Source organism: Poecile atricapillus, chromosome 7 (genome assembly GCF_030490865.1).
Source record: "Poecile atricapillus isolate bPoeAtr1 chromosome 7, bPoeAtr1.hap1, whole genome shotgun sequence".
NCBI classification, from domain to species: Eukaryota; Metazoa; Chordata; class Aves; order Passeriformes; family Paridae; genus Poecile; species Poecile atricapillus.
Genome location: NC_081255.1, coordinates 15,811,192 through 16,387,907, shown reverse-complemented (window position 1 = coordinate 16,387,907; position 576,716 = coordinate 15,811,192). Strand labels below are relative to the sequence as shown.

General features: G+C 38.8%; 2 protein-coding genes and 1 long non-coding RNA gene across 8 annotated transcripts; 1 reads left to right on the top strand and 2 right to left on the bottom strand.

Moving 5' to 3' along the window:
• Positions 1 to 88,273: 88,273 nt before the first annotated feature.
• PTBP2 (polypyrimidine tract binding protein 2) lies at positions 88,274 to 135,344 on the top strand. 5 transcript variants are annotated; one of them, XM_058842668.1, is made up of 14 exons: positions 88,274 to 88,937; positions 90,495 to 90,525; positions 102,714 to 102,789; positions 113,877 to 114,049; positions 114,459 to 114,602; positions 117,814 to 117,978; positions 118,055 to 118,165; positions 124,779 to 124,974; positions 130,771 to 130,925; positions 132,338 to 132,371; positions 132,819 to 132,911; positions 133,294 to 133,510; positions 133,613 to 133,690; positions 133,829 to 135,344. In XM_058842668.1, exons 1-14 carry the CDS (start codon positions 88,573 to 88,575, stop codon positions 133,956 to 133,958), a joined length of 1,968 nt encoding a protein of 655 aa, XP_058698651.1. In that variant the 5' UTR covers positions 88,274 to 88,572; the 3' UTR covers positions 133,959 to 135,344. The 5 variants fall into 5 exon arrangements, with proteins under 5 accessions (XP_058698651.1, XP_058698650.1, XP_058698653.1 ...); XM_058842667.1 differs by having other exon boundaries at positions 133,826 to 135,344; XM_058842670.1 differs by having other exon boundaries at positions 88,275 to 88,937; positions 130,786 to 130,925.
• A 68,256-nt stretch (positions 135,345 to 203,600) lies between these two features.
• DPYD (dihydropyrimidine dehydrogenase) lies at positions 203,601 to 548,766 on the bottom strand. Its single transcript, XM_058842999.1, has 23 exons — positions 548,420 to 548,766; positions 526,384 to 526,494; positions 499,775 to 499,857; positions 452,436 to 452,523; positions 438,637 to 438,798; positions 429,370 to 429,566; positions 425,419 to 425,500; positions 422,933 to 423,020; positions 385,622 to 385,729; positions 382,385 to 382,554; positions 380,551 to 380,761; positions 372,378 to 372,562; positions 364,922 to 365,137; positions 334,022 to 334,186; positions 312,257 to 312,325; positions 309,767 to 309,850; positions 292,243 to 292,363; positions 291,269 to 291,388; positions 267,186 to 267,328; positions 248,360 to 248,539; positions 216,293 to 216,436; positions 207,681 to 207,821; positions 203,601 to 205,021 (listed from the first exon to the last, which is right to left on the bottom strand). The coding sequence occupies exons 1-23, from the start codon at positions 548,456 to 548,458 to the stop codon at positions 204,851 to 204,853; spliced, it is 3,078 nt and encodes a 1,025-aa protein (XP_058698982.1). The 5' UTR covers positions 548,459 to 548,766; the 3' UTR covers positions 203,601 to 204,850.
• A 13,912-nt stretch (positions 548,767 to 562,678) lies between these two features.
• Positions 562,679 to 572,718, bottom strand: LOC131580980 (uncharacterized). Of its 2 annotated transcripts, none has more exons than XR_009277996.1 (3): positions 572,552 to 572,718; positions 566,191 to 566,321; positions 562,679 to 565,595 (listed from the first exon to the last, which is right to left on the bottom strand). It is a non-coding gene; the product is annotated as an uncharacterized LOC131580980 (long non-coding RNA). The 2 variants fall into 2 exon arrangements; XR_009277997.1 differs by lacking the exon at positions 572,552 to 572,718 and adding an exon at positions 568,849 to 568,926.
• Between the last annotated feature and the right edge of the window lie 3,998 nt (positions 572,719 to 576,716).

Below are 576,716 nucleotides of genomic sequence, written 5' to 3'. Positions count from 1 at the left end.
CATTGACATAGATGACCTATTTTCTCTTCTGGGGCTCAAGACACCCTGCTCCAGGCCTCCCCAAAAAGACTTTGTGTTCTACAGCAATGATAATTATAAACTAGCCTCTTCTTTTGGTCATTTTAAATCCACATGGTATTTCACACACTATTCTTTGTGCTGTCAGGCATACAGGAATTCTACCATGCTGCAAAAACTCCCCATACACTGTAACAATGAGCTTCACTTTTTAAGACGTGTCACAGTAAATTGCCTTTGAGTGCATTATAAAAAACTGTTATACTTCCTAGGAGAAAAGTTTCCTATTCTATATTTTAAATTTCTATCTGTTTCTTCAGAAGACGGAAAACCTGCAAAATTTGAAATTATGTTTGTCTATAAAAGCAGTATATTCAGAAATGTTCTTTGTATTTTAAATATATTTTACATGAAGTTACAAATTACAACCGTGGCACAATTTCCAGATGTGTTTTATATAAATATGGATTAAGATAAATGTAGCAAGTTGAGCTAAAATTACCAATCCAAATTCCAATGCTTTTGATTATTCAGTTTCTGGATAACAGCTTAAGTGATGTATCCTTTTAAGAGGTATACCCTGAAATGAGGGATGCACATGGCTTCCAGCCAGGAGACCAAGCACAGCATGGGTGAAAATCCATAGCAATTGTGCAGTGGGTTATGTCTATGTAAGAGTTATTTATATCCCCATCATACTGTCACGAGGAGTGCCCCTCTGGTTGGGAGCCTTAGCAGAGAGGTCACGGGTTCTAGGCAGAGGTAGAACTGAGTTTCCTTCTCAGGCTTTGATGGACTTCATCAGGTCTGTCTCTGTTACCATAGTTTCCATTTTGTTCTCCAGATAAGAAATGGAAATGTATAGTTCACAGAGGCCTCGATCAGTCGGTTGACATAGGGTCCCTGCCTGTGGTGAGGTTTAAGGGAATGAGAAGTAACTATACAGAGTCCTGTTGTGTGTAGGTAAAAATCAGTCTTTTCTTTCCTTCTCCATTTTTTTCTCTCCTTGTTTGCTTGCTTTTAGCCATATCTCTATTCACAGCAACTTGGTGGGACATCTGAATCACCAGCTAGGTAAAAGGATATCTTCACACACTTCTATAAGAAATATTGCCTAATGATTGTGCATTTCAGAAACTCAGCTGTTGTGTGCCCTTTAGTGAGCTTGTTCAGCTCCACCCCTTCTGGCTATGGACATTTTATTGGGAGTCCTACTCACATCACTCTTTTTGCACTACTGTTCCCTTTCTGTTCTTGGGCTTCCTGCACTTGCAAGTCCAGTCTGAAATTTCAGAGCAGTAAGGACAGTGTCTGTACTGAAGCACTAAGTAGTTATAAAAGCAGGGGCTGCAGTTAACCACCACTAATAATACCTCTCTCACAGAGACAGTTATTGCCTTCAAACATCCCCTCCTTCCCTAAAATCCCTGGGAGGAATCGCTGTTCCTTCCAGCACAAGAAAAGCTACATGAAGGTTAGGGACAAGCCTCCACTGCCCATTACTCTCCCTATCTTACTATCAGTGGAAATTTCAGATCACTTTATTCCCACACCAGTATCATTCCCCCTACTTTCTTCATCTCTGGGCAGTGGCCAGGACTTTGGAGTTAATGCCAGTATTGTTGTGCAGAAGCAGTATTCTCTGTCACTGTTCCTTTTACCTTAATAAATAGATACTATCTGCAAGTGAAGGAAGGCAGTATGTGTTTTCCTTTAATTTATTTTGCAGTCACTGTTAAAAGGTAGGGAACTCATTATGTTCCAGCCAGACAGGAAGTTTTATTTACAATTCCTTACCTCAGTGCAGCTATGGCAAATTATATCAGTCCTTCAATTCATGCATTATCATTACTTCCTCACTTTCATACCCTTTCCAGAATTACACTACCACTGACCTGATGAACCCATTTTCTTTTAAAATCGCTCCTATTTTATGTTTAGAGATTGCTTGGGAAAACTCAACAGCAGCAGCTAAAAGAGCAGGCAAGTTGCCTGTGTATAATCAAAAGGTCAGTCTATTTTCAGGTACTTCTTTAGGGCTACTGCTGAAGAAAGCATGGAGCCATCTGTACCCATACAGGTGTCAGAAGTTTGTTCTCACACACGGCACAAAGGGCAAAGCCAGGGAAAGAAGCCACTGACTCCCCTGATGGCTCTTGTTTGATCCTGGAGGCTGCAGGGTGCCTGAGAAGATACTCATTCCAGGACACAACCAATTCACCTCCCACCTGCCCAGAAGCAGATTCACTTTCTGTGTTGTCACTTTGAAGGGAGGGAACTCTTTCCCATGCACTGACAGACTGATAGGTGGAGCTGAAGTGGATGGGTGAAAGTATGATAGGGATCAATGACTCTTTGAGGGTTACTTACCTCTTCCACAGAGATCAAAACCTTTGCAGTTTACCCCTCTGTTCAACTATCTCTGCTAACTACATCATCATGGAACTATAATCCCAGCCTCCAATCCTGTATTTGTGGGCTGCCTTTTATAGACTTGAGCTCCAGCAACACAGGATCCATTCCCTTTTCTTGTGGCTCCTTAGCCCACTTCTGCCTCTACCTAAAAAACATGCTTTAACACCACAGATACTAAACCTCTAATACTCCAGTTGAGCAAGGTAGCATAGCAGGACAAAAAGCTTTGTTTTCTCTTGAGTTTGCAAGACTCTCCCTTCCAGCCCAAGTCCCTCTTTGGCTCCCTGCATCTCCATCCCCATTGTACATTTTGTGCTCCTACTACACAGCAACGAATATGCTAAAATATTAGAGACTATACTACAGAAATGTACTTTTTTACTGAGTAAACTGTGAATTGTTGCTGCTCAGTTTGCTCTGAGTTGTGAATTTGCTCTGAGATATTTTTACCATTGAAAATTGCTAGGCTTTATACTGTGTTTTGCACAGGAACTGATCTGCCCTTTCACTGTTGTGTTTGTAGTTCCCATTCCAAGGAAGCTGACTGCTCTTACCAGGTTTCTTTTTCTTTCTCTCTCTTAGTATCCTGTTCAAATACAAGAAATGCAAATGAATGATTTAAATTCTGTATTTTGCAGGGAAACTTCCTGCTGAGACTTCACTTAGACCAACTGATATCTTCTCCCTGCCTGGAGAAAACCTTTGTCCTCCAGACTGAAGACAGGCACTTAAAAGTAAACCTGTTTGGACTGCCCCTATTAACCAGCAGTGCTGACAGAGAAAATTGCTTTTCCCCTGTGTTCAGCACTTGAGAACCACAGAATTGAGACTGTTTTTTCAGACTGCTTTATTCTTCGGCATCATCCAATGGGACAGGCTGAGTCACTACTTTATTCTCATTTCTCTTCATGTGAAGGTTTCAGCTCCCTTGGATTGCCATGAATCCCAAGCAATGATCCTGGTTTTGTCCTGACAGCACTCCCCGTGTTTCCATTGGACTTCATGGACTGATAGTCAGAGAGACTTTTCCCCTGGCTCTGAACTCCTCTCTCTGCTCAGGATGATGGGGGAAGGCTGCCCACATGGCACCACCTGGGAGATTTTATATTACTTTTTGTGCCGCTCTTCTCCCAACAGGGCAAGTCCTTGGGGCAGATAAGGATGTATTAAGTGACTGAAAGACATGCAATTGTCTCCCAAAAGGTGTCAGTTCAGTATTGCTGAAGATGAGAGGAAACTGTTCTGTTTCTGTCCTTAGTCTGAAATAATTTTCATTGGGATTGCTGAAGGTCCTTCTTTGCTGAATGGGACCTCTGTGTAATGCTAAAATAAATATTCTGTTTAATGTTCTGTTTCCCAATCCTTTGTCTTTCCTTCACCCAGGATAACTGCCAGCATGTTCATGAGTTTTTCATTTGAATGAAATTTTGCTCTAGCTGTGGGCAGAATATAGAAAAAAATCAATAGCTATTAAGATACCTGATACTGCAGGATATGGGATCCTACTGGTAGAAAAATCAAGGACCATTTATTTATTCACATACCCGAGTGCCTTCAGTCATAGTCTGACCTCACTGCCCAGGTCCTGCTCTTCCCCCAGGTTTTCAGTGGGGTTTTTTGTTGCCAAACGCTGAGCAGAGGATGTTTTGCCCATCGCATTCTGCTGTGTTCCACGCTTTTTTCTTGTCTAAGTGCCTTCAGGTATCTTCCCAGGGCTCACATTTATTTGTTCAAGAACAAGTTAAGAAAGAAGAGTGACTGGAGGTTTTAAAACCCATTTTCTTTTTATCTAGCGTTCTGTTAAAGCTTTCCTCCTAAGCAGCTTACAATAATATAAACAACCTGCAGAAAAAACTTCCTGTCAATCTACTGCTATAAATTCCTACAAGTCCAGGGGCGTCAGGAGCTGTATATTGCACCGAGAGCCTTTGGAGTGAGAGATAACTATCAGATAATTCACTCCTCTAGAAAACACCCCCCTATATTCAGAGTGAGGGGAGAGCAGGAAGGGGGAAGATGGGAGGAGGTGTGCCCAGATCAGGGCAGGAATGGGGTCCCTGGTGTGTGGGGCGAGCACGGACACCAAGGGACACACGGGTGCGGCAGCCGAGCAGGCGCTTGCCTCTCCCAGCTCCCCTGGCTGCTGCCTGCCCGGGCTCCTTGGCTCTACACCTTCCTGCCGGCACAAAACACACATTGCTCTCTTCCAGCGTGTGTGGGTGCAGCCCCTGGGGCTGCTTTAGCACAGAGAGCAGCCATGGCTCTGCGCTGCTTCGGCTGTGGACGGGCTCAGGAATAACGAGCAAAATCTAATTAAGAAGAGTGAAATACAGTAGGGTAAGTCAGCTGCATTGGAGTGTGAAATGGAGCCATTATAAAACAAAATACTGTACAGCAGCAACTCAGGAACTCCACAGGGCGCTGACAGACTTCCGTGGCACCAGAGAGCCGGGCTGCGTGGCTGCCCCTGACCGCGGCAGGCCCCGCTGGGCAGCGCCGCTCCGGCTCTGAGGGGCAGCGGGAGCGGGCCCCACACGGCCCGCCCGGGGCGACAGAGGGATGGGACGGGCCCCGCGAGAAGGCACCAGCGCAGCCCAAAGAGGAGGGAAAGGGAAAAGAGCTGTGTAGGGAAGGGTGAGCAGGTAGGGCCGGTGGGGAGCAAGGCTGGGCCTTTCCCCCCAGAAAATGAGAAAGTGCCGCTGTTAGAGCACGGGTTTCCCACGCAAACCGCTGGTAACGTTAGAGCTGCTCTGCTCGCAGGGTGCCGCACTGAGGGCGGGCCTGGGCCAGCACCCTGCTCTGGAAGGGATTCAGCCGCTCCACATGTGTGCAAATTTGACTCTTCAGCGACAACTGTTTTTTGAAAAAAACTCCAAAACAACACCTCTCCCCCGGGCCCCACTCCCACTTTTTGAGTCGGAAGCGTTCTGAGATCAACAAGTAAACCGTTAAAATATAGAGGTTATATTTGTTCTTCATGATGCTAGAATTTATGAAATTAGCTCTATTATTTTATTGGAATTTTTAAAAATAAAATCATTTAATCTTGCTGGAAAAACATTTTTTGAAACAGGAAGGAATGGTTTCAATACCCTTAAAATATTTTTAATAGTAATTGCTTGCAGTTGCTTCTCTCTCAAAGTTGGAGAAAGGGCATCTTGAATGCATTACAGTAAGTTCAGCCGAAGTGAATCTGCTTTCAAGTATGCTAGTAAGGATATCCACAGTAATAGGATTAGTACAAAGAGAACTTGTCTTCATATTTAAAATCCTAAGGTTAATTTGTCTTGGTTCCACCCCTCCAAAAAAATTTGTAACAAATTTCTATTGCCAGTCGTTACTTAATGATGTTTCACTGTTAAATGCTCACAAGAAATATCTAACACCTGCTGGGAAAAATTATCCGTAAAGGTTATCTCAGTAAGGCGTGGATGTAAAATGTCAAAGGACAACTTCATCTCTTTCTCCTTCTTCATCCCCCACCCTTACTACAGGCTGGAAAACCGGGGAACGTTTGCAAAACTGTCAGAAGGCAGGAGCGTGCTTCCCTCCAGCCTCTCTCCTCTCTCCAGAGAGCTTTGGGATGTACTTATTTAAGATATCAAGGTGTCCGAAGGTAGAAAACTGAAGGCAGAGGAAATTAATAATTTACTAAAGCTTTGCTGGAGAACAGCAGACCACAGCACCTGCCACTGTCACCTGTAGGACAACTGAACAATGAGGCCAAGAGGCACCTCCTGCCTCGAGAGGAGGAGCAGCCAGGGACCCTGCTGCCACAGGGGCACAGGAACACAGGTAGATTACCCCTGGCTTCAGGATAACAACCTGTTGGCTTCAGTCCCTTTTTCTTATGGTTTCAGCACTCTGCTATTCCCCTGGTCTCGAAAAAAATGTGGCTGAACCTTCACTTTGTGACCCCAACAAACCCCAATGTATTTACTGCACTGACTTCTGTCTTAGTGGTGTCTTAGTGTCTTTGTGATCCTGCCCCCCAAAACCAAGACACTGCAGACCAACTGAATGATTCAGATTCAAATAGTGATTTTTTTCTTTTTTTTTCTTCTTGCTACATTTAGATGTTTTGGGGTTTTTGGGGTTTGATAACTGCTAGTATTTGTGAATGCACCTATTAATGTATGTGGTAGACCTATGCAGGAGATCAAAGCTGCTCACAGAAAAGTCTTTGCAGGATCAGTTTTATGTTATACCCCAAATTTCTCCAAAGCAGCAAGGAAGAAAGTCTTTGTGCTTCTGAGGTCAGTATCCATTCTCCAGAATAGTCTAGGTGTTTGTCATTAACCATCTGTGTCACTAACCATCTGTGGTCTGTTTGTATGATGGAGAACCAGCAGCAGCAATTATGATCAAATCTAGCTGCAGTCTTGGCCTTGTGTGCTGGTTTTGGCTGGGCCAGCAGTCCAAAGCTGAACACATTCTGTACTGTGCAGTGCTCTTTTTGACCTGTGTCCCTCTTGCACCTTAGATAAGGAGCTGAAAGGCGAGTGTGCTCTTTGTCGTTCCTACTCAGAGGCTTTGTGCAACTGTAGAGTTCCTCCACATGGTTGATCATTCTAGCACCTCGTTGTGAGTGCTAGCAAGGGCTCACAACTGGCGATGCAGCTTTGCAGTGCAAACTGATTAAAACAGCAATATCCTGGAAACCAGAGAATCTGAGGGTCTGATGAAGGTCTGGGACTTGTGACTGCAGGGTCACTTTCCATTCATTAGAACATACAGCCCATGGCGGGAGACACACTGGTCAAGAACTTCAACATTTTTGTCTTCTCTGTTCCTGGTGTTTCTCATATTGGTTTTACCTTTTCTGTTATTTGTGTTTCACATATTTGTTTACTTTTTCTCCTGTAGCCAATGAACAGAACAAGTGTCTGATTATCAGAGATCTGATTGCATTCAGTGGGCAAGTGTTACAGTCAGTGCTCTCTGCTCCTTCTCCTGAGTATGCTGCACTGTGTATAGATGGAACCAGGTAAAATACCTCGTGTATCTCCTGGAATCAGCCCAAGGTAGTTTTGCCAATGCAGTGTCTCTCTGTCAGTACCGTCTTTCGTATTTTGATGTTTCTGTGATGAGGTTTTTTTTTTGCTTACCCGGTATCTTGATAATGAGGTTTATTGACTCTCCTGATAGAGGCACTTTGCACCTATACCAAAGAATTTTCAAGAAAGAAAGTCTTTACAACCCCCCAGGAAACCTGTCCAGGTAAAGTTTGATGTCTGACACGTGTATGCATGTTCCCATTCATTGTGGTTTTAGGTAAGTGTGTTCACGATGGGTAACAAAAGCATAGAAATACCTTGGGAGTACGACGGGACTGTTTCTGTTCCTTAAGCTTTGATAACATGCTGACATCCTTAGTGAGGCTACAGAAAGGGTCAGTATCCTTTGCTGTCTTTTCCAGTGACATGTTTTGGAATATTTCTCTTTCTGTTCACATGCCCTCTCTGTTCTCAGGTGAATACAGTTGTAGATCTCTCTTATGGACAGCTCTTCTCTGTTTTGTGCTGTGTCATAGAGATACAGATATCTGACAGCTGCAAAACATGTCTCAGACAATTCACCGAGTCCTGGTGGTGTGACAAGCAGAACCCTTAAAAATCCTCACTGCTTTTGTAACTGCATAACAGGAAACTCCTGATGTTGGGTTCATAAAGAATGGCTTTGCAGGACTTTGAGAAAATCCTCACTGTGGTTTTGGATGTTTTTTTAAAAAAATCTGTACTATTATTTCTGTAACAAAGTTTGCATCTCTTTTCAAGTTTATGAGCTTGACAACATAAATGCATACAAAACTTCATCAACTGGGACGCTATAGTTTTTGTATTTTTTTTCTTAAACAGTCATTTTCTTCTGCAGATATCTTTGTCCCTTACGCCAGTCTCCCCTGCTTCTTTTTTTGCACTATGTGAAAGCATTGGCTCCAACTGTTCTGTTATTTGGAAAGACCTCAACACAGCTGGTGAGTATAGAGAGAACTGTTGTTTAATGGGCACAAAAGGGACCTGATGGCTGCTGGCAGATTCCTGGTCAGTGGGCAGCACTGCTGCTACCCTGCTGGGACAGGCCACGTGCCAGGGTCCTTTCTGGGTGTGCCGCAGGGCACAGCCCTGACACAGTGGCATTGATGTCTGCTGCCACCCCTCAGCTCCAAGACACGAGCTCTTCCCAGCCTCACTAAGTCCCTTCACTCTTCTAGTCCATGTGTTTCCCCAGGCTGCCTACAAACCTACCAAGAAAGGCAGATGATTACTCTGGACCCTCTTTTTCAGTGTGATTGTTGAGAAGGGAAAGTGAGGTGTAAGCACAGCCTTTCCTCTGCTGGGATCACAGTGAGCACTGTTGCTGTGGTTTCTGAGTTGGCACACTGTTTCCCTTTCCTGGATTAATCCCAAAAATATTAAAAGGTTTCTAATAAGGCTGGTTGTGTTATCAGACATCTTTGTAATTACAGGAGCATGACCTGTGGCAGGCACATCTGTATCCCTCCAAATGACTCTACTGCAAAGAAAGTTTCTCATTATGTTCTTAAGTAATGAATCTTTTGCAGCCACCCCCATATTGTTAATATTCATCAGGGAAGGCTAGACAGTCAATAGCAGAATCTGCAGAAGGGTTGCATGTATGGTCACAGAAGCAGAAGGGTTGTCTCTTAGAGCTGGAGCATTCTCTGTGTCCCATAAATGTCTCCTGAATCTGTGCATCAAGGCCATCCCTGAAAGCTGGGGGTATTCGTAGTTCTTGGGCACAAAAGGAACTCAAGCATGGATTCTCTGTTGCTCACCCACAGCTTTCAGGTGTTCATTCCCTTTTTTGCCCTTGATCTGGATGTATTTGGACCTACTGACTTGGAGAAGGGCTTGTGTGTGCATGTGGCTCACCAAGGAGCCAGCTTGCAGCATGCTCTCACAATGCAAAAGCTCCTCTTTCTGAGTGTTAGCTGCAAGAATAGCTGAGATAACCAAGCCTTCAAAGCAAACGGAGGAAATAAAAACAACCCTCAAACCAAACCTCAAAATTTTAGCCAGGACTATTTCCAAGTTCTGTCAGCAATGCTTAAGCGAGCTGGGATGTCTCTGAGAGCAGATGATGTTGGTGGAAAAAATTCACAAGAAAAAAAAGGAAAATATATACACAGCAGACCTGTGAAACAGCAGTGCTAGAAGACAAGTTTTAAAGGTCAGAATTATTATAGGACATTAATTAGCAGACTGATCATGCTCAAATTGCCTTAGCAAGTTTAGATACAGTGTAAGGCCACATGCTGCAAGGGTGCAGCCACCTGAAAAGAATTTGGACACTTTAACAGAAAATATGTCCTGCTCAAAACAGAGCTAGAAGAGCTTAATGACAAAACAATATGACTTCCCTAAAGCAATTAGGAGGTGGTACTGAGAGTAAATAAGCCTTTGCAGGACTTAGTGTTAGTGAACCAAATGAGAGCAAATAAACTGTGTTTGCAAAGTGAGGGAATTACAAAACAGATTGAATACATATACCAATTCCTGATCCCAAACAATCCCCAAACCATCAAAAGTCTTTGATGCATCAGTAAGGTTTTCATTTAGCTCCTAAAGAGCTCAGGTAGGTTACATAGATGTCAGACAGTAGTTTCCATGCATTTACACTTCTAAGAGAAATAAATAAAAAGTAAATCTGAAACATATTTATTTTTTTCTTGCTCTTAAATTCAAAGTAGATCACAGCTGGACATGTATTTCTTGCAATTCAGGAGTAATTTTATTACTTCTTTTTTGATAATATATTGGCTAAATAAATATTTAGATACTTATTTAGGAGAGTTAGCTGTTTATCTGATAATTTTGTGCATATCTTAACAAGATAGAAACTGTTGGAGGGGAGTAATAATCGATTTTTAAGTTTTCTCCCTTTTTATGGGTGGCTGAACTGCAGAATTAAAACTGAATTTTGAAGATGGTTATATTTAGGGAACTGACTTTGTTTATTATAGAGAGAATATTTCTGAAACTAGGAGTAGCATTTGGCTTCCATCTCTAACCTTTCAGCTTATAAAAGTGCACAATGCACGGTAGGTGTGTGGATGTATTTGTACTCACATATAAATATAAAGGCTTTATAGGCTTTGTATATCCTACATACATATAGAAGATATGTATGTGTATTATATATATATACATATACATATACATATATATACACATATATATACATCTATATATATAAAATATATATATATATATAATGTAATGTATAAAATCTTAGTATTTGCCAAGAAATGGTTATAGTACTGCAGTGTTATCTTAAATTACCTGTTAGAGGTAGTTGGGAAAACTGTATCTAATTTGTCTTCTCAACTGCATGAAGAAAATTCTAGTTAATGTTTTACTGTGAGTTCTGTGATAGGGAATAAAAAGAGCTGGAAAGAGAAACATGTCTAATATTTTTCCGTTATGAATTTCCATTGAATTGGCTCAACAGCCCAAGATAAAGTCAGCTGATGATTTTTTTTTTTCTTCATTTTTGATGGGACACGTAGATTGAGGTTAGAACTCTCCAAAGATTATCCGCTGAGAGCCAGCTTTTAATGAATCCCATTTGTTTTCTTGATTAAGTCTGCTATTACCCCTGTTTAGTCTTGTCACGAGCCCATTAGCCAGTATTTTCATATCATGGTTTAGAAGAGAAATTAGCCTAGAAGAGGAGCAGTCATCATCAGTCAATTTTCAGTGTATTTAATATAGTTTACAATTTATGAATTCAGGAACCTGTAGTCTCATACATATCTATTAAAAAAACCAAAACCAACAATGGAAACAACTGTTGTTTGTGGCGAAATTCACAGGCCAATAAGGGCTGCAATCAAATACCAAGTCGTGCTCATAACATTGTGTATCACTAGTGTACACACAGCCCCAAGGGCTATTTGGTGAACCTGCATCTGACAGGCTATGTCAGGTCTATGATTTGTGCGACAGAAGCTTCTTTAGGAAGAATCAACTCTCAAAAGGTTTGACCTCCTATTTTCAAAAGATAAGTATACAGGAGGCTTACTGAGCCTCCTTGTGCTCAGTCACAAAGTACTCAAGATCTTTGGAAGTGCTTAAAAGCTATGTGATGGGTACAGTGAAAAGCCTACACGGGTGTGGCAGGATTTTTGAAATTCTTGACTTTCTTGAAAATGTTGTGAGAATATCCCTTTAAAAATTTAAATAACTCCATCCATTTTCAGACTCTCTAAATGAAAAGAGCAGCATAGGGTGAGGTGTACTTTATAAATGACATTTTGTAAATTTCAAGGGATGCCATTTTAGCCCCTCCTGGAAGTGTGAAAACTTGGACAGTGGAATTTGCAGAATAGCCACAGAAGTATTTCAGTAGTGAAAAGAGCCAGAATGAAGTGCAGCTGAATCATGGGGTTGTGCCCTGCCATTATTCTGTAATGGGAAACATGACTTGCCCATGTGCATGGGAGGCAACATTGCAAATATTTGGACATCATGCCATTTCTTAATATTACCCATTCAGTGCCCTCTTTCTCTTTTCTTGTTTCCTTTGTGCCACTCTAAATGACTAGGCTGGCCTGCTGGCATTTCCCTTTTTCTTTCTGATTTTTCTGTTTTCTACCTCCTTTTCTGTAATTTCTGAAATGAAGTGGGATCTTGATGCATAGAGCTCCCACATCACTTTGTATTGGATGAACAATGTGAGAAACATCCAGTAATCAAAGTGAAAACAACTCCAATCATATCACTGTTCCACAGGAATTCCTGAAGATGCCTGGAAGAATTTGTTGCATTTCTGGCCCCAGAGGCTGTTATGGAGAACACCAGTTGGTAATCACAGCTTTTTTTATTTTTCTCTTTTTTTTTTTAAGACCTATGGGAATTACTGAAGGAAAGTCTTTTCCCATATCCTTACCAGTGTTGGATCAAAACAGAAGGACCCATTCCAACACTAACCACATCTAAATTACTTAATTTCTTGTCTGGATGGCAGAGAAATATCTTTACAAAACTGGTAAATGACAATGACTACCTCTCCAAAAAATTGTCTCCGAAGAATAATTCAGATGCTGTAAGAGAAATGTACTCTCACAAAAAGCAGCTTTTCCAAACGCCTGTAGCTTCCCTGCACAATATTCTCTTTAGCTACAAGCCTCTCTTCCTTTAGTAAATGTATTATAACCCTTTCAGTCTCTTCAGCTTTACATACTCAACACCATGAATCTCTAACAAGGTTATGGGTGAGTAACAGTTTAAATTACTTCCAAATACAGCTGAAAAGCCTATTATAGATGCAACCTTGAACTTTAATTGTATAAAGACAGCTACTTCCTTAGCATTCACACTAGTGATAAGAATTTCTTGCTTGTAAGTCTGCCGGGACTTTCTGGCTATGTTGGCAGCTATTTATTCTGCCTCTAGACTTTGAATAAAGAAATGCATATGGTTTAAACACTGTAACATCACAATATCTATTGAAATTTGTAGTGATGAAGATTGTAGCATATTTGAGTTGGAGAAGTCAGTCTGGTTAATTACGTTATTCTTCCTGCTATTTTACTAGGCTACACAAGAGGTTGCTGAAATCCAGCATTTGTTTTCAGATATACATTCATGCTTTATAAGGAAATGATTGTAAAGAGCCAGAGAACCTTTGAAATGATGTTGCTCAAAGATTCCCCAGCATTGTCACAAGCTAAGCAAATAAGGGTAAGCTCAAAGGATCCATGAAAGGTAAACAAGGAATCTCCTTAAGGCTAGTTTATAGTTGGCAATGGAAAAATCTGGAAGTGCTTTTGTGGTCTCATGTTTTTGTGGTCTCATAGTTTCAGAGCTTTTTGGTACTTCTGATTGAAAAATTCACCACCAAAAGAAAACAAGACCCAAACAAAACCCACCCAACCCCCTGAAAGTCAGTGCATCGGGCTGGAACACCTATGGACTGAAAGCTCTCTTCACAGCAGTGGTACCTCTCCCATGGCCAGAGGCCTTGATGGGAGGGATTATTTCCAGAGCTGAAAGTTTGTACATCATACCTAAGGAATTTCCATTAAACTTTACAGTGAAGGTAACTGCAGCAGAGGTGTTAACATCTTGATGAAGATGGAAATGAAGTTGCTGCTCATGCAGTGCAAACAGCTTATGAGCACATCTCTGACACTGGTATCAGCCAGGGGTCTGCTCAGGCTGGGAACAGCTGTATAACACCAAGTGGTGTTTTCTGTTTTGTTTTTACCAACAGTGAGCTATGCTATTTCATGTTTATTAAGCATTGGTATAAAAACTTTGCCTTGAATATATTTGATCAAATAATTCACATCTTCTTGAGATTAAAATACATTTATCAAACTAATTCAATTTCATTATGTTGAGGATAATGGGGTATGAGTATAGCTCCCAGAGAGCTACAAGATGGAGAGCCCTGTAATCCTTCCATTGCCTGCAGTATTCCTTGAGCCCCCGAGACACAAAGCAATGCTCTGAGCCACTGATCCCTCTGTGAGAGCACATTTGCTCTCCCTTAGTTGGAACTTTTAAAAGACATTTTTAGCCTTTAGAGTTTGATACTGATTGTCCATTTTTAGCTAAGATATTCTAAGTCAGATTTATTAGAATACAAAGAGTAGCACTTGGAAAAAGAAAATTTTGTGATCCCTAGGCAGAGACTTGAGATCTCTGTATTTGCTCTTCATTGAGAAAGTGAGACATGAATTTTAAAAATGAGACACAGTTTGGAAGATTATTTTCTAATTTTATAATTCAGCTAATGAAATGCAGCTAAGTGAATACAGCACATGGTATTAATTAACAGGAAGATGCATGTCCTCTTTAGGATACTTATCAACAGCATTGGTGAAGAGATGGCAGCAGGAGCACTGTGGTGATAGCATTGGGATATTATGTAATGTTGCATGGGCTAATCCTGAATAGTATTGACTCATGCCAACTCCTAAATCAGCTCAGCCCCTTCCTCTTACCCAAAGCCTTCCCATCTAGAAAACAGATTAATTTCTAGGAAGAATGCAATGAGACAGTCCTCATGGTATGGGCTTTTGACTGATTAAACAGTCGTATGCCCAGTCCCTTTATGGTGCCACAGAAGGAAGAAAAAGTAGTAAAAAAATTAGAATTAATATACTACATTGAATAATAAACAGTGTAACTTTCCTGCTATATAGTAAGCTACTAGAGACCTCTAAAAATGCAAAGAAACATTTTACTTCCTTAAATGTTTTTTTCTTTTGAGTATTGAGCAATTGTGCATCTTAGAGGTAGTTAATTTTGTGAGCTGAATATTAATAATTTATGAATGTGTTAAAAGTATTGATCATACAAGGGTAGAAGCATTATGCTTGAGCTCCTTCTGCAATCCATTAAAAAGGAAGTAAATTGCTTCAGTTTTATATTAAAATACGAGGCTAGCAGACTGTAGTTTAAAACATATGTAAAGTTGTTTTCCTGTTTAAAGTGCGGTCATCCATCGTTGGTGTGGTGGTAATACACGAGGATTTGCTGGAACTCAGCCACAGACATTCAACCCAGAGGCTCTTTCTCCTTCCCCCAGTGCCCTGCCCATGCCCCCTCCAGCCCTGCCTGCCTGACTGGCCCATGAGCCCACTCCTTGCTCTGGGCACCTTCAGGGTCTGATCTCTGCAGTTGCAGCAGCTGGGCTCGATTTCACCTGTTTGTGGTCTGTTTCTGGATTTGGGACACTACACTTGGAGGTCAACAGGAGTTATGTAAATTCTCCCAAAGAAATGGTGGGCAAATATCAACTGTGGAACCGGATCTATTGCTTGGTGGTTTTGGTTTTTACCAGCCCTGACCATTTTCTCATGGTTGAGCACAAATTCCATAGACATTGTATTTATGCAAGGTGAGTACTTGCAGCAAAGTTCATAAGGCTTCTATGGATCCAGGAATCTCCCTGAATGTGACTGCATCAGGGACTTAGCGTGGCTTTGAATTCTTACCCCGTTTTATCATGGTTGCATGAATAAAGCTTTAATCCTCAGGCTCAGGATTGTAGGGTGTTTCTGACAGGAAGGAGCATAGGCATTGAAACCAGTAAGTGCAATCCCTCTCCTATTCCTGTTCTAAGGTAGAAGAAAGAACAATATAAACCAGAGGAAATAAATAATTTGTGAATAATTTTATTAATCAAATTCCTTCTGGACCACCAATCTCATTATTTGTTTATCAGCCAGGCTTCTACTAAATCTATTCACAATTAAAAAAAAAATTACCAAGTGAACAGTATTGAACCAATCCTTAATTAGGGCAGCTTAGATGTCTTGTATAATTAACTGGACTTTGTTCATAATTATTTCCTGATAGTTGGAATTGTTTTTCACAAGTAGCAGAGCAATAGTAATGGTAACACCAAGAAATCTTTGATTTTTCAGAGTAGAATAATGGCCAGGCTTATTGTGCTTAAGTTGCATAAGACCTATTTGTTCCCACTGATAGCTGAAAGTAATCACATCAATTTGTCTGGGCCACACAGGGAGGTTTTGCAAAATTGGTTCTTTTAATGTAGAAATAAGTATGCATCCAAATCTTTGAAATGTGTCTTTTCTAATGTGTGATTTATGATTGTCAGCCTGAGGTGACTCCTCAGACAACCACACGTGAGTCCTGGTCCTTAACTAGAGAGATTAAAGCTGGTGCCCCCTATGACCATGCTGGGTCCTGCTCAGTGAAATAAGTAACTGTAATCAGCCATGGCTGATACTACAGGGATTAAAAAGCTGTAACTCAACAAAGATCTTCCTGGGCCTCCTAACCAGCCATGCCACGCACTGCCACCAGCACTGCCACGGGCACCGTGCACCCAGCCACTGGCAGGCACAACACTCTGCATGGAGGGAACATGAGTTGGGTGGTGGCTCTAGAAACTTCTGAATTTAACAAGATCTCACTCATGTAAGTGATTCTTTATGAGAAGCTGGAAATAAAGTAAACAGTGTTTATTCACAATTTATCACTACTCCTTTACTCCTTTCACCTTTTGAAGCTGGCTTAGGGCACAGTGTCAGAAAGCTGGAAGAATGCTGCAGGAGTGCCATACATAGTCACTCTCATGTGTGAATACACCCATCCTGCCATGGGGAAACTTCAGCAGGCTCCAATCTATGGGCCCCTTGGAAAGAGATGTTTGCTAGACCTCTGCCTCTGATTTCAAGAGAATGAGTATCTGCTCTAATATGAGAAAATAGTAGTCATGTTACAACTCAGGGTTGTTTGGAATTTGTTATGAAGCTGCATGAAAGAGCATGTGGGTTAAACAGGTTCACTGCTAATTAATACCTTTACTCCTAATGAAGTAGCTCCTTGCTCCCGGGGTTAGGCAGAGTGTGAGAAGAAAAACAAGCAGGCAGTTGTCTGCAGGCTCTTCCAGGACTGAAACAGCAAATGAGTATGTGTGAATTTTAGGGAGACAAGCACCAGCACAAGGTGTAACTCATTGCCACTCAACTTGCAACAGCCTTAAGGCAGCAGAGCTGAATGTGTATGATCAAAATAAGACTTTGTTTCTAAAACTCTAAAGTTCAGAAAATCAACAAAGGTTTTCTTTGTATAATTTTCTGTGAGATTTGCTTAAGGTGAGTAGTCTTCCCACGAGAGGTCTCAGATGGTGCTGTGTTGGCTAGAAAATGCAAAATGACTTATAAGAATTATTCATTTGCCCCTGTCCTCTCTTGCTGGCAAAGATTCCTCTGATCTGCTCATCTATAAGGAACCTAGTGAATTTGGGTCATTGCTTTCAGATCATCCTGTTGCCAGCAGTGTGGCCAAAGTCTGTAAGCAGTCGAACACTTTCAGGATGTTGAGAGGAGGTGAGCAGTGTGACTGTTGGAGGGTGGAATGCATGGTAGGCAGTGTTGCCCTGACAGCCATTCCTGTTTATGTCCTGTTCACGAATCAACTGACCCATTGCCTATGCATTTTATGTTACTAACTAATGTCTAATTATTTTTTTCACTGTTGAATTCCTTGCAGCTCTCTTTAAAGTTTAGTAGGTAAGAAGATTAAAACATAAATGCCATTAAATATGCTTTAAATATCAGACCTATTGAAATACTTCCAGGTTCTGTATCCTCTTAAAAAATAATCCCTATTCAAAACAGAGAGGAAATGTCATCTGCATGAGTGTCTTCTGAGTTTAAGATTGGATTATACAGGGAATTATGTAAAATAGCTTTGGAAATCTAATAATTAAAAAAAACTTTGGAATCTTTTATTTATGACATTTTAAACCCCTGTAACATTTGGGGAAGTTTTCTGTGTCGTACATGTGCTGTTAACCTCGTGTGTAAAATTTTCTTGCATAACTTTGTGTGAATTAATGGTCATAGAGTCTGCATTTGGATTCAGTCAAGCTGGATGCGCTGGGATTTGAAGGCAATTACTGGATCTACATGAAGTAAAAGCTGGGGTATGGGCAGATCAGGATGTTTTTCTCAACCACCTTGTGGGATGTCCTCTGTCTCCATAGGGAAGTCAGGAAGAAAATAACCAGAGGCTAATGTTAGCTGAATTACTTAGGAATGTCCTTCCCTATCATCCTGTACTGGAGCCCCACAACATCCCCGAAGAGAAGTCCTCAAAATTTCAGTGCCCATTTGTTAACAAGCCCAGTTATCCCAGTGAGTCCCTCTGAAAAGGGCCAAATAAAGTCCCATTACAGCCATTCCAGTTTGCACATTTAAGTGTTGTAGCACAAAAGGCAAACAGTCAGAACAGGGCTTCAAGCCCTGCAGGTTGTGTCCAACACAGAATGCCAAAGCATCTATAGGGTGCTTTCCATGGGTCTGCTACCAGAGCTGGGAAGTGAAGGGGCCCTTCATCGTCACCATCAGTGTGACGTGCCAGGGAACAGAGGCTCATTTCTGGGAAGGGCAGACAAGATTTCTCTCCAAGGCTGATAGATATTCTGCTTTGTGGGGCAGAGGGAAAAACCCTTACACCAGCTTGGTTTTTTTGCATCAATGAATACACAGCACAGGCTTTGGCAAAACATCACAAGACCTGGAGGAGAGTGCTGTGATGGACCCTGGAGCCTGGGTATGGCCTTGCCATCTCTCTGTTCCCAGCACTTGCCAGACCTGGGCCACACCAACCATGATGGCTCTGTCTCTGTGATCACCTCCCCAGGTGCTGGTGTGTGACTCCCCGTGCCTTTCCCCAAACGGCGGCTGCGCTGGGAGCCATGTCCGCTTATGTGGAAGTGCTCCTGATAAATATTGACCAGAGAATTTAGGATCAATATGCAATGAATCTATGAGCTAGTGGGAAATGTTAAATCAAACATATTTAGGACAGAGGCTTTCAAAACAGGCCAGGAAAATTCTTATTCCAGCAAGAGGTGGCATGCGCCTATTCTTTCTTCAGCTGGCTAAGCAACAGCGGGAGTGTTTCCTACTAAACAGCCTCATTAGCATAAGAATAACTACAGGGTAAATTTTCAAGCTCATTCCAAGTGAATTCAAAGGGAGGGGGGAAAATATTCTTTTAATATGCGCAACTCATGCAAACAATGATATGAAACTAATTCATTTCATCATATTATCACCATATCATATTAACTTAAAAGAAATAATAATGCAACATGGAAATGTTTGCATATTAGAGAGAACTCTCATTGTACCCTATTAGCACCATATCGTATTAGTATTAGTATTGCATTAGGCTATTATGCTACAGTGCTAAAATGATGAAATCCCACTGTGAAAACTGATATTGAATTCTTGTAATGTTTCGGAACCATTTTTAGCACTGAATATAAATAATTCATGGGAGCAGATCTAATGAATTGATGAAAACCCCCCATCCCTTGACATTGTGAGAGTATTTATGAATGTAAAGTCATGAACAGGATTTTTATTTTTTTAATGGAGATGGGCTGTGACTGAAATATCTGGCTTATCACTTGACCCAGTGTGCTTATGTCACACAGAGCATCAGATTGAGTAGCCACATTTCTCAGTTAAAGAGGCAAAGGTGGTGTCTAAGAAGTGGCCTGTTCCAGGAGCGGGGGTGCACAGCTCACCTTTCCAAATGGGCTGTCTCAGGGAGCTCTCTGTGACGTACTGAGATCCCTGAGCAACGAGACCCTGCCCAACGCAGGGTCACTGCATTAATGCCACTCTGGTCCACCTGCATTGGCTTCTTGAGTTGTTAAGATCTGAGACTAATAGTTAAATGCTAATGAGAAAATATATATTTAACTTGCAGGCTTTTATGGAATTATCCTTTCACTTGCCCAGATTTGGTGCTATGGTGTGATTGCAAGGTAGTTACTACCACAAGCAGTGCTGAACTTTGTTTTATGCAGATGTATTGCTGGCAAACCAGATCCCATGACTCTAGAAAAGTAGAGGGCTGTATGATGAACTAGTGAGAATTAACTCAGCCTTTAAGAGCCCCATGAGGAGCAGCTGAAACAGACAGCCTTGCCCATCCCTGTGCCTGGGAAAAGAGGGAGTGGCTGTGCTGGCACAGGAAGCAGGTGAACTGTGCTCTGAGTTAGTCACTGATTTATGGTCTAAATTACCATCACATCGTTCCTTTCTTGCTGCTCTCCAGCATCTCTTGGCCTATGCTGCAGGTCTTTCCTCTCCTCTGGCATCCTACATTTGTGTCTGATTCCATGCAGCACTGATGACCCTCAACCAAACCTGCATGACCTATAGGAGAAATTGTAGCAGGGGACCCCTTCATAAATCCATTAGTTTCCTTCTGAAAGGAAAACTATTCACTGAGGTGTGAATTCAGAATAGGAGATGCAGTGAAATCAAGGCTGAATTACTGTTTCCTTTGCTTTCCAAAAGGATGTGAGTATGCTGGCATGCTGTACCCTGCCTGCCAGGCTCAGAGAGAAGAGCCCTTCTGAGCCCATGTATGCCATGTCTTGAAAGTTTATTGTGCTCTTCAGGCCTGTCCTTTCTTCAGCAGTCTGGGATGCATCTGCTGTGCCTGCCGTGGGAAACATCAATCAGGTGCGAGGGACGACTCTGGTTTCAGTGCAAGAGGCAGCGATGTGGGGGAAGTTTCTTAAAGGTCATCAGGAGTCACACGCTCTCAATACTTTCACCTAGTCTGGAGATTTCAAGGAAAAAAATACAGTAGCAAGCTAGGGGATGTTTTTGGTTTTGCAGGATACAAGGTCAGTGCATTATGACCTTGTTCAGAGCAGAGAAGGAGCTGATGGGGAGTGAAATCCCAGGAACAGCATTATGCAGAGTAAGAGTAGGTGAAGAAATGTGAACTGTATCCTGTAACCCTTGGCTGATGTGTTATGCACATGGCTGCTTGCTTCATGACTGGCTTGAGCAATGGATCCATTCAAGAGAAGTTTGATGGTAGGATAGTGAGGGAGTGTTTGTTATCTCTCTGTTCATTTTTTTCCTCATGCACAGTTTTTGTTTTCTATCCTTTCCTCCAGAAAATACTGCTGTAATCACTGCAGAGATGAAGAGAGTTCTGCTTAACTCACATTTTTGTGTTCAAAACTGGAAAAATTACAAGTGCTTGAAGTTTATCCTGGCCAGTTCAGCTCCTGCTTTTCACTGGTGATATTAAATTACACATATGTTGCTAGTAAAAATAATTCCAGTTCTTCCTGTAGTCAGTATATAAAGTGTACAAATAACACGTTAGAGAGCTGCTTGTTTTTTGTTTTTTTTCCTGTGCTGTATTTTTCTGCTAAGTTGAATACCAGACCCCACATTTATTTGTAAGGTAGGTAGAAGAGAATTTTCCTCTGAGAGTAGCAGAGACACTTCAGTATTCACTTAATTCATACTAAAAGCAATGGATTTTTTTGTGGATGAACCACAGTAGCAACACATGCCATCTCTACACTAGCAAATAAAAACATGCTTATTACCAGAGTATTTTTTATAGATAGATAGATAGATAGATAGATAGATAGATAGATAGATAGATAGGAAATGGACCCTAAGTTAACTAAACAGTCAGTATTTTTTTGCAGTGCTTCTGAAGTAGTATTTTAAATAGATTCAAGCAGTTTGTTGTGGCTTACTGAATTTGTTTATGTGGGTCAGTATGGCCTAATTTTTCATGTGGAAGCTCTTCTCCAGTTATAACCATGAATCATTTAAAGGTGAATGTGACAATTCATGATATTTTCCATAGCTATAAATATTGGACATTTACAAAAGACACCTTAACCTCCAAATGTTTACTCCTACAATTGCCATCAAATGTTGTGGAGAGCTGGAAATAACTGTTCCTAGTGAAGATCACCATATTTTGTTGGAAAAGTGAGTAAGATGGTGACTCCCTGTGCCCAGGAAGGAAAAATCTGTGCTCCTGCACACACAGAAGGCCAATCCTGGTCTTGGGGCACAAACAGTCACCAGGGATGGAGCCCACAGGTGGTTTGCAGTCAGTGCCACTGGGGCTTGGTCTGAGCACTATGAAGGGTATGTTCCTGGCTGGTGTCCCACCTGTCTTGCGGGTGGCACCTGCCAGGCTACAGAAAACAAAGCTTCCATTCTGGAGAGATGCAATTTCCTCTGCCCATGAGGTAAACTGCTGCCTGTGAGCTGTTTGCCAGTCAACAGGTATGGCGTATCCCAACTTTAGGAAATGCCTTTTCCATTATTAACTAAAAATTGCCATATGCTTTATTAAAATTCTGGCTGTTGGAGTGAAATCTCTAATAGAAAATATTATTGCAGAGTGGACTGTTTCAGTGCTGGCATTATTTTTGACATTCATGAACAGCTCTTTCAGGCATATTGAATCTCCCACAGAGACTGGTATTCAAACAGCCTACTGTTTTCTGGGCACAAGTCTTCATGTCTACTTGCCACTCTAAAACCCTATTTTAATCAAGAATTTCAAGCTTAGATTTTGTTTCTGCTCCCTGTGCATGAATAAGACTGGTGAGATTCTGTTTTTGCACTTGCTTGCATTTGGCTGCTGTGGGGGATAGGAATGGTTGCCGTATAAGTTAGCGGCTCCCGAACGCCTTTTGCTATTTCAGTATTCCACAGCTTCCTATCATCCCCCATAACTGAGGACTGCAGACTTCTCCTTGCTACTGCAAGTTTTGGTCCCACTGCAGGTGAGTGAGACACATCTGCATAGTACATTGCAGTAGGGTATCAGGAATAGCCCAGTAAGGCTTTCAGAGAGCCATCAGATGTACTGATTTCCCTTCTTTTTGGGTAGCCTGAATCGCTGTACATTTTCCTGGGATGCAGACACACTCCAGTGATAACTGAGTTGTATTGCTCTAGGAAAAACTCTTCTTGTGTGTGCTTTGCTCCTTCATCTTGCCAGGGGTCACTGAGAGACCAGGGCAAGGACCAACATCCCAGACTATTCCCCTGGATATCTGCCCAACGTCTTTTCTTCCATACCTCTGATAAATCTCTACCATACATCTCCTATAGTCCTTGTTTCCCTGTTCATTCATGTTTCTGATACCAAAAATCTAAAGCCAGACCCCCAGTAGTATTGACCTCCTTGTGCCTGTGTCTGTTTCTAGATAGCAGGAGGGAGAATTTCTATCAGAATCAGAAAGTACATGGGTTGAAGATATCTGTAGCTGTGTGTGAGCTGGATTGAAAACAGCTCAGCTCCTTAAAAATTCATTTGAGTTTATCATGGTGAATATAGCAAACTTGTCTTGTTTTCCAGAGCACTTCTCAAACAAGTGTGCATTCAGCCACCAAAGCAGGCCTCAACCTGAGCTTTTAGTCTGGGACTATGAGCTGAGGTCCCCAGGAGCTGGGGAAGCCTAGATCCAGTGTGATATTAGTGCCTCTATCCAAGGTGCAGCAGGAGGGAGGTGGTGTAGTGATGAGGTGGGAGTCTGTCTCTCTTCCCAGCACCCAGCAGGATGGTGAGAGTGAGCTCTGCCACCCCAGGCAGGCAAGCATGACAGTAGCGTCACTGTGCTCCAAGGGGTAAAAATGGTGAGTCTGCAGATGCTGCCTTTGGCTTTTGGAAAAGAAAAGCCACAATCTTAGGAGGTTTCAGGAATCTGAGCAGTTCTTCAGAGCATTTGGTTTAGATAAGTAGAAATCATCAGAATAATCGATTTTTTGTGGCGAGAATTATGAGTGATCATCTGATGAAATGTTAAATGAGCTATGCCATGTCACTGCTGGAAAGATTTCATTACATTGAGGAAGTTCTGGGTGCTCATTTACTGCACACAGAAATTTCTCAGAACAGTGACTCTCTCCAGCAGCTCTATTATTTGAAAAGAACACCAAGATCAGTACAGTGATAGAGAGAACCATAAACTTGTGAAAAGTCAGGAATGTAACAGTGAGGGGACAAAATTATGGATATGGCATGGGTCTTAGGCAGATGTTGAGATGCTCCTGAAAACAGTCCATAAGCTGGAAGATTAGACTCATAGAGGAGTGGCAAGATTGTGCCAGTGCTGAGGTCATAAAGTGACTGAAGCCAGGAGGGAGCTGCATCCGCAGATCGGTGTGGGTGCGGGTGAACAGAGTAACACTGCTGGGCCCACATTCCATCATGCCTGGACAGAATTTCTTGGCACTGTGGAAGAGGGTCCATACATGAAAAGAAAGTAATGGCTTGGGAAAGCAGACTCAAAATTGTCACTGGAAGCACAGCCCAAATCATGGCCTTGCCCTGCTTTTGGTGATCTCCTAGGGAAGGCTTACACTGACCTGGGATCAGGTTTAAGCCCAGCTCCTGAGACAGGATTCCCCTGCCAGTGCAGGGGAACAGCCCATGTCCTAGCAGGATCCTGGCAGGCAGAAGATGCTCTACACCTTCTGCAGCACAAGGCTCTGCCAAGTAAGGGCAAAGGCAATGGTAACATACCTTTGGATTTCATGTGGATTTCATGCTACTTTAACAGGCTTCTGCACAGAGAAAACACCTTGCACATGGCAGAATAATAGCTGAATTGCTCAAAGTCCAATTGCAGTCAAATATTGCTAATTTGTGCCCATAACTGGAGATTCAGTGAGGATGACAAAACTTTTCCAAGTTCAGGAGTAAGTGCTACACACATTTTAAGAAATGTGGCTAATGCATTGTGGAATTCATTATCACCTTACGAACTTCTTCACACTCTGAAAAAGGATGAATGCTCTTAATTCATTTATTTTGACAAGGTTTGTTTCTTAAACATCTTTCGTTATAGCTGACAAGTTTGTACTGTTGAAAAAGAAGTAATGAGTCGTAATTAAGGAGAATTAGAATAGCCCCTTCTTAGCAAGCCTGTGCCATTTTCTTGGTTATAGTTTGTGGCAGGCGTGGATAGAAGTGATTGTGTGGCGCTTCACTCTGATCACAAAAGCCACTGATGCAGCCAGTGCCTAGGAAGCCCTTTCTGCAAAACAGCAATTGCAGTGGCTACATTTGTCCTTCTATTGAGGAACTTCTGCTTTTTACAAAATCAGGTAAACAAACAAAATAGTTCTCATTTGGCATATCTTAGAGGAAAAAAAAAAAGTTAAAAAGTAATCTTTTCTGTTATGAGGAGGGTATCTCTGCCACTCTGACAATGCGCCTGTAGAAAGAGTTTGGCTGAATGCTTGTTGCTATTCTTAAAATCTTAGTGTTTTGTTCACTGCTAACATATTGTATCTCATTGAATAAGAAATACACTTTGGAGGAAAACAGATCAGATTTGCAGGTCAGAGGCTCTGCAAAAATGGGATTTGAACCTAAGCACAGCAACCTTGAGGCAAGGCTGTCCTTCCTTGAATGCCAGATGTGCAGTGAGGGTAATTACCATCGCCCACGCCAGCGCTCGGGTTCGGACGGCGAGCGAGGCAAAGGTCAGCTCCTGGCAGAATCTCCACGCGGATACCTGGGATGCCCCGGGCTGCAGACTGGCGTTTGTCTTTCTTGCCGGCAGCACAGTGGTCACAGGTACCTGTGTCTGCCCGTGTACCACTTGTAAATCTATAATTAACTACCACAGGTTAAACAGACTGAGGAAATAACTGGAGTCTTTTTGAGGAAATGTGATTGTCAATATAGTAGGACCTCTGAATTATGAATTCAACAATGATTGCTATTACAGAGATGGTGTTAGATGAGTATCATTTTGTCAATTAACCTTTTACAATTCATAGTTTATTATAGCCTAGAACAATCCACTTTTAAATAATTTTTTTTTTTAAACAGGACTCTTGCTACACTTACTACCTGCTCTTTAGCCTTTGAACATAGACTGTTATACTTGTTTAGCATAATGTATAACCCTAGGTCACAAAGCTAAAGAAAATCTTTTTAATTTATGGAGGATTTCATTGTAGCTGAATATTTTGAAGAATTTCCTAACTTTCTGATGGCATTCAGACTGACCAAGGATACAAATGTATCTGTGTTCCTAGGTCCAACCACTTTACCCTACTATAATTTAAGCTTTTAATTTCATAACCTATGGTGCCCTGGCTACTTAGCAAACGAAAAAAGAATTCTTAGTCAAGACTCTGTAATAGAGAATTCTTCTGCTATAGCAGATAAAATTACAATGACTAAGTAATTATCATAAAAATTATTATTTTCTAAAAATACTCTACATTAAAAATAAAATCTCTTGTAGAAAAGGGAACAGTCAGTAGTTTTGATGAAAAACACTTGAAAAAATGGTGATATGGTTTCTTTGCTATATAAATACAATTTTTTTTTTTTTTTTGCTAGAAATAGAGTGGCTGTAGCTGCAATGGGAAAAGGGTAGGAGAGAGGAAAGGTTTGCAGAGAGTAGTATTTTTTATTTAGAACAGTTGATATAGACAAAAAAAGCAGAAATGCTTTCAGAGGGCTTGTGTGACTGAGAGCTTTTCCTTTTTTTTCCCCCCAACTGTATCAGCTGCTCTAATAAAAGATACTCTCTCTGCCCGTAAACCTTACTATTTTTGTATATAGCTGTTTCTGTGCATGTGATTTATCCACTAAGAGGACAAATAATTCTACAATTCTTGAAACTTGCATAATTCAGTAAAAGTTGATTATGAAGTACAAAAAAATTTAAATGCTCCCTTCAAATGCTGAGAACTTGGGATTGGCTTTGTGTGTGAAAGAGGATAATGGTAACCTATGAAGGAACTACACACAAATAATAAAATGTGGTCAACTCTTCCTTTCAGCAGCTTTGAAGCAGCAGTAATCTAACAAAACACCTTGCTCTTGCTGTGCTGACAATGAGTCCAGTGTACAAAAAAAGAAATTAAACAAAAAAAGACATTTTAATTTCAAGGTTCACTGGAAAAAACATGAAAAAAAAAAATCAATGTTTGCCAAAGAGAAAGACAAACTCTGAAGGGAAATGAAAAAATGTATTTACAAGATTCAAAGAGAATTCTATAAATAATGGGACAATAAAAAAAGGAAATAAAATATTTGTCCCTCTTAACTCTAAATATGCAGGTAATATTCTCAATAAATCTAGTACATGAAATGGCCTTAAGGACTCATCCAATTATATCAAGAAATTATTAGGAAAAGCAAAATTAGCCTCAAATCAAAGGAATGTTTGGAGCAGTTACATCTCCACTGCATGGCTGCATCCCCCGCAGCTCGAAGGAGGCTCTGAAACCTCCACGGGTTGCCCGCAGGACAGGAGGGCTCCTGTGCAGCTCTGTGCCCTGGGGGGTGGCCCAGGGCTCGAGGAGCAGCTCTGTGCATGGTTGTGCTTGGGATGTGGGGACAGGCTCAAGCCCTTCTGTCTGGAGCTCCCAGGCCATGCCCTTGGCTGCAGCCAGGCTCCCTGGGGCCTCGTGCCCGGCCACGGGAGCTGCGGCCACCCTGGCCACAGCAAGGACAATCCAACCCCACCTGTGCTCCCTGCTGGGGTGGCTGTGTGCCCCAGCCATGGTGCCCATGAACACCCAGCCATGGTGCCCATGAACACTCAGCTGTGGTGCCCATGAACACCCAGCCATGGTGCCCATGAACACCCAGCTGTGGTGCCCATGAACACCCAGCTGTGGTGCCCATGAACACCCAGACGTGGTGCCCATGAACACCCAGACGTGGTGCCCATGAACACCCAGCCATGGTGCCCATGAACACCCAGCTGTGGTGCCCATGAACACCCAGACGTGGTGCCCATGCACACTCAGCTGTGTTGCCCATGAACACCCAGACGTGGTGCCCATGAACACCCAGCCATGGTGCCCATGAACACCCAGCTGTGGTGCCCATGAACACCCAGACGTGGTGCCCATGAACACCCAGCCGTGGTGCCCATGCACACTCAGCTGTGCTGCCCATGCACTCCCAGCCGTGGTGCCCATGAACCTCCAGCTGTGGTGCCCATGCACAGCCAGTGCCCACAGAGGCTGCAGAGAGAGCTGCAGCCTCAGCTGTGTGCCAGCACAGCCCCACTGCTGCTCTGCTGCCAGCTCACAGCAGCCACTGGCACTGAACTCATTAGCATTGAATGCTTTATGGAAACCAGCACCCTCATGGCCATCCACGTGTTCCTGGAGCCCAGTGACAGTGAGGGCAGCAGCAGCATCTCCTCACCCTTGTGGACGGAGGCACACAGGGCTGGCTGCACAACTCTGGTGTCCCCAATGCCATTCTGTGCCCCAACAGTGCCTGTGAGTGCATCCCAAGCCTGCATGCTATCCATGACTGCATAATTAACTGCAAGTGGGTTTTGATTAGATTCCCACAACATGTGGTCTTCTCCCATGGGTGATTCAGGGATGAGCAGGGTCAGTCTCAAGTGTGCAGTGAGGGGTGTTGAGGTAACGCCTTCTCTGCCTACACCTTCTTCCAAGGCTGCTTTCCTCTGAGATTAAATTTATTTTCCACAATCACTAGTCCCAAAGATCAGGCCTAGTCTCTCAACCAGGTCTCTAATGCCTTTCTCCCTATTAATTTTCTGATATTCAGCTATTGGATCTTTCAGTAAGAATGTTTAGGTCTTATATATGCTCCATCTGACATATAAAACATTTTATAAACTTTATCCATTTAACTCTCCTACAGTGTGTAGTGTGCTAAAGTAGCATTATCTTCACTTCACTGATAAGAAGATTTACATCCACACAAAGCCAGACTGGAAGATCTGGGGTAAGGACTGGGATCAGAGCTCCAGATGTGGCAATAACCAGCTGCCTGCTTATGGTGGTAGCTCAAATGGATCTGTCTCACCCCAGAGTGACCCTGAAGGTCAGGCTTGGATTCCCGTATTACAGGCACCTTTTTGTTTCAGCTTTGTCTAAACCTCACTGCATATGGGGGGGTTGTATTGGCCCTAGCTAAAGGCTACCCTTCATTTCAGATAACAGAGCAGGTAAAATTTCCTTAGGAAACCAAAGGGGCTCTAAACTGAAAAGGAGTCATGGATCACCAGCTGCAATAACTGCATGTGTAAAATTACTCAGAAATTATCTTCTAGGTACATATGCACAGTGGTGCCTCTGTCTGTAAAAGAGAAAAAGAAGCAGCACAGCAGCTCAGGGAGGGAACAGTGCAAGTGTTGTCAACTAAATATTCCCATGACTATGGCCTAGAGGAAAGTGACAGGGGTAGGATTTATTGGCTAACTCCTGACTTATGGTAAAGAACTATAAGAAAGGCCTCATGTCTGGTATTTAGGTGAGTAAATGGGAATTCATCCTGAACCCAAACCACTTCATGTGATCTTCCTAACTCAAAAAAGCCAATTTGGTTTGTTTTGCTTTATTTTTTTTTCTCCCTGGTTAATTGCATGTGTCAGATGGGATCATAGTACTTAATTTATAGCCACTGTGTTGGACTGCCTGATCAGCATCAAAAGCATTTACAAACCTTAGGTTCACCTAAGCATATCAACTATGCTGTGCTGTCCTCAGCCCTCAGAGCATGCATTGATGCTCTCGGGTTTGGAAATAGTGTTGGTGCTGCTTGGCTGGTTTGCATCTTACTCCAAGAAGGTTTTAAAGAACTCAGTTCCTGAGACAGACAGAAATTTAATGATTTAAGTGAAGCAATGTCTTGTCAGCTGAAGAGTTGGTTCGGGTCTGTAAATATGATCAAATGTACTGAATATGGTTCAGCTTGGATTCACAACTCTGGGAGGAGAAATCAGCTCTTACTGGACAAGGGGATTTTATACCCAATAATTATGCTGAATGAAGCTGTTGCACAGAATGGTGGCAAAGAGCCTCATTTTGTTGGCGTGCTATAACATCACATAATACATGAATGTGTAGTGGTAGGTGCTGCTTTCTCCTTCCAAAATTTTTATTACAGTCCTAACCATTGACACTTCATTCCCTGCCAATTCCTCTGCTCCCTTCTCTCATGCTGGCAAAAATATAGCAGGAGACCTAAAGCTGTAGGCCTTGGCAGGATCATGTGAATCTGCTGAACACATACATGCTGATTAATTCATTGCCTTAGCAACTGGAAAGTCTCAGATTATTCTTCCTTGTTTATTGGCCCTTTCAGAGCAGATATGAGCAGTAACGATCACGCACGGGCAAAATACAGCATCCATTAACTGACTGCACCTGCAAGGGCCAAAAATCTCCTTTAATCCCAAAAGGTTACCTGTTTCACACAAGTCAGATAGGCATTCTTTGGAACACCAGCCCAACAGCCGCACTACATGTACCAACTACTTGTCACCCAGCTGAATTTTACATAGTGGTATAAGTGTCCATGTATAACACTTTGCTTTGTGGGCACACACATGACTGCTCAATGTGCAAGGAATGAGGGAATCTGGCTTTTGGAAAGCAGAGTGCAGATAGAACCCTTGATTCTGCAATTCACCTTTGTTTCTTCTCGGAAAACGCGTGGCTCTGCAGAGGAAGAGATGCCCAGGGTGTTTCTCTAAGCAGGGCACGTGGGTGCCTGTCTGGGTGTGCTGGCTGTTGGCAGCAGCTTCACAAGTCCCATGCTGAGTGTAAGGTGGCAGCTGGAGCTCGGTGACACAGCCCTGTGCAGTGTGGGCCCATGGCCGGCCGGCCGCGGTGGCCCTGCAGCCTTGGTTGCTGCGCTGTGAGGGAAGCGGTGCTGACAGCTCCCTGCTCCCCTGGAAGGGCCTAATGGGGGAAGTGCAGAGGGGCTCACTGGGTACTGAGTAAACACTGTAAAAGGAGCTGGTTCAGTACATGGGGATGATGCTGTTCAAGTGCAAACATTATGTTCATGTTTCATTCTTTTGATTTAGATTTTATAGTGCTTATCAAAACAACGTTCTTGGCTGAACCCTTGCTTCCTGATGTGTGTTCCTTGACTCAAAGTCCAAGAATGAAACTCTTTCCAGCTCTGCTGTAATAGATCATGGCAGCTCTTTACTACTTTTTATGGTCTTTTAGAACTTCTGCATGGTTTTCACACTAGAGTGATGCCCTGTCCCTCATTCAGGTAATTTTGTTACTGAGGGCATCTAAGAGATGTAATTGGATTGCCTGATTTCTCCGAGCTGTCTTTCATCTAGATCCAAAGGCTGTCACAGGAGCATCTACACATACATCAGTCCTAATAGAAGCTCTGTCTGTTTCTTCAGGAAGGCTTCCAGAAAGTCTCCTTTTCTGTGACAATCCATGGTTGTGGGCTCCCCATGCAGCTGTCTTCACACATTGCATAGTGCTCTAAGACCCTGAAAATACACAGGAAAAAAGCACTCCCCGCTTTTCTCTGGCATCTTTCAAACCCTGCCAGCCCTGTGGCAGATTCTCCTGCCTGTTTTAGGGAGCTCACACCGGCAGAGGGTCCTGTCATTCCCAGAAAGTACAGGAAGGTCCCAGAGCTCATGTCGCTTTCTCAATGAGACCTACAACATTTTCACCACCTCTAAAGTAGCTGCTTCTCTGTTTTTCTATTTTTGTGTAAACACAAGCTGTCCATTGGTAAACTCTGAGCTTAAGCATCTAAGTGCTGTCAGGAGGGATCTACATTTGCTTCAGGGAAATGAGGTGACTCATCGCTGTGTCCTTTCTTCGGCTGCACGGAGCGAAGTCAAATCTCCCATGGTTGGATGAAGTCAACTCCCAAATATCCTTCTATGAATAAGCCCAATACAAATGCCTAGAAACATTTTCCAGACTGAACTCGGAAATGTGCTCCTCCACACAGAGCCACCATATTAAAGGTGTTGAAGTGCAAGTTGTATAAGCCTGAAGGAATGTACAGAATTAATGAAAGGAATGCTGCATACTCCAGACTTTTAGAGTACAACATGAAATAGCATCTGGATTTCTTCACTTTTTTTTTCATGTCTCTGAAAACTCTGATTCCATATTTACTAATAAGTAACTAAGTTACTCTGTGACTTACCTGTTACTCTGGTGAGACAGTTCCATACTGGGAGAATAACTTTAAATTTGCAGCTGCTAGCTATCAGATATGGTTTGAGGGTATCGGTTTGGAAGGGAAGTGTTTTTCCCTACCTCATCCTTCCACTGCCCTTCTTAAAAGATTCACCATTTCTTGTGAGTTTTCAAAAAACAAACAAAAAACAAACAAAAAACACCAAACACCAAAACTTAATTTTTTTGTTGTTCTTGTTTGGTATTTTTTGTTTAAGTTTCAAGTTATGTTTTTTATTGAAAGACTGTAGTGCATCCTGGAGCTCAGAGACTACTGGGGTTGTATTAATTGATGTCCAGAGATGAGGAAGTCTTCTATTTTAAATCAGTCCTCCTGCAAGAAACATGGAATGATAAGAGGGGCTGTCAGCAGAGTAGCAGGTAAATGTTGCCATGGACCAAAGGACTCTCCCTTTCCCTAGACCTCTTTTTAGAAACAAGCAGCTATCAAATCAAAACATATTTACTTGATGCAACCAGTGTTGAAAAGACTGATGTTTGCAAATGCCACCATACAAACAACAAATTTTGCCTCTAATAGACTGGTTTCCACCAAAATATTTTACTGGTTTTTTAATGGTTAGAATGGGAGCAGGGGGGAAAAGTTGATGTTTTAGAAGCTCCCCTCTGCCAGATAAAGGTGAGCAATTATTGCTATTTCAAGTCAATGCTCTGCCAAAAGAACTCTGATAACAGTAGTTAGTTAATCTTTTTGTTTTTGCCTGTTTATGGGAGATCAGTTTGGGTTTGTCTTCAGCCTGGTTTGCTTGAGTAGCACAGAAAGCCCAGCTTAAATACTTATTTTGGTCAAGCAGTATTTCAGAAAATTACTGAGTTACTGAATGCTGCCTTTGAAAGCTCTGCCTATTTTATAAAGGGGGAGAGGGGGACAATACTTAAAAGTCAATGATAAGAAACTAACTAGATATATTTGAAATATTGATTACATGTATCTTCTGAAATAGGGTAATGGGATATTCCTAGATGCTATATGCATGTTTATACATCTCTGAAATGTTTGATTAATGTGCACCTAATCTTTCTTTCTGTTAATAGATCATCATATTTCTTACTAAGAAATGAATTATTTGACCACTGGTAAAAGTGGCTGAGAGAAAACCATTTATAATGCTGCATCTTCAGCTAGTGTTTCTTCAGCAAGTAATCTTTGACCTGGAAAGCTGTTTCACTGAAAATGACTAATTTTGCCAATTTTATTTTTTGCTTTGAATATGTTTTTCTGGTGGCAGTTTAATCTATCCTAAAAGACTTATTTTATATTTTACAATATTGGTAAAACATAAATAGAAAATAGACAAAGGAAAACCTTCATGAAGTAAATTCCATTTGTGAAAATGTTATCCCAGAATTCTGAATTGGAAGTGTAAAGTGATGTATTGGTATGCAGAAAGTTAAAGAAATACAAACAAACAAACCAACCAACCAAAAACAAACAAACAAAAAAAAGACAACCCAGAACTGACTAACTCATGCTTTTCTTTGTTCGTAAAATATATTGTCATTCTACACTGGTTTTGAGTTTGCTTTCCATTTTTATTTTAAGATTATCTCACATTTGAGTATTTTCATCATTTTCTATACCACTTGTTTCAAGCAACACCACTTTTCACATCTCTCAAAATTGCTTAGTTAGGAGATTCAACAAATCACAGGTACTGATAACATCAGTTGCTCTCTGCCAGCCTTGTCTGTATCAGCCCCAATCTTGCCATTAAGACTCTATAAGCAGCACTTCTATATGCAGTGATTTTCAAAATTGCAGTGCTAAACTTGAAGAAACAGGGATGTTCATCACTTTTGCACATTCAGTCGTAGGCTCAGCTGGAAACACTGTGCATTATGCAGGCAAACAAACCATGACAAGCCACAGTGGTGGGACTGGGTGAATTTTGTGGAAAGGCTGCTGAGGGTTAGTTTGTTCCTTGGCAACTTCTATGGGAGAAACTGAGTGTTTGCATTTGTAGTTTTGAGAGCTCAGTAAAGATCAATAGGTAACTAATGCAAAGGTCCAGGCACTCTGAATTTGGGTCATAGCCCTGAAGACAAGTCCTAGTGTCCAAACTCTCCTTTCAACCCATAACTGAAAAGGAATAATTTGGAATTTCCATCCACTTTAATTAATTTTACAGATTTCAGCCCACCCCACATCTGACATTCAGAGCCCTTTACAGCATATTGAGTTGTCACTAAAAAGCAGAAGCATTTTAAAATGCAGACCTCTTGCTTTGAAAACAGAAAACACCCACCAAGTCCACCTATCAGCAAAATCTAGCCTTGCATTGACTTCAACTTCAGTCTGGGGATACTTGGGCCTTTTCTGCACTTGATTTTTTCCTGAAATGACAAGAAGGAACAGTAGGTTGCATGGTATCTGTTGGCTTTGACATGGAGCTTTTTTCATCCATTTTATGGATTAAAGTTCTTCCTATTGTGTCAACTCTGACTTTTGTAAAGCAGAAGAGGAGAACTTTAAATAAGGCTTTCCTTCTATCCCTCTCTTCATCTCTCTTCAGACCTTAGACCTCCCAAGGGCTTTTGGAAGCAGGGGAAGAGAAATAAAGTTTACCCTTGCTGGAAAGGGTACAATAGATGTGATCACAATAGATGTGATCAGACTCTTAATAAGATATTTTAGGACCTCTGTTAAAAGGAAGGTGGAAGGGGGAGGAGAAAGTTTCCAGAAACCATCTATGTAGGAAGAGCAAAAGATTATGCATAGCTGGAGCATGTGAGATAATGAACTCCTGCCCCACCCCTTCTTCTCCCTTTTCTCCTCTTCCTCCTCTTCCCCCCATGCTGTTATTTGGGGAGGTGATAAACTCACTTCTGGTGAAAAAGATCACAGAAAGTGTTTGGTTACTTTTTTGAAGACATGATTTTTAATTCAGGCAGCTACTTCTGAGCTGAGAGAGTTGGGAAGGAGCAGCTGCACCTGCCCAGGGAGTAAGGAAGTACTTTGTGTTAAGGGCTGATATTTATACTTTTTAGCTGTGCAAGTACTGTAGTTAGCAATGTGTACTTAGCAAATGAAAGGTAAAACAGTCCTACTGTAGAAAAAAAAAAAAAATAAAGGGTCGTTGGTTTTTATTCTCAAAAGCTTCTGCTGAAATAGAGAAGTATCTCTGTGAGAAACATCCACTTCTTTCCCATCAAAAACATTCCAAATCATTGCCATCTAAGCCTGTCTAAAAACCTGGGGTAAATCTCTGCTCTGTGTTTTGAAGCATAAGGAATGCAGGAGAAGCTGGAGAGGGTCTGACCTCCAGTGAAGACAATTCTGCTCTGGTAAGCCATGGTCCTCTGGTTTGCAAAGGAGCCACAAAGAAGCCTTGCTTGAGGGAGATGATGTAAGAAATTGTTTCTGGAGATTTCTAGTCCTCTATATTTTGAAAGAGGCATATACTTTGTTACAAATAAAAGAAAAAAAGCAGGTTTTTTTATTTAAGAAAGATAGCTCCTAAGAGTTCTTGACAAGCTCAATACTAAAAAAGGGAAAAGAAGCATTGAGCATAGCACAGGAAGCTTTCAAAAATTGGCTATTACGGGAAACATCATGGTAAAGTACATTTCTCTTAAGAACATGCAAAAATGTTCTCTTATCTGTTTTGTTGCCTTACTGCTAAGGTTTGGCAGAGGCAATTTCTAAAGTGCAGCTCCTGTACTTGAGGTGACATTGAAGCCTGCTGGCACTGGGACTGTGGATGTTGGGCTGGGTGCTTCTTGGCCTGAACTGGCTACTTGGGTCCTGATCACCAAAGGGAATGAATGACACCAAGCAAGAAGCCTTGTCCTGAAAGCCCCAGCTCCTGCAGGCTCCTTGGAACTGTTCCTCCCCTCGCTGGGCTGGTGCTGAGCCGTGAGCAAGACCCTCCTTGCCAGGGTGCGAGGTGGTGTCAGCATGTGCTTCAGGATGGCACGATGAGCTGCTAATTAATGGAAGGAAAAGGCAGCTGCTGAGGAAGTGCCTGATTAATCCATATTGGAGCAAAAGAGGGTGTATGAAGCCTCTAAATTTAACACAACTTTAGGAAAGTGTGTCTTTCTTCAGGCTTGCTTGTGAGTCAACAGCTCTTGACATCCAATAAAGCTGAAGGAAAACCTGGAAAAGCAATGCTAAGTTTTTGAGTGAAAAGTTCAGACACAGGAGGCAGAGAAATGCAGATAGTTTGTTTTCCTCCTTACTCAATTACTTGAATTTTTTCTTTTTTTTTTTTTTTGAGCTGTGATTGATATGTTCACAGTCTCTCCTAAGGGAAAGCCCCAGCACCACAGCTAGGCCTTGGCCCCGGGCAGGAGCAGGCGCTGAGCTGTGCTTATGTTCCCAAGGGCTGGGGGTACAGCAGCCCCAAACAGCGCCCATATCCAGGGAAACATGATGGCATGGGAGCAGCAGGCAAACCTGCAAGATGGAGCACAACACCTGCTTCTTGTGTGGAGTAATAGGCACCTTCCCACAGAGGAAAGTTTTACCTCCCTGGAAATGGTTTGCCACCATTTTTCTCTCCTATAGATTCTTGTTCTCTTTGTTCTGTTCTTGTCCATATTGATCTGTTCCACTTGGTTTGCTTTTAGAAATAACATTTTATGCATGCAGCTTCTAACCCTTGGGTCCCTGCTTGTCACTCCTCAGCAGCCAAGGAAGGGCAGGCCAGGGCAGGGTTCTGTGGTTGCTCAGGCACCTCTTGGCCTGATACTGTAGGGAACACTCCACAGAAAGATTGTAAGGGGGTAGTTATGCTAAGAATAATGAATATCAGCTGTTCCAGAGGGAAAACTTAACTGGGTACTTAGGCACCCAGTCTGATAGTTAAATTATCTTAATTTTCCTTAATTAACTTCTCTTTCCTCTCCAATGGGACTACTAGCAGAAAGGAGAAAGGGTAAAGTATCCTACAGAAAGCTTCCTGTAAAGCCTTCATAAATCAAGCTTTTTGTCCTATGCCCCTTCAGGTAGAAGGTGTTTCAAATGACAGTGAAACATTAGAAATAGGAAAGGATAGGATTTTTTCCCTTCCTTACTGGTTTCTGAAAAGTATGATTTATAAGCTGTCAATCATTTCCAATTATCTCAGTCCAGTGCTTATTCAAAAATCATGTTTGATGTAGCTGAAAGTGTTGTTACTAACTGATGAGCAAGTCTGAATGCTGAGAATGAGGAATGATTGACATTCTTTAAGGTAAAGGGGGAGACTCTTCATCCTGCAGAAGCTGCCATTGCAACAGATGCTGTTATAGCTTCTGACACTGATCGTGATGAGTGGTGTGTAATGTCAGTAAAAGATGAGAGGCTACAACAACAAAGTGAAAAAGAAGCCTCTGAACACGAATCCCATGGCACCCTGGTAGCAGTTAATAGCCATGACTTCCCTGGCTAGAAGTAAGACTTTAAAAGGTCAGGCATATATTGGTTAACTTATCACCTATTCGGTAAATAAGCACAAGAGCTTGCTAATTACTGATCTATTATTATTTGACTCTAGGTTATTTTTAATTTTTTTTTAAATAATTTGTGGTTCCATTTTTCCTATGGCTTTTGGAAAATATTGCCTGGTTCTCTTTTTATTTCAGGTTCTCCTTTTGGTTAAATATAGTAGATATTTACAGAGAATAATTCATAGCAGAGCTGCACATGGTCCTGAATACTGTGATGCACTCAGGGGTAATGCTGCATTTTGGGCATCTTGCTAGCAATATCAAACAGCAAGTTTCCATGTGCAGTTACAAACTTTGTCCCTAAGTATGAACAGGTTTAGGTTTCATACCTCATCCCTCATTTTGCTACAGAGAGTCCCTTGCCAGGTGTGGTGGAGCAGCATGTGCCTGACGAAAGTACCCAGGAAGCTGTTTGGAGTAGGACCAGGACTCCCAGTCTCAAGGAAATCTCCCCTGATCAAAGAACCTTGAGTTACCATGAATGAAGGTCCTTTGGGGAGTAGCCTTTCACTAAACCCCCAAAACTGTTGATATTGTTCAATGTCATCTGCTAGATTACAGAGTGTGTGGATTTTTTTTATTCTCTCTCTCTCTCTGGAGGGATGTTCAGCTTTAAGCCCCAATCTAATTCTTGTCCTCCCAGCTTTATTCTTACAAGTGGAATTAAAGTCTTTAGATTGTTCTGTAAGTTGTACAAATATTTACACTGCTGCAATGTGTAAATCAGTCCCTTGTATACTTTAGTAGTAAAGCTGGATGTGGTTATATCCAGGTCTCTTGGCAGTTGTACACATGGGAAGAATGAAGTGAGAAGAGATCCAGGGCTGAAATGTGACACCCACCCCCGACAGCCCACAGTGCTGTGGCCATGTGCTTGTCCCTGGGTGGAGATGTGGCTCTGGTCCTGTGACGGGATATCTTGCTCTGTTTGCTCCTCCAGTGAGCCACCCCCACGGGTGCCCCTCCTGTCTGCCTCCCAAGGACACAGCCCACCGCCTGCAGTGGGGCTTGGCTGGTGACACCCCTGGGTGCTGCTCAGGAGCCGGCCTTACCCCTGCTGCCAGCAGGAAAATGCTCCAAGGCAGAGCAGGGTCACCTGCACTTCCTGCCCTTCATTTCTCATCCTTCCCTTTTTGTTCCTTTGTGCTTCAATTTCTTTAATTGCTGAACTTGCTGTTGGATTCTGGGGTATCATAACTCTGTTTTCTTTAAATGCAAGAACTCTCAGCATTGCCTATTTGGGGACAGTGTGTTCAACAATTCAATTTTTCTCCATAAAAGTGCTTTCCCTCACATGATGAATTTCACATGTGTTTCTCCAGGAGCTACAGCAAATCCAGTTTGAGGGTACATGTTTTCATATGTTCAGAGTTTAAAAAAACACACTTTCTTCCTTATTTTTCTCTTTTCCAATTTTGCTTTGTTTGGGTCTGGGATTTGTGCCCGTATCTGTCTACACCCAGGAGGTGCTGGGGATCCAGATACATTCTGAAGGGCTGGATTGCTGCTTCCCACTCTCTTCTGTTGTTGTGGTGCCCCATGAAAATAGCTGTGGAGCTGGGTGGTAGGATCTGGGTATGTTTTAAGAGGTAACTGCTACATTAGTCACGCTTAATGCCTGTAATCAACCACACTATTTTTCTCTCCAGTAGTGCAGAAGGTTTGTTACAGTGTTGTTTTTTTTTTGTGTAGGCACGAACCCCCTGGATGTCCACGAGTGAGCCAGGACATGTAACTGATTTTCTTTCCCTCCCATTTTGGAGCTCACAAGGTGGATAAGCTCAGGATTCTGCTCCCCAAGGACCATGCTGTGATTTGTAAGGCATTTTCACCTGAGCAATCGGAACTGGTGCAGGGAGTCTCTCCCAAAGTTAGCAGTCTGCTGGTGGATGTGTTGGCCAGTGCCGTGTCCCTGTGCCATCAGCTCTGAGTGTTGAGAGCTGCCTGCTGCACAGTGCCTGGAGCTGCCACTATTTCAGCCTGGGAACTCCACAGTCCTTCCAGCCCTGAGTGCTGAGGCTCTCAGTGCTGAGGCTGACATGGTACCTTCTCCAAGGCAGGAGGCAGGGGGACAACATTTCATTATTTAGTTAGACAGCTTTTCAATTATTTGTTAGTGAAACATAGACAAATAAAACTTTTCAGAAGGCCTCTTGCAGAAGCCTGGTAAGGCACCATTTCTCTCCTCCCAGCCGTGATTGCTGCTAGGTGCTGTGACTTTCTGGAGTTTCTGTTGCTCTCTGCAAGCCAAACAAGGCTTCCCTTCCTACTCCAGCCTTCCCTTCCTACTCCAGCCTTCCCCTCGGGAATTGTCCCTAGTTCAAAGACTCCTCTGTAGGTCCATGGGCCTTCAAAGAAGACCTTTCCTTTGTATGGCAGCTTTGATACAAATGAACCGAGGAGGTTTAACTGCCAGATAAAAGTAGAGTGCATTAACCCCCACAATTGCTCTAATGAAGCCAGGGTGAAGTTGTGAAGTCTGGGTCACAACTAATGGATGAGCCATTAACACCTCCTAGGCACAACAGCACTTAAAAATATCAAACAGAAAATGCATTTAGTGACTTACAGGTGCAGAGCTGGTCACAGTGTTTTGAGAGCAAGCCATCATGAAAAGATTGCAATTTCATTGCCTCTCCCCTACTCTGCTTCCTGCCCTACAAGTATTTACATTTAAGGTCAACTCTTCACAGGAAGGTTTTTGCCATCATGTATCTGCCAGATGGCAGGTAACTTTTGTGTAAGTGCTTAACACGTCAAGAACTCATGTTGATCCAGAAACTTTATTTCTAAACTTCAGTTCTGATTAACAGTTCTGTACTGGCAGATATTATTGCTGGCTTATTCACTGAATTTATATCAGAAAGGTTTGAGGTCCTAGTCCCTATCTGAAAGGATAAACTGGTGGATGAGGTAATTTTTTCCTCTGACACCAACAGACTGGATTAAGATCAGTTGCTTTCCCACATGATGCTGAATGCCCCCGGTGGATGGGCAGTGGAACCCTGGCCAAGCAGATAGTACGATTTGTAGATGTTTTACTAGAGAAGTTACTGCTCACCCTCAGTCTACTTTCAGAGACAGAGGAGCCTGTTTAAATAATGTATGTGGTTGTTGAACGATGAAGAATATTTCAGAGGATAGCAGGCTTTTCCTGGCAGGGCTTTGCTGCCTTGGACTAGGATTCAAGTTCCAAACATGGCTTTGTGGAGGTGAAGACCTGAAAAAAACAGCTCTCCAAAATTCTGTGAGGTTGTTTCTTCTGACACAAACTTTTACAGAAAGCCTGGTTATGCTGCAGGCCTTGTTCTGGGCCTTTGGCACTGACTGCAACCTGGATTATGTTCTCTTATAAAACAGAGTGGTTGAGTCTTTTCTTTTTTCCTCCTCTCCTCTCCCTCTCCCTCTCCCTCTCCCTCTCCCTCTCCCTCTCCCTCTCCCTCTCCCTCTCCCTCTCCCTCTCCCTCTCCCTCTCCCTCTCCCTCTCCCTCTCCCTCTCCCTCTCCCTCTCCCTCTCCCTCTCCCTCTCCTCCTGTGCCAGGCCATTGCTGAGGTGGCCTCCCTGTGCTCCCTCACTCAGCTCTTGCAGGCACTGTTTCCTTGCTGGTCTCTGGAAGGTTTTCATCCCAGGCACTCCTGAAAGACATTTCTGTTGCACTTCTGCACTGAGGCTGAGTGCATGTCTTATGCATGTGGCCTTGCTGCAGCTCCGAGTTAATTCTACCCACCTGGGAGAGGATGTGGGTCATCCTGAGCTGAGGGGAGCAGCAATCTGAGGGGAGCAGCCTGTGAAACTGAAGATGCACCAGCCCCTGCTCCAAGAGCTGGATGACTGTATGTAAATGAGGAGTTGTCTTCCAGCTCAGCAGTGCTGTGATAAACTTTGTCACAAGTTTAAGCTATCACCTGAATGTGAAGAGCCTCTCTTACCCAGCTGTGCATCTTTTGCATCTGCCGGGCACAGACAGGCTGATGCAAAAGCCCCTGTGAAACCTCACTTTGCTGTGCTGGCATCTCCTGGAGCTGCAGATGAAGATATGTTTGCACAAAATGCTCTCTGCTACTCCCTCAGCGTACTGGAGTGCACAGGTTGGATTACAGAGTTGTAAAGGGAAGATGTATGTCTTAATTACCTGCCAGCAGTTTGTTAGTCTATAGAAGTGAAATACAGAATTGTTATTTAAGCCTTCTTTGTATGATTGTTTTCACAGTGAGCAAATACTGCTCACTAAAATTACAAGGTGGGACAAGAACAGAGTCAGTAGCATTCCTGTTAAAACCTCACCCTGCTTGGTAAGATATATCTCCTGTCTAATTCTCCACTTGCCTGTCAAACTTGTGCCACTATCCACCAGCAGAAGAAGGAACTGCTGCTGTAAAACCACATACCCTTTAAACTTCCAGATGAATCCTTAGGGCATAATTTAAGGAAACAGGGTCATGTGTTGGACACCGTGTCTTGCACGATGGTGTCATTATCTCTTATGTATTAGCAGGCTACTAATGCTGACATCTAATTAGCACCAAGAAACTGATTAACTCTCAATAGGGTCAAGAGAAAGAAGAAAAATAGATCTCAGGCAAGCAATTAGGCTATTTATTTAATAAATTAAAATACTTGTGATTATAAGCTCACTCTGTCATTTTATTTCGGTACTGCTCAGCTGAAGGCAGAAACAATGATAAAATAGTAAATGTAACGCTACGTTAATGGCAGCTTATTCAAAACACGGAACACAAAATAAACCCACCTGAATTTCCTCTAATGGACAATTTATCATCCAAAACAGATGCATTTATTAGACGAAAAGTTGCATTCAAATGCCAGTAAAATAAATGAAGTCTATTCAGATTTCTTATTCTCATGATTCGGCTGTTCCACACTATGGAGGCCAGGGACATAAACGATGCTTCAACAAACATTTGTTACATGGCAGACATTTATGTTTATTGTGTACTTTTTGCAAACTAATCTGAATACTCAGAAATAGCAAGTCAGATGAATACTGTGTAGGCAGCAGTCACCATCTTCTTATACATCACCTTTGCCAATTAATCTTAATTTTTTAAAACTAAGCAAGATTTTTTTTTTGTTTGTTTGGTTGGTATTTTTGTGAAAATGAAGTAAAAAGTACCTGTCTATACTATCAGGTAGTGCATTCCACCTACAGAACCTGGTGTTTTCTGCCCTGATTATAGTGACCCAAAAGGGTTTTGCTTTTCATACTGGAGTATCCCTTTAGAGCTTTATAACAGACAAGTTGCCCATGCTCCCTTCTTGCATACTCAGTTTTAAAGCATTTCTTAATTGGGTTCATTTAAATGCTAATTTTATTGAATTCAGACTCCTCTAAATCACAGAGGTGAGTTCTTGTCAGACTCCTCCAGTAATAATAATATTTCAAACGGTTTGGAGCTCAGATTAGGTTTGGACAAACACTAGAAGGTCTGTTTGTGTGTCCAACATTGACTGCAAACCATGAGGATTCTGGTGCCTTGCTTCCTGTGCAACATCTCTTCTATCCTGCTGCAGGCTCCGCTTCTTTGTCTCCTGCTTTGAAACTGTCTTGCTTACAATTTAAAGACTGCCCTTTTTTTCCCCCCAGATAAAACCTGTCTGATGTATATGTACTACATTTGTTGATTGAGAGTTGTACTGCCCTTCATAGCTGTTTTTATAGTTTGCTGACTATAACTTTTTGCCTGAGAACTGCATTTCAGTGCAGTTGATGGCACCCCATGGTTACCCTGTGTGTGTCACACAGCATTTACCTCACTTGTGCAGGTATCTGTGGAGGCTCATGGCTGTGCTGGAGACTTGCAAAGTGTGGTTTTCTGTTCAGTGAAGAAAGTGATGCCTGCATGTCTGCTGGAGGGAGGAGGTGGTGGCATGCTTTCTCCCCTGGCCTTTCCTTCCTGGGCTCTGGCCACCTGAAGCACAGGTTCTGCTCTTGGAAGGACAGCTTCCCCCACCTTTTCTCCAAAGACACTTTTAGAAGATCAAAAGGATAATCAGAACCTTTACCAAGGCTCAAGATCAGTTTGGAGCTGTTAGGGACAGGCTTGGAGGGATCTTGCGGCTTCTTCCTGACTTGCTTCAATTGCAGTGTGGGCAGTGGCAGGGGAGGAACCTGGTGGGGCCAAGCTGATGCTGCCATGAGCAGCCTCCAGAAGCTGCCCTCTCCCCACTCCTGCCCCTGGCTGGACTGGCCTGACTACCACTGTCACTGTGGGCATGTGGCACTGTGGGCATGGGGGTGGGCACGGGAAACGCCTGGGGCCAGTGAAGCTGAGTCACTGCTGTGCTCCCACCAGTACTGGTCCTCCAAGAAATGATGAGTCCCTGGAAGCAGCAGCACACTCTCAATGCCTGTGGCAGGTCCAGAGTTAATTTGGGGCTTACACAACTGTCTCTAAATGTAAAAATCAACACAACAAAGGTCATTTAAGAGAGCAGGAAAATAACCTCTCAAAAGGTTTTTCTTTTCTTAATGTTCTCTTCTTGTTATTAAAACAAATATATCTAGGATGAAGTAGAGTATGTAGCATCAAGCAGTGAGAAATTAATCATTGGTACCTAGTCTTAAACAGTTGATTTTTTTTTTTTTTGAGAATGTCTTGAAACAGTTGTCATAAACACCAACAAATGCAAAGCAGCTTTCAAGATGACTTTTTGTTATAGGCATATTCCTGAACTATTCATCTGTGTTAAATGCATTTTGCCTTGAATCATATGTCATGTTGCCAGAAAAGAGTTGTTTCCATGCCAACTCATTTGCAACATGGGGGAAAAAAATCAAAGCTACTAACATCTGCAAGATGTCAGTACTGATATAAGCCACTTGCAATGAAAAACACAGAACTGCAGGAGGGTTTGCCAAATAGGCACTATATATAGGGTAGAATGTCATAAACTAATCGCCGAACAGTGCATTTCCATTCCTTTTTTGGCTGTATTCTTGATCTAATCTCTTTGCCAGAAAAGGCTTGCAGCAAAAGGAGCATCAGTGTCATCCACATGCATTTCTCTTATAAAGAAGGAATTACTTGGATTTGTTTTTCTGACTCAAGCCTCCACAAAAGCCACTTAATTTAAAACGTATAAGAACTTGTACAAGAAACTGCTGCTTCACTTTCCATACTATTTCCTTTCAATTCTCTCGGCTGCAGGGTCTCCTTTTATAAAGGTCCTATTCATCAGCAAGATTAATGAGACCTGGTGTCTGAAACTGTGGATTCCATTTCACAGCTACTATTTCCTCTGCATTCTCCTTCCCACCCCCATCCCCCTTTTTTTTTTATAAAAGAAGATTGTTCGTTTATTATCTAAGTATTATGAAATGCCAGAGGCTGAGGCTCTGAAGCCTGAGCAGTTCAAATATCAAGGTATATTTAATTTTAAGATGATCCAAGCATTGCTGTATTTGGAGAGACATTGGAGGCGGCATTACCTTTTATTTTTTGCCTTTTTGGAGGTATTAAAACAGTTCTAATTTTCAAAAGGTGTTTTTAATACATTGTTGTAAATCCATTCTTTCTATATCTGGAGGGTATACCAGGTCACCTGTTGCATGTGCTACCAAGTCCATTGTCTCCTCTCGCATCGCCGTCAGGGCATTTGCTCGTTGTGATACATGAGGTTTGTTCTGCAGGTGGGACGGGGCTGGGGCAGCCAAGACACCAGCTGGACCTCCACAGCCAGGTGTGCTGAGCTGGAGAGCCCCATGATCCCTGCAGCAGCTCTGTGCTGAGCTCCTTGCTCGACTTGGGCAAAGGGGAAGATGTTTTCCTCGGTGGGCAGGCTGCCTGCCAGCCTCTCTGTGCACAGGGTGCTGCCAAAGGGCTCCTGGCACAGCCCATCCCCTGCTACAGCACTGCTGACCGCATGCCACAAGGTGCCCAGTTAGTTACATGTAATTGCTAAATTTCACAAAGGAATATTCCTGCTTTCTGAGTATTGCTTACCCCATGAAAGCAATTACCGGAGTTGTCACGGCGGCAGTGAACAGAAAGGAGTTAATTTCAGGGGAGTCATCTTTGCATAAGAGAGATTTGAAATACCAAATTGAAACATTTATGGCAAAACCTTTTGTAAAGAGAAGGTCTTGACTACCTATACTAGTTAGTAAGGTAGAGGGGGATGGGAAATAACTGATCTACTGCATTTCAGGTATTTCCATAATTTTACTTCTACTATCTTTAGAATGATAAAATTCTCATAGAGATCATTTTATACTTCATAAAGATCTCAATCCAAATTCATATAACTTTGCTTTATTAAAATGCTTCTACTGAGACTTTTTAATAGAAGACTGTCACAGGCAAGCAAAATTGAGAGCAAATGTAGGAATTGATTCCTATAGCACATTATTTATTTCACTGAGTTTTGAAAGTTAAACCTCAAGTAAGACGATTTAAGGATATGAAAGATTACCTCATTTTTATTTTTTTTTTTTAAATGAGAATGAAATGCTGTGAGCTTTGCTGTTATTGAGCAGAAGTTTATGTTATATCAGCAAGAGCATACAGCACACACCTCATAGTGTGGTTTTTCCATGCAAGTTCAGTGTGTGTGTGTATTTATATGTATATACACACCTTATATATATGTTAATATACACATTAATATATGTAATAGGTTGGGTAAACAATGTTAAATTGGCTTCCATCTGAAATACATTGTAGATAATTTCTGATACAAATGTAATTGAAAGAGATTAGAAAGTGTTTAGCTTCTCCTTCTTAAAATGTATGTGCTTTGTGCAGTGACAACAGCATCCTTATAACTAAGCAGGTTTTTTTTCCCTGTGTGTGTACTAACTCAGTAGAGCAGGAAAACATCTTTAGAAGAGGAAAATATGACTGTAAAATGATTTTTTAGAGTTCATTTGAAGTCAGTCAGGCACAACACCTAGAAATGCTTTAAATTGGATTTTTTCTTAAATCAGATTTCAGGTTGACAGTGTCCTATACTGTTATGCCTAGAATTATAACCTGGAATTCTGTTGCACTTTGCCTATCGCCAGTCTCAAACAAGTGCTGCATCTCTTTCCCTTTGCACAAGCATTAATGCAACAAGAATAGCTCAGTCTGTGTATGCTGAGCGTTGAAGAAAATTGAGTATATTTTAAAAAGGGTTTCATCTTCTAGAAAATTACAAGACAGGGCAGTCTTTATGATGAAGGGCTAGGGTGTGTTCAAATGGAGGCCCAGTGGGTTTGTTGGGCTCAGTGGGTCTGTTGGGAAGAGCCTGTGAGCCCCTGCTTTGCTCATTGCTCCCAGGCAGGGGAAAGCAGCCCTTCCTCTTGTCCCCTTTCGCCCCTGCTAACGAAGGCGTGGGTGAGGTGAGGTCGTGGTGAGACAAGAGCAGCGTTGGCCTTCCTGCAGCAGGGCTCAAAGTGCTCCTTGTGGGATAATTGACACAGTTATGCAATTACAGACACTTAGCATGAGGTTGGATGAGCTCTTGACCAAAGGGGTTGATCGTGTCATGCTTCTCGAAATAAATATTCAATATTGCTTAGCCATACTTATGAGAGAAAATGACCAGCTGCAGGAACCTGAACACACAAGTTTCCAGATTAGAATCCTGCCTGAGAACAAAATGGAGAAATGTGTGCAGGGAGATGCAAACAGGTAAAAACACACAGTCCTGAGAGATCTCAGCCTGCGTTGTAGCTTATGATACTTGCTACAATTCCTGCAGCATCCTCCATTCTCATTCCAGGTTTGACTTCAAATGAAGTTGACCCAAAACATAAGTTACAGTATTAAGGCACAGTTGTGCCCTAACAGACTATTCTGGTAGCTAGGATTTCTTAAGGTGAAACTATCATTCTTTATTTTTCAGAGAGATGAATAATGGCAGACAAAGCAAATCTGCTGCTACCTGTGTCTAGCCTTTTGCTTCATCTGAACTCCTGTGGCTTTCCCTCTCTGAATGTCAGGCAGTGCCATTGCCCAGGTCCTGCTCTATCTCCATGCTGAGCCTTTACCCACCATCTGATTCATCACAGTGATTTTTCATCTCAATTAGATATGTGAGCTGCTGGCTCCACTGCTGTGTCACGGCTGTCACTAATTTGGCATGACTCGCATCGTGGTAGGTTATTCAGCCTCTTTTTTTTCTTTTTAAGAGTTTTGAACCTGAGTCCATCTCCTAGGTAGGGCATTGTCCTCACTTAACACAAGCACTTTACTGATTTTGCTGTGTTGTGATCACAGAGTTAGTTTTAAAATAACATTTGTGTCTACTACCTGCATTTGCTAAGGCAGTGGTTACTTGATGAAATCAAGGGTTGCTGTTACTCCTCTGCTGGAAGTGCCTTCCTCTTTCTTACCTGTAGCAGGGAGGAGCTAAAAGGGCTCACTTCACTTAAATACAAAATCCAGGATTGCTTGATTTTTATCAAGGTTTTGTTTCTATGATTTAGTTGGCCTAATGATCTTTGATCCATCACTAAGAGGTGTTGCTGAGCTTTTGAGGTTTTCTGTGTGATGAGACCCTGACAATGGAGTCAGCAGGTGATGTATTCTGGGTGCTCTTCTCTGTGAAAACTGGGGGCCTGTGAAACTGCTTTGTTTTTTAGGACGGGTCAAAGACTTGTTCTTTGGTGTAGTCCCTAAGCATTTATTTTCTTAAAATCTTTCCATAGTTAAGTTAGCTGCTTTCTGTAATCTTTTGTAGCTTCTCTTTGTAATAAGCAAGTTTCATTGTGCCTTCACCTGACCATTTAATATTTTGATCAAATTACCTTTGATCCCTGAGCCTTTGAGTGTTTTTTGACTTGGATGATCTTCTACATACAGCCTTCAAGAGACTACTTTTTAGAGGGTTTCCAGCTAATCATTCAAATGAGGTCTTTACAAAATTTCTAATTCATCAGTTGTTTGAAACTGGAGTGGCTTTTACATCAGTTCAACCATTTCAACATAACTGAGCCAGGATGAGCAGCCTGTAAGTGCTCCCTTTAGTCTCCCAATTGACTGCACACTGTAGTCTTTGTGAGCTTATATTTCTGCATGTGTTTTCTATGGTTCTGTGTCTTTTTTTTTCCCTCTTGCTTTCAGTGAAGGACTTGCTCCTTTTTATTTAGAAAACATACATCTTCCTCAGGTTTTCATGCTGTGCTTCTTACTCTCTTTGCTAAACATACCAGCTACTGCTATCAGTCCTGAATCTGAACTTCTCTGCCATTTGGGGACCCAGGGTGCCAGGTATTATCTCAGGATGTCATTACTCCTAGTCTCAGTATTTTTGGCTGGAATTATTTCTGAGTAATTCTTTTTTTAAAAAAAAAAAAAAAAGAGAGAGAGAGACTCAAACATTGGCCCTTTCTTCTTTATTCTTAGTAAATCCTTTTCCTTTAAGTCTTGTTTTGCTCTTGGTGGACTTCACTGGGAGAAAATTCTTGCTGTAGATTTCAGTGGGCTGCACAGGGCTCTTGCTTAGGAAGCCATCAAGACCTCTTCAATCTTTATGTTATATTACTGATGTTATTGCTTAAAAAAAAAAAAGGCAGTAAATCAGGTTGTCATTAAAAATATGCCTTTTTAAGGTGACTGTAGTGAGGTTTCCATACCTGTAATTTTTCAATTAAACTTTATTTATATATAAAAGAATTGAGGAACATGTTCCTCTTGCAACTCTTTCTCAGCATCCTAGTAATTTTGAATGAGCTTACCTACTATTTTCTTCTTGTTTAATATAGTAAGAACCTTGCAACTATTTTTGGACCAGTTTTTTTTTCACATGTTCAGTCACATTTAAGCTACATGAGGTTCATGAGGAGATATATTGTTTCAAAGAGAAAGCAAGCTTTGAAGAATTTTTTGTCTGTAGAAAAATTTGTATGTGTAAAACTCCTTTTCTCCCTGTATTCCCATCTCTAGGGTAGGATATTATTTCAACTTATAAAACTTGTTTTTCCTTGATCTTAAGATCATTATACTTAATGATTCTCATTGCTACAGATAGATTTATACTCTTTAAGTTTGTTTCAATTCTAGCAGTGCCCACAACAGGTGGTAAGTATTTCCAAACACTTAAATGCAGTTCTGAGGAGTTTATAATCATCTGTCTCCAGGAATCCACATTGGATGCTTGTTTTAGATGTCTTCCTGTCCACTAAGGGAAATATCTGTTGGAGAACCATGCAAGCTCCAGGGGTACCTGCGTTCCCTCCATCTCTAACAGATAAGAATTATCTCCCGCATGTCTGCTTGGATGGGTTTGCTTTATAAGAAAACGTGATTTGATCAAACACAGTTGCTTTAGGTTGTGATCAGGTTCTGATGCTCCCTGGTTAAACAGCAAGGTACAACATCCCCAGTTTGGACATTCCTGCTGTAGGGATTGTGCCTCAGAGGCTTTTCTGGGACACTAAACCTCAAGTCCTCTGAGCTGAATGAGTATTTATTTGTCTTGTGCCTTGATAAAATCAGTCTCACTTCCTGATGGAGCTCTGTCACATCAGAAATGGTGTTGCTCTGCAGATGTTAAAATAGCACAGCTTTGCTTCCTGCAGGCACACCCGGTGCTGTTCCACTCACCTATCCCCTGCATGCAGGGGAGCCTACATCATCAACAAGAAATGCTATGCCACTTTCTGCCTGCAAATAGAAAGGTACTTGCTTTGATTTCCCTCTGTAAATGCTTTGTTCTGTATTTCAGCACATTTTAAGCTTTCTATTCTGTGTTAGCAGTTAGAATTTTCAGATTGAAGCACAGGTATTACAGAGGAGGGCCAGAATAAATTCTGTGCTGAAAGAGCTGTTCTAAACAGAAATAGTGCTGATGCACTTTCCCTTTTCACCTTACAGGGGGAGATTGTATATGCATCACCTTGGGTTTACTATAGGCTGTGCAAATATCCCTTTTGCAACAACTTGAGGCTGTGTATGCCATATTTAAACACTACAAATATGCAATTGTTACAAGCATGCTTTATTGCCATGAACTGCTTTGATCAAGTGTTCACTAGATATTGTGACTGAGCAGCACAGGAACACACAAAGCATTAGCTGATATTGTTAGTGAAAAACAAAACCAAACAAAGCCAACATTATGCAGCACAGTCAACTCTGGAGATAGCATTCCTATTAGGAGTGTGGTTATTAAGTTCAAAAAACCCAGATACATGTACTTCTTTTTAAAGTTTAATCTTGTCCTTGAGAATCTTATATATGAAGCCATTAGCACTAAGAAGAAATCTACTGTCAAGAAATTGCAGTAAGGGCCTAAATTGAAAGCAGAATGGGAGAGTCTTTTTGCTCCACTGTGCCAATTATGTTGCCACTTTTGTTTCTGCACTGCAAGACTGATAGGGATCTACAAATGCTTAGATCACAAGGGATTTGAGCATGTCTGGTGAAAATTGGAAATCAATAGGAGTCTATAATCGCGAGCAAACTGCATCATTTTCATGGAGGTGAATGATGGCAGCTATCCAGAGATGCCATGGACATGGGTCCATCAAGTGTATTTGTTGGAGCCTTCTGCTCAACATGAGAAGTACAAGGTCCTGGTTTCTTGGCAAATTAAGCATATGACTTACCTCTCAATTAGCAAGGGAAGAGACAAATGTTCGCTGACCTTTCCTTTCAGATGAATATTTTGAAGCTAAAGAGAAGGATTCATTTTCTGGATGTGAATTTTAAATGTAATGGCAGTCCTGCTGAGGAGGCAAACGTTTAGTTTTCAGTCCTGTCACTAGACTGCAAATTCATCCCAGGTCTGTCTTGAAGCAAGTTTCATCTCCAAAGCTGGGAGGTGATTTAGTTTCCAGGGTTATTCTGTCCCGGCTTTTGCTTAAGCAAAGGCTACCAATTCAATGTGACAATGAGAATTGCTATCCACTAGGGGCCAAACTATGCCCACCAAAGGCTCGATTTCCTTTCTGAAGCACATTTTTTCGCTAGCAGTTGAAATTGCATGCTTTTTCTGCTTTTTTTTTCTGAGCCCACTACTTGATGTATTCAATTCCAGACTGTCCTTGAGCTCTCCAAGTCTCACCCTGAATCCACAAGATACAGTTCACTTGTTCTAGAAAAATGTGCAGCAATTATGAATATTATGACTGTATTTGTCTATAGGGCAGGCAGGCAAGATATAAAAGTCAGTCTATTGACGACAGACATAAAAGAGATGTCAGTTTTCAGAGATGGGGGAAATTATGTCTATTGAAGGCTCAAATCCAATTTTTTCAATGTGTGTAGTAGCTGAAATGATCCTGCTCCCGTGCTGAAGAAGGCATTGTGAAAGAGCTCAACAGGAGACGGCTCACTAAAGATCTGATTCAAAGCTCAGTGAAATCACTGGACAGTCTTTCAAGCCAGACATGCTCCTGGACTGTGTGCCCCTTGTACATCTCACTGCTTCCTTCAGTGTTTGAGAAGATTGACAAATGGAGCAAAGCAGTACTGAGACACACCAAAACACAGACCTGTTTAAATGTCGATGTTCTTTGTGGTCATTAGCCAGCAAACTCTCATGCTGTAAGCTGTTACTGGGAACTTGGCATAACTATCATCGTGTGTCTTTCTATAGACTCCAAAACCAAGAACTCTGAGATTGTTCTTGAGCTTTTCTTTCTCCCACAAGATACTAACAAATGAGCTATTGGATTAGTTACAGCTTTCATTAAGATGTAATTAAAAGATGTCATACTTTTATAGTCGGACTCAGCTGTAGCCAAACATATGGGCATAGTAAAACATTTCAGAGAACTGAAAGATTTTGTGGTCCTGCTGAGAAAATGATAGCCTTACAGATTTTCACTTAATTATTTTAAAATTAATAATAGCAATTGTTTAAGTTCTCCTCATTCTAACAGAGCAGCTTTTAATATTCCTGGCTGAAATGCTCTGCGGTGAAGGTAGTTACTCTGCTGTGGATATGAAGAGCAGCTCAGGGTCCTCAGTCCTGCTGGTTCTTACAAAAGACATCTTGGCACCTTGTGCACATGCATGAAACATTGCAGGTGCTCAGGAGAAGGGACATGAAGCCCTGCCACTCCTGTCTGGAGAGGACATCCTGGCTGCCAGTCTGACATACTTGCTGTGTTCTCCACCGCTGTAGCTGTGCCTTTGGTAAATTACTCCAAGATGGAGACAGGCTGGGATGTTCAGTATTTAGGTCACTTCCCTAGAATGGGAAGTATGTCTGTGGCTTTATTACAGTAATTTGAAGTTATACAAAGTCAAGTAGCTGAAAGAGGAGGGAAGCTCTCTGCTAATAGCCTGGTCCCAGTGCAGTCAGGGCACAGGAGCTGCAGTTCCAATCACTGCTCGAGAGCAGGGATCGCAGCAGGGCCCCTCGTGTCACAAAAGGCTTTGGGTTATACAGCTTTCCATGCTGGCTCTGTGCCTTGGCACGAGCACCAGTTCCTGGGTGTGAGGAGGACATTCCTGTGTGGGTGAGCCTTGTCCTGGGCTCCTGCAGCTGCAGCTCTCTGTGCACACACAGATACAAGAAGGGGATAAGTGCTGCTGCCTGTCCAGGGCACTCCTCTCCACGGAGTTGGCTGTAGGCATAAACAAGCGAGGGAAAATTCTTCAGGGAGCCAAGGGCCTGTGAGCCACGGGCCTCAAATGTGATGAGACACCTGCCTCCTCTGCCTGGACAGCTGGAGATGGGGAGCCAGGCTGCCACTGTCCCAGCACAGGGCTGGGCAGAGAGATGCAGCTGCTGCATCTTGGAGTACACGGGCACTCGGTGTGACTCCCCACAGCAGCCCTGCTCTGCCTTCTCCTCTGCATCACTGCAACAACAGCCAGGGAGGGACACCTGGAAGGGACACCTTGGGATGCAGGCTTTGTTCCCCTTATTTTTCAGAAGAGAATAATATTCAGCTTCTCTGAAGATGTTATCTATATGCAATGTTTTCTGTACCCCACTCTGGGAGACGGCTAGGGCACTTTGAATTATAAATGCAGAGAGAGTTCATTCTCTGAAAGTAGTCAGGGGGATGCTCATTTATTCTAAAAGGTTCACAAATTTTAACATGGATTCAAAAATTTAATTTAAATATGCATTACTTATTGTTATACACTTTTTCCACTTGCTTGTAAAACTTGTTCAGAGATGAGAAATCACATTCTGTACCCATTGTGGGAGGAAAAAAATATAATAAACAACCTTACCACAATCTATTTGCATGGATTACCTGAACATTTATAAGTAACTAATCTGTTCAGGGGAACCAGAATCAGCCCTCATACATGAAAAATGCAGAAGTTGCAAAATATAATTTGAGGAAGAATTAATGACTCTCCAGTAGCATCACGTATTTCTAGTCCCAGGAAAAAAAGACACTGTCACCTTGTATGTAATACGGGAATATTGAGAACACTTGCTCAGTGTAGACACTGCAGCTGATATGTATGCAACACAACAAGCCCTACTCTTATTGGTGTTAATATTAATTAATTATCATTAATATCTGGGTCACAAAGCAATGACAACAAGGTAGAGAGGTTTCTCTGTGCCAGCAGCTCCTGCCCACGTGCCCCTGCCAAAGTCCTGCTCAGGCAGAAGTGAGCAGCTGGGCAGTCTGAAGCTGCATGCAGCTGGATCATGCAAGAGTGAGACTGTCACCACTGGGGGCCAAGATTAAGATTTCAGTGGGAGAGTAAGACCAGTAGCATTGTCAGGATTTGAAATAGTAAGAGAAAGAAGTACATTCCTGCACTTTTGCAACTGGTACATGGAAAATGTTTCCATTCCACAAGAGCTGTTTTTCTGGAGGAAGCTATAAAAGTATTACTTTAAGTAAACTATCTCCTTCACAGGACTGAACCAAACCTATTTCATCATGTGTGTAGTTTTCAAAAGGCCTGAATGTGAGCTTGAGCCTTCCAAATGCCGTGAATCAGGGAAGGCTAGAACATAAAACTGGCTAAAATATTTGGAAGTTAGAAATTAAACAGGTTATAGTAAAGTCAGTTTTATTTGGGGTACGAATTCCAGATAAATGATACAGCGTGGGACTGACAGCTCAGCTATCATGGACATCTGTCTGGAGATTATGCCTTAACAAAAGAGTCTTAGAAATCATTCATATAGTTTGTATTCATGTCAGGTTTTGGTCACAGACAAATTCACACATTCAGCAATGTAGTTAATCTCCTAGATACCCACCACAGAAGAATAGGGATTAATACATTTATCTTGTAAAACAATGCGCTCCTCCTCTGAATTACAACCAGAAATTAGACTGGAGTTATCAAATATGCTCAGTGAGGTTATGACTCAAGTCACTGCATTGTTAAAATTCCCATTTCTTATCGCCTCCTGTTTTGAAGGCTGAAGCCATTGAGTGTCAGCTGCCAACTGGGTTTGCTGGAGTCAGGGAAGTGCCTTCTCCAGCAGAGAATTTCTGCACGAGGGCTTTGACTTGCAAATGTTATCCACAAGTCCAGAAAAGGTATCAGGAGACGCCCCTGGACTCGGTGATCCATAAAACCTTTATGAAAGTCAATGACTGCTCCGTCAGGGATTGAAGCCATCATTTACATGGAATGCCAGTGGTGATAAATCCGTCCTGCAGATGTGTGGAGGACTAGTGGGTGTCATGCTGTTTGCTTGCTGAAGTCTCTGTTAAGCTCACAAAAACTTATACTTAACCTAAAAAAACAAAACAAAACAAAACCTCCCAGACAAACAAAACCGATCCAAAACAGAAATCAAAAAGCCACTGCTATCTGTAAGGGAAGAAAATTTTCTAGCTTGTAGTGTTGTGGAGGGGAGAGAGGAAGGGCTCCTTCATTTCCTATTCTTTCTGAATGTATGTGGTACATATATTTATAGGTTAATGGTACCTTTGAGGAAATACAAATCTCGCAGTGATTAACAGAATTTTTATTTTCTACAAGCCGTGTTACAAAATCCACACAGTTCCTGCCTCCTAAATGATAATTAATCTGCTGGTGTGCGTGGTCCGTCTCCAGATTTCCACAGTGCGACACTGGCGTTTCTCATTAAAATGAATCCTGGAGGCACTTTGTTATTGTTTAGACTGTGAAAACCACGGGCGGGTTTGTTTCCCCCTCTGTATGTTTTGTAAGTGCTAAACGCAGGAGGAATTTAGCACATTCTTTAAAGGACTGCACATTAATAATACATTCCTGAACACAAAAAGAAAGTCAAACTGCTAAATGGTAGTTGTTTAAGTCAACAGCACACAGGAAAAGGCACTCTTCCTTTAATCTTTGCTACAAAGGGATGCCCTTGTAGTCGAGACAGTATCATCTACCAGTCGACCAAATCTTGCTTGATGCGTTGCTCTTGTGCCTTTTAACAGTGCTTTAGGGGGTTATTTCAACAGCATTGTAGATGACAAGGCTTGGATTAGTGAAACTTTTCAATTCCATCTTTGTTTTTGAAAAGGCTGCCTGCTGTATGAGAGCACTTGTAAGGCCTTTTTGTGCATCTCAGTCCCTTGCCATAGGTAATTATTTATTAATGTAAACCCTGCAAGAAAGATTGACTGTGTCAAGAAGAGAGCAAGGAAATAATAACCTAATAATATTCTACCCTGATGCCCTTGTCTGATCCCAGTAGGAGAGTCAGTAGTTCTGTCTTTTTACCACATTGCATCAGCTAATTCCCAAATTCAAAAGCAGTTTTGTTCAGTAGTGCTAAGACTGTACCAAAACAGTCCCACTATTGGGATCGTGTTCCTGCCAGCTGATCAGTGTTGATAACGTTGTGCTGCTCTGCCTCTAAGCCTGTGGCAATGCTGCAGTATTTACACAATACAGAGGATTAGGGCTCTTGGAGCCACTGGTGCTAGTCTGAAATCAGCTGTCACATGGATCAAATGAGCAGGGGAATACATGCTAGGGAAGTGGTTTACTTTGGGTTTAGGTTTTGTTTTCACTCCTAGCCCCAACAGCGCTGTTCGCTTCTCTCACAAGTTGCTTTGATGTCAACACTTTCTGCTTTGTGCTTGGACAGGCAGCGCTGCCCCTGTTGGGGCTCCAGGCCCTGCCAATGGGTGTGGAAACAACACCCTGACACAGCAAACCTTGGGGCTCAGAGGAGGAGGCTGGAATGCTCCTCACTCCATTTGGCAGCTTGGTTAGTTTCTGATTATCTACACGCTCTGTGAGCTACGACCTTCTGTCTGGGTTCTGACACAGCTGTTCAGGGACCTTGTTGTCCATGAATGTGTTTGAACACTTCTTGCATCTGCTGGCATGGTCCTCCTCCAGGTTCCTGTGGCAGCACCTCCCACAGGCTTGCTGCTCCCTGTGTAAGGAAGAGCTTTCTCTCACCTCTTGTGAATTATTCCATATTCCACCAGATACCTCCTCATTCTCACACCACAGGGATGAATTCTGACTAAAACCAGGATGCTGCTTTGCACTTTTTCCACTCACAAGCAGTAGACAGGCTTTATTAAAAACTAAATTTAAATCTTACAGCTCTGTGGAGAGTGAAGGTAGTGCGAGGTTTGCACAGGCTCCCGGAAGACAGGGAGGTTTTGAGCTGTCAGGTTTTGAACAGGCAGAAGTTTTGCAAAGGCTCTTAAATTACATGTAAATGTTCCATTTCAAATGACTCTGAATATAGGTTCTTTTGGTCATTTTAGGGACGGTTGCTCAGACCACACAAAGCATCAATTTCCGAATTTTGTCTTAAAATAACTGGCAAGTCAGCTGTCCCCTCAGCCAAGCTATGTGGCAGAGGAACAGTGTGGCTTCATCAGTTAAGTTTCCCTTATGCAGAAAAACTTTGCATTAGTTACAAAGCAAAACTTCATGACTTCCTTCTTAGGTTTTTGATTTATTTTTTATTTTTTCCCCCAATGGCAAAATGCCCAGTGCAAATCAAATCCTTCAATTCAGTTTCCAAAAAAGAAGAAGCTATCCTGTATGCCTGAAATATTAATTAAAAAGAAGCAAAAAGAGAAAGATTTGGACAGATCCCAAACCAGCTACTCAAATATAAATGTCTGCAACTGTCATATGAACTTCTCAGTAAATGAAACTATAATCCTTCCCTCCTAATGTGGAAATACTACTTGATTAGTCCAATTAAGAGCAGATTTCTGACAGAATATTACTTTAGGGTGTAGTTTCCTTAAGGATGAAAAGATGCCAATTTAGAAACAACTGTATGTTACTCTTGTTAATAAAAAATAGAAACAAGGAATGACAGTAAGTTAACCATTGGAATTACACATTGGCTTGAGTTTCCCTTCAAAGTAATAAAAAAATATGTAGAGCAATTAGGGTTTTTTACATGGAGTGATTTGGTAAATCAAGATCCTCCATTAAACTTTTAGTTTGCACAAGTAGAACACTGATGTATTTTGGTTTGTTTGGTGATGCATTGATTAGTTGGGTTTTTTTTTACTGCTCCATATTAAGAAACAGTTCACTTGAACAAAACCCCTTATTTGACCCTGGTAACCTCTATCTTTTTGGCATTATTTTGGCTTGCTGTCATGGTGGTCTGTTGCTGAGAATTGTTTTGGGAGGCCTGTGTTTAGCTGTGCTGCCCGTGCATGTGAGCATCTCTGAGCTGCCCACTTACACAGTTAGCTGCCTGTGCTAGCCTGGGACCCCCACTTCTCCCAGCTGCCTGGGGTTTGGTTTATTTTAAACACTCTACTTAGCTGCCCCAGGACCAAGTTAGCCTGAGATCTCCTTGCAATCATTTGTGAGTCCAGCATTTGGCACAGAGAAAGCGGGGAAGCCGTGCCCCTTGGAGTGCCGCGGGCAGTGGGCTCCCTTTGGGGTGAGCAGCAGGATGTGGCAGCAGGATGTGGCAGCAGGATGTGCCAGGCAGTGCCAGCAGCCAGGGAAGTGCCCAGTAGCCATGGGGTGAGCCTGAATGGATGCACTCTGCTCTCGCCCCAGGCATGGCCGAGCTCCCCTTGGCATCCGCAACGTGGGGAGCCAATTTCAAAACCTCCATTGTTTTGTACAATATAGTGTAAATATTTAACAGGGTTGCTTAAAGTTCTTTGTGTTTGCTTAACTGAATCAAGGCAAGGAACATCAATTTTCTGGGAAGATTTCTGCTCTGCAAGATCAACAGAATTTCATATTGAAAGATAGTTTATCCATGCAGTCACGCTTATTTTCCAGTTGCCCAAATTAAGACAATCTATAAAGAAATGTTCATTTATTAGCAACTGGTGTTTGACAGTTTATTTCATGTAAGCCTCCAGCTTTCCTTGGCAAGCTTATTTGCATAATGTGTTATTATGTCTAAATGGAAAACTAAATGCCTCCATGTGGTCTTTAAATGACAAGTGCTTGTCAGCTTCATGCAATATTCAGAAGTAATAGATCCAAATCACAACAGCACTCACTATGATGTACAAGGAGAAAAAGAAACAAAGCCCAAAAAACTTGTTGCGTATCCTTCCCTGACAAATTTACACTTTGGTACAGAATTGTCAATTAGAGTTTTCATTTGTTAAACAGTTGAGTTCAACTGTGAAGGCATTTACTGAAGCTTTATTCTGCACTGCTTTTGAGTAATTACAATTCACACTGCTGTTTTTTTGTTTCTTTCTTTTTTTTTTTTTTTTTTTGCCCCCTTTCAAACAACGCAGCTCAGGGAATAAGCTTCAGAAAACCTTGGCAAGGTATACTCAAGAATTTCTGCCTTAATTACTTCTTAATTACTTCTGAAAACATGAATGCTCCCTGACAATGGTAACAATAGCTTTGGAAAAATCTATTATGAAGTTCACATTTGAAATAGTCCTTGGGTCTTAAATTTGTACTGTTATGTATCAATAATTTTTTAAATACAGAAAATTGGTATGTTTGTGAGTGGTTCCAGATTATTAGAGAGTTCAATGATAATAAAAAGTCACAATGCTCATGTAAACATTGTCTTTATGCCTTTTCCTTGCATGTGTTTGGTGTGCTGCTCTGTCCCTCACAGCCCCTCTACCCTGATCACACCAGAAGCACCAATGTGGCTTCCACCAAAGAGGGAAAGTCAAAATTCTGCTTTTACACCAGGATGGGATGTGGTGTGCTCGCACAATGAAGGGCTGGGGTTCAGCCAGGAAAAAAACCTGCTAGCAATTAATGCTACAACATGGTACTGTCAAGGGCAGTTGTGACCTTTAGCAGTGCCACATCTCCTTTTTGATAAATGTTATTATTTCCATCTCATGTTAAAGGTTAGAAAAAGTACACAGTATTTTACATATAAGATTAATTTTTAACTTTTAAAATAGATTGTTACCTTGTTTCATATTCATTGTGCTGCATGGAGTGTTTTCAGTTGGATTTGACATTAGCAAGTTCTTTTTAAGTTGGCATTAACTGAATGAAATGGTTTGGAGCAGAGGGTTGGGGGGTTTTTTGTGTTACACAACAGAAGTCCAGAAAGAAGATGGGGAGGAAACAGAAAATATTAAAAGGAATATGCTGTCTCCTGGGTAAATCTGGTGCAGGGAGAGAAAGAAAAATGGCCAGATGCTGCATGCAATTTTAGCACTAGTTTCTAACCCAGGAAAAATGGGTTCTGATTGCCCTTTTTGGTTCCTCAGTGTTGCAGGGCGAGGAGACCAGGAGATGTGGCTATAAAGGACAGAAGGAAATGAGGAGAGACATAAGCTGATGGAAGGAAAATAGCACAAGGGGCAGAACAAGTAGCAGGGACTCACGTCACACCTCATAGGCTGGCTTTGGGGTCAGACTGCTTTTGGGTACCGTCAGTCACCACCATCTGGTCACTTTGCCTCTTAGTAACTGAACAATGAAGGCTCAGAGAAATGCCTGATGGTGTAGGTTGCAGGGTTTGGGAAGTGATGGAGCAGGCAAACAAAAAATAACACTTGATCTTCTCATGTGCTATCCTTTCTAACCACCACTAAGCATTGTGGACAAACAAGTCAGCAGCCACACACTGTTAACATTAGTTTCTAAAAAGTTTTTTGGGGTTTTGTGCCTGTTCTCTCTGCATGTGCTAGGTTACCTTTGTGCATTGTGTTCAATAAAAAAGGACCAAATTCTGGTTCCAGAAGCCGAGAGAGTCTGGAAGCACTCTGCGTTCATGCCTGATGTTGGATTCCTGGCAGTGGTGAGCTGCCAGGGGCTGCCAGGCTCCTGAGCGAGCCCTCATTAGGGGAGCAGCAACAGGAGCTGCAGTTAATGAGGAGGTGGGAGCTCCTGGCTCGGCAGCGTGCCCGCTGTGCTGGTAATTCCCTTTGGGATGTCAGGGTCACACATGAAGTAAGGGAACAGTTCGTCGCTGTTATTAAATGATGTTTCAGTCCCAGGCCGTGGATGATTTCAGCAGCAGCTCTGCTTGATGCAATTGGAGTAATTAAAGTGGCTGTATCACTTGCAGCAGGCCTGGTGTCAGCGGGACAGGAGGCGTTTCCAGCAGGGCTGACCTGTGCCTTGTGCTGCCTCTGGCTGCCTGAGCTCAGCTGCTGGAGGCTGCCATGGCTCTGCTCGCTGGGTTTCAGCACAAAGCCTCTCACACAGCTGGCATGTCGTGCTCCAGTGACCCACCTTGATGGGGACACTGTCATTTCCTCCGCCTCAGGTTATAGCTTTGACTCACCCCGTGAAAGAAAGCACAACACCAGTTGCAAACAGCAGGAAGGTTATGATGGCTCTGACCTGTCCTACACCTGGCTCTCATTAAACCCCATCAGTCCTCCCCAGGACAGGCCCTGGAGGCCATGGAAGGTTCCTGCCAGGAGCTCCCTTTGGGCTGGGACAAAGCGGGGCTCTCCTGGCTGCTCCAAATGTGTCTCAGGTGCTGGGCAGGCACAGAAGGTAGCTGATTGGCACTTTGACCAACAGAAACCATTAAGGAAATGCTCAGATATCCTAACTAGCACAAAAGTTATCTAGGAAAGTCCAAAGACTTGCTCACAAATATGTAAAAAGTAGCCAAAAAGGTAGTAAAAATGAATAATTTCATTTGCTGCATGACCATGCAAATAACGCTATTGCTGTAACAATCAGAGGTGGATTGCACATACTTGACAGCAGGTGACTTGCATGCTCCATCTCCAGTTGCTCTTTTAGATTCTTAGGCTCAAAATGCTGTGCAGCATCATGTCTTCTGCATGAAAACAAGGATAAACTCTACATCAGTATGTATTTTTTACCTGTCAAAAGAACAGGTAAAATTATCTGAAGGAAATGGCAATCAGACTGGATCTCAGAGTAAAGTGTCCAACAGGGTGAACTTTTCAAACTACCACCTCTGATTTTACAGCTATTAAAACCCAAGGGCATTTCTTTAAAAATCCTCACCTTTTTTATGGTACCCTTATTTGAGATTAATTATGTATGTAAAATTCTCAATGAAGAATGCAGCATTCGAGGAACTCATGTTGAGTTTCAGCAGTTAGTCCAGTGATATTAAAATGAAACAGGACCAACTTTCTAGGGGGCAATTATAACACATTACGGTGTGAATTGCACACTGTGATTAAACTCATAGGAGGTACTCAGCAGCAGCATTTGCTTTGAAAGGGGCACTGATTACCATTTGTACTATGCATTTTGGTAATCAGAAATCATTATGGAAAATATTACATCAACTAAACAAATACCCCCTTAGCAGCATGAAATATACAGATTCTTTTTTTTTTTTAAGTAGTCTTATGCATGTAAATAAATACTTTTTTTCTGCATGGGACTAGCACTTGATCAGCACATCAAATTAGTATGCTGTCAGGCTTCAGCAGGACCATGAGCTGCAGAATGAATGGTTTAAAGTTGAAACACCTCTTGGGGTTGGGTTTCTCTTCATGACTTAACTTCAGGCTGGTTGCAATGACACTCTAAACCATCATTTACTTGTGATTTATAAAAATAGCCTTGTGAAAGAATTAAACTAGCAAGAGGTGTTAACATTTACTTTGGAAGTCCTGAGTTATTTCTATTAAATGGCTTTCCCTAGGATTTAAGATAGGGGAGTCTTAAGGCTCTTACTACCTATAAAATACTAATGGGCCTGTGTTGCAAAGGCACTATATTTTTCTGGCATGTTTTGACACCTAATATTTCAAGGGATTTGAAGAGAGCTCTTGTCTAATGGCATTAACCTGTTTTATTAAGGCATTTTTGCTACTGACTTCTGAGGGTGCTTCAGACAGTCACATGCAGCAACACAGGGCTTTTGCATCTCCCTGTGAGCCTCTTGACCCACAGCCATCCCTTCCCTTCCCTTCCCTTCCCTTCCCTTCCCTTCCCTTCCCTTCCCTTCCCTTCCCTTCCCTTCCCTTCCCTTCCCTTCCCTTCCCTTCCCTTCCCTTCCCTTCCCTTCCCTTCCCTTCCCTTCCCTTCCCTTCCCTTCCCTTCCCTTCCCTTCCCTTCCCTTCCCTTCCCTTCCCTTCCCTTCCCTTCCCTTCCCTTCCCTTCCCTTCCCTTCCCTTCCCTTCCCTTCCCTTCCCTTCCCTTCCCTTCCCTTCCCTTCCCTTCCCTTCCCTTCCCTTCCCTTCCCCTTCTATAGCTAAAGTATAATGCTAATCCTGTAACATTTCTGGCAGCTGGGGACTGTGTGATTGCTATAAAGATGTAAACTCATCTTCACTGTATCTTGATCATTTCCCCTCCTTCTCTTTCTGCCATACCATTTTGATTGCTTAACATAAGGTCTAATGTCAAGTAATAATAAAGCAATTACATGAAATACAATTCATTCTAAAGTGCATTAAGCAAGAACTAAATTAAGACACATAATTAACAACCAAAAAGAAAAAAAGGAAGATACATTAAGGACAAAATATCTTAACCCCTATATTTCTTCTAGCATTAACTACCTTGGCATTAACTCAAAAGTGGTAGAGAAAAAATATAGATTCTATGCAGACACAGTAGGGCTTTTACTGATTTATGAAGGGAGATTCACAGATCTGTCAGGCATGATCCTTTCTATATAGTAATAGACTCAGTTTAAACTGTCATGCTAATTTTTTTCCTTGTCCATCTGGTCCAATTATTAGAAAATTGTACTCAAGAAGGTTCCAATAACAAACATGAAACAGCTCAATATTTCAAGTTGCCAGTATTTTTCTCATATTTGTTCTTTTTAATTAGAGAGCATACCAAGTTCCAACCACAGGACCCAGGCATTTATTAAGTGATAGAGAAGCAGCACTATTTTATTGACTAATTCCCCAGGCTTTTATTATGTTTCCTGGCAAAATGTGATTTATAGGAAAGTTAATAAAGGTATCTTCACCTACTGCACCTGGAGACAGGACATCTACAAGGGGCAGACATTCAGACTAATAAGTGAAATCACAAATCTGGAAGCTGAAATTGGATTTTATTTCTGTGAGTGCAGCAAAGAACTGATGCAGGCTTGGGCATTCAACATCTCCATTCTTAACTGGCTTTGCCTATAAAATGGATATAATAGTTTTCCTAGACTTTCAGAAACATTATGCTAACTATCTATAGTACTTAAATTTTTTAAAGTTTTAATGCCAAAAAAACCAATAAAGTTTTGATTACTTTATAACACGACCCATTTCTTCCTCACAAATGTCTGAGACTTTTTTTTTTAGTGACTGCATTCCTGAATTGAAAGTAACAACTTGAAAAGTGTTTTATTCCCAATGTCTTGTCAAGGTTTGACTGATTTTTTTCCCTTTTTATAGCATTTCCTGTATGATTTGTTCACGAAGGGAGCATTGTGCCATGGGAGCATTCTGTGGGCTCTGCTGATGCCTGAAGGGTGGCATCAGGACAGAGGCACATGGGAAGCTTGGCCCTGGTACATACATCCGTTCCAAACCCAGCTACGAGAAAAAAATAATACAAATTGGACAAAGGCAATTTAAAATAAATGCATTGATTCTGATTCTTAATAAGGTTAGGCATGCAATTGTGTGATGACTAATTTGTGTGCCTAATTACCATGATTGTATGTGCAAATCAAGTAATTATGGAAGTAAATAACCATAATCATTTATTTTCATGGGTAATTATTCAATTTTATGCACAATGGCAATAATTGGGTGTGCAAATTAAGCATGCAATTGTGCATGCATATTCAACATACACTTGTGTGTCTAATCTTTCCATAAATCATTTTTTTTTCTGATGATTTTTCTTGTTTCCTATCCTTTACTCTGGTGTAGCATTACTGGGACACTCTTGCTTGAGGTAAGGATTTGAAAACTCTTCTATTCCAAGCCTTCCTGACTTTTTACTGGTTAATAGTTCTCCACTGCAAATGGACTGCTCTCTTGAAAGATGGCTTTTTATTCTTGGTCTTAGTGTACTCTTTTCCTAATTAGACAGGGAATTTCTAAATGGGAAACTGAAATAGATACATTCTATAATTTCCCAAAATTTCAAATACATAATTTTGTAAGCTATTAAGGACATTTCATAGAAAAGGGTTTTTTTGCACACAGATACACAGTTACCTTGGGGGTTCAGACATAATAGTGCCTTTGTCATGAAGGGGGACTTCATATTGCACTGCATTGGAGGAGATGTCCCAAAGCTGCCGTTAAAGGCAAGGAAAACATTGCACCTCTCTGCTTACCACACAGGTCTGATTTACAAAAGCACTTTGGCACTGACCTAATTCAGTTCCCAGTTAAGACACGTAGAAAGAAATCCCATTGACCTCAATACAAGTGAAGTTTATCACTGCTGAGCGCTTCTATAAATGTCACCCCACTTTTCTGCCTTCAGACCTGAATTTGTAGGCACATAATTATCTTTAAGCATATATGCTCAAATTCTTGTAGCTGCAGGAGCCCAAGGGACATTGCTGTCAGCAAGGTGCTGGTGCCCAGTCCCCAGGCTGGTTATTCCAGTGTGGTTATTCCTTCCAGGGAAGGCCTGTCCCAGACGGAGCTGTCGGGCTGTTCCCAAGTCATGTCTGTGGCCAGGGTACAGCACATGCAGCTCAGCCCAATCTGGGCAGCTGTGATGGGTCCTGCCTGTACAGTACCCCCTGCCACAGGGGCTGTAGTTTGTCACTCTTTCCTCTCCACCTCTTCCTGCAGCAGAGAGGCAGGGGAAGCACCCTGGCTTCACTCTGCCTGGGGAGGAGTGGCTCATTGCTCTGTTTAACCAAGGGATTTCATTTCCATTGTTTGTCTTTTGTGTCCCTTTCCATTCAGATAGATTTCCCCAGCCTCATTGATGCTAATCTCATTGTTCAGGAATCAGCAAAGGGTAATTAGTCTCTGCAATAATGATCTATCCATCACAAGATCATGGCCTTTCATCACACACCATCTCAGATGTTTCCTAACTAAGCCCAGGCAAAAAGGAGCAGAGCTGTTCCATGATGTTGAGTGTCAGCTGGGGAGGTCTGCACGGTGCATGGGAGCAAGTCCCACCACCCAGACTGGGGCATCCAGCCAGCAAATCCTTCCAGCCCCAGCCCCACTTGTCATCACACCAAAAAGGATTTCCTAATGGTCAGTACCTGACCTTCTGTGTGGATTAAAAAAAAAGTGAGAAGAACCAAACCTCCCATCCCCAACCCGTTTTGATAGTTCAGAGGAGAAAATAATTATCTTTTTAGCTATGAAGGTTTTTTCCTCAGCGTGGTATGGTTTCCCATGACAAGAGGTTATAAAGCTTGTTTTTATTGAGATAAAACACCTTGCTCATGCTGCAAAGCATTTTTTCTCAGCTGTTTCATTTCATAGGGAATTTTTAAATTTTAGGGTTTAAAGCATTCTGAAGTGAAAAATATTAAAGACTCATAATCAAAGCTTTGTATAAAACAAAGCTGTTTTTCTGAGTATTCTCCTGGCAGCAGTGTCAGGCCTTTCTCACAACTGGGCTTCCCAGCTTGGGATGGGACCTGCAGAGGTGTCTCACATTGTGCCCCTGGCTCTGGGGCTGAGCCATCTCAGCTTGACAAGGTGTCACATTCTAACATGCCTGTTTTTCCCATAACCATGAGCACTCTCTGAGCTCCTTCTCTCTGCCAAAGAGATCCAGATGTTTCATCATGTGTAACCTTTATTTGCCAGACTAACTTGGCTTTCTACTGGAGCCCATCAGAAGGTTTCATGCTCAGTTCTGCATTTCATGTCGCTGAGAAGCTATGTAATCTATTCCTTAAAAATATAAAAAACAAGAAACTTTTGTTCCAGGGAAAGTTTAGGTACACCTTTAGGAAAGCGCTGTTATTGTTAAATTTTACATATCCTACTCTTAATATTGCCACCTTTAAATATACATATACACACATAAAGCCATTTTGAATTATAATGTCTAGGAGAAGATAGTTTTCAAAATATCCACAAATGAGGATAATTGAGCTGGTCTCCTACATAGTAATATGGCCACTGAAGTGGAAGTGGAGAGATAAGTCACTAATTATAAACAATAAACACTGAATGTTGTCGTTTTACAATTCTGCTGACTTCACAGGGCTGCAGCTGCCTTATGGAAAGTCTCACTAAATGTTTCTTTGTGTAAGAACAATTCAGCTTATATAGCCTATATTTTCCATATTTCCCTATCCTTATTCTGAGTTACTGGAAACATTTGCATTAAAAAAGTATCTTTGTTTCTTAAGTGTTCATCTGCTTTCCTGCTTATCATGCACATGCCGAGAAAATGAGCTCAGCAGCAACAAGAAATGCCTGTTTCCCCAGGTCAGAAATCCATCTGCCCTAATGAACGGGAGTGACTTGGACACAACACCTGATCTACTTTTTCAGACAGGTTCAGTGCCCTGCCTCCTCCTTTTTCAGACAGATTCAGTCAGAGATACTGCTCCAAACTGACAGTATGTGACCTTGGAGAACTTTGGAGAGTACAGGACAAACTGGAATTCCAGGTTATTTATCTGGAGTTAAAAAATTCCTCTGGCCATTCAAAGAAATATTCCTGGTGAAGAGGTATTTATGTCCAGAAATGGAAGAAGAAACAGCTGAATAAGAATCCTAGAAAGCCAGTTGGTGGCTTGGCAGGGTTGAACACCAGAGCTTGAGGAACATCTGCAAAAAGGCTCAAAATAATGCAGTTGCATCAGTTATTTCCCTGTCTGGAACAAGTGCATGAACAGAAGATGGCTTTGTGGTGAGCTGAACAGCAAAGGCAAGTGATTCCTCCTAGTGGGATTGGAACCTTTTGTTTCTTTGTAGCTTAACCAAGAGGAAACTAGGATTTGCTGGAGAATCAGGGATGTTGCCCTACTTGTTTGGAAACAGAACACAAAATAGAACATTCACTAGGAAACAAAACTAATGTTAATGTAGTAAAAATATTTTTAAATGCTTTCTTATGAGAGGCAGCTAAATGCACTAACAGTCATTTGTCTTGAAAATTACCACTAATCAAATCATGCCCTTCTCTTCCCCAGTAAAATGCTTTGTGCCCTGCTGTTTGTCACACTTGTCTTGTTACTCCTGATTATACCTGTTTGAGACTTATTCTTTGGCTTAAATAGAACAATGCTGTTGTCTCAGTGAGGCTGTTACTTGTTTCTTATGACCACTTAATGCCATCCTGCAGAGCAAAATCATTCCTTTGTTTGTACTTTGCTCATCTTGGCTTTTGTGGTAATGGAATTTGAATAATAAGTGATGATTTGGGCATCCTGTTTCATATCAGCCTTGTGCTGTGCTCCTGGCAACAGCAAGAGTATTCATAAGGTGAAGATAGGGCATGTTTGATAGCAGTGTCAGGGGCATCAATGAGAAGGGTGACCACTGAGAGAACCCAGCTAAGACCAGTTGCTACACTACAGACAGTGGGTTTCTACTTCCATGTGCATTTGAGAGGTTCCCCTCTGCCAGCAGCTAACTGTGCTACCTACTTCTTGTTTTGTGTAAATGAGCTCTCCACTTGCAGTAGCTGTGTTTCAGTGTCTCCTGCACGCTTGCAGTGATAGAGGCTGTGCAGCAGAGATGCAGGTCTCCCCAGGAGATGCCTCAAAAACAGCAATGAGAACAAGTACAGTGCCGGGGAGGACTGCTGCAGAACTCTGCCTCCCGCTTTAGCAGACTCCTGTTTGTTTCCTCTGGGTACCTTGGAGAAGATCCTGGGTCTTTAGCAGTGAAAGCTAGAGCATCTTCCTCTTGTTTCTTACCTATACAATAAATTCAGAGCGCTGCTTGCACAGTAGTATTGTGTTGGTGAGGCAGTGAGGAGATTGTGACCATTTGCTTGAGGGCAAGATCTGCATTTGTATTTGTCTTGCTATCATTTAGCTATAAAACACAGGAAGTAATCTTTTCCTATGTCATAGGCATGATATAGGCAGCTCAATTAAAGTTTATGAAGCATGATCTGAGATCTTTTTTAACTCAGGGCTTTACACATATGCAAACCAAGACTTTCACTTATTCATTACTGTTTACAATACTTTACACCTTATTTTTTTCAAGCAGAACAGTACCTTGATCAGGAAATAAGTCTGATTTCATGGAAAAGAACATGATTGAGGAGACAAATACGGTAATTATTAATTACATATTATAGCTTCCCTAGCACATAATTTCATCCACATAATTGGAATACACTACATGGACTGGATGGTAGGACTTTATGCTACGATTTCTCTGCTTCAAAATATATCATGTTCATGTATCCCAGTCTGTGGAAATACGCTTTTAAGTATTTTGGGACGCAGCATCTGATTCTTCTGTTGACAGTGATCTGCTTGTGGTCATACAAAATATCTCCTAGCTTAGATCTGACAAGGAGCACTGAGGATTTGTTTGCGAATGGTTTAGAAAAGAAGATTTACTTTGCTTTGAGGGCAGCTGGGAAGACTTGTTTTATTGGATTACAGAAAGTGAGAGCAGTAAATAAAACCTGATCCCAAATATTTAATATACGACTGTCATGAAAGAAGCAAAGATTAACTGTCATGTCAAGATGTGGTAACTGTAAGTCTGCTGGTTAGCTATTTAACTGATAGAATTAAAGGAGGAGCAAACAGAACCCATCTGCCCACCCTTTGTTTTCAGAAGACTGAGAAATGGAAGCTTTGAATTTTAACAGGCAAAAGGTTTTTTGCTCATTTGCCAGCTCTTTCTTATCTCACTGATTTGAGTGATCCTGCCAAGTTACATGAAAACAGTATCTTTAAAATATCTCAAGACACTCTTAGATCATTTTAGCTCAAATATTTTAACAAAAGCATGTAATTTTCATCATCAGGGCACTGTTCTTCTTTATTTATGCTCACCATTAAACCAGGAAATCCTGATCTAATGAATTTGGTTGCATAGCACTCATGGCATTATTAGAAGCAGGTAAAGTATCTCCAGTCCAACTCACACCCCCTAAATTGAATCTGAGTTTTTTTGTTCATACTTTATACAGATTGAAATGCTGAAGCTTTTTTTCTAGCTTCATTTAAGCCTCTATCACAGCTCTGAATCAGTCGTGGAGCTCCTGTATCAATGAATAAGGTAAATTATGTACTTGGACTAAAAATAACAGGGTGATACACTGTGACCTGCCACAGACTCTTTCTGCATTTATATGAACCAAAATACATTAGCAGTGAGTAACATCCTGCTATGGAATACTTAGAAGTGATATAAAACCAGTTTTGTTGGCACATCACAGTAAGAACTGGGGTCACGACAGCCTATTTGATGGAATAGCAGATACAGTGGAAAAGTTCAGCACTGTGTCTCAGAACCTGCTGTTGTTTTCCTGAGATAACCTAACAACTGTGGCTTGAAAAACCCTCAACACTTCAGTCTGCCTTTGGCTTATATCAGTAAGTCCTGTCAATAAATGAATATTTGTTATTTTACTTAAATATCAGACATCTACAAAAAGCATGGGAGCATGGTCATAATTACATTATAACTACATTTTCTCGGTCATCTTTTCTTGGACTCTGTGTCAACAGTCTCCATACAAAAGAATTGCTAAAGGCACTTTGGTTGTAGGCTCAGTGCTGCCACTTCAGATTTCTGGCTTTTGAGCTAAGATTTAACCACAAAGCCTCAGCTGAACTTTGTGGCTATGTACTTAAAAGATGAGCTGGCACCTTTAAATCAGTTCAGCCCATGGGCCCAGAGGAGAGAAAAGTCAGCTCCAGAGTGCACACAGATGCACTGAAGCTTTTTCATCCACATGTGGGCAAACTTTTATGTTGAAGCTATATTAAATTGCTAAAGGCAAACAAAACTACTTTGCTAGGTAGTCTTAAAGTTTATTTTTACCTGATGATGACATTTGCATTGGGAGTGAGGTACAGCAGCAGAAAGCCCACAAGGGCAGCATCAATGGAACAGATATTGAAAAGAACAAAAAAAAACCCTGTTTCTTTTTAAGTCCTCCATACTTGTAAATGTGAGACCTATTGCTGTGATAAATGAAAGGGTCATGAGCCAATGCACTAGAGGAGGATGAAATAGCACAGCTGTATGGAATACAATACTGACTTTTCAAAGTTTCTTTAAAATCAAGGCAGCCGGTCCAGCCCAGTCTGGCTTTGCCCAGGGTTTCCCAAGGGGAAGGCGCACATAGCAGTGCCCTGGGCAGCTCTGTGGGTTTTGCTGTCTGGGACGGTATTTTCATAATGAGCAATGTGTCACTAACCACGTATCTCCCAGCCTGCCCTTCCCTGGGGCCTGAAGCTCTGGCTCCCCATCCCTTCCCATCCTTTCCCACCAGGTCTGGCTGCCATGCAGATGGAGCAGGTTCACCTTCCCTGTCTGAGGCCCCAGAGGTGTTCCCAGCCCAGCGTGGAGCCCCAGAGTGGAGCCCAGTGCTCAGGGCTGCCCATGGGCTGAGCGGGTCTGTGCTGCTCCACGGCACTCCAGGGGCACCTCTGGAGAGGGTGACTAGGAAAAATTGGGAGCAGCAATGGATGATTAGCTGCACCTACAGGGCTGCTGCCAAAGTATCTGAAAAGCTTGCTTTAAAAACCAATCTGATTGCAAGTAGGAGTAATTTCAGTGGTCTGTACTTCTTAGCTCTTATTTTGTGTATTGCGGTATGTGTCAGTGAGCAGAACTTAATAATACTTCACCCATATGAACCTTGGTGATTGCATGCAGCTTCAGCAGAATAACAAAATTAATTCTCTGATGACTTCACTGTAGTTTTGGGGAATAATAAGCTGACCTTTTGCATTTATTTTGTACATAGAAAACACTACAAATTTGTTAAAATAGGGATCTGCAGATTAATGTTTTAAGTGTTATTGAAAACAACAAATTTTGTTATTTATAAAGATTTAAAATTCTACCTACTTGAACCTCTTTAAGCACATGATTTAAAACACAAGCATAAAAATGTCATATAAGATTCAAGTATTATAGGCTTCTAGAATGTACATGCTCTGAATAGCAACTCCAAATAATGTCAGTGAAGAATACAGGTGAGGTAAACCTTCACTGGCTTCTATACTGACAATAAATCATACACCAGTCACTGTAAGTCTATTGCCTCATTTAAAAATCAGTTAAGTAGTTGAATCATGCTCACTTTCAGGTCATTCTTTTAATGAGTAAATTCACTGGTATATCACCATATGTTGTCACAGTATTATAATAAATTAAAATAAAAACAACTCAATTATTTAGTATCTAAACATAAAAAATGTGTATATCAAAACTTCATTTCCACCAGAACTACAGTAGAGCCTTGTCTTAAGAGCCAGTATAATTTCTCGTTTTCAATATTAAATAGTTGTTATAGCTTGAGAGAGAAATGTATAGAGATGTGAGTTCCATCACTTATTATAACCAATTGTACAGTCTGCTCCAGAGTGTTTTGGTCCTCAGAGTGGGGATTATGGCCAATGCTTGTACTATGATCTACATTGCTTGAATTCTCTGGCCCACTCTTTCTCTTAGAAAAAGGTCTCAGTACACAAAGGAGCAGTCTGTTTGTAACTCAGGAGTTACTCGTTGTCACGAGGTTTGCTGACAGCAAATTTCATTTAGCTAGTTTTACTACAAGCCACTTAGTCTACATGTGCATTTTGCATTCAAATTATTTTTTATCAAGATCTTTTCCTAATGATATTAAAATGTGTTTATAAAGCCTGTAAGTGGTTTATATAATAAGATTTTTAATGACTTGCAATATTAAGTTGTGTAGAAGTGCTCCAGGTGTTGATATAACTAACTTACACACTGTACATCATTAACTTTATCATAAAGTTTAGCTTCTCTTCATGCAACAATATACAGCTCTGCAGTAGTAACTAACAGCAAATTGTGTTTTGTTGACTGTTTAGCAGGATTTTCTGTGGCTGGGATACCTGAGCCCTGCTGCCAGAGTCATCCAGCTGCTCAGTCAGCAGGGTGGTCTCATTCTGGGCTGCTTCTCAGGCCCTGTGCTCTTTGCTGCAAGACATAAATGAAAGCAGCCCAGTGGCACCACAGCCTGATCTGCTGAAGCCCAGCTGAGATCTGCTCTCTGGCCAGTGGAAGCTTGGAGAGTCACATTTTCATTCCTCTGCTTGTAGCTGAGATTCCTTGAAAGCAAAACAGGAAGTAAACCCCCACTTTTTTGTGTGAATGGCCAGGGCACCATGCACCTTGCATATCTTAACTTTGATTTACCTTCTTTGTAAATCAGAATAAGATAGGGGATTACACAGCATGCAGTAAGTCAGAGTTTTGCATTCTGTAGTTAATACTGAAGTGTCTGACATTACATGTGCAAGTTAGATTGTCCTTTCATTACCATCTACTGGTTTTATAGGAAACTTAGGCTCCTAACTTTTAAAAAGCAGGGGTTTCCCTGCTCAGGGGAAAGCTACTTCAGGGGTCTCCAGAGCAACTAAAATCTTCCTTGTGAGCTGCTGCTCTCTTTGCTGCTGGCAAAAAAGCCATGCGTTACTGCATGATGATCTCACATCTGGTCACGTAACCAGGACTTTGTCGTGTCATATGACCAAATTATCTTCCCTATAATGGTGAAAATTTCTCTTTACCTGGTGGATGAGGGCATAGGGAGTGCTCCAGTGTTCAGATAACACTTGGATACACTTGGATAAGTAGATGAGCGAAACAATACTCCTCATACTAAATTTGTCGTTAATTAGAAGTTGCCTAAAACAGATAAAACAGATACATAAGTATCTTTCTTAGAGGTCTCCTAATTAATTTAAAAGTCTGTGGTGGCATTCTCTTTGTTGTGTACATTTTGCTTCACTTCATATACTCTTCATTTGCCTGCTTACATTTTGTTCTCCTGTCAGAGGTTTGTCATATCTCAAAGTGGCAGGTCACTGAAAAATCTCCCAGTGAGTTGGAAATATAACATGTTTTGTCTTGATTTTGACTTTGGCTTCAAGAAGCTTGAGATGGTATGAGAAAAGCTCCATTTCTCCAACACCCTTTGCTGGGCCAGTCACAATAGTTTATCCTGTTTCAACTCCTTGAGCCACCAAATGATGTTAATGATATGTACCTCTGTCAAATGCTGGGAGAACACCGGCATTATAAATAAAAACAAAGCAGTGTAGTGCTCCATTACACAGATTTAGCACCTGGCATTAGCTGAAGTTTCCTACCCTAGGGAACCGAGGAGCTGCTGGCTATGCAGGCTTGGAAGTGTAACATTATGTGTCAGTCACTCTGGCAAGATCTACATCCTACCCAGAGAATAAAATAGCTAGAAGGGATACTTTGTGCCATAGGGATGATAATGGCAATCTCACTCCAAACAAAAAAGAAAATAAAATATTTTTTTAATTGATAATGTTTGGTTAAGGTATATGGTTATTGCCACTCACTCTTAATTAAAAGATATTAAATGGTGTCAGTGAATTGATAGTGCTGAGAAACACAGAGCCGCTGCTGAATACTCAGCAAGGTTAAGTGCAGCTATTGAGGCACCTACCATTGCAGCAAATGGGCTGCAACATCACATTTTAATATATAGGGCCAATGCTCTCAGACTGTGGTGTAGCTCAGCTGTTCCGCCTCCCTTCATGAGATTGATGGGGATTCTGCTGTGCTTGCCACACTCCAGTGCAGAACACTGGAGGGCATTCAGCATGTTGAGAAAGGTCAAAACAAGACTACATCAGCTTCTGAACCTAAAAACTCTGAACTCTTTGCTACCTATTAGGATGAACGAACAAAAGCTGTGTTTTGATGTGTGACATCCCAAAGAATTGCTTCAGGCAGATGAGAAAGTTACTGCTACTTAAAGGAAGGAGCAGTTGTCTGCAAGCTTCATCCCTCAATGCAAGCGCTGCAGCACAGCTTCAGCAAGCTTCAAACAAAGCTATGTCCTCAGTGAACTGGCTGTAGGTTTGGTAATGAAGTGCTCATCCCAACAGCCGTTAAAATTTTAACATCCTTTAATTCGGTTAACAGGAAAATATTAATTGTTTGTTTTCTGGTATCATGGAAGCTGGGATAAACAATGCTTAAAGAAATGCACCATAGCATGTGCTACCAGTAAATCACAGTTCCTGCATTTTCAAAACTTGTAATATGCCTTGTTCAAGCCTGTTGAGAGATATGGGAATCTCTCTTGGCAGAACGCTGAAATAAGAAGATGGCTCGGTGTGCAAACCCTCGGTGCCACAGCAGGAACAGCAGCAGGAGGGAGGGCAGCGCCTCCAGGCCCGGGCTGCTTCTCACAGCAGCTGCAGGGAGGTTCTCCTGTGTTTGGGGAAAATACTAATGAAGTATTGTCGCTCTAATTGGGAACGGCGGAAGAACGACACGGACTCTCAAGGGAGTCAGAACAGGAGAGAATCTCTAGTTTATTGTTACAGTCATGTTATATAGACTAGTTCGTGAAGAGTACAGAAAGGAAACTCTTATTGGTTAGTAAAATACTACATTACCATCATTGGTCAGTGGGGTTTACCACCCCCTGACCTTCTCCTGTAAGGAAAACACAGGAATCAGAAAACAGCACCTGCAGGCTGTTTTGTGTCTTTGAGGATTGTTTTGAATCCTCCCATGAATTTCCCAGGCTAGCTTCTCAGGCAGGCCTGGCAGGCCATGGGCCTACAGCCTGCTCTAAAGCTAGCATCCACAAAGTATCTTGTTTACTCCTAGCCAGACACCGTGTCCTCAGAGCCCAGTGCCACCACAGGGCTCCAGTCCCGGCTGTGCTGTGGCTTGCCGGGTCACTCCAGTCTCCAGGCCGGGCTGGCTGTGTCCTGCGCTGAGCAGGCCCTGACGGAGCCTGGCTGCACACAGCACTGCCGCTGAGGGCTCAGCCCTGTCTCTGTGCAAAGACATAGCTTTTTGCCTATGTCCTCATCCATGCACACTTATAAATTCAAATATACAAGCTATTTTTTTCTATTTATATGACAACAAATGAAGGTTGCTCAGATGAAAAGTAAGACTGTGCTGGTCTAGGAGGAATGTGATGCACAACAAGCAAGGGACTGACCCTCTTAATGTCATGCTGCTATTGATGATGTGCTTAAGTGCTGCTTCTTCCTTTATATGGATGTGGGCTGAGGCAGGGCAGCCAGCCCGTGTGACTCAGGGAACAAGTATGTAACTAAAAGCTGCCTGCACCACTGTGGTCAGCATGATACCCGCCAGGAATTTCTTCTGGCAGCTCTACCAGGTTGTGAAAGAAATACTGTGGAAAGTTTCTGTTCCTCAGCTCTTCCTCTCATCAGATCAGAAATTCCATTGCATAAATGTAACAGATTCATAAAGAGGCTTCATAGCTGCTTTTCTTCTTGGTCTTTTCAAGAGTGCAGTTTTCTCGTTTTCATTAAAAGTTTAATCAAGGATGAATTAATACAGTGTTTAATGTTTTTCAGTTACAAGTTGTGTTAGAATTCCTCATAGATTAATTACATTTACATTAGGTAAAATCCTGGACGTAGGAGCAGCTCTCCCCATCTTCAGACTACATTTACTCTTGTGATGTTTAATAAAAGTCCTATAAATCCAGAATTTAAAACAGCTTACATTCTGCAGCCAGATCTGTGGAGTCAGTGCTGCTTTGCTGAAACTTCTACATCACTTCCAGCTCAATTAAAATCTGCCTGCTTTTATTAATTGACAATTGCAAATGTAGAGACTAGATGAGAATGTAGTTTTTTTCTGGCACTCTCTTCTTTCTGCATGTTCTGCTGTCTACATAGCTCATTCAGGTGATCCCAGGGAACTTCTTGCGTCACCATTGCCTAAATTGGGCAGCTAATACAATACCAGATGCTTAATGCTTTCAATACCTAGAGAAATGGAGAGTGGGCATTCCAAAAGGGTTCCAGTAAACTGGATTTATGGATCATTACAGCTACAGACATGGAATGGTGTGAATTTATCCACTAACCTTGAAATCTTGCCCTTAATGGAAACCCTGTTAAAGTGAAGCATTTATTTATAAAATCCAGAATAGAACAAGTTATGATGGCAAATACAGAAAGAGAAGTACACTTGCCTGAAAATCAAATTTAATTGCTTATCCTTCCTCTCTGTATGCAGCTGACAGGCTGTGGGTGGCTAATGAATCCATGCTGTAAGGCAATGCCTTTCCTCAGACCTGGGGCTGCAGAGCCACCAGCTGACACCCGCCAGCCAGCTTCCTTTTCTGCCCTCTTCCCTCTCTGGTGGACTGCTCAGTGGGTCACTCAAACTCACATCTTCTGGCTCTGCCTCATGTGTCATTGATTCTTAGCTAATTTAGGAGGCAATTACAAAGTTGTTCTGGGTGATCAAAAGCCCCTACTTTTTTGGAGATGTCTACTTCCCTTTGGCAGACTTGGCACCAAATTCCTCTGTACTTAATGAGGCAACTTGAAACTCATTGGGCACTGAGAAGTGATTTACATTTGTGGTAAGACAGTGTCCAAATCTGCACTGAACCTATACATGTGTCACACTTTATACAAACCTATAATGGAGATTAATGCTCATGGCTTATTACTGACCCTTGATAAGCACCGTGCGTGATAAATTGATTTTTGGATCACTTTAGGATGATGATAGATTTGGGGTGTTTCACTTCATGTCCTCTGTTTTAGAGATACTCTGATAGTCTCTAAATCAGTTAAAAAATCTTGATACTTGTCTTGATTGCTAAGTTGATGTTTGAGATCAGTTTAGTAAGCCGGCTCACACACCTTAGACAGCTTAATTCATCAGACTGGCTGTACCTCCAGGACTGGTATGGTTTAAAAATTATCTTTCTGACCATGACCATTGAGATCATTATATAATTTACTGAAAACTGATCACATAAAATGTAAAATCACCACAAGGGAAGGAGCCTGTAGCTGATCAGAGTTTTCTTGAATACTTGTGAATTCAAAATACAATCTTTTTAAGTCCCATAATTCATTTTTTGAATGGGGTATTTTATTGTTGCAAGCAAGAAATTCAAGTGCATGACTGTCCAGTTACCAAGGACTTCCACTGTGTGTATTATGGTTTGGAAGGTAACACTGTGGTTATGTTGGCAGTTTTGGACTCAACCCTAAAGCTCTTTTTCTTCCTCAGCAACTGCACTGATGTTCTCATGACTTGCAAGAATCAGTTTGTCCAACAATAAGAATATATTATTATTATTATTTGTCTTACAGAGGACAACTTAATTTATGCTGGTATGGTATTTGTGATCTTTGGATGAAAGGTTATGTGTTAATAAAACTTCACATCTTGTTGCAAACCTCTCCAAAATACTGCTTCAGTCAAACCTGCTTGTTTGCTTGTGTCCTTAAAGAGAAAAATGGAGCAAAAAGAAAACAGAAGACTGTGAAAATCAGTTCTGAAGTATTTGTTGGCTTTGCCTTTTTGTTAGTCTTAACTTGCACAATCTCAATGCACTGTCCAGCTGAGTATGGTTTTGACAGGGCACTGGGGAAACATGATGCAAGTAAGAAACAAGCTGAGGAGTAGACATATCTTGGATGCTATAATGACAGCCTGGTGCTTCACTGTTTACTGGTAATAAAAATATGAGGTGTCTGAATAAGGACTGTTGTGTACTAACATTTTTCCTTTAACTGCGCAGGAGTGACTGCTGCTTCCCTACTAGTAAGAACTTGCCTTTAGCAGTGTTAGACAATCAAAATCCTGAGTTTTTAGGGTTTAGGCCTGGTGGTCCCTGAGCTTGAAGTCTGAGATTATCTCAGCAACATTTTGAATGCAACTAGGGGTGAAAATCAGTGCAGGGCAATTCCTGCCTGAACTAAAATAATAAGACAGAGCTGAAGAAAGGAGTGTAGAAATAGGTAAGCAGAGTCTCTACAGCTTTTAGAACCATGTTTGTGCAGAGACATGTTTTGTTCAGCAAGGCATGTCTCTAATCGAGTGAGCTACATTGCCTCAGGTTGGGTTGGAGCTGGGAGATCTTTTGTGCCTCCAAATACCCCGCTCATCCTGACTAGCACTTGTATGTGTCAGTGGCCTTGATCCCTTCTCACTCCTGTCAGTGAGTTCCTGTGCCCTGAGGCCAAGGCTTAACTCTGCCTGCCCTTGTGCAGAAAACAGGAGGGATATGACTATCCTGACTCCAATCCCCTAGAAAACTTGCACCACCACTGCAGCAGTATTTTGATTACTTATCACAGTATGATGACTTTTACTTTACATACTCTGTACCTACAGTGGTTGTAAGCTATCAATTTCGCCCTTCTAAAATAATATTTTACATTGCTAAGTCACCACATTAGACAGCAAGTACAATTTTGGACTGATAGTTGAACTAAGAAATGAGTAAAGAAATATAGACGTGTAAATTTGACACAAAGATGATTGCTATAGTCCAAGCCATGAGGAATCAGCATATCACTGGACTGCATCTCATACTGCTGATGGTATTTGTTAAAAGTTACTGCTATTCATGGTGGAAGTTGAGAAGGTAGCTGCTGTTTATTCTGAAAATGCAGATATCTTTGTTGGGTTCAGATATTGCAAAAGGTTAATGAGATATTATGTCACAAGTGGCCAGAAATTCTCTGAAATTTGCAAGCAGACAGTTTGTAATGCAGTGTGACAAGCTGCTCTTGTTCTCCAGCTACATCAGCACTCCTAAAGGACAGTAGACTACACAGAAGATTACTCTTGAAATTATAAAGTAAATTAGTTTTGGGCATGGCAAACTGATTTTTTTTTTTTTTTAATAATATCCACTCTGGGTACATAATGAATGGAACAGAATTATTTCTGACTTCCATCTCATATCTGTTGCTCTTCTACTCAGCACCCATTTTCAAATTTACAGTGCGTTGATGTGCCTTTTACCACTTAATATTTCTGTAACTGTTTATCCTACATATGAAAGAAAACTGTATCTGCTTCATATGGTTGATAGAGCAACTTACAATTTTTAAATGGAAAACATGATTTAATCTGGAGAAAAATATTTGGAACCTCAGAAACATTGGGATTTTTTCTAGTCTTTCCAAATTAAAAAAAGTTAGGTTGACAAGGAAGATTACTGAGGTGCCTTAATCCGTTGCCCCTACTCCACCATGAGTCAGATTTTTGTTTGCTGTAGCAGGTCAACTTTAAATTACAGCTAACATTTCATGAAGTTCCTGTGGAGCATGAGGAACAGAAAAAGAAACCTGCAAAACATTAATTTATGGATTGCTTTCTGGTGCTTTTTTAACCTTGCAGCCTAAGGCATGACAGAAGTCACTAATTCTACTAGTGATAGTGATGTCTCAGTTTCTGATTATTCAGGCACCCATGTGCCACGTCAGAGCTGCAGGGGTATGCATCTCTCCAAAAATCTCATTTGGAGCATGGGAGTACATGTACCAGTCCCAGCTTGAGCAGAGCCTGGGAAGGGGCTTTGGTACTTTCTCAAGGATTGATGTGAGGCTCTGGCTACAGTGCTGGGAGAGTTTTAGCTGCAGAAAAGCTGAGCAGTGCAGTTTAGGTGCCAGCCTAAGGCAGCTCTGGGGGCTGTGTGCTGGCTGCAGGGGTGGCAGAAGGCAGAACCCTGAGTGTCCCCAGCGTGGGCTGCTCTGCTTCAGTGCCCATGGGGCTGGGCCCTGCATCTGCTCTGCTTTGTGGCTGGCAGGGAATGCCTGCAGCCTGGCTCAGGACTTTTGGTTTTGAGAGGCAGTGCTACAGAAAGGTTTTTATGTCCAGCTATTTGGGCAGATCGTGGTCTCACAAGATATTTGTATCTTTTACTTTAATTCCCTGAGCATTGCCAGCTGCATTGACTGCTGTTTTCAGTGAGTGAAAAGACTGTAATAGCAACTGAACATGGTAATTGGTCCTTGCAACCTGGATTTCTTTTCTGCTATAAGCAAGACCACTATTCACATCTATCTTTTAGCATGAAAGCAACTCCTACTTTTTGTGATCATCTTTTTATTTTTTTCTAAAATGCAAGCCCATGTCCCAGCTCTAAGCTATTATTAAAGAACTTTGTTGTACAGGCTGTGTCAGTTGGGTCAAATTTGCCTCCTGTGTCACATATTGAACCTCCCAGTACTGCACACCACAGAAATCACAGGTCTGTGAAATTGATATGCTAAAAACTATTTCAGCTGAGTAGATCTGAAAGAGTAATGTTATCTATAACGTTTAATACAGAAAGATGCTTAAGTGATCTCAGTTAAATTTGCTGTTAGACAAACAGACCAGTGGGAAAAGTACGTACAGTAAAGCAATTAAAAAACAGTGTCACAATGCATCCCCTTAGCTACATTTTCCTAGGGGTGTTTATGGTACCCAAATCCTGAAGTGAGGAGTGTGTGAGGACAGCATGAAAAAATAATAAGGGAGAGTGGAGGAGACACTACGTTGTTGAGTGTTTTTGAGTGTAGGAACAGTATGAAGGTGGTGTTACTATTGTAGATTCATTCAACCAGGACTAGAAGATGACTAGAACGTTGCTTCCATGAGTCTCAGGGGTAAGAGACAAAGTGGCCACTCGGGCAAGCAAATATGCATTTTATCTGCTAATTTCTGAATTTCTTAATTAAAAAAAGACTGTGTCATCCCAGGATGCTTTAAACTCCAGTGCCTTGCCCTGCAAATAATTCTGTCTTGCTGTTGGCTTTGGGTCAGCTGCAGCTCACTCACAGCCCGACAGCTTGTCTAGCACCCCAGCAGTCAGCCTCTTTAAATGACACTATAGATCCCCCTCCCTGATTGCTCAAGAAAACGCTTCAACAGCAGTCATCTTCAAGGCCATGACGTTTCAGTGTGGCAAAATGAACAAATTGTCTTTTCATTCTTTCCTTTCTAAGCTACATAGAGGCTACTTACCTTGCTCGTCACAACTTTGCATCTATAGCACTTCCCTGTGAAGTTTTTGACCAGCAAAGCGCTCCATGGAATGTGCAAGCTGGAAAATATCTGAATATGGATTGCCATCCGGTAGAAAGAGTCCAGATTCCAAAAATCTTACAATTCTTAACTGGAAAAACATACTGCAAAGCTACTTCTTGTCTTTTAAGAAAAAAAAAGGGAATTCCATGGGAATATCATTCGCAGAAATATTTCCAACAGGCTTCACTCCATGGATGTTCTTACATCTTCAAAAATGAAGAATTTAATTTTTAGCCAGCAACTGCCTGCCCTGTGATGAGAGTATGCTGCCACCAATATTATATATTTATTACAATATTGTAATAATGTATTTTGATAACCTTGTGAATTTGATAAGGATTTTAAATAATTCCTCTTGTAAGAGAAGAAGCATTTATCACCTCTATAGTTAACAATGGTGAAGTTATTTCTCTCTTCGGGAACACCCCATACTCTCCCAAGGAAATACTGCTTTCAGTTTTAGGAATGTTTTATTGCTTTCAAAGTTTTCAGATCATTTAAGAGATTTCATTTTTCAAAGATTCTCACTCTGGAGGAATGCCCCTTTGAGGATTTCCTCACAGAAAGAGGTGTCTGCTTTGAAGACTTTCATTTCTTAAAAAATAGTCACATATCTGGGGTGTCCTCTTTGAAGACGTTTTCTGTATCACTTAAAAGGTTTCCATTTTAAATATCTTTTGCCACCATGGACAGCATCCTCTTGAAAATATTTTTCCTCTGTGATATTCTTTTTGATAATTTATACAGTCTTGTAGGAGTCCATAAAATAATCCCTATCAAAAAAGCCCAGGAACATAATGCTGTTCCTACATAAGGTGCAAAAGCATGTGGAAGAACTTAAGATAGGATGTTATGAGAGCACAGTTTTGTAAAAACTGTACAAAAATAATTCCATTTTATAACATCAAAGGGTAAAGTGGAAAGGTGAGCTCATCTGTCACTTATATGGCCTTTTAAAAATTACTGTGAGACACTTTTTACTCCTTTTAAATTATCTGAGTTCAGAGTTCAAGTTCTGGTATTCTTGAAATCGATAGCAAAAGTCCCATTTCAGTCCAGCTGTGCAAAGAATATTCTTTGAAATTGCTATGACTTTTAGTCCTTTGTTTGAGAAGGTATTGCTTTAATTTACTACCATATTATTGGAGAGTTGGAATATTTTCCTTGCTGGTGTTGATTTTTTTTAAAAAAATGTGTTCTCAATTACTTTTTTGGTCACCATTTTAGTAATCTTAATTATCATATCTGCAAAACTAAGCAACCTAAGAGCTTGTAGAAGACTGGGCTCATTGTGTATATTACATAAAGCCTTCTGTCTGATGTTGGTCTGTGATTTAGATAGAGGGCAAGTCAAACTTAATACACCCTGAAGTTTGCATCTAAGCCTAGTTTGGGGATATTTACTCAAGATGTGGCTGAAACCTCTGGCCTGTGCTTGCTCCTGTCTGCAAGGCACAGAGCAGGAAAAGGTCCTGGGCTGCAAATGAGCAGCTGGAGGCAGGAGGGCTGAGGCCTTGGGGGTTTCCTCTGACAAAAATGACTGGGTCTGTCTAGATCTCTTCAAAGTCAAATCAGAAGAGTTTAGATCACCTGCAGCAGTGGATCTGCTTGATTTGGCAGAGGAACAGAGGAAAGTCCCCCCCCACCAAAGCAGGCTTATGGGATGGATTAATGTTTAACCCACTGCTCAGACACCAGTCACCACATACTGGGACAGGCTGGGCTCCCTTTTGCACAAAGCAACAGATTGCCAGGGCATCACTGGACTAAATACTTCAGCTCTATTAAGTTAGTCATACCTTTATATGTATCAATAGCCAAAATTTAAGCAGCTTCACTTCAGAACAAAAGTAAAAATCATCTTGAAGTCTCTAAATTTATTGCTTGTCTGATCCTCGGAGAACCTTCGTTACCTGAATACTGATTGGCAAGAGCTCTTGTAGTAATGAAGGACTTGCTAAGAACTAAAGCCAGGGTTTTTTATGTAACCCACTCATGAAAATAAACATTAAATATTGATTTTTGAAAGTACTGTGCTTAGAGATTTGTTCCTGGGCTTTGTGACTGCTGGGAAGGTGGGACAGTCCTGCTGCCTGCAATGTAAAGATCTAGGCTGGTAAAAGCACCACCATGAAGGGAGCGGTCCTCATCAGAACTGGGCAGCCACATTACACTCATGGAAAAGCTAGGTTTCACTTCCCATTGACTAAATTACTTTACTAGTGTACTTGGAGAACAGTCATAGTTTTGGTGTTGCAATATTTCACCTGTGTTTTGTAGAGGGCCAGGCCAGCACTTAGACAGCTGCTTGTGACAACAGAAAAATTGTTGCATTGTTTTAGATCAAGAAGAGAGAAGTTCTATCCTTTGTTTTACACCATCAACAGACACTTTTGCATTAAAAAAAATAAAATAAAAAAAAATAAATTAATTTCACTTCTTTTCCCGAACAGAAAACAGCTGCAGCCATGGCTGTACATGACCCACAACATGATCTTTACTCCATTACCTCTCCAAGACAAAACAAAGGAAGCCCTATGGAATGAAAGACGTTTGCAATCACCACTGGCATGTATTGTTGGTAATAAAAGGTAAAACTCATCTCTAGTCCTGAAGCAAGTAAATGTACATGTTTTTAATCACAGTGATAGAAAAAATTTGAATTTGCTGTGGAAAATAAATTTCCAGGTGGATATACTAGAAGCAAGAGAGGGAGAATGGGCAGACAGATAATCTGGTTGTCATGAGCAGACTTTGGACCCATACATATGTTAAGTACAGGATGAGCTATGCCACATGTTTCAGTGTTTGAAATGGTAGGGAGCACACTGCCAGCCTACCCAGGAAAAGCTGTCTTTCTAGCAAGGATGCTAGAAATAAAGTGCTGGAGAGCAGCCCGTGGGATTCAGGCCAGCAAGACAAGTTCTGACCTGAACTTGAGAAAGAAACATTTATTCAGGGCACTGTGCTTGTGAAAACTACACAGTAGCTTTAAAACTTAGTTTAAGAAAACAAAGTAAATCAACATAGACTGCTGGGAAGAAATGTTGATTAAGGACATTGTTTACAGGAACACAAAAAGATGAATAGCTACTAATAAATGTTGGGACTTCGCTCAAAGGCACTGGGGAATTTATGAAGATGATAAGGACTGGCTTAAGATAGAATAATGCAGTTTAATATAACAAAGACTGGTAAACCAAATGATCAACCTTTCCCACAATATCCTGAGGATCTGTTGTTCTAAGCCACACCATTCAATGACACTACCATTAACAATTTGGGGAAACTGAAGGATGGGGCTGTTTGAAGATAAGGACAAATGAAGAGTTGTTACTGTGTAAGTGCCTTTAACATCAAGAAGCATCATATTCTTTGAAGAGTCACTGAGTTTTAGCATAATCTCATTGAAACAATATGATAAGGTTTTCTTAAAAAACAAATTTGTTGAAATTCTCTGTCCGAAGCTCTTGAGAGAAACTAAGCTGACACAAGATTAACATATACATTCTTTGATATATTAATAAATTGCTAATTATTAGTGATTAATACTATATTAATAAAATATATTAAATGAAGGACAAAAAAATGCTCTATTTTGTTACAGTACAGGGAGGTCATTGGTGGTGTACCACAGGGACCTGTGTTGTTCAGCATATTCTTAAATGATCTGGAAAAAAGAGTGATTATCGAGGCGACCAAGTTTGCTGATGATGCTGAATTATTCATGGTAATAAAAACAAAAGCTGACCGTGAAGAATTGTGGAAAGCTCTCATGATACTGTGTGACTGCATGATAAAATGGAAAGTTAAATTCTGTGTTGAATAATGGAAGTAATATGTGAGAGAGAAAACAAGCCAAAATATACATGCAAAATACTGGAATCTAAATAAATGGCTTTCTCAAGCAAAGAGTGCTTGAGTTGTGGGAGGCTCTGTGAAAACACCAGCTCAAGGCTCAGTAGGATTCAAACATGCAAATGAGATTGGTATTATATGAAAGAAATATAATATAAAACCAGAAAGCATTTATTATGAACCTATATAAAGCAATTGAGTGTATAACTTGAATAATGAGAATCTTTATGGTCTTCTAGAATAGGATTGAAAGGTATAAAGAAACCAAAACAAATCATTGAAAGCAGGGAATGACTTCTAATAGAAGAAACATGAAATTTGCTGGAACTCCTGAAAGAGAACTGAAGACAGTATGATGGAGGTATATACATTCAAGAACAGCAAGTATAGGTACACAGGAAAAATAATCCATCTATTTAAAAAAAACAAACCCCTGTACTAGTGGACATCAAAGGAAATTATCAGGCAGTGAGCTTGACACAACCAAAAGAAAATATTTTTCAGAGAGTGATTTCCTAAATCACAAGACCTGTTGCTCTGCAATGCTGTGGATGTCAAAAAGTGCTCAGGCAAATTCTTGGACAAGCTGTTCTGTGAGAGTGCGGACGCTGTGTTAGCTCCAGCAGCTCCAGAAACTCGGTCTGGGACAATGGACAGCAGAAATATCTTTGTGTGCTTTCTAATGCCTACAATCGTCCATGAAGCAAACGTTGTTAACTATTCATACTGCTACCAAACTACATAGATGGTTATTTATTAGCTGTTCTTGAAATAAAACAGAAACAACTAATCTAAGCAAAACATCTAATTGTAACAATGATCAAAGGAAATTGTTTAGGAAAACAAAATATTGCAGCAGCAGTAAGATTACTGTGATTTTAAGAGAACTTTTGAACAGCTGACAATAGTATCTGCACTTAAATGATAATTAGAATAAAATGGATAGACGATGTTAGCCTGTGTGCTTTGTAATGTAACAACTGAATATAGAGGGCTTTTCTCAAGGTATTTTGCTTAATGGTTGTCTCTTACTGGACATTTCAGCTGCCTTCTGAAAAATCTGATGCAGGATTTCAGCAGAAAGTTGACAGTTCCCAAGGACAAGACTGTTTTTTGGCAACAATTTTTTTTCTGACTTTCTAAAACATGAGACAAAGCAAAACCACATTCTAGCAACAGAGAAAACAGATGACCAGATAAACAGATGATGCTATCACAGTATTCCAGATATGACAGACATTTCGCAAGGCATTCACAAGTGTACTAAACATGATCTAATAGTATAAAAAGGCAAAACTACATGAACAGGAAAGTGGAATACCACACTGTATGAACAACTGATCAAGAGGATACCATGGAATTTTATTAGAAGTGCACTGAAAGCTCATACCTTTTTATCCCTTCTAAAATTAGATGTTCTAGGTAAAATCTTGATTGATTATCACTTTTACTGGTGCTTTGTGGGAGACCAGAGTTTTGCTGTAAAATGTCACATCATTATTTCAACCAGATTTGCAGACTCAGTTCCAGTGTCTTTTCTGCTATACTCAACAGGTACTCCTCAGCCTCCTTTATATGGATGAGCTTCTAACTCAGAGGATAAACTGAATGAGTATTAGCTCACTTACTTAGATATATTTTGGTAGGTGTCATGAAAGAAGGAGAAAAAATAAATATTGCAGAAGACAAAAATAGGTTTGAAGAGGGCATTACTATAAAGGCAAAGAAGGTAAGCAAATTAGGCAGTTAGAGAAATGAGATGGAAAACAGATTTTCCACTGATTGCTAAGAAGTGGAAGGATTAGTATTTCTACCAATACAAAAATGCATAAGATGTATTTAGATTTATAAGGGGGAAAAAAAGACAAAAATATTCCCAGTAAAATGTGGCAACAAACAGGACTGAAGGCAATGGAAAATGAGAGAAAGCAGCTATTAACCCAACCTCCAGTGGTGCAAAGCCTACTAAGTATGCAAGAATATACAGGGATTATACACAGAGAGAGAGAGAAAGAAAAAATATAAATATGCCCTGGAATTATGGAAATTGTTGTATGCACTTCTATGTCTCTGATGTCTTCAATGCTACTTTCAGTCATGATCATAGTACTTTATTATGTGTAATCAGTAAAGAGTGCTACAACCACAGACATAAAAAACAAACAAACAAAACATAACGATGTAGAAGGCAAAACCCTTAAAACATAGCATTTGGTATGATGAGCTTTATATACAATCTAAGCAAATCAAATATGTAAGGAGGATTTTCTAAGACAGTGAATAATAAGTAACTTAGTCTAGTGGTCAGTGATGGGTGCTGAAGACAATTTCTGCAAGCAGAAGTAGCTGCAGGTATCCAAGTGATAATGGCATTTAGGAGAAGCATTATCAGTAAACCGCTTCGGAGAATCAAAGTGACTTTTCCAGAAGAGAACAACAAAAAGTTGCAGAGTAGAATGAGAATGTTACACAATCCCAATTGTTAATCCAGTTACTGAGCTATTTGTGGTGTCAGAGGACAAGGATAGTGAAGTATTAAAGCATACTGAAATTTTTCTAGTTATGGATGTATGTATAGTTTTATAGTTTTTTTGGTTCCTAGATTCTTTATCAGGCTTCATTGCAATAGTTTTGATGATGGACTCCAAGGAATTTACACTAACCTGAAAAAAATTAAAGTGCAATCAAGTAATTGTTTACCTGCTCTAACCATGTTTTTACTAGAACAAAATACAGAAATTACAGAATATGTTTTAAATACTTTTAAACATTCTTCCGGGTTTGGTATCTTCTGAAACTGGGATCTTTTGGATCGCAGTATCAAATTTTCTTTAATAGGTATAAAATCTTTGGCTTGATTTTTTGTTTGAATGCAATCCACGGTTTTCTCGTGCACAGCTGAGTCTTTTAGAAAGTTTTCTATCAAACATTTGAAGATTTGTGATGAAATACTGAGATCAGGCAAAAAATGAGATAATACATATTTCGTAATAGCCACGTACTTTGTACCCTGACGTGACAGTTTACAGAGAACCACGGGGACACTGATTTCTGTGAAAAAACAACCCAATTCACTGCAGTACGTTCCTCTTTATTATTTTTATGTAGCGTTAGCGATCATGTCTACAGTCAACAGGTTATTTTCTGGGAAGTGACTGCGTAGCCGAGGGCAGCGAGCGATGGGACACGGCTCGCTGTCGGGGCCGGATCCCCGGCGCGGCCGGGGTGCGCAGGGATGCCCGGGTCCCTTTGAACACCTGCCCTGAGAAGGGCCGGGCTGCCGGCGCCGGGACCAAGCGCGGAAACTCTCTCCCTTCAACAGGTGGGGTCGGGCGGCTCAGCCGCGGCCCGGGCGGGGCAGCAGGGAATGCCCACGGGCTGAGGATGCCCCGCCGCCCCCAGCTGCCTCGGGCCTGGCCCAGCGTGCTCCCGAAGCGGCGCTGGGTCAGGAAGGTGCCGGGACCGGGGGTGGGGATGGCGCCGCCTCTCCCGCCCCGGGCGGGGCAGCCTCGCACCGCCTCAGGGGCCGGCTCGGGCCGGGCAGCTGAGGGCAACAGCTTCACCGGGACTCACGGCGCATGCGCGTCCGGCCCGCGCCTGCGCGGTAGCGGAGGGGGACGCGGAGCGGAGCCCGGCACTCGGCAACGCTCGGCGGTTTCCGTGCAGGCCAGGCCGCCATTTTCTCTCAGCCTCCCCGTGCGCGGCTCCTGTCCCGCTGCCCGCGCTCTGTCCGGCTCGGCGATGGACGGGTGAGTGGGCACCGGGGCGCTGGGAGCGAGCGCACTGCCGCGCTTTGTGCTGCCGGTCGGTGGTGGGACCTGTCCCGGTGCCGGGCGCTCGCTGGCTGTCGGCGGGCGTCTCCGAGGGTGTGGGGAGCGATGAGCTTCCCGCCGCGGGACACCTGAAGCCTGAGGCCCCACATAGGCTGGGAGCGGGGCAGGAGGGGGCTCAGTATCTCCGTAACGCGGGCCCCTCTGTAGGGTCTCCTGTTCAAATTGCTGAGGGCCTTGGGCCGCCCCCTGTTTAAGTGTAGTGCCCGAGACGCCGCGTCTCGATGTAAAGAAGGAGCGCGATCTACTCCCATCCTTGTCCCCCAGAGCCTCTCGCTCCCTCCATCTCCCCCGCCTTAGGCATCTCTCCCCTGGCTAGGGGGTGAGGAGGGGCGCGCTGCAGGGCTCGGGTTTGTTTTGGAGCTGGCTGGAGGGGAGGAGCGATGCCAGCAGGAGCCAGATGTCGAGCTCTTTTGTTTTCAGAAACTGCCTAATAAGCCCTTCGGCTTACCCCCCCCCTCCCCAGGTGGAAAGATTCCTTTGTATATGCAGTGGACTGGCTGTAAAAACCAAAGAAGGGAATGTTGGAAGGAGTCGGCCGTATGGGACAGTAAGGGCTAGGATGGGCAGGCACTACACGCCAGGCCTGCTTTTTGTTGGCCCTGGAAAATGGGGCTGCTGGCTGTAGCCACTGTAAATACAACAATTTTCAGCTTCCACATCTCCTGTTAGATTGTTTACTCTGTTTCAAACAGAGAAGCCGTCTCTTTGGTATGCTTTAAGCATATAACCTTTCAACTGTGAGAGTTCCAAAGGCTTTTTATGGTTGTGATTATAATGGCAGGAGTTACAAATCCTGTCTGAGAACTACTGTCACTAATGAGTACTACACTGTGGAATGCTTTCCCATATTCTTTTGTGTGTGTGTGTGTGGACTAAGGTTTCTTTTAGGATTGTGGTATAGACTAAGTGATGATGTCACAACCTCTAAGGAAAAGATGCACCTTGACATACCTGTTGCAGCGTTTTTCATAGGTGTACCTCATTAAATTTCATATAGGTGTAGCTGCCAATGCATTGAGGATTTTTTCAAAGCTAATTAAAAAAAAAAGAAATTGCTTTCTGCTGTTCAAAGAGTAGGTCAAAGGTTCAGCTATTTTGCTGAGCTAGCTATTTAGTTAATAGAGGTGTGTGAGAAATTTTTTACTTTCCTTTAAGTTACTCTCTTTCCACCCTATAATCTCAGATAGTCCAGAAACATGAGTTTCATAAATAAATTGCCCGGTAGTGCTTCATTGTAGTGACATTTACTTGAAACTTTGTGCTCTTTGGAAAGGCCTATATGCTATGGGAGCTCAGTGGCTTTTTAGAGTTTATTTTGTATATCAAACCTATATGTTCTTTGAACAAAGTTTCTTGCTCAGAGAAGTTGTTGCCTGCTAACTTTCTCATTATTTTGACGTTGCAATACACTGAAAATCTGGGTTTATGAGGATAAATTGGTTGACTTATGTTCTTACTTTTCTTTTTTTACAGCATTGTCACTGATGTTGCAGTTGGTGTGAAGGTAGGATGTACACTTAACAAATAAGGGGGGTAGAATGCTGATAAAATGAACTACTTCGCGCATCAGTAGTTGCATGTTGGAAGATTTTAACTGGTCATTGTGAGCTCATGTCTAGTCAGCCGTATACGCTTTATAAAAAAAAAAATCCCTAGAGGTAAATTGGAGCCTTTACACAAAAGACTTTTCTACACTGAACTGTAAACAGTAGTTCTGGATTAATGTAGTGGTGTTAGCTTCTTACTTTAAAACTTGATTTGTCATACTTTTTTCGAAACAACACTCCTGCATTGTTGCATGGGGCCTGTAAAAGTCATACTTTCTTCTGTCCCTCCACCTCCTTTTTTCAAAGCAGTTCCCACTGAAGTTAGAAAAGAAGCGATTATCTGTAATAGGACAAAAATATGGGAGCTAGAATTTGTTATGTAGACACAGAAGTGGGTGTTTGCTGTGCTTTTTATTTCTCAAGTTCAGGTAAGAATTTATCATATTTTTATAACAAGGAAGGGTTTCCAAATAGATGTTAATTTACTATTCATTTTGCATTTTTTGTTCAAATCTGTCACAGGAATTAGATCAGTACTCTGTAGTAGCAGAGTGGGAAATAATGTTAATGCAAAGGGATATGGGGCAAGAGAACTTTAATGAATGCATCATAGCAATTGTATTTCAGTGGTAAAAACAGAAATTTTGTAGTGTGTACAGTTAACTCTACACATTTGTCCAGGGACTTTGTAGCTTGTGCTGTGTACCTGCTTTTTCACCTGAAGCTGATCAGTGTTAACTGCTAAGCCCAGCTGTGTCTAGTAAGGCCCAGTTGCTCAGATTCAGTATTGGTCCTGCTGGATTTGGACTAGTTTTTATATAATACAGCCAGCCTGTAGGTACAGCAGCTGTTCTGTCAGATGTACCTGTATAATGTTTCTGGGTAAGCTTGCTTCTAGGGAGAGCTGTGAGAAGTCAGTTACACAGATTCTGGACCCATCCAGCTCCATGTGTTCATGTAGTATTGGAGACAAGCTTGGAATCATTCTCTGAATCGTGAGTAAAGTGTAGTTATTAAGGTACTTTTGTGGGAGCAAATTACAATAGAAATACGAACTGACATGATTATTTATCTTTTGCCTGGGAGGACAAAGTGTTAACTCATTAAAACTTAGCAATGTATTTAGTAGTTTGGAGGGATGCCTGAGGACGTTCCAAGTCTTTCAGCAGCAAACTGTGCTCCATGTGCACACCTTCAGGACAAAAAATATAAAATCATAAATTACCCTTAGTAATTTTTCTTCTTTCTAGTGAAGAAGTAGTTTCAGGTAGACCATGTTTTACTTAGATCTTAAATTCTGACATTTCTCACTTCAGGAGAAGTAAATGGATTCAGAATCCTATTCACTCTTTACTGTAAGCGACTTCAATCTATGAGAATTGGAGTGTTAAAAATATGTCCTTAGTGGGTAGTGCAGTTTTGGAACCAAATTTTAAGATACTAGCCAGACCATGAAATAAAGATGTGTCAGTTGATGTAACTGCTTTCTTGTGTTGATTGTAGAAGTTATATTATAAATGTAAGAAAGAAGACAAGACAGGTGTATTTGAGGCAGTGATTAAAAAATACAAGGAAAGGCTCAGAAGTATCAAAAAGTTGTGCTCCTTGCTTGTAAACATGGACTTGCTGTCTGGTTTTTAAAAGAAATCAGTCTGTGTATGGAAGTACTGCAGATAGATAAGGATGTGATATCCTGAAGAAAGCTGTTAAATATGGGAGGAATAAACTGGATTCTATTCTGGAGCTTCTTTAATTATCTCAATATACTGGTAAGAATGGAAAATGGGATTTCTGTCTAACTGAGGTATACAGTGCGTAGTGATGTAATGCCAGCTTCACTTGTGTTTTGTGGAAGGGCATGTGAAACATTTGTCCTTATGGTGACTGTTCATTGCTCTTGATGGACTGATGTTTTAAAGTTGAGGAATGCTTTGCCTATCCAGTGTATATAAACAACTGGGATCAGTCATGTGGCCTTCCATTGGAAGTTTTCCTTTTCATGGGGTGCCGTGGGAATGTGTAAGGAGTAAGTTTTGAATCCAAGGAGTTGCATTAGCAGTTTTAATACTCTTCCAACACTGCTTTTGTTGTGACTGGATAGTGGATATGGGCAGGAATTTACCTGTGAGAAGTCCAGGATATTTTTTTTACTTGATGCTTTCTGAGATTTTTCATTTAGAGTATATGTGTTGATCACCTGCAAAACATGTTTGTGATATATTCGATTAAACTTGGAGAAGTGGATGGTGACGTATGACTCTTCTGTTTGGAAAATTTGCTTCATTTTATCATCATCAGTCATGTCAATACAAATTTAAAGGTTATATTAACTGTTTTCTGACTGATTGTTCTCTTAAACAGAAAAGTGGACATACCATATTTTTAAACCCATTCATAAAAAGAATAAGATAAGTTAATTACTGTAGTCTGGGTGTTTTTCAATTAAAGGAGGGCTTTTTAGCTGTGGGGACTGCATGTGGTCAAGGAAAGTGTAAAGTAAAAGAAATCCTTCCTTATAATGCTTTATTAACAGTTTTATCATTGGAGTTCTCTATAAGTGAGGGATACATTTGAAACTATTACCATTTATTTCTATTATATACTTGATTTAATTTAAAACATTTTTGTTCATCTGATGTTCAGTCATGATTTGATTTACATATTGAGTCACCAGAAATTAACACCAGAAGCCAATACAAAACATAAAACTTAAAATGGAGGTGGAAAAAATTATGACTACAACTTGAAAACTTGGTTTACGAAGAGTAAATCTGGGGATTTGTACAACTCAAAATATGCAGTGGGAATATGCTTCCTAGCTCAAATCTGTCAGAAGAGCAGCATGCTTTAATTTCTGAAAGCATTAGAAGATGTCACAACCCAGACATCTTGTAAGTACAATTAAATAACTCATACTTGATTTGGTCTGTGATGTCTTGTTTTGCTTATGTAGAACTCATGGAGGCAGGGAAATGTCACTGCACACGGTTCACCCTTTACATTACATTTTGCAAAATAATGCAAAAAGGAATTAGCTTTGGCTCTCTGCTGATTTGTGAACTTGCGTTGTATATAAGCAGTTTGTGCAAAGTATACTTGAATAAAGGAGAGTTAAAGATTCCAGTAATGGTAATATTTACATAGTTCATCAATTAAAAAAAAGCAAAACAGTTTCTTGGAGAAAGTCTGTATATTTTATAGATTTCTTTGTGTGTAGTTTCAAAAAATTATCACATTATATTAAATGTTCTCTTTTTCTTTTTAGAAAAATACATTGGAGTTGCTCTGTTCTTACTACATCAGGTCCTTAGTTACTCTGTGGTTATACAGTTTTGAGTATCAGCATCTAATAACTGTACTTTGAATTGCTCTCTTGTGTTCTCTTTACATTATAATGCTTTAATCTTGACAACTAATTTGGCACTTGGTGTGAGAGCCTTTTTCAGCTGTTGGACATATGAAGTATATAATGTGTCTTTCCTCTGGAGTAATGAAAAGGATCTTTGGAGGGATATAAAACATGGTGTAAGGAATGTATGTCACACAGGTAGGTGTAGGGAGTAACTCAGGTGAACTTTGGGTGCATATTGAAGGTGATCTGTCCTACTGTGTTGAATTCAATGTGTGCCACTTCAGTCTAATGGATGATCTTTCTCCTAGATGGGATGGGTAGCTGCGTAGTAAATGGGGCTTGAACAATTGAGTGACTCATTTTGTGTATGTGCATTGTGTGTTTCACAATGGCTGAGGTGTTCTTCTATCTGACAGGAGAAAGAACCAGTCATTTCTTTGGTACAAAGCATTTGGGATTTTTTTTACCTTCTTGGTAGTGCTTTGGATACTGGCCAGAAACCAAACTTCAGCTGCCAAGCATGGACAGCCCCAGTTATAGCTAGGAGGGAAAATCATTCCTGTAAACACAATTTTGTAATGTTGAAAGATGTGGGGGTGACCTTCTGCCCCCCAAAGTCAGCTTCAGCCTTTGCAGTGCACTTAAGAGGGAATTGGTGGTGCGTATTTAGTTGTTTATGTGTGGGATGGGTAGAAGATGCTAAGAAACACTGTCCTAGTACTTCCTAACCAAACAGGAAAGTATTGCCTAGTTCCCCTTTTTCCGAGTTGCTGAAACTTAACATGGAGGAATATAGTAGTATGGGAGGAGGACAATAGCTAAAAACTGACAGAGACAGGAGCTGGTGGAGAAAGGGGGGAAAGCACAAAGCAGCAATCTGTAAGTACTCTTGAAGCATTGTCCCCTTTGGTTTTTTAACTCATGTTCTGAGGTGTAGTCTTCTCTTACAGAGTTACACTCTGAACGTTTTTTGCCAGTAATGACTGAGATTTTTTTCATGATGGAAGCAAATAGATACTGTAGATGTGATGTGACTTTTTGTTTCAACTGAACACTGTATAATGAAAATAGGATTGAAAGAGTCTAGCAAGTTGTCAGAAGACACATTTTCCCACTTCTAAAATTTAGTCTGAACTTATTTCACAAGCCTGTTCCTTTCAGTTTTTTACACTCATTTTTTTTTTACCTTCACTGTTGTAATTTTGGCTACTTAAAAAGAAGGGAATAGTAGGATAAAAAACTTTTTTCATACAGACAAATGCCGTGTGATGGTCTGTTGTATTTAAAATGTTAGAATTAGTATTGGGCTAACCTTGTATGTCTAATACAATTGCTAGTAGATTAGACAAAGACAGTGATATGAGAAAAATGGGTTGTTTGTGAATTAGGTGTTTTAATCTTGCATTAGCTGTAATATTTTTAAACAACCTTTGTATTCAATAATACTTAGTTGTGCTAACAGCAGTAAGCAGCAAAAAAAATGTGTGGAGCATTATAGCAGTGAAGTAAGGCTGAAGTCTGACAATATGCAAAAGTTTAGAAGTGGCATCTGGATTTGTCTTTCCAGCAGTGGTAAGGGGAACATGTCCATAGTTATAAAAAATACCCAAAACTTCTTAAGAATGAAAGATGTCTGTTAACAGTAAAGATATCTGATAACAGTAGCTTCTATAAATTGACCCTGTTTGAAATGGCTTTCATATTTATTCTCAGAACATCTGACTCCAGTTATTTTTTCTTTGTACTTTTGGGGTTTTTTGTAATGCTCATTCTATCACTGCAATAGATGTGAAAAAGCAAGGAAAGCTGAAAATAGAAAGAAAAGAAGCATGTTGAAACTTAATTTGTTCTCTGTAGTAAGTATGAAGTAGTATAAGGAAGCTTTCATATACCTGTTTGATAGGTTTTGATATCTTTCACTAATTTGAAATCACATAGTTTTCATTTGTAGCAGAACACTTAGGTTTGCATCTTAGTTGAGGGGGTTATACAAAGCGAAATGCAATCACCTGCACCATCTATGAAAACATGTATTAATACCAGTATGAAAATACCCTTCCCATTTCCTAGAGCTTCTGGCCATGTTTTCACAAGCAAATCAAGCTGCATTCCATTTTTCTGTCACTGTAGTACTTGTGCAACAGATATTTAGGTTGCCAATTCACAAACCTTTCTTGGGAACTTAAACAGGATAAAGCTAAGCTGACGAAACAGTGAGCTACATCTTTTTACTCAGATTTGTACCAAAGCGTGTGGTTGCATAAGTGCTTGTAAGAATACAGAATAAGGAGGATAGAGTAGAAACAAGTTGCTGGGGTCAGGGAGAAGGTAGGATTCTTGCTTTTGATTTGGTTCAAATGAGGTTGTGGTTTTACAAGCTGTTAATGGGACTGTGATGTTAGATTTAGGGGCTTGGGTATTTTTTACAGCTGCGAGTGCATGTAGCCGTGTTTAGCTTTTCATAAAATCAGTTTTTCTGTGGATGTGTAACACAGGTATTGAATTCTAGACAAAATAGCATTAACACTTCTAATTTATTAGTGAAAGGTAGGAGACAATTGGGTAGAAAATACCTTCCACGTGGATTGCATTTTGAGGTGTTGAAACTGCTACTGAAGGACCATGTCTGTACATCCAGGTGCAGTGGTTATCGGTCTCAAAGGCAAAGGATGCATCCAGATGGCAGCTCTAGTGAGTTGTTCTCACCTATTCTGATTTGCTACCAGTCATGTACAGCGATTTGAGAGTAGTACTTTCTTTCCTGCTAAAAGTGGAATTGAAAGTCTGAAATGCTGGAATATTTTTTGTTGGTGTACTTCTCTTGGATGTTTGAAGCATTGACTTATATTAGGAGAGATTCTTGCCTGTGGTCTTTCATTGCAATTGAAAGTTTGGAAGTTTCCGAATGAGGCTGTGTGACATGCTGTAAGTTGAGATTTAATTCTTTACCCTTTGGCTTTTTGGTTTAATAGTCCATCTTGATCTTCTGGTGCTTTGAGAAATTTGTTTCTTTTTGATATTGTGTTTTGGAAACCTGGAGATTTTTCAAGGATGTTGAGTTTTGTTTCCTGTCAATCTTAGATTTTTTAAATTCCCTAGGTTGCTCTCCATTTCTACAAAATTTGTATTTTTATTAATGTTTTATTAATTTTCTCCTAGCTTCTTTCTTATTGAAAAATTGAGAGTGTTAAAACGACATAGTTTTTAGGCTACAGAAACAATATATGCTTGGCTGAGGAGAATATGAAAATAATTGAAGGTAAAAAATAACATAGGGAGTAAGTATGTAAAGGTGGTCATATTGTATACAGTTAATACGGAATGAAAAGCAAGTGATGGTGTGAGTTATTAAGCACCCATGGAGTTCACTGATTTCATGCCAATATAGTTAAATGGTGTATTCTTTAAAATACCTTGCATATAAGGTTCTGGTGAAGTAATAGCAATCTTATAGTTAAACTGTATGCTTTGTAAAATACTTACGAACCTGCATGAAGTTTCTTTTGAATATATAGACTTGGCTTGTCCTGTCTTGAATGGGCCTTCTGTGATCCTGTAGATATGAGAGGTGTAGCAAATTCTGTAGGGTATTTGGATTATGTGTTTTGACAGTTGTGTGTGTAATCAGAGCATAAGGAAAATCAAGTGTTTTTTCTTCACAAAAGATTATGTGAGGGTATATTTATGCAGTGCTTCATATAAAAATTTATCATTTTAAAAACGAAGCATTTGAATTCTAATCGATCACATGTAAACTAAACGAAGTTTTATAAATACTACGTTTGGGGTTTAAAATGTGTTGTTCTGTTTTAAACATCCAGTCCTCAAAGGTACTTCAGATATTGGAGCAGTGTATTTACAATGTGTAATTGTTAGAGGAGAGTATTTTAATGTCTGTGTTCAAACTCATGTGGTTATTCCCCTCCCATACCATCAGGTTTCTGGTTCTTTTAAATTGTTCCCAGATGTTAGAAATAGTGTTTTACAATGCTGTTGGATTTCTTTAAATCATGAGATCCGTCTCCTGGCTTGTCATGCCCCTTGGGAAGCTCATGCCTCTAGGCTGAGAATGACTGTGGTAAATGTGCAGTGCAGCTGAATTTCTCTTACTCATCTTTCATTTGGGGGGGAGAGGGAAGTGGGAAGGGCAGGAGCATCCTGTTTTTGAGAGAGGTTAGTAATATCAACAAATATAAATACCACAAATGAGAGTGTTAGTAAAAAATGTATTTTTCAATATCTTTGAGTGTCATCTTTGTTTTGTAGTGGGAGTTTGAGGTTTTTTTTTAGATGATGCTGTTGACTTTTCAACAAGGTAACTGTTTCTAGGAGTCACCTGTTTACTGTTTCTACGAGTACTGTGGTGCTTCTACACATGCTTCTAAAGAGCTCTCTGTAATACACTGTTAGGATAGGTTTAGCCATAACTTCTGATCAGAATCTCCATAGTCCTGAATTATTGGGGAAAAAAGCTCATGTGTCTTTGATGTAAACAGTTGTCAAAAAGTATTTTGATGCATAAAAGGCTAAACCCTTGGATGTAATGAAATCTGGGGAATATGTGAGGTATTTAAAGCCTGATCTGGAATGTGAGGAAATTAGTAGACAAAGACTTCTAAATAGTATATTTTTGATTTCCTGAAATTACATAGCTACATAATATAACCTGTGATAGCATGAAGCTTTATAGCAGTCTTTTATGGAGGGAAAAATCTAAAATTCTGCTATGTAAATCCAGCTTGTATGGTGAGGGATTTTGAGTTAGCTTTAACTTAAAGCAAGGACCTAGGACATTAATTTGCTGAGCTAGGGGCTTCTTTTTCTTTGTTTAATTGATTTTGTAAATTTTACAAGTGGCAGTATATGAAGTAAGTATTCACTTCAGGAAATTAGCTAAAATATCAAAATGTTTTCTTCACAGTATATAAAATAATTTTTGTATATAGAATTTGAATTTTCACTTAAATATTCACTAAAAGTCTGACTTGGTATATTTTTTGTCTTTTTTTTGTACAAAAATGTCAGGTCCTACGTGTGAGTTTTACATAAATCCATTGATTGAAGCCATGCATTAAACACGATGCTTTCTGACCATGCATGGAAGTGCTCTTGTGGGGTCATGGGGGTGATAACATGGGCTTCAGTGAAAGGGCGGTATTGACTCTGACAAATTCAGGGTTCATTCATTGCACTATGTTAGCTTGGCAATTCCCTTGTTTTTTTTGTATACTTGTATATTGGTACATGCTGGTTTCATAAAGAAATGGTCTAGATAGCTCTGATCTGAGCAGTTAATTTCTGTGGAAGATTAATGTAGATTAATCTCCTTGACATTGGTAGGAATACAAATATGGCATCAAAAACTTGAGCTGTTGAGGACTAGATGTCAGAAGATGACCTATTAATAGTAAAATAGAAGTTTGTACTTTGTTCTTAATAATATCTCTGCCTCCTGCTAAAATGGATATTCAATTAGACTCTACCGTGTTGCTGTAACAGTAACTTTCTGTGGTGAAATATAATAGTTGAGGTTTTTTATTTGTTTGTTATTTTGACTTAGATGTAAACAGTTTTGCCATCTCTGTGATCTTCAGTATTGTTATACAATCTCAAACTTGCTTTGATTCTTTAGAAGATAGCAGTTTGCACAGACAGGGAGGGGAGTTAAGTGAACGTTGCTCTTGGATCTTCCTTGAGTCTGGTTCTCTGTGCTTTTCAAAGATCTGAGTTTGGTTTCCTTAGCTCTGAAACACCTGATACAATTAGCTAATTTGGTTTAAAGGTTTGTATCTTTTGACTAGCAGAACTTCTGTGCTTGAGACTAATTAAATATTCAAGATGCTTGGAAAATTGGTTATGATTTTGAAATTCATGTGTGACATAGCAGAGTGATGAAAAGCTTTGCTTGTGGAGCATAGTGTCAGTCTTTTTGGCTTAGCACCCTCTAAAAGAAAACGCACATAAGACCAAAACCAAGCACCCCAAACCACAAATCGAATAAAGCCTTATTTCTGCTGGATAAATGTAAGTAAAATAAATATTTATGTCTAAATAATTCGGGAGGGATTGTGTTACACGGCAATGTCAGTCTAAGAGCACATACAGGCTTGCTTGAGATGCTTACATGAAATTATTTTACTAGACAATGAAGATCTTCAGATAACCCTTTTGAAGTAAATCTCAATAACCAGGCAGGTACTGCTTTTGGTTTTGTAATTTAACCACTCTGTGTTCAAGTCCATCATGTCTGTTGGTGCAGAGCTGGTTTTAAAGTTATATATGGAATTGAAGTACAGAAGGGTCTAGGCTGCTTATGAACTAACTAGAAAAAATAACCATATATATCTACTAAGATCATTACTCACATGGTAAGAGAGATCTTTGTCTTTGACCAGAAGCTTGGGAAATATGTATGGGAGTGAGTTAGTAGAGGTTTGCTATACATTTGGGATTTCTTGGGGAAATTGGAAGAACATTCCATATATGAGCCTGTACATCTGTGAATCAGACTTCTGAACACTAATTTATGCAGCTAAGACAAATGTAGACCTCATGATACAGGCCAGTGCAAGAAATTCACATTTAATTGTTCTTCTGGAGCAAAAATGTTAAAACTTTCAAGTGCAATGACAAAATCTCATGATTGACTGTGAAGATACTCATGAAATGTAAAATGATATGTTCGTAAATGAAGAGAAAACTGTTTATGAATCACAAATACAGGAACTGAATATCCACTCTGTTGAGTAATTTGGTCTTCTTTTGGATTTTTCTGCTGTGGATTAAGAAATTAACAGCTTTTATGAAAGCCTGATTTACTAGGAACCAGAAATTTATATAATAATTCTTGCACTCCTTCATTCAGCAGTTGCTGCTGTAAGTAACTTCCTGAAGCTGAAGGCAGCTCAAATTTGAGATATTTCAGAATTGTAAAGCTCCTACAGGTTTTGGGAAAAGCATTCATTTGATACTGGGGTTGCTTCAGATATTTTTGTAGTAGTTGCTGTTCCATTGCAAATTGATGCCCGTCATATTACGGGGGGAAAAAATGCTGCTGAATGATCTTAATAAGCTGAACTATGAACAGAGTCAGTGTCTGCTGCTACTTCTGCCTATTCAACTGAGCTGGCCAGGCTGCAGACAGGGCTCCCAAGCAAAGCTAGATGGGTACTGCAAGCAGAGAAAACTGCACTTACCACTGAGTAACCTAATGCTGGTAGTAATCTTCAACTTTGCAGCATTCTACACTTGTCAATATTATGTTAGAAAAAATAGAGCGTGTAAGAGAAAGAATGTTTATGTTTCAAGTTATACTGAGTACCTCTGTATGACATCAGTAGTAGAAGGCAATGTAGTTAGAATAACAGAGACTTTCTATAACTTACCTGTGCTGTTTCTCAGTTCTATGTAGCTAAATTTTTCTTAGTTATATCTGATTAGAAATGCTTCTTTACATTGAAAAGGATAAGACATGGTCCTTCTCATGGTTCTACCTGATCTTGGTATTAGGCATGATGCAATCTTAAGGGAACTCTTGCTGATTTGATAGACACAGCTTTGTTGCTTGCTGTGTACCCTTACAAGCTTAGAGCATTCAATAAACTGTACAGAGATTCTTCAGAACTGATGTTGAAAACCAAGTAAAATTTAATGGCTCTATGTGTGCGTACACATATATAAATTTTAACATACTATTCTCTGTGTGGACACAGAGTGCAGTATGAGAAAAAGGTAAAGGTTTGATTTTTTTAAGTCTTTCAGTTGTGCTGTCTGTGAAGATAATAGTCTCAGATGAATTTATTATGAAATGCCCTGTAAAACATATTCATTAACTATTCTTGATTCTCTTGTAGTGTCCACAACAGAATTAAACCTATTTATTTTAATAAGGATGAGTAGAAACTGTTTTTTTTTTTTTTCTCATTACCATTTTAGCAGTGACCTGGATTTGTCTTAAGGGTGCTGCAGAAGTACTTTTGAAGTGGGAAAGAACCTATAAGAAATTGAAGATAGTATTCAAAGGACAGTTTAAATACTTTGTTTATTGAAAGAGCATATCAAGATTTTGTAGAGAAGAAGTCTTGAGGGTGAAGAGGGTTGGGGCATAAAAGAAAAAAAGAAACCAGGTGTGAGAAGAAGCGCCTCTTTAGCTGTGTCAACTGCCCATCTTACAAACAATTTGTGGAAAGGGTTATCTTGTATGGTTTCAATATAAGCCCTCCTCTGATTTTTGCAGCCCACTTTTAAGTCATTCATTAATTGATATTTGTCATGTTTTAAGAACTATAATGAAGACGTAATTCCCTGCTCTAAATTGTGTTTTGCTGAACAAATGGATGTCCCCAAAATTAAAACTGATTTAATTTCCTGTGAACATTAAATATTTTTTTTTAAATAGGGGTGTTAAAATTGAGCTAAACTCATATTTCTATTTGCATAGATTTCCCTTGTAGTTTCAGCTAGATATAATAGTTTAATATATATGTGTATTAAAATATTAAAACTTAAATTAATTTAAATGTTATTGAAGTAGAATAAATATACTTAATTATATTTTAATTTGAAATGCTGGACAAAATTATTGTTCAGCAGTTCTCATTGTTTCCAGAGATGGCTTCATTTCAGTGGTGGGTTAAACAATTGTGCTTAAGCTGCTCTCATTTCAGATTGCCATGTAAATATTCCGCTTTACTTAGATTTCAAATGGTTGCACTTATCTGAAAAGAGGAAGTATCATCTTTAAAAATCACAAAATAGAGGAAAAAAAATCTCTTACTGTCTCTTTCTTTTTAGAGAGGATCTGACGAACTTCTTTCAGGCAGTGTACTCAGTAGCCCGAACTCTAACATGAGCAGCATGGTAGTTACTGGTAAGTGATGCCCTTTCAAAGGAGAAATCTATAATTTATACTTGGACTCATTTCCTGTTTACAAGGGGAGAACACCGAAACAAGAATCCGTTGTGCTATAGAGGGATAAACTGTTGGCTTGTATTAGAATATAGTGACTTTGTATTTCCTACAAATTTGGGTGTCTGAGGAGAATAATCCCACAAAATGACAGGCAACTTTCAGATGTCTGCACACTAAATTGTTGGTGGGTGATGGGATGAGAAATTACAGTTGTCTTGTACAGCTACCTTTAAAGTAAGGAATCTCAACTGCCAGGCAAAGATAAACAGCCCAATTCCTGTGTGACTTCAACTTCTTTACACATGGACATCTGTGAGTCTGGGCATTACAGGGAAGACCACGGTGCCAGTTTCATGATGCAGTATGGATTAAAGAAAAGAGAGTTCTGATTCACTGCTAAAGCAGGAAGCTTCACTTTGCTCCTTCAGTTTGAGATCACTGTCGTGGAATCTCAGAATATCAGTGCAAAGTGGTTGTGTCTATTCTTGAATCAGTCTGGTGATGCTAGATAGAAAGGTTTTTTCATTAATTGGCACACACTAAAATGCATTCTGTTGCAGTTGATGCTTCTGTATGTTGAATGTGCATTGAGTTCTCTTGGAAGGCTCATTTCAGAGGTGTTGCTTTTTCTCTTTTCTTTTCCTACCATACCATTAATTTTTTGTGGGTTTTTTTCCTTTTTTTTCTCTTTTGCCTTAGAGTTGTGGAGGAGTTGATTCATGGCATCAGAGGGTTGCTGCACTTTCCAGTCAGTTGCCTGGTTCACTGTTCTACTGTGCCTGATTTTCTGTATTCATGGGGTCAGCAGTATAGTCACTGATATTAATAGCAGGCTCTTTCCATTGTAATTTATTAGTAAGAGATTGTGATTCAGGGAGCAATTTCATGTTACAATTAGGGTGCTGTGGTGACAGCTCTTGCCAGAATGGGTAGCTCTGTGCTTTCTTATCCTACATCTTTAGCACAAGAAGAAAAACCTCCAAATCCATGTTTCTACTACGCTCTCTTCTGTTGGAGTTCTCATTCACTTGCAGAATAACTTAATGCAGCATTAAACTATTCTAACAAAATAGTTTTTCCTTGGAGCAAATTACTGATCAGTCATGTGATTGCATAGTTGTAGACAAGTGCAGTGTTGAGTGGAGGAGTATGGCAGCAGAAGAAAACCACTTCCACTGGCAGTTCTGTAAACAAAAGTTCAGGGGTGGTCATATTTTGGAGTAAGTCAGAAATGCAGTGTAGTGCATTCAGAGCCATTTTGGTCCCCCGGAACATTGATCTCTCTTCCCTGTTTTTCTTACTTCCTTCTGGTTCTGAAAGAGGTTCCTCTTGTTTTCATTTTCTTGATGTCCTCTTTGATTCTGGATATTAATTAGTGCTTCATCAGTTTACTTAAACAAGAAACTACTGTGGAAAGGAGTTGTGTGCATGAGGGTTTGGGTGTGGGCAGTGGACATTAAGACAGGACCAAGTCCTAAATGTTACCAGATTTTCCATATATATTTTTAGATAAACTTCTAGTTCCAGGAAATTAAATGCAAGTTAATTTATCAAAAAGAGGTAAAGAAAAAAAAAATTGAAATAAGAATTATAATTTTGAGGTTGCAGAAGATACAGTACAGAACCTTGTCTAAGCAGCACTCACATAGAAATCCTTCCTGAAAAATTCTGAAAATGGAAAAGTGTGTTTTGATCCCATTAGGTTTATGTATGGGATGGAAGTTTGATGTATTTAACAGAACTGTTGCTTTCCATTTTGTTTTTATTTCCACCCTCTTAAAGCTGATTAGGGTTTGGGTTTTACTCTTGGGAGTTTTTTTGTTGTGTGTGGGAGGATTCTTAGTGTGGGTGGGGGTTTTCTGGTTGGTTTTTTTTTGACATCCATAACCATAAATGACTGCTCAAGAAATGATCTCATTAGCAGCAGTAGTCAGAGTAGTGGTTTGACTCCTGTAGTATCAGATGCCTGTTATTAAAAGTTTCGCATAAATTCTGTAAAATGTAAAGAAGGTCGGTGGAAAAATAATCCAAAGCAAACAAAAACATCCCAAAAACAATCTGCATCTGTAATTCAAGTCATTCTCTATAGCAGTCAGTGAAAAGGGGGCTAGTTTGTTTGGGTATTCTATTTTTTAAACATTTTCTTGGTATTGTATTCAAATTTCATTCTGCCTGCCTTTTTTAAGTAGCACAAAAACCACCTGTAGAGTAGGATAAATCCACTTGTTCAGCTTCTGAATATATCCTCCCATAGCTGTCTTGTTTACTGTGGACCAGGGAGTATTTTTTCCAGACTTGCACAGTTCAAAAGTTTTGATTGTAAACTCAGAAGTAGTTACATGTGAAATGGAAACCTGTGTGTTAATTTTTCTGTAACCATCTCCTGAAGCCAGATGTGGTCAAGTTTTCTTTCTGTCTGATGTCCTTCTTTTGCTGCAGTTCTGCTATTACTTTTTCTCTCCAGAAGAATTTAAACATTTAGTAAATTAATTCTTTTTATTATTATTATTTTTTTCATTTTGCTGTAGCCAGGATATAGTAGTGATGAGTCTATCCCAAATTTTCTAGGGCTTCAGGGAACCTGTAATCATTTATTAAGTTCCTTTTAAATGACACATGTTGTAAATAGCTGCCTATGTAGAACTAATACTTGATCTTGCCCTTTCGTTCTTAGAGTTGGGAAGTGTCACGATATCATGAGACTTAGCCATTGTTTTCTGGACAATATAGAAACCTATTCTGGTTTCGACTGTGATATTTCCAGTATCTGCTTCTGTGATATTTTTCTAAGTAGATAGCTAGGGGAACAGAAGAATGAGATGGCTTGTTGTAATCCTCTGAGCCTTTTATTTGGTGCAAGTGTACACAGTCAAAAAAATATTTGTCAATAGCAGTGCCTTAGCAGGCCGAAACTTTGAACAAAATCTTCTCAATCACAGCCTCATTTCTTTCTCTCCTATTGAAATACTAACCTAAACCAAAATGTGTAAGTGGTCAAAAGAACTACCTTTTCTTGGAAGGGAGGGGTTTTGGTGGAACTAAGGGCTGTGTCATTATGGGTGAGACTGAAGATGATTTTTTAAAAATGAACATCCTACCTCTTTATCATGAAAACTGTTCCATTAGTGGTTTGTGTTTTTTTTGTATTCAGCTGCCATTCAGTGAGAATACTGTAGTACTTTAATGCTTTTATGAATACTCTTCCTCTAATCTTCTCTCCTAGTGAAATGCATGAAAGAGGAATGGTTTCTCTCCCCTATAGGGAGTCTCGCAGATGAATCCTTTCCTACTTTTTTATGAAAGAAACTTGTGAAGTTGGTGAACAAATGTTTGATTTGCATTCTTACTGATAATTTTAACCGCTAGTAATTCTCTAAAAAAGGCTACCGTGTTGTTCATGGCTCAAAAGACAAGGCCTGATCCTTGGATTGTTTTCTGAACAGTTTTGTCATCTGTATCAATCCTCCAGACTGTGTAGGTGATGGCATGTTACATTAACAGTCACTACAGGTGTAGTTATTGTTTTAGGTACTTTCTGTATCTTTTGTAAAAGGGCAGTCTTAACAGAAATCTATACTTGGATTAAGATGACTTTTACCTCTTAATTCTGAACCATGTTTTGGAAAAAATTGATTACTGTCATTGTTGAGGAATTTCATTTCAGTTAAGCATTTATATTTAAATATACAAGATTTACTTTTGTTCCTGAGCTAGGTTGGACAGTATGGCAGAACATTATTCTATAAGCATTAAGGGAGGGATCCCATCCACTGGTTTAGAATTTGTAGCAAGGGAAAACAGCTTATAAAGTACATGATCAGCAAATATCTAAGCTTTTTTAAGAAGTTGGTTTTTTTATGTTACATGTGTAAGTTTCTGATGTTTTTAACACCAGCTGACACGATTATATTAAAGTTGTGTTGTCAGGACCACAGGCCTTTTACTACTACTTAAACTACTGGTAGTTTTCCTTTAGCATTTTTGAAAATATTGTCCAAGTCTATTCTTATTTTCTGCCATCATCTTGCTTGATTCCGATTTCTTTGGAGAGCATAATCTTCTCATAAAGGTCTGTGAGCTAATTTTTTTTTTTTGCGTTGGTGCACAATGACTAGAAAGGCTCTTCAGGTAAGCTGAAATGTAATTTGGTAACAAGATTCTGAGAAACCATAGATGAAACCAGGATCTTTAAATAAATATTTCTGATTCTGACATTGCTAATGTTTTTGAATTTTTTTCCTATCAGTGCTCTATGTTCAGTGAATACTTAGCTGCAGTTGTTTATTCTGCAGATTTTAAATGCAAGAAAAAACTCCCTTATCTTTAAAAACTGGTACAAGTATTTCCTCTGTAATGGGGTTACTCTTACTCTGAACTTTGTGTGAGGCTTTTGCTGTTCAAGATGGAGGATTGCTTAATGGAAGTTGTAGGACAAGTTATCTGTATGGAGTTGCTCATGCCATGAACTCCATTGCTGAAATCCTCACACAAAAAAGTAAAATTTTTAAGGGATGTAGATAAAAAGTGAAAGATGTTGATGAAAGTTTTATGAAAATTGGCTTGTCAAAGACAAGAAGAATTGGAAGGTTTTCTTGTTACAACTGCTGTCAATTTCATTATTCACATTTGTATGTTTAAAGTAGATCAGTAGAAGCATTCCAAAATCATTTTGCAGCTGAGCTCACCAAACTCCAAACACCAAAGCTTTGAATGATACTGTTGATCTTGTTTTTACTTAATTAGCAGGGAATGTTAGGAGTGACTTTGGTAGGTAATTCATTGTATTAACAGAGTAATTAGCACTGGCATGCAAGCTAGTAATATTTCAAGTGCTGTATTTAACTTGGGCAATAAACATATATGTGCCATAGATGTGCCATTTTTGCTAGTGCATTAAGTAAAATTGGTTATTAGTTAAAATTAATGATGCCTAACCATAGGTAATTTACTTCTGAAGTTTGCAAATTGATTACTATTAATAATAATTGGGAAGATTTTTAACAAGTACATTACATGTGATTGGAAAGTATAGTAATTTAATAATACTGTATACTTTACATACTTCTACAGATAGGCAGGTTTAGAAACTTAAAAAAATAAAAATCTTGGGATGGGAGAAATATGTGGCTATTATTATTAATATAGGTAAATTTTGTCTGCATTGCTATGCTGTGATAACTCATTGTTCTGAAATCAGTTGGATTTCACTCTAGCCTGTGGTATTTTTACATATTTTTAAGGACTAAATTGAAGTGCACTAGTTTTAGGATGCAACACTGAAGAGCCACTATACCATACTGTGAATGTGTTATCATAGTTGATTAGAAAACTCACTGCTCAGTGCATTTTTAAACAGGTGCAGCCTATGTGCAGATGAACCAGTTCAAAGCTGTAGTTAAGTTTTTTTTGCTTCACTGTGTTTTACATATTTAAGGTCAAATTCCTCTTAAGCAATAGTCTTTGTATTGTATGATAGTTTTAATATCAGTTGGTCAAGATTTTCATGTGCACTGGGCCCATGTCTCGATAAACAGAAAAAAACCCTTCTTAACAAAAATGTAATTAACACTAACCATGTAACCTAACCTTCAAGGTTAACAAATGTGGGCTTCAGACAACTTCATATTCTATGTATGTTTTTATTGTATTTTTGAGTGTAGTATTTCCTTTTCTTGTTCCTTCAAACATTTTGAATTCCAGATTTTATCTTAAAGTTGAACTTTTGAAGCTTTACATACTAAAGCAAATGTCCTGTTCATTTGCTTTTGGGAGCCTGGGAGAGGTCACTGGATCAGACAACATCTCTCTTCCTGCATTCCATCTTTTATCAGGGTAGGGTACGGTACGTACAGGGAAACTTTCTTTAAGGTTAGAGCTTTCCAGAAATGAAACCACAGTGGTCTCTGTTATACAATTTGTGATTGTCTGCAGTTTGTTGGTGGTTGGTTGAGGCAGCTGGTAGTGTTCATTAGCCAGTGCAACATTTTAATATTTCTGTCTGGTCATAATCCACAGCTGTAAACTAGATATCTTCAGTTGCATTGCCTTTCCCTTAGTCACTAATTTTCTGTCTGGATACATGTTCTACTAGCTGATAACATTAAATTACATATGTTTAGCCAAGGTAAAATGGTAGAAGTGCTTTCTACATTGAACAGCACTGAGTACTACAGCTGTTGAGCTTCTTGTGTTCAGTATGCACAAACTGAAAGTTGCCTTTTTGTTTTTTTTTTTAAGTTGGTTGTTGGTATGTAGTGGCCGTTGTGAAACAGTGATTTCTGGAGAAAGGATGTTTATATATTATTTCAATACTGCAGATATGCAGGGATATATAGCTTTTATAGAAAAAATTTTTTTTTTCCTCTTCTTTTTAGGAACTAATGGGTGAAAGCAGTTTTATATTTTATCCAAAATTTTTTGCCTGTACCCACATAGTTACATTTCTGTATTAGGCGATTGTGTGCTTATGAAAAAAGTTTATTGTACAGAAAAATTAGGCGTCTGAAGTAAAGGTCTCAGAACTCTAAGGTCATATTTATATATTCCTCAAAAAAATGTGCAGAAAAAAGCTCCTCTAGGTTGAAATTTTATTAAAATATATTTTCAAAACCATTTTTTATCAGGAAGTAAGCTGTTCATTCTTTGCTAGGAGTTATGCTGAGCTTGAACAGTTTTTTTTCTGCAAAAACTGCTTGGTTGCATTGAATATTCATAGCTTGAATGATTGAATGGCTTGGACTTACAGTATACCTTGTGTAAACAGCAGTTAATTTTATTGCTTTTTTTGGTATATTTTTTTCCTATCTCTTTGTTTAATAAAATAGGAGTTTCTAACAGAAAATGCATAACAGAATAACAGAAAATCTTGAGTTGTTCAGATTATGGCCATTTAAAGGCTTGGTCAACCTGTAAGCACTCAATTTCAACAAGTTGATTTATGCTGAATTGAAGGAACTCTGTGCAGCAGGGAAGTGGCTTATGTATCAATTATATTTAAATTGTAGTATCCTATTTGGATGTGAGAATAATGCTTTGAATAGCATTAATAAAGATAAGATCTCATTTAGAAATAGCTGCCTGATGTCACGTGGAAACTGAATTTTTCATCTCTGTGGTGGAGAGATGCAGAGGACTTAGATCAGTGCTATGGGTTGCTATAGAACATGAGTTTTTATGGTAGTCTGAATTGAATATAACCATTCCTGTGTTCAGTGGAGTTTGGCAGTGCAGGGTTAATGGTTGGACTCAGTCTTAAAGTTCTTCTCCAACCTAAATGTTTCTATGATTCAGGGCTAGGTTTTTAATTTTTGGGGGTTTATATATTTTTTTAAACTACATATTTGCAGCTATAACTTGATTTACAAATGAACTAACACTGTGTTTTAGTCATTCTCTCAGTGATTTTTAAAACTTTTTCCCCCAAAGTAAATATTGTAGCCTGCTGTTTTCAGTGCATATTTACATTTGTTAAAGCATTAGCAGCAAAATGTTTGAATTGCATCAGGATTTTCAAATCCAGTGAAGGCCAGCTGCCTCATGAAATAGTTACTTGCCAGTAAGTCTCAAGTTTAACAGCAGTTTCAGCAGCAGTTAATAGTCAGCTTGTGAGATCTCCAACATCCCTTGGCCTCCCTGCCCCCCCAGTTTTCTGAAAAAAAACCTCAAAAATTTTAAGTGCTGTATAGGGAACGATCTTTCAGGTTGTTGCTGCTTAGGCATAGACTCTATTTCTACCAAAAGACCATGTTATTCCTCTAGTACTTTGCTTCCCTTGACTTAGCTTGTAACCTTTATGGACACTGATTCTGCTAATAAAATTTGTTAGAGAATGAGATTGTTTTAACAGTAGTTAAATTCGCCTTTCAATGGCTCTGGACAAGTTGTGTTCCCATGTTGTAAATGTGGTTTTCTGTTCCCAAATGCAGTTTAATGATGCGTCTTCAGCTGAGAAGTACCATATATAATGACAAATAAGAGACTGCAGTTAGAGAGGTTTTGTGCAGTGCCGGAATCTCTCAATAACTCTTCTAAAAGCTAAATTTAATTTGTTCCACAAATGTCTCAAAGTTCACTTGTGTATGTGCATGCATATTTGGTGTATGATGCACTGGAACAGGAAATTACTGTTAGGCGATGCTGAATGGATAACCAAAAGTAGAAAAAGTACAAACTCTTTGCATTCAGCAGCTAATGTGTTCATTTCTTCTGTCTTCCAAAATCCATTTTTAAATCTTTTGGCAGAAATTTTACTTTAAGAAGGTGAGCTTCATTTTTTTTAATGAATGGTACCAGTTAAGCTTCCATTGTACAAGAGATGCTTTTGCCAATAACTAATAAACAGCTTTTGTTGTGGTTACTTGCCCTACTGCTAAAAAATTCTTTTAGTCAATTCCACAGCATAGAGAGTGCTCGTTGCCAGTCCCCCCATCCTTTCCCTCTCACCACCTCTTTTCTGATTGCCATATGTTCTTTCGTGCCTAATTCTTTATTTTTTGTATATATTACTGTAATATATTTATGTGATTTTTTACATAAATGTTTTTACACAGGCACTTGTCTATGTAGATTTTTTTACAGAAAATAAAAAAAGTTGAAAGTATAGTGTAGTTGAGGTTTAAGACAGTGTAAAAAACAAAACTGTGTATAGGTGAATTAAGTTAAAGCTCTTAATTGCTGTATAGGAAAAGATACATCTATTTAGTACAGCAAAATACTTTTTTAAAGCTTGTTCTTTAAACTTACTGGAGCAGAAGTTGAAAAATTGTGTAAAATGCAAGTAATAGGTAGCAGTGCTAATAGATGCAAAATCAACTGGGTTATACAGTAATTACTAAATTACTGTGTTAAATAATTATTAAAGGAAGATTTGAAATATATACACACACACACACACACATATATACTGGCCAGTGATACTTTTACTAGAAATGCTGGGATTACCTAAAGACTATTTTAAATGAGAGCTTTAGTGTAACAAAAAGTAAATTCTTGGACATTATGCTGTGGAAAGGTTAATATGTCAAAATTGTCTATTGAAAACCACACAAAATACAGAACAGCTCTGTCAGTACTGATCTGAGCAGTCATGTTGAGTATTTTTCTGGTGATATAAAATAACAAGAGGTTTCTTAATTTCAGAAAAACATTTAGTTTGAAAACTTTTTCACATTCTCATTTTTGATGGGTAATATTTCATTTTTTTTAAACTTGTAATGAATTGAAATTATTCAATTCATTGAATAATTGGAAAGTCAAAGTATGAAGGACAGTACGAAGAATTGAAAGTTGAAGTATGAAGGGCATTGGACATGTAGTTTCAGTATCACTGTAATTCCTTTATCCTTTGCAAGTTTGTTCATAGCTTTTTGTTTGTAATGCATTGTCCAGCCTATTACACTTCATCTTGTTTCTTCTGGTTTTGATTTTTTTTTTTTTTATTTTTGTAGAGATATAAATTGAGAACTAGGGAAGACTATTGTGTGATGAGCTTCAGGGGAAAAGTAAAAGTACTTTTTCACAAACTTTGAGATAGTGTTATAATGTATAATTTTGAACAGGTGAAATCTGGCTACCTGGAAGCTCAGTCTCACCATGTTTTCTCAAATGGTACAGGTTAGAGTCTTGTGTAGACTTCAGATGCTAGTTCAGTATGTATTTTTCAAATTTTACTCTTCTGTGTTCCACCAAAATTCAACTTTCTCTGCAGCAGACCAAAATAAAATACCTACTATTGCATGGATTCTAGCACTGTCAGCTGGAGACAATGCTAGCTGAATTTTGACCAGTCTTGAATGTTGTTAGTTTTTTGTTGTTTTGTCTGCTGTAGTAAGGTGGAAAACACTTAGTGTTCTTTAGTGCAAGAACTTTTTAAAAGCTTAGTTGTGGAAATTTTTTTTGGAGGAGGGTTGATAGTGGTGGTACAGGGTGTGGGTATAGACTGCATGACGTGCCTCTAAGTCATCCTGATTTTAATTATTAGGAGATTTCAAATTTTATGTTTAGATAAATCTATATATCTTGTTTATTTGGTAGAAGAAAGGAAAGTCTTACCACTTATTTCACTAATATCTAAATGCATGCTGATTTCCAGCACTGATTAATTCATTAATATCATATCTTATCACAGTGTTGTTCTTTAGCTCTTGACCCTGATGTTTACTCTACTGAAATATTTTTAACCAAAGTAAATAATTTTTTTCTGGCCTTCTTTCAAAAGCAAGATTTCTTCCATCCAACTGACTAGCTGCATATCAAGCAAAAGGAACTCAAGCTGGAATTTTGCTGTAATTCTTTACAAGAATTCTGGAGAATATTCTAAATAGTCTTTCTGGTGTTTTGTACAGTTATGCTAATGCTTCCCCAGTTCTATTAGGGAAATTTATCTGGATCTTCCCCCAACCCATCTGTGTTGGCTACATTGTGTTTATTAGTTGTTTTTTCCTTTTCTTTGAGTGAGCTCATCGTTCATACTGGACATTTTTCTACTTTCCTTTGTTGGTTTCATCAGCTTTTTGTGATGTCAGTCCCCTGGGTCATCCCCTTTCTCCGCTCTGATCTTTCCCAATGTTAATGATGCTTCCTGTCTTGCTTTGTTACTTCTATATTTTTTGTGTCCAGTTCCTTGGTGCAAGTAGTTCTTAAAAAAAATTCAGGATCTATTAATGGTTCACCACCATTCTATTTCTTTCAAAAAAATTCTTGGTAGCCACTAACTGTTTCTACTTTAATGTATGTTGGAGTTCTTATGTGAGCCCTTGCTAGACATAATTAATATGTTGTTCCATGTTTTTATATGAGATGCTTCATTGAAGGTGAGGTGTAAAGGATTTTCTGTGGTCTTTGTCAGAGGACTAAGTCTTGAACACTGCCTTTCATGAAACTAGCATTTGTCTCTGGAGAATTTGCTCTGAACCCTTGAATTTCACGTAAACCAAATGAGATGGATCACTTAAAATTAATTTCATGTTTATAATTAAAAGCATTTTTTAATAAAGCATTAATAATATCAGTAAACTTTTCAAATAGAGTCTGAATATGTTTTTCAGCCAATGGTAATGACAACAAGAAATTCAAAGGTGATGATAAAATGGATGGGGCTCCTTCTCGTGTTCTTCATATCAGGAAATTGCCTGGGGAAGTGACAGAAACAGAAGTTATTGCTTTAGGTTTACCTTTTGGTAAAGTAACCAACATCCTGATGCTGAAAGGGAAAAACCAGGTAATTAGTTGCTTTCCATTTTTTAATATACTTTCTGTCTGATTTCAAAATATATTGTTAAAATGCTATTGATGTAAGTCATAAAACAGTAAGTATTAAAGAAAAAAAGAGCTTATGTTCCTTTATTTTTTTAGTGAATTTATGCAATCTTTTAGTTAATTTTGGGGGGAAATGGGAGAGGGTTGGCAGCTATGTAAAGCAAAAAGTTAGCTGGAAGATAAATATTTATTCCTGCATCTTCACAGATGAATTTTTGCAGTAGCTTAGCACATAAGATTGTGTAAAATGAAATTTTCTGAAGTCTGATATTTGTTAAAATGTGTTCTCAAATCCTTGGGTTTTTTTATGTTCGACTAATACGAAGTTTATCTGCTTTGTAAATACTGAAAATGACCTCTTATAATTACAGGCATTTTTGGAACTTGCCACAGAAGAAGCAGCTATCACTATGGTTAATTACTACTCTGCTGTGACACCTCATCTTCGTAACCAACCCATTTATATCCAGTATTCCAATCATAAAGAGCTAAAGACTGATAACACACTTAACCAGGTATATTTACTTTCAGTGGTATTACAAATGCAGGTAGTAGAAGAGGCATTGCATATGTTCTTCGCTCATTTGCAATATGTTTGAATCGTTTGGTTTTGTCCACATTCTAATACTCCTGTAGTCTTACCTGTGATTGTTCCATTTTGTGACACTGAAAGGGATTTGCTTTCTGTGTCATCTTTCCGTTATGATAAATTTTCTTAATGTTTCCTTAACGTCAAAAGGAGAAGGTTCTGAAGCGTGTTTTTAATAGTTGTTTTAAAGTTCTAAATAACTTTAAGGTTTTTGTCTTAGTTTACAGACTGTAGGAGGGTAGAATTAACTTTCTTGTTCTGACACTGGAGATTCCAATGGCAGTTTGAATTCCCCTAGAGGTAATGGCTGATGCCAGTGCCTAAGTGTCAGCGCTTTGGATGATCACTCTAGTAGCACTTGGTAACCTCAGCTTGTGATCTGCTTTTTCTGGAGAATAATACCATAATGATCACTCTAGAGACAAATGTACGTAATAACAAAACATCATTTTGCTCTTTATTTTGTTCTTGCCTCTCCAAGCAAGATTTATTTCACAATAAATACAGAACCATATGTCTGTTTTTAGTAGAATAGGAGAATTAGCAAAAGTAACGTGGTGACCAATTCATACAAACTATAGAGATAAGAGACTCAAACCTACCAGAAGTCTGATGGTTATTTTAAGATTAATTTCTTAAGTTGCATTTTTGATGATACCAAAACAGCATCAGTGCCAAATTAGTTACTATTAATTGTGTCCTCTATTAGGACATGTAAATAATGAAGTTATAGCTCTTGCCTTTGAAAGTAATTTCAGGGTAATCTATTGAAACACTTTTTGGTTTAGATCAAGTATAGTGTTGAATTTCCTGTTGGTCTTTCTAAATGGTCTTGTTCCTTAGAATATTTTATTATTTATTTTTTTTAATAGAGATTCCCCACCCCCCCCAAATATCAGTTACAAAGAAAAATAAACTCCTTAATTTTATCTCCTTATCAACTCCTTTGATAGAGTAGGGGATGAATTCTGTCTTCACTTACAGTGGATGGACATACTTCCTTAAGAAATGTTGTCTTATGTTGTCCTCTGGTTTCTCTGCTGATATTCATCTGGTGCTTCATATGTCCACCTTTTCAACCTATAGGATATACTGACTTTTCAGCAGCGTTTATGCTACTGTGCATAGTACTACCCCATCTTAGCCTATATTCCAAGTCTTCCAGAACTTAATTTGAGTTTTAATTAGAGCTAAATAATAGAAATAGTTGGTAGTAAGCATTCTGGAACTATTATTTCATGAAGCATTCTATAAAATAAAGATGGCTGGGCATCATTTTTTCTGTAAGAAAAAATATAGTGCAAGGTATTGCTTGTAGTGTAGTATTTTTTTTGATACTCAATACTTAGCATTCAAATCAGATTAAAATATTTTCTCATCGACCCAAATTCATTTGAAATTGTCTTTTTCTGGATATTCAGGCAGGAAGATGTGAAGATGTTGGAATGTTAGTATGTATAACTGGAAAGACAGAATAAAAGAATAAGAGAAATGTGCAATTATCTTAGTTAAAAAGAACACAGGAAAAAAGTTATTTAACAAAGGGCTACTTTAAGCACCCAAGCCTTGGCTGGAAAGGTTCCATTAAGCTGTGTCACTGTGGACAGCTCAGTGATAGTAGCTTCAGAGATTATTTTTGCTTATATGCTCAGAATGAGCTGGTTCTGAATAAACAGTTTGGAAAGGGACTATTTTTAATTTTCATTTCAGTTTTACAATTCCATGAAAATTCTTTTCCTTTGAGACATCAGAACATGGAGATGAGCATTTAAACTCTGATACACAGCAACTATCTCTTACAACTGCATTATCAAGACACAGGAGAATTGAGACTAGAATGACTTCTAACTGTGCTTCTTTTTAATCATTAGCCTGTCATAAATGCATGGGTTTAGTCTTTCTGCACAGACACTGCAGCATTTAGAAATAAGTGTACTTTGGGTGGTGTATCTGATCTTTTGAAGTTAGTTTCAATTTTTCAAAAATAAGAAAAAAGTGTTACAAACTACTTAAATATCTTCAAATTGGCTACTTATGTATGATGCTAGATTTTATTTTGAACTTGTTTGACAAAATGCTCTTGAGAATTTTAATATTTACCATTGTTTAATCCTGTATTCCTTCATGTATTCACATTAATTTTAATGGAACAAAGTATGATGTATAAGTATAGATAGTGCTGACAAGGGTCATACGTTAAAATTGACTTCACAAGTTGTAGTTCATTGGGTTATACAGTTTAAACTTTTCCAGTCACTCTAAGGACTGATGTTTAATTGATATGTGCTTATAGAAAGAGTAGGAAATGATTATGCAACTCAGCCAAGTATCTAGCCATCTTTGAAAGTTGTGTGTTTCATACATTAGGCAAAAGAAGTGTAATCAAAAGACATTTTTACACAATTACAGTAATTAATGTTAAATGTAGTGGTAAATTTTGTTTTCCCAACTGATGTTCACCAGGTCTTTCCCGCCCCCTCCCCCCACCCCCTTGCTTGTGTTGAAAAACAACAAAAAAACTCCCCATATATGCAGAGGATTTTGTTTTTCTTTTTAGAACAGAGGGTGGATAAGAGACACCAGTTTGTTTACCTCTCTGGATACTAGTTGCTGGCATCTGTTAGTCTTGTGTATTATTTCATTGTGTTAAAACTGAGAATTTTGGAGGTGTTTAAAATTTTCCCTTCCGATTAGAGCCTTCTACATAGTTAAAGTGGCAATGAAATGTTAGCTGAGATACCTTTTGAATGTAGGATTAGTACCTCTGCTTTCTGTAGGATTGGGGCTTTTCCTTGGTGGTAGTTTGTGGGTTTGTTTAGTTTTATTTCCTGTAAAGGAAAGAATCTTGAAACCAACAAAATCCTCACTTTCTTTATCCTTACTAGTAGAGCAATAAGCTTTCTACTAGAAAGACTGATATCGAAGCCCCTCATTAATGTGACATAAGCATTGATGTTTTTATTGGCTCTTCCACAGAGTCAGACTGCATTGCACTTAATGTTGTGTTATGTTTCTAGCTCTGAGTTTTAAATAAGTGGACTGTTTTGTGCTTTTGGAGTTTTTTAATATTTCTAATTAATTTCAAGCTATTCTCTTGAAATGTTAAGAAAATCTCTCTTCTGTCATATTTTTTTAAGCGGGCCCAGGCTGTTCTTCAGGCAGTGACGGCTGTGCAGGCATCAAACGCTCCCATTAGTGGGACCACTGTTAGTGAGAGTGCAGTGACTCCAGCTCAGAGTCCAGTACTCAGAATAATTATTGACAACATGTACTATCCAGTAACCCTGGATGTTCTTCATCAGGTAAGTGAAATTTCACTTTAGCTTGTGCTATGATTGGGAGAAACAGCTGTGTAAAACTGTACCATGTTTTTGACAGATATTCTCTAAATTTGGTGCTGTATTGAAGATAATCACATTCACAAAGAATAACCAGTTTCAAGCTTTACTTCAGTTTGGTGATCCAGTAAATGCACAGCAAGCAAAACAAGTAAGTATAGTTCTTCTTTAATGCTAGAGATCTTCCTGTACTCCCAACATTTGTAAAATGTTGATCTGACAGAGTACTGCCATAATAATGTGTCATACTCCACCACCACGTGGGAATTTTTTGAGATCAAAAAAAATAAGTGGAAGTTACTATATAGTATGTATGTTTTTATACCATGTGAAACCAGTGTTTAATGGTAGTACGTTTATGGATACTGTGTCTAAGCTATTTTAGACATTTGTACAAACAAATATTTTTAGTAAGACTGCTCAGAGATGAAATAATATGCGAGACTTCAATAGTGAAAATGTCAACCAGAAGTGAGAATGTAGGATGTCAAGGTGATGCATAATTAATTCACTGTTAGCAGTAAATTTAGTAACCCCTTTGGATTGTTGCTGTCAGGTACTTTTAAGCATCCATACAAAGATGTGATTTGTGGATTAGTTACAGATTTGTGAAAGTATTTAGGTATAGTATCCTTAAAAAAGAAAATATAAACTTATTTGTAATCATAAATGCCCAGAAGAGAGAGTGCGATTTACCATGTGACCAGAAGCTTTGCAGCAGTGATGGGTGAGCAGGATCTTGCTTTTGTTTTATAGGGAACTCTCCTATTCTGGGTAGGAGAGGCAAGAGCAGGTAGCTGGTTTTATTCATTATAGCAGGAGAGAGCCTGTGGATAAATTATGGCAAAGATCAACAGCATGTCACCTAGACCAGATAGTTTGAATTAATTGAATGGGATATGTTCAGATTTGTGGCAGTAGAAAAGTTGAACCAAAGGGGAAGGTGAGATTTCTATTATTATTATTATTATTATAATTTTCAAGAGATTAATGGAATAAGTTTATATTTTCAAACATTCACATGCAGTCCTGAGTCTGAGGAAGGCTGATTAAAATTGATGTGCTGGTTAAGTGTTGCTTGGCAGCATAGCAAGTGCTTATTGCCTGTAGATGACAGACTAGCTGAGAACTTCACAAAAGTGAAAAGCTCACACCTCAGGCTAAGTTGGAAAATTTTCCTCTTAGTAGAGGAAAGATAAAAATGGGCTAAATTTCCTGTTGTAAAGAATGAGGACTACATTGAAATAAAGACTTTTTTAAGTGGTGGAGGGTGATCATTTTTGTCCCTATCACCAAACAAAATACTGGGCATTGAGTAAAAAACTGCAAGATGGTCAAGACAGGGAATCACAAAAAATTAAGCATGTTTTCAAAAAGCAGAGTGTAAGCTTTTATGCTATTGAGAAAAACAAGAGAGGCTATTTGCAGCTTGATTTATGGTGGTCCACTTTAAGGTAATCTACTCCTGAAAAGCAGTCTGGAAATATATGTAGATATGGAACACAATTTAAATTAGGGATGTCCTTTCCAGAGTTGAAACAATATCAAATATTAGATTATGCCTCAGACTAGAGAGAGATGCAAATATATCACTGTACTACTTAAGAATTTGTATGGATGGTATGGAAGTTTAAAACAGTGGTACAGAAACTAGATCTTAGCCTACAAGTTCTGTAGAAATCAGTTGTAGATATTTTGATTTATATTTGAAATATTTGATAAATAGTTGGATGCTATAAGTGTTTGTTACAGAAGGTTGTAATTCAGGCTTGACTTGTCTTTGGAAAGACATTTTTCAGTAGTAGATGTTACTGCTGCTTTTAAAGTGCTTTTCTGATGCAAAGTATGACATCAAGTGTTAAATCTTTTGACCTTGTTTTTTGAATCATGTATATTATCAGGCAATTTAATGGAAAAATGACATCTGCAAAATGGGCTGTAGTGATATGAAAGCTATCAGTATAATTCTAGGAATGTATTATAAAAAAGTTAAAAATGAAAGGATGAGGTATGTAAAAATGTGAAAGGAGTCTAAGAATCTCTTGCTGTTGTTAACTTCAGACAAACTTTCGGGATGCTATTGGTATTAAAAAAAACCCAGCATATATTTGTTTCTCCAGTTTCGCATGTTTTTGATTAGGGTACCTGTTCACTTGTAGTATCTTGTGTGGGAATGACTAAACTTCATTGAACAAGTGTCTCTTGTATATGCAGTCATTGTCAGAGTGTTGTTATGGCCTTGTTGTCAAATTGAAATGGTCTTATGTTTATAGTTTCATATTTTAACCAATCTGTGTGTAAATATAGGAAATGTTAAGAGTGGTACCAACTGCAGTTACTGAGGGATGCTAAATTGGAAGGAAGGTTTGATTTCTCCACTACCCTCATGAACTAGAGTAAAATACAGTTCTTATGGTTAAGCCACTGTGATAAAATGTGAAGTGCCACCAGAACAAAAACACTTAAAGACGCAGTCAGGTGATAGGAAAAAAACCCCTTCAGTTTAAATATATTTGGAAGTAGAAGCAGGATGATATGGTGGCTACAATTAAGTTGCATTGGAGTCAAGATCAAACACATGGTAAAAGAGTAAAAGTTTTCAATTTGTTTTCCATCCAAGTTACTGTAGAAGATAATGGGGAAATTTAATTTTCTGGCCACCCTCATCACAGGAAATCAGAATGTGGCCTTAATAGAAATTGAAGACTTATTAAGGAAGTTAAAGAGCAATTTGAAAAACTCAAGTGATGTAAGTACCAAGGAGAGATGCTATGCATTTCAAAGTTCTGAGAAAACAGTGACACTGACAAGAATGCGCAATATGAAGCCACTATCCCTGTGGGATCTCTTGCAATTTAAATGAGAGACTAGTGAAAAACCTCATTTTTACTCCACTTGTTTTGTAAGAAATTCATTTCCTGAAAAAGTAGATAGTGGCTCCACCAATACTTTTTTCATCATCACCCTCAAGTTGGATCATTACAGGTTCTTTGGGTGAAGATTGGGAACTTCAGGTTCTGTATAGTGCAGCAGTCTAGCCAGGGGTGGAGACCATAACTGAGGCTGGGCAAGAGTAGAGCACATTGAACTGCTGTGCTTCTGCTAATAAAGGTTTTGTCTGGAGATACCTGTATGCATATGGAGATCTTCTAAGCATTAAAAATAGCCCCTTTTCATCGTAAATGATGAGTACTCTTAGCATAAGCAGCAGACTTAAATATTGGGACACCAGTGGTTTGGTATACCATGGAGAGATTAGAGTGCTGGTGTTTCTGCCTGAGAAGCTGGCCAATTCAGAGCGTTGGCTTTGTACAAATGTACTGGAAGTATTCTTGTCAAATCTTGGATATTAAAATTATTATTAATGACTCATCTATAGACAATTAACTTAGGTGTTCATGTGTAGAGCACACCAGTCATCTTGACCCAGCATGGGTTTTAAAAACATCACTAGAGGTTATGTTAACAGTTGGCCAATTGATCCTTCCTTGGCCCGCAGGTGATTCAAGGATTCCAGTGAGGTTTGATTACATGTTATCTTTCCAGTTGTTTTACTCATAACTCCAGGGTAGCTCTGTGCTGGTAGCAGTCTGCAAAAGATCTCTACTAATATGCATTGCCCTAAAATATGTAATAGGAACTTCAGGGAGTCATTGCAGAATGGAAGAAAGGACATCTCCAGATAGAAGCTGCAGGGCTGTTATCCACTATTACTGTATTAGGCTTTTGGGGACATATTTAGTTCTAAGTAGCACAACTTATGCTCAGAAATGATAAGTATTGCTCAGGTAAACATGAGAGTGCTGGATTGCATTGTATCAGAAAGCCCAGGAAGTGCAGCAACAGTTCCTTTGCACATAAAATGTGTTAATCTTTGAGAACAGAATGTATTTACATACACTTTTTAGCCACAGAAACTTCTTGTATCTAAGACACTGGTCTCAAAAGAAATTACATTCATTCAGATGCATATCTGTAGGATGCATTTGGGACACATCTCTCCCAAGAGATACTTACCATAAGACCTTCAGTTACTTTGAGGTACTTATTTGAGCTGGAGTATGTTTTGTTAGTGTTGCTACCTTGGGTTTGGGGGTTCTTTATGCCTTTAGCTCTTATGTCCTTCTAAAAATCTTTGGGTTAGTTTTTTGGGTTTTCTGACAGACAAGATGAAGAATGGTACTCACATTTATAGAAGGTCTCATGATTCTTGATCTCCTTGGTTTGGCCTGTGTGTTATGTGGTATGGTATCACATGTGAAATAAATACTCAAAAGAGAAGTTTCTTAGCAGTAACTACAGTTCTTGGAGATGATGCTTGTATGTACATTAACTAGCAGTGAATGGCTGGTGTCTTTTATTTCAGGATGTCTTAGAGGGTTTGTTGCACATTCTTTTGCTATACAAGTAAGAGCTCAGGACACACATTCACATTTGTGACTTCAGATCTGAACAATTAATCTTGAAAAAAATGCTGGTTGGTGAGAATCTTACTTGCATTGTTAGAGATGGTTGGGGTGAGGGTTTTTTTTGGTTCTGGTGCTTGAATGCTTCCCCTAGAGTTTGACTACAGTGCAGATTAACACTACATTTACTAAGAGTGCATCTTCTTCCTTTCTGGTTTGAGATATTCTTTCAGGCCATCTGTGTCCCAGCTACAAGGGATTTCTCTTGTGCAGTACCTTTTATATGTACTTTTGTTTGGCAGAAAGAGGAGTTTTTTCTGTTTCAGTAGAAATTTTAGTTACTTATATAGCTCCCTTTAAACATTAACTACTCCAGAAACTACAAATACAGATATATCTTGGTTTGCTACATTTTAAGTCTAAAATATTTACGTTAACTTAGCTACTTTCTGCCAGCCACAAGTCAGTATTTCTGCAGATTCCACATAGAGGTAAAGTATGAATCTTGATGGGTCCCATGATTCTGACAAAGCTAAAGAATACAGCCTTTCTGTCTTGTTCACATCTGTTTTCTTCATTTTGGGAATGGGTGTTCCCTTGCTGGGCAGTGGCATTATATCTGACAGTAAGTAAACTCTGGCTAGATAATTTGGACCTTCCTCTAATCCATATTTTAATGGATTTTAGAAGGTAGGAAGTCTTCTAAAAGTGATGTCAGATTCTCAATATAAAAACTTTTTTAGGTGTGTTCAAGTGATATTCTTTTCCCAAGTACCAACAGAAGTCTTGGATTCTGCTTTGTCACCATGTATAAAAGAGCTACCAAATGGTGTATGCTGTAATAGTGGTGCCCACCACCACCCCAACAATACAGAATTAATTAATTAAGCTTGTGTTCTATGAATAAGGACAGTAAATTTTGCTTCTGCAGTATTGTATAAAGCATTTCATAAGCTGAATTTCAAGCTTAGGAGTTTCTCTTTAATTGCTATTTGTTGATACAATGCTTAGATTTTCTAGTTTCTATAGGTTTTTTGTCCTGTATGTTTTTAGCACTTCCAAGCTATGGCAAAATAATTATATTGATTTAAAAATTCTTTTATATTGACTGCTAATGGTGGTAGTTCTTTTAAGTGAGCCCTGGAGATGTCAGGTGTGATAATATGTTTTGTGGGGACAGCCTTGCTGGCCCAGGCCTAGCAGAGGGGTTTCTGCAACATGTTCAGTTTCCAGATGCATCACTGTATGAAAATAGCAGGCACACAAGGTTTGTGCTCAGAATAGTAAGCCCTGCCAGAAAACCTGACTGTGTCAGCAAGTTCACTGCAGATGTAACCCAGCTAACTGCAAGAGCTAGCTCAGGTCCAGAGGTGGTACATTTCAGTCCAACATGGAGTCCAAACATTATTTGTTTTTTCTAGCATATATCTATATCTATATCTAGTACCTTTATATTTAACATAATGATTTGATTGACTGCTAATTTTTAAGTTGAGCTGCATCTTCACTTCCTAGCATTCCCTAAGAAGTTGACTTTGTAACAAAAGTTTCAGTGTTCTTAAGTCTCTCATATTTAACTGGTAGTGCTTCCAGTGAAAGGAGGATATGTCCAAAATGTAAGTGGACTCAAATCCAGGAATTGACTTGCCTGGTGGATAACAGAGATGGAGAAAACATATACATATATACATATGTGTGTGTGTATGTATATGTTAGATTTTTTGAACAGTGTTTCTGTGGAGTACTACGTGTCATGTTAGTAGGCATTCTTTCAGAAGTACCAATTAATTGTGAAAATGGGATTTCTAAAAAAGAGTATTGGTAACATCAGGTTAGCACTTAAAGTTGGTTTTCTCTCAGTTTTGGCACTAATTACCTTTAAGGAGAGAAGGAAAACATGCAGGAATAATGTATATATTATGCCTTAACAGATGGCTGTCTAACATAGTAGTTAAGTCTAGATTTTTCTTTTTTCCTCAGTCAATTTTCCATGTAAGACTCTTGATTTTTTTTTTGCTTTGAGAAATCTATTTGGCAGTTTGTCTGAATTTAAGAATTTAAGCTGTGCTGTGGAATGCAGGTTAATTAGCTATATTCAACAGACAAAATTTAAGTTTGACAGTGTTAAAATGTCCCTTGCCACTTTGGTGCATAAAAACAGTTTTTAGGTAAGAAGGGAACATGGAGCTTCCTGAAATCATGTTGAGAGGTTAATGCATTTTAATTGGTTTTAAGCTAGACAGTAAGACAGATCTATACACTGACCTTGTAAAAAATAAAACAACCAAAAACCCCAACCTTGTGCAACCAACTGGTATCATGTCTTTTAAATAAATTGTGATTTATTTTTTTTTTCAGGCCTTAGATGGTCAAAATATCTATAATGCTTGCTGTACCCTAAGAATTGATTTTTCCAAATTGGTGAATTTGAATGTCAAGTACAACAACGATAAGAGCAGGGACTACACTCGTCCTGACCTTCCATCTGGCGATGGACAGCCAACGCTGGACCCAGCTATTGCGGCAGCATTTGCAAAGGAGACCTCTCTTCTAGGTATGATGTTGACATTCTTCTGTATTGCAAAGCCACTTCATGAAAATATTCACTAATCCTTCTAACAGCTTCAATTACAGTAGAGTCCAAAGGCCCATTAAGAGTTCATTCTGTATTGTGGTCTGAATTGTAGTGATATAATTATATTGTCTTTAGAAGTGCAAAAAATGAATGAAAACTTGCATGACAAAATGACAAATGCACGAAGTATTAGAAAAAGTCAAGTTAGTTCAGCTTGTATGTCAAAATCTGTCCTTCCCTCTTTTATGTGTTCCTGTCTGTGGCCACCTTGCCCACCTTCCCACCTAGTAGGAGAGACATAACATGATTTGCAGGATTTCTTTAATGCTAATGGTTATTTGTAATATCAGATTACAAAACTAACATTTTGCTGGTTTCCTTCAAAGAGGAAAGATTATGCTTTTTGCTTAAAATACCCAAACCCTGTGGTGCTACCTGAAGTTTTTGTGAATAAAAGAAAAAAAATCTGTAGTTGTACTTCTAGCGCTATGTTATATGAGTTCTATATATCCTGTCAGCCTTTGAGTTCATCAGAAGTTGATTAAATGCTCTGAGAAAGGTACAGATATATCTATCTTCTGACTATTACCTAAATAATCAATGCATACTCCTACTCCTGTCAAATTGTTTTTTGGTGAGAACACCTTTCACTCTTTAAAATGTAATAGCACTCAGATATAGAATCATTACTTTTATAAAAGCTGATTTATTATGTTGTGTTCATTGTTCTTCCCACTTAGTCTTTTTCTTATGTTTTTTTTTCTTTCATGATTTCCCATTTTTGTTCTGAAGAAAACATAAGAGCAACTTAGATTTCATAGTTTCTTGTACAGTCTGGGCCAAACTGAAATAAGTTTGAGTTAATGTAGGAAAGAGAGGCCTCTGCTCACTGTTACAAAAGATAGAGGGCACTTAGTGAATGTGAGCCCAGGAAGAGGTAAATATTGTAGCTAGGGATACTGAGTGTTGCACTGTATTTGCCCCTTTTCTGAAATCAGGTCACTTGAAGGATACATTTCATATCTAGTTGTAAAGTACACACAAAGCCAATTCCCCCAAATTCCAGACTGCTTGACTTTACATTTCCATTATCATGTGCAGCTACAGCAAAAGTTTTGGGAAGTAAAAAATACTGTAAGAATCTAAAGTCTCAGGAAAAAACTAGCTAAAATATATTTTCTTTTTTCTCCTTTAACTCCCCATAATTTAAAAATCGAAATCTCTCATTTCATGCTTCGATTGGGAAGGTGGATGAGTGTTCATGTAGAATTTTGACACCACAGAGATGAGTGCTGTAGGAACACCCTTGAGGCAATTAGTAATTCTTTTGTCAGCCTGTAATGACTAGAAAGTAGACATTGGGGCTGCAGTATGAGTAGTAAGTAGACAAAAGCAAAGTAAAGCTGCTTATTAACGAGACCCACAATATTAGGCACTTAGGAGAGGAGAGAGTAAAGATTCACGAGTTATGAAACAGTGCCAAATGCAGTTACTTCAGTAACACTAGTTCTGACATTTTCCTGAATCCTGAGAAATTGATTTCTAGTCTCAGGCTTACTGATATATTTCCTTGTATATAATACTTACAGTATGCATCAAATTAATAGGTTTAATTTGCTTGGCATGGTGAAATCACACTCTGTGGATGCTTGGATCATTGCATTACTGTGGATATATTTAACCGTGTTTACTGTACTTTCTGCGGTTATCCAAGTGACTTTAGTGGACTTTATGGTCTACTACTTTAGACCTGAAAGTCATTTAGATACTTTTGGTTTTTGTCTGCAAAACTACAGCTTTCTAGCATTTTGATTTTAATCACTGATTATTTTGTGTATATTAAAAATAATTTCTAAAAAACCTTATGAATATGATGGTCACAATAACTAGTTAAATATTTTAATGTATACTCGTTGGGTGGACCTCCATTTATGCACCTTTTTTCCAAGCAGTAGAAAAATAAAAGGTACACAACCCAAGTGACTTTCATTGCAGCTGTGAAACATTTTCAGAGCATTGGTGAAGTCAGTCATGTTTATTTTGATGAGCAGTGAAGATTTTATATCATGTTGTTTCTTGTGTAAAAACAATCATTGTTTCAAAAGAGACTTAAGGGAGCTGGGTACGTTTTCTAACTCTGCTCATGGCCAGTGGGGTGAGCTTGGTATATTGTTAACTCTTCATCCTCTGTCAAATGGGGATAGTTAGTACAGGGATTTTTTTTTTGTTGATATTGTTCATTTTTTTCTAGTTGACTTTTTGATTTTTACAGAATTTGAGTTCTACAGCTGAAAAATTTTACAGAAAGACCCCATAGTACTTTTGGTACCTTAGTCATTAGGATAATTGTCAGAATGGGAATGGTGGTTGTTAGAATATGGAAGAATAGGATTCTCATTCTGGGCTGCTGACTGTGTAAAAACACACAAAATATAAATGATGTAAATGAGATGACAAAGGATAGAAAAATACCAAAAACCAGAGTGGATGCTTGTACATACAATTTATAGCTACATTTATTCAGATACTCAAAAGGAGAAGTGTGGGAAGACTTAAAAGTTCAGAGAGTCATGGAGGTTGGCAAACTGATGTGTTAAATATGGCAGAATGATAACAACAACTTCCTAATTTTTTCAGTCTTAATGTTTATTTCCTTCTGATTGATACAGAATTTCTTTCTGTAATGTTGATAAAGATGTCTTCAGCATATGCTGAGTGTCTGCTGTGCCTTATTCACATGTGATTCTCAGAGGGCATATTTCCCCATGAAAGAGTGGAGCTCCCTTTTGAGTTTAGTGTGCTGTTCTTCCAGTTCTTTTGCATGCTCAAAAAGAATACCATGAGATGGACCTATGGCATTCTTGTAAAAATTCATGCTGTAGCCGATCTTTTATATGTATATCATGAGATTGCTGACAGAAAATGCAGTAAGGACTCACTTCTTCCTTTTGCTTATGTTACACTTCTGTATGCTGCAAACTTGTACAAAACTTGGGTGCAATTTTTGTTGTTGGCTTTCTAAGAGTATACTGTAATCCATATATCAAAAGTGAGATTTAGGTTCAACACAATTTTGTGGTGTGAGTTTTAGTGACAGGATGTAAGTCTTGTCAGTCTTGGTGGTTAAATCTGCACTAATTCTAAACCAGACATATCTCAATTTCCTTTTGAATGAAGTTAATGCTCCACTTTAGTTGAAGGAACTTTATAATTTACCTCTTGTAGCTTTGTAAGCTGTTAAGCAGAGACCTTAAACTGCTGACTTCCCCAAAACTGTAGGAAGCAGGATGGGATCTAGTCAGTACAAGTAGATGGTGATTACTTGACACAGAGCCACGAAAAGGGTTCATAACGGGTTCATAAACCCAGTTCTTGGTCAGTTTTGCTTACCTGCATTAAGATGATTACTAGTGCCTGTGGTTTTCACAGAAAACCACATAATATATTCATAATTTCATAATATATTTTTAGTATTGCTTCAATTTGCCTACTATGAAAATGGCATTAGCAATTTGCATTTCGGAAATCACACAAAAGAATAAGCTGGGAAGAAATAAATAATGTGACATGTTGTATTTTAACCTCATTGAGGGAAAGGCCTCAAAAGCCTAGAAAGAAGGTATATAATATTTGTATGTTTTTATTAATATCCTGAAAAAAACAACCTGTTATCTGTAGTTGTTGAAAGCTAGAATAAAGCTAGTGACAAAGACTTCTAATACTAGTTGATCATGTTGACAAAGTAGCTAACATTTCTAAATAGTTTCATACAAGTCCTACACAGTGTGTTACATGGTAACTTATTTATAATAGAAGCTTTTATTTTTGTTTATTAGAAAACTTTTAATTGCTTAAATCAGAATGGCAAATCAAAGTGCAGTGGAGACTGCAGACCAAGAGTTCTGTTCCACAGATATTTGCTGTGGCTTTGTAATTGTCTGACCTTTCCTTAAAATAAGATCTGTGTGTGCTAAGTAATTGGTTAAAAACATATCAATCAAATAGATGATCTAGCCTGCATGCATTGTCAGTCATTCATCTATTACATCCTCACCTGTGATAAAATAAGGTTTTGGAAATCTTTGAGACTATAAACTGGACAATATTCAATGAGTGTTAATGTTTTTTGAAAGAAGGAGAAAATTACTAGTGTGTGAAATGAGCTGGTTTCAAATGAATTATTAGAGGCAATTTTTTTTTCTTGTTTTTTGCCTCACATATGAAACAGTAGATATAATCTCCCTCCTCTTCTGACCCCAAAAAAGCTACAGATGTCACAGGAAAAAAAAACTTTGGATAAACAACAGCTGTATTTTTCTGAACCACAACAATCAAAATATTTTATATAAAAACTACTTAAAATAGCAAACACTGATACATGTTACTCACAATTTAGATATTTGTTTAATATTACAGCTGGAAATGCATTGTTCTGCTTAGGGCTTGCACAGCTTTATCCCTTGCTGTCATTGCTGGCATTCTTTGTTAGCACTTTCTGCTAATGCCCCTTTTTGAGACTCTTGCTGACAATTTTGAAGGATAATAATTGAAAAGACTTTTATAGGAATGGTGTTAATTAATCATTGTTTTTTAACTTCTTCAGTGGGATCAAAGAATGGCCCTGGGAGAGTCTGATGCTATGAAGAATTTTGCCTTTAAAGAATGGCAAAATTACTTGGGTGTGCTCTGCCTACCTATGGAAAGAACTATAAAAACTTCATTAGTCTTCTTTAGATTCCTTTATTCCAAAGAATGCTGGACTGGCTTAAAGTTTCTAAGGTTAGGGAGAGATGTCTAGTGATACTAGAGGACTGGATATGCTCTAGTAGGACCTGGTAGCTTGACATTTTCTAAAACTTAAGTGATTGCTATTGACCTAGTATAAAATAAGTTGTATTTCCTTCAGGTGGGGATCTGTCATGCTGTACTGTCCTTGAAAAGTATTTTGATATATCAGTGCTCTTTTACTGAACCCTGCATGATGTGCAAATACAGTGTTGATCAAATAAAAAAAAAATAAAAAAATAAAGCTGTTCCTATATAAACTATGGATAGTGCATATGTATCACAAGAACCTTTCATGAATCCTGGGAGTAGCACACTCAACTCATACCCCAGTGACCTGAGCAGACAAAACCAACGTTTCACTGCAGGGTCTGAGTTTCCTTCAAGAAGAAAGCATGAAAGCACCGCTGAAGCTTTAGCTGAGGGTAACATGCTTCTTCAGAGAACTGGATTGCTAAAGCCACAGAGCATGTTGAGTCTTGAATTTAGAGGGTTGCCTTCCCACCTCATGCTAAGGTGTGAGAGATGTGTAAACCTCTTCACATGGCCTACTGCACTGTTGGGTGTTTAGTCAAGCACCAAGTTGAAATGAGGAATGTCTCTGAAATGATGATGGGAAATAAGGATGTAATTATGCAGAGAGCACAATTAGTGTTTATTCTTACTGATTTAATCAACATTTACTTTAGACCATCTTGATAAACTAGACACTTTAAGCATTTTGGAGTGCAGTGGAAACAGTTCTGCTGCACAATAATGGTTATTTGAATAGAAAGTACTTTTTACACCTCATAACTTTGCAGACTTGATCTGAAAAAAAATTTCTACATTTCTCTAATTTACCAACCCATTTCACAACCCTTTGGATGACTTTACAGCGGGATTGTCTGCTGTGTAGAGTGGTATATGCAGCACTAGCACTGATATAGGAACTTTTTTTTTTAAACGACTTGTGTGTGTTTCGTAAAATATGCTTTATTTTAAAATTAGGGCTTCCTGTTGCAGCTGTTCCAGGAGCTCTGAGTCCTTTGGCTATTCCAAATGCTGCTGCTGCAGCTGCTGCTGCTGCTGCTGGCCGTGTGGGAATGCCCGGAGTTTCAGCTGGTGGCAATACAGTCCTCCTGGTTAGCAATTTAAATGAAGAGGTAAGTGAAACAATTTTACTTTTTTTCCCCCCCTCTTTAGTCACACTTCATTTGTTAGTATTTTATAATTTCTTTGCATTTGGCCTCTTATATTTGGATTTTAAGCTCAAAGTATTTTTGCTGTTTTTTTAATAATCCCCAAAGCTTATTTTCAAGCCATTGTTAAATACATTTTTTTTCCTAGGTAGCTAACAACTTAAAATATCCTTTGACAGTCAGCTACCTATTTTTTCTAAGAAAAATTTGGTAACTACTACGTGTTTGAATACCAATTATTCTTTCATTTGTAACTGTAATCATGTAAGCTAGAATTTCTGTTTTGTTTCTAATTGTTTGCTGTTTCATTTCATGCTTGTTTCTCACATTTTTGAGTCTTAATTTATGTGAACTACTCTAACACATTTTTCTTTGAAGGTTCTCCCAAAGATCTTGACGAGGCACTCTTCCAGTCTCTCTTAGTAATTTTTTTTCTTTGCAGTTACTCATTTGTCTTAAAAAAAAAAAGTGGTGGCAGAGCATTTTCACCTTAACTGTATCTTTCTCGCTAACTCTGAAATCTAAAGGGATTAATTTAGTTCTTCATTTTTACTGTCCTTTACATTTATTTTGATGGCTGTGAAAGCTGGTATGAAATGTGGGAAGTTTGTATCAGTCTAGCTGTTCCATTTTTAACTGGCCTCTGTCACTGTAAATCATTAAGCTTTTTTTTATCATCTAGTACAATTTTGTTATCCACAGTCCTGCATGTTAAAATGTTTTAGACCAGAGTGCCATTTTGAAAGATATTTTGCCTGCATTTCATAACCAGCCATGCTTACGCAGTTAAAGTTTAAATTTTAAAATTTCTATTGCATGCTTTTTTTAATTTATTTTCATGTTGAGATGAAATTATGTAGTTTACTCTTGATATGAATGTACTTTACCCATATTTGTCTTGGGTGACTACATTTTACTCAGTTTTTCTCGTACAGTACATAAACCAACCATTTTCTGACCAAATTCCTGCATTTCCTATGTACTGACCTATATTTTATTTTTTTTTTGTTCCCCACTTCCTTATTTTTTTTTTCTTCTGCATTGCTGTATTCCCTCCCCCATTTCATCCTTTTCCCTGTGTGTTCAACTTCCCTTTCCTTGTCTTTACCCAAATTCCCATGCCCTTCCCTGTCTTGCCCTTCTCCTTGTCTTTGTCTACGTTCCCTGTCTTCATTCCCTATGTTCATGCTTCTGTGCTTGAACAAAATGTTCCTCGGACCAACTTGCCCCAATTAACCGCCTTGAAACCATGATCCATGACCACCTCACCATTCTGCGGGAACCACCCTTCGTTATGGATGATCTGTTCATCTCCGCTCTTCCTCGACTCTTCTCTCTTCTTGTCTTACGCTGCTTGCTCTTCTCTCCTTCTAAAGATGGTTACGCCCCAAAGTCTGTTTACCCTCTTCGGTATGTTATTGTTAGCACTATACTTTTATTATTGATTTGATTTTGTTTTTATGGTTTTTGTTTGGTTGGTTTTTTTTTTTGTTTCACCTTAATTCTTATTTGTAGCTAGCACTTTGGCTTAAAGTTGAATAGTAAATCTTTTGCTATTTTTCTTTTGCTGTTTAAATCTCTCCATGGACACAGATTTTCTTTTAATGCATGCTAATATATTTTGCATGATCTTTAATTTTATATCATTCACATAGCTTTGAGGGTTTATCAGAAATTATTCTTTTCAAAATTCACTATTCAAAATCTTTATCTCCTTTATCCATTTGTGAGTGTGTTGAGTTTGAGTGAGTGATCTTGTTGCTGTCTGAATGTTCCATTGATATGTCAAAATATTTCACTTAGGTGGCTGGCTTTAAAATGAACTTTTTCTTTTGGGTTACTTTTGACTTTAAAAAGGTGTTTATGGTGATGTGCAGCGTGTGAAGATTTTATACAATAAGAAAGATAGTGCTCTTATACAGATGGCTGATGGAAACCAGTCACAGCTGGGTAAGATTAGTTTTCTGTTTATATTCCCATTAATCCAAGTACTTTGAAATTAGGCTGTGTAAGATCAGGTGAAATAAATGTCTTACATTTGTCAGTCTGTCTCTTATCCCGGTTATCTACCGCATCCAGAATCTTTTTGCATGCACTTGTGTTCCAGGTCTGCACCTAAATGAATACCCTAAATGAATTCAACAGCTGAATCAAACATGATGATCCCTAAATAAAATTAAATATTGACAAAGAGTCTGCAGACCTAGTTCTTGATTCCGGTCCTTTAGCACACTGCCCCTTTGATTTGCTGAGCGTTTTTCTTCCATGCCTGTGTGATGTACCACAAGCTATTGCAAAGTAGCACTCAATTGAGTAAACTTGTCTTTTTCAGCCATGAGCCATCTTAATGGACAAAAAATGTATGGAAAGATTATTCGGGTTACCCTTTCTAAACATCAGACAGTTCAACTACCTCGAGAGGGACTTGATGACCAAGGGCTGACTAAAGATTTTGGTAATTCACCTTTGCACCGCTTCAAGAAACCTGGTTCAAAAAACTTTCAAAATATATTCCCTCCTTCTGCAACGCTTCATCTGTCCAATATTCCGTAAGTGTTCACTGCCAGTAAGCTGATAATAATTATGTGAGTCACAGCACACTGAACTGACTAATGATTTCCTGCTTATGCTTATTTTCTTCCTGTCTGTAGGCCATCAGTAGCAGAAGAGGATCTACGCACATTGTTTGCTAACACTGGAGGCACTGTGAAAGCATTTAAATTTTTTCAGTAAGTAGCTTTTCTGCACATAGCTCTAAACAAAGAGTTTTGCAGCACATATTAAGAAAAAGTACATATCAGATAGCAAACATCAGGAGCAGCCCCTGTAGTGTTCAAGTTCCTAATTCCATTATTTTGTTTCAGAAGAGATCACAAGATGGCACTTCTTCAGATGTCAACAGTAGAAGAAGCTATTCAGGCTTTGATTGATCTTCACAATTACAATCTGGGAGAAAGTCACCATCTGAGAGTTTCTTTCTCTAAGTCAACTATTTAAAAAGGCAGATAGAGAATGAAGGTGTATTGCATTGTTTGGTGTTGTCACCTTTTGACTGATCAGGAAAGTGGGGACCAGAGTTTGTCTTCTGTTTTTTTTTTTTTAATTTTTTCATGCTGTTATCATTCCTTGATTGTTTTAAAAAAGAATAATAAAAAAAAGGAAAAAAAAGAAAAAAAAAAGGCAGTGATAATAACTGCTTTTCAACTGTTCAACTGTTGTTTAGATAAACCATTGTTTTGTTTAAAAGATTTCAAGTTATTACCACATTTTTTCAACTTAGTTGACGTACGTGCCTTAAAAAGGAAAATTAGTACTGCTGGAATTGCATAAGTAGTAAAAAGCAAATTTGGTTGTCTGGGGCACATTGTTACATGATAATTTAAATATGTTTAGGCAGGGGTGTGTAAAAAGGTTAAGTTTTTGTTTTCTCCTGTTTGATAGATTTCTTTACCTGCTGGCTTGTCACTTATTTTTCTTTTTAATTGGATAAGATGCATTATGCTGAAAGAGTAAAATGATTTTATTTGATTTTTGCTACTTTTTTTGTGTTCTTTTCTAAAAAAGGCCTTTTGTATTTCATTGTTCTGGTCTAGATTCAGTTATGAATGTAGGCATTAGTTAAAATTAACAAGGTACAGAATATTAATTTATTAAAGGACAAAAAGTGACTTCTGTGACTTTGAGCCCTATGTGAAAAGCATTGTGGAATCTTAACCTTTTATACACACTCTTGTGGGATGTATCATATAAATGTCAGCACTAAGTAATGTCTTGTTTGTGGCTGAATATTTTTCGTAGATGTTTTTGAAGTTGACATGACTTACGTGCATTTCAATATATATTGCCATCTTTAGTTTGTAATTAAGATATGGAATATGGTTGTGGATTTCTGAGCATGTACAGACTGGTCAAGCTAGTTCAGGAAATGGTGCATGTATTTTTCAATGATGAAGAAAGTTTGCTGCAAATGCTTGCAGGAAATTTTGTGGCAGTTTTCTAAAACTGACAACCAGGTGGGACCAAAGTTTATGTGCCTTTAGTCTTAATTTACCTTGCATTGTAATATTCAGTTTTAATAAATCTCTTCAAAATATTTTGTATTTAAAAATTGATCTGACTTTACTATAAACATGGCTCAGAATCTGCAGATCCAGTTAATTTGAAAGCAGTTCATTGACAGTCTGAACTGTTACCTTGATTCTGTTTAAATGACCAATACTTTTTGAAATTGATGTACTTAGTTTGAAGATTCATAGATTCTGTTATCTATGTAGAAAAAAAAGGTCATGTATATTTTCTATTAGTTGAGTTTTTACATCTCTAGAATTGTAAAATTCAGTATAGTTTGGAAGTGGCACAATTAAAAATTAATTTTCTAACAAAGTTGGGAGGTTTGATGGTTGTTTAATTTCATTTTGTGTGTACTCTGCTTACCTCTGTAGCATGCTCAATAAACACTTCTGTAGCTCTGTATTCACCTTTTCTGTCTTTCTCTGCTGCTTTCTATCTCTCCTCTTCTTTGTTTTTCACTTCTACTGTGCTTCCAAATTCATGTTTATTCTCTGCCAGGGTGGGAAAAGCATAATATTAAAAACTACTATGTATGGCTTTTTACCATAAATTTGACGCTGTGAAAAATACCAACTCTTATTTTCAGATAGAGACCCCTTTGCAGGCATATGTGCAAATTAAACATTTCCCACCCTGTTATAACTTACTGCTTTAAAGACATAACTTTTATTGTAGTTTGTTAGCTCTCTCTTTCTATCTTTTTAGTTTTTAAGCAGATTTATGCACTAATAGATCTCTCAGGTTTGCCATGCTCTCTTGCTGCAAGTTTCATCTTTCATTTTTTTGTGTCTGCTAAAGATTTTCTACTAATCATACAGTACACTCATGGGTGAAAGTAACAAAGGATTTCACATGAGATCCATGGACCATACATGTTTGAGAACAGGATGCTTCACCTTTTCAGAGTCATGGGTTCAAATGAATATTAGAACAGTTTGGGCACTTCAGTAGTTTTCCTTTACATTACTTTGAACTGATTGTTGTGGGGTTTTTTTCCCTTTTGATTAGAAATAGTTGCCATTTAAGAGTAACTGAATGATCCTGGAGTGGTAGAAGCTGTCAGCGTTCAAATCAAAGAATTTTTCAATGATGTTGAAAGTCAAGTACAGCTACTGTAGATACATTGATGTCAGAATACTTTGTGAACTGATGTCTTCCTTTGGGTGGCTTTCAAATCAGTAAATAGCTATCAGCTTTTGAAGGTCATGGTATAATGTAGGGGCTTGCATTAGTATCAGTATATCAAATAAAATGCATTTTATCAGAATTACACCCAATATATGATTTAAGTTATACTCCAGGTATTGCAGTGATCACCCAATCTGAAGTGCTGGTAGAATCCTATTCATCCATACTCAAAACTGGTGAATCAGCATCTTTTTACAACTCAAGCACCCAGACTCACAGATGTGACTATTTCCAATGATTTAAGCAGTAGTTAAGGGTCTGACTGAGCTGATCTGTTACGTTTTTCATCTGTACAATATGATGTCCCATATTTTTCTAAAATAAAAGTGTGTCAGATTTCCTTTTGTGTATCAGAATGTGCTTGTGTGTTTCAACTAGAAATGTGACTTGAAATTTGCCATTCTGTGTGTTCAGCTTGTGCTGAATTATTTCCACTCTAAAACGTGTATCAGATAGCATACAGTAACTGCCATATGTGTAATTTTGAAATAACTGTTAACATCTGCACTGTCTGATTGTGTACAAATATAGGGGTTTATAAAAGGGTAACTTACTTCTTGCCAGGCTTATTTCCTTAAAAAGAAGTTTCTATACTCTTCTCATTTTGAAAATTTCTGTGGCAAAAACCTCAAGGGAAAGAGTATATATTGGGTTTGACTTGTTATAAATTCAGCAGCTTTTATTATGAAGTTATATTTATATCAGCCAAAATTAAAAGTAATGACAGTCATAATTGTCATGAAAGCATTTTTTATTAATCTGAAGAAAATCACTCTTCAGTTATGAATACTTAGTCTTTAAAGTGGTATCTCTTCAGAAAATACAGACTTAGTCATGTCCTAACTCCTAGAACTTTCAAAAAACTTGTTTTTCATGACATGGTACTGCATTTTGTATAGTAATTTGTACATTTTTTGTTGTTATAAAATGTAAATAAGTTTCTGTATTTTTAGCTCTTCAGAATGTGAAAAGCATCACTTTTATTAAAATTTTACTAAAAATAAGATTCATGAATAACTTCTTACACTCCATGGAATGTGAGTTTTCAGATTGTTAGTAAAACTTTACCATGGGCTCAGTGATTCTCCAAACTCAGTTTCAGATTTTTAAAATAATTCTGGTATTTTGTTGGAGGGCAGTTGCTGATTTTCATTCCTTTGTAAATTGTTACATTTTTCTCTGGTGGATCAGTGTTGGAGAAGTCTGGTTGGAGAAGCACAAAAATTATTCTTTGATCAGATAATGTCCAGTGGCAAATACAGTATCTAAATTAAATAAACCAAAGCCTTATAGCATTCTAACTTGAAACTGGGGGAAAATCTCAAAGCTAGGTGAATACACTTAAAAGTATTTCTGTATATTGTGATCTAACTTGTTACAAAAGTCGCCTTTGCCCTGCAGGAATTAGAATTCATACAACTATTTGTAGTTTGCCATTTTTAATGTTACATTCAGAATTAGTTTTATAAGCCATCTTACAAAAACAGTTTCTTTGATTCATTATAAGTTTCCTTATGTTTTCCAGTGTCTTACAGCGTGACAAGATGAATCAGATCCTGCTATCTGCAGGATTTAAGGCACTGTGATTTCAAACTCTAGTTTACTCCAGATAATTTGCCTAATTCTGTGCTTAGATAACATGTACTTCTGTCAAAACTCTAGAAAAAAGAATTGTGTTATTTTCTGCCACCAGGAATATAAATCCACTAGTCCCATCTTAAGAAATGGTTTTCCCAATATCAAGTGTGTTACAGTGAACAAAACTGCTCAAAAGGTTTGATTGTGTTAGGTAGGGATAAGGCAGAAGTCCTTGTTCTGTTCCAGTTGCTGAGACAACCTGAAGTTCAGTTTTGCTGAGGTGAACAAATTTACTTTTAAATAATTAGGCAGAATGCCCCATGTCTTGTAGTCCAAGTATGTGTAGAAAGGGATATGCACACACATATATCTATATATTATGACATCTGCAATATTTTTTACCGTCCTGGTTTCTTCTTCTGGGGAGCTGAGCAGCTGCAGCCTGCTAGTGTGGTTCCAGCCACAGAGGATAAGAAAGAACTATTTTTCTGAAACTATAGGATTTAGCATGGTATTTTCTGATTAATGGGCCTTGGTAAAGTTAGTCAGTCGGTAGACTGCAGTAATCTTAACTATAGTGAATGATAAACCATTAATTATTCTGTTAATGTATTGGCTTGCTAGACACAGTGACAAAGTTCCTGCCTTGCAGTGGAATTACGGGCCACAATACTACAGCTTTAAAGAATTTCTTCACCTTGTTTTTTCCTTTAATGTATGAATTTGTGATACTAATATCACTAATCTGAGTATTTTGAGGTTTGAAATTTTCTGCAGTGCATGTGTTTGGTCTTCAGGATGAGATTGGTGAGTTCCTGCTTCACTTTAAAAAAATTTAGAGCTTGCTGTATCTGTTGCTGTTCTCAGAGTTGCGTGAATTTTCTTCTGATCAACCAACTACATTTGGAAGAGCATTACATTGCTTCGTTTTTTTCCTTTTCAAAGTTTACAGCATGTGATGTTTAAAATCTATTCTTTCTTGATTAATTCTGCAGGCAGGCAGCAAAGGAAAAGTGAAGAACTTTTCTTCCTTTGGAAAAATGTGAATTAAATACAGATTGACTTGAATGTCTCAAAAAACTTAGCTGAAAATAGCACTCCTGTTATGGAAACGAGTTCTGCATGTTTTATGAGTTTTAGCCCAGTTTCATTAGGAAATGAGGCGTGTGTAATTGCAGCATCTCTGTGTGAATGTGCTGTTCCCGATAACTCCTGTCTGTTCCTTGTCACTCCTGTACCCTTTGGTTGGCTTCCTGTCAGGCAGAGGGGATGAAGGTCTCCAGAAGTAAGGCATTTCTGTTTCTATCCTCATAATTAGTTGGCTTGCTAGGTCAAAGTCCTTAATTTCAGTGCTATGGGCAAGGGAAGGAGATGATCTGGTGCCTTGTCTTTTGCCAGGAGTGCTCAAGCAGGCACAGACATGGTCCTCTCAATGGGCAGCAGCTTGTGAGGTAGCAAACATGGTGGGGCCTGGGGATACTGGCCACAGGACACGAGAAGTGAAAGGGAAGGGATATTTTGCAGGAGGGGCAGAGTATGGGACAGAAGTGTTTCAGTAGCTTGCTTTCAGTTGTTTCATGCATAAACAGACGTGAAAAATTAACAAGGTGAGATATGTTCATGAGACATATTCATGGCTGAATAATTCTGTAGGGGTATTTTACAAACTAGTCTGAAGAAAAATAGTGCAGCTTGTGAGGTAAATGTGGTGTATTTTCACTTCACCTCAACAGGTGCAAGGCTGTCAGAGCTTAGAACTTGCATGCAGACTGCTGTGGAAGCTGGTTTTCCTAGGATGAGTACTTACCATCCCTGGAAACCAGCAAGACTGAGAGCCTGAAGCCTCTAGCCCTAGGTTAGGCTACATGTCAGCATAGTTTAGGATGATTGACACTGATGGCTGGCCAAAGATCTAGCTAAAGGGAGCTAGTGGGATCCAGGAAGAGATTTGTTAGAGCAGTCATCAAGTGACACGAGAGACTGGCATTTTTTGATGAAAAATATAAACTGTAAAATTTCTGACTGTCTGTAGTCCATGGCAGGGTACACCAGTGTCCTTTGGGCTAATCCGATTCCCCCTAGTTCTTAAAGCCCGGGGCTTATCTCTGACAGCATCACCACTCTTTGAAGGTCCAGTTGTGCAGCTGAAATCATACTGGACTAGTCCATTCTTTTCTGAGGCAAGAAAGGTTTCTTGGCAGCTGCATCTGACAAGCACCGGTGATTTTGCTGCGTGTGGTGGGACACTGGCCTTTCCACTTTAAAACATTGGCAATCCTCAGCTAGTAAAGGGTCCTGGCGCTATGTCAACAAAATACTCCTTTCATCGTGCTGTTCTTTGTTGTCTAAACATTAACCTTCAGGTATTAGATAATTGGAGTAAACTTTCTGTGAACAACATCCTTCAAAATGAGGGAGCTTTTCCTTTTTCCCTCTTTTTAGAGAGAGGGAGATTTTCCTGTTGATTATAGAAAATAAACCAGAGGTTGCCATTTTCCATTTCTTCAACAAATTTTTGGTGACCTTAAACCATTTTGATCAGAAACGTGTCTAACTTGTTTAAACTGATGGCAGAAGTCCCACAACTTCCTTAGTCTGTATCCCTGCTTTGCCATGCTGACTCCTAGACTTCAGGGAAAAAAATAATCTTTACCTAAATATTTTGCTACAATTTAAAATCTGCTTTGGTTTTTAGAAAGTAGTCATTTTCAGGTTCCTCTTAGATAGAAGATGGAGCTAAACCTCATCTTCTTTCAAGTGTAGTTAGATTAAAATACATGGTTAATAGTACATAACCTTTTCCTATTGGCTCATCACTCAGAACTGTTCTTACAAACAGATGTGTTTGTGCTGCCATCCTGTTACAATTGAAAAAGTTGTTCTTTTAACTAGAGAATGGGAACACTAAACACTTCTGCATTGCTGTAGGTGAACTCAGAATAGGTTTTTTTTCCTGCAGGTGGCATATACCTTGTTTGAGTACGTTTACAGGAAGTTTTGGTGCAACAGGGGATGTGCTGTCAGTTGTGGCAATAGAAGAATTGGCACATCACCACCCATTATCACTGGCAAGTGACTGGAGTTATTCAGCAAAACTGAAGTCTAGAGAGTGCAAGTGATCTTGCTAACAGATCAATATTAACATTTATTTGCAATTTTCTTAAGGATACCTGGAGATCTTTAAAAGTAGTTCGCTTTTCAAAGCAAACAGGTAAAGTATCTGAACTTTTTTCACAGGACTGCAGACTGTTGGTTTGTATAAGCTATGATCTATAAATTTTACACAGATCTTCTGAATAAGTTGCCCTAAGGAAAGGGGATTACACATTTCATTTCATTTTCTTTCATTTCAAATTCCAGCTTTTGTAGTTTTTGAGCCAGTTGAAGACTTGGATTTTTGCTGATCTGAAGTAATACACCCTTTCATACACATTCTTTTTCAGTCCACAGCGGCTTCCTCAATTTCTAAAGATGGGAATTCTGTAAAACATAGCTTTTTTCCAGCGTGATTTTAAACATGCATAATGTATTTCTGCATAGCTAAACAAAGGTACAAAGATTCTTCCTGTGCTGGGAGCAGTTATCCAGATGCCTTCTGGGCTTAGAACTGCTTGGTAAGCTTCCAGACAGATTTACTATAAAGGAAATATATTGTGCTTGGTGTACCAGGACAGTAGTACAAACCCTAAACTTCCTTCAGCGAGCCATCACACTTGAAGCAAAACCTGGTTATCTGCTGCAGCTGTTAGGTTCCTAGGAATTCAGGCCTTGCAGATCCAGTGTTTATAGGACTCTCCAGCACTTCTGAGATCCTTAGGTAACACTAGCAGGTTGTATCCATGATTTCAGAACTTTTGGGGTGAGTACTGTAGGGTGAGATTAGGGCTATCTGCACTTCAGGCTCTTGGATTAAGACACTGAGTAGCCCTAGAAAAATCTGGGAACCCTTCGTCTGTTTTGAGAAACTTCCCTCATAGGAAAGTTACATTAATTTCACCTTCACTTAGTACTTAGCAACCTGCTTGAACCCCAACTAACCAACATCCTTGTAACACTCAGAGAGAAGCTCTTAAAATGCTTCAATTTTTAAAAAGTATTTTTTGAACTTAATGTTATGCTCTGAATAAAGTTTTTGTAATTAAAAAGTTACGTTTTTCAGACCCCTACTTTGTATTTCTGTAGTAAATGATACTTATATTTATGTTGGTAGAATTTAATAATAGTCAATGTAGCAGTTGTTGAACTTGCAGGAGGATTACCACTTGGAACAATAGGCATTAGTTTTCTGTGCTGGAAAAAACGAGTCCAGGCTTCTAGCATTTAGAAGGTGGTATCTAGGCAACTGCTACTGAATGCCAAGATCCTCTCTAGTGCAGACATCTGCCCTGCCAAAGCCATGTTCCTTAGGGAGAAGAGAAAGTTCATCCAGATGTAGTGACTGAGTATGCAAAGAAAATGAAATTGAGGACAAATCCTGTAAATACTGAATTGCTACACAAGAACTTCAACTCCCTTGAGATGAGACAAGTAGCCAAAACTTCCTCTGCACACCATGGGAAAGGTGGCTACTTCAAGGCACGTGGCCTGAAGTTATACCCTCTCTCAGTTGGTTTCAGCCTATATCCTTGCACTCCTTTATATAAAACTGCTTTTTCTTCATTTTCCAATTTCAGTAATGAATTTGCAAGTTTTTAAGTTGCAGTGTTTTAAGGTTATTTTGAATCTGTCAAGCAGCACTATGCAGATGAGCTGTGTGTCACTGTGATGCCAGGTGTGATTCACTTAAAACTGGAAATCGTGTAAGACACTGAAAGTAGTTGAGACTTCATTTTTATGGATTAATAATTGTCACAAATAGAGCTCTGATCTTTGGGCTGCCTTAATCTGTAGTACGAAACTTCCTGTTGAGTAAGTATGTTGCCTTTCTCTGTCAGGGAACAGAATACCCATTTGCCACCACTTTATTGTTCAGAGAGATTAACAACTCCTTCTACTGATAAAGAGCTGGTGTTTTAAACTGGTTGGTTTATATGAGTTATCAGGTTTGTTACAGACTTCCTTACTCTTCTGTGTTTGGCAATTTTGGAAGTGTCAAAATACCTTACACTTGTTAGCATTTAAGCACCTTCTTTTGCAGTCATTTCAAGCAGTAAGGAAGTAAGGAAGATGGAACAGTTACCAGTTTCAAATATTTTGGATGTCAGCTTTGTTCCAAGTTTGATTTTAAGATACTTAATGCTTGTAAAATTGCAACTGGATTTTTAAGTCTAACACGTACAGCTGCCTGATTCCTTGTACAGAATGCGATGAAAGATTTAGCTACATACAATAGACACAAAACTTTATATATATTGGTACTAATAATGTAACCTATTTCTCTCTCCTATCCCTTTGTTAACATGGCTGTCAAGGATGGGAGTTTTTCCAAATGCTCCTCTTGCACTGTGAGAAGTAGCCAGGAATTGTTCAGGAGGTGCTTTCACTTTACAGTTGGGCTGTTCTTAAGGCTTGCTGCTATTCAAGAGATTAGTTCTGCTCCTGCCATTCTTGTTTGGGATCTTCTGCCAGCTCTGATGCCTGTCTTCTTGCCCTTCATCTGCATGATTCAGCCTGCTAAACTGACAGCATCCCTACCAAAAAAGTCAAACTTCTGACTTGTCTTCTCCCTCTCCCCTTTTTGGTAATAGTTTTTGCCCTTTGGTGGACTGAACCTGGTCACTCAATGGTTAGAGAAATACTGAAAGAGATGGAGAATACTCCTGGAAAGAGGGAGGAAAAAACCCTCTGCCTGCTTCAACAGAAGTCAAATATCAGCTAAAATGTAACAAAATCTCATATTTAGAACCCTTTATGTTGATATAGTTCCAGTCCTAAAGGCCGGAACTGTCACAGATTTTAGATAGAGGTGGAAATACTGAGTTACTCTAGGACTTGAGCTAATAAACACCTTGGTGTTTAGGAATCTCACCATGCCCATATCAATCTCTTTAGTTTCTAGACATTAATAATTACTAAAATGTTCTATATTACACAGACTTGTAACATAAATTAACATAATAAACACATCACTTTAAAATGGCATCTTATGAAATGGTCTGCCACACTCTGCCAAGTAAGTGGATTGCATCAGCTTCATGGGCTATGTGAAATGTTTTGCTTAAGTAATGTTATTTAACTTCTTAGTGCTTTTCCTTCAGTAAAAAAGAAAAAAAAATACTTGTAATTATGGATTTATCATCTCTGGGATGCTGTTTATTTTGCCTGGGGTTTTTGGGGGAGTTGTGGTTTTTCCTGCTACTTTTGCCTATCATGCCTCTTTTGTTGTGTTTCTGTCATTGCTGCTTTAGGTCCAAGCAGGATTCATTGGGCACAGCGCTTTTGAAGTCTCTGATTATTATCTGGATGGGATTTTCCTGCTCTGTTTCCAGACATGCTTTTTTTAAACAATGTGTTAGTTCCTTCTTAATCACGCTAAGAATTATGTTTGCTTTTAAATGATGGAAGGGGGCTGACATTTGTGCCCTAAGTTTCTTAAACAAGGCTTCCCTTTGACTTGGAGGTGTCAGACATGTTGTTAAGGCCGTAAGAATTCTCAAATAAACACTTCTGATTTTTGCCCCATCACTGTAGTGTAAGAGGAGAAAGACAAAAAAAATGGTGCTTCATGAGCCAGGGTTTTATTGCTTTATGGTGACAGATAATGGTAATATTTACTACTTATGAGCCATGCACATAAATCTACATATTTATGTAGTAATGAATACAGTAAAATATTGTGGCATTTCTACTTAGAACATAATTGCCATGTATATTAACACAGATCTGGATGTCATAGAAAGTGAGCCAAAAATAAAGCTGTTTTACCAAATTGATTCAGTACTATGGGAATATTTTAAGAAGCTGTAATAAAGGAGGTTCTTGAGAAATAGACTGAAATATTTCTGTTTATATGTAATGACAATGTAAAGGTGATAAGCAATGTCATTCTTACAGCTGATTACATGCTGCAAAGGTAGCTGTAGATTAGTTCTTGTACTAAATTTCTGAAGTGTATTAATAGCTCTGTTCTTAGAGTCAAAGGGGATTGAAAACTGAATTAAAAAAAGAAAAAGTTCTGCTAGACTTGGCTTACTATTTTCTAAAACTTTGCACCACTTTTCCCCCTTGCTCTATCCTGTCTTCTTTTCCACTTTCCATTTATCTCAGCCTAGACAGGTCTCAGATGATGAAATTAACAGTTTTCTGTTCTGTACCTTAACACCTGCCTGTCATCACACCACCTGCCCCATGTTTGGAGCATTTGCATTTTTACATTGATTGGTTTTGAAAGCTGTTCTCCATCCAGCATTGCATGCTTGTGCCTTATTCCTCTGATGTTGCTGCCTCCTTGTCCTCTGTGCACCACCTTTCCCCTGTGAATGATCCCCTTGCTCTTGCTTTGGGCACCCTTTGCTTGTTGGAGGTGTAATTGTGGCAAACCTAGCACCCAAATAAATGCTGTTGTTGGCCCTCTGCAGGTGTGAGCACGCTGGGAACTTGAGTTTGGGAGCAGTTTCAGGCACTCCTTGTCTTCTCCAGCCACAGCTGACCTTGGGAGGACTTAATGATTCTTACCCTGAGCAAGAGAGCACTGCCTTGGGATGTACCATCTTTATCTTTTACACCCTGTGTGTGGAGCACTGGCCCAGGGGACCTCACCTGCAAGTGCATCAGAAACTGCAATGGGGGGCTTGAGCAAGACCTGTTGTCTGTTCAGAACATCACAAGATTTACCAGCAAGATGTCCAGGTAATGGTGACAGTCTTCATGCTGAAATGAGCAGTGGGAATGTTTGAGGATGTGTTTTCTGTGGAGGTATATACAGGTTGAAATCAGACTTGAAATCTTGCTGGATAGTTACAATGGTGATAGCAGTGCTTCTAAACACATGCCAGAGTTTTCAATTTTATTAATGTGGAAAGCCAAAGGAGGGGTTTTTTTTAGGGTTCTGACCCAGTCCCGTCCCATCTGTATGGGCCTGTTTTTCAGGCAAGATACCTATGGGATGTGGCAGAATTGCTGGCTAGTTTGGGTTTTTTAGATCACAAAATCTACTGCTGTACTAAAACAAGGGCTAGTAATGAGAAAGGATCAATTGACAGGAGAAGGGGTGATTGCTAGTGTTGAGCAGGGAAAATGTTCGTGCTGCTCTTGGGGTTTTCTTAAAACAGTTTCTTTCAGCATGTTCTTTAATGACCTTGAAGGTGAGGTTAATTTGATATTGATCAGATTAACAAATGTAAAATCTGGTAAATAAAAGCAATTAATTGAAAATAGTGAAGAGGTTGAATAAAAGTAAGGAGAGCTTTAACATTTGCAAGAACAAGAAGCTACAGAACTGCTGATGTTCCTGAAGTTATGCATGAACTTGTGACCCCTTGTTACTTGCTAGAGAGAACTTTGATTTGAGGGGCCTCTTGTGCTTCAGCATTTGATGCTGTTCACATGGAACCAACCACTGAAGCTTAGCAGAAAATAAGGTCTTGTCTCCCAAGATTTCTAGTCTGATTGCAAGCACCCAGACTTTGTTCAGATGCTTATAGTTAATTAGTCCTAATATAGCCCAGGAAAGCATGGAAGATTTTAAGCTTGCTGTCCATGTTACGTTGTAGTACTGCACTATTGTGTCATGTTTATGTTATTGAAAGAGGTAGAAGGATGTTGAGAGTTAATGTTTCTGAGCCTTGGCTATGGACTTGGGGGTCAGGCACATAAGTATCCCTGTGTTTAGTATTAGTGTTGGTCCTTGTCTCTGACCTCCATGGCAAATATTCTGCCTTCCTGCTGAAGATGTGCAGTGTGAGTACAAGATACGGGACACCTGCGCATCCTCATTTCCTTGATTCATGCAAATCCTGATTCATTCCTGATGAGCACATCTTTCCACAGATGCTGGCAGGTCATGAGAGTAAACCTAGCAGCACACCCCATGTGCTCAGAATTCATGATCCTCGTCTCTTCCAAAGCAAACCCTGTAGTCTGTTCTTCAGAGCACGTTGTGTTCTGGGAGGTGCTGGGCTTTATGGAAAGTTTCACAGTCCTAGCAGGGAGGCTCCAGTTTGCATTGTGCACTAATATCTTTTGTAGAGGCTTTAGGCAGATGCTTTTTCCTGCCGTTGCTACTTATTCTGTCCTCTACATATAAATGAGAAGACGTGAGAAAATCAGCAAGTGAGCCCAGTCCGTTGCTTTCATGCAGTAGGCAGAGAGAGAAAATGAAGTATTGTTAACTGCCTACCTCACTGCCTCCTCCAGCCCATTCTCATCCCATGAGTCCACTGAAAAAGCCTTTCACATTTCTGTACTAGAAATAACATTAGCAGGGAAAAAAAACCCAGCCACACTACACTCCACACACTGCAGCTGTATCATCTTTTCCCAGGTGCCCGTGTTGCTTTTAAGAAAAAATAATAGAAACACTAGTGGGGAAAGACAGAGCACAAACAATTCCCACTCTTCCCCTTGAAGTGAGCAGTTTAAAAATGGGCTTGTTTTGTTAGAATTCAGGGTAAATGCTTTTCAATAGATGAGAGATATTTTTGCGCTGTTCCAATGGACTCCACCAAATCAACCTCCCACTCAATTCAATTAATTCCCTTCCCCCTGTGTGTAAGGAGCAAGGTTTGGATATAAAAACGCTAAATGTAAGATTAAAACGTCTACAGAGATGATCAGAAGGGAGTCTATTTTAATAACCCTCTCAGATTGCTGTGCATGAGATGTGGAAGTAAGAGGCTTAATCTCAGTGCAGTGCCTTTACAATTATAATCAGAATTGAGCTGAGTATTGGTCAATAGGAAATTTGCTCCTCAGGGTAGGGAGAGGACTGTAACAAGAATTAAGTCTCAAGATGTTAGTGAAGGAAACCATCTGAAAAGAATAATCAACTGCAATGGTATGGATCTCAGGTTCACAGAAAGAATTGTTCAAAATTAAACAAAAACTCAGAGCAAGAAACAGCAGAAAATTCACAGAGGCTTAGATGATCATTGTGCAAGCAGGAAAGAAACACAGGTTCCAAGTGTATGATGCTTTCCTTTGGTGATTTTCTGCTTTAAGATATTTACAACTGGTGTCAGTGTAAAAAAAGAAGTTGTTATTCACTCTTTCCTTATGCTTATGTCCGAGATTGGTTCCTATAAATCAGTGCAGAGTATATGAAAATTGTCATTCCTTTAGGCAGGTCATGAGCCAGGAGACATAAAAGATGCCAGCTGAAAACACCGTTCTGTGGGTGCCTACCTCTTTATTTGCTAAGATGTAAATTTAATTTCTTGGGTTTTTTGCTGCCCTCTCTGTAGGCTCCATACCCAAAGGAAAGATACAATTAGGAGTTTTACCAAAAGGGTTTTCTTTGTTCTTGGGGTTTCTCAGGACTCTTTTCTCAGCCCCATGCTCTTCAACCTCTTAATTTATGACTTGGACACAGGGCTGGAAGGCAGGGACAGAGAGCCCACAGATCTGTTCACAGATACAAAACTGGGAGGAGCTGTTGACTCCCTGGAAGGCAAGGAGCCCTGCAGAGAGAGGGCTGGGCAATCACCAGCTCTAGGAAGTTCCACAAGGGAAAGTGCAGGGTTCAGCAGCTGGGATGGGCCAACCCTGGATGTACAGACAGACTGGGGAATGAGAGGCTGGAGAGCAGTGCCACAGAAAGGGACCTGGGGTCCTGGTCAAGGGAAAGTTGAAGGTGAGTCAGCCCTGGCAGCCAGGAGGGCCATCCCTGTCCTGGGGACACCAGGCACAGCATCACAACCGGGCAAGGGAGGGGATGGTCCCGCTCTGCTCTGCTCTGGGGCAGCCTCACCTCCAGGGCTGGGGCAGTTTTGGGTGCCACAATATAAAACTGACACTGAGCTGTTGGACAGGGTCCAAAGGAGGGGAACAAGGATGGTGAAGGGTCTGGAAGGGAAGCTGTATGAGGAGTGCCTGAGGTCACTTGGTCTGTTCAGCCTGGAGGAGACTGAGGGGAGACCTCACTGCAGTTACAGCTTCCAGTGAGGGGAAGAGGAGGGGCAGGCACTGATCTCTGCTCTGGGGTGACAGTGACAGGACCCAGGGAATGGCCTGATGTTGCAGTCAGCAACCTCAGGATCTCGTCCAGGAAGCTGCAGGATTCTGGGGACCAGCATGAAACATCAATCAAGACGGGCTCCCGTTCATGAAACCATTTATTCAACATGGGAACAAACTCAGGTCCAGAACAGAGAGCTCCTAACAGAGGCTGAGCAGGGGTTTTTGAGGGACAGAAGCTTTGGGGGTCTCCACCTTTGAGGGTGGAGTTCAGGGTCAGGGACCAGTAGAAACACACCAAGGGAGAACCCCCAGGGACTCAAACCCAATCAGAACACCTGGGCCACCCTTCACAAGGGGTTTGGGGTGGGACAATGTAACCCTTTGTCTCCCTGAGGCCGCTGCTACAGCCTGAAGTCATACCAGGGAAGGTTTAGGTTGGATATCAGGAAAAGGTTCTTCCCCCAGAGGGTGTTTGGGACCTGGAACAGGCTCCCCAGGGCAGTGGTCACTTCACCAGCCTGGCAGAGGTCAAGAAGCTGTTAGACAATGCTCTCAGGCACATGGTGTCACTCTTGGGGATGGTGCTGTGCTAGGCCAGGAGTTGGACTCGATCTTCTGCATCCCTTCCAACTCAGCACATTCTATGATTCATACCCAAAACCCATGGTTTTAGCAAAAGGCACTTGGCAAAAAAAAAAAATCTGGAATTACAGCATATTCATGAAAATGTTTGCATTTTTTCAGGTTCTGACCATCTACAGTAATTTAGCATTTCAAATTTTCTTGTCAGTGTGTAAATATTAACAAGTCAGGATGTTTTTTGTGCCAAGGCAGTTTTCTGTGAGGGTAAGCTATTGCCTCAATCCTTTTTAAATCTGAAGATTTTCTAATACCAGTCACTAATCACAATTGTTAGTCCTCTATGATTTAAATAGTGCAGTAGAGGTGTCCATTTCTTATCCAGAAGAATAGAATGTACAGTGTGGAATTTCCTTCAGTCAAATCTTAGTCACATGATATGATACTTGAAATTACCACTTCAATTTAAAAGTGAATCTTGTTTCAAAGAGCTGACAGTTATGATGTATTTTCAATATATTTATCACTGCTTCTGAATAATGCAGTTACAGGACTCAAAGAAGTGGGATCAGGCCTCATCTTTGAAAACTGTCTCTGTTGGGGAGCAGTCTGGCAAGGCCAACAGCAGCCAGGTAACCCTGTCAGTCATACCACATCAGGCTGGGATTGCCTAGGAAAATATGTCAGAAATACCAGCCTGGGGCACAGAAATCAGCAAAACTGGCACCAATGGGGAAAAAAGTCATTGGAGGCAGGTTGTTTATTTTGTGGGAGGGTAAGATAGACAAAACAGTGTCAAATAATTGGTATAGGTATGGGGAGGTATGGCAAGGTTTGCAAAACTGTCTATTTTATAGGAAACTGCAGGAATCACCTCCATATATAGGAGCTGCAAGATATAGCAAAAAAACTTGTAAAGCTGAATATGAAATAAATATTCTGGAGTGAATGTAGTCTAATTATTTGGGAGTTCAGATGAGGGTGATGCTAGTTCTTAAAAATAGCACTGATGCTCTGGAAATCTTGAACACACTATTAAGGAATTACCAGATTACAGGCAAATATTTTTTTAAAAAATTTGCTTCCAGTGCAAAGGCATATGGTGCCACTATGTCTGAAGCAATAAATAAGCAGATGTCAGAAATGTAGCCTGTGTTTGACACTGCTTGAGCTGCCTCCCCAGAGCCTGAAGCTGCAGCACATTTCATGGCACCTACCATATTCATATTTCATTTCATATTTCATGGTGCCTACCAGAGTCAGAGCACCAGCTTGAAATACCACTGAGAGGCTGGGGAGTGTCACTGTGCCATCAGCCTCGCCCATGTGTCCACCAGAGCTTATCTCCCTCCTTGGTAATCTCCCTTCTTCAGACAAGAGATCAGACCTGGGCAGTGCTCCTGAGAGGGAGGAAGGGCCTGAGCTATACTTTCAGTCATTCTGACTGTCCCAGGTGGATTATTTGGATGATTGCAGGATCATTTGGTGGCTTTCTCTCGTAAGGCATCTTTGAACCTAGCCTGCCTTAATCTGGTCCTGAATAGAAGTTAATTTAGAGCTATACAGAAGCTAATTTAGGGAGGTTTACTGAGCTCTCTTCAAGAGAGCAGTCTTTTAGGATTCCATTTCTAAATCATGATTTTTCTTTTTACTGTGGTTTCTAGGCTCTGCATCAGGGGAAAATATCTTGGTTACTATTGCAGGACGTGAGGTGGTGATTAATGGTGGTTACTCTAACAACTGCTTAATTCTTCTTAAAACACTGAATGTACCTTTACACAGCACATGTGGCACATCTGTGTGGCTCTTAACCCCACTATACAGACAGAGATACCAACAGCAGCTTGCAGTGACCCCTGGATTGCAGCAAACACTCAGTTTTCTGTATTTTTTCCCAGGAATCTCACTGTTGACATTCTCATTACATACATCCTACCAAATGTTTATCTTGCCACCAAACAAGCTCCTGAGGCTCAGTGATGCTGTTCAGATGAATCCCTGGCTACCTTGCAGCTGGTCCTGCCTTCTCCTGAAGGCTGGGTATAAATAACCTGTCCTAGGAGGATAGCAGGAGAGGGTTTACCTAGAGAGGTAACCAGATAGTGTTTAAAAAACCGCAGTATTTCCAATAACAAACCTAGAGCAGCTGGCGCTGGGTTTTCTGGAACACTTCCTATGAATTTTAATTGCTAGGTGTCTGAAGACTTTGCATGAACCTCATTCTGAACTTCAGGCTCTTTTGTCTTGAGGCCATCAGATGTGCCGGATGCTGAAGATTGAGCAGCAAACACATTTGAGGCCATGCAAGCACCACAGAATGGCACCTGGGCTGTATGTTGTCCATCTGGCCTAGGATTTCTTTTGTGAGGGTAGGGCCTTTGGCCAAATTATTGTATCTCTGATGAGTTCAGAACAAGGACTATACTGCATGAATTGTGGGCAGTGTAGAAACAGGCAGAGATGAGTGTCTCCCGTTGCTAAATGATTACCAAAAAAACCCTTTTGGTGCATTGGGAAGACTCCTGTTCTGGAGGATTAATATTTTTTCTTGGTGGTACATCAGTGTTTTCTGACTGAATTGACTCTGAACAATAATTCTTTAGGTATTACAGGGTAAGGATACAGGTGAACCTGGAGGAGCTGAGCTTTAGGGCTTCCTCCCTAAATCTGAAATGTGGCATCAAGGCACCCAGGTGAGCACTCACCAGGCTGTTTCACTTGCAAGAGAAACATGCAGCTTAGCCCAGGGCAGCAGCCTTGCTCAGAGCTCTTTTCCACTTCAGCTGGATTGTATCCACTGCCTGATCCCACCTGTGCAAGTGTGGCATGATTTCTTGATGGCATGGTTTGCACTGACCTTAAACTGCAATGTTTTAATTCATATTTAGTGTGAGGAAGACATAAAACCTTTAGTGTTCACATGAAACACCTTTCTGTGCCCATGCAACCCAGTCTAAGGTCTGCCCCTAAATTCCAGCTGATTGCAGGAGCTCAGGATTTTCCTGGAGTATCAGGCTGGGAGTATGAGTCTTGTTTTTAGAGAGAACTTCTGAAAAAATTGTGGTTGGTGGAGAAGTGAACTCGGGCTGAGATGTTTTCTTTTTCTGTTACTCCTTCCAGTCAGATAACTAAATTGATTAAAAAGCTGTTTTTAAAACAGAGGATTACTCAGTCTTTTGTAGTTCCTTTTACAAGAAAAACGTGCTCAATAGAAAGGAGCCTAAGGTTTGCTTAGAGAGAGATAGCCCTGTAATCTTTGTGTCTGTGTGTGGGAAGTACCTGAAAATTGCCTCCTACGGACAGATTAGTGAATTGTTGGTAGAGGAAAGTTTCTTAAAAATTACGCTTTGCATAAACTTTAAATTGCAGAAAACATCTACTTTCTTGTTATCTCCATTACTTATGTACTACCTGAAACAAATGTCACGCTGACACCTCACAAATTGTTTGGTACTCATTCTGTTATTACTTTACAGATGTTCTAAAAGTTTTCACACCAGCTTCTCATAAAATATCTGAAGAGGGCAGGTTTCATTCTGTAGCATCATTGTTTTGGCAGGTATGAAGAAAGTTGAGTGGGCTGATCACATGCTTCCCATCTGTCAGCTCATCACTGTTAATAGGTACTTGAAGGAAAATTGCAGTTATTTCACACAGCACTGGAAGCTGAAAGTTCATATGTCAAAAAAAGATGGACATGGAAATAACAGACTCTTTTATCTACAAAAGACATCCCTGTGCTGCCCTGTTGGGGGTAGTTATCTTGTGTGCACTTGTGATCTTGCTCTAATTTGGATTTGCTGATGCTCACTGAAAAGGACATTACCCTCAGTATGGGCCTGTCTTCCTCCAGACATTGAAATGTAGAGCAGGATTTTTTCCAGTAGCGCTGAAGTCCCGCTAAAAGCTGACAGAGAATTCCAGTGCACAGGTTTTGTGGTTCCTGGAACTACAGCTCACTCCTGAGTGGCAGCTATTGGCACCTCTCTCTCAGCTGCTGTGAGTATTGCTGGTTCTTAGCCACAGAGGTAAGGGTACAGCAGTTTCACAGGAGCAGGTCCATATATCCACCATGGATAAAAGTTCCTCCAAATGCACGTTGGACTTCAGTCACCTTTAGTGGTTTAGACACCTTTACTGGTTTTAGTGACTAAACCATAAAATTTCCTTCTCTTGCTTATCGAAACCCGTTCTAACAACCCAGTCAAACTGCCCACATCTGCGGCTTCCTGGGCTGCAATTTATCTCAGATGATAAATGCAGAAAGCTGTGCTTAACCCGGATTAGAGGCATCCTGCAGTGCTGGCAACAGCTCAGTGCTTGCAGGTTTGGGTACAGCATGTTACAGCGTGGCAGTAGCGTGGCTGAGTTGTTAAAGTGGCCAGTTTGCCATTCGCAGTGCACCAGTCAAATAAAACTTGTCTTGCTGCTGATGGTTAACAGCAGCTAAGCAATCTCTTCAGTGTGATTCATCACCCCTAAATTTGGCTGCCTAAATATTAGACATCTCATCTGAACCAGTCATCTACCGTAGCCTCAAAATTAGTCATCAGAGATAAGCAGCTCAACACTACCTGTGTCAAGAGAGGTTTCTGGCAGAGATAGGGGGTTAAATCATCTCTGAAGGTAACTGTTTTTCTCCACTCTTTCTGACTTAATTTAGTGATTTTTGACAGGAAGGCAAGGGAAGCTCTATTCTTTGCTCTGTTTTCCAAAAGTATATTTTCTATTTCAGATATCAATATCCTTCCTTTTAATTATGAAAAAATGTCCTTGTGTGTGAAGCACCACCTGGATTTGCTGCCCTGATTTTAAGTTATTGCCTCTTATTTTCTTATTGTTTCTTCTGATTGTGAATTAGAATAATTTGCAAGCTTGGGTGAAAAACAAATGTTCCTTATTCTTTATTTAAACACATTTTTTCCAGTAATCAATAGAATAACTGGAACTCTGAGTTTCATTGCTTTCTCCTTAAAAACATAGATCAGAGTATTGTGAAGCTATGCATCTTCCCTGTCAAACATTTAATTTATTGCGCTGTTCATTTATAACTTGAGACTAGAAAACTATTGGTTGACAAAAGAGGATGGATGACTCTTTTATTGAGTCCTTATACAGCTGGCAGAAGATAGCAAATGGAGGAAGGGGATGTGCAACACTCATTTCCAAACTTTAATAAATCGTGGATGGATCACAAGGAATTTATGCTAACTTAAATAACTTTCCAAAGGATCAGGAATTGACAATCATTTGTCTCCTTCACTGTGGTTAAACTTTAGCGTCAGAAAGCAGGTTAAGAAGAAACTTCTATAGTGGTACACAGCAGCGAATGTGGATATAGACAAATAAACAGCATGATCCATTTCTAACTCAGTTATGGCTATTGCTTTATCCCTCTGAAGTTAAAGCCATACTAGCATTGGAACAGTTCTTATTTAGTGTTATTTATGTCAGTGCTCCTTTTCAAGTAAGGATTTCATGGTGGTGACCGAGTGATTTCAGTACCTCTCTGGGGCTCACTGTCGGTGTGTGCTCGGGAGGGTCCTGCTGTGGGGCTGCTTTGGAGCCCCAACGCTGCTGCTGCTGCCTCAGAACTTCTTGGTTATGAGGCACTGGGCATCCCTCAGTCTCCACTCCTGCAATTCTCTTCCTTTGATCATTTTGATATACACAGAAATCTTACCAGGGTAGAAAAATACAGAAGCTTATTGGTTTGAACTAATAATTTCCTGTATTTAATATCTTTCTGGTTTTTTGCAGTATCAAGTTGTAGGTTTTATCTTCAGCTTTGAGGACCTTTGTCACTCTGCTCCTTTTATTTTCTTACCATATCTGAACCCATCTTTCTCTGGATCTCTAATGATCTTCCAGAAGAATTCTTTATTATTTCTTAACTGTGATATTTTCTTCTTGAGGGATGTTCTGCTATAACATTTAAAATACATCTCTTTTTTTTAATGATCTCTTGACTGCATATTATCAATGGGTATGAGCCATGCAATCTGAACTTCAATCTGCTTTGTTATCTAGTAGCAGTAGAAGTCTTATATCCTCCCTCTCAATCACTAGAGGGAAATGAATCCTATTTAGCCATAGCAATTATGGTTGTGATTGGTTTCAAGTTAGAAATCCTAATGGGCTGGTTGGAATAAAGAGCTGCATTCTACAATTCTCTAACTCTGTCAAATTCCTTGTGTTTGCTTTTCTTCAATTAATCTTTTATTTATGTGTTTTAAAGGTAGCATTACAGTTGATGCACATGTGTGTAGAGTGTGTAAACCACTGGGTAACTACTGACAAAGAGGATTGCAGAAGCCATTATGCTCATAGGAGCTAAACAGAGGTGGATGAGTGCATTCTATAATAATTCCCTTCAGAATTTCAAGGGATGAAATATGAAGTAAATGCAAGAAAAGTGTTCTCTGAGCTTTTTAAAATGAAGTGAGATTCCTTCTTGCAACATCTTAATAAACAGAAACAGGCTAAGACACATTTCTTTTAGCTGCACAAAAATGAATGGCATTTCAATCAATAAACACAATACTGAAGAGTAACTGGTTGTAAGTATGTAGCTACAAATGTCAAATACAGTAAGTATTTAGAAATAAATTGAAAAACTGGGATTAATGCTTTTTTTATTTTTTAGAAAATATACTTGCATAGTTATCAACACTGACCATCAAATTAACATGCAAAATTAATAATGTGTGATTTTTTTTTTAAATGAAGAATGCGTTTATATCACAACCTCATGATGAATGAGTCAGCCTGGTAAAATCATACAAAAGGCTCATACACTGGACAGCACAAATCAAAATCATTACCTTTACTCCTCTTATATTCAGAAAGGTTCCTGTGTAGGATAGGTAGAAGAAAGGAAGAGGAATGCACGGATGTGATACGATGTCACAGAACTCCCCAGACTTCCATTCTACCTGCACATCTGACTGCCTTTCAGGGAAAGTACTGGGCCAGACTTTGCTATTTAAAAGCTTTTAAATACCTTGTATTAAAAATATTATGCACAAAAGAAGAAGGCTGTGGCACTTTTAAGAATTAACACTTCAATGTGTACATCCCTGTGTGGAACACTTTTTCCACCTTAAAAAGGTGGAAAGCCTTCCAGCTTTTTTACAGAAACCGCTTTCCAGCACAGATTTCTATATTCCAAGCTTCATGAAACCTTACATATAGATACATTTGTGGAAACAAAGCTCCACCCTATTATCCAGAGATAACCTTCGAGTTTGTGGAAATGCTTTTTGAAAAATATTTTCACCCTTATTCCTGGGTCAGAAAACCTTACCCTGCTAGTCTGTTCTCCATAGCTTTCTCAACAAAACAGCTTATGAATCCATTTACATCCAGTAGTAATTCAGATCCAAACTAGCAGTTTTCAGCTTCCAGTGCAGTGAAGTTTGAGGTGTGTTATCAAACTGGCCCCTTCTGGGGCTGTGCTGTTTGTGCAGCACACTTGCTGCAGCGTTGGCTGAATTGTCAGAGAGGGCTTTGCTGGTGAAGTGAAGGGGAGGCCTGGCAGCCCTGGGGCACACGGAGCGCTCAGCAGTGCCCAGTTCCACTCCTGCATGGCAACAGCCACCACTCCCTTATGGTTTGATTGTAGAATGTGGCCTGCCTTGAGCAAGTGCAGCAAAGAGCTGGTGCCTTGATTCTTCACCAGACCTTGGCCAAGGCACGGAGCTGCCGGCAGCGCTTATCGCAGTGCTCATGAGCGTTCCTGGTAATTAGCGTGCCATAAATTAGTCCTGTAGCTAAGAAGTCTCTGAAGAGGTGGGATGGTCTGCACTAACTCCTTATGAGGACTAGGTTTGCACACTGTGAATTCATTGATAGGCATCATTGTAATAACCAAAGGTACGCTGGACCTACCAGGACAATCTGAGGCTTGTACTATTCTGCATTTTATGAAACTTGGTGCATTCAATGTTTTCACAAGGAAATTTAAAAAAAAAAACCAAAACCAGAAAAGCAGACCCCAGTTACTTCATAGAAACATGTTTGCACCTTTTTTCCCCATTTTTGGAGAACTGTGTTGAGATAAAAATATATGGTTGGGAGAAGATCCGTTAGAATTAAACTGCAATCATTGTAAACAACGGTAAAACTTCCAGTATTTCTACTTTCCCTTTTCTGTTCCTTTTATTTTCTCAATAAATAAAAGACTTGTTCAATAAGTGAAATAGACTGTTTCAGTAGACCATCATGGATTTTATTTTGGTTGTGCTTTTTATATCATGCTACTTTAAAAAATCCATTTTGCCAGGCTGTTTTTCATTTAAGCTTATTGCAAATTATTTGTTTGTCCCAAGTACATCTCGCATTTAGTGCAATAGCTACCACTGAGTTCTTGATGGCATGGGGAGATAAAGCATGGGATGGCTAGATACTCAATATTAGTTCCTGAAATTCCTGTTACATCCTCCCCCACACTGCCTCCCTTTTAGCCAGGTTTACATGCATTCTTGTACTTTTTTCCTTAAGGTAAAGTAAAAAAACACTTCCCCTCCTAAATTTCCAAGAAGCATGCCAGGGAAAACACAGTAGGAGGTTTTGTTTAAAATAGCCTCGGCAGCATTGAAGCAACTGATGTTTTATTATGTTTCTTGGTGAACTCACTATTTATCAAATGTATCCTAACTGCAGAAATATGCCTAAAGAAATAAGTGTTCAGTGATTTACACAGAGAAAACTGATAAGGTGTTTATTACCTTTTTGTAAAGTTTCCTTGCTTGTCTTAACGAGGAGGAAAAAAACCTAATGCTATTTTTCTACCAATCTCAGTATTTCATAGGCACTCCTGCTGTAGCCTTGCTGGTTTGATTTCCAGTCTCCAGTTAGCACACAGAGCCAGGTTTTTATGAGGTTTAAGAACTTACATGTAGCTTTGGTGTCACAGCTATTTCTCTGAGTGGGTGATAAAGAAAGTCTTTGTCCATACAGCAAATATTGCACCCAGCATTGAAATTTTAGAATGTCTATTGTCCATATGTCTATGGAGTCTCAAGTACAAGAAACAAAATAACTCCCCTTCAATACACTTTATCACCAGCCCTTATCACACAAAACAATCTTTTCATTATAACAGCTTTTTTCGTTATTAATGTCTTACTTTCCCACCAAATATCCACTGTGATCTTTTTTGATAAGTCAACATATTTGTCCCTCCCCCAGCAATACAAAATAGCAAGAAAATAATATTTTCTGAAGGTAAGAGAAGTACCAAAGTTTGCTACATGTGTTTTAAGCTTGACTTAAATTTAAAAGCTTTGTTGAATACATTGAGAATATTCACTTTTTGTTTAAGTGGTTTTAAAGGGTGAGATGGATAGTGCTTTTTTCCATTGCTGTCTTTTTGGTGCATCTTCACACAGGGATGTATTTGCCTTTTGGGAAGTTGACAGTGTAAGTGGCTGACAAACTAGCTAATAAATCTGAGGTTAATAGGGTTGTAGACAGCCAAGTACATTGGCGTAGGAAGGATCACCAGCCACAGAATGCTGCACATCTAGAAGCTGTCAATACAGAGTATGAAAAATGCAAAGGACAAAGCAAAAGTAGAAGTTCCAGCTCATTTTTCTGCTTGCTGAAGCAATCTCTCACATCAGCATATCCTGCTCCTCTGGGGAAGGCATGTATTTAGGATTTGATCTTGCTTCTACTCATGCCAGAAAAAGGTATCTTTTTTAACCCTAAGTGGAGAGGATCAGATTGCTAATGACTGTCCCCCCCAAAAATAAAACCATAAAAAGTAAAAAGGCTTCAGGTTATACCAACATGGCGTGTCTCTGTAAGAAACAGTACTCTCTACTGCTTGTGTGGAAATTAGTTTGAATTAATTTAGAGGTATTTAGAGATGGGTATTAGAGCTTTAAAGCTGATTATTCTAGTTCTCTTAATTAGTGGACCAAATGTTTGATACAGCTGCTGTGCACTCATGATATTGAGGGCAGTTTCCATCCAGAGTGAAAAAAAATCTTTTGAAGAAATTTTCTGTGTAGTAAATGAAATCCCTTGAAGAAGCTTGTGGCCAGACATTTGAGTAAGTCAGCATGGGGCTCTTGGATTCAGCAGAGCTGCACTGATGGCTGTCACCTGTGATTGTCATTGAATTATGCAATGGAATTCTCATAATGCCTGAGTACAAGTATGAAATAGGAAAGGGTGAAAAGATGTTACCATTCCACCAAAACTCTTCAAAGAAATGGCAATTGCTAAAGCACTGCATCTTCAGTATACTCTCCACTTGTCTGAAGCCACCATAAAAATAGCTGTGTGGAGACTTAAAGGTGTGCACATCACAGAACTGCCAGGGAAGCCCTCCCTGTACGAGGCAGACTGCCAGGCTGCTCAGCTGGGTTCTTTGAAGGCATGATGCCTGAAGGCTCAGTTTTCCCCCTCTTCTTCCCTGTGAGATGTCTCAGATGTTTTTTGATCACGGAAAGACCTTGCCAAGGGGTTATCATTTCAAAGGGAGCCGGGATGCCACACACCAGCTGGTCTGGAGTAGCCGCCTGCCTCTGTTCTCAGAGGTGCTGTGGACACCATCCCATCTCACGGCCTCCCACTTGTGGCAGAGCGGCAGCAGATCTGCTGGCAGCTGCTTACAGCTGGGGAACGCTTCCCACATGGCACAGAGAAACAGGCAATGGGATCTGAACTTGCCAAAAGGGGAGACCTGGCTGGGAGCTGCAGCAGGGTGTTTCTCACGGTGTGGCCACCTGGCCATGGCTGAGGCACCACGGAGCCCATCCTCTGTGCCTTTGTGCTGCAAGGTTGAGCTAGTGCCCTGAGCTGGGATTTCAACTTTTTAAAGTAACTGTTTAAAAATACATATTAGCCACATAAGACCACAAGTTCTTATACAAAAGTCTTGGTCATTTAGAAGGGTGTTGTGCAGGAAGGTGCTGGTGGGAGGTGCCATGGAAACACATGTAGGAATGAGTGTGGGGTTGAAGTGCCACTTTGGGGGCACTGGGGAATGACAGCAAATCTCAATTCACAGTGTTACTTGAAACAACACCCTTGCCCAAAGTGCTTTGATGTGCCATGTGGATGTGCCAATGGGAGGAGTTTTAGAAACCATCCAAGATCAACTTACAGATGAATAAAATCGGGTGAAATGAAAGTTGGGCAAACAGAAATGTGCGTGGAAGTGTTTCTCTCTGACCCACAGGAAAAGGCATGTTAATAAGCACAATGGTTGTATTTTCAATGAAACTTGATTTGATGCATGAAGGGGAGATGGATAATTAAGACTTCATCTTCCAAAATATTAAATATTGATTTGTAGACATTTAGCAGCAGGCATAAAGCTCTTCTGAGAACTGGCTGTAACTGTCTAAAAGATTATAAAAGATTTTACTTCTCCATGTAGAATTTAGCTTATTTTTTATTTATTTAAAATTTATGAAATGAGAGTAAAATAAATCAGGAGATAAACTTCTAGCTCTCCAAGTGTGCTTCACTTCTGCTTTATGTGGCCTTGCAGAGTCAAAATGGATATATGATTTTTTTTAAGGTTTGTATTGGCTTTTGGTTTATTGAAGTGTCAGGAGGTTTATAAGCTCCTCAACTCCAATTTTGATTGTTTTAGCCAACTACTGTCACTTCTTATCAGTATTAAAGGCAGAAATCAAAAGCATGGGACCCGTGGGAAGTAGTGTTTCAAATGTTCACTGCTGCTCTTTTTTGTCACTGTTCTGTGCCCCTCTGCTCCTGACAGCAAACCCACAGTGAGATGAGGTGAGCTTCATACCTCATTAATTCATTTGTGAATTAAACAAAGGTGTTTTTAGCCCAAGTGTCTATCTTTCCACCTGCCTTGTCCTTTCTTTATGACTCATGAAAATTGCTGAAGTCCAGCATGTTCCATATCACATAGGGCAGCTTTGCTCTAGGAGCCCATTTGTCTCCAGCCTTTCACTAACTGTACTCTGGGAATCAAGACAATTTGTTTAAACAGGTGAAAAAAGAGTATTCTAGCTCAGCTACGTCTTGCAGATGGTTCCCCTGAACAGAAAGTAACCCAGTTTCATTACCTGTGTGTGAGAGCTCAGCCCTGAGGGTGGCACTTGCTGCTCTGAGCAAAGTTAACCAGATGTTGAGCTCCCTGGAGGGGCTGGGCAAAAGGTTTTAGGGACCACAGGGCGCTGCTGTAGTCCCAAGGAGGCAGGTTTGAAAAACCATCTCTCTGCAGAAAGAAAACACCCCCCAGGAAAGGGGAAGGCAGAGTTAGTTCTAACCAGGCAGTGTCTGGGTGTGATTCCTTAATCACAGCTCCTCTACAAAAATATGTTCATGGAGTAAAACTGGAGTATTTTTTGTATGCTCACAGCTCCGTGGTCAATCTGTGTAGTAATAGCCAGTCTTGTAAATCAAGGGCTTTATTCATGGTAAAGCATTTGTGTAGTAACTTCTCTCTCTCTCTGCTTTTTCTTTATTTTATTATTTTTTTTTTTAAATGTGTGTGCATTCATTAGAAACTGACATGAATTTTCACAGTCATTTTGTTTGGGTTAACAAGTGTATTGAATTCAAGAAACTACATTTTCTATGCTTTATTTGCGGTAGTTTCAAGTTGATCAAATCTATTTCAGAATGTTCTCTATTTTATGCAAACTCACTTTAAATAAGTGTAAGCAAAATACCTTAATTTCACCACTGGATCAATTTATTAGGTTTTAAAAGTGCATTTCCACTCTACCATCAACAGCAGTAAAGGGAAAAAGGGAGGAGCAATGACAGAAAATCTATTTGACAGAATAAATAGTTTCTTTGCACATGTGTATATTTGGTGTGTGGGTTTATATGGGTAAAATAATGGTGATGGCACTGATGAAACAGACATGTTATAGCATTATAATGACAAATTGTAAAAGATGACACATGTTAAAAAAAAAAGATGATGTTTATTGGAGACTTGATTATTTCCTACCTTCACCAAAGAGAAAATTGACTGAGACAATAGAATCCAGCAAGTTAGAGTCCAAATTGAAACACTAAGTCATGTCTACATGGCAAGTAAAAAGTAATTAAAAAAGAATCACCAGTTTTAGAGGAGGGAAAAGAGAAAAAACACAATTAGAAGTCAATACTTAAATCTTACTTAAACACTGCAGCTGCAAATAGCAGATATTTCATAAATAAGATTTTGCAGTGGCACAAGCCGAGGGAAAGACACTAGGGCGAAGCAGGCAAATTGTACATTTGCACATTTCTAAGTAAACATGCAGACAGGATATTTTTGTGTCCTTGGGTGTTTATTACATTCCTTACCTTCTTTGACCATTCCAGCTGGGCTATAGACCCAGGAGGGACATACAATTTATGTTATTTTCATTTTGACATTTTTACGGTTAAATGTTGTGCAGACTTAAATTTTTTTGTGCTCAACTTTATCTACTTGAATCCTGAAATCCTTTTATTTATCCTGTCATCTGTCATTGATGTAACTGACTTCTGTGACAGTGTTGACAGAATTTATCTAAGAGTTTGCTGGATGGCACATTTCACAGAATCAAATATAAATAAAAGGGTCCATCACCTGGGGGATATAGGATTGGAAGTCAATGGGTGTTGAAGGTGCTTAGTTTCACAAAGACCTATTCAAGCACACACAGTCCCATCTTACAGATTTATCTCTTTATATATGACCATGTTCCTATTCCCTTCAGGTCAGGTAGCAATATGTTGTTCTTTTTTTTTTTTGCTTTCCTAAGACCTGGCAGATAATCAAATATGTACCTGCATTTCTTTCTGACATTTCAGAAATGCTAAATATTGTATTCTGGTGATAATGCTTTCTGAAGAAGGAAGGAATGGCCCATTTAATAATGTATACTTCATTTACAGTTTGGAGTGTTAGCCAACTACTTGTGATGATACTTCTTCCAGTCATAATACTGATATATGCAGAGTTCTAACTACATTTTTAAATAGAAAAACAACTGAATGATACATTCAAAATAATTCATGGAGAGGAAATAGATATATTTCAGCATGGGAGAATATTTATGCATTATTTAACAGCAATAATGTTTGAATTCATACATTATGCAAATGCCATTATAATCAGGAAAATGAAAGAACTTGGACTGCTGCAACATCTTTAAATCTACCATTAGGTACTTATTTGTGCATATCATTTAATACTGCACAATGTTACAGTATGTCACTTGAAGAGAGAAGTTATCAGAGACTAACAGGTTATAAAAAAGTAAAGCTGATGAATCCTGATTGCTACCTTGATGCTAATGTCTATAAATTTATCAGCAAACAAGGTAAAGGCTTTAATGGTAATTTACATAAACTTCTCTTCTGGAGATGAGTTACTGTGGTTTTACACACGGTTCCCATTTTGTGTTGTGATCCTTATCCATCCCCACCCCCACATGACAGACCGGCACACAGCGTGGGCTGACACTGCCAAATTGTGTTTTCTAAATGTATCAGCAGCTATGTTCCAAAACTATCAAAAGCAGCAAGCCTGACCATATAAAACCAAAGCTGCTTCTGCTTCCTTTTATCTTCAAGACAAAACAATAAAAAAAAAGAGAAGAGAAAAAAAGAAAAGCATGTGATTTGGAGAAGAGTATTAGTAGACCTTTCCTCTTAGTATTTAGTTCTGTTTACACCTCTGCTTAACTAGATCCATAACCCCAGATGTTTGCTTATGTGTAAGTACCTGTGCACTTCTCTGCAGTGTTTTTGTGCCCCATTTCCAGGCAGTGGGAGCAGGAGCCATGCCCAGCCTGGGAGCAGCCCAGCCCTGCTGGACCTGCCCGGGCTCTGGCTGCCCCATGCCGGGGTGCGAGGGGTGCTCAGGGTGAGCTGCCCTGGCAGAACCAGCCTGGGCTGCCAGAGGAGCAGCTGTGTGCCCAGTGCTGGATGTCTCCTGGTGTCCCCCCAGCACTCCTGCTTGTTGTTTCCTTACTCTTTCTGCTCTCACCAGTGGTTTCTTTTCCTCCTGCTTTTAAATAGCTCCACCTTTTCTTTCTTTCGCTCCATTCGGACTGGCTGTCCCAGCCACATGGTCCTTACTGCCTGTCCTCTTCAGCACTTCACTGGTTAATGAATTCCTCCTCCAAATGATATGTCAAATACCTGTGGCACATAGTACTCCCATGCTCTGAAGCAGAAACACAGCTAGTCAGACTTCTGTCCTCAAAAGTGTCTGGTGCATTTTCTGCCAGTTTGAGCCTAAGAAGCTGAGGGTTCTGCTGCGTTCAAGTCATTCTTTGGAGCAGTAATCTCATGCTACACTTGCAAGAATGTCAAAGGGGTGCACGGGGATGGAAGGAGAGCTAGACTTTCCTAGCTGATGACTGAACAACATTTCTTCAGAATTACTCATATTGCAAAACTCTTCATTTGTAATAACTAATATTTCTGTTAATCATAAAAATGAGAGCAAATAGAACTGAGGAAAAACTACTGGGAGAGCGATCTATTTTCTTAACTCATTAAATAAAGCTGGCCCATTACTTGTTCAGGAGATATTTACAGAAAGGGACAGCAGAGGGCAATTTTCATTCTGATCTCCATGTGTATTTGCTGTGTGGCAAGCAAAAAAGAATTTACATGCAGATGCCATCAATCTGGCATGTCTCATAAACACTATATTCCCTTAATAGCTCAGGAATTTAGAGCAGATCTCGCAACTGGGTGGCATTTGGGCACAGTTTGGGTCCTCACCAATTTGAATCCAGTCAACAGTCTGGAATTTTCACTGTGATAGTCTTCCAGAAATGATTACTTTTTGTGTCAGAGTGGATGCAGTAGTGTTTGCTCCTCCATCATAAAGACTGCCAGGGCCTCTGCTATAAAATCTCTATTGCTAACAAGAAATCACAATTCAACCAATATATTGTGCTCCTGGCTAAGAAGTGCCTTGCAAGAATCCATCCTGGAAATTTTTATTTGGAGAGAATGATACTAATTTCTCAGAATGCAAAATAATGCGTGAACTTCCATTGAAGCATGAAGTTGAATGTTAACTGCCTTTTAGTTTTGGGGGTTTTTGTTTTGTTTTTTTTGTTTGTTTTGTGGGGTTTTTTTAATGGCATTGTAGCAGTCAATTTCTGTAAAGCTGGTTAGGGCAAGAAAGGGATGTAGGGTGCAGCAGGCACCATGGGTGCAATAGCCTGTGCCCACTCCAGTGCCAAATGGAGATCACCAGCTGATGATGAGGAAAAGAGGACTGCACAAACTGGAATCAATATGTCATGCAGTGGCAAATCAGTTAATGAGATATTAACTTTGGAATGGTTAATAGTTAATGCAGACCTCCCTTCTACATGGTTTTGACAGTGCCAGCTGTCAAAATGCAAGAAGAAAGTGGGAGATGGTTAGCAGTGCAATTATTTTATGGCACTGTTGGGTGCTTGTTGTGTTTGTGGATAGGTGAACTGAAGTTTAAGTTCACTTCAGGTGGATTTCTGTGTCAACAGTGCCTGAACACAGTGACAAAGCCCAGCCTTAGACAGGACAAGGTTTGCATCACTTCAGTGCTTCCTCCTGGCTGGTGTGCTGCCTTTGGCTAGGAAGATGGTACAGCAGTTTGCAGAAGCTGTCCAGTGTGTCTGTGTCATTACAGCCCCTGAGATGAAATTTCAGAAACTGCCAAATCCAGCCAGACATCTGTATGAATAACAAGGATACCATCCCCACCAAGAGGAGTGTAAGAACTGTGGCAACCCCTCAGCAGAGGAGCTGGGAGAGAGCAAGGCAGCCAGTGGCATGGTTAATTCTGAACCTGTCATGCTGTAGGAATCACCCCTTGTGCCTTAGGCTGCCCTGTTGTTTTGGCAGCATAGACAAACTGCAGCTGGAGGAAGTGCCTGCTTGGCTAAGACAATGCAGCCACCTGCTGCAAAGTTACCAGAAAGTAACATCAGAGCTTCACATTTCTGTAGACTTAGAAGAAGGTCTTCTAAATGATGACCATAAACTCAATCCTACCAAAAAAATTACAAAGCAACTTTTTTGGCATGTGGAAAAGCATCTCGGGGTTATCTCCTTTTCCCAGCAATTATCATTGGAGTAGGATTATTGCTGCCATTACTTCTAATAGTTTCTGATTGCACTGAGGACATGCTCCAAACATCACTGAAGTCAACAGAAAAATTTCCTGAGAGCCCAAATTACAATTTTATGTGGTTTTCTCAGTTCAGGATCATCCACTGTCTGGCACCAGTGTACCATGACAGGTCCAGAATACTTGGTCTTCAGAACAGAAAAATTAACTTCAACATGAAACTTGGCACTGACTTCAAAAGGATTATCCCAGTCATCTATGTTCTGGCAATCCTTGCTTACAGCACAGTTTTAACATATGTTAAATTTTATGCTGATAGTTTGCATATCCTTATACTAAATAAATATGTACATTTATATACACTGTGATGTAACAGTGATTTACATCTCATATGACCATCTGACATTGTTTCTCCTAGGAATGTCTGTATCTCCTCAGCATGATGAGGAAAATGCTATTTCAACCTAACAGAATATTTTAATTTCAGATAGTCAAAATAGTGTATCTTTAACATAAGGTTGTCTGCAGTTTGTGGCACGGCTTGCATAACTTTTCTAATTCCTTGGAGTTTTAATGAGAAACAGCTACATTTCCCTAAAACATGAGAATGCTGGGACCCCATAAACAGTATTATTAAGATAGTTTCTTAATTGATTTTTCTTTGTGAGGAATTTGGTTCACTCCCATTTTATTGTGGCAAACACTGGCATTTGTCGCTTCTTCCAGTAACGGATGCTTTCTGCTTTAAGAAATGCACATATTAGATGCTATTCTCTTTCTCTCTTTGATAGGTGTGTAGTGTCAGGAAGAAGAAGGTCACAATGATGTTAAGTTTTCTGCTAAGCAAAGGATCAGAGTGTAAATGAAATCTTGAAAGCTGGGAAATGAGAATGTGCAAGTGTAAATAATGTATTAATTATTGACAGCTAAGGGAGCGAAGAGTCCTGTTTAGTAGTGACATCTTCATTGTCACACTGCCTGACACTATCTCAGGTATTTTATTTTAATAACAGGTTTTCCCCCCAACATAGAAAGTATTTCAATTTACCAGTGTAACTATTTGTATTTTTCATTTTCTTTGGCTTCTCTTACTGCAGTCTAGGTGCTTGGTGCAGGAGGGGATGGGGGAGGAGCTAATCCTTGTCTTTTATTGTGGCAAGTGATATTATTATGGTACAAAATAGATTGGGGTTTTTTTCTGTAATGAAAGAACAAAATACTGAGGTTCAAAAGGAGATTCCACTTCATTGGTTATTTATAGAAGTTAAGATATAGTTTAGGAAAAGACATATGATAGCTAAGGGCTCAGTTTTGCCAGCACACCTTCCCAGCAATGACCAGTGCTTAATATATGCCAGAAGCAGAATTGGTTTCACCATGGCTTTTTGAGTGAGACATTAGTTATATTAAGGAAAGGTGTTTCTGAGGTGAAAGGCTTTTAATACTCTGTACTTTCCAGGCATTACATAAAGTCTAAGAGTAGTAGTGAATTCCTTAATATTTAAATTATTTTTGTTACAAATTAGAGCAGAAAAAATTCCCACGGTCCCAAAAAGGTCTTCGTATATTAGCTGTTTACATAAGGCTGCTAGATGTAAATAGCTAGGAGCTTCCAAATACTGAGATTTAAACTGGAAAGGAAAAAACCCACCACAAGTCACCAAAAACACCACCAAAACATCACCACCACCACCACCACCACCAAAAATACCTCTTGATCCTTCTTTACCAAATGACCCATGAACTTTTCTCCCCTCAGCCCCCAGACAAGGGGCTGCATTGCCCTCTGGCAGCCCTGTGCCACCCCCACACCTCTGTTGCTCCCTGACTCCTCTTTAGCCCCCCCTTAGCTTTGCCCAAGATGAGATTTTGTTCCTTCTGGGGGTGGAACGCACACTGGACTGAGGAGGCTGGCGAGGCTTGGGCAGGCGCTGAGGAAAGCCAAGGATCCCTGGCTGGATCCCCACCTGCAACATCCCTGGGGGGCACAAGGTGCTGCTGAGGGCTGGGGGTTAAAGAAAAAGAAGAGGCAGCTACTTCAGATGCTCTCCCCACCGTGATATTGTCTTTGCTTTCCCCTCACTGAAGAGAATTGGGAGGCGGCTTTCAGTCAAATCCTCCTGGAAAGTGCAGGTTCCGATCTGTGGAATTGCTTAGCAAATTTCTGTCAGCCCTAGTGATTTGATAGGGTCGATAAATCCTGGTATGCAGAGAACTGGAAAAAGTGGAAATACTTAATTTCACTGTTTTCAAAGCGCTGTTTTATCACATTGAAAAAGTCTTCCGTTTTAAAAAGTTTGATTTCTTTGTTTAACAAATAGTAATATTTTTACATAAGTTAAAATTAACGAACCATTTCACCTTCAATTTCCCAGTTTTCAGCTGAATGAAGCCCCGCTGCTTTTGGCCATTGGCTCTCGGGGCAGGGATGCCCGGGTGGGGTCGGTGTGAGCTCGGGAGCTGCTGCCCCTGTGCCGGAGCTCTCTGTGTGGAGCAGGGCCGGGATGTGCTGCAGGGATGTGCCCACCTGCACCACCCGCTCCAAGGGGATATTTACATGTGCTGGCAACAGGAGGGAAAATGCAATTCGCCCTTCAAGTCTGTTGTTGTTTACAGAACATGTGTCTCAAACATTAAAAAATGCCATATGTGATGCTGAATATAGAGCCTTCTTCCTCTGCCCAAGAATAGAACTTTATCAAAATGAAATTTCCTGCTCATTTGAGCCCATCTCCATAGCAACAGTACTGTACACCTGTGATGTACAGGCAGAAGCTGTTACAACCTCTGAACCAGGCAGAATGAGCCGTGTGCTCCATCCATCCCCCCGTGGAAGGCAGAAGTACATCTCTGATGTATCCATGGCACATTTTGCTATATGCCACCTATGTGTGGTCCCTATGTACAATCATTTCATTCAGGATTACCCTACTTACATTTGGTAAATAAATACAAATATGCTACTTACATGAAGTTGTACACTTGCAAAAATTCAATCTATTCTTGTCCTGAGGGAAGACTTTACAATGCAAACGTTACACAAAATGAAAGCTTGTGCTCACATTTGCTTCCGTAAGAATTTCCTAATTCAAAAATTCATAAAATGCCTCACTTTTGCAAATCTGCCCACCTGTTAATAGTACATCATTAAAAGAAAAAAGCAACTGCATGCTGAATTATTTAAATATTATTTTAATGGTAAACTGGAAATAATTATGCACCTTTGGCTATCCAATATTGCAAATTGCTGCTCACTCCATAACTTTTAGTGAAATTGAACTTACCAATAAGAAACAAATGGTTGCATTTTAAAGCAACCTGAAATTATTTCCCCAGGTCATTCATAAGGTAGATCATTACAGAGAAATGTTTTCTTATGCAAATAAAAAATAACCTGTTAATGCAATGTAAATTATATTTTAAGCTTCCTACATTTATTAGCTTATTTAAGATGAGGCAAACTTCAAAGAAGGATTTTATTTTAAACACATGCAGAGTGAAAATCTCCATAATGATGGCTATTGCTCTTAGATATACTGTATAACATATAGATGAGCTGTTTGTGTTTTCTGACATTTGCATGCTCTTGTCTTTGCTTTCAGATTTGCCCTCACATCCCCTCTTAGCTCAGCATTTCCTGTTACTGAGTGCAGGGCAAGCTGCAAGCAAAAGGAGTGAAATATGATAGATGATATGTGCATCTTGGAAAAGTTCATTGCATCAGGTTGCCTGAATTTTTAATGCCACTCCTTGATACAGTGGGCTTGACTTTTTCCCCTGTGTTATTATAACCCTCACTTCTATGCTAGCAAAAATGGGGCTTCTACTCTCAGAGCAAAATTTCTCATCCTTTTTCAGCAAATGGGTGGACAATGTTGTTTATCTTTTGCAGGGCACAGAGAAGCCAGGGCGTGGGGACTCCCCCTTGTGCAGGCTGCAGCCAGCACAGTGCTTTGGTGCAGCTGGTGGCTGGATGGAAAGGGAACTGATCTTTTATCCACACCTTAAGGACAGGAGGCAATAATCCCAAATTTTTTGTGGTATTTGTAACAGCAATTTATTTTCTTTTTCTCTGCTGTGGTTGTTTTCAGATTTTCTACTAGGAAATATCTGTCTTATATAAGCTGCTAATACTCTGCTCTAGGCAGAACATGGTGCTTGGAGCTTATGTAGGCTGATTTCAGGGAAACTAGCAGCATTATTGATTTTCATTGGGCTTATTAGGATCAGTGTAACATGCACTTTTGCTATACTAGATTGTATTTGGCTTTCATCATGAAATCTCATTACACTAAAAAGAAATGGAAACAAGTTATGCAAATAAAAGATTTTGCAGGGTACTCTAATGAAATTACTCTGTATCTGCAAAAACACACTTTGTATGTAGGTCATTCAAACCCTGAATGCTGCTGGTCAGACTGTTCTCATTTGCTTTTAAAAATTAAGAATAGATTCTCCAGCCTTAGCAGAATTATTTCAGATTTATGCTAACATAACTGAAGTTATAGCTTGATCCTTGAAGTAGTTGTGCTGTCTGAATTCTGATGTTGAGCCAGTGATTTACTAGGAAAGGGAACTTCCAGCTTGTCTGCTTGCAGCCGGTATGGATGGTGTTACCACATTATAAAGGTGTGAAATCCAGGTGGCTGTGGGCACACTCCTGAACCCCCAGCCAGGATGAGGAATGAGCAACAAGCTTGTTTTCACCCACTTTGCTCTGTGGGACATCATCTCGTGATTTGCCTGTTGACATTGGTGGAGGCAGCACATGAGCTGGCAGCACAGCAGATCTTCTCAGTGCAGCATCAGAGGCATAAAGTCCTCCCTCCTGAAGCTCAGAGGAGATTTGCTTACCACCTCAGCTGTGCTCTTCCAAGACCAATTCACTACCAAAGCTCATATGTCCAAACCCAGACTCTTCACCAGTGTTCCCGTAGCTGCAGACAGTGCTGAGAGTTTCTCCTATTCTGCTGGCAGGGAGAAGGTAAAGTTGTTTGTGTGGCTCCCACCCTGTGAGCACCTGGACTATTTGAGAGAGCAGAAGGCTGAGGATGGCAGCAATGCCCTCTTGCCCACACAGTGGGCTGGCAGCAGCCTGGGCCATTGACCCCTCCATGGGGCCACACCTCCTCTCATGGCTTGCCAGCTTGCCGGGTTGAGGAAGGGGGAGGGTGCTTTGGTTTTGTGTTTTATTGTCTCATTTTCTCATTGCTTAAAATTGGCAGTCGGGAAAACATTCCTCCGAGGTCTCTACTTACCCTGTGAGAATGGATCAAGACTTTTGAGCTGTCAGGAAAAAATATCCTCTTTGACAAGTTTTGATGGTGGCCCTAAGAATAGCACGTTTCCTAATGGTCAGGATGCTTTTCATAGATGTTCTACCTCTGGAGAAAGCAACATTCTTTTGAGAAAGAGAAAATGAATTTTGAAGAACTCTGAGAAGTGATTCTCAGGCTTCCTTTCCTAATTCATCAGTGTATTTCTGATCCTAGAGGGTGAGCTCTGTGAGGTACCAACATTAGCAGAAAGCACCCAGTTAAAAACCAACCTATAGGATAGATGCTAAGAAGAACAAATTAAAGATACAAAGCTGCAATTGCAAAGTTACTTGGGGAGTACAGATTTTGCATTATTGACAGTCTGTGATTTAACGACATTGCACAGTCAGCTCTTTGGCAGTCTTGAGTCATTCCAGTTGATCCAATGAAACTGTACTCCTCTGCTTGGAATTGCCTGTTGTTTTTGGGGGGTTTTATGGAGAAATTTTTGTATGGACTAGACATGAAGGGTTTTTTTCAGAATTTTTCAAACTCAGCAGCAAAATCCTAAAGGGGAAGCTCTCCTAATGTATATGTGACAGTCTTATTTATTTGTGAAAAGGAGTCTCAAACTGCTGAGCACACAGGTTTACGGAAAAGGGCTCTCCTGTGTTGCTGACAATTAGTATATTTTTCACTTGCAAAATGGTGCTTTCTGCTAATGCTACGGTATAGTAATCAAAAGCACCTAATCCAGCTGATTAAAAATTCCCTGTTGGGCTCTGCTGACCAAATGAATACAATTAATAAGACATTTCAAGTAGGGAATTTCCTCCAAATACTGATATTTGTAGACCTTAAATTAAAACTATGCTATGTAAAATTACATATCAAATGAAGAGAGATCTTATTCATTGGTGCATCTAACTGAGACCCATTGTTGATGTGTGGCAGGAGAGATTTTATTCTACAAGTGCAGGTAAGCTTTTCACTCAGACCTAAGCTTTAGAATCAAATTAATTGTGTGATCAAAGCTTTTCTCTTTTGCATCCTCCCAAAGAAACCTAGCAAAAAATAAGTCCCTTAAGTTAGCTCATGTAGGCAATGGTAACAGGTGCTATGGGTTGCTGTTGAGATGTTGTTTGTTTAATATTAATCTAAAATAATTTAAATGGCATCATAATAGCCTTATTTTATGTCTCTTATTTTGATTTTAAAAATCAGCGCATTCCCCTTAGTGCAGTTAATAGGGTCAGCCTGTGAGCCTGTGCTGGTTACCATGCCTTCAGTCATGTGGAATCCAAACAGCCATTATAATTTGTTTCTAAACAGATCAAGAGCTATTTACCATCTCAATGTTTTGTGCACAGCTGGGTGTCTGGCAAACATCCAATATCCATTAACATTTAAAAATTAGTCCCATAATGCATCTTTTCCGTGGCTTGAGGAGTATACACACTGACACATGTTGGGAACCAATTATATTTGCACGACCATTAGTCTGGCTGCATTCAACTTCCCAGTAAATGAGGGCTAATTTAGTTTCCAGAATGGTGTATCTTAAATTCATGCAATGACCTTAGCAAAAGCAGAGTATCTGAAGATATAAAGAGGAAGGAAATGTTGGGAAAGAATAATGCTTCCTTTTTTTCTGCCTAAACCATAAGAGTAGATTATTATATGACTGTTTCCAGTATCCATGCCTGGCCTTAAAGCCAGATTCCTTTAATTCAATACTGCTACAATTCATGAGCAGGCTTTGGTTGGGAAGAAATCACACTAATCTGGTAAGCTAGCACACCCTCCTTGCTCAGATCAAACCTGCTAATGGACTTTTTATAATAGCAATTTAGACCTGCCTGTAGCAGGTCTAACTCCTCAGGTTCCCAACTGATTTTAAGTGTTCTATTTTCCTACCAGCAGGAAAATAAGAAATACAGATTTCACAGTAAGTGCTGTCTACACTGCTTGTGAAATATATTCTAACAATGCCATGGAAGTGAAATGACCCTCACAATTGGAAGTTTGGCATAGAATTTTAATGAAAATGGAGAAACACAAAAATATTTTGAGAAGTATATTTGCCAAACCTCTGCTGCCATGAGAAATTCCTTCAGTAATATCAGAGGTGAAATGGGATGTCTGGCTTGGGGGATGAGTGTGTAACACCCTTCCTTGCAGTGTGGCAGCTCAGCTCACAGTAATCAGGTTCTAGACTGATTGACTTCTGCTGCTACAGCACGCTGCACGAAGCTTCTCTGAGCTCACCCAGTCTGTGGCAGGCTGCTTAATAAAGCTAAATTGCTCCTACAAACACAATACTATTCAGCAGCCTTTTAGAATTAAGAGCTGGGTTAAAAATAGTGGTTTTTCTTAACACTTATGTGAACTAGTTAGAAACTCAAGAAGGCAGGAATTTTCTAAATGGCTGTACAGCAATACAGTGCAGTGAGCCTCCAGGTGAGGGGTCTGTTTCCTCCTCAAGCTGTGCACATCTGCATTAACTCTGTCCTCTTGGCACAGTTGTTTGAATGCAGTTAGCTGTGGGATTCTGTCTGGAGTAAGGCTGCAGGTTTACAAACAGCTCTGAAGTTTAATGTATAGAAATAGTTATTTACGTATGTTTAAAATTCAGTATTTAATATATAAACTTGTTCTTCTGTTACATCCATATAGTTCAGAGTTAGCCTTTGTCAAGTATTTCTTTATTGTATCAGCACCTTTTTCCTTTTACTTTTTGTGCAAGAAAGTATCTTTCAGTGAAAGAGCCTGTTCTTGAAACTGCCCTTTTGGAAAAGTTCATTGTACAGTCAATATTTACAGGTGCTGTTTCTACTGTCTTCCTCTCAGATGACATTGCTTTTTATTTTATTGCTTTCAGTGAAACCCATGCTTGTAGTCCCTGACAATAATACATTTTCATGCATCATTGGCAATACAAGGCTTCATTTAGACTATTGATTTACGTTCTTATTGTATTAGGACTTGTTAGTGTTTCATACCTTCTTATTGTTTGGTGATTGACCTTTGCAGATTTACAGTACATAAGCAATTAGCCAGTAATAGGTTAAATTACTAAAGAAGATTTCTATCAGATTTGGGGGATTCACAAATCTATCATGGTGTGGTACTGTCCATTTCTTTATTTATATTCCGCACAGCTGTAGTTATAAGCTGAATTCCAAGCACAGTAAATCCTGCTGAAGACTCCTGAATTCCATGTGGGAAGAAGATGATGCGTGGCGTGTGTACAGTTTGCTGGGTAAGTGCGTAGGGATGGGAACTGGCAGAAAGGTTGAACTCTTTTCCCTTTCTGTCTTGGCAGTCTCTTGTTTTTCAGCTGTGGATTTAACAAAACAAAACTACAGCTAATTTTAATTTTTAATTAAAGTCAATAGCTTATGTTCTTTCTGATGTATTTGGTATAAAGAAGAATAGAAGAAAATGCAGAAAGTTGAAAGAGAATTGCATTTTTTCAGCTTAATTATTTAGTTTCCAACTAAGAAACAGTTCTGCAGACGTTGATTATCCTTCAGGGATATCTCAGAAGAAGTGAGCAATTAGCTTGATTTTCTGTTGAATATGTAGCTTGTGACTCAGTATGTGATCTATTAAAAAGATGATCATTCCTTTTAAACTGTGTCCTGATATACATGGAGCCTGTTGCTGAGCATAAAAGTCAGTGCAGTAATCCAGTCCATCACCATGTGAGACACAGCTTTTCTGTCTTGCTACACAACAGACAGTGAAAATTTTAGGTGTTCTAAGGACTGTAAGAGAAGAGTGGAAGAGGAGGGTAATGCTTTCCCATTAAAAGGTAACCTGGGATACTGCTTAATAGTTTTTACAGCTTTGAGCATGCTTTCCCCTAGAAGCAGAGTCTAAAAAAAGAGCAACATTTCTCTGGTGGAAAAATAAGTCTCCTTGCACCCGTTTCTGTAGGAAAGCAGTGACTGTTCTGCCCCCAGCAGCCCGGAGTCCTGGATGGGGCTGTGAATGGAGATCAGCAGCTTGGCTGTGTGGGAAGGGCTGTGGAGAGGGGCAGCAGAGGGTGTGCTGCATCCTGCTGCCATCCAGCCTTCCCAGGGAGCTCAGGGCTTCACAGGCTCAGTGCTGGGTCACCACCCACCCAGCAGCATGGCCCTGCCACAGACTGCCCCAGGCACTGATAAGAGGAAAGCAGGAACTGGAAGGGATATTTGAAAGAGTTGCATGATAAGCACATTCTCTAAATTCCATCAGTGGTGCAAACTTGTCCATCAGAGCATGGACTTTGCTGCCACTGCCCTGCTTCCAGATTGCTGCTGCTGGATTGAGAATGCCCAGACTGTGGAGCTGGGGGTTATATGTCTGCTGGCACTTCTGTTGCACAGCTGGCTGGCACATATAAACTCACAAAGTGCCCAGATTTCACACAGAGAAAGCAGAATGCACGTTTTTGCAGTTCACGTGTTCAGAGTTTTTTGGTTGTAGTGGTTTTTTTTGGTTGGTTTATTTAGTTTGGTTTGTGTGTCTTTTATTATGACATTCAGATTTTACTACAGGGAGATACTGGAGGATTTGAGCTTAAAATGAACTTTAAGTAAGTGACTTGCACGAGGATGAAGTTTGCAGATGTACTGGATGTACTGCCAGATTTCCTGTACACCTCAGTCCCACTCTGAGCACCTCCACCTGTCAAACTGTGCTCCTCCAAATGCACACTGAGCAGATGCTCAGCCCTTGATGGGCCTAAATTAGTAGGCACCTGTATTTCTGACATTGAAGCTTCCATGGTATCTGAAATCTTGCTTCTGGTCATGTTTAAAAGTGCCACAGTCCTGTCAGGACTGAGCAGTGTGGTACCTAACTTGTACCTTCATCTGCAGTAGGAGCTCAATGCTTTTAATGTTCCATGACAGCAAAACCTGGGTCTCATCCCTTCAAGGCCAGACTGCTCTGAATCCTTTCTGCACCTTCCCAGCATACTAATGGAAGGGAGGAGAAAACCTGAACTGTCCTCTCTTTCCCAGAATTGTGGAAGGATGTTGAATAATCTCCCTTTTGCTCTTTCTGCAGCTAATATCCAGGCCACATGAGAGCGAGCCCTGTGCACTGGTGTGACTGTCACTGGTGTGGGCACTGGTGACACACGCTGTGGCACAGCCCCTCTGCTCCTGGTGTGGGTTTCTCCAGCCTACATGTGATGCACAGCAGCCACCCTGGTCCTGTGGGGCATCCTGTGCTCCTCCACTCCAGCCTGGGATGGGCTGTCCAGCCCAGGGAGCCACGGCATGCAGCTGTTTGTCAGACTGGACACAGGTCTCTCTGCATGGTTACAGTTCAAGTTACAGCTCATCTATGTAAGAGTAAATATAACAAATGCCCACCTTTATTTATCTGCACTAATTATGCATCATGAAAGCTATTGGTGCAAAACAGCCTGTTCTGATTAAAGATATATGTGTGTGTGTATATATATATATATATATATATATATATATATAAAACAGTAGATAATCAAGATGACACCTACTCACTGTTTACACGTTGCACAGCAAAAACCTCCTGTGTGGTTTCCAGGGCTAGCTGCAGTCCAGAAGCAAATTAGGTACTTTCTTTGTGGCCAGGAGCCCAGACTAATAAACTCTGCAGACCTAACTTTTCATGCAGATGGGTTGTGGCTTCCTGCATTATGTTTCCATTTGTATTGAAAATTACCTTGGATCTGGCATCACCGGATCTCTGCCAAGGCTAATGGGCCTATCCAGGCACACGCTGACTCCTGAAGAGCTCCTTAACTCCTTCTTGCATTGCCATCCCAGTGCTGAGGAGCAGCCCAACCCAGGACCCTGAGCTTTTTTTAATCGTTTTATTTGCTTTTGGTTTTGTTTCATTATTTTAGAACCTTTGTGGCTCTGCTGGCTTTGGGAAGGTGCTGTGCTCCACCAATGCAGTGAATGTGGGGTGATGCAAACATGATAGCTTTAACCAGCTGAGCAGAGACTCAGGGAAAAGGCTGTGCACTGCCCAGGAAGCCTTTCCATCCAGCCATCCTGGTAACAGACAAAGCTGAAGGGATTACCTGTGTCCTTGCTTCCCTGAGGATGGTGTACCTGATATTGGGAATACAAGGCATCTCTCAGGCAGTGTGTGACCAGAGAAAGTGGTCCTTGGGTAAGGTGTGGTGAGGAGTCAGGGAGCAGCACAGATCTTTTGTGAGTGCCAAGCTCCAGGCTCTGAGCTGGCTGCTCTGGCAGAGGGTGTCATGGGTGGAGCGGAAGCTTCAGACAAAGTGGATTTAGAGAAGCCCTCTGTTGAGGCACAAGGTGCAGGAAGGATTCCCTTGCTTTCTAAACTCACAGAGGAGTCTGGGAGTGGCTGGATCCAATCTTAGCCCAAGACTTTGCCAACAGTCTAAGGAATTAGAGAGGTATGATTCTTCTACAACTTTGTCCCACAGGATTAAGGATGGTAAACCAGATAGATTTATATAAAAATGAATTACTTATTATGATAAATGGTTAGACAAAAAGATCTTAATCTGAATTATTTACTACACAGTATTGAAGACAAATCTACTAGTATAGATATAGTGTAGTATGCTATATCAAAGCAATTATATTTAAGCTAGCAAACCCCAATTGTTGAGTGATGTTACTCACCCACACCAATGACTGTGGGCAAATCTCTTCCTCTCATCCTGTAGGACTAACCTTGAAGGGCAAACCCACCCAAGGGAGGAATCTCCACACACAGCCCAAGAGGGGGTGTGTTAGAAGAGCCTGCTGATAAAAGTGGGACTGGACTTCTATAGTATAAAAGTGATTGACTGTCAGTCATATGTCTCCAGGCAAGCTATGCCAGCTTAGAATTTTTAGATAAGGATACTTTACCATATGTGCCACATCTTCACCTCACTATCAGGATGTCCAGCTTTGAAGTTGATGAAGTTTTACCAAAAGCCACCCCTCTCAGTTCACCACTGATAGCTTTGTGAAGCAGGGCACTATTGGAGTTGTGTTACCCCATTCCAGGCAGAACATGCTGCTACAGAGGACAGGTCAGCCCAGAGCCATGTGGGCAAGGGCTGGCCACAATCAGGAAAATGCCAGGAGACAGCTGGGTGCATGAGATGTCTGTGAAAGGCAGACACTGCAAAAAGCCCCATTGAGCAGAGGCAGGGTCTGCCACAGCAGTGGGTTGCTGACAGGGCAGCAAGGGCCAGTTGGGAGCGTCCAGCCCTGGGCAGCAGCAGGGAGAGGCCTTCCCATGGAGAAGCACACCAAAGAGCCATGGCCAAGGCAGGCAGTGCTGGGCTTCACTGGAGGTTTGAAGTTCTCTAAGTGCATTGCTTCTGCAAGTCTTGCTTTTACATCTTAAACAAGGAACTAAATCAGTATGTAAGCCATTACTCTGTTTTTATGCTGAAGTGTTACAGTGGAAACGTTCTGACCCAGAGAACCTAGAGTATTCATTTTTCTTGAATGCTTTTGTAGGGAAATAAAACTATAGGTTATTTCTTATTGTACATCTGAGAGGCTATACAAGAGAGTTAAAATTGAAGGGCAGGAAGAATTTAAAGGAATAGGACATATGTCTGTTCAGAATGATTGCAGCTTAAAGATAGGACACTGCTACATTTTTACTTCAAGCATCACTTCATTGATATTTCTGACATTTTGGAGAAAAAACCCCAGAGATCTTTTCAATCCATTGGAAAATATCTTCCTTCTGTTTTACCACTGTGCTGAAAGACATTTCATAGAAATATGTATATGTGCAAACACATAAATAAATATTAATTTTATTAGTGACAAAATGGGGGAAACAATATGCCAAACACAACTACTGTAAATGGTACAAATCCATTAAAGACAGTGAATACCAGGAGGCTGCTTTTGTGTTGAATGGAGGTTCACCCAACTTAAGGTTGCCTCCAAATACATAACTAACCCAAGAGTTTGGATTTAACACTGACTGGACAAATCATATTTCTCCTTAATGACGCTCAGCTGTGAAGAAGAGGAAAAGAAAAGGGTCAGTGTGATAAGCTGTGCAATGCAGTAATTGGATCAAGCCAAGACAGTGGTGGCCTTTAGGAGCAGCAGAAGAGACATGTAAGCAGGTTGGCATCTGTGAATTTTTTTCTGTATAGAATTGCCTCAAAACAGTTTTTAGTTTTCTTCAAAATAGGACAGGCATAAAAATTGGTTGGTGGCTTCTGAAAAATTGTCTTGTTTTACTTCTCAGCCTAGTAGGATGTGGGAAGATTTTTACTCAAAGACAGAATTTTCATGCCTAAAAAATTATCATGAAATTTTGGGAGCCATCTTCAGTGTTACTTAGTAGCTTAAGGAGGTTTGGAGGCTCTGAGTTTTGAAGTTAAATGCCTACAAGAAGAGCCAGGTGACAGCTACACGGGTTTGGTAAATCCAGAGCAGATGGTGGGGGGGTGGGGGGTGGGGGTCAGTGCAATATTTGAAGCACAAATATCCTCTGTGGGTCTTTTCCAGCTCTTATCCAGAATTTGTGGAGAATATCTTCAGGTGTGACAGAAGTCTGTAATCCTTTTGGAAATATGAATTTTAATGATGCTGATTGTGTTGGTTTGGCACAGCCCGGTATTTTTAGTAGTGGTAGGGGGGCACAGGGGTGGCTTCTGTGAGAAGTTTCTAGAACCTTCCACCATGTCTGACAGAGCCAATCTCTGATGGCTCTGAAGATGGACATGCTTCTGGCCCAATTAGAGAGGTCGGTGACGCCTCTGTGATGACATATTTAACAAGAAATTCAAAGCAGCACACACGCAGTTTTTTTTCAGGGGTGGCAAAGTGCCGCTGCTGGGGCCATCCCCGGTGCAGCAGGTGGCAATGCACCACTGCCACCATCTCAGCATTGCCTGCCTGGCCACCCCAGCCAGCCTCACTGCAGGTGACAAGGACACGGGTGGCAGCTTCTCCTCCCCTGTGCCCTGCAGGAGGAGAGGTGTTAAACAGCACCTGCACCACGGTGGTGGCAGCAGAAACATGGCAAACGCATCCCCAACAAGGAACCTGGACGAGATCGAGCTCCCGGCACTGCAGAATCCTGCAGGAATCCTTGAATTGGTGGAAATCATTGGCAGTGGTGTGTACAAGCAGCAGTTTCTCTTCTAGTCAGAGAAGAGGATGAAGTGAGGACGTGATGTAAAACAACATGATGACACCAAGGTCAGTGGAAAAGAAAGAGAGGGAAGAGATTCCTCTGCAGGCCGTGGTGAAACAGTGTCCCCTTGTCGTGTGTGGATGAGGGATGCAGAGATCCACTCACAGCCCACGGGAGAAGTGCTCATGCTGGAGTGGGGGGTGTTAGAGAGAGCTGTGATCCAGTAGGAAACCCAAATAAAGAGAGAAGGTCTCTGCTTCCAGAGATAGAGAGGGGCCTTGTTTCCAAACTGGAGCAGCCTATCCTTCGAGGACTGCACCCCGTGCACGACTGACCCACACCACAAGAGTTTTGGGAGGATTTTGCATGTGGGAGGGATGCCATGGTGGAGAAAAAGCTCCTTTTTTGCTGGCCCTGAGTGAACAGAAGATCTTGAATGATGAAGTGACCAAAATCCTGCACACTGTCTTCCTGCACTGTCAGTGAGGAGGAGGGGTGGAAAAAGGTCTTTTAAAGGCTTATTTTTACTTCTCAGTATCCTCCTCTGACTCTGTTAATAATAAATTTACTTTATACCTTTAAATTTGAACCTATTTTGCCCTCAGAGTGTTTTTTTCCTCCCAATCCTTATCTCACTCATGAGCCCTTTGTTAATCATTTTTTCCCTCTCCTCCTGTAGCAGGAGAGAGTAAGCGAAGAACTCTCCTGGGTGCCTGGTGTTTGGCCAGTGTCAAACCATGACATTTCAGGATTTCAGGAATAAACTTCATTGTGAAAATAGGATAAATTTAATCTATAAACAAAAGTGTTTGGGATAGACAGCTCTAATCCAGGTGAGACAGTGCAACTCTGTCCTATGTTAACTTCAGTTCAGACCAGATGCAAATCAGTAAAAATTTGGAAGTGTCCTGTCCTGTTCATTTTATGTTATAGATGAAAGAACTTTCCTTAAAGGTTTGAATTTGACACCCATTTTTCTACTTGCAGTGTACTTCTAAGACTATATCCTGCCTCTTGACCTTTCTTTTATAGCTCAGCCCCCAAAAGGCTAGAACTGGCCAAGGCAGAGTAACTTTTAACAACATTGGAAAATCAAAAAAGTGATCAGATTTTAGATTGGCAATTATTTATATTGGCAATATTTTATAGGGTTTTTTTTTCATCCTCTATTGAAAAAAAGCAGGTTTAGTAATAAAATCAGTGTTGTGCTTGTTTAGCATGCCTGTGATACTATGGAAGGAATTTTGGCACTGGTCAGACTGCAGCTATGCAGAAAATACATCACAGGCACATTGCTGGGAACTGTAATACTTGCAGCTCTGAGTAAGAAATAGTAAGAGAGACCTCACCAACTGTCTGTGGCAAAATCAATCAAGTCAGCTCTGTCAGAAGGCTCTGGATCTACCAGGACTGGCCATTTCATCTGCTGTTTCTCACTGGTTGTTTATAGATTGCAAGGCTGCATCAGGTTTCTTGGCTTTCCATGCACTAAGTACTTTAAATATATCACAGAAAAATTTCTCAAAGTGCTGACAGTGTCATTCTTTTTTTTTTTTTTATTTTTTTTATTCACCAACTAAATATAATATTATCCACTGGATAAAAATGACTGACATTTCTCAGATTGCCACCAGCAAAATTCTTGAATCCCCAAATACCTTAACATAATTAAGTTATCTTCCTACAATTTCTTCAGGGATCATAGTGGTACTACTGCTGAGTTTCCCAAGGAAACTCAAATCTGGATACTCATGCTACAGATGTGTTAACTCACAGCTTTTCCTCCTTTTGGACTTTTCAACTATAGCAACCAATTTCAAACAAATCTGACAGTAAAAATACCTCAAAGATATCAAATTACCACAGGCTCTGTGGCAATCTTCTTCAATGCCATCACTCAGGGCCAGCACGTTTTACAGGTGTCCCTGCAGCAGCAGGGCATATGGAAAGGGAAAAAGGCCATGCAGCTGCTCCAGCTCTGGGATAGGCTTATTTATTATTGAGAAATAGCCAGATTGGCCCAAAGCAAGGTATCTCAATAGAACTGTTGTGACACCAGCTATACTTGTGTGTATCTACCTTGCCTAGATGTGGCTAGCTGTTCTTGTATACAGACTTCATGTTATACATATATGCAGAAGTGTTTGTGTGTAAACCAAGTGTGGATGCAAATCTCCCCATTCTACTACAAATACCAATGTATAAAAAAGGTTTTCCCAATTATCCCCCCCCCAAGAATCTATTTTATTATTTTTTTTAATCTTACAGTGAGTATCATCTTTGACAGAACAGCTGGGATAGGGCTGCTTTAGCTTCCATTGTGATCCCCAGCCCAGATACGCAGGACTCTGGATGGGAGGGACAGCTCTGCCCCCCTCACAAGCTTCATGTTGCTCCTGCCTCTTGGCTTTTTCAGAAAAGCGTGTTTCCTAGGTAGGTAGGGCCGATGTGCCATCTGTTGGGGGGATCAGCATCCCCAAGCCACAGCCCTGCAATGCTCCTAGACAATGTAGGAAATGTATGACTGGAATGTAGCGGCTTGCATTTGCATTTCACACATTCAGCTTTGCTTCACACATTCCCCTCTCTCAGACATGATAAAGGCAGGGAACGCTCTATTTCTTGTCAGCATGGATGGATGGCACCCCTAGAAGAGTATGCATTTGAAGCAATATGTTCTGCATCACTGACGTAAGCCGAGATGCTGTTAAGGCCGGGCAGGTTTGTTTTCCTATTCAGTGCTAGTGAGAGGGGCACTCGGGGACTTGGTGTCCTTGAATTTAAAGAAGATTGAAGTGTTGCATTGTTCAGAATGAAGGGGAAGAGGATGGGAGCAGAATGATGCTGCAGCAGACGGTAAACACTTGATTGCAAGAGCTGAATAGGCTTGGCCTACATTTTGAATCTCATCATGGTCTCTTTTATTTCACTCATTTGTACCCCCGACTCTGCAGTCGGTCCCAGGTTTATTCCTGCTGTTTTTCAGATCTGCAGTGCTGCGTGGGCACCTTGGCAGAAGAGCAGCACATGCCCAAGCATTGTTTATGAATGAGGGATGCCAAGGGCGTAATGTACACAAGATAATTTCTCCCTATGTAAGTTTAGTCCTTTTAAGACTGAAAGCTGTCCTCGTGAGATTCACCTAGTAATCTCTAAACCTTCATTTCAGATCGTGTGGCAGGGCTGTAATGGTCAGTGTGCAGAAATGTTTCTGAATTCCTAAAAGAAAAATTTTATCTGTAGCAAGCCCTGTCCTTTGTCCTGTTCCTTGCCCTACCCACCAAGCAAATCCATCACTCTCTCTTCATTTCCCATTTCACCTGGGGAAGGCATCAATGTAGTGAATGCTAAGTACTGAACTCATTTGCAACTTGCCAGAGCCACTTCTTTGTTTATTTTCTGCTTAGCTTGGAATAGCTAGAAGCAGGGAATGCATGGGGAGGGATGTGGAGGGGTAACACTTGCAGAGAAAAGCCATAGTAGTTCCCAGAGTAATTCCTTTAAATATCCAGGTTTTTTTTCAAATCAGTCAGTGGAGACCAAGACATATGTAAAATTATAGTTGAAGTTAAGATGGGAAAAGAAAAATCCTGGTGTTTTATATTTAGCTGATATTTGACAGGAATGACCAGTTCTGGTTCCATGCAAATCTGAGTTCCTTGCTGGAGATGAAGGAAAGAAATGGAGACAAATTTGGTGCATTGCATTTGTAATAGAGTAAACAACTTTTTGATATATTCACAGGCCTTGTTATATTTTTCTGTTTCAAAAAAGTCTCTAGAACTTCAAATTATGGCTGGATTTACAGATGCTTAGAGGGACTTTTGAACCTTGTCTCCTTGTCTCTGGTCTCCACTGCATGGAGGATTAGAATAGTAGCAAACAATCCTGACTTACTCATCTTTTCACCCTTTATTTACAAACCAAAACATTTTTTGTCAATTTATTCAATACCTTACAATTGATTCCCCAGGTATCTGGTAGATACATCCTTGATTATCATCATCCTTTAGAATGTCATCTTAAAAATATATAAACTAAGATATGTTACTGTTTGATGCATAAAAATGCATATAACAGAGTATAAAGAATGATGTCTCCACTGTTAAAAAACAACAGCATTTGTCAAACTATTTCTAAATTGTAATCCACAGGTTCTGTAGGATGGGTTTACAGCTGAACTTCCAACACTAATTCCTACAAATATTTCCGTGGTAATCACTGCCCCAATCACCCTTGCCATTTGTTTGTGTTATATGCAGAATTTTGGAAAAAATTAAAAGTAGCTCAGTATAGAGGTTAATAATTCAAGTGCTCTCTGATCTTAATTTCATATGTCATTCAGGGACTGAAGGCACTGCAGTATTTGCATTTGGCAAAGCTGGAGAAACTCCAATATATGATTGTGTCCCTGTTAGTACATTAAAAAAACAAGAGGCTTCAGGCAATGGATGGGTGGGGTTTGGTCTGTGGATGTGATCCCAGGCTCTGCTTACACTCTGGGCATGCCCTGCTTATGGCTGTTTGGAGAAATGTTCAAGTCTGCATCAAACAGTACAACAATGAGCAGGCCTGAAGGATGGACCTGTGTGTGAGACACCTTCCTCCCTGTAATGTGCCCACCGAGATCAGAGGCTGCAGTCTACCATGTGACATTTCCTTCTGTGCCCTTTAATGCCACCTGTAACTTTGATCAGGGAGGGGAGGGCTTGAGGAAGGTAGTGTGAGACCCAAGTGCTCCATGAGTCTCTCGCTAATCAAACAGCTAGAGAAACAAGGGGAGCTGGTGGGTTATAATTGGGATTGCTACCCTTGGGACTAACCATGGACCAAACATCCAAAGGTGGGAAAAGGAGGGTAGGGGGTTGTCCTGAGGAGACATCTAGTGAGGTGGCACTAGTGTGTGGCACTGTGTGAGTGACCACTGCCCCAGCTCTGGGCATTAGCCCCATGCACAGATTGCTCAGCTGTGTTTCCTGGTGCTCTCGATTATTTGTGTCCTTCCAGCTCCTGGTGCTGCGGTGGGTAAGATCTGGCATTAAATCTGGTGGTGATCCCCACTGCAGAGAGCATGTACATGCTGTGCAGTGCTCAGGGACCAGCAGCAGAGCAGGCTGGGGTAGGGAGAGACAGGGTTGAAGCACTTCTTCATAGGTGATGTGAGCAATACCAAATCTATAGCTAAATATCAGACCTTGTCACAAAGAGACAGGACCTTCCCCTCCTCCCCTTGCTCTGCAAGGCAGCCTTCCAAAGGCCTCAACTTGCTTCACTCTATGTGTTCATTACTACTTTTTAATGACTGAATTCTCACTCAACCATGAAATAATTTAGGAAAAATACATTAACAAGCAGACTTGCTAAGTTCATAATTAAGGTATTTTCAAATATTATGGAATATTTGGTGGAAATTAAGTTACTGTGCTGTCTGTGGAAACAGTGCAGAAGGCAGCAGGTTGTCTTGTGGAATATTTATGAAATACTAGCTGGTGTTGGCCAAGCACCTGGAGAAATCCACGGTAACTGAGCACTGAGGGGGTTGGTATTGGTGGAGTGGCGGCTGGAGCTGATGTCACTCACACAGTGGTGGTGATGACATCTCCTGAACTGATGGTTTTGTCATTTTCCTATTTAATCATGTTTCCCCTTAACTGTGTGACTTTTAAGAGGAAAGAAGATGTCTTTTTAAGAGGGAAACCGGTGGCAGGTGTGCTAGAAGGTCCCTCAGCATTAATACAAGTCTTGTTCCTCTGCAGCCTAAAGTTCAGGCAACTCACTTTCTCTATTCCCTCTGTCAGGCAAACAGAGTGGGGCTGGTCAGGGCATGGTTGAGGGAAACGTCTTGGCAAAAAAAAAGGTGTTTTGATGAAACTAAACTCTTTAACAGAAACTGCAGGCTTTTGATACATTGATGTTGGATAAACCCATGAAAATCTAACTTAATGTTTTGTTTGGGTTATTTTTGTTTCAGAAAAGGAGATGAAAATTACACTTCTGAATGCTTATTTAAAATGACTTCTCAATTCAATATTGATTACTGTAATTTTAGGAATGGGAAATAATGTAAACATTCACAAAGAAAACAATACTTTTTTCTTTTTTTTTTTTTTTTTTTTTAAATAGACTAGCAAACTATATTGGTTTTGCACTGCCTGGGTTTTGGTAGCAGGGGGGCCACAGAAGTGGCTCCTGTGGGAAGCTGCTGGAAGCTTCCACCATGTCCAGCAGAGCCAATCCCTGGTGGCTCTGAAGATGGACATGCTGCTGGCCAAAACTGGGACGATGAGAGAGGTAGTGTCTCTGTGATGACTTATTTTAAAGAAAATCAAAACAAAGTCACATGGTTTTTCTTCTAATCAGGAAAGAGGAGAAGGTGAGAACATGTGAGGGAAACAATGTGGAGACACCAAGGTCAGTGCAGAAGGAGGGAGAGGAGATGCTCCAGGTGCCAGAGCTGAGCCTCCTCTGGAGGCTGTGGTGATGACCATGGTGAAGCAGCTGTGCCCCTGCAGCCCATGGGGATCTACATGGACACAGAGATCCACTCACAGTCTGTGGGGATCTACAGGGACACAGCCCATGGGGATCCATGAGGGATGCAGAGATCCACTCACAGCCCATGGGGATTTACAGGGATGCAGAGATCCACCCGCAGCCCATGGAGATCCATGGGGGATGCAGAGATCCACCCACAGCTTGTGCAGGAAGTGCTCATTCCAGAGCAGGTGGATGCCTGGAGGAGGCTGTGATCCAGTTGGAGACCTAGTGGAGAGAGGGGGCCTTTGCTTCCAGGCTGGAGCAGCTGGTCCTTGGAGGACTGCACCCCGTGGGAACAGAGCCATATCACAGCAGTTTTGGGAGGGCTGTCTGCCGTGGGAAGGACTCAGGCTGCAGCAGATGCTGCTTGTGAGACCCACGCTGGAGAAGTTCATGGAGAACTGTCTCCCACAGGAGGGACCCCACAGTCCACAGGGGAAGAGCTCCTCTCCCAGAGCAGCAGCAGAGAACCTTGGTGATGAACTGAGCAAACCCCCACGCCCGGTCTCCCTGCACTGTCTGTGGGAATGGGGGAAGGGCTGGGGGGGAACTGTGTTTTAAGGGTTTATTTTACTTCTCATTATCCTCCTCTGATTCTGTTGGTAATAAAATTCACTTTGCAACCTCAAGTTGAACTTATTTTGCCCTTGAGATGTTTTTTCCTGGTCCTTGTCTCACTCATGAGCCCTTTGTTAGTTTCTTTTCCCTCTCCGCTGCCCAGCTGTAGCAGGGGAGGGTGAGCGAGCGACTCTCGTGGGTGCCTGGCATTGGGCCAGTGTCAAACCACAACAAACCTCCACCAACAAACATGTCCTACATGTGACAGGCTGGCAGGGGGACAGGGTGTTTGAGCTGAGATTGACCCAAACTGAGCACAAGCATTTGAAATCTTGGGAAAGAAAAGACAAGGCAGAGTGGCAGTCCTGCTCCTGCAATGGATGGAAAGGTGGAGCTTCCCCTACAGCTGCTCTGCTTGGGAGAGACTGAAGAGTCACAGCACTGATGGCATCTACCCACCTGGAGCTGTGGTGGACACTGCTCCAGCAGGATTTGCCGTGCCTGTACCTGGATGTGTGTGTGCATGTGGGCCATGGATACGCCAGCAGGGAGTTGGAAATCTCACTGAAGGGGTGATGGGAGCAGAGTGGGACAGTCCCCTCTCACATCCCTGCTGCACCAGCCCATGGAAGCAGAATGGGGAAGGCATTAGGGAGGTGTATTTTAGGTGTATTTTTAAGATGTCAGTGGAGAAAAGTCTTTCACATGAGGCTATGCTGAGCCTAGCAGGGTTAACCTTAATCACAAAAGACATCCACACTGGAAGGGAAGATGTTGACAACCTGTCAGTGGGATGTGATGTCAGGATGTGAAAGTTAGGAATGGAGATGTGCTAGGTGACTACAGACATTCATCTGATTGTGTTTCTGTCAGGCTGGCTTGTGGGGAGAGCAAGAGTTAACAGATAAAGTTGTTTTATGGCCAGTACATGTGGTAAATAAGATTACTTACAATGAGATTAGCCTTGGACAGACTAAACCACTGATGAGTTCATCTTGGTCTGAGGCAATCCTGAAGCAATTGTAGCACCAGAGAGGATGTAAGTGGTGCTGGCTATCCCAGTGTGCCAGGGCCATGCCAGGAAGTGGTGGCTCCTCTTTTTTGGGTGGAAAGAAGCTGCTGCAGGGAATGGGTTCTGTGAGTAATGCACCTCGCTGTAGGAATGGGATGTAATGAGCTTCAAAGGACCATTTTGGGTGAAAACTGGGTGTGGTTAGAGCTGGAAATATTTGTGAGGTGCCACGTGCAGTGGGAGGAGTGTCAGCAATGCTCCCGGCGCTGGCACACGAGTGGACAGAGGTGGGAGCTCTGGCCTTTGGCTGGGAGCAGCAGGAGGTGGGGCAGGGCGTGTGGAGCCCCTCCTGTGACCCGAGGGGGTCAGGCACTGAGCAGCACACTGGGATGGTGGGCACCTGCTGTGGCCTGCAGCCCCCCAGGGGGGTGTTGGCTGGAGGCAGGAATGGATGCTATCAGGGGCAGGGCAGGGAATTAATGCAGCCTTAAATAAATGTAGCTGGAACAAGACACCTGACTGCATGTGTTTGTGCTGTCTTTGATCGAACAGATTTTGTCTGGGATGGATTAAATTAGTTATGAGCTTAAGTAAAAATATACAGGGAATAGAAAAAAGCAGCCTGGTAGCAAAGTCATTGGCTCCAGAGGAATAGTCCTGAATTTCCACGTTATTTTCTCAGTGTGTTGCATACAGCTTCTCTAGAGGGGCCTCCCATAGAAAACAGCACCAAAAGGCATAAACCCAAGCAGGGATTTAGGAGAGCAGGCCCAAACCTCCTCACTGAAGGCACAGTACCACTGGGGAGAGCTGGGTAAGAGCTGGACATGCACAGTGCAGACCTGGCCTCAGACAGGCTTGTATTTGTTATCTAAGTCACCAATTCTGACATCCCACACACTTCCACCATCCATTAGATCTCTCTGGTGTTATGGTGGTGTAAATTAAATTAAAATCTGTCCATGTAGTGCTGCTGCAATGCAGAACTGATGTGGTGGTGGTTTCATGCCAGCTCAGTGTTATCCATCCAGCCTGTTCCACTGGGAATAGCTCAGATGTCTCCCTTAGTCCAAGGTCTCTGCTACAGTAATTGCAATTGCCATTGCACAAGGCAATGGCAAATGATCATCATTTTAGCAGACACAATTTACATTCCTACCCCTTGGACCCTTTATTTCCTCGGCCAAATCTCGCTGTCATCCATCAACTTTTGATATTCAAATCTAAATAAATTTGCTAATTTTTTCCAATCAAATATGAAATGGTTATTCTACTTTCAGTAATTAATCTTTTTAACACATTTAAATGATCTTTTAATAGAAGAAAATATGACCTAGAATCTTTGAAGCAAACCTAGTCTTTTCCCATTGCTTTTCACTAAATACAATGTCTGTAGTGCCAGACTAAAATTATGCTGCTTAAACTTGATAAAGTACTGCATCAACAACAAAAAAGGAAACTATTACAGAGAAATGAACAGAAAGCAAAAAAAATTCATAGTGCACCAGGCAGTCTTTTCTTTTCCATCTCACATTATGCAGTGTGCAAAAGTATCCTATTTGAAAAAGTGACTGGGAGCAAACTGCCAGTGAGAGAGAGGCGTGGAGGCAGACACAAAACTGCTCTCAGACCAGATTAAGTGAGCTTACTGCCAGCCCTCCCCCCAGCCCATCAGAGATTTAAGCAAGCTGTGTCCTCCAGGGCAGTGGAGGGCCCCCCCTGAGCCCCTGAGCACCCGGGGCACAGGGCCCCCCTCAGCTGTACCTGCCTCCACCAGGGCTGGGTGGGCATCGCTTGCTTTGAGGCTGCCAGAAGTAGGGATGAACTAGATGGAACAGTTCAGCATATTTAATTGTCTCTGTGCAAATTGAAAGTGAGCATATGAGGAGGGAGATTGGTATTTGCTATATTTTCTTTCTCAGAAACACTATTAGTGATCTCCCTCTTCAGCACTTCACTTGTTGGTTAGTCCCCATTCTCCAAATGCCACTATGTCACAGAGGGAGCATCAGCCCAGAAATAATTAGTATGGCAATTTGGCACTCACTCTTCAAAATTGCATCTAGCAGTTGCATGTAAAATTGTCTGTAAAAATCATCTGGCTCTTACCAAGAGTTGGTTTAATAATGGAGCTTGTTTTTTTACCGCCACCATTATGTTGAAGTCTGGTGGTTAAGAATTGTTTTCCCCTCTTGCTGATGGAAACATCTTCTAGCAAAAGCAAGAGAAACTAAGCCTTTTCTGCTGAAATCTGGAGCTTTGCTGGAGTGAGGAGTCCTGACCTAATCTCTCTTCAAAATGCGTTTGCTCTCTGGGGAGACCCACCCAAATGCTGGATTTCATACACATCATAAACTATTGCACCTCTTCCTCTTATCACTAATTAGCTATTAATTGGTGCAGAGACAATACTTCTTATGTGATTACTGAGCCTAAAATGGGCTATGAATCTTCCTGGTACAGAGGAGGAAAGGTAGCAGGAAAGACTGAAAGACAACACTCCAGACCTAGAGAGGAACCAGCTTTTCATTGCAGAAGATCCAATGTCCTCAACTTGAATTTTACTCACCTCCATCCTTAATGGATATTTACATGGCACTTATGAGAGAAATACAGAGTATATTTTTCTTTCTGCCAAAACCCTCCCATCCTGAACCTGAGAAAACTTCTTCAGAAAAGGGGAGGTTTTGCCCCAGCAGGTACAGTCCCCTGAAAATGTCCCAGTCCAGCATCCCAGCATCATCCCAGCAGCAGTATTTTCTCCAGCCTTCAGCAGATTACTAAGTGATTTAGCAATCAGTCTTTCCCATGGCAGCAGGAGGTTCTGCAGCAGACCTTGCAGGTGGGATTTTAAGAAAAGGAATAATAGATAATGATGGGGCTATGCCAAAGGAAAATACAACATCCCTATAATGTGGACATTACAGGATTTCTGAAGCTGCTTTCAAAATGGGTCCAAAGAATATATCCAGCAGTGCAGGGCCTCTGGAAAAAGAAAACAGGCAGCCAGTGTACTAGATGGAGAACAGTAAACATAAAGGAACAGGGTGGTTTGTGTGTGCATGTGTGCTTGTGCTCGTGCCTCTTGGGCTTTGCACACCCCCAGGAGCTTTCAGCAGGTACTGCCCATCAGCTGATCTCTGCAGCTGGACACACACACACATCACTAGCGAATGCCAGGCAGTGCAGGTTGGTTTGGACACCTTTCCTTGGCTTAGTCCTAGGCTCAGTCTGTGACTGCCCTTGGTGACACAGATGATATGTGGTTTTGAACATGTGGAATAAAGAAAAGCTTTAAATGCACCCTGTGAATATGTCTTCATATGGCAGGTTCTTTGGCTGTGTGCTCTGTGCTCTGTGGCTACTCCTTAGATTTCATGTGTTGCATTTTTCCTATGGATTAAAAGTAATTGAGCCTGATATTATGACAGCTGTGAGTCCAAGGAGCTGGGTGGGGAGGGACTGAGGAAGGTGTGATTTTCACTGTCCATTTATTCCTTGGTGTTAGTGCTTGCTTGAACTGCAGTGCAATTAACCAAACACCTGATGCTTATGTATTAGGGCACCTGATGGTGTTTGTAATGGCACAAAGTTATGAACACTCATGGAATGGGGTGTTGTTCTAATTGCCATACTTTTCTTCTGGCAGTCTTTAGGTCCCATTGGATTAGTAGCTCCTGTAATGGTTATGACTGTCAAATTAAGCCATCTGTAAACAGTAAAACTTGCAAGCTCTTACCAAATTCACAGCACTCAGGTCTAGGAAATAAGTTCTGCATCTTTTCAGCTGGCTGTCAGGAAAATTCTTAAATGGCTTGCATGTGCCTTGGTCCCTTTCTCCCAGAGCATCTTCTCCCTCTGCTGTCCCAGCCAGCATCTCCACCCTGCTGCTGTGGGGGAGGTAGCAGGCATGGGGCTCCTGCCCTGCCACACATGGCTGGGGTGTGCTCTGCCTGCAGGGTGCCAAGAGGCTATCCTGGCAGTGCTTAATTTATGGCTCTAAGCAAGTCACAATGAGTTACAGCCTTCCCAGCAATGAGGCAGCCCCCTTGGGACACACATATTTAACAACTCGAAGGTGAAGGAGTGACTTGTGCCTTAAAGCAAGCTGAATTCCACAACAGAGAACAAGCAGGAACGAAAGGCTGGGCTCACAGGGTGCTGTTCATCCTTATGCCTTGCAGCAACCATGGAAGGTGCTATGGAGGTTGCTCAGAGTGGTGTCACCAAGCAGATCTCCTCGTAGCTGTCTGCAGGCAGCCCTGGGCTGTGTCTTGGTGCCCTGCAGCAGTGACCAAGCTTTCCTGCTCATCCCCAGCCCAAGTGCCAGCCCACCTCCATCTAGACAGGGTTCCTGTTGGCAAGCATGACCAACTAACTGTGCAAACCAAAGGTGCAGTGTAATAACACCTGGTGTGTTGCTTACACCACACCTGCAATGTTAAATGCCTCCAGGCTGCTCTCAAGTGCACAGACAGGCCAGGACAGAACTACTGAGGAGAGGAGGGAGAAACCCAACCTCATGGATGGGCTGTTGGAGTTTCCTTGTTTTCTGCCACGTTTAAAGGATCAGCTGGCTGGTGCCATGGGCTTCCCTGTGTGAAAGCTGGGTCACACAAATCTGGGATGTGTCTTAAGAACTTTAAGTGGTGAGACTTTTGCTTGCTGCTGCCACCATGGCACGGCTGGCTGAGCAGCCCGGAGCCTGCTGAGACAGGGTTGGGGCTTGGCTTGGAAGAAGCAGAGCACGGGCCAGGGGTGTTGGCTGCTTGCCAAGGGTCAGCAGAACAGAGGCAGTCATTGAGATATCCTTCCCTGAGACAGCTCAGGGCTTTGAAAATGCTTTAGGTGACCTTAATTTTGATTTGGGGTGTGCAGTAATGAGCAAGTGGTGTGATGAATGCGTAGAGCTGACAGAAGGCACTGGCATCTGTAAAGAAATAGGATGTGCAAGGTCAGGAAAGGTGTGCAGGGTGAAGCGATGTTTCAGAGGCAGCAAGCATGCCAGGCTGACTCATGAGCTGAACTGTGCAATAATCACAGGTAATTATTGCACACCAGCCAGGAGAAGGATTTGCATACACGCCATGCTGGACCACAGGGCCCATGTGGCTCTGGCACACTCCCCTCACAGCTCAGAGCAGACAGGGAGAGAGATGAGGAGCCATTTCCAAACAGAGCCAATATTCTGCTTGTTTCCCCATCCAGCTTCCAGACATGACATTGGGCCATAATGTGCCAAAGTAAGGAGCCTGTCTAGGAGGAAGGTCCTGTCTTCAGAGCAATGAAGGACAGATGAGAGCCTGTATTCATCCCCTCAACACGTCTGCACTACATAAATGTGCTTCTGAATCTATAGCGAGGAATTCTCTTGTAAGCCAATATATTTTTTACTGAAATAAAACTAATGGAAATCCTGAAAAATAATGAAGCCCTGTTGGACGGGACCTTTCAGGCAACACAGGCTGTGGCTTACCAGCTAAGAGGCAAGGCAACACACCTGCTTGGGTCTCCTGTAACAGAGAAATCCCAAGGGATTCTCATCCTCTCAGGGGGTAGGTTTTGAGGCTGTGTCCTTGCAATAGGAAAATAACCATAGTACCGCCACTCTGGTGCAGTTAGGGCCCTTGTGTGATTTGGGTTTAATGTCCCCTTCCTCTCCCTTGACGTTGCCCAGATATGTGGCTGGGTTGCTGTTGATGGCAGTGAGGGTAGGTGTTGGTGTGTAAAGACACAGCACAGATGAATTATATCCTAAAGTGGCTCTCTGAATGCCACAGGAGAGCACAGATTTTCTGTGTGAACAGACTCCTTGAAAGCAGAGCAGATGTACAAGTCTTGTGGTGAAGAGCAGGTAAATGTTCTCATGCCCTGGGCAGGGGCTGCTGGAACCTCCTGCCTGCTGTTCCCTTGTGCCAAACCCCAGCAGTTACAGACTGCTCTTGCTGCGGATCTTAGGGGTGCACCCATCAGTACCTCTAACACCATTTCTCTCCCCAGCTAGGCTTTAAGATGTGTCTGCTGCAGACGTGTTCCTTTGGAGATAGTTTTGGAGGTAACCAGCCCTTCTCAGTGTCTCACATAACATAATTAGAAAGAGAAAACTGTAAGCAATAATTAGCATCTATCTGTCTAGACTTCTATATGAAATATGCAATATATAAAGCAGATATATATACACACACTCACAATGTAATGCAGACAAGTGCCTATACAGCACTGTTTGCATCCCTAAGATTCCTTGCAACAAAATACCACTTCAGATTAAGTCATACCGAATTGTACTCTTTTGACTATAATACAGATATTTCCAATCTATTTTTAGCTTTATCTAGCTAATTCAGCCACACTTGGGTAGCAGTAATACTTTCTCTTCTCCTCTCTTCTTGTGATGCTGATTTTATTCTGGTACGCAGAGTCTCTGGCAGTAGCTCTGCCTCCCATTCCATGTTTACCGATGGGAAGTTGGGATGCGCTGTGATCGCCCTGCTCCCATTCAAGCGGAACAAAAGGAAACGCTGCCTACTCCCGGGAGCTGTGGGGAGATGACCATCGCTAAACGATTCACTTTCAAAACCTCAGATCCGTGTTGCGGGTAACTGGGATGAAGCCAGGCATCCAAGAAAAACAATCCTCTCTCCCTCCGAGTCCCGTGGCCACGGCCGGGGGTGATTTGGGAGCGATGTGGCACCACAAGTGCCGTGTCAAACACTGGGACTGCAGCGCAGCACGGCCCTCCCCAGGCTGTCAGCAGCAGGGCTGAGCACTGGAGGAGCTCCTGCTGGCGGTGCGAGCGGGCACCTTCCCTTCCCTTCCCTTCCCTTCCTTTCCCTTCCCTTCCCTTCCCTTCCCTTCCCTTCCCTTCCCTTCCCTTCCCTTCCCTTCCCTTCCCTTCCCTTCCCTTCCCTTCCCTTCCCTTCCCTTCCCTTCCCTTCCCTTCCCTTCCCTTCCCTTCCCTTCCCTTCCCTTCCCTTCCCTTCCCTTCCCTTCCCTTCCCTTCCCTTCCCTTCCCTTCCCTTCCCTTCCCTTCCCTTCCCTTCCCTTCCCTTCCCTTCCCTTCCCTTCCCTTCCCTTCCCTTCCCTTCCCGATGTTTTTCTCACGCGTGCTGCTGCAGAACATCACGCAGCCCTCGGGCTCTCAGTCCCCGCTGCTCTAGGGGTGGAATAACACCCGAGCCGGCACAGACACAGCTCTCTGTTCAAGCGCAGAACAGCCTCAGAACAGAGAGGAAAGCAAGTTTTTACCTTTATTTTATAGCCCGTGCTACAAAAGGGAGGTGAGCAGCGGCGGCCGGTGGGGCTGAGCTGCGCCTCTGGAGCCCCCCGGCGCTTCCCCAGCCACAGCAGGCTTGCCCAGAGGGGCAGGGGCACAGCTATTCACACCACCAAGGGAACAGGGACAGGAAGGCCAGGCCAGGCTCCTGCTTGGTTCGAAAGACACAAGGTTTTTAAATACATTTTTCTTTATGGTTGGACAAGAGGAATTTCAGTGACTTGCAGCTAAGGGTACCCTCAAATCACATATTTGTTGAATGTATAAAATACCCAACTGCCATTTTTAATGCATCCCAAGTTCTAGCAAAAGCATAAAAATTTTTTTGGGAAAAAAAAAAAAGTCTATTAATTCTTGTACCAGTACTAACCTCTGTGTGGGGGAAGAAGTGTTAGATGCAAGGTTTTTGAAGGCACAAGCACTCTGTTAACCATTACTCGATACAAAGTTCTGGTTAAGTTTACACCAGATGACAAATTGCCCAAAACCAAACAATGCAAAAACCAAACATCACCATAACATTAGGAGTCCAAACTCTTAGCCTACAGCATCACAATAAATAAAATGAACTTAGTCCTGTATTACCTCTAGACAGCTTGGAGGATGCTTTCCACATACAAAGAGCATCAAGGGCGTGAGGTGAATATGGCACCAGCACAATCTCCAATGCACACAGAGCCTCTCTGCTTAGGCTTTTTCTGTCAGAGTAGGTCTTTCACCTTGCCAGCTACATAACTTTCTCCTTCTGGGTCTTTGGGCATTTCTTAGACAATGAATTGCCTAGGAGGCAGCACTTAAAATTTAATTCAGGTAGGGAAGGCAGCGCACATGAATGATACAGATTCTACTAGCCCTTGTAGACTATATGATTTATACATTCACTCAAACAGCAGTGAATGAACAATATTATAACAGGCAATACGCTACTGTGCTGTTACTTCTATGCCTTGTCTTTTTAATGAAGAAGGGGTTTATACCTTCAAAGTTAATTAACTCATTTCTCAAAATCATTTACACATCTGCTCTGTTTCCAATAAAACTTAGTTTCTTAACTTCTGAGTAACATTAAAAACAAAAAAAACCCTGAACCCCTCTTTGTATCAGACACGTTACTTCATTTGTAATGAGTTCAGATGTGGAATTGCTAATGGCAGATTTCATGGGCTGAAATTTGGTGTGTGGTGTTGCACTGGTAGCTGCTGGAAGGACAGTCAGATTCACAATGGCTGTGAGCCTCTGTTGTGCTCAGTGTCCCATCACTGCTGCAAAGCAGGCTCAGTTTGGGGCGTCTCTGGTGTGTGCCAGGGCCCTTCCTGTCACTGGCAGACTGCAAATTGGAGCTGGAGGGATCTCAGTTCCTGGCTGTACCTCTGCCATCACAGCCCCCATGGCTACCTGGCACAGCATGTTATGAAGAGCATTTCCAGCTGACTGTGGGGCCTGTTTTGGTTACTGTTGGCCAAGCCCCTGGCTGCCAAGGGGAGTGCTGGGTGTTGTGGGGTCTCAGCCAAGCCCCACCTCATCCCAGGCCTCTGCAGAGTTGTGGAGCAAGCATAAGCACAGCACTGGGAATGGCAGCACTTCAGAAGAGCAGTGCGGGCAGGGCTGTCACTGCCCCTGCTGTGCCACACACGGGCAGCAGCCCTGCTTCCTTCTCCTGATGGGCAGACATATTATTTTAATTAAACTATTATTTCAATAACCCTTACAGCGTGTGGGCATGGCTTGGGAAGCATTAAACCCAAGGTAAACAAAGAGTGTAACACTCCATCTGCGTTTAACAGCAGCACGACTGTTTGGGCAGCACACAGAGCTGAGCACTGTTAGTATTTACTGTAGAACACCTCACGCCAAATTTAGCCTACAAGCTGATCACAGGCTCGAGGTTTCATTATTTCAAGTGATTTATTCTTTTCTGATGCAAAGAACACCTCTTCTCTGCACCAAATGCTGCTTGTGAAGTCTGCTTTTCCACTTAAGGGATGCTAAGCAGAAGCTAACCAATGAAAGGAAGGTAAATTTAATTACAAAAACCATAACGTTCTTCAAAACCAACAGCTCACTGTCTCTCCAACAAGGAAAAATACAAATGGAAACCCTTTGGCAATGCTGAAGAAATATCTGGGGTTGAGGTGAAAGGGGCACAGCTTGACAAGTATGCTGAAAGCTGAATGTGGATTACCCGTGAGTGCAAAAATGAATAAATGTGTTTTATTCCATTATATTAATGAAATGGTTAATTCAGTTGCTATAGCAACAAGGAACAGTCATGCTAAAAAGCTAAAGGGCCATACATAATGCCAGATACAAGGTCTCCCTAGTTCTAAAGCTGATTTTCTTAGCCACAATAGAAGTGATGTGTGTTTCCAATATCATCAGCTTTTGCATCAAATCGTCAAGCTAATCCAATAAACAGGCTAGTAGCATAAAACAGTATATATGTTGGAACCTCATAAAACTTTTGGAAGGGTTTACCCATGCACAGTATGGGGAAGGATCCACAGAGCACAGTGTGGGATGCTTTAAGGAGACTGCTGTGTGTGATGGTGAAACAGCAAATGTGTTCCAAGGGCAGCTCCTACAGTCGGGGAGCAGGTGCCTGCAGGGCAACCACTGCAGCACTAGCCCAGACACCATCCTGATAGCTATTTCACCTCATGGAAAATAGACTTTATGTTCTTTTCACCTGCATTTCATGTGATTTCGATTAAAAATAATCATTCCGTAAGGTTTCAATGAGGAATCCTGCAGTGCTTGCTTTTGTTTAACATGAAAGCCATGGACAGGGTGACCCAGGGTTTTGCCAACAGCCAGAGAACAGACTATAATTACTGAAGCCTGTGCAAAGGAGAGAGGAGTGCCCACTCTGCCCTTCGGAGGAGCCTGGGGCAGCCCCTGCACACCCAGGGCTCCCTGGGAAAGGAGCCCTGGGGAGGGTGATGCTGCTGCCCAGCCCCATTCACCAGGCTGGAGCCCTCCACCAAGCCAGGACCACTTCCTTTCCTGTGGCTCCCTTCTGCTACAGTGAGATTTGTCTAACACCACGTCTGCCTGTGACAAATAAAAGTCAATATAGCACACTCAGAGGAGAAACAGAATCCACTGGCTCCCCTTGTTGAGCTGACTTACAAAATTCAGCCTTGTACACCTGTCCAAGCAACATGGGTGATTTTTATCTGCAGGCCATCTGGTTTGCATGAGATTAGCACTTATATTCCTGAGAAACATATTTTCTCCACAATTGAATATAAAGCCTTCAGTGCTGAGGCCTAAAATTGTCTGCAACAGGCAGAAGTAAAAGCTGTGATGATAAGTAGTCTCTAGACTAAACAGGTGAGAACAATGTCCTTTAGGATGATAATTAGTCAGTGGCATGTGATTCTAATCAGGGATTGTGAATGTGAGCTGGCGACTGCAGGCATTTGACACTGCTTGCTTCTTGCTGAAATGCAATAAAAGAGAGCCCACCACTGGAGGCAGAAACACTGAGGAACAACATTAACTGTATCACTATGCTGAAGTAAAAATGTTCGGTCTTACAAAAAGACAAAGAACATCAGTGGTTGCCACCGTTTTAGTCAACTTGTATGAAAATAATTTATTAAGATTCTCCTGAACCTTACACAGTACCTCAAAACCAGGTGAGAAACAGCTTTAAACTGTTTGCTGCCCTTAAGGGTCCTGGCTGCCAATATATGTGGAAAAGCCAGTGCAGTGCAGGCAGATGAGCTCTGTGTAACCTCACCTCTAGAAGGGGATGCTGCAGTGAAAGCCCTGCAGAGAAAGCCCTGCCACGAGGTGCAAAGGCAGCTCCCTGCAGAGCATGAGGAATCTTCCTGCACCTCTTGCACTGCAGTGCCGAGGGCACGTGGACGGCTTGGTATTTCTACAGCACCACAAGAAACTCCAGTAGTTCAGAGATTTGTTTGCATTTGTCAAGGGGAAGATAAACTGAAGAGCTACAGTGTTCAGCTGCTGAGCCACAGCAGAAAGAGCTTTGTTCTGCTCAGGCTGAGCCCAAGTTAATTCCCATACACTGCCCCAGCATCCAGGTAGGTGTGCCATGGGAAAGCTTAATAACTTGCAGTTCTTTTACAGAAAAGGAACAATTGCATTTCCTTGTGGGAACTTTAGTGTGCTTAAGCCAGAAAGGGGAGAGTGCACGTGCGTGTTTACTGTCAGGATTTGGATGGTTTAGGGCTTTCTTGTGCAGGGGTGGTAGGTGTTCACTTGCCAAGTTGACCTCCAGTTTCACTGCTTGTGGAGTAAGCATAATACTCATTATCATATAATCCATCATTACTCATAGCAATGAGAAGATCTGCTCCCACATCACAAAAATCATGATGGGCAGATTCAGACCTCCAAGAAAGAGGGGATAAAAGCAGGCTCACTACTCCTGGGCAAGGCCAGTGCGGGTTTACACAAGATCCAGCAGAGTAACCTGAAGAAGAGTTATTAAAAATTGATCTCCTGGAGTAACAACTGGAAAGATCAGTTTCTCAGAAAATAAAGGAAATGGCAACAGCAAAAACAAAGCAACCCAGATGGCCCATAAGCAGACTAATTATATGAAAGACCCAGCAGCAACTCTGAAGTTACCAATCCAGCTGCCGAGAGCATCTGCCAGGTTGCCAGATGTTGCCAATGAAAACCTATCTTCCACAGTTCATCAAAGAAGTGGAGCTGCCTGGTGAAGTGAAATCTCTGCCAATAAAATAAATATTTTATCTAAAAAATATTTTCTACTAGGAATCATTGAAAAATATAAAATTTTAACATGTCCAGCCTGATGTTACAGTAGATAAATAATGAAACATACATACAGATTGCATTGGCAAGATCTTGTTGATAGGAAATATCTATGCTTAACATTTTATTTCTAAGGCTGTAGTCTTGGATTGTGTTAAACAAAGTGGTTTTATGTGGCATGAGGTTGATGGCACTCAGCTGGGGTTTGGATAATTTGCCTTGAATCTAGCAGTTGCTTTTGCCACCTTGAGATAAAAGGCTTAAAGACAACAAAGCTGCAGGAGCCAAAGGTGACAGTAGTAGGCACTGGAAGGTGGGGAGGCTGCAGAAATTGCACTGAGCCACTCCGTGCCTGCCAAGTCACCTCTCCCAGAGCTCTGTGTCCTCCAGGGCACAACAAAGAGGAGCAGCAGTTCTAGGTGGGTAACTTACATTTTGCTCCTGCCAAATTTTATGAACTGAGCAAATGCATGGCTGCTAAAAAGGCTTCCTCTAGCAATTGGTAAAGGATCCGAGCAAGGAGCAGTGTACACGTGCAGGGCTTCAACACTGGACACACAGGCTGCCCAACAGATTCATGCAGAGACTAGTTTTAATTTTGCTACGAGATCAAATTAATATTCCATTTTAATTCAGGAAATTATGTATTTTAAAAATTCTATGTGATTTTTTAAAATGTTGCCAATCCAGTGCCTCGGAAATATTATGTCAGTTCATCCTAGAGGCCAAAACCCAAACTGCCTGTATAGTCTGTTAGCAAGGCAAAACATCTCTTTTTTCCAATGAACATGTATGGGTGCATTGGGATTCACACAAGCATATTTGGCAGCTTTTTCAAGTAATTTTTGGCCTGCAGAGCATCCACTAAACATGGGGAGCATTTTCTGTTCAGGAATATGATATGAATAAGAATGTGTTACCGGAGGATGAGCTATGGCACTTCTATCCTAATTTAATTTGTCAAATATAGTTTACAGTATTTTGTAACAATAATCAATAGCACAATATGTCTAAAAACTGCAAGGGATAGGGTTGGAGGACGTCAACCATCATATCTTTAATAATACATAATTCCTTAAATGTGCAAGTAAATCACTGAAATATATGAGCTTAATTTGGAACTTCTTACACTTTGAAAATTCATATCTCTTTTTTAATAACTGGCTACAGAATTTGCAGACTAGACCAGATTTTTCTAATTTGTTTCCTTGGCTCTTAAATGCACCAAATGGGATGATTCCCCAAGACCAAAGTGAAAAACATATAACCCCAGGAATATGTCTTTTGTGGCTCCCCCCCTGCCTGTTTACACCTCACCTTACCCTGATGACTTAAGATGTTCCTGTGGGAGACCTAAATGTGGCTCTTTCTCTGAGTTCCTGCAACACACGGATTTATTGCTGACTGTCAGAGTTAGAAACAAATGCATTTGGGAATGCATTTCCTGAAACTGTTAACTGACTTGACAGAATAAGAGTGGGGCAGACAATGGGTAGTAAGAAAGAGGCCTCTATAAACTATAAATTTATAGTCTTGATTCACAAAGAATACCTTTATGTCTCCAAAGATTGCTTTATAGCCACTGTGGAATACTGAATGTCCTGTGACTACTGAATATTCTTTGCAAAGCTCTAATTTTGCTGCTACATTCATCAGGTACCTGTGCTTACACACGTAAATTAGGTCTCTTGGCACTGTCTTGTATTTAAAAGAAATAACACTACCAGATGTGATACCTTCAGGACAGTAAGATAATTGGCACTGGGGATGTAGGAACAGAAGACCTGGAGAGACTGCCCTGCTCAGCCACAGGTGACACAGCACCTCTCATTGGTAGGCAGAATGTAGAATAAGCTGGTAACAGCCTGGGAGAAGACAACTACTTTTCCTTGCATCTGCTGTCTGAGAACATAAAATGTTATTTTCAGACCATCTTTTAATGTCTTTTTCTGCCCCACTCAAAGGCATGCTGCTTCTTAGGCAGCTCCTCAGCAGAGGGACAAGCAGAACTTGCAGAGACTCTCCAAACTTTGTCACCAACATTCACAAAACAACTTGTTCTTCCTGTGAGTCCACAGTAGCTCATGTAAGATAAGAAACTACTGCAAGACTCGGAGCTTTAAAGAAGTTGCAAGCAAGTATTTTCTCATCAGTATGACTGTCTGCTCCTGTTTCATCTGAGTCTGAAAAATCCACAATGATAAACAGGAAAATTAAAATACAAAAAGAAAACTATTAGTGGAGACACTGGACTTGAGCCTGCCAAGCAAGCCCAAAGCACCAGCAAAACAGTGTTGCAAGGATATCACGTGAAATGACATTTGAAAATGTTCAAATTACAAATGTGTGCACCCAGTGAGTGTGGGGAAGGAAGGCAAAAGGAAGGCAAGGCAAAGGCAGACAAAGAGGTGCCAGAGAGGGGCAAAGAGCATGATACATTCTGCACTGTAGGCAATCAATGGAATAATGTACATGTGAATTAACTCATTAATGGTTCCTGGAGTGAATCTTAGAGATCACGAAACACCAACTGACAAGGCTCTACAAAGAAAATCTCTTTAGTAAATGAAAAAAGAAAAATCACAACAAAGCCAAGTTGGTTTGAACATTTATTTATAATTCAGTGTTCAATTCATAAATCAAGAAACAAAAGCCAGGGTATCTTTTTAATCAAAGATTTTGCTGCTCGCAATATATGGTATAAGAAATTGAACTGATAGATCATTTGTTATTGTTATGAAACTAAAGACTTTATATTCTTAAGTGGAGTAAAGCAGACAGCAATATGTTCATATTAGAAAGTTCCTACTGTGAGTGAAAAATGGATTAAAATTGAGATGTTGTTTAGTAAGACAGATGAATCTGTATTTATTTTTGGCTGTGAAACTGCTAGAACTATACACAGCACTGGGGGAAATCACCTTGCCAGTCTGCCCTGTGTGCCTGTGTTTGGCAAACGCAGCCTGCAGGGTGTGTAGTCCGTTTGCACGCAATCAGATCTCTGACCTGAAACGTGTACATTCTGGAACATTAATTGGCACAATTAAAAAGTTATTTAGAGGATGAGCTTGGAGCAAAAAATGTCGCTTCTTAGAATCTTGAAACGCAACCTGGACTTCCTAATAAGCCATTTTAACTGTTTGCAGAGATGTTCTAAGTGTTCACCGAGGGGGGGGAAAGTAATGATCAAACCACCCATGCAACACACAAATCTGAAGAGTCCAGCATGTGTCAGTGCAAAGCAAATTTATTCTATAAAGTGACTAGTGTGAAAAAGAATTAGAAAAGATTATAAAAATACACTACCATATGTTGTAGTAGTTGAAAGTGATTAATCCAGTTCTTAAATCCTATTTTAAACTCCCTTTCATTTCTGTCTATAGAAAAATAGAAGCCACATCTATTTGTTTGAATGCTATGTAGTTAATTACATCTTCTAAGAAACTCTTTTAAAACTAAATGTAATGTTTAATTACAAAATGCTCTCCTTGAAAACAGTTAGCTTGTACATTGATTTGTAGTTCATTAAAAATGCTTTCTTAATTATATTTCCAGCCAGAAAATACACAGAGATTAAAGAGTCTATAGAGAAGTTTTGAAATCCCAGCATGAATTGTAACAAGAAAGTTACACTTCAAATAGTGGACAACTGACAGCCACGACCACCTTTCTGTAATTTCAAAACGTAATTGTTGCAAAAACAGTAATTGGAAAGCGGTGTTCATTGTAACAGCTATCAACAGCATTACATTTTTTATAGGAGCGGATTTGCAAGGACTAATTAGAAAGCAAATCAATTGCATCAAACAAGTGTGAAGCTCCCCTCAGCTGCGGGGTTCAGGGCGCTCAGCGCGCGGGGTTCAGGGCTAAGGGCAGCCCGCGCTTGGGCTCGTAGGGGGTTGTCCTGGAAACCATGCGGATGCAGTCGATGACAGGGCACACGCTGAGACACAGGGTGCAGCCTGTACAGCTGTCAGTAACCGTGGGCAGGTGGGTTTCGGGATCAAACTGGATAGCCTGCAACCAGGAATAAACATTATTGATGGCACGCACGGGAAAGGTCAGAATTGCTCCCATTCTAGTGTCTGCATTTCCTGCGCTACAGCACTTGGAGACATCTTGGTGTGATTCTGCACTGCAGCTATAGCAACTGTTCCACTGGCAGGGAACAAAAAACCCCTCTCCAGACACTGAAATTAGAGAGGTGGGCCAAATTACTCCTCGGCAAAAGCTCACGGGCCACAAGGCCTGGATACAAAAGGAGGAGTTTGCCCCACGGTATTTAAACTCCCAGAGGGTGCTTCTTGATGTAAAGGAAGTATTTCCTAAGGCAGCAATGTGCTGGGGTTATTGGTTTAGAGGAGACACCAGACCACACCTGTACAGCTTCAGCACAATGCCCATCACAAGGCATTCTTTTGACTTTTAATTTCAGCACAGCATAAATGATCTAATTTAATAAACAGCAGAGGAAAAACACAGCTCATTGTGCCTCGTGTGATTACTTTCCTTTGCAAATCTTTGAAAGGATAATCAGAGTTTGGGGCAGGCAGAGCTTGCTTCAGTTCTCACGTTCCATGCAGTGAATCCTCATTACCAATTAGGGTGATAAGTGTATTTGAATGTGAAATAACAGTTGCAGTCTCAATGATATAAGCTCCTGGTTATAATGGAAATGGCAATTAAAAGCAAAAACAAAAGCATCACACAACCGCAAAAGTGTCAATATCTAAAAAGCAAGACTAGAAAAGTAAAAAAATTTAAAAAGCACCAGAAACACTGAACATCCACTTTGAAGAGTTTAGGAGGGAAGATCAGGCCTGAAAGTTGAACTCTAGCAAACAAGCAGTGCCTTAGCAAACCTCCCTGAGCACTGTCAGCATCTGGGGGAGGCAGGGAGGTGATGGAAGTGCTGGCACTGCTGCAGGCTGGCTCCTAAGGCAGATTTGAGGCATTTGGGGTTTCAGTACTAGGAAGGCACAGAAGTTGCTGTAGCAACCAGTAAGGGCACTAAGTCTGTAGTAACTGCCCTGGATCTCTGAGTTTTACTTTAGCTCAAGCACAAAGAGAGCTCTGGCTCGTGAGTATTTAAGGAGGACTCCTTTCTTTCTCTCTCCCTAACAACAATGCACATCTTGAAAGGGAGTTCAAAGAGGGAGAGGAAGTCAGGACTACGGTGCTGACTTTAAATTAAGGAAAGCTTTTCTGTTGGAGTCATACAAGGTGACAGCTGTGTAGAGCAGCATGGATATTTCTGAAACAAAGGGAAGCATAAAGCAGACGCTGTTTTGAAGGTGAGGGGGGTTGCTGTTGATTTATTTGCAATTAAGAATTCCTTTGCAATTCTGTTCAATTAATTTCTTTTCAATTTCCTTAATTAAATAAGGAAAAAGCATTTTTCTTTTGTGCTTAGAAAACCTTCTGGGGGTTTAAACTTTGGTTCTTTTGGTGCTGATTTTTTTTTCCAATTACAGAAAATAAAATTTACTAAATCTAAACCAAATCTTTTGCTCTCTAAGGGTTATATGAAAAATATAATTTTCTTGAGAAATCTGATTAAGGGGAAAGGTGAAGATTGCAATGTCAAGAAAAAAATTAGACAGTTAAAAGGCTACTGTAGTAATCTATTTTGGTGTAAATACACCATTAATTTTCTTGTATCAGTGGAAAAACCCTTTGCTTTGACATACTTGTTTCAAATGCAGTTGATTTGCAATGGAAGACTTCTTGCTGTGACTTTATGTAGTTCAAGTCATCAGACCTATTATTGGTTAGACTGAACTGAACAAAAACTCATGGTATCCAGTGGACACTTGGTGCTGAATTAAACTATTTGTTTTTGACAAGCTCTTCTCAGACTAAGGTGTATGGAAACATTCATGTAGAAAATATTGCTTGCTACATATTGGATTCCATGAAAGTTATGCTAGACCATATTTTGATTTTCTAAAAGAAAATGACTTCTCCTGTACTTTTGTTTTTCCTGCAGACCAGTCCATCAGCTCCAGTGGACACGGCATGGAATAGCACCTAGACATGTTGATATATTTCATACAACTTGCTACTGTATTGAACAATCAGAGAAGTACTTTGCTGCAAACAGGAGACCCAGCTCAAAATTGGTCCATTTTCCGGTCATAATGATTTTGCAAGCTTCAACCTGCTGCTCTAAAACCCTGGCAGTTATCCTGGAGAAAGGATTTGTAACTCAGTCAAGATTAAAACAAAACCCCATCTGCCTGAACCCTGAATGAGTTTGGTTTTTGAGGGAACCAGAACTGGATTTCTTAAAAAACATTTGGCAATTAAGACCAGCCCATATCTCCCCATATCCCCTTGGTGGGAAGGGATGTGTTCTTCCCTTTCTCCATCATCTTCCTGATAACCATCAAGAACTACATTTCATTCTTGGGGCTCCTCCATTTTCCTCCTCTTACAAAGAACCCCAGTTGCAGGAAGGGCCTTGTGACAGTGACATGGTCTGTGCAGCCCCCCAGGACCAGCCGTGTTCCAGCACGGCTTGTGAGCCAGAGCCTGGGAGCACGATGGGCTTTGAAATCAACATTTTAGGCATCTGTTTTTACCACCTGCTCATTAACAGAAGGTGAATTCTTTCTTCCCAGCAGCAGAAAGATAACTCATCGTGCCTTTCTGCTAATTACAGCTGTGCTCTTACCTGGTAGCCAGAATCATTACAGGTCATGTAGCATTTGCCACAGTTGATACACATTTCCTCGTCAATCAGAGCCACAACTTGCTCCGTGTTGCACAGATCACCATATGTTCCAATATACTGCAGTGCTTTTCCAATTACATCCTAGGGGGAAAAAAAACCTTATTGACTCATTTGTAAGATACCTAGTCAGTCTCTACAGCTGCACTGGAGTGCTCTCTAGTACTTTAACATGGAAGATTTGGCCATGCATTTTGATGATGTTTAGGATTTTTCTTATAGATTTCCAAGAGGCTGACCTTCATACCCCCTGTAAAATATGAATAATTTTCCATACAGGCACATTTTGAATGTAGGCAGTACTAGAAGTATACATTGTGTACAAACACATTCTACAAATAGGTTACACATTTAGTACTAGATTTTGCATGTGCTGTTTTCCCATGATTGGGTGAAACTTCAAGTAACATAATGGAATGTAAACAGGAGTGACATGCTATAATCAGATAATTTTTGGTCATTTCTCACTAGCACAGATTTAAGAACTCATAGCAATGAAAGAAAAAACTGAGAGAGAACAATAACAGCTCTTCTCTCTTTAGCAAGATGCACAAATGACATGATCATCAGTTTATAGCAGATATTGTACAGAAGTAAGCTCGGTCTAATCATGCAAGATTTCAGGATTAAATTCAGAGGTAAGAACTTGCTGCATCAACCTTACACATTAGTGCTGCAAAAGGTGTATCTCAGCACAGCACACGTCAAAAAGAAAAGCTCTGCTACATAAATTAAACGCAGAAATTAGTCCAACTTTGTCCTCCTAGTCTGCTAAGAACTTGCAAACCCAGCACTACTTTCTGAAAGAAAGAGGTCTACCTGGTCTTCAGCACTTGTACAACAGTATCTTTACGCTAAGACATTAATTTCTTTGTTCACTGGATGCAGTATTAGGATCTATGAAGCTGCTCCTAGTGACTGTTGAGGTAGAAAATTCAAACAAATCCTATGCCCAGGAAAAAAGACTGGCAAATTGTACTGTTTCCTTGTTCCAAAAACACTCAAATGTTTTCTCTCTGCCAAACCCCATAGCTGCTGCCATATGAAATACCTTGGTAGCATTCATTCAATGCTAAAAGCCTTCCAGTTCTTCTCAGCAACATGCAGAGAACATTAATGCTCTTTCAGCATAAAACAGCTATGGAACATTGCTAAAGGCAGCACGATGAGTGTGGACAGATGACTGTGAGCAAGTTATCACAGCTTAATGAATTAACACTCATCACTCGAGCTGTGCAAGCTGATTTTGTGCATGGTCCAAAATCACTGCAAATTTGAAGCAAAATCTGTTTGCTTAAACTACTGCAAAAGGTCAATTAACTACTATGAAAGTGTTTCAGCTAATGCTTTTTACTAGAACAGGACTGGAACACAAAGCCCTTTAGTGTGACTCCACTGATGAACTACACTAACTAAATCAAATGTGATCTCCTAGGAACTGCTTACACCCCTGTCTTTTGATTTCCAGCTCTTACTCAGAAACATTCATAGATTTACTGGATTTACAGCATTTTTCAGGTGTCTGCAGTCTTTTGTGTCAGCTGAAATACTGTAGTGGTAGACTTCAGTTTCTTTCACCTCTCTTGTCTTTTGAACCTGCTACAGGTTTCAAAATACACGTGTCTTTATGTGACCTGCTGGCCCCAGCAACACTAGGAGTCCTTGAGCCTCTCTTGTGTGTATACAGCCCCCAAACATTCCACTGCCACAATGCATGTTTCCAGCAAGTGATGAGCTGTGTGCTCAAGAACTTAAAGAAATGATGTAAAACCTGCACAACATACAATTAAGTAGCTTTCCACTGCCTGCCTGTGTTGCAGAAGTATCAACAGGGGGAGATTTCTGATACTGAAGAACTTTTCAGTCTAAAAAACCTCATATGTTTAAAAAACATGGGTAATTTTCTCAGGAAGGTTCTGGATTCTCATCAGGATTCTTTAAATATTGTTTGGATGTTAACAAAACCCACAGAGCTCAAGTGGGTTGCAGAGATGTGCTACTCAAATAACCGTGGAATGGAGTGTCTTGCTTATGAGAGAAGACAAAAAGAACCTTACAAGCTGTTTAGCCTAGGAAGACGATGGCAGAGCAGGAATATAATGTCTCTATATATACACATCAGGGAGAAAAAAGGGCTGTTTAAGTTAAATGACAATGCTGGCACAAGAACACACGGTTGTAAACTAGCCATGAATAAATTCAAAGCTGGAAATTAGAGAAGGGGTTTTGAATGGGAAAGGAGTGAGGTGTTTAACACCCTTCCAGGGAAACAGCCAGGGGAGATGGGGAAGACAGTCCAAGGTTTAAGGTAGTGTTCGATAGCTCAGGAAATGGTTGCTTGAAACAACACAATCAAAATTGATTTTTCCAGCTACAAACTTACAAAGGGAATAACAAAAACAATGCATAAGGCATTGTGATTTCTGCATTTTTAACCAAGTCTTACTTCTCACAGCCCACAAAAATACACTTCTGGGGACTTAGAATCCCAAATAGGTAGCATGATGGCACTTTAGAGGTTTCAAATTTCAAAAGACTGTGTCAATGATTTACTGCTCATTTACACTCATTGGTGTTGTGTCTTTTAATCACTTTTTTCTCTCAAGCAAAGACTGTATATTTATTCATTTGCAAAGTTTCAAGATATTATTGGCTAAAAAAGCAATGGTACTTAAAAGATGTTCTGCAGGTGCACTCTTTTACAGCATCTCAGAGCTTCTTGTTTTCATCAAATCATAAATGCTTGGAACAAAATAAACAGTGCAGCAAGAAATAATCAGCTTTCGCTGTTTTAGGCAGTTTCACTCCAAAAAGCAACTGTCTAAAATGGCACTATGGGATTCCACACTTGGTATATCTCAATGGCCTCCGGATCAAAGTTGCACTGTTTACAGATTAAATTTTTTTTTTTTTTCCAACTGCCAGACCTGCAAACAGAAGCCAGGTTCTGAAAGTCAAGCTGTGTTCTTTCTGGCTTATGCATTACCAGCAGCAATTTAAAAACAAAACAAAACAAAAAACAAACAAACAAACAAAAAAAAACCAACCCAAAAAAACAAAACCCTGGAAGTTAAATTTGGTCCTAAGCTGCACCTTTGCAACAGCAGGGACCTAGAGTAGTCGTTTTGATTACTGCTGTGCTGTCCTCCTCTTCTCAACATAACCATACTGAAAAAACAGGGAAATAAATGTAGTCCTGCAACTGGAGCTGTCAGGGAATTCAGTTGCTATGGAGAGAATCAGAGCAGAATGCATTAGTTTTATGTTACTAATGAATACAGAAAAAAAAATTCTTTTTGTCACTAAGCTAAGCAGATGTGGGTTTGAGTATACACAAGGAGAAGATCTGTTCAGCAGGATATTAGGTTTGCAATTCTACGACAGGTGCATTTTAATGTTAATGTATCAACCATTTTATGATGATTAGCTTTTCATTAGTCATCATATTAGTAAACCTGTATTTGTAAATACAATTCATGGTTCAGCTCTGGTTGGTGTAGACCTGCTGTGTCCATCTTCATGCAGATGCTTTTGTAAAAGACCACACTGTGTTCTAGAGATGATGAACATCACAGGCCTCTCATTAGAAAGCCAGACACAGTGCAGGTACTGCACGTCATAAAGCAAGTCAGTGGGAACACACGTTAGGGAGGTGCCTGCCTTCCACCTGATCTTTTTTGGCAATAAAGGTGAGGTACAGTCAGAGAGCCAGAGATGAAAAGAAGAAATGTTAGAAATAAAACTATGGATTAAAGAATAAAAAGTCACCAGAATCTGAGGGTATGTGACCAAGGTCAACTTACAGTAAAGTAGCTTACAAAAATACATAAAACTGACTTTCCTTGAAAGATTACAGACACTTTGCCAACACTTAAAAAAGGCTACTAAAGGTACTCTGAGATTTAGGGACCCTCTAAGCCTGATTTTCAGTTTAACAGCTGCAGTACTAGCTAAAGTGGGCCTTAGGAAATAATTCAAATCATAGAATCATACCATATCATACAATATCCTGAGTTGGAAGGGACCCACATCATTGAGTCCAATTACTGGCTGCGCACAGGACAATCCCAAAAATTCACACTATAAGCCTGTGAGTGTTGTCCACTTAAATGAACCTTTGTGACATAATTCAACATGGTTTATATAATGAAAATTATGCTTCTTGTATCGATCACAATTCTTTATGAAGACTGTTAAATAATAAATTTAAAAAAAATAAAAATCTTAAATAACCAAAATCCTGGTAATTTTAATGTTTGACAAGGCCTCTAACAGAGGCCTGTGACACAAGAGAACTCTAAAAGTAATTAACCATGAAGTGGCTAAACAGAGCCAAAAATAAAGGGCTTGAATACAATGATCAATGTTCAGAAAAAATAAAGTATTAGCAGAACAAAGTATCTCAATTTTCTGGTTAAGCTGTGATGCTGTTTAATATGCTTGAGTGTGTTTCAGGAAAAGCTTTGAACCAGAAGACTGTAGAGTTGATACAAGCTCTCATTTAAACTAAATTAAAATCCAAGGAACTTGTAGGTATTTTATAAAACTAGATGAACAGGTACTATCACAATGAAAAAATGCAGTTCGACAAGCAGCTTATCAAAGTAAGTAACTTTTAGTGATCTTGCCAGCAGATACATTCTAGATTAAAGAAAGCTGCAAGAGAAAACAGGGTAGGAGACACCACTGACAGCTCACAGAACTGTCCTGATCAGAGGCAAACAAAGTAGCCCCCATAAGTGCTGTAGTGCTGTTGTAATTAATCAGCCACGATGTGGAATACGCGGCCATTCCAGTTTTACCAACAGAAGCACAGTGCCCTGGAGCACTGGGCAGTGATTAATGGCATGAAATTTAACAAGTCCCAATGCCAGTTTCTGCACTTAGGATAGAATAACACCGGGCAGAAATATAACCAGAGCAGCAGGAAGGGATCGGGGGTGCTGGTGGGCACAGCTGGGTGTGGCTCAGCATTGTGCCTGGACAGCCCAGAGGGTAAAACCATGTCCTGGGCTGCAGCAAACATGACACAAGGGGCCAAAAGGGAGGGGAGGACCATTATGGACTATTGCAGGTGAGATTATTTCTGTGATTCATGTTGGAATATATACTTGGAAGAAGCAGCCTTAGAGTCCCATGAATTAGGGGATATGCATAATTCCACCTGAAATATGAATGTCTCCACATTCATGATGAAAATTACAGTATGGTCTTTCAAGGCAGGCGAGCACAAGGTAAAACAACTCGTGTTAAACACACAGATACATGTCAGGAAGGATCCAAAGGGTACAAAATAGTTATGGCAAAATAGAGCTGTCCTTACTTCAACATTCCTTACCTCTCAAGAGGCTATTAGAGATTTAGCACAGCACTGGACTAAATGTTGCTAATGCCTCCTGCAATGCTGGCTTTTAGATGGGTGCTTACACACCAGCAGAAAAAGACTTGCATATATGTAGGTGCAAAAGACCATGTAAATGTGTCTGTACAAACGAAGATGAAAAATATTTCAAACACAAGGAATTTCAGAGAGGATCTCTGTGGATATTTTTCCAGCAGGTGGAACAGCAGGTGGAGCAGCTAAGAGAGCTAGGCCAGAATGTTTGAATTACCAAACAATGTCTACAGCAAGGCTTCTGGAATAAAGAAAGGAAGAAATAAAATAAGCAGATAAATGGTGACTGAATATTGTGGTATAGGCCCTGAAGGACAAAGATCTAAATTATTAGGAAGAAAAACACAGGAACATATAAGGAAAGAAATTAAAGCAATAAGGAGGCAACCTGAGGTAGGCAAATACATCTTTGGGAGCTGTACAAAACTGCAACTGAAAAGAAAAGATCCAGGGCACATACCCACATAGAGCACAGTTTCTAATATTACAGACAAGTGAGAAAAGAACAAACAACTCTGCCAAATATCAAAACATGCAGTTTCAATTAATATTGAAGAGAAAATTCATGGGAAAAGACATCCAAAAATAAATTAGATTTTGGATAATCACAGAGGGGTTTTAAATTGACAAATAAATGGCAATTTGACAGCATGTGGAATTTATATAAGTGTTGGAATTTACATATCACCAACCCAACAGCCAATTAGATGGACGAGGAAATTTTGGGGAAGCATCAGGAAATTTGTAGCAACCCCCCAAAAATACAACCAGGCAATGTAGGGGTAACAGGTCTTTCAAGGGCACCTATCTGTACATCCAAGGGCACCTTAGGTACAGGAATGGGGTCTAGAGTGCCCCCAGAGCCTTCTCTTTTTCAGGCCGAACAACCACAAATATCTTGGTCTGTCTACATAGGAAAGCTGCTCCTGCAGTTTGAACATCTTAGTCACTCTCTGAGGGTTTCCTTGTTGTGTCTGGGTTTGTCCACGATCGACTGTACATCTCTGCAGGTCTCTGGGAATTTTTCACTGACTTCCTCTTTGTTGGGGTGCATCACTCCTGAGCTTGGAAGAGGTGATTCTTGGCTATTACCAGCTTGCTTGGGCCTCTCTTTCCTCCGGGACTTTATTTCATATATTCATATATATATTCTCACTCCTCCCTGCGACTGAAGTTGCTGTTTTTCCACCCCTTTTAAAATACATTATCCCAGATGTGCTGCCGATGGGCTTGGCCTTGGCCAGTGGTGGGTCTGTCCTGCAGCTGGGTGCCAGTGCTCTGCCAGGCCCTGGGGAGCTTCCAGCAGATTCTCACAGAAGCCACCCCTGCAGCCCCACCTCTATCAAACCTTGCCATGCAAACCCAAAGCAACACCTCTCACTGCTGCTTTTGTCATTACAGTGAGAGCACTCCCTTCGAAAGAGATGGCCAGACTGAAAGACTGCCAGGAGTCAGCCTTGGCAATGCCTGTCTTCTTCTAATAGCTTCAGTCACATTTAACTGGAGGCGTGAGGAAGATGATACCCTGATTTCTCTGGCTGAGAAGCTCCTCAGACACCACTCAGAAGTATTCAATATCTGTGTAAACAAATGTTTTTGTTTGGGGGAATGAATTTTCCTCTTCCTTGCAGTGGGCTCTCTTTTCTTCTTTTTAATCTGTCTCCTACTACTTGGATCTTTTTTTGCTTTTCTACTTGGAGTTAGGCATGATAAATTATTGACCTCAATTTTTTTTTTTTTTTTTTTTTTCTCCTAGTCTTCATGTCTGTTTTTCCCTCTTGCTAAACTTTTCCCTTCATTCAGTTTATTTGCTTTTGGATGGTTATCAGTTTTTTGGTTTTCTGCAGTTTTCAGAAGCAAGCCATCTCATTGAAAATGCAGTTATTGGCTGTTGCTTCTTCTTTCTCTTTTTCCCTACATCAATACTCTCTCTGCAAAGAGAACAGAACCATGAAACCTCTGAGGTCAAGCAGGCTTTGAAAATGCTCATCATTGCAAGGAAAAAAGAGTATATTGCTGTTCTTTGGAACTTTTTGTAGAGATATATATATATATATATATATATATATATATGTAGAAGGGAACCTCAGCACAAGAGGAGAGGAGGGATTTTCAAAAGCATGACATAAACCAAAATAAACAATGCAAAAACCTGAGAGAGGTCTACAGAAGCAGCAAACTAATTAACTTAAACAGGAAGATGATTCAAAATTTCTCCTCGTCTGGTTTTGCCATCCTACCAGTTAGCATGGAATACTGGATGTATTGGTAAACTGCAAAATTCTCTTGGGAATTATGTGGCTTTCTGAGCCACAGCTCATGTTCCATTTTATGCTTGGCCTTATTTTTTAAGAATTCTTACACATCTAATCATGCAGACATCTGATATTCACCCATATATATGAAGACAGTCAACAAGGTCAATAGATATTATTTTCATTTTGCTTTATAAATGGTCCACATGAGAATCCTGATTTTAAAAAAAAAATTTCCCTATTCAGACTTGAAGTTTAAGTAAGCAGTAAAGTGAACACCTAGAATAATTAGCTCATGTTGTGTCATTTTATTGATATTTATTGACTACCTAAGGGAAGGGAAAAGGTTCAATGTATGGATTATGCAGTAGATAGGGGTCACAGGCTTTATTTTTACCTTGACATTTACTCATTGTAGATGGTAGATCAGCTACTTAGACAAACATTCTCCAGCTTTAAAAGTTCAATCTCTAAACCTATGACACAGCTTTTATATGAACTGAGCACCAGCCTTTGCCATCGATCCAACATGAGGGATGGAGGCATTTAGCACAGTGCAAGTAATCAAAAGGTATCATGCAAAACAGTTCATACTGTAGCATTCAAACTGAAAGGAATTCTAAACAGTTCTGCTTTGTTCTTCAAGGCATTACCCCTGCTTGTTCTGCAACTACTCTTCCATTGCCTGAGTATCTTCATTCTGAAAAATGACATTAGGGAAATACCTATACATGTACATCACAAATCATTTCCCATCGATTTTGGTTAAAAGCTAGAAAGTCTGCATAAAGAGCTCTCTTTGATGCGGTCTAACAAGCTTAAAAGCAGTAATAACCAACTCAAACTGCTAGAAATGACTGTGCATGTCAACTGCCTATCACTTCTTATGCATGTATTTTTGTTACCTTGATTGCTGGAACAGGCTTCTTCGGAACAAAGTGTTTTTCCTCAGGAAGCTCAGCAGCCATGTTCTGTGCTTTCAGTTTAATCTTGTTCTCAGCTATTATCTTTCTGCGTTGCTCCAGGTAAGGCCCAAAACTGGGCAGTTTCTGAAACAAAAATCAGTAAACAGGATAATGCTTAGTAAGCAGGTGTAGTAAAAAGATGAGTCTGATCCCAAGGGTGAGACCTCAAGTCCATGCTGACTGCAACTTGCTTCTCATTCAGGAAGCTGAAATTGAAATCAGTAAGACTGCACCAGAGTGAGAAGTGAATAAAAATCAAATATGAACATTGGGATCTGACTTGGAAATATATACTGAATATTAAAATATTAATATCTCACAGCAGAAAAATAGCTGAATTGCAGGTCAGAATCCAACAGTCTATTATTTCCCCATTGCATACTTGCTTATATATAAAAATGTATCATGTTAAATAATTCAAATGCGTAACTTTATTTCTATTTCATTTTATACTATGTGGAAAGGTATCATAAACTTATCAGTTTACATAGAAGGGTTCCATCAGTATTTAAGATTATTTGTATCAATATCTGAAAAAATCAATAAATATTTTTAAAGCTTACAAACATGCATTTGGCAGTGTGATAACAGAAGACTGTTTTGACCTGTCAAAGTAAGGCTAACAAACACCAAATGAACTGAAACACATTATAATCTCCTAATTTTCCTCTATGTCCCACTTGCAATCTTTTCTGCAACATTTAGTCCTTGAACCCAATTAAGCTAACTCCAGAGAAAGATTTCACTGAATTGCAAAACTCATATCTCACCCAAGAACATGAAAGGGCTGGATCAGATTTCCTGAAACACTCATCTTCCCCCACCAAAAATAAATCCTTTTGCTTACCTGCAAGATATGTGGACAACTGTAGAGTGCCACAATCACAGATTTATGTGAGTGAGAAATAGTAGAAAAATGGACTTTTGTTCAATGCAATAGACCATGCCCTTCCTCCCCTGAAAGTAGTTCCTAATTCTGTAGAAGTATTTTATCCATCTAACTCAAGCCTGTTCAGAAGCTACAGCAGAACTGCAGAAAGCAGCAGGTAGTAACAGGGGATACATAGCCTGAGCAGCTGCTGGCATTAATTCACGCTAATAATACAACCTCAAAGAGCATATCGAACAAGATACAGTATTGCTGTGCTTATCAATTTTTTAAGAGGGAATTTCAATGTGAATTTTAAACCCCAGATTATTTAAAAATTTACAAATTATTACTTTTTAAAATAAAGTAAATCCAGAAGAGGTTACTCTGCTCTTCTGCTAATCCTTAGGAGAAAAATTCCTCAATGATCTCCACCAGTCACAATACCCAACCTTGGCACCTCAGGCTTCTTGCCATGACAAACAAAAGGTTTTGGCTGCTGGGTTTTGGGCATTCTGAGCATACAGCCAGAGGGTGAGGTCCTTGAAATGCTCCCCTGCTTCCAAGATTTGGTTTGTGGTCTCAACACATTTTTAGCAGCCAGTCAGCTCCAGCCTCACCACGTCCAGGAGCTCTCCAGAGGTGCAGGCTGGGACTGAACCCTGCTCTGGGTCACAGCCACAGTCTGGGCAAAAGCAAGGCAGGACTGGTGGTGCTGCAGCTCCCATGTGTCCCAAAGGCAGAGGGAGCCTGAGTTTGCCCTTTGGCAGAGAGCTCTTATTTTGTCTGTTCAATGGGAACTTTGCTCCTGCGTGCCATGTTCAAGGGCTTCCTTACACGCATCAAACTTCCCTTTCTGTGCAGTTCTGTACATGAAATGTTCTGGGACATCTCAAAATCAGGCTTTGAGAATTCCAGCAAACAGCAGTAAGGTGCTGGCCTTCCATATTGAAGTCAAAAAAGGCAACAAAAGCAGAATTATTTTAACCAGCAAAATGAGCAGAAAGAAGAATTTGTCTAATTCCAATCTAATCAATAGGCTCTAAAGCAGACACACATAAACTCAATTCTCTATAGGACTTTTAGAAAATGTAAAAATTATTGCAGAATTATAAAAATTACGAATTTTGATTAAAAGTGTTCTTGTTCATCTACTAGGCTGAATCAATTAGTAATATATTTTTGGCTATGAATAAGTAGTAGCTTTGTCACTGAGGAACTATTTCCTCTCCATAATTTATGTGCTGATGCCAACAAGTTTGGTTTGAGAGGGCAGGAGACCTGATGACAAAGCATTTTTGGATTCTTTCCTGTCTGGCCAGGAATTGAATTGCTGACTTTGAGAGTAGGTAGCAAAGCTAATTTTGCTGAGGTTTTAACTGAAGTAGTAGAGAAAGGAGACAGCTGTTCACGGCTTGACTGATTGAAGATCATCTTTGGGAACAACAGCCAAATCTTTGCAGAATAAATCCTTTACTTTTCTATTCTCTTACTAGACACAAAATCTCCCAATTTCTACAGCCAGAAACACTAAGCATATTGAAATTAAATAGGTGATCTAAGGGAAAGTGTGGAAAAAATACTCTCTTTTTGTGTATAGGTGAAAAGTGCATTACAAAGGTTCATTTTCATAGTCGTGAGATGGAAGCATTTAGATTTTTATATCTAACATAGCTGCTAGCTGGAATGTACAGCAGGCATTTTGAGATGTGTGCAATGCCTTCATTTCCATAATTTGGATGTTTTGTAATGACATGCGTGCAGATAAATGAAACCATATAATCCACATATTTTAAAAATAAATTATGATTAATCTAGAAAACTGTCATCCAACCTTCATATTTGCTGTGCACTGCTGTTTTTAAATCAAGAATTTGGCTAAATGGAATTAAAAATAATTAAGAAAATGCACAGGTCTTGGTCCAGGCTTGGGCACATACACAGTGAGCTTCCAGTGACTTCACAGAAGGTGACTGTGTGCCCATACAAATGGCCTGGTTATTTTGTGTTTTGGGTCTAGTAGTTCACAAGCAGCCAAGCTAAATTTCATTAAACAACACTGAAAACCAGCAATCTTTTCTATAGCAATAAATAATACATGAAAACCTAGCCTCAGGAGCTTAGGAAGGACTTATTGATGGTTCCCCTTATGAGTAATGCACAGACATATGGAATGCTGAGGAGACTGCTTATTGTTCAGAGCTGTGGTTTCAAACATTTTGCAGTCAAAGGCCATATGAAATGGCAAAAAATATTTTAATGAAGTGTGTTACTGGATATAACAGAAGTGGAAAGATGTTGAAATAACTGAAGAAGAGATATTGAAGAGATTTTAAAATTAAATCACCTCTAATCATTGTAGGGAACAACTTCCTAAGCATATGGGGGATTTAACAACAAAATCCCAATGAAAGCACAAGCACAGAGCTTGGTGTGTTTAACTCTGTTTGCTTTTGAAATCTTTATACAGTACTTCTATTTTTTTTAATTTCCAGACATTCCAGTGTCACTAAACTCTCCATGCACTGGTATTTTTGTCATATCAACATCTGCCTAGAAAAAACAATTAATATGAATATGTGGAGCATGGCAAGTGCTTAGAAGATTGCAACAAGCAGAGTAATTAGATAATTCTTGTCTACTTATATATCTGTATCAGTGATGTCTATAGCTGCATTATTTGTATCCATCTGTCTCTATATAGACATAATTCAGTGTGTTTCTACTGGAGGGATAACATTGAGAATGGAGTCTAAATAAATATATTAAGTGGAATTATTTCATTGTTTGTAATTTCATTATCTCAAAACTGTAAGCTTGAAATATTTTGCTGGAGTTATTTTACAGAAAGAAAACAAAAATCCAAATCCTCCCCCCACCTCTGCTTCCAAAAGCTGCCTTTTAAGTGATGAACTGTATAAATCTTCAGCAACATTGTGATTTTTGTTTCAGTACCTACTCCAGGGATTCATCATTGATGAATTTGTTCTTATCAAAAAACCTAAATCCTGCTCATTTAAAGACAACAGTATCCTCCACTAAACCTGTCTCTATTCAGGTATAAAAAGGCATTACCCTGCCAACAGAGAACTGACAACTTAATGAATCAACAATGAAACCTTAAGCCAGAGAGCTTTAAGGTGAGTAAGTCTGTTTTGATTATAATTTATTCACAGATCAATCTAAAGGTAATTGAGCATATTATGAACTTACAAAGGTGCTTGTTTCCTAATGGCTAAAAGTAGAGAGAATCCTCCACTTCAGATTGCTGCAATTTTTATGGGCACAGCAGCAAGCAGCCTTAGCAGCGGAACAGGCTGGTGAACAGGGCAGTGCAATAGGCATCAGATGACCCAGACTTTTTTCCTAACTTGGAAACTGATCTGATCCTTACTCTGGGAAAATCCATGTATATCTCCATGATATAGTCATGAGTTGCTTATCTGGGACCTGTCTGCTCCTAAGGGGCTGGATGCCATCTACTGTTAGAAGACACAGATTTCAGCTGGCACAATGTATTTGCATGGCAAGGTTTTGGTAGTGGTGGGCTACAGGGGTTCTGGGAGAGGCTTCTCCTGGGTCTGACTGAGCCAAGGGAAGCTGGCTCCAAGAAGGACCTGCCACTGGCCAGGGCTGAGCCCACCAGGAACGCTGGGAGTGCCTCTGGGATAACATGAATACCCCACTAGCAAAAGGGATGTGAGAGAAAATGTAGGCCTGCTACTGAATGGGTAAAGGAACCTTGCAAGGGGTTGCAGAGAAGGCTGAGATACTGAACACATTCTTTGCAGTCTTCACTGGCAAATCCAGCCCTTGGGAATCCTTGACCCAGGAAAGCAGGGAGAACATCTGGAGAAATAAAGACTTCTCCTTAGTAAAGGAGGATTGGGTTAGAGACCATTTAGTCAAATTTGACATCCACAAGTCCATGGACTCTGATGGAATCCATTTTCTGTCCTCTGTCCAGTGGAGGAGGGGGCTGATAAAACAGCTTTGGTGGGCACTTAACGTCCAGCCAGGATCAGCTCACCATGTACAGTTAAGTGTCATCATAAATCAAAAATAAGCAAAGGCCTCCTACAGTACTCAGTGGATTTGAAGTGGATGCTAATGAGATGGCAGCAAAAAGAACACTGGAACATAGTAATTTTAACTAAAAGGATAACTAACTAAATGTGGCAAGTAACACACAGTTTCTAAACTAAATTTTAACTAAAGGATTATCAGGGAAAAGTGGTCATAAGGTAAAGGAAGAACTTACATAAATAATTCTAGGGATCACTGGCTAATGGACATTTTGGGTAACAGTATCATTTAGTGATGAGGCAACATATTTAAAAAATACTGTTTCTCTCATGTGTGAATTTCCCACATTGAATGTAATTATCTCATTCCTTTTATACTTGAGTGTTTTCTCCAGACTAAGGTCTGAAGGTGTGTATGTGTTCATTCTCTAATACCTCTTTTGCACTTTCAGCATGTAACAATTTTAAGTGACACAATGTCACTCATTAATCTGGAAATGAAACTGAAGCCAAATTGTATTATTTCATGTACTTTATGTTTTTGAACTGTGGAAGTCTCTACTTGCACGTAGCAAAAATAGGTGAGAACAAGAATAAAGACTGAAAAATATCTGACAAAGTGAACTGCTTAAAGAGAGTACAAACTGAACTGCTGAAATATTCTCTACTGGTTGCAGTAGAGATGCACCAAAGAAAGGTCCACATATTTAACAGCTATATAAACAAATGGATAATTGTCACAGCAAAACTTTGCTACATAGTGGCAAGCACCAGCCTAGTTTAGAAATCAAACAAGAGGTGACCCTTCTCTATGGCTTTTTTTTTCCTGAATGGATCTTTCTCTGTAATGTCTGAACCAACAGCTTTCCCTTATAGGACAGAATAAAGGAGGAAATACAAATCTTCTACATGACTGGAAAGAAAAAGGTGATCAATGACCTTGGCAGAATCACAGAGTGGTTGAGATTGGAAATGATGCCTTGAGGTCATCCAGTCCAACGCCCTGGTCACAGCAGCATCAGCTCCAGCAGGCTCCAGCAGTTTGTCTATGGGAGGCAGTGTTGAAAGCCTTGCTAAAGGTAATACCTACTGCCCTCTAATCTACCAAGCCAGTCATTTTCCCCTCCATAAATGCATGCTGACTACTTCTTTCCTACGAAGAACAGCTGATCTGTGGTTGGTTTTACTATCCTCCCCAAATGTTACTTTCTTCTGTAAATGAGCAGAGAAGTTGGGCTTCATCCCTTGGCTGCCTTGGTGGGACTACATCTGGGGAGGTTTATCACTGGCTTCAGAGAACTGGGGAGACAAACAGCAAGGCAGGAAAAGTCTAAGAGTGAAACAGCTTGGGAGGATACACAGGCAAGTGACTACCTCAGACACAGTTAAAGGCGTGAAGATTGCAGACACAAATTAATAGCTTTGAGGAGAGTAAAATAGGTGAAACAGGATCTCTGAACATGTGAGCATGGTATGGAAAGGCAATCAGGTAAGGAAAACATTAACATTTAAGTGAGGTAGACAGTTGCCCTGCCCAGGAGCTACAAGAATTTAAATCAGGTTTGTATAGGTAATTTCATATGTCCTCAGTAAAAAGGTTTTAGTAATGTTTAACCTCCATTTGTTCATGGAAAACTTCTATTTGTGGTGTATAAAGTTTTCCAGAGACAGGAGTTCCAATTTTAATATTTTTTTCCACCACTTGATTCTGAATCCTTATTTATTCTTTCTAAAGTCTGATATGATCAAAATGGCTGCATATAATTGAATTTTTATTACATACTGCATGTATATGTAATACTTGTACATACATACTTTACACTGTGCTACAATTTCCAAGCAGTGGTCTACCTCCATCCTCTTGCAACTTTACAACAATAACAGAAAGATTACTATAAAGTTTTCTGAAATAGTATCTGCTTTCTTCCTTGTTCTTAGAGAATACAGTGAAACATGAATCCAACATTTCCAGAGAGAAAGAAAACACAAGGTCCCAGTAACAAGAGCAGCACCAGTAACAACAGAATCTTGTCACAATGTCAAGCTAGCTTGTGTTCCTTCCGGGAAAATAAAAAAAAACTAAAAACCCAACAATAACACCAACAGCTGAATTCTGATCCTCTGAAGGTGGCAAGTAACACACATTATCATATTCATAGATATATGGAGAGAATATTTTGCACAAGCTTTCCCCACGGGTAAACTGCTTAACTAATGAAAACTGTGTGTGGCAATGGAGAAAGTGATGCTGTGAATTCTTATTCTGTTAGATATTCTTATTCTTTCAGGCACTGAAAGCTAAATCCTCTTACTTAGCTGCTTTTCTCTGTGTCGGTGCCATACCCTGTGTGGTCAGAGTCCATGGCATGAAGGAGCCATCCAGCTGGCAAGAGGGTTCATGTCAACACCTCCAGCAGGGAATCCTGCGGGTCCTCCCCACAGCAGGTGGGCAGGAGAGTGTCATGCAGAGGATGGGATACTTCACTCTATCAGCTTCCACCTGATAGAGAGTTTTCTGGGCCAACATCAGTTGTTGCAGCCCCTGGAGATTCTACAGGTGCATTAGCAAGAAGGCACAAGGACTTTGTCCCTTGTTTTAAAGGGTTCACATATTCTTATGGCTGTTTCTTAGAGCTGAGACATTTCTGGCTTCAGTGTCTTTAATGATGTGAGAATTCCATCCAAATAAAGGACAGAACACAACAATTATTCAGAAAAAAAAAATGAACTCTGCCTTTCAGTTGTTTTTATTTTTTCTTTCTTGGAACTTTTTATTTGCTTGGTAAACAGCACTGTCTCAGTAATCTGCAATTACTGCCCATACTCTTGTTCTGTAACCTCTGCTGCCCACAGTGTGTGTATATACCATTGCATTTAGTTACTCAGCTATTCTGCCTGCTCTTTAAACCATGATTATTTAAAGTGGGTGAGCTAACCCCCAGCCCTTCAGTAAGTCTGAGATTAAACGGAACAATAATGTGTGTTCTAGAGAAACACATTGCAGTGACCTCACCATGAGATATACAGTGCCATCCTTAAATGTGCAGATAAAAGTATTATTTAAAATAACAATTACTTCTCCTTTTGTAATTTTTCAAACACTGACACAGTTTTCTAGCTCCAAATCAGAAATGAATTATTCTTCATGTTCTAACTCAAATGTTTGGTTTATATATACCAAGTGAGGGAAAAGATTTTAGGATTATAGCCTTACTATAATGCAGCAACAACTTACATTCTACAAATGTACTGAAGTAATGAAATATTCATCAATAAAACAAAAAGGAGTTAATATCTGAAGCAAGCTTAGACATTTACAATCAAAAGCCAGGATGACATAGATGATAAAGAAAATGTTACCTTCTGGGGTAAAGAAAAGAAGATACTGATACATATTACTGTGCTACTTCATGAACATCTGGCAGTCTGTCACTTAATAGACAACAACATCTTCTCTAAACAGAAGAGACTTGAATTCATCAGGGATTCCTGTAGTACAGTATGTGCTTAACTTAAGTACCTGCTTTCTGTGATTTCCATAGATTACCATATTCATGACACTGTGGAGTGAAAGCATTCTTCTCACTCTCTAACCAGAACATGGAAAAGAAATTAAAACATTGGCAGGCACTTTGTCTCCAGTTTGTTGGACACGTGAGGAAAGGACTTTCCACCCATTTATGCAGATGAAATTCTGTCAGCTAAGCAGCAGCATAAAGAAGATGTCAGCAGAATGGCTATTAACAAATATCTGTCAGGCAAGCAAATATAACTGTATTCAAATGTGTTTAGGAAACAGGATTCAGTATCCGCCGAGCCTTAGTGTTGGAAAAAACTTTGTTCAAACAAGATTTTTTACTTTTACTGATACATAAGTAAAAATAACTAGTGCAGTATTCACATTTTCATGTGTATCTATATACCATTTGTACATGTATCTATATATTCAGTTTATGCACTTCTTATATCAGCGCTGTAAATGATATGATCACATGGCAAATGCCATTGCTAGATCCTTTTTCCCACCTTCTCCAAGCTGGCTGGTAACAGACCTGTTGAGACCAATGCTAAAATCATGTTTTTTTGGATTTAACCATTCTCTTCTGGGGCTACAGGTACTGCTGGGTTTGGCTCCAGCAGTTCTAGAAGTGTGTGTTTCCAAGGCCCTTTCAAAGAAGCCTCAGAGATGCCAGCTAGACTATTAAAAGGGAAGAATAAATCTTTTCTTACAACTATGGGAAAGCATGGATATCCTTGCTGCTATAGTGGTTACAAACTGGCCTCTCAATCACAGATACTGCTGACCCAGCAAGGTGAGCATTAAGCTGAATTTGCTAATTCCACTTGTGCTAAATGAGCTGGGTCAGGAACCAGGAGCAGCACAGCCCTGTCTGAGAACAGTGAGGGCCAAGGAAGCTGCATTTAAGCTGCCTATATGACCCATTTGAATCTGTTCAAGAGCTCTGTGAGCTATTCAACATTACCACAGGGGCCAGCAAATTGCCCCTGTGACCAGGAGGAGATGAAAAGAGCAATATCTGCATCTGCCTTAGCTCTTCTGCACCCCAATCCAGCATCCCTGGTGGAAATACAGTTCCAGACATGCTGCAGTACTTACTGATAGCCTGTGTGTGCACCATGGCCACAGAAAACACTCCCACTCCAAACAGTGAACCAAATTCACCAATCATTGCCCACCAAATTCACACTCGTGGGGGAGTGGGAAACTAAACAGAGAGGGCAACCAGCAACCTCCTCTTCTAGACTCTGGAAGAGATTCTGAAAGCCACTCTAAAAGGCTTTCAGTGCATTCAGTAAAATAACTACTGCTTCCCCTGTGTGCAAAGAAAGTGCATTTCCACCACTACTGTATGTGTTTCAGCTGCAAATGCCTGTCAAGTACTTTCTGCTAGCAATCAAACCTTCCAAAAGAGGTAAGAGCCTACACTTTCCCCATCTGCTGGATCTTTTGCAGAGTTTTGTTTTGCTTTGGTTTTTGTGTATTCTGTCATTTTGGTTCAATCAATTTTTTTGCATGGAGGCTCCAGACTTCTTACCAAATATCTATAAACAGCATATAATTTCAATATATCTAGAAATAAACTCCACTTTTCCCTGGTAGACTACACACTGCATAACTGTACATATATTATTGAACTAATAGATTACTTAAATGCAAGCTGCTGCTAATAATTCCTATCTAAGCCTTCTTCCACTTTAGATTCATTGTAATCCATCTCTTATGGCAGATGAACTACAGCACTTATCCTCCTCCTGCACAGACTACAATACTTTCCCTCATTCATCTCTCACACATGTAATCCTTCCATCTCTACTTCACACAATCCTAATTTAAATGTAAAGTATTCAGTGCAGACAAAAGAGCTCTAGTCAACTCTTGCAGTTATGACCAAGAAGCCTACTGCTGCCTTTTAGTCTTCAAATTCAATAACACAATGCTTTTCATCATCACCTCAATATCCTAAACTCACTCAATCTCATGCTAAGAGTCATAATACAAATAGTTCTAGCATTAATAGCAAGTACTTCAACCCTCAATAGTCAAAATTCCTACTTCAGTTGGTGAGAGGAAGGATGAGACAATACTGAATAATCTCCTGTGTAGAGTTTGGCTATTTTGGTTTGATTAAGGCCTTTGAGCGGTTTTGAAAATGTGACAAAGCAACACATAACATATGACATTAAAAAAATATATAGCTAGATGAAAAAATTGAAATGGTGCACTAAAGGAAAGCAATAATAATTTTTATCATTTCAAGCTATTAAAACTTCTTGACAGATCTGAAAAGAAGTAACTAATTGCTAAACACTTTAAAATTAATATTACATCAAACTTATGAATCAAATATAAATAATACATTATGAAAGAGAGCTTCACTATACTGATATAACTGCTTCTTATATCACCATCCAGTAGTGAGGAGATACCAATATGTAGGTACTAAAGTAACAGACACTATATAAAAACCAAATGTATAAAACCAGAAGAGTCCTCATTAGAGTCCAAGTCCCCCACAGTGCCTCTCTTGCATATTTCTGTCTTTATAACAGCTAAAGTATCTAAAGTATCATTATATTCTGAATATGGCATTACAATGGTCATATATTCTAAAATGCTAATTTGATTAGGTTTTCACTCAAGTCAATCAGAGGAAAAACTTGATTTTTAAAAATCTAACATGCAAATAGTTAGAAATACAGATTACAGGCATACATCACTGTACTTTTTAAAACTATCTTGTTTTAAATTATTGTAATAGCTTTAAAATGAGTTCTGATCATCTTGGTAGCGCAAGACTTCCCTGATTTGTATGCACAGTTAGGCTTGTGAGTATATGCATTCAGCTTGCTCTGTGCTCTTAAGTATAACCACAGTCACATTTTGCCTGAACAGACCATTTCCCTTTTCACTGCTCATGTGCTCCTCTCAGATAAACAAAGGAGATACATAAACTTTACCTATCACTTTGCACTGTGTACTCATTGTGCCTATTGTGCAGGTCAAACAGGCTGATGTGGTACAAGAAACCCCATCAATGATTCTTGCAAAGAAACTCCTGTCCTGATCCTGCAAAGCTTCTTGGTGTGGCTCAACATGCAGGGAGTTACTGAGTGAGGCTGAGCCCCTGAGCAGTGCCTGGGGGAACCAGGATCGTGTCCCACTGGCTGCCCACAGCCAGCCCACCCTTCTTGGGTGTGCACACCCGACTTCATCCCTGCAGCTGCACGGCTCCCATGAGAAGTGAAACAGAGCATCCTTCGTGCTGCTTGAATAAACTGTCTTGTCTCCAGCCATCCTGCACTCAGTTCCAGATAATGTAACCACACGATAACCTCTTCACATGTGAGTGATCCTGCAAGCCCCGCAGAGCACTGCTACTCAAAAATCTGCCATATTTAAAAATCTCATTGTTATTTAAATTGCAAAAAAACCTTTATTTCTTCACATAATTCAACTTGTTAAAATGATGCCAGATATTTATAGTGATTCAATCTACAGCTCAAAAACAAATCATCTGTAGCCATTTTAACCATTAAGACAGAGAGGGAAACAAAATTTTCTACTTAGTGCAGCTTTTCTACATTAATGCTGTCTACAACGGCACTGCTGCTCTAAAGGTCACAGATGACATAATTTATGTTATTATAGATAATCCATGTCATCTGTCTGCCTGACTCTTTTTCTCCATATTTTATAGAGGTGCTATGTATTTCAATGGATGAAGCTCCTAGGAGAGCTTCAGTTTGAGCAGCTTACAAAGGCAGGAGCAGTCACCACACAGGAGACATTTGCTGCTTCTCCTCAGGAAGGCTGGGCCATTTCTTGCCTCCAGAGAGGTCCAGAGCATAAGCCTGTTCCCAAATATCCAGTCCTTCTGTGTGCAGAGCACTCCAACAAGCCATGACACCACTGCAGGACAAACTGCAATTTGCTGCAAGGCAATGGCAGTGATGAGAAGTGCACTGGGTTTTTGTTCCCAGGTTATTTGTAAGAATGAACGAGGCTCCACCGTGTCCAAATGCAGTTTGGTACTGGGACTTCCAGGGTGGCGCATCCTGACCGCACCATCTGCAGCAACTGCTCAGTTGTCCCGATCTTGTGTACAGCAGCCTGGAGTAGAACTCAGGGTGTACATCTCAATCCCTTTCAGATGCTGAGCAAGGCAGCCCACTGCAGGGTGTAGTTACTGAGGGGGTGCTAGTTCTGCCTTTATAAAATCCTTTCTAATCCTTGATGGCCACTTTGTACTCATACAGTTTGCTGCCCTTAGGACATAAGGGCTGACGTTTTCACCTGCACACGACTCCAGTGTGTCTGAGCTGGACTGCTCCTGCACTGCTGGTGATGTACAAGGCTCCTTGGAGGGGCTGTGCCCCATGCGTGCCTCATGCCCCTGCCCTGCCTTGTGCAAGGTAATGGCCTCAGCATTTACTTGCTGCAGTGCTGCACTGTGGGGTGTTTTGTACCTCTCCTTCGTGCAGGGAAAAGACTCCAGCAAATTATAGCAGTTGTATTCATAGCATGCTTTTGTTTAGTAATCACCTCAGGAGACTGTACAGATCTGAAAAGTGTAGAAAGGTATTGTGAGATGGTTTATGAATCCCACTAATCTTCAAACTGACATTTTCAGGTGTGGGTCTATCCTGCATGGTTTTTACTTTTTAGGAGCTTGGTAATAGCCTTTAGGAGGTCAGCAATTATCCCAGTGCTCCAGGAGTCAAATGCAATTTCATCTCATTTTATTTCATTTTAGATTTATTGCCTTGGTCATTTCAAGCAGGTAGATGAGAATGTAATCATGATCAGCTACAGCTTTTGCTGTTCTGTTTCTGCACCTATTCAGCTATGGCAGTGATCCCAGCCAGCTCCATTAGCTCTTCTTGCTGATACTGTTGTCATTCTTCAACCACAGTTTTGATATCAAATTGCATTTTCTTCCACTGGTATCCACACTACGGGCGTTCAAAAGATACTGGGGTAGTTACAGTCTGTAATTCTTACATCTAATACATTTGCAAATATATTAATATTGCATCAGAAATGGAAAAGAGTTTTTTAAGATGGAAGGCGTATTACCACCTGCAGGTCTGTGTAATGCCTTGTTAAATTGCTAAAAGGCTATGTGTATGTACAGCTTCCCATCTTCTCTACAGCTGCCTGGCTGCCCATCTGACCTGTGGCTCTGGAAAACCTCAGCAATGAGACTTATGCTCTCCTTACTTTCACTTGCCTTAATGCTTTTTCCTCTGAGTGCTGAGGACATTTTATCAATTAAGTGCCCTCCTGGCTGCATCACTGTGTCTATTTCCAGCTTTTCTTTGCCTAGAAGACATCCCAGACCTTTAAAATACCATTTAAATACTTTGCTACAGGGGTTATTAGAGTGTGCTACCTTAGCACACTCTAACTTAGTTCAGCTGAGTTTTCTGACTCTTTGTCTGTAACTTTTATGAATTGTTTGCCCCAGTTTCATCACATGCTTCTTTCATTCATTCATTCACTTGATTTAGTGAAAAACAGAGTATTTGTGAGTTATCTATACTTCCTGGTATTTTAATTTGTTCAGCTTTTTTTGGTAACCAACATTGTCCTGCTGGTATTTTGATTGTTTCCATCATGTGATATTATGCTGTACATTTTTGTCAGCAGTTTTAGACTCCCAGAAAATGCCAACAAAGTCTCTGTTGTCTAGCATTTACTGATGTTTTAACTATCCAGCTGGCATTCAGACTCTTCTCTGCTTTAGTGCTGCTGCTCTTAGTTTAAAGTTCATGCTTCTGCAAACAGCACCAAAAGTTTATTTCTGCTCTTGTGCATCAAAGCCAGAAATGTGTAAAGTGATATTTTCTGAGTCACTTTGTTTTCCTGATGTGGTGAATTTTTCCTTTTTGCTACTGCAAGCAAGCTTTGGCAAAACAATCTTCTTGCCAATGCAAAAAATCCCATATGTGAGACAATTACCAGTCGATTTCTCTTCTCTGCTTTGTGCTAATGCATTTATGTTTGCACAAAAAAAAATTTTCCTTGTCTATGCAAACCTTTTCTGGGCAGTTAAGGGCTTGTCTCTACTCCACTGGTGGCCTCAGCTCATGCCCAGGAGCGCTGCACTGCTGCTGTGCTGCTGCACGAGCTCTGCGCTCACGGTTTAGTTCAGACCAGAGCACACCTTTGACATGAATCTCTTCTTCGGACCCACACACTGCACCTCACTTCTTACAGCAGAGAGGCTACAGAAAGCACAAACTGCATTTTATTTTGGATGAAATGAAACCTGAGTATGTGCTCCAGGGATGCAGCTGAGATGAGCTCCAGCTGCTAATGGACATTTAGCCCACGAGAGCAGACAAGAGCTAGGAGTCAGTAAGAAAACCTGGGACGCACACAGTGTGGACACCAGTCTGCAGCACCAATCATTTCACTCTGCAGCCCTGTTCCTATCTGGCCTGTTTGTCTGCACTGCTCCTTAATGTAAAAAGAACCTCTGGGTGCTCTCATGTGAATCACTGCAGCTTTGTCCCACCTCCAAACCGAATTCAGCCTCGGGGATACAATGAACAATGAATTAGGTGCTTTATATCATCGGGAAGGACAGCAACTTACCGTTTTTTCAGGCCATCCATACTCGGATAACACATACATACTAATCAGTCCATACAAAAATATGTATATTAGTCACACATTTACATCATTACATGACATCCTATTATATCTTAGATATTTCTGGAGATTTTCTAAAAATTCTGACTGCTTTTCTTGATTTTTGGACCCTCAGGCTGTTAGCGCTCTTTTTCTGAGTGCAATTTTCACTAATGTCTAACAGAGCTCATTTCTGTGTCCATCTGTCCATCTTTCATGCCCAGTCACATACTGCCATTACTTGTCTTTTTTTCCCTTCAGAGTCTTTTGCAAGATACGCTCCATATCCACAGTAGTAAATCAGTGTCTGGGAATGTTCCTGGGCACAAGGATGTTTTCATCTTTCCTAACAAAGCGTTACAGCATTTTTTGCCTGCTTTTGGCCTGTGCTGACTATCAGTGTCCCAGGCAATTCCTGGAGAGGCTTTGGAAGTCGGCATGCTCCAGGAGCCATTCCCAGCAGGCAGCCTGCCTGCAGCCAACCTGCTTTGGAGACTAACAGCTTCTGATCATCAGCACAGGCTGCTTGGTGCCAGCTGGCCTGAGCACCTAGGAATATTCCTGGATACATTTAATTTGGAAGTACAGACATTTCTCTCCCTTCTGAAGTTAGGTGCCTATAGGAATCTAATCACTTCTGATGTCAGTGCCCAGGCAGAATGAAGTGGAACAGTGTAACATCCAACTAGTTTCAAAAAATGCTATTCTCTGTCATAAGGGACGTCCTGGAACTAGAGACAAAGCTTAATGCTAATCATAAAAGGTTTGTCGTGGTATGGAGTTATTTATCACAGGTATCACTGCATTTTTTAACATTTAAGAACACCTCTTTTTTCTTCCTTTTTTTTTTTTTCCTTTCCACCAAAACAGAAGTACAATTACAGCTTGTAAGAAAATGAACAATATTGCAACATGAGACAAAGAATGAGCTGTATTTTCAACCTATTCTTAAAGCAAGTTTCTGCACCAGGAATAAATGGTTTGTCCATTTTATGGTTACTTTACACCACACAGGGTTCCTTTCACACTCTTTAAAATGCTGTTGTCGTCTTAATTAGGAAGCAAAGCGATCTCAGGATGCTACAGAGTTTTCTTTTTGACTCTTTACTGATTTTATGGACACTGATATTCACACTGGTACAGACAGATCAAAAAATCATATTATTTTGTCTTAATGCTCCTTTCTAAGTGAAATAACAGCTTAAAAAATTACTGTTGCCAATTGCTTCCAGCTTCTTTAATATAATATGCTATCACTTGTTTATCCCTTAAGAAAACTTTGTTTCACAGTCTTTAAAATTTCCCCAACAGAAATGAGTAGATTTGAGGGATCCAGTGACTCCTTTTTTGTAACAATGAAACTGATCTACATCAAATACTTGGCAGGTCCCAATGACACTAGTGAGAGTATGGATCATATTTAAAGACCTGCCTAGGCATTAGTTTCCCTCTTCAAGAATGAGAAACATCTTGAGAATTATAATGTCTTACGTTTTTCTGAAAATAATACAAACTGAATATTCACGGAATGAGTCTCGGGAACAGAACTATGAACTCATTTTAACTTCCTTTCAGTATTTAATTAGGTTCCTTGAGCCTGCTTTTAAGTGTCTCTGTTTCTGTTCCAGAGGACAAAAGAAACCAGATAAAATGGATACTTGTTTCGCATTGTTGCCTTCCCTTGCAAAGGTTTTATGCCACCTTTATCATTAAAATATCCCAGGGGTGTCTCTTAACTGATGAATTCCACCCATCTTGCACCTGCTCTCTCCTTCTCCTTCTTTGGGTATAGGACAGACTGCTTGGTTTTAGTTAAGTTTTTAATAATTTCCTTCCTGTAAAAACAAAAGCAAATAGCAACATAGATACACTTTTGCCCAGAGAAGGTAAAGCCACCTTACACAGCACTGTTATAAAAAGTGTGCTGCTGAAAATCCAGCAAGCCAAGGAGTGAATGCAGGGAGTCATGGAGCACAGTCTTCCCCAGGGTTTCAGCACAGAAGCTACAAAGGATCTTTTTACTGACAGAGCTGAGGAAAAGAGCCAAGCATTGTTTGCTGTTCTGTGCCTGGATGGCTCATCTGGGGCTTCCACCACCACCACTCCTCATTGCCAGCACTTGCAGGGAGCCAGGGAGAAAAGGGGAAAAAATAAATAAACGGAGGCAACAAAGGAGGTCAGTGCTTCACCTGAGATAGAAGATCTTTGCTTCAGTGAGTGCTGAACCTTACAGCTGAACTGTTCTGTTGGAATAGGCTGGAAATCCAGCCTAGGAAATGGAAGGAGGATGGCCTGGTGTGCTCACACCAACTTGAGTCCCTGAGCAGACATGCTGCAGCATTTTAAGCAAGCTGAAGTTTTCCAGAAGATAATTACAACTGCTGCTACTTCATACTTTCCATTCTTTTACCTCTTAGTAGAAGGTAAATCACAGTAATAATAAATCCTTCTATAGAAATGCAAAGCAGAACTAAGAATGAAATTGATGTCACAGTTTTAATTTACCACTTTCATTGCTGTTAATTTATACACAAACACTGTGCCATAAGTTCCCCCTGGAAAATAATCCAATTCCTTTCAAGCATCCCCCATGAAGACCAGATACAGACACTGAGTTTCATGCTGTATTTCAGTATGTCTTAAAAGATTTTGTATTTTTTTCAAGAAAAGAAACAAGGAGAAAAGAACATGCTCCTGTAGCAAGACAAAGCAAAGCACATTTCAACCTTTATTTGAAATTCCTGACTGCTGTGATAAGGGTTGAAGAATAATTTAAGACACATCAGCTATAATAGATCACAGTAAAAATTTCCAAAGGCCTTTTAAAAAGTCTTACTGTTCTTATGCATATCAAGCCATCTGGGGCGCAAACAAAGTTGAACTTTCTGGCTGAGCTCATTTCACAACTTGCAGCTTGGTTCCAGTGTAGATCACTAAGCCACATACCGTCGTTCAAAAATTCCTCAAGAACTGAAGCCCAGATAAACATCACAGCATAAATTGTTCATGTCTGTCCTGCCTGTTTCAGAGCACAGGTCACACAGAGTGGCCAGGACCCAGCCATGAGGGTTATCAGGTCTCCCCACTGCAGGGTTCATGGTTTGGGGCAGAGCTGATGCTGCAGAGCATCCCCCAGATGGGCACAGGGTGGCAAGTGGGGCATGGAGGGCCAGGAACAGTCACTGTGGAGCTATTGTGGCAGAGATAACCTGGAAGTATTTTGCACTTCTTTTCAACTATTTCTTAGAAAGCAAGAGACCATGGGAAAAGCTCAAATGTCTCAAAATCCAGCTGATTTTGGAAGGCAAAAATCCCCACAAACTAGAATGGGTACTGTATATTTCAGAAACTCCCTTCTGGGAGGATGTAGGTAAGCTTTGGTACTCTTCAAGGCAGCAGACTTTCCTACTGTCCTACTTTGGCTTCAAGGTGACCATTTGGTATATTATACAAAGACAGCAGCACTACTGAGGTCAACTGTGTTGTTTTCTCTGCCAGAGAAAGCAGGCACATTTTGGGGTGTTACTGATTTCAGATTAAACAAAGTATCTGATATTTACTCAGAACTATTATTGTACCATTATCTTCATTTTAATGCTAGGTAATTACTTAACATTTCAATTTGTATGAGTAAACAATCTCTGATCTAGAAATATCTCCCAAAAATCAAGTAAAACATTTTCAATAAGTAAACGTCAGAACTGAGCTTTTACTGACTGAGCTAAGAATAGTCTTCAGCAATATACTGAAATTATTTGTTCAAGCAAATGTTTACAAGTACATTGAAACCAATTGTTACATTAAAATCAATCAGTACATTAAAATCAAAATTCTTAATTTTCTTAACTCCAAAAAAATTTCTATTCCTTCGTGACTGTAAAAGCCAAGTAGAACCCATAAGCAATAAAACAAACCCTAGCCTAAAATTTTAATCCAGTTGTTCGATAACTTCTATTTCTTTGCAGTATTTTTACTTTATTATATTTTTATAATACCCTCAAATATATCTATAAAACTTTACAGCCCTTTTCCAACAGCATTTGGGGTGTGGTCTCAAAAGAAGCACGTTTATGAGCTGCAAGACAGGATGAAAATGTAAGTATCCTTACGGGACCGAGGCAGGGACACTACAGTTATGAGCTCAGATTTTGATGTAGCCACCACTACCTATGTAATTCTTGATTCTCCAAGTTTTCATTGCAATTGTTTGCAGAATTATTTTGTACTGGACTGATAACACTGTACAACCTCTCAATGCTTGAAACTGGAAGCAAGTTGTCCTGTGGCACTGTCCCTTTCACAGTAGCAACTGTGCATGTCCTGGCTAATGGTCGGGCACTTCACCCCCTGTGCTGGAGAATCCTTTAGGGCAGCTCACCCAGTCAGATACTGCACTGACACCTTTCTATGGGGATGAGCTGCGGATGGCATTTGGAGAGTTAGTGTCTTACAGTGTTCAGATTTCTCCTAAATACATCTCAAGAAATGCTCAATTCTGCACTAAAAACTATATTCCCAGTGTGTGCTGAATTATGAGCCAGTACTCAAAATAGTGGTCAATACCAGAGGCATCCCCTTCCAAACTGCCATTTAGGAATTGGGCAACTAAAGACACAGTCTGGATGGAGAGGAAATGTTTGGGTTTTTTTTAAATGGAGAGAGAGAGGCACATTTTCAAACTTTTCAGACTGTACCTTGATCAGTGAAATGTTGTTATAAATATCTTTGCAAACTATTCACACTAAGCAGACAAAAATAACTCAGCAATAAACAACGGAAAAATAAATTAGGTCCTGTGGAAAAATGTAAATACTGTTTCCCCTCCATCTGCTTTATACTGGTAAATAAGTCCAAAATTCAGCAGCAGGCACAAAAGCCCACCCACAGACCAGGGACTGAAGGTCAAAACCAAGCTATGACAGAATTGATAAGAAAATAGATGCAGTCTATCAAATGAAAGATGTTGTGAAGAAAGAGAGGGGAGTTCTGGAGTGTGAGGCATTTATTAGCCCTGTTCTGCACCAACCAAAACTGCCCCGAGGCCGTGCTCCTTTGGGTGCTCCGTAGGAAATGGTGATTACAAGAGTCACCAAAGGATTGCAGGTTGCTCCTGTTTTAATTGGTAACTTTAGAAGCTTCCAAATATCATTTTTCCTAACGGAAATGGTACTCAAGCTGTTTACAGTTTGGTGATACATTTTTAGTAAAAGGGAAAATATAGATATGTTTGTGTTTATAGAGCTTTCTGTGTTTACAATGAGTCTTCTGGTTGTCAATTTACAAATGGAAAACTTTGAAATGACATTTCAAAATGTCAGAAGTGCTCAGCATTTGAAAGAAAGCTCAGTAAAGGCAAGGAAAAAGAGACTAAGAGAGAGTTTTGCTGGAGAGACTAGGTTAGACTTTTGGTTTGGGGTTGAAAAATACACCTTTTGGCATATATTTAATATTATTACTAGTAGTTGCAGTGGTAGTAGTAAATATTCAGAAAATATTAAGTAATGATTAGCATCTGGGATATAATAGTCTATGCTGTAATGATGGTTAATATAAACAAATATAATGATAGTTTAGACGTTCTAGATTTCAGCTACTTTAAACTCAACTGCTAAACCTTGTCCTGACAGATCTAAAAAATCCCCTGTGTTTCAGTGATATGTGTCTGCATTTCTCATGAAACCAGACATAATGTGTAAAACAAGGTATTTTATGGTTTTTATATAAATAAAACATCAACTTGGAAAAAATACAACATAGTAATACAAAAGAATGTATTAATTATTCCAAGCAGTCAAACAGGAAAGACACAAAATGATTAATGAAAGAACAGATATATAATGTGACATATCCCGACCAATATATGGGTTATATATGACTTGCACTGGATAGTCACAAGAATGGAAATCAAAAACACAGCCATGGCATAAAATATAAAATGAGCTATTGCATTAAAACTTGTCTGCTGAGTTGAATGAAGGGCAAACAAGGTCTTACCTGAGTGAGGATTAGACCCACCTTCTTAATAACAGCTAGGTTAGGTGTTTTTAAACATCCACCATCAGAGCACCCAAGTTCAATCAGCCTGAATGAGATCCCAAGAAATCAATAAAATTCTTGCTAGGCCACTTCAGACTATTACAGAGCCCCAGTGTGGAGCAACAGATTACAGGCTGGCTGTAATTTTTCCCTGGAACAACCCAAACACAGTTCTTGGGCCTTAATGAGTTTTGTTCAGCATGAATAGGTCAGCAGAGTGCAGAAATCTCTTTTCCCAACTTCTCCATGTAGAAATGGCGTGCCACTGGCTCCATTCAGGTACTGGGGACAGTTGTCCTGTGCCAATGTATGACTCATGGACAATGGAACAGAAACACATTTTTAGTCCATTTCTCCATAAAAAATTCAGAAAGTACAGCTTTGACTGCTAAGACACCCATGTGGTTGGATCAAAACCACACAAGACTACAGGAAAACCTTCAAGGGCTTTCTATAGCAATAAAAATAAACGGGAAAGGTCATAATCATGTTCCTTAAGTCTGATCTTACTCTTTAAACAAAAACATTTCAATTGCACACTATTAGATATTTATGGCCCAGTATATAAGTATGTACCTATGCAGTAAGTCTCTGTCTGAACACTCTGTACGGATCCAGTGGCTTCATGGGTAGCCCCTATTGTGCAGCTAAAATGTTGGAGAGGGCCAAGGTCTAGCTTGTGCAGACAGGAAAGGTCTGCAAGTCCAGCACACAGTCCTGGCAACCCAAAATTTCTCCCAGCAGTACTTCCATTAGACTCCAAGCATTCAAGTTTTAAATGTCCTCTCCACCTTCAATCTCAGAAGCACAGCAGGAAACACTTTTCTTCCAATCAGGATAATTTTTCTCCTACTTTTCCCTTTTTTTCCCCCGTCCTAATTCAATTGGTCTCAGTTGAGTTTTCACTCTACATCGGAAAATCCCCCTTTATTCACTGATTTCAAACTTCAAATATTTGTACATCACTGAGTTCTCCACCTCCTATGTTTACACACATCATTTGGGCAGGACATTTTGGAACTTTTAGCTTCTCTAGCACCTCCCCATAAATAGCTCCTTTTATAGTTCTCATACATATGTGCAAGCCACAATACTCAAAGCTATTCTTATGGGCCAAATCTATTCCTAGGAGAATTAAGAGATGTTCTTGCAAACTTACTCTCAAAACTAGCATAAAAATAAAAGAATTCTTGGAAAACAGGCTGAAAATTAATTCTAAGTCTGCTGTCTATGACCAATACCACCTACTTAATTCTTCACTTTTCTTGCATGGACATTGTGGCCCACAGAGAACCTTGCTACCCAAATATCCTTTGTAGACGAGAACCTTAAAGGAATAGTGATTCTTTCAGAAGGTAGAAGTCCAACTAGTACCATAGACAAAATGGGAATGCATAAATAAAAGCAGGTATTACTAATAGCTACCTGTAGATACAGAAGAGGCCCTTCTGATTGCACAGAATCCATCTGGATGTCTGTAGGATACAGCCTGCAGCTCCATAAGACTACATCTCATGCAATATCAAGCATTACACCAGGGCTTAATGAATTAAAAGATGGTTAGAAGTACTGCTTAGAAATACACAATGTTGTTAATAAACGTCTTCTCTCACTAGGGGTAGATTCTAGAGGAAGAATTTTGTATCATCAGGTTCTCAGACTAGTAATTATAGCTTACATTTTGAAAGCCACAACCTTGCTTTCATGAATGCAATTTGCATCAAAATCTGCACTTACAAAATCAGGGAGAAGAGTTTTGCACACATAAATTAATTGCCAGCCCATTTTCTAGTGCTTGAACTGCAGACAATTAGCTATCAACCATTACTGACCTGGGCTTTACTCAGTAAGGACACAAAGAGTAAGGCTCTGCAACTAACATCAATCCCACAAATACTGCAGCATCCTAAACACCCCCCAAATCTGTCTTCACCTGACAAAGACAATACTGTTTGGCAGTAAAAACTGGTACAGAACTGAAGGTTGGAGAAAGAGGAAAGAGAGGGAGAGGAAAAGAGAGAGATACTGATTTGCTCTCAATGAATATGAAAAAGCTGATCTCTGCCATTGAGGAAAATTCTTGCACCAGCAAGTGCTGACTGATTGTGATGAGGAATGCTTTATCACCCAGATCCAGACACTCTTTCATAGGGTGATTATTATTCCTGTCATGACCCTCTGGTCATCAAGCCACAGTGTCTTTTGTCACGAAACAACTATCCAATAAGGAATAATCTAGGAATAAGCCTGTAGCATAATATCTTCTGCTTGCTTATACACACAGCAGGAGGAGGAAAATCTTCTTCCTGTGAGTTATTACCTGCTCTAATCCACTTTGGAAAATAGCAGTATTTCCTTAATTTTGTGAAGCATGCAAACATATATTTCACAAACTACAGCTACATTAATAGCTCAAACCAGAGCTGAAAGCAAATCTTAAAGCTCTCTCAGGTAATAAAAAATAGTCCAGCATCACCATCAAATCCACAGCAGCATATAAACTATCAAATATTCACATTAAACTTGATAAGAACATTCAAAGACTGAATTGCATGCCAGCTTGCCTCTATGTTTAATTTCATATTGTCTCCTGTAAGGCTGATGTCTGGCCTAATTCCTGATGCCATTCTTGGAGCAACAGCTTTGACAAACAGAGGTAACACGTGAAAAACTCCAGCAAATGCCACATACTAGCTAAAGTGTTAGGTCTGATTTAGTTCTTACACAGAGACATTTTATTGCCATCATCCATATTAATATTATCCACCTACAATCCGATTTAGAACTCATTTGACCTTCCACACACTATTTCTCTGTTTTTTCCAATTCAGTTTGTTGAAGAAAGGGGCTACTCCTCTGCAGTCAGACAGTGCACACCACACTGAAAGCATCCAGGGAAGAAGGGCTGGGAACCCTGCTCTGGAATCAGAATGAGGAGCCATTTCTGGCCACATAAGCCAGTTCTTTTTATGTCTTTTCTGTCTCTACTGCCTATGTAGATCACCTAACACAAGGGTTGTTTTGAATGGTTTTATCCAGCTAGCAAGCTAATCCTAAGTAACAAATACAACAATACATATACAACTGTACAGAATAAAAAATTAATGGTGTTAAAGAAGGATGATGCACAGAGACATTATGTGTGACACTGGGGAGGAAGTGGGGGTAAGTGTGCATGGTTAATATGAAAAGATGTCAAAAAAAACGAAGCATAATAATAGTGCAATTTATCCTTGCTAAACGTACTGCACTGTGCTATAATTAAATATGAAAACCTAAATTTATCTCTATGTTCGGCTGTCATTAACTTAACAGGGAGTGCACATGTTCTAATCTAATGGCTGATTTTTTTCTCCATGTGCAGCATATTAAAATGTATATTAGCCTCAAGGTGCATAAACACAAAATAATAGACCAAAGGTTTTGGCCTGTGGAGAAAAAAATCCATGCTCAAAGGCCGTCAAGTAGCTGGTGATGCAGGGGAGACACTCACTTAGCCTCATTAAGCCGAAGCTCTCTTTTGCTTGTCTTTTGTTCTGCATGACAGCAGCCTCTTTGTTGTATAATAATTCATTCCAAGTTCGTTCCAAGCTACCGAAACTGGTGAACTGTGGCCATTTTAATGAGCAGTATTGGTGGTATGCATAATCTGGAAGCCACGTGGACCAGGCAATCACAGAGCACTGCAGCCAGCAAAATGAGATACTGTCGAAATCACAAATTTGTCAAGTTGTTTTTGGACAGGGTATTATAATAAGCACTAAAATATGCATCTTATTACTCTGCATCTGCCAGTCAAAGATCACTGTAATGAATGCATGCTGGAGGGTATGACCAGGCCGTTTCCCTAAGTAAAACAAACTACAGAGTACAAAAAAAGAATTATGTATTTTTGGCAGTGCCTGGTTTGTTTTTTTTTTTAAATCCTTTTGCATCAGCAGTTGGATTTTCCTGGCTTGATGTCCACTGCCAGCAGTGAATGCACTAAAACTGCCACAGCCAAGGAGTTAACGTGAATACATTGTTTCTTAATAGCCACATTTACTGCCTGTGCATCTGAAACTTTCAACTCCATGCTTGAAGCAAATTTAGCATATAGCACACATAAACCCCACAAAGACTAAACTACTTTAAATACACTTTAATAATCCTAGATCCTTTTGTTTTACACATTTCTACTGCAAATGGCTTCACTGTTATGGAAAATACATTTTACGTAACACGCTCCCTCTGTGAGAACAGCACTGTAGGTAATCACAACATAAACTTCCATAATAGAACAATTAGGACAAAAAAGATTTTAAAATTGTCCTTTTTTTTTCTACAAATTTGTCAGACTGATAATTGAACTCAGCTTGAGAGGCTGGGAGGTTCACCAATGGCAGCAGACCTGGTAAATATGACTTGTGCAGTGGGGTGCAGTCTGCTCTGCTGGCACTCCCCAAAGCACCGCAGGTACCCCACAGAGAGCCCCCAGACTCTCACCTGAAGCAATGCCCATGGAGGCCTCTCACCATCAGGTGAGGAGCTGAAAGACTAACTGGGGAGCAGAAGGAAAGGACTTATTTCCTCATCTGCCTGCAGATAATAGTGCAGATGCATTTTGGCAGAGCCTTATTTTTGGGTAGCCCAACAAACATTTGCAGCAAGAGTCCCTGAGTGTGCTGATGCAAGTTCCCATAATATCCTAACCTAAGAGGCTTCTTGATCAATACTGGCTTATACTTAAAAGGCTTTGTCTGGCTGAAAGCCGTATTTCAAGTCCAAGTTTTAGCTAATGGGAAAGAGGATCAAAAAGCTCTATTAGGTTTGTGAGGCCAGGTTTTGGTAGCAGGGGGAGCTATAGGAGAGGCTTCTGTGAGAAGCTTTTAGAAGGTTCCCCATGGCCAACAGAGCCAATGCCAGCCAGTGATGGACCCGTGGGTGGCCGTGAGTGAGTCAGTCGGGAATTACAGCAATACCTCTCTGATAAGAAGGAAAGAAAAAATTATTGCACAAAGGTAATTGCACTTGGAGAAGGGAGGAAGGAAAACATGTGAGAGAAGCAACTCCAGACTCCAAGGTCAGGGAGGTGCTCCAAGTGCCAGAGCTGAGATTCCTCTGCAGTCCCTGGTACAGACCACGGTGAGGCAGCTGTGCCCCTGCAGCCCTTGGAGGTCTGTGAGGATGCAGAGATCCACCTGCAGCCCATGGAAGAGACTCACTGGAGCAGGGGGATGCCTGAGAGAGAAGGAACAGGCCATGCTGGAACAGGCTCCTGGCCTGCAGATCTGTGGAGAGAGGAGCTCATGCTGGAGCAGGTTTCCTGACAGGATCTGGGGACCTGTGGCACACCCATGCTGGAGCAGCCTGTTCCTGAAGGACTGCACCCCATGGGACTGCTGCTCATGAAGAACTGTAGCTTGTGGGGATGGCTCACATTGGCTAAATCCAGGGAGAACTGGTCTTCCATGGGAGGGAACCTGCACTGATCCAGTGATGAGTGGGAGGACTCCTGTCCCTGAGCAGTGGGAGAAACAACATGAGAAGAACTGACCACAACCCCCATTCTCTGTCTCCCTGTGCCACTAGGGGCAGAAGGAGAGCCAGGAAAAGAGCTGGGGAGTGGGGAAAAAGGTGTTCTTAAGATTTGACTTCTCATTATCCTGCCTTGATTTTAATTGGTAATAAATTCAATTAATATCCCCAAATTGAGCCTGTTTTGCCCATGATGATAATTGGCGAGTTATCTCCCTGGGTCCATATCTCAACCCCTGAGCCTTTGGTTATATTTTGTCTTCCCTGTCCAGCTGCAGAGTAGAGTGAGGGAATACTCTGCTGGGTACCTGGCATCCATCCACGGTCAATCCACCACAGCTTAAAGCTGATTTTTTTCCCCTCTGACTCTTCTTCAGAACTTGTGATAGCAATATGGGAAAATGTTTTTTTTCACCCAATGTTAATTATCTTATTGCAATCTTTATATCAACATGTGTTAAACAAACCGTATTTCCAGCCACAAATACAATTTTTTCTGCCTTTTTTTATGCAGTGCTGGAAGCAAGGCAACTGTTATTTACCACACTGGGCAAAATTGCTTTCCTAAAGAACAAGAAGCACTTTCAGAAATGAAGGGTGAAAACCACCACTCAGTGATGGTAGTCAGAGGTCTTGAAGAATCTGAAGGCAGACAAAACCTTATGATGCAACAGTGGCTCTTGCATGGCTGTGAGCTTCCATTTAATTTATTTATTTAATAGAAGAGTTAATTTAATATTTTTTATGAAGTCTGGCTAGTATAGCAAGGTTATTTCTCTGCCATACAAAAGACTATTTAGATTTGACTGCAGTAGAGTTAGAATTTAGCAGGTTTATACTGTTCAGAAGATTCAGATTTTAGTACCCACAGATAACTTGTAGGAAATGAGTATTTTAGTCTAAATGGGAAGTCTGTTCCAATGGGAAGTCCATTAAAGAAAAAAATCAGAAGGTTGCTAAATTTAAGGTGATGAAATTTTGTTGAAGCCATACACTGTGCATGTGCAGCATGATTCTCTCTCATCTGTCTGATGAATAAAGCCACTACCTATAAATGTGTTTTTACCAGATACAATTTTAGCATTTTCAGTACAGCACAACCTTAACAGTTGAGAACTATCCACAGTGCAGTTCTGGTTTTGTATGTTTCTGGAATCAAGATGCTTAAATTACTATTTTTTGTTATTTTTAATTTTTTATCATTTAGGCATGAATAAACAAATGCCACTTGTTCATAACTGCTGGTGCTGAAAGCAAAGTATGAAACATCTTTGAGATACATTTATCTCTCCCTATAAACCCACACCTACCAACTGAACACATGGCCAGACTTTTGTTTGGCTACCTGGCACGTATAGCAGCCACTGCATTATGACTTTTACAGCTAACATTAATGGAAGTTTTTACAGAGACACACTGTACCCCTTCTGTGATCACCAGCTGACACCAGTGCATTTCTGGGACATAATCATTTCAGCTCCCTGGATCAGTGAGCAACTAACAACAGTCCTGAAACAAACAGAGAAGGTGAGACAGTGAGACACACAGGGGATCGAACTGCACCTCTGGGGAATACTACACCTGATTCAGATACCTGCTGAGAGCAGAGTTATCTTTATCACTCCTGGTCATGTATGCTCCTGAGAAACTTGTGAGCATTATTTTAAAACATAATTCTATTAATTTTGTATTGTAAGGGGACCAACTGTGCCCTTCCTCTGGTTTATGCAGTCACCCTAGTAACTTTGGGTTGTAAGAGTGTGCACTACATCTTAACTGTCTTCCTGACTGCATCGTGCACTTGATCTCAGCCCTAAATTCATTCTGAGGTAAGTGTGCTTTTACACAAGTTCTTCCTTGAGGGAGTCAGTGAGAAGCGCTGTGGTGTCATCTTTATTTTGCCATTCTCTCATCTCAGCATCAAGATTTGCACACTGAGATTAAACCTAAGACAGGCTGACAACTTTTATTCCATGCAAAGGTGACTCAGAGTTGATATTAATGACAGTCATCTGTGCCAAGGTTTCAAGTGTCAGGTCCTCCCACAAGAAAAAAACAAACCCCAAAACACAACTCAATAAACCATCTGAAAAGCAATGAGGAAGGAAACCCAGAACTCTGGCTTTGGCCACTTTTGTGAGTCTGACACAGCATCTGTGCTAGGACTCCCTTTGGAGCTGTTGTGGATCTGGTTACAATCACAGGAAAGAAAGAGTAAAATTGGTGGAACTATGGAAAATTGTATCATCCAGCGACTGGAAACCAATGAGGCTGGTATTTCTAAGTGGGAATCTCACTCCTATTACAGGCAGTGTAGTGCCACATGTCACATCCTGGACAATGGCTCCAGCAGCAACTGCTGTGTTAGCAAAAGGGAGAAAACTACTGAAAAGACTATCAGAAAATAAATACCTCTGGCTCAAAGATGATAAATTTAGGGTCTACATACAAAAATAAATAGATTCTGCAACAGTGAAAAAAAGTAAAAGAGCACTCAAGTTTCCAAAATATTTTCCAGTGCTGTGATGTTTCTGATATTTCAAGGGCTATAAATTATCAGAAGTATTAGTTTCATTAATGCAGAAGGATGAGCAGATACTAATCAACATGAATCTCTTTTTCAGCCAGAGTATTTTATGTTTGCTATTTAACTGCTTGTTATATTACACTATTTAGCACAGTATTCTCTCTGTTTAGGAAGGAAATTATTGTGATAAATGTAACACCTGACAGTGATAACTGTTGAGTTTGTCATTTATCTGGTGACTACATGGCAAGACAGCTTCAGTTTGAGGTTAGATGTACCATTTAGAAGAAGTTATTTATCTTTTGGTTTACTCTGGTCATCAAATACTACAATATTTCAAATATATTTTCAAAATATTTCAAAAAAGATTGTTCCTGGTTTTTTGGTAGGTGGCGTTTTTTTTTGTTTGTTTGTTTGGGTTTTTTGGGTATTTTTTAGGCAAATGTTGCAGTTTAGTTTCTCATGAGGTCTTACTGAAGAAACTGCATTTCATCTCGTGGTATATACCAACGCAAATTGGGACACCTCCTTGTTTCTATAAGGCAGCATTTTGACTGTCACATTTTACTTCATATATAACATATACATTCTCACACATTATTTTATGGTTGAGAATTTATCAATAGGTTATTTTCTCTGTTCTAAACAGAGAGTAAGGACATGCTTTTTAGTGAATTAATTTTAGAAAGAGACTCACAAATGTGTGTTATGACTTGCTGCCAAGCAAGTTAGATATTTGTGTTTAAATTGAGATGAAACCACAGTACTTAACTAAATTTACTAGGCACAAGTACATGAAATCCAATATTGATAATAATTTATGAAAGTAAGAATACTGATTCCTACAATACTGCAAACTTAGTTTATGATAACATAATTAGTTACACTAATAACACTGCTTAGGCACAGTCTTGCTAATTAGGATATTATAAATATTAATGATATCAAGTCTTTGTATTTGATTGCCCCTAGTAGGATCATTTATCACGGTGTTTCCAGTTACCAGAGTTATATTATTTTTCTTCCTTTTCCCTTGAATGTTCATTCCTGGACAAACAGCCATCCTCAGCTTATGCCTAATATGTATCAATAGCTTATCAGTGATGCAGCCTGCTTAACTTTAAATGCTATTATTTAGTAGCAACATTACAATGCTATAATTCAGTGCAAATATGAATACATAATCAATTTTATTCTGTATGTCTTTTCAATATCTAACAGAGCCAGCCACACAAGATTACATAGGGCTTTGTTTTTACTCTTTTTCATGTGACCTGTTTCAAGTTAAGATTCCTTTGAATTATTAAATGCTTCCTTAAAGCATATTTTCATGCAACCTCTTTAAAGTTAATTATTGATGTAATGACAAGCAATAAAACCTAAAAATTACAATTTTTTTTCCTCATTTAAAAGGACATGAGAAACATCTTTGACAATGGTTGTCTGTTTAGTAAAATACAAAGGTAATACAAAGACAGAACACTGAATGCAGCTTTAAAGAATTACAACAAATCTGTAACACGAGTTGAAAATGCTGTGTAGGTTTCCACAGGTGTTAAAGGAAAGAAGTTTAGCTATAACCCTCTGAGCCCGGTTTAACTGCTTAACATAAGTAGATGAAAATGAAACTGCTTACATCTTGGTTTATTTTTAAGCAGTGTATTATCCAGAGCTTTAGGAATAGGATTGTCTTTCCTCCTTGAAGGTAATGTTATAATTTTCAGAGCTCCACAGAGAACAACAACAATATAGGAATCTCTAATCTCCTGCTAAATTCCAGTCATCAGCAATGATAAGCAGAGATTTGGAGGCGTTTGACACTCCGAATCCTATTCTTTTGTAATTCTTTACTTTTTACAACATTTTCAACCGTTGTACATCAGATTTTTGGAAGGATAATCAATAGGCATGATGTATAACTGAAATCAGTCTTCAAAGTGATCCCCTCTAGTAACCAGAAACAAAAGCTTGGCCTCCCTGCTGTGCAGGTATTTTGCTTAGAGCAGGAGGCAGCCAGGCATCAGCAGGAAGCCAGTTACACCTCCCTGCTTCTCAGCATGGATCAGCAGGTGCCCTGGTGGAGGGGTGAGCAGGGCTGGGGCAGCTGCAACCCATTGCATCTGTCAAAAATCTCCAAAAATGCTTTTGTAGCAGGGGACTACTAGAGCAGAGAGGAAAGACAGTCCAGAGGTTAGGATTTCATGCTGACCATCATTTACATTCCTATTTTATCACAGACTTTCTAGGTTTAAATGATCTTGCAGAATTTATTAAATTGTCTGGTGTCACCAATCCTCACCTAGAACTTCCCTGTCTTGCAGAGGGTTCAGGCAGCAGCACACATGAAAGACCACATGATGCTCAGGTATGGTGATTGAAGGAGCACTCCTACCTGATCTTGTATTCCAGCTGACAGCTGGTCTGTGACTACCTGTCTCAGCTGGTCAGAGCCAGTGCAAGAGGGGTTTTCCATGTCTCCTGAATGTTGCACCCTGGCTGAAACACCTAGGAACTTCTGCCACAATACTGGGATCAATCTGGACTTGAGTTTCATTAAAACAAGCAGTTCCAGAACTTGTTAATGCATTTGTAATTTTACGTCCTACACTTTATTTTTAAAGGCATGATGTTATGAATCACGTGAAGCTATCACATTTATAGGAAAAATGTTAGCCCATATCAAGTCATTTCACGTTTGTCTTCTTAAGCTGCCTACATATATGTTAATATTCAGAAGGAAAATGACTTGGTGACTAATTGTGACAGCAGCAGTGATTAATCAAGGTAAGTAGCAGAAACTGCATACAATGATTATGGAATTACATTCAAAACCAGGACAGTGTTATTATACAGGAATGGCAATAAAACAACATACCTTTCCCATCAGATCAGCAATTCTAGGTACTGGTTTTCCTTTCTGATGACAAATGGTCGCAGGACTCTGTCCATTCCAGTCTTCAAGTTCCTCAATGCTTTTCAGGTACAGAAGAGCTCGCAGTCCAGTGCAGTAGTCATCAATAACAGTGAAATCTTGATTTTGGATTGCACTGCACACCTATGAAATCCAAGTCAGTTATCAGCACCATCTTGGCAGAGAAGCACATGGAATTAGCAAACTCTTTGGATTTACTGATTATCAGGTGACCCTTCCTGCAACCCCACTGGGAAAGAACTACAAGAATTCAGGATTATTGTCTGCTTAATCCTATGTCATGATATCACCACTGCAGTTCAGGAAAGAAAGGGCTCACTAACAACAGTTATGCCCAGATTTCCCAGCAGCAGCCCTTGGACAAGACCCAAGGGCTGTTCAGAGATAAACCTGCAAGGCCAGCCCCAGATGTGCCTGCTGGGGAGCTGCTGCTGAGCACACCAGCACACTGGCAAAGCACCAGCTGTGCTCAGAGCTTTGCCTGCAGACACCCAGTGCTATCTCCCAGCTTGCTCTGTTCAAAAAGCACAGGCATAACCAGTTAGGTCCCAACCTAGCAAATCACAGAACCACAGACTTGCTGAGACTGGAAAGCTTTTCTTGAGATCTTGTTCAACCTCCAGCTCAGAGAAGGGTCAACTACAGGAGGCTACCCAACACTGTATCCAGTCAGGATTTGAATATCTCCAAAAACAGAGACTAGACCTCTCTGGGGAACCTGGTTCAGTGTTCAACCTCCCTTGCAGCATTTTTCTTATATTTATATTTTTCTTATGTTTAAATGTAATTTCCTTTGCTTCAGTTAGTGCCCATTGTTTCCTGTCATTCCACTGGATAGCCCTGAGATGACTCTGGATTCAGTGGAAGTGTTTCAGCAAGCAGCACTCATTAACCTGACCTGTTAGTATGAGGTGAGCATTGTCAGGCACAGAACAGAACAATCCCCTTCTGCCACTCAGTGCAACTGGGAGGCCAGGCCGCTTTATTTTAGGTACTTGAGAAGCACAGATAGCAATATAGCTTTATAAATATATAAATATATATAGTGATCCCTTACCTGCAGAGCTTAACATGTAAACACAAAACTACTGACAGAAGAAAATAGCCTAACCATTGACATGGGTTCTTCTAGAGCATGTTGGGGCTATCAGCTTGGGCTTAAGCCCACAGAGATCCCCATCCAAACTGACAACTGAATAAAAAAAATCCCTGACTGTTGTCTGAATACCTTCTCATTAGCTAAACTCTAATCAGCCATCAGTGACGAGTTGCAGGGTTGATTGAGTGTCATTAATTATCAGTCCCTGGAAATGCTCTGAAATTCCAGATGTGTCAGTGTTTTCAGTCTCTGATTCAGCTTTTATTGTAAAAGCTGAAAGGAATGCTCCTGATTATACCTTGACTCCATGCACACATAGTGAACACAACAATGAAACAGCCACCTACTTTAGAGCATGAATTGGTGCACACGGACATGCACAAACACATCCACGCTTCTTGGATGTGGAAACACACTTTAGATCATAATTGACATCAGCACTTAAAAAGCACAGGAAATATACTATTGTTTTCCCCATTTCAGAAATGACAATACATTTCTGAAGACAGGTACATATCACATTGGGAAATACCATGTACTACTGATGAACAGGAAAAAAATAAGGGCAAATTATAAAACAAGCACAATAACATTCTCTATGCGGTGCATTTACATTACAAAAAAATCTGTTTCTCTGGAGAAACAGTGTGGGCATTAATTAGGTCTGTTATAACTTCCAGGGGTTTCAAGACTGGGTTTTTATGGGTGGTTTTTTTTGTTTGTTTTTTTTTGATGGCAATTATAGACAGTATCATAATTACTTCCCATACAGGTTATTTAACTGCAAAATTCCACTGATGCTTATTAAATCTTTTTTGTAGAGCAAGGAACTCTCCAGGTTTTTTAATGCATGGTTAACACTTTTATTATCTACTCTTAAAAATACTAAAACTGTAAAAAAAATGCAGTTAAAAGCCACGTCATGTCACTTGAAACAAGTTCAGACACTTTTGTCAAAATCCTGAAATATTTTGACAGGATGTATACACATGAGATACACATGAGGATACCTATAATAACCCTATAAATAAAGAGGCTTTTACTGTTTTCCAGCTTGTGGTGCAGTGTTATGAACTGCAATAATAGAAAAATGTATGGAAGATAATAACACACTAAGAGATAACTATTTGATCCTTGTGATTCTATATGCAGTGCACAATTTGTCTTCCCTGGAAAGCCAAGAAAGTTCCAGAACTGAAGGCAAAATGCAATTTAAGAAAAATGTGAATCTCTGCACTAAAGAAAAATGTTACATGACATGGAAAGGCTTAGAACAAACAAGTGGTCTCAAACAATCCTCCTCTTCTGTAGAAACCTTATGACTCTGGTGCCCAATGGTGTGGATAATTAGCCAAAGATACGTCTTTCACTGATTTCACTGGGATAAAAGCAAGTGCTTATGTTTATGGGCCTTTCCTAGAACAAGAAGGCTTCAAACATTAACACATACAAAACCAACTGAAATAGTTTTGCCATGTTTTTGGCAAATTCCAAAATTCTGAGCTTATGTTGCACAAATCAGATGGTGAGATTTGTATTTTAGGCTTACAGTATCTTCCATCAATCAGCGTAGAAGCTGCATTTTAAAAGGTGGTGAACAAAGTCACGATAAAAGGTTGCCCTAACCCATCAGCCATGACAATTTCTACACCACAGAGAGAGGTTTTTAGCATCATACCTGGCTGCCTCTGAATCACCAGTTTAAATGACATTGTGTCCTCCTTTCAGCACAAGAGAAGTGCCAGGGCAACAGACCAGGTGAGACTCACTCAGGCATCCGGAAGAATCCCAGAAGAACTGAAGCGGCCCATCTCCACACCTCATTAACGCCTCCAGCTTTGCTCCAGCTGCTTGCACTGGGAACAGGCACCTGCCTCCCTGCCAAGCTCAGTGCTGAGCCTGAGCCCCCTCTGCTGCAGCCCAAATATTGCTCTATCCAAAACACTGCTACCACCTCTCATGTAATGTCTTATTAAAGCACCTCAGGAGGAGACAGAGGCGAGAAGTGCTGCGTACACCGTGCCCATGCCTCGCACACCCACGGAGCAGCAGCAGGAACTGCAACCAGCCCTGCCTGCCCAGCCCCTCTCCTCAGCATCAGCCTGGTACCCACCGGGCACAGCACAACGTGCTTACCTTTGGACCTTGAAGCAAAAGCCTGAACAGCACTGAGACTTCACAAGTGAGAACACAGCCCTGTTGTGCTGTGCCAGAGCAGTGCTCTGTACCCCGTGGCCAACAGAGGCTGCTTATGGCCAAGTGCACGAAACTGGACCCATTGCTCGTGTGGTTTGTCAGCCACTGTTTGGCAAGCAGCAGTGCTGGGACTTTGCACAGCAGGGATGGCACCTGTTTAATATCCCTTAATCCTAAATAATCCAAGTGGATCTGTTTAATGAGTAAATTAACATTCAGCTGTTCACTGACCCAGCCTTTCACCTGAAACATTTAAGCAGAAAGTATCTGCTGTGGAAGATGAGAGACTGGCCCTGTGGAGCATCCTATGGGGCAGAGTGAAGTCCAGGTCACAACAAAGCTGTCAGCTCTACTTCTGACAAGTGCTGTCCTGCTGTTTTGCTTGTGTTGGTCTCTAGCTTTGGACTAGAATTTGGACTGGATGAGAAAGGTGCTGCATTTTTCCTGCTTAGGCAGGCAACATGTATTATTCTTATTGCACAAATATGCAGGGAGGTAAGTTTGCACAAGCTTGGTTTCACTGCATTGCCTGGCTCTGTCTACTGCTGCTACTACTACTACTATTACTATTTTAGTAGTAGAACTGCTATGATTTAATTTTTAGCATTGTATCTCCTGCCTTTTCTCCCAGATCCAGACTCCAATGACTGTCCCTTACATCCCAAAAGAGACACCTGGGCCAATATGCAATGTATGATCAATTACACTGTGCTCTCGGTATTCTGAAATCTAAAACTGCTCAGTATAAGTTGCAACTGTAAATTACAATTCTAATCTATACAGAAATGCCTGAGCTAATAAAAGACATGATACCTACTTGGCTACTGGTAAACATACACCAAATTATCTGATTGGGGAATGGGGATGCAAAATGAATCACAGGTTAAGGCTGTAAGTAAAACTGTTCTGCAAAATGCAATGATGGGAGAGACCCACAGAAGTCCCTGCTGACATCTTTAAAAATAAATGACCAATCTGTTCTATTATGAAATAAACATAAAAACTGAGTTTAACTTTGTCACAGGAATTAGAGACATTACAAGTTTTACTTGAGGAACTGGAGTAAATTGTAAGAAGATAATTATCATGTAAAATAATTCTTACAGGTTACAAGATTTTAATTAAATATTCAAACAAATCTGAAACTTTTAATTCACATATTATGAAGAAAAGTTCACTACTGGTGACAAGTACTTCCACATCAGTCCCAGAGCATTGTAAATGCCTTTGCTATTAGCAGAATCATTACACAACAAAGAGATGCCAATTTCTGAGGCAAATCCCCTGCACTCTTTGAGAGCTCTGTCTGTGTAAGACCTTTCAGTTTTGTCCAGAGCCTGTCGTTTCTAGAAGCAATGGGGAAAATACCCAGACATTAAATTAATTTCTGTTTCACTCTCAACAAAAATGGAAGTTGTTACTATCCAAACTTTGGCATATCCTGAGGGACTGTGTGGAAGACCTGTGCCATCCATGCAGAATTTGGACAGAGGGCCTGAGGCATTTCCAGCCAGATCACCCAGTTAAGCAATTCCTGTTCAGTGCATTTTCCCTTTGGGAGATCTTGTAGAGGAGAAATCTTTTTCTGTAAGACTAGAAGAGGAAACAGTGAAGTCCTCCTCAGGCTGGGCAGTCTCTCTTACCCCAAGACCTTCTGTTTTTACATAAACTTACTATTATATGGCAAAATTCCAGATGGACAGGTGATGATGGGGAAGATGGAGCCAAAAATGAACCCCAGTCCCTACCTGCATTATTTCTATTCCATCAATAGCTGGGATTTCAGCAGAGGCCACAGAGGAGATGCAGATCTAGACATGGCTGTGTCAGTTTTTCCCTACACTACTTTTACCCAACAAAAGGAATTGCATATAATCTCATACACTGCTAGATAACCTCAAAAGACTGCAGCAGGTTAGAGAATCTAGCCTGTTCAATAATATGTTGTTTTGCAAGAAAAGGGTAAGTATTCTTGGTGTGACAAGATCCATGTGAACAAAAATCCTGTAATGTCTGGCAGCTGTTGTGCTCCAATTTGAAATTGTTTCAAAGCACTCTTAGAAGGCTTTGCAAGTGAGGAATTTGTTCTGGGAGACAATAGCTTGGAGAAAATTTTAATTTTTACACCCCTCTGAAATGTATGTATCTCTCTCCAGGATATGTGTGTAAAATAATTGTCACTTTTATGAAAACAGAAGTATCAGTAAGGAGGCAGATGGGTGGCAGTGATACACGGTCTAGAAGTAAGAAGATTGATGGGTATATATTTGTATATACAAATGCAAATCACATAGCTTGACTGCTCTACCATATTAGTTTCCATTTGTTGTAGCTGTACAACATCAAAGCAGTGATGTCTCCGTATATTGCATTTAGTGGTAATGTAACGGACTACCAAAAAAAAAAAATCAAAGTGAGAGTTTCTAAGTAGTTTCCTGGCAATTGAGACAGCAGGCTCTTTCATCTGTGCTGTAACTGTGGCAGTGCATTGATTTAAACTCCTTCTGAGATCTCAAATGCTTTTATATTTGTAGGTCTCACTGGCTGCTTTCTTTTTGCCTTTTTCCCCCTTCAAATGATAAAATTCTAGCATTTAGCAGAATGCCATCTTGCTTCCCCAAAAGATGGAGACTTATTTTAGCTTTGGTTCTTTACTGCACAGGATTTGTAAATAAAATAGCTCTCAAAATGCTATTTGATTACGAAATTTGCCTTTGACTTCATGATTTCTAATATTCTGACCACAGCAAAGAGATAAACAACTATTATTCCTCTGAGATACCTGTGAGAGGGTTACAATGCATTGACAATTGTGCTTTGCCATTAATTTGGTTGACTCTCTCTGAAATATTTTTACTGGTATGCTCAAATGGTAAACAAAAGGTCTACTATTTTATACTATAGTATGTTTTCAATTTTGGCATTAATCATCTTCCTGCAGAAGCTTTCTTTCTCTGTTCAAAATTCTTCCTGATAAGTATTGAAGACATAAATTTGCCTTCTTGTTGGAGAAACATTTATGAATGTCTGAGCTGTTATTTAATGTACAGTTGAAGCTGCTGCTTTCTTGATTAGGTTCTATTGATTAGGATTCTTGTGAAAAAAACCCCGAAGCTGTGAATAAATGCAAGATGGTTCAGGAAGGATTCTATTTGTGCCCACCTGTGTATCTACATGAGTCGACAACATTAAAAAGCTAATTTTATTGTAGAGGGCAAGAGCATTATGATAATCTGGGTGAGGCATACACAATTTAGGATTTATTCTCAAAGGGAACTAGCAAAAATTGACTTGACTAAAGGGAGATCTTTCTGGTCCATGCAATCTATATGCTGCATAGCTCTTGCCTGTGGAAATGAAAATGTATGTTTTCTAGCCCCTGTACAATAATTTAGATGTGCCCAGATCTCCAAAGCAAAAAGCAGCGGACGCTGCACAGGTTGTCTGACACAGTGCTCATAATAATGTGTCAAGAGCTGCAATGTGAGAGCATGCAGACAAATAAAATCTCCTCTGAGAGGCGTTTCTGTGCGTCCAACCTTCAGGACACCAAAGTCTATGGAAAGGCTGCCTCCTCCTCATGTCTCGTTGAACACCGACTTACCAGAACATTAAATGTGTAGCCTAAATTATCCTTTCTATCTAATTATTACTTCTGCTGGAGGCTGGTAGGATTAAGAACATTAGGGGAAGTGGTTTATCAGGCAATGTGGTACAATCTCAGGAATAAAACCTTGAGACTTTTTGTTTTAAAGAACAAATTTGTGAAAAGAAAAAGCTTCCAAAATATTGATATAGTAGAGATGGAAAGATTTGATTCACTCACATTAGCTGCTTAAATGACTCCAGAGATACAGGTTAGCAGATGGGATGTTACTTAACAAGTCTTCAGATACTGGATCAATGCAAAACTGTATTGCATGATAGCTGATAGCCTTTTTAAAACATTACAACTAAACTAACATACATGAGCTAATGAACTACTATTTGTTTCAGAGTCTAATACAGCTTCCAGAAAGCAGTTTGAAGGACTCAAATATTACATCTATGAATTGTTTGAATTATGGGGGAAAAAACCCACCTAACCTTTTTTACTGAGTCCGAGACTTAAAAGTCCTAATGAATGGAGGGCTTACTAGTGGTACTTTGAGGGATAACACACAGAAGATTCAAAGATGCTAAAAACTCCAGGCTCTGAAAAGCAGGCAACCATTCACATATGGCTTAAGAAATCTATATTGAAAAAATAAATTTAAAAAAGGGACTGGATAGTTCTATGCCATTGCGGGTCTCAGTATGTCAGTGAAGTATTTCAGATATTTTGTTATACCTCAAGAAATTTCATCAGACAATCTTGAGATAAATTGTCATTATAATCAAAAGTGCAGGCTAATGTCAGTAAATAATGGAGCTCAAATTAAAGGCAGAAGGTCTCCAGCCTATGCAAGACAAGCTTATGGGATAAATGCTTTATTTCCTGCAACAGCTTGGATCCTCTCTACAAAGGACAACATAATGCTGCCATGGTGTCAAGCAGAGCTGAGCTGGCACTTGGGGAGCATCGAGGCAGGGGCTGCAAGTACGGAAATGCAGAGGCAGCAGCTGGGCAGCAGGAAGGGCCCCACAGCGTGTGCTGAAGCCACAGCAGCCTGATGACACAGGCTTACAGAGACACTTCCCCAGCACCAAGGGCATGGCTACTCTTCCTGGCAGAGAGACCTCAAAGCACCTGACTTTGGGGTCAAAGTCTGCAAGACAGATCTTGTTCGTGTAGTACACTCCAGCAACCTTGGGCAGTTGTGAGTAGCCAGCGATGAAGGGGGAGAAAAAAGCTGAGAATCCATTAGCCACTTATCAGGAGGGCACGGCAGGAGATAAGAGCACTATAAGGGATCCTTTAGGAATGTTATCCAATGCATTAATTCCTAGCCTACTCAAATCTATTTTTCCTCCCCCTAAGTTCTTCACTGCCAATTAATGTATCTTTGATCTATATAGCTAAACTGGGTGTTTGGGAGTGGGAAACTGGTACTTATCAAGGGACCCTGAATGATGCAATTTTGTATCCCATGTCTTTGAGAGGGGAAAGGCAGAATAAATCAAGAATTTTCAGAAGGCTCCCTGAGGTAACTGTGTTTTTTTTTCCCTGTCAACCACCCCAGAGGAATGGTTATATTTCCTTATCTCACTAAAGCATTCTGTCAGTTCTTGGAACTACAAAGTGGACCTTTATGCAGTAGGTGGGCACATACACCAATAAAAGTGCTGATCATGATCATCTTTCCTAAGAAAACAAATACGATTCCACATGCCTTGAGCATTGAGGACTCTGGGAAACAGCTTCATAATCAGCCATGTATGGCAAATTGTATCATTGTACTGCAGATCTCCAAAATGAATGATAGCTGTGAAAGCAGATGAACTAACTCCCCTGTGTAAACAGTCCAATCACATATAGAGGTTCTACAACTAGCTTTAAATACGTGCTGAATATCACATCATATTTCATTTCTTAACACCCAAAGCTCTTGCCTCTCTCTTATAAGTACTGTTCTGGAAAATTAAATCCTTCAGCTTTCCCAGTGGTTCTGCAGCTGCTGGAACAGCATCACCAGATGTGTCAGGCAGATGTAGATTTATTTGACCCATTTCCACAAGCCATACCCTTCAGTTCCAAAGAAATTTCTATAGCAGGTACCAATTAAGTCACTCAGATCTGGTGGTTTGATGATAAAATTCATCAAGTAACATTACACTGCAGTTTGCAGTGGTTTTAAGTTTTTATTTTCTGAGAGCAAGCCAACAGGAGCACCATCATCTCTAGAATCAAGTCTCCCATTTTTGGAAAGGTGCATTTGTCAGAAATGAGAGTAGTTCTAGGAAAGCACACTTTTCAGCAAAGAATGGTGTTCTAAAAATCATGTGGAAAAGAGTTTCAGAATTACCAATATGTGCTGTTTGACAACATGGAATGCAATGGCTCCATTTAACTTGAAAATCCAAGTTAATTTTGCAATCCAAGTTAATTGGAATGAAAAGGTCAAAACCAAAATATGTTGCAAAAAGATTGAAACAGATTTGATTCACCCAAATAATATTTTTTTCTTTAAATGTGTTAATTCCACACGTTTTTAGAATTTTGATTATCAGTCTAAACTGGAAAACTTTTCCATGCTTAAACTTCTCTGTGACAGAATAACTATTTCCTCATCACTGGCAATAGTCAGTCTCATTAATGCCCAACCGTTTCAGGGTAGACCTTCAGTGTTCATCCCAGGACACTCTGAATCAGACACAGCAGGGACTTGAGATCTATTTTGATTAAATGAAATTTGTCAATGAAAAACAGTTCCCTCAAAGAAATTTTCAACAAATTCTAATGAGAACCATCTACTAAGGGACATCCTCCTGTGACCAGAATTTGGAAAGCTGCAGACCTCTCAAAATCAAACAGAAAAGCAATTTTTATATCTTGGAACCTCAATTCAGTCCTGCAATGATTAACCCCTCATCCTTGTGAGTCTTTCCCTCTAGTACTCTCACATTATATTTCAGCTAAAATTACTTTCATCCTTTATCAGCTTGCCTGTACGAATTTGTGCAGCAGCTGCTGTGTCCATTGAAGAGTGAGATTCATGTGAACAAAATAGTTCTAACCCTGTGAATCCTTCGTGTCAGAGATAAAAACCCACTTCCACATTTCCTTAGGGATTGTTTTACCTATCTCCATCCAAATAATAAATATCAGCAAGAAAAGCAGCAACATAACTCATGACATCGAAGGAAGTTAAACCTTTTCTTAAATGTACTGCCAGCTTCTGAAATACCAGCTTAGAAAAATAATGCTTTCTCTTTTTTCTTTTGTTCTAATTGCATGGATAAAAGAACCCCTCATCAGTCAGATCAAGCTGTGTCAGGGGGCTTGTGCTGTAACAGGACAAAAATTATTGCTTCCTCCTTCCTGGGCAGAAAACCCACTTTTCTACCCTGGGAAAAGCGGAAGATCAGTGACCAAAGTGCAGCTAGCCCAGCACCAAGCCCCAGTGGAGCTGCACAGCAGTGTATTCCTGTGCCAGTGTGGGCTCCAGGACCATGCCTTCCCTGAGCACAGCCTCTTCCACTGCCTGCTTTCCCTTTCTTCCTTTCACTGCCAGGTACATCCACTGACTGAAAGATTAACAAAGCTGCTATGATACAAAAAGGAAAATTTCTTAAACATGTATTTTCTGTGTATGACTGACAATTCCATGAAGAACTCCTATGATGGCAGAGTTTTGCAATACTGAATGTTTTACGTTCTCCCTTTTTGGAAAACAAGTCTCCTGCAGTTAAAACACATATAACACAAAAAAAACCCCAACAAAAACCCAGAAAAACCAACCCCATGGGAATTTTCCTAAGTAATTATTGGAGATGGCAGAAAGGAATAAAGAAACAGCATTTTCCACTGTGGTTATCTTGCCTTCTATTTATTTTCAATATCCAACAAGGAGCCGGGTACAGTTTCAGATTCAATTTCCAGTCACCTCCACATGTACTCAAGGGAACTCAGTGTTCAATGTCTGAAAGCAACCTGAGCTGAGTAGAACAACTTGCCTATAATTTCATCAACAATTAACCAAGACTCTTGTGAAGAGTCATCTCCATGCTGCATTTACTTTGTAAACTTCAAACCTCACTTGGTGTCAATTCACACCATGTGCTTTATCTACATGGAGAACAGCTCTGTGCATGTTCATGCAAGAGAGCAGCAGCATGAATCCACATCAGTAGCGTGAATCCACATTAAAAATAGGTGCAGCAGCACTGGGTTTTCAAAGGATGAGCAATATTGTGGATCCTTGGGAGAGATGGAGAAAAACATATCGCCAAAGCAATTATTCTTCCCATCACCTCAATTCTGAAAGTGCCTGTGTGGCCAGACCCAGGGAAGAAGGGTAGACACCCAGGCAGAGCAGCAAAGGGGAGCAGACTCAGTGCTCCCAGGAGAACAAATCCCCTGCAGAGGCCAGGAGTGACTGCTATAGGACAGCATTTGAACTGATGCTCAGCTGAGACCTAATTGTTAGTAAACAATTACCATATAGTGATAGTTGAAACTACTTTGCATGAGAATTCATTACAAGAATGACAAATAGCAATTGTTGCAGAATGAGCTTTAATTCATTCTTACAAATTTATGAAATAACAATCCTATCTATGCAGACTTCATTTACTAGCTGGTGAAATGAGCAGAAAAAAAGGAAAGCGAATAGATAATTCCCCTAAGCAGCTCCAAATAAAATGTAGAACTAATGCAAAACTGCACAAAATAAAAGGCATTATTAGTGTTGAATTTTGTCTGTAACTTTACAATGTGCTGATTTGAATATTGCAACTTTTCATTAAAAATGGCAAAATAATATGTAAGAATCAATAATGAAAACCTGTTCTAATTTGATGTCCTTTACAACCATAACAAAAAAAACTTTATAGATTGTTTTTGTCAAATTCTGATTTCCTTTAAAAGAAATTCTCACAGAAGATTCTCACTATCAATTAGCAATTTCTCTCCCAATCGTCTATAATGGAGCAAGTGTGGCAGTCCGCTAATTACTTTTTGTTTTATTAGCAGAGACAGACAGTTGAGAAGAGGTTGAATTTCTGTAATTAGCACTGGGCTAGGAGAAAAACAGAAAATAATGAAATGTTTTCAGAAGTGAATGCTTGGGTATGTCTGTCCCAACTCTTTTCTCTCTTTCACATTCATTTTTCTTAGGATTTTATGTCGACATGTTCAAACAGCACTTTGTTCCTTCTTTTGTTTCTGCATGTACTGCAAATTTCATCTCTGCAGAGAACGGCCACTCCATTCAGTGCTGTATCCATTGAAGACTTTTCTCAGTGCGTGGCTCTGTGAGCAGTGGAGCTAATGATATCTGGCTTCCAGCAGCTCTGTGTCTCCTGGTTGGGTTCTCTGACGTCTAATAAGGTGTGACTGCCAATTAAAGCCTTTCCTGTGGCTGACACAATCCTAACAGTGCTGTCCCATGCGGGTTCTCAGAGGTCTAATAAAGGTGAGCTCATAGTGTGCTTGTGCTTACAGTGAAGGAATGCAGCTACTCTCTCTCCTTTGCCTTTTCTGTTTCTCAAAATTTGTTAGAGTAAAACACTTCCTCCCTTCTGGCAAATTTCAGTGCAAATGGCCACAAAACCTCAAACGTGATGGAAGATACTCAAATGGATGTACAAATACCTATCAAGTTTCTTTGGAAATACAGTCTAAAAACTGCTTTTTCTACAGGAGACTACACTTATCTCAATCAAAGGACTTACATCTGAAAAGTGGTTTTGCCTTAAGTGGCATTTTTTTCCTTAAAAAAATCTTGGTGGGTTTAAAGTACCATTCCTTGAATCTTGTCTCGTATCATTTTGGTAGCCTGACACTGCATCCAGCAACCTATTCTTCCCTCATCAGTTTTAATGATGAGAGAAGAATTAGGTCTAGCAGCTTAACTTCTCTGTGTCATGGACAGCTTTGTACAGAGAGGTTTTGTTCTTCTACCCCTGAAGCAGCAGCCTGTGTCAGAAACTTCACAATGTCCAGCTGGTGCCCAAGTGTGCCTGTTCTTGGGCTTATCCGCCCTTGGAGCACCCTCTGCCTGGCACAGAGCAAAGCCTGCAGCCTGCGCTCCCTCCATGTGCTGGGGTAAAGATGGGCAGGGGGCAGAGGAAGGGTGGGCTCTTTGGGAGTCCAGGCAGGAGAAGCACAGCCTTGCTCTGCCACACTGATGGCACCCTGTGGCAGTTTGAGACTTGCAGCAATTCACCCGACTTCATTCTCCTCATACAGGGCTGAGACAAAGGACTCTTTGTCTGCATTCAAAATCATGACTATTCATTGCAAGACAAAGTATTTTTTCCCCAATGGTTATCAGTAGAAACTTAACCTGGAATTTCAAAACACAGGGCCAGCTCCCTCACTCCCCTGCTCTGCACTCCCATGATTTGAATGCCTTTTAGTTCTTCAGTCTGCACTAAATGGCATGAATAGTAATTCCAGGATGAGAATTTTTTGGCCTGATCTAATCCTCACTTAACTAAGGTATGGGAGTCTTCACTGATTTCAACAGACACTGACACAGACTAAAAAGAAGAGTAATGAAGTACATGGAGAACCAGATCTCTACTTTGCAGTTCTGTAGCCATAAAAAAAGGTATAGAGCTCCTTACAGGGTTTCACATTTGCACAAGTACAATAACAATACTGTCTCATGGATCAAGTCCCACGATTTTGTGATGGAAAAGCCTGTTTATTGATGCACAAAGGGCCATCCTGCTGTTATAAAAATCTCTCAGCTAAATGCTTCAGTAAAAATCCTGCTGAAGAAAAAATAATAATCCAATTGTCCTCAATCCCTTGAGACTTCTGTTCCAAAGAGGTACCAACAAGAAGGCTTGTTGAAAATGTTAAAAATCCACAAGCAGTCTCACAAAAACCACCATGTTCCACGTTGGAGGGAGAGTTTATCTTACAGAGGCAAAAGTCATCCCTATTGCTTTCCTGTGTTGGGCTGTCCCATTTCCAGAACAGTTTTCTTCTTCCTCCTGAGGTCCCACCCACAAGTGGTGCTGGGCAGGAGAGAGGGGCGTGGGGCAGCTCCAGCTTCATGGCAACTCTGCCTGTGCTCGGGCACACTCCCACCCTCTTCCCTTGCCTGAGAGATGAGGAAGGTCAGGGGCAAGGTCTGGAGGCAGCAGGTGCACGTGGGCTGAACACAACGTGGTGAGGACGAGCACAGCACCCACTGGAACAGCACTGCAAGGCAGCCATCCCAGCCAGGACAAGAGCAAGGCCAGGGAGGATGAAGGTGGATCAGAAAAAGGACTCAGGGCAAAGCCACAGCTCTTTGCCTGTGCTGCTTTGAGAAGCAGCATTCCATGGATGGATTTTAAATCATTACTGGGTAGAAAACCTTACACACATCCATTTCTGCAACTGAGGACATGTGTGACCTCCATGCTTTGTGAGAGAAGAAATTTATTTGAAAAGGAATCCGTATTCTTTACATGAAAATGAGCAATATTCCAGATGAACAAAGTATTCCATACCAGAGTATAATGCTGAAAGGTTCTACCATGAAACAAGTATACTTCAGAAAGTACCCCTTTGTTCTAACTCTTTTTTTTAGTTACATCTGCTAGAAATAATGACTACAGAGTCTCTTTCAACAAAAGGTCACTTATGTCAATGGACAGAACACAGAGAATCAGATCACCTGCTGTAATTGCAAATTAATGCTCTACTGCTAATGCATTAACTACACAATATTGATCTACAATTGAATCATACAGGCTACTGTGAAGTGATTTTTACTTTAATATTTTTATGCTTTTATTGCTTTTTCCATAATGCATTTTCTCTTTCCACTGGAATTTTCTATAATTGTTTCCCATTTTAATTTCCTGCAGCAAGATTACTTTAAAAATTGTATGTCTTTTTCAAAACCTTGCAAAAATGTAACAAACCATCAATGTGACATGGTAAATCACATACATGTTTCAAAACATGCAAAAAATTTTGATATACATCTATTTTTGATAAATCTGGGATTAAGAAAAAAGGTACTTAAATTAGAAATAAAAATACCTCAGCCTGACTGGAAAATTGTAATAATGACAGGTATCACAAGTGCTTCTAGACATTTCTGGAGCTCCTGGTATACAACGAGTGTAAGATTATCTCAATATTATTATTTTATACAAATATTTTATATTTATTTATTTAATGCCTGTACTAAAAAGGGGTTGGTAGATTTAGGTATGTTAAAAAAGTTATAGAGGTATGGAATCAGCTGAAGAATGACTGAAATGTTTCAGCATCGTTAATGAGAAATTAAAAAACTATTGGGATCTTTTTGCAAGTGTTTCTGAAATCCATGAAGGGGAAAAATGCTCTGTTAAATTGCTGTATAAAATCTTTAGCCCAGCTACTATTGACTACGATAACCTAGTTTGTTCTCCATACCTGCTGCAAAATTCTTTATATCCAAACTGTTTTGTGAGTAACAATACTAAGATGTTGCACTCCATCTTCTAAAGGAGGGGATAGAACATATTTTTCTCTCCCCACACCATTTCCTAATATACCTGCTTAATACCACTTGAGGTGGTTATGGCATTCAGCAAAATATGGCTAACCACCTGACTCCTGACTTGCAATCCTGTGTACAAAGGTTTTGCAAATGGAAGATAAATCCCCATGTTTTAAAAATAAAAGCAATTGGAAAAAATTATGGAGAACTGATTGCAGGTGAAATATCTGCAGAGGAAAATCTGATCTCGTTTTAATGGAAGAACATTTATTATTCATAAACCTTTCCTCTATCAAATATGCTACATTGCAATGAAATCAACTCACACAAAGCCTTCTTACTATCCTAGGCCTTGAATGTCCCACTCCCACGGCAGAGAAGACACAGGACTCTTGTTGGGACACAAGGAAGGGAAGGGCAGTGGCTTCCCTTGAGCTGGGCTCCATGGATAGATCAGTACAGCCTGTGCTACCCTGCAGTATGGGACCATGCTCAGTGCTGGCTGATCTGACAGCCCCTACCCTTTTCAAGCACTGCTGGGTAACAGGGTGCTGAGAGCAGCGACACACCTCAGCTTTAAGCCCACTGCCTCTGGCACAGCTGAGCACAGAGGTGGCTCCATCACTGCCAAAGCCCAGGCTGCTTGCTTCCTTCCTCTGGATCAGTCACAAGGCATCCTTGTGGCTTTGGAAATGTGAAATCAGATCACAAAATGCGCAGTATTGTGTCAGTCTGAGTGTCTCTTCAGAACCACCTCCAACAGTATCCAAAGCAGATACCTTAGATAAAGATATCAGACACATAGAGAATTTCCCCAGTATAGTCCCAGCTTCCACTTGCTTAACTCAGGGACTTGCTATGCAGTGAATCTTAAATATCAATCAGCAGATCACTTTATTTGATGCTGTCTACAAATTCTGTACTCACTCTGCATGTCAGTACTGAGAAAGCAGAAATGAATGTCAAAGCTGTAAACAACAGAGGTTGGGACTGCTGAAGGAGCGAGTTGGGCGTTTGATACCAAGGACACATGCAAGAGATAGGGATTCAGGGAAAAGAATATTAGTTGGCTATTTGTATGACCTTGTTTAGAAGGAAAACAATGGAAATGATTCTCATAATCCTAACTGGGCTCCAAAGATGACCTCTGAAGATGAGGCTGTCTTCTTCTGTCTATCACAACGTATCTCATCTGAAAAGCAAATACATTTCAGTCTAGTCCCAGTAAGTGCCTTTCTTCTATGACTCTCAATAGAGATTACTCATTTCCTTCTCCCTTCCATATGTCCTTCCCATCATGAGGGAAAGACTTATGGCCTGTATTCACAATCTTGCATGAAGCTTACTAAAGGCTTATTTTAAAATGGATGTAATTGAACTAGTTCAGATCCTTACCTATACCAGCCACTTTAGGATCCATTTATCCGAGATTAGTTTAAATGGCTTCCCTACTTTAGTGAAACAGAAATAAACCACTCAAACTGAGGATATTTTTGATCCAGAGGAGTTTAAAATCAGTTCTAGAGATGACTTAAGTTAAATTGGTGACACCTAAGGACAAAATATGAGTTTTTTCAGTATATCTGGGAAAAATTTGTTGAAAAGAGAAATTGTTCTGTAAAGGGCAAAAGATCTGTATAGATCCGAGTCATTTGTGGGAGCCAGTTTCAGAGAATTTGATTACTACTAAAAAGAAAAACAATAATTAATGTCTTGTAAATCAAATAGTCTTTCTCTTGAGCACTGACCGGGATGTCTGCATGAAATTATATTTCACAATTTCCCCATTAGCATTGGGACAAACCAACAGGAAAAGAAAATAAAGAATAAAAACCAAGCAGCTACACAGATTATATAAAATAGAAGTGCAAAAGTGACATTAAACCCCTTGATTTTTAGTCACCCAGAAATTGATACAACAGACCTAGAACAGAAAATCATTTCATTCTGTGTAGCTCACATCATGTAACACTTCTGCGGACAAAGCCATCAAACGTGCAGCTCTATTAGCAATAACAAATGAAATGCATCTAGAGCACTAAAAACATTTCCTTGCCAATCCTAATTTTTTTTGTAGACAAATGCTGCCCTGTAATTTGCACCATTACTTAGTATTAATATGGAGGAAGCTCTCAGACAACTGTGTAAGAAAGGTCAATCTTTTATCTGTCCATGAAAAAAACAAGTTTGAATCACTTTAATACAACTTAAAAAAAAAAAAAAAAAAGCAAATTGTATTAATAAATCCAAGGAACATAGCAAGTATATAAAAAAGCCTTCTGCTTCAGCTTCCAGAGATGCAAACTTTGATGTGCATTAAAAAAACCCAACCAAACCAAAATACTGAGCTGGCTTTTTTTTTTTTTTTTTTTTTTTTAGTGAAACATAGCAAACAAATGACTAATCGCAGCAGTCACTGTAGCTGTGTAAAAAGGGTGGTCACACTGAATCTAATTTCAATGTCAAAGTGAATTGTGGGAATGAAACCACTCTAGTCATCCCATGGAGTGACACAAAGCCGATATTCACAGGATCCACAGCTGCTGTTGTCTATGGTGGGACCAACAGATAAAGGGGCTGAACATCTACCAGAATATTACAATATACAATGGAACAAGGGACCACAAAGACCACCTGCTCCTCAGCCTTTCTAACATACATGCTGCACTGGTGCCCTGACATGCCTGGCAGAGCAGGTAAGGGGCTGATTTTCGGCCAGTTTCCTGGTGCCTGTAACATGAGGCCACCAAGGCTTCCTTCCAGGACAGGGACTAAGCAACCATGTCTGTGTGGCCAGCAGCTCAAACCAACCTCAGGCAATGCAAACAGCCTGACTGCTGAATGCAGCTGACACCTGACTCCAGTGCAACCCAAGCCCCTCATGCAGTGGGTGCAGCGCTACGCCTCCTGTGTCAATGAACATCCTTAAGGGACACAGATGCCTGGATAAACAAAAGTTACTTTAAACTGGCTCCCTGTGAGACCAACATAGTACTCTTTGGAAGCCCTCTCACCTTGAGAAGGCTCTTTGCAGAAAAGAAGAACAGAATACAGGAAGAACAGATAGGTCTAGGTGAACCCTGTGTCAACCCTGTCTGTATGACAAGGGAGAGAGATGTTTAAATTTTAAATCATCTAAGCCAGAGATAATGAATACTAACCGACTCATGGTTAGCCTTTTCCCAGATTGGTATTGGTAACACACAAAGTTTTCTTTTGTCAACTCTTCCTCCTCCTCCATGTGAAATGAATGTCTCTTAGCAAGCAGTAAGAAGTTAAAAACATGAAAATTCTTTTCAGTGGTAGAAACTCCACACTATCCAAATGCGTGAAAGGAAGATCCATTACAATGTAAATCATAGTTAGCTGAATGTTAACATTTTAAAGAAAGAAGTGGTACCTGTAAGACAGAAGCCCCACTGTGCAGAAACTGAAGGCCAGTCTCAGCAGAATCGATGCCTCCAGTTGCCAAGATGGGAAATCCTGGGAGAGCACGGGCAATGGCAGACACTGCGCGGAGGGCGATGGGCCGGATAGCATTTCCTACAGAAAACCAGGACACTGGGTGAGCAACATCCCAACTGACCCTGATGGAACCTGCACATCCCTCATGGCACAGCAACATCAGGAACTAACATCTAAATCTGAGGTGAGGCGTTTATATTCATTTATAAACTGACACCAAGTGGGTTTCAGGTGGTATCAACACTCGTACAGCAAATTTTGCGTGCGGCTGAAATACAGAAAATGGCAGAAATATTTGGATAAACAATGCAAAGCTAGTGTGAACATTTTAGCTGATGCTCAAAACAAAGACTAACAAAGTCTGAGACAGAAAGCAATACTTTACCATACAGTACACTGTAGATAAAGAGATCTATGTTTCTACATAAAGAATCAGGTTGAGTTTTTGAACCTAAATTTTGTCCAAATAAGAGCAAACATCTCATTTATGTTCAACTAAAAATTGTTTAAAGGCGCCATTTCACTGCACTTTACATTTCATATTTTATTTGTTTCCCCTTCTGGATGTTTGTAGGTTCAGATAATTTTTAAATTATCTCTAACAATTAATATGATAGTCAAATTCTTAAAAGAATAAAGTATATTCATTTATGGTAGTATCTCCAAAACTGGAGCTCATATTTCAAATGGTACATAGAGGCTGAGTCAGACAACACCCTGCTATATTTAGAGGATTATGATTAAAGTCTTAATACACTGTATCTGCAATGCTTCTGTTTTGACTACGTTCTACTGATGGTATTCAAGTATTAAAAATATGCCTACAGATGCTGCTCATTAAATGATGGACAGCATAGACAGACAACACTTACAGTTACTTTTTAGGCTAGTTGGGATTTCTCTAGATAAACCCCACATTATTAAAATTTCTACTTCATTTAGAGAAGATTTAGGATAATTTGATGCCATCACTGGGCAACAATAGTGTAAGAGAGGACACATCACTCCCAAAGGATGTCTATGGCTGTGGCTGTCAGGCAGTTTTTTTCCCCCTCAGTACTGCATGAGGTAACAGCAACTAAATTTTGTGCACATGAAAGGGATAGCCTAATCCAAGATGCACTATTGATATGTTTTCAGGAAAACTAGAGTCTGATAGATAAAAATGTGAACTCTCACCAAAACTGCTTTAAAGAATCTAAGATCCCAACAGAACAGATCACAGAAAGGATCTGAACAGGAACTTTCCCTAAGACATTAGGGACTATTTCCCATTGTTTGGGCTGGATTGATCGTAATGTGTTTGAAAGGAACAGAACAATTCTTTAAAAGAGGATGACGCTAAGTGTCCAAAGAGCAAATATTATGACATAATTAATGGTCCAGTCTTAGAGAAATACTTGAGGGAAAAAAAAATGGAAACCATGCTGTTTGCCCTGACAGATTTACAAATAAAGCTTTTTGGAAGGCATACAGGCCAAAACATACACTACTACGCAGCCAAAACCACTGAAAGTAATCTCATCAAAAACAGTAGTTCAGGAAATTCTTCAAATATTCAGTTTTCGAAATTGAAGCTAGAAGTAATCATCAGATTTGCTACATTGCTTTCAGGCTGACACAGCTCCAGAATCTCACAGTGATGAGGTAGTTGTTTTTCAGAAAGGTGAAAGAATACAGACACTAGTTAACTCTGAAATCATATGGCTACAGGGAAATCACTTCCCAATCTGCTTTGATGCATGAAGGTTTATACGCTCCTAACCCCAACGTAACTCTCAAGAGTTTGCTTTCAATGGGTTTTAAAGGCTTGTAGACCCTTGGCCTTAAAGGTATCTTGTAGAAGAGTTCCACAAGAAAATACTTCCAGAATATAATTAGCCCCTTTCTCACTTAAATGTCTCTGTACATGGTCAGTAGAGGAAAAGGACCAAATGACAGTTTATTTAAGGTTTCAGCACAATAGGTAATCAGAAAGGCCTTCATTCAGCCCAAAGAAATCAAGCATATGATTCAATGAAGTCTAGCAGAACTAGCAATGAGTCTTAGAATTTATTATGGAACATAGGTACTTTTTAGTACTAGATGAATTTGATATTCATAATATGAGTTATTACTTACATTTGGTGATTAGTAAATTAGTGATAAATTGGTATGATTGCAAAAGTATTCCATTCATTTATAATTCACCCAAATGAATTTAAAAACATTTCAGAAGTGCTTCTGATGAGAGTAAATAAATGGATGTAATGACAATCAGAGGGTTCACTAAAGTCTCACCATTCATCCCAGCATTTATTTATTAGTCTATGTCTTATGGAACAAGCACAACATAAGCTGAAGCTGTTTTCCCTTACATTTTTTCATCAGCAGTTCAGAAGCTTCCCCCTCTGTAACAAAAGCTGCTGGGCTGGAATACAACGTGATTTGCTTGTGATAGAGATCCTACTGCCTAATGAAATGGTGAAACAGCCTACCAGATTAAAGGAAAAAAAAAAAAAAAGAATGCAAACAATAGAAACAATAGTAATGCCAATCTATTAAAAAAGAAAGCAAATTAAAAAAAAAAAGGAAATGAACACTCAATTTGACTAACAGTCTCTATTTTCCTGCATTTTCATACAAGTACATAGGAAGGTAATAAATTCCATTATAGAGATTTGTGGAGAAGGAGTTTTTAAAAGGTTGAAATAAAGGAGATTTAATGCCAAATTTTAAAAGATCTGTAAGTAGTAGTGGGAATTTGCAGAACGTTTTCTGATAAATCCAATGGTATTTAAGAAGCTCAGGTCCAAATCCAGCATGCATTTGAAAGACAGCTCACATACTAAAAGATAAGCATCTACCACATACTTTGACACATTGGGATCTGTAATTCCACTAGTTAAGCACCCGTAGCTGAGGAAACTGCTGATATGGTACTCTCCTGATAGAAGTGTTACAGCTGCTACCAGATGCTAGATGTGGCTATCATTTACCTTGCTGTAAAATAATGAGATTTAATAAACAAGTCCATTTATCAAGACCTCAGGCAGGTGAATGATATAAAAATGAAAGACAGAAAAATATCTCATGGAGATGACATGCTACTCTATGTTGAAAGCTACTCTGTCAAATCTCATTAATTACGGAATAATTATAGAACATATATATGCTATTACAGAAAGACATAAACAATGAAATAGTTTTAAGATGTGAAATTTCCTGACATTTTTCTTGCCTTAAAACAAAGAGCTTTGGCCTTCTCTACTTTTTCTTTTTTTATTTTTTTATTTTTTTTTAATAAAAAGTAAGACTTTTCAGACTATCAGTCAAGGAAATCCAATAGCGAAAACACAACATGAAGGAGAAGCAGAACATACATCAATCAAACGTCTTTCCCTCATCAGCACAGGTAAGCAGAGCTGCTCTTGTCCACTGAGGATAGCAGGCTGATGACAAACTGATGAAAGATAATATACTTGCTTACTTGTTTGTTTATTTTTCCTTAGGAAGTAAAAAACCCTTTACCAATGCTAGGAGACACATATTTTATTATGACTTTTAAGTACTAAGAGTCCTGAGATCCTGTCAAACACCAAAAATGCTCACTAGATTGAGGCTTGAGAGCCAAACCTTCTTCAAGAAGCCTGGTGTTAAGTTTCAAGTGACCAGTAGCTTTGTGAATTTCTAGCAGAAACAATCCAGATCTTCTGATCCCAGTGATCCACCAATGGAAGAAAAATAATCTCAGATATCCTGAATATTGGGCTACGTTCTCACTTGCAATATATTGGACCAATGTGACAGTTTAAAGTTTTCAATGCATATGTGCAGTAGCGCTAATGAGGCCTTTAAGAAGAGATGATCCAGGTCCATCAAAAAACAGCCAATGGAATCAATTCAGACTGGTACTACTGAGACTGAATCTTGAAACAGTCTCAATGGTCTTTATCAAACTCTCTATGAACAACAGAAACAGAAACAAAAACAACAGAAAGATTTTAAAGGTAAGCAAAATGTCATACCTTTGGACAGTAGATGCATTTTCAACTACAGTTATTTTATATTACAAATTTGAGATTTAAACCACTTAACCTAAATATTGCCAAGAAGAAGCAGCTGATACATAATTTTTTACTAATAAGTCACCGCTAAAGTCTGTGCTGCTAAAAAATGTAAGCCCCCAAAACTAAGCAACATCACCTTTCCTCCCTCTGTAGATACCTTCCTGGAAGAAAGCTGACACAGTTATCTCCCAGACTGTTAAAATTAATCATGCTAATGACAAAATAACCCAATGACAGCAAATAAAAAACTTGGGTAAAAAGCATTCTAGAAGGAAAATGGTCTGGAACAGTTCAGGCATCATGGATACCAATCCAATGCTTCGGAAAGTAAGTAGGCAAGAACATTTGGAATCAGGTAAAAAGCCCAGAAAACATAATTCTTTGTTAAGACATTTTCTGCATAATGTATATCCTGCATAATGCTGGCAACCAAAGTACTTTACAGAATCTGCATTTGCAAACAGTCCAGGGAAACTTGCAGGTTACACACAAATCATTTGCATCACATTCCTTCTGACTGCAATTATTCTGCTCGTTCTTTCTTTCTGCCACCTGTAGGTGGCCACCATAAGCTACACTTATCAAATATCTCATTAGCAGGGTTTTCAATACTGTCATATCCAGATAATTAGCAATTTATTTAAATAACCAATTTCTGTGGAAATAATTGCCATGGAATGCCCTGAACCTACTTTTTATAAACTATAATAAAAGTGTTAAGATAATCCCTGACATTTGCAAATGCCATTAGTTCACCTTTCCTTTTGATAGTGCTATGGCATTATGTTTAAACAATTACCTGATAACGCAGCAGTTTAATGAAACAGTGTAGCAGACACATCCTTCAAAATGACCACAGAATGCATTTATATGCAGAAGAAAGCCCAATGAACAGACGTGTTTAGAGAGAAAGACTATCCCCAGTTGTTATGAGGTCTGCAAATGGGACACACACTACTTAGTGCACTAAAAAATACAGGAAGTTCCCGAAAGCAAGAGCAGGATGCACCTTGCCACAGCTTAAATATTGCACAGCCCAGCATTTCTCAAGATCCAGAGATGACTCTTCTCACTGCTCCCTATCTATTTCCCTGCCTGGTCAGTTCTTCAGTCCACTATTACTCATTAATAGCCATTTGCCAAAATCACTAACAATATATACTATCTACTCAGGCTCTGGCTATTTCCAACCAAAAATTTTAGTTACTGGTGTACCAATGGAGCATTCAAGGGAATAGTCCTTTTATGGAATATCCCTACATCAGTCAGCCTACACCTTCAAACCAATGGCTACTTAATGTTTCATGTTACTCAAAAGTTGTGATGGCCAATGCACCAACTCCACCAAATCAATGGCAAAGGTTCTGCTGACTACAGAGAAGTCAGGACTTTGTCACAAGGCTTTAGAATAAAGTTCATGATTCTGAAGATTTGAAACAACTTCTATCTACCTCTGCTATAGCAGGTTCTTGAAACCGTATCAACTGACAGGATTTTGGTCAGCATATCGTGACTATCTTGGTACATTGATAGTGTGTCAATAGTTCTTCTGATAACTATTGAGCCTTACTCTAAATTTCAAAGTTTACATCAATTCTGTTTCTGATACATACAGAATTGAACTCGACCTCTGAATGGAAGAAAGAGGCAGTAATTCTGCTTCATATTTCCTTTAAAAAAACCAAAATGTACGCAAATAGAAAAGAAAAAACCTTGAACTTCCACAATCATAGAGAAAAATCAGTGTCCTTTTTAGGATTTAATTTTACCATTTTTAAATTAATATAAATGATTATTAATCCCCTTTCAGCTAAAAATTCATAAAATCACCAGAGTTCTTATTCAACAAATGTTTAGTACTCATCAGAGAATTATCTTAATTAAAAAAAGGCTAGAATCAGAAAAAAAGAGGGAAAAATCAAATTTTTCTTATCTGTAAATATTAGTTATCCATGGAGACCTGGGGGAATTTTCACTCATATCAAACTTCAGTAAGAAAAACCAAGAGGACAGATACAAATTGTTTTGTGAACGCTGCAAGAAGTGGTAAAACATTTCCTAACAAAGCCATTCTCTCACTGAAAACTACAGATTCACTGAAAGTCAATACTTCTGGTCGTCAGCATGAAACCTAGCAAAGCATTTTCTGTTGCAATTCATCCAACATTCATAATTTAATTTCACTCATGGTTTCTACTTTGGTTTGAGCTGGAGCTGGAAACTGTCTGATGGAATGCTTTCCATGTTCTTTGGTTGGCTCAGCCCTTTCTTTGCCGTGACTGCTTTGCTCCTGCTGCCCACCATGACCTGGAGCCCGAGTCAGCTGCTCCAGCCTGGTGGGGCTGGTGCTGCTGCAGGAGGTCTGGCACCTTTTGCACTGCAACCCTCCCCTGGCAAAGACAAACCTTGCCTGCTACCCAGAGAGTGCCAGTGCCAATCAATAAAACAAATAATGATACAACAGTAACGGAAGAGTAATAAAATAGTGCTAATAGCCAGGGTAAGCTCCTGACATAATACAAGGAAAAGGACACGTGAAAAGGACCAGCATGGGAGCCAACGAACAGCCCATTTAGAAAATACTGCCCAGTTTCCAGACAAGATCACTGCAGACATCACAAAGGGACAAATGAGTTCCTGCTGAATTCTTCCCCTCAAAAGATGTGAGAAGTTCACTTTATCACAGGGTGGGTCTTGCTGCCCTTTTATTCCAATGCAGAGACTGACATTTAACCTGAAGTGTGGTAGAAACAGTCCTGGCTATTTACAGATTTGTTCAAAGGCAGCCTCGGCTGTTTGAGCTGGTTTTAACCTCCATAACAACCACCATGGTCAACATGACCCTGGAACCAGGACGTGTGTGTATGCCCACAGGTCTGTGCCAGTGCTTCAGAACAGACATAATTCTAACCGCAAAAGGCAATTTTGTACAAGTAAGGACACACTGGAAGAGACGTGACTGCCTGCTGAGCAGGGAATTGAGGTTCCCACACCGTATTTAAAAAACCAAAATTACTGAAAAATGCAGTACAACAACTTTTCAGGTCATTTACAAAACCTGATTCATACCTTGTGCTGTTTAATAACCACTTGCCTAGGAAGTCCATCATGGAAAGGGAAGCAGAACTTCAGAAACTACTGTAAACTAAAGAAACCAGGTCTAGATAACTAGAAAGCCCAGATAAAATATTTATTTCTTGCTTTCCATAACTCAAGTTAATCATTGTCCTGTTTTGAGGTTTATCTATTTTATTGTCCATCCCTCTACTTTATCTATCACATCCAATTGCTGTTACCTAGCAATAAAGGATTTTATGTGCCAATATATTTAGATCTATTTATAGATACACAGATATATTAAAAATATGTCATAAACACAAATTTTTGTGAAACAAAAGACTCAGTTTGAGTAGAAAACACTGCCTTTGCCTGTGCATTAGTGTCTACATACACATCTACCATATTATTATTATTACATATCCATACAATCTGTATGAGTATATATATACACGCACACTCAGTAGATGTATTTCCATATTCACATATACATAAAACAGTGGATGACACGTCCCCTGATAAAACCTGTTATTTCAACACTTCAAGTGAAAAGTGTTAAAATAAATGGCTCATCACATACAATGTGTTAAAATAAATGTTTATTTCAACACTGTGTGTATCATAGCCATTTATTTCAACACTTCCCATTTCTCAAGACTCACACAACCAAGAGTAGGAGAACTGATAGCTATACCTAAGGTAGCTGAAGCACACAGCCCTACTCTGCTTGCCATAGGATGAGTAGGAAGTTACTTGACACTTTTTTTCCTCCCAGCAATAAATGGAAACTACCTACCTTGATTGTTCATGGGGATCTGCATGTGTCTGTAAGCTGGTGGGCTGTGTCATCATTTGGAAAGAAAAGCTATACCAGAGCCTTCTGAGATATTTGGGAAGCAGGCTGCTGCTACCAGGGTAGGGTTGGGAAACGAAGCAAAGCATGGGGGCTCTTGAGAATTTCACTTTGCTGGTTCTGCCTCTGACACAAAAGCATCTGGGCAGACAAAGATTCATGTGATCAAGAGCAAAACCTAGAGCTGTTCATACTGAGGGCTGGATAGGACGTGATTTTTGCAGGACCAGTTATAATCTGGTGATCAAATTACGAGTTAAAGAACATCTGGGTTCTCACCCCACCTGCAGAAGACAGTTTATTGGGAGGATTCTTCAGCTCAAGACTTGCATTACTAATTTCAATACAGAACCTGATGGGTCTTTGGAGCAGCAATCTTCTATCTTTAGGTGGTTTCCAAAGTACAAATACAGTCACTGGGGGCTTCCTGTTGGTGCATTTAGATTAGGATCAGCAGCTGAACTCGCTCCTACAAGCTGAGCTCAGATATTACATTATAGGCCAGTATTGGCTAGCATTAGTTTCTTTCTCTGCTTTATTTTGGTAGGAAAGTACAAGAAGCTCCCATTTTCTGGTAGCTCCCAGGGGAGCCCGAGGACATTATGCCTTTATAGATCTGTCTCTAAGGGACAGAGGCAGGATAAGGTTGAAGAAATTTAAATAATGTACAAAATATTCACAAAATCTCCACAGGCCTTAAGTTCTCTCCGAGCAATATTTATCACTAGCTTGCCTGTAATGTTTTCTTACAGCTTCCTCCTTTGAAAAACTTTAAAAGCATGATTAGAGATTGTCTAGGCCTTAGCAAGACAGTGTGGCTTTAAGAAGATAAACACTTGGAGGGGCATTCTCTTTTTTCTTGTACTTTTTCTTCTCTGAAACTGCAGATCTGTTGGAATGGACAGAACACAAACCCACCAAACAAACTAATGAAAGGTCAACCAACATGCCCTATCAGAAGACTGTTTTGCACCCAGACAATGAAAAATTGAGACCACAGTTTTGTCAGCTCACAAATAAATTCACTGCCTCGAGCCAAGTGCTAGTTGCCTATATTCAAACATATCTCTTCCTGTAAAATTATTTTCCTCCCATGTCACTTTTGTCAGATAATACACTACAACCATTTTGCAGCAGAATAGTCTACAATGCAATTAAAGTTTTCCAGAAAAAACCCACAATTATTTCAGCCTTTCACTTTCTTCAGATGTGATTAGCTACAGAAAGAGGAGGTATCATCACTCCTTTGTAGGCACTGTAGGCTATAAGACTGGTCCTCAGAACTTGGCAACACATAATAAAAGTGCTTTATTCATAAACATCAATCAGTTTCAAAAATGGCAGTTGCTCACAGAATGGAAATATTCAGCTAATAACTGCTGTAGACATTAAAACACTGTATGACAGATATGTAGTGCTCATTACACAAGAACACTTTCTTATAATTATGGTTTCATAACTAGGCACATAAGTTTCTAAATACTTAGTTCCTTACACTTCAATATTTTTTAGACTAGATATTAAAAAAAGGCTCTTCCCCCAGAGGGTGTTTGGGCACTGGAACAGGCTCCCCAGGGCAGTGCTCACAGCACCAGCCTGACAGAGTTCAAGAAGCATTTGGAAAACACATTTGGGCACAAGGTGTGACTCTTGGGGATGGTGCTGTGCAGGGCTATCAGCTGCACTCAATGATCCTTGAGGGTCCCTTCCAACTCAGCACATTCTGTGATTTGTTTTTAAAAATGAAATTTACAGGACAACCCTTAGTTTTCCATGAATGAAAAAGACTCCCCCTCCAACAGAGAGGTGATACCTTGGATTTAGTTGAGGCCTTAGATGTGCATGGATAACAATTTTAAAGTTTGCTTTCCTTTTCTTCTTTTTTATAACTTTCACAATTATAGGAAATTTCATGCCATTTCTTTAGCTGAGAACGTACTGAAAGCTGAAGAATCGGTGCTGCAATGGAAAGCAAAGTAATTGCTTGTCCATGCTGTGTAAACAATTTGTGGAATAAAGAAAGCCCAAACCCTATTTGCAGAGGCCTTTACTAGCTCTGGATATATTATTGAGGGTTGGTAATTAAAACATGTTTATATCAGTCCTGCTTGTGACCAGTCACACAACTCAGTGCTGATTTCAAGAAGAAATTATACACCCATATCATAACTCTGCTTTCTGCATTAATAAAAAATAACAGCATTAATAGGCCTAAATATTCATTTGTTTGATGTATTCAGAGCAACAGAAGGGGGTGCAAGGGAATTTAGTGTATTGCTCTGTCAGATCACTTTAATTATCCAATGAGGGTAGCTCAGAGGGTGAGTAAGGGACTTAATTGATGTACTTACTCATCCCCTCAGCTTCCACTGAAGAAAAATGGTAGCAACACAACTCCTAAACTGCATTTGTTGGTCTTCAGTGATCAAAGCAAAGGCCAATTAAGAGAAAGCCAGGGGCCCACAAAGCGTTTGTTGATTTTAAAATACTGATCAGAACACACACTGCTACTGCTAAACACACAGCAGCACTATCTGGCACTTACACAGTGCCTTCTACGAGAGGATGTCCAAATGCTATACAGAAATATAACATTTTTATCTCCCAGAATAAAAAGATTGCAAGGGAAGGCCTGGAAATGTCTGTAAAAAGAGCAATTCCACCTGAGCAGAAGAGGCAGCAGTTGGCCCTGCTGGTCACAAATCCCTCATCCCTTGTCCCAGAATGTCCTCTTACCCTTTTCTTTAAAACTGTTCATAATTTAAAGCATAACTTTTTAGAAGTATGCTTTGTAAATCAACACAAGCAGTCTCCTCTCAGAAGTAAATTACACACTAACATGCCAAGCAGCTTATTCTGTTCTGTGTGTTTTCATGGATGAGGTGTTCTGCCCATTCACACCACAGCCTCAAGCATGGAAATAATGGGGGCTCACATGAACATACAGGGCTGTAGCTGACTGTTGCTGCCACCCATAAATGAATTATTTTATCCTTCTTTCCTGTTTTTCTTTAACCTTAAAGAAAATGTAGCTGATTCACTTTGGGGGCAGTATCTTTGGGCATTCTGTGTTGCTTCCATGCTTTTCTTGATTCTGTAGATTCATTAAGAATTCTGAAGGTTATTTTAGGCAATCAGTGTACATACCAAAATGAAGATATGCCATTTACATGAGCTATTGCTGACACAATACTCTGTATGGAAAACTCAAAGAGGAAAACTCACAACAGCACAAATGTTCCATATGAAACTCTAACACATCTGTTCAGCACTGGAAAACCTGCATTTAAGTCCAAAGCACTAGGAAGCCGAGACAAGTGCATTCTTGGAATCAAAACAAATGATGGTAATTTAAGAAATACTATGAAGCACACAAAGGCTGTACAATGCCATATGTTGCACAATGTATCTGGTAATCAATTTAATGTATATGCCAAGTTTACTAGAAACCCAAATTGGCTTAAGTTCTTTACTCAGAAATTCAAGAAGTAAACTAAGAGCATTACAAACAGTGCTCTTACAATTAGTAAAAAAAGTGGATTTTTCTTTTTACCAACAGAACACACAAAAAATAAGCTCCTAAATTACTTCCCATAATGAATACATGTCCAAACTTCACTTTTGATCAATAGCTTTCATAGACCCACGGTTTTAGGATATGGTTTGTTCTACACTTTAAAAGATAAATGTGATTTTAAAATTATTTTATTCTCAATGTTTACTTCTGGCTTGTAGGTTTGAAATCATGTAGGTTTTATGCTGTCATTTGTGATTCTATACACAATACACTACTGAAGATGTCATCAAACTCAGATGTATAACCAACCTTGCAAGTACTGTGGTCCTAAATCAAATATGAATCCACAGCTACAGTATTAAAAATACAGCAGAAATCCCTAATTCAAGTGGACAGTATCACCTATAAAGCCAAAATAAATGGTGTAGGATAATAGTTTCCAGACTTGGGTTACAGTGTCAATGCAGAGACTTGAGCTGTGCTAACTCACCAAGCTTGATCTTGCTTGCCAGAGCATGCTTGTCAATATTTAGCTCCCAGGGAGCACGTCATGAATCTTTACAAAAACTAGCATAAATACAAAATACTATATCAGCTGCTGTGATACTTTTTCTAACACTGAGATTAATTTGCTGAAATTTGTTTTGAGCTTTTTAAACCAGAAGATGTGTGCCATATACCTACTGTAACAGGAATGTGAGAAACAGCATTAAGGGATTGCAATGCTGTTATTAGTGCTTTTAAAATACATAAAAAACACCAGATGCTTACATTAACTGATTGGAAGATATTTAAATGCCACGCTTAAAATACCACTTTCTCCTGTAACATCAGATTAGAAAATGGACTGGGATAAAATAGCATATTACCTGCATTTTCAAAAGGAGAAATCTAAGCTGCACCAGTAAACCCTGTGTCATTCACTTGGCTAACCACTGAAATTTCACCACAAAATGCACGCTGCCTTAGGCATTTGACAGCTGTACATATACTAATATGTAAGGAATATACTAACCTCAAATTTCTGATGCATCAATGGAGCGAGAAAGGAAGTCACCTCTGAGAATGCCTGACTCCTTACAGGGATGAGGGGAAGCCCAGGAGTCTCCTAGTGAAGTGCCTGATGCTTAAGGGATAACCCTCAGCTGTACTTGGCCAGCACCTCTGCTTCCATCTGCTGTGTTCTCTGAGCTTGGCCTCTCTGGGACAGCCCCAGGGGACTCTTGGACACAGACACACGTGTGGTGGCAGTGGCACAGCTCAGGAAGGCAATGCAGGTAGTTCAGGCAGAAGAGAGCACCACTGCTGGCTGCCTTCTGCAGTTCCGCACATCTCATTTATGAGAAACAGAAATAGCAAAGGCAGTGGAGGCAGCCCTGGAAAAGCCCAAGTTTGGAAAAGAGACTAAGTGACTTTTATTTAGGACCCTTTTACACTATCTGACTCCAACATTAAGTTGGGGATGTCCTCAGAGCTGTAAAATATTAAGCCTGAAAGAAAAGAAAAATTACCACATCGGAAAGAAATCTATGTGCCAGCCCCACACAGAAGGGAACTCTGTACTAAAACTCCTCACAACAAGCTGGAACAGAGGGGTTTTATAAACAACAAAGATGCAAACAACCTCTCTTTTATACCAATAAATCAGAACGTACAACATTGCAGACTTTGCCCTGATATTTCTTGAGAAAGTAAGGTGCTACCTTCTTCCTTGGAAGTCTGAATCTTCAAATCCTACCTTCAGTAAGTTCTGAAGAAACTTCTCCTTTAATATATTAAAAAAAAGAACACATTCTTATGAGTATTGTTCGGCAGTACCTTCTTTTCAAATGCAAAAAATTTATCAGTGCCTAGAATGAGAAGATCTCTCTGAGTACTCACTGTTGGAAGCTAAGCAGCTCTTTGAGTGAGCATATATCCAAAAATTGGTGAGAACACTGCCAATTCTGGGGTACTCAAATAGGTGAGCAGCTGACATGGTCCTAATAGCTTGAGTAGAGTGATAGCTGACAGGATTAAGATAAGCTTGGCCCAGTTAAAATATGGACTGGAGTAACCATACATTCTTTTGGAAACCAACAGGTCGCTCAATAGGGTCATGAAACATTCGTGAACAGACAGACACTACTGTAACACAGCTAGCTTTGTCTTCACTGACACACCTGCTTGCAAAAACCACACAGCTTTCTCCTCATTTTGAGCTCCCTGTAACAAAGTTCTTCACAGCATCAACCTCACCTTGGTGCTGAGTCAGGTGTGATACCACACATTCTACAGACAGACCTCATGCCACTAGAAACACCCTCTCTAGGTGCCTGCAATGGATTTCTCATTCTGAAACAGTGGGACACTGCTCAGCAGTTCTCCTTCTGCTCTCACTTAACCCAAATAACAGTGGCTCAATCCCTGACTACACGTGTCTTCTGGGATTTAAACAGAACTTAGGGAAGATGGTTACACAGTGCATGTTAATAGGAAAGACAATTCCAATTACCCGGCAATGCAGAAACTGCAAATTGATCATAAATTGGAAAACTGAATTCCTACAGCAGGTTCCCTAAAATATTTTGTAGGATATATTTGTATATCCTGTGTGTGAGCAGGACATTTATACAGCTCATTGTATATAATGAGGTGTTTGCATGAAAAGGCACATTAAAATGCAGATTCCCTAGCTGACTACTATATACTAGATGCATGCCTTTGAAAGGTTAAAAAAAAAGTTCTGATTGTTGTGAAATACATTTATAAATGCTTCTGGCAATCATTCACTGGGGATGAAGTGATACCCAGTGAAATACAAACCCAGGATCTATCCAGTTAAACAAATCTGCTCTGTTTTGTCTTCTGTATTTTATGTGTGAAGTTGGCATTAGGATTTATTCCTTATTCAAGAAGGATACTAAAAAATACAGAACATTAACAGGATTTAGGTGAATAAAGATGTATTCCCTGGTGAGTTCATGATAAATCACAGCCAACCAGTGGTAGAACTTTTCAATGCTACATCGAAGCAGGAGAGCAGCACTAATGAGGTAGGTGCATCCTTATGGTGCCAACTGGTGTAAACCATTGCCTTGGGTCTAAACTTTTTCCAAGGATAATTTCTGGTTTTTGGTTTTTTTTTTTTAAACCCCAGTATCTGATTGTCAAAATATCCTGCAACAGGATTATTCACAGCAAGCACCCCTCCATGTAACTGTGAAACCTTCTCCTCAAGACACTTTGTGACCCATTTCTAAAGCACATCAATCAAGCACTTTGCAGGCAGTGGAAATGGTGAGAGCCTCAACATCCTCACAGAGATGCATAAGCTGTTGAGGCTACCAAGGCTACTGATCCAGAGGGAGGAGCTCACACTCAGTAGAGAAGTTGCAGTGTTTTGTCAGCCGTGGTAGGATCCCCACAGTGATGGGAGAAGACAGGAGCCACTAGGCAGCCTATTCTGCAAGCACAGCTGTCCCACAGAGAGAAGGAAGAACAGGAAGAAGCCCCAGACTAGTGAATGTTAAATAAGAGAAGTAATTTTTCTAATTATTTGTTATTAATTTATCTAATTATTTGTTAGCTCCTATTTTGATCTGTAAATGTGATACAATTTTTTTCATAAATGCAAAATGTGTTTATTCTTCACATGAGAATATGCCCTCCACAGAATAAAGATGGGCTCTACAGACAATATATGCCACTTAGTGACTAGAGCAAATCAATATGCAAAGTAATACTGAAAAAAATGAACATGCTTGAGACACACCAGGTCAAACTCAGGGTTTTTAACCTCTGCTGATATAATTGTTACTCAGAATTTTTTACAAATTTTACCAGATTCTTGGTTTGGTTTGGGTTTTTTTTTTTTGAGTGGGGGGAGATTATAATTAGAGCTTGTGCTCTGAATGACAGGCACAGTTTATAATTTCCACAGAAGGCACTTGTCTCATTGATCACTTTTAAGTACCACCTGTACCACAAACCCTGCTGTTGGTGCGGGTACGGAATAACAAGTCAGCAGGAAAGATAATTATGGGCCCTGCACGATCAGCAACAGGGAGCATTTTCGACATGAAATCACATCAGCTGGAACCCCATTTCCTCTGTTGGGTCTTTCCTCTGCCTCCTACACTGAAGCTCCTTAAACTTTCATAACAAGTACACAGGTTTTAACCCATCATATAGATACACTGCAACAAAGCTTTGCAGACCTCCAAGCCTACTTGAACACTACACCTGGAGGCATCTTTGGCTCCAGTCCATGACCACACGCCTACCCACTTCTTCTGGAATGACAGAATGTACGTGTGCATCACCTGCACACTGAGAGAGGAAAGCTTGGACCAACTCTAACTTAGTGATGGCCAGAGAAAGGTCAGCAGCCAGAGTGACCCTTCCAACCAGTCACCGGGACAGTACAGGGCACACAGTTCTCTCAGGTTAGACACACTTTTGTAGTCAGTAGTAACTTTTCAGTTGTAGGAAAGGATGGAGAGCTATACTGCATGCCATCACGGTCTCTAGACCTCATTCAGCATCATTTTGAAGTCAAAAGAAATATTGACTTCATTGTGACTATCCATGGAGAGAGGCAAGACTCAGACCTGCTGAGACTTAATGGCACACAAGCCTAGAAGTAGACTTCATCACAGTTTTTCTTGGTTTTTATTATTTTAAATAATGTCCATTTAAAATTTTTGATAATATTTTCATTCCTGTGTTAGAATAAACTGGAAAGTCTTAAATGCTAAGTACTTTTCAAATAAATAATTAATAAGATAATGAAAATAGTTAAATGAACTCTGAAATTAATTATAACAATCTTCTTATAATAGAAATATTTCGGTTTTAAACACAATAATCTCCAAAAAGACAATACACAGAAATACTCTGAGAGATTTTTTTTTTTGTGTGTGTGTCTCTGCTTGAAATTAGAAGAGGTGACCATATGAGAAAGACACCTTTCCCCCAGACCTGACAGACATGGAAAGACAATCAACTCATGCTGACAAAGTCACCACCACTGGGTTCCATCTTGCTGACATTACCAGAACAAAAAGTTTTCTGTTCCTGACTGATGTTACACCCCTCTTATCAGGTCATAATTCACCTGTGCCCATTATTGTAATCAGGTTTAAATACAAGCCCCTGCTCTGCCAACATGCTTTGAAACACTCTGATATCTCTTTTACCTTCTCTATTCATTTCCATTCTTTGTTAATCAGACTGTGTCCTCAAGATGCTAACTATGAGAGCACTCATTACTTAATCATGTTAATCTACACCATTATATAAACAGATTTCTCATTTTATGCACCCAGAATAAACCTTCATGTTCTTTCCCCCATGCTCTTTTCCTGCAATATATACCAGAGATTTTCTCCTATTTTTCTCATATTATGTCTGAGAAGAATTTATGATTTTATATGAATTGCTTTCTGACATGTGCCTTTGGTTGCCATGAGTAAAACTTGATAGCTTAACAGTTATCTGTTTATTGAAAACTCCAATCAACTGTGAAATAAATTATTTCAACTGTACATATTCTATATCAGCTCTGATATAAACAGTAAATCCAGAGTGCTCAACAGCAGTGGTTTAGAGATTAACCTAATTACAGGCTATTAAACCAGGAGAATGTAGCCAATTGCAATTCTAGCAGCCTGCACAGAACAGCAACAGTTAATGATGATTTGATGGTTTTCTAGGACTTTAGAACTAATACTTGGCTTTTAGTCTGAGAGCAGTGCTGGACATTCCTGTCTGATGCTTGGGGGATTCAGCCAACTAACAGATACATTTGGTGAAGAATCTCATTCTAGTCATGCCCTCCCTTCCTAATTTCCCTTTTCACTGTTTTGTCGTCTTTGCCTGTTCCTCAGGGAACCGAGTGATTGATAGCCTAATCCAATGACTGTATTACAGCTGCCTCAACTTGGACTCTTTTCCTTATCATTAGCAGTTAGCCTATGGTTAAATTCACAGCTCACTGCTTGGTACAGCCCCTGAGATTTAAGGGTCTGGCCTTTAGAAAATATTTAACATAAAATTGAAATCTTGACATACTGAGAATTCAGTTCTCTGCAAGGCTTCTTTAATTAATCCAATGTACTGTACCATTGTTCTATATGAGGCTCTGACATGGTGAACTGTTACTGAAGCTCACAGAGATGTGTAATTCTAAATTAAACACTCACTTACCTACACTGCATTTGTTTCCCAAGTACATGTGCATGAATGTGAAAATTTAAATCCAATCTCTAACAATAACAAACCACAAACCAATTACACTTAAGTAAAGACTCTTCATTCATTTCAAGCTCAGAATGAGCTTTTTTCAAAGCAAGAGGAGGAGAAAACACAGCTCTGTTCAAATGCTCTATGTAAAGACTCCTCCTTCATTCTTTTTCCAAGACTCATTTAATCTTTTGGTGAATGAAATCAATTATGATCATTTTTAATCAGCTACAAATGGCACCTGTGCTAAAAGTGTAAAGTGTTTCCTTTGTGGAAGTGAAATTGGCTAGAAAATATTAAAAGTGGAAAAAAAATATGCTTAGTTCTCTGACCTTATCTAGAGAATAATACTTATTTTTAAATAGCTATAGGAAGGATGTAGACCTTGATCTATGCTGTAAACCTTTGCCCTACTTCCAGTCAGTCGATGAGCTTCAAGCCTCTATGAAAATGGCAGCTGAGTCCCAGATGAAAAATTATGCATCTCATAAACTGCTATTCTGCTGAAATGTCAAGCTATGGCAGGGCTGTACCTCAAACTCAGCACTTGGCATTTTCCTTCTGTCTGCTTTGTTGCCATGAAGCAAACATGAACAGTGAGGATTTGTGTAGGGCAGGTAGCAGGCGAGCTCCCTGTCAAAAATCTATTATTAGGGCTCTGATCTCTCCTGCACAGACCAGTGACGGCAGTACACTAAGAGAAATCAGACTGCTGCAAGGACACGACAGAAAACAGAGGACTCTTTGTGAATCCTGACATAATATATGCAAATAAGGGCTTTTAATGGCTGAGCTACATTGAACAGGAATAATAAAACAAAATTAAAATTGTACTACGGCATATATTTGGTTTTCACCCCTTTCCACACTGTTTTATAAATATATGTTAATGTAAATAGTCTTTAACTCTTGGTAAATATTTATACTAAACAGGAGTGCCTATGCATACATACATTTTGTTTTGTTTCCAGTGATGGGCAGCTTTTTTATTCATTTCTATTGACCAAAATCCACATTGCACTGTTACTGACAGAACTGTGATGAGTAAAGTGAATGCTCTTGGTTGTTTTTTCCTTTTAATGATGTGTCACCGAATTAAAATTTAAAGGCAGCCCTTATTATTATAACTTCAACTTTTTCTCTTTCAATATAATTCATACATTTCAGATTAGAATATATGCCTCTATTAATAACGTCAATATACATTTTAATTAAATAACTCCTGAAAAGCATTCCCTTACATGTCACAATTGCTCCTGGACAGTGTTTTCCTGTAAAAACAGACAGCTCCACTAACTTCAAAAAGTAACTAAAATTCTCTGCTGGTTTCCAATAATTACACATTCCTGTGTTTAATGACTGAACCCACCACCTAGATACCCTCCTTCTGATATCCCTTGTGGGCAGCTATGAAGTTATAACACACAGCTTCCTGAATCTCTCTTTTTCTGGAAAACAAGCACATGTACTTGCACATGCTGTACAATAAATTTGTGCAAATAATGCCATAGTAATACTGCATATAATAAATGGACAAAGCAATAACAGCACACAGACAATCAGGTTTTGAGCTGCTACTGTAAAATACTGCAACATTTCTGAAATAAAGCATTAAAAGAATACATAGTGAGTGCACCATAGAGAGATTTCCTTTTAACCTAAGTTTTTGCTAAGTCCAGTGTATGGTTTTATAAATTTATCCCCTAAGGATTTGGTTTCCAGACAAAAACAAAGAAACAAACAGATAACAAAGAACAAAAAACCATGGAAATTCAAACAGAAGCTCTGCTCTATTTTGCCAGCAATAGATATCCCATTGTGCTGCAATGTGATGTGTTTCATAAAACACATCTGGAATATGGAAGCACAGTATGAAAGCTCATTGAAAAAAGCTTTTTTTTTTAAAAAAAAAAATTTAAAGTACATTTCAAGGAAAGAAATCTTAGGCAAGCGTGCAGCTGCTGACAGTATATTAACATTTCTCTGAGAAACCTGGCAACTTATTCTGGTATCCATAAAATACCAGAATAAGCATTTTCAAAATAATTTATATTTATACAAACTAAAACATCTCTTTCAGAGCCAAAGGTCATTATTTCTTGTGAGGATAAAAAAACCCCACCATTAATGTCTTTTTAATAAACAAATACATTGCAAATTCTCTGCCCGTGTATAGGAAGAATTCACGATCAAATCTAATATATTCTATATTCTCTAACCTGAAATACTGCTAGATCCATTCTAAAAGCTTCGTAATGGAAAGCAAACTGTCTCTAATGCTGCAAACACAAATAACAGTTATACAGCTTGAAAAAATGTATCTTAATTTTAATATTTTTTCTTTATCAAAAGGACTTATTTCCTTAACAATATTTTACATGGACTTCATTAGGACAACTACGCTTTTTGAGTAATGGGCAGTTCCTGTAAATTTCTTTTAAAAAATGGATGAAGCCTGGGGGATCCTCTAAGCACAATATCCTCAGAAAACAGGGCCACAAAAATCTGGGGGGCTACCATAGTCTTTGGACTCATCTGATGCACCACAGTGCAAATTGGAAATTAATTTTCTTTAGAAAACAACAATATATAAAAATTAAAGTGAATTTTTTTCTGAAAATATTTTAATTTTTGACACCAGCATAGAGGTAAAAGAAGAAAAAAACCTGAGAGATTTTATAATGCTCAATATTTGTAGGGCAAAATTGGAATCCAGGAGGCCCAGCTATGACCTGGGCTCACACTTGGGATTTAAACCTGGCTCTCCCAAGTCAGGCTCATGTGCAGGTCAGCAGGCTGTGCTAGTATGAGTGTGTATCCCATGAGAGCTGTTTCACTTTGTATTAATAATTCAATATTTGCAGGGAAGTGGAGAAGAGAGACTCTAATCCTACAGTCTAGTAGTCAAACATCCACCTGGGATACTGGGATCCCTTCCTGTCAAAACCACCCAAGAAACAGGAGGGTAGGAAGGAGGAAACAGGGATGCCTCTTGCAGCTGGTCTAATTAGAACAAGACAGGAAGGTCACTGCCCGAGCACTGGCTGGCAAGAAAACTGACTGTGACAACTCAAAACTAAATGAGGGTTTCAGAGTAATTTTCTTTAAAAAACGTTTTAAAAAAGAGACAAAATTCTGTTCTCAAAACATCTCAGGATTTGGCAATGATGTTAATAAACTTTTTTTCTTATTATTTTTGTTTATGTTAATAAATCATAGGAAACTACCTTGCATTTAGTAATTTAAGAGGAATTATAAAAATAAATTCCTGCTTCAATGTCTCTCATTTAGAAAAATTAACCTCCTGCATACAGCTGCTTCTTCATGAGGCAGACAAGAAGAGAAGGGATGAAGAGGCCAAGGGGAAGTTTTATGTGGGAAATATTTTTTCAGTACCTAGCCATGTAGGAGGAGGACATTTTTGAACACTGGACGACAGGGAGGTCTGTCGGTCAAAATATCAGGCAGCTGCTAGGCCAGGGTACTAGCACATCTTTGTTATTTGCTCTTGGCTGGAAACTTTCCTCAAACTCAGAGGAGAGAGTTTGCACCCACCTGGAGAATGCAACTTGCACTGCCCTAACAAACTGTTAGTGAATTTACACAGTGAATTTATAAATCCCTGGAGAACACTGGTCCTTTAAGAGACTGACTTCTTGTCCCATGGTCCCCTGCCAGGGCCAGCAGACAGACACAGGGGCTGGATAATGCTGAGGATAATGCTGAGTGTTGAGTCAAGGCGCTTTTCAGAGCTCACCAGGACAGCTAAGGATGCTGAGACCTCCACAGGGCTGGGTCCACTCCCACCTCACCCACGGTCACACAGCACTGTGAGTGTGGCACCCTGAAGGACAGGAACTCCTGCCTCCCTCACTGCACCTCTGGGCCATGTGAGAGCATCACTGCTAGTCCAGAATCTATGCACATGGAAAAATCCAGAAAGCCTGATCCAGCTTGGCTGTGTGCTGTATCTAGGCTTGTGCACGACAGAACAACAATGAACCAGCTGTGCTTTGGGAAAACACGCTGAAAATGAACCAGACTTATTGCTTCTATAATAGTGCTGGCTTTCACTTCAAAAATTAATCCTCTCTTGAAAGGAATTATTTGGAAAAAACAACAAAAACTTACTGACTCTATCAGATAATAAAATAAATTTACGCACATCAAAAGAGAAACCCAATATGTTACACTGTGAAGCAACTTTCATGCCAAGACCACGGAGCACTTCCCACCAAGCCTGTAGGCATATAAGTGGTGTTCCTGCCATTCCACAGACAGGAGAAATAGAGCACGGAAAGGTCAAGTGTCTGGCTGCAGGCCACACGTCTGCGCCGTGGCACAGCCGCAACACAAGCATGGCCACCCTGCCCTTGCTCTGACAAGATGACACGCTCTCCCACTTTTTGTCTCCTTGTAAGCATGCTAGCTCTCCTGATTTAAAATTGCTTTCCTGCTTTTGGAAATTTGTATACTGCTCTACCTGACCGCTGAGCAGAAGGCATTGCAACATGCTGCTGAGCTATTGACTTTATTGGCTCCGTAGCTCGCTTTTGTGAGAGGAGTTGTGGGATTGGGACCCAGCGATGACTCTTTCAAAATATAATAAATCAACAGCACTTCCAGTATTTTAAATATTTTTTTTTAATAAGCAGATTTGCATTATAGGCAATGGTGTATCCTAAAATGTCATTTTCTCTCCCCTATGATACATATAAAAGTTCAGGGAAAAAAATTTATACTTACGCACATATATACACACACACACACACATATATGAATAAAATAAAGAATGAACTTTTCCTAGGGTCCATTTATACACCACAGAAGTGCTGCTACATCCTCACTTACAGTTGGGCATGGAGGTGCCACTGTAATTTACACCACATTCGTATTTCAAATTTGTGACATAGACACACTTCTCATAATGCAGCCATTTTAAAGATTTTATTAGGCAGAATTATGGTAGGAAGGAATATTCACAAATTGCAACTTAAATGAGAAAATGTGAATGGTGTTACTTATATAAAATACTACTGCAATAGTTCTTTTATTAATTTTTAATGCACAGCACCCACTGTGACCTCCTTTATTCTTTTCCTGTCAACATGGCAGGCTAGAGAAATTGAAATGGGCTGTAGCTGTTCTCTTCTTGTTCCCTTCTTCCTCCCACTTTGCATAATATTAAAACATAACATCTTATTGGACTGTCACTGTGAAACCATTATGCGATAGGCATAATGATTTTTTCTGATTGTTATCACTTTCTTACTTTTCAGTGCTCTCTAAAAAATTCCAAATTCTATGTAGTTATCTAAGGCAATAACACAATTTGCCACTGAATACACTCATCTGAATTAAAGTTTGTTTAAAAGTCATCTTTTGCTACATTTTCTATGGTTCTCTAAGGATAACACCAGTCACATAAAATAAAGCGTATTTTTGCCTGTCTGGTCTCTTCTGATTACATTTTTGAGGTGAGGTAGGAGGCGGGTCCAATAGAATAATGTTTGATTCAATCGACAGGATGCTATTACTTCTTTTATGCATATTTACTGCTACCTCTATCACCAAGGAGACTAATCTCCATACCAGTAAAGCCAAGAAGCTCACAGTATTGTCTTTGCAGGGCCAAGTTTGTGTTGTCACAGCAACAGAGTTCACAGGGTCAATAGATTAATACATTAGTGTGCACCGGCACTGAACTGGAGTGTAAAAGTTTTGCAGCTGGTTTGAAAATTAAACTGTGAAGTAGAACTTAAAAATATGGGCTACATAAGATATCCTTATATATCTTGAGAAATAGGCTACAAAAATATGCATATATTTGCCTAATATTGTCTATCATTTTTACCACAGTGGGAAGAGGAGGAAATAACCTCTCTGGAAAAGGTGCACTTAGTGGGAAGGAGGGAGGAAGGCTGGAGATTGGGCTATGAAACATACACTGCATTTGGATTGTTGGTATTTCCCCCTGCGATGCCCTTTCATTAGCCTCTGTCTAACGTGGGGCCTGACAATTGTGACAGGATGAAAAATTTGAGGAAAAGCGAGGGTCACGAGGGAAGAGATTTCCTTCCCTCTCCAGTGACCCTATCACAGTATTCTGATGCAGTGCTTTACCATTAAGGAAAGGGCAACCCAAGAGCCTTCACACTTAATCTGTTCCATCTGTCATGACTTAGAAACATTGACCAGCAGTGAGCTTTAAGGACTCGGTGTGACTGCAGACATGATATTCTAGCCCACTACAAGGACCTCCTGATGTTTCAAAAGCCTCCAAGGAAGTACCGTGCATCAAAAAGGGCAACACCTACCTGACATGCCACCATATGTGGTCCTCAGTCCTCGACCAACTGCTGGCCAAGGTGTGCTGTCTGCTTTCAGTCCCATCAGTCCTGACACAGTGTTGGTGGCTGTAACACCATCTGCACCACCTATGAAAGAAAAGGTCAGTCGCTTTTTGCTAAATCATGTGTATAAGAACAAGAGAGTATAAAACACAAAAGAAAACCTGTGAAACTGAAATAACTAGAAATTCAAATAAACAGCTGGAGTGCAAAAACAACAAACTGCAATGGGATGCACAGAAAGGTCCTTATGACCAATCCTGGGCTAATAAATTTAACACTAGCTTCAAGGCAGGCTGCATCAGCTGAAAGAGCTGTAAGGGCTATAAGACAGCATGTGGAAATGCTGAGAATGACAGGCAGATCTCTGTCGTTCAGCTGTGTGGGACAGAACCTGCTACAGCGGTTGTTCAACACCTGAAGGTACCCCAAAACAGTGTCCATCTCCTCCAAGCTTCTGGGCAGCAAGACAACAGAAGCAATGTGATAAAGAAACAGTTACTGTGGTTCTAAATGATGCATTAATACACCCACTTGCAAACTTATTTGCTGCCATGTTGTACCTTAAGTTCTAAGGAAAAAAATATATATACCTTCAAGTAGTGAATTTCTGTTTTCTCAGAACACACACATCATTTTCACTACCAAATATAGGAACAGAGAGATTCTCAGTGGTATGGTAAACATATAAATATGACAGAAGTAAAAGCATGCAGGAAAACACTATACAATTTATTGTTAACAGTCTAACGTAGTTCTCTTCATATATTGCTCTTTTCTAGATGAATGAACAAAATAAGGAAAACTTTGATCACTGTGCTTATTCTAAATACATCAAACAAAATATTTTCATATTAGTTTCTGTTGCTATCTGTTATTCCAGCAGCATTCCTATCTTACCCCATGCAGCAAATTAGTAAAGCAGCACTGGAGTCACTCACCTTCCCGTGCAGCCATTGCAATTTTCACAATATCAGTGACATTTGGGGTCAGCTTGGCAAAGAAGGGAATGTGAACAGCTTGTCTAACCCAGCGACAGATGTTCCGTACCAGCTCTGGATCCTGTTCAAATAGGCCAGATAAATATAGAACATAATTAAAAGTAATATGAACAAAAGGTATATTAAGAAAATAGAAAACTTTGCTCTAAGTGGCTATGCTGCAATTTTGTGAAACTGCACATCAGAACTGAACTTCATCCCATTAGTTAACCTATTTCAGACACACCAAGTAACTGAAAATCCACTGCAGAAAGGTTAGTTTGTGAAAAAAAAAGAAATTATTTTTTTTTTTCCCAGAAGACAAAGATATCACAAAATGTTCCCTTCCTAGAGAGAGGAAAACACCATTTTGTCTGACAGAGATTATTTTACCCATTTATTTTAAAAATTACTTTCCAGTTTTAATGACTCACTCTGTGTAAGGTACATTAAAAACAAGCAGTATCCTATAAAATAATGTGAACCTGAAGCATTGTCTGATCATGCCTTGATCAGAACAAGGATGAATCGAGGTTGCAGGGCTATCAGAATGCAATTCAGCATTTCTGAACTCTGAGAATAAGTTGGGATGGCCATAGTGTAAATGAAAGATCAAAATCTTCTCTGTTAAAGCCAGAAATCGAAATCTTCAAGTGTTGGCTTTTCCTGATTTCCAGTCATTTACTTGTCTTATGGAATACATCTCACGTAGACAGGGATCAACTGCCCTTTCCACTGAGGACAGCTCAGTGGAACTAACACCTGCATCCGGCATATACAAGGGTTCTTCTTCAATGTAACTCGTTTCATTTTTCTGTGGGAAATTGATAATGCTCTTCAACAAATACCTTAAAATTTGGAATACTGATGCATTGTAGAACACAGTGAATGTTCTGGTTAAAAACTGAATGGTGCCATTACAAGATTTAGCACAAGTATTACCTGTGAGTAGGCTAATCGGTACTACAGCAATCATTTACATTTACTAAGTCTTTATCACTCAGAGAATTAAATCTGTCATATATGAATAATCTCCCATTTGGATATTGTAAACACTCAGAAAGCTGCATTGCTGTGTAGTAACTGAGAATGGGATGAGACTAAATGAAATTTAATTTAAAACAATCCAGTAGACACCAAGGTTGCCAGTCTAGTGAACACACAGGAAATATCCCCTTGTTATTTTTCCTTTTTACACCAATGGTTAAATACAAACAAAAACCCCACAGGCTATGTTACTAGAAAGTACACAGTGCTTGACATGAATAGTAAAATCCTAAGAGTTAGCTCTGGCATCTCAATAGAAACGGTGATCTCCCCTCCATGCAGCTGCCCTGAAATATGTATGAAATGCTGCACTGGCAGTATGAAAGTAGTTGCAGCTTTGACTTTCATTTCTGTTTTGAATTTCCTTGAGGCCCAATGCAGAAATGAGAGACCCTCTAGAAGACATGAATTGTATATCTTTATGTTAATTCTTCTCCTTAGAAATCCTTGTGATAATGTTCAGGATGTTGGCACCACATAACTCATTATGCTGACTTCGTTGTGTTTGTAATGCTGCCACACACACTAATGCCTTAAAAAATACAATTATTTTAAACCACATTGAATAACATTTTGGGAGATGTCTTTCATAAAACCCAATTTTCATTCTACCTAAGAAAATTTAACTAGTTTGTCTTTTGTAATAAACAATAATTGTTTGGGCTTTTTTCCCTGAAATTAAGTAAAGATCTTTATTTTCAATCAGTTCTACTCCTCACATACCAAGATTAATGTAATTAATGCAATGGAATGGTCTTCTGTTTCTCACGCTAGTAAATGTTTTAAATATCTGATTGCATGACACATGATTAGAAAAAGCCCTTTGGAAAGGCTCACTTGTATCAGCCTGGGAGAATTGCCCATTTTTGGTCCTCATAAAATCACTGGTAAATTAATAGGAAAATAATTTGAAAATTTAAATGAAGGAGGTAAGATCTTTCATCCTATTCCAGTTAAAATTCCAAGGGGAAAAAAGGAATGTTTAGTGAGTAAATACTGAAAAAAACGAAGTAAAAGTTAAAACAGTGCTTTCTTGCATAGTGAGACAACGGAAATTGGAAAGGTGATGAATTTTATACAAAAAAAAATTAGAATTACCATGAAATTTGACAATTTTGAACTGAAACAGGCATTTCTGAAGGCTACTTTTCCCCCATGATGTTTTATCCAATTAAGTTGCACATTAAATAAATCTCGTATGAAGATAATGCTGGCTAACTTTAAAAAACGTCAGTTTAGCCTTGTGCCACGCCCAACAGCCGCGCACACGTGATGTATCTTGCTGCTTCCCTTTACAGTTCACTGCGAGTACTACAACGGAGTTGTGCTGGAACATCCAGATGATCCATTTTCCACCCTCCTCCTCCCCTCCTTGTTCTGCCTCCAGACCCTCCTGCTCAGGCTCCTCCTGAAGTCACTGCCTGAGAATACCAGAGCTTTTGTGCTCTACAGACAACTAATGTATTCACAAATATCCTCACCTGGCTTGGTTTTAATTCATGTTTTCTTCTTTAGATCATTAAGAGAAGTTATTTGTTAATTTATAAATTTCGTAATTCCCTACTATATTTGCACTAAGGACTTGGAAAAATGCATTCTAAGCAATCAGATGGCTGAAACCAGAAGATATTGATGTCACTGGATAGAAAATTTTCATAGGAAATGAATAAACTACATTTGTATAATCCGTGGGAAGTTCACTGGATGGTGCACAACCTCTCCATAGAAGCTTGCTTGCCTTTAGAATATGACAAATTTGCAGAGGACACACAAGAACACAATTTGAAAAACACTAAAGTGATTAGAAATATAGAATTCACTTCTAAATGCAATCATTGACTAAAGAAATGCAGCTCAATACTTAAGATTTCTGAGAATATTGATTTGTCCCATTCAGCAAGGTTTTAAACTCAGGCACAAATTCAGCAGAGTGAGTAGCATGATACCAAAAACTAGTTTTGAAGAGGTTATGTACAGGCTTAATTTTCCCTAATTCATTTGACTGATTGAGGACCTCCCACCTACTTGGATTTCTAAAGACTGACCCCAATTCACAAATTGCTTTTTCCAATTCTTTCCTGGATTTATAAAACACTCAAGGAGGAGCATATAACTTGTGAAAGACTGAATCTTGAGACTTGTAAATCACATTATAAAACATATTGTCAGTGCTAATACAACATAAATATCTTTTTTTACCCCAATATAAGTTTATGAAAATGCCTGCAGCTTTTATCATTGATAAAGTGGTTGACGAAGCCTGCATAGTCAAGAAATATTTTCTAAAATGCCTGATATGTAAAATGTTACTAGCTGTAAAAAACAGCTGGGCATTTGTATTCAAAAAAATAGCACTATGAACTAAATCAAATATTATTCTGCCTGATTTAGTAGAGGATTGTACTGCTTTTGGTTCAGAGTCTACGATGTTGCTAAAAATTACCCTCTTTCATTACACGTAACTGGGTTTGTTGGTTCTCTCATTAATAATGATACAGTGTGATTGTAACAGAATGTGTAGTATAATTTTGCACTGCGTGTCAATCCAGAATGAACAAATGCTCCAATGGACTGTAACATCCAGTGTCAGCACACTTAGTTTATCTGCTGTATTTTAATTTTTTTTTTTTTAACAAATCCCATCTAAATAAAAGCTTGCTAAAATTATCATCGGCTAAAACATAATATTGATTCATGCACTGCACCTACAAGAATCTGTTGGTAATTTAATACCATAAAAAGTCTCTTTTGGTATAAGCTGTACATCAGTGTGTCTTCTGTCTTCCTGTTAATCAAATAATGCTTGTTTATTCCAAAGGCACAGGAGATTTGAATGTTACAGGGGTTGTCTTTTTTCTTCCCTAAGCAACAGTACAGAATCATTTTTCCTGAATATTCATTATAGCCTTGGGCTAGATGAAGCTTTTAATCCTAACTACTCATTGCCAATGGGTAGATATACTAGAGGAAAAACAACTATTCACCTTTTTTTTCTAAATGATCACATGATAAGCTTAACTACAACCATAACTATGAGTATAAGTCCTCAGAAATTAAAGCAGCAAGTTGTCTACTGATTGCATTTGGCATTAGTAATGAGATGAATCCCCTGTCCTATCACCCCCAAGGCAGACACATCCTGCATGTTTCAAAAGCAGCGTGAAAATTCTGTGCACAGAGTAGGTCACCTCTCCTTGTGTTCCATGGAAAGAAACAAAACCATGATGAGATTACCATGGAAATGTCTGGCTGCAGATTTTTGGAAATTTTTATTGTGACCTATTTTCAGTGTTTTTTCAGGGCCCTCATTTTTACACTATCTATCCTGTTACTGCACAATCTTTATACTGTATTCAGAACATCTCTCTGATAGAGAAATAGGTGTTCAATAAATAGAGAGAGGAGAGTCAGACAGCCTGAGGTGCACCTCCTACAACTCACCTTGCTTTGCTGCTCAATTTGCAAAAGTCATTTGCGTAAGGATTTGAAAAGGTTTGTCCGGCAGAAAACTGCACTTGATTCTCTGCAGGTCCTTAAACCATGAGATACTTTACATATTAACAACAGAAATATTTTTAACACTTGGATTTAAATAGATTTTCAGAGCATTTGAATTATGCAAAAGGTAGAATTACAACTACTTTAGGGTAACAAACGTGTTTGTTAACTATGCAAACACTCCTCAGGAAGCATGTGTGTGAGTATACGTACATATACGTGTGTGCATGCATATATAGAGAATATAAAAACAACAAACTGTTCAGAATTTCCCCCAAGAACTTCATAAGAAAGGTTAACACTCAGTAGAGCACATTAGTTGATCTTGTCTAATCGGTACTACAGAAAACGGACCATATTTTGCAATCTTCAGGCTGTCCTTAAATAATGGTGGTAGTTCTGTCTCACTAAGAACAGGACAAGGATTTGTAGTTGTGGAATGAATGAATGAAAATGCAACTTTTCTCAGACAAAATCCTGACTTTTCATATGTATGAAGGCTTCAGTACACAGACATATTGGATTTATCAACACACATCACACTGATGATTTGTGCTGGTCCATTTTCCTGACTGTGATGATAAGTTCTAGATGGCACAAAGAGTGCTGCAAGATGCAGTAAGACCTTGCATGTAAAGTCCTCAAACCTCATCTATCATTGACTACAATGACCTAAACAACAAAGTTTCAAAAATTAAAATACTTTATTGCATTTAATGCAAGAGTAAATCTAATCTTCCTCATACATGTAAAAACTTTGGTGGCCACACGATTATTCTGATGTATGTATGTTGCCTATGAGTTTTATGGCTAAATAATGCATTATGTCAGCATGTTTGCAATTTTAAATGCTGATACTGAGTTACAGAGGACATATTTTGTCTTTTTTATTAATTTAGCACACATGAAGCTGACATGAAATTTCTTATACACAGCTAGGCAAGTGTAGGCAAGTGGCACCAACAGTTCCTCATCAGTACATCATTCTCATTGCAGATTTTTTTTCTGTATTGGCTCTTCAGAAAGAAATCTTGTATTCCTGTTGTGTCTATTAGCATTGGAGAATTTTTTTATATGAAAAATGTTCTACAGTTAACTTCTCATTCTGAGCAGCAGATAGATTTTTCAAAATAGTACCCATAGCTATGGGAAAAGGAAGGATCTCTTTACAAGACTACAAGAATTACAAAAATGATGTAGAATAGGAAAAGCTTTTTAGGTGAGAATTTGCAAGACTCAGCTGTTAAATTTAATACATTTACTACTCTAGCTTTACTGTTTTATTCAAGAATAGTCTACTAGGGAAGAGTTAAAACTATCCTCAGTCAAATTGCTGTCTGATGGCCTGAGAAGACTCACACACTCTCATCTGAAAAACAAGAAAGGAAAAGAGGATCTTTCCCCATCCACTGGTAACCCCCATGCAGCAGGTCAACTTTCTAAACCACCCTACTGTCCCTCTGAACAGCAGCACTACCTGCCACAGCCTGCAGTGTGGAAAGGCAGGGGCAGGATGCATTTGGAGCAGCTTTAGAAAGTGAGTAATGATCACTTCTACAGATCCCTCCCATACTCAATCCACTCTGCTGGCTCAATGTGTACCCATGGATCTGCATCTTTTACAGAGATCCCATAAACTGAATGAGGACGTACTAGACTGACAAGCTGTTAGTTTAGATATATCTATCCCACAGACATATCTATCATTTTGATATAACTATAATTTTCTTTTCCAGATTAAATATGGATCCAGAAAACCATTAGAAAAATCATAACTTTAAAAACAACAACAAAACCCAAACCAAAACAACCAAAAAACCCCAACACTTTGTGTGAAGAACTACTCCTTTGCTGTTCCTTAAAATATGAAGAAAAAATAAAATTATGGGAATTCCAGCTTAAAGCGTTGCAAATCAGTATCTGTAGCCTTCACCACATATATATATATATATATGTATGTGTGTGTCTATTCTACTATTTACAGAGATATCTCTTCTCCCTCCTCCTATGAGAGGCCCAACATTGTCTTCATAAAACTGTCTCTAAACTTACACAAAATTTCCACAGTACCTAAATACAGAATTACAGTCAATCACTATAGCAAGAGTCACCATTGCAGAATCTCATGGTTAATTTTACTGCCTTCTTACATTCTAAAAAGGAGCAGTTTAGGTTGTGCATTTGTCCCATTTTAATCTTAATTAAAGCTAAGAATTTATTTAAAGCCTGTCAAAATAAGGGAAGGGTTTCCCAGGGCAGAAGATGAATAACTCTCCGCTTCTCATCTGGAGTAAAAAATTCTTCCTCATTTCTCAGGAAATTTGACAGCTTTTGGTCAACATCTATTGACCGCAGCTGTCAAAAAGAAAGAAATGAAGCAGTTTAACCTAAGGCAGAAATAACAGTTTTCATGGTTGTATGTGAAGCTATCTATATATATTAGAAAAAATTAAAAAAAACTGGCCTAAATTACATCAGAGGCTTTGGGTTAGCCTGGTCAGCTTCACAAAAATGTAGCTGCTGGTTGAGAGTTTATATCCCTCCAGCAAGAATCCATGATGTGATATGATGTGAAACCACACAATAAACTTTTAGAGATAATGATAGAATTCAGGACTCTTTTCCAGTCAATTCTGTGTTGCTTTTTGGCATGAGATCCAAAGTGTACTAGTTTTGCCAAATAAAGAAACCAAATCCCCCAAAATTCAAAATCTCATTAAATATCTTCTATAAAATGGTGCAGGAAAATCCCATTCGGGATAAAAATTCAAAACATCCAAATGTGAAAAATTTCATATTTTGTTCTAGGAGAATAAAATGTTTCATCCCACTTAAGCCTTCAGCTTTTATTAATTAACTTGCACTTTGAAACAAGAGGTCTTTTCAATGTGAAGGGAGATTGTCAAGGTGGGGTTTTTGGAAGCATTTCTAAAAGATCAGAGATTCAGATGAGAAAAATTAAGCAAATTCCACATAGTTACCATTTAACTAAACTACCATAGCAACAATGTGCACTGTTACTATTGTTCACTGATTTAATTCAAGGACATACTTATTTTCTACTATCTTACACAATTTAAAATCCTCCTTCCTTTAAAAAAGTCTTTTGAAAAAAGTCTACTGAGTAAATGAAGACATTTACATTGTTTTTACATAGAAAAATGTTCTCTTTATAATTTGAACAAAAACTGTAATATTTTTAAACTGAAAAGATATTATATGACTTACATAACTAAGCATGTACTACTAGTGAAACAAGCACATTTTTGCTTACAAAATACTGCATATTAAGATGTAGAAGTATAGCTTGGAAAATTCCCATTCATTTTTGCAGACCACATTTGTTCTTTTGGTTATAGACTTATCAATTAGGCAAAAACATTACCACTTGAAGTCCATGAAAAGACCATATTTTTATCTTTAAATGTAATTTTAAAAAACACCTTGCAGAGAGTAATGAGTCCCAATTCACAGAGGTTTGTAAAAGTCTAAGTGAGAACTGAGAGACCTGATGAACTTTCTTTTTCCTGTGGTAAGTTATAAGAACTAAGAAACTCCTGTCACCTAGCTCCATTCCTAGATGCTTGGACTTTATTAATTTAAAGTAAAGCTGCAAGCAAGGTGTCAAAATTTGATCAGCTGCTTCTTCAGATCTGTCACTGCAAGTTCCACTCGGGGGAGCCTAATTGAGATTCTCCTTTTCTTCCAGTGATACCAATGTGTCACTGGGCTAAATCAAGTCACTCTGGATTAGGTCCAGGTTTTGGTCATGGCTGAACTGAGAAGTCATAACTCTGAGACCCTGTCTATTCTGAGAGAGATAACAGTGGGCATTGAGAAAAGCCAGCAAGAGACTGGGGTTCCTACTTCTCAAAGGAGACACAGACTCTCTCAGACTACTTTGAAAAACTGAAAGAACAAATTGGTGTACATAAAGAAATGAACTTTAAATTTAAAAGCATATAACAAAATTAACCTTAAAACACACATAAAGGGTTTCTAAAGAATCAGAATTTCAATAATTTTTTTAGTTTTAGAAGTTCCTTTTCTCCCTTTTTCTTTCTTACTGTCCTTCAGTATCATAACAACTGTTTCTCCCTACGCCAGCTCTTTAATTAGAACCTTTGAAAGATGTTAAAAGCACAAGGCAAATAACCTTTGATTACCTCACTTTATTAAAAAAAATTGGAAAAGTTACTTGTTACAGTATTTCTTTATTGTAGTATTCTACTGGAGTGGCACAAACGAATGACGCTTAATGTATGTCAAAAACCAGACAAAAATAAGCCAAACAAAAAGAACCCACTCCAATGGGTTTTCACATATCTAATCTAAAAGCTGACAATTTTAACATAGGTCAGCATCCAAACTCAAGAATACATTTATCAAAGTGCTGTGTGGGAGATCCTCTTTGGACATTTTATTAGCAGCGTGGCACTCCTACATCCCTTCCGTGATAATGCTGCACCTCATGACTAAAAACCCGTGTGCGGACAAGGTCAAAAATGAGCTGGAGATTTTTGATTGACCAGTACAGAAAAGTGAAAAACATATATTTGTGTTGGGAGTAAGAACAACTATTAGAGGGATGTCAAGATCAAGCACAGCTAAGACCTGAAAGGTTGGTTGCTGCCTTTAGTCAGCTTTGTAATTACTCCCTTTTCAGATAACAGAAAAGATTTTTGTTTTCTCCCCAGCACAAAGAGGGAAACAACTGAATTTATTTCAAAACCTGATTCGTCTCTCTGTGTAGGTGGTTGAGCCATAATGTTTTTCCTTATTCTAAATGTTTGGGTTTTGTTTAACTTATTTTTAATTTAAAAACCTTATTCTAAGCAACCAGAAGAAACATCTCTGTTAGAAAACTTTCTACTTTAAAAATTAACTGTAGGACATTTTATATTTGTTTATAGTTGCCTTAAATGATATGGAAAACTGTCCTTTTGTTTCATTGCGATGTCTGTTTTGTTTCATTGTGAGGTCTTAAAATTTTAGCAATGAGTATTTACAGCTATTGCTTTTAATGCAATATTAAAGACATTTAAGTCAGATGATTTTCTTTGGTTTTCAGAATTAAAATCACTAATAGTTGGCCTGAAAGGTGATGCACAGACTGGCAGTCCAAATTACCAAATTATTTGTTCCAATATCAACTGGACTTAAATATTCGAAGCAGCAAATGTGAAGCTGCACAATTACCTTTAGTAAACTTCTCAGACACAGTGACTGGAAAGATTTATTTAACAATGTTGGTGTACGTAAAGTGTTGACTAATAAAAATGCCTTTTTACCCCTGACAGAACAAAATATCTTATATTGCTTGTTTCTATCCAGCCAAACTAATGTTTCTCATAGCACTGTAAAAAGTGGAATGCAGCATGATTAAATAATATTTCAGCTCTTCAGTTCATGCAGAGGTCACCTGCTAGAAGGCATGAGGGCTTGACTGGGTTTACGTCATATGCGAAATATTCTAAAGGGAAGCACAGAACTCGAATATATGAAGGCTGCAGCTACAAATAGCTTTCTCTTGTGGTCAGGTAAGCAAGCTCTGTCCTTTCCTATAATAATAAAGCAGAAAATACTAAATAATTGAGGAAAGCATAAACCTTTGAAACACAAAACTAGGGAACTTAAAACCTATGCTCTGAGAAATTTGCCACTCAGTTTTAAAATGGTCATCAAGTGGGCATGTATTCAGATTTGGCCTACTGTAAAGAGTAAGCTTCACAACAAACTAACTTCCCTTAGAACTGAGGAAAAATTTAAAGAAATAAGAGTCTAATCCTGAAAACACTCGTGTAGGCAGTGAAGAGACTAGTTAATATGTTGCTAATTAACTTTATCAAACACTGGCATAAAACTGAAACCATAAAAAGAAAAAAATATGAATGTGGACCAAGATAAACAATCTTAAAATATTTTATTTTACCTGCACAGTTATTTGTTGGTGATCACTTTGTTTCCAGTAAAACATGTTTACCAAATACCACGGTTACAAAAAACTGCAATGCCTTATCATGTAATCACCTATCCAGTGGTAATCCAAAGGGCCTGGGTATTTGGTCAAGCTTTCTACACTCCCCCCTTCTGAAAACTTCTCAGAGCATTAAAATACAATTTCAAGAACAAGTACAGATTGCTATTTGTTTTTTGGTTTGTTTTGTTTTAAAAAAAGGGTTTCTCCTTTAGGGGAAGTACCCAATATACACTTCATTGCTGTTAGGCTACTGAAATGCCATTAAAACAGCCAAAATCTTGAAGGTGTTATAGTGTCATTAAAACCACCAAACAGTGCCAGGTCACTGATATTGTGACCAAATTAACCTTCTCTGTTGACATATGTCACCCATAACCTGAATTGCAGCAGAAATGCTTCCATCATAGTAAGATTGAAAATAAGTGTAAACCCAAATTGCTTTCATGTCTTCATGATTTTCAAGGAAACAGAATCACTTTTACATTTGCTAAGGAAGTACATTTTGTAGAGAATTCCTTCCTTACATACATATAAGTCATCACACATAAACAGTGTCTGAAGCCTTATTAACAGCCATAGTATGTCATTAAAAACTTTCAGCAAGTTGGTAGTGCTGTTAACATTACTGCCGAATTTATAATCCCTTTTTGTTTTCCATTTTGTCTTTTGAGTAATTCAATTAGAAATCCTTCAAAGCAATAAGCGTGGATTAAATGTTGTTAAACCACATTATGAAATTACAGAATAGAGTTCTGATGATGAATTTATTAAACTTTGCATTTCAATTCATTTTTCCTTGTGTGTATAAAAAGCAGAATTCTTTAGACAAAACACCAATTAACTGTTGTACCTCATTATTAAGTATTGTCTCCTTTTAAAAGATAGACTATTATGAGGACATAAAGGATGCATGCAAGAAATCCCTTTAAATACCAATGTTTAATTACATCTGAATCCTGTAATGGTAACAGAAAAGAAATTAACTCAGGTAGCGGAGGAAGGTGAATGATGTCACCTATCCAGGAGTGACCATAAAGCCAGCAAGCTTTTCCTGCTCAGATTTCCAGTGAAATAGCTCATGAATCAATTTTTACTTTGAAAGTAACTCAGCAAAAGAGTTTAGTGTATGAGGACAGTTGTGAAGAACGAAGGAATAGAAAAAGAAAAGAAAAAGACATCTGACAACAGAGAAAATTGAAAACCAGAGGTTTAATTCAAAGAGGTTAAACAACAAGACCAAATTATCATAAAGGAAGATCTTGGACAACGATCTGTGTGGGACCATGAACATAAGTCCACAAAACACATCTCCTGACCTGTGGAAATGTGCACTTAGGTCTACATTCACAGGAGTTGAAGCAGGCAATCAGCAGCATCCCTTCTCCCTGCACATCCCAGATTCCCTCCCAGCAAAACATCCCAGTGCAGCACATCCCTGCACACAGAGATTAACAGCATCATTGCCTCAACCAAGGAATCCTTGTTTCTCAGGAACTGAATTTCTTGCCTCTGTTGAGCTTTTTCCTGAGCTGAACTATCCAGGCTCCTCTTCATATCCATTTGCTTGGGCAGCAGGCAATCCCCCTCCTCTCCCAAGCCACCCAATTTTATGGAACTTTCAGTGCCTTTGAAACAGTCTGGACTCTGAGAAATATGACTGAAAAAGGTCATTTGGTCAAGACATGCCCCAAAGCAAGAGAGGGCAGTGGCAGACACAAAGACACTGAGCTCAGCTAGGGTTATGTTCTGAAGAACCAGCCAAAATGGATGAAATTGGCCAATGCAGGAGAACAAGATGCACAAATCCTGAAACTCCACCACAAACACCAACACAAACCTCACTCATGCTGGTTTATACTGGATTTTGGGTGACAATGTCCACACTGCTGCTATATAATAGCCCAGTGTAGCACCACTCTGCTGTACCTCGCACTAATTTGTTGCAATAACTGATACAGAAGAGCAAGAACTAATATTGCCTGCAGGACTCAATGAATTATACTTAACCAGCATATTATTGTAGGCTGATAGTAGAATGTCACATGAACACAGATATAATCAAATTCTGTTTGGGGCATCATTTATTTAAAATACTTCAAGCTCCTTGCTGGCAGAGCAACAGCAAATTAGCATGCTATGCTGTGCACTTCAATTAAAAAGCAGCCTCATCTTTCCCATTTCCAAGGTACAGCAGAGCAAATCTAATTGTGCCATGCAGTCAGCTCTCATCTTCGCAGAGTAACCAGGGCTTTGGGGTTTTTTTTCTTTTTGTTTTTGACAGATTTGTCGTCTTCTGAATGAGGCAATGTAGGCTTTTATGAAACCTGCCTCCTAATTGCAGGCAATAAACATAAGCACAGCCAGCAGCAGAGAATGTAGCAAGTACAATTGAAGTAAAATGAAAATAAAGGTAAGAAAATAACCACAAAGCAAGTTCATTTTACATATGATCTGAATAGTTAAACCACCAGAATCTGTATTTCAGTGCTCACAAGAGACATATACATTCCTTCTTCAATATAAACAAAAAAAAAATAATAAAAAAAATCAAAGAATTCCCCAAACCTAGAGCTTAAATGCTGAGATAGACAAAGATATTTTATATTTTGGAGGTTAGAAAGTATGACTATTTAATGAGAAATAGTTATATGCCAGGATGCTATTAACTTTTACAATATTTGCTTATAGCAAAGGCTGAGATCTTTGAATATGAGATTAGCTGCTTTTGACTTGAGACCTTATTCATACTGATTATCTCACTCCAAGTGAACACCCAAGTCATTGCGCTTCCTTTTATCCAGTACTGATTTCCTATTCCTGGTACAAAGAATACAGTGCCTTTGGTTAGGAATTGAACAGGGTGAATCCACAGAAATTGTTACCTGAATGGAGTCCTGGAGGGCAGGTACTGGAAGGTCCCACTAGGAGCGGGACTAACCACCACCAGTGAGGCTGCCTTTACCTGCCTGAGCCCTGAAAACTCCAGAGATGGAGAGTACACAGCTCCACCAGAAAACATACTCCTGATCTGCATCACCTTGTAGGGGAATTCTTTTCCTAATGCCCAATTTGAAACATTCAGCCCACAATTTGCCCCTTGCTGAATTATCTGACATGACAGAGAATAATCTTCCCCTCTTTGTAGCTACTCTTGCAGCAACTTTGTCACATCCTCTCAGGAAGTTGTAGGCTGCTCCTTCCTTCCCTCTGTTGTTTTTCACTGCCCACTAGGCCAAGGAGACTCAGCGATAATTTTGAAGGCTTTGGGTGTCACTTGTCCTAATCAATCTTGATCTAATGTTTCTTGGGAGAGGCACATTACAGCTCTCAGACCTGGGGTTTCATCGTAGCAGGAATGTAAAAATAAACCCAGATTACCGACTCAATTTAACTATTTATTCATTCTTGGCAGAGCAGATGGAGAGGCTTGTTGACCTTTAGACCAAAACCAAAAAGGCAAACACCTAAATTTGTTGGTATCACATGACATTAATAATTCAGAATAGTCAATGCCAATGTCAATAGTCCTTTTTAGAAGGATAAGTAAGAAAAAAAAATTAGAACATCTTTGTGTGGTTTCCAGTGAAGGACAGAAAGTGCACCACAAATACAACACCACAAGTTAGATGTTGATATGCGAGTGCTACCATCTCACATGATTTATTACTTTCATAATTTTATGCCAAAATTACTACAGCAATGAACTATAGTGGGAAACTGATGCTGTCATTTTTTATTAATCTGCTCTTCACAATGTTGTCTTTACATTTACTGTTAAATGTTTTGTACACATAGGTTATCTGACTCAAAGAAAATCTGTGCATTAGTGTGGGTAAACTTAATGACAAATTCTATCACAATTTTTAATTATATCCACTTTTATACAGTTGCAGATTGTTACAAAAGAATACAAACCTTAACTTTATTATCATTAATCAGCATTAGTAAATATAATTGACATTTTATACAGAACCAGCTTTAAGTAACTTATTGGCAGCAATACAGATGCCTCTTAATATTACCCTCTGGCTAGCTACGCTGTTCGGGCGCCAGAGTGTCTGCACTAATGACTTGGAATTAAAATCAAATAAAAGTTGAGAACTGTAATTCAGTATAAAACAAACAGCCATACTTAGTACCAATTTTTATATATATAATTTGGATATACCAGGATCTTTTTTAATTTGCAGTTGATATAAAACAGTGAAAGCGTTTGAGACTAGATAACAGAACAGGATAGAGAAAAAACAAATCTGATGTTCCCAGATTTCTACACTTACCCTGTAGGCACACCATAGGAATTGGAATGAGAAGAAAAAGCAGACAGTGTAATTAACCTTTCCTTTCCTTTTTTCTTTTTTTAACAACAACAAAAAGGCAGAACATGTTAGACATTACAAATAGTAAAATACACATTTTTCTGCCATTATTCTTCATCTCAGCAATTTCTGTAGTTTCCTGAGGATTTAATGTGCTTAGGCATGAAAGAGACCTAATCCTTGAAAAAAATTCCTATGAAGACATGGATTATGTTATCAAAAAGATTTAAGAAAACCTGCTTCACTGTACAACCAGGAAAGCTGCTCTGCCTCTCAAAGTCTCATTCCCTAACTTCCAGATACTGAGTGGTGGCTTTTTTCCAGAGCATGTCTGAGCCCTGTCTTCCCTACACCACCCAGGTATGACCTATTTGATTTCAGCCCTGGAGAAAAAAAAACCAAAAAACTAAAATACCAAAATACTATCTAGCACTTTTGTATCTTCTGATACCATATGTGGAAGCCCCCTGAAGGGCTACTGATAAATCTTGCTGCACGTATCATTACTTAATCCTGTTTATCCCCACCCTTTGCTTCAATAATCTACATTTAAAATCACTATAATTTAATTTTAGCCAACTCTGAGGAAGAACATCAGGATCTGGCTCTCTAAACATCGCTTGTTTTATTCATTTATTCATCTAAAGAAGATGATTCTTTTCTGAGCTCTCATTTTGATAAGACAGCTAAAAAAAACACAGGAAAATGTTTAAGCAAGAGTAGTGTATATTAAAAATTCCAAAGACTCTCCATATTGTATGGGGAAGATGGAAATTTTATTATTATAAAAACATATATGTATATGTAAAGTAATCTTATTTCTTTATGGATCTGATCTCCTCCATGGAGAGTCACAAATCCACACGATAGCCCTGAGTGCTCAGACTTTGCATTTGCTTCTCTGATTTTACAATAGCTGAAAGATATGTAAAAACTCTTGTAGCCAGACAGCTCCCTACTGACTATACATCTAAGCAACTTCACATGCATACATTACTCCAACCACTGAAAGCTGGAAATAACACATACCTAAACAAATAAAAAAGCCCATGCCTGAAAGGAGCCTGTTTCAGTTTCCATGTGGAGCCTCCAGGGCTCTCCCTGACCAGACTGCACCTTCCACAGTGTCCTGCCTTCTCAGGCAGGGACATGCCAAACTACTGAGTTATGCTCTGCAGACCAAAAGGAGAGAATTTCTTCAAAAACTTAGAAAGATGGCTAAAATAGCAATTTGTTGTTGAATGCAATTCAGTGAAAAAAATTAAGAATAACCACTGGTGTTTTGCTAGTGTTATCCTGGAGAGCTTTCATGATTCTCTTCAATTTTGAATCATAACTTCAGTAAACGACCACTGGCCATAAAAAGCATCCAGATTACTTTCATTAAAAATAATAATCAACAGCATGGACCATATTGACATAATTTTGTTCACAAAAAACAATAAAATGCCCAGGGCACAGTGCCTGACATTATTGCTAGGATAAAGCTATACTTGAAGTGTGTCCACTTGAAGTGTTGCACTGATTACAGCTCCTGTTGCCTCCCTAGTTTTAGCAAGTGAATGGTTTGGTTATCCAACTACACCTCAGGTCTTAGAAGTTTTGTCTGTAACTGAGGAAGTGAGGATGAATTAAGATGTTTATGAGCCCTCTACAAAGGGGCCAGGTAAATAGCAATATGTCAGTTTTAGGGTATAAAATCATGATTCCCACTCGCCATCCCCTTTCTCCTCTTCTTCTCCCCGACCCTAAAATGCATTAAAATGGGAAATCAAACAGGCTTCATAATTTGGAAACTTTGACAGACAAACTCTAGAAAATCTCTCCTGGTAGGCTGTAAACCAAGATTTTTCAGAGGCTTCCAATTCACCATATTTGGGCATTTTTCAATCAAAAACAAATCAAAACCAGATCGAAACCAAATTTCAAACCATGACCAAAACATGCAAAAATCTACAAACTTCAAAAGGACATTAGTGTGACATTAGGGTTTGTATGTGTAAAATTTCCTTTCCTGGGCAAAACAACACACATTCTCCTAACTGAAGTCATGGGATGTACTGATAAATTCTGAAACAGGTTTCTACATGGCAGAAGCATCTGGCATGGATACTTGTAATCTCAACCATATAAACCAACAAATCTATAGGTTACAGAACAGAGGCTCTTATAAGAGGTGTTGACTGTACATGGTACTACCAGAATGTGTATGGCCTCTTCTATGATTCTGAAATAGTTAGCTTCATATGTGAAAAACTGTGAAATGAAATGTGTGTACACCTCATGTCCTTCAAAATCATTACTAATATATGCAGTAATTACTAGCTCATGACTTAAAAGACATCTACAGAGCACTGAAATGGAAATCAACAAATTCTGTCTAAATGCTTTTTTGAAATTACTTGTTTTCATCATATTCCTTGTCAAATACATAATGCATTTTTGTTCCCAAGAAAACTAAGCATTTTGTACATTCTCAGCTTCTTTTATTTTTTCTCCTCTCTTCACTAAATATTTAAACATATTCAACCTAAAAAATCTCAAGCTGGTAACCTGCTGCTTGCCCCCTGAGGTGAAACTATCAATGTGCCAGTGCAGGATTGCTGGAGAGACATTAAAGAGATTGTGATTACAGTCCTACCTGCCCACAGGCCAGTCCCATGCCTCGCTCCCCCATACCATGAGGACATGATAAATTCAACTCCAGCGCATCAGCACCAGCAACCTATGAAACATGTGAAAGGACAAAAAATGAAAAATTAATTTCAAGTAATGTACTTTTTCCTGTAGTATTTACTGTTCATGTTAAATAGATTTCTTCAGGCATTTAACTTATTTTTCTTTTTTAAGAGAAAAAGCTATGGTTATGGCACCATAGAAAAGAAGCACGTTGATCATTAGAGATAAAAACTTCAAAAACTGATGTGGTTTCCAAAGATTTTTAAGGAATTAGAGTAAAAAACAAAGTAAAAAGATATGAGCAGAATAAAGAGTTGGGTCTGGAAAATGTTAAAAAATTAAATGTAATTACAGGGCCTAAGAGCAGCACTAAGAGCTTTGGCAGGCAGCATTACACAGGTGTTGCTGTGCTCTGAAGAACTGTAACTCAGTAATAAATTTTTCCTTTTTGCTTTAATGGATTCAGCCTCCAAATTTTCTGCAGGCGCCTGTACTGTGCCACAGCTTTCGTCATTAAATAAATTTGTTTCTGAAGAACAAGAGATTTATGAAAAGAAGTCTAAACAAACATATTATTCATGCTAACTCCTGTTCATTGCCCTCTATTAGGTACAATTAAAAGGGGAAGGAGCCGAGCTGTCCGAGGGCAGCACACAGACATGCTCTTCTTCCTTTCTGAACTGCTCTGGCCTGACACGAACACCTCTCCTGCTGCCTTCCAGTGGCTCTAACTAGGATTTTGTTTTGCATCTGCATTTTCTTCTTGCTTATTGAACTGGAGTAACTTTGCCTGCTGTGTGGCCATGGTTCAGCAGCTCCCAAAGTGCGTGAGCAGGGAGAAGCCATCCATCACTCGCAGGAACCCTCCCTGCCCCGCGAGCCCGGCCATGCCGGCGCTGTCGGCCTCCCTGACAAGCTGACCTTTTGGATGAATAGGTCGTCCTCCTGCTGAGCCACTGTGGTACCTTCTGGGGCTTCTGCTCTTGTGAAAGCCACATCTATTACTTGCTAGGTAGGATCCTATGCATGAGATCAAACATCCCTGCTCTTCAGCTGTGCCCCAAACTAGTGCTGCTCTCCACAGGGCAGACAGCAACAACTGAATGTTCTATCACACAGGTTACACATCATTGACTGCATTTAAAGAACAACTTTTTTCTAACGGGGTAACATAAATACAAGCAAGGATTGGAAATATGCATCTTAAAGTTGGACAGCAGTATCACCAGATTAAAAAAACAGGAGCAAATGGCACAATAAAGCCATTCTGTCTTAATCAGTTTAAAAGCGACAGTGCTTCTGTCAAGCATAGAATCCAAAATATGATTTCATGGTCAATTAGGTAAATACAGGTATAAATTGAAATAGTGTTGAAGATCACCAAGCTAACTACTGATAATGTTTCATTTCATTTCCCTAGGTCCCCAAAGTCCTCATAGGTTTAAAATGTTCAAAGAAAATCAAGAAGTGTCATCCCACATAACCACAGGAGGGCTTAGGACACTGAAAAAAGCAACAGTAATGTCCAAGCATTCTGCCACATGAAAACACAAATTCAAAATATCCACACCTCTATCCATACATATATAAAAGCATTATATAAAATGTTTATAATTTAAACATTTAAATCTGAGCTAATGCTTGCAATAACAACAAGATAATTTTTTTTCTTTGCTTAGATTTCTTAATACTTTTCATTTCCTCTAGATACTTTATGTGGAAAATGCACTTTAAATTAAACATAACAACTTTGCTTTCCATTCAGATACAGACACCTTTCTGAATGAAATTAGTGCAGTCCTGATAAGTATTTCTTATACAATTCTCTACAGACACAGGTACACGTTATTAAATAGTTTTTTTCTCAAATTGAATAGAAATTTCAGGTGCATAGTCTGTTTGCATTTCTGTAAGATTGGATTTATATTATAGAAAGCCTGCTGACTGCTATTATATATGCTGACTTTCTCAGCTATCATTTTTGAAAGTCTGTATTAAAACTAGAATAGCATTAAATGAGCCCTTTATACTTTAAATATTCAAGAGTTTTATATTCAAAATTTCTTCTGGTGCTGTCAAACTAGTGTGCCTCTAGGCAAGGTAAGATCAAGTTAGGCTCTCAAAGGTAGAATTAAATTTTATCAGGGCATCTGTCATAATATACAGTTTGCTTAAAATGCAAATAAAAAGTATATAGATTCAAAGACTAAAGGCTTTCCAGGTACTGTTTAAAAATCCAAGGGACCATTTTTATGGAACAGATTTCCTTTAAATTTACATTTCCATCATTTTAATGAAAACACAGAATAAACAAATTATAATGGACATGTTTTAAGTTCTCATTTTTCCCTTTCAATCTATTTCTTTCAAGAAATTCATTACTGCAGGTCTGGTTTTAAAGGTGAATTTAAAAAAAAAAACAAACATGGAAACACATTTAGGAAACCATTACCTCAGCCATTTTTGAAAGTTCAGTCCAGTCCTCCCTGTTATAGCTGCACATGATGCTGGCAATCAGAACCTGGAAAGAGCATATATACATTACTGTAATACTGTGCATTTCTGTGACTCTAGACATGAACTGCACATGCATATGGGAACCACCATCTGTCTGCCAGGAGCTAGAGAGTGAAATACAGCTGCAGACTTCACTGGGGACAAGAAACAGTGAGCAAACTCATCTATTATATCCCTGGTTCTTAAAGGTGGTCTATCCATGTGCATTCTCTTTGTTGTGTGACGCAGTGAGAAGTGTCTGTCCTACACACAGAGACACCGAGGAAACTGTCAGACACTTCTTCCTGAGGTCTGAGGAATGAAGTTGTTATTTACTATTGATACAAATGACAGAAGCATTTTGACTATTTAGAGATAGATAAGACATCAGTGCATGAGTTTACATTCTAATGTGGCAGTGTACAAACACAACATTCCAGCTGACTTCAGGAACCCAGGATACATCAAATCCAGACTCTAGAGTCTCTTACTATACAACTTTAGGACAGTGACAGACAGCCAGAACTATTTTGTGTCCCAGAGGCAACTGGGAGGAGACTTTCAGAATGTGGGGAAAATCTGCACATTCTGCACAGAATGGCCCAGGGAACCTCCAGCCTTTGTTATCCCATGATGCACATTTTATTTCCCATTCTCTGACTGGCCCCAGTTCCCCAGAGCTGTTCTGTGTACTTGCCTTTTCTTCTCATTACAGGGAGCACCTTTCAAGTCCAGATTCTGCCTCTAGCTGCTGCTCCTTTCAAAATATCTGTTGAGGTTCATGTTTTTAGGTAAAGTAAGTTCTCATAGGATTCTTTGGGGTATGTGGGGGGCACCTAGATACACAACTTACCAGTTGCATACAGTGATATTTACTGTTAAATGAAAGTTAACTACTCCTTTGGGTCAATTCCCAGTTCAAGTGACAGTGCTAGTTTCTATTTAAGACTAAAATAAAATCATGTGTTCTGGACCCAAAGATTGAAATTCTGAAGTCAATACATTTGAAGTAAGATCAGCAGAGAAATCAGCCCAGAACTCCTGCATGAAGGACTTCTTAGAAGGATGTTTGGAAGAAAAAATGCAAAAGAAAATTACATTGCAGCAGCTAAAATGTTAAATCAGAAAAGATATCATAGAACTTAATAGAAGTCTACCAGTTCAGTCTGTGTACAAGGAAACACTAGGAGAGGAGAACAGAAAAGCATCTGGCCACGCTCTTGTTTATTTGGCCCTCTTACACGAAACTTTCACATGAAAGTTTGATTGACAGATAGTGTGACATTTGATTTTAATCTCTTTGTTTTCCAAACAAGTTTTACTGTCTCATTAATATCTAGGGTGGGCTTAATCTTTCACCCCCTCATTTTAACACTTCTCTTGAGCTTTCCCATAATACTGAGGGTTAATGACTCATTCATTTCAAATACTGAAAATCATGGTGTAGAAAAATTGTCCAACACACACAATTACTGGAAACTTGCAAATTGTCTCCATAAGAAGGAGGAGGTATTTAGTATATTCAGAAGGGAGGGAAACACACTTTGAAAAGTAAGGCAGGCAAAATTGGTGAGGTTACATTCTATTAATTTAAAAGGACAATACCACATATCATCATCATTATTTCCATTGTTTTGCTCTGATGATTCTCTACAATGAGCCCACCTACCTGCAGACTGCCCACCCACCCTCCTGGCTGCTGTTTGCAGGATGGGAGTCTGCTGAGGAGGGAAGTGCTTGATGCAGTGCCTGCCTTGCCTGCAGGTGCCCATTTGTGCTCACCTCTGGCATAAATATAAGACCAAACTCTTCATTTAGCACACACAATCATTACTGTCCATGCTTTTATTCCCCTCTGACAGGGGAAACCAGTCTCTCTCCTGTACCATAACTTTTTTACATTGGGAAGAAACTTATATGGCTGTATAGGTCAAATGTTAATGAAATAAAATCTGCTTGGTGTCCTAATTGAATATTCAGGATAAATTGAGGGCTGTGGAAATAAACAGAAATCTCTTTTAAAGGACTTTAATTTTTAAAAGCAAAAATTGTGACAAATCTGCCTAAGAAATTATACATGAGAAAAAATTAAAGCAACTGGAATTTATCTAGAAACTCTATCTTGTCAAATTCATGCTTTTTATAAACTAACTAAAGCTAAAAAACAACCCAGCAGCTCAGTCACTGACAACATGATAAGGATTTTCACAGTTACAGTCACAATCCAAAGTACATCAGAAATCTGCACAATTGAGCTTTAAAACAAACCAAATTTTTCTGTGGGGAAAGTTGTAAGACAACAAGGGCAGCTGACTAGATTCATAAGTAGTTGAGTTAGGTTACATCAAGTGTTACTAATGAAATTTGAAAATTCTGCTGGGAGTGTACAAAAGAGGAAGAACATGATCTGTGATGTTTCAAAGAGCTGTTAATTAAGACAACATGTTTATTAAATTTTGATTAGTTTTAGGATTCGTATGTAAAATTAAGCCCATACCTTTTTGACAGAAGCAGTGGTTTACAAAACCAAAAATAACTGGAAACAAAAATTACAATTTTTGTCATGACTGTTCACAGGAAAATACAGGATCTCAGAGGGAATAACAAAAATTTAAAAATAGTAGGGATTTTATTGGTTTTTTCCCCCCAGTGTTCTCTTATAACTTGAAAATAAACTTATTTCCTAGGTGGAAGAATATCTCCCAGCACTCTGTGCTAACAAAACTGTCCTTTCTCAAGTGACTGTTCTTCCCCAAAGCACCTTTACAGTCTTTTCATTTGGAATCAGTTCCCATGAAAAAGAAATAATCACTGTCACATGTGAACATTTAGGGGAACTATCTGTGATGCCTGAGGTTTGGATCTACTTCTAAAATCACACATGGAAATTTATAAAGAAAATATAGAGTATTATCTCCTACTACCTAAAAGAGAATAGCAAGAACAAAGTAAGAATTACAAGTGATAAAAGGCAAGGGTTTTATTGGAAAGTAATAAATGAAAAAATGTATCACATTTCAGCTTCTTAGTCTCTTCTCTCTCATTTTTTCAGTGCCTACAATGTGTACCACATTAAGAACCCTGTACATTTAAGGGCCCCAAACAGTTGCTGTCTCATGAAAGTCCAGCACATGGCCCAGCCCAGGAGCATCTGCAGAGAGCACATCCTTCCTTTTGATTCCTGAAATTTTCAGTGGCAACCTGACATGAGCTTAATTACAGTGGTTTGAGCCACAAGTGTGAGGCTGCACCACGCTTCCCAGCTTACAAAAGTAGACTCCTGACAGATCTTACAATGATGCTGCTGGTGAAGTGTAGTAAGTGGTAAATGAGGGTTGACTAAATTGCAGCTTTGTCATAGCTCGAGTGTGGGCTGCCTGCAAACTGTGCATGATTGAAGCACAGTGGGACCCCTGGCCCATTCCTTATTCCAGATCAAAATCATAGCTGGTAGATGCTGTTCCCTCTTCTCCTCCATCCAAACTGCTATTTTGCCTGTTGTGGGAGATGCTGCTGCCCCGCCCTGCGCCGGGGAGCGCAGCAGCCCTGTGGACTCTGTCCCTCCCTGAGCATCACTGTGACAGTGTGACAGATGTCACCAGAAAAGGGCTTCTTGCCCCAGCACCACACAACGTGACAATTTCTCCAAATGCCTTTAAAAGGACAAATCCATGTTTGCAACATCACACGCTGTTCTGTGTTCAGCATTTTCCTGATCATTCATGGAACAAAAAAAGTGCACATAAAAACTTGGTTTTTGTTGGAGGGAAGGGAGGTAGAAAAGGGAGGGTATGTAATTTACCAGTTAGGACACCATTATAAGATGAATATACTGTAGCTAAAGCAATAAAAAGCTACATTTCACACAATTCTGTGACTAATGCATTAGCAGTTGTTCTACTTAAAAGAACACTGACAAGGTACTTCTCATAATCCTTAAAATATTTTTCTCCCTGTTTATAATAATCCCCTGGAAGCTTAAACTAGAATCGATTTCCCTTGTGAATGTTTTTTTTCTCATCCATTATCTCTATGTGGATGTCTCACGAATGCAATAGAATGAAAAGAAACAATAAGGACGAGGTTTGCCACTGTGTATGTTTTCAAGTGATCTTTCTTTTCCTAATTCATGGAATTCACTGCAAGAGGTTGTAAAACAAAAAGAAGGAGGAAAAAACCCGAACACCTGGGTCTAGTTTGGGTCACATCTATTTAAAGCCAGAGAGCAGTAAAACTCTACACTGACAATTACCATTTGTCCTGTACTGCTCTGCAGGGAGAGTAAGGGAGCTTCAGTACATTCAAAGAATCTGAAAAAAAGTCTCAGCGGTCTGGATTTAAATGTGAACACTGTAAATTCCTGCAAATTTAAGAAAAATTCTCAACCTACAGAATGAAATCACAACCCTCTACCCTCATACCCATGATAATTGTATTTGTTTTGGTCATCTCATACTAGCCAGAGTCTGTATCTGTTCTGAACCTACTCTTCCAGGCCTGTGCATAATCTCCCTCCACTTCAGGAAATCCAGCCACCATAATTTCTGCTTACTCTTCCCTGCCTGTCCCTTCTTATTGCTGCACCAGACTTGAGGGCAGCTCTGCATCATGTCCACAGATGCTCTGTTTAGACACTCCTGCTGGCCACAACCTGCATCCCTCTCTGGTTTCTCAAACACTGACAAAAATCCACACTATTTTATTTTTTAAGTGTACCGTCCTTGCAAAAATAGAAAGATTCTTAGCATCATCTTTCAAGACCGCGTCCTTGAAAGCTGTAAAATAAAGAGGAGCTTTCAAGAAAGCTGAAGGATTGGCTTTTTTAACAGCTATTTGTTTGGGAAGCAGAGATGAGGAGCCCAAAACCTGGTGTGTAAAGAAGAGGTGCAGAGATTGAAGACTTTATTAAGAACCAGATTTCAACAGCCATAGAATTACTGCTGATTAAGCCAAACTTCAAAAGGTATTTGTGTTTGGGTCAGATGGAAAGACCTCAAACTTCTTTTCAAGACATGTTTTTTCTTCTAAAACAACACAGTATAACCACCATGCAACCTGTGTAGTCTGAACAAACTCAAACATTTTAAATCAGAATTCCTCAAGAAGCATTCAGTAAGACGGAGCTTGGCAGTGATGATACAATCTTTCTAGAGCAATGACAAAATGAGATATTCAGTTCAGCACTCACCAGCAGAAAAGGCACCTACAGCTACACAAACCCGCAAGGAGAGGAGAATTTCTTGGCAGCTGCATCACTGCATTTCCTGCTGTTTCACAGCATTAACTCCCCCACCTGTCAGAATGAGGGGTACCTACACTCAGTTCTGACCCGCACATCCCAACAAGCCAATGCATCAGAACCTCTCCTGAAGGTGCTGCCCAAGTGCAGCCACAAGAGCACATAGTCCAGCAGGTCCCTGGGGAGAACACAAGAACAGTTTATAGGGAACTCCTTCACTATTTCAATGTCACCGTAAATAACCTTGTAAATATCTACATGGAAGAAACACCTGCTGCAGATGGATTTCTCATAGTTCCTCAGACATGTCAGTCAAACATATGGGCCACAGGCCAGACTGCCCTCACAACACTCTTAAGATGCAGTCTCAGCAGCAAAGAGCTAGCAGTGAGGGAACAACAGCAACACAGGATTTTTGGGTTGTTCCACTTGAGATGTTCCTCTTCATGAGACTCACCCCAATAGCCTTCCTCTCTAACCCTGCCTCTTACACAGCATCAGGGTCAGGATGAGTCCCAGCTGTGCCACACTGAGCCAGCAAAGTTCATGGAAGCTTTGTGCTATTCAGTGCCACCTGTGGCCACCCTTTGCTTTTCAAAATGGTCACTGGCAGATGAAATGGTCCCCCTCAAATAAATAGAGCCAGAATTACCAATGTACAGAACACTTTTAACGCCCACTGTAAAAGACAAGAGTACAAGCACAGCAAACATTCTGTACTGCACAAATACACTGAAATGTGCAGTATTGAAAAACAACGGGAGCACAAAAATGTGCTGCTATAAAAATAACCCTCTGGAAACCAGCCTGATTTTGATGCCTTGTACACTCAGCCTGGTTTCTCTTTTTCTGTACATTCTTGTAAATTTTGATTTGTTGCAGAACTGAAATAAAAATAAGCTTCTTATTAAAAACTACCTAGAACATCAAATCCCATGCAATAAGAAAGTTAACAATTGTAAAACCTGTCATGTCTCTGAGAAGCAGAGGAATTATCTTGTTATCAATTTAATAATGGAACACTGAAGTAAATGATGCCATCCACTGACACCAGTAACACTGTCTCTCCTGGGAAATTCATGTTGGTAGGAACTGTCAATCTAGATGGATATGGACATATGAAACATTGTACCTTCAGTCCATAAATCTATTCTTTCTGCACTGCCTTAATAAAAAGATTCTGCATGATGATAAAGACAAGCAATGCAGAATGTCTTGACACTGCTGACCTGCAATTCTGCTTCTCTTCCCTCGTCTTTTTTCAGGGAATTTGCTCTCCAGTAAATAATTTAACAATCTCTAACCATCCATTGTTTTCCTCTTTCACTTGTACTTAAAATACATACATTTGAGTATATGAAAATGAGACAAGTATGAGATATTAGTATGTTTATTATTCAGCTGTAGCAAACCTTCTGAATAAAGCACTTTCTGTGCCTTGTTACTTTATAGTGAGATCTCCTGTTTGTTTTTCAAAGGAAGGGGAAGTTAAATACAACAAAGCAATGCAAAAACAGACCAAACATTATCAGCACACAACTAAGTCTAGAAAGATGATGATAAAAGTTTGAAAATGCTATGATTTTCTCTATGTATTACATAAAAAAGTCAGCATGAGCAGAAAATACTAAAGATTCTAATCCCAGGCTAAATGGACGTGCTTGTTTTTAAAGGCAGTTATTTCCATATGATGACTCTGCTTCAATGAGATCTACCTATTTGATGAGATTATTTGATGGATTTCATTGAGTACACCGGGCTTCAAAATCAGGCCTAGACTTCTTAGGTTCTAACACCCACAGACAAACAAAATCCTTAAGTTATGAACAAACCTTTTTCATTGCAAAATAACACAACATTGTGTCTTAAATGGGAGCAGAAAGCTAAATAGGTTGCATTTGATAACTTGCTGAACCTGTAGAAAAACAAGGGAACTACTTGTTTTTGTAAGTGCCCCTCTACCACGCCAGATCAGCACCACATCAGCACTACCAGGGCAGCAGTGGAGCTACTGTGCCCTTGGCCCTGCTCACACAGAAATGTCCATAGATCACACACATGGAAAGTGTGCATAAATGAAAACCTGACCTAATGACAGTCCTGCTAATTCACAATGCAACTGAAAAGGAAGTGAATGGTCAAGGAAAAAAAAAAAAAGATCTGATGCATCTCACACGACTCAGGGCACTCTAATTAAGATGTGGTAACTTCTGAAGAGTGAAATGGGAACCATGGCATAAGGGCTCCCCAAAACATATGAACAATGAAAGAGAACGAAGCACCTGTATAGAGCACTTCAGAGAAACTCAAATATTTAACATGACTAGAAGAAGTATGTCCATTTTATGACAGACTGTTGAAAATTTCAGTATTTCAGGTAAACCCTTCAAATTACATTGAAAATTACCTATGTGGCTAAAGACTTCCCTGGAAATTTGATACAATCTCTGGGATTTTATTTTTCATAGGAAACCTATACTAGTTCAACCTTTAGTCTCGTTGGTAATGAGTGAAAACAAATACATGAGTGAATGGAAATAAAGGCTGAATCCAAGAGAAGAGTGAAGACAGATACTAATTTTTAGCAGTACTTCTTTCTAACAATGCCTGCAAGCCCTTGTGGAATTGGCATGCCCCTGCTGTATTTCTGTGCTTTCCACACTGATTTAATATAAAGAGAAAGCAGAGGAGGCCAGTACATTATTGGAGAAGCTAACAGAAAAAGGATATATCTAATTCTATCATATTTCAGACACATGCTATGACCTGTAGCAAAAGCTTTTCACCAGGGTGCTGACACATTATTGATTCTCAAGACCATGTAAGGAAAACAAGGCTGGCAAAAAGCTACACAAATTTGTGAATTTTTTCCTCCACCTTTAGAAATTTTTCTCTTATCAAATTCTCCGCTCAGATACACCAAGTCCTTTTAACCACAGCTCTTTGAGCACGTCACTAATTGTTGCTCTTTATTCTCACAATAGCACAGGCAACTCTCTGCAGGGTGCCCCTCTGAGAGGGGAAGCCAACTGGAGACAAAGATGTTTAAGGCATGTATGCTGTTCCCAGGGAGGGAATGAGCAGCTGTTGACTGAAAGGAACCCTAAGATCCCTTCCAGACCTTGGCTGTTTCTACATATATACAGATGTATTTCCCCTATTACTTAGTGGCAAAGCTGCTTAACTTATTAGAAAACAAATTCAGCAGAAAATAAAAAGAGACAAAATACAGAATTAATAACTTCATCACAATTTCCTATCCCCAGCACTCAGTCAGCCAGCAATTCCCCAGGTCAAATCTGTCTCTTTGCATCTCTGAGAAGTCCATCCTATCTCTTCTCTTGTTCCATCACCCCCCAGGGCTTCTTTTAATTCACTTCCTTGGATTTTGAAGGCTCAAGAAAGCCAGCAGTATCAGTGCTAGTAGAGGAGAAAATTGTGACTCAGATAGCAGAGAGGAAAACCCCTCCCTTTTTACACTTCAGAGCTCTGTGATCTACTTCATCATGTGACCTTGCTGGTGCCAGAGGGATGCTTGGAAGGACTAAATGATTTTGTCAGCCAGATTGCATCCTCCACCGCTCACCCACTCGCTCTCTGTGCACCATTATCCTCATAGTGATACACTGAAAATCAGTGATAATTTACCTGATTTTGCACAAAGCACTCTTCAGTTAGGCTGTTCTGAGAGGTGAGGGTGTGGTAGTTAAGAAGATGTGTAGGAACAGGCAATAAGGCTCGTCCTGTCTTCAGGAAGTTATCTGATGGCTTTAAATGCCAGCTGCATGGGGGAGACCTATCAGTCCCTAAATACTATTTGTATTTAAATACTATATATAAATAATACATAAATACTATTTCCTTAGGTATCAGTCTAGGTATGGGACTTCACAAAGAGGAGAGCTTGTTCACAGTCCCAAACCTGCCTGATCAATGGGACAGGCTCACCTCATGATCAGAGACAATCTGCAAATGTTCATAGGGCTAAAAGCATGGTATCTTTTCAATGGCCAAAGTAAGATCAGTGGGTCATCTCCACCAGAACCTTTCATTTGGAAAAAAAATGTTTAATATATAAATATTTTCTTTTTGAAAATTATAATAAAGTAGTCCATTATCAAAGAAAGAAACTCTACTTTCTGTCAGGCACAGAACTTTTCAAGAAGTCAAGATGAAAATCCATGTTTTCTGTTGATCTCTTCATGTTTCTTTCCTATCATCCCCTGGTATTTCCCAGCCGGGCCAAAAATTCAGCAAACAACAGTGCCACTATGCACAGAACCTCCTGCTGGCAGGTCTGCAGCGCTCCCATCTGTGATATGATCAGAAAAATCTCATGAGTGGGTAGCTTTTTTTACTTTGCAGACATTAGAATTTACTTAAGTAGCTAGCTGTTATGTCTGATGACCCAAGTAGTTTTTTGGCTACACTCCAGCAGCAGCGAAGATACAAAATTAAGGGCTGTAAGTTGGCAGTTACCTTCTGACTAATCTTTCCTCCTCAACTGCCAGCTCGACCCACCTCTTCATATTTTAGGGAAGCTCATGTGAAGATGCTGAGAAACTAAAAGAGGCCTTACTATTTTCATGGAAGTTTAATAAAACTGTTACCTAACTTGTTCAGCATACTGTTATGCGATTGGAGATTTTAAAATTAAAATGCATTGAATTTTCTACAGCCTTATAGCCTCATTCAAAGGATCATTCAAATGAAAGTACTGGAAGACCTAATGCTGGTGAGATTTTTATCAATGACCCAGCTGTGAGTATGTGTGTTCCCAAAAAGATAAACTGAAAATAAATCACGTGAAGTGTGGATGCCTTTGGCAGAATCAAAGGCAAGAGTCCTACGAGGAACCAGAGGCGTGCTGCCAGTACATTGAGAGAATGCAAATATAACACATATACATTTTTAATGCCCACCCTTCACTTTCAGATGCACACACTGCACACTTTGTAAGACTTTGGGGTACTTACAAAATTGTGATTTTATATTCCAGTATCAATCTTTAGACACTCTCATCTGAGCTGTATATAACTTAAATGAAACATTCTGCAAGCATATTCAGATTTCAATACAGTTTATATAGAGTGAGCATAAATGGCTAGGTGGCCAAGAATGGTGGAGCTAAGAATAAGTATATCATGTTACACTGCAAGAAAAGTGAAGCAGATTTTTATAAATGCTGCCCTGAAACTTAGGAATAGAACTTCAATATATTTTTTTCTCCAAACAAAAGACTTAAATTAGCTATTATGTATAGATTGAAAAAATCAACGTAACAACAATTTTATAAAAAAATATTAAACATTAAAATAAGCAAAAGAAAATTAAATTTGAAATAGATTAGGAACCCTACAGTTAAAAATGTGAGAAAGATGTAAAAATAACCAGTAAAAAAGTATTCTTCCTGAGATTTGTGAGACTGGGAAGTGTAGTGTCAGGAAACAGGAGAGAAAAGCACTCTGTTGGTTTCTTAGTTTACATTTAACCTACGTGGTTCACAACAAAGGATGCATTTAAGTCTCCTTTAAACAAGCCTTTAAAATATTTATTTAGGTTTAAGTGTTTGGTAAATAAGTACTTCCTGTCACACACTTCCTTCAACACTCAAAAGACTATCTCCACTAGCTCTGCATGCAAGGTTTCAACACACAAAGAGGTTACTGCTGATCTATGAGTTACCAGCCATGGGCACACCTGCAGCCAGTGGCTGCTCTAGTGCTCTTTCAAACCCCATAAAATAGGAGGTAAAGCTGGTTTGCTATGACCAAAATTGAAGAAATTCATATTAACTTGAATCAGCCTGTATTTGCTGCAAGTTCCCAATAGGGGTAGTTACCACACTGACACACTGCAATTTGCTGTGCCATAGAAATTGGTTGGCATGTCCGTGTTCACACAACCGTGTATTAGACTAAGACTGTATAAAGAGAACAAGATTTCTTTTTGGATCTTGCTGGACACCTCATTTTGCATGTATAGCAGTTGCTCCTTTAAGCACAGCTCATCATGAAAAAAAAAACCAAACAAAAAACCCAAACAAAACAAAACCCAACAAAAACTAAAAACCCAAACAAACAAAAAACTAACATTAAAAAAAACCCACAAAAAGCCCAAAACAAACAAATAAACAAAAGAATTAAAATATAAAACAGGGCGAATTGAGATCTAGAATATGGACATGTGTCAGATATGAGAAGTTTAGTAACAAAGATTATGTAAAAGTTTATGGTCATAATTATTAAACACAATGTGTATAAAAAGTTTAGAAGCTACTAGCAGTATTTAGGATGTAGAATAAGATCAGTTCAGAGCCCACTAAGAATTCTGCTAATCTACATGTTCTGCTTGGTAGATAAAGAAAAGAAAAAAGATCTTGGAACACTTTATTCCCACATTTCTCTCAGAATTTGAGATCTTTCCCTAGCCCCCCTCCCCAGAAAGCACAGGAGGCTGGGATATAGTCCAGCTGCTGTCAATCACACTGAAGAGCTGGCTCTAATTGTGATAGATTCAAGCATGTGCCTCTGCCTTTCTTGTCTGAGCTAGAACATGTCTGCAGAGAGCCAGCTCTCCTACAACGGGCACAGTTCAGAGCAGCAAACGCCGCACTCGCTTCTCAACAAAAATAAACAGTTTGGTGGTGAAACTGCATCTACACTAGGTTCTGCCAGGACAGCAGTTAAATACCATTTTATTTTTAGTATTCCTAGCCTACATAAGTATGTGAGCAAGCCTTTTAAATATAGACCTAGCCTTCATATTTCTCTTCATTAGAGCTGTAGCAGAATGCCTAAAATGTAAACCACATCACAGAACACACAGAATATGGGCTACAGGAACAGCATATACTTACTGCTTTCATCAGGTATACATTTGCTTTCCTATCATTATTGCAATATAAATATTGTAATATAAAAGATGAAAAAGCAGAATTATCTAAATCACATATGCTTAGTGCTTCATAGAATACTAAGACAGTATCACAGACAGTAAAATAAATGTCAAAGGTACTGTGCATTTTAAAAGATCAAATTCTATAATTTAGCCAATTGCCTATGACAAACATGACATGGAAATTAGGAAGACATATTTAGGAGATATATATTTTGCACAGGTAATCAGACTAGTGGGATTTTGTCATTTTTAGAAACTTTGGATTTTAATTTTGATGGATTGTTGATTCTTAATAATTTTAAAATTTTGCTTTTATTTTTAACATTTATTTTGTAAGACTGCCACAAGATCATTTTATCTCCATCCAATGGCATCTACATCTTAATATTAAAACAATAACTACCCAGAAAAGGGCATTTCCCAGGGAGTAATGACTGGCTGGGAGGAGTTGATGGCCTGAGGCATTGCTGAGGGCCATTAACCCTGGCCAGTTATTAATCGCCAGGAAATGCCCTGCACCAAGGTTGTTATTGCTATTTTAAGCACAGATTGAGGGGGCGAAATGGATATCTGAGCATACAGGGGGTTTAATGCATGATGCCATTTCCTTTGTTGCAGTTCATGGAAGACATTTCTACAATCTACAGTCCTGATACCCAACCAGATCACACAGATCATTTTGAAGCACTCCACCGTACACACAGTAACTCACCAAACTGAGAAAACACTTGGGATTTTTAAGAGATTGTCTTTTCTAAGTAATAGTCTGCATGTTTACACTTTAATAAGATGAACAGAAATATGCAACTCTTCATGTCACTGTCAGCAGAATTACATTCTAGAAATATCTTTTTAATCATACTGTCTTTATGTTTAGGGCATTTCCTTTGTCAATACTGCTACTTAATGACCGCTCACATATCTCTGCAGAAAAGGAATTTTTAGCAGCAACTGCCAAAGCACATCCTGAAGCAGCTTCAGCTGATGCTAGCCATTAAGGAGTTTGTCTTTTCCAATAATCAAGCAGATTGGGTCATTTTCTAGGAGATGGTTGGTGAAGTATTTCAGAAACTGCTTTAATTTTCTCCTACTTCTTTCCCCAAGGCTAAAGTTTTAAAGATGTGTTCATAGTCCACAGAGAACTGTGAAAATTGTTCTTTTTTTTTCCCAGGGATCAATAAATCACTCTTTAAATCAAAAGGATATTCTTAGCATATGTACAAATAGTCTTCTCCCCTTACTGAACTATTCACTATTTTTCACACCTTAGCCGTGATAGTAAAACAAACAAAATAAGTCACGGCTTTATAACATGCATAGGAAGAAAGTACAGTTCTGCACTAAACTCACTAAACTAGTTTGACAGGTTTCTCAACGAAGCAGTAGTTTCCAAGTGCAAAACATAAAAGACCTTCTCACATTTTTTCCTCGAAGTCCCAATTTGTCACCACAAACATGTACACCTGAATCATAAATTGACTGTAAAAATTTCACTGAACTTACCATGTTGTCCTAGTTTCAGTTACAAATTGTGATTTCCAGCAACAGATATGTGCTTTCCTAAAATAAAATTCCCTGAATTTGATGGCCAGAGTATGTGTTTCCACTTCTTTGCCAGATTAATAACCATATTTTTGAAAAATTTAAAATAATAAAAAAAACCACCTCAGTGTAAATATTGTGTAGTTGGGATCAAATATTATGACATGTACTGCATGGTCATTTGAACATGCATGATCAGATACCATCTCTGGGTAAATTTTTAGTAGATCTTCTTGTATTACTGTATGTAGGATTGTCTGAGGTGACCCTCTGGAAATGCAGCAAATCTTAGTAAATTGAAAGTAGCATTTGAATTACAAACCTCTTAACACATCATTTCAGACTAGTACAAAATATATCTATATCTCAGCTTCAGTTCAAGTAATGTAGTTAACATGCTAATCAAGTTGTCAAAATGTAATACAGGAACAATGGTCCAAAGGTTGACCCAGGACTGGGAGGCACAGAGGGTTTCTGATGCTGGGTGCAAAGCTAAGAGCTCCTCTTTGTGCACTGACAGTGTAAATCCCCAGGAGTGGGTTACACAGCTCAGTGCCCCTTCCCCCACACGCACCAGCAGCAGCTCCCCAGGGCAAATTCACAGTAGTTTCTCCCTAAAACACTTGCCCAGCTTTTGAGAAATCGATGTCACAGGAATTCCCTGCGTCAGAGGTGATGCCTTCAGATAGTTTTTCCAGTAGGTTGTTCTCAGCCTGCATGTACCTCTGGGACTGGCAATGCCCCATGAGTATGAGCTCCACAGCTGCTGAGCCATGTGGTGAAGAACCTCCTATCACTCATTTCCACCTATCACCCTGCTGGTTCCAATCCAGAAAGATATGAACCACAAAGTGTATTCAAAATGTGAATGGGGAAAAAAAAGAATCAACATGCTGACATAGTGAGGGGTTTTGCTTTGTTTTCTACCTTTCCTAGAAATTCTGTGTTTGATAAGCTTTATTTCAATGTTATTAAGCATTAAACTGAGATTTTCATAGTGCTCCCTTACTGTAGCCCTAGCACAGTTAGCTTATAATCGCTCCCTGTATATGTAAATTTATCATTGGTTTATCCCATCTGCATACTACTGTCAGTTTTTTTCCCCTAGCAATTCATTGGACAGTCAATCCGTAAATTCTTCACAAACCTTGATGTCAGCTCTCATCTTTATCTCCCTATATTACATACTATTATTAGCAAAGTTTACATTCTTCAAATTCTCTCTCTTTTATAGATTGTTAATAAACATTTTAAATAGTACAGAACACAGTACAGATCCTGCAGCTCTCTATCAATTGTGAAAATTGACTATTTCTTCCTTAACATTGTTTTCTATGTTTAACTGGTTATTTATTTATGTAGGTTCCTTCCTCTAATCATATGATAACTTAATTTCTTTCAAATTCCTCAGTGAAGGACCCTACCAAATACTTCTGGAAACCCAAGCTCATTTTTATCATCTGAATTTCTCTTGATGTCATCAAATAACTTTTTTTTTTAAAGGCATAACATACTACAAAAGGGAGTTCTTCACTCTTTTGTTTGTTTCTTTCTAATAGTACTATTTTTCAGAACAGCTTTTACCAATTTGCATGCAAGGATAAAAGATTTTAAGCCTGTAGTTCCCCAGATCTCTCAGAGAAAAGAGATTTTACATTGACTCCACGTCACTTCTCTACTACTTTTCAAGGCTGAAGCAGATCTGCTATAGCCAACATGACTATCAAAACATGCTAGTAGATGAGATTATAGATGAGAATTTTCCTGTATTTCCTCTTTTTTTTTTTTTTTTAATAACACCTAAGGTTCAAGGAGTGAAAATTTACACCACCGTATTTTTTTAGCTCAGACCCATCTCTATTAATATTCAGGTCATGTGAGGCTTAAGCAGTTTTTATGTGTTGTGGAAGAGCCTTTCCAAAAAATTATCTTCGTTATAAGCAAATGTGATCTCTAAAACACAATACATCAACATTTCTGTTACTACCCTCTGGTTTTGTTCACTGTGTAAATCAGACTTCTTGCTGGATTCCTCCTTAGACTGAATATGGGAAAAATGCATCCTGCTGGCTCACAAAGAGCTGAACAAAGAGAGGATCAGGAGCAGTGGAGACACGCTCAGGATGGGGGAAACTGGGAGCTTCCCTGGAACATGCAGAGGTATGCTGTCAATGTGTCTGCTGTTCACAGAAGAAAAGCTTTTTTCCTTCTCTTTTCTAGGAAGTATTTTTCTTAACTGTTTTTCATCCTCCTTTTTTCTTGTGGTGAATGACAAAGAGAAAAAGGAAATGTGGTCATGTGCTCTGAGATCTCTTCCTTTCTGCCCACCACAGTAGTCACTGGAAATGGAGGAGTTATGGCCGTTCTTGTGCTCCACACATTCTAGGGCCAAGTGATTTAGTTCCTGGACAAGGCAATCAGTGTGAGTGCCGTATTCCAACCTCACCTTCCCTTTTCAGCTAGGATTTCCTCTGATGTTAAGGGAATGGGCCTACTGCCAGTTTTCTGTAGTGAAAGGGATCTTTTCCATATGGTGAATTTAACAACTGCTGTGTGGGTTTTTTCACCTCCTACCAAGCATCCATGACGGCTGGCTTTGGGAAGTTTAAGCTGCAGCAATAACAACTTCTGGAGCTTTTTAAATGTAATTTGTGGGCCTGAAATTCAGATAAAGCAACCCAGGTAGCTGTTCTGCACTTCTGGGAGTGTGCAGGCTTCTAGGCAGCCCAGCTTGTGGTTCTCTCCCCTCGTGCTCTGTCCTTTTCAGTTCACATGGAGCAGCAGCTGGAGTTTCAGCCAAGTCCTGTGATAAGCCTGAGAATGCACAGCACGTGCTCTCCCCATTCAGGTGGCTCCACACTGGTTGATGTCAGTACCAAGTGAGGTCCACATGGGCATGGCCCTACCTGATCGTTTAGAACTAATGTTTCATTTCAAGATTGTAGATATTGAGCTTGTCAGGACGCATGAGATTTATCACATGGAGATACAACTTAGTAGGTATTTTGAGTAAAAAGTATAATTTCTCTGTGATGGAAAGGCAAAGCTATCTAAACTAGGCCTAGGAAGAGCAAAACTATTGCTTTTTATAACCTGAAACAAGTCCCTGACTGGTATCTCAAAATGCAAATACTATGTAGAACATCCCACAGGCTTCTAAATATCCATTAAAAGCAAAAGCTATAATAATACCTGCAAAAATAAACAAATTACTCCGAATATCTCTAGTGAGAAAGCCAACTCTGACTTCCTCACAGTAAAGCTGTGAAGCCTATGAGTCCTTTGTATCTTAAAAAAATCTTCCACCTAATGTCTCTTAAGTCTTGAAGGAGATCTAGAGCAGTTTTAGATATTCTGGTCAATTCCTCTCAGTAACAAGATTGCAGGGTCTACTATTAGTGCAGACTTAGTGAGGAAAAAGATTTATAGAAATAGATAAGCGTTGTTCCCAGTCTAGACAAAACCTGCTTTTAAAACTTGAGCTGGTCGAACACAAGATTGAAGTGTAGGACACCACTTCAGGGTTCACACTGGCAAACCAGTTAAACCTCCCCATGCAAAATATCCAAATAACGGTTGCAAGTCTATTTCTATTCACCTTACAGCTTCATCTCTTTGAACACTGCATGTTTCTGCACCAAAATTTATTTGTAGAAGCAATGAACTCATATATGCCTGTTCAGATTGTATTTTTCTTCCTCTGAAGCCCTTTATTTACTCCTATCCTCATAGAATAGAATTAAACCAAATATGGGTTTGTTACCTAAATTTTTTAAAAAATCAAACCAAGAATCCATGAAGACCAAATCCAAACAAAGCTGGCAGCCTTATTTCATATTCTATGGTAGGAAAAAAAATTCATAATATAAAAACTAATCGCACCATTACCATTTTAGGAGATTAAAAATAAAAAAACCAAACAAATCCAAAAAAATAAAAACTAACAGAGCCCCCACAATACTACACAGAAGACAGTTACTAGCCTGGGATCCAGTGATCTGTTCTCACACACTCTCTAGCATGGCTACTGCCAACAGGTGTTCCTGGGACATTCTGAACAAAATGTTGAACAAAAATACATCTTTAACAGCTTCAGCCTTGAAAAGCTGCTCTCTGCTGAGTAACTGTCAGAGAGAGTGTCAGCAACATTCCACAAGCAGCAGAACAAACATTAAGACAAGAGTTTTCAGCTTAGTTTGGGGGTCCACGAGTACTTACTGTTTCTAGCAGAAGAGCTTTCTCAATTCAACGCATCATGACACTGATATCTGAATCACAGATTCAGTGTCACAGCTGACAATCTGGTATCCTATGTACACTCCCTAGAGTCATGCAGGAGATCAAACTCATTTGTGTTGAGCTAGGAGGCCAAAAACTTACTTTTTAAGACTTCAGTATACTAGTATACTAACATAGCAATATTAAAAAATATTAAATTTGGCATCTTCTTTGAAGATCCCAGTTCTTTTTTGTGGTACAAATTTCTCAAACATTTGCTTGTTTGTGATGGACTTCTCTCAGTCTGCTAGGCAATGACATTTACCCTGCAATCTATTTCATGAAGTGTCCTGTCAAAGCCATTATTTGTACTGCTGTGACCTCCTGCACATACCCAGACCCAAACTAATTTGCATATTGAGGTTTTTAATTGATTTGCTTACCTTATTATCATCCACAGGGCACCAAGTATAGGAAGGTGTAGAAAGACTATTTGGAAATTGCGTTCATCACCTTCTTAGTGAAACCTCGGTACACATTTTTCTGCAGAGAAGTATTTTACTGTTTTCAAACCTTACTCTTTTCAAGGTTGTTCTCCTCAGTGCAAATGCTAAAGAGATTACAGCTCCTTGCTTTACCAGGTCACCATGACACACTGCCACCAGTATTCACAGCTCCCAGCACAGATAATGGCCAGATTGTAGCTATTGTCAAGTATGTGAACATAAAATTTTAGCAGTAAATTCTCCTCCCAGGCTTTATAACTTTTTTTTCCAACTTTCTCAACCCCTTCCCAATGATTAAATTTTGTTGTTGCTGCTGGACACGAAATGAATCACACAAATGCAGCTCGAGGTGTGGTGAAAGAAAGAGAGAACTTTATTCCTTCTCTCACAATTTACAGGTTTCTGACCACGGCCAGGGATTGGATAGTCAGGATAACACCTTCCCAACTGCACTGGCTGTGAGAGATGTCCATCACAAGACGTGTATCAGAAAGAATGTACACATATCTATGTTTACAGTTACTGTCCTGGGAAAATCTTTAGAAAACTATGTCAGCAAGCTCAGAAGCTGAGTTTTCAGGGCGACATTTTGTAGATGTTTGCTAACATAAAAGCAATTTTTTTTTCCTCACAGTTTTCCTTCCTGTTCATATCATTAGGTGAATTCTACTTGGCTGAATTCCTATTTCCTATGTAAACTAATTTCTTGAATGTACCATACTCTGTCATTTTTCCAGCCACATTTTGGCTGAAAAGTATACCAATACACCACATAATCAGGTATCTCCTTGGTGAATAAAACGTGAAAGTGGGACTGGTGACATTGGTGGTAGTTTTTTTCACCCCACTAACTAAAGCACTTTAATCACTGCTTGTCCCAGTTGTGGCCTAGTCATGAGCTGACAACTTTATGCATTTCCCACCTGTGGTAGGCTGACCCCAGTAAGCAGCTTTTGCTAATACCTTACCAGGTAACACACAAAATCCTGACATCTTCTGCTTGGACTGTTACAATATTTTATTCACTTCTGGTGGCACTGAAGCAAGTTCCTGGAGGTGGCAGCTTTTCCCTCCTCCACTTGAAGTGGATTTAGGGTCAAAGGGAGAAGCTAATAGAAGAGGAGAAAGGGAAAGTCTGCCAGCCAGAGATATTTGCAAGCTAGAAGCAGGAATCAGAAGACAGAAGAGACAAAGCATGAGGCCACCCACTACAAGGGTTGAAGAGAGCACAAGGGGGACACTAGTTTCTGATTTGTAGAGGCAACGTGCCACAATTAAGTGACTGCTCATGGAGCTGTGACTGCTGGTCCTCTTCTGCACAACCATTGCAAAATTCAGTTTACATCCTAGCCTCTGCTGGGACAACTTAGATGCCCTTTATGATTTGCTTCTTCCCAATGGCACAAGACAGAATGCTATTGAGGGATCATCTTCTAGTGAGGTGGCTATTTTGCTCATATCCCCTTTTCATCTGTAACATAAATCTTATTCTAACTTACTTGTATTTCACAGACGAAGTAATTATGTGTAAGTTTTGATTTGCTTTTAAAATTTGCCTTAGTAATATAAGTTTTTTTACTGTAATCACTTGTGTCCTCCCCTGTTTGGCCTTTGTTTGAGCAGAAAATGTCATTCTTTGCTTGTTAATTAAGTACACGTGAACAGTTCTCAGAAATTGGTTCCAGTTTTAATAAAACACACCGAGTTGAAAAACCCTTTCTAGAGGAGTGAACAGCAATTGGGTGAAGAAAATTCAGCAAGTTGTAATTATACCAAATATCTCAAAATAAGCAACAAGAGACTTCTCCACAGTAAACAAAATTCTGTTTTCAGTTAGCAACAAATTTACCATTATAATTATATGACAGTTCTTAGATGAGTTCACTGGCATGTTTTAAAAATCCCTGTAAGCAATGCCAAGGTCTGCTGCTGGCTGCTGCTTCCCCTATGCCCACGCAGGCGTTACCAACCTCAAAGACACAACAGTAGCAGCCATAGCCAACATGCAGAAACTGAATTCACATTCTCCAAGTAATAACTCACATATAATGAGGGATGATCAGAAGATGTTCACCCCAGGAACTCTGGAAGAGTGGGACTTCTTCATCCCACACACAATGCTAGGCCTCAGAAAATTCAAATCTTCCTTTTGAAATGCTGCTAGTGCTTTTTTTCTAAACCATTTTAGAATGGTTTGATCTCAAGCATTAAGTGCTGTGAGGGATTTTTGGTGAAGACTGCAGTGGGATAGCATTCCCACAGCAGAAACGGCCAACAGTCTGCCTGCATGCAATATCCAGAACTTTGACAAAGGATGTTAAAATCAAAATCAGGGAATAGTATATTATCTTTTGGTTCACACTTTCATTATGATGAAGCTCAGTCACAGTAAATAAAATGATGAGAATCTCAGCAAAGAAACACACAGTCCATTCATAGGGAAGCAGGATATGCAGCACTTTTACTGTCAATATGAAATGTTTAAACACTTTTATACTTGCTGATGTACACATTTAAACACCAGGAATAAGAAAAAACCTCTTGATTATCTTCATGTCATACTATATTCAGGAATGTTCGCTTACTTTGCTCATAGCTGTAGCATGGAGGTAATAACTTCAAGACAGAAGATATGTAGGCTCTGGGATTTCTAGTTCTATCCATTCAAGATAATGATTGAGGAGAATTTTATTTTCTACCTCATTGTCCTTATTCACAAGAACAGCAGCTGAAAGCCATTTATGCCAGCTAGCTGGTGTCATTGCTCCCAACTGTGATTATTACCTTTGAGACAGATATTCCCCACAGCCAAACAGGCTCTAACAAAACTCTATCCTTGTAGTGAAGTTGACTGTAAGTATTAGGTGAAAAAACACCTAGAGCACTCGATTGCTTATAAAAATACTATAAGCATCTGGATTAACAATGACAAGAACACATATTCATTTTATGATCAAATTCAATTCACAGTAACAATTCTTATTATAAATTACATATGATCATAAGTACAAAATTATTCACAACAGAACTGCCGAGCACCCACACTGGGATCAACTCTTTCCCTTGATACTATCTATTTGAAAGTAAACATCAGCCTAACTAAAAAATCATGACTGTCCTCTGCATGGCAACAATTTCACAGAATCTTCTGTCATAAATATTTGGATGGGCTTTTCTGGTTTTTAACAATGTACTTGTATGTCAGTAAAGCAATTTGCATTCTACTGAACAAATACTAAATTTGTGGGTTTCAGAGACCTGTAAACTAGAGACTCCAAGTAAGTATGCTGCATCTTTATGAGTAAGTGGCACTTACATGATTTGGAAAGTCAGCCTTCAGCTCAGTAATGCTTTTACACCAATATGCCGCTGTTTTCTCGCTGATCAGTTCAATGTTTAGAAAAGAGCCTTGGCCTGGGCCATACAGAGGTCCTGAAGTAGTTCCACGCACAATCCTTGGAGAAACATTGGTTACAATATCCTGCAAAAGAGGAAATACTTTCAGATGGATTTTGCAAAGTGAGGTTTATGTTGATGACGTGTATTATATAATATAAGCTAAAATGTACCAGGTGTTTTAAAAATCTTCTGCTATTATGAGTGAAAGCTACAACTACAGGGCCGTTCTCTATATTAGCAGATTCTCCAATTAAATTCTTTACATCAGAGGAGAAAAATGTTTGCTCTGTGTGTGAAATGGCATGATAATTATAAAGAAAATGCCAATATTGTACACCCATGAGCTGCCATACAAAATATCATTCAAATATTGCTTCTGTGTTGGGCAGAGGCCACACAAGACCTTGTGAAGAAATCTGTGTGGGCCTCAGCCATGTCCCAGCAGAAATGGGAACTATCCCCCCAAAGGTGATCAAAGTCCATGTCCTACACCCACGGGTGAAGCTCCAAGAGGTGCAGCTCACCAGCCTCTCTGCTGCCAAGGCATGGGCCAGGCACCAGCAAAAGTGTATCAGTACACCCAACTTCACAAATAAAACCATATTATTAAAAGAGATAAAAATGAAAACACAAAACAAAATAATAGTGAAAATAAAGATTAATATTGTAAAGTACGACATTTCTGAAGGTCAGTGTGAGGTTAGCAAACAATTTTGAAACACATAGTAAACACACAAAATGTTGACTTGTTTAGTAGTCTTAATTAAGCTGCAATGTCACCAGATCTATGTTAACAAAGAACCGTAAATTCTGACATTATTTAAAACTAAAGAGAAACATAGATGGCAAAGTGTTCCTTTTGCCAATTTCTAATTAAAAATAATTTTGAGTAAAGGTCATTTATTTACAAACGTATCAGAATTATTTGTTTAAGTACCCCTCCTCACCATCTTGTCATTTTTAGTGAGATAACATGAACCTCTATTAGTATATAGCAATTAAGGTAAATTTACATATTTTAATTAAGAACCATCCCATATAAAACAATTAGGGTAATAGGCATACTAACTGGATTTCATAACATTTGGACGTTTTTCCAGCTAGATAGACAGGAAACCTTAATTAGCATTAATTAGCACTGATCTGCATATGTTTGATAAGGCATACCCTTGCCACAAAAGATTATTTATTCCTGAATCTGCCAAATGCTGCAGTTACAGAGGATAAAGGGACTTTTCTTCACATTGTATGTAAATTTGAGGCAATCTTAATTTGCTTATAAAGTTGAATTAATTATTATACAGTAAATATGCACTAATATTTTATATTTATAGTTATATGTCCATTTACATATGTAAAAATCATACAAGGTAATCTCACCAGTTCATCTATTTTCAGACCTAGTAAGTCTGGAACATGGACACCGTATTAATTCCCCATTTTTCCTATTATACTGTTTTCCTTTCATCACAAAACCTTCACCTCCCTCTCAACAGTTAAGTTATATTTTCAGAAAAAATTCAGAACACTTTCTGAATTTATGCAAACCAAAACCATACAGCAAAATGCACTCCCCTCGCTCCCTAAACAAATTACAAAAATTGCAGTTTATGCAGAGGAACCATTTACATCAGTTTGCTCCACATTATCCTCTGGAGCATTTCAGTCCTTTAAAATTGCCTCGGAGGAGCTTGTGCTTTGACTCCATCCTAGAGAGCTGCTGGAGCACACTGGCCACCGTCCATGGGCAGCGACTGCAGCCCGACCCGAGTCCTCCTTGGGGCACAGGGTGCCACGGGCGGCTGCAGCGCGCGGTTACCCTGAGCACGCTGCAAGCTGCCTCCTCCCATGCTCCAAAGCAGTCAGCAGCTATGTAGCTACTGTAGCATGGCACTAAGCCTGAGCTAACAGCCTGCCTGCCGGTGGGAATTATTACTCCTGGGTTTAGTGCAAATTACGCTGACGTACGTGGTCTGACTTCCATTTTGCGGCTCGCTTCTGTGCGTGTGTTTGCCAGATAATGCTTGGAGACACCAATAGTACCGCTTGTTATCTTACTATGTGCAAGCCTTGGTGTTCTTCCACTCAGTTTCATTTTACTACAGGTAAGAATTCAAAGACTGAGCTATTACAGCCCAGATTATCCCCCTTGTGAGGCTCTCTCAAAGCCTCTGTCTGTTTCCACGTAAAAACACTCTGAAGTTTTCCTATCTGCCCTGGGTCTCCAGGCAATCACTTCTCCCTTCTAAAAGGAGAGAACCTGGCTTAGACCCTGCAACTGCTGCTGATGCCCCACAGCTTTGGCATACTCTTTCTCAGAGCTCAGTTATAGTAAACATTTGAGTGACAATTTCTCTCTCCAGGATCCCACAGAGTTGAATCAAGGAATGCACAGACTTTGCAAACTGTCTCAAAAGCAGCCACTCTTCACTTTAATGACCACAAGAGATACATGGAGCCATATGGAATAGTAAAGGCATCTCTCTGCCTGCATTTCCTCACTGCTGAATTTTTCTTGAGTTTTTTGTGAGATCCCCTTTGGTGCTCAGGGACCTTCCCCTCCCATTCCCCAGAAGCACAGATATCAGGTTCTCCCAATAAAGAAGAAGAGGCTTCCACTGCTTCCCCACTGCCTCTGCATTACCTCTCCGGTGTGTCTGTGCATCACTTTACCTTTCCTGACCAAGCCATTTCTGCTTCCAAAAATCCTTCCTGGCTTTGAAATTCAAGCATTACCACCTGACTGCTTTGTCTTGGTTCTTTGCAGGAGGGATATGCAGTCCTTATCTAAGATCTAGTTCCTCATTTGCCCCTCCTAGTTAAGAGCAAACTAGACGGAAGGAGTCTAATGACTGACACCCTGGCACTCCTCCTGTCTCTTGTTAGCACATGACAGCCCCAGGCACAGGGAGACTCACAGTTCATGGGAACAAAATGGAATTTTTAACTTACGTGATGATTCAAGGAATCTGTCTATGTACATACAAAATAAAATCACACAAGTGACAGAATAGAAAAATGTCTCTTTGAGATGAGTGTGAAATACCTACACAGAACGTGCCTTACCACTCTTCATCTTCTGTCTCCTGCCATGGCTATGAGAAGGCTGAACAATGGAAGAGTTAGGCTGTGCTTAGCCAACTTCATGGCCCTTAGTCTTAGGAATGAATTTTACACAGTACCACAGGTTGTTTCACTAAAACAGGAAATTCTGGTGGCTTACCAAATGCTATTGCTGTCTCCAAAAACAGGAGGTAACAGCAGAGCAGATGAAGTAGCCCTTGTGCTCCAGCCCATGGAGTTTGTGACAAACTACCTTCTGGAGTTTTAATTGAACACTGACTTTCCCTGTTTACAGGAACTGTGAGACCAAATGCTGGCACTAATAATTCCCTTCCTTTTCTGAAGCCAAAGGTTTTTCCTTTTATCCCAACTATGCACACAACCTTATTATTGTTAATAAAAATTACCATGTGCAAAAAAAAGCCACAAAGAACTGAAGCAAAAAGCCTGACAGGAAGGAAGTGCTTCAGGGTTTGAACTTAAAAACTTTATTGGTTCTAAACAGAGATGACCTGAGCAATGAGTTGGTCTGGTTCCTGAATGCAGGTGAAAGGAGAGGCCCACATACAAGAACAGAAGAATGTCTCCAATGTCCAAAACAAATCAAGTATCTAACTCCCTCATTCAAGGAAGGCAATGTATGGTCCTTGAGAAAACCAGCACAGCATTTTCATATACTCTGAAGACCAAAGATAGAAGACTTTTAATAAGGAGAAACTAGGGTGGAACAAAGCTCGTATCTTTCCACACTAAAAGACAAAGCTATGGGGAAAAACAAAAAAAAAAACCCAAAGAAACCTGAAAAAATAATTGTCAGAGATAACAGAAAATAACACATAAAATTTCTTTGTTTCAGGGGGAAATATTGCAATTAAAAGTGGACTTGGGGATTAAGGAAACTGTATTCAATACTGGATTACAGCAAAAGAACCTGGTTTGGGGGCTAATGTAAATGAAGAGAAATGGTGACAACAAATAGAATCAAGGCCCAACTGTGAATCATAAATATTTCAGTTACTGAATTTCTTCCATTGCCTCAAATGCTTATTCATTTCTCCAGGAGAGCACAGCAGAAACAATCACACTAATCTTGCAAACATGTCTAGTTCAGGACATCATCAAAGAAGTGGTGTTACACAGATAAAAGCGCTAATATCCTGCTGCTTTTGGATTCCCCTCTTCTGCATATGACCAATTCTGGTATTCTAGTAACTTGAGACCGAGTTAATTTGCATTACACATATATTTCTGTTCCTGTTGATTAATTAATTAACACACTGAAAAGACGACCCAAGGCATTGATCAGGCTCCATTTGCTCTAATAATCTCTGAACTCTGCAATCAGATCATTGAATTCTGAACTACTTAAGTCTAATGGGGTGGGAGATTTGAGACAACATATTAAAGATAAAGTCCAGACACTCAGCAGCTTTTAGTCAGCTAAGTTTATTTAGGCATGTATCAATATATCAGTCCATACCTTACTAGTCATTCTGGATTTTGTTTTGCTTTACAGTGTCCACATTTGCTGTTATTAATTGCCACAGATTTTTGTATAGTAAAATCTCAACCATGCTGCCTGTAATGACCAATGAAAGCAGGACAGCAGGGGCATTTCAAGTTTTCGGGCATCCAAAGGGTTGTTGGGCACAGTGCTAGATCATGCAGTAAGTACATCCATTGTGTGTTCCTCCTAAACCAATCAGCAGAGAAATAATTCACATTGTGAATATTAACATTGCCATCTGAGGGCAAGGAAGTTAATGACACATAGAAATTAATCAAGCCATTCATTTCTCTCTCAGTTATTGTTTTAGGGAGCCAATAAGACAGCTCTCCATTAACTGAGTTCACTTTTTATTTCATAAATATGTCTCCCAGAAACAAAAAAAAAGAAAAAAGAAAAAATACTTTGCATGATTCTTCCTATCAAAGCTCCGATGTGTTTCTATTGATTTGCAGAGCTCAAAACATTATTTTTCTGCCCAATTTTTTCTCAAAGTATTTCAGTAAAAGTATGTTAATGAACACTTGAAATAACAGGGCTGCTGTGGGGAAAAGCAGGGTAAAATAAAAGAAAACTGGAAAGTTACAAAAATGGCAGTTAATGTAAATGCTATGGGGGGATAAAACAGAATATGGAGAGGAATGGAAAGTTACAGACACTGTTATAACAGTATGGAAAATTATAGGGAGAAAATGTGGTTGCTATTCTCCAGATGGAATGCGGTCAACATGCCCAACTTCCCACACACAATACATGCTCCACCCAAACATAAAAAGTAGTATAAAAGTAAGTTAAAAATGGGGAGAAGATAGGGAAGACTCCATCACAAATTCTAGGATTGGTCGAAGGGAGCCATCTTCTCCACAGGGTACAGTTCTGGGTACGAACTGTATTTTTCTGTACACTGATCACCTCAAGCTAGCTTTTGTTAGGAATTAGAGCTTATCCATATTCTGCTTTGAATAGAATCCTGCACCCAGATACTATCACCAGCAATCTTTGAACTTTAACCTGTGACAATCTTCTATAATCTTAATTAAGAATATTATTCTGTACACTGTTAGTGGGAGTTCTTCAAGGGCACTGGCAGTTGCTGGCAATGGGTGATACTCTCAATTGTGGAGCCTCAGGAAGGGCTGTCACTTATGCTGTGTGACCTTGAACATGTCAGCAGAGCTGCCCTCTGATCCAGTGACTGTTCAGCAAAGGGTCCCTGTAATGGGACACTGACAGACGCGTGGGGCACAAGGGTATTGGCTTTCCTGGGGCACTGGCAGACTAATCAAACACAAAGTGTTTGAGAAAATCACCCCTTTTACATGACACTTGTTTAAGAGAACACCTGGGCATTTTTATTCTGGACATGAAAAAAAGAATTAATTGTAGCTTTAATTAATATATTAAGCAATTGTATAACTATTTACTCCTGAAGTACAGGTATTCAGCAATGTAAATGGCTTCAGCACAATTAAGGTTTCAAATAAGATTTTTGGATTTTAAAAGTACATTTAATCGCACTATAAAAAGTGTTAACATGAGTTTTCTTCACTCTGGGAGACTTCTAAGAGACACAGAGAACTTGCCTTGCAGCTTTGGCCCCCAAAGTCAATGAAAGTCACTTCACACTTCAAATTATTAATGTACTTCTCAGCTTTAACATATGAAAGCAGATAGGAATTAGTGACCATTGTCAGTTTCTTTTCATTAATATGAGAAAAAAGATTAAACACAGTGAGCAGATTACTATTTCTAACAAAGTTAATTTATTTGACCTTTCTCTCTTATAAGAAAGGAGGGCATTATACTTGCCAAATGTAGTATGTATCTGTACATTCCTGGGGCTGATGTTCACTAAATGTCAAAGTGAGCACCAAAGAAGCCACAATTGTTTCTTTGTGAAGGAGAGATCTAAATAAATACCTTATTAAGGTAATTTTAGTCCAGTATGTCAAAACAGAGTATCTAAAGTTAGCACACAGTAAACTGCAATGTAAAAAATGCTCAATGCAGCTCAAATGCAAGTTCCTACCTTACTATGTTCAATACAACACCTTCCTTAAATGATTAACAAAATTCAGTAGCTGAAAAATGCAGTTATTTAACCAAATTATGATGTGCCTTTCTCTCCAATATTTCAAAAATATATTGAAAAGTTGTATAGACTGCAAAATCTAGTATGCGTGAGATGTTTTAGAGCTTATTTTCTAAATGCTTTAATCAACACCCCAACATCAAGATTCAGTTTTCTCTAATTACCCTAGTTAAAGTTCTCTAGTAGTACTTTATTACAATTTCACCTATGTGAAAACATGGAGGAGACTGCCTTTTTCTGCCTAATATCGCAGTAGTTAAAGCATTCTGGAAATCTGGCTCACTGCTGTTTGCACACCCTCATAGATACGAATGGCATCACAGACTTATGTCCTCGTAATTCCCTGCCAACTCTCACTCAAGGTCTTGTGATGATTTGCCTCTTCTGTGACTCAGCTGTCTAGCCAGACTGTGTCTAGTATCACCCCTTCTGGAGTTTTAACCATCCACAAAAGGCAAGTGAAACCTGCAGCAACAATACCACTGCACACAGCGCTGTTCCTATACAACCTTTCCGACTTGTTCATCCCTTCCTCTCCTTCAGAACTGACACATACTACATCTCTGCAGGGTTTCTTTTATGAGACCCGAAGCACTGACTTGCTCTCCTGAATTTCCCCAAGTCAGAACTTTTTCCAGCTGAACTGGAAGATAAATGCACAGTAAGGACTTCTACAAACACAAAACCATTCCAACAGTTACAGGACCCTATCTAGTAGAGTAGGACTTTTTGCAAAACATAGGAAGATTTACTGGCTCATGGAGAAAAGCAAGAAAATCTGCTTATGATTTCTGCCCAAGGAAGCCTGATATAGCCACTGGCTGGCACTTTCCAGTGCACAAACCACTGCTATGTTGCACACATTGCTGCTGAATTTTTAATACCTGCATTTACCTTTTTTTTTAGTGAGGGAATAGGCCAGACTTTATTCTTCCCATACAAGCACAAAACCTCATCTATGTCACTTCCTCACTCTCTCCTTCTCTTTCCCTCAGTGCACTTAGAGGCATTTTCTTAAAATTAAAACCACCCTGACAGAAAAACTTATCTCAGAACATCCCACCCATTCAGAAGCTGTTCTAATCTCTCCACCACAGGTTTGAAAAATATAGTACCATAAAGACGTCTCTTTTTTTCACTGCTTTTGTGAATGAAATCTACACCTAGCCCTCTCTTTCCTCTTCACTGCTCTCCTTTTCATGAAGACATATAGTATATATCATGATAATATGATATAAAATAATTATTTTTAAGTTTCTTCACCAAAATAAGAACTGAATTTAAAAACATATTACTTCCTCAGCCTTCCAGTATTTTTCACATTGGTGATTCAAAACATAAGTGTTCTGCTAGTGCAGAACACATCTTGAAAAGGAACCTTGCTGTAACTTACAATTCTGCTTTTTCAGCTTTTGCATACAAGATCTATTATGTTATAGAGGGGAAAAGGATAACTTAAAAATATTCTTATCTGTCTTCTGATGTCTGTTTGTCCTGTGTTTGCAAAGATGAAAGTACACAAATCTGTACTTATATTCCAGAAGTCTGGAACACAAACAGTGCTTGTAAATCTTCCTTAATATCCTTTTCTATTTCTTGGCTGAATAAGCTGAGTTATGCATACTGTTTTTTAAAAAAAATAGACCATTACCTCATAAATGCTTTTACAACATTAAACTATCATATTTGTGTTTATTAAACCAATTTAACACTACAGCTTCAGCGAGTAAGCTGGATTTCCAAATCACTGTTAGCACAGAGGACTGCAGCCTCACAAGGGAAAAAGCAATGTGTCAGGACTTTGGAGAAAAACTGCTGAACCACTCATATTGTGTGAAAGACAAATGACAAGTTACAGGTTTAGCTACCACATATTGAAAGTTTTTCTATACTGTCTCATTAGTGGTTTAAGATTTAACCATGAGAACACATGAGAAACTTCAAAATTTACAGACACCGAACTTCATTTCTACCCAAGCTTTTATCACTGCTGCTTGCTCAGCACACCTTCCTTACTAATGCAGTTCCCAGACAGAATTCCATCAGCACCCATAAGCTGTGATGAAGAGAGCAAAATCCCAAACTCTTTAGATAATCTCACTAGATTAGTATTAAATAAAAAAAAATTACTCTCTTTACTTTAGAATAATTGTGGAACAATCCCTTCCCCACTGTAAGTCAAACAGAAACGGTTTGCTGCCCTTGCTTAAAAGAACAGCCATCCCCCAAACTTTGTTAATTCAGACATGATAGTTTGTCTCGAAGTCACAATATTATAAACTTAAACTTGCTAAAATAATAAATTAGGAGATTTAAATACAATACAAATTAAGAGTGAAAGTACAAAATAATAGAATAGTAACTACAATGCTTATGTCAAATCTACAAATATTTTCTAGTTAAGTTGTATATTTCATAAGGAAATGAAGTATTTGATCTTTACTGACAATTACATTTACTTGAGAGGTTTAAAAAACCCACACTTTTTACAATATGAGGCCATATTGCTTTAAATTAAAACATTTATTTTTTCTTCTCTTTTGTTTTACATATTTGCTTGTTTTCTAGCCATTAGAACATAAGGGCACTTTTACTGTAATTACAAAAGATAATTTTTAAAATGTGTTATGTCCTACAGCACTTTGTCTTGACAAACAATTACTAGATATCCCATTCAACAGAATACAAAAAGCAATTTCTATCACAAGGTTAAAATTAGTCTTTGAACAAAAGCTGCTTTCAAAGCAAATCCAAATTCTCATCAGCTTTATATCAGTTTCTCTGTGAGACAGGGAAGTGAGGGATGGAAAGGAGAGAAAGAAAAAAAAACAAACCTGAAGGACATTTAAAAAATTTCTTGCTAGCAATCAGTGTGGGCACACATTTTATCAGCTTTCTGATAAAGGTCTAAGCAGAAGGACATGATTAAATTTCTGCTGTCAAAGTGTATTGTGGTCAAAACTACACCCATCAAAGAAAAGAGAAGTAGAACTTACAGTTTTTGAAAGAAAGTTGAATCTGTATGCAGACATTCACTTTTGCATCAGTTTTGAAGTTCAGGGTTATTGGTTGGACTTGATGATCAAAAGGGTCCTTGCCAACCTAAATGATTCTATGATTGTTGATTCTTGGTGTTTTGATATAGTAAACTACCTAATCAATGAATGCTTGCTTTAGCTGACTGATGAGAAAAATGTTCAGTAATTGCCTTAAAACATTAATTAATTTTCAGTAAGAGGTCACAAGAACAGAAAACCACAACGCAAATGATGCAATGCTAACGATTTGAGGAGAAGAGAATGAAATAAAATAGCAGTACATGGGTAAATAAAATATCTGCACTGACTGCAGCTTTTGATCTGGATCCTAAACTGATATTTCTGTACCATGGCTTCTAAACATATCTGTACATTCACAAACATGGAAAATTAATGCATAGTAACTGAAATACTGTACTTCAGTCTATAATGCTTACCCTTGAGACTACAGTGGATTCAGATCATAAAAACTTAGCTTGCCTTAACAGATTAATAATTTTACAGACATCTAAAAATATTAGCCCATTTTCAGCTGTTAGGGAATATCATCATCTAATCAGTGATCAAAATTTGTAGTGAAATACATGTACTTAACTGACCAAATAAAGGAGCAAAATTCTTAAGACTTCTTTCCAGATGAGTGCTATTAAATGGTCCCATGAAATGCAAATGAAAAGGCACTTATAAAAAAGTGTGAGTCTAAGAAAATCAGGGTGGAAGCAACACAGGTAAGACCCCTTAGGAAAAAATAAGAACCAGGAAAGAGAAGGAAGAATTACATGTTTTCAGCCTCAAGTTTGAGGGAGTCACTAAAGCGAATCATGCCTACAAGGAGAAGACAAATTCTCTTGTACATGATGGGGAGACTAAATTAATACAGTTTTTTCAAACATCATCATTAGAGAAAACCCAATGTTTGTTTCTATAATACTGTTTTCTAATTGCTAAACAAATGACTGTAAGAAGGCAATAGGGCAGCATCAGTATCAGGAGGTTCCTAACAGGAAAACTTAGAAGACAAGACACAAGACCACAGAATGAGTTCCTCTAGAAGAAAAACAGAAGAGAATTACAGTTCATCTCATAATTCTAACACAGCAATACTAATCACTGCTAATTAGGCATCTAACTTCACACTGGAAAAAAGCAAAAAGGTAACTATTTATTTAAGGGACAATACCACATGGATTAAAAAAGCTCCTGTCAACAACTCTGGACACCTGTACCAAGCTCATTTATTGCCTAATTAAATATTAACATGTCCTGATAGAATCTGTGGTATAATTTTAATTACTGTTTTCTCACAGGGAAGCCATATAATCAAAGTATTTCTAGCTGTTCCTAGAGGCTGTTTTGTAAAACTTCATTAGTAAATTGTGAACCATCACTAAAATATTTTCCTCCAGATTTCTATAAGTAAATCAAGACTATTATATTCTCCTAGGAGGAGGGGAGACTAGATGTTTTCCTTCAGGGGAAAAACATATGATTTCTTCAAGAATAAAAATGTTTTAACTACAATCCCATTTAAAGACTTGTTAAAATTCTTGCACAAAGAATCAACATCAGGGAGATACAGATCACCAAAGTTATATTTAAATTTATGTATAATCCAAAATATTTTTATTGCTGGATTGAGTAATTAGGATGAGAGTCACATTACTTCCTTCAAGCATGCATTTAAATTTTCTGCTGGGGATGAATTGCAAATATTGAGGTAAGTCCTGAACCTACTTACGTATTTTCTTTTTCCATTAGGATTAAGAATGCTAAATACTATAAGCATTGATTAACATTCCTGTGTATTTAAGGATCAGAAATGCAAGGAAACAATACCAATTCTATTTGGGATGCTATTTAAATAGTTATATACATAACTTTAAAAGTACCAGTTCTCCAGGTAGCACTAAATAATTTCAAGTTGTAGAAAAAGAGGTACAAGGAAGGTGGAAGTATCTAAAGGACAATTTTGCTTTACATTCCAAGGATAATCTAGCCACAGATTACTACTTTGATAACTGAGCTCTTGAACATTAACTTTGTTTTGAACATACTCCTTTTATCTTTTTTTCTGTGTAAAAGTCCTCTGGAAGTCAAAGGGTCTTTTGTAAGAGCAGGGATTTCAAGGCTAAGTCGCATTCTCAGAGCCTGATTATACTGAGATCTGGATAACATAATCATGAGGATAAACAAACCATGAAAATATCAGCGCTTGTGAATTTTAACTCAGCATTTGAACATCCTGTAAGAGATTCAAACCAATTTTAACTCAGCACTACATTTTCAATAGGATCTTTAAAATAGATTTGGATTTTTACTGGAGGTTTCATCTACCTTAAAATTCTTTAAAAACCCCCAGCATTTTCCCCTTTGTATTGGCTACCAGAGTAAGGACTCTCATAAGAGTACTGTGTGCAAACTGTTAGATTTTATGTTCCCAGACATAAAAGTATTTGAACTACTTTTCAAAATAGGTTCAGGCTAAATAAAGAAAATTCAAATAGTTGCTAACATTTATTCAAAATTTCTGTGAAACGACTTGCAAGGCATCTCAAATCTTGCACTGCAAATTAAACTATCATCCTGAATTAGTTACCATATTTGTAATGACTAATAGTTTTCTTCTGACCCCCAGAATCATGGAACAAACTCTGCTGGCATATTTTGATTGATAAGGACACTGCACTTCTCTGGCAGGACAGCTCATACAGAACTTGGGTTAGGATGTATACATCCCAGGGAGAGCATTTGGGAATGCAAACCTCAGGTGTTCCAAGCTCAGGAAGGGTAGAACCAGCATGCCCAGGTCTGCCATCGGGAGATCTGAGCCCCTCTGAGAGCACCGTGTGATCATCCATCAGTCATCATGAGGGGCACCACACATGGGCTCAATCATCCAGACAGAGATGGCTTTTTCTACTTGACAACTTCATAGGAGAGATTTCCGGCCTGAAGGGCTGATTCTGCTTTTCCAGACTGAGCTCTTAATAAATAAACATTCAGTGTTTGCAGATGTTATACCCTCTCTGACAGGCAGAAATCCATGTAGAGAAGTGCTGAAGTGCACATAGAATTTTTATGCCCAAGGACAAGCCCTGCTTCCCATCTGCTTGTGGCAGACACAGAGGCCCCATCTCAAGTCTGGTTTTCCTCTACATTCACCTGAAGTTTTCATAGCAGTAGCTTAGTCAATGCCTAGTAACTTTTTTAAATGCCCATGAAAAATGAGATGTTCTTTTGGCTTTTAAAAATCCACCCTGTGGGACATAAAACAAATTTAATAAAGCAAAATGATCAAAGCTCATTAAAATATTCTTGTAAGAGCTGAAAGCAACCATGATACATGGAAATTCCTAGCAGGACCATTCTCCTGTTTACCACCAAGGAAAAACATTATTCAAAGTTAAGCATATCCTTTTTCATTGTATGTATATCAGGTCCCAAACCCCAGCCTTCTCTGGAGTCATTGCTTAGGTCTGTCAGTTAAGTAAACATGCTCATCAGAGGATCTAGCAGCACACACAGGTAAGGTAAAGATGAAGTCCATTCCCCTTGAAATCAATAGGAATGTGGTTGTTAGACACTGTAATTGCATTAGGGTTTCATTTGGGAATCTGTGGTCGATGTTCCCACTATTACTGCCACAGGGGTGCAAGGAAGTATATGACAGCTGGATCTCTGGCACCTGTGATGGCACTGCCAGCTGAGACCACCTACAAAAGGCTTCTGCATGCTCAAACCTGGAATACTAAATCTGTCCTGAGCTAGAGAGGGCAGCTTGATTTGCAGGCTCTCTGCTTATTCCAATAGAATATTGATTTAAAATTGGGCAAGGATTCAAAAGCCTTCTGATGATAAACACAAGAAGTCAAGGACAAAGATATTTAAGGAGGAAAAAGGGGTTTAGCCCCACAAGTCCTTGGTTAGGGATAATTATACTAGTGATAAATAGAACATTGGGATTGTCTTTGTTTCCTTTTTCCTGCAATGGAACCATGCAGTTTAAAGCACAGCTCACTCCAAAACATCACTAAGAAACAGGATATACCCATTACTTCCATGTGCCAGATCACAGGAGCAATCTCACTCCAAGGGCAGTGAAGCCAAGTTTGAATCAGGCCAAGGACAGCTCCGACACCCAGCGTTACCTCACACACCCAGGAATTACCGAGACTCTTCTCAGCCCAAAGCTCATCCCCACGTATGGAGACTAATGTAGACAGCACAGTCAATGCTCTCTTCATGGGTAAAACAGTGAAGTACATAGGCAGGTACAGACTGCAGGTTTCTGCTTTTGGAGGCATCAGAGGTCTGGATTTTCACACCTCTTCTATCTTAGACAACCTAATGCAGCCAGTGCAGAGCAGGGCAGACTTCTTTGTCTCTGCCTGCACACCTAGAACAGGATGCATAAACACACCAGTACAGCAGGAACTCACAGGATTTAAATGGGATTGTGTAAACTACAATGCACAACACTGTAGGGCAGACTCCAAGAGGATCAACAAAATCTGACAAATTCTTAAACTACATTCACACAAGCTAGTTACTGTAGAACTGTATTGTAGTTGAAGCATTATTTTAAATTGGAAACCAACTGAGCATTATGTAAGCTCTTTATGTCACACATCTTTTCACGATTTATATTTGTATATTTTAATTGTATTTAAACATCTATACAATATATATGTACATTTACAAAATAAATTGCATAATAACTTAATTTGTATAATCCATACTTTAGTATTGCATAATCCATACTTCAGTGAAGTTTTTTTTTTTTGGCATTGGTACTCTATAACCCATAGCCTCCTTAAGGGAAAAACCTGTTTAAAATCTGACTCACACCATTATTCAGTGATATTTAGTGTCATTAGTGTAATAGCCCTTCTTAACCGGGCCCATTCCTGCAATTAATTTAGTTTTCACAGTTCCCATCAACTCCAATATTCATTCCAATACGGCTTCACTGCGAGATCTGAGCCTTATTGAATGCCTTTTCACTTTTTCTTCCTGTGACTACAATTGTTCTGAGAATGGCTAATTTTCTGAATGTTGTACATGTACAACCACCAACAACCCAGACCTTTGTGAAAGAACGTGAGTTCTTTAAAACTATCTTCTCTTTCACTACAACCATTCGATTCTGCAGTAATGTAACAACTTATTTGTGAAAATACATGCACCTACTTCTTATTTACACATATTGGATTTTATACCATGAATTCACCTAGTTTTAATCATGCATCATTGCCTAGTGATACAGGAAACAGAGCTCCCCCATCTTGATTGTGAACGCTAGGATCTCAATTTTTTTTTTTTTTTTTAAAGTGAAGTTACTGCATTAAAAATAAATGAGGTATTTTTTGTCAGTTGATTGGACACTGAGTACACATAATAAATCACCAAGAGCATTGTATACTGGTCTACGTGCTAACCTTGAGCTGCAGTTTATCTATTGCCTGCAATTCAGGAGACAATAAGGTATTTTACCCAATCAGCTGATCAGCTGAAGGAACTCAAAAGACTGAAATGGCTTTGAAATACACAGGCTTTTAGATATCAAATTACCTCTGGAACCCTCTGCCCAGAAGTAACTCAAACAAAACCCATTTGAAATACTGCTTCAATATTCAAAAAAATCAATAATTTAAACCACAGGTTGAACATTTTTACTGCTTCCACTGCAGACTGTCGTTTTTTGAAATGAAAATGCTAACGGCACCAAAGGGGAAAGCTCCGGCCAGCTGAGATATGTGTGCGCAGGCGTGCATTGGCTGGAAATGCTGGCTTACTTTTCCTCCCCCAGTTACGTTTACATAAGATCTCTTAAAATAAACAACTTTCATTTCCACCACTTGGAAAAAAAATGTTTTTCTTTGTTGCACTTGATGTTTCTGTCCCTGAGAGCTCAGCTATATCAAGACACTTCAATGTAAACACACGTGCTGAATGCAAATACTACATCCTCAATTATGCCATTAAGTCATATTACTTTGTATGTAACAGGCACTAACATCATGGTTTTGAACACCAGTGAGCACACTGTGAACTCTTAATTAATAGACAGAAAAGCATTAATATGGGTGATGTTGTGTCCCAGCATTGTCAGTGGGAGCAGCAATCAGTCCAGCGCACTTTGCAGAAGCCAGACAGGTATGGATGGTTCACTTCCCATGATACCTGCTTGCTTAGGCAGAGAAACAGCTGTCTGCAAAAAGATGTCTTAGAAGACAAGGAACACACGTGAGTAAGAGACCTGGTAGGAATGTGAAACCTTGAACATAATTGAAGCAAGCTAGACTTGGAGGATGCTGGACACAAAATCAAGTCTCTCCTCTGCATAAATTTAACCATCAGGTATATTTTTAGCAGAGCTTGAAATATGTCACTCTCTTTCTGCACAAACTATTGGGTTTTTTGTCATTTAAAATCTCATTAAATCCTTGTGCTCTCTGGAACTAATTTTTTAAAATTGTGTTAAAGGAGGAATGCAAGGAACAAAAAAAACACCACCCAAAAAGCAATGAAATAAACATTACAAGACAGAGCTTATGTATCTACAGGTATATAACTCCCAATGCACTGTAAGAACAATTTTTGTTACAGTAACAAAGCATCACTTTTAGTATTGTAGAGAGGGGCATAAGAAAGAAATTATAAGATTGATGGCCCTTGGTTTATTATTTTAATACTTTACTCTCAGATATATTCTTATTCTCTCACACATTTTTAGAGCCTTCTCTAACCATAGTGTTAAAATACAAATGAAAATGTAAATTATATTACGAGAGTAAAGTTGCTCAAGTAAAAAACTATGTATTTGTATACATGCAGTATTATTGTGAAGTGAAAATTATATTTGCATTTCTGTTTCTAGAAAAAGAAATTATTATATACTACTATGAATTTTCTGGCTGATAGATTTGTTCAAGTTTAACAAAGATAAATTCAGATTTTTAGCCTAGAATAAGAAATTATGAAAATATAACCCTTTAAGAAATGTAACACTCAAAATTATGCACCGCAAGAATCTGGACATGGACTCCAATATTCTGTTCTTCATAAAGGCACAAAAACTTTCTGGATATGAAACAAAAAAAATCCAAAAATGTCAACAGAGAAATTCTTCTGAGTTTGAATATATCCAGAATATTGGAAAATAAGATTTTGCTTATTTATGTGTTTGAGACCTGTGTTACCTCCATGTGAAATCACCTACTTCAGGTACTCCTGTCAGTCTTTAAAATATACCTCCTACACAAGAGCAGCAATCAACTGACCTTCTGAAAACACTGTCCTTGGCAGCAGTATAAACTTACACAGAATAATAAAAATCCAGCAGCAATAAGAAACCAAATATTCATCCTTTCCTCAATTCCTGAAAAGTTAGGGAGGGAAAACAAGCTCTTCAAGTTTGTGCTGGAGTTAAGGGATTTGGGCTGTTACAGATCACCCTGAGCAGGAGCTCCAAGCATGTGCAACAACAGTGTTCTGTGAACTGCCAGCATCTCCTTCTGCTCCATCCCAGTGCACCCAAAACAGGCAGAACAGGCTGGGGCAGTTCTGATTCCTTTGGCAGAATCCAAGCCATGAAGTTCGTCACCGCTGACAATACTTGGATGGATTTAAGACCCAGTCCAATATAGCACAGGCTGGCAGTAGATTAATCTTGAAATATAAAGCATGGATACTCATGGCAAAGCTTGTGTTCAGAAAATGAAAGGGGTGTTGGCTTCTGGTTCCTATCTGTTGCAGCTACAGCCTGGAATGGAAGTACATTCCTCAGCTGGAAGGCCTGATAATTCTCTTGCTGGAGTCTCTGGATGTTTCCTCTAATGATCCCAGCATCACTCCTGCCTTGTCTGGACTGACTTCTGCCCAGCATGCTTTCAACCATGCCCCAGTCTCCCACAAACACTGAACAATGCAATCAGCTGCTCCAGATAAATCAGCTGAGAGTCATAAAGCCGAGGTTCAACATACTGAAAACACTTCAATCAATGTCATTTTACTGAACCCAGTTCTCTATGGCTTGATACACACATTAAATAAAAGGGTGCAAACAGGAACCCTCCTGAACTGCACAAGGAGAGAACCATCACAGGCAATAAAGCCAAACACAACACCAACACTGTGCCAACAGCGTGCTCCTCTCACTCCATTGTTTAAGCGTTAGGCTTGAAAACAGACCAGGAAGATGCTTTGGGACAGACTGCATTAGGGACATTTGGGAAATGTTTCCAATTTTTATAGATTCCACAGACATACAAGATTGACCAACTGCATATGAAAAAGATTGATAGGTTTAAAGAAAATTATTTCTAAAATAAGTTGGCTATTGATGCTGTTTAACAGCAGCATTATTGCCATACATTTTTTATTACAGATTGTCATAGAGCTTTACACATATACATTTACTACACCATGTGAATTACTAGGAAACATGCTTTTCTATGTTTGTGTGATTTATTAAAACATAAATCATAATAGCATGTGCCAGAAATTTCTTTAGAAGGCTATAATAAGGTAACAATTATCCTCTGAACTCCTTTCTTTGTCTTCAGAGAATAAAATGCATTAGAACGTATCCATTTGCTGCCCCATGACAGAAAATGAATGCAACTGTGATGGTTGCATCGTACGCTTCCAGCTCCTGCAGTTGGCTGGTGAAGTGAGCTTTGCTCCTGAATATGCTGTCAAAGGCAAAAGCAATAGTTTCTCCAACACTTTTAGAGAATAAACCTTAAAAACAGTAGGGAAAAATTAATTTAAGAGGTTTGTTTTTATGTATGTGAAGATGGATGTGGAAAAATTCTACATGTAAATATTAAATGTAAAATTAAAGTATGTTTTATTTAAAATAAAATGGTGTTCACAGGGCCTCACTGTATGGTTTTTATTTGAATCAATGTACCACACCTTTTTCATTTTATACAACAATTCATAGGACCTGATTCAGGGCAATTGGAGCATTTTCTTCTGTGGAAATATAAACAGAGGAGCAACATTACATGTACTGTTGTAATTCAGAGAAGGTTTAAGGCCTTCTGGATCAGCCTGTGAGTGTTTGGAGTCCTATGTCTGAAGACTGGCACAATGAGAATGCTCTTAGTGGACCATGGTTTTACTCAATTATTTTTGAAGGAAAATATCATAAACAAACATTCACTATATAGAAGGTGCTACCTAAAGGTAACTATTAACAGTGCAGGGAAGTAAAAGCAGGAAGATCACATTTGCTTTATTAATGCAAAGAAAGCATAATTTAATCTCTCAAATTTTGATTGCTTTAAAAATCTGTTTCTATGGGAGAAGAAACATATGTGGTTTAAATTTAAGAGTGAAAACCAAGTTTCAGCAGAAAAACAGAATTCACTTAATTTTTCTTTTTCTTCCAGAAAGACACTGTGCCCAAACTACATACCCCAAATTCTTAGGAGTTAAAGGATGGGGACCTCTGAAATAAAGGTGATTTCCAGGAATCAAAGTGGATATTAGGTTTCACTTTTCTCGGCTGACATCAAAACATTCTTAACAAATAAGTACATATAAACATGCACACTTTCTTTGGTTTAGCTCATGATATATAAAGAGCTATTTTTTTCATAGATTTTGCAGATGCACAAAGCAAAATTAAATCACAATGTCATGCATATCCTTGCTGTGCAACCTGATTCTGCAGGATATTTACCTCTGTAATTAACTTTAAGAAAGTCCACGTACCACATCATTTTACTGAATGAAAAATTTAAGTCAAAGAAAAGTGATGCTTGGCTAAATTTGGTGTCTGTCCTCCTGTACTGCCCAGGCTCTCTCTGCTTAATATTCCTGACCATTTCTATTGGCTTTGGGTCAGAATCTGGAATTTAGATTTTCATTGGCGATATTATAGCTATGCACAGTGCACACATATTTTACTCAGAGCACCATTATGACCTGCTCATACTCTGTCACATTTAGGGACAGACACAATGCCAATTAAAGTGCATTCAGAATGCCACACATGATGGTTATGATGGCTAGCAAGCATCCTTATTAACAACTGTACCTTTTCAACAACAACATACATACAGCAGTTCCCTGGAAACAGGATCATTTTGGGACTCCACTAAAAAGATCACAATACCATAATTACTGCCATGGTCAAGTCACACAGTTTGGTGAAGTTCTGTACACGAGAATTTTGATACTCTGTGTTTATCTAAAGTTCAAACTGACTAAAAGAAAAGAGCACATGTCACTGCTTTTCTAATATTACATGCTTAAGCCTTATTTTATTTACAGCTTCCAGCAGCTCTCAGCTCGATTCCTCATTGTGCTCGCTGCCACGTAGCTGGAGAAGGCTAACAAACCCCTGCGTGTTCACATGACAACCTTTGTGCAAACGCATCCTTATTCTGTCATCTACTGGCAGCGTGCTTCCCAGTCATGTTCTCTGCCAGTCCTTACCAGTTTGCCAATTACACAAGCTGCTTCCCAGACATCAGACAAAAATTCCATAAGACTGCTGTGCGAGCGTACCCTAATTAACCATCAGCTTAATTAGACAATTTACTGTGTAATTAGCAGGCAATTAGTCAACACCTCTCAGATCTTATTGACTGCTGTGACAGCCTTCCTTAGTCTACACATTCCCATACGCTTCCACGACCATGATCCCAGCCCTATCCTGTGCAACAGCAACCCTTGCAAAGGAAGGGGAAATCATATTACATAACAAGGGAAGAGGGAGAAAAATCAATATATAGCCTGTTCATTTATTGAACTGTCTTCCAGCCAAGACTTTCTTTTCTCTAGGAGTAGAAGGTCAGCTGCTAACAAAGAAATGGTCAGCTATAACATTAGCTTATGTCTTTTTCATTTATAATGTGGTTAAGGAATTTAATTTTTTTCCCCTCTTATACTGCACTAAATTATCAAAGAAGTCAGACAAGCAGAAGTTAAAGAAAAAAATAATTTTAAAACTTACTAACATATTGTAGGTTTAAATACATGGTCTAGAACAGTGAAAAGGTGATGATAGCTACTTTTCAGACCTATAGCTTGGACTTTTAAAATTAACTTTATTAACTTAAAATTAACTGCTTCACAGTCTAAAGTAAAAGCCAAAATAAAGCATAAAATGTCAATACTCAATAATAATTCAATTGCATTAGTGTAATTCAGTAGAAATAATTTATGAAGTAGTATCAAGTCCTCCACACAAATCTAAAGTTGTATGTCTTTATAATACAAGATGTGAGAAATTACAATATAGCATGGATATTAAGGGATTACTAAAAATGTGTGTTCCTATTTCCTTTTTTTATAGACTAAAAATTGGATTTTGCAATTAGCATTGACAAGAGCTTTTTGGATCATTCTTAAAGTAGTAATTCCAAAGTTCACAGAATGGATACACTTGTGTCCTCCTGCAATCAACTCTAAAAGGATAGAATCCCAAATCGCTATTGTAATTAAAAAGAAAATAGATAATTATGTATTTCAAATAATGATAAGAAATGTTATTTAGAATACACTCACATACATATTTGGATTAGTAATAGGTATTTTAACATAAGAACCTGTCAGGTTTCTTAAACATATGGGACTTCATTCCGCTTTTGCAATAATGTCAATCAGGAGTAAATGCAATTATATCACCATGAGATTCAGAAATCAGCTCTTTGCTTTCTTAACTTCTTGTGTGGGCAAATCAGATGTTGAACACAGCCTTATCCTTTTCATCTACCAAGAGGGAACTCAAGACCTGAGATAACTCGAACACTTCAGAGAAGTGTACTGCCTGTACGTAGAAGCTACACAGTATAACAAAAAATTCCTTGAAAAGCGATTAAGCTAAACCCTGCAAACTGGTGTGTGGAAACACATGCCAGCTCAGAGATACTTACATCATTTCAGCCAGTGCCTGTAAAATTCCTGACACGATCTGTACAGTACCACATACACGCTTGACTCCGACCTCAATCCAGTCAATTTGGGCCCACATTTCCACGAACATCTTGCAAGACTGCATGGTCCAGCCAGGAATCTTGGGGCAATAGCTGCTGCATGAGGTGTTTCAGGTCTCCTCAGCCTGCCGTGGTACAGAGCAGAAAAGCAGGCACCCAACAGCACGGCTGCCTTGTAACGCGCCCAGCTGGAGCAGAAGCCCCCGGCTCCTGCCAGGGGAGGAGGCAGCACTGGATGCTCTTCCCCAAGGCATCTGCAGCCTGGGCATGTCAGTGGGCAGAGGTGGGGAACACAAGTGTCACCTAGGCCATGGCAGCCTTCAGCCACAGCAACCAATGCAGACCTCAGCAAAGATGCTGAACTGTAAATCAGAGCAACTGAATCATGACAACTGCTTTTCCTTTATTCCACTTCTGTATCTCAGCAGGCCTAGACTGACATCTAGGTCTAGATGGTATTCTGGATTTATTTTTATAATTAGAGTGTGGAAATGGGGGAAAAATCCCCAAACTCTGACACATGCACTAAACCAAATGGGGAGAGCCAGAAAGCCAATGACTTGATAGAAGGGAAACTTCTGAATTCTATATTGACAAAATAAAGATTACGTTTTTTCCTGAATGACTGTGGTTAGCTATTAAAGTGCATCCTAACAATTTCAAAAAATAGGGAAGTTTATAATTTATGCTAAAACTCATAAATGTTAGGTATGGCTTTATGCTGTGACTGTCTTAGGTGTGTTTTAAATATAACTTAAGAAAAATATCCTACAATCTTTTCTAATAAATTATAAAATACATTATTGCCACTTAAGAAAGTTAGATGCAGTTGGTTGGCACAAAACTAAAAAGTTTGCAACAAATCTGAATTGAGAATGGAAAAAATGTGAAAATTCTATATTTCGGAATTACACTTGCCAATTTCTAGCTTACATTCAAACTGCCTTTTTAGCTGAATTCCTTTCAGACAAAAAATTACGTGAGTCATTTTCAAGATCACCAACAACCTTCCAAGGACATACAAAACAACCACAGAAAAATGTAGCTGAATGGTATTTTACACAAGTATGCTATATATTTGCTTTTTAGAATCCTCTTTATTCAGGATATGATATTCAAAAATGTTGAGTACTTCAGATACAGCCAACAGGACTAGCAGATCCTCAGCAGCTTCAGAAAATCATGCATGTGTGCTCTCCTTCTCTCTCTCTTGATAAATATTTGCAGGTATTTTCAGATGAATGAGGTAAATAAAGCAAAATTAGTAAAGAGAAAAGCAGCTTCTCCAATATAAAAAGAAATAATGTTCTGATTTTTAACCAGTATAAAATTTGCATCCATTTGGTTTGACTGGGTAATGTTGTAGCGCATCTAAAAAATCTTGGTACCTCCCAAAGGTAAAATTCACCTCTGGTCTGTGTAATGTTAGTTCCTACCTGAGAACCTTTTTACCTTCCCCCTTCCCATTGGCTGTGACCTCCCTGTACCCCCTGATCACCCCTGCCCCCTGGTATAAGAGATAAGACCCAGGGCATTTCGGGCTCTCTCTTGCCCCGGATGGACGACAGACAATAAACCCGGGATTATCCAGCAAGTTTGATCCTCCTGTGTTTGAGGATCTGTGTTGTATCCACTCCAGGACCCGCTCTGCCGCCTGTGTCCCCAGAGGAGCACGGCTCTCACCACGGGGCGTGGGACAGAGGGGTCCCCCCGAGAGGAGGATTGCAACAGGGTAATAGTTGCAGTATGAATAGAAATTATGTCCTCTCTTAAGTACTGGTCACTACCAGAACAATACATATTATGCCGAGAAGGAATGAACACTCCTACTTTTGGAAGCCATTTTTTATATAAAGGCTTAGGCAGAAAAACCCTCAGTACTGCAGTCTGTATGTTCTCTCAGAATTACATTTGAACTACTCCTCATTTATGCCAATCTAAGTGCACTCTAAGTTTCATTACAATACACAACAATTTTCAGATTAAAAAATACCCTAAAGACTGATTTACAAGTCTTTTATACATAAGCTGCCTGAAATAGTCAAGCTCAAGATTAATGTTCATACTTATGCTTCACATATGTATGTGCACTCTGGCTACACTGTTTTAAACCAGACTTTAGAAGAAAAAGAAAGGAAAAAGAAACAACCCCTAAATACTGTGTAAAAAAAACCCAGATTAATAGAAACCAAATCCTTTAGACATAACTGAGAATCCTACCTGCAGCCTACCAAGAACCAGTTTTAGACATGAATCTGGTTTTACCTTTGCTGGCCAGCTTTGTGTGCAGCTCTGAGGAAGGTAAGCTTAGACTTTGTGCAACTTCCACCACGAGCTCAAGGCATAAGGCATGAAAACTGCAGCCATGCTCACTCTGCTCCTTGAGGGTGAATGGCAGAAAAAGTGGTAACATGGGAAGAAAACTGCTGATCCTCTGTTTGTAAAAATCTGTCCTTTAGCACAGATGAGGCTTACTGACTCAATGTGCTACACCCCTGCATGACAGATCCCTCTGTCTTCCACTGATGAATTGTCACATTATGCTCCACGCCTTGAGATAACAGACTTCTCCATGAGAGACTCCGTGCAGAAAAGAGACTCCCACTGCAGAAGAAGTGCAGCATTTCTGTGATATTTAATGTTACAGGAAGAGTGGGACTAAACATTTCCTCAGAGGTTTAATTTTTTACCACGAACTTGTAAGAAGTTTTTCATTTCTAAAGTAGTAAATACAATCAACAGAGAGAGAGAGAAACTTTTTATGGATTGTTGTTAAACTCTTGCTTTAAAACTTCAGTTTGCTATGTTCAGCATTCAAAATATTAATTGGCCAAAATAATCAGAACTACTGATAGCAAAAACAGATTTTTAAATATTTCAAGGTGCCTCACTTGCATATTCACTGGTATCAAGATGCACATCTGCATCAGTTGAAGGAGGGCATCTACCTGGTACAGACTTCAGCTGTGGTAGGAAAGGCCCTGGCTTATCAATAATGACTTGGTTAAAGCTCTCAGTCCTGGGATCTTTGGTCTCTCGCTGTGGTCGAGCTGTGCTCCATCCCTCCAGATGGATTCTCCCAGGGTGAAGTTATGCCAAACCCCTACATCACCTGTTGTGTGGACTGAGAAAAAAGAATGGTTAAATGCAGTCTCTTCAAGATCCTCAGATAGCAGTTTTGAAGCTTTTGAAGTTATTTGTATACAAAGAAGCCTCCAGCCTTCTTTAAATGGGGTCAGAGATAGGATACAACCAAGTAGAGAGATGAGATCTGGTCCTTAAGTTGAACATATCAAAGAAATACTTTTTTTCAGGGGAAAAATAGGAAAGTCTGTTTCCCTGCTACTTATGCAGATTCACAGAATTATTTGTTCCTTTTTAGTAGCTAAATAACACATTTTCTGTATAAAAATAAAATTGCATAACTACAGCATTTTAAAAGATAATAATTACACTCTATAGCACTTCTCTAGCATAGCCTTTTACCTCTCCTGTTAAACTTTGTTGATTTTATGCACTGATCTAAAACTACAAAAATTATGGAACAGTAAAGATGGTATTTCTTATTAAAATTCTTTCAGAAATATTGAACAAAATAAAGGACATAAAGAGCTCCTAAGAATACTAAAACCAATAATAATAATTTTAAACTTGTAAAACAAGAAAATAATTTAACTTAAGAGTGTTGTGTGCTAAGGAATCCCATAAAATGCTCATTTTTCTCTTCAAAAAATGTAGTTAATAAAAGTTGTCTAATGCTGTTTAGTAGAAAGGCAAACAGTCCCTTTTATATTTGACATTAACAATCTGATCATTTGTCTCCCCAAAGAAAGCCCATACAGCTTTCATACAGACCACACAATAAAGAATAGTAATATTTCTGTTTACTGAGATATCAACTGGCATTTCGTTGCAAGTCAATGGTCTATCTTTGCTACAGCATACTAGACCTCAATCTGGCATCTACAAATGTCAAGAGTATAAAAAAAAATTATAGGATGGAAATCAAAAGCATGTTCTAAATTCCTAAAAACCAAACAAAGTTCACCTAGACATATTTGCTGCAGAAATCAGTACAATATTCAGCTGTCAATCTTGAAAAACAATGAGAGAGCGATGCTGTCAGTAGGACAGGATAATAACATTTCAAGCAGATGTTCAGGCGGGGCTCTAATTCTCACTGAACTCCCTTGGTAAGCATTTAATTTCTTTATCATATGCAAGCTAGGCAAATTGTACTTCATCAAAACTGTATTGTGAAATATTAATATTTCATATTATAGCAAAACTCCATAGAATAACCTTTGTCATATTAAGAACATCAGAATTTCAAATGTCATGGTTCTGCATTTTAATGCATCTTAAATAGCTTTTTGGCTTGGCACCATAAATTATAACTAGTTTAATCTAAATTACTACGCTGTAATATCATACAAAAATATACATTTTGTAATACAGATTCACTTCTGTGAAATACTAATGTTATGGAAAACAATGCATCATTGTACCATGATTTTTATACCACCTTCAATTATGAAGCGAGGTGCACACAGTGCAAATGTACAGGGAGAGAACTAGCTGGAGCCTGAATATGTATATTGTAATAACAGCACATAGAAATGCAATATATACTGGGCAAATTAATTAATTCTCTGCCAGCAATCATTTTTATTTAGAAATGGTTCTGAAAATGTGTTGTAAATCTACATCTGTAAACTGCATAAACATATATTATGGCTAGAAAGTTTCCTCTGCTATGGTTTAGTTCAAATTTAATCTAGTTTTAATTGTAATTTTGTTTTTAAAATCATCCACACAACTTGCTCCATAAGTAATGAAAAAAATTAAAGATTAAAAATGAAGTTAGTCTGCATGTGATTTCTGCTGGTTCTCATAATAAAGGCAACTGTTTCTGCATTATTGAAAGCGACAGCATCACAAATCAATGCATGTCACAACAAAATAAAGACAGATGTATCTGATTAATCAGAATTAAATTTTAGAAGTGAAGGAAGCATCTAAAAATCAAAGCAAACATTTCTGCTAACTCAGTTGTTTTTTCATCTTTCTAAACAGCCTGTACAATGCAGTGAGAGAACAACAAAGACTGAATTCAGCTGATAAAACCCTAATTTCTGCTATAAACTCCTCACTGTGGTAGTGAATACAGCATAGGGACGTACACACCTCATATAACCTTTGACTTATTTTGATGCTATGTTTATACAAACTTTCTGATTACAGGTTTTAATGCAAATTTTGTGTTCTAAACAATACTCACTAATAAATTCTTAGTAAATAAACCAGCTCAGCATAACACTTCTCCTAAAACCCTCCCACTCACAGTTATGTGTCTAATTAACGCAGTATCTGTCATTCTGCATGTAGTTTTCTGTTCATTTCAGCTCTAAAAGAGGTAGAAATTGGTATACATTTATTGTGGACTCTGATATGCAGCTCCCCCATTCCCCTTCAGTACCTTGCAAACAGAATTTACAAATAATATGTTGCTGCATACAGTTATCTGAACAAGACAGAAATACTGTTTGAACCAACAGAGCAATGAGCTATTGATCCTGTAGTCAAAAAGGGAAGACATGAATGTAGAAAAAGGTGTGTGAAGGGACACTTCTATTCTGCTGCCATTTGTCTTTCCTAGTGATTGCCAATTTCAAAAGCAGTTATTCCCTTTTCTGGAAGAAATCAAATCTGGTTGATACTAAAGCAGCTGTGCAAAGATGTTTAATTTAGTAAATAAAATTCTACAAGATACTATCTCCCTCACAGATAGCAACAGACACATACAGGTACAGTCCCCTACGATTAATATTTGCTCAACACTATAATTAGAAGGAATTTCAGCTATTTCTTACACTAGCTATTTGCAGGTTTTAACAGTAGTACGCTAGCATGCAAGAACAAACTTTGCTGAATCACTCGCAGTGGAAATGCTCACCCTACAAACAGAAAATGCTACAAAAGGTTGTCATGAAGACAATTATGAGCAAGGTGTGAGTGGGTGTTTAGAAAGGGAGGGAGCACTGCAGGAAACAGTGTGCTCTGTGCTAACTCCCTCTGGGCAGCATGTGAAGCTTTCAAGGTGAGGCCATGACACATGAGGATTAGAAAGACTAAGGGAGTAAATTACGGTCCAGAGGCTGAACTGCTACCCAACAGCTCCTCTGTGCAAGGCAGTAGGGCCTCTCATGGGCTGCAGGGATCCCTGGCCTTGTGTTTTAGAAGAGCTTTCTGTGCTAGATGATGAAAGAGAGAAAAGGAGAAGTAGCTCGTATGAAATAAATCCTGTGTTTTATGAGAATTACAGCTCTCCAGCCTGAGTCCTTTCTATCTCTGTCCTTGGATCCCCTTCCTCCAAGATTTATCATGTTTTCTCTCTGACCTTATTCCATCACACTATAGTTAATGTATGGAAATTTGTGATTGGGCTGTATATGCTTTTCACCACCTATATGTCACTCATATTTAGCCTGCATCAGTCACTTTTGCTGAAGTGCCAAAGGATGCCCATGGTAAACAGGGAATTCACGGGTCTCCCCTATCAGTGTCTGAATACAGCGGCAAATTCAGTCATTGGTTCTGGAAAAGGGGAAATTGCTGCTGCTGCTAAATTCCCCATGGCCACACAGGCAGGTCATGCTTGGCAAATCAGAAGGAAGCCCATCAGTTAAGCCTTACCAAGACAGATAAAATGAGGAGATGAGGGACAGAACACTGAATGCTACTTACACCACATACAATCAAGGCTGAAGTGTAAAAGCTTCAGCTGCCAAAAACTGTGTCTAGCAAGCTCTCTCCCTTCCCAGAAGCTCTTCCACTCTTGGGAACTGTACTGTCTGGGGAGCTGCTCCTCCTCCCAACAGCTCCAAAGGCTTAGATCAGGAAATCTTTGCTCTTGATCCTGCTGTGTAGTTTGCTTTGACTGGGCAGGACAGCTCAGTGTGAAATCCCCACTGTTGGTACCACAGCCCAAGAGAGCATTCTGCTCCCTGCACAAGATTTATGTATACATGATCACAAGTTAAAAAAAAAAAAAAGTTAGCACATTATGGCAACCTATAATATTACAAACTCTATACCAACAACTTGTTCTAGCATTAAGTTAACAAGAGCCATCTTTTCATAATATTCAGTTCACATAAGAACTGCTGCACTTTACTAAGCTTTTCTTCCCATTTGAAATAGGTTTTTTTTGAAGTATTAAGTACCATGTTACTCTGATAAATAAAAGGAAATTTGCTTCTGCAGCACCTCTCAGCCAAGCATCTCAAATCATGCCACAGATACACCTGTGGGAAGTGCAGTACTAGGAAGAATACAATACCAGAAATCCTAGGCAGCACTTGGGTGAGACACAGTTCTACTAGACACAACACAATTCAAGAGTTTAGGCACAGAGTAATGTTTCCTGCTGAATATTAGAAGGAAGCTGAAGCAGAAATAATAATCATTGAACTAGAACTCACTGGATAGCACTTTTCTGAATGTATTGACTTAAATAATACCTGCAATATCTTATTGCAACAAATACTTTAAAAAAAATCTCGAAATATCTTCATGTGAGTCACACCTCCAGAGCATGGCATCCAGTGGAACACTTCACAGTCGCCATTTCAGAAATGACTCAGAGTCTGCTGCTTAGTATAGCACCAACATCACTTCCTACAACATGCATGTCTTTCCTCCTGAACTCCCACCCAAGCTGGAACTCAGCCTGTGTCTGTTTAGCTCTCGAGATGCACAGTAATCAATGTGCAGTCTGGCAGGACTGCCAGCATACCAGCAATAAAACTGATAAAAAAATAAGTCTCAGTACTTGCTATGGGTTGCCTGTAGCCTAGGCACTGAATAATTACAGCTGATGGTATGTTATACATGTAAGTCAGTTGTAAAAACAATTGAATGACATTTATGTCCTAAAAAGTGTTTTAATAAGAAGCCCCATGAAGTAGATTGGAATCTCCACTGCAATCTAGACAAACACTTACTTCCTCAGGGCTATTTCAGGTGTAAGTGACAGCAGAATCCAGCCTGACATACTTTACACTATTCTGCAGCAATACAGCATTTTGTCCTTAGACCTTCCTTATACTAGAGGAGCACCCACTATAGTTAATTCACCTATGGTGCTTACCAATGGAAAGGTGGCAGAGAAACAAATCCACCTTTTCTCTTTTGCTCCATCCGTCAGTACCCTTGTACATCCCCACTCTGAACCAAGAATAAAAGGCCCTAGTATCCAAATTAAATTCAAAAGCTTTTTTCAGCCCACACTAGTGTTTGTTACTGGTTAGCAATACATTGCTACTCAGACTGTTACTCAGGCCTGTGTTCAAGGATTCACCTTTGCTTTTCTTCCTCTCTCCATAAGTCAAACCATATCAGCCGAAAACCTGTTTACTTTTTCTGTGATCTTTTTATCAGAGCTGTTATTTTCTTTCAATGTCTAAACTTCTTGCTCAGTCTCACTTCACTGTTTTGAATGTAGCAACAAGAACTTACAATTCTCCTGAATTCAAACAAGCAACTACACACTTAAAACGACACAAAATGCTTTTTTTAAGTTGCCACACTGAGCCATAGCCTTCAAGACTTAACTCTAACTCCTTCCTCCTCCACTACATGTTACTGAAGGTTGATGTCACTGTGCTCTTCTCTCCATAGGCTTGGTTCTATGTTGCCTCCATCTATCTGTTCCACTACCCACCCAGCCTCCTCCTTGCAGCCACATCATCACATTGCAACTGCACCTCCAGCTCAATGGCTTATCTTGGCAGCCTCTGGCACAGAATCTGCCTTTCATGAGCTATGTGACAAAGCTGTTACTCATTCCCTTTGCATTCTGATCCTTCACAGAAAACATTTTCACTGCAGTATTTAAAAAATGGATTTTTTTCACTTAATAATTGACTAATATTAAAAGTTGGGGCAATAAAAGGACAGAATGTAACAACAAACAGAACCAGAAATTGTGTCACTGCACCATGGAAAGCTCAGAGAAGAGTTGAACTACACAATGTATCATACCCTTCCCTGCTATCTTTATGCCACTTGGCTGTAACAGAGTCATTCCCCAAAGATTAAGATTTTTCAGTTATACAAAGATGTGGTTACACGCAAAATACACACTAAAATATTTCCTTACCTTATCCAGGGAGAATGTTTTAGTGACAGCAAAGCCCCATCCAGCTTCAAATGCTCTTCGAATCATTGGAGAACTAGTAGCAGGGGTTGCACTGGCAAGGCCAAAAGGATTTGGAAAAGTCAGTCCAGCCATTTCTACACTGATATCCACTAAATCTATAGGAGTGTAGAAGAGAGGTAGTTCTGGAACTGTAGAAACTGCAACACCATATAAGGACTGTAAAAAAAAAACAAAACAAAACAAAAAACCAACACTAAACCACAGATTTTTCTATTTTTATACAATTTATTATTAGTCCTGATAAGGGAATAATTAATATATAATAACCCAAAGTTTAAGTATTCTATTTTGTGTTCAGAATTACAAATCAGCAAAACATGCAAACACTCACCTATGTAACATCTTCAGCCCAAACATGTTGACTTCATGTTGAAATACTGTGCTATGCTGGAAATAACTGAATGACAGTAACACAAATAACGAAGAAACAGCCACTTTATATCTTGTACTGATAAGCCTAGTTCAGTCCAAATGTTTGTTCAGCCTTTCTGAAGAGCCACCTCTGCTCCCTACAGCAGTCAGTAACAGTGAGACTGCAAAAACCCAGGCTATGCAGATGGACCCTTTCTAGCTCTCTTCTCAGGTGCCGATCTATAAAAAGTATATGAAATTGTGAAAAATGAGGGAAAGCATCACATGGAGGATCACTCAGCCCTGATTCCATTTATTCTGAACCTTTTTGCTCCACCTTGAAGGATTTCATAAAGCTTCTGCAATGGCATACCTATGCAAAACTAATATTGGGTTATATTTAATTGCAGTAGTATGAATATACTATGAATAGTTTTTCAAGACTGAAAAAAGTTAGAGTCTGATTGCCATCAGAAACATCATACACACTATGGCTGTGCCACCACAGTCACTTTTGTTTTCATTTGAAAAGGATTCAGTGGATGTGTGGCATCTAATAGTATAAAAATTGTAGAGAGAAAAGCTTTTTCCATGTATGGGTACTGAACAGCATCCCAATCAGTCTGTCGTGGGTAGAATTTAAATCTTTGTTCAGTCAAATGGTTGACTCAATAAAATCACAAAGAAATAAAGCAGGAACTTCCAACACAGAGAAGCCCTACACTCTAATTAAAGTAACAGCTAAGAGCACAGCAGTCTCTTCTATCTTTAAAAAGATTTTTTTCAGCAGGACAAAAAGAACCAGTACTTGAAGTTTGGAGAAGATTTTCTGTAGCAGAATAAAAACCTCAGCCACTCAGGAATTGTTGCCTTTTGGGGATTTGGATTTTTTTAAGGAACTTATTTAATCAAATTTTACCTGTGAAAACTGATAAACACAGATGGGATGAGGAGTTTTTTTGTCTGTTTTAGTGCCTTGTGCTTCCTAGGCTGGTTTAAAACCTGAGAGTTTGCAACTGTTTGGTTTTGGGATTGTGTGGATTCCACTCATACTATTCTGACCCCAAATCTTTGAATCTTCAGACAAAGATTTTGGGGCCAAAATTTCTGATGGCTTAAAGCACTGAAAGTAGTGGAATTGTCCCAGCCTAATGATGCAAACCTGAATGGGACGCTAATGGTGGGCATTTTGAGAAAAGCTAATTTCTAAAGATCCCTAGCACTTGGGACCAAACCAGACCTCTCCCAGCTGGAGGCCAATGCAGTTACACGTTATAAAAAGCCAAACATGACTCTTTTCTTCCTTCCTGAGTGCTCACTGCTTTCTCCATGTCATACTCCACAGTGCTATTTTTCTACACCAAGAGAATCTGAGTTCCTCAAAAACCAAACAGCCTGGCATTCTACATCACAAAAGCTTTTGTTAACTGGCAAATAACAAAAAGAGGGAGGGAAAAATGAAAGAAAGTATTGTCTTTTTATCACTTTAAGTTTGATTTTGTCTTTTTAACTTTTTTTTTTCTTTTTTTTTTTTAGCTTTTCTTAATTAATATTTTAACTACAAAATGTTGTTTGCAGTGCCAAACCAGAAAATCCTGGATCACATAATTAAAATTAAAGCATTTTTTAAATGCCAGCTTTTGTCTCCTACATATCTGAAAGTGGAGAAATCTGATGAAATCAACACTGATATACTGAACTCTTACAAAAAACTCTTTGATTTTCATTCTGTAAGAATGACATCAAAGAAAGACTTAAGGAAAATTGGTCAACTCCACTCTTTGTGTACATGTGCACAATAAATCAAATTTTCTACTTTGAATTATTTTTTCATTCAAAATTGTTCAAATGTTCTCTGTGAATACATTTCAGTCTGAGGATTGATAACAAACTACTCAGAGCTTGTCCAGCTGTGTCATTTGCTGTACACAAACAGGCAGAGAGTGCCGAATATGAAGCTCAAGTTCCATTGTACTGTTTCTTTGCCCAAACAGGACAATTAAATCTCTAAAAGTTGTTCCCACCTAAAATGAATGCTGCTTGAAAATGATTGTTAGTGACCTTTCCGTGGTAAAATAGAAAATATATCCTATACATAACAAAAAAGCACCAAAGCAGTGAAAGACTTTTGAAGCACATGGTTGAAAATAACCCATGCAGGAATAGGCCTTGCCTCCTGCATGCCACCATTCAAACCAGTCTAAAGACACTTACCAAACCATATATAGGGGCCCATTTTCCTGCTTTCCCTTCAGAACCACAAAGATTTCCATCCACCCACATGCACCCAGACCCCACAAAATGTGCCTAATGGTTTGCTAATGATGAAGTGACCCAAGCAGAGGTGGCAGGGGGAGAAATATGAAAGGTTTCAATGGAATAAACCAAGTATCTAAAAACACACAAGGGCAGGATGCAGCTGAAGGTTCAGTAGCCAGTGGCAACACATCTTTGGAGATTTATCTCCCTCCTTCCCCTCCTTCCTATCATTTCCTTTTTTTGCTCTATTTTTTTTGCTGTTTCTTTCCTTTCAGCACAATGCTTATAAAATAAATATATTTCATAAACCTTGATGCACTGTTTTCTACAAAGCAAAATTTTTGGCAAACAAAAATGTTATATAGCTTCCTGAAAGTGAAATCATCTTTATAATGAAGGATTTCCCTGACATTGCACAAACAAATAGGAAAAGAAAGCCTGCAGGCAAGAGTTTATTTATAATAACTCTTCCCTTGATTTTTAGAAGTAGAGGACAAAAAGTGTGACCCATTCTTCCTCTTAATTTGATGCCAACCAGCTGAGCTAACAATATTGCAGGTACTTGTCGCAATCATGACAATTTTTTGGAGACCACAACAGGGTGGTGAAAAATCCCCAGCACATTGCAAGCAGTGGCTCTACCTTACCCTAACCAGGACTGGCCTGAAGGCAAAAGCACACGAGCTGCAGTGCAGGCCTGAGAGACAGGAACTCAGCTTTAGACCTGATACAATTTTTGACATTAATTTTCTTTAAATAGAGAAAATTCCTTACCAGAGCGATATGGTCTAACTGCATTTTCTTGCCTTTAACAAAGACAGACTGTGAAAGCAAGTAGTTGTATTACTGTTATTTTTCACAGAGAGCCTTCTCCACAAGTCCTATTGCCTGGAAGAGTTTTCCTGAATACTTCCATCCTGCTCTGGCATTCTTCATTTTAAAGTCTGATCCTAAAACATGTATTTTCTCCCTTGCTTCTGCTATCCTCTCTCCAATTATCCATTAATTAACTGTGGTAAATATGTTTCTATTACTTCATACAATCTCTGAATGGTTGTGGTTGGAAGGACACCTGGGGAATACCTTGTCCAACCTCCTTGTTCAAAGCAGTTAGCTACAGCAGGTTTGCTCAGGGCTCTGTCCACTGTGACAGAGATTTTCTAAGCTCCTTCCTGGCTTTCTCTTCCTGTAACAGACATATTGCTCATTCAGAGGCAAACAACTAAATTCCCAGGCTTCCTGAACATGCCTTTAATTCACCTTTTTTGCAAATGGTGCCTTATTGCTGTGTGCTAGCATTTCATATGTTGTTTTAACTAAACAAAGGGACATTAATTTTTTTCCCTGCAGTTGTCCTGAAAAGAAACAGACAACATAACTAATGGCTTCAAATTCAAGCTTCCTGGAAACCTCTCAGTTCTGGTTTTGATTATGAAATAATGTATATTCACGCATGCTCAAGGAATATATGAGAATGGTCGATCTTGATAAAGAATCAACACTACACTCTTCAGATACAAAGCCCATATATTTTCTGACAGCACAGGTAAAGGAAAAATAGAAAATATACAATCATGTTTTAAAATAACACTGTAATGTGCTCAAAATTCATCTTGAATAATATCTTAGTGAAGTGCAATTTGTATCAGTTGGGATCCAGACCTGTATTCTCTAAATGTATCATGTACATTTCAGTTTAGGAAAAATATAAAAGAAACTTCGACACTGGAAGGTTACAATAAAGAAGAAAATAGATGTAAATAAATGAAAACTTACTATGATTTAGAAAAAAAAGTCACTTTAGAAGAGTGATTTTAGTGAGAAGAAGATGGCAGCTTGACTATCACATATGGGAAAATAGCCCACCGGTAAGTGTATGAATAGAGCTGGAGTGAAGCATTAAGGCTGGCACAGTCATCCAGTAAGAAAATACTGTAATTGTCTTTGCTTTCAAGATAGGCACAGAAAATTAAAAGTTAGTCCTGCAGTAATTGTGAGTTACCCTGAATATAACTATTATACTACTAAATCCATTCACTGATCAAAAAGAAATGAATGGTAACTGAGGCCTAGAAGAGAACAGCAGCCCATATTGCTTCTGCACAGGATCATAAAGTCACTGTCAGACAAAAACAAACGCTTACAATGTCCAAACTAAATAAATCACTAAGATTATTTAATTGAAATTTTTACGTCATTCACAGAATATCAAAAGAGGTTGAATTGTGAGAAAATGTGAGTAGTAGAAAGTTGCATGAATTGGGCTGATTCTGTTTGGATCTCTAAAGTCTTGCAAGGAACAGTTCTAGAAAGACTGACTGTATTTCCAAACAGGTTCTACTACAGCTATCCTTAGTTAGGCTCTGACCGGTCATGTTTATAGAAACTAACCTGACACAGCTGCAGGCAACAATTTTTGAGATGAACCTATGCCTCATATAGTGGGAGGAATATGTTAAGAGGCAGGAGATATTTAGGCAACTAATGATGGAAAGTTTCCAGCATAAGAGCAGCCAAGAAGCTTCTGTAAATAACTCTCAGTATTGAACATAAGGCATTTCTGCTGAAGAGTCCTGGAGTCTGGATCTCACGCCTGACTTGACCACGTGCCAGAGCTTGCAGTGACTGGAGTTTCAGGGCACATATCAGCCCCATCTGTTCGCTTAGCCTTTTGCCTGGAGTAGGTTGGGATACAAGCAGCGTGCTGTTAAAACACTGCATTCTGCAAGCAGTCAGGATGGTGGGTTTGAGTTACACTCTTTGAACATTGTCTTGGATTAGTTGAAAAATCCTATGGAATAGTTTTATTTTGATGAAGACTGACTGCATCGTTTATAGATCCTGGTAATGCGATAGTTGGTGATTTTGGAAATGGCTACCTACTCCTTAACTGAAACATAGACAGTATCAATGCATTTATTTAAAATTTAATGTGTACTTGATTCAAACACTCAGTTCACAGTATGGTTGCCTGCTTTAGAATCTCACAGCAGAGAGAAAGTAAGGTGGTGTGTAAGGGTGTTTCTTCATTTGCTTTTGGAAGTTTCCAGAATACAGTTCAGCTGTAAATTGAATGCATGTGCACACACATGAGCACGAAGGCAGGCACACCTGCACACACCTGTCCCTATAAACAGTAGGGCAACACAATCCTTCTCTTATCCTTCTCAAAACAGCTGCTTTAAAAACAAACTCCTCCAGTCACTAAAATTTCTACCAGGTCCAAACACTGGTGAAGTAAATTGCCAAATTACAGCATTTTGCACCACAGCAACCAGATTTTACAAGGGCTGCACATCCAAATAAATGCCCTTGGGCAACCCATTCATCTAACAGCTGGAAAGGTGACACTTGCCATTTGGAAACTTTCCTGTGAAGATTGCTGTAAGGCTTTCCCATTAGCTTCCTGGTGAGACTGTAAGGTTGAATAAGCTGCCTTGAAACCTGCAAAGGGTAACAGAAATGCTCTAATATCACAAGTCTGCTTGATTTAAAATTCTAATTCTCAAGCCATGACTATTCAGATTTTTTCCAAAGTATTAAATACATTCCAGGGGGGGAGAAGCTTTAAGGAGGAAGCAACATGATACAGGAGGGTTTTATAAATGATGTCTGTATTTTAAGAGGTTGAATAAGGAGACAAAAAGGAGAAGATACCTTCTCTCCCCTACCACGGTTAGCCAAAATCACTGTGCATTGAGAAATTAAGCAAGCAGGCCAGGGATTAAAGATGTTTCACACTCAGCATTTTCATAGGGTCGAAGAAGGCAGGACACAAACAGTGCTTTAGAAAAAGTGCGAAAAAATATGCACAGATACTAACAACAAGCTTTCAGTTGAAGTATTTTTAGGAAGTGAAATCAGACCCCAACAGCATGAAATTGCACAAACATGCAATCAGAGAGGCTTTGAGCAGATGGATGGGGGAGAAAGACATTGAGCTGTTACAGTCCCAACTTCAGTTGTTCAAATCTCTTTATGTGGGAGAATGAATCATGTATCATGTTTCTTAAAACTTCCCTGCACTACGAACACACTTTTTGTCATCTGGTTCTCCAGGCTGTGTCTCTGTCTCAGGAGATTTCTTTTCAGCTCCTCTAGATTTTGTGCTCTTATACTAGAAAAATTAGGGTGGAGTCAGCAACATGCGAGGAGAACCAAAGGGAGACATGTGGGTTACCAGGTTTTTCAAGTCTGTACATCTTACATTTCTCAGGTAAATTCTCCTTTTTATTACTTGCCTCTGTGCATTCATTGTTTAGTTTTTATCAAGCTCTTGTATCCAGTTTATCAGTCTCATCAGAGCAAACTTGGGTTCCAGTGTAGATAACCTGAGTGTTCTGTAAACTGTTGGTAAACTAAAAATATCTTCCCCAGGTAACAACATTGGCAGTAGTTAATTTTTACTTTATGCACTACTCGAAGATTTTACTTTTTAATACTTATGGAGCTCATTCCTTTTCCCCAACTACTCAATTAGGGCTTCTGCTCGCAGTGTCTGTTGTGCAGGGAGGCTTACTACCCTTGAGTGGAATTCAGAACTGGGGCCAAGAAAATGTTGTTTGAATTTTAGTGTTAAGATGCTGTAAGAAAGCTGAGCTCATCTACCCAAACGCTAATATGTGATCCAAGCTGAATGAATGTGTAATGTTCTAACCACCAGATAATCTTAGTATTAGTTTCTCAAAATTCATATAATTAATCAAAACCACAGTGAGAATTATTTTTAGAAGTATCTAAAAGCAGATAAAACTGGGAAAGAGAAAAATACTTTTGAAGAAGTCACCTGGATGTATCTGTGCATGTACCAGGAAGCTTGCTTGCCATCGTTCACGGATTCCACTGTAGTGTTGGCAACACCAGCAACGTCACCCCCTGCGAACACCCAGGGCTCACTTGTTTGCATCGTTTCTGGGTCTACTTCAGGGAGACCCCATCTGTTAAACTTGATAGGTGCCATGGCCTCCCTGACTGCAATTAAATAAATGACAAATATGTTAACAAAAGAAAGAAAAAACTGTTGCTAAAATCTGTCAAATATATGCAGATAACAATAAGAAAATCTAATGCTGAGAAAGGTATCTCTCATTGAAGTCAAAGCCATCCTGACTTAATATTCAAACTGAGAACATCCTGGAAGAAAGGCTTGCTTCAAAACCTGTTACACATATTAAGAATAAAACCATAATTAAAATTAAATGGTTACAAGAAGAAAATATACTTTGTATCTTTTTCACTACAATTTCTGAATTTTTTTTAGAGCATGAATTAAGAGATCTTAATATTTTTCATGCTGTTAGAAAACAGCACATGAAATATTATTGTCCTCCGAATAATGTAGATGTGAAAATAAAATATATTTTTATACTGCATGGCATTATATGTGCATGTGTATATGATGCATGGCATCAATACACATAAATGCTCAGAAAAATATTCTGTTAGTATTTTTTAAATTACTATATTCTCAAGGCACTTCAAAGTAGCTTCATTAAGAGAATAATCTTTTCAATAAATATTTTTAGCAAATTTTGATGGCATCTATCAAAATAGGTGGGGCTATATAGCTTTGTCTGCAGTAACCAGAACATTCTGGAAAAAAATGCAGCTTAAAATTGCAATGTCCCTCAGGGACATACCACTGGTAGATGCAGATTGCCAAGGCAAATTAAACTGATGTAGTTGTACTGTCATAAATGTAAAAGAGAAACCTGCCAGTTTAAGATGAAGATTTCTCCAATAAAAAGGGCAAAGTCATGGTACTGTCCCAGCGCACACCTCAGTACAGAGCAAGCTTCACACGCAGCTTCCCCACACATCACACTGATGGGATTCTCATCCAAGGCTCTGGGTCTCCTCTCAACTCCAAATCATATATTAGAAGTGCATTTCAAAGCGGAGGCTATGTATAATCAGGGGCAAAATAATTAAACAGGAAGCAAGGCATGAACATTGTCACCTATTTGTCCCACCTACTCTCTCCTCCTCAACCTTGGCATTTACAAACATATCCAGAGGACTCAAATTCAAAGGAATTTTTTGCAACTTGTTCAGAAGCACGAGTCAGAGAAGACAGTTCTGAGCTGAAAGACTATAGCAGATTTTCTATCAGAAGTATTTAATTTATCCACAAGACCTATTGCTTGCATAGTCTCTCCTACCTGGCACATACATGTGGCTTAAGCTGACAAAAGTAATATTTGGGTAGCAACAAACTCAAAAACTTCAGAAATTATTTCCTGTAAAAATATCTAAATTACAGAAAGATGATATGGAACACAACCTTCAGACCGAGACATTTTTCATCTGGAAGATGAGAGGTTTGGTTTGTTTGGGTTTGGGCTTTTTCTGTTTGTGTGGGTTTTTTTAAAGGAAAGAGTTGGCTGATAGCAGTTTTATCAAAAATCCTTCAGAAATCAATACATTAACTTTCTCTTTGTGCCTCAGACTGTCTGTACTTCAAGAAAGCTTTTGATCATCTTATATTTGTTATATATAGGATAACTTATTGCATGCAGTGGTACCATCTCAGCATGCAGTCTAGACAGCTCTCACACGTTAAATATGTACAGGCCTGTAAAGACATGTTTGGAAAAAAACACAGGAAAACTTGGTACTGCAGGATTTGGTAGGGGGGATTTAATAGACGACTTCTGTCTGAGACAGGACTGAACCACAGTAAAGGTGTCTGAGGACAACATGCTGTCAAAAATGTAGTTTTTCAAAAGAAATGATGTAAAACTGGAAGTTCTGACTACTTATTTCATCTTGTGGAAAAATAGGGTATTACCTCTGTTATCCTCTATCTATTACATTTCTCGAATCTCTTTGAATTGCTTTGTTCTAAAATAGCTGTCTGGACATAATTATACCAAAAGCTTTTTGAGTGTGAAGAATGCCCAACATATCTTCACCTGAAACATCTCTCCAGGCCTGGGGATTTGTCTGCCTGATCAGTATTTTTAAAATCGAGAAAGAGCATTTCCCTGGTGGCAAGGTTGACATGATATCCAACTGCTACTTCTTTCTTTCTTAAAATCTCCAAGATTTAGGTGATACTAAAAAAAAGGGCATGGTTCAAAAGCATTTTATGTGGGCTCCTAACATCCTCACGATTTGGATCTGATGCCTGGTGCAAGTGGGAGGCTGAAGGGACCACCTCCTAGACCACCTGCACAAAGAAGGGGAGAACTTTTGTCTACAGAAAGGGAAGTCCCTCCTCTGCCCCTGCAAGGGTGAGAGAGAGACCAAGAGCCAAATGTGAGCTTAAGCTATTGGTTGTCTGAATTGGTGTTTGACAACAACCAGCAAACCTGTATCATTTAGGACAGAGGTAAGGAGTATCTTTAAAAACCTTCATCCTCTCAGTTTCAGCCTTCAACGTTTAAAACTAACATATCTTTTCTCTTGAAGAATCAAACTGCAATCTTGTGTTTTGCTGCCATCTCCTCCTCTAGTGAGATATTATATATCATTTGAAAAGATTCTTCTGGATGAAAGACAATATACAATTTAATTATTCTACTGCTATCAAGTGATGCTAACACAAATAACACCAAACAAAAGGACAGTGCTGAATGTATTTTCCAAATTCACTATATTCACAGAGCAAACAAACACAAATGGAAACACAGCAGCAAATTATAGCATTTTGCAAAAACAATATTAAAATATAAGTGAATACAGAAAAAATATTTTAATTAACAAAACAAATCAAATGGAAAAGATTCCCCAAATAAAGCTTTAAAAGTGAGTCTCTGTGTGACTGCCATGACTAATTATGCATCTATGTAATGTGTGTTCAATTTGGGCTTATTTAAATAGCAGAAATGCTCATTAGCTGCAGTATATCTGTGAAGCTTCAATAAACAGTTTAATGGTTTTTATGTTTAACCAATTTCGTAAGTTCCTATAATTTTAGCTTTAGTAGCTCATTAATGTTATTTTTGATATCCATCTTACAGAATTCCTTTAAAGTGAATAGTAGCATTACATCTGAAAAATACAAATATACTGTAACTTTCTTAATCTAAAATGTATAACTGCAGCTGTCACACACAAAAACAGATTAACTGCTGACATTGCCCAGTCTAAATGCCCAGCAAATAAAGAAAGACACAACCATGCCTACTCCACTGCTGTCCTGAACAGGATTAAAAAGTGGTTTGACTGGATCAAGTTGAGTCCAGTTACAATGGGAGAGGGTCCTGTTTCAAGCTGCTACTGACTTTGTTTTCTGTCTGGCAGCAGCAAGCAGAAGTGTCTGATGTCTATCAACTCTGAGGGCAGAATTTCTGGGCTTTAGAAATCATCATGAAGCCACTTTTGGATATGGGAATGAATATTGGGAATAGATAACTGGAACTGCTGCACCCAGACTAGCTCAGTAAACCTATTTGTAGAGAAAAATCTTATTCCAAATGACTCAGCAGGAAAACTCCTACCTATTTCAGTGAACGTATACAAATTTCAGTTTTATATAACAATTGTTTTACAAATCTGGTGACTCAAAGCCTGTTGGTGTGAGGCAGATGCTGTGCTAACAAGAAGATGCCAGGGCATTCCCAGCTGGGGCATCACAGCCTCTCTTCCTCCCCTTTCCTCTTTCATTAGATAGTCAAAGCTGCAGTATTCTGAGGTCAAAATTACCCAGTTGTCTGAGCAGGTTCTATGGAGAAACTCAACAGTCCTTCCAAGTTCCAGACCTCCTGGTTTCTGTGCCATTTGGAGTTCTATACCTGATCAAAGGAAAACTAAAATCTTTTTCACTTATGAGGTCAGAGCTCTGCAAACTCTTTTTTCCTTTGTTCCTTAGCAAATTTCTCTCAAACTGTAGAAATAAAAATTAACTATGACTGGGTTCAAGTATAAAATTGTAAACAACTTGGGAAAAGTTGTCTTTACCGTATGTTGAACTGTTCTAGGGAAGCAGAAAGCCTAGGATTTGCTGCTGCAGTTTCCAGGAAAGATAACAGTTGTACTTAAAGTAAAAGCAAAGTATCTGAAAGTAGTGACTGATTCCTGGAATTATGAAATAAAGTTTTGCCCTTCAGTCACGATGCAATAGCTAGCTACTACCAACATTTTCATTAAACATATTTTGGTTCACAAATAACTTGCTATTTCTGTGATTTTTTTTACCAAGGCAGTACTTGGATTTTGCTCAGATATTTTTCATTTCTCTTTATTGCTGTTCCAAGAAAATAAAATAGACATTATCATGCTAAGATTCTGGTTACATGGGAATTCTTCCTCTTTACTGCTGCCTGCTAAACAGAGTATCAAACTAAACTTAGGTTGCCAGTCCCCTATCCTGGCTTAGTTCTTTGTTCTGCACTGAATTTTGTAGTGCATTTTGAGCACTATTTTCCATACTTTCTCCATGGTTCTCCTTGGAAATTCATGAAAACAAATCATAATGACATTTGTTACAAAATTTTGCACTCCAAAAGTATTGTTTCCTTTGCTTATCAGAAGGAAATAGATTAGAAAAGGGTTATTTAAAGTTCAGACTTTAAAACCAACGGCACTGCTGTTAAGTAGGATGTAGAGGCTGAACACAGTGTGAGGGGGCACACAGAACTGTGATTGTCTATGTTGAGTAGTTGCAATTAGGAATATAGTGACAGAAGATATTTCAGTAATTCACTGATACATTGTAAGTCTCAAAAATAACAAACTAAGCAAAAAAGCAAGAACCAAGAAGTTCTTCAAGAAGAAGCAAAACATTTTTCTTACCCCACCTGCAGCAGTTGGATTTGAACACTTTGTTGGGCTGCCTTTTTACTGGTTTTAATAAAATGGTAACCTTCTTAAAACAGTCTAGAAGGCAACTCCCATTTCATCTGTAAACAACTCTAGGAGCATAAAATGAAACTAGGAGTCAATTTTTTTTAAGTTAGTGATGCATTTATATGATTCCCAACAAGAGGATGAATGTCCACTAGAGGTGTTGCTTAAAAACACAATCAGCATTTTATTTCAACAACAAAAAAAAAGAAAGACTAAATATCTATTGTGAACGCACAGAATCTCAGTTGCAAATTTAATAGTCACCATGCAAGAATAGGAAACATCTTGCTGAGGATAATAGAGTAGAAAAAACTTTCTAACCTATGAGCTATTTCTGCTCAATCACCCACACACTTATGGCTTCTTATAAAACTTTCAAACATGAGCATCAAGGCTGCCCTGAACACTTCGTTGAACTGGGGCTAAGTCTAATTTTAATCTCTCTGGTTCTGACAGTATTTTCTTTATTCTTTTATCACTAGAACCAGCTTTTGTAGGATATAACCTGCTATCTTAGCCCATACCAATACTGCATTTGCAGTTCCCCAAGGTGCCTTATGAATTAGGTCAATTGATAGAGCTCTTTGTATGAGCAGCAATTAACATGTTTATTCAACCTGCACCTGAGTCACCCAGTCACAGAATAATTGAGATGAGAAGGGCCTTCTGAAGGTTGCCTATTCCATTCCTTTCAAAGTTAGATGAAGTTCCAAGTCAAATCAGCTTGCTCATGGCATTGTTCATGTATTTTGAATGAAACATGGCATTTGAGTACCTCCAGTATTTTCATCTCCATCTTCTGATGGGGAATACCTGAATATTTTCATCTCTTGAATACAGAAGTGTACTTCATTTAGAAAAACCAATCAACCACACAAACAAAAAACCACAACAAAACACTAAGATGATGTTTTGGTGGTGGCTTTTTTTCTTTTTCATTTATCTTTGTTATGTACACTGAAGTAGTCTGAAGTTTTGGTTGTAATCCAGCTCAGCGGTGAAAAGCAAATTTGACTTTCATTAAGACAGCTTAAAAAAAACAACTTAAAAGCAGCTGAAATGGTATGTTCAAAATAAGCACTTTATGCACTAAAGTCTTAGCTTCTTTTCACTTTCACAACATCCAAAACAAATGACTTGCATTTTTCCTTTTTATTTGATTGCTCTTCTAACAGCAGTTACACCCAAAATACAGTGTGAAACTGAGGTGTTTTGCTCACCCCCAAAGTAAATGACTCTCTTCTCTCATGATCAGCTCACTGCATGACTGTTCCCCTCCCATTTTATGTTTCTATTTAAAAACCTCTCAACAATTAATTTAGACTGTGAATGCGCCCTAGGAAATACAAGACTGGCACAGTACTTTGGCTGAGCAGCACAGTAAGTTCAATCTTTTAATTGAGGTAATTTTTAATGTGGGAGAAAACAGAATCACTCCTATATCATGGGGTCTATGAATCACAACAAAATATATTGATTGCATAGGTTAATATTGATTTACCACAGGAGATGCTAGAAAACCTTCCAAAAAAACCTAAACACAGGATTTTAAAAACAACACAAAATTTGCCAAAATTCTCAGTCTATCAATGCCATCATCAGAGTAGTTAATGAATCTCTTTAAAAAAATCTTTACAAATCTGTTTAAAAAACCTTAAATCTTCTTCTTCTTGCTTCCTGGAGGTTAGACTGAGCCCTGAAATATGACCCACACAAATGCCAGAGTCTTTCCACAGCAATACAGCTGCAAGGGGAATAGGAGTCTGTCCTCTCCTGTGCCCTGTAGAGCAGGAGGCAGCGGCGTGCCAGCCCTGAGCAATGAGCACTGTAAATACCTGGGTGCAGTCACTGTCTAGAAACAGCCAAGGATGCACGAAACTACCCCAAAGCATTAGGAGCACACACAAGATAGGATTGCTCCTGATATTCACTTCACATGTTCCTTGAAAGACCAGGCTGATCCTTCTTTTTAGTGTAGGAGAGGGTTGACTTTTCTGATGTTTGCATGATAATTTACCATTCTATACAACTGCATGTTGAACAGGGAGTGCTGAGTACATTATGCAGGTTTACAGCCTGCTTACATCACTTACAATTTACCATTTTCCTTGATTGCAATGATTCACAAAAATACATTACGCTAAGAAATTTTGAATACCAAATTTTCTGGTCTTGTGTAATCTGAGGCACTTGGCAAGTCCTCTGTCAGAGCATTTATTCCCAAAGGACCACGACAACATGTCATGGTAAATTGGCTGGCATGACCATGCCCTGGAGAGGCAGGCACGTTGTTCACTAAGGCTTTCAGAACTTGCTAATTTCCATGCTGAAGACCTTCTCATTTTATCAGTGTGTCTACTGCTGAGTCAGTGTTTTTAACTTCTAAGGCACATTCAATGTATGTACCTGGACTCCTGAAGTCTAACCTAGTGTCAGAGGAGAGCAGACTAAATGCTGCTCAGTATGAATTCATGGTATTCACTGTATTCATGTTCATCCCTCTGCTAAACGAAGATAATTCATCCACTCTCTGAAATGTCATCAATTTCTGGACCTTTAATATATTAATTAATAAATGATAATAATTTAATTAATAATTATATTATTTAGTAATTTCTGTATCTTTAATACAGAATTAAGTACTTGCTAACTTGGAAGACTAAACCTTGTCAAGTGCAACTAAGAAATACTGTGTAAGAGGGAGGTCACAGTTCTCTTGTATATGCACAAGAAATAAGTAATACCCAGACTAGCTGAATCAGAATAATGGATGCTTCAGTGCCTGTTTAATTTGCTCGATTTTTTTTTAAAAAAAGATATTTCAGCAATCAGATCAATTCAGCTTAAAGATGTAATATATTGAGTTTCTCTAGAGTTAATTAATGAGACCAGAACAAATTCCCAAGAGTTTCTTAGAGATCCCAATTGCACTGACAAAAAAAACATATGCTGAGGAACTGCACTTCTATGCTGAGCTCCAGCTCTATACAGCAACATGCAGAGAACTGCCTGGTTACCAGCCCCCAAGTCTTTTCCTAAAAGGTGTACCTGAAGGACAAACTCCTGTAAGAGGACTGGCAGTCACAAGCTGAGTAACCTCCAGAAGACCCATTTCACAAATGGCTGCAGCTAAAAGAACAATCTGTATTCACAGTAGTCAGGGTTACCTTTATTGTCACTTAAAATGGAGCCAAAGGCACTGATCACCACATCAGCTTTCAGACGGACGACCTGATCCTCATCTTCTTTCCAGATTCCATCGCTGTCTTGTTCAGTTCGAGCAAATTCCATGGCAACAATTTGTCCACCTTTAAGAACAACTTTCCGAGGAGAGAGGAAAGGCAGAAATTCACACTTCTCTTCCTTTGCAAGTTCCATCTGTACAGTAGAAGCAATAAAATATGTAACTTTAACATGCTGCATTTTCATGGAGAAAAACCCCAAACAAACCAAGCAGAAAACATTTTTTGACTCAAGATGTTACCATGGATTCTTCTATAGTACAAATCAGCTGTGTCCAGTATGCAGTCATCTTACTGTCAGTTTCAGAAACTCTCATGCTATCAAATCAAGCAGTGGCAGTAGGTAAATTTTCAAGGCAAATATTTCTCCAATATACTTTCTTATTTTTCCATTATTTTGAATATTTTTAACTTCTTTGAGGGCAAAAGATTTCTCTTATATAAATATCTGTGTCTTTTAAAAAGTGGCCTAGTATTAACTTAGTCCATGCCCTGATTTGTATTTACTATGATTTTAAGATTTTATCAAATGCTGACTACCATGTACAAGCAAGAGATTTCTGAGTAACAATCCAGACTTAAGATCTTCTGAATCTCTGCTGTGGTAAACCTGCTTAAGTTAATTTTCTTCAGAATTTGACTGTCTCTATTTAGACAACTTTTTTGAATATGCATATTTCATCTGACATGACTCTTATTAATTGAAGCTACTTTTATTTTATTGTTTTCAAGGCCCACTGCATGATTGGATGAGTACAAACATTGACAAATTTAGAAATTTACCCAGGCTTATACAGAAGATTTGGGTTCAGACTATAGTAAGAATCTGAATAGCACGAGTCAGTGCAATGGCTTCAGTAATCTCGTGTCTAGAACTCTTGGCTGAAGTGCAACATAAGTAAATCATGCACCAAGAAACCATCCATGGCTTTATCTGCAGCTCCATTCCCCTTCTGGAAGATCTAAGGTGCCCACCTTCTTGAAACAGACAACCAAACTACCATAAATCTCATCATAAAGCTGCATTAGGTGGTGTGCTATTCTCAGGTATATAGAAGTGTAATGTACCAAATAAATGAAACAGAAAAAGACCACCAAAATAAGAGAAAATAATTTGAAAAGCCCTCCTGTAGTACATACAAATTGAGGAAGCAGAATAATTTCAAAATGTGCAGATGACTTGATAAATGCCGAAGTGCAAAGCCAAACTAAAAACCAAACTGAATGCTGAAATATGGGATGAGTAACAGTGCTTTGAAGCCAAAATCACTGTAAGTAATTGAGGGAAGAGGAAGAGAGGAGAGGAGGGGGAGGAAGGGAAGGGGAAAAGGGAAAAGGGAAAAGGGAAAAGGGAAAAGCCTTTTATAGGCTCACAAGGCAATGTCAGAATCACTGAGATTCCTTAAACAACACCCAGAAGGTGTTCTAAGATCTAATCATGATCTGAAGGGCCACCTACAATACTCTAATGGCTGTTTGATTCCAAGATTGAAAATTTTAGTTCATTTTCTAACTTACAAGAAATTATACCCCCTGCTTGCAAATACATCTTTCTGACTTTTCAGGAAACAGATACAACAGTGGAAAATTATTTAAATACAGAGTATACAAAGTGTGCCTCAGATCTTTAATAAACATTTTAAGAGCATTTTTCTAAACAAAACCTTTAGCAGATGTCTGTTAAGTGCCTATAGCATACTTTTAGGCTACATAGAAAAAACAAAGCTGCCTTCTCAGAAATGCTGCTATTCAATTTCACCTCTTCTGGGACAGCCCTGATATGAGTGAATCCCTTTCTGAAGACCACAAACACACGACGAGCTCCGCAGCGCAGAGCAGATGTTGCACAGTCAAAAGCAGTGTCTCCTGCCCCGAGTACAATCACAGTTCCATGTATTGACGGCAACGGAGAGTGACAGGCACACATCCCTGAAAGATAAAAGGAAAACCCCATTTTCAAGTAGAGAAACCATTTCTGCATGACAGCTCAAAAGGTACTTGTACTCAAAGCAGTGTAAAATTGCATCTTACAGTTTTCAAGCTTGGAGTGTCACTATCAAATTATTCTGCTCCACTGAAAGACAGTTTTATTCCCCCTTTTAAGATATGCTCATATACATAATTTCATAGTCAGTACTCTAAGCAGCTGCATCTTTCTATTGAGAAATAATTCAAATGACAACATGTTTGTAGGATTGTGGGTCCTGTCAGGTTGAAGCTAGAATTGTGAGATCTTTTTATTCAAAAAGTTTCTCTCTCATCGGATTCATTATCCTTCCAGCTAAAAAAAAGCCAAACCAAAACAAAAAAAAACCCCAAAATCGAACAAAACAAGAAAAAAAAAATAAAAGTTGTTGATAGTTATAGTTTTGTGTAATAGTATACCAACATCAGTGCCCAAAGATTTCTATAAAGCACTGACACTGTTCTGGATGTGACATGATTCTCTGAGGCTATTCATCAGCTGAACATGAAGAAAAATAATATTGTTACAGTAATTCCTAGTTCTTCCACCAGAAGAAAATCTACAGTTGTTTTCTATAAATCATTTGTAAAACGTTACATAGAGAAAATGACAATATTATCTGCTTGTCATCTACAGCTTGTATTTGATGATTCAATTAAACAAGAAATAGTTAAGTAAAACTGAACTGTGTCTGTTCCCTGAATGAGACTGCACTTTATCACATGTTTAAATACAATTAATAGTTGATTAGGCAAATGGTTGTGACTTGAAAAATAATGACAAAACTAATACAAAGCTACACTCTCACTGAGTCCAGGACAGTTCCAGTCAGGAGGCACTAAGCTGGCCATTTACCTATTGTACTTTAACTCAAGTATTCGATTATAGCAGATTTTCACATGTAATTGTGGAACACAAGTATTATTCAAGTAAACAATCTTTTCCATTTAGAAATATAAACACAGTGAGAAACAACATCATAATACACCTATTCTCTCTCCATTTGAAAAATGTTTATTGTATGACAAATGCTGTAATTTCTCCCTATCCATGTATGTGCCATCATATTTACTATTTATTTAATAGGATTCTTAGTCTAAAATTCTCTCTAAACTTTTCTCATGTATTTTTAATGAACTTAACACTTCATACAGATTGAGCAGTGGAAAAAGCACAAGTGAAGCAGGGGGCTGGCAGCTCAGGTGGCCATTAGAGTATGAGCCGAGAAGGGATCAGTCAGAGCAGCCCTCTTTGCTCTTGGGAACACACTCCTAAGGTAAATTCACAGCTATGTATTTTCAAGGGGAAACCCTTTTGGAGGAAAGTATATTAACAAGTGGCATTCAGAATTAATAAGCAGGCAGAATATATATTTTACTATGAATAAGTCTGCTATTTCTATTATTTAGATAACTGTCACAGTGAAAAAAGGAGGATAGAGTAGGATGCAGTAAGTGTATATTTTATTTTAAAATTCCATTCCGTAGAGAGCAAAAGGTGGCTATAGCTACAGACAGACACTAGGAAAATTAAGTAAAAGAGACCATATTAATTAACAGACAACACCAAAGAGCTATCCATTACTGTCAGTCAGAAAAGGTTAGTTCTTCCAAGTTCATCCTTTTCCCATTGTAGGCTTAATATTAAAAAAACCATATTATCACATATGCTAGCAAATCAAGAGGACTTCTCTGCAATATTTTGAAATATGTGGATCACAGTATATAGATCCTCATGCAGGCAGGTGACCTACAGTACACAACTGCTACATATCTTCTCAGAAGTCTACAAAGTATTATAAGTCAAATTGTTTCAAGAGAGGATTGTTTTGCAGGACTTACTTTTTCTTTATTAATCTACAAATGTGTTGCACTGCATATTCTAAATCTGTTTTCTTTTTAAACATCTCTGTCTTCAAAAAGAAAACCCAAAAGCTTGCCTTTTTATCTCAAATAATTTTAGATTCCTTTAAGAAAGCAGACAGAAATAAGCATTTGATGAAAACAGCAGAGATGGGACAGTTGGGATGCAAAATTTCACTTCCAAAATATTTTGCATCAAATGTGGTAATAAACTTTACTTTTATAAGCAGAATAATCTGCCACAGAATATATATTCCTCAAAAGTGTTTAAGAAAAATCTACTAAATAAGCAGGCAATCCTATATGATGCTAAAAGAAATTTCTGAATGCTGAAATGAAAATCTGTTTGTAGATAAAACAAGTTATATTAAGTCATATGTAAAATACCACATTCTGTCCTAAATAAAAAAAACAAAAAAACTGTACATTAATTTCTTTTTTGTCTGGGGAATTTAAACCATGAAGAAATGTGGCATAGAAATCACATGCTTTGGGCTTATGAGTTCATATTCAGGTACACTGAAAGCATCTGTATTCCTTAGGGAGCAAATGCAGCTATCTCTGTGCTCAAAGGAAAATGTGAAACCATAAAACAAGACTGCATTTGGTGCCTATGAACTCAGCACTTTCTTATTAACTCCTGTCGTACTCTTGTTGTCCTGGGTCTTAGACTGTAAGACTTGCGTAAGGAACCAGTGCTGATTTAAATGTGCCTGCAAAACCTGCAGCATGCAATTTGGGATCAAGTAAAAGAATTTATCAACAATCTACAAAACAGCTGCTTATATAAGTCAGAACCTTTAGTAATATCAGATTTTTTCAGACCATCTTATACACAATATTTTCATGAAGATATTTTATACAAAGGAGAAGCTTATGTCATCTTTTTACTATAATCCAAAATAGCAAATATAACTTATAAGGGAAAATTATTTGCTATAAATTTAGATTTGCACATATGATTATTGAGTTAATAATCTCTGGGTCTAATTTTCCTGACCAGTGCTCCTGAGCTTGCCACCCACCAAGAGAAAACCCTGTTCCCAGATATATTCAGGGGAAGGTACTTTGTAACTGGATGTGCTGCTTGTAGGCAGACAGTTCGATATAACAACAACTGCTAATGACTTACTGAATGTGGTTACAATAAGAACATAGTATCACACACCTGGTTTACTTGCCATTGCTACCAAAGGTAAGAAGTCTTTAGATGTGTAGAAGCCTTGATTCATTCTCAGTCCTTCGAATATTCTGTCTCTGTTTGGTTCTGGCAAACCTGAAACAGACGTTTTGTGGCACATCAGAATTACACAGGAAATTTTAGCGACCAACGTATATTTTGAATTATACACATATTCTCAAAAACATGGTACTTTTACAAACCCTTAGATGTTTCCAAAAGTAGATTGCAAAGGATCATATGTGTAGTTGCAGCTTATATAACTGGTGATTGTTTAATAGCACAGGCACTTGAAAATCAGGTTCTTTGACAATGCATGTACTTGTATAACTCCTAACAAAACCAGTGCAGGGGAAGGGATTAGAGAGAACACAGTGCAAAAGCAGATAATACAAATGAGGCAGTAACAAACAGCTTAACTGATGAGGGGAGGAGGAGAAATGGCAGTGATGTAGGTCTCATCTCTGAGTATTTGTATGCCATCATTTTTTTGCCATTCTTGATTATTTTTTCCAAACTTTGAAGTCTGGATTGGCTTGACATTTATTCCTAGTTATTAAAAACACACATTTACACAGAATCTGTAGGATACAGACAAGGATTTACTTCAGAAATATTAATAGCAACAAATACCTTTCAGTTAAAAGAAAGCAGCAAAAAGCATCTTCCAATTACCAAAGAACATCATCTAATTTTGGTGTGAATGGTTGGACAGCACAAAAGCCAGCCCAGCTGACACACCAGTTGAGCCATTTTATTCATGCAAATGCAATCAGGGTATTTTCAACAGTCTCAACTTTCATATTTACATCTAAAACCCCATAATATTATCAAAAGTATGCTAATTAATCATTACATATTGAAATGGAGTAAATGTCAACAATTTTTCTAAGAAAACACACTAACACTGAGGAATCCTCAGAGCAAGCAGGAAGAACTGCAGCATACAAAGCAATCTGTGTTCCCTCCTTTCTCAGGCATGGGTGGCAGCAGACTAATATTACTCCTCTTTGAGACATACTGGTCTGGAAAACCCTAATAACACAATTTTAGCATCTACAATAATGCAGAATTTCACGTTGAAGGGCACTTTCTTAAATAGGGAAGGTTAGGGGTTTTTTTATATTAATTAAGCAACAAAAATTGATCTCCTTACAGCATACGACCAGAACTACATAATGAGAAAACTTAGTACTTCTTCATGAGTTACCTATATGGAGGAAGTTTTTCAAACCTCTAGAACTCTGAATGAAGTTACTATAATTCCAGAAAAATAAAATAAATTTTTAGATTTATTAGTTTCAGTAAAGCAAAACAAAATATACTCTAAGTGAATTCAAAATGTTTACAAGCCAAAAAGAAAATTAAAAAACCCTGAAATTGACTCAGTTGCTGTACACCCACTTTGAAACCAACACTTATCTATAGTTGGATATTGAGAAAAATACGGTTAAAAAATACTAGCACGTCCTGAACTTCAAGACCTCTGAATGCTGTACTTTCTGGGTAGACTGGAATTTTAGCTAATGAATAATGAATAATGGATAGCTTAAGAGGCTGCCAGAAATACTTAGTACTATTGAAAGTACTATATGTAAAATGCATTAAAGAAACTATTTTTAAAAAGACATAGATTTTCCTTTAAGTATATATTGCAAAATCATCTACGGCAAGAAGAGTACCTCAGCAAAAGCTCTCAGTGACTGCCTGCAGGCAGAGGACAGACTAATGCAACCATTCCTATTGAGATATCCATAAACCAACTCAGAGGCCTCAGTTTACTCTTGGGAGAAATACTCTTATCATTAGTGGGATGTGCAGCCTGCATTAAAGATAATTTCCTTTCCACCTAATATGTATCTCCATTCAAACCCAAAGAGAATCTCTCAAAATATTTTTTCCCACATACTTTTTGCTGCTTTTATCATCTCCTAATGAAAACTATTTGGTCTCTAACAGCATCAGTACTTTAGCTCCCATAGGCTTAATAAAGAGTGTAATAAAGGAAGTGTTGCAATGTTCTTTGTCTAGGTTCACCGCTTGTTTGGTATCACTGAAATCAAAGGAGTTGGATTAAGAATGCATTGGGTTCAATAATGTTTAGCCTGGCTGATATGACCAAACAACTGCCAAAGAGGTAGTCAATAATACATGGCATTATCTGCTATTTATTTTACTATTTTCATTTTGCTGAAAACTCTGTGAAAACCAATTTTGTGATATTTACATTTGAAGGAAATGTAGGGGATTTTTTCTTTTATACTTATAAACACTTAGCAGAGATTGAAGCTCTTTGCTAAGCACCTGCTGGAAAGTTGTATTGTACTGGCTTCTGATGCATCTCCTTTTGCTGCTTAGTATTTACTACTGTTATGACTGCATTTACTTTTGTTAAAATAGAGGCATTAAGTACTTCTTCAAGCCACTAGGCAAGCTAAGAAAGCAGCAGACAGAGGCAGACAGAGAAAGAGATCAAGAACAGATAAGATTCACTTTAGAGACACCATTTCATAATAAACAACCACCCCACAGAAGTATACTTTACAGAGAGATCAAATATTGATAAATAGCCAACAGCCTCTTGGGAGAGAGAATATTTAACAAAAAAATAGCAGTAGAGGGAAAAATACAGTTTTGAGCAAATGGTTTTAGAGAAGAAATAAAATTTAAAAAAACCCAGTCACCTATGAAAGACACAGTTTAGGTCAAAATAATGAACCATAAGAAATATCTCTTTGAAGATAAATCAGAGACATCCTTTAGAAAAAATGAATTCACACACCAGTACAAAATAGCCAAGAGCCACCCAAGAAAAAATGCTTCGAAAAATATAAGGTCTTTTCCCTAGCTTTTAGGCTGAAGCCGAGTAAATCAGTTCTCTGTTCTCCAAATCCACTTGCAAGCCATCTAAAAAGATTTTTAAAATTTGTTATTAGGTATTTAATGTTCTGAAACAATCTATCACTATCCCACATCTCCCATCTTTAAATAATCTGTATCAAAATCTAGTGATAACAATGACTTCCTTCCCCGGCACTGAAGAACAACTCTTTGGATGGGCCAGCAAGAGGAGGCAGATTAGAAAAGCAGCTCCCCTGGTGCTGTTTGGATGGCATCTGCACACCCTCAGAGCACACAGGCACCCACAAGCAGAGGGCTGTGCTGAGCCCCTCATCTTCTGCAGCCTCAGCTCCTTTGCTTGCTGATGCCAGGGAAGAAGCTTCTGAAGCAACTGATATCCAAACCACGCAATGAAGCCTCATGGGCTGTGGAAAACTGCATTTACTAAGAATAGAGAAAGTAGAAACATTGTGAAAATAACAGCTTGCATGACAGATCTAGTTCAGCTTTGCAAAATCTAACCTAGACAGTTCCAGTCTGGCTCAGGTGCAGTACAGAAAGCAATTCATCTTGATTCCTGACCCCCTGGTTTGCTGTGCTCTGCCTTCCATCTCCAGATGCTCCAGCTATCTCTCAGCAGTATCTCTCACTACTCTCTTTGCTTCTTTTCTCCATTTGGACCCTGAAACTCCTTCTCCACTGTGCAATTCCTCAGCACCAAAGCCTCTCCCATGTATGACACACCATATACTTTCCAAAGTCCTACCCACTGTAATAGTGGTTTTGGAAAACACAGACTAACTTCCTATTTTTATATCCTTTATATATATATCTACATTAATATAAATATATATGTGTGCATATGTATTAGCAAAAATACATATGCCTCCTATTAAGATCCTATACTCTCTGTTCTCACACTACTGATGCATATAAATTTTCTTCATGCACAGTCTCAAGTCCATTGTTTCCTTTGAAAGAAAAGTTAGATACAATTCCCTAGTCCAGCTGAGATAGGAATTGCTAAATGATTGGAGTAAATTTGTCAGATGTACAAGGCAATGTAGCAGAGTGATGCATAGCCAGTGTAGGGGATTGGCTTGCAGAGCAGGGCACCAAGTCCACTTGGCTGCTGCACCAAATAAATCCAGGCATGTCAACACATCAATCAGCTAAGTCTGCCACTACTGTAACTATGAGCCTGACACAGAAAGGGAAACTAAAGCAAGTACAGCCACTGCATATCTATCTCCTATTTTGATCAAATCCTCTCTCCCCGGCAACAGCTATGCTTCTCAGCCTGAACTTACTGTTTGGATTACTTAAATCTGACATGGCTGGGCAAATTTGCAGTTTCAAATAAACTTCTCAACCGATCTTAATAACTGACACACAAAATAAGCTCTCGTCCTTGATAAGGGTCAAATGTAGCTTTCACTGGCAGCTGACTAAAAACACATCTCCAGACAAAAAAATAAAATGGAGCTGAAAGTGAAGAGTAAATATACAGGAGCCTACAGAGAAAAAACTAAAGAGAGTGTTATTTTTTTTCTCATTTTCCTCACATCAAACACTGAAAGGGTTTGTCGGCTTCATTTTTAATTGTGATAATACTGAATTTTACTGGTGGATGTAATCTGTGTTTGAAAATACCAAGAGCTGCTTTTTGAAAGTGAAGACACTTGTATGTTTTTTATACTGAATCTTTCAAATTTGTTTTCAAATTACATTGCACTCACAAGTTTATCCAAATTCAACCAAAAAGAAACAAAATGTGATTTACTGGCTATGCATTCCTTTTTCCCTTTTCTAACTTTCAAAACAAGGAAGCCAAACATCAAACCTCATTCACCAACTTATGGATTACTTTTTAATGTTCTCTTGCCTTACACATCTGGAGCTAGAAAGTTAGAGGGAAAGGACATCTTTCCATCTTTTTACCATCTCCATGCTTCTATTTCAGAGTTAAACCAGATTTTTTAAAACCACGTTTACAAGGAAAATTCTTCTGTCCTTCACAGTCTCCATTACAAGAAATCCTAGGACTGGGTGGAAAGCCTTTTACTGAGAATGAGGAGAAAAATCCATTAAACCCATACAAAACTGAAGAGAAGAAACACGGGATTGATTTTTTGCATATCTGCTCTGGTGGCAATACAAATCTTCTGAAATAATATCCAAGAAGTCAAGCCCAGACAAGCTGAGCCTCATCTTGCTACTCAGCATCTTGAGCACAGTCTGGTAAGGAGGCAGCACAGATCCTGCAGCAGTAGTTCTGCACCTCTGGCCAGGAGAAAGCTGCGCCCCTTCATGTGTCCTGGGGAAAGGGGCCATGGAAAGCTGATGGGCAGAGACTGATGGGAATTTGGAGAGGAAGTGACATTTTCTGATTAATTATTTTGGTTAACAAAGTTTGTTTGTATTTTTTGTTTTATTTTTCTTAAAAGGGTATGCTAAAGTAGATACAGAGCTAAGGTAATTCCCCTCAGAAGGTAAATTCTAAATCCACTTGTCTTCTGAAAGGGTCCATTTGAACAGAAAAACAGCATTTTGTCCCATGTCCCTGCCTTCTTACACACCAAGTGTTCCAACTTGCTCCTTGCGTGCCCATACAAAAATATTTCAGATGTAGCACATCTGATGACATTTCACACTTGCCCAGAGACTTGTAGCTACAGGTACCATATGGTTAGACTGTGACTACAAAGGGACATGGCATACTGTAAAAGCCAAGCATATAAGCACTACTTTAATATTTCTGAATGCTCTGATGTTCTTGAACAAGTCTCTTTTGTGGGCTGGGGAACTGGAGATCAAAATCTATACATTTAAAGTAGTTTTATTTAATGTCACACAATTCATGCTATGTATAAATTGGACCATGAGTTTTAAGTATCTTATTCTCTTGAATGATAACACTGAAACTGTAAACTTTCATAACTGTCAAATTTATAGTTTTAGTCAGACATGATAGAAAGTACTTCTATGCAGTCGGATATGCTCTATGCAACCTATTTGTATCTAAGAAGCCACATTCACTCATATCCATACTGCTAACTGCTGTCCATGGGTCAATACTGCACAATTTAGAAATGAACTATACTGAAATACATAATCCAAATACAGTACTAAGCTGTGCCCCACAGCTGGTTATACTAAACACACCACTACAGCTCATGCTATAACATGCACCCAGCACAGAACAACCACGGAAATCTAGGGAGTAACTTTCTCTACGTTTTTAAAGGTTTGATACTGGGCATGTAGTCTTTCAGAAAAGTTGCAAATACTCTGAAAGTGCTCAGCTTTTCTCAAGGTCAGTCCATTAGTGATTAGCACTTCAGTAAATACTTTTGAGGCTCGTATTTGTAAAGAATCTCTCTCATTTTGCTGGAGATTGTTTTTTATGGGGATAGCTTTCTTACTTCCTGTTGTGACGTTCAATAGAGTATGTTTTCTAGGTGGTTGATTTTTTTTTTTGTTTGATATGTATGTCGATGGAGATAAGTGTTTTAATTACTTTTTTAATGTCTATGCTTTTGTATTTTCTCCCTCTCTCCCTTTATTTCCTGCTGTTGAGATTACTGCCTCATCTCCACAGCAGGTGGCTCCTTCAAATTTGTTTTCTCTGTAAGCCTGGTAGATTAATTTTGTAATATAACTACTCCTTTTCTGTAGTTTTTATTAATGATTTATGTTCTTTGGAAGAGGTGTGCTTGCAAGGTTTTTAGGAGTTATTCCCCAACGACGGCTAAAGGCCTCATTCATAAAAAAATAAAAGTAAAGGGAAAAAAGTAAAAGAACTACACTAGGGTTAGCCTACTCTTACCCTCAAGTTAGAATGAACAGTGTGTACAGCATATGTGAAAATGCCTTTCACATCTACCAGCACGAGCCACACACAATTGCTGCAGTGCATTCTAAATTGAACAGCCATATCCCTACCATGGCTTTTAAAAACATCTGAATAAGTAGCTGAACCTGGAAGCAATGTAGTCTGTAGGTCTCACACCTTACTTTGTTGCTAAATTAGACATAGAGACAAGTATCTGAACTCTTGCAAATGGTAAAGAAATAATAGGAGTTAGGGAGTCAGATTATTTAGATCTAAATTTGTTCTTATAATCCAATTTCTCTTTGAGTATCAATTGTCCAAGCCCAGTTTAGAGGTAGCCAAAATTCACACATCGGAAAGTGCAGATGGGAACAACATGCAGAGTTCAGAATGAACCCATATGAGAGATGGAAATTAGAATTATGACAATGCAATCAGTGTTGTCTGCCAGGGTATGGAACACAAAACACTGCAGCCTTGTGGTCTGCCCTCACCACATTTAGTGATCCCATGATCAGATCAGGCTGACATCTAACGTTGACCAAAGTGTCTGAAGGTGAACTATAACTCATTAGGCACAACAGATATAGACTCCACCCCTCATTTGATTTTATAGTAATCAGTCCAGCCTCACTCAAGGCTTCAGTGTACCCTCTACAGCCTGCCTCTAGTCTTAATTGCTGTTTCTAATTTTATTATGGCCAACTTATGGGACCTGTGCTTTGAATTTTAATGGGGCAACACTCAAGTGTGACTAAAATATTGTACTTTAATGGAAAACATCAGTGTTTCAAGATAATAAAACAAAGATCTGGAGAAATTATGTAATATCTTTCCAAATCTCAGTATCTGGCTATTCATTTAAGCACCATGAATATTTTGAACTCAACATTTTGAGCCCTTGTCCTCTAAAAGCACTCTTTTAAAATGCTTACTTCAGAACTGAAGCATACAGTACCACTAAGTGTTTTTAAAACATAATTCTTTAAAGGACACACTAGAAGAAGTGATACTAGGTTGTACACACATATACAGATTTCTAAATTAAGAAACAGATGGTAATTCTAGCCTTTCTTCTGTGTTTGGAAACTGATGCTTAATGTTCCCCATATTTGAAGTAATCAAGTTGAGGATGTTAGGAAGTTAGCTGGTAGCCCTGGTGAATGAACTTGCTGAAATGTGAAGATCACTAGGAAGCAAACCTTATCACAGAGAAGGATGAATGCAGATGTCTGCTTACCTTCCCTCTGGTTCTGTTCTGCCTGGTGTTGTTTATTGCAGGACTTAAAGCACTGAAACACTTTGCTATGAATCTTGATTTGTAGAACATAAGAGTTCTGTAAATTGTAATACAGAGTAACTGAAGAAACATCTGCTGTAAAAAATAAAGTGGAATATTGCTGCAAACCTTTCTTAAGTCATCTTGGCAACATTTATTATACTGGCGACAAATTTGAAAAGGTCACTAGCGAAAATGCATTTAGCAGTCTGAGTCCAATCCATCTCTACCACAAGAATGTATCATTCCACCCAGAAGCAGAGCTTTCTCCAGTCTGCTTGCAATAGAGCTAAACTGGATTCTAGTCCTGACTGGAATTTGGTCACTTCCCACCATGGACTTGAGCTGCCATTTTTCAGGAGCATTCTTGAACCAGGAAGGCTGAAGTTTCAGATCTGACATACTAATGTTGTCAGTTCCTTTCCTTCTTCCTTCTACAAGTTTGTTTCTAGCAGTAACTTCCCAAAGGAAAGACAGGGGAGCTGTGTTTCCTCCAGACACCAGCCAGATAATATTTGCCAGTGTGATATGCTGCACCATTCTAGAGGAACAGAAACTGGTGCCAGTTCTTACTCATGTTCAGTAAATAGTGCTGAGTGGCCACAAAGCAAGATCACCTCCTCAGGGACAGCCTATCAGTAGCCTGAAGGACACAAAAAAATCTATTATCTCAGAAACCATATATCACAGTAAAGTGATTTTTTCCAGTACAGAAAATCCAAATATATGGAAGGGAAAGCAAAACAAACTGGATTGTGAGACTAGGAGTAACAGACTCCTGAAAAGAAAGCAGAAAACACTACCCTACCTGTTTGCAATGGACACAATATCTTTCCCCAAGTAGATTCATTGCAACTTAACTGTCTAATATGTCCTGCTTATAAGTAGTCACGCTGGTATATTGAAATAATCTAAGCAAATAAAAATTATAAAGGGAAAATCAAATGTTAGCATAGAAAAGATCTCTTCACATTAATTTTTCATTTCAAAACATGGGAAACAAATCTTGAAAAGCTGAATCAACAGAGGCTACATACAATAAATACACAGGGAATGGATAAAATGAGAGCAAAAGTAATGATAAACATTCACAAAGAAAAAACTACAAATACTTAGTTGGCATCATGAAGAAAAATAAATACTAGGCCTCTACAGTATCGCAAAGCAACAGCTGAAAAACATCCATCAAAGACAGTAAACTCATTCTGTAGAAATATATGAGGAATAATTAAGTCATTAATATTCTGGAATCACACCTTTGTCAGACCTCAGGCACTGTTCAGCAAGGAAGTTGCAATGAGGTGTACTGAGACAACATCAACTTATGCTACCTAAAATCAACTGTGTTTTTGATATATTAGGAATATAATAGCCAATAGGTGGTATCTGTGTTGCAATTCTAAACACTGATTTTTATAATATTGTTTCCTAAATTTGATGGAAGAGAGCAGTAAAGAATCATGGAAATATCTAACTACAGCCATTTGTTTTAAACCCACAACTACCCTCTGCTGCACACTACTTCCATAGCTCCCATTCTGCCTCAATATAGTAGCTATGAAACAACAGGCTGAGGCAATCACAGCTTTGTACCCTGTATAACTGGATCTATATGAAATATTTGTAAAATCTTACTCCTTCAGGAAGAAAATCCCACATGCTATGTAATTCTTGCAAAATACAGGACTTTCTGGTCATTCCTATTTTTAAAACATTACAAGGATTCATCTTTTTTTTTTTTTTTCATATGTAGAAGTCATCAATGTAATTCAGCAAGGTCTTCCAAAAGCAAATGAGTAATTAGCACTCTATATGAAATTTCAATATAGGAAACAAATATTTTTGCTCAGTTCTTTGTTAATGTATTACATTGTCTCATCTTAAATCTTAGCGTATTTATACACTGTTTTTTTCTACATGAAAGAACAAAAAGATACTATAAAACATATTCAGTAATTATTACGGTATCATTCACCTACACTGCATTTCAATCACTTCAGGTAAACCACCTCTACATATATTTTAAAATGATGCTTCAAGAAAAGAATTCTAAACACTACTCATTATCCTGCAGTACAGATCTACAACTGAAAACCTATCATCAGTGCATTCTGATGAAAAGATAATAATTAAATCTTTTTTTTCCCTTTTTCTGCAGCAGAATATTTGACCTATGATAAAAAAATCCCATCCTATCAAATTTCCATTTATTACTTCTACCTGAAGGGCTTTGCCAGCTCACACAAACATAAATCTCCATTTGTCAGATTTAAACTGTACCTGTCCCAGATGCTATGAGAGTTCATAGCTCTTGTCCCTTAAAAATTACCAAATAGCATCATGCAACATAACCTCCCTGCAGCCTCCCCTGACCCTTGCAATCAATAATATTCGTAACCTGTATGTGCACAGTTATGGAGCACAGGAGCCGTGCACTATCCCAGTTAACCACATTGAGCTGTGATACTCAAATCTGCTCCCTTGTGTCTGCTGTGATCAATTTTAATCTCTGCACCAAGAATAAAAGAACGTAGCCCCTTGTTTCCAAACTCATCTGAAACGGATGTTATAGATTTGTAGGTCTGCACAGGAGCTGTGGATTTAATACAACCAGCAGTTCAAGGAAAGAACACATCTAAGCTATCATTCTTTCTCATTACCCTCAGCGTATTTTGGATTTTCAGAAGCAAAGAAACAGGAAAATGCACATGTACTGACTTAAGGCAAGCTGAATTTTTTAAAATAACATCAGCTACCTGTTATTTGCTAGAGCTTTATCCAGTACTGCCAGGTAAGGTGGAGGTCAGCCTCTCCATTATGCTTACTTTGCTTAAAGGTTTAGTAATAGGCAGCCAATATTCACTTCTTCTAGAAATGTGTCATATACCGTAAATTAAACAGAAATTCCCTAGAAATAATAAAGCCTAGCTCTGCTCAGTTAAAAAGAAACAATTATTATGGAAAGAAAGAATAAATCACGTTTCTGATGGTATTTGTTCTCTCACCTCCAAACTAATTTTATTTAAAAGCTGGCAAATTTGCCAGCCAATTAGCCTAATTAGACAACGACATCTGAATGTAGAAGAGGAAGAGAGCAACTTTAGAAACCTACTCCAGTAGAAAAAGTGCTTTTTGAATCTGTCACACTATCAGAATTCATGTTTCCAGAGTTCTCGTAACTGCATATTTATAGACTTGGCTATATTGGCTCCTCATCAGCAGCTCCAGTGCCATGAATCATCTATCAAAACATTTGAGAAGATTTTCTTACTCATTTCTTTAAAGCAACATTCTGGAGAGACACTTTCAACATGATTATGCTCCAGTGTTCACTACGAATTATGAAAAAAAGCACACAGAGTTTTATAATTGCAGGTAAACAGTAAGCATGTATTGTCAGAGGCTTTATCTCCTCAGATTGTCACACACTGTCAGTACAGAATACCCTGTAACAAATATGACATTCTTGTAACATGCTGGAGGGTCAATGAGCATTCTCACTCAGGCCATTTGCCTCCTACATCAATGCCCTTATCATTAAGCACATACTTATCTGTCTTTCTCTTTAAAAGCACCTCTAGCAAGGGGTTTCACGTAAATAACCTGTTAAACTGATACTCCTCTACACAGGTGGATCAGCTCAGAAACATTACAGCTACTGCATAGCTACTCCTTCACACTTTTCCTTACTGGAAATAACTATGCAAGTTCATACTTTGACCACATCCTGTTCTGAGTAAGGGTAAATGACAGAAAGAACTCATGAATTGTCTTAAATTTTTTTAATCTATTAATTAAATCTGAATTCCTTTCTGAAGAACAGAATATGTGGCATTTCATATAATATTTTATTTAAATATAGAGTGTCTTTATTAAATAATTATATCATTTTCATCAAATTCTTGCATTTTCCTTGGGCATTTCCCAATATTGATGACAGGGCACTAAATCTGAGACTTGGAGTCAAAAATACAGTGCAGCTGAACGTCAGATGCTGTAAGGCTGCTGCCTAGAAAACAGACAGAAATGGTGGTGCACATCTCCAAATGCCTCCTTGATGGCCAGCAGTCAAGAATATGAAGTGAAACATGGTCACTGAAGATCGTTGGTCAGGTACTTGGCTTGTACGTGCAGATACCCACACAAGCATGCACAGAAGCTTCCTCCTCTTCTTATTCTTTTATTGGGGAAGTAAAATATTCAAAATGGGAAATTTATACTTGTCCTAAGCAAAAAAATTTTGTGATAAAGCATTAGTGAGGTAGGACTGTATGTCCCTTTTCAATCCGTGAAGAGATGTCTATGACAAAGAGATGTCAGAAAGTTAAAATGAGACTTCTCAAATTACCTGCAATGATGATGCAAATACTCCCAATGGAGCATATTTTTCCTCTAAAAAGGCATCCAACCCATGCTAAAGTCAACCAAGGCACACAGATCTACCTGGGAGTGAGCATGAATCCTTAATGGCTGCTTGGTGCACATTTTTGTATTCGCAGTACTACAACAGGAAGATTCTCTCTGAACAGAGTTTCAAATGGTAACAAAAACAAGATCAATAAATAGAAAATCAAGTTACACAATCCCAATAGGTCCCTCTAACAAGGATTTCTCTGTGAAACATTCATGCTTGTCTAATGCTGCTGCTTTTAATCCTTTCACACCAGTGGGTCCTACATGCTTGCTAATGTAAAACAAATGAACATTTTATACAAGGATATCCACTCTCCCCAAGTAAAGTGGTTAATACCAAAGTAAGCTTTAAGAATGTAAATTATTTTCCCCGTGTGGCTGAAAAACTACATGAGTTATTAATTTAAAAATTATTAGCATATAAAATCATTATTATCTCTGCAGTTAATGTACAGTTCACTGACAACCTTTTGGACCATTACAATTAAGAAAGGCAGCATCTTTAATGAAGTTACAAACCACATTGTTTATTAAATAGCAAATTGTATCTTTAATTACTTTAAATATTATAATCAGATGAAAAATTATTTCATAAAGCTCAAGACAAATTATGTCAGAGATGGAGGATGCATTTTGTTCCTCTATGAATCCTAAACAGCACTTTCAATTTGCTTACAGGTTTCTGTTGTATGCAAAACATGCTCTTGAAATTGTTTTCAAGTGCCTAAATCCAATGGCACTAGCATAAATCTAAGATGCAACTTGTGCTATTCTTTCTTTTTAAAAAAGATTAGATTTCTTGTCAAATGTAGAATTTGGCAGTTCTAGTAAATGCAACTTTTCCATTAATCCATCAGAAAAAACCTGAAAATAGATTTCTTTGAGAGTCATAAAAACAGGCTCATTGAAACAAAGACTATTTGGGGATCTACAGAATTATATGGATTTGCTGTTGTGTTTTGAACTAAAAGGTAACTTTTGCTCAAAACTGTCAAAGGCTTTGAGGATATGCTATAATGCCAACATATAAGCACAGACTAAGCTAATTTTAAATATTCCTTTTTTTTTACACAAATTAGCCTCTGCACATTGTCAAGAAACCTTTTGCTCTCTGTCCATAATTAGACCTACTTACTTGATATGCTCACTACTGTCTGAAATGGCTGAGAGCTGCACAATCAAAGAAAAAGTTTAGCTGTTCACAGCATTAGGCTCTTCAGTGTGCTTTGGATCCAGCCCAGAACAAAGTCAGTATTAAAATTCATTGATTTCTAGATCACTAAGACAAAATTAATACATTCAACTTCCATTATGTCAACATCAGCTTGTCACTGAATAATTTTGACAGTTTGGAAACACTCTGTTAGCTATCGAACTTTCCTGGGCTAATCAATATATCAGGAAAGCAGATATTATATCCAATTTCTTTATGCTAAAACATTGCTACATTCTATCTATGTATGCCTTACCAGAAATATTGTCTGTGCAAAGCATGAACGAGAAACAACTTATCAGCGTAATATTATAATGGTAAAACTGAAAACTTAAAAAGCACCAAACTTTTTTTAAAAACTTCTGACAGTAGCAAAAAAATATATATAATTACATAATTATACTCAATTATAAAATACAATCACAGATAGCATGTTTCTAGAGTTGAAATGAAAATATGCATAAGATCAAAGATAATAAATTTGCTTACTTTCACATTAGTACAAAAATTTTTGAACACAGAAACCATCTAGAAACATAATTGGAAGTCTTCTGTGACTACCCAAGTGCCAGAAGAAAATCCTAGCAGGGATTTGTAGGCAAGTTGGGTAGTGAAAGTCAGATACGTTTGTGAAAGCACTCACACTCACAATAAAATCAAATTTTGAAAAAGGTTTCCCTGCAGAAATACGACATTAACTGTAACACAGTTACAGGTGTTACAGACCAAACTGAGTACAGTACTTCAAACAAACCTTTCCTAAGTGTACACCTAAATACTCTGATTGATTTGGGCCTAAGTACCTTCGGGACCCATCCCTTGTCTGCCAAAAGATCTGTATGTCTGTTCATTACTGATGCGGAGGAAAAGAACCTCAGGAGTGCCAGGAGACTCAGAGCAAGCATTCTTATGTATTCAGAGATGTTCAAAACTGGATATGGTCCTAGGCAACCTGCTCCAGCTGACCCTGCTTTGAGCTAGGGGGCTACACTAGACGATTGCCAAAGGTCTCTTCCAATTATTTTACGGTTCTATGAAATATGCCCTGGTTGAGGTCCGAAGCCATGGAAAGATTTCTGAGTTTTTCATCTGGGATTTAAAAAATCCACTACTACATTCAGGTAAAAGACAAGTATTCCCTATCAGGGCATAGGTACCAGACACTCCCAGAACAGAGAAATTCAACAGCTGGTGTGTTTCTATCAGTTACAGAGCTCTCTGAGCCAGTGGCAGTGTACCAGGAATCAGAGCCCTTCTTCCTCCATCCATGCTACAAAGAAACAAAGCTCAGGAACGGAAAAATAGAAAACACAGATCTCACACAAGGGTCAAGAGCTAATTTCTGAAATGTCTTCTCTCCAAAACCTTCTTCCATCCTTCTAATTAGTACCATGCATACTTTTTTTGCAGAAAGCACATCTTGCTACTCACAGTCCCTTTCTGAGTAAATGATGGGATTGGGTTTGCCTTATTCAACAAAATGACTCACTAATCTTGTAAAATCAGAGTGTAGGATGAGGACAACAACTTTAAATCAAAAACTGAATACGATTTTCCTCCATTCACAGATTATTTCAGTTGTTAGTATTTAAAAACAGCTTCTCAGATATCACAATCTATGGTTGTGGATGTTAGCATCACGTAACAATAGCAATTCTATCTCTCATGTTATTTTATGAAAAGTTACAACTGATACTGATCAATCCTGGAGCTTCCTTAAAGCCCATGCAAAAATTCCACCACATAGATGGAAAAACTTGATTTGTACATCCACTGCCCTGTTGACAAAATTATCTTTCACAAGTACAGCAAACCAAATCAGTTATATTGAACCAAACCATTTACACAAGTATTTTAAATTAAAAATTAGTTTTGCTTTACATATAAAATTAGACATAGAATGACTTTAATTAACCTTAGCAACAACAGTTGTGTGAGAAGAGAGGGACTCAGATAAACAGTATCGTCTGCTAAAACAAAGTCTACCTCTGATTCTGCATTCTTTATTTCTGATTATAGTATGCATATAAATAGAAAAACAAGTATTCAATTATGCATTCAAATGCAAAATCAAATCTGCATGTTGAAGGTATAGTGTGTGGGATGAAAATTCATTAACCCTGCACTGGCAATGATGTCACCAAGCACATGCACAGATACAGCGCCATACCTTTAAGTACACGTCTTTCCAAAACCTCATGCCCTCCAATTTTTGGAGGGAGGGATTACAATTATAGTAACTCTTGAACCTGAAATCAAATGCTGAGCAGATATACATTTATATATCAGACAAATGAGGTTTTTTTCCATGCTTATCTCTATCACCACCTTTAAAAAAAAAAAAGGCATTTTCAGAGACTCGTAGCTCAGGAAAAGATAATGAATTAAGCTACATTTCAGAATATCTGAATAAAAAACTGTTGAAGGGGCAAGAAGTGAAACAGTTTTTAAGTGCAGTCTTTACAAGATAAAAAGATATTATTATTGAGGAACCATAGGGGAGGACACTTCACTATTTCCTTATTTATTCATTCAATCATTTACACAGATAGTTTAGAACACTGGGCTGAAAATAAAATTCCTAATTGCATAAATTTTACAGAATGAGGGGACATTTATTAATAAAGGGTAAATCATACATCCAAACAAACACCTGGGAAGAAATTAACAGAACTACACACTCAGCAATTGAAGCCATAAGAAAGATGTCATAAATTGAATGCTGTCGTGACATAGAAGAAAAAAGGAAGAAAAGATAGTATTTAAAATTTCTGAAGCCTTGTAATTAAATGTATAGCAGAGGTAATGCAGAATTTCTGACCATACAGCAGAGCCATAGAATTTATAATATGCAGGTATTGATATTATAGCAACACCTTCCTATTTTCACTGCATGTAGGAATGCAAATCAGGTAGGCAGACAGCAAGCCATACTCTACGCTTGGCTGCATGAGTTATTCTGATACCAAGAGTTTACAAATAGCACTCACTGCTTGTAGCACTTTCTATTTGCAAGGTGCTACACAAACAGTCAATTCTCAAAATATCCAGGACCCAGATAAGAGATCAACATTTATCCCTGCATTTTACAGATGTGCAAAGAAATTTAAGTGATTTGCTGAGCACCATACAATAGAAGCAAGGTTGTGATGGCTCTTGGGCAATTCACACAATAGGATCTTAAAAGGCTTGAAGAGTGAATCTTCAAGCTAGAACTTTCATGGTGTGGGAAGCATGCAGACTATTTCCTGTCTCCAACCATGCTTGTGCAAGCATTGTCTGAACATTTATCCTGCTTGCACCTGGAGCACTGGAGGAACCCAGACCACCCGTGCCCCACACAGGAACCATCCCAGGTGCTGAGAGAAGGGAGCACCGTCCTTGAAAGGCCACTCTCTATGGCCTTGTGTACTGGGAGAGCTCCTCATTTACTAGAGACAGGAATCAAGCCCCCGACATCTATTAATTATTGTGAAATGCTTATTTTTGCAACTATTTTTCCTTCCTTGCTTCATGGAGATGGGTTACATCTACAGACTGTGTCACATCATAGCTATTTTGCCAGTAGCCTGTACAGGCTGGACACAGGTAGAAAGACTCACACATATCAGTGGGCAGATACTATCTTTTTCTTTGGGAAAAACATGTGATTGCTAATATTAAAAACCAAGGAATAATATGCTGTCAAAGGGATATTCAGAGAGCAAATCAAAATTCACACTTAATTAAAAGTCTCCCTGTTTGCACCGACTCCACACAGAGCAGTAAGAGCTCAGCTGCAGAAGCCAAGCAGGAGGTGACTCTTTAATGAAGTGCACATTTGAATGAGATGGTCATTTGGTGTCAGCACAGACAATGGCAACCTTCCTTCAGGATTACTACTTTCCACTATTTGACTGGTTTTGGAAATGTCTAATTATATGGTTTCTCTTACCTGTCACCTAGCAACCTTAGCTGTGATTTAATTATGGGTTTTTCTTAAAATGCCATAATATATTCACTGACATAACAATATGCTTATTTTTTGAGATGAATAAGAAACATAATCAAAACTGGTATAAAAATCCTCCGAATATACACATTTCCCCATCTTGTAACTTACTACAGCTGACCAGTCAAGAGAGAATTCCATATAAATACATAATTTTAACTTTCAGATTTTACTTATTTGGTATACATGACAATTAATATTTTATGAAGGACAGAATAGATCAAAACTCAGTAAAACACATATTCCATTCTTTTTCTTTAAAGAGAAAGCTGACATCTAGGTTATCAAAGGAATAAAACTATTGAAAATGTGGCCAGAACAACAATATGAGCTTCTGCTTTATTTTAATCCTTCCCATTTTTATAATCTTTATGTATAATCTCATATATTTCCACTTTTATTTCCCCAGTTTATGTATTCTATCCACTTTTTCTTTCTATTTCCTAAATTTTTTTCAGTTCCATTTCATTACAGAAACTCTTGTCTCCCATTTCTCTGCTATTGTCTTTTCTCCCATTTATCTGCTATTTTTTTTTTTTTTTAAACTGTCCCTCATCTTGTTCAGGGTTTTCCCCTTCAGCCTTTCCTTCCCAGGAACACACCACGTGTTGTCTCTGGAGCAGCTGAAAGCAACACGACTCAAACACAGCTTGCCTAAGGGCCCAGGGATTTGTCAGCTACAAGATGCTTTAGAGAAAATGTTTTCTTACAACTTAGTTATTGCCTCAAAAATGCCAGGAGAATTTAAAGCATGTTTTGTTGGTTCTTTAAAATATAGATAATGTATATTTAAAGAAAAATGAACAAAAGCCCCCAAACACTAACAAACAACATAAAAAATCCAAATACACACAACCCTCCCCGTTTTCTAAGTAAGTAGTAAGTAGAGTGGAGACTTAATACTTTGCATTTGAGTATTTTGAACTGTTCCAACCTGTAGATTACTGCAAGGCATCAGTGGGGCTGTGGGATCACTGAAGGTGCTCTGATGCTGTAACAGCTTTATATGGCAGTATCTGTCCTCGACTGCGATTGTGAAGACAGCGTGGAGAGTATTCACCGTATCTCGTATGAATACTCCCCATACTAGTGAAAAATACCATACATGGTAGATGTCCCACTGGCTTAAATTCCACATTAAAAAGATACACAGCAAATTTTACATTTTTTTTCTACGTGAAGTGCTTTAAGCAGTTTTTTCTTGCTATCACTTTTCTACAATATTACAGGTTGTTATAATGCAAGCGTTTACCCTCATACTGAAATCCATGCCTGGTAGGGTAAAGTGGTCAGCTGACACTGGGTGCTGGGGGAAACCCCACATTTGCTCCCTATACAGAAGGCAAGCTTGCCTTCAAGGAAACCTTGCTCATACTTCAGTCATGACAGAGCAGGGCATGCGTAGTCACTCCAGACATTGCATCAGAGCTGTGGAGACGTAGCCATAAATGCCAATGGAATTAATTACATTCTGTTAAGTGAAGTTTGTGCATAAGCTTTTGTGAGAACAAGGCTTAATGTTGTTTTTAACATAAAAACACTTTACAGAACTCCTCCCACACTTCTTAGAACTGCATCCCTAATTATGGAGTGTGGTGCTCTACTATAAGTGATTGATGTTGTTTTGTGTGTTGTTATGGAAACAAACCAAGTAGGAGTTTCTGATTTGCGTATAGAATTTTGAGTCAGATTTTACAGTAAATAACTAAGCTTTCCAGTGTATAAGCAACAACACCATATGGCCATTAATCTCCACTGAAAGACTATGTCCTCACTTGCCACTACTTGTTAAAACTAAGGTCTTTCGAGGAAGAGGGTAAAAATCAATGGACCTGCTCCATCTTGTCACTGGTCAGTGAACAACAAAATGTGGTTGTCTCAATTAGGGACAGTTTATGGGTGTGAACACTTGATAAACTCATTCAAAACATTCAAAAGAAAGTAGTTTTTAAACTCAAACTCGAATTGACAAATTCTGCAGCTAACAGGATGCCTGTCTGGAGATGCTACAGCTATACACAGGAATTTATGGAAGTGTCAAATGAAAGGAAAGTTCAAATGAATTACATATCTAAGTTAAAAGGTAATAATTTCTGTTACTGTACATGTGGGATGTGGGTGTCTTCCAAACAGAAAAAGACCAGTGTTCCTCAAAGAGCTTACTATGCAATAAACAGAGGTTTGCAAAAAAGATTGCAAGTGTGAAAGCGAAAGTCACAAGAATAAAAACATCAGGGGGGTATGGCTTAGTACGAAAAACAATGTTAATTTTCTGGACGTTAAATGACCTAGATAGACCAGATGATGATTCCTGTCATAACAACTTTCCATTTGTGCATATGGAGATGAACTTCTGCTCTGCATATCTGAACCCAGCCCGGAGCTGTGGCCATCCTTTCTCCCAGCACCTGACAACAGGACTGACTATCCTTTTCCTTAGCACCTGGAGACTATTTCAATGCCACAAGAACCCTCTCTTTCATCAAGAGGCATTACTGGTTACTTTAGTTCTTACTTTGCGTGCTCCTGGACCCACTCCCCATTTGGGTCCAATGCATGTTCACCCCACAAATCTGCCATTATAATATTGCACTCATTCCTTATTAAAAAGTCAGTCACCTCACACTCAGAGACAGAAGACAAAAACTTCCCTCACATCTCTGGAAGCAGCAGGAGAAAAATGGAAACTGCCCCAGCCCTGCTTCATGACCTCCGGCTTTTGATTCTACCACTGATCCAAATTTTAGTTGCTCATATTTTTGCCCTGAGGACGTGCAGTGTCACTCTGGTTAAGGTGACACACTTCCCCACCCCTTCCTGACCAACAGTCACGTCTGCCTGGGAAAACACTAATCATGAGTCTCTTTTGACATTAGATATTTATGCTGCCCTAGTGCCCTTTGCTGCATCCCTGGGTGATTTCTAACCAGGCCTTAATGTGATCCCATTAGTTATCCTCCAGCTTTGGGGACATCTAATATCCACTCTGTCTGACTGGGTACAGCAATGGACATAACCCCTACAGGCCTCTGCTGCCTCCTCCTCACTCTGACTGCTAATCCAGACATCAGGCTGGGATCTGGCTGAAGGACATGGATTAAATACACTTCTTAGCTTGCCCCTCATCGGAATAAGCAGTGCAGTGTCTTTACACAGAAGCATTCAACAGGACTAGGCAAAATAATCAGCAGTCTTTTGTTCAGGCTTGTTTGCCTGACCCACGTGTTACAACCTTTGGGCCAAGTTTCTCTTTTAATATCAGAAGGGGAAGCAATGCCATTTAGATGGCACAGAAAGTGAATCATAAAGACTTGTAAAATTACAGAGGCAGGTAATAATATTATAGGCTGCTTTATAAGTGATATAATTGCAGTTATTTTTGGCAATAAAAATCCATTGAAATTAGGATTTGAAATACATATAAATGTAGCCATCAGGCTGTGCTTCTACAATCTCAGCTGAATACTCAATTCTCATCCAAAAGTGAAACCAGGATTGAATAACTAGCAGCCAATGCTACTCCTCTATAGCAAGAATAACTAATACAGAGGGTATGAAATAAAAAGAGCTAGCAATGCATTTCCCCCCCAGCATATCAAGCAGGTTTTCATATGGAAGCAGTGGTCATCAATCACTACCTCATTACCAACCTGTCATCTGGGTTTAGGCTAAATGTATTCTGGCTTGCTGCCATACTAAATGTTCAATGAAACATCCTTAAGGCTCTCTACAAGTTCAGCTGAAGTCACACGTGCTATACATCAAAAAGGAACATTAGCGTTATCATAGCTTAATAAATAGTGCCATTCTGGCAATGTAATCCTATGTTCTAGAGCTATCTTCCATTCCCAGTACTATACTGCTTAAGTAAACAATCTTGCTGTCTTGTGTAAAGTTTATTTAGTGATAAATGCATGTAAAGATAATTAGTCATACTGTTACAGATATACTTCCATCCCAGCTGAAGAACATGAGCAGAAATAGCACAGGATTTTAAAAGCACACAATGGCATAATGAACTTTATCTTGCAGCATTAGTTTATAATTCTTGAATATGGTAGTTTATTATCAAAGTTTCACTGCTCTGGGAAACAATAAAAGCTGAAGGACCCCAAATCAGTGTCTTTTCAAAGTAACAGTGGCTTGAGTACAGGACTTTTGCATACCCCTGGGACGTAATACAGCCAGTAAGATGACTGCAAAATATATTTCAACATCTGTGAATACTACTTACTTTGTGAATAACACTTGACTTAAGGAGGGATCCTTACATTTAGCCATTCATTCCCATGCACATTTGAAGCACTAAGTCCTGAATCTGTTTTCCAATTTAAAAATGCCAATAAAATATTCATGTAGATTCTACAGTGGCAGAGGCTTCAAGAGGTACCATAAAAAAATCCTAATAACACATTTTCAGATACATTAATTGGTTTATTAACTTTTTTTTTAAAAATAGTGAAAAATCATCTCAAAATTCAAGAATAATTTTTGTCCTTGTATAATTTTTTTCCTTTGTAGCTGCATTTGTTATGTAACTAGGCCCTACTAAAATATAATAAATAGATGCAATATGTTAAACCACAGATTTTTCCAAATTTTCCAGATTTTAAGTATGTACCAGGAAACCTGCCTTACTAATGAGGCTGGGCTTGTTCTATGCAAAACACATGGAACTTAAATCATGGATTCAAACCCTTACACACATGTGACACTGCTGCTTCCCCTTTTGCAGTGATGTAACTGAAACAGCAACTTGGACCAACCCTTGAGAGAGCCTTTTTCTGACACGTTCACAGATGCACACATACATGAGGAAAGGTAACCCCTTTTTTAAATTGAATTCTGACAAACTGGAGAGCGAGAATGTTAAATCATTCTTTGGTCTGCTAGTTATATCAAGCAAGCATAAATTTGCTTAAACCAGGCTTTTCTCTTCCTGTTCTCTTGCTTCATCCTCAAAGCTACCCAACCAGAATTCAGTCTTGGGACAAATTTTGTTGCAGAGTCTTAGCAACATAGACTGAATTTCCAGACTTGCAACTGGAGAATGAATGAAGGAGAAGGAACTTGTCTTTTCTCCTTTGAGTTGTGCTGCTTTTTGCTTGCCTATTCCACAACCATTAAAGTTATCTTCTGCCTTTAAGAAAAGGTCTCTGCCACAAAATGGGGATGATCAAATAGTTGTATTTAGTGCTTAGAAAAGGTGATATCTCAAGAAGTAGTAGTAGCACAGTTCTGGCATTCCTGAGAGCAGTGAATAGCGTATTTTGCTGCTGGTTCCTCCTCGGAACTGCAAGGAAAAGTCATGCTAAGGTTTTCCTTTTCCATTTTCTATTTCTGCATATATACAAAGGGCCAGGCATCAAACTTGCTATAAATATTGTGTAATAATACAGATCAAAAGCTTGCACAGATTTAACTGTAAATTTTTTTACAAATATATTAAAGAGAAAAGATGAACAAAAAAACCCAAACATGTTGCATGTACAAATCTGCCTGCATTAAACAGCTCCATCCTTAACCATAACCTTAATTCAGTGGAATTTTAGAAGCCATCTGCAACACAGTGAACCAGTTTAATTCAGAAGCTGCCAAGTAATCATTAAAGAAAACAGCAAAAAAGGACATTAAAAGTTGTATTAACTATAGGTGTACTATGATTTTCTTGTGAAATTGGTGGACAAGAAAGGAAGGGGAAAATATGATGCTTGGCTTTCTGCATACTTTTTACAAAAGAAGCCTGCAAATAGGCTTGCAGCAGATCTGACCTCTTCCATGCTTCACTGCTTGTAGACTCAGCTGCCTGACCAAAGAATCTGAATCCAGATTCTTCAGTGCAGAAAATATCACATTAACAATGCTTTTGACAGCTTTTGCTTCTAAAGTTTCAATTTGGCTGCTAGACTAAATTATTGCAAAGTCTCATCAATGTATCATCACTATATATTCTAGTTATCTACTTTAAGTTTGATTGGTTTGGATTTTGGACTTTTTCTCCCCTCTCCCTCTAAATACAAATGCATCAGGATTCTGAGAATTCTCAGAGGACTTCATATCCAGCTGTTGATCCATATGTTCTCTAGGCCAACATCTGCTGCAGAGATGCTACCAAGACCTCATAGCTGGCACGCTGCTCTAACTCCACGCAGTTCGTAGGTTGAAAGGTCACTCCTTTAATGTAGTCAATTTGTGGATTCCACATTAAAGAGAGGGAGCTGTCTCTGCTGGAGCTCTGTTTCATGAAATCCAGTGACAGTAAAACCTGATGCCCTCCACTTTCCTAATAGCTTCAACTGCCTAGTACATCTTAGAAAAGCAACTTCTAGGGCCTGATAAGAGGATGAGCCAACCTCTCCATGAACAACAGAACCTTCTAACTCAAAGCTACGACATTACTTAAGGACTCTACAGAACTGGCTGGAGGCACACCCTGAGGACAAGATTAAATTCCTTTTCTTTCTATTTCAGGTATAATGAAAAATAATTGAAGATAAAGATCCTTTTTTCTACTTGTTAACTCCCACTATAAGATCAAAACAAGATGAAGAACAGATCAAATGCTATGAATAGAATATACCAAAAAAAAATCTTAAACAAAGCTTCTGATAAACAATTTTGACCCTAAGTAACTAAGTATGTTTTTGCCAGTCAGTACTAAATTACACACACAAATCAGAGTGAATTTAGGTTCAAGGGACATTGCAGTGTACTATCCAATTTTACCAAAAATTAGCACACCTTTATTAAGACCTTTATCAGGTTACGCTTTTTTTGCACAACATAAAAACATGTATTTTTTTTTACTGGCATTTATACACATAGAAATAATCAATGATTATTATATTATTATTATCCTTTCCAAGAAGGAAAAATTTTTAGCTGTCTACTGAATTGGAACAGAAAAGTAAGAAAGTGGATAAGGTATCTATACATAATAGGTGTACAGAACAGCAGAATTTCCGAACATTACCCACTACAGAGAACTGTGCCAGTCACGGACCTGGCGTAAGAGTAGAAATTTGGAGAGCAGACTACATTTCCACTCTCCCACCTTTCCTATTTCCAAAACTAGAGAGAAGGCAGTTTTCACTAATCCTGGAGTCAGGGCACTCCAGCTTGTCTGGACACACGGTGCAGCTGATGGAGGTGAGTCTGCAGCATCATTAGCTCCCCGCACTCCCAGCTCCACAGCAGCTCCAAACAGAACTGAGGGATCCTGACACCAGATCCACAGCCACGGACACACAGCACAGAGTAAGCTCACTTCATAAACCAAAGGCAGGCTAAAGGACTACCCAGCAACTACAAGACCAAATTGCAAGTACACAAAAGTAAAATCTCCCATCTACAAGTCATTGTTCATTTTCAAACACAGCTTGAGTAGGGAGAAGAGAATCAGACATTGGTTCATAGACATATTTACAGGGAATTTAACCAACTTTAACAACACTACCTTTTAATGACACTACAAATGAATTAATTTTCCTACTTTCAATGTTAAAATTGCATCAATATGTTTTTTTACTTCTATTATATTTATATTGCTAGGAGAATTCTTTCTGTTCACGTGTACAGTTGGAACAGCTGTGTATGATGCCAAATGCAAAAATTTAAGGGATGTTCCAGCGTATTAAGTTTAACCCTCATTTCTGTCTCAGTGATAGATGCAAGAATTCCAACTAGGTTGATTTTATGAGCCAGTTAAATGATTTGTATTCAGACCAACATAAAAATCCCCAAAGTGACAAAGTGTACTTGAACAAAAATACCCTGCTTGTGACATATCCTTTACAAGTAATGTGTTTTCATTTTTCACATGTTGCATCTCATTTATTTTATTCAGGCACACACAGTTGAATCTACAAGATACAGTAAGCTTCCAATACCTTTGAAATAATAAATCATTTCTTACAGATGTTTTCACCCAGTGCAAGTCTACTGCTCATTAATCAAACATTATCAGTATCTATCACTGCCCAGTGCTAAACAAGAGAGGCACCTCATTTTGAGTTTTGACTTTTATTCACCGGTTAGTCCCTGACCCTTCTACTACTGCATGCTTATTAGAAACATGCACTGCATGGCAGATCCTACTGTATGGAGTTTTAGAAGGGGTGTTATAAAAGCAGAAGCATTTTTTCTTTAAGAACCAAAGGAAACTAAGTCAGGCTGCTATTCAAATTGGTGACACAAATGCAATCAAATTGTCTTCAAGGCTCTTTTCCAACATCTAAGTAAAATATAACCATGTAAGCAAACTATTTCTGGTCTAGATCATTTCATATCTGAAAGGTTGAAATAAATATATATTAGGCACTATGCAAGATACATTTCATATTTTATAAATTATTAAAATTTCATTTCAGAGAACAGTATGTAGGACACAATACATCCTTACCAGCATAATCCTGCAGGGGAAAATCTAAAGAAAATGTTTCAATGTAAGAAGTTGTCTGATAAAAAATTTTAACCTCCTTGTGATCATTAATATATTGCTGGATTCATGCCAACAATGACAAATAAAATCTGCATTATTTCATCTGCTCTATTGGTTGTTACACATCTTCTTCAAAATGCTGGAATACAAATTAAATTGGGTAAACCACACAATTACAAGTGCTTAGGAATGAAGATTTTTGTAGCTTCAAGAAACAGGCTGAACACTTGCCAGCAAGAACACAGTATGGCTTCCCCACAGCATTTTACAGTACCGAGCACTTTCACAGTCCTTTTAGTGCTACATTTCAATCTTCCACCATCATTTTAGAGAAGAATGAACTCAGTCAGGACACCAGTAGCCAGAGCCCAAAAGTCTCACCCTCAGCAGACCATAACACCACACTGCTTCCTTCTAGTGATCTACTGTGCTGTACATGATTCATATTTTTATTATTAACCAACTGAAAAATTAAAGGCAATGAGCATGCTTCAGGTGAAAAACTACTACCATCTCCTGCCATAGCAGCAATTCACTCAGCTTTCCTTTAACTAAACATTTTGTTTGCATATTCTACATCTTTATGAATGAACATTGAATGCCACACTTGTATCTAGGATTATTCACCCTCCAAGGCTAATTAAACATTTTCCATTCTTGGCAGGTCTACAGAAGTGGCTGAGCTATGATGTGTATTTTTTATGCCTCAATACAATAAAGGGCACATTCAGCACATGCAAAGGCCCATATTTGCATCTGAAAAATAAGAAATCAACTGGTCAATGTAGAGGTTATATTAAGACTCTTATGTTCTTACAATTTAAAAAGTGCTAAGATTTCAGAACTTACTTTATTTAGTTTTTTTGGGATTTCCAGAAAAAGCTGTGCCCAAAGAAGATGCAAATTGTAACAATTAGGGGTAATTTCTTCAGATTCTACCTACTGCAGGAAGGAATTTTTTTTTTAATGCAAATTAACACCAAACTTTTTAATCAAGCAGCTAATGCAGAAAGAGAACGGGCAGAAAATTAGTCCAGAAACCACAACCAAGTACCTTATGCTTCATGCACATCACTCTATCTCCTCTAACTGCAAATTTCTTTCTGCAAGAGACTTCATTCTGTCAAGAACTCAAACTTTGATTATAAAGTTATAAAATTTATATTTGAGTATAAAGAGACAAGCAATAAAAAAAATGTAAACAGCGGCTATTTGGTTGCCCAAGATTGTAAAGTCTTTCTGAGAACATTTTTTTGTTTTGTTTTGAAGAGACTCTTATCTAACTTGGTAAAGGTTAACAAAACAGGAATATTTCCAGATCACAGAATACGCTGAGGTGGAAAGGACACACAAGGATCATCAAGTCCAGCTCTCAAATGAATGACCCATAAAGGGCTTGAACCCACAAATTTGGTGTTTTGACCACCATGCTCCAACCAACTGAGCTAATCTCAGGGTCATAAATTTCTCACAGATAAAAATTTGGCCATCATTTTTCAGCTACAAAAGATTTTTACTGGGCCATAATAAAAGCATCAAGCTTATGTTTACCAACAAACAAATGCAATCATGTCTAAGTCACTCAGATATTGAAATAATAAATTTTGATATTTCCAATGTCTAACTACTAAGCAATAGGCTATCTATAAAATTAGAATAACTATTTCCTTTGGAAGATAGTTCTGTTCTCATTTTAAGAATTCAATGTATTAAGAAAAAGCTATAAATATTGCATTATTTAGAAATTATCTTTAATAATGGTTAATAATCTAATTTCAATTTAAATAACAATCAGCTACTGACATTCCACTATCTACTGAAGTGTTAGAATCTATTTAATCATATGCATCACACCTAAATAAACATCCATTATCAATGGTGAAAAAAAACCAAATAATCATTTTTAACAAAAATAGTTCTATAAAATCTGAAGTGAGTTACACCATCTCCTATTACATCAATGGAACAGAAACAAAAAAAACCTTGACAACTCTTAGAAATGTAGTAATACACTGCAAGTTTCTACTTGGTGACTACCATTTCAATACAGTGGCATTATTAACATTAAAAATTAATTGGCTGAAATCTACCAATCTTTAAATTCTTAGTATTCTTCCTCTTTCTTCCTATTAAACTGATAACCAAAGATCATTTGAGGGAATACTATGTTATCACACTAGCTGTTGAATGGATTTTCACCAATGGTTCATATTCAGCTTGGCACATTTTTAGCACAAATTAATGAACAATAGCCCAAGGATTTCCAAAAAAATGGTGTCAACATTCGGAAAATAATTTCCCCTGTTAGATAAACAAGTCATTTGCATTACCATTATCCAAACACTCTAAGTACTTAGTGTGCTTATGTCTGTGATTTAATCTTATAAACAATTTTTATAAAACAATGAATGGCAAATTTAGCATTAACACACTGAAAACTCTAACAGTACAGTCAATCTTAAATACTCTATGTATCCCACACCCTATGACATCACCAAGTGTCAAGCTTTGAATATGGTTTTATACTTTAAAATGCACACAGAAGACTGTGTGGCTTTATGCACAAGGAATGACAAAGTTGATCTCAAATCTATAGAACACACCAACATATTACAAAAACACAGAGAAATATTTGTATGCCTCTTAGCCTTTCATTTTGTATTTCTAAATATATGCATTTCCATAGTTATTTTAAATTTCATACTAAAAGCAACCATATGAGTGGCCACATATAATATGGTATATATAGTATAGTAGATTAGAATACTAACAAAAAACAATTTTCAAGTATCATAACCATAGCAAGTGGTTGAAAAGCCTGGACAACCTGCATATATGCAAATGCAGAGACACAGGAGCACAAACATTTACATAGCTTAGTTAAAGATTATTTATTATAGTGCACATGTACAATTTTTTTTCTCAGATATTTGTTTCCTTTAAAAACATTCATGGCATTAAAACTAAAGAAGGGCAGAGGATGTGCCTTCCCATAATGAAAGAGGCTACTGTATTGGACAATAAACTTATAAATGCTTCTGGAACAGGAAAGCTTTTCCATTAATGTGTTGAGCTTGAAGGGAGGAGTGAGGGATTCCCTTGGGCACACGCTGCAGGCCATTATAGGACTCAAAAGGCCCTCAGACTGGGAATCCGGGCCAGAAACAGAATCACTAGTGAATATGCTCCAATTAAATAAAGAACCAAAACTGGCCCCAAGCAACACCAGGGATTTCCCCCAAAATGAGGTAAGTGCCTTTCATTGTATCAAACTGCTCCTAAACCAACAAAGGCCTGACTACTGAGCAATGATGAAGAGGGAAGCAGATGACTGAGAACCACAAGACAACTGGATCAGATGGGAGCCCTGAGCCCTGCTCATGCCCAGCACTGGCTTCCAAGGCACCACTCTCATGAAGCAGGGAAGTGGCAGAGCAGGAAGAGCTCCTAAAGCGACCTCTACAATTCTTTCAACACATACTACGAATCCACAGCACAAATCCAGTTTTGTCTTAACTCTGTCAATCCAATTCAACAAGGACATGCACACCTTGTTGAGTGGGCAGTGAAAGGAATATGAATTCAGGAACATTATATTTATGAGACATAAATATGACAGAAAGACTGCTTAAAACTTTATTCATTAACACAAAAAATTGCTTGTCATCTTCCCACCAATAACTGGCATTAAGTGAGATTGTGACACTCTTTCTATTTGTGCATAATCTTTAAAAACAAAAATAAATAAATACAACAAGCCTAGGTTTTTAACCAGTGTTTTATCTTTTGCAAACAAGATGAAAGAAAGTAAGGAATTTCTAAACCTCTTATGCTGATTTTGTATTATGGCAGTCCTCCTATAGTATTCGTTAAAACAATGTCTCAAAAAGTGTCTGATTGCATTAAACACATATAGGACCACATACACCTTTCTTACAAAAAAACCAGAGAGCTCAGCTACAAAAAGAATGACACAGATCAACTCACAAATGGCACTTTAGAAGGTTGTTAATTCTGTGTCTGAATATTAATGTGGAAGTTAAAAGATGGCAGCACAATTAATATTTGTACATCTAAAAGATAAAAGTAACTGAGTCATGGAGTCAGCTTTTGGAAACAACAAGCAAGCAAGCAAAGCTCTTTTCTTTAGGTGTACAGCATTCAAGTGCATAACATCAAAATAGGAAAATATACTATATAACATCACCATTTGGTTTCTTTTTTTTATTCACCTCAAAAATAAAAATGCATAAAATTATATGCTTGAATTTAAAAAGTGCTAAATAATGTTAGATTACATCATCTGGTAAAATATGAAAAAATTAACTTTTCTTAAAACAATAAGAATCAAATTAATTCTGTCATTATATTTAGATGAGCAGTTCTTCAGGCAGACTATCTAGCATTATGGAAACAGACAAGAGAGTGTTTTGTAAAACATATGCAGGAGAGATTGTTATGCTAAATAGTGTTTTGGTAGGAAAGATAAGTAAGAAAGAGCACAAAAATCTGTGTAATTTACAAGTGAATATCGTAAGGATGCCCAAGGGCAGATTATTAGTATTTTTGAAAGTGTCCTAAGATTATTAATAATAAATAACCCATTTTGTGAATCTTAGCCCTAAAACCTTTCAACTGCCTAGTGCTTCCGATATGTATATAGGAATATTCCACCAATATCCAGAGCAGTACCGAGAACTAAAGAGCTGAAATAACAGCTTACTACAAATGCCAATAGTAGAAAAAAATGCCTCAAGCATAAAAATTCTTGGATTGATGTACATGGTTGGTCTCCAGAAAAGATGCTGCATCGGGAATAAAAGCAAGAAATTCCTTCTATAGCATGTAAGAACAGGTTCTTTCACAGAGTTCCTTTTTTAATATAAGTATTTGGTTTTTAGTAACAATGCTTTTTAGATTAAAGAGTAGCAGAAGATAAGAAAATAAAGATAGACAAGTTTTGTATTAGAACCAACTGATTGTGTAACTCATTTAGAATATTATTCACATGGGACACAAAACCAGAAATGTAGGCATGTATTCTCCAAGCTGAGAGCCATGAGCTAAGGTTCTCCAGCAGGCAGATTATAAAGAACTCCTATACTTGACTGCACAGACTTGTGCAGACCTTCCTTGGAACTTCAGGCAGTTGTAGTTCAATGTGAAGCTTTGATCCTGTTTTGTACAAACACATCTATCACTGGCCTTCCCATGGAATATTTATTTTAAAAAAAAAATTAAAATTTAATTTTAGTACTAGTCAAGGTGCTGTAGGACAATTGTGAAATATTTTTAATTAGCTTTGTCCAGATCCTGCCACTTCTCTTAACCACTGCTGTTCTTCAAACTCTTCAGAGCACCCTGACTACATGACTCATCTTGATTATTTCATTCTCATTATTTCTAATACCAAAGGCTCACAGCTTTTTGTAGATACATGAATTCGAATATGTCAGCTTGCAACAATAAAATATAATTTTAAGTGTTTTCCCTGGTTCTGTAGCCTTTAATATGTTCAACTGCATATGGGTACCAATGCTTAGAAGGCCATTGTTGTCACAATTTAAAATCCTTGGTGAAAAGCATTTTGTTTGCAAGATTCTGAAACAGTCTTCTCCTCTTGTATACAAAGGACAATGAAATAAACCCAGAAACTAAGCCAGGCACACATTTATTTGCAGTATCTAGCTGATCATATTTCCAACAACATCATTCCTTCCTGCAGTACCTTCCGAGGTATTGTTTTTCTTCCTAATTTGTTGTCTTTTATCTGCCTGTCTTTAGGCAAACCTATATAACCTATAAAGTGTCAAAATATTCATGAAATTATAAAATAATACAATACCAAAAAACCTGCTGGTGATCCTAAGAGCCTAAAGCTGCACAATGCCTGCCCTAAAGATCTATCTTTCACCAAGGTGTGCTGCCATTTATGTGACTTGCTACATCACCACTGAGACAAACAGCTCTTTACCAAGGGGCCTAACAGCCTCCCACAGCATCACAAACACCAAAAAACACACATCAATTCTGAAAAGCAACCAACTAACAGGTAAATCCTGAATATGTTTTCAAATAAGTCTGCCTCTAAACTCCTCCTTTGGAGAAGGTAAGTGAAATCGCCAGTGAAAAGAAAAAGAAAACTCAGAAATACAAGGTAAACCAAAACCAGAGAAGCAAGCAAATAAAAGTCTGTTCACAACCTGAAATGAGAACTATTTTGAACATGACATATTTCCTCCATAAATGTCTGTGCTGGCCATGGGCCTACGGGCCCCATATGCAGATTTCATGTCCTCCAAATTTAGTTTATGAATCAGGAGTACGATGCACAATTTTTTCCTATAGCACAAGCAAAATGAACATCTGTTCACTTTTTGCCATGTAGGTTTATATCTGTGTGGGTGGGTGTGAACAGAGCTCTTGATGTGTAATAGTCCTCCCATCTGCACACCAGGTGGCACTGCATAGTTAATCAGAAGATAATAACAGGCATGAGGAGATTACTTACTTTTTGGGGAAGAGAGAGTAAATCAATCTCACAGGTTTTTTTTAAAACAAGGTACATTAATGCTTGCACTTTTAATTTCTTTTCTTTGGTGTGTAATTTTACTCCAATCAATGACATGATCTGATTATATCATTGTTTGAGTGTTATGTTAATTAACTATGTATGACTGCAATTACGACAAAGGTTCTTTCCACCAAGAATTTCATTTATTCTCTTTTTTTTTTTTTAATGCACAGTTTTAACCCTTGCAAGCAGGATATACTATTTAGAATACATTCAAACAACAATCTGCTTAGACTTACTTGGTACACTCACCTAACCCACCATTTCACAGTATTTAATAGACCTCTGAATACCCACATACAATAAAACTAACTTCACAGCAATTCAGCAGCAGGAGATGGAGGAAGAAAGAAGCAAGCTTCATTACTGAATGAGAAGTTAATGTAGAAAGTTAATGCTGCAAGTTTAAATCTACAAGCACTGAAGTTCAAGTGTTTAAATAATTTCTGGGAATGAGGGCTTTAGATTTTTTAAAAAAGTTTACCAAATAAAACAAGATTTGAGGACATATTTTTATCTGATATTCATCCAAGGAGAATGTAAATGTTATATAAAACACCTACATTATGGTAAAATATTATAGAATAGGATTGTTATATAAATACAGAATAAGGATAGAAGTTTGTGTATAAGTCTGTAAAAAATATGCTTATGATGATAGCATGTATTCTATGTATTCATTTGAATGTCACATGAAAAATGTCCTTAAATACTTTAAATATTTAGTTAATTCATTTTTATTCCATAAGTAGTTCTATAAAGAACTATACAGTAGTTCTATAAAGTTTGGGGTTTTTTTCTCTTTTAAAAAGGATATGAAATGTTTTGTGGAGTCTTAAAAGATAAAATAACAGAATCCTGTTTTCCAAAGAACACAGATCAGCTTCTAGAAGGATGAGTAATAAAAGCCTGGTATTTCTGCATTTGTTGTGATAGCCATGAGAGACGCATACACACAGCTTTTTTTTTTTTTTATATTGGTAAAAATCATATTCCACTCTAAAAATCCATGAAGAGACACAGCAACACAAAGCATTCAGACTGCTCTGTTCCCCATAGGATACCCTTGGCTGCCTTCCTCTGCTGTCTCTGAGGACCATGTGATCTCTCCTCTAGCCCCTCACCCCTTCATTGATTTCTCCTTTTGCTCTCAGCATGCTTATTCTCTGTTGCCCTGAGTCTCTATGGTGTTTACAGAAGGCAGCAACTGATGCAAGACTTATTTTTTTTTTAAAGCAAAATTTTCAAACTGATTTGTCAGTTCAGTCACAAATTCTTCACAAAGTCTTCTTATCAAAAAGCAGAGCTGATTCAAGGTGGAGTACATTGAGTAATTTTTCAAATAAGGACAGGATGGGATTTTTTTTCTATGCTTACTTTTAGAGGTTGATTTTAAAACTCTGGAAGTTTAATTAGGAGATTTAAAATCCTATTAATTAATGTTTGTGAGTAACAAAATATACCCAAAAGTTTTGTAACTAGAAGAGATTGGAATCCTAAGATGAAAATTTTAAGGACTAGTTCTTCATCTCTAATTCTTAATTAGCATTTTAACTTCCTTAATGAAATAAGACTGAGTTTAGAAATTTCACCTACCTAAATGACAATGAAAAAAAGAACTGAAAAAATACAGTAGAGATTCCAAGAATATTGTTTCTCCCATTGTTTCACTGCTATGTTTTGGTCCTATAAAAACTATCATGCATGCCATTGTCTACTATTACTTTTGATGCAAAAAAGTGAGATTCACGGACCCCCTAATATTTATGTTAGCTGTTATCTGAAATTGTGACTGCTGGAGAAAACCAGAAGCATGGTGTATCCTTACATTGTCATTGCTTATCCAGGCAACAATGAAAGTTTTTCCTAGGATTTAGCCTTTTTTTCCTAGTTCAACATATGCTTTCACAGCCCCAAATTCCACATCAGTCTTCACAGCCTAATTGGGAAAGGTAAGATGGAGGTAAGGGGTGACTCACACTGAGACCCCAGGAGCTGTCAAAGGCTGGTGACACCTATCAGCCACCTGCTTGTTTTCAAGTCTAGTACAAGGTAATTTCTCAACTTTGGACCAGTGACTAAATGAACCAGACCTACTGGCTGGAGAGCATCCTTCCCCTTAAGATAAACCATCGTAGACTCAATGCCTCGGTAAGCAAAGAATTGAAGTAAAGCGCCCTTTTTTATTATTATTCATTTCAAATAAGTATGTTAACCTGTATCCTTTTGTGAACTTAGAAATTCTTTACTTCTTGTGTCAGAAACACAGCAAATAGCTGATTAGAGCACACTTTTAACACCTGTCCAAACAGCTCTCAAAAAAGTCTTTGCTATTAATTTTTCTTCAATATGGTCACCTGCTAGAATGCTCAAAGCTCAGTCACCTTTGTTTTACCACTGACAGAACCTGCAGTGGAGGGCACTTCCCCTACCACACATAATGTTTCCACAGGCAACAGATTTTCTCTGATACGTAACTGTGTGAAAAATAGTTTTCAAAGTTCTCTTTGCAACTCCACCTGCCCTCAGGTAGCTGGTTATTTACAAGTGCTCCTCTGTTTCATGAATTACACATGGACTTTTGTACAATCCCAACCGATAATACCTTGAATTCCATCTCATTTGCAAGACTAAAGACAATGTGATCTTCAAAATTCACTTTGCTGCAAAAAAGTCCTCTCACACTGTACTCTCATCCCATCAGGGATTTCATTTTCTTTTACACACTCATTTACTTCTTTTTTCCACTAACAGGGAAAATTGAAAACTACCACATTTATTTTCCATCAAGGTACAACTTCATTCAGAAGCAAATTACAACAAAAAAGAGATCTGTTTTATGTAAGTAGCTCCATAATTATTTTACCCCTATGATTCAGGGTAATGTTCAAATGTGGTATTTCATTGAATATGTTTGTTCAGTAGGCAAAGAACACAAAAAGAAATGCATTTCAGACTCATTATGGAAAAACGGCTGTTGCTGAGAGCTTATAAATGCTCTATTGCATTAATATCGTTACCTCCACAAATAGGTGATCCCTTGTCCTCTCCCTCTCACTACCAGCAGGCAATGCCACATCACTGTCCAGTGCCTTACACTGCACTGCAAAAGTGAGATGACAGGCAGACAAGAGGCTACAGAGAGGGCATCAGAAATGCAAGGCAGCTTCAAATAACAAAACTTCGTAGGTACACATAATCCTTCATTAGCATTTATACCCTCTGTTTCCTAGTAAAATCAATGAACACATGCTTTACAGGAGAATTATGCTTCAGATACCTTGTTGTGTTTATTAAAATTCCGGCTGTGTCCCTTTACCTAGCTTCTATATGGCAAAATGTTTTCTGTTGAGATATATATAGATATAGATATATATTTATAACCAAAGATATTTTATATTAGATTATCTTAATTAAGATCAGAAAATAAACCCAAATACATAAACCAAACACTCCAATTGTATGTGAAGTGCTCAGTGGTCATTTTTGCTGACACTAAACTGAACTGTTATTCTAAGCTTTTGAGTCAGAAATGCAGAGGAATGATGTTGATGTTAAAAAAAACTGAGAGAATTTTTTTTTTAAGTGCTAGACTCACAGAAAACAAATGCTTATGAATTAATTCCTCATTGGTGAGATTTCACAATGTGGTTTCAAAGACACAGATGAAAACAATAAAAAAAAAATAAGTTGCATCGTTTGCCTTGTATACAATCACATCAAAATGCAATACATCAGAATTCCTATATGTGGAAGTTCTCTAACAATGTGAGGATTTGGGATTACATAAATCACAACACACTGTGCTATCATTACACAACAGAATAGACCTGCAAAGCTTATTATACTGCATAACCAGATGGTAAACAACAGTTGTCGCTGTACTAAGAATTACATCTCTGTAATCAATAATAGGAAGGAGGAACAGTTGGACAACTTGTTTCCTATTATGTTCACTTAGGCAACGTCTAGATCAATAAAGAGCATTAAGCCTCATACCAACTGTAGACAATGCCTGCTCAACATGCCTATCATATGGCAGCAATGGGTCCAGCTGTACTTCAAAATAATTATAAATGGATAATAATTCTAATCTAACATTAAAAAGAAGCGATGATTCAAACAGCAGAGAGGTGCCGGACTTCTTTAGTATATGAGAGAAGACAGACCTATGATGCCAGTTTTAGTAGAAGTCAAAATCAGCTTATTTTGTTAATCCACTCCATAAGCATATTTCACTACAGCCTATCTGAAGGATGTTACATGTTTTATATGGATGAAAGAAAAAAAGCAACCAAGCATGATATCACTGGCTTACATATAGACTCAGTAATTGTGTGGGTGTAGTAAGCGGTTCACAAAAATTGAAAACTAAACTTGTGTATTGCTCTAGGCCAATATGGCAATTAATTACAAGCAAATTTTTAGTTCATCCATTTTTAACTATCTAAACAATAAATCAACCCATTCAGCTACATTCACAGCTTACTTAAAGATCTGTAATATAAATCTGAAAATTTTAATAACCAGTCTTAACGCCACTAGTTTTAGCTTCCTGATTTTAAAATCTTTCTTATATTCTGCACTTCCATAACTCATCAAATTAAAGCTTTCTCCCATCATGCAATTTAATAAAGATACAAGTTCCAGTTTATTCCTAGGCAGTCCTTCAATTTCAGTATGACAAAACATGGGACCATGAGCTCTTCTTACCTATTCCAATAAAGACTGCTTTATAGCCATCTTCTTTCAGGGTGTGGAGTGTCATTCCATCCACTGCAAGGCCTTTCCTAAAAATTATCTGAAAGAATTAAAAATTGCCTGGTAAAAATTGCAATTGTAATGAAGCAGCACATTTTGCATGGTAAACTAACAAAGGCTTTCCAAATTATGAATGACATAAGTTTTGATTTAGACTTCCAATTATTAATTCTAATTTAGAAAAGGAACAGTGTCCACAGTGCAATAATTGGTGTTCATTTATTGAAAGAAATAACTTGCAGCAACCAAAACACGTCTGTAATCTATTCTGGTTTCTGATCAATTACTTTTTACTTCCAGAAGCAGTAGCTGAATTTTTGTTTTTCCAGAGCCATTTTCCACCACCAATCCTGCTCTGAGCAGCCACTGGCTGAGCACCTAGAGGAGTTGTAAGAGTGTAAGAGACAAGGAATGGTGTTCTCTGCGTGTTCAGGCAACCAGCGATGGCAGTCCCTGTGCAGAGGTCATGCAACTGGAGACATACACACCTTTTGTTCATCACTCCTAACCCCAAGGCCTTTGAGCACAAAAAGTGTGTGTGATTCCGCTTCTGATATTTCATACTTCTTGACACAAGTATGTGTGTTTTTATCTCCACATCTTAGACTCTCTGAACTTGAATGCTTTCCCCCAGGTTTTTTATATCACCTGTGATTTTACTTTACAAAATGCAGTGCTGTTGTGTAAGCTCTCTACTTTGTGATCTTAACAGTTTAAAGTCACTGTGTATCTTGTTTTCTATTCAATCTGCCTATATTTCATTTAATATACTTTTCAGGTTGGCAGGGAAAAAAGGCAGAGATAAATACAATTTACACTACTTAAAACACTGACTTTCTTTGTCTTTGGAGATTTAGTATAAATTTTATCAGAGGTGAAAATGCCATGTAGTATTGCAATCCTTAAAACAATACAGACTCCATCCTCACTTGCAACAAAAGACACTCCATAAATTGTCATTACATTTTTTTATCCTGTTGTGTAGATATGTTATGAAAACCTAATGAAAGAATTTAAATAGAAATACTATTTTATGTGAGGACTCATAATACTTCTAGGACCTAGCTCTGTAATCCTTACTCAGCTGACTAATTCTTACTAATTTCAGTGGAATTACTTGAATAAACAGCACTACTGAGCATTTACACAACAGCACCTTCCACCACAGATTTGAAATGCTTTAAGCAAACACCAGAAAATTTTTCCAGCTCATAGAGGTATAAAGCTCAGGTACTTATTTAACCAGCTTGCCAAAGGGTCAATTGCAAACCAATGGCAGAGCTTTGAAGCAAATTTACATTGAGATTCTCTGCTGCACTCCAGAACTGCAGAGGACTTGCAGGTCAAGATGACATGGTGGCTCTATCAGCCCATTCTGGAGACCCTGTCAAAACACAGAGCTCTGGGAACTAAGGCTGGCAGAGGATTCCCAGGGGTCTATGCCCAGCAATTTTGTCTAAAGGTGTCCCAGTGCTGTTTAACAACACCCCTAATTAAACCTCTGTTCTGTCAGTCTTTTCAAGGGTTGCAAAGGGAACTTTAAAGCAGAAAAACAGACCTGTAGCATTTTAGACCTTATCTTGCATCTTACTAGTATTTTTATAAAACCCGGGCAGGATAATGTTCTCACTCAGGTCTTGTGACAATAGTCTACTGCTTTTACAAAAAGAATGAATATGAAAGATTCCAAGAATTCCTTGTTTCACTGAAGGCTTTAGCAACATGTTAAAGTATCACTCCTGGTACTCAAAAATTTGATCCAATGATACATTCTAAGTTTGCAACTTCTATTAAAATGTGCAGCAATTCTAAACACTATCTCAATCTTCTGCTCAAGTCCTAAATTATAATAAATCGCTGTTTCCATTATCTATAAACAACACACATTTATTTAACAGAATAATGCATAACTATTGCTTTCCAAGAAGTTGAATAGACTGTTATTGTTTTTAACAGATGATCATGCAAACACTTCAATTTGATGCATTTTATTATAAAATTAACTTGGATGCAAGACTGTATGATAAACCATTAAGGAAAAAAACTCCAGGAGAAGGAACAAAAGAAGTCTCAAATATGAATGGTTTAAGTAGTGCCAAACTTGAATGAAAAAACTTGATTAAAAAAAATCAAATGATTCCAATAGCTACACTGAACCCCTAAAGCAATTTAGGAATTTGTTTCTTACAGACAATTAATCACATGCAGACATGCCAGATGAGAACTATTGATTGCCCTTTTCCAAACTAGTGGCATTCAGACAGGAGACAGACAAATGCCCTGAGCAAGAGGAAGCATCTTCCTGCCTCTGTCTAGCATAGCTTTTAATCGTTCTTTACTAATGTGCATGACATTTTGCTGTTAATCTTTGGCAGAGTTCTTGTTCTTTTTTTTTTTTTTCTTTGAGCTATACATAGGCAGGATATATTTTTCATTACCTTCACTCCAAGATCCTTCATCAGCTTGGCTTCAAAATTCACTACATCATGCGGCAAACGGAACTGGGGGATTTCAGACATACTAAAACAAATAAAAATGCTTGTAACTATAAGGAAAAAAAGTATTTTTAAAATTTTTTATTATTATTACTATTATTATTGAAAATACTCATATCTTAGTTAATTTTGACATACGTAAATGGAAATGCACTGAAATGTGACTCTTGATTTTTTTAATTGATAGAGTGATAAAAAAGCGTTATTCATCCAATGCTATAATATAAAAATATAGGCCAGGAAGGCAGTACCTTGAAGCCAACACTGCCCACTCTTGTAGGTGACTATTTAACATATGTTTGAGTTCTAAAGGACTTCAGTTTTGTTCCTTTTGTTCACCAGAATACGTAACACTAAACTTAAGACACCCATTTAAAAAAAAGATGTCATGGCTATTGAAAGCAAAGTGACACAGCAATTTTTCATTAAGCTATCCAATGAGAGAGTATCAAATTTCCCATATAATTTTTTAAAAGTGTTACATATGCTATTTTGAGCTGTGATATTTAAAACTGTACCTCCATTTCTACTTCATAATTCTTTAATGATTTTTCAGGATGGACAAACACTTTATCAGCTGTTGATTTCATGTCTGTTTTTTGACTTAATGTTTATTAACTGGCATTTTTTCCTCCTGGGGTAGATTAGGGATGACATCTTCAAGTTCCCAGAATCACAGAAGAGGAAAACTGCAGTGCCAGTATAGAATCTCAGTTTATATCAACTGGTACACATCTAATAAATATATATTTCTCTCCAGTGAAGTGACATCTATATATGCCAGTTCAAATTCCTACTGTAAAACATGTTCCAGATAAACACAGTGAAGTTATATTTTAGATACTTTTGTTCAATGAAGATAAAAAACCTAAATATGCAGAAAAGTAAAGGCTTCTCCCCAGATACTTCTACACTTCAAATGGTCTGTTTTCAAATTAATGAATCTGTAATATCCATAACAAAGCACAGGCACAAGAGATTCAATGCAGCTTATTTTACATATTGATTTTGACCACACCATCTTTAGCATTTAACTTTGACAGGCCAGAAGAGTTTTATTTCTTTTAAGTTGCATCAGCTTTAATTATACTGATAAGAAACTGGTGCTCTTCCTTATTTCTAATACTGCCCTTTTTACACCTTTCTTGACCACTGGGCAACGAGAAGTGTTGTAAATATCAGATATAATGAATGTGTCAATACAATTTCCATAGGTCATGCTAAATAAAGGTGTCTGAGCCAGAAACTAATGTATCAATATGATTCTGAAACAGAGATTCAATAAAGAAATCTAATAAAAAAAAGGAAAGTTCTATTTCTCAGGCCACCCCCATTTGTTGGAGGCCTGTCATTTCCACAACATGCTCCTAGAACTGCACTGGTTGTTGCATCACTGTCAGAATTTGTAAACACTTTTTTTTGCACTTATTAAACACTTAGTTTTATGCTGTGAGGTATACCCACATGCATGCCCATTAACTACAAAAAGAGGCTTTTTATGAAAGTCAACTATACATCAATAATTCTGATGCAATTTCTTTCAGCAGCAGCAGATGGTCTCTAACTCTGCAATGGAGAGATGGGGGTGGGGGGGCGGGGAAGGAAACGGGGCAGAGATGGAGGAGAGATGCAGTGGATACAAACAGTCCCACAAATTCACGTCAACCTCAAATCTGAACCAAGTCAGAGGTGCTGGGACAGGTGCTCGGTGTTTCTCCATGACCTCAGATTATTGTTGATCAAGGGACTACTCTGGTCAGGTGAGAGAAGTATTTTGGTACAATGTAAAGTAGTGGCAGAGACAGGAGCAAAAGTACTAAAGCTTGTTCATGGTCTCTAAGCAAGAGCATGGTGTGCTCATGCTAATCTACTATAAGGCATAAATTTTACACATCCGGTGAAATGTAGGAAAACCTGCCTATAAATATGAAAAATCCAGACAGTTCAGAGAAGCATGGATTTATGTCATATTTAAATATCCCACCACAGGAATTACAATCACTAGACACCTTTTTAGTGTCACAATATAATGAAAATTAGCTATGATGCAAGAAACATCCTAACTAAAAACAATTGGAAAAAACTCTAAGAAGGCACAAACACTGCCATTATAAACAGCTGATTCCAAATACAAAATTTATTCGGTCTTCTTAGCAATTTGCAACAGTTTATGAAGCCTTGAAAACACACCCATCAATAACCTAAATTTGTTAAAAGATGTGGTGCAAAGACTTAGAAATGCAATAATGGATGACTGCTGCCACAGGCCAGCCCTGCTTCTGTTTTAAGATTAAAATAAGGACAAAAGGAATTTATGCCCTTAAACCACACATGAGCATTTCTACAGTGAATAGAAGTAAAATCTGACTTTGATTGAAACATGTTAAGACTCAAAAGAAAGAAATACATTTTAAAATAGACTCCTCAGCCATTAAGGATACTAACAGAACTGGCAAAACTCTGTGTAAGGCATTTTACCTTACACATTAGGAGAAACAACAGGTAAAACATTATTTTAAATTCAAGTTAAACCATGAAGAACTTAAGATCACACTGCTTCAAATACAAAAACACATACTAAGCAACTGTAACATTGTACTACAGCACTGGAGCAGCTGCAGGAAGTCCTGCACTGTATTGCCAAGTCCAACCAGAGTCCAACCTGTCACCAAAAAGAGCCTTTTTGTTAAAAACCTCTGATTAATTATGACTATTTTACAGCAACAAAACTGATTTTAATCTGGAATTTATGATAACGTGCTACTGAACAGGTAAATAGGTATTTCACATACAAATTTGCAATTCTCTATGGTAACTAGTTCAAATGAAACAGCTTCACAGCTAAATGCCTATGGATTAACACCTTGGTAATTAAGTAGAATTCTGAATGTCACTGGAAAAAATGCAAGTAATCAGTTCAACTTCTCCAGAACTGATTCTCTTTCTTGCAGAACACTGAATAAGTATTTGACATTATGACATTATGGATCAAATTAATTAACCATGTCAACTCTATTGATCTCAATGATGCTGCATTAAGAAATAGAAGTGCATCACCCTTCTTTCCCTCCCTGTTTCATTACATTTTTTATTTTTTAAACACATTGTGTGAACTCATTTTGTACTCTTGCACATTTTACATTGCAGAATTTGCAGATTTTGAATGGCTTGGTACCCACTAGTCAGTGTCTGAATTATCTCATACACAGGGATTCCAACAAACCTACTAGATTTGATCATAGCCATTACTGTGGCAAAAGGCAAAAATTAATTTTCCAGTGTAAAGGACTGAAAACATGCAAATATTAGCCAAGGGTTTACCATACAGGAAAACTGCAACGTACCTTCCTTTGTCTATTTTTAAGTTTTTGAAGTTGAGAATTGCAGGGGGTTTATTTAACACATATGGTATGGTCTGCTAAAGCTGCATCCATGATTGCCACTGTCACCTTTATTTGCACAAGGTAGTCCAGGAAAGCATTCTAAACCTAAAACTCTCCATGAAATTAATATCTGTCTAAAGCATTTTAAACATTCTTTCACTAGAGCTACAGATATTTCATCTTGTTTTAAGAGTTTTGCATAAGGGAAAATGGTTCCTGACACAATTTTCTAATATGTTAATTTGATAATAACAATTCCACCCTGGAATTTAACAGGTCATATGAAGAAAATATAGGAGATAGACACCAGATTTTCAATTAAAGCTTGCCTGCAACCGTAGCTCTTTTAACATGAACGATCAATTACTTAAATAAAAAGTTATTTTTACAGATCTGGAATCTTCTATTCTCTTTCTTTGCTAAAAGCCAAGGGAGCATATATAAACTTTGTATGTACAACATGCTTTCTACAATAATTGGAAACAGTGCTTTGTTGTCATTGTTTTATTACCTTAAGCCCCCAAGGTACTCCTGCTTTTCAAATATGGTGATGTTTGAATAGCCCAACCGAGCCAAAAAGGAAGCACAGCTTAAACTTGCAGGTCCTGCACCAAGAAGAGCTATCTTCACCTGATATGCTTCAGGCATTTCTTCTAGAGGAGGTAAGGAAGGGTTTCTTATCTGAGGAATGTTCATGGCTTTGAAAACCTGGAAAGCAACACAATCAACAGGTTAAGTACTTTACATACCCTCCTTACATTTTATTGTGACTGACATAATGGAAGCTTCTGCTAGTAACATCACATAGCTGATACATTACAGCAAATTCTCAACATTATAGAGGTTTCCAAATGACATGATCAGTGCATTTGTGAGGGATGTTGCATTTGCAGGGTTTGGTCCTTCTATGGGTCTTTTTGTCTGAAAAATCTCTGATGTCAGATTTTTCACTACTGTAAATTTTACAGAGAAGACAGAGCCAGACTAGCAGTAACAGAATAGGAATGCAAAGTCAGCCAGATGGCAGAGAAACTCTGCAATGCCAAAAATTTTCCCTGCAAACAAATTATTCTTACTAGTAGAAAAACACTTCTGCAAGTAATGCAAAGGATTTTTGCGCCAGTAAAGGGGCACTTCAAGAGACAGCCTGCATGATCCTGGAAAAATCACTTATAGCTTGAATTTTAGAGGCGGTAGGTGACAAACATTAGGTGGGTTTGAAATGTTTTTAGGAACCACACTTAGTCTTCAGTGCTATATTTTCACTGGTAACCCATGCTTTAGATTCCTCCTCTTAGATAATTTTTATAGGACTTTATTTCAGTTTCTTATCTATCTAATTTACTGCCCAATTTTTAATTGGGTTTCCAAAAACTGTAGACATACCTGAAAGTTAGACTGTTCTCCCTATGCCCCAATTACTCATTCACCTGCATAATGGTGATGATCTGCTCCGATCTATGATGACTATTAAAAATACTTTGGAACAATCTCTGCCCTGTTTGGCATTTCTACAGAACCCAACACAATGGGCTGCTAACCTGGTTGTAATGTCACACAGTTTTTCAGATTTCCATTAAACCAGTTCTTTACTCAGATATGCAGGTAAGAGGTGAAGGCAGAAATATTCTACATTTCCCAAGCTAGACTTCACTCTCCTCTTTACTTACATAAATTGTAGGGAAAGAAACTGAGTCTCTATCTTGTATGATCTACAGAAGGAAAAAGTATGGACTTAAAACCTTAGAGGCTACTAAACATTAGAAGCATGGACGAGCACAGGTACACCTTCTTTTTACTTTAGGCATTAGGGGGAAAAATGTTTAACCCAAGCAGTATACAGTTGTAGCGGATGAAAGAATTCAGGAGTGCATCACGTGGGGATTCTCAGTCATATCACAAACACCATCAATGAAGCATCTTAAAAACTACCAGGAGACCACACTGTACCCCACCTATTTCAATGCAGAGCTGAGTTCCCTAAGTACTAATTAGTCATCTAAAATACATACACTCTCATTTATCATAATAAATATAATATTTAGACTGTTTAGAAGCTTACCGACAGATTTTACTTTCCTTAGAACTCAAGACGCAAAGGGTTTTCAAGCTAAATTTTGGCAATTCCACTCATGATTAGAATTTTTCATTTATATTTTGAATCAATGTTCATTTTCTTCATGTGCACTTGAGCACTCATGCTAGGTAAACCAATGATTAGTTCCTTCCCTCTCTAAAATTTCTGTGTCAAACTCCCCCAGTCTTTGTAAATTGACACAGCGGTTTAACAAACTGCATGAAGCAAGAGACAGATAATTGTTTTAAAGAAAGAACCATTTAAACCTGACAATTCATACAATATGGGAAAGTTTAATGTGGTTATTAATGGATTTCACAGGCTGAAAAGCTCATATTGCATTGTGAAACTAGACTATGATAACCAAAATGCAATGATATTTCTAAAATGTCTGCTTTGTTATATTCATAAGAAATTGTTTGAGTTATACCAAATTTTCATTAGTCTCATGTAGTTGTTTATAAAGGCTATTCAGTAACAAAAAATATATAACCTGCATATTTAATGTGTATATTAAACATGCTGAATATACATATGCTTAAAACATTTACTATTGAATTTACTTTATTGTTAATATTACTATTTTTATATGTATTATTGAAGAGTCATACCCATCAAATAAATGTTACACTGAAGTTCCAGACTACTGTAGTGCAGTGTTAAGCTTCAGAAACCAAGCATTCATGCAGAAAATCCTAGGAGTTCAGGCTGAATGGTCAACTTTAATTCTGCCTATTTGCAAACAGGGTAAAACTGTCTTTATGCAGCACAGCCAGCTTGTGTGGCAGCATCTTGCCATCTGGAATTCAGTGGCAGTTTTGCATATTAAGGCTGGCAGGGTAACTGTGTGAAAATAGCAAACTGCTTTAATTCATTTCAAAGGATTTTTACTCACCTCATGGTGAAGTTTCCTACACTGTAAGTCACTTAATTAAATATCACTGAATTCCTCTGTATAAATCCTTTGGTGGCCAGAGATGAGAAACTGGCAAGCAAGTGTTCAGTAGCACATTACATTCAACTGTCCCTTCTGCTTCTAATCTCTTCAGACTATGTTCAGGATGCAGGTAAAATTTAATACTACTGCCCTTCTTTTCACTTTTCCTTCAAAAACATTATTTCTTTCTTGTTTGGTGTTTGGATGGAGTTTTTCCTTTGTTTTTGCAGGGCTTTTTAACCAAGACCTATTCAAGAAAATGAGACCAAATGATGAATTTTAAAGCGGAGTCTCTCAGTCATCATCCTCATGTCTGCCTTTCCTTCTGGCTCTCTCTCATACTCGGTCAAAAGAGATTAGATATAACAGACATTAATAATATTAGGCATATATTCTTCAACTTTTTCCCAAATATGACACAATTATCACTACTTCACTGTCTAGGGCCCATTCAAATTACATCCACATTGATTCTATCCACTTCTTAAGCCTCATGTCCATTAGGGTCTTCCAACAGGATAGCCCAGCTTACAAAACATGGAGACTTAGTCCACAAGTGAGATGCAATTCAACCAAACCAAAAGAGCCAATCTATTCTGCTAAGTTCCAACAACTGAAAAAAATGCTCTGTTGATTCACACATTTGTAACATATTACAGTTCTCCTATATGCATCACTTCATTGTGTAAAGGTGTGAGTGCACTTGCTCAATGTTCTCAAAAGCATGGCTCCTGACAGTATGAAATCTAAGTTTGCTGTATTCTCTGTTGTAAATGAAGCATCCTTTCACTGCAAAGAGGTTGGTTAATGTTTCAAAATATTAAACAAAGAGCATAATTCCAAAATATATAAAAATAACATATAACATGAGTTTGTACTCAGGTTCCACAACATGTCCCACTTGAGCAAACTAGAGTGGTTTCAGTGAGCGACTGATTCCAGTTGAAATTTCCTGGAAAGTTTTAGCCAACTCATTGTAGCTGCTCTTCAGAACGCAGATAGGGAAAAGCTTATTGTTAGCCTCATGTAATAAAATTCTGGTTCTTTTCTTCACTGCACCACTTGTATTAGCATGTTTTGATGAAAAGATGTGACATTCAGCGAAGAGTAGCGGGTGACTCAGAGAAATGTATTTTGCTCATCAGATGAAAATAATTTTATGGCATAGTAAGCATGACTTAAGTCTAAAACATTTTAAACAATTAAAACAGGCTGGAACTGATATTTAGAATTTTTGCCTCTAATTTTATATTATTTAAAATAAATAAAATAACTAATTTCACTCAATGTGACACTTAGAGTTACGGTTTAGTTGACAAGATGTTGTTTGGTCAAAGGTGATCTTGAGAGATCTCTTCCAGCCTTAATGATTCCATGATCCCTGGCAGTGTTCAAGGCCAGGCTGGAGGAGTCTTTGAGCAACCTGGTCTACTGGAAGGTGTCCTTGCCCATGGCAGGGGAGTTGGAACTAGATGATCTTTAAGCTACCTTACAACACAAGCCATTCCTCTATTCCATGATTGCTTAAAATTATTTTTGGAGTATAACAATGTATTAAATAAAACAGTTAATAGATTGAAAGTTTAATCTCAGTGTTAAGATGTGAAAAACCTTTGTCTAATCCTACAAAACCAGACTATCAAAATATACTTTGTATATCCAAGATATATGCAGAAGGACACATTTCAGAATGGAAAACAGAAGGAAAATTTAACCTTTTAGTAATGTAAGTTTTGATTTGATAACTAAATCTTGTATATTATTTAGATATAATGCTTGGTTCCATCCTTAAAAGGCTCTAGAATTAAGTTTATCAGTAAGGTTTACAGTTAAACATCCTTCACTTATGCAGTGAGATACCAAACAGCTACTGACATAGACATCAGAATCTAGCTGGGATTAATTTTAATGTGAAACATATCAGTATATACCGAATTGTTATCACATTCTACTAGTGCAAAGACAGTAAAACACAGGCAATTTAATCAGGAACATTTAAGAACTGGTTTTATTAGTTTCACACGTTCCCACTGGTTTCCATGGATATTTATCTGTAGGCTGGTTTACATTAATATGGGACAGAGTAATATTTAAAGAAGAAAATCATATTCTGCACATATTTTAATACAAAATAAAGCAAATTGCATGCACAGTAGTCTTTTTGAAGTTGTCAAATTACATGATCACCGAATTAATTCCATTTAATTGCAGTGAATAGCATAGGATGTTACATGAAGTGTTTTCTACAAACGTGCTAGTTATGAAACCTTCTTGCTCTTCCCTCCACAATTTAAGAGCTAAAGTCGCAATACTTCAAATTTTTATGGAGGTAGGTGAGTGCTTGCAAAACTATGGCCTAAAACACCTTATTAAAGACTTTTTAAACCTCTGTTATTTTAGTCCTAAGATATCCCATGGATCTAGGACACTGCAGAGTTCAAATCTCAACATTTCATGAATCGCACCACTAAACGGACTCAGCAACATTCATGCAAACACCTTCAAAAACAAAAAATGTTTAACATCTACAAAACAAGCTATAGAGAAGTTTATATAATGTACCAAAATATCAGCAAATCTTTCAGCATTGGCCAGAGAAATCAGAAGTCCTCAGATTCATCCCCTGAACTATTGTAGATAGCTACACCATCCCTTCAGACAAGCCTGAAATCTTATTCATTATTATCATGAATTTCAACATGACTTAAAAGATAAAGTTACCTAAAGATGTATTAAAATTAATACTGACAAATAAAGGGCTTTTTCTATTTGTCCTGCTGTCTTAGCTCCCCAAAACAACCCTCCTCTTGCAGATGCAGTTCATGTATCCGTGCCTATGATGATGCCCAGCCTGGTATCTCAAGGCCATCCAACTGCAGGAGTGGCAGCCCCATGAGAGCCACCTTCTCCTCAGAGCTGCACTACAGACTGATCAGAGCTGTCAATTTGCAGCTCACAGAGGAACTCTAAACCCAAGGCACAGTGTGCCACTCCATGGCAATCCCTCAGGGAAGACATTTCTTCCTTGACTGTGGTGGGCTGAGGAAGAAGGGAGGTTCAGAACTCAGGTCCCTCACCAGAACACTCCTTCCAGCACAGGTACTCTGCTGAGATGTCCCTAGGTGAGCAGCAGGTAAGCTCATACAACCCCTCTTTTTGGAAAAACATGTATCAAATTTCCTTTTCCAATTTCTTTCTGCTGCAGCAGCAGTCAGAATGCATCTGCAAAGAGGAACTAATCAGAACTGTGGCTGGCACAAGAGCCATAGTACTAAATGATCTAGTGTTTATATCTAGTATGCAGATATTAAAATTATGCACTTTCTATTTAGCTTGTGCTGCATCATTCAGCATGATTAAACAGAAACAGAAGAGAACTTTTAGATTCTATGAAGTCTATCCAAAAAAGTAATAATTTGCGGGTTTCTTACTGATACTACAGCAGATAAGGTAATAGACCTCACTTCCTTTTTACTACAAGCTTGCAAACATGTATTTGAGTAACCAGTGATTTTAGTTCATTTTGGGACTGACAGCCATATACCTCATGCTTACATGTATTGTCACTGCAATTTCAGTATATTTTCACTGAACTTGTGTTCAAAAAATGGATGTTTCCTGATTCTGAAGTACTTGGGCAAAGGAGACAGATAAAGACATTAATATGATTTTGACCTGTGCAGTAGCAGGTGTAACCTGAGCTTGACACTTGTCATTTATAATAGTGAGATTTACTCCATGTTATTCTCTAGATGCAATAGTTACCATGGTAACTGCATCCCAGTATACACAGTCTACATCACAAACACAAACGGTCATTTCCTTTTTTTCCACTTAAACATTTAATTGTCAAAATTCACATTTTCTCAGGCTGGATTACAATTCACTTTGAGAATGAGCCAAACATAGTTATAAAACTATATGAAAGGGCAGAAGGAAAACGCAGGCGGCATAAGGTGCCATTTTTTTTTTACTGTTCTACCGTATGCAAGACAAATATTTTACAATTAGAGAGCTTTATCTGCAGTATGAACAGATGATCACTCATTGTTCAGAAGCACAAACGGGCACACGTCATACCCATATATTTTCCATTTTAAATCCAAATTCCAGCTTTACTGCAATTTTATCTATTATCTCAGCTAGCAGTTGTGCCCTTTTATTATTGCTCACTCACATAATGCATCAAGTGTATGATCCTCAGACTAATTCCAAGGGAAAAAAAAGCCTAAAACTGGCTTCATGCACAATGGAGTTTTCAGTAAATAAGCCCCTGTGGGACAAATATTACACCACACATAAGAATCACCATGCAGCTCTCATTAAGACTAACACATGTTGCATGCCTAAATTACACAATTTCCTAAGTTACTTGTACAGGTAGAGTTGTGAACACACTATCTGGGCCAATTCTTGTATAAACAGCAGTAACTTACAATTTTCTTGAATATTATAATCTATATTTTTATAATGATTGTTACTTTGAAGCACTCATACCATTATATTTTTTAAACTACACCTACTTTCACAGTAAAATTTAACTGAAAAGTAAAAAAGTACTAATTGCAAAAGTGACTGCCTATTATCACTAATTAAGAGTGGTATAATACATACAAATTCTATATTAAACAGCAGTAAACCTAAAGGTTATTAACAACAATTTTTTTTATAATATTTTACATTTTTTATATACTAGATGTATAGAAATATAGATACTATGAAAACACTAAGGAAAATTAAATTTTTTTAAACATTCTTTTTGGTGGAGTCCCATCCAGAACTACATAACCATTTTATTCTGTTAGGGCTCCTGAAACTAACATAATTTTAAAAAAACTTGAAACGTTGAAAACTATTCATTCTCTGCAGTTTTCATATCAATCATCATGCTAGCACTGAGCTTTTTTTAATAGATTTCTAAAGATTTTTGAAGAAAAATGGCAGATATTTAGCATTATCTATCAAGACATAATTCTTCTCTATTAATCATAAAATAAGGGCTAAAAGAAGACACAAATCAAATTATAACAGATATTACTTGCATGTGGTTCCTAAACAGTAATATTTCACCATTGTATTTATGATCTACTTGACAACTGTTGTATTTTTTTTTTTTGGTCGGTTGGTTTGGAGTTTTTATCTTTGGTTTCGTGGGGGGTTTAAGGAAAAAAGCCTTCTGGTTTGCAATAAATACTAACTTTTTATATATACAGAATACTAGCTTCTTATACGTACAGAATAAACACCAATAGAAGAAATGCTAATAAAACTGTTTCTTGACTGATAAAGTCCAACTGTTGAACACAGACATAGAACTAATGCAGCTCAGTGTCTCTAGTCTCACTCTGCAAGTGAGAATTTCGGATTCTTAGACTTGTGTGCTCAGATCTCAAGAAAAATGAAGTGGGTAACTATTTAAACAACAGAGAGGAGAGAAGATTCAGCACCAGCTGGCAGAAAAGTTTATCAGGTGCTCCAGAAGATTTACAAGTCTCCTGGAGAGAAGGAAAGAGGGATACAAACAGATAAAAGGAGAACAGCAGCAGCAGGTAATAATATTTTCTCATCAAATCATAACCCACAGCCATAGAGAAGAGGGTATGAAGTCTGAGCATGATACCTGAGGAAAATACTACAGACATCATCTCTTACTTCCAGACTGATTTGCATTTCTATTTTGGTCGATCCTACAAAGTTGTTTTTTTCCCAGGCTTTGCAAAATTGACTGGAACTTCACTGTATGTTTGTAAATAAGATTAGCCAAATGGCTCATGATACAGAATAGGGACATGCACATTAGCTAAGGACTGTATAGAATTGTGCAGTCTTAACACAAGTATGCTGTTTTAAATATAGCCACAAGTCCTTCACTTTTACAGAGGCCAAAATAACAATTTTTACCCAATGTTACTTCCAATAGATCAGATGAGGTACTGTTTGAGACCTTAACTTAGGTAAAAATTCTCCACCTCAAAAGAAGTTAGCAAGTGAGTAGTTGCCTCTGTCTTTCTTCAGATGGAAATTGGAGCATTGAAACTACATAATCACAAGCAATGCACAAGAAGCTCAACAAAAACCCATGCAAAGAACTTTTAATGTGAAACAGCAAGTACCAACCTTTGCTTCAGTAGCCGAAACATGCACCTACCTTTATAAACTAGTCAATTTACATATATATACATATATGTATACATATATAATGTGAATCTGTACCTATATAAATAGATACACATCTACATATATTTTAGGTCAGCCTCAAACTATGTATTTAATTAGGTTTGGAAAAACAGGACAATTAAAAGAAAAAATAATCTGAGGCTTATCTTTTGTCTCAAAGCCAGTATAAATACACATTAATTCTGCTATAGAATCTACCCTATGCCCAGAACAGTTCTACATCTCCTTAATATGCACTTACAGATACAGCTGCACTTGAACTTTTCTCCTATGCAGTCTCCTTGAGTAAGGTCCACAATTTCACCTGAGATAAATCTTTCATTATAAAAGAAATTGTCTCAACTACCAGTATGTCTAAAGCATCATCTTGTTCATAAATAATGTTCCTTATGTTCCTATAATGTGCTGCATTGTGAAAGCATTTCTAAGCATTTGAGTGTGCTGTAAGAAAAAGGATAATTATTCTAGCTTTCTATGCCTTTATTTTATTACTATCAACTTTTTTTTTAATTCATTAACAAAAGCAACCAAAGGCAATACTCAAGAGTACATACAAAGAATTTAAGACATTTGCATGTCCTACCTACCTCAGTAGCAAACTGCTGCAATCCACCAATATTAATTGGTCCTTCCTCAGTGGCATACAAATTGCAGCCACCAACACAGAGATCTGATGTTGGACACACCATTCCACATGTCAGGCCAAGTGGATTGTCAGAAAGAATCATTTTGGCAGCTCCATAGTAGTTCTGAAGGAAAAAGAGAAAGGAAGAAGAAATAAAAATGACAGTCACATACCAATGAAGCAAAAATTCAAACCTTCAAGAATTTTGTAATTGAATAATATATAAATATATATAATAAATAACACTGACATTACTTAAATGTACTTTACATGTTATACAAAATTCCATCAAAGACACTGAGAAGAAAGTCAGCAAAAACTGTAGATTATGGAAGGGTAAACTTATGCTTTTTAGCTTGCAAAATGCTTAAAAGCATCTTCAGTCTGAAGTGGTTGTAGGATTTTTAGTAGCTTAACAAATCTACCTTCAAAAACTACAATTGTTGCATTATGTACTTGAAAATATTCTCTCCATTTCTAGGTCAATTGGGCAGTAGCTGAGTTGCAACCCTTGTTACAGGTATGACCAGAAAGTGCTGGTTACATTACCAGTTCTTTATGACGCAGGAATGAAAAGCTTATTTTATACATCTGTGCACACCATCTCTGTGCATATTCCTGTCCTTCACACCAGAGCAGTATGCCAATTTTCCCAGACACATGATGAGAAGAGTTTCCATTTAGTCACCTACAGATATTGCACTACTGAATTCTTTTCTGAACTCTTTTTTCTCAACACATACTGATCAGGGCAAGCACTAATTCTCCTGTTTCCTTAAATTATAAACTAGGGAACTGATTAAAGATGTTACCTACGACTCACAACTTCAAAGATTCTCAAAATACAGTGGACTTCTTCTGAAAAGGAATAGTCACCAGATACATGAGAACTAGCAAGAATTCTTTCCTTAATAAAACTCTAAGGAATGGACTTTAGCAAGTGCCCAGTGTCTCAGGCCATGAGAAAACAACCTCTGGTGCTTTTTTTTCAGCTGGATAATTGTCTTAAGAGGAAGAATCAGAGGAAATGCCAGAAGTGACCTGAAGTGTCATTTAAAGGGAGAGAACTACTGACAGAAGTTCTGCACCTACGTTAATGAAATAATATTGTAATTAAAGTGAACTTTTTAGATACTGTATTTTATTATGTATTGTCAGTATAGAAGTGTAGTTAATAGTAGAGTATAGTTCTTTCTTCATTTAACCACTTTTCCCACCCCCTCTGAAAGTTCCACCAAGGGAAGTCCATGAAGATGGGTTAAATTTAGACCACAAGACAATACACTACCCCTCAGAACCAGCAAATAGCTGAGATTCCACAGAAGTTTCTTTAGTGAGAAATTAGTGCTGGGATCTCATTTCGGCTCTCTCCACACTAGAAGTAACTGAGAGGCTGGAAAACAGTACGTCTCCTTCCTCTTCCACCACCTCTTCCATATTCCAGTCTTCAATAATCGTCACCAATAAGAAACTGTTTTTTATAACAAAAAATACCTGTCCTTCACCTGTCCTGTCCTGTCCCGTCCCACGACAGCTGACCCAGAAGAGAGAGAAGATGTTTAAGCACTGTACTGGTCACAGCAGACCCCGTGCAATGCCTGGGACTTTCTGTCAAGTAGGTTAATGCACACAGAAGTGTTTATTCAAAGCAAATACTTTGCCACATAGAGTGAGAATCCACTTAGGAATAAAAAGAGCAGTGTCAAGATCTGACAATGGTGTCGTGGTTTCACACTGACATTTGGGGAAAGAAGTAAGAAACCACCTATGGAAGTGATTTCTTTAAGAGAAGCTGCTGGGAAGAGCCTCTGTGCCTACGACAGGCCAGTAAATGGCTAGTTTTGAGAACTGACAACATTTTGCACCATTGAGAAATTAGATCCACCTCTGTGAGATCCACAGTTTAAAACCACAAGCCCCAGAACTCTCTCTCTTTGCTTCCAGCCTCAAAAGGTAGTGGAGCTTTGGTGGGGCTGGCCCCCCTCCCCTGTGGCCTGTGTGTCCTGGGGGAGGCCAGGCCGGACCTCAGCGGCTCCCGGGTGAGGGATGGAGGCTGCAGGTCCTGGCCCCAGGCTGGGCTGGGCCACGGCTGCTGACATCTCACCTACCTTATACCTCCCCCTTCCAGCAGCTGCCAGGTGAGGGAGGTGCCCAGCTCAGCCTGAAATCCAACACCGTGACTGCTGTGGCCACTGGGCAAGGTATTGACCCTTTCACTCCACAGATGAGACCTGCAGACCTTGTTCCTCTCTCCAGGGAGAGAAAAGGACAGAGTGACGACAACATGAAAACACCAAGGTCAGTAAAGAAAGAGTCACACCTCAGATGAAAGGAGAATGAGGAGATGCTGAATGGGGCTGAAATATTCTTTTGGTTGGGCCATGGAGATGGCCAATGATATACTGAAATATCTCCTTTTATTCATGAGGGAGTATGGGGGGGATGAAGTATTCAAACTGCAGATGTGAGCAGAGGCATCCATTGATGAAGCTGAGCAGATGTTGGAGTAGCTGTGATCCCATGAGAAGCTTGAACAGAGAGAGAGATGAGAGTTGATGAACACCCTTTGCCCCCAGGGAGATAAGAAGAAAACCTCTGTTCCCAGAGATGATCACAGAGACAGATGAAGAGAACCTTTGCCTTTGAACAACTCATCCTTAAAATAATACCCCATGAGTTCATGGCCCATGGACACACCTCTAGGACAGTTGTGAAAATGGGAGGAATTTCATGATGCAGAACATTTTTGCCTGGGTGGTTGCTATTTGTGGAAATGAAAAGCTGTGAGAAAACTGTTTCTTGTAGAGAAGTCTCCATGGCATGAGAGGAGAAAACTCCTCTCCCTATAAGAACTGATTAAAGACTATCATATAGCTGGCAACTGATTTAACATCCCAGGTTTTGTTTCTACGTTGTCAGTTGGGAAAAGTTGGGTAGGGGAGGAAAGGTGTTCTGGAGGTTTTATTCTGATGCTTCTTACACTTGTAGTCTTGTTAATAAAGTTTCTTATTACCTTTTAAGTCTGTTTTGCCCTTCTCTTAATCCGTATCTCATGGCAAGAAATGAGTAAGTGCACTGGTGATTTTAGCCAGCACTAAACCTACCACACTATTTGGCGCATTGGCCGGGAAACTCAAATTGGTGGATCTAAACACTATAAATGGGTAAGAAGAATTTGGTTTGGGAGGTTCAAATTCACTGCAGGCATATTATTAGACTGAGCATGCAATTCTCTAAAGTTAAAAAAGATCATACACACAGAAATTACCAGGAAAATGCCAACATTCAACTAATTAATTTGCAAACATAACTGGACTCCTTGCTTACAGTTGCTGGTCTACTGCACACCACAAGCCTCTGACCATCCCCTGGAAACACAAAGCAGCTGCCTAGGTGTACTACCATGGGATTTCCTCAGACACTATTAAACCCCACTGAAATTCTAATCCTGGCTGAACAGGTAACCACTTTATACAACTGTTCTGAAGAACCTTCAGCCATTTCCCCTGCTGGTAAGACATTTTATTATCCCCAATTCTCATTTATCCCAATGCAAAGGAGCATTAGTAAAACTGGAATCATATGTATTAGCAAACAGTTTTGCTCTTTCAGATTAATTATACTGTTTTGATATCAGAGATTATTAGGGATGCTTAAAAAAAACTGTAAAGACACTGCAAGCTCAATTTGACAGCAAATTACAGAAGTCCAGTTATATTGGAGATGTCACTGACAGAAATTTGCAGACAGCAGAGGTGACAGTCAATGCAGGAGATCCACATCTTTCTGAAGCAGCAGTGCGACCAGTCTACGTACCCTGCAGCATCTTAAGTGGCACTAGATGCCTGCTCCTCAGGCAATTACATCTAGCCATTCCTTTCTTCTACTCTAAAGGAATAATTACATATTAGTATTGGTGATTTTTCTCACTAAATCAAAGACAAAATGATTTTCAATGAGCTTTTGTTCTCTTTTATGTTTCACACATATTATAGTTTTCCTTCCTGTGTTGTCCACAATCATTACATTTATTACCTTCAACTCTGGTTCAATGAAGACAGAGTGCATCGCCATTTAAAAAACTTCATTAAGGATTTTCTACATTTTTTCAGCGTTGTAATTAAAATCTATATACAGACCTAGTCATTATGCCTAGAAAGCAAAGCTTTTAAATATTCCTTTTTTAAAAAATTAATTTTCTTACATATATAAAGTATATTCTCACACTTGAGCGGTGCCAATACAAGCAACGTCAACACAGCTGGCACATCTTTTGCATTATTTTGCAAGCTCAACCCAAACTTCAAGCACAGCTGTGCTACAGAAAGATAGGGTATGTTAAAGCATAAGTGACTTCAGAGATAAAGGCCCAGGGTCCGTATGGGTATAGGACCAATATCACAGCTTGTTAAGGGGATATTGAAGGAGATCTGTCTCGTAACACCATACCAGAGTTATTAAGAAGGAAGCTGCAACTGAAGACTCAATGGGGGTAAGGCCAGCTGCTGCTTAACTCTTACTTTGGGAGAAACATGGAGTACATGAAGGTAGAGACCTGATTTGGGAAGTTCGGGATATTGCTGTCTCATGAGTTTCTGCTAGTTCAGATGCTACTCCACTAGTAGTGGTAGCACCTGAAAAATAAGGAACTGCATCCTCTTCAAATAAGAGTATCAAAAACTATATAGTAGACATTGCCATGTTAAATATTAAGACCTTAAATATATTGTACCAACCGGTGTATATCTTCTAGTCTTAGCACCTAAAATAATTTTAACGATAAATTAAAAGACAGTCACATTTGAGAACAGCAGAGCAAGGCTTCTGTACTGCCTCACTACTGTGTTCCAACTGTGCTAACATGGTCATACCTAGAGATGAAATGGAAGCACAGGTTGGGATCGGATTTGGTTTCCTGGTCTGCCAAAAAATTAATTAGTCTGTGCTAATTTTACCATAGGTAAATTTACAACATTCTCTGAGAAGAGCTGCAGTTCCTTCATTCTCTTCTACCTTCCTGAAGATCAGTGTAAGCACTGTTCCCATTGCCACAGTTCCTGCCCACTACCAGTGAAAGGATATTGCCATGTGCTGCTACCACTGCTGTGCAGTGGCTCGAGAGCAAGTCCACCTGCAAACCTCCTGCCTGCCAGGGCACAGGGCACAGTGGAGGCTGGGCTCTGGGCAGGACTTCATGTGCCTAGCTCTGAGCTGCTTCATCTCTTTGTCCTTCTACTCTATTTAATCATTTATTCTATCTTTACTGTGCAATTATCTAACATACCAATCAATCAGAAAAACTTTTTACAATACTTGACAAAAACTGGTGGATAAATTCAGTAAGTCTAGTAAGTTACGCTGAGTGGTGTTACAAACTGTGTTACAAAACTACAAAGCATTGTATAATATTATAATAATAAATGAGAGTTTGTAGTATGTGTATAGTATCTTAATGGTTTATTTACACAAACACATTGTGCTTATGCAGCTTTATCCTTTTTAAGCTGAAAACATGTATTAACAATCATTATATTTATCAGTGACATGAAAAGTAGAATATTCATAGAATATTCACATCTAAAAAAAAATATTGATCACTTCATTTAACAAAACTAGCAGTAGGCTGCAGATAAAATAGATATGCAGAGATACAGACCTGGCAGGCTGGTAACTACGCATATGTTGTACATGAGAAAGGATCATAATTAAAGGGAGGCTGGCTTCATTAAAATGACACAGTTACTTCAGTACATGCAATAATGCAGGCTACCTTAACAGTTTGGAGTAATTTTTGTTTAAATAATAAGATGACTCAGTTGGCCAGTTTCTTACAGACGTCACAGAGGAAGCACGTCTAAAACTAGAATATTTCTGAATTTTTTAATGAGCTAAATGTCTGTTCCTGCCTTTGTTTACAGAATCTTTTTTCCTGTGCACTTCTATAGAAATAAATTAATCTAACTGGATAAAATGTTTTGTGGTTTCCTACATCAAAATGTCAATAAATACTACACTGCTAACACAGGGAACAAAAACAAGCCTTAAAGAGATATCAATAATCAGAGGAAAACAGGCAGAGGAGGATCTCCACATGTATCATTTGGAAGCATTATATAATTTGCATGCAAATTAGACTGTTTTTTACTTGAAAAAACCTATTAAAACACATAGGATCAATACTGAGAGACCAGAAGAAATTGCATTTACTATCAGGAAATGCTTATAGCGTCCTTTCTTTCGATTCAATTTGAGAGCTTTTTAAATAAATTCATTATGCATCAGGGTGCTTCAAAATTGCAGTTTTTCTCAAAAACAATGAAGAATATGCATTATTATGCTTTATATAATAAAAATTAATACACTGACTTTATCAGAATTTGGAGACAGCGTGAATACTTTAAAAGGAAAGAAGAAAAAAGTCATAATTTCTTTTTCATCTGGATTTAAGTTTAAAAAAGGGAGACACAGCAAAATACATGGAAAAATATCACCACCTCCTATTCTAGTTCATGTTCTGCAATGGCTTTAAAATTTACTCAGGATGTATTGGATTAAAATATTTCCACAGACCGAAGAGTCACTATTTAAAGTACGTTGTTATATAAGGAGCATTTTTCACACTGACACACACCAGTTCAAATATAACAAGAAACGCCCTCAGTCTGTCAGCCCCCCCAAATATCTTCCGAAGAAGAATGAACAAAACATAACAGCAACTTATCAAATCATACATATTCTATATTATAATGCTGATGATTTTTAATCAATCCAGAAATCTTTCACATCATTTGACTTGTGTCATCATAACAGGACTGTAATTTCACACAGTGTCACTATCTTTTTATGAAAAAGAACGGAAGAAATATCTTGTACTGTCATTTTGTCCTTTGTAGTCTAGAATGTGAGAGATTCCTTAATTGACATAGTGTCATCGCAAAAGTCTATTCTACATAATTACACTACGGCAACTGAAACCAGCTGTCAGCCATTCCATTACACTAAGTACAAACAGACATCTCAAGAAAAGTCACTGTTTCATGTGCATCAATTTAACATCATTCCTAATTTTTCTTTTAAATGTTTTTTTTTCCTTACTATTTTATTTAGTGATCCGAAATATACTACGATTAACAGAGAAAGCTGAATAAAACAGCACTTTTGAAAAACCTGGAGCCTCAAAGTAGTACTTAAAGATTAATTGTGATGAATATCTGTATATAATTATTACCAGTCACCTAGCAGCTTTCTGACTTCCACAATCCTTCATTGTATTAACAGTACCCCACCTACGGTATTTTACATATGAACTGTGACTCGTCATTTTCTACAGTCTGCAATGGCATATAGATAGCTTTTGTTAATTTAGTCAGAGTTCCTCTGGCACAGAAAAAAACCCATCATTCTGTTTTTCTCACCTGTCATAATCCTATGTCTCTCAACACCCTTTCTCTGTGGCAATCTTCTCTTCATTTATTCTCTCTTAGCAATTCCACAACTTTTTGTATCTTGTCTTCCTCTGTCCAAATACTTTTCATTTTTCTTATTTCTAGTGTATTACCATGAACACATTTTCCTTTACTCCCTCAATCTCCCAAACTTCAGATTCACCCCTGTCCCTTGGTATCTACCTCTTATCTTTCAGTTTGTTCCCTCTCTGATTTCTTCTTTGAAAAAAGAGAATATCACTCTTGAAAATTCTATATGAATTTTCTTTGGTTTCATTTAAATCTAAAGATCCCTCTGAAATCCTAAAACTTACCCCCATGTTCCGCAAGTTTCTCTGTACTGTTCCTGACATGAATTTCTCCCTCCTCCATTTCCCTCCCAGTGTTCTGCACAGCCCAGGGAAAACCTCTTATCCAGAGGGCAGCACGGCTTTGCTGATTTTTGGGATTGGGCTGTGTTTTGAATTTGTTTTCCAATACAGGGTTTTTTATTTGGTTTGGGGATTTTTTGGGGGGCACTGGGTTCTTTTTTGTTGTTGTTCTTTTTTTAATGCTGGTCTCCATATAGTCTGTTAAAAAGAGTTGATGTATCAGTGCAAACCAGCTTATCTTTATTATTAAGGCATATAGGAGAAGATGGTCTTTCTGAGCACAGAAAAAAAATTGTAGAGTCAATGTCAGGAATCATTCTAATAATGCATGGCTTGAAATAAAAATGTGAGAGCTACTCACAGAGGGCTCCAGCGACAAAGTGCGTACAGGTAACACAAAAGATACTTCTGTACCCCCAGTTCTTCATTACAGACAGACTATAAAGGCTGAGTCACTCACTCCTTAGGCCTGTGCTGTGTAACAAAAGTTGATATCCCTGTGTGCACCAACAGCTGTTTTTCAGTGCTACTACTTGAACCATAAAGGTGTATGGTAACAAAAAGCTCCAAGACTATCACCGAGCAGTTCAAAGGTAAAGCTCCTCAGCTGTTGCTTTTCTAAACGGCCACTTCTCTGGCACAGTTTTGCTGAACAGGAATAAATGTGTACACCCTACAAGTGTTCAGGCTGAGAGATGCTTCTGGGAAATTGTAGGATTTTCTGCTGCTGTAAAACATTTGCTTGTGCCAGTCCTAAAGGACAAGTGCTAAAGCTCCATTTTACAAATTCCTTCTTGCTTTGACATCAACACAAGGAATGAAGGGCATAAAATCCTAAAATCATTCCTGGTACTACTTCAGGGTTGGGAGACAAAACTTCTGCAGCAGCTGAACATGTTTGGATTGTGTGTATTTTTTTCTTTTTAAAGAAATAAACAACTAAGGCAGCACTTGCTCATTATAAAGCAAGGAATACAGGTTTTGCAATGTGGTGGTATTTAAAGAGGACAGCTGGAAGTCAGAATACTTGCTTGCCATCTTCTGATGTTTAGAAACAAAAATAGCAACTGTGTGCCTGGTGAATTTGAAGTCTGATCTCTGAGAAACAGAATTGCAAGTAGTCTTTATGAACAGAGAAACACAAACTGGGAAGACACAATGGAATAGATTGTACCTTTATAAAGTGGAGTTGTAATCCAGTTTGTATGGAAAAGGAGAATGGAAGTTGTGGCCTAAACTCTACTGAGTCACAGCAGCTAACACAATACAGCATAAGTGACATCTTTTCTCTCAAAGAGGCTCAAGGCTCATTGAGTCTGGCAATTCAATTACCCTCTCAACCCAGGAACAACCCTCCTCCCTTGTCCCTCTTCTACTCCAGAGCTCAGGTCTAATGGCAGAACAGTCAGAACAGCTACATTGTACATGGCCTGTAAATATCTAAAAAGCCTCAGGCTTAAGAGAACAAGAATCCCTGACCCTTTATGATTGCTGTAGCCATTTCCCAACAAAACAAATCGCATACAATAGAGCTTTTTAATACCCGACAAAGTAAATCCTTTTCAGTTTGCTGCTGTCTAAATAGTCTGTATTAATAATGAATCATGATTAAATAAATACCTGCATGCAATACTGCTTACACAAGGATAAGGGCAGGGAATTTATTGAACACAGTCTTCTCTAAACAAGTAGAAGGGTAACCAGCTGAAATGAGTTTCTCAAGTGGGTGATGAGAGATTCAGAAGCAGGACATGGACGTCAGTAAGCAGAAAATGTACCCCAATTCCCTCAATCTATTGACCTCAAACACCTGAATGTTCTATGTTTCACCCATTTATTTCTTCTAGAAGCTACCATACATATTTATGAGCTTTTGGATTACAAATGAAAGTTTATTTATAAGATGAAAACAGAAAACAAATTTATCATATTGAAAACGATTTTCAATGACATGCAAAATATCCTTTATCATCTTATGCAAGAACTTCAGTGACAATAATACAGAAATTTTCATCACGCTGAATATTCACTGCTGAATGATAATATCTAACTTATTATTTCAACAGAATTTTAGCAAAATGCATAACAAAGTAAAAAATTAGGAACTGGTTCCATTAAAAACTAACAAAAATTATAAATGATACATTTTAGTGTTCAAAAGCATACCATTCTTGTCTTCTATCTGCTCTAAAAGTGTATGGTGCAGATACCACCACTGCAGCAGAATGAAAGAGAGCAAATGATACCACAGAAGCAGCCATGGTAGTTGACTCTCACACAGATTCTGCCAGGTCATGACTTCAGGGGAATCATTTCAACTTTTGGTACCCCCCTCAAAACTTCCACCCTGTACCTTTAACAGAAAGCAAGGAGTTTCAAAATGCAGTACTGTAAAAACAGAAGTACATACCTATAACTATAAAAATATTCCATTAATAAAGTAAACCAGAAGAATTTCCTGTTATTTTATGAATAACAGAATTTGTTATAGTAGATATTTTATACCAAAGGCATCAGAAACTAATATATCAAAAGGAAAGTTCAACCCAGCAGACTGCAGCCATCAAGTCAAGGCTGGGTTCCCTCTACGTGCTGTTAGTTTCCTTAAGTTGCTTGGGACATGAATTACAGGAGGCATAGCCATTGACGTGGAGGCTAAAAATACAGAATTATAGAATGGCTTGGGTTGGAAGGGGACCTTGAAGATCATCTAGTTCCAAACCAACTGCCATGGGCATGCAGGACTTTCTAGCCTTGTTTCTCAGCCCATGAATTCAGTTCATGAATACTGCTAAGCACATCCCCTCCCCACCACCGGGTATTTTACTAACTTCCAGTTTTGGGAGGTTTTCTGGCTGTTTAGTTTAAAAGTCAGCATCAGAGCTGTTGCAGAGAAATGCCCCCACAACCTTGCTATGGAAGATTTCTTCTTATAGGGTAAGGAGAGAAGGAAAAGCATAAGACTATATATAAACTCACACTTGAAACTTGTATTAACAGAAGCAATGCTTATTTAGGCATGCGATTTCCCACCCTAACATCTTCAACAGCAGAAACTAGAAAATATCCGACTTTTCAAAACTTCCTGTGTGTGAATCTTTCCTGTCGCCTGCACAACAACCAGATGTAAACATGAGGTAAAAGCAGTTACCAAAGCTGTGTTATACCTCTTATCATAAGTTTCACAGTGGATACAGAAGATATTGATAGGTAGGGATAGGGTCCAAAACTACATGCTATGATCACATTTCAGTAAGATAAGATACTTTGAGTTTTCCACAAAAAAAAAAAAAGTTGTATCTACTGAGAGAATAGCAGTAAGCTGCAATTCTTTTCTATAGCAGGATTTTCTGATAAAACAAGTGTGTGATCAAGTCACCTGCTCAGGGAAAAGCCAATGTCTTACCACACACCTGCAGCTTCCAGGAGGACTCAAAAGTCATCATCAAACAACCAAAATTTCATAGGGTTGATCCACCTCACTGACCATGCGACAGGTTAAATCTGGCCCTATTAGAATCAGTAAGCATGCACTCATTGGCTTCAGTAAGGCAAAGATTTTACTTCAAACCTTCAAGGCATTTTACTAATATTATTCCATTGCCAAAATGCAACTCTCGAGGCTCTGTGGTCACCCCACCTTGATTATCTCTGCTCTACAACAGAAACACAGAATTCAAAATGAATCTGCCTTTAAAATAACTTACCCTTTCCATCAAGTTACAAAGAGGCATCATATTTTGGTGGCTGTCAGAGTCTAAGAGACCCACAAAATTTATTGTACCAGGATGCTGCTGGTGTTAGTTCTTTTTCTGACATCCTCTAATGCAGGCTCCAATCCATCTTCCTCGGTTGCTTATTCCCAGCTTTATGTTTTGATAACTAGGTGCCTTTTCTTTTATCAACAATATATCACCCTATCCTACCCAAAGCAGTAGCATAATGAATCCTCCATAAGAAATGACCATCCTGGTAAAATACTTCATAAAATTTGCTTTAGGTTTCCTAAACAAACTACAGCACAATGATCACAGAATCACAGATTCACTGGGTGGGAAGAGACCTTCAAGATCATTGAGTCCAACCCAGCCCTAACCCCAACTAGGCCATGGCACTGGGTGCCACATCCAGTCTGTTTTTAGGCGCATCCAGGAATGATGACTCCACCACCTCCCTGGGCAGACCATTCCAATACTTTATCACCCTTTCTGTAAAAAACTTTTCCTAATATCCAACCTGTATTTCCCTTGGCACAGCTTAAGACTGTGTCCTCTGGTTCTGTCACCTGCTGCCTGGAGAAAGAGACCATCCCCCACCTGACTACAGCCACCTTTCAGGGAGTTGTAGAGAGTGATGAGGTCACCTCTGAGTCTGCTTTTCTCCAGGCTAAACAACCCCAGCTCCCTCAGCCGTTCCTCACAGGGTTTGTGTTCCCAGCCCCTCACCAGCCTCGTTGTCCTCTCTGGACGCGCTCAAGCGTCTCAACGTCCTTCCCAAACTGAGGGCCCAGAACTGGACACAGCACTCAGGTGTGGCCTCACCAGTGCTGAATACAGGGGAAGAATGACCTCCCTGCTCCTGCTGGCCACACTATTCCTGACACAGGCAGATGAGACAGAGAGTAGCAGTTTCATTACTGTACCTTCTCTGCTCAGTTTGCCTGCTTCACGATGCCTGAAGAGGTAATAAGCAGCAATATGCCACAAACCATACTGTGGTTGCAAACAGATGCCCGCATTCAGGAAAATACATGCACCAGCGACGGGATACAGATTATATATGAAAACAATCTATATGCATATATTGGGCGTAATGACAATTACTGCAAACCACAGCAACACGTAGTTATGTGATAATTCATAAACACATTTTAGTATCTCCTCTTAGCCTAATGTTTCTTGTTAAGGTGCAGAATTTACTGGTGTCTTCTCCGTACCACACAGTTTAGTAAAAGCAATTTGGCTGTTCACTCGCACATGGAAGTGCTGCTGCTGCTCACCCACTTCACCCAGTTACCTGTGTTGTCCCTTTCAGCTGCACGTACCAGCGAGAAATGTTAGAGCATAAAAAGCAGACAGATAATGTCTATAGCATCCTCAGTAGATTATGAGTCTAGTTGGGCTCATACAGATGTAAGTCACGTGACAGCTGATGATTCCACAGATGGGAAGTAAGCTTTAAGAGGTATGGAGCAACAAATGTCCAGTCATCTCTGGGCTATCCCAGGTGGCCTAATAATTCTTGTCACATCAGCTTTGCAGTAACCTTTAATTATTTCTATTTATGACCATTAAAAGTAATTTGTAAACTACAATTCAGAATAATGTTTTTAAGATTTCATTATGATCTTTGTATAGTAGCCTATTAAGAAAGAGTACAGTACCTCCAAAGAGGGTGCCTGTTCATTCCTGTAGGATGTTATTAATAGTCCCAGTGAGTGACTACACTTGCATTGAACAGAGCCTCTTACTATATAGGAAAAGATAGTATTCCTTGAGATTATCATCTTTATATCAAATTTCTGCCCATAAGAAATTTAAATTATAACCACTTCTAAAAAAAAATAGAAAACCATCAACACCCCCCCACACACACACACACCTTTAATGAAAGAAGAGGTTTGTAACTGTAATACCTCAGGTAGGTTAAATAATGACATTATAATGCTCAGGTTTTGAATACCATTGTATTTGAAAACCATCAAAACCAAAAACTTTATAGAAAAAGCGACATGAAGAAATAGATCTGCACTATACACCATCTGTATGGGCACAGAACAGAAGTAAAAATAATCAAAATCAGCTGACTCAAACTTCAAAATGTCTGTTCTATACACTTTATTTTGAAGACTTTCCAAAGATAAGCCTTGAAATGCAATCTCACCCATGAAATTGCAAGTAACTGCTGTTATCTCCCACCATGTACAACTGCAGGCCTGATTTTACCTTGTTTGCAATACTTGTGATGAATGACTTGATGTCCAGATTAGTTGGGCAACTCTTCTGACAGGGAGCATCTGCACACTTCAGGCATCTACAGGAATAAAAGAAAATGTGTCAAGGAGACATGGAATACAAGTGCTCCCAACAGCATAAGGTTTTCAAGTTAGCATGCTAAAAGATAAGTCACAAAGCAATAACACATAACATTTTCATAGAATTTCTATTTAAAACCTCAAAGCACTACATGACCATTATTGACTGTCATCAACACAGATTAGTTATGTTTTGTTGACTGCACTTTACATAGGAAGACAGAGGGTACCATTTACATGCACACAGACAACATCTGTAGAAGTATTAGGAAACCCTTGAATTACAGAGAAGTAATGTTTTCCCTGGAATCCATGATTGCTAAACTGACCACTTCATTTTTCTATTTGAAAAAAATCTGTGTTGTGAACCTAAATTTATTAACTAAGTTCTGGAAGTCTCATTATGGATTAAATGCTGAATGTTGGACAATCAGACATACAAAAGCAACAGTATTTCCACAAAAGAAGGAATTACTTTTACTGTATGTCCAAAGAATAAGAATAGCTGCTGAATTTTCAAGTCACTTTTCTATGAATTTCCTGTGATAATTCTGTGACGTCTAAAAACAATTCAGTAGTCATATATATACTCCCAACCAAAATCCCTAAGATTTTTTTCCTGTAATTTCTATGACAAAACCTAACCAAGTAATAAGGTGACAAAACAACATAAGTAACAAAGATTGATTTTCTGTTTCTGCATAATCATGCACAGGGGTGTAATGATCTGGTTGCTTGCACCAGTCCCATCTAAGGATTAAGTCCTCAGGACAGTCTACAAAACTTGCATTAAGCAAACCTAAAAAAAAAGATAAAAGTCAGCTGAAGGAGTAAAATGGTACTCTATTAGGCACAAAGGTATTAGTACACAGCCTTGGTTTTATTGATCAATGATTATCGTAGGTCAAATGCCTCATTACTTGTCTCAGAATTCATTAGGTTATTCCAGATGTTCTTTTGCTACTGCTTTAGTAATAGTCAGAATTAATGCAAATTGTGGGTTTAACAATCTATGGCAAACGAAATAAAATTGGTTTTTACTTTCTATTTGAGCTCAGATACTTACGTAAGTTCCATAAGTCTACCTTGATTGTTGTTATTCAGTGCTAGGTAACAACATTGTGGAACTGGCTGAGACAGTATTTTTAAACAGAAAAGCTGCAAGTGGCCAGTGGACTATATACAAAGAAATGAAGAGTCCATTAAAAGAAAATAAGTGACTGGAAAACCTGCAGCAAAACACTGTTCTAACTTTGTCAATCACACACATTAGGATTTTTTTTTGTTTTGTTTTTTCAGTTAAGGGTAGAATATGAGAGAAAGGAAAATCCAGTTAAGTAGAAGATTAATTAGCCTTTCATCTAATTATTCATTATTATCTAGCTGGGTATTCCGGACAATATGGCACCAGCAAAATTTGAAAGCACATGGGGTAGTGGCTTATTGGATTTTCTCACAAGACTAGTCATGGAAGACTAGCCCCAGAGGATATACCTAAAATAAACAGGCCTCACAGGCTGCAAAAGATGGGAAACCTGCACAAGCCAAACCTGGGTTCAACACTACACTGGGTTACTAGTTCAGCAAGGTGGGATGTCAGAAAAGCACCAGCAGGTTTAGCTGTGGCAGCTGAACATAACACTGCCCAGCACCACCTGTGACAGGTACATGTTAAAAAGGCCTTAACAAGGAAAGGTGGGACAGGGGGACCTCAAAAGGTTGAGAACACTGAGTCATGAGGATTCTTTTAGCATTCTAAGCAGACAAGAATTTCTTATTTGAAATAAAGAAAAGTTCTAGTACTAGAAGCCAGCAAAAAAGGAGATGTGCTAGACAAAATAATGCCAGTATGAGGGCTCAGTTGAGCAGTTTGCCTGTGTAGGCAGGCAGTAAGGAAATAACAGAACTCAAAGATTATACAATTAAAAAAGATCCATTCCATTAAGACTTTCACTTTCCTCAGTGTGGTTTTCTTTAAAATACAACAGTCCTGTATTCAGAATCAGAAGAAGCACACTGAACATAAAACACATTCTGTGGAGTATATATAGAACAATCTCATGTCAAAACTACATGGCACCTGGCAGGATAAACTGTGTACAGATTACTTGTTCAGACTAGCAAGCATCTTTACCAAATAATTTCTCTTTTGATTTTTGAGCTGCTTCACAAATAACAGCTGTTGAAAATGTCAGCTACTGGGAGGAGCAAGTAATGCAAACTTGAATGTGAGCTTTGGGGAGGAGGGGAGCATGCCATGAATATGCCAGTCCAGACTTTCTCTTATAATAATACCATCTTCCAGGCACTCTGCAGACTAAAGTGCACCAGGCTGCCATTAATCCCACTTATCACCATGACAGCTCAGTAATTACACTCCTGCTATAGCTAGGTACTGTAAGGTACTGTAGTCCTAATAAAACATCAAGCACTGTGCTGAATGCATGCTGGTGAGGTGTTTTATTAAACTTGGGGGGTTGATCATCAAGTGACATTAGTGTTGACCTATTTTTCTATCTGATAATAAATTATCCTTTGACCATACCATCATAGATATTACAGAGTGCATTTACTGTACAAAGGAGCAAAGGTATTGCATTCTGGCAAATCAGGCAAAAAGAATAAATAAAGTAGTAGAGTTACACACCAGTAGGTTATTACATAAATTGCTGCAAGTGATTGATCCTTTCAAAAATCACAGGCAAAATACCCTGCTTAAGGAATACACGAGCAATTTCCACAAGATTCAATTCCACATGCATATACCCCAATGGAGAAACATTTAATATTATACTTCCTTTCTTTTTCTTCAACTGTCCTCCTACACTCTGAGAAATCTCACCTTTCATTTTACAAGGTTATTTTACTACCATGGTTTTGGTTCAAAATATTATAAACAAATAAGAAATTTAGATTAAATATTTCTAATTCACCTGTTAGCTCCTAGCAAAGTAAATGAAGAGGTGCATTCTCACTACTAAAAAAAACTCAAACAACATTCCGGACTACATATGGACCCGGACTAATTTGAGAATATCTATCTCAGCATTTCTTAGTAAAAATATAGGAAAAATCCTACCAACTATCAGAAAACACCCTATATGATGAACTTTTCTCCCATTGTCCACGGAACTGCATCTCCTTTAGAAACATATAGGCTGTTTTGAATCTTATAAGACACTACATTGACTTCACATGCACATTAATTTCCATATAAAAGGCAACACCACAGTCTTTGCACTACAGAAGATAAAAGGAAGCCATAGCCAAGACTAATTTTCAGTTAATAGCTTTTGTTGTATAGTTGTTGAAATATTACCCAATATTTTATTTTAAAGTCAAAATACCTGACCAACAGTCCCATTTCCAGGTATATGCCAGCTCTTAACACACTTTTGCTTCTAAACAAAGAAGGGCAATTTATTTGTATTGTTACCTAAAAATGAAGCCAACAATTGTCTATATAACTGGCAATAAAATCACCTGAAGTGCAATCACATGAATGCTGAAAGGCCAGGGGTGAAACAGATAATCTGGAGTAATATTTCTCAACAAATTGTAGCTGATAACCCATCAAATCTTTATGTATCACAAAACAGACCAAATAACCCTTATTATGGTTACTGTTGGCAGAGGTTTAGAAGCAAATTGAATCCTAATTCATTTATGCAGGTTTCTGCAGGACATAAACAGTCATTTTGGAAAAAGGCTGCCAACTCTATTACTTGTAGAAATTTCTAAAACTCCATCCACTGCTCAGAGAAATAGTATGTACTTCCTGAGGCCTTGGTCAATTAACTTTAAGAGAATGGTAGAGCTAATTGCACCCAGTAAATAAGAGGTCAGTTTGAGCAGGAGACCCAACTTTGACCCAACCGAGGCTCTTCCTAGTTCCAAGTCTCTCACACCTCTCTAAACACTAAGCTGGGGACAGTAAGCACTGAAATAAGAAAGCTGCATGTCAGGAAGAAATGAATCTATTATTTCTAAATAAATCTAAATCCCAAGTTGAATGGCCCTTGCCTCTGATGGCAGAAGTGAAAAGCATTACATAGATTTTTCTCTTGAGGTTAAATCCTTTAATTACTTATGGCTAATCCTGTAGAATTTGGGCTCTCTTCTCCCCATTTGGTCATGCTTATTACTGTACTAAAAGAGGGTCAAGGACAAACCTAAACAGAGATTTGGACGTATATAGACTCATTTAAAAAAGGTAAGGGAAGCCAGGATAAAGATCCACTACTTAAATGGTAAGCCATTGGAGACAATCTACTGCTGGCAGCTGAAAAATAAAAAAAATAAAAAAAAGTATCATTACTTTCCTAATTAAAAATGAACAAACAAACAAAAAAAACACACACACAAAACTAACATTCACAGAGAAAAATCCCACATCCTTTTGTCTTTGTGTTCACTGCATTTTACAATGGATAGGAGAAAAGGATTACAAAGTAACCAGGAGATGTTTTGCCAGGTTTAAATATCAAAACACCGTAACAGTTGATACATGGGTTTGATGAGTACCAAAGACAAATGATACTTACAGGAATATTCAAAGTCAAGAAAACAGAAAAAGGCCATATGCAAGGCCAAAACTCTGCTGTGTAAGTACACTGTGGCAAAGACAACAAAATCTTAAATTAGAATCAACTATGGAAACAATTTTGGACTACAGAAAAAACAAATCTAATTGCCAAGAAAAACCTCTGAACACAAAGGGCACCAGAAACTCTACAAAACACAGCAATACAGACAAGTGGATATCCTGGTCCTGGATATGTAATACTGGGTGAAAGATAGTAGTCTTTTAGGTTACACTGCAAAATGACATGTGAAAAATTCTATTTGTATAAAAGGTCTGGCCTGTGAGCAATGCACAGGAGCCATAAGAAACAAATCATTCAGTACCATGTAAATTGGCAAATCCAGTTCATATTTAAAGAAAGAATGAAAGACTCTCACATTGTCACTATTGCCTCTTCAGTCACCTGAAGTCCTGTAAGCCTTCTGCAGATCCATTAAAAAATGGCACTACTTCTCTCTTAGTAAGTTCAGCTGACTAGAGGAAGTAAATTTTAAATAGAGGCTTTCTACAGGATTAGAGACAGACATGGCATTGCTGCTGGCAGTTACAGGACGTGTAAGGGAGGTGCTTTTTTATCAAAAAGAAGAAATGATCAGAGTTGAAAGTAAGTCTTCAGACACAAAAACCTCCTACCCTAGTGCAGAATAATGGCACTTACAGACAAGGTTATTTTTGGACACTTAAGAGGTGGTGAATCATATGGACATAGGCTCCAAATCATTCTATTCATCAATGCCTCATCTTTCTCTTTTCTTCTTTGACTCTCTACACAGCCGTAATTCTTTTCTCATCTACTTCTGAATCCCCTTTGAGTGCAGAAACTCTCCTCTCCTCTTCGCTTCTGCTTGGCTGTCTTCCTGTTTTCTGTAGTCTTTCTTTCCCCATTCATCTGAAACTTTTTCACTTCTCTGTCCTGTAACTTTTTGTCATCTTTCACCATAACTTCATTTTAATGGACAATGTTGGTAACATAAAAAAAGAGCCAGTGTCTGCCATCAGGTATCTATGACAGTGGTGTAGGAAAGCGTGCACCAGTCACTTTACAGTCCATCTTCTGAGTTGTTGTCAACTAACATCCAGCCCTTCAAAACCTCCATTTCTGCACTAAAACTGTCATTACCTAATGCCATGTCTTCTGCATACTTTGGACAGCACTATCTTGGTCTGTGACCAGACACACAAATAGAGCCTAGCAGAGGAAAAGTAGGTTTGTGGAATTTCCTCTTAACCCCTTGATGAGCAGTGAGAACACAGATGGCCTCTGCCCACACTGCACCATGGGGAGCAGCCTGCTCCACGTCAGTTCACGGGAAGTTATATTCTCCTTAAATTCCTCCTGTAATTTTACGGGGACAAAGAACTTTTCACAAATCATTTTGCAATATAACCTAAAAGATTGCTGCTTTTCACCCATTTCATTTATATAACTTGTATATCATTATTTTAATCGTATTTCTCCAATTTATAACATTGCTGAATAAAGCTGTTATATAAATTAGAGGGATTAAAAATAGAAAACACAGTTCCGCTTTCAGAACACTGTAGCACAAAGCATGCATGTCAGCTCATGCCAAATCAGAAAAACTGTACCATCCTTTTGGCATACTGGAAATCAATTTTTTTTTTTATATTGATGGTGAAAATAATTTCAACCATCCATTACAGCAGTGTTAATTCTAAGCATGGTCCCCTTTTTCTTCTTTCATAGTAAGCATTAAGAAAATGCTGTGTTTTCAACAGTATTAATCCACATTCAAAATTCATTAAATTTTCCCCAAAAACTTATGTCTAGTTAAAAGTTTTATTGTTGCCAACAAAATATTTTATTTAAATCCTAAAGTTTTTAGTTATAAAACCCAAGTACTTAAAAGTCAATCTGCAACTTCTCTGTTAACACTCATTAAATTTCACACTACATAATAATTCGTATTTTCTCAATGTCATAGGAACACAATATAGTTTCCTGCTTATGATAATAAACTTGATAGTACCCATACTACTCCAGTAGTGCAAAAGACACACAAGAAACCCACTTGTTGATAAAACCCTGATAATACCCATTTAGACCTTGCACTGTGCTCTTCGAGTCCTTGAAAGCAGCACTTTGCCCGCCAAACCAGCCACTTGTGGCCCAGCCGCACCCCGCCTTATGGAGCTTTTTAAACGGGTACATTTATGTTCGCCACAACAGTGATCCCTTTCACATAAGAGACAGCTGTTACACCATGTTCAATATCCTTTTAATCCTCTATAGACCGTAGACAGAAAGGTTGACAGAACTGACAGTTTTTATTATGGCTTGTCCTGTACACAATAATCTTCTTTTGCCTGGACTACTCTCCCAGAAGTGTTACAGATTTTTTGACTTATATCAAGTCTCCTTTCTAGGGTTTTTAGGAAACAATAAATTAGTTTTATGTGGTATGATTCTTGTCCTGCGTAAATTACCTTTCCAAAACATGAATCACCTGTTGTCTGTTTATCTTAATGTCAACAAAACTCATCTGGGTTCACTTCAGGAAAGATACACTTTACAAGTATAGTCAAAGATGTTTTTTCTCCCAAAATGCTTTCATCATCTATGCACATCATACAAATGCCACTCTGTTCAATATATCATTAATATCAGGAGCACAAATCTACCACTTAACTTGCATTGAAAATCTTGATTAAATTTAAGAATTACATATATAAACAACCTATGATACAATATAACCTAACTAAAATGCATTAATTGAAAATTTAAGAAAATGTTCTCAGTTAAAAACTACAAACCCAGAAGAAATGGATTTCCTCACTACAGCACCACAATCTGTCTTGCAATTTAGACATGCCAGCAATTCTACCACAATCAACGGAAGAGTGATTTAAACAAAGAACTTTTGTGGAAAACTAGTCTTGGGAAAGGCAGTAACAGCATAATGAGGTAAAGCTTCCCGTTTTAGGATCTGAGCACCAAAAAATTCCCCATCTCTCTATTTTGCATCACCCTGAGATTATCCACAAGCCTGACTGAACGCTGATCTAGAACCCTGCCTCACAAGTCAGGCTGTACTGCCCTCTGCACACAATGCATTACCACCATTTCCCAGCTCATGATGCTAATATTAGCAAGGGGTAGGAATGTGTGAGAAAAGGAGAAAGAGGGCAAAAGATCAGGAGGATTTTAACTTTGTTGGTGTCACCTGAACATTTGACCCTACAGGAAGCATAACCTGGAAGCAGGCAAAAGCACAAATTAAATCATTGAATTTCAGATTAAAAATAAAAACTTCAAAGGTTTCAACTGCTCTTGTTTTCAGATTTGTAGAAACAAAAAAGAATCATCAGCTTTGGCTGCTACTACAGTTCAGCGCTCCAGAGAAAATTGAGAAGTCCGTCACCTTTCCACTGAGAACCTGATAAAGATGCTTCTTCCAATGAGGAGATAAGTCATTGACCCCAGCTGACCACCTTTCTCCAAGCTTTAAAACTTGGAAAGAAAGGCAGAGTTTCCTTAGTAAATAAAGCTCAGTCCTTCCAGACAGTGAACACTCCAGTTCATTATCAGACTGCTTAACCGTGCTCTATTTTAATATATGTAGTCCCCAGTGGGACTCAGTCAGACAATTCAATTGCTTATAATGAAAACACTCGAGCAACTTCGTAAGCCAGCCTCATGCAAGTCTTCCAGAAGTGAGTTTCCAGCACTCCAGTGTCCTCACTCTTCCTCACCTTAAAATTGCTGTAGCTACAGAACTGAGGACCATGTGCCACTACTCCAGTCTTTTCCCTCTTTTGGAAACTGCAAGAATTCAGCAGAGGATTCTAAGATTTAATATTATGTCTAGAAATTGCACTTGTACAATGACTGTCTTTCATCCTCTTTTTCAAACTGAGACGTTTGTCTAAGATACCTTAACAAGTGATACTGTAACTTTCTAATATGCTCTTCAGAAAGAAGGAAATCTTCCTGCTATTTCAGTTCCGATTTTCTATGCTGCAAATAATTGGTACATTTTTTAGTCACAAGAAAATAATGTTACCCTGTTTGTAATATATAAGTCTATTTTTAAAAAGGTGAGATTTTCTTACATGCTTTGATGTTTAAGATAATTATTTGGCTCTGCTTTTCTACCTTAAATTTACTCAAAAAGTAAAGATTCAAAACCAGCATCCCCTCAGCAAATGAAACGAGCTCTATGACACAATTACAGAAATCACAGAGGGAAACTAGAGAGGTGAGCACAGAGTAAGACAAACCCTAAACAAATTACATTAAGTCAATGTTGTATTCTTTATACTTCTATATTTAGAAATATATATATATGTATTTCTAAATTTATCTTGAGTTTAAAGATATAAGTAACATTTTAATAGTAGATAGTTGAAAATTCAGTCTTAATGGTTTGCAAGAGGGAAATACACTAAGTCATTAAAGCTAAATGATTGGTCTTGTATGTACTATATCCAGATTTTGCTATAACCACCTTCACTAGGAAAAATTTTGTAACATTCATTCATAGTATGATAATATGAATAAATGACATAACTGAAAGTCACTGTCCAGACTTCACATTATGTGAAACCAATATATAATTTAATTTTATTTTAGCTGTGCATCTCCCCCAGCTAAAAAACAAACAAACAACAAACCAAAACTGAATCAAAGCAATAAAAAACCTCATGAAACAAACTAAACAAAGTAAACAAACAGACAAACATATATGGACAGAGTCTTTCTGGAGCTCATCAACTAAATTTAACACCTGACATCCTTGGTACAAGGCTGCCTCACAGAAGCACTCAACTGTATACTTGCACCTTTTCACAGTTGCATTCTCCCAGTGTAGAAATCTCCTACATGCAAATCTCCTCCATGCAAACTACTTAATTGGAGAGAGCTGTTCAAGCTTTACAGTTTCACCACGCTACATGGACAGAAGGCTGGACTACATGACCCAACAGGTTTACACAGTCTTTGCAATTTCTCCTAGTATGCTGAATAATGGTTTTTTAAAATAGCAGATTTGTGTCTGCTTATATATCTACAGCTGAGATTTCCCACAGAGATAAGCAAACCCTAAAAATTTAAGAGTTCATGTCTGTCTCAAGTTATTTAGGACTAGAGGAGTGACATGAGTATTCATTTTCTGTATAAATTAAATCCTTATTTTAAGCACTTTACCAGGCACCCCATAATTAGGGTAAATAAAAAGGACTGTAGTTAATAGTATCCAAAGGATTTAAATATGAAATATATACAAGGATTTTCCAAGTATAACCACATAAAAATCTTTTAAAACCAGTTTGATTTCTGAGCACTACAGCATGGCCTCTTAGGTTAATGTATATTGGCAAAGAAAATTCCATCTACTAGCTAAACACAGAAAATACTCTGGACTCTCAATGTCAAGAAGGCTTTGGGAGGGCAACTAGAGAATAATCAGTGTTTGCAAAAATAGGACAAATATTTGTTGCTAAAAAGAAGGCACAAAAATCTTGCATTTAAGGTTTCACCTTTACAAGCTAAGCATGGAGAATTTTCACATCCTTTTTAAGAAGATTATATAAAAGAAAGTATTTGTCACATTTTCTCCCATATTGAAGTTAATGGCATAGGAATGAATACATTTCCTGTGATGGCTCAGCATTTAATTGCTGTCTGGAAAATATTAATAGAAATGTGGGGTTCTTTTCAGAGAAACACAGCTTTAAGAAACTTTAGGATGCATAAAAAAAATCAGTAATCTGTTGGTTTAAGATAGTTTGAGAGATCACTTGAATTCCTGGCATTGTTCTTCTTTGTACATGCTCAAATTGTTAGACCTACATCAAATACAGCAATCCCGGGACTGTAAATGTAGTGTGGCTGAAAAAGCACACTTTTCCCATTTCCCAAAGGCACTGCATTTTCAAAAACCTGCTGGAAGGATTTAAATATTCTCTTTTGGTAGATAGTTTTGCTTCCTACAAATGAGCAGATGTCTGCCTTTTGGCAATTCTCTTTTATGCAGTTATTTGAAAACAATTACAGAAAAATATTAAAATTTATATAAAAAAAAAAAAACTCCACAAAAATCTGCATTTCTCAGACTAGTCACACGTATATTTCAGAAAGAAATCAGTACAAAATGCTTCTTCTCCTCCATCCGCCATTAGAACCTCCTCTACACAAAATCACAGAGTACACATTACCAATTCCCCAACTGTTCCTGCATCCCAGAATTAGATCCTCTGATTTTAGCATTGCTCCTTCTAACCCAGAAGCATTAGTTTTATGAATGCATGATAACTTGCAGAGTTTCATACCTCAGGATTTACAGGTTCATATGATGCAGCCTATGATACCAACACAGTGACAGGTGTAGCTTACTTACCAGTGTCTCTCTTCCTTAACACTGAGGGCTGCCAATTGTTTTCTTTACTCCAGGTGAATGCCCAAGACTGCTGGCTGCAAACTCAGACAGCTCTTAATAAATTTCTCGGCAGTAAGAATCCTGAAGCTCTGTACCCATGCCTACAAATTAAGCCAACAAGAAAACCTCCCTGACAGCTACCACTGTCAGTCTGCTCCATTCCTGCATCCCTGGCTCCAGGATGTCAGGAGGCAAGCGTACCTATTGTTCCCCCGTCCTTGGCCAGGGTCTGATGACAGCAGAATACATTCCAGTTTGGGGTTACTGCAGACCAGTAAGAGTTTTGATTATGAATGATGCTGCTGCTTTATCAGATTCCTTTCTCTCAGGACTTTCCCAGTTAGCAATTTTAAAAGCAGTTAGCTCACTTTCATGAAGGTATCTTGATACTGGCTTCCAAATTTTAAGCAGGAGAAGGAAAGATGCTTTGTGTTAGAATCCCACTTCAACCCCATTTCAGGTATATTCAGGGGCTGTATTTTCAACAATGGACTGGATGGTGTTAAACACTGTTCAGTCAAGAAAGGCTCCCAAAGATACTACAGCTACTTAGGTTTCATCTTCAGCCTCTGACTGAAGTTAGTCAGTTCAACAAAGAATATCAATATAAATTCAAACCAACACTTGCGTGTTCGTTGTGCTGTCAATACGTGTTCAAGCACAGAACACGAAGCAATGGAACAAAGGATAACAAATGCAACTAAAGGGTGCCACTTCTAATTTAGTCAATGTAATTTGTTTTCTTTTGCAAGCCTAGAATAGCAGAAAGATAGAATTATCCACTCTTTAATTTCCCATTTCACTAAGTATGTGAAATGTACTACTAGTCACCTTATGACTGCAAACAATTTCTTGGAAATAACCTCTACTTATTGTTTCCTACACTGTAGCAATTTTTTGCATAACCACATGGGATATTTTTCCAATCATAAGAAGTCTGTCTATTTGGAAATGAAGACAGGAATGAAGAACAGTAAAAGCTCTACCTTTTTTTCATCCCTTCACTTCCTTATCCATGACCAGCCTCTTCAGCCCATTCAAAGAGCAGGAGCTTTTCAGTGAGACAGGAGTTTGACAGTTACCACTCAAAGAGAAAAATTTTTAAAAATTTAAAAATCAATTCCCAAAATGCAGAAAACAATTCAACCAGAGTAATTAAGAGCAGAGTTGCTGACAGTGTTTTGGAAGATCTCTCTACAAATCCATTTTGGTGCTTTACACATCCTAAGATCCAGCAACCTAAGTTATACTCTTTTGCTTACAAAACATGACCAGGCAAAACTCTGTCCACAATTCAAAACAAAAGCAATAGAAATATGCAAAATATATTATGCACGGCAATACAACCTTCTCAGTTTTCAGCAAAGAGGAGGGAGTGACACTGCTCTGGAAAAATGCTCTACTGATAGCTCAGCATGATCTTTCCTAAAATATACTTGAATATGTTTACTAGCACTGTGCAAGATGATGTACTAGCAAAAACAGTTAACACTGAAGCACAAATGTCAAAACAGACTAAGAACATTATGTGATACATTATTCTTTTTTTATTGTGTTTGTTCACTTGCTAATTTGCACGATTCAGTAATTCATAAAAGAGTCTCCTTATCATTAGTACAAATTAGTAATTTTCTAGCACATAGTTAAAAAAACACATCAAATTTATACTATACATTGCATGTTTGTTGCCTTTGAGAAGATGAAAAAATATTACATGGTCATATGAAATTCTTGGGTGATTATTTTAAACCTGAAAATAAATAGCTCTACACAACCTCCTGACATATTTCTCAACATCAGCCTGGTGGGAGTATATCACTCACCAGCATTTTTCTGCTTAGCATGAAAATATAAAGCTATTTTTTTCTGAATAGCTCCTGATCGCACCACTATTCACATATTTTAAACTGAAGTAATTTCTTCACTGGATGAATCCTATTACTGCCACACCAGTACCATTATAACTGTCCTAATCCTTCTCTAACACACACTTTTCCCATAGCACAAGCCTAAGTCACTGCATAGAGATAAATCTCAAATAGATGCATGTTCCATGAAAAAAATTTAAACATCATATTTTGATTTTAGATTCAGCCAAAAAATCATTCAACCATAGTCCACAGTACTGTTTTGCACACACCATCATTTTTGGAGGAAGAAGGGTTCATAATACATCTGCCTCATTACTGAGGTCTGAGTACTATTTACACAATACACACACTACAAATATTATGAACGTTTTAACTAAGTTTTATGTTCCAAAAGAACTAGCAAACCAGACTTATTTTCAGATGTTGTGATTTAGTGTTACCTTTCTAGTAAGACAAAAAATTAACAAGTTCCAGCATTTTTAATATTCTTACAATATATGCAGCGCGAGGTGTGGGACTCAACCCAACTCAACCAGAAGAGTTGAAATTAGTTTAGTCGTCAGCCATGAATTATGTGTGACAAATGCCCTCAAGTATTCCATCTTTTTACATAGTCAGTTCATAATGGCTCTTGCTAGTATCTATTAAATATTTTATGAATTTATCATGAATATAAAGTATGACATTACTACCTTATGCTTGGAGAAATAAGAAGATTCAATTACTGACACACTGTATCCAGGGGTGGGGAAATACAAGTGGGAAAAATGTCAATTAAGAAAACAAAACCCCAAAAGTAGCAAGCATTAACTAAACACAAACACCTTGCTAGGCCAAGGTTTTCATGCCAAACCTACTCCAAGTGGCCAAGTGCTTCAGAATGCTACAGTCACCAATTCTGGGACCAATACTTACAGTACAGAAACTGACAGTTCTTCAAACTTCAAACACACTAATGTTAATTTGCTGATTTTTAAGAATGTCACATTCTCCTTTTAAACAAAAACAGGTATTTGAATCATATTCCAAAATGCAAATGTTTACATTTGCATTGTGGTTTACGAACACATACACTGTATTGTTCTAAATCATTATATTGATGCATCTTGGATTATGTGACAAACTTACTTCTAAGTACTGTTTTAACACAACTGGTCTGAATTTTTCTGCCCAGCTACAAACTGCTATTTCTTTAATAGAGACCAGCAGGTTTTTTTATTGTAGACTCAGAACCCAGCCTTACACCATAACCTAAAAATAGGTGACAACTTTTGCCTCACTAACCAAGAGACAACAGCGCAGATACCTGAACCAAGTATCATGGATCAATAAGCCACTTTTCAAAATTACTATTTTGTGAACCATGACTTCTTGCTAACATAAAACTTACCTGCATTGTGACTCCTGTCATTAGTGCTCATCCTGAAAATGGTCTATTACAGTTTTGAATGCAGAAATCTAGTTCCTTAAAATGTAAGGATCTTTGACTCGTTTTGAGACATCTCAGCAGGCCTAAGAATATAACTGACTCTCAGTGTGCTGCCCAAACCTCAGCATTGTTCGGATCTGCCATCCTTGGGGAAGTGGACCAGGTGAAAGCCAAGCCATAACCCTTCCCTTTGCATCTGGAAGTAATAAATCTAGGTCAGTGCCCATAAGCACACATGAAAGAATTAGCTCTGCCCATTTCTTATTCTGCCAATTAATTTAGGCTCAGTATAATGTTGAGACATTTTCTGTTTGCTCATAGAGACTGTGAAGTGTCCATCCTTGGAGGTATTCAAAACCTGGCCAGACACAGCTCCGTGCAATCTGCTCTAGTCAACACTGTTCTGAGTAAGAGGATTGGACTAGACAACCTCCCTATGTCCCTTCCAATCTCAGTAAGTGACTCTGATAGTACAAGAGATAACTAAACCATCTGCTTGCAGGTCATTTATCCCTGCCTGCCCTCCCAGGGTCCCTAGAGCTATGCTAACCCCCACCAACACAGAACTCAGACAAGGCAATTTCACTCCTGTAGACTGTGTTTATCTGCCCATGTTTACGCAGGCAGTCACCCTAAACAAAGCACCTGAGCACCTCTAACTCTTGCTTAACTCCTCTCCCCATCCAAGACAATGAAATATTATTTCAGTTTTGACAACACAAGACTAAGGTACGGAATACTTTGGCAGTTTCCAGCAACCTGCAGCACAGAAACCACTTGCATTCCAGTCTCCAAGACAATACCAGAACCACCAAGGTATCCCTCATTCCTGGGTGCTCCACTGGACCAACAAGTTAGATGATATTGTCTTTCTTAAGTTAACAAGAGCTTTCTGAAAAATTTTATTTTAAAAGCCATAGTGATCAAGAGAACAAGTCTCAATCTGTTGCTCCAAGAAAACAAAATCATGATCCCAGGATATAAATGAGAAATCTGTCTTTAACTTCAGTGTACCACAAGACCAAGTTATAGCAACATTGTCACAGTAAGGGTGGCTGCAACAAACTTTTAAGTCCCCTGACTTCAGGGCAGAGGGTGGCAAAAATAAATAGGAAAAAGAGCAATGGTTGGCACCAGGAAAATGACACTTTAATAAGGAATAAAAAAAATGGGAACTATGCCCAAAAGCCAATCACAGTAACCCAAGGAGCTCCGTAGGGGACAGCCAAGCAAAGACAAGAACAAAGGAGGGTACAATATATAACCTTAGGGGAGGGACATTCTGGAAACAAAACCATGTAAGGAACACAACTAACCAATAGGAGAATCGAACTTGGACCACTTAACATCAAAAGCTCCTGGGAGCAGAACTCAGCCTTGTCCCAAGTTAAATGAATGTTTCCCAGGGCTTAAAACTGAGGCTCAGTTTATCAGAGGTGAAATCCAGCTGACCCTGTGTTTTAGTCAGGCTCACTCCCACAAACATTTTTGCTACTTCTACTTTTATTTGTTCTGAAGAGTGAAGGCAATTCAGGAGTTACCTGGAATTTAGACTGTCACTGAATATCAGCAAGACTGTTGAGTGTCAGATGAAGAATTCTTGTCACAGACATTAATATGACAGTAAAAAAGAAAAATTTTATTTTTAGACTTCTGTTGGAGTCTTCTACTGATTAGACATTTTAAAAGGCAAAATAACTGGTAAACAGAGATTCAGTCCCTTAATGACATTTTTGAAACCTCCTTTGATAAAAGAAAACACCTTAATAAATCATGTCATGTTACATCACCTTTTTTTCATATCATACATTTGTGAATGAACACTGACTGGAGCACCAAAGTAATTGTATTTAACATTTGCATGAAAATGAACTGAAATACAGTTATTAAAAAAACCCTATATTTATGCATGTCAAAAGAAACAGTTGTTTTCTAGTATAAAATCTCATGGTATAGAATATATCTTTTTTCAACTTCTGTTAGATACAGATGAAGACCCAACAGTAAAGATCGGCATTATGCCAAATAATAAAGTATTTTTTTTTCTGTTTAGGGTGGAAGAGGTGTAACTTGTAAGACATTTCAAGTCTCTAAATTTTGCTTTTTCTACTGCTCAGAGAGTAGTATGACCAGCACTGTTACAAGCCCATGAAAATTTTGAAGATATGCCAAATTCCTGTTAGTATTAGTGTAAGTTTATATTTAGTATTTAACACTTCCAGAAAACTAAACAGTTTTATTTGTATGGTTCTTCAAACAAAAAGCACAAAGTATGTTTAAAATTACTGGTAAACAGGAAAGACTGGATATCTTTACCCATTCACAATATGCAGTTCACTTTACATTGTCCTCCACTACTTCTAAGTACAGCAGTAATTACTGCAATAAAGAATATACTCTCCCACTAATGAGAAATGCTACAGAGGACTTTTTGAAGTCTTTCCCTTAATGATTCTCTGATCAATTCACAATAGTAATCATACAGGGATTATCTAGTATGTTGTACATCAGTTTCATGAAGAAAATAAGGTGTAATTTAACACATGTACATACTGCATCATAACATTAAATAATTGTTTTATTTTACATCTAAGTTCTGGGGCTCAGTGTTTTGGGACTGTTTTTAAAGAAAAAAAACCCCAAAAAACCCTGAAGATTAATTCATGTGAACAGTCTACATTCAAAATATGCTGAACAAAAAGTGATCTGTACACTGTGATTACCACATGGAATAAATATTTAACCTGCTCAAGTATGTCACCGAACATATCAGAAACAGTAATGCAGCTGTCATCTTTTATCATCATTCAATTAAATAGGAATTCTAACAATATTCAGTTTTTTTTCCAGAGAGTACACAAATGTTTTCCAGCTGTATTAAACACTTAAAGACAAATTCTGAATGGTAGACTCACACTTCTTGTCTGAATTTAATGCTAGGTAACTTTCTTGCTACACTGTTGCCTCTCAGTAGTCACTACATACTAATACAAGAAATAAGGATCTCTCGTGTTGATAAAATACAGTATGTCTGAGGGGAGCAAGCATGTGCATGTGTGTTTAAAATAGAAGCCACAAATCAAATGTTTTATTTGGATTGGGGCTGGCACAAATCAGTAGCTAACAAAAGCATTACTGCTATCCCGAGGCTGCAGTCTGTAAATGAACAACTTTGAAAAGAAACTTCCACTCTCACATGTCATATAAAGCATCCATCTGTCTGATGCACACTTAGTGAAACTGAAGTTTGACTATGGTAGCTAATAGTTCTATTGAATGACTCCAAAATTATTCAATAAAAGGGAATTCGTTAGAAGGAAACAAGACTATTCTACCTAATGAGACTTAAATTCCCTCAAAATACTTTAGCAATCTCTAAATTAAACCATCTGTGGTATTAAGAGAGACTCAGGGATGATGGGCCCCATAGTTACCCTATTTTTAGCCAGCATTTTAAACAAATCTTCCTGACAGAGCCACGCTGCTGAAAAGCAACTAAACTCCAGAGAAGAAGCTCTCCTGCCTCCAACCATCAGTCCCTTCTGAAAGTGCCTTTTAGTGCTACAATTTCCAAAGTACTTTCAGCCTACAGGCAGCCAAGCTAAGTGACAGAAGTGTTTTAAACTTGCACTACCAAGCGAGCTGCAAAGTCTGTTTTAATGAAACGTTGCACTAAGAGAGGGTAAAGTCTCCAAGAATGTCCTTATGAGGAGTAGTCTGAGGCTTCTGCTGTAAGGAAGCCTCAAATTACAAGACATTATATGTAGTCCAGAAGAAATGCAAGAAGCTAAATTTTCTGTGCTTTTTGAACTGCTCCTAACATTAGCAGCTACATTGTAAACTAAAACTTTGACTTATATCCTGGTTGAAAATAAAAACCACCAAACAAAACAATCCAACAAACCAACACATTCTTTTGATTCATAATACATAATGTAAGCCTACCTTCCCTTTACATTTTTTCTCACCTTTTAAAGTATCAATCCTAGTGTAAACAAAAAAAAAAAAATAATAGAATGAACACAACAGAAAGTTCTTGCCAGCTTTCCCCTGCTCCAGAAAAAGCCTGGTGATGCAGAGGATGCTTATAGGATGCTCACAATGTTACCAGATCCAAGTCATGGAAGACCCAGGAATTACATGAGCAGCTTTTCACTTGAATGATGGTCCCTTACCTTGACTGGCCGGCACGACGGCTGTGCTGTACTGCCCCATTCAGAAGAGCAGCATCCCCCTACCAGCAAATTAAAAATCACTGGTGCTTATAAACCTCTCTAAAATAGGTACAGGCACATCTTAAATACTGCCCAAAACCAGGCACTTATACTGGTGAGTGGCATGCAGGCACATACTGCATGAGCTTCTAACAAGTTTGCAGGAAACCAATGCAGTTATTCCCCCTTCCACAAAAGAGTAGGTAATATACAGATTTCAATGCTAAGCATTTATCAAGACCAAAACCCAAGGAAATACAAAAGCCAGAATATTCCCAGATATAAGTCACGGTCAGATGTATGAAACAAAAGCTGCTGCCAGTTAACAGAAGACGCAGACTGAGTAGGACTCTGTAACCCTCAGTACATGAAGTGACTTAAGAAGAGGAAAGTTCCTCCCAGAAGTGGTTCTCTTAAAACCTACAACTAGGCTTGGAAGAATCTGGAAGCTGGACAGCTATTTACCTCCAACTGTACATACTTTTCATATCCTTAGAACATCTTCGACAGGGAAGGAATTGTCCACATGTAATTCTCACACAGCCAGTCCTCACAAACTTCACCTGCATCCTACCCTATCATAGCTAGACCTGCATTTCTAGGTCAGTCACACAAGATTCATCCTTCTTCAGCCATTTGTCCAGAACCAAATTGTGGTGCTTCAGCCTCTGCTACGCAAAGTAGCATATGAAATTTTGTCCCAGAGTACAGAAAACACACATCACTTACAACACTGAGTAAAGAGATGTTTTCCAGATCTTCTAAAATGAGCACCATGTGTATTGCTCACATAGGAGTGGAACAGACCATGCATCCACTGTAATGTCCATCCAGCAAGCAAGTTACAGCCTACAGGGTCTTTTACTCTATGTAGGCTTAAATGATATGTATTAGGATCATAAAGTGAATGCAGTAGTCCCCAAATCTATTTCTAATTCAAGTGCAAAATAGTTTAATCCTAAAATTTAATTTTTTCAAAGTATGACTGCATTCACTAGTTTAACAATATATACAATAAAAAGATTTTTTTAAAAAATTAAAATAAATAATTAAAAAAAAAGTCAAGATCCTACCAGTAGAAGAAACAGATAATTTATTTTAAAACACAGAGGGAGGAAAAGGAAGAAAGAAGCTATCAGTAACATGAAATGCCATTTTCATACTGCACAAGTACTTTGGGTTAATTACTGGTAAGGTGGTTAGACTATTCAAGTTTTAATCAACAGAGCCCTACTCTGCAGCAGATGCTAACATCTGTAGAAGTTTTACCTCCTTCAGGCATTGTAGCACCTGGAGAAGCCACAGGGAAGGTAACATGGAGTCTTCTCGACATTATTGCAGCAGCTGTCAACTCAGGAGGAGGCATATTCTGACTTGCACCAGACAGCAGCTTTGTACAAACCCACACTCCCTCTTATTAAATACAGTCTATAAGCAGCACCAGGAAATCTGTACTGAGAACAGACTTACCATATGAAAAAAATATCAGAATTTAGTGAGACATACTTAAAGCTTTTAATTTTGTCACATGGGTATAGACCTTGATTTGGCAATTGTTTCATGTGGCAGATATACCACTAACAAAATCATACCATTCATAGTGACATTGTAACTCGTCTAACAGTGCAATATCTTTGATTTAAACACATAGATTTAACAGAACTCTTGTTTAAAACCACAACCAAAAAGCCGAAAAATATTTATTACATGAACTTATTTTCATTACTTCTCTTTTCAGTGGGTCTGCTAACTGTAAGCAAAAAGGCACTAATGAGAAAACATTAGTACGAGAATCCAATAAAGATATACTAGACACTACAGAAAACTGTTCATCCTTCACCAGTCCAATCTTGGAACAATGGACCAACAGTTTATTCCTGTTTGAAAGCACATCCCAGTTGCAAGATGAGCATCATAAACTTCCCAAAGTGAGTTATACAGCTATAAATACAGCAGGATCAGTACAAAGAAAGCACTGCAGACCTTCCCATGTGAAGGCCATATCACAAACACAAAAAACAACAAGCAAAAGCTTAAAATATTAGACATGTATTCATTAGGATTTCTTTTACAATGGTATATTAATAATGATGATCATTTTTCCAGGTTAAATTCCCATCCAATTTGTCTGCATGGAAATAAATGCTAATATTGACAAACTACACTGCAGCAGCAGCAAAGATACAAAGCAGTATCATCACTCCTAGGTTTTCATTTGCTAGTTACTCAAATCCTCTCCAAAGGCCCAGCATTCCAGTATACGTTAATGAGAGAGGTATTTTCATTAACAACCTGCCCAGGAATATCTGGAGTAACAAGAAGTAAAAAAGAACTTATGTTTCTCCTAACTTCAGAATACCAGAATGCTATGAAATAAAAACAGAGCAGAAGGGTGGTAACTTCAATATGTCTCCCAGATCCACTGCAATAGCAGCATAGCCTAGCATGTCTCATAATATTTAATAATCTTGCTGAAAATCAGTGCAGCAAGAACAATCTTGCTTGTTCTTGCAATAAAATGCTGTTAGGCTCTTCCTAACTACAGAAAATACTCTGAGTATTTCCACTGTGCTACAATAACTAACTTGAATACTAAAAAGTGCAGTACTAATGCCATGTACTAACATAACTCTGAACTTCAAAATTTTATACTCTTACAAGTCAATCTACTTCTACAGGAAAAAGAAAACAGATTTCAGACTACTGTTCCACAAAAAATCTGTAGACATTAGGATTTTTAAAAGATTTTCCAGAAGGTGAGAGCAGTCTTTCAAATGTAAAACACAGTTATGACACTCTACAGAGAAGATCAACTTCTTTATCTCAGTCTGTAAACATAGGTAAGGCTGACAATTGTCAATCTATTATAGTCAATCACCCATTGATCTCAATAGGGCAATGCAAAACTAAAGAGAGAGAATAGATTTTACAGATTACTGTATTTGTAGATACCAGTATTATTTGCTCAGTACCACATTATCATATTCAGCTCATGTGGAGGTGACAGACACACCCCTCTCCCTTTCTGAACACTGCTTCACCGTACTATTTCCCTTTCACTCATGGCTCTGCAATGCAGAGAGTATTTCTGGATCTGTCTGCTACAATTCTCACTCTTCAGTGCAGACTCCACTTCCAGTCTCCATCCAGGAGATCCAGTGAGATGATCACTTACTAAACACATCCATACACCACACATACTATGAACTAATAACACATATGCCTAAAGCAATTGCCAGGCCTTACAGAGCCTCATCCCAGTGATATCATTGGGAAGCAGCATACACAGCTCCCAGTCGTTCCTTACACATTCAAATCTCCACATATCTCCACAGCAGTCTAAAACAGAGATGACATTGGGATGGCTCCTATCATAAAATCTCTCACACATGGTCCAGGGCCAAGTAAAATGTCCAGAGGAATTATTTTGATGACTTGATGCTAATACTGAAATTATGATATAAAACAAGGTGTTAGAAGATGTGTGTATCTAAAACTCAGAGAATACAAAACTTAAACTCATTTTACTTCAAAGGAGACAAAATCAGTTACCCAGGCAGACACCCTGCTATTGCTCTACTCTCATCTGAAGATTTTGAATCAAACTATTAAATCAAGAAGAGTAAGAGCTCAAACATGTCCAAGGCAGGGAGATGCTTGGGGGCTCTTGACGGATATGTAATTTTTAACACGGCTCTTAGAGTCTCTGTGATTATCCTCTCCCGTTTGCTTACACTTCTGAAAAACAGAGGCCTTGGTATACAAAACAGAGAGATGTGAATGGGTACATAAAAAATACTTGTAGATACAATCTAAGGGGCCTTGAAGTCTAAACTGAACCCAACCATCCGAGATGATATCCCCTTGAGCTGTTTCTAATTCACCTCAACACAAACAGAACTAGAATGATAACAGTTATCTTGAGAATTGCAATATATCTACTTGCATTGCCACACAAATCAGAATTACCTTTCCTCAAATCACTCAAGTGATTTTAATTACAGGGTCAGGCTTGAAGATACAGAAGAAAGATAGGCTCTCCTCACCATTCCAAAACTTAAGAGGTATTTTAAAATATCCTACCTTCTAAATATTACATTCAGCAGTATAACCTCTCATTCAGAGAATTAGCTTTTATTTTGACTGCTTGATCTTTTGTTTCATTCAGGCACATGCTACTCCTCTTCCATGAATTCAAAATGCAAGTATTGAAGCAGCATTTTTGACTGCTGTTTCATCTTCAAAGGCAAGACTTGGGCTTTGAAGACCCAAAGTTAACTAAAGCTGATTTCAACCCAACTTGGATATTCAGGCTCCTAATACACACTAAATGAATGGACAGAGTAGGTAGGGGTATATGTAAGAGATTTGCAAAAATCCAGCCAAGATAGTAGCTGCTGAGTTTTCTTGCTAAATATCTGACAGGCCCAGAGACAAACCAGACCCATGTATCTCCTTTACCAAAGCTTATCACTATGCACTTGCTCACGATGAAATAAATTTAAGCTCTGCTTTTCCATCTGAAAACAGAAAAAAATCAAAACAGTTTCACAGCAATCATTATCAGACAACCAATGTTCAAGGCCTAAACTATGAAAGTTCTAAATTCAGGCACTTAGAAATCAGGAAGAGCAAGGATTTGAACTCACATATTTAACATGTGAAATACTCAGTAAATCTCCAGCCTATTGGCTTTCAGTATTCGAGAGTTTCTAAGCTCCCTCTGTACATCTGTCTTGGTTAACCTATAGGGACTGAATCAACATGGAACAGGAAGAGTCCATTTGGAAGCCTACTGCAGAGTTCAGTATTGAGAAGCTCTTTCATGGAAGTGCAGCCTAAGTACTCTGGCAGCCTTTAGGTGCTCTCAGGCTTTAGGAAGGTAAAGTGGCAACTCCTAAGTGACTTGAATAATTCCCCTCCACCGTCTCATAATTACCTGGTACTTTATCTGACCTGGTAATCTAAAAGATATTCCCACATGTTCTCAAACCTCCTCAATATAAAAACTGATTAAATAAATCAGTCCATTTCTTTGAAAAATACTATATACTGTATATTATAGAAAAATACTATAAACTTGAAAAATAGATATATTCTGTTGAACAGATGTGCAGCATTACAAAAATCCCATTTCCAGAGAAAGAAGGTCCAAATGGTCCAAATACTTCTAAGGATGCAAACTAGATGCTGTATTCAATAAAGATATCTATTTCTGCTTAGAATGATACAAAGCACTACAGACACTGTTTTGGTGCTATATATGGTACATTACTCATTCTGAGAAATAGCTGAGTATTTTACAAATGGAAGAAAATAGCTACTTGCACATACATTTGTGATTCAAAGCCTTCATTTAAGCAATGATACCCCTCCATCTGAAGTATGCAATGGTACATGCTTTTTTATAAGAGTTCTTTACATACAATGAGAAAATCTAAATATACATGTTTATAGCATATCAGGCAGTCTTTCTAGTACATCAGCCTGATGCTGATGTTGGACGAGCACCTGACAGCACATCAACTATTCCATCATTCATTTATATATATATATATATATATATGGAGCTTTCAGAAAGGGACAGATGATCTTCCTATGGAGACCAGCATAGCTTGACTGTACTGATGGATGCCCAGTTTGACCTCTAAATCTCTGGAGAGCATTTCATAGCAAAAAAAGATTAAGAACTGATTAAGTATATCGTTTCCTCAACAAGACTATAGAAGGTATTTAAGGAATAAAACAGCCAACTTTTGGATGTTTATATTACTCATAATAGTAAAAATTATAAAATACATTTTGACAGACTTTTTAAATAAGTTGCTACTATTGGTAGCAATATTTTTTTCTCTCAACTGTTCACCTACAGATAGGCACAACTGACAGGAAGGATTCAGACATTTTTATAATGCCATGAAAATTGACAAAATTACACTACCACCACTATTATTACAACCTCTCAAAACTCCAGTGTATCCATGACACAAAACTTGTAGTAGAGTACAAGAAAGGCATGCAGGCTTTACATACTTCCATGTAAGCATCTTTTAGTTTTGAGGCACAGAAAAAGCATGCTTAGCCTGATCTGAATTGCTGCAGTGTTCTTGTTAAAAATCACCATCTGTCAGAGATTATCCTGTTTTACACAGAGGGAACATGCATTAATTATTAATCCTACTCCTCACAGAAATGTACTCACACAAGATCAGGACTATCCACGGTGTTACAGGAGTATTAATGTTCTTAGTAGGTAGTCTCTGGATGAAACTCGGGATTGATCCATTGAGAACTTCCAGCAAATGAGCTGCTTCAGGGCAGGTCACTGGCCACGTGGCAGGGCATCATCTCAAAAGAAGCAACAGCTGAATTCCTAGGGCTTGAGTCTGTTTCCATGGGCCAACATAAATATAACATACAGTACAGATATTACATTTACTGACACAAGCACTGTGGCTCTATGCTGTGTACACACTGAAGCTCATGTTCAAGTTTAAGCACAAAGAATTTGGCTTCATTTAAAATTTAATGCAAGAGCAAGAGCTTTCTCAGTGTTGGCCAAAGTGCTCAGGACATTGCTGAGTCTTCCATGTGTGCTGAAGGAAGGAATTTCTAGCTGTAAAGCAGCACACTGATGTGCCAGATCTGATGTATCCACCATGAGAATCTGAAGACTGGCAAAATAAGAAGATAAAGCAAGCTTATCACAGATCTTAGTGAAAGACAATGAAAACGGTTCATTCAACCCTAAGGAATTCCTTAATCACTTAGGGAAGCTGGTATAGATCACATTTCTGCTCTAATACAGTTTTACCTATCTGGCATTGTTTGATATACAATGCCATATATTGCCTTCAGTTAAAGCTTCATTACTGCTGAGCTTGTTGCCTTGGTCAGAGATGAACTGACCAGGCAATTCATTCCATCACAAAATAACTTCTTGCAGGCTCTCGTATTTCAATGAGAAAAAAAACATTAAGAAAGACTAAGACACTAAGCAAAGCAATTGCAGGGCAGGGGGAGAGAGGGGGTGAGATAAAGAAATTTATATCATATGGAAGTAGCTGGCATGAGACAACTCTTAGTACCAGGCTTTATTTGGTGCAAAGGGTGCCAGAACCTCTATCTTATAACAAAGAACAAAACTGAATGTTGATTCTCCAAACAAGAATTAAGACATTGTCAGAACGTGAAGGACTCTTCTGGCTAAACACAAAATATTCTAATACTCCATAAATCTCAAAACTTTGATGCCATTTTTGGGGTAATCTCTTATGTTACAATGTCTGTACTTTTCTCAGCAAGGAAGAGGTTAAAAATCTTGCTTTCTAAAAAACAGAAAATTCTCCACTGAAAAGCTGCCTAAGCTGCCAAGGATGCAGGGATAGTACTCCAGTTGGAACTCATTACAGACAACATAGGAGAGCTGATCCAGCTTTTTATTTACTGTAGAGGCAGAAATGACATGAACATCTTTCTATGTAGACCTAGAAAAATATGTTGGCCCTGAAGCCAAGGATCAGAACATTATCAACCCTGCCAAAATGAAATAGGTTATTTGTTTTTTTAATTTAGTGAGATTTGGCACTGATTTATGTATTTTTCCCTGGAGGAACTATTTATATTCTTCAGAGCACAGATGATAATTGTTAATTTTCAGTGGCCCTACATAAAGAAATACTAGGTTTATTATTTTGAAACAAGAAGACCACAGATTTCAATCTGGTAAAGAGCCACAATTTCAGTCAAGCCATTGTAAGTCTTTTACAGAAGATGGAACTTCCAAGGAAAGCTTTTTCAAGTAAGGACACAGCCAAGGTGCTCTCAGTGTCAGTGCTTCTGACAAACAGGAAGGGGCATGCAAGTCTCACATTAAAAGTTCACTTTCCATCAAGTGAAACATAACAAAGGACTTCTCCCATTCTCACATGGTTCCTTTTTTTGCTAGGATAAAGTCACATTATGAAGCAAAAAGCAGTCAGTTATGAGAACATAAAAACAACAGGTATTTTGTCCTCTGACGCCCTTTCCAGCAACACACCTGAAAAATGACTTTACTCTCCTTTACACACCACCATTCCAATACCACATCCACATATCTGTACTTAGAGGGAATACTACAGCTCAGGTTATATTTCCAGTTCAGATTACATTGCCTGTGTGTGACAGGGGTCATGAGAACCTGTCAAAGGACCTTCCCAGGACTCTGCTTACAGACCTCACTTCAGAGGCTTAAACTGACCATGCAGCAGCAGAGTGACTCAGTTATTATGCAGGGTTTGACCCTTTGTAAACTATCACATCCTAATCTGCTTCCCTGGCTGTCAGGGCTGGACCTCAGTTCTCAGGCTGCTTCTGCTGAGAACTTTGACCACTCATCAATCACACAGAGATTGAAGAAAAATATCAGATCAGTCTGGAAAGCTACCACCTTTCCTGCAGCTATTCCATAAACAAAGGAAGAAAGATTACAGTACAGGACTTGGCTCAGTCCCTCCTCACTAGTGAAGTGCTAATGGGACACATAGGGAACTACTAAAAAGTAACCTGGAGACAAAAAGTATTTTAAAAAAGGAATAAAAGGGGACAAAATTAGCTGCCTAACAAAAAAAGCCCACTCCTGTCTCCCTATTAGGATATCTGAAACTGGTCATCATGGATGAGGGGGAAGAAATCCATCAAAATAACCAGAGATCATACTCTTCCTTGAAAACATGGGAAGAGATCTAAACTTCCTTGCTGTTTTAAAACATCTATCTCAGCATGCAGCACAGAATTACCATTATTTGTCTAGTAAATCTAAGAAACCATAAATAAATGACACAAAAAGCATTAAAATATTTGACGCTACCTATTTTGCAAGAAAATGAGTTTTTATTTTTGCTCAATGGCTTGCTTGAGATTTTTACGCAAGCAGTTGTGGTAGTAGGTTGTTTTAGGCAGGTACATTTTAACAGAAGAATCCATCATGCAGTTCAAAATTACACTCTTAAAAACAAAAAACCAAAAAATCCTCAACAACTTTATTTCATTTACTTATATTAAAAATCTTGTCAACACATAGCACTTACTCTAAACAGTGTCTGGGTCATCAGATATACAAAATGCAACATTTGACTTTTCTGATGAACTTCTACTTCTGGGTCACTAGTGGCTCCAGTAGAAGCTCCCTGCAGTACCACAGCTACCCACCCTGATCCCCAAATCCTTCCAAAACTGGGAAAATGAACGCCTCTGGTGGCTCTAAACCTTTATGACTTGCTTTCGCAAGGCTGACTCCTAACAAAGCATGCCAGGATTGCACCAGATCTTCCAGAAACTCCCCCTAAGCCCAACCTATTTCTTTTAAATGTAATTTATATGGGTTAAATATTACTGCAATAAAATTGCATTAGTGCAGATAAGATTACTGGGCAATAATGTGACATCAAATACTGACTTAGCTCTTCAGTGCATAGAACTGAAAAAACTGAATGGGGGACAGAGAGAAAATTTTTAAACAATCAGATTTTTCAGAGTATTCTAACAAAGCCTTACTAATATCCATATTAATTAGTGACCTCCTCATACTGCAATAAATATACTTGTCAGCAAACCACTAAAAAGAGCTACAACCATATGATTAACAGGAGTCTTTCCATGAAGCCAGTACATTAATTACCACACACTTTTCCACCATTATTCATCACGTGGGTAATAAATGAGCCATAATATAAGGTTTATTTATCTTGTGATTACTTCCCCCTAGATCCTCAGTTGCAGGGGTTTTATGGTACTGCTATATTCCATCAGTGCAAAACCTGAGCAGATTGTGTTGACCCAAAAAAAAAAAATTCAGAACAAGAAAAGAAACAGAACATTGCTTTTCTACAGACTTACAACTATAAACTACAGAAAAATACCCCAACTACTGCAGCTTAAATCTTGGTGATACAGTATAGACAGACATGTTTAAAATGCTCACGGACACAGATAGCTCCTTCAGAATGTTGTTCATATTTATTCCTTCACAGAAACAGGCTCATCAAGCTGTTCTGTATTTCTGTTCATGAAGTGAAACAAGAACTGAGGAAACAGATTCCTTTTGGAAGCTACTTGCAATTTAAAACAATATTTCAAAATTAATTTAAAAAATTATTTTGCAAAAGAGTATCTGAAAAGTCATAACTAAAATGAGAAAATGTTTTTTTCAATATCATTTATATATATTATAAAATATATATAAATAAATATTAAAAATATATAAAATATATACATTTATATATAAATATATAAATAAAAATAATAAGAATGTAAATTGGGGGAAAAAATCAGAGCATTTCATTCCATTAGTTTTATTTGTCAATGAAGTTTCACTAAACTAAAGTTTCTAAAAAAGGAAGAAAACTTGCCTGTCATGAAAATTTTATCCTTCAGGGAAATTTATCTTGCTCTCAATTTTTATAATAGTGAGTTATCTTTCTATAATAGTGAGTTAGACATATAGATTGTCTCCTGGTTGTGAACTTATTTAATCAAGTTTCATTTGCTCATTCTTTTCATGCAATAGTAGCTGTGATGTTTTTCTAAACAGCACGTCTCTGAAAGATTCTTTCTTTAATATTTAAACATTAAAAGCTCTTGAATTTTCAGCAATTTTGAAAATCTGGTCATTAGCCACTTATCTAGAACAATTTTGAAAGGTTCTTACAGTGATCTACCCATAAATAACTGCAAGTTGCACATCCAAGTTCTCTGTAGGAATTTTTGAAAATCTCAGCCCATGGGTAGGAAAATAAAACCAAAACTACCTCACAGATGTCACCATTCTGAAAACCTGTAAGCTGCCCTGCAGCCCCCAAAGCATGCTCGCTTCTCCTGGTTCTAAGCAAGCACTACAGGAGCGCCTGTGCCAACTTCACCGCACAATCTGACCTGACCTTCCACCATCATCAAGCCTCAGCAGCTGTCTTGTTTTAACCAGGGTCCAAATATCCAGGGCCAAGGATACATTCCATATTATTATACTGGAAACAGCATCTTAACCTCGCTCCACAATTTTTTTTTCCTACCTCTCAGTAAGAATAAATGTAATCAAACATCTCTTTACCTGTCCCTTTTAACAAACCAAAATTGCAGGAAAGAAACCTGAAAATGTCCCACAATAGAACTAACTAATGCAAAGCTCCCTTTTTGAAGGAAGGTTCGTTCATTCTGGAAGTAATGAGAGAATAACAGCTTATTATTCTATTAAATTATCACATATCTGTAGACCTGATTCCAGGTGATAATGGACAGACTGCAATACATTTTGGTTTTTAGTCTCTTTAGTATTGCTTTTCTCTTTTTAAGCTTTTCTCTTTTTTTGGTGAAGATATAACCATACTTAGCTTCTAATTCAAAGCAGAGCTGTAGTTTATAGCACATAAAGATGTCTGTGGAGCACAAAGTACTGAATCAGAGAAAGGAAAGCACATCCCATCCTACAGTGGTGACATGAGTTATTTGCATAGTTGCCACAAAAGTAATAATTACACTGTAACTCAATAGGAACAATGGTAATTTCACAGTAGCTCATGTTGTTGTTATCACCCTATATCCTGATAACTGTGAAATTAATTTGTGGCACCACTGTATGTGTCAGCTTTAAGCTGTTCCCTAGGTAACATTATGCTACCATAGAGAAGGAATGCTTGGCAGTAAAATGGGTAGCAGCAGATTGATTATACCAAAAGAATCTTCCTTCTACATACAAATAACTTGGCAATCAGAGACGATGATGAGAAAAAATCCTCCCCACTGCTTTTTTTTCTTACATTTTTTTTAATATATAAAAAAATAAATAAAAGACTTAAAGGTATTAACTGACTGTTTTCCATCCACTGGAGGAAAGCTAAAATAAAGTGAGCAAACTACCAGACTATATTTAGTGCCACTCACCCATTGTTCCAACTGCAGCCAAAATGCAGTATAAAAAAGCTGAAAGTTTCCTTTCCCTTCTTGTAATAATTTCCAATGTTAACCATCAAACTCTAATTTTAAATATAAAAGCAAATAAAACACTAAAACATATTTATGACAGCAACAATGTAGGTTATGCTTTCAGAAATAATCCTCACTTCATCTGAGTGGTACTGTCCTTTAACCTCCCAACACTCAAAATAATTTTGCACTACTACTGTCATAAAGGAGTTCCACACTAAATATAAAAGACAACACTGCCACACAATGCACAGAAATAATTACAAATTTACTGGTGAAAATTCAGTGCCACAATAATTGAAGGTCTGGAAAACATTAAATTAGAAAATTTAACAAGGGAATTAATGAGTGGTTCATAACAATAAACAAAACACCAAGTTTATACTTTCCAGTCATTCTGCTTTGAATGGCAATAGGTATGAGGCTTTGGATGCCTAGTTGATAGGCATCCATAAGATGCTATTTATTTTCATGGAACTTTGATTTCTTTTTTTATTTCTAATTCAGGCCTCCTTGTGGCATTAGAAATGCATACTGTAATGACTTGTTCTCTCACTCTATGTTTGTTTGTCTGCAAGGAAATAGGTGAAAAAAAATCACAGCATGTTACTGACTCAGTGGTTCAGCTAGAGTTTTGTTACTGAAAAAGCAGCACCATCACAGTGTCAGCACTAGTCATCAAAGCAAAGCAAGGTGTTGAGCAGATACTCTCATCCAGGATATCCAGGGACAAGCCTGTTTTGTCACTCTGTGCTTTTGATCTTTATTTCTGATCCTCTTTTTGTGATTGCTGTGCCCAAAACCCCTGACAGGTGATGTCAAATGGGAAGGGGGGCAGTTGCTTTGTTTTGTTTTTTTTTTTTACAATCCAAAATAGAGCTTTCAAAGCTCTGAAAGCAGCTGTAAGAGCCTAAGACTAGCTTGGACCATCCCAAATGTGTATTCTTCATTAAGTATTGGCACATACTATGCCAAATTATGTCACTACTGAGAGGAAAATTTTGACCACCCCATACTTAATTATTCATCAGAATGGCACTCTTGATCATTATCACTATTGACCCAGGAATTCATCCTATATCCTTTGCCAAATCAGCATGTACCCTCGTCCACTCAACACACTCTTCTTTCACTCCCCACTGTGTGAGGCAATTCTCATGCACAAGGACCCTTAAATGCTGACAACATACACAACACACATTTGTAGTCAGCAAGCTCACCATATTAACCACACTGAGAATCTGTTGGTGCTCTTGATGTTAGTAGACATTACTATGGGATATCAGCAGTGATTAATCCTCAATTTCAGTTCCATTAATAACTGTCTGCAGTTTGCTTTACTGGACCTGTGCAGGGTCTTGATGCTGAGCAGTCTTTTTTTTTCCCCAAACCTGACACTACTTCTGCCTGCAGGAGCATGGGCCAAGGCTGCTGGTTTGCTGATTAACCCCTGAGCATCTCTTCTGTTCTTTATTTTCCTTTATACATTCTTCACACGTGAGTGTTGAAACAACTCCCACCAGCTGGAACAAACACACCCTCTGGAAGAACAAACTGCCAATGAGAATCAACCTTCCATTTGCTGGATCAATGCTGCCAAAGGCATTCAGAAACGCTTCAAGAAAGGTGTATGTATGTATATGTAACTACAGACCTTTGGAAAGCTTTAGGCATTAGCAGTAATTATTATCTTTATTGTACACCCAAACTTAATACCACAGAGAAAATGTCTGTGAGCAAGAGGTGTCAGATACCCTTCTAAGAATACTGACTAAAAAATGAGAGTGGGGTTTAAAAAAAAAAAAAAAAAGCCAGAGATGGAGGAATTTTACCTTTATAATCATAAAATCAAACCAGGTGCAGTACAGCTGGTATTTTTTACCTATGACAGCATTCAATAGCCTGTTTGGAACTAACTGATGTATTCTGAGCTCTCTGTGGTTCACAAAAGGAAAACCCAATACTGTTTTTAGTATGCACTGACACCCTCTGTTCCAAGACTGCTAGTGAGGCTAAAGATTAACTCCTTAATTGTGAACTGTTTGCTAGTGCTCCATAAGCAGTGGCTGCTCCTCACCACATTTGAAGCATGAAAAGATATACCACGGAGCTGTTTATAAAGCCACTGCCATGGTATTTTAAATGTATATATTTTGCTGAGGACTGTTCAAAGCTGTAAAAATATTAATGTATCTTTAAGACAGTTGCAGTGGGTTGACACCACAGTGCAACAGTGATATTTACTAAACTGGGGAATGGCTTTAAAGGAATGTGAAAGCTAGTCAAGAAAGAGACCAACTGCAAAAATTCTGATTCCTATCCAACCCCCAGGTCTCTACAGCAAAATGACTACCAAAAACGATGCCTCGACATTTCTGGTTTCTCCCAGCTGCCAAATGGCTGATACATTATTACTTTCCACACTTTAAAAAGAAAGGAGACATTCTGTTGCTATCATGCATATATTTTCAGATAAGATTTTGTTTTAAATATATTCTTCCTGAAAAAATTGGACATTTTTGGAGGAACAATGTTCATAATGTGATCTCATTAATGGAGTACTTCTTTCTGATTCCAAAAGCTACAGCAGGATTTTTTAAAAACGGCATATATGATCTCTAACCAGACAGAAATTGCATTTGATTACTAAAACTACAATGCCATAAATGTAGCACCTAAAGAGAAACTTTTTCAAATATCTCTAGAATACCATGATATCTCAAAATTAAAATGTAAAATCCTTGCAATGAAACAACATCAAATACATTTCACGAGACAATTGTCGCATACATTCAGCAAGAGTTATTAGCTGGCACGCAAAATCTTGGAATAATTTCCATTGCACTTCCATCCAACTGTAAGCTTGACGCATTACCTTGGAAGAATGCCACGTTTCCCGCTGTGCTAAACTTACTGAAACAAATAGGAAAGCAGCATTGCTGCGTTACATCCCTGCTTTACTATTGTGTAATTGGACCACACTACAGGAACAGCACTTCATATTACAAACATCGAGTTACCATTATCAACTTGTGGCTTCGTGCTCTCAGAACAAAAGCAATGAATTCTTGTTTTACATCAAGAATTAAATGAGTACGATAGAAGAAAAAAATATTAAGAGAAGTTTCATTTCAAGGCTCTGTTTTCAGTTTTAAAACAAAATAAATTTTATCTGTTATACATTATTATACTAGCAGGATAAAGAATATTTAGCAATGCCAATGGCAAAAAGATTACTCAGACCTTTCCAAATTAGAGGTGAAGACTTCATTCACCCAGTGTAGCCAAATAGAATAAAGGAATAAATATTGATCAAAGAAGCAGGGAGTTAGTTTTACACTTATTGAAGCAGATCTATTTAAACTAAGAAAAAGCAAAAAAAATTCTGTACAGTCCCTGCTGGTTAAAGCCCTTCCTGTAGCATGAAAGGAAAATTTGGGATTTCATCTGCAATTGGGTGAAGAGTGGGTCTCTCTCCTCTCAGGTGCTAACCAGCCTTTCCCTATGATTCTGGCCACAGAAGGGTTTGTGCCTAGAATGGCTACATCTCTAATAGTAGAAGATACCTGAAAATGACTGTGTCTGTGAGCAGTGTGGCTCAGAAGCAGAGGGTTTCTACAACAAAACAGCTGGTATTAAGGCTGACATAACCCTTCCTGAAAAGGGCTTATTTCAGCTTACTTCTAACCTAGTCCGGTAGGCCTGAGCACCGGCCCCAGAGACGCGTGTCCCTGCAGCACTGTGCCAGGGGCAGCACGGAAGCGCTCACCTGGCCCGGGGAGCGCTCACCTGGCCCGGGGAGCGCTCACCTGGCCCGGGGAGCGCTCACCTGGCCCGGGGAGCGCTCACCTGGCCCGGGGAGCGCTCACCTGGCCCGGGGAGCGCTCACCTGGCCCGGGGAGCGCTCACCTGGCCCGGGGAGCGCTCGGAGCAGCAGCGCATCCCCCGGCCGGCACGCACTGCCCCGCAGCCCTCGCACAGGAGGGGACACCCAGGCACCTCACAGGCAGCCCATGAGCAAACGTGCGACCCCGCACAGGAGCCATTTGTGCTCGTCTAGCTACCCAGAGAGAAGCCAGGCCACATGCTGCTAATTGTGCAGCTGCACCTCAGTGCAGGCTGAAAGATTCACTCAAGAAATGTCTTCTGTTTAGGCTACTGCAGCCACGTGGCCAGCAGTTCTCAGTCATTCTGCCACAGCTCTCTTTAGTGGAACACACTCAACAGACTCAGAATCTCTTTTAAATATACATCCATTCTTGTTTAAGTATTTTTAAACAGCTCTGTATAGTTCTTTAATTACAAGAAGAACAATTCCCAGCCCAATTAAATATTTAATCTGAGCAGCCACAAGGGAATACCCTTCAGGACAGAAGAGGGTTAACAACACCAGCAGTTGCCACCCAAGCAAATTTGCAATGGGAAGATGGAGGGGTGGATACTGTGAGGAACAGCTCAACATGTAATAGCCAGCCACGAGCCAAGCAAGCCACTGTAGCTCCCTGGGAGCAGAAACTGTTTTACACGTGCTCAAGTCTATGTTCTCTTCATTAGGAAAACACAGATAAGCAGGAAAAGGCACTAGGAAAGCCACTTTTTGTTCAAACAGGAGGATATGTCAGGGAAGATAAAAAGAAAAATTATCTTATAAATATTTATTTTTTTTATTTTTAAAGTGTTCCTCAAAGAGTGTTTTCTTGTCTTTCTGGTAGTACTGTCAGATACCAATTTAAAAGTATTTTTCTTCATTTGATACATTATCAATTACAAAGGAAATGCTTGGTTAATACTAATTAATGACCACAAATGCGGAAAAACTTTCAGTAGGCAAAGTATCAGTAAGAAAAGTATTTGTGGCATTAATCAGTACCAACACTACTATTTGATAGTAGCAATAAAAGTAATAGTCTTTACAAATATAGCAGCCATAATTACTTTATTAAATTTAAAAATACTATCTATAGTTATAGTAATCACTAATTTTTAATGTGGAAATACTAGAAATATTAAATACTATTAAAAATAGGAGTTTAAAAAGTAGTCATACTATTTTAAAATAACTTACTTGATTTAAAAGATTATTGAATTGTAAAGGTATAGATTATAAATCAAGTCTTTTGTAAGTATTCTGATGGAAATCACATTATAATTCTGTCCATTACATTCTGTTCCATATACAGATCAATTATTAAATTCATTTGAATGGGTGCAATTCTATGGTGGTATTTAGAACAGTTCAGGGTTTATTTTACAGAAGAGACATATTTTTTTTTTTAGTTCCCAGGGACAAAAAAAAAAAAAAAAAACCAAACAAAAAAATCAACAAAACAACCAACAAACGACAAATCACCTTGATTTTTAGTATTGGACAAAGCCAGAACTAAATGCTGAATAACCTAAATACATTAAATACATACAAATTGAAGCTTTTTGCAAATGCCTGCTCCACAAAGAACCTTGTCACTGCCAATACTCTGTGCACCTTACAAAGCACACCCCAGGCAAGCAGTCCTGGGCGTTCGAGATGGCAGGAGACATCACTCGAGAACAGTTAGTTCCTTTGCTCTCTATTACATCTCTTACATTTGTCTCACTCTGTAAGCAGCTTCTTTGTACAGATTGTTGCCTGAGATCCTAACCTTCCTCAGTCCTGGAGATCCTAGAGATTTAGTAACCTTGCCTTAGACACTAGCAAGTGAAAGCCTCCGGGTGATGTCCTGAAAAACCTAAAGTGGTCTACGGCTTAAATAGCTGCCCATCAGCTTTTCAACGTCAAGCTCCAATGAAACAGATTTCTACGTAAAACATCTTTTTTTTCTGAAGAAATAAGGATAGAAAACTGTTTCTGTTAAATTTTGCTCCAATTAGCTAAATATATGGTACTGGTTTCAGTATATCTTAACAACTATCTTACTGAAAAAAGTCCAATACACTTTACAGTCTTACTTACAATAAACATGTTGATTCCATTAGAACATTAGATTTAGATAATCTTGTTTTGGTCTCCCAAACAGTCTCAAGTAAATAAACAGGACTTAAATTCAGAAGTTTACACGGAAAGGACAGATTAATTTTGATGGAAGGTAAATACCTTAGGGCACAGCTGGACCCACAATTTCCACCTCTGGAAAGCCCTCACCCCCTTTGAAACTGCCCACCTCATCCATTTTTCTAGGAAAATGGATGTTTGCTCTTATATCCAGAAACCACAACAGCCAGTATAATATAAAGCTAGAACTCTTGAGAGGCAGCAGAAAAAAAGTAAGTAGCTAATAACAGTCATTATAACCAAAGGGTTCTAAACACATGGTTTAATCCCAGCCAGCAACTAAGCCTCACCACTCATTCACACCCTCCTGATGGAATGAGGAAGAGAATCGGGATGGTAAAAGTGACAAACAGAATGGCTTGAGATAAAGCTTAGTAGATAAATGGAAAGCTGCACATGAAAGCAAAGCCAAACCAGAAAAGCATTCACTATGTTACATTGGCAGACTAGTGTCTTGGGAAGAGACAAAAGACTGTAATTCCCAATACCCTCACCCTTGTTCCCCCTCCATACCTGCCTGGGATATCCCTTGGGTCAGTTGGGGTCAGCTGTCCTGGCTGTGTCCCTCCCAAATCCTTGTGCACTCCCAGCCTCCTTGCTAGGGGGTAGGGTGAGGAATGGGAAAGGCCTTGACCCTGTGCAAGTGCTGCTCAGCAATAGCTAAAACATCCCTGTGTTATCAACACTGTTTTCAGCACAAATCCAAAACACAGCCCCAGAGCAGCTGCTGTGAAGAAAGGTAACTGTATCCCACCCAAATCAGCACAACACCATAATCAGAAAATATGATTACTGGCAACAATAAACATACAATGGAAAGACACACTACCTAATAATGCAATTTTGAATGGAGATTGTATTTTTTCCTCAAACCCTTAGCTTTGCTTTGTATCCTGAACTCTAAAGAGAATGTACTCAAAGACACCCATGGCAACAGAAAGTCCAAGGACAACACAAAGGAGGAAAAAGGATTATGGTTTTTCAGACTTTTGAGAACTACAGTAAGTGTCTGAAAAGAAACAAGTAGAGATATATGTAAAATAGCATTTGTAAAGAGAGATTGGTTTCTGACTGCAGACAAAACAGTAGAAATGGCCTTTGTTAAATACATGTGGAATGTGGTACTCTCAATAGACTGGCTACAGATTAAACTAATGATTCCTAAATAAAACAGCATGAGCTGCAACACCTTCCACTAAAGCATCCGACTTCTTTGCCAAAGCTGCAACACACTCAGCTTCTGTGTGCATCCCCAACTTTCACTATGGTTTAAAATGGTAAAATGAACCTTCTACCTAAACCCTCCAAAGCCCTGCAACATAAAATCAAGCATCAATAATCTATGAAAAGCCATGGCTCATGGCAAAACCACCAGCAAATTTTCTTCACTCGTATCTGTACTTTTTTTTAAATTTCATATTTCACAAACCAAAACCTTTTTTTAAGTGTATAGGCTGGTAGTCCATATTGTATACATTATCTCTCTGCCAATCCGGAGCACTTCCTCCTGAATGCTAATGGCAGCAAAGAACATATTTCAGAAACATTTTCAAACTTTGCATTTTAAAAAGTAACAGAGAGAACCCATGGAGTGAACTCCAAATTCTGTAGTGCAATTTTCTACTCTGCACATGAGTGGCTGTTAGTCACTGAAAGGTACGATGCTGCACCCCCTGCACGCCACCTTTGGAGTCTTTGTGGTAAGCCATCTGTCACAGTGGTTTTCAAAATCTCTTTCACCACCAACATCAGACAACATCTCCCGCAGTTTGTTAAAAAACAAATTTTGACTGGAATCCAATTCTTTTCTTTAAATCATAAATCTAAATGGTTCAAAACTAAAACTAGGCTCTCTTCAGTGAAGTGACAAAAAGTGGTGATTTTTTTCTCCTCCCCCCTCTGACATATTTCTTGGGAATGCTACACACAAATACCAAAATGATGTAATTACCATACTGAGAACAGACCCACAGCATATTTCGGTCACAGTAATACATATAAAAGAGCATATGAGAAACATACAAGATTTTATCAAAAATGTTCATGTAAGATGTTGCCTAAAGCACATTTCAGTATATCAACAAAAGTAGCAATTATAATGCAGTTTCCAAATCTATGAATATTATTTATTTTGCTATTTTACTATATTGCTTCCTATTTTGCTCACATTGCTTTTGTTCTATATCTGTGTTATATACATTACAAGGCATAATTCAAACCTCTGATGTAAAGTAACTGCAAATCTACATTGTGGATTGGAAGAGGAAAAAAATTCAGTACCCTTTCATATTTGCCATTCAGAAACACCAGCAATACACTATTTTAGGTCAGTAAAAATTGTATTTGTCAGTTTATCCTGGCTAGGTGACTAAAGGAACATTTAAAGGAAAACAATCTAACTTAACTCAATCTCCTCCCCTGTAACATCTAAATAAACCAGCCTATCACTGGACCAAAAAATAATAAATATCTAACTCATAAATTAAGTAATTATATACAGTATTTTGAACAAGGTCTAGGCAGCAATCAGCTGACAAACTTGGAAATTCAGTTTTAAAATTTCTGGGGAAAGTATTATGAAGCTGATGTTCAACAGAACAGTCTGTATCACAATCAAGCTCAAAACAAGGCACTTTATAATTTTCTTGATTTATACTTGAAAAATATATATAAAGTGATGCAGTCACATTCTTTAGTGCAGAAGTTAGGCATTATTACTAGTTCCACAGAATTTTCAGTGTGGGTTATACCTGACACTTGAAAAAATAGACTTAACATGTATCAGAGCTTTCTTTTTCTTTTTAATTGCAAAATAAAATATGAAGTTCTTTAATTCTCCATAGAAATAACAAAGACAATGCAAGTTCTAATAATTACCACAAAAATAATTGCATTAATGCCACGGGTTCCTATACATGCTTGGTGTTACACCTCTGCAGCATCTGTCTGTAGACAGAAATTATTCCATCGAGGCCAGATCTGAGCAATTCATCTCAAAGGGTGGCTAGCGAGTGACTCAGAAGTTAGTTAGCCAACAAAGAGCACAGTAAAATCGCATGGGCACAGCTTAACAGTGCTTTGTTAATGCCACTAAACAGCTTCTAGCACATAAGCAGCTTGGTTAGTCATAGCTATCCTCATCCAGGGCAGCCTTGTACTGCAAAGGCATATGGCTAACGCTCTGGTAATGCAAGGGATGTTGGCAATCCGTTTGATCTGTAATGTAAACTAAGAATGATAGTGAAGTTCTGATTTCAAAATGGCACTCAATATTAAGCTCTTATTAGCCACATGGGTTTTTATAATGGATGTACTATTAAAAATTCTCAAGTGCTTCTAACATTATACACGCATTTCTATGCAACATCAAACGTGACTAGAAACACTAACATTTTGCAGCATCTCCTCATCTCAATATACTATTAATAATATGGTAAATTTATAAAATTGTGAAGATGCATATATAGAAAATAAATTCCAAGGAGAGAAAGTTAAACATTCCCTAAACTCCATTGCTTTATGGATTTTTTTTGTTTTCACTTTGAGAACACCTCTGCAGTTAATTTTTTAAGGAATATCTCTAAGCCAAATGCAGTGTAAATAAGGGTCTAAATCAATAAGCCAATCAGCAGCTTACCTAATTAATATGTCTTCTGTGGCAGAGGATGTTTATTTCTTGGTGCTGAGATAGATACGTCAGAGGAACATGAGCTGGTCACCCAAGAAGCAAAGTGTTGTTGCAGTTTGGAAGCAGCACAACATTTTTGTTAAATACGTAAGAAGCAATCACTTGATTTTCCCCAAAAAGCATGCCCCAAGCAGCATTCAAGTAATTGCACTGGAGATAAATGTAAATACAGAAGATGGCCAAAGAGCAACTTGGACTTATTCCCTCAGGCCCAAATAAACACACAAGGGCTAGTGGCTACTTTCATAGCATCATTAAGTTTGGAAAACATCCTTGAGATCATTGAGTTGAGCCTTTGACCAAACACCACCTTGTCAACTAAACCACAGCACTAAGTGCCTCATCCAATTCTTTCTTAAACACTTCCAGGGATGGTGACTCCACCACCTCTCTGAGCAGCTTGTTGCAATGCTTGACAAACCTCTCAGTGAAAGAGCTCCTCCTGATGTCCAACCTGAACCTTCCCTGGGTCAGCTTGAGGCCATGCCCTCCTGTCCTGTCACTGTTTGCCTGGGAAAAGATGCCAACACCCTTGCTACATCTTTCTACACCCTCCTTGCAGGCAGTTGTAGAGAATGGTAAATTCTCTTCTGAGCCTTCTCCTCTCCGGACTAAACCCCAGCTCCCTCAGCCACTCCTCACAGGACTCACTCTCCAGACCCTTCCCCAGCTCCACTGCCCTTCTCCAGACCTGCTCCAGCCCCTCAGTGTCTTCCCTGCAGTGATGGGCCCACAGCTGGACACAGCACTCGAGGTGGTGCCTCAGTACAGGGGGACAATCCCTGCCCTGCTCCTGCTGGCCACACCATTCCTGATCCAGGCCAGGATGCCACCGGCCTCCTTGGCCCCCTGGGCCACACTGGCTCATGTTCAGCAGCTGCTGACCAGCACCCCAGGTCCTTTTGCCCTGGGCAGCTTTCCAGACACTCTTCCCCATCCAGCAGTGCTGCAGGGGTTGTTTTGAGCCAAGAGCAGGACCTGGCCCTTCACCATATTGAACCTTACACCATTATCCTCAGCCCATCAATCCAGCCTGGCCAGATCCCTCTGCAGAGCCTTCCTGTCCTCCAGCAGATCAACACTCCCATACAACTTGGGAGTCTTCTGCAAACTCATTGGGGGTGCACTTTATTATTCCCTTTGACCAGATCATCTATATAGATAACAGACAGGAACAGGCCCAGTACTGATCCCTTGGGGACACCACTGAGGACCAGCTACCTGCTGGATTCAGCAGCATTCCCCAACACTCTGGGCCCGGCTGTGCATCCAGTTCTTAACCCAGCAAAGGGTGCATCTGTCCAAGCTGTGGGCTGCCAGCTTCTTCAAGAGAATGCTGTAAAGTACTGAAGGCTTTACTGAAGTACAGAACTTTGGAATACTGGAATTAAGTACAGACTTCCACATCCCCAGAACACAAAGGATTTATTTTAAGAGACAATCTCTGAGACCTGGATCAAACCTTTACTTCTTTAAATTTACTTTCCCTTTCAATGTACCTGAGATTGGTCCTACCTCAGAACAGTTCAAGAACAATATAGGAAAGAAAAAATACATTTAACATGACATTTTCATTATCCTTATTTTCTTATACTTCACGTCTGTGTTTCTGTAACTTTAGAGCTCTGTGATGTTTTTTAAAATAGGAAATCAAGTCACCTGACTCAGAACTAGAATATGAATCCATATTTTCCACATCTTAGACCTGAGCCCTATTTTGTAGTTTGCACTGCAGACTTGTTTTTGTTTATGTGTTTAAATTTCCAGATTTTACTCTGCAAACTAATGAATACTTGTGAAACCTCAGAATTTCTTACACTGCAATTTTCTTGGGTTTTGCCCAGTCATAGAAACTATTTTTCAAATACATCTGAGAGTCTAGACCATATTAAAAGAAGCCTGATTATTACTAACCCCAGCTTGCACAGTTGTCAAGACAACAGTGAATATCATCATTAACAGAAACTGTTTCTAGCAAACTGGAAATCACACTTGAAGCTTCACTCCCTTGTTCATATTATCCAAAACCATGTGCAAATATATGAATGCAAAAGAAAATTCTAAATGAACTTTGGTATCTTTTATACTGATTCGAACAGATAAGCAAACTCCCTTTTCAAAGTACAAATAAATACGTTTCAATTTTCCTTTAATAACAAGAAGACTACACAAAAATACTCAGCTTTAATTTTCACTTGCAAAGCTTTCACACGTACTCAGTGTTCACAAGACAGACCATATCTATATCCACCTACGAGTAGGACCCATTTACGTATTAACAGCTCACCAGCCTCACCGATTGCTCACTGCCTTAACCCACCATGGTGTATTACCAACTCAGTTGATAAGTAAGCAATTGTAACACTAGATTCAGAAAATGTTTTGTTTGAAATGCTATGACTTCGTCACCAGGCTCATGAAATGTACACTAGACACAGGTCTAAAACACAGAGTAACATCTACACAGTACTCAAAAGCAATCTACCACCTACTGAGTGGTGATACTCCGAAGGGTTGGGCTGCTGTTGACAGGCTGGAGGAACAGGCATACGGAAACGACATTAAAAATAAACAAAAAACCAAACAAAACCACCGTTGTATCCTGCCCCTGGGGAGGAACAACCCCAGGCACCAGTACAGGCTGCAGCCAGCCAGCTGGAAATCAGCTTTGTGGGAAAGGACCTGGGGGTCCTGAAGGACAAGATGAACCATGAGACAGCCCTTGCAGCAAGGTAGAGCATTGTCTGCAGGTTGAGAATGGAGATTCTTTTCTGCTGTCCAGGACTGGTGAGACAGATCTGGAATGTTGTGTCCTATGCTGGGTTCCCCAGGCCAAGGGAAAGGGGGATGCACAGGAGCAAGCCCAGAAAGGGGCACTGAGGTGATTAAGGGACTGCAGTGCCTGCCATATGAGGAGAGGCTGACGACCTGCGGACATGCAGCCTTGAGCAGAGAAGGCTCGGGATGGGGGGGAATCTTATCAAAATGTATAAATACCTGATGGGAGGGAATAAAGACAACAGAGCTCGATAGTTCTTAGCAGTCCCCAGGCAAAGGGCAAGAAACAACAGGCACATGCTGAAATGTAATTCTAGTTTAAAAGAAACAAAGAGCTGGGGGGGGGCAGGGGCAGTGTTTGTGGATTTTTTGTATGAGTTTTGCTGCTGTTTAATGTGAGGATGTTTGCCTAGACAGTCTGTGAAACATCCATCCTTGTTGGACATAACCCTGAGCAACCTGCTCTACTTGACCCTGCTCTGAGCCAGAAAGATGGCCCAGCTCAATGATCTCCAAAGAGTATCCGCAAAACAAGCCACATCAATGGTAAATATGTCAAAAAATGTTTTCTGTGCAAATAATAAATGTTAAAAAAAAATTAAGTAGTCTTTATTTCATCCTTACCTGTCTTTTTTTTTTTTTTTTAATTCCATTCTTGGGTGTGTTCTGTAATGCACACAAAATATTAGGATAGTGGTAATACATGTATAAACATACAAATATGGGGGATACATGCTCAAAAATATTTTTCTGGTATGCAATCAATAAAATGCAGAGACCACAGGTTTAGACCATATTCAACCTCCCAATATCATCAATTCTGATTCGCTCCCTTGATGACAAGAAGGAATGCCTGTACACAAAGTGAACAGATTCATCAGGAAAAAGAACTCCTGCCAGCCGATGTCTGCTGCTGTCTGAAATTTGTCCTTTTTAAACCCAGTAGCTTACTAAACCTAATCTTTTCAATTTGTTACTATCTAATTTGATATTAATAACTGAGTCTGGATTTCTGCCATACTTCCTCTAAAAGTTACTTTATAATTTGAGGGGGCAGGGGTTTCATTATTGTTCACTTAATTTTAAGACTCCTCAAGGCTACCCTACTTCCCCAGAGGAAAGCTTACTGTAGCAGTCCACAATCTGGTTTCACCACCTATGAAAAGACTACCAGCGTCAGCACCCAGCTACACCACTTCCTGCTCCTCAAATACTTATCTCCTTGCAGCAGAAAAACCAGTCCTCCTTTAAATTCTAGATTCTGATGATTTGGATCCAGATTTTTCTCAGTGATTATGTATTAAAGACAAATTGAGCTGTGTTTAACAAAAGATCAGTGCTTTTACTTATGCAACCTGACATTATAGGTATATAGGTATTATTTTTCTGCCAAATTACTACATAAAATACCCAATTAATTTATCATATACGCATTCAAGGCAAGCAAAGCAATAGTCTGTCCATTTATAAGCTCCAATTCAAAAAAACTAATGGATTTTTATTGTTTACTTCAGCTTTGCAGCTGCATTGAAATATAGTAATACATAAAACATTTGGAGTACATTAACAAAATAAGCAAAACATTAACTGAATTGAATGCTTTATGATTTTATGTGCAATCACAAGTAAATCAAATTCCTACAATACCACTCTTTATATACTGAATAATGGCAAACTACTATCAGCTCATTATCTCATTCAAAATCTAAAATAAATGTAAAGTAGAAGTAGAGAAAGTTCATAGGCATTGTAATAATTTCAAAACCCTTCAGAAAGTTTATTTGGCATACATCTATATACATAAACAAGAAAGATAATTTTCATGTAGTCCTTAATTTGAATACTGAAGAGCTGGAAACAGAACAAAACCCTTCTTGGATATTAATATTTGTTTATGCAGAGCACAGTGATACTCATAGACTAGAAGTGTACTGAAACCCATATTAAATTGACCATTTTTCTCAAAGATGAAGTTAAAATGGAAGGTCTCGTTCCAAACAGGAGCACTGGGAAAAAGTGTTCATTGTATTTCTCATCTGGCAGACCAGTAGTACCACTCTGGGAAATCAGAGAGGATTTGGGCAGACTGCCCACTCAACTTAAGGCTCATCTGAGATCCACATATATCCACTTAGCTATCCAACTAGGATTTTTTGCTGCTGTAGCTTTCATGAACACATGATTTTAGTGCTTTTGTGCAATGTGCAACCCTCTCCACAAGCTTCCCTTGCCCAAAGGAGGCAGGCACCTCATAATACTGAGGTCAGCAAATCTATGTCCTCCCATAGCTGGTCCAATGTCCACTCTTGTCATGGAAAGGAAAAGCGAACTTGAATCTATAAAAATGTACCATTTGAATTACATATGTATATTGGGATCCAAACAGAAAAATGCAGCCACTCAGTAAATGAGATGACTATACAGCAGTTGAAAGAACCCTACAACCTAAAATACCAAGTGTCTTTTACACATATTTAGAAAAGTATGCACACCTACATGTATATACCTCACTAAACATTTTACACCTTTCATGTGGCACTCAAGTATGTCATAAAAACACACTACAGTATAAATTTAGTAAGTCAGGTATTTTCTTTGTCTCAATAAAAAAGCAGCTAAGGAAACAACCAACCATATAATACTGACTGCAATTAAGAGAATTCCAGCACTGCACAATATCTGTCACTCTTCACAATCAATAACTATTTCTCAGAATGGCTTGTACACTAGCAAAAATACCCAGGATACAAATTTATGAGATAGCAAAGTGCTTTTGCACAGCAAAGAATCATGAGAATCTTCTAAACAGGCTTTGTAACAGAAACATGAGCTTTGAAATGCCAAAGCTCCCCTTGCTATTCAATGTTGATCACCGAAGAGCTGTCAGCTCCCAAGTTTTTAAAATATTATCCCTGCTGAGTCATGTATTGCAAAACGTCACAAACCTGAACACTGTTACAGAACAGAAGCAACTTGAAATGCAATTCATTGGAAATACTAAAGGTAGCTTCATTTGCCAAAAATTCTCCAAATCTTTATTTTAAATCACTCTCCATTTACTGATGCTGCATGCAAGATTTACATACACAGATGACCAACCACTGGGAGAAAACCCTAAACATATTAAGCAATACAAGCATAAAGCAAAAATCACTATTAGAAAGGTGAATGCCATTATTTTTACAGTTATTTGAGGCACTGGTATTTGAAAAGTTCAGAATACTTGCAGGTAGGAATACCTTCTTAAACAGTCAGTATACATGAGAAGAGCATCATGAACATAAGTCATGCAAATCAAGTAATTCACACACATCCATAAATTTAATGGGACAACGGACATAGTCAAAGCAAAGAGGTGCATTTATCTTTTCAAGTAGATTCTTAGGGGGATTGTTGTTGTTTTTACTTTTTACTGCACTGCTTCAAGCGTAAGAAGTTACTCTGATATCAGGCAAGTGAGATGAAGCACTAAGTTTGCATCATTACATTTTACTATGCAATTTCAAAACCTTTAAAAGTGAAGCTTATATAATTTTCTGATTCACAGATAAAACTATAAATAACATCTTCCTGATTATTCGCTGAGTTGCTTCAGAAAACCTGTCTTCAATTCCACCACCTTTCAGCACAGTAATCACTCCCTTTTCCAGGCACTATAGCTGGCAAGTTTCTTTGGAGTCCTGTACCCAGATACTCTGCAGTGCAAGTAAGGATGGCAGAAAATTCATCTTCTGACTAATTTTAACCTTTTCTAATAAGTATTAAGTGCAACAATATAATGATATTAAACAAAATATACATCTCTACAACACATAAAGGACCAGACAGATTTTTCACATTCCATTATCAAAACCAAAATAATGTAATTTTGGTGATAAAATCAGAGTACACAGGAACTACATACATAAAAACCAAATTCAATTTAAAGCAAATACAGGTTTGTTCAAACACCATTGTACAATTGCTTTAACACTTACAGAATTTAGATGAACAATATTTTCATTCACTCACAGTTTAGTATAAATATAAAGCAAGGCACCCCTTAAGCATTTTAAATAACAAATTAAACATTTACATTTTTTACTGTGCAGTCAGGCTTAACATTTATGCAGCTTCAAAACCAAAGTACAGCCTCAAGGGAAGCCTCTCCACTGACAAATTAATACCTTAGAGAATAGAGCTGAATGGTGGCAATGAACTCATTTGTTCCCCCAATAATGAAGAATGACTCTTTCTTTACCACATCTGTGACTGTTGCTATGGTGACCCAGACTTACCTCATTGCTTCTCGAAGTGCTCCTCGCTCACTAAGAGTCGTGTGCTTGATGTCATCAAAATTATTTTCCAGTTTCTCACAGTTCTGCAACAAATGGACATATCCATGTAAGGCTCTTAAACAGTTCATTGTACATGTATTAACAGTATTCAGCATTGCGCAAACAAAACTGATTTATGTTACCTCAAATTATGCATTCTGTTTTAATTACACAGGAATCATTAAAAAGACATTGAGAACTCAGAATTAAAGTAAACATGAATCTTATTATATGGTTGTCATGGAAATCATCTTATACATTTGCCATAATGAAATTTATAGAATTTTTACTTGTTCTTCCTTAAATTATTTTTTTCATTTATCTCTATGTGAGGCTACAATGCTACTATAACACACAGATAGGAGAAGAGAAACTTCAAGTAGCATTTTAGAATTATAATAAAAGTTATAAATTTCGTCCCAATAAAACAGGCAGGTTGTTGGAACAAACCAGTCATATTTAATTCCTATTTTATTTAATTTTTAAAACACAATAGAAATTGAAAAGATTATTTACATAGACCTCAACCACAATGTTTCTTCCAGATTAGAAATCACCAATATTTATAAACGTAATATGAGACCAACAATTTTATCACAATAAATTAAGTAAAACTTTGATATATTCTGTAAATTATTACTAAATGTGTGACTGATTCCATTACTTCAGATCACTGATCCTTTCCTTCTGCCACCACAAAGACAGTAAAATTGATTCAGAAGATGCTGGGAAGTGCAGTAATTTGTGTCTGTGCTAAGTGAGTCTGAAATACCAGTGAACAACAATTCTCTAATCATCTGCATCTTCCGCAGTATTTTTATATTCTCTTGAGAATATAAATACAGGAGGCTCTTAGTACCCCTGTTCTCCACAACAACTTTCTCCAATACCAGAAGTTACCTCTGGGAGGCATAATTTTGCCATATGGGTTCAAAAGAAACAAGTTGTAAGCAGAACAGTTCCTATTACAACCTCGAAGGCAGGATTGCCAGGCTCTATATGTAACCATAATTGTAAAGAAATTATCGGCACTATTATTTGGCCATATTTCTTTCATAGTGTTTAATAAGTGAATTAATTTTTTAAACCACAACTTGAAACTAGTTATAATATATACAATAAGAGTTACCTATTGGTTTTGATTTGCATTGATTCTTTGTTTTTGTAATTACATTCAATCTGAGGCTACAAAAGCATTACTGAAAAGGAAAATATTAAATTCTTGTAAATGACCTAGCAAGATATTTTAGCTTGTCCAATTAACATTAAAACCATCATTATTTTTAGATAAGATTATAGACCTTGTAATACAGTTTTCATGCTTTAACAATACATTTCTAAGCAGAAACATCAACAGACCTACACATATTTGGATCTTTTGACACCTTTTTTCTCTCTCCTCTGTAAAAACTACACAGTAAAAGTCTTGTCCCACTTAAGTTAAAGTGATTTCTTTGCTTGTTTGTTTACATAACAATCAGTTGTCCTTTGCATAGCAAAGTCATACTCAAAGAGTCAAAGGGATTACAAAAGAAGTATCTAAGCTGTACAATGAAATATTCCATTATTCAGAGCAGCATACACTGACGTTCAGCTCCAAGCACATACAGGCAGGCTAACCATTTAAAATATATCAAAGAAAGCCAAATCAACAATACTAATCAATGAAGGATTCTCTCTTCATCAATACTAAGATGCAAGTACCTGTGGAAGAAAAACTAAACCTCCCTTCCACCAGGAAAATAGAAGCCAGAGGAAATATAATTTGGAATATTGCTTCAAGTGCCAATGTTTTAACAATCCTGTGTCACCATGACAGGTTCAGAAAATCCGGGCATCACACAATTCATTCTTGACCTTGTGATATAAAGCACATAAAAATGACAGACAATCCAGAGCACACAAATATTTATCAAACACAACTAACTCATCTCAAGATTGCACAAGTTAAAATAACTGGTCCTGTCCATGTAAAAAAATGCTGAAGTAAGTTCAGTTGCTATTTGTCTATATAGATCATACTGTGTTAATTGGCTGAAGGACAACAAAGCTGGCCCATATCTAAAGAAAATGCTGTTAATTATTTAGCCTTACAAACAAAATACTCCATCTCAACTACACATCCAATATAAGAATGTACGGATAACCCAGGGAAAAAAAACCAAACAAAAAAAACCCCTTAAAGAATAGATGCTATACCAATTCAATTGGCAAGAGGATGAACTTACTTCTACCATTTCTGAGAACTGTTTCTGGACAGTATCTTTCTCAGCTACTTTCAGCCAAATAGCTCTCATGCAAGGTACAATAGGTGGAGAGTAAACCATAGAGTCATTAGAAGAAAATGAGCTAAAAACTGAGCCAGAAGCAAACTCATGAAGGAGAACAACCTCATAGGACCATGTCATCAGTTACTGTATTTGTTCTGAACAGAAGAGTAAGCAAATGCTGATCATACCCACTGCTTTTCCACTCATTCGAGCATGCTTGATCCTCTCAGAGGAAGGAGAAAAGGGTGTCTGAAATAGCAAATATAGGCGTAGCTACAAGTGCGTAGATGGCACTTCGTGTGTCTGAGTGTCAGCTCACATGCAATACTTGTAGATCATCTGAAAGGACACCAGTTTCTGAGAAAGGCTACCAGCACCAATGAAATTGTAAGCATGAGAATACCCTGAAGAATGTGACTGGGAAATAAAGAAACCTCATTAGACCATGACTACAGTGAGTTTTACATTCTGAAGTACTAAATCAGTAGCAAAAAGTGATCTCATTCTATTATCCATGCTACCAAATAATTCATATGTATAACCATATTACATAAGACAGTGTATTTTGGCCCATAATACATAAGAGATTTAAGCCTAATGAGCAATTCAAGTCCAAGGTGTTTCTTTTTGAGCAGCAGCTAAAGTAAAAAATCGAAATGTAAGCAATGAAAACATTGCTTTTGGTGGCTCATTGCCAAGTGATTTTTTGTGGGTATAGATAGTCTAGAAGCTTTAATTCTATGATTCAATCATTCAGAAGTCTGTATGTTATCATTGTTGGCAGATCTGTAGCTATGCTACAGATTATTAATTAAAAATTAAATATTCCCCTTGAGAAGTTTGGGAGGAAAAATAAGTACAGAGTTGCAATTAGGGACATGGTCATTGTAAGTCAAAATACCATTACATGGAAAAAAGCCACATAAGTCTAAATACTGCTTCTTACAGGATTCTAAGATAAATACTTGGAATTCTTTTAGTGTACCAAAAAGCCAGAGTGGTAAGCAAGTATTTATATTTTATCTATAAATAAATGTCTTGTTTATCATATGAGATCTTAAGCTTCATGACAACTAGTTAGAAATGGAGATGTAGACTGGATATTCACAACTATCTGTGACATCACGCGCAGTTTACTGGTAAAATGTAAAACCAGAAATGAGAAAGATGAATAATGAGCATATGAAGATGAGCAAGAAGGAAGATTAATGAACAATTTGAAAATCTTTTCCTCTCATAACCACAAAAATATGATTTTTTTCCTGCTACAATTTATTTTTGTTAATAAAATAAACTGCAAGCCTTGGGAGCAAAGACTATGTGCTCACAATTCTGTATTTTCAGAAGTCAAGAAATTCAGAAGACAAGTCCAGAGTACTCTGACACTGATTGAAGTAATGTCCTGGTTTAGGGAAAATTGGGGAGGAAACTTCCAAAGGGTTCCCTCTAGAAAGCAGATTCAAGCAGCCCCTCCACCAACTGGTTCAGGAAAAGATTTCCTTGGAGAAAAGTGGAAAAAACTGTTTATTTAACAAGCAAAGTATCTACAGGCATAAAAAATGAATAATAGTAATCAATAAAACCTCTCGCTGTTCTGAAGAGATGGCAAATCCAGCAAGTCCTTGTTGTGGGGTGTAGCTCGGCTCGCTCAGTCTCTTATCAGTCCCTCCAGAGATGGAAAGTGCCCAGGCCCAGGCCCTGGTGGGCCACAGGAGTGAGCTCCTGGGGCTTGGCTGGGGTTTCAGTCCACAGCAGGTTTGAACAGATTCAAGGAAAAAGAAAAAACACAGTCTGGGGAGCTTCTCTGCCTCAGCTAGCTAAAAACTAAGTAAAAGCAAAGGAGAACTCTGTCCCGCTGTCTGTCCATGCTGCAGACACAGTCTGTGAGAGAGAATGCAGAGGAGCAAGTGCCATTTCTGAGCACAAACTGTGCCTTCTTCTTCCCCCTTCAATCTCAGAGCCAGCCTTAAAGGTGCAGAACTTGACATCCAGCTTAAACAGAACAGTTAACTGGGGATACAAGCATCATAAAGTCACCCCAGGACAAGTAACCATCTATCTCAAGTAAGAATAGAAATAAAGAAACTCTCTAGTGTTAAATAAAAACCTAGGATATTCTGGGAAAAGTGAGGTTACACTTTTTTAAACCCATCTCTCAACATTCATCAGCTTAGCTTTCTTGCATATGTTTTTGTCTTGGATGAAAAAGCCCTCTTTGTTGACTTACTGGAAAAGCAATTGTTCATTTGGCCCCTTGAGTCAAATGAAGAACTTGGCAGAAGTAGCTCAGAAACCAACAGCAGTCTATTGCCTGGTGTCACCACTGAGAATCTCCCTAAATCACAAAAGCACTGCTGTCTCTGCTCTGCCACGACAGGAGTAAGAGTCATTCTTGAGAAGACTATAACTCAAACTTGCCCATTCTGTGATACAGTAGGGCTAAATATGAACCCACTCCCATTGAAATCAACCATAAATCTTCCAAGAATCAAAACAAGAGTGGGATCACGCTAAGCTGTATCTTGCTACTTTAAATCTACCCTGAAATACTTCACAGAAGACTTTCAAAATTACAGATAACATCTCTACACACATTTTGAGATAGTTAAGAAATAAAAACCTTTTGTACTGACAACAGTGTAAGAGCTATTCTAAGGCAGCCTGCACCACTGAAGTTGAGTAGATCTCTTATCCTTGTTGCTACACTGCCAAATTAAAAGCCCTACTTGAAATACCATCTCTATTCTGTGAAAGTGGTTTTTAAGGTTAGTATTATGATTACTGAATTCTTGGAATTCATTGCTTCTGCATGGTTTTAGAAAATTCTTAGAAAACTTTAGTAAATCTCACCTTTTTAATGTGAAACATTCTGTGTATTAAACATAAGGAATGTACAGCAATTGAAAGACAGAACAGCTCTCACCTATTCAGTTCAAATTTACTATTACTACTAATACAAAAACAAATCTTTTTTTTTCCCATTTTCTTCTTTATAATCCTTTAAAAAAGATTCCTAGAGTATGTTGTGTCAATTTCCAACTCTTTCTGCAGACAAATCTATTAATTTATTAAGTGTATTTGTACCTAGATTTCTGAGTCCTTAAAATGAGACAACCTGGTCCAAATTCTGAAGGATTTACTAGCTCACTCTGATATTTTAACTCATTATGTTTAAGGAGGTAGGTTCCAGCAACAGATTACCTAAACTGTTGGGGACCTATAAAATCTACTTTAAGTACCTACATCTGTGCCAAATTCAGCAGGAAGATTCTCAAATTTTAGTCCAAGAAGTCCTTAGAACTGCAAGTTACAAGGGTGACCACATCAGAGAGCTCTTTTGAAAATGTTGCCCATACTGTAGAAGTGATCTCCTTTAAAAAAGTTGTAACAGAAAAGCTGACTATTTTCAGGGAACTGTGTAAAAAAGTGTAGAAAGATGATTTTCATATTGATCTTCTTATTGATATATGTGAAGTGTTAACACAAATAATCAGTTATTCCAGAAATGTGAATTATTTCATCAGCAGAAAACTTCAGAAATAAAGAACTTGTGTTTTATAAACCTAAAGAAACACCATAATAGTAATCTAAACTGTAATATATTGCTGCAAGGATAATTATTAAGGGAAAACACAGCTGACATTTTCTGATTTATGCACACAATCAGAGATGGAGTCCAAGGACTGTGACATAATTATCTTCATGCTAACAATTTTTGTAAATCTCTTGACAGAATTTTAGCTAATTTTAAAATGCCTTCTGAAGATTAGCACTTAAAACTGTTGGGGAAAATAGCACAATTTATTAGCAAGGGTATAATTGTAAACCTTCCAAATACTCATTGTGAATATCATTTAGACAGTAACTCCTGCTTTAGCAGCTGGTATATAAGACTCCAGTTTATGGAATCTTGAAACAACAGAGAGGGTAGAATCTAATTAAACAGGATTACATGCCAAAGAAAAATATTAAAAACAGGCTAATAGTCAATTGTTATGAATTTGAAATATCACATCTTTTGATGTGAACTGTGCTTTATTTCAATGAAACCTAAATATTCTTAGCAGACTCCTCTCTTGATTTGGAACAGACTGTCTTTCTACACTGAAACAACACAAAAAGCTAAATGATTCCATTGATCTTCTCTCAATGACTTAAGCTCCCATCTGCTATAGGGTAAAATGACTTATATATATTGCATTTATTCTAATGTTATTCAAGAGCCAATAGCTGTATTCCATACAGGAAGCCTCCTGAAACTGTCTTCATTCAGAGCAAATAAATAAAACTAATGCCATTTGCCAAAGGGCCTCACCTTAAGAGCAATCTTAAAAACGAAACATGCTAAAGGACTGTTTGATCCTCTCTGTAACATATTACCATCCTTGCACTGTCTGCTTACTAAATTTCTTCCTCCTGTTTGTTGTGACTCATTCTCAAGGGGTTCTTTTTCCAAAAAGAGGGAAAGAGCAGCTTCAAACTGCCAACTGACCAGTTGTTCACAACAGTAAAACACATCCTTTAAAAAAAAACCTTAAAATACATACATATCCCCAATATCTGCAGAAAGTATATTGAGCCCTCAGGTATTTACATAACATTTGACTGCATGCCATTCATAATACATGAACATTTGTTATAACATTTTTTATTATGTGATACAGCCAGACAAGATATTAGAAAAATATAGATATTAGTACATCCAAAAGAGTAGAATTCCAACAGAAAACCAGCCTAAGTGTTCATAATCAAATAAAAATCAATAGAAGAATCATTAAATAGAATTGTGGGAGGCTTTAATCAATGCCTTATTAGCATAACCATGTTAATTTTCTCAGGGGTTTTTTAGCAGTATATTAATTTAAGGCACTAAAAATAGCACACATGCAAACTCAAGAACAAGTATCACATTTTCTCCACAAGCAGGAATGTATTGCTAATCTAGGATTGATACCAGGAAATGCCGATGTATGTGCTGTTTTCTGATACTGCAAGTGTGGAGTTTTGTTAATAATTATTAAAGAACTACTACAGTTAAAGCAACTGGAAATTTTGAAATGAAAGCAGACAATTTTGGATTTTTTTAACTTTTCCTAGTTTAAAATATGGCACATTTAATTCTTAAAGACGGGTAATAATACAGAAGTTAATTACTTGTTAAACATAGTTAACACTTTAGTTTGCAATTTTACTGGGCCTGTGAAAGATGTTCAGTTCAGAGATGTCATTCTGCTGACTTCCTTTTCATGCTGTTTCACGCACAAATTTCAAGCAGCAAATTTATCACAGCCTTCATGTTCACATAAGGGTATGGTATCTTGCTTGAATTCAACCTGCTGTTGTCAGAGCAGATGCAGACACCACGTGTTTTGGCAAGGGATAACACATCAGATAGTAGTGATACAGGGAGGGTGAGAAAAAACATTCTGAAAGGACCAAGCATGCGACACAAAGAATAGTAGACCAAGGAACTCAGAAGAATAAAGAGCTACAAAAGATACGCAAGAAACGAGAGGCACAGCTGGAAATAACAGCAGAGCAGAGAACACAGGTGATGCCACTAACTAGACATGACAATTATAATGCTCCTTTCTCTTGTGACTCGGCTTTAAAAGACAGAAAACTTTCAGGGGCAGAGAGGAAAAATAAAAAAGAAAACCTTTGCATCTCACATTTTTCTCTCTCTCTGTAAAACAAATGTTAAACTTAATCAGCAGATGAACAAGAAGACTTGGAAACAATCTACTGTTCCCTCTGCATCTGAAGGGACACTTGCAATACTGCTTCCCTTTATAGGACACACCATGATATCAAAAGCTTCATCTAAATACTGTCTCTTTTTTAATGTGGTTGTAGTCCTGCCTTTTTCCTCTTGGAGAGCCTGGTGTTCTCAACATAAATTTACAATCCAATTCTTTAAGAGCATGACGTTTAAATAAAGAGACATGGGCTCTTCACAGAATTTCTAAATATACTATTTCTACTTGATAGTGAAAATATAACTAATGACTAAGAAAAAAAATATCACAAATGCTATACTCCTTTCCCCCCCTATTACTTTCACATACCTCAACCCTGCTTGCTTTTCCCTTGGGATTCTTTACTCTGCTTAGGCAAATATTCCATTGACTCATTGAGATTAAATAAAATGAGAGTATGCAGGTAAAGACCAGACTCATATTGAGAATTAACATTTACAGAGCTCATAACCTGGGAGACAAGGAAGAATCTTTAAAATGTAGGTAGAACTGTACTCCTAAGGAACAGATTATGTTCGTGACCTTCAACAAAGAGCATAAGGAAAAACATACCCAAAAGCCCTTGCTCTTTCAGAACACAAATGATCAAGAATTTAAGGAATTAACCCCACATATTTGAGAGTACTAACTTAGAGTTAGTGACTAACTCTTATTTTTCATGCATAGCTGAAGAATTATCAAATATGATTTTTTTTTTAATTTAAGTTACAATTGAATGCTTAAACACCATCCTGAAACAGTATGTTTGCCTTATATAGAGGAATAAAAGCAAATTATATGTAACAGGCCTGCTCCCTTAGCCCAAGATGCTACCTCTCATCTCTTACATGGTACGTTTTATTGTCCAACAGCAGTATTTTTTCAGACAGGCCACAACAAAACATTTCTTTTCATTGTATTGTTGCTTCAGTATTTAAAAAAAAAGTAAATAAAAAATTTCCCAACCAGTTCTGCAGAAGCTAATTGGCTCCAGCTATTTCCCATGGTTTTGCATAACATTCTTCCCAAAAAAACCTGGGTTTGGGAGGGCTAGAGTTAATTTTCTTCATAGGAGCTGCTGCGGGGCTGTGTTTTGGATTTGTGCTGAAAAAAGTGTTGATAACACAGGGATGTTTTAGCTATTGCTGAGCAGCACTCACACAGCATCAGGACCCCAAGTGAGGAGGCTGAGGATGCACAAGGATTTGGAAGGGGACACAGCCAGGACAGCTGACCCCAACTGACCCAAGGGATATCCCAGACCATATGGAGTCATGCTCAGCACATGAAGCTGGGGGAAGAAAAGGAGGGAGGTTCAGAATGATCACTCTCTGCAGTATGGTTTAGTGGGCATGGCAGTACATAGTGCAAGGCTAGAGTAGATCATCTTGGAAATCTTTTCGAACTTCAATGATTCTGTAATAGTGTTTGTCTTCCCAAGTCTCCATTATGTGCAGTGGAGCCTGTCTTTCCTGGAGGTGGCTGAATACCTGCCTGCCATGGGAAGTACTGAATGAATTCCTTGCTTTGCTTGCATGTGCAGCTTTTGCTTTACCTACGAAGCTGTCTATGTCTCAATCCAAAAGTTTTCTCCCTTTTACCCTTCAAATGGTCTCCCCCATCCCACAGGGGCCAGGGGGGAGAAAGTGGCTGTGTGGTACTTAGTTGCCAGCTGGGGTTAAACCACAACGGCGAGTTCATACTGGGGTCCTTCTCTCCTAATCCTACAGCCCACGTCTCAGATTGTGTCTTTCTATTGCCAGTTATAGAAACACGTGCACCACCCCCTTCCGCATACCACTTACTAAATTGTGTGCTCCTGATCCTCTCCAACATCTAAAAAACTTACATAAAATAGTACTTAATTCCCTTGGAAAGTGACTGAAAAGATGCTAAATACAATACCAACAGCTGAGGAACTGTACCAAGGGACTAGACTCATATACAGGATTTGTGACTTCTGGGCTCCAAGCAACCCAATGCTTCTGTCTGGCAGGAGTGAGGAAAATCCCATCCTCTGTCTGCTTGGCTTCGGAGAAGAAAACAGCAACATGTGAAATACTTCAGTGCAGTGACTGAAAGAGTTCCACAAAAAATATTACTAAGATATCACCAGGTATTTGACCAGGTTAATTATCCATGTTATCTAAAATTAGCATCAGTATCACATTGCTACTTAAATAGCAATGAAAAGAAGCAAAACAGGAAACCAAGACTAAATTTCTTCAGAGGAATAATTGGAAATACTCAATTCACTTGAGAAGTGTCTATCCAAATCAACCAGTGTCTATCCAACCCTCGTATCAAGACTTGGTGCAGTTGTGTTACATGCTGGCATTGTGTTTCAGATTTTTCATCAGTACCCATAGCTCATGAAAGCCTGAATAATACAAATAGTAATAATTAAATATTTACTAAATAATAATAAAATCTGAAGTTCATTCACAAACTGTGGACACCATACGCAAACACCTAACAAATAATTACCTTACCTCTTATGTTTTTAACTATATAACTGAGAAGTAACTGTAGGTGACAGGAGACATGCCAAGAGAAGATATATAAATGAGCTGACAAATCACATCTCTCCAGAAAAAAAATAGGCTGTAATTTCTCTTCTATTTCCATTCTCTTTGAGATTCAGAAGATACGTGCTTGCTCTGAGATGCCCAGAAAAGCCAAGTATTTAAGCACATTTTATATTAATTGCCTTCTAAAATAGTTAAATGAGATATTCTGATAGAATTTCCTAATATTTTCTTTCTGTCTTTTTTCATCTAGAAAAAAAAAAAACTGGGCAAAGACTACTGTAATTACATGTATCCCTTACTGTGCTTAGCAATGATGGTATCTCAAACCTTATTGCAAAAGATACAGTAAGACAACAACCTCAGACTCTGTAACATACACCAAGTAAGAGAAAACAAATAGAAGTGCAAAATAAAAAAAGGAAAGCATGAACAAAAATGCAGAAAGACTCACAAAGCTGTTTAAGAGTCAACACAACTATCTATTTTTAAATATCATACATCCAGCCAAGTTAGTCAAAACAAAAGCTTACAGTCATTGCTAAGAAGGCGAAAAGTCTTGTCTTGGCGGGGAGAGTGTGGGAAAGGAGCAACAAAGTAGGACAGTACAAACACCTAAAATGTTTTTTTCCCTCTCAAAGACATATTCAGAAAGTCAGAGGTATGAGGCTATTACAATGGTTGCTGATCCTATGAAGCTATCACCATCTGTTGTGCCATCTATTTACAGACACACAGGCATAATAAAACATTAGGGAAAACTGCTCAAATCAGTGCAATCTTCTTTGAAGATACCATGCATGTTTAACAAGCTTTAGAATATTCCAAAAGAAATTTAAAAAAATAAGTGGTATTGATTTATTTTCTGTAAGAAATTATGTGAACAAAGACTTTCCCATCCACAGAAATGAACAGGGCTTATGTGTAGCTACATCTTTCAGCAAGGCATTCAAAAGAGCATTAAGAGAATGCTGCTGTAATGCTGCTTGTTTATTCACATGTAGCTTGAGAACAATATCTAGGATAAATATATTGCCTCAGGTCTCAGTTCCATTTACTGTGTTAGAGAGAAGAGCACTAACTACTCAATACCTCACTATGGCACTATGCACTCTTCTAGTTCTGTATCTCATTTACTGTCTTTTTTTTAAGGTTTTCACTTCTTCAGAAGCTTTCATGTCTCAATCTGAATAGTTTTCTTCTCCCAAAACCTTCTGGTCTGCCCTCAGACAGCTCAGGCTGCTGTTTTCCCCTTCTTGTCAGTCTCTTGAAAATTGCTATATTCAATCTGAGGTGAACAATATGAACATGCCCCAAAGCACTAGCCAAGCACTTTCCTAACAATTCCCAAGCAATCAGGACCATATGGAGTCAAGAAACACCAGAGGAGAACTGCAATGCAAGACTCCTCGATCTGAACGTGGCTTAGCACTCACTGGAGGAGTCTAATTCAGGTCCCACAAACTGCTCAAGACATTTGGACCAGGTACCACAGCTCCTGAGCTAATTAAATGAGTCTTTTCTAGGCTGGCTCTGACACAGAATTTTCCTCACATTGCTATGGTATTCAAGCCTGTAAATGTATCCAGCTATTCCAAGTGAAGGCCTTTTAGTTCCCTGAACACTGCACAGGACACACCTGCCCCTGCTTACCGTGTTTAACTTGGAGAGTGTGAACAACCCACTCCCCCATGAGCAACCAGTGCTTGACCCAGCTCCCTTAGTACAATCACCCACAGTTTTTCAATAAAATGCAATAACCTAGTTTTGAAAATGCTATTTCCAAACAGACAGATTGAATAATTTCTAAATAACACTGAAACTCTTACTTTAAATTTTTTTTCCTCTCTGGGAACATATTGGACTTATTAATCAGTCCCCAGCTCCTGAGTGTCACTGCTACTATTGCATACGTGCAAACAGAGTAATAGGAATGAACAGGATGATGCAAATCAAAAAGAAACAAAAATCATCATTCTTTTAACATCATTACCAAATTTCTCCCTTTTCTTCTTGAAGTCATTTTTATCTCTGATTTTTAATTCTTATTCCTATGCAGCAGTTTTCCTGTTTCCCTTGTGTATATACTGTTTGAGCTTTCAATTTTTAATTTTTCTTCAATAGTGCCCTATCTTTTCTATTTTATTTTTTTTTTCATAACTTGGGTTTTTTTCTCTCCTGCTCTTATTTCCTCATGCTTGTTTACTTTTTCTCCCCTAGCCCTTACTAATTATTTCATGTCTCTTGGTCGTTTAATTATGTGTCATTGCTTTTCCTTTCTTACATTTTTATATTGCATTCCTTTATTCCACTCCTGCAGCTCTCTCATTTCTCTGTGCTTGCTTAACTATTACCCAAATGGCTCCAAGCAGGACACACTCAAACTGAAGAATAAATAAATTAAAAGAAAAATACTATCTGTGGCCATGCGGTGTTGCCTAGCAACACCCTTTACCTCTCCACAGCTTTTCTAGAGCCCTGGTGGCAACAGAGCTTTTCAGACTTGCTACTACAAATATATGCAAGATCCTTCTCACACTGTTTGGCCATTCACTGACAAATAAATGCAGAGGAAAACATAAATAAGAAAAACTCCAGAGAAAGCACCAGCAACAGCCCAAGCAATGGCCACCTACTCTGATGCAAGCTGCCCTCTTGTCTCTAATGTACTCTGTAAAACACATGCAACTTTTATGCCATTGTTGTTCATTAATACAACTACTGTTACAGTCTTTGAGAAACAGAATGTAAATAAGATTTCTTATGCAATTAAAATGTGTTAAATTCAACCAACTTTTAAATAGTTACTGTGAATGCATTACTGGCTGAGATTCACTGGCATCTTCTGAAAGCTTTACACTAAAAAAAGAAAGGCTGCAGATTGTATAGGGTAGGAAAAATAGTCCAAGCACGGTCAAAAATGGAGTGGAATTATAAGGAAAGTGAAGTTTGCCCCCAAAAATTATAGATTCAATATTAAAAGACTGTCAATGTTTATTATTTCTAATTACTTCAGACGTGACAGAAGTGAAAGCAAAGTGAATTCTCCCCCAACACTTCTCTTTGAAATGCAAGTCTATGGACTCCGTCTTCAAAAGTTAGAACCAAATGCTCATTAAGTCCACACTCCTCAAAGTATTGATGATTCAGCAGAAGCTAGACTGAGTTTCAAAGATACTAAGCTCGTTTCACCAACAGTCTTTTTTTTTGTTCACAGCAGTGAAAGACTCCTTTCAATGAGCAACCACCTCTGAGAAAGTAAGTGGGTGAAATGATACTTATTCAAGGGACTAAAACTTCAAGGCTATTTGGAGTTTTGGAAGAGGAATCAAAAACTAGAAATGCTAAAACAAAAGATAAATACCTAATGTAGCTAAGGACAAATATATGATGAAGCCTCACAAAATGATGAAAATGTTAACACTGTATTTCTGAAAAGCATCATAAATCAGCATTATTGATTGGAAATTTTATATATAGCTAAATCAGCCTCAAAGCAATTTGATGTCTGCATAGCACTTGCACCAGTAGCAAGCAAAAAGAAAGTAGATCAGAGAGCACATACCTTAAAAAGGTATTTAACTGCATTAATCTACATCTATCAGCTACAACTTGCTACTTAGTAAAGATCAGCTGAAAATGATCCACACAAATAAACAAAGGACAGAAACTAACATTCAGGTACACAATTAACGTCATTCCCAAAGTAATGTCAGTAAAAATAAAAGGCTGAAGTAAGATCCATAGAGCTGGCTAGAGAACACAGAAGAGCCCACAGATCGTACAGACCATAAAACAAACACAGACATTGCAGAGTCAGGCACTTAAATTTAAAATGCCTAAAAAGGGTTACAAAACTTTATTTGGCTCCTGCACATACATGAATCAAACCCAGTTTTAATTATACAGTCAGATGCTTCTTTACATAGAAGCGTTTCATGACTTAGAAAACGCAACAGAGAGGGCTCACCTAATCATTAGCCTTTCAACATTTGGGCTTAGTGTGCAGCCTTGTTCACTGGCCAGATCCTTATTTGAAGGCAGACCCATTTTTCCCCATGAACATTTCAGCAATACTCATCACTATGTATCTGATGAGATTTAAAAGCAATTTATTCTACATACTATTAATTTTCCCTTTTAACAGGTAGCAACTGGCACAGTCAAATACCTGAGCATGCTCAGTCAGACCCCCACAGTCCAAAACATTAAAGCATACAGGAGACCAGAAGTGACAACTTGGACAATGACAGTTAACCTCTTGCTTTCACATTCAGTTCACATTCAGATTTGCTTCCCCAGTTCATAGAACCATCACCCTCAGCTGATATTTCTAAATCCTCTTCTTGCTTAATTCCAGACATTAGGCTCCTAGTCATTCTCATCCTCAGCCTTTGGCTGTACAGCCTCCTAATTGCTCTATTAAATTTATTCTTATCTTTTTTATTCTAAACTTCAGTGTCACATGGTTCTTTATGATGTTCTAGTTCCTTCTGTATTGACACTGCCTGTCGACTTTCTTGTAACATGTGCCTAATATTTATGTCATGCTCATTAATGAAAACTAAATGTTATGAATCTGAAGACTTATCCTTCAAAAAGCTCTGCTAAAAGCCCAGCAGATCTTTTTTAAGCACTTCTCACTCTCATTTCCTCTCTAGCCAGTTCCTTATGCATGCTACTATTCTAATCTAAGCAGATGACACTTCATTATTAATTAGCAAAAATAAAAACCCAAACCCCTCGTTAGTGTGTCACTATTTATCCCTAAGAATAAAGCCCAAACTCCTCGATCTGAATGTGGCTTAGCACTCTGGAGGAGTCTGATTCGGGTCCCACAAACAGTATTGGACCTGTATTCTAGCTCCCATTTTTCTTAATGCATTCAATAAATCTCTGCTTCAAAATTTGTTTTCAAAGTATTTCATACTGCCAATATGAGACCAGCAGAGAGAGAGTTGCCCATCAATTCTCTATCTTTTAACACATACAAACTGCATTGGCTATTCTTTAATCAAGAACTTGCTCTACTACAGAGCTTGTAATTTCACATGTCAATTTTTCTGTGATACTTTTATGGATGTTGTTCTGTCCTTTTGACTTCAAACATAAAACACTCCAAGTTTTCCTTCTGGCCTGTCTGGGGTAATTTCCACTTCTGCACTTTTCTGCCCATTTAGCCACCTCTTGCTTTATTCCCATTTTACTGAAACTAGGACAACAATTCACAAAGACTTCAGACAATACCTAAGATGTTTAATCTTATCTTCAGACTGACTTTGCTTGTTCTTTTATTTCTTTTAGTTTAAATAGCTTAGGAATCTTCTACTATTTGTTTTAAATAGCTGAATAACCTTTTACTATTTGTTTTCATTTTGTTCACCCAGAGTGACTCAACTTGACTTTTGAAAGTTCTCATTTTTTCCTCTGTACTTCCTGCTTTGCCAATCAATTCAATTTTTTTCAACTACTTATGGGTAATCCTCATAGTCTTAAAATTCTTTTTTTTTACAGTTCGGTGTTAAACTATTCTTTACAAATTGAGATTCAAATTCCAAATAACTTTTGTATATTTCTGTTAATAATAATCTTCTCAAAATTAATGTCTTTGAACTGTTTAGCTCAGTTCAGAAGTCTAAACAGTTTTTTAAACTTCTGATTTTGTCTAGAAAACAAATTTGGCAATTCTTCTATAGAATTTATATTGAACTAACTTAAAAAAAAAAAAGATTGATGAAAATTATATTCTGTGTTTATTCTATGGCTTCATCAATTTGCTAAATTTAGGGATAAAGTCCATTCAGATTCATACCAGAACTGGTAAGAGTTGATACTGTTTTTAAATTCTATGTTAGTGTTTCTGATTAAATGACTGGTACAAACAAAGTTTGTCAGTTATCACATTAAAGAATGCTTGCATGCTACCATTATTAGGATCTGTGGTTTACAGGCTGCATTTAAAAAGTCAAAGTGTGTTACAATCAATGACTTACCTCTCTAATAGATTACAATCAATTCTAAGTACAGAAAGTGGTGAGGATAAAAGAATGAGGATGGTGAACTTCAATAAATATAATTTCTGGTGTGTCTCCTGAGCGTTATACTGATCAGTAAAGGAAAGCAGGAGAAAGGGCAAACACTACAGAAATTCACAAAGGCGAACTATTCCTAAGCAAAGCAAATAAAAAGAAAAAAAATAAACCACAAAACCACAAACAAATAAAACAAAACAAACAAGAAATAAACAAAACAAAAACTCACCCAAAAGAGTGTTCTTTCCACTTTATGATCTTTATGATCATACCATGCCTCCCCCCCAGTAGCCTGGAAATCAAAATCATAAAAGCAGGGAAACTATGACACATACCTAGAGTAGATAAGTTTCTAAGTATAAATGAACTGCATAAACAGTGTGGGAATAAAACCAGAAAGTTATGCAAATTAAAGTTAAAAAGGAAGAGGAAAAATTGTAAAACGATAGTAAGAAAACTGTTCTATATACATGAGAAGTGAGAAGAAAATGAAGAGAAGTACAGATTATGTACAACAAAGCAAATAAGTGATGCAGAATCAACAGCCCTCCCTGCTCTATTTATGAAGACAACATGGTATAGACATAACTACAACTGAAAAAAAAATATTTTTAGCAAAAACATGGGATTTCAGGCTTAAGCACAGAAAAAAAGAGGGTTGGTAACTTATTTTTTTTTAATCAAACTGATGCAGCTCATGTATCACTGAATCACTGAAGAACGAACTGAAGCAATGCATGGACTACTATGAATTCCACCCCCTAGAAGGCTTGTGATTCCAAAAGGTCAGAAGGGACAGACATAATGCTTCCCTTTACAGAAGGGAATTGGGGAGGAAACAAAACAAAACAGAAACAACAAAACCCAAACAAAAGAAAAATTAAACAAACAAACAAAAAAGTGAAAATAGAAATCATACTCCCAGGCAAAGAAAATGGAGTACATACATTAAAACTTATATTCTGATACAAAAAGTGCCAACATGGGCATGTAAAACCAATGTTAAATCAATCTTATTCTTGGTCTTTCAGAGGATGAATGAACCCAAGAATAACTGGCAGGGTAGAAGTGGCAAATCTAGAATAAACTTTTTCTTTTCCCCAAGCATTCCACAGCACATTTTCTTAAGCCAACTAAAAATGTAGACTAGATTAAAAAATACCCTGTGAGTGTGCAACAAATGAAAAAACAACCCCTAGGTTGTTCTCTATCACGAAAAATAACCCAAATCAAGATGATTCGTGATTCACCCAATACCTCAGTGACTTGGTTAATTAGAAAAAAATTAATGTACTAATGGTTTCTACTGTCATAATGTTTGGTGAAATAAGGGAAACATGGAAGGAAGAGTTATTAAACATTTCAAAAGGCAAGAAAAGAATTTCAAAATTGAACCAAACTAATGGGTCAGAATTTGGGCCATAAATACAAGATAGTAGAACACTCTTGCAGAAGGAAAAGCACATGTCTGATAAAGTTCAGTAGTGAGGCAAACAAATTATTTCATTCTAATTGGTGGTAACTAGGTTCCAGGTGAAAGACTGTCTAATGATGATGAAAAACTACACAAAGATGTAAGAAATTAAAATCTAAAGAAGATTAAAAAAAAAATACAGTTTCAGAAAACATGACTAGCAAAGAAGATCTGACAGAAAACAGAGAACTGGAAGCATATCTCACAGGAATCTTCTAATATAAAAGAGTCATAGAATGGTTTGAGTTGGAAGGGACCTCAAAGATAATCTAGTCCCAAAAAAGTCAACCTGGCCTTGAATACTTCCAAGGATGGGGCATCCACAGACAGACAGATATACAGAGATGCATATTAAAGATTTTACAACAGAATTTATACAATAAGTCAACAGTCATCAATTTTTCTTCAAGTAGTAGTAGAAGATGATAATTTGATCTTCAACAAAGAAAATACTGTATATTTTAGGAAAAACTTTGTTGCACTGATTAAATACTAACAAGAATGAGACGTCTCCTACATCATGTGCCATTAGAAATGGGTTGTACAAATACCTGTCAAGAAATGTATAGCTGGATTTCAATCCAGAAATTCTTTTAACTACCCCTCCCTAATCTTTATTTTTATGATTCTATGATTAGATTGATTTCTATTTACAGCCGTTGCCAAATTTCAACCTGCTGTGTAGAAACACTATAGCATATTCTTAGCACACAAGAAAGGAGTTTATTATCCTCCCCTTAAGTGATTTTGATCATATGGACTCAGTTTTACACTTGCTATTTCTTAGCATCTGTTGCATTATTAACATAAAAATCTTTACCGATCTTTTCTGACTGGAGCATATCCTTTTAAAGCACCTATATAGGAAGTCATTTGGATGCTTCTTAAGTTATTTACTTGATTCAGCAATGTTAATAACAATCCTCTCACATGCCACATGAATAACAATACTCCAGCTTATTTTTTTAAGGAAAGAAACAAAGATGTGAATTACAACTTGACAATTTTCAAATGGAACACAGGTGGCAGGATCCTTAGCTTTACAGAAGAAAACATCTTCCAGTTCAGTGCACAATTAAGCAACAGTACATTGAAGTCCTCTTCTCAGCAGTAGAGGAGAAAAGAAAGTTCTGCTGAGTGATTGCTCCAGATAATTGTTGATGAAGCAGGAATGACTGAGGATAGAAGAAATAACTGCAGAAAACACATACATGTTAAAGTTCTGAAGACAGACAGAACGGCTGGAACAGGGACACAGTCAGAAAGACTTGTGAGAGACTATGCCTCAACAAGGATCTAGGGACCTAGCATCTCTGCATACCAAAGAATCCCCAAAAGATTATTTCTGATTGCTGATTCTCGTGGGAAACCATGTCTATTTTCAGCACTGTGTTCAAACAATGTATCAGTTTATAAAACAAAAAAGAAATCATTTCAAAATTCTCAAATTATTTCTGGGATTCACCACCAAAAATGTAGGAGTTCCTGAAACCAGGACACTACCGTAAGTAAAGAATACTGAATATTGTAAGTGATGAGGCACTTACCTGCTCTGCACCTGAGAACTGGACATCGTGATAAAAATGCCACAGAAACTGACCAAGAGAAGGTTTTTAAAGCTTCTGGACAGTTCTGCATTAATAGACTTTTGCAATCTCCAGTTTGCTACACATGCTTGTGCATGAGGATGTCAGTGGGGTTTTTTTAAATATAACACTATCATAATGTTTTTAAAGATACTGCTTTTTCTGCCAGCCCTGTTCATTCTGAATTAAATCAAGCAAATCTTTTTTTATGCATATATGATTGTATTTTTGATATGCATGAAAGTAATGGGCTGGTACTCAAAAATTTTGTCCAAATATATAGCAAAGCTGCAGACAAACTACAAGCAGGGTCTTGTAATGAACACTTCAGCGCAATGTAATATTGGACAGTGCTACAAGTCCTGCTTAAAATACAGCACTCAGCAAGCTATCCTGCTTCCTCCACACTAAAATTGGTCTCCCAGCTCCTTTTACTTCTACTGAGCAGGTGTCATCCAGGACTTAGATACTATAACTAGATCTGAAGTGAGTAATTACTAACAGGCTAACAGTGGCACGGGATCCTCCAAGAAACAAAGTACAAGCACTTACAATTTCTCAACCTAAAGCTCACAACCATTTCTAAACAGAATGGAGAGGGCCTTCACCATAGAAGAGGAAGTCTAATAGAGCAAAGAGCAATCTCGGTTTCAGCATAGGCAATAGCTTACAAAAGAAAAAAAAAAAGAAAAGGTGTGAGTAGAAGGTCTGAAGAAAAAGAAGCTAGTCCTGATTTTTTTCTGTTTTCAAAAAAAAACCAGTGTAAGGAGGCAGTTGTATCTCCATCCAGGAACCACAGGAAAGTATACAGAAATCCACATCTGAAAAAATATAATACTAAGCCGAAGTTGAAAGGTGACAGTGAAGATGGCTTCTGATCCTATCTCTACTCTGATTTGCTTAGGTTTAATAAAGGGGAATGAGTTGGACTTACCTAGAATTCAGCACTTTCAGCAGACAAGCATTTTTCATTCTGTCATATAAGTATGTATAAAACTAAACAATTGGTAACTCTGAATCACTTCAGTTTTGAAATGGTTAAGATCAGAAATTTACCTGGAACTAAATGCTGCTCACTAAATGGTGACTGCTGCTCCAGAGGAGAAGAATCACCCAACACCAAGTAAGAGGAACACCAAACCTGAAGAACCCTGAACAGCAGCAGTTAAAAGGTTAGAGGTGGTTTTGCATAGCACTCCAGAAGAGCCACGGGGTGAGAAGGAACCTTTTGTGCAGCACTAAGAAAGCATTTGGCACAACTTGCCATCATCCAGTATTTGCAATTTAATACACAGAAAATGTGCACAAAACCACTAATTTGTTGCATCCAGGCAAGTTAGGATCTATTGAGATGTTGTAATGAAAACACCTTAAGATATTGAAACTAACATAAAATTCAAGGAAATTCATAATATGCATTTCTTGAGCAAGTATAAGCGATATCATATATAAACATGTAAAGCACTTTATTCCAGTGAAAGGGTTATAAATGCCAGCATATGCTATCGATAAGAGAAAATGCAGACTAATTAGTTAATCTAAAAAATGCATGAGTAGGAATTTGACTGCTAAATGATTAAACTGGTACATTTTAAAATGTGTATTAATATTTAATTATTGACACTATGAGAAAAGAGAAAATCTCTTGATGTTACTTCTCAGCTCTTTCTGATACTCAGTAACACATGTATTATTCATATGAATAGTTTGTGCATATACAGTCAATCACTAGTTAAATAAAAGAATCATTCTCAAATTCCCTAATCACCTCAATAGATCCTAACGCAATATTTTCCACATTTGGGAATCAGAGCGTTTTATTTAAGAAATCAGTCTGGCCATGATGAATACAGCACAGCTCGAGCAGACATCAGTTCAAAGAATCAGATGTCAAAGTGCTCCCTCTAATGTCCCTTAATCATCACACCAATTAGTGGTTGAATAGTGATGTGATTAAAAAGACTGCTGCTATCCTATACCTATTCAGACTAGTAGAATTCTACATATGTTCTACCAATTAATGTTTGAATAGAGCAGCGATTAGAGAGACATCTGCCATTGTATATCCATTCAGAAAAGAGCTAAACTTGCATATTCATATGCAATGAGGACAAAAATAAATATTTGCAAAGGTAAACTATACGTTTAGATTATAAATATAATTGAGTTGATTTCCTTTAATGAGTGTTCTCTGTTTTATAATATTTGGGATTATTTTTTATTTATAAATATAGAATCTTTCATCAATAGATGTCTAGAAATGGACAAATTATTCACTGAAAAAGCATTTATTCATTAAGGTTCCTGATTTCGGGCCTTTGGTGTATTGGGTTTCATATCTACTTGTTTGCAATTTGCACTATTTCTGCTTCAATCCATCAGTCATTTGTGAAATGCTAACTTGATTATTCTGTAAGCACGGTACATGATTAGGCTCAAAAATCATGTGAACTTTTTCCACCTCACTGGAAGGCAATACTTAGAGTAACACACTGATCATAGCTGAAAAAGATCATCTTGTTTACAGATTTTTCTATGCCTTGGACATTTCTACATCAAGAGGTACTTACATACCATTTTTTAAATAATTTCTTTATACAGATGTTTAAATATAGCAATGACAGCCACAGAAATACTATCCAAATGAAAAGCAGTTTGAAGTTTTAGCAAGCTCTTATTAGTACTGTTTTAAGGGAGTACCCTTGTCCTCTGAACGTAAAGAGCAACATGAGCTCTTACATCTTGCAATGAATTGCAGCTCTCATGCTCCATCATTAGCACAAAGCAATCTGGTAGTTACAACTTAATGTTGCACAGAAAAAGACAAGGTGAAGAATTTGGTTTTCTCTAATGGCTGGAAAGAATTATAGTACCATTAATGCCTCCTTCCCAAAGTGAGCCCTTGCCAAAAAGAAAAAAAAAAAATAAAAGAAAGAAAAAAACCCAAAACTAAAACCAGGTGAGCATCAAAATTATTTTGTTCATGGAAGAGAGGCTCTTTTTGCAGAATGCTGATCAGGCTTAGCACATGTAAGGACAAAGAACAATGCTACAATTACTACTGCCAGAAAATCAATACTGTTACAGGCTATGGCAATTAGCTACAAACCAATTTAAACCCCATTTCCTTTTCACCTTCTTGTCATGTTGAAATACTTCCAGCATTTCCATCTGGAGCAAATGTTACAATTATTTCTAAATGCAGAAACTGAAGAAAATCTGAATACATAGGTGGACCTATATCAACTTCTCAGCTATCCTTAGTAGGTAACTACAAGATTTCATTACCAAAAAGAAGGCTGGACTAAAATATCCCACTGAATTCTCCAGTGAGAAGTCAATTTATAAAATTTGTAGAGGTTAATTTCATTTCAATTACAAAGCTGCACATGCACAAGGTAAAACAAAACTCATCCCGTAATGCTTAGAAACCCTATTCATAAAGAAAGGAAATCAGTGTGTGCTGGGTGTGATGCAAATGCACACAATGTGTGCCCCCTAGTTGGTGATCTAAATGTAGGTAAGCATAAAATACACACAGAAATGGAATTACAAAGAGCTGGAAACTACAAATAAAAATATTAATCCAAAGTCTAAACAAACTTGAACTACTTAGGAAAGACCTGAAATCAAAGCAAATCCTCACAGTTTCACAGCTGATCCCTTTGCTTTTATCTGTAAATTGATGATCTAATGTGACCTAAATTTTGCACCCTTCTTTAATGCTTACTATTAGAACAGCCATTTCAAAACTCTTCTACTTTTATTTTCTTCTGGACAACAGAAATCTTTGTTCCCCCAGACTACTAGAGGCATCATGTTTATACCCCTTTTCAGCATGACTCATAAGAAACAAGAGTGTTAATGCTTAGGCAGCAATAAAGAGTTCTACCCTGGTACAAATGTCTGAGTTAAAATTTCTAAAGAAAAGCTGACTAATCTTGCACCTACAGCTATAAATAATTTTTACAGCAACACCTGGTTGCTAACAGAGTAAATAAACAATAGCATTCATTGAAACCATAATTGAACCTTCCTTTAGGAGAATACTTTTCCAATGCTGAGGAAAGATACTGACATTCCATTTCCACTTCAGAACTCATTAAATGGGTAACCCAAAGTGTTTCAGAGCAAGCTAGGAGTTAAAATTTCAGTTTTGTAATTATTCTGAAGAAATATGTAAGTCTGCCATCTGGAAGCATATTAGACATTACAAAGTCACTGTGTGCATTCCTCAGCAGATGCAGCTTTTGTTCAGAGTTTTGAGGGCTGTTAATTTAATTAGTTTTGTATTTTCATACTCCCACCTTCCTTTCAACAGTACTTCTGCAAAGGCAGCATCAGAACAGCTTTTAAAAAATCCAAAGCTATAAGCCAAATTCGGATTTTAAGGAAATGGAAACAAATAAAGTTCATATGGACTTCAAATGGAGCTTGATCTATTCATTAGCAGGCCTACACATTATCGCCAGTGGCTCTTCAGCCAAAACAGAAAATTGTGTTCAATGAATCCTTTTCTACATTAGCTTTCTTAATTTAAGGAGGCAAGGAAAGGATTCAACCATTTTATTTATTTGGTTTTTTATCAAAACCACTTAACAACAATGATCTGGAGAATGTAAAAGGTCTCTTACTCTTTAATGATGCCTTTTATGTAATGGGAGTCCGATAAATATTTGATTTTTCCTGCTATAGTAAGCTAATGGTAAGCTATGTGGTATAACTTACACAGTAAGAGTAAGCTACACATATCTGAGTGAAGATAAGTTTGTCAGTTTTAAAAACTAGGATCATTTTTACCCATCTAAAAGTAAGGATGATCCCTTTCCAGTTCCTTCTAGCACTTTACATTTCTTGTAATAGCTTTCAAACCAAATTGTATGATGTTTCTACCAAATAATGCAGTATTAAAACTATCTGTGATGAAAATAGTTATATCTGCCCATGTAAAAATTTATTTCTAACTTTCAATCCCATAAACTGTATCCCATAAGCAGGTTCCTGTCAGGGCAGGGTGCTAATAACTGCACAGATCTTCAAGCAGTATTGCAGAACTAAAGAACTAACTTATTAGACTGTAAGCCTACCAAAACACCATCCTGCAATATTTGACAATGTTCAGAATTTCTTTCAACTGAAAATCCAGACAAGGCACACAAGCTGGCAATGAACCCAAATCCATGGTGTTTGCACAGCCCAAGAAGCTCAGACCTTGGGAATCCAGGAATATTTGAGACACCATGAGGTACAAATATACAGCTAACAGTGAAGGAAGAGCTCTAGACAATTTCTAGAAAACGGTGCACTTTCAAAATCAACAGCAAACATCAAACACTTTATGCGCAAACTGAATACAAAAACCAAGCAAGGCTGACAAGGAGAACAGCTCAGGGATAACAAAGAGTGATTTAAAAGCCTAGATGCTTATGAAATGTGTGTTACTGCACTTATCAGTAAAATATGTCTGTGAATGTTACAGTTCAACTAACCAGGATAATTTACATTGGAACAGTGAATTAGGTTACTACACAGATACCCAGCTGCCCTACTGCATGGACACCTGAGCTTCCTAACAGTTTCTGAAAACAGAGGAGTTTACAGCCCGATATTGATTTCAAGTCACCTGAAAACATGACAATGTAAACTGCAGCTGCCCAGAAGCTGCTTGCTAAGAAGCCCAACATTCTCTGCAACAGGAGCAGAGAGTTGTGGGCAGTACCTGCATTAGACATCCCAAAATAATCATCCGAGTTCACAAACAGAAGATTTTAATGTACTTAAGTTTTTAGTTCACATACCATTATCTAAGCCAATAAATACAAGGAAATGGGAATATCAGCTACAGCAAGAAAGATATTCTTACAATCAATACTATAAAACAGAAAACTGTACTAAGAGACTGCTGAAATACTAAGGATATCCTGGGTTGGTCCTCCCAGCCAGTATTAGTTGCTCATACTGGATTTTGTGATTTTAAGAAACTGAGGAATTCTGTGGCATTTTTTGTTGGGTTTGCATTTTATTGGGTTTTGGAAGACATATTTTTAATTACAAACAAAATCAACTTCCTACCAGAATTTCCCTTTTTAGTGGGAGAAGGTGTTATGGTAATACTGTGAAAAGAAGCCAATATCATTATACCCATAAGGGAACTAGTACTCTACCTGAAAGGTTTCTGAATTTAGAAGATTATGTATGACAACTTGTAGGAAGACAGTAAAAACACTACAAACCTTCTAATCAGATGAGAGATCAAAGAGACAAAAAAAGTCTGATAGGATTAGTCAAATATCACACTGAGACTAGGAATTCAAATACCTAGAGAGAAAATTATGATATCTGATGGCAGAAATACAGAAGAGTACAGACAGTTTACAGCAAGAAAAATATTTATTCCAAAATCAACTATTTCCTGAAAAGTACAATGCACAAAATTTAAAATCCAGAGTCATGTTTTAATCTAATCTTTATGTATTTATCTATAAAATAGGTACATATGACAGGCTCCCCTATTTCTGTAGCAAATAAAGTCTCAGAAAGGACAGTGAAGTGCTGCTTTACCCAGCATGACTCTTGGAAAACAAAAAGAAAAGGAGGAAGTGGCAGAAGAGGCTACTAAGGGAAATCAGGGGGCTCAGCAGGGCTCAGGATGTGATATTTGAGAGGGATCAGGCTCCATAACAAAAGGCACAAAAGTTGCATCAAACACTTACTAAAATAACCAAAAATGAAGAAAGTATGGAATGCAATAGATTCTGAAAGGTAAACAGCTCATCACAAAGTAACTCTGCATCTACAGGAACAAACTAGAAGCCAAGTGCAGCTACTGAAGAACACAAGAAACTCTAATTTATTTCTCCCACAGCTGTGATTTCAGCCTCAATAATTGTTCCAGATGCAATGATAAACATGTTCCAGATGCAATGATAAACATGCACTTACTGAACAGTTTTTGTCAGAATTCCTTTTCCATTGCTTCTTGACTTGTTTCTTTGTTGCAGTTGAGTGAAGAGTTGCATGTGTTTGTTTTCGGGGATTTAAAGCCAGAATGTTCTGTAGAAAAAGAACAAAATATTAAAACATAGACTAAAATTTCTATAAAGATTCAAAGCCTCTTAGATCACACTTTACATACTTACTTACAAGGCTATGTAAAACCAAATGCAATTATTCAGCATTATAGACCAACTCCATATTAGATTTGTATTGTCCATGTCACTTAGATGATGAGTATTTAAAGACATTTGTAGGATTACTAGAAAACAGAATTATATTTAGTAGTTTTAATAATGGTTTCCATTCGCAGATATTTTTTATGTATAGCATATAGAAACAAATAATTCTGCTTCATTGCATCACTCCAAGTAACACTTGTAGAGCAAAACAAGCAAAAATATTTAAAAATATCTGGGTTATTTCTGAATCATTCAATTATAAACTCTGACTTCCCCATCAAAATAATCTCCTTCTAAGCCTAGTGAGCTTGATGAGTTAACTCATTTATCTTAAAATGCTTTTATTTGCAAGGACACAAATCTCAGGAATGCAGCCATAGTAGTGGTATACCCCATAGTGGTGGTCTGACAACAGAGGCAGAATGAAGTTTGCAGTGTTTTTCACTATCCTACGGTAACTCAACAAATACAATCCAATTTTTGGAACCAAAACTCTTTTTCAAATCATGCAAGTAACAGATTTCTATAGCAAATGTGACCTCTTTTATTTCAAGTGTGAAAGGCATCCAAGAGACAGATCCAGACTCAGGTCTGTGATGGAGAACAAAAACAGGCACATTGTTGGTTGTAACTTCTGGAATTAGTTTGCAAGTTTACCTATAAAAAAGCCTTGGCTTTAGCACTACATGTCTCCACGGTGGTGAGTAGCATGTTTTATTCTGTTACTATATGTCAAAGATGTGTGAGACTGAGTTACAGAAACATGATGAGTGTGATGTGTTTATGAATATTACACTGTGATTCTACCTAATTTTAAAAATCTGCTTCAGAGGGTGATAATGATGGAACAGTCATCTCTTGTATTAAGATTTTATTGTGCTGATTGTCTGGACTTTTTATTTTAAATGTGAAGGAGTCGTTTTCTCTTCATATTTAATGAACGTCGTTCTCTTCAACTATTTAATGCCTTACTCTGAACTGATTGGTAATGAAATTTTCACACAAAACAGAAACCTCACCTCTTTGAAAATTCTACCTGCAAACAACAACATAGTAACTCTCAGCTTGCCTGAAGCACAAAGGTACAACAACAATTCAGCATTCAAAAAACATGTATACTATTTAGCAGCCTACATACTGTTGACTTTCAGAAGCAGTTACAGGATATTACTGGATGTGGTCCTGCAATTCCAGCACCAGAGACTCTGCTCCAGTTCAAGGTATTCCCCAGATGAGTACCTCAGGCAAGACGAAGCAACCAAATGCATTCAGTGGTGATTTATGCCCATTTATTTTGCCCTTAATTAAAACAGAGCAGGGACATCCACATAAGGGATATCTCAGTGGATACTTGAATTTCTCAGAATGATCAAACTCAACTGTCAGAGTATTATCTGACTGTTGAGTGCCCAAATTATCCAAGCTGGGCAGTAGGTTCTGAATCACATAAAAACTTCAGCAAAAATTTGTCTACTCTCTTTTGTAATTGCTTAATGCTTGGCCATGAATATTATAATTATTTTAGCAAACTGAAATGAATTGCAAATTTCTAGCAATAAACTGTAACAGATGTACTCCACTGGGTACAGCACCAGTTGGTTTAAAACATGGAACAAATGGTGGGGCAAGCCAAGGACGGAAGAATCCCCATATGTTTGCTCCTGTTGGAATTCTGCAGCAGGAGCACAGCTCCAAGCGCAACAGTTGCAGAAATCCAAAAGGACTACAATAGCATACCATGTCCCAGAATTAAATCTGAAATAAAACTGGCACAGAAAATACTAAATCACATATACAATATAAAAATTGCTTATATTGACACTACATAAATAATATACTACCTGCCTGAATCTTGGATTGCTGACCAAAGTGACCACTCTAGCTAGAGGTCCCCAGTGTTTAAGAAGAACTCAGAAGTTAACTGCTTAAATGGGAAAATAATGGAAATGCTCTTGGGTCAGTTGAACTGTCAGAAGTGAAATTAGTGAGGGTGTTTTCTTCCTATTAATTTCAGTTCCCTGGTTGGCTTTTCACAACTTATGGCTAGTCAGACATTTAGTAAATTCAACAAATAAATTCAGATGGGTCAGTCAGCAAATGCAAAATTACTGAGAAGAAGGTTCTAGAGTATGTATTGCAAATAACAATGAATACACACAACTAAACAAAAATAAACCACCTGGATATGTAATAAAGAAAACTTGAGACCTGAAATCTCTCAAACACACTGGTCATCAGAGCAGGGGAAGAGTTCATTGGTGAGAAGAATTATTTGGGCACCTGCAATCTTGCTTGTCTGAATCCCATTCTTATTCTGTTATATAAATACTCATTCTTGCCAGATGAGCTGTTGTTTGATCTCTCCAGATGTTGAAAGAGCAAGACTCAAGTTCCCCAATAGAGGATGTGGGTGCATAATGCATCCCTTTTCAAAGTACTATGGACTTTAGATTTCACATTAAGATGCTATTTGTATAGCAATGAAGAACCTATGAATTATATCTTTACAGTTTTACATAACTGGCTCCATTTATTTCATTAACAGTAGATATAAATCCATTATCATTAGAGGCTGCAAATCAGAAAATAAGGATACTTCATTCCAGTAGAAATCCATTGTGGTACTCTGTTGAAGAAAGAAATGGAGCTATGAGTAAGGACACAGAAGTGAATTGAGCCCACGCTGAGTTTGTGACTCGTGGCATAGAAGCACAACACGCACAGTCGAGTTAAACCTGCAGCTCTGCACAGCGCTGATGATTACGGGTACTGCCAAAGTATTATACTTTCCTTCTCTATTACCATAGATTAATTTGAAGACTTCACTTTGGGAAAAAAGCCAAGGAGCCCATCTCTGTGGAACACAACTCAAATATATTTTGCAGAAGACTCCCTCAAATATAAATACCTTAAGAAATTCCTTTAATAATTATCCATGACAATGACTTCTTTCAGGTCTTTTAAAAGACAACAATTATTATAAGCTACAAAATATAGAAGAATAGTTCAATTTCAGAATATATCCTCCTCTAGAAAGGAATGTATTTGTTATGTCTAACAGATATTGATTTAGGTTGCAAGTATCCTAAAATGCAATAAACTACTCATATGTAATGTACATTGAGAATGACTAGCATGTGTAAGTCATTTTTACAATTTTTAAATTTTGAGAATTTAGTGATAGATGGTTATGTTGATCTGTGCCAACAGCAACATAGCTTTTTATATTAAACTTACCATAAGCTATTCATTAGATGTTTATTGCTTAGCTTCTACTTTAAATGGCATGATTAAGAAGTCTACACAAAAAATACTAGCTCTAATTTTCACTATTATCTATTAATGAAAAAGCTGTAAAAGTTTTGAAACAGCATGTTATATCACAGTGAGTAATTTATCAGGAATTTGAATTAATATTACTCCAAGTAAGTGATTTCAAAGCAGTCATCCAGGATAGGATACACTCTCCAGTTGGGAGTCCTGTCTCTGATACAGCACTTTCAGGTAAATCAAGACAGGTTTGGCACATGCTCTGCAGTGATGCAACGTAAATTTCTAAAGACATTTAATTTTATTAAAAGTGTCACACACTTTTTATTCTCATCTCATAAAGCCACTCTTTTCCTAAAATCAGAAGAAGCTGTTTCAATTAAATGTGATTCTTAATTAAGTGCATAGTCAGCAAAATAAAATAGAAAGTTATGGAAGTACTATGCTCACTGGGAATGCTCCAAAGCCAGTGAGGACTGACAGAGGCAGAGAGGGGATGTTGTTAAGAAAAAAAGTATGATTTAGAACACAGGTGGGACTGCAGTAACTTTAAGGCAGTCATCAAATGTCCTGCGAGTCTAGGAGCCTCTTTGTAAATTATATTACATTAATTCAAATTTTGAAAGCTTTTCTTTAAAGCACTACAGTGTGAAATGTTTGGCTTTTCTTTTTTCTCCCCAAAAGTAACAACCTTAGACAGGTATCCTGGTTATGAGGACTTTATCTCTCACTCAAAACAATAAATTTGGAAAAATTCAGTAGTTAAAGATTCTTTTTCCTGGAGAGCCTCCTACTGAAACCAATGAGTTGCACCAGGAGCATTTAGTGCTTAGTAATCCTCATATTTGTTACTGTTCATTCAAAGCCAGAACGAGGATCAGAAAATCTATCTTCAGGCTCTGTCACAGGTTGTGATATTAAAACTGTGTAAAATCCTTAAAAAGACAAAGCAAATATTCGCTCGTTTCAAGGATTCTGTGGACTTCCTGTAGCTTTTTGGGAAGGTTTCCTATGAACAGCCCCAAAACACCTCTTGAAGTTCAGCACAGATCAATAAGCGTACTGCCACAGTGAAGCTGTGGAAAATGCAACGGTTCACACGCAGACACTGACTGGGTATCAAACAAGGTCCCATGTGTCAATCTCCTTGTTTTAGTATACAGATCATTTCCCTAGCCCAGCCCCTGCAATACACAGGCTATATCCTGATTTAATCCAGTTGCTTCACAGAGCCTCCTCAGCTAAACATTTTTATATACATCAATTAAAATTCGGGAGCAGGCCAGGCATGCTAGGGAATGCATGTGGAGAGCAATTTAACCCACCCCATTCCATTAATCTACCCAATTTCCTTAAAAAGAGTTGTAATCTCCCTCACAGCAAGTAACATTAAATGTATTGCAAGATACATATGGTCACCAAGTGAACATAATGAGAACATATTTATTTTTTCTAAGAGTAATGAGCATACTAAACAATTAATTTCAGAACTATGCAAGTGTTAATTCACTGACAGAAACAAATACCTGGGGCTTTACCACTAACATCTTCTAGTGTATCTGAATATGAAACTAATTGTATAATTGCTATTCAGTCAAAGACTAAAGAACTCAAACAGATTTGTTTTCATGAGATTAGATGATCCACAATAAGGAACTTTCTTGAAAAATCACATCAGTGTGGAAGAAGATGACCAAGGCATGAACTCCTATTAATATCTAAGCTGAATTGCTAATTCACATTTTACTTCACACATCTGCTGTACTTCTTGGAAAATCCCCAATATGCACAGAAGTTTCATTACCAAATCAGAAAGAACAAGTTCTAGTCATAGGATAGTTTGTTATACTAGAAGATAAACACAAGATTTCAAAAAGTATGTATCTATGGCATCATGTCTTCCCAAAGCTAGCTCTGTGTTATTTTCCATTATTGAAAGAATACAGGACAATGCTGGGAATCTCTCCCATATGTTTATTTAGGACAGAATATCCCACAAGTCAATACTTGTGTCAAATGTGTATTTCTTTGCTGAAGATCAGAACTGATGAGAACCTTTACAAACAATTTATGTAACCTGGCTGATAATGTATCTTAGGAATTCATGAATTCATGGAAAAATATCGAAAAGGTAAAAAGACCGTGCTTTCACAATAGTTCAGGCCTGGTTTAATTGTGAAGCAACAAAGGCCAGAGAAAGCTTGATGAAATGTGAAATGAGCACAAATGTCAGAGGAAAAATGTGGTCAGCCTTAGGAAAATGCAAGGTGAACCCTCAAGAAATTATTTTTGTAAATTACCAGGTATGTTTTCTGTTCGTGAGACAAACAGCTGCACACACGAGCAAAGTCACAACCGACTGTGAGCATATTTTATTCCAATATATCACACATTGTGACAGAGTGTAACCCTCTCATCTCTTTCAGTAATGATAAACTCTGCAGGTAGCCCCCTGTCCATGCCTGAGAACTGGCCCTTTATACTACAATAGCTACAAACCCATCCTCAAGGTCAACTGAATAGGAAGATGGGGCTCCACTGCTTTGAAGAGACAAGCAGCCTATGAAGCAGTGCCAGGAGAGCAGCAGCACTGCAGCCTCCTGAGAAACAGGGATGGAGATGCCAACCTGCTCAAGGGACTGAGGCCTGACCCTGAATCCCACTGTGCATATGGGCACAGGGAGCTCAAACCCAGCTGGAAAAACACTCAACTTTTAATCACAAGACAGATTTCTTCTTTGAGTCACACAAGCTCATAGTTTCCAAACGGAGCAAGAACTAAGGCCAATGGATGACCTAGGGGTATGCATATGCTACCTGTGCACTGCCATATGCCTTTAACATAGCATTTAAGTGCTGTATCTCCATCTTTACATTTCCACATAGATTTAGATTTCCCCATAAGACAAACTGCTGACAGCAGAACTAACACCTTTCTGGTTTCTTGCATTCCTTACATAGCCTCTAATATTTAGAGAAAGATAATTTACCCTCATAGCATACCAGTATCCTAGAGGTGTCGTCCTAGATCCATTACTAGGTACTTAGTGGGATTTTCAATTTTACCACTACAGAATTTCTTGGTTCTCAGATTTTCCTGCTATATGTAAATACTACATCTTAACAAAATGAGCAGTTTTCTAAATCACTCCCACAAAAGTTGGGAAAGTCTTAGTCATGAATATGTCTATGCTAACAAAAGTGTGTTATACTTTATGCACTTTCTGTTACATAAACAAAGTTAATGCATTACACATTAACAAAGTAGCAAAATTACACAACCCTAAGCAAGGTTTACATAATCATGCTGTCACCTTAACTTTAAGATTTAGAGCTTGATTTCTCTAACTCGGCAATACATTTGCGCTAGGTATTACTGCAAGTTCTGAAAGGTTTATTAAAATGAAACCCAAAAAGTGTTACTTGTTTCCCATAGATACCAACCACTCTCCTCTATGGGAAGGGCTCTGGGTGGTAAATTATGCTCCTGGAAACTCTGCATGCTACCTCCTTCACACAACTCATCTCTGCAGAAGTTCCTTGACCCTTACAGGGAAAACCAAAGCAAATGCTCACCCTCCAGGCTTTACTGAAGTATCCAAGTAGTACCAGAATCAGAATCAATTATTAATGCATTTAACACAAGCAAAAAAAAAAAAAATATAAAAAAAAAAGTATATATATATATGTAAAACCATGCAGGCTCAAACTTCACCACAACACAGGATCAGTTCTGAGGCTCCTCCAGGGACACCCTGCTCTGTGATAAGATCACATTTTCATACTATAAACAATACACCACATCCAAAAATGTTAGTTTTTACATAGCAAACTCTGAGAAGATATAGCTGAGCACAGCTCTGGCTGATTTACTCAGTGTTGAATTCACTATATGTATTTATTTGGCTGAATAAAACATTATTTACAGCCTTTAAAAGTAGAAGGTTTTAAAATTTTGTACAGCTATCCTTGTACACATACAGTTAATATATTAGTATTTTTTTCTCCCTAACTGGACAGTCTTTAATCATCAACTAACTGTCAAAGTACCAAAAAACCCAGAGCAACTCATGTCACAGCCTTGATTCTTAGTTTCATGACTGCTGTTACTTTAGAAGTAAGCACATGCATGGTCTCCAGTCTGCCATACCCACTACACTCAAAGTCACCTTTCTTCATTTTCCTTACAAAAACATCTTCCTCCTTTACAAATCAAAACTTAAAGCTTCAGAAAAATATTAGGTTTGCACCACAGGTAGAGCAGAACTTTTGGTTTCCTCAGTATAAAATTGATTTATGTCTCAAATGCTTGCACATTAAATTGCTCTGTCACATGGGGAATACAAATGTCATTTGGTAACTGCTCGCTCACACAGAGAATCGTTTATTGAAAGGATCACAGCAAAAAGGATCGTTATCATACACATACATTTACATCTCACATCTATTTTTCTACAAGACAAACAGATCACAAGACAAAGCAAGCTCAGTTGCCTTTGAAAATAAACTTTGTCAGAATCGAAAAAAGGCCATTGTACCCCCCATAACTGAATCTTTGAATTGGACCCTCAATTGTGAATGTTTGCTTAAGCAAAATCCAAACTTGCATTAGAGACATCTGTTAATGTCAAGTGAATGCTCTACTAACTTTTGATCAGAGGAGAGAAATCAGCAAAGTTAATACTGCTTAACTTTAATTATTGGCAAGATCAGCGGAACTAATTTTAGCTGAGCAAAGCAGTATTCCAAGATCTTTGTTAAAAGGTGATTTTCAAAGTCCAATAAATGAACTTGAAATGCAAGGATGAGAATAACAATATACATCCAAAAGACCTAGTACATTCAGTGCTTGAAACAAATGTGAACATTTGTACTTGTTCCAAGATCATGCCAACTATCTATCAGTACTAACTTTCTAAATCTGTTCTGACATGAAGAAGTAGCAAGTAAACCTACCTTTTTGTAACTACTGTGCAAACTTCTACAAAAATTTCAGTATCAACTGTTTAATACAATGGTAAAATGCAAAATTGACAATAGGACTACAGATTTTCTACTAACTTTGTGTATACACCAGAGCATCCTAATCAAAAAGGAAAAAGAATTTGCATGTAGAAATAAAATGGAAATGTGAAGGATTTGTTAATTGTATCCTATAAACAGTAAGTATATGTGAAGTAATGTTATAAAATATTAAATGCCTGATAATTGAAAAAAAAACCAAATCCACACCTAATTTTCAAGCAACAAAATTTGACAGCCCATGCAAGTAAGACAAGAGGAAACTGTTGCCAGTTTCTCCTTTTTGTTTTAAAATGTCATTGTCTTCTTTTGCAGAAGATGTTGCCACTTTAAGGAAAGAAACATGACACTCTGAGTATATGAGGACTCAAGTGTTATACATGAGTGGAACATATATTGGTAATAGGAAATATAGAAAATTCCTTGGCATTCTTCATTCTTACAGTTTTGATTTTCAAATCTTACTGACATTAAATACTGATGAATGTGTGGGGAGGAGGCAGAGGTGATATTCTTAAAATAAAATAATGAGATAAGGCTGCCCAATCTAGAAACATGCCAGCAAACATTTGGATTCTGATCTATTATACTTTGTCCCATGCTTGCAGAGAAAACTTACTTTTAAATACTTATTAAAGAGTGTTGTATGTAGAAGCAGTATTTTCTAATTCTTTTACTTATTAAGCAAAATTACATGTCTGCTGTGAGACCTCTGAATGGGGAAGAACTATTTTTATCATTTGTAAGGTTTTCTAAAATTACAGTGAAGTATTTCTCCTGTAAACATATTGTAATGATTCTAAGTCTGTGGATTTCAAGCTGCATCAAAGTATTGGACTTCAGAAAAAATAAAATTCCCGTCTTGCTGGCAGGTCCACATTCTCTTTCCTAGAACAGAAGATACAAGACCACGAAGCTATCATTCAATCAAGATGGAAGTATTAAAAACCATTTGTTTCAGAGCAGCATCCCTTTGTTTGCTGTTTGTTTTATGAGCAGGAGCACATAGTGCAGAGAAACAGGAAAAGCTGTAACAGAAGTAACATTTTTTTAGAAATTTGATCAAGGAAAGGCACCTAGGTTACTTTTCTGTAAGTAGCATCTTCCTGAACTTCTGAAGCCTGACAGCTTCAGAAACGTGGATTTAGTCTTTACCTCATGGTTTGGGTTGGAAGAGACATTGAAGCTCCAACCCCCCTGCCATGGGCAGGGGCACCATCCACTACACCACACTGCTCAAACCCATTCAACCTGGCCTCAAACACTGCCAGAGATGAGGCACCCACAACTTCTCTGGGCAACCTGCTCTGTCTTACCACAGAGACTAACATATTACAGTTTATGACTTGAACATATTTATGAAAGACTTTTGCTATTATAGCAGGACAGCCCCTGAATGGGGCTCTGAGAAGCCCTGGACTGTCCTCTGATGAAGATTAAGATAAAGCAACATCTCAGGGGTGGGGACATTATATACAAAATACAAGCCTAATACCTTCAGGGTGGAGAAGCCCCAGGGCTATCAGCTGCCAGGCTCACACAGACCCTTGCACCAAAGGGTGGGGGGAGACAGGCTTTGGGTGTGTGTTGGAAAGCCTCTGCTCAGAGGTCCATCCTCTGATGTGCAGAGGAGCCCAGCTGAGGGGCCCTTCACCTGGGGAAAAGCTTATCCACAGCAGCAGAGAGGGTGACAGTGACATGGCCCATCAAAGGGCCCCCCAAAGGCGTCCCCAGACCCTGCACCAGAGCACTGCAACATGATGCAACAGACCCTCTGTGTTCCAAGGGACAGTGTCAAACTGGCCCCCTGCCAGGGAGGCCCATGGGTGCTCCCACCTGGCCCGCAGTGTATAATAATCCACGGGATTCTAACCTCTTCAGCATGTGACAACGTGATGCTGTGTGTGGCAGCCATGGCCCTCACCACCAAGAAGACTGGATGCAGGGGAGCAACAAGACATCATTGGGACCCTCGGATGGAGGTAGGAATAGGTAGGATCCACCTAACCCCTGTCACTCTCCTCCTGTCTCCCCATGCACACTTTTTTCTTTCTTCCTTTCTTCCTTTCTTTCCTTTCTTACTTTCTCTTTGCCTCCTTTACTATTAAACAAAATATATAATTTCTTTTTGCATCAACATCTAACCTCATTTGCTTTTAATCTCCTTTTTGGGTGTATTTTGAACCTTCTAAATTCTTTCCAGTTTATACACAGAGACTTAGCTTTCTTTGCTTTTCTGCGTTTAAACCAGATTACAACACCCTCCAAGTATAGAATTTCCTCCTAACATCTCATCTAAACCCACTCTTTCAGTTTAAAGCCAATCTGCCTTGGCCTACTATAACATGTCCCTCTCCAGATTTCTTGTAGGCCCTCTTTAGGTACCAGAAGGCTGCCCTAAGGTCTCTCCTGAGCCTTCTCTTCTGAACAACCCCAACTCTCTCAGCCTGTCTTCAGAGCAGAAATATTCCAGCCCTCTGATCATATTTCCGGCTTTCCTCTAGACTCACTCTAAAAAGTCCCCATCTTTCTTATGTTGGGGACCCCAGAGCTGGGTGCAGTACTCCAGGTGGGGGTCTCACAAGGGTAGAGTGGAAGAATCACCTCCTTCAACCTGCTGGACACACTTCTTTTGATGCAACTCAGGATACGGTCACATCACATTGCCAAGTCATGTTGAGCGCTTCCCACTTGACTTCAGGTCAGCTCTTCCTTTAGCTGTTGTTTCCTCCCTTCTCCTGAGTCAGGGCCTACATTCACAGACAGGTAAGCTTTGTGAGTAGAGCAGGTGACTAACTCCAGGAGTGGAAGTTGCACACCCAATTAAGCTCCTTACAGCACCTGAGGAGGGGATTCACAGCTGCCAGTACACCAAGCAGGACACCTTAGCTCAGTGTGACAAAACACCAAAGAGACAGTGGCACACAGCCACAACAGCGGCTCTCTCTCACCCTCCTGGACCTACACACCAACTGGCAGCCTCTAGGATGGTGGTTCTCAGCATGAAACTCTACCTAAGTTTAAACACTTACCTCAAATACATGAGATCCCTGCTTCCATTTGAAAAAGGAAAAACTGGGGGGGAAGACTCAAAAATAATTAGAAGAACAGACACTTTTGGAAAATAGTCTAATCATTACTGGAGTCACCCCTGGAACAAGAGGGCCTCCATCCCCATGTTCCTTGCCTTGTGCCTTGTCTGCACAGGATGGAAGGCAAACCTGGATGAGAAGTTGAACTGATTTGCTGTTCAGCTAAGATTATAAAAGCAAATCAGAGAACAAACATGACAAGAATGCTGCTCCAGCACTAAAAGAGTTTTAGCCCAACTCTCGAGACTTCTTATGTATTTTTCACTAAGGACTAATTGATTGAGTGCACAGAGAACATTATACTGGGAGTTAAAGATGATCTAACCTAGCTTTTGTGTAAATACCTCTTGGGGTTCCTAAATCAATTCATCTTATCTCCTCACCTAGTGCCATGATTTAGCAGCATGCAAGCCATTCTGCTTTACTTAAGAAGCGGTTCTTATTCTACAGTCTTCCAGAAACTCTTTCTTAGCATACTCTATATCCTAACAAAAGAGCACTGGCCCTTCAGCACAGTATTGGTTACTGCTGACTGCTGACACTTTACTCAAGCTATAGATACTTTGAGAAGAGATCATATTTTCATTTTTTTCTGTCCTGTACTCACTATATTTCTGCATTTCATTCTAGAACAGCTTCTGTTGTGGTTATCTTCTTTGCTTTTTTTTCTCCCAACTCTTTTGTCACTTTCTCACTTACATCTGTTTTGAAAAGCTATGCTCGTGCTTACTAAAATCTTTCAAATTTTGCATTTTCAATTGGAACTGAAAAAAGGACAATAGCAAACACAACTTTAAAATGGAATCAATAAGCCTGGGAACCACTTCTAATCTCATATCTTGTGTTCCTGTAGCATACAGACATATCCACATGCAAGTGTGTGCATGAATCTTCACAAGGCTACTTTGTCCCTCTGATTCTTAAGTCTGTTGAAATTAACAGGGACATTCATCTTAGCACTGATGAACAGATTTGTAAAGGCTAAAATTAGATCTTGTATTCACCTGTAATTATATTCCAAAATGTTACACTACACATGATCTTTTGAGCACAGATGCTCACACCAATTACTGATAACAATCCATGAGAGTTAGTATATAGACCTAACAAGACACACCAAGAAGGACAGCAGGCTCTAATTTCATCAATAGAAAACCATGAAAAATCTGGTCCTCATTCCCATTTTTGCCCTGAGCAGTAAATCAGCAGTATTCTTCAATACTGATTTAATTTAGAATTAAGAGTTTTCCTCAATATGATGGCTACACTCTATCTCACAAACCTAATTTTTAACCTTAAAATGTGACATAATATGAAAACCGCTGACACAAATAATTGACTGCTTTATTATAAATAGAATACTTGAAGTTATTTTTAAAATGCCTCATAAATCCACATTAAGTCTACTTTATTGATTTCAGGAAATTTCATTTTATTTTCATAGTCATAGTCCATGATCTGTGCACTTAAGAAAAAACACTTTTTTCAGTTTTAACTGTCATTGAAATATCCTTCATTTCAAAGATATCAAGAAATTATCACTATTCACTTTCAATACAAAGCCTCTTACATTTCAGCTGTCATTTTCAAAAAATCATACTGAAAATAGTGTTTCTAAGCAGAGTTCAGTTGCAGTGTAATAAGTAATAATTTCATCAATTAGCAGTATTCAGCATCCACTGAGAGTTCTCTCACTATTATTTTATTCATAGAGTCCTTTGTGGAAGTAGCATACTAAAAAGATCCATTTATCCTTCAAGGTTTTTCATAAATGTGTCATACATCTTAGAAAACAATTGGTTATTATTCTTGCTCAATCTAAATAACTATAATAACTTCCAGGTGTAAAACCTCTCTTTATACTTCCAATCTTCTTTACTCCCATTATGGGTCTACATTTTTAATAACTTATTTTAACACTTCTACCTACTTTCACAAATGAATTCCGGAATTTTGCATGGATGCTAGACATGCCTGGATGGAAGAGTAGTCAGCTTATTGTTAAGAGCAGAATAGAGTTGGGTTTCATAGAATGCCCTTCACAATCAGTGAAAACCCAAGCATTTTATAATGAGCAAGATGCTAGTATAGATGCTAAAAGTGCAACGGCTGGACAGGAAAATGCTGTGATTATTAAATTCAGCAATAGCTTGCTTTCAGTGCATATTTTATTTCTCCTTCCCCATAGATCTCTCCACATACTTATTAGCACATTTTTCCTCTCTCTGAAGCTCATCCTGCCTTATGTCTTTTCACTGCAAGACTGCAAAGGGTTCCCTTCAGAGCACAATATTCTCATTCCTTAATCGACTGACAGAGATGCAGTTGGGCAGCACGAGGACCTCTCTCAAGGCTGGGCAGACAGCCCTGCACAGAGTGCACAGCTCAACAGAACACCTCTGTCTTAGGAGACATGCATCTCCTACACAGCAGCCTGCTTCATTCTCTCCACATTGGCCAAATGTTTTGCTGACTGAGAAAAACCCAGCCAGGACAGTTCGTTCCAATGGATGTTAAAATTTAAATAAAGCCTCTCAGAGCACAGTTTAAAAAATCACACCAAAAACCAAGGCAAACATGCAGCAATATATTAATAAACTAGGTACCACAACAATGTCTCTGCAAATGGCACAGAGTCCAATCTCCATGGTAAATATAAACCTAATGACATTGAGTGTGTGACTAATTCTTGAAAGAAGAGTGTCCTTAGAAGAACACATTAACATCAAACTTTCAGTTTTTCCACCTTCTACAGTCTCAAAGTGGCGTGCACAGGTACCTCTATAAAAAAAAACAACACACACAACACACCAACAAGACACATAAATCAGACAGGTTGGCTGCCTGGACACTTTGCTCCTTAATTACATATATAATTGTTTTTGAACCTGAAATTAAAATGTCAGAACGCACATGAACAGAAGCATGATTGCCTTTAACTGATGACTAGCATCCCATCTAAATGGAAATATTTAGATTCATCACCTAGATACCTTTTTAATTTGCTTTCAAATAGAGTCACAGGCAAGCATGTCTGCCTTCTCCCATTTGCACTGTTGATGTCAAGTTGAACTGGAAAGGCCAACCATTTCAATGAACTAAAATAAACGTAATTTTAAGGTCAAGTCACTTGTAACACTTCAGGCAGCAAATGTCATACTGAAAATAAAATTGAACCTTGGCTTGAGCAGAGATGAAAGGTTTGGCATTTCAAGGACTTCATTGTGTTTATCACTTTAAATCTACAAATTAAATATCAACATCACATACATTAATATTTATCAAACTAAGAATGCTTTCTGAAATTATACCTTTAAATACAGGAAGCATTATTAAAAACAAAATACTTTTATAGGTGGGCTTACTCTTAATTCAAATGGTGAAGTCCCTGCAAGACCTAAAACCACTTAAAATTCCACATTGGCTTAGGGAGGCATCTATGACAACGGTAAGAACACAGATGTTTCACAGGAAGGTCTAAGTATTTTGACAGAGGAAAGAAGTGAAATTGCCAAACTCAGACCACAGTATAAGAGAACAAGGATATTGAAAATTTAGATTATTTGTGATTTATGATTTGGATAATATTAATAAAAAACTCCTTTACATATCTTAATATAAACACTCCTCAAACTTACATGCTTTGTCATTTCCTTCTCACTGTGTCTTCTAAGACACAGTGTCTTTCTTTTGTTGTTGCTAAGTTTTGTTGTTTTTTTCTACTCCTACTTGAATCTTATGTTCTTTGCCATATGCAATAGCAAAAAAAAATGGGGCATTTATTATAGTTGCAAGAGTCTATGAACAGAAAAAAAGCAATTTAAAGTTTAAACTATAGACCCAGTCTGAATTACATGTTATTTCATAAAAGAATATACCTTGCCAATTGAAAGGCAAAATGTTCATATTTCTAAAAAGCATGATTATGAGAAGAAAACCAGAGAATTTAGTTCAATTCTCCCACTTACTTCTTTAGCTGCTTTCTTCCCCAATCACAATTTGACCTGGATATACATGACTTTTTTTTTAAATTTATATTTTGAATTATGAAATTGCATATTGCATTATGGAACTACATAAAGACCAAGAGGACAAAATGCCCCCCAAGATCTGTGTAGCCAATCTCTGTTGGCACGTTTCACAAACTGATGCTCTGCACATGTAGAGATGCCAGAGATTTATGCTGTGCTGATTTGCAAGAATTCTGCCCTTAGTATAAAAATGACAGCAAATGAAAATGAAAAGACTTTGAAAAACATGCCCACACAAACACCACCCTCTGTGCTTCTGATAAGGCATTTATGGCCAAAGGTTCCTAATCCCAAATGTTTGATTTCTTTGCCAAATCACAAACTTGCCGAAGTCTCATATAAAGGCACAAATCCTGCTCTTCTCAAAGGCGACAGCACAGGGCAGGGAGCAGAGTGTGTAACACTGTACTGATGAAATAAAAAAAGGAATAGAAATCATATGCTAATAAGAGGAGGGAGGTTGCCAGGCAACCAGGGAGGGAGAGAAAGCAGTTTTTGATTTGAACTCAGTGCTGTCAAAGGGTTAGCATAGCCAGAACAAACAGGACATATTCAATCCAGCTTGTCTGCAGCCACCAGGAATTTCAGCTTTTCTCAATATTTTAACTAGAAGTGTGTTCCCAACCCAGTGCCAGTTCCTTCTGTGTTCCCTGGGTCATTTTACTGACACTGGCAAAATGGTATAGGATAGGAAGGACAGCAGAATTCTTCAAAGTGTTAACCTGAAAAGCAGCAGCTTGTGTCTTCGGGTAGCACAAACTGCACTACGCGGGTACACCGGCCAGCAGGATGGAGAGCACTAAGCAATCTTGGGTCCAAACAAATCCCAGTCCATCAGACACAGCCACACCCCTCTGGGCTGCACTGAAAACTAGGCAAGTCCTGCCCTGCTGCTAAAACTGCACCCCTTCGAATGCATCTCAAATGCCTGCCCTGCAGTGCTGCACTCTTGTCACAGCCGATCGGCAAAATCCTGCCTCATGGGTAGCAGCTTCCTACAGCAGCATGTACTTATACTTTCTTAAAAGACGTGACACTAAGCAGAGGAAAGAATGAAATTCCAGTTTGGTCTACAACACAAAATCATTATGAAATTTATTTCTGTAACTAGAAGAAAATTAATTTCAGTTCCTCCTTGTTTTCAGAGTTGCTAACTGCAGTGACTACACGGAAGTCTCAGCCACAAGAAGGGTGGGAACAGCAGTTCTTAAGTGAAAGTCCTTAAAAAAAGAGTAAAATTCTAAGGACAGGAGTTTAACTCGTAAGTAACATTAAAACTCAAAGGTTGAAGGAAAATTAAAAGCATAAGTCAACTTTTTTTCCTGATATAATTATTTTGGAGGGCTTGACTGCTACAATCTGGCAGACTATTGGCAGTAGAGGCAAGACCACACATAAATCCTTGAGCATCAACAGGATTTGCATATAAAACATGAAAAGATAAAATGTTTCATTCAGAAGACTTTCCTTCCTACTTGCCAGATGAAATTTTAACCTGATGAGTAAATCGTTCAGTTCTCTAAGAGAGACATGATAATTGTGGTCTATAATCTTCCATGAGGTCTAAGCAATCATGCTATAACTGCTGTTCCACTCAGCTAAGAGTTTATTACAATAAAACCACTAGAACAATGAAAAGGCTTGAGAAATTCATTAAGCAAAAACAGCTAAATAGGAAGTTTTGTTTTCTCACTGACTGCTTGTCAAATGACCTTAGGAAGACACAGCCATCAATCTGGAACAACCATCTGATCATCACAACAAGCTATAAAGCAGTAGCATAAAAACATTCTACATATTAAAGCTTCATTATGGAACTTCAAAAAACTAACAGTTATCTACGAGAGAGAGAGAGACACTAATAACTGGGGCTTTTAAAAATAAAAGTTTAGCCTAGATCAAAGAAAGCTAGCTTCAGTTATTTATTCACATAACCTTTGCCTAACAACCTTGTGAGCCATGCTGACTGAGTAGAGTTCCCTGCTATCTTGCTGGAGGTTTCCTGTTTTTTACAGTATTCTTTATTTTTCAATCCCTGTCCTTCTTCCCACTGTGAGCATGCCAAGCCTAGCTCTCAGACATACCTTTCTACCTGCAGTTTTTCCACTGTTCTTGTCCATTTGCACTGGGAGAAAAATCAGACAAGTGAAACTTGCCTGCCTTGCTGTCCCAGCCCATGCTTGGTAACAGCTACTAAGTATATCTCAGGGAATGGAAAACTGCCACCGACTATCAAACCTGCTACTTAAAACACTATGGAATTTGCAGGCTGTACAATGCTTCTCAAAGCTTACAAGCACTTCTCAAGTGACCCTTCCATGCAGCAGGAAGCATGGCACAAGGGACTCTGCTCCCCCTGACTGACTCTGGAACCAGCTGCAGCCCTGGAGTGCAGGTGCTGTCTGTACCATCAGTGAGCTGCTCAAACAGCCATAACCTCATCCCACTTTCATTAGGGCTTTCAGACAGCAGTGTAGAACTTGCTGCTGAAGGAACTCAAAATCAACAAACCATGCTGCCTGCTGAGTATTGAAGAACTCCTGGAGCCTCTTGTGCTCTCACTAAGGTCAGCACCCAACGGGCACAGTCTGGCCCTTAAGAAACATTCCTCTGAACTCTGAAGTAACACCAAAGAAATACGTGGGTGAAATATATAACTTTTAAAATAAAAATACATTATTTAAGAGCCATTTATACTTTCTGAAGCTAAAGTAAGAGAAAGCGTAACATAGTTATAGTGGCAATGTTCATTGCAAGTGAAAGTGACACATATTTACCCTGATAATTCTCAGACAATTCCCAATTGCAATTTCAGAGCATGGCTCTAGCCTTCACACCTTTCATTTTATTCTCACAAGTCAAGCAACAGTGCTGGGGTGGAAACAGCTATGACAGCATTCTAGGTGCCCAGCTGCTGGTCTAGCAGGGAATTACCCACTCATCAACACCCAATTCGCCTTTAAACATACACAGCCATGTAAGAATGACAAGGCTTGCTTCATGCTAAGTTGTGTTGGGGGCTGGTTTTAATTTTGGATGTTTCAGGTTTGTGACAGAGTTTTCAGTTTGTGAGAGTGGCAAAGTGTCTCCACTCTGCTGCTGCGAAGAAGCCCTCACCAAGGAAGGGTGGGAGACCTACTTACACTTCTCCCCAGATGCAGTCTGGGTGGCAACGAGCTGGAAAGTATCCACTACCCAAACACCACCGAGGGAAAAGACCAGAGACTGCAGAGCAACACTGGAACAAAGACAGGAAAACACAGCACCCGGAGAACAATGCTAAACAATGTCATTCGAGATTATATCTGACACTTAACCATTTTGCAATTCATTAATTTCTGAGTACTTGCTTTTATAACTTCAATTCTTCAAAGAATCCTGAAGATTGCAAAAGATGTAATTATATATGGTTTACACACAGTGATAGTCAGGAATCAGGTGAAACAAAAGAGAAGGCAAAAGAATGGAAGACTTTCTTTCCCAGAGTATCACTGGGAAGTTTACATGAAGTCTGTAAACATTCTCTGGAGCTTAAATGTACATTTAGCGATTTCACATCACAAGTTAAAAAGAGAATGCTGCCCTCATAGTGTAGATTACAAAAATTCTTGTAAAGATTGAGAGAGATAACAAACAAAAATCCAAGGCAAGTCCTTATACCATAAATCCAAGGTAGGTACTTTCACTTTTAAAAAAGCTTTCATTTTGCTAAGAGTACCAGTGTCCAAGGAATATTAGCAGCACACTTTGACTGTTGACTGATAGTTGACTGTATTCAAAAAAAGGCAGTGTTTGGGGTTTGTGGAATTGCCAGTAGTTGAGGGGAGAGAGTTGTTGTTTTGTTTTGGTATTTTGGGTGTTATTTTTGTTTTAGTGTTAAAAAAATAAAACTGAAGAAAAGCATATATTTAAGTCACAACACACCTAGTCTTCCACAATTTGGAAAGCAGATTTTAGGAAAACAACTATCTCTGTAATTTATGCATCTTCTTTAGTTAGGTCCAGAGGCTGAAGCTGCTGGCTAAGCCAAGCAAGGGGGACAAGATTCCTCAGACAGAGTTTCCCAGAATTTTTCTTTTGTAAAGTAACTTGGGAGAACCATCAGTGATTTTAGCTATTTCTAGCACAGATTCTTGACTCTTCTTTGACATGTCTTTTTTTCCAGCCTTAACTATTAAATACATTGTAAAGTAGCACTAAAACTTCAGAGATAATTTTTAGTATTTTATTATATGAACTCAAATTTGAGATACTAACCATTGAGATAAGTTCCATTAAATCATTGGTTCAGTTTTTATACTGTAGCCAAGAAAGTGACCAAAACATTCAAGTTGTGCTGCCATTGTTCATGTTGATAGACTCCCTCACTCAACAAGCAAATTACTGAGAATATTTATCTACAATGAAAGGATTAGCTAACATGCACTGTACCTACTTCAAAGACAATGATAAAATACATTTTTTGAAAATGCAGTACTTCCTCCCCCCAAAAAATAAAGTCCTATGCAAGGAGGAAAAAAAACCGACCAACCAACAAAAGCCACACAGGGCTGCAATGCTGCAATTAGATTATCAGTAATTATTGATATATTCATCTGAGAGACAAACCATACAACAGCTAAATTTATTCAAACAGATGGGGGAAGGACAGTACATTTAGTTAGAAGGAGACTACACTGTTTTCTTGCTAGTTTAAATGACTGCTGAAAACAAAAATACAGGAAGATACTGACCAAAGTTTCTATCTGAAGCCTCAGAATAAAGCAAACACTAGACTTTTCAAAATCCATCAACTCATCTCCTAAAATATGTAGTACTGCATACTATTACCAACACAGGATCCTACCATAACAATGTTCTTTGAGTCTCTCATAAGTATCCAGAAATGCAAAATAATGCAATACAAGAAGTATTTTGCATTAAAAATTTACGGAAAGTACACAAAAACCTGAACAACTAAAATCAAACCTTTGCCACAGAAAAACTAACTTTTAACACCTGAAGAAAAACCCAAGATTGGCTGCTCTGAAAACACTGCACTGGTAAAAGACAGACAGCGCTGATTTCATACCACAGTGCCTCCCTAATTGCCAGGAAGACTTCTGTGATAGTTCATTCTTCCTGTCCATTCCATGCTTCAGTTTTACCAGAGTATCTGTAAGACCATTTCTGGACATTAGTCATGGTTTGAACAGCAGCTCAGCTAGGAAATGGACTGAACACAAAAACTCAATACAAGAACCAATGATAAAAATCAGTCACAACCGACCTAGAGATGTCTTCAAGTGTGTATTTGTGTATTATGTCTGGGCCTCAATGAACTGCAATAGTTCAACCGAAACTTAATATTTTACACTTCAATGTATACCACAACAAAAAGTTGTGTCAGGCTAGAACGAGACTATCAACCACAACTTCTTTTATCGTTGCTTTTGTTTTACTAGACTCTTCATAAGGAGCTGAAGTTTACAGCCAAATGTGAGGTCCTGTGAGAGGTGGGAAAATGCTACCTTGAAGTCCAACCTTGCAACCTGGCTAACACCAGCAGGAGCTCACCACGTGTGCCACTGTCACACTCCACCTCAGCTCCGCCTTCCCAAGGCCAGGTCCGGGCCCCACTTCCAGCACCCGGTACGACCTGCAGCAAGGACTGTCATGCAAAAACCTTAAGTGCCACAGGTGAGAAAGCCACTTGCAGCAAGGGTACTACTCCTGCCCTGTTCAACCTTCCATGCAGCTGTTTTGGTCCGAGGAGACTGGGCGCAGTCCGTGAGCGCAGCCTGACCCAGGGCGGGACAGCAAAGAGCCGGGTCCCGCACAGCTCCGCTGGCCCGCAGGCACCTACGGGATCCAGCCCGAGGCCATCGCCCACGCACCTGAGACCGTCCAGGGCTCATCAGGTCACGGCTCTCGAGCAGCCCTGCCCCTCAGCAACCCTGCCAGAGCCGGGAGCCCGATCTCGCCGGGAAGTCGGGGCTCGGTCACACCCTCGAGTTGGCCGGGGAGTGACAGCAGGCGGCGAGGAGAGGGGAGGCGCCGGGCGCCACCCCCTCACGCCCCTCGGCCGGGCGCCGGCCGCGCTCGCCGCGGCCAACACGGGGGCAGGGGCACGGCTGGAGCGGTGCGTCCGGCGCCGCCTCGGCAGCCCCTACCCGCAAGGGCTGCGGCTGCCCGGGGGGCAGGACAGCCCCAGGGGCCGGTGCCGGGGCTGCCCGCGGCCAGCCGGCGCTGCACGGCACGGGGCGTCGGGACGAGGCTCCGGGCACCGCCGGCGGGCAGCGGCGAGGCACTTCCTAACGCCACTAAACTTTAGCGGGCGCCGGCGCCGCCGGGCACAGCCCCCTCCCCGCTAGCGACAGCCGCACGTCCCGGCAGGGCGAGTGGGTACCTCAATGTCCACCGGGTCCCGGCTCAGCACACGAGCCATGGTGTCCGCACCGCCTTCCCCCGGCTCCCCGCAGTCCCGGAGTGGAAGGGAGCGGAGAGCGGGAAGAGGCGGAGCCGGCAGCCCGGGCAGCAACGCCCAGGTGGGCGGGCGCCCCCCGCGCCGGGCCGGGGCCGCCCCGCCGGGCAGGGCAGGGCCGTGCCGAGGCCGGGGCGGGGTGGGTGTCCCGCGGGCGGGAGCGCTGCTGGCCCCTTCCCCGAGATGCGGCTCGGCAGCCGCGCTGCCCGGAGCTCCCCACACACCGCCCCGCCGGGAACGGCCCGGGGCCCGCGCCCCGCCGCTCCACCTCCGCACGGTCACTGTGCCTCGCCCCAGGGCACGCCCGGCCTCCCGCGCCCCTGCCGCTCTCACTCCCTGGTCGTGGACGAGAAACTGTGCGGGGAGGGCAAACGTCACCCAGGCTGTGTTTATCCACTCATGGCAATCCCACAAGAGCAGCCTGCACACCAGGGCTGCAGCCAGCTCTGCTGCGCTTGGGCTCACTCTCCTGCCCAGCAAAGAGGGGTGGACCCTTGCCGGGCTTACATCCTTCCAAGAAGTACCGGCCTGCGCCGTCCCTGAACCTTCACCCTTGTCCCCACAAGAGCAGCGACCTGCCCCACCCACTTAGGAGGCTCCCCTCACAGAAGCCATCCAGCAGGTGGGAGTGGTGCGCGAAGGTCAGGTCACTGCCTGCCAAACACTGCAATTGGTTAACACTGGAAACACAGTATTTGCGATATCACGGAAACAAACATTCCCACTGCAACAGGCCTAAAAAGAAAGCAAGTATTCTCGATTTCGGGAAGCAGCAACAACACCCAAACAAAACAGCCAACCAAGCACTGTTACATCCGTTTCTACAGTGCACTTTCATTTAGCCACATCTATGATTCCTCAAAATAAGAGCACTTTTATCCCCATTTCACAAGGATAGAGGAGTTTAAGCTTTGATTTCTTCCAACGTGCATGTCAGGCAACTTCTTGGGTTCTTCCTTCCTCCCTTTCTAAAAACATACTGCAGATCTGCTCGTCATTCTCTTTACGACATTCATTTTATCCAGTTAGCTTTTATAATCTTCTTTTTAGTACAGCATAAAAAAAACAAAAAACATAAAGGGCTTCCCACTCCTATTTACTTTACAAAAAGCCTGGAATGCTGCAAGTAGCTTCTGGACACTAGCAACCCTTTGGGTACAGTAGAGAATCAGTTTGCCTTTTCCTTTCACATCTCCAGAAATAATGTCTCTCACAGCATGGAAATTTTTCTTTACCTTGTAATTATTTTATTTCTTTCCATCTCTGTAAATGAGCAGTTTAGAGATGCCTAGTGGAGGAGGAATTTTTCCCCTTGTAAGATGTGAAGAAATAAGGTTGTGGTCTTTTGTGTCTCAAGTGAGAGCTGTATTTTCTCAAGTCTCTGCTTCAGCACTATTGCATAACAATTCTTGCTGATTACAATCACCCTTGTAAAGCAGCTGAAGTGTTGGCAGGAAAATCAGAAGCAGGATCTCCTTCATTGCTAGTACTTATCTCTAGCAAATCCAAGAGCCTTTGGTTCATTTCACTAATACTGACACCGTTGCAGTCGTGTGATGCTAGCTAGGGAGTTTTCTAGTTGTGCTTGCTCCTGACCTAAAGCACCATATTGTCTATGCAAGTACATTAGGTGCAAGTCATTTTTACAAGCAATATTTCCATGTACATGAAATAAACTGCTTCATGGCCAGCCACTTAGAGTTTGCCTCCATTTGTTCTAAATAGAAGAGACTCTCCATTATACACATCTTCTGTTTTGTTCTGCAAATTATAAATTTTTGGTTAGCCCCATGTAATCTAGCAATTCAGATCAACCTGACACCTTTAGGATTTTTGACCAGTGAAACCAATAAACAATGACACCATTTAGATTTCATGGAAGTTGAAATTTTTCCTACAAAAGAAGCAAAACTTACTCTGTCAAAACATTCAGATCAGAGAAAGAGATTCTGAGACCTAACCATACTCTGCTTTAACTCACAGCTCCTCTTTTTTCTGTTCCCATGCTTCTGCTGAGAATCAACTTACTGTCTTTAAAGCATGGCAGCCTGCTGCTGTTTGCCAGCTTTCCCCAGCAGTTTGGGAGAGCTGGCCTTCCCCTGGAACACACATATGAACCCTGGATTCTCAGCTGTCGTAAATAGTGCTTTTATCAGCACTGAGCATGTTTACAGCTGAACTTTGTTTCAGGAAAGAAACAGACAAAAAGAGGGAGACTCGCAAAACAGGCATCAGAATACAAGTATTTAATATTTTCTAAAGTAGCAGTTATGAGAAATTTTAATAAGAGGTGTTACACAGCCCAGATATAGTTTGGGCTTTTTTCATTAAGTGCTATGCCTCTGATTTTAATTTTTTTCTCCTGCCAGTAGGATTTTTAAAGCAACAGAAACAGAGCAGGGATACTAAAGACTTAACTTTCACTTCTGACGCAAAATGCTGTCAAGGCTTGGTTGAGTTATAGGCTTCTGAAAAATTGCCATTAACCTTTTGTTCCTGGTACTCTTCAGGTAAAATTTGCTCACATGCCAAAGAAATAATTGCATGTGAACTTTCTCTAAAAAGCTCCAGGCACTCACTGCTACCAGAGCAGCTACAGCCTCGTGCTGGGAATGGTTGTCTCTCTGGGAGGACAAAGGAGGGCAGGACAGCAGACGGTGAGAAAAGCCATGTCCTTCAATTTCAAACGGTTCCAGGAACACAACATCCAATCTAAAAGGATCCTCCTCCAGCCATTGCAGTAGTTAATATCCAAGTTTAAAGGGTAAACTGTAAACTCCAAAAGTTCAGCATTCAAATTCTGGCAGTGAATTAGGGAGCCTACCTAGGGAGCCTAGAGGTCTCCATGTACTGATATGTGGTACAAGCGGCTCCCCATTTTTTCATCAAAACTGCCCCTCATTCTTGTCGGTTCAAATACTAGAGAGACAGACATTCCAGACTTTAATTTGCTGTGTAGTTGTACCTTGAACTCAGTGGGCACTCTCTAATCCCATATTATTTTTATTCCAGGATCAGGTTCCTCACTCATTGCATGTGATGAAGAGTGATGGTTACAGTCTCACAGCTAGCATCTCCCAACATCTAAATGCCTGATTTAGCTATCCAGATTGCTCATTACACTTAAGCAAGTTCACCTGTCAAATTCATAGGGTTTGGGAAAGGCTGAAGTGAACTCAAATTGCTCTTTTATGTCCTTACTGCTTGTGACAGTGCAAAGATTCGTCTTTCAGTTATTCGCTGCTTCTGCCCTCTTAATTTGGCTCAACCAAATTCAAAGCAAAGGTGATATATCCAGTATGCACAGTCTAAGAGAAATGGGATTATCAAGAAAGTGCCACAAAGAGTACAAGCTGCTTCTGAAGACTCATAACAGTTTCTCAGATTTTTTTTTTAATTTTTTTTCCCCTTACACTAAGAGTCATAGTAGCAGTGGTGGCGACTTTTACAGGACAAGGTAAATCGCTGTTAAAGCTGAAAGAAGTGCTGCTGATTCTAGTGTCAGGTTCATCAGCATGAGGAGATCTGTGTTGCACCTCTTCAATGTACTTGTGTCAAGGAGGAAACAGGTGTATACACATGAAAAAGCTGAAGTATGAAAGGGAGAGGTTTTACTGTACTGTTTCTGAAAAGTGCATAAGTGAAAAGCCATAGAGTGATTGTGCCATCATTTGTCCTCATCCATAGTAATCCAATATAGAAGGACTTGAATTCAAGACTTAATTTAGGGAAGCTTGTTCTGACTACCTCTCTCAAGCAGCAGCACTGATATTGCAGTATGTAATTATAACTTTGTGCATTTATTCACCAATTTAGGGAAAATGCTCAACTTAAAACATTCACAGCAGTGAAGATGTGCACTGTCTTTCTAACCTGCTTGTTTGTGACTGGATTTACTCTTCAGTGCTCTTCAGAGAGGGCAGCTACACAGGGTCACCCAGGACAAGGCACAGTGCAGGAGTAGCAATGCTCTTTAGGTGTGAGATACACATAATCATAAATTCTGTTAGGAGGTAGCTCTGACCATTAGTCAGACATAGCCTTTAGGCATGGAACTGTAAAGCACAAATAGATAAGTAACAAAATGACCACCATGTGGCCTCAAATGCATTTAAAACTACAAATGAGCTGTTCTTTAGTGAGTCCACTAATTTATTCCAGCCATCTGTATCAGTGTAAACAAAAGCTTATCTCCTAAAATGTTTAATAATTTTTAAGATATAGCAAGGACCGTAAGTTTCAATATGATCATCTTGCGGGAAAAAAATTAAGAAAAATGAACCCACATATTTTCACACCACAAAGATCTTGTGATAACTACTATCATGCAATTCAAGAAATACTAAAAAGTAAAACCTGTTCCTGGAATGACATATTTTTTCCTATTTAAATTCCACCAAATGTTTCATTAGGATATTTTAGGGGATGGAAAAATCTGGCCATTTTTCCTCCCTCCAGTCTCCAGTGATGACATCTATAGACAAATTCTATATTTATTACTAAGCCTGAGAATTGCTAAATAGATGTACTGGGTTTGTACTGCTCTGAGACTCTTTTCTCTGTATGTGCCCCAATTTATTTTCAGGGTCTTAATAGGCTTCTCATATTGCTGGACCTTAGCTAAATGAATAGTCAAGAAATCTGAGTGTTTATAAGCTAAAAAGTGTGCACATTTAGCATGATTGGATACAAGCAATTACAGAGCTTGGATTAATATGGGATTTTGGACCACTAAGCATGAGGGAAAGAAAGATGTAAGTACTTTATAGGAAGAGCATGTTGGACTTAATTTTAGAGATTCTGAGCAGCCACTCGGTTACATCCAACAGAATTGTTATTTCTTAAGAAAACCAAAATCCATTATAATATTTTTAAATTTTGAAATCCCTTATTGCCTCTGAAACATCTCATAGTTGTTGTGGTGGAAGGGGTGTCACATTAAACTTTCAGCTCCAAGTGTTAGAAGCAGAGGGTGCTGCCTTCCAGACATACACATCTCTAGGATGAGGAGAAAAGTAAGTTCTGTTTTGAAGGAACAGACTATTTGCATCAAGGCCCAATACAGGGTATTATTTGCATCTTCTACATTCCTTGTGGCAGCGAGTTTCTGCCAAGGGTGAGGCCTGTCCTTTCAGTGAGACCTGGTTTGGAGCCATTTCATTGTGCAGCAGTGGAGTAGGAAAAATCATACTGGGTTCACACACAAGTCTTGTAGATATCAACTGGCTGGATGCTGTGTTAACCAACCTTCCAGTTCTCCCTCCCCTGGAAGAAAAGGTGCCAAAGTCTCCAAGAAGTCAGACTGCCAAGCTGTTACAGAATGGGTTTACTACATACCTAATTTCTAGCAGCAGCAACTATTTCTTCATTCAGGTAAATGTTAGAGATGGTGAGTACTGTTTAGCTTATAATCACACAAAATTAATTACTTCTGTGCTTGCAATTCCAAAGGGAAGCATGCAAGAAGATCAGAGGAAAATCAGCTTCCAGTATGGACAGACACCACTGATATATTCACTGAACTATTGGCATGAATTTATCCTATCATCAACTGGAGATTTATTCATATTAAGGGATTATGTAGTTTTGTTGCTTTTCAGAGATACTAACATGGTATAAACCAGCCTCCTGAATTATTTACAAAATGCTACTAGTTTTTTACTATTGGTCTCTATAGTTGCAGCATAACTCATTTCAACTTTGATAGCCTTCCAAATGCCTCATAAAACAAGCATTTGACAAACAAAACGGTTACTGTTCCCTTTTTTACATTACTATTTTTTAAAGAAAAATTGCTACCAGGATAACATCCTTTAAATAAACTGTGTGTTTGTATCATTCTAAAATTAGTAGTTCAAAAAGGAACAAAGAGGTTGTATTTTTCTAAGAGAAATACAGTAACTGATAGTAATTCAATGTCCTTATAAAAAAAATCAGGTAGTCCTTTGTTTCTGCAATACATCCTTTTCTCCCATGGCTGAAATCCCATCCTGGGAAAATGACTGGGGACCCTGTGGACAGGTAACTGGGGTGGGGGTACAGTTAGAGGAAACTGAGGACTTATATTGGCATCTTAACAGGAATTATAACAGTAGGGAAACCATATGGTAAATCACACTTGCTGCTCCCTGGATAGAAAGTGACTGGCATGACTTGAAACCTATTCCAGGATGATTCTCCATCACCTGCTAACAGGGATGGAATGGAGGATGAAGCAGAGATGAGATGCCGTGGCCAGGCTCTATGGAAATCCTTTCAGGGAGGGGAACTCAATGGTGCTTTTCAGCTGATGGACCACATACCACCTGTCAGCCAGGGGAGATAGGGGAAGATGTCCCACTGCTGAGCCAGCAACTGTGGTGAAACCCCTCTCCTTAGATCAACTTGCATCATTAAAGCCTAATAATAACATTAAAGCTCGCCTCCGTCCCAAAGTTCCCCACCTCCAAGGTGGGACCACCCCTCACTGCACATGCACTCTATTCTCTTTGACTGTAACTTGAAGAGGAAAGTAAGAGAATTTGTTACCAATCAGTAGGAAAGGTATGTTACTGACTACAGCCACTTGAGCACCTAAACACAAAGAAATGGTATAAAAGTAAGTCGAGAATGGGGAGGAAGTTAGGGAAGACTCCGTTACAACTGCTGGGATCAGTCAACAGGCTGAACCAGTCTTCTCCCCCGTAGAATGCCTATTGGTTAAGAATCATACTCTGTGCCTTCTGAACATTTTATTCCTCCAAGTATATTTTTGCATTCAGACACTATCATCAATACCCTTCTAACCTTAACCTGTCACAGTTTTATATTAATAATGTTATTCTGTAAATTGTTAGTGTGAATCCTTTGTGGGCACTGGCAGTTGCTGGCAGCAGGTCACATGCTCAAATGAAGGGAAAGACCTGAGGGGTCTCCCTTACACTGCTGGTGTGTCCCTAAGTCAGTTCAACCACCCTCTCATCCACAGGACTGCTCAGCAAAGGACCCCCCCAAATGTGCCACTGACAGACTGATCAGGCACGAGGGTCTCAGCTTTCCTGGGGCACTGATAGACAAATTAAACACTAAGAATCAAGTAAATGTCCCCACACTAAGGGTTGAGGAAGGGCCATCCCCTTTTCACATGATGCCAGCCTTACTTGGTAATGCCCATTGACTGACAGCAGCAGTTTCAGGCTAGGTTAGTACTTTTAATAACACCTCCAACTATGTACTGTGACCAAACAAAAAAAAAAAAAATAATCTGCCAGTCATTGCAAAATCTATGATTAAAGCACTATTGAGAGCACTACAAATAAAAAACCATAACAAACGATAGGAGCTGTATGCTAGTCTCATCATAAGTCAGCTTGGTAGGCAGGTTTACCAGAGAAGTCCTAGTTTTAACAGAAATGGCAAAACAAAAATAAAGAGGTAGTGCATCATTTCTTGCTTAGAAATGATGATATACATATTACATTAGTGGTTCAGCTGTGTTAAAACACATAATAGTTTTATATTTTTAGACACCTTCCCATTTAGGTATTATATTACACAAAAATCAACATTTTCTCTTTCCATGTTGACTTCAATACATACTGGATTGCCATTAGAACAGCAAACCTTTCCTCCCTCCACCAGTGTTGTACATAAACATTAACAGGACTCTGCACATTTTTAACTACACTCTTTACATGCCTGCAAGTTGCTTCCTACAGAGTTCCTACATGGAAAATACTCATTTTCACTGTCCAGTAACTTCAGCAGTTGTGGCCATACACACAGTGAAATGTATTGCTCCTCTTGCAAGATTTAAACACAATTAAAAAACTATATATTGAAAATCATTTTCTAATAGAGGCTATTGTCTTATACAGGTCTTTCCAGTGCTCAGTACAACAAACATCAATTAAAACTTAAATTTTATAATAGTATTTAACAGCCACCAACAATAACAGACAAAAGTAATTTACATGAATGCTTTGTTTAAGCCAAGAAATTAAATATTGCTGAAGAAAAATGTTCTATATTGCTTTACATTTAATAAAAACTTGCTGTAAAGTAACATAGTACTTGGGATGAAAATTAAATAGAAGCTCCCAAAGCACTAACCAGTGCATCTTTTGCTCTCTAGCTTCTGTCAAATAGGGCAAAGGAAACAAACACTTAACCAGGTTTTCCATGGGAGAGTTCAAGAAAATCTCTTCCCTACCTTGCTATGTAAATGACTTTTACCCAGGACCTTTACATTGCACAGAAGAAAGCAAATTCCTACTTATAATCTCAGATGTAGCTGTAGCCCGCAACTGCTGGTGTAAGATGATGTGTAAAGACTATCCACAACCTCAGCTGTTGACGGGAGAGCTGATGCTCAAATAATACAAACGACTTCTGGTAGCTCCCTGTGTCCTTGCTGAACTACTAGGCTGATAGCAAGATGGCAAGCCAGTCATCTGTCTTGGACTGCTTCGAGTGAGTTCCTGAAGCTATTTCTGAACCAGTGAAATAGGCTAACTTTACAATCAGCAGCAGTTATTGCCTTCTTAGCAAGGTCAAAGTGAATAGAAAAAAATTAATTCCTAGCCAAGGTCCCTGCAAAATATGGGCAAGACATTAATTCACTGCCATCCTAGCCTAAGGTAGCAATTGTCAATAGGACAAACAGTCTACATCATCATTTTCTCTCTAATTTAATCAAGGTCATATTAGATCACTACATCAAATCAAGCAGAATCAATTTGATTTAAAAAGAATCTGAGCTAAACCAGATTTCTTTTGGAAATTAACCCTTTATAACAAACATTATCCATCAATATAAGGCATCTTATTTCCACTGAAAATTACTACTGCTATAGAACATATATCATGGTTTTTTTTAAAAAAAAATCTTCCCCCACCAAATAAAATAAGATTACATTGTCTAATATCATGCCTAAATTTGTTTGCTTCTTTACTGTGTATTGCATATAAGTCTCACGCTGCAAAACAACAATTTTCACAGAAACTGGAAGATATGTCTGACAAAAAAAGTACTGTATTATGCTGGGTGTCATTTACCTCACAAAAATTTAGCTTTTAATGAAAGAAGAAATAAACAAATCATGGATCTGTGGAACTGCCCACTTCTTACACAAATTAATAAAAGGTTTTATGTCCTTTTGCCTATTTTTCCCTTCTGATTGATTATTTTTGTTGGGGTTTCATTCATGTTTTTTAAGATTATACCCCACAGAGCTCCTTCTACTTCAATTATTATTCTTCTTCAATTATCACTTTAATTGCAGTATGTACAAATCCAAGATCTTAACTGCACAATAATCTATTGTAATGGCGACTGTTAGGTATGCTGCATTCCACCTTCCTGCAGAATGCTTGGGTGGGTTACTGCCATAACAGACAGCTGGGAAAGGGTGATCTCTACCTGGCTGGGCCACAGATATAATCTTTTTAGCCTGCACAGCAAATTCCTGCTTCAAGCATTCAAAAATTTGAAAGATCCTCCCATATGTCTTATAACACCTACGTCAGTGACTTCTATAGCCAAAGCATTTTTTTAAGCTTGTCAAATACTGACAATGAGATCATATACATATGCATACTTGTAATTTCATGCTTATTGCAGAGAGAACTTATATCATTGTCACTGGATATTTGTTGTAAGCCTGAAAGGAGCAGAACATTATAGGATTTAAAGAGCCTTTCCATTTTTTAATTTTTTTTCTCAATCACAGAGGAAATTAATCATAATCCTACAAGCAAAGGTATTGTAAATACCAAAGTCAATACAGCCTGGCTGAGGAGCTCCCACACACAGAGCCAGAGCTGCAGTTGAACCCCGTTGTAACAGCCTGGCTGGCCCATCTGTTTGGTGTACGCTTGTTTATTACTCTCCCTTCGTATCCTCAAACTGCCAGCTCTGAGTTTGGGCTATGTGCTTTGCAAGTACATCGCAGCCATTTAAAGATAAGCTCCCCCCTGCTCCCACTAAAGCCATGGTAACGCAATTTTCCTCAGATCTGATTTTGCTGTGCTTGAGTCATGTGTCACCAAACAAGTACTGCTCACTACAGGTGCAGTTGTGGTCTTGTGAGGGACAAGTCGTGGCATCAGGATGGATTTGGAAGGATGCAGACTATGGCAGAGAGAGACACACCTGCTTTTGTTTTGTCCAGTAAGAATGTTTTTCCTTTTAAGTGTGTTCCTCTATCTCATAGTACTAGCACAGAGCAAAATTAAGAGAAGTAGACTAGTGTAACCTCAAAGTGTTTTGGAATAGGAAGAATGCATTTGGGATTTACGTGCCAACAGTTCTTTACAGATGTATGAATTTTGGTAAGCTGTATTGTAGGGTGTATTTTTCCTTTTAAGTGGAAATAAAACACTCAACAAAACTCAGAATGCATAGAATCCCTTTGGTCAGAACACATTTGGTTGGAGGAGAACACAGTTTGCCATTTAGAATTGCTATGACCTAATTTATTTTTTAATACAAAATTTAGGACTCTTATCTATGGATTGTGACTTTTAATTTCAAAATCAATTATGGGGGGTGTTTTATCTATCAACTATAAGATGTTGTGTCTTAGCACCAAGATATTGTAATGAAACACTATTTTTAAGATTTAAAAATCTTTATATCGCTTTAAATATGAATCAGTAATTTCCTTTTGCCTATGAATGAAGGGAATTTAGCTCTTTTCAAAGCATATCTACTACAGCAGAATGTCTGTCTAGGTGTTTGATGATAATTAGCAAGAAAATTAGTCTGCTAGAAATATTATTCATCAAAATACTGTTGAGTGCTAGGGAGATTGCAAACCTCTGTTGGAAAGTTTCTCAGAGACAGGCTACTTGGTTGCATCAGGTTTAAATCACATGACGAACAGATTAAAGTCTTTCTCAATTAACTATTGCAAACTTAAAAGGTAAACCAGATCTTTCATGGCCCATTTAAGGGAATATCTAGGTCCAGATTCTCAACTCTAGGGCTGTTTTACTATGCCACAGCAGCCTAGAGGCTCCCAACCAAGCTTATGGTTGCTCTATTCTACCATATCAAATACAAAGAGTAAAGAAAACTACTCAAAATATGAATCTGTTTGGGCCAAGCTTTAGTACGTAACACTTCAATTCCTACTTGAGTAAATGAGCATCTGAAGTTTCTGTAATACAGATACCACTTCTGTCATCAATATGCACACCACAGTAGAGTTTGTGGTTTTTTATTCATGACTTTTTTGAAGTGCCCCAAGCATACCCCTGGGGCTGCATATGCTTCTTTAGTCTAAGCTTTTGCTTTTAATATACCTTTGCCCCACATTTTTATCCCCTCGCCTTCTCTCCATTCTACCACCTGTTCTTCATTCTCTTTGCTCACTTGCCCATGTTCCATGTGGAACTTCTGCTTTTAACTATGTCATAGCAGCAGGAGCCTTTTGTTTTTTTACTCCTCTGTGATGAACTGTTTATCTTTGAGTAGAAAGTCAAGCTAGTCTTTGTTAACTTTCAAGAAGAGTATAGCTGCTTTTTGCAGTATTTGTTTTAGCAAATAATGGGTCTGCAGGACACAAAGCTGACTTTTAGACCAAAGTAAATCTTAGGATGTTAAGGAGAACAATCACCTTCTGTCTGATTGATCCTGAGTCTTAAGGGATAGAATGCATCTGCTATAAGTTAGAATTATTCTGCTGCTTGGAGAAAAGCCACAGGACTGGAAAATTTAAAAAAGAAACAAAACCAAAACTGAAAATCAAGCATTCTTCCCATAAAGATGCTTTGAACATAATGAAATTATTCAAACACAATGCAAGATACAGATGGGTTCTTTACACCCTGCATATTTCAGGTGGCTTCATAATTTCCAGGTAAACATGAACAAAAAGAAATATGCTAGTAGTGGAAAATGTTTTTTCTTTCCCCACTTTGTTGGGTGAGCATTTCCTATCAAGTTACTCTAATCTGTGTTACATTTTATCTCCCATTAGCTTGACTCCTACATCAGGGCCTGAAGTTCATACAGTGTAACCTGCAATAAACTTCTTTTGCTCCATAGGTAACTATAATAACAGGTGCTAAACTGTTGCTAAAAGCACAGGAATTCGGGCATCTGTAGGACTTTCTTCCTTATGATTAGCATGCCTTGACACGATCCTTATTGTTGAAAAAGAGTAAATTAGTCTTTTCTTTAGTAAAGAGGGTAATGAAAAAGCTAAATTGATTAAGATGTGAAATTTAGCAGCTCAAAAGTCTGCCTGTCTCTGACAAACTCAGTGCAAATAAATTGTATTTCAGAGCTTGACCCAATATTGGTAGGAAAAAACAGAAAAATAAAGTCAAAAGGCAGATCCATCTAAGTGACTTTCAGACACAAATTGTAATCGTTATCAGCTAAAAAGGAGAAAAACTTTTACAACAGGAATAGGCATGAAAGGATAACATTTAATAGCAGAGCTAGTGACATTTTTTAGTTTCTCAAAAGATCTAAGTGTAAATATGAGTGAACTCATATTTACATATGAGGGGGGAACATTTTTTTCTATGACCTGTGTATTATATACAGCATAGACAAACTATTAGTACATTCTAAGCAACGGGATCAGGAAAGATAAAAAAATGTGAAATCCCAAACTCTTTAAATCAGCTGCAAAACATACCTCTAGAATGAAGTTCACTGAAGTGGTAAGATTTCAGCAAAAACCAAAGGACTGATTAAAGAGTTTCTCCCGTCACACCAGAAAAAGCCTTGCCATCCACCAAGGACCCATTCCTGCTCACCTTGAGCTTCATAAGCTTTTTGTGCCTGCTAGGCACAAATTGATTTCATTGAGAGCAGGTGACTTAAATTAGCAAATTTAGCTCCAATTCATGATTCATATGGAAGGGCCTATCAGAGGCAGTGACTGTTTAGTATTTGTTGTAATCCCCCCTCACCAGGGGCATAGTAGGTGGGAAATTTCCTTTTTTTTTTTGTAATATGAGAGTCATAGAGGAGGATAAGACTCTTATGCTTTCCCCTTACAGTCTGCCCCTTGCTTAAAAGGGCCTTGCTCCAGAACTTTCATGCAGTGAGTGTACAATAGAGCAGCTCCATATTCCCAACTCACCACCTCCAAAGTGTGTGTAGGCAGCATTAGGATAGATCCATGTGATCGTGTGAGCCAGGTGAATGCTGAGCATCTGCTTTTTGGTGCATTATTCCCAAACTCTGCCCACAGAACCAGTGGGATAATGTGGATCACAGTATTGGTCTATGGTTGAGATGTAGCACCCGTTAATTCTTCCTGCATCTTCTTATGATCTTCATACTCTTCATACTCATTACTTTTCAAATTACATTATATGATGGGACCTGTTGTAATCTACTTTCTCTTTTATGTCTGTTTTTACACTCTATTAACAATGTTTGAGAGCCTCTGTTTACCTTCTTAATAACATAATAAAGAAAACTAAAGTGTGAAATGTTTTTTTAACAACAGCAAGAAGATTATTTTATTTCATAGAATCGTAGCATCAATTATTTTACCAGCTGCTTCTTCTAATCTCATAGATTTGGCTATAGATCCACTTGTATAACCTCTACATGGTGCTACCAGAAATATCCATGGTTTTACCCTGGCTGCCCTCATTGTCTAATAAAAATATGTGATCAGTCAAAATTCCATGTGTATATAAATGGCCCTTATAAATGGTGGTTTTAAGGAGTTTCCCGTGGTATTTCATATGCAATTGTCTTCAAGTCTGTGGAATATCAGAACCTCTCTGCCTCACCTTCCGTCTTCCTGCTCTCCAAAGGATTGCCACGTGCTGGGTAATTGAGAAGGTATTAGTAAATAATTATAAATGCCCTTTTGTGCCAGCACTTTTCCTGCTTTTTATTTATTTATTTGAAAAATATTACAGGTACACTATCAAGGAATGACAATGTTCATCTGGTATTTTTGGCATAAACAGAAAATGTGACTTAAGGCTTTCTGATAAATTCTATAAAATGGATTTCTTGAGCAGAATAATGTGTTATCTATGGGTATTTACCCATGAAAGCAGAGACTAAAATTCTGATTAGACATGTATCTTTTCCAATATATTTCTATCAGTGCACTGATTTGGCAAATATTTAGACCCAAAGGTCAGGGCTGTTCATAAGTCCCACTGATTTGAAAGTTGAATGTCTGCCCAAGATTAAACACAAAGAGGAATGCTTTCCTAAATCAATTTATTTAAGTCTGTATGTAAGTTCTCTGTTGAATCAGGGCCTAAAGTCAGCAACACATCAGGAAAGACAATGAGTTTGGGCCAAATATGTGTATTAACAGCCAAAACGTACAATGAGACAAGGAACATAATTATTACTTGGATTTGGACCAAGATCCCTAAATGTACAAGCTAACCAGATTTTATAAATTTAATTTCTTTTGAAGCTCTTAGCTTAAATCTAAATGGTGAGATATACGTTTACCTATACACACTGGGATGGCCCTTCCTTGTCTTCTGCTCTGCATTTGGATCTGCTTCCTGGAGAAGTCACAATATTAGCAGGAAAGACAGTGCCTGCTTGAGTTTATCTGCTAGGATGGTACAGAATATATACCTAAACTCCAGGACTGGGAAGAGCTCTGGGCTTCACAAGGTTGGGGCTGAAATCTTTTGTTTTCTGCAGTGTCTTCAAACTGAAGTTTATTTTGAGTTTCTGTATAAAGCAAGTAGAAAGTCATCCGAACAAACACAGGAGATTATGAATCTGGCAGAGCACAATGTAGATCAAAATGGTTTTAATCATTACTCCCTGTTTTAATTACTACTTGACACATTATCTCCATTGTCCTTCTACAAGTCTGTCTTTTGAATGAAATATTAAAGGCGAGTTACAGCTGAAAATATATGCAGTCTAGAAAGAAAATGGCTTTGAACTATTTGAAATGATTTATTGTCCACATTTCTTTATGAATATTTATTTGCCATAGTGAAAGCAATTCAATAAAGAGAAAACATGAGGACCAGTTAACTGAACATTTGCATACTCTAACAGTTAAAAAAAGGGAAAGAAAAATAGTATGCTGCATTAGAATGGTGTTAATGTTTGGTTTTCCTGTTTCCTGTAGTTCATTAATATGCAAGATTCAGATCCTGAAGAGGAGATACAAAAATAGCCTACAAGTAAGTATCCCCAGCCTTTATATATTCCCATTCAGAAGGAAATAAACATGTTTGTAGAGCGATTTTCAAGACCAGGATGGAGACTATAATTTTGTTTCCGTACTACTTCAGGTAGCTGGCTGTAAATCTTGCTTTTTGCAACAATCATATGTAATCTGAGTCCTCATCCTGTGAGGACCAGAGGTCCCTCACTCCCTGGCACTCCTCAGAGGAGCAGCAGGCATACCTGGCTATCAAAATGAGACATGCTGATTATTTTAGTGCTTAAGCATGGCTATGTACACCAAAACCAAGACCACACACAGCGATGCCTCTTTCCTTCGATCCTCAGTGGAGGAACAGTTTTTCATGGTATGCACTCTCATTTCTCCCTGCTTGAATTAATTTCATCGACCAAAAAGCACTATGTGTTAGACTTGGAATGAACTTTGTTCTTCAGAGCTTCTTAGTGATATTCTGATACCCAGTCACAGATAGGGCCTTGACAGATTTTGTACTGATTTTCATGATTCCTTTTCTCTCTCTTTTTTTTTTTTTTTTTTTTTTTTTTTAAGCAGGGCTGCTGCTGCTGGAGAATTCACATGCAAATGGAGATGTTCACTGGCACTGTTTCACAAGGAGGCTTGGTTGGTTGGTTTTTAGAACTGATAAACTGAAGACTATATCAAAGAGTATTTGGAAAAGGATAATCCTAATATATAATAGTTCTTTAGAAGGATGATTACAGTAGTAAAACACAGACTTTGGACAAATACAGAATTCTCTATGCATCAATATTCCATTCTTCTGAGCAAGAATGATAATAGTACTATTTATTTATAGTAATAATTATCATTATTCTCTACCTGAAAGCTAGCTGTGAGGCTAAATCATTAATATTTTCAAATTATTTCACAGTCCTAAAGTAGAATTTGCCCTGAGAGTACTAAATATAATAATTTTCTCTTTATGCCTATTTCATTTTCCTTTGGAAAAAACACACTTAATGTGTTGTTCTCTTAACATTTGTCTACATAAGACATTTTAAAATTCCAGCTGTTGAGCTTTCCTAGAAGTTAATGACAGGAAAATTTGACATTATTGTATTTATTGTTTATTTCTTCCTCTTCTGTCAGTCTTTTACCCTCACGTAGATATCTCAATATCGGTATCATCTGGGAGCTTGTTACTGCATGTACAAATACAGAAGTTGAGACCTACATTTGCTGTTTATTTCCTTGCCTGAATTTGGAATTGACAAGTAGCCACACACTGGTTCTCTGAAGTCAGAGCTCTCTTGATGTACCACTTTAAATGTATTTTGTGTTCGGGGAGTTTAAGCTGCACACAGTTAAATCCTACTCCATAGTACATGCCTGGATTTATTTGTAGATATCTCAAATGTTTCTTCTTCTGCAGTTTAGCAGGTTCTGCATTTATGGGCAAATGTATATCAGTTACTCACAACTGAAGATACCCAGATCCATTTCCTCTAGTTGTTATCTGCTGGATAGCTAGACTTTAATGGCTGAAATCTACGTCTACCAACATAAAAGCCACAGGATATGACACTGGTATCTTGTGGTTCCAATCAGCCTCCTGGTATTATAGTAGTACTTTTATTTAACTGTGTTTCTACTGAGTTCAGCATGCTCAGCCACACTGGCTGTTTTGCATAGCATCTGCACTGTATATTGTGATAATTGAAAACTCAATACAGCCCGGAGGCACTAGCACAACAGGACAGGAGCGGGCTGGGGCATAACTCAAAAGAATAAGGCATGCAGGCAGCAGCAAGCAGAGCCAGCCCTAACACATCTCCAGCAGCATCGAGCTGGGTCAGGCATCCAGCAGCTGGGGTCCCATGGCGTGGGGCAGCTCTGGGAGCAGCAAAGGCCCAGTGCAGTGCCTGGGATGTCCCTCCATCTGCCATCACTGGGCTGTCATCTGGGAGCACAGACAGAGGACGTCGGCAGAGTCCGAGGCTCACCTGGAAAATTACAGGGACAGATCAAAACCAGATTCATGGCCATGCGCTCCACTGACATCTCCCATCCTGTGCATGCCCTTCCCAGGGTGGTTCCTGTTCCTAAAATGTCATCTAGGCATTAGCAGAGGATAGGTCTGATATTTTTCCTAGTGTTTCAGAAGTATAACATATATAAACAGATGTAACTTTCTATTTGAATGCTCATAATTAGAATTAAAACAAATTATTTAAATGGCTGGAGTAAGCCACAGCATTTCTTTCTATTAGCCTATGTAGAAATAAAAAATTGTCTGGAGTGTAAAAAGGAGAAAAGAAGAAATAATGAAAAAACAACTTGTGGCATGAAGAAGATAAGTGTTTCTTGCCTGTCCTCTTCGCTCTGTCTATGAAGATTTTGTCCAACAACCTTAGCCAAAACTATTTAGTGAGTGATTTGTGTGTCTGGCTGATGGAAGGCCCAGTTGTGTCAGGGGCAGCTTTGCAGGGTTTCCAGGAAGCAGACAAGTAGGTCTCTGCAGTGGGAGTCACGAGCTTTTCGTGTCAGTAGCACACCTGAGCTGATGGGATGGTTTGAAGGAGTTAGATGTGGCCCTACCTTGTAGCAGCACCCCCAGAAAGTTGCTGATGTTAGATTGTCTCCACAGACTGAAGATCAACAGCTTTCCATGCGTCATTTGGCGAGGAAGGAAGGAAGGTGGACTAGTCCAGGAAACTTAGGCTGTAGGGCTGTAAAATTGAGAGAGGTTGAAACATTCCACCCATAGGAGTTCTTCCTTTAAAGTATATATAAGTATATACAAGACTAAACCACCCAGTATGTCTTTATAAGCACACTTAAACCCACCCTGAGGAGCAGATCACACCAGCTCCTGCCCACCCTGGCATTCTGGCCTTGCTCTCCATTCTGCCCCAGTTTTCCAGCCCCAGCAGTTCAGCTCCCAGCCTCCTGCCCAAAGGCAGGGAAATACCCTGCCAAGCCCCTGCAAGACACCCATGCCATGTCACAGGGCTTCACCCACCAGGGGCTCTGTGCCACCTCTTATCCCCAAGCTCTGCTTTCCAAACACCAGGGCCTCTGAGGCACAGGTACAGTGGGTACGAGTGCCGATCCGGGTACGTGTTCGTGTTTTCACCTCCAAACTTTCTGCTTCAAGTGCGGCCTTTTAGGGCTCTATTTGGTCTCTTCATTAGAGGTGTGATTACGTATATTTCCTGCTCATGGCATAGTGTTAGTTAATCATTATTTCTAAAGTTCTTTTAAATTCTCAGGCAGTGGCATCTATTATTTTCCTCTGACTCTTCTCTTACCTTTTTCTTCTTCTACTTAGTATAAGAAGTCATCGGTGGTGAGCTGATTATAAGAAACTAATTTACATCATCAGTTCAGTAGTAGGACATAGTTCTTAAATCATCTAAGATAAATACTTTTAATTAAGCAAATGTCCTACTCAATTCACTGTGGACAATCCCATTATAATGGATATTACTTCTGCATGCTAAATCTTAATCTTCATCAATACTGAATGCACAACGCAAAACCATTATAAAAAAAAAAAAAGTAGGCTTACTGTAATATTGCAATTTTGAAGCTGCCAGCTTTTATATTCATTAATATGATGACAACAGACTCCCGGCTAACAAATTTTACTACAGATCAGAATTTTTATCAGATATGTATATGAGATCAAATCTATGCTAGCCTATTATTTGCAGATTTTATTAAAAAGTTAAATTGGGATTATTATAAACTCTCCTTGGATTCCTTAATAAAAAAAAGAAATTAAAGTTAAAATCGAATGAGATTTCCTGGAAGCATTTTAAAAGGCTGCAACAGCAGTAAAGTCAGCAGGCACCCCACAGCACAAGGAAGTATTTACCGACCAGAAGATGAATGTCTTTTCACTGAGAGTTTAACGGGTTTACTTTATATGGATTTTTGAGACACAGAGAGAGAAGAAAGCAAGAAAAACTCCAAACCAATGCTTTCCTAATTTAAGACATCATATTGCTTCCTGATCAAAGCTTTCAAATTCTGATGTAAATTGACTTCTTACTCTTGTGACCAAAATCTCCTCTCTTTTCCCCCCTCCCTCCATCTGTTCAGGCTTAGATTTGGAAGTCCCTACTCCAAAGGAATAAAGCCTGATCCCTATTGCTTCAGTTACGGTGTTGAAACCCATTAATATTTCTCTGGCAGGTACCCTGACCCTGGTGCCCTTGAACATGCTCTAAAAAACATAGGGTATTCCTGAGCCTTTGTCCCTGAGAGGATTAACAGAGTTGCCCTGGAGCCAGCCTGAAGGTGCTTTAATAGGTAATAGGGGTGGGCTTCACAGCTGACTTCAAGTTTGCCTCAGGCTGCCCCTGCTCAGCAACACAGATGCAGCCATTGAATTTAGGGTGTAAAGTGTGACTCTGTGTACGAGTTAGAGTGGGAATCCTCAGAATCTGGTGGAGGATATCTCCAAATATATCCTTTCCTCACTGGTGTCCCAGTCGAGGGTACATGGTCTGGAGACATGTGCTGCTTCTGCCACTGACTTCTCTGACCTAGAGAGTTACTTGTCTCTCCCTCTCTCTTTCTTTCTTCTCTAGCCTCTCTCGTGGCTTATAAATTTTCTGAAGGAGAGACTGCAGAACTCTGTGTGGCTTTTCTGTGCTTAGCCAAGTAGGTCCCAGTCTCAGTTGGGTCCTGTGGCTATATCATGGTAAAAGTAAATAAACAGGCAATAGTGGTAACAACAGTTAATTTTTTGTGTGTGAACAATAGATTCCTAATGGAGGAGAAGCCTCTTCTCTGAGTTTTTATATCTGCAAGTTAAAGTCCCTCTTTCCTCACTCAGCTGGAGAAGATACCGCTTTTGTAAATCAGAAAAAACTTATCATGTAAAGTAGAACACAACTATGATTATACTGAATATTATCCCACCTGTAATTTACCCTTGCTGCTGCAAAGGACACAACATGATTAAGGTAAGAAATGATAGACTGAACATTATGTGTCAGGATGGTAAAATATTTTTTCTATCTAAATAGGAAAGAATCATAAAATCCAGTGCAAATACACAAGAAACTGTCTTAACAGATTATAGACAAGCCACCCTGCTGTTGCCTTATATTGTATTCCTTGCTCAGATTGCTGTGGATGCAGCAATCCTGTAGCCTACAATATTTATTTTTTAGAAACGACAAACTGTCATGATTTTTTAATGATGTGAGTATCCTTACTCCATAAGTTCACATGTACTGTTACCTGCTCAGTCTGTCATCTCTTCTGCGTCTCCCTGGGTGAGTCCAGATCCTCCCAGTGACATTTCTCAAATTGTAGATCTGTGCAGAGCATTTCCCCATAGCTGTTAAAAGCTGTTACTTTACTTAATGACAGTGTTTAGCAGTAGCAGCCATCACTCACTATCTGGTGTACACCAGAGACTCTGCTCAGGGGCAGAAGGGGCATTATGCTGATTTTACAGAGCAGAGAAACAAGGTGTTGCATTTGGCAGCAATTAGTCCAGAACATGCGTACGGGAAAAGGACCAACACACCTTCAGCTCACATTTTATTCTTTAGTGTGTTACTCCTTTTGCTTCCTCCAGTATTCCCAGTTGCACCCTGCTCTCCTAACAGGATTTCAGAGAATGATCACAGTAGAGCCAAGTGCTTTTGCAATAACACATTCAGATACTGCAGCAAACAATGTAACTTTCCTAATTTTAAAGTGTGACTTTGCCATGTATGGTGCTTAGTAACTTCTACCATGTCTCTGATGATTTCTGGGTCTGCTGTCAGTAACATGATACATTCCTAGCCAAATTAGCATGTGATATTTTGTGCTCGTACTGCAGTGGTAAGGTCTGTTTGCTGTTTCCATATAGATGTATTTTTGACAGGAAGAGCAATTCTATAGGCCCATGATGAAAAGCCCGTCAATTGAATTGGTACCTCATTACCATGGCAACAATATAATGCTAATGAAATTGTGACTGTTGAACTTGTTTTATGGAACTCCACAAAATGGGTTTCATAAAATGAGAAATCTTGTTGATTAGTAAATGTTTTAAAGCATTTTGAAGACCTGAGAAACACATGTGCTGTGACTTATTAATCATGTTATCATCCTCATTTAAGATAATACATTGCTCTTTGTATGAGGAGAGAATAGTGCTCTCAAAAAATAAAATTTTATGGTAAATCTCTGTTTCTCCAGGTTTTAATATGCACCACAGAAAGACTCACCTCTGTGCCCTGGTTCACTGGGTCAGCGTGCATAGGTATGTATTGAGTCATGCAGTTTTTGACACTTATTTAATCTCTCTCAGAATCTGTAAAATTTACTGCTACTGCAGCTGCAATAAACACCTTTCTGCAAGAAAAATGTGGCTTAGTTTATATAAAATTATTCCACAAAAACATATCCTTTTAGACTGAGCCCTACACAGAGAAGGGGTGGTAGTAGGAATGCACTCTTCACTTCCCACCTCCCTTCTTCTTGCCCATTTGGCAGTTCACTGTCATACAGATTCCCAGCAGAGAGCCACCCCAGCTCTCTTTCCTCAGGACAGCAGCTTTTGCTGAAGGCTGGGTTTGATATGGTGCCTACTTTTAAACAAAAAAAATATGTTGAGCACTTGAATTCCCTGGTCATTCATGTCTCTGGACAGGCTTCTGGGGAGGTGCCTCACCTCTATGTGTCTGGGGCTTCAGTGCCAAGGTTTCTACAGCAGGATTTAATTTTTAGATAGATAATAGGAAATATTCCTCTTTGTTTTCACCTTGGGAATAACAGAGTGTCTCAGCCTATGGAGTCCATCTCCTAATTTGCCAGGTAAATCAGAACAGAAGTTGTGCCAGCAAGCATTGAGCTCAGTGTGCTTTCACCGTGTGGTGTTGTCTAGGTATTTAGTAGAGACAACAGGGGGAATGCTGCTCATTTTAGTGAGGTCCTGATCTACATGGCACAGAAGTCAGCAGAAATCTTCACAACATTAGATTTAATGGGCTTTAAATCAGGGCTTTCAAGGGCTGTTTCTGAAAGCTCCATGTTTGATCCTATTTGGAAAAGGAAGCTCTGTCTAACATTTCATTATTTCCATGGTTTTTGGGAAAGCAACACACTGAATTTCTGAGTTGATAGAAATATAATGTAATGTAATTTCCCTTAATATATATTTTGCACTGGCTGACAGTTTTATTAAGCAGAAGCAATAATCATCATTATTCAGTGTAATAACCATCTCATTAGAAATGGTCTAATTTTCCCTAATTTTAATTTACCTCTCCGACTAAGCTGTTCTAAAATTACTGAGGTGCCTACAGTTCAGTTTCGTAAGACTTCAGCGGAAACATAGGTCTTCAGAAAGCAACTACTGACTTATTGCTGCTAAAATAGTGATACGCCAGACCTTTGTGAGAGAAAAGGAAGTACAGAAAATCCAGGTTAGAAAATTGCTGTATCACTTTTTATTTCCTTACTGTCTTCTAAGTAGCACTTTCTGCCCACATTTTGCACAATGATAAATTGTACAGTTGCCTTCAAGCCTTGCATCCTTTAATAAAGGACCTGGCTATGGGTCACACCAGAGATTCCTGGTAAGGAGAAACTGACAAGCAGAACTATTTCTTGGAGAAACAGAGAAGGAAATGAAGACACTGATCAAGTTTCATTATCATCCAATGAAAATAGGATGTAAACTGTGACATCCAGGCAGATTATATATGTCAGGCAAGCAGATGTGAGCAGAAAAATGTAGATGCTAAACCTTACCTAATAGGCTTACTCTGTGGATTATTCTCAATGAGCAAGGCTATATTAAGTGTGGCCTTGTATGTAGCTATAGTTAGTATACAGGATATAAGAAACATGCATTCATAAGTGAATCTGGAGATATTCCCAGCTGTGCTGAAGTTAATGCTCTTTGATATACTTTGGAGCATCCTAAAAGCACTTTGAGTGTCATATACTTCTACAGACATCATAAGTAGCATTAGGGCATTTATATAGCTTTAGCTCCAAGATTTCAAAGGGCATTCTGTATTCTCTAAAAGTGTGCTCAAAAAATTCTATACTCAAACAGCACTTGTGCATGCAAACTGCTGTAGCAGTTTAGCTACTTGATTTGGTTGAGCCAGTTCTGAAAACACATTTATCAAAAGCATTTTGTTGCAATCACAATGATAAGTAACCTCAAATGAACAAGGAAGCGCTTTGCAGGTTATATTATAAAATAGACAAATTGTCTAAAGGTTTTGTTTATCATCAGAGGTTATTCTGTGTAGTTCTGAGTCATAAAAAATAACTTTTTTTTGTTTGCTGGGGGTGTTTTAAAGTTCCCCTAAAATAACACAGAAAAGGCAGTCTCTTCTGTGGATGCACTCTACTTATGAAATCTTTTCTCTTTGAAATTCTGAGCCTTTTCCAGCTGTAGTATGCTTTGCTCAGCTATAAGAACACAAAGTACAGCAGGGAAAAGCGTTACACTATTATCCCAAGATAATTTGATAGTCCGTAAATGTATTTTCCTGCTTGTGGCTCCAGACATTATGCTCTCATTTGAAGTAATGATTTGCAGTTATTTATACAATTCAAGTTAGCCCACATTGGTTTCACCCTGAACATTTTACCTGCATGGTACAAACATGGCTTATTTGTAGATTGTGCAAGCTAGACTAGATGATTTTTGCAAGCCACACTCGATCAGCAGTGCAATGGGATGCCTGCTGTAGACAGCCAGCTCCTGCAGGAAGTGCTGCAGTGACTCACTGGCAGCTGTCTCCTGCCCACGTCAGTGGTATCACAACCATGCATCAGCAGGAGTCTGCTGGACATGTTGAATTCTAAGTTCTGACATAAAACCGTAGCTCTGATCTGATGTGATCAGTAAATAGAGCATGACACTTTCCAGAAGTACTTACCCTGCTTTTCTCTTTTGGCTTCTGTGTGGGATGTGAAAACTCACCTTGAATTCCTCTTGCATTTCTGGAGTTTACCATACCATTCCCCCCAAAGCTGGAAACGAGTGGTCCAGTGCTAAGTGGATTGCTGTTTTACCCCCAATGCACCCACATTTCAGTGTTACATTGTTTGTTTGTAGAATTCACAATGTTATTGAGTGTGGACACAGGCTCAGAGTTCACCTCCCTTACTCTGACTTGGGAGCCTGTGCTGGGATCGGATTTACGTAAGTGACGGTAATTTAGTGCTGGCTCGTGACTGGTCAGCAATGGATGGAGCACTCTGTGGTGATGGCAAGAACAAAGTCTCATTTGAATCCCTGGTGATCCTCCTCTGGGAACCCGGGGTGAATTCAGAGGAGCCATGCATTGGTAGCATCCATTGAGCTGCCTGCTCTCCATGGGCATCAAAATTCTCAGCAACACAAAAAACATAAAATATGATTTCCACTGTCATACATTCCTGAATGTGGCCTATCAAATATGACCCTGGTTCATATTTGATATTGGGGAAAATATTAATGTCAAGGGAATGAATTACAGAAGGGTGCAGTTCTGACTTGGGGCAGTCAGCAGCCAGGCCAGGAACTTCCACCTCTGCCTACCTGCTTCTCTTATCCTCAGCTGAAATGCCCCCCGAGAAGGTGTCTGAGTGAAGTGTGAAAGATACAGTTCAAATAAAGCAAAGGGGGACAGTAAATATTAAGAAATTATTGTGTCTCTCTTCCCTCATCTGTTCATGGTATCTTGGATACTGTGACAATTCAGTCAGTTTCTTTTAAAAAAATAATTCCAAAAACCCCAAACAAATATTTAAAATTCTTCTGTTTTGCTGAAGATCTTTAAAATATTTTATTTTGAGAGAAAAATGAATACCAACATGTCTTTCCAGGACAGTGTCATTTAAGAGCAGCAGCACTTTAAAAAGTGCAAGAATCCCAGTTTACCATCCTGATGCCAGTTTAAGATAACATTTATGACATTAATATAATGGATTATGACCTTTCTTGGCTCGTCTGACTGACAGTTATTAATATATAACACAGTACTTATCACCTTGGTCCTTCCATAATAATAATCCCTTCAACTTTCTGAGCTGTGTCATCAAAATATGTACTCATAAGCGTTGATCTCATCTCTGGGAGAGTAGCACTAGGAGCTCCTTTTGAGCTTTATGTCACCTAAAATCTAGAGTGAAATTGAAGACCAATTGCAGAAAAATACCCTGTCTCCGACTTTATCACAGAGTCTGCATAATGGCCCTTATGATTTTAAATGATTTACTGAGTCCTGTCAAAATGCTGTGCCTTTCTGTGGTGTAAGTTATTGAAGTTCAGAAATGCCGTTATTCTGTACAACTGGAGCAATCTTGAGGAAATACACAATAGATGGTGTGCTACAATTACTTACCTTGACCTTCCTATTTTTTTTTATTTTTTTTCTCTTTAATCTCCTCAGGATAGACAGAATAAAATATATTTTCTTCAATATTTAGAGTGTAAATTTGCTGTGCAACTTGTACCTGTTTTCCTCATGCCCATTTGTACTAAGCAGGGTGTCAAGATAATCTTTTTAGATTAGAAGTTTCACATGAATCGTATGTAATAGGTGAAAGAGGAAAGTGAAAATTTTCTGTGTTTCCAAGAATTGACCACTTAACAAATACTAATGATATTTGTGTGGATAAGGGGTTGCTCTGAAATCCTGGGTTAGATACCAAGGCCTGTCACAATCCTGCTCTATAACTGTTCTTTCCCCGTTTGCACTGGGCCTCCCAGTCTGCTCAGTGAGCACTGAGAAGTTCCCTACCATCCTCTGAGCATGGCACTCAGGCTGGGGCTGTTGCTGTGGCAAGAAAAAGATGCTCATGCCTCATGGTCAGGTCTGCTACAACAAGTATTCAACATACAACAAGCTGATCATTCAACTCTATTCAAACGAGCCTGGGAATTGTGTCCAACGCCTCACACCAGCAAAGCAGGAGCGGGAGCTTCCCGTGCATGGAGGTGCCACCTGCATCTCCCTGAAACGTGGCAGGCTGTGAGCACAGCCACAACAGCAGGCGGTCTGCACATAGCACAGACCTTCTCATGCATGTAAGGATCCTTCAAACAATAAATATTTAAAAGAAATATTATGTCTTTAAGCCGGCTGAGCAATTCCATATGCCTTAGAGTCACACAGAGGTAGGACATTTCCCACTCACCATGGGGCTCTGCTTCCACAGCCACAGGCCTGCCTCTGCCAGGAGGGCTGAGGCTCTCCAGCCCTCACTGCTTCCCTGGGGCCATGCACCACTGTCATTCTGGCACAAACATCCCATCTACAGGAATGTCAAGTTCAAGCAAGGACAAGCCTCCAGCACTGCAAGGCAGCCCTGGCACAAATCTGTGACTACACTGATACCTCTGTCTTCTCCCCAGTATTTTGTCAAGAATGTGACATGCTAACTTTTTTTTTGTTCCTAATTATTTTTTTAAAATCAACCAGCACTGTGACAAGGTAGCTGCATGCAAGGCAGGAGTATTGCTGTTCTGTGGGCAGAACAGAGGTGCTCTGGTGCTCAGCTGTCACCTACAAAGCTGCCTTCAACATTCTGAATGAAAATGGAACATCAGCAACACATCCTGGGCTGGCTTTTCAGGCTGGGTGCTGATGAGCAGCCATTTCTATCCCTGGGCCTGGTGATTAGTTTTATTCAGCTGAGAGACAAGTACTTGGACATTTGTCACTGTTTCTTTGAAAAATGTGTGCGTGTTTTCTTGGGCTATCAAGTGGGACATATGGGAGCTGGATTCCATCTTTCATTAGATCTTGGAAATTGTGTCCTCTTGAGGCAATTAATTAGCATGAGGTTCTTGGCTGATAATGTTTGATTTCAGATTTCAGTGGCAACAGATTTGGCAACACAGATTTTGTAAGGATGGTTTAATGGTTTATGTTATTAGCTGTGGCCTCCACACAGCTCTCTTCAACCCCTCAGCTTTTTTAGAGCTCCCTTAGGTGTGCAAATCCCATGGTTTCTGTCCATGCCTTAGCTCTGTCTTTGAAAATTATATGTAACAGCACTTTCCTGCTTCACAGGACATGTGCAGGACAGATTGCACCTCAGCAGAGGCCAGGAAGAGCCCCTGCAATCCTCTGCCCCCCCAGCTCCATGATGGAGAAGATGCTCTGCAAAGCTTTTCTTTGATCCTTCCACAGTTTAAGGCAAAATAATTTACAGTAGAAATGTGTCAAATGAACACATTTCTATTTGTTTACTTTCAGTTTGCCCAGTGTAGATAACTGCAGGCTGTACACACCTTTATCTTTGGAAAGGACATGTGTGGAAAAAGGCTAAGTGAGTTATTTGATGTAGGCTCATAGGTAAGGTGTAGCCCCTCAGCTGGTGTCTTCCATGTGTGATCATTTCCAAACCATACCCTTCTGAAATCAATGTGATATACAGCAAAACCACGCATTTCTAACCTATGAATACAATCCAGAGATTAGATAATCTAGACTTTTTGCTTTGGCTTTATTACCTCAATTATATTCATGATTTTATATAACAATTCATGGCTAGAAAACAGTGTTACAACTAAAAAAAAAAAAATTTTATGCCTCTCTCAAAGGGAGACCCAAGCAAAATACAAAATATCTATCCAGTACAGTAGATAACACATCCTCCATGAGGAAGAACACATGCTTTTCTTTAGTATCCTCTACACAATAACAGAAGGCTGAATTTTCCAGGGCAATGGACACGACAAGCCTATTTCAGAACACCGAAATGCTAGTGACATTTTATAGATACATTTGTTAGTACTGTTGCGAATAAGTTGTGTGTGTAGGGGCTCACTTAAGTGGTCATTACTGTATGTGATTTGAACTCACAAAAGGCATTTCACAAACCTGCTTGAAACAGATGTGCTTCTACCCTGCATTTAAAATAAAATTAGTCTGTGGTCTTAATTTAGATAACCTTTGCAATCACGAATATACGATCATGTATACAATCACACACTTTTTAAACATGTATGAAAGGCACTAGACAGAAGAAAACAATGAAGATAAGAAGAATATATCACTAAACAGTGTCTGCAATGTTTGATATTCCTTCCAGATACCTCATTCACATTTAAATTGAGTGAGAAAACATAAAACATTAAATGTAGTATTGCTTGT

Bases quoted from the DNA above. Each gene is read 5' to 3' on its own strand.
- PTBP2 (XM_058842667.1), top strand. From the start codon at position 88,573: ATGCCCCGCCGCCCCCAGCTGCCTCGGGCCTGGCCCAGCGTGCTCCCG. The intron at 124,975-130,770 runs GTATGATGTTGA...TTTTAAAATTAG, and splicing joins AAAGGAGACCTCTCTTCTAG to GGCTTCCTGTTGCAGCTGTT. The intron at 132,912-133,293 runs GTAAGATTAGTT...TGTCTTTTTCAG, and splicing joins TGGAAACCAGTCACAGCTGG to CCATGAGCCATCTTAATGGA.
- DPYD (XM_058842999.1), bottom strand. From the start codon at position 548,458: ATGGCTCGTGTGCTGAGCCGGGACCCGGTGGACATTGAG. The intron at 334,187-364,921 runs GTAAGGAAATAT...CCTCTTTTGCAG, and splicing joins AAACATTCTCCCTGGATAAG to GATATTGTAACCAATGTTTC. The intron at 216,437-248,359 runs GTATGTTGTTTT...TTTTTGTTTCAG, and splicing joins TTGCTGATCTGATGGGAAAG to AAACTGCCCAGTTTTGGGCC.